Source organism: Lutra lutra, chromosome 5 (assembly GCF_902655055.1).
Source record: "Lutra lutra chromosome 5, mLutLut1.2, whole genome shotgun sequence".
Classification (NCBI taxonomy): domain Eukaryota; kingdom Metazoa; phylum Chordata; class Mammalia; order Carnivora; family Mustelidae; genus Lutra; species Lutra lutra.
Window position 1 is genome coordinate 91,510,481 of NC_062282.1, and position 576,716 is coordinate 92,087,196.

The 576,716-nt window shown below is 38.6% G+C and overlaps 4 protein-coding genes, 1 long non-coding RNA gene and 2 pseudogenes across 14 annotated transcripts in view; 4 read left to right on the forward strand and 3 right to left on the reverse strand.

The window, feature by feature from the left end:
• Positions 1 to 20,022: 20,022 nt before the first annotated feature.
• Positions 20,023 to 79,161, reverse strand: ERCC8 (ERCC excision repair 8, CSA ubiquitin ligase complex subunit). Of its 5 annotated transcripts, XR_007127386.1 has the most exons (13): positions 79,002 to 79,161; positions 69,142 to 69,237; positions 63,118 to 63,219; positions 58,994 to 59,117; positions 48,147 to 48,228; positions 47,037 to 47,105; positions 45,606 to 45,672; positions 43,715 to 43,815; positions 42,124 to 42,248; positions 33,411 to 33,608; positions 28,571 to 28,651; positions 21,099 to 21,314; positions 20,023 to 20,884 (listed from the first exon to the last, which is right to left on the reverse strand). XR_007127386.1 is itself a non-coding variant. In XM_047729470.1 (12 exons), exons 1-12 carry the CDS (start codon positions 79,076 to 79,078, stop codon positions 21,246 to 21,248), a joined length of 1,191 nt encoding a protein of 396 aa, XP_047585426.1. In that variant the 5' UTR covers positions 79,079 to 79,161; the 3' UTR covers positions 21,027 to 21,245. The 5 variants fall into 5 exon arrangements, 4 of the variants coding, with proteins under 4 accessions (XP_047585428.1, XP_047585427.1, XP_047585426.1 ...); XM_047729470.1 differs by lacking the exon at positions 20,023 to 20,884 and having other exon boundaries at positions 21,027 to 21,314; XM_047729472.1 differs by lacking the exons at positions 20,023 to 20,884; positions 33,411 to 33,608 and having other exon boundaries at positions 21,024 to 21,314.
• Positions 79,162 to 79,231: 70 nt separating this feature from the next.
• NDUFAF2 (NADH:ubiquinone oxidoreductase complex assembly factor 2) lies at positions 79,232 to 241,133 on the forward strand. Its single transcript, XM_047729475.1, has 4 exons — positions 79,232 to 79,440; positions 188,094 to 188,183; positions 200,975 to 201,015; positions 240,820 to 241,133. The coding sequence occupies exons 1-4, from the start codon at positions 79,314 to 79,316 to the stop codon at positions 241,069 to 241,071; spliced, it is 510 nt and encodes a 169-aa protein (XP_047585431.1). The 5' UTR covers positions 79,232 to 79,313; the 3' UTR covers positions 241,072 to 241,133.
• On the forward strand, positions 172,033 to 175,293 carry LOC125100182 (PRELI domain-containing protein 1, mitochondrial-like; annotated as a pseudogene).
• LOC125100183 (bublin coiled-coil protein-like) lies at positions 225,938 to 235,436 on the reverse strand (annotated as a pseudogene).
• Positions 241,134 to 246,638: 5,505 nt separating the features above from the next.
• Positions 246,639 to 250,816, reverse strand: SMIM15 (small integral membrane protein 15). 4 transcript variants are annotated; one of them, XM_047731667.1, is made up of 3 exons: positions 250,682 to 250,816; positions 249,309 to 249,448; positions 246,639 to 248,195 (listed from the first exon to the last, which is right to left on the reverse strand). In XM_047731667.1, exons 2-3 carry the CDS (start codon positions 249,414 to 249,416, stop codon positions 247,959 to 247,961), a joined length of 345 nt encoding a protein of 114 aa, XP_047587623.1. In that variant the 5' UTR covers positions 249,417 to 249,448; positions 250,682 to 250,816; the 3' UTR covers positions 246,639 to 247,958. The 4 variants fall into 4 exon arrangements, with proteins under 4 accessions (XP_047587623.1, XP_047587624.1, XP_047587622.1 ...); XM_047731668.1 differs by lacking the exon at positions 250,682 to 250,816 and adding an exon at positions 250,271 to 250,651; XM_047731666.1 differs by lacking the exon at positions 250,682 to 250,816 and adding an exon at positions 250,176 to 250,651.
• Positions 250,817 to 251,034: 218 nt separating this feature from the next.
• LOC125101042 (uncharacterized) lies at positions 251,035 to 355,633 on the forward strand. Of its 2 annotated transcripts, XR_007127739.1 has the most exons (6): positions 251,035 to 251,173; positions 265,927 to 266,038; positions 318,157 to 318,331; positions 342,874 to 342,965; positions 343,997 to 344,145; positions 353,212 to 355,633. It is a non-coding gene; the product is annotated as an uncharacterized LOC125101042 (long non-coding RNA). The 2 variants fall into 2 exon arrangements; XR_007127740.1 differs by lacking the exon at positions 343,997 to 344,145.
• A 20,488-nt stretch (positions 355,634 to 376,121) lies between these two features.
• The window catches only part of ZSWIM6 (zinc finger SWIM-type containing 6), a 220,932-nt gene continuing 20,337 nt past the window's right edge, over positions 376,122 to 576,716 (forward strand). Inside the window, exons 1-5 of one of the 2 annotated variants that reach the window (XM_047731664.1) lie at positions 376,122 to 376,160; positions 526,416 to 526,772; positions 542,733 to 542,881; positions 546,100 to 546,250; positions 572,593 to 572,772. In XM_047731664.1, the coding sequence (XP_047587620.1) occupies positions 376,145 to 376,160; positions 526,416 to 526,772; positions 542,733 to 542,881; positions 546,100 to 546,250; positions 572,593 to 572,772 (853 nt within the window). In that variant the 5' untranslated portion in view covers positions 376,122 to 376,144. Of the gene's footprint in view, positions 376,161 to 402,341; positions 403,071 to 526,415; positions 526,773 to 542,732; positions 542,882 to 546,099; positions 546,251 to 572,592; positions 572,773 to 576,716 lie in introns of those variants that run through there. The other variant, XM_047731663.1, reaches the window with a different exon arrangement.

Here is a 576,716-nt window from a genome sequence, read left to right on the forward strand (position 1 = left end):
AGAGAGGAAAGGGGATAGGGAAGTTGGAGATAGAGAGGTTCAATGTTAAAGTGGCTAGGGAAGACCTCAATTGAAGGAGGCATTTGGGCCAAAATATTAAGGTGAAGTGGCAAACCTGTGTGTCCAACTGGGTCACAGCATTCTAGCTGGTGAAGTATCAAGGCTAAAGGCCCTTCGGGCATGAGTATGCCTGGGATAGTCATGTTCACAGAACAGCAAGGAAGCCAGAGTGGTTGCATTGGGGTTAAGTGAAGATATTAGTAATTGATGAGATGAAAGAGTTAAGGGAAGTATTTTTTAGTATAGAAGTGACATCATATGACTTAAATTTTAAGAAGAAATGCCCACAGTGGAAGGGTGAGGAGAATGAGTAATTGCTAAACAATAAACCCAGCTTTTATTACAGCAAGGGAAGAAAGTATTTCAAGGTGGAGGAAGTGATTATCTGTGTCAACTTCTGTAAACTGAGGATCAGAAATTAACTATTGATTTAGCAATATGGAAACCATTGGTTGACCCTGGCAAGAATAGGTTTGGAGGTGTCGAAGGAATAAAAATCTCATTTGAGGGGTGCCTGGATGGCTCAGTGGGTTAAAGCCTCTGCCTTCTGCTCAGGTCACGATCTCAGGGTCCTGGGATTGAGCCCCGAATCTCCCGCTCTCTGCTCAGCGGGGTGCCTGCTTCCCCCCACCCCCCGCCTGCCTCTCTGCCTACTTGTGATCTCTCTGTGCCAAATAAATAAATAAAATCTTAAAAAAAAAAAATCTCATTTGAGTGAGTTTCAAGAGTAACTGGGAAGACAAAAATTGGAGAAAAGCTGAGACAATTCTATGACTTTTGTAATGTAAAGGAGCAAAGAAATGTGGTTATGGCAGAAAGGGGAATTGGATCTAGAGAGTTTTTGGTGGGTTTTGTTGTTGTTGTTAAAGATAGTGACATTTACAGTATGTTTGTATACTTCAGAAAAAATTAAAGAAGCAAAAACTTGCAAGGTTAGAAAGAAGACAACTCTTGTAGTGATGTCCTGGAGTATATGAGAGGGGTGGAATTTGGTACACAAATTTCAGAATTTCACTTTATATCTGAACATGCACATTCACCCCTAGGTAACAGGGGGAAGGCAGAGTTATGGGCATGTGTTGGGCTAAGTAAGAGCTTATGTTAAAAGATTGTGTTACCAAGTTCCCCAGAGGCAGACCTGAGACAGACAGTTGTGTAGGAGTTGATTTATTGAGTCCATTAAGGAATCCAAGGGGATCTGGGTGAAACTGACATTGTCCATTATGCAAATACTAGTATTTTCCAAATTTGCCTTTTTAAAAAAGGTTTTTTATTAGAGGGAGAGAGAGCATGAGATGGGAGAAGGTCAGAGGGAGAAATAGACTCCCCATGAGCTGGGAGCCCAATGCAGGACTCCATCCCGGGACCCCAGAATCATGACCTGAGCCAAAGGCAGTGCTTAACCAACTGAGCCACCCAGGTGCCAAATTTGCCTTTTTATAAAGAAATAAAATGTCATTGTTAAAACTACCCTAACTCCTCTCTTCTTCTCAAAGGTATCCTGAAGTAGCTATGTATCTTTTCCATGCATGTGTTTCTTATTTTATTACATATATATAGAAATATATAATTTTACATATGGTTACATTTTATGTAAATACTACATACTGTGTATTCTTCTGCAAATGTGTTCTCTTGTCACCACTGTTTTTGAGGATTTATTAATGTTGATAAATATAGATCTTGTTCACTTACACTATAGTATTTTATTGTATAAGTAAAACGATTTATCCATTTGCCTGCTAATGAATTTTAACTTCTTATTTTTCCCTTTTGAAGACAATGTTGCAATGAATATATGAGTAAATAGTTGCTTGTACACATGTAGAAAAATTTCTGGGGTTTACACTCAGAAATGGAATTGCTGGTCATAGAATAGATAATTCTCTTCTAAGGACATTTGGTATTTTTTGCTGCCCTGAATCTGAATCCTCTTCCTATATTTGAGGACGTTCCTATTAAAAGACTTCATAGGAAGCAGAGCTTACCTCCCATTATAGAAGCTGAAGTGTGTGATACCTTGCCAGCCCCTTGGGCAGCTAGAGCACAGGACTGAGACCAAAGCAGGGCCAAACAGATACCACCCCCCAACACACACACACTCCCTTTCCCCCACTCAGGATGCTGACATTGAATCTAGTGACAGAAGAAATTGTGCTTGCTAGACGCATGGATGGCTCCCCCAGACTGGTTCACTGGCATAAATTAGCTCCGGATTATCAGCAGAGCATTCTTTGTTCTTTTTTCCAAGCCTGTAATCCAGGCTTTGTGGAAGTCTGTAAGCTTCTCAGTATTTATTCAATAAATATAAACACCTTTTCTTTTTAAATTAGTCATTTAGTTTCTTTTGCATCCTATTGAGGACCCTGACTGACTTACTTTCCAAAGTGGTGCTAATTTACCCTCCTACCACATTATAGAATAGTTCATATTTCCCCAAATCCTTGTCAACATTCCATGTTCTTAAGTCTTATATTTTTGCCAGTCTGGTGGGTGGGAAGTGGTTTCCCACTGTTGTTTTAATGTATATTTTCAGGATTCCTTGCGATACTGAACATCTTTTCATATTTAGCCCTTGAGATGTCTTCTCTGAACTGCCTTTTCATGTCAGTTGCTTATTTTTACATAGTTACTTATATTGTCCTTGTTAATTTGTGTTAATTTTGTCAGTTACAGGTTTTACAATATCTTTTCTCAATCTAAGGGTTATATTTTAATTTTATGAGGATTTTGTTGATCGTAAGTTTAAAATTTTTAATGTAGTTAAATTGATCAATATTTTCCTTTTTTTTTGCATTTTGCCTCTTATACTAGAATTATTTCTTTTTTCTGAAGTCCTAAATATACTCATTTTTGTTTAGGTTTTTTTCTTATTGAATTTAGATATTTAATCAGTCTGAAACTGCTTTAAAATTATTGTTTTTGAACAGGTAACACATTCACATGACTTTCATATCAAAAAGGCATACAGTGAAAAATCTCCTTCCACCTCCTCTCCCATCCATGGTTTTTTTATTTTATTTTTTTTTTTATTTTTATTTTTTTAAAGATTTTATTTATTTATTTGACACAGAGAGAGATCACAAGCAGGCAGAGAGGCAGGCAGAGAGAGGAGGAAGCAGGCTCCCTGCTGAGCAGAGAGCCCGATGCGGGGCTCGATCCCAGGACCCTGAGATCATGACCTGAGCCGAAGGCAGCGGCTTAACCCACTGAGCCACCCAGGCGCCCCCATGGTTTTTTTAAAAATAAAAATTTATTTATTTGAGAGAGAGGGAGAGCAGGAAATGGGCAGAGGGAGAGAGAATCTCAAGGAGACTAAGTGCCGGGCATGGAGCCTGACGCAAGACTCAGTCCCTAGGACCCTGAGATCATCACCCAAGCTGAAATCAATAGTCAGCTGCTTAACCACCTGAGCCACCCCAGGTGCCCTTCCATGCCTTTCTGATATACTTCTAGAGATGTAAAAGAAAAATTTTTGAAAAGCTTATTCTTCCTGTTTTTTTTTTAATACAAATACTAAGCACCATACACATTGCTGTGTACCTTTTTAACTAAACAATATATCTTGAGATACACCCATAGAAAACTTGTTTATTCATCTTTTTTGTCTATCTTGTATGACTCAACCATAATTTACTTAACCAGTTCCCTATCAATAAACATGTAGGTTATTTGCAGTATTGTGGTGTTAATATCAATAGTTAACACGTGCACTGTTTACCAGGTACTGTTGTATTGTTTACATAGAGTAACATTTGTACATTTTAAGAGCAGCTTCCCCCACCTCACCCCCCGCCAATAAAATCTATGGTAGGATTTTGATTTAAATTGCCTTAAAGTTTAAACATTGATTTAGTGAGAACTGCAGGAAATGGTTACCTCTTCCTTTGGCCTCTCTTGGGTGTTTGCTGGATAAGACCTGGCAACTTCTTTGACAATATGCCACCTCTCCTTCCCTCCTAACACTCTCTTTTTCGATTACTCTGATCTAACCACACAAATTTCCCTGCTATTTCTTGAACATGGCCAGCATATTTTTGCCTCAGAGCTTCTATTTTGTTTCTTTGGCCAGGAATATTTCTTCTCCCAGGTACCCACATGGCTTGCTCAGAGACCTTTCTCAGAGACTTTTCTGAACACGTTATTTAAAATTACAACTCCTTACATTTCCTGTACCCTCCTCCCTGTATTATTTTTCTCCATAGTACTTAGTACCTTCAACATACTATACAAATTTTCTTTTTAATGTTATTGTCTGTGCCCTATCCTCCGCCATTAAAATGAAAGCTCCATGAGAAAGGACTTTTGACTTTTTGTTAGACTGCCAGCCTAGAGTAGTACTTGGGGAATAATAAATAATAGATATACTTTTGTCAAATGCTTAAATGCTATTATATAGATAAGTGTAGTATGCCAAAGGAGCACTAAAGAGAAACTCCTAATTCAAACTGGGATCTGGCAGGAAAATTTTTTTGGAGAAACTTACTCTTCTTCTGGACTAGAACCTGATGTAGTTGTTGAGAGCATGAGCCTACGGTCCCTTTTTAGTCCTTATCTTAGCTGACCTTTCAACATCATTTGATTAATCAACACAGTTGATTACTGTCTTCTTGAAATGCTTCATCACTTGACTTCCAGGATACCACATTGACCACCTCTTTTCCTACTTTACTGGCCACTCCTTTTCAGGTCTTTCAGCAGGTTCCCTCTCATCTGACCCTTAAATGTTGGGATGCCGGGGTTTCAGCCCTTCATCCTTTTCTCATCTCTGTACACTCATTCCACAGATGATCTGAACCAGTCTTGGGCTTTAAATGCTGTCTGTCTACTCTTGGTACCCAAATGGGTATCTCCAGCTTGTAACTCTTTGTTGAACTCCAGACCTATATAGCTCAGTGCCTACTGGGCCTCCCCTATCAGATATCTAGTAAGTATCTCCAATTTAAATGTCCACAATACAGCCCCTGATATTTCCCCCCTATTGTGTTCCCTGTCTCATTTAATAGCAACTTTCTTCTTTTGGTTGCCCTGGTCAAAAATCTGGGAGTCATCTTTGATTCATCTCTACCTTTCTGCCAATTCTACCTTCAAAATATACTCAGAACTACTTTGGGGTATGTGGGTGGCTCAGTCAGTTAAGCATCTGACTCTTAATTTCAACTCAGGTCATGATTTTGGGATGGTGAGATGGAGCCCCACATCAGGCTCCACACTGGGCATGAAGCCTGCTTAAAATTCTTTCTCTCCCTCTGTCACTCCATCCCTCCTCCCCCTGCCACAAGTTAAGATGGATATAGCTCTTTACTGTGTCAATATGTAGTAAGGAGTTGGTGAGTGTCTTATCTGAGGATAAACATGTGTTAATACCTGCAACTTCCTCCTGTCACGATAAATCCTCTTTTGCCTTTTGCATAAATGTTGCAAAATGAAGACATGTAGCAGATTTTTTCATGATTTTCTATACTCTTATCTACATATATAAGCACAAGTAATACACTTAGGACGTAGACCACAGATGTTTTGATCCTCAAGCTATGAACAGTTTTTTGAATCACTTGCCAACATCAAAAAATTGTACTATTTCACATAAAAATATGGATTTTTCACTTGAGTAATTAGCATTTCATTTCAGTAGGTCCACATTTGCACATGGTCTAAACTAGCTGGAGCAAAGTAATCATGTGGCATAGGCAGTTAGTTGTTTTCCAGGGTCTGTTTTCCTTTTTGTTAACAGTAATTGACCACCTGGTTTTGAGCTGAGCACATGGCCACCTGAAGACCCAGCTTTCTTTTCAGTTGTGTGTGGCCAGGAATTCTGGCCAATAGGTGAAGTTCACATACCACTTAGTGAAAGTGGTATGTGAACTTAGAAGTGTCCTCAGAGGGAGGGAGCATGCTTTCTTCCTTTTGCTTTTTTTGTTGGGAGGAATGTGGGTATAATGGCTAGAGCTACCATGCTGAATCACAAGGAGGAAGCTACTGTACAGGGGTATGAGGGCAGTGAGGAAAAAAAAAAAGGGCCTTATTTCCTAATGACGTACTGGTTGAGGACTGCTTTCCTGGACTTATATCAGGAGAAAAGCATTTGTATTTTATTTAAGCTCTGTTATTTTGGGCTTTCAGGTAAATCTAATCCTGATTCATGAAAGCTGGCTGCCCTTGGGCAGGTGTTCTCAGGTTTATCACAACTGCCACCACTACCTGATGTCTTCCTAACATTGCCCGGGAGTTGCCATTTATCATCACATCACACTGCTTTTCTCTGCACTCAAAAGGAGAAAATGAAGGATTGAGGGAGCTGTGTGTTTCAGGAGTAGTTGAAGAGCGATGTCATTGTGGAAGGAGACTATTCCTATATGACAAGTACGGTACACCAAATACTAATGCCACTGTATTAAATTTACATGACTTAAGAAGCTATTATGAAACAAACCACAGTAAAAAGTATGACCAGAATAGCAAAGACATGTTAATGACAAAGTTAACTTGATGAAAAACTTAATGGACTGGAAACAAGGGCTGGAATTACAGTAGTGTTAATAGTGTAAAATGTATTAAGCTAGAAAAAAAAAGTCTTGGCATGAAAAGCTTTTGCCAGGAATGGGTTTATAAAAAGGCTGACTAGAGCAGAAAGATTAAATCATTTGTAGGCCTCCACACCTACCAATGAGAGTACAGATATAAAAGATATAAAATCACCCTATTAGCTTTAGTCGTTTGTGGTGTCTGGAAGGTTTTAAGTGTTTGAATAGCTTCTGAGTATCACACCAGTAATGGGCCCATCAGGAAATTATTTTGTGTTGAGTGAAGTGGGTACAGGGATGCAGGTGGTGCTCTACCAGTCAGTGCTCACACTGGACTTGCTTTACAAAACTTAAATCTATGCTGGCAGTTTGCATACAACATACATGTATTTCTTTCTTTTTTTTTTTTTAAATATTTTATTTATTTATTTGACAGACAGAGATCACAAGTAGGCAGAGAGGCAGGCAGAGAGAGGGGGAAACAGGTTCCCCACTGAGTAGAGAGCCCCTTGACGTGGGGCTTGATTCCAGGACCCTGGGATCATGACCTGAGCTGAAGGCAGAGGCTTTAACCCACTGAGCCACCCAGGTGCCCCAGCATACATGTATTTCATAGTTCAGTGTGTGGGGAGGTTAAATTTAAATTAGAAAAAGAGAACGTGTCCTGAATGTGGCCATGAATACTGTGAAATGGATGTATTACCATGGTTTGAACCACAGAATACATGTCAATGTTTTCCTGAGGGATTGTAGGCACAATAGTTGTGGTGTGAGACTGAAGGTGTTTTGAGTGGTTGAGGGGGTGCAGGTGTTTGTAAGAAATTGGTTTGTGTTATCTAGGGAAAGTGTCAGCTAAACTCATTAATGAAGATTTAGTTGAAGACTGGGTCTTTGGTTGACATTATACACACTCTATTTTTCTACAGTGTGTTCACAACCACTTACACCAACAATTAATTCACTTTATTCATCTTATTTCTAACCAAATTGTGCCTTTGGGAAACTCACTTAACCAGGAAAAATCTGGCCTACTTTCTTTTTTTTTTTTTTTTTTAAGATTTTATTTATTTATTTGACAGAGAGAGAGAGATTACAAGTAGGCAGAGAGGCCTGCAGGGAAAGAAGGGGAAGCAGGCTCCCTGCTGAGCAGAAAGCCGGATGCGGGACTCGATCCCAGGACCCTGAGATCATGACCTGAGCCGAAGGCAGAGGCTTAACCCACTGAGCCACCCAGGTGCCCCTCTGGCCTACTTTCATATGCAGAAATCATTTCTCAGAAATTTAAGTGATGATTACCCTTTGTGGACCTAAGAATTGATGCTAAAAAAGTTATTTGATTTAAAATTCATAAAAGTGAAAAAACTTGTATCAGTTTTCCTTTTCTCAGCTAATATTGATATACATAAAAATCTTTTAAAAAAATAGTGTTTTGGTATAGCTGTAAAAACTAATTATGAACTGAATTCAATAAACAGCTCAGATATTTTAAGATTTTATTTATTTATTTGACAGACAGAGATCACAAGTAGGCAGAGAGGCAGGCAGGAGAGAGAGAGAGGGAAGCAGGCTCCCCGCTGAGCAGAGAGCCCGATGCGGGGCTTGATCCCAGGGTCCTGAGATCATGACCTGAGCCAGAGGCAGAGGCTTTAACCCACTGAGTCACCCAGGCACCCCCAGATTTTTTTTTTTTTTTTAAGATTTTATTTATTTCTTTGACAGAGATCACAAGTAGGCAGAGAGGCAGGCAGAGAGAGAGAGGAGGAAGCAGGCTCCCTGCCAAGCAGAGAGCCCGATGTGGGACTCGATCCCAGGACCCTGAGATCATGACCCGAGCCGAAGGCAGAGGCCCAACCCACTGAGCCACCCAGGCGCCCGCCTCCAGATATTTTAAATATGCAAAAAAGCTGAGCAAGGAATTTATGTTTTGGAAAACCCTATCTGTGAGGGGGTAAGGAAAAATGAAATAAAAGGGAGGCAAACCATAAGAAGCTCTTAATATAGAGAACAAACTGAGGGTCAGGGAGGGGAGAAGTGAAGGGAGATGCGCTAAGTGGGTGATGGGCATTAAGCAGGGCACTTGTTGGGATGAGCACTGGATGTTATTTGCAAATGATGAATCACTAAATTCTACTCCTGAAACCAATACTACACTAAATGATAACTTGAAATTAAAAAAAGAAAAAGAAAAGATCCTATCTGTGAAAAACTTTCACATTACTAATTTGAAGAAAATTAATATTGCTCCCAGATGATACAGAAGAAAAATGTCACCTTTCTCTGGTTCAAGATAACAAAATAATGAATTATACAAGAAAAATATAATAACCAAAATATATCTAATTGGATATTTGAATTTTATATCAGAAAATTTAATCTCTATGTTTATGTTACACGCTTATACCAAAAGGCAATTAAAATAAAGGATATGATTATAAATCTCATATTTGACCTTTGTTACTCCCACCCCTTCACTCATTTACCATATTCTCCTGACCTTTGTAATCATGTGAGACTGTCAGTCTTCATCTTGCCTTTCTTGGATCCTTCCTGGGCATAAAAATAATCAATGACCTGAAATATGTAAAATTCCCAGATTTATCTGTCATTATTCCATAATGAGGGGACATAAGAGAAGGTCCAGAACTTTAGAGCCAAAGGCAATGGGGAAGTTCTGTCTAACGATAATATTACCAGGTGGGAATGGGCTACAGTTGGAGGGGACCACATAAAGAAATCTGAACGCAAGTCTTCATAAAGCTCCTCTGATTTTGTTTAGCTTTTGAGATTGACAAAGCAAGTCTGCTATATATAGCCATTGTCTAAAAGATACAGGGAGGATCTGTGTTGGGTGTGCAGGCAATAGAAACCGTGAGAATAGGATTCTTTGACACTGTAAGAAGACTGGAAGATGAATGTAATGCCCAAACTATTCACTAATATTTAATAATACTTAAAATTTCATACCTAGTAAGTTGTAAGAAAAACACAATCAGTTGATCACTTATCTTTTACAGATTGTAGTGGAATTGTTTGGTGGTTAGGTGATTGGTAATGGTGTTGTTTGCTAATTCAATAAATATATATACATTTTTTGCATCTTTTATTCATCAAGCAGAGCAGCACACTAGGTGCCAAGGATACAGCAATAAGCAAAACAGATAAAATTCCTGACCTCGTGGAGTACTTATATATACGTTCTAGGAGGGAGAGAAGGGCAAAATGAATGAGCAGACCATGTTCTGAGTAGGTGAAATTTGAGAGAATTTTGACAATAGCTCAGAGCCCAATAATCTTGAGATTTTAAGTAAAAGGAGTTCTATTCACTCTACAACTCTTATTGGTCAGAACTTTATTTCATTTGCAACTTATAACTCTGTAAGGTGTATTATATTCCCTTTCCTCAAATGAAGAAACTAGCTCAGGAAGGCTAAGGAACTTGCTTAATCTAACAGCTAAGCAGTGGCAGTTCCATCATAACGTAGATGGGAACTAAAGTTTTAGTTTAGGCAAAACAGCATGTTTGCTCATGCCATTAGAATCTGAATGTTCATTCAGTATGACATAATTCATAAAACAAAAATAAAGACACTCCAACTTTGCCTTCAATGAACTTCATTTAATCTTGAATATAACATTTCATATAGTAAATGCCATTTTAAAATACTTTCTAAATATTACAATGTGTGATTTTGGAGCAGGAATAAATTTAACAATTTTCTATTCCAATTTTCTGTCTCTTTTTTAACTAATGAGAAAAAGGAAGTAAAAATATTCAAATTCATATGTTTAATTGGTCATAAAGCTAAGATTAAGGATCTGGTCTTCTGACTTCCAGTCCATTTATTATTAGTTATTTCTTTATGAAACTGTCAAGGTTACTTTTTGATAATCTTGCCATTCTTTAATGTTCATAGTAATCACCACTGAGTTATTTGGAATACCTTCTTTTTTCATAGTTCTTACCGAAACTCTAACAAAACTTTGCATATATAATACATATAACACTAAAATTGTACAAAAAGTTAATGACTCAATTATCAAAGACTTAGAAGGATTATTCCCCATTTTAGCACAATGTTAACAGTGTATTTATATAGAAAATACACAGATTCACACGACAGTGGATGATGTCACTGTACAGGGTGAAGAGAGTTGGATTTGAGTGTGAGCCATCTGGGAAGTAGTGGCTCTCCAGCTCCTGCTGCTGTTTGAACAGGAAGGTGTTGAGAGTCTCTAATTTGGTGATATTGCTAACTCTTGCCACCAAGAATAAGATGAACAAAAGAGAAGTGGCTTGTACCAATCACTTGAGCCAATCATTTGTTGCCTTGGAACAAACCACTGGCCAGCCCTAAGGCTACCAGCCCTACGCAATAATCAGATATACTGTGAGGGCATAAAAACATAAGCTTTTTGTTTTAACCTGGTTTTAAGTATCACTCCCTTGTGTTTTTAATGACAAAATAACAAACCAAACAAGCTTACTAAAGGACTATGACATTTTATGTCTTAAAAAGCTTTGAGAGAGCTGTTATTAACCTACTAGCACAAAGTTTTCAAGTCCCCTGTAAGGATAAACAGATGTGGTTAGTCAGGAGCATATAAGCCATTTGCAGACTCTTATGAATGGAGAATTAAAAAGGGTTACAATACAGTTCTTTGTCTTATTATTTCCCTTGGGTTTTCTTTCTTTCTCTTTTCCTTTCTTTCTTTCTTTCTTTCTGTCTGTCTTTCTTTCCTTCCTTCCTTCCTTCCGAGAGAGAGACAGAGAGAGAGCACGAGTGGAAGGAGAGGGAGAAGCAGGCTCCCTGCTGAGCAGGGAATCAGTCAGACTAAGGACTCAATCTCAGGACCCCGAGATCATGACCTGAGTTGAAGGCAGACCTTAACCAACTGAACCATCAGGTGCCCCCTTTTTTCTATTTTTTGTCTTTTTAAAATTTAAAAAATTTTTTTTTAAAAACAGAAAGTAAAGAACTAGCCAAACAACTACACTTCTTGTGTGTGAGGATGTTACTGATATAGCTAATAAGACAGACAAGCTTGTTAGTATCAGGACTCCAGGCAGCACAGGACTGTACATATTTCTTTGCAAAGACGAAAAGCCATATTCATAACTGAGATTTGTTAGATAGGTCTCCTGAATTTAGTATTTTTCCAGAGTTAAAACAGAAGAACCAATCCTATCCTAGCACTGGAATTAATCTTCAGATATCTACAAACTTCATCACAATACCAAGCAAAGTGACTATTTTCCTTTCTGTAATTAGTTTTCCCTGTCACACTTTCTGAAAGGCAATATCCCAAGCAGGCCAGACTTTTTGCCAGTTTTGTTTCTGGCATGATTTGGCTGATTTTTAAGTTTACTGCTCTAATGATACTCAAAAGTTTTAAAAATTCAGGCTCAGTATATAAAGCCTGAATACAGAGAAAAAAAATTAAGTTTAAAAAAACAAAAGTAGTAAATATATGTTTATAAAAATTGTAACTCAAAGGTCTTTAGCTTTCCTAATCTTCAGTAGTTATATCATTTTTATAGAACTAACCAAGTGTTAGTATATAAATGAACAATTTCTGAATATGAAATATTTCTGCATTGAAACTATGCAGCCATAAGTTTAATATCTAACTTGAGGTTTTTCTTTCCAATATGAGATAGTAACTTTTCTTTCAAAGATAAATGAGATTAACTTGTGAAGACAGACTTTTTCGATCATCCATCATTGTCTCAGTCAGATTTTAAGTAACAGAGCTCAAGGTTTTTGTTTTCTGGTGCCTCACCAATAGGAGGCTTTACATCTTTGTGTCCCTTCCTCAAGAGTCTTCATTTTGAAGCTATTTTTATCTGTTAATACAATTGTTACAGTTAAAGGGTTTGTCTTCAAAGCTATCTTTAAATGTTTTTATTCAGTTTAAATAATGGGGCTTTTTAGTATAAGCTGAATAGGAAAAATGTTTCACTTGAAAGGAAAATTTCTTTTTTCCCCCATTACTGTTTCATAAAGCAAAGGCTTCATAAAAAGTATTAAAGCTTATCTATGATGCTATTCAGGCTTGCTATTAAACATAGGTTTAGGGCTTTGTCAAAATATTTTTTCTGTTTTTTAAAACTAGGCATTTCATGGGTGTATCAGGAATGACTTCAGTTAAAAGTGGGATCAATTTGAGGGGAAGTAAACAACTGGCTTAAGTGTTCTTTGACCCACTGTATGGTAAAAGCACCTTATAGGACCAAAAGACACATGCTATTAGCCAGGACAGGGTGGAAGAACAATTTGTAAAACGTAAAAGGCGTTGGAGAGAAGTCTAACTACCTTTGTAATAGATTTGTTGATATATAACGTCAGTAAGGCTGGGCAAACATCAATTAAATGAAACAGAAATTTCAAATGGAAGCCTCAATGGAGCTTTCATAGTTTTCTAATATAATCTGCAAATGTTTAAAAACCGAACAAAACAAAGGGTTAAGGTGGAGAAGAGAATAAAACAATAATTAAAAAGCCTCTTTTGATGATTATAGTTAGGCCTGAATTAGTGACTTCAAAGATCAAGTGCAAAATCTCCAAGTATACAGTAGAAATAACAAAGCAAGTATTTACTGAGCAACCACTCTCTAGGTGCTAGCTACTGTTCTAGAATTTTTTTAAAAAGACAAGCAGGAAGGAAAAGATAAGACTATGAAGGAGAGATCAAAGTACACCTTACATGCAATTATCTGGTAATTTAGAGAAGGGAAAAAAGAAAAGGAGAAGCCAAACATATACTAAAAGGAAATCTCTGTGAGCTGAAAAAAGACTTGAAGCTTCAGATTGAAAAACCTCATAGAAGATCCAGGAAGTGATGAAGAAGGTGGGGGAGGAGTGATTTGTCAGGTATCTTGCTAAAATTATGGAACTCTAAGGATAGGAGGGAAAAAAAATATCACAGATGACAATCTTCCAGCTATAAAGAGTGAGTTCTCAAGAAAGGGGAAAAAATAAAAGAAAACTGGTTTTGGAGTTCTCATTTGCAAGAACAGAATCCAGAAGAAAGTGGACATAATAGTTACACACTAAGGAAAGAAAAGGTCTGCAACCCAAGAATCCCACATGCAGCAAGATGATCATTTCTTCTGCCAGAGGAAAAGAAGGTATTTTTTTTTTAAAGATTTTATTTATTTATTTGACAGAGAAGATCTCAAGTAGGCAGAGAGGCAGGCAGAGACAGAGGGGGAAGCAGGCTCCCTGCTGAGCAGAGAGCCTGATGTGGGGCTCGATCCCAGGACCCTGAGATCATGACCTGAGCTGAAAGCAGAGGCTTAACCCACTGAGCCACCAAGGTGCCCTGGAAAAGAAGATATTTAATAACTACAGATATCCCCCAAATACATCACCTAAGGAAAAGAGGTCGTTCACAATCTTTGCTCTTATATATGTGGTCCTAAACAGGGGACTGGCTAAAGAAATTGTGGGTACATTCACAGGATGAAGTATTGGGCAGTTAATAAAAAGAATGACTTAGTGTGTTCACTTTTGTCCTGGGATTTGTTCTAAGATACAAAGACAGAGAAAATGTAATTAATACAACTGCATCATATCAAGGAACTTCGAGGTGATTCTAGTGGAGAGTATGGCATAAGAGGCCATTAGCCAAGAAAATAGATTTGAAGTTTTTGCGGTTTCTAACAATATCTTGGTAGAGTTGTAAAATACATTGAAAGTATGAGTTATATATACATCAAGGTGGTAGGTCCAGCAGTTATTTTGTTGCAGGGTATGAATGGTATGTTAGTAAAGTATATGTACAGATTAGTGATATCAGGTAGCCAAGAGGAAAAGAATGGTTGTGGTGGTCATGGTGGGAGATCAAAATGAGAGGAAGAAAAGTCTTCGGCAGTACCTAGTTCTCTCCCCAGAGGGTTGAAGGATTTTACTGATATGAGGCAAGTGCCTAAGGAGAAAGCAATAACCTCCACTAATATTTAGAAAGGAAGAAAATAGTAACCTCTACCAGATTTCCCTACAAGCATGGGAGGGTAGGAGTGTACCTTTTGGCAGGGAACAAAGACTGTAGCTGGATCATGGGCTAAGCAGACAGTATGCTCAGAACCATAATAGGAACCCTAATATCAAAGGAAGAAAAGCAAAAACGTCCTGTGTCCAATTTGTGCCTTGGGAGAGGCAACTCATAAGTACCCGTGGGCTCACCTCCTAACAGTGAGGTCTTGGATTGGGGCAGTGTTATCCAGGATGTGAAACTGGGGTATCCTTTCCAAAGGGCTACCCACTTGAGGTGATGTGGGTCATTTGCAACAATGGCTTATTTAGAGGGTTTGGGTCTCCAGATTGCAAATTAATGAAATCACACAGACCAGTGATAATAAAACCAAAAGTCAACAGAAAGGTATGCTGCTATACCTTATTGGGTTTTTATTTTTTGGTGGAAGTTTAGGCTCAAATGAGTCACATATTAGCTGGACAGCTATCTGATCCATGGACATTCTGGATAATGGGTCCCAGAAGAGTACGTGCCCTTGCTATGGCCTCCAGTCCTTCTGGGATAGTGGAATGATAAACAATTTATAAAGACAGGCAAAAACATTTTAAAAAGGGCCTCAAAAATAATGAATGTTTATATGCATGGCAGTAAGACACTTCTCCCTTTAAATACAGGAAAGGGCAATGGAAAAGTTTTCTAGTTGGTGTGGGGTATAATTTGGCTAAAGGGCCTTCAATTAAGAGAGAATAAGGCCTGGAGCAAGACAGAGACCCTTTAGGGGACTGTTTACCTGTCAAAAAGGAATTATTTGAGAAGGCCATTATATCTGTCAATTAAACCAGCTCTTTGGGACCTAATAGGGACATGAAAGTTCTATTGACTACCCTTCCCAAAAGACTTGCATTGTGTATTTTGATAAGTAAAATGCGTGTCTTCCTTATTATAAGTAATGTCTTTAACTCTGAAAGTAATGTGGAGTGTCCAGGCAAGACACTGTATTGTGACCTTAATATAGCTGGAGATGTATGATTTAGATTTTGGGTATCTGTGAGGAAAGAGAACCCTAGAGTTTGCTTGTTTGTTTCTCCCTGAAAAGAACAATTTTTAGGCAATGGCCCAACAGTTTATAATTAATGTAAAGATGAAGCTACTTATTGGCGAGGGCATCGAGTACTAAGATGACTGCATGAAGTTTGAATGGCATGAAGTTTGGGTCAGGTCCTTTATTAGTGATATCTTGACTAAGAGATGGAAAGCAGCAACATTCCACTGAGCTCCATCATGAATGATGGCTAGCAGTGCTGCCTGCATAGTCTAGGTACTCCTATCACTCCCACTGCTGTTCATTCAGTTAATCCCAAGTGTCTCCCCAGGCAGCCAAATGATCTAGGGGAGGGGTGACATCCTCCCACACCATGTCATCCGGCAAAGGATCAAGGATAGAGAGAGCCACCTCCTGCTGCAGATGGAATATACAAGAGAGCCCAGATTTGCTCTATCCGACCTTAAGGAGTCCTTGGTAGTTGTACTGAGTTTCTGGTGGGCTCTTTTCATGACTTAAAGCTTAATAGGCAGCTGGGTATGAAAGGTCAAAGGCTTAGGGTCTGTGAGAGCCTCTATTTTCCAGAGAACCCTGCATGTATTTTCTTTCTTTCTTTCTTTTTTAAGATTTTATTTTTGAGAGAGAGAGAGAGAATGAGAAAGAAAGGGAGAGCATGGGAAGGGGGAAGGTCAGAGGGAGATGCAGACTCCCCACCAAGCATGGAGCCCAATGCGGGATTTGATCCTGGGACTTCAGGATCATGACCTGAGCCGAAGGCAGTGGCTTAACTAACAGAGCCACCCAGGTGCCCCTGTATTTTTTTTTTTTTCCTTGTCTTAATAGGATATAGTATAGGGCTGAGAAGGGCAGTTTCTTGCATCAGAAGCCCTTGGGCAACTTATGGCTATCCTAAAGGTCCAAAGACTCCAGGATGCATAACAAGAGATTGCCAAAATCTCTTTATTGGAGACGCTGAGGGCACTAACCCTGTTGATTTTAATTTGAAAGTAAAATTCATAAATAAAGAATATGTTGATATCATAAACCCCAAAGTACTAAAAGATGTTGGAACCATATATCCTAAATGAGTACATCAAATGAGTCTCCTTAGAAGAGGATGTCACCAATGTAATGTCATACCTGTGCTCCTGGAAAAAGGCAGATGCATTGAGATCTGGTCTACAGATTGTATGTGATGACAAAGCTTAGAAGTACCTGATGGGTAGCCTGGGAAAGTCTCCTTGTTTCTGTGTGAGGTGAGCAAACTGCAGCTGAGAGGCTACTGAAACAGATACTAAACAGAACACATTAGCCATATCTATAAAAGCAAAATATTTACCAGTTGTTTGAACAGAATCAATAATCCTACTAGTTCATATTGGGTATGGGGAGGCCAATGGATGGGACCACGGCATTAATATTTATAGTAATCCCCCCAAAGGTACCCTCTTGATATTTTTGTTATATAAAGTCTTTAGTATATTAATTTTAGTGTATAAATTTTGGATTTCCAATTGGATTATAAAACTTTAATATATGTATATATATATCTAATATATATGTATTAGATACACAAATACATTATTATATGTATATATTACTTACTTTTTACTTTCTCCCCCTGTATCCTAGGGCCTGCTTTTTTTGTTTTTGTTTTTAAGTCAGTAAGTATTTCTAGGACCTGCACTGTGTTTGCTAGAGTGGCTTAGTGTCTAAGATTTAAAGTCCCTATTTTTTCCCCCTGGGCTTGTGCCTACTGATAATGGGAGTCTTTTTTCCTTTGTTTTCTCCCTGTTTCAGGCTTTTGCCCCTGAAGTCCCCCCAGTCTTTACTTTCTTTTTCCTGCTAATAAGAGGAAAAGCAGGGTCTGATGACTAGGCAATCTCTCCCTGGGATGGCCCAGTCCATAGAATATTTAGCCCCTTCCTCACACTCCCTTTAAAAAACAGAATCTTTTAGAAGGGCTTGTATTTCTAGACAGCTAACCTTTTTCTTTTTCTTCTCCTTTTTTTAATCCTTTAGATGTTTGTCTGATAAGCTCCTGGAGGTCCTGAGTGGTGTCCGCTGTGAGCAGCAGCCCCCTTCTCTAGGATGTCCCAATCTATCTTAGAGGAGCTACAATCCACATTTTGGACAGCAGTGGTGGCATCAGCTTTATCTTGCACTTTTTTTGTTGTTGTTGCTTTGTTTTTGTTTTGAGCATGAGACCCTTTGCATGCTGATAAGCAGCAGCTCTTAAGAGAGCTCTTAAGCTCTTCAGGGTTTTCAGTGGAGAGCTAGAAACAGATGCTCCATTCTCTTCCTCCCCTTTTCAATTAAACACTTTGCTGCTGGCCTCCAGACACAGGACCTTATACATCTCAGTGGTTTGGGGAACGAATCATTTGAGACAGTAGCAAGCAGACCCAGCCTTTAATGTTCCAGACACTAGGTACTTTCATCTCTATGACTAAGATGGCCTCACTGCTCGTCAGTGCTCCCCAGTCAGTGGATTCAACTCCCACAGCACTAGGAAAGTAGTTACTTCTCAAGCTCTTCAGAGGGACCTTTTCAAAATGTAGCCAATAACCTATACACCCTCATGGGTTCTGTCCTGGACTCTGGGTAGTCTATCAATGTGGGGAAATATGTTGAGTGCCCCCTTTAGATCAGGAAATCAAGGCAACATGCAACAACAACAACAAAAACAACACAGCGCAGTAGCCACCAAGCAGCAAGTGTACCAAAATCAGGAGTGCTCTTTCACACAGTGGCCACTGACTGTTGGATTCAGTTAGTAAGCCTGGTGAAGTTTAAGGACATATCATTTCCATTTGACGTCAAACCACCCAGCCTGCTGTGCCATCTGTGTTAGGATTTTCACCTCAGATTTGTTCTCATCAGGTATGGTAAGACATGTAGACACAGAAACGACCTCATGAAGGAAGCAGCTTATATTCACAAAACCCTAAAATCAGAAGACATGGTATATCATGCTATTTAGGGCCACAGGGGAAGGACCAGGGATGGTGAGGAGTCTACCTCTTAAAGGAGGGGCAAAGCATGGCTCAGTAGAGCCTTTACTGGAGTTTTCATGGGAAGGACTGAATGAGGCAGGGTAAGTACACTGAGTAAGTTTAGCTGTGAGTAGTTTGAATAATTTCAGTAGATGCTGGCACATAGGGGTAGCCTTGGAGTGAGTTAGGGCAGGGGGAATACTGCCTTGGTGTATGACGATTGGGGGTATGGACTCTGGACTGGTTGGTTTGTATATCAAAGGCATGTTCCCCGTGGAGTCCTTTGTTATCTCTAGGAATTAGCTAGTCCGGGGTGGGAGCAGTATCACCAAGATCAAGACTCTGAAGGCTAGGGATTCAAGAATACAGAAAGTAAAAATAAAGACAACACACTTATTTATACCAAATGACAGAGATTTCTATGAGCTATAACTGAAAAAAAATCAAGACAGAACTGTATATATTCAATTTTTGCAAAATAAAAATATTTCTCCCTCTATGACTATATAAGTCCATATAGGATTGTAATGTGAAAAAACACATACTTAGTTAATAACGTGGATTGTTGAACACGTGGTTAATACTGTGGATTGTTGGATGGGGAGGGAGGTGCTGATGTGGGAGAAGAGGATTTCCATGTTAGCAACAATAAGCCAAACATCCCGTTATGTAAAATTATGTATGTCATAAAAAGATGCATGGAAGAATGGCCACCAAAATGATAACAGTGGTTACCTTAAGGTGATATGATTCCAGGTGAGCATTACATTCTATAATTTTTTTTTTTTTTTAAAGATTTTATTTGTTTATTTGACAGAGAGATCACAAGTAGGCAGAGAGGCAGGCAGAGAGAGAGGAGGAAGCAGGCTCCCTGCCGAGCAGAGAGCCCGATGCGGAGCTCGATCCCAAGACTCTGAGATCATGACCTGAGCCGAAGGCAGCGGCTTAACCCACTGAGCCACCCAGGTGCCCACATTCTATAATTTTTAATGTTGTTTGTATTATTTACAATCAGCATGTATATTTATATAACTAAAAAGAAGCAATATAGTTATTTGCAGCTTAGAGGAAGACTTCTTTTTAAATAAAAAAAAGATTCCAATTTCAATAGCATTCTCAAAGATCGTTAAGTATCCTCTCCAAGGGGTGGGGTGGGGAAGTATAATGGTCAAGGCTTAAGAAAATCAATATAAAGTAAATATATGTTAAACATTTGGCCAGAAAGGTCTGATAGGAGACCTCATACACAGTTAAAAACTCAAAGACTATACACTTGTTATTCAAGCTATAAAAACCTCTTTTCGTAGTCTCCTGCTGATAAGAATCAGAAAGAAAGGGAGGAGGTAAGATTAGTTTCATGATAATCACTTGTGGGTTATTATACAAGAAGAATAGACAATAAAGTAGAAATTTTGTGACAACATTTCATGTTGAGACAGATTTCCTGCCAGGGCATTTTCTGCTTTAATGAATGAAACAGGACTTGGTCACATCTTAATTAAGATTCACAGAGAGTTCAAGCATGAGTACAAGCTACCATCTGACACATTAAAATAAAGAAAACATAGGATTTTTCCCAAGTTAAAAACCTTCTGTGAGGGGCGCCTGAGTGGCTCAGTGTGTTAAGCTTCTGCCTTCAGCTCAGGTCATGATCTCAGGGTCCTGGGATCGAGCCTCGAGAGCCCCGCATCGGGCTCTCTGCTCAGCAGGGAACCTGCTTCCCCCTCTCTCTGCCTGCCTCTCTGCCTACTTGTGATTTCTCTCGCTCTGTCAAATAAATAAAATCTTAAAAACAAACAAACAAACCTTCTGTGATCCACACTTTTTGGACTGAGTCCAAAAATATTTAATTAAAGCTAGACAATGGTTGGCTAAATGAAATCATTGCAAAAACTGAACACATGAATAAAAAAGAATTTAAAAATAGGATGCTAACTTTTCAACAATCATTTTTTATAAGACTGTCCTCAGTAAAAGCACCACTGAAAGTGAAAATGAACAAGGTGATGGTACAGCCAGTAGTAGAAAGTCAGTGCTGATAACCTTTACTTGCTCATCCTGAGACTGCATCTAACAGTTCAAACAATGTGTTCAAGGTCCCACTGGGGGGGTCGGGAGTGGGAGGGAGGGTGTTCTCAGGACCTGTCTCAAAAGAGAAGGTTCAGTATAGAGAGATTACTATAACAACAGGGGATGTCCCAGGCAACAGCAACTGGGATCAAGGAGACATCTTTGATTAAATAAACTATATAAAAGTCTGTTTCAGGATTTCATACAAATACTACCTTCATTTTATTTATATATATTTTTAAAGATTTTATTTATTTGAAAGACAGAGATCACAAGTAGGCAGAGAGACAGGCAGAGGGAGAGGAAGGGAAGCAGGATCCCTGCTGAGCAGAGAGCCTGATGCGGGGCTGGATCCCAGGACCCTGGGATCATGACCTGAGCTGAAGGCAGAGGCTTTAACCCACTGAGCCACCCAGGCGCCCCTAATACCTTCATTTTAAAACACAGGTGAAAAAAAACACCAAATTAAGGGGTACTTTAGCTGTCATCACATAGGAAGAAAACAGTAACAACAAAAAAACAGTCCCATTTTAAAAGTTTCATCAAAAGAGACACAAAGGTACTCAGGATTGACAATCATCCTTCCTCATCACTGCTGCTCCATGCATCTTCAAATGCTGGATTTATCTGTGATTTGGTTGTAGGCTAAAAAAGGGAGAAAAAAGGAAAATTTGATTGTTTTACCTCATAATTTTAGGTTCACAATATAGTTATGAAATCTATAAAATTAAGAGCAATTACATTATTTCGAAAGTAACAATATAACAGTTAATTCAAGATAAAAGTAATACCACACATACAATGTAAGGCAATAGACATCTTAAATAGACAAGCCAGAAATTATCCAAATTACCTATGTTTCCTTTAAAGTAATTACCTCACAAACGCATACATAAATGCATCTATACACACCCACACACACACCCACACACCACACACACAAACACACACTGCAGCTATCGCTTATGGCATTGCTGCAACTTTTTGGAATTATCTGGAGACGGCTGCCCATTAACATCCATGTGGCTAAGACTGAACTCAGGTCTATAGTCTGACCTGACAGCCCAAGGTATTAATGTGCCTACCTGACTTTAAATACACAAATACTCATTTATGGGGAATAAGGTGTTCATCAAACTGAGTAAAACCATTTTTGGTACAAAAACTAATGTGAGTTGTTATGTAGTGAAGTTTATTTATTTTTTGCATAGCTGGTAAAGCAGTTCCCAAGTACATGAAAAATACGTCAAAAATGATAACATGTTTGCCATTAGCTCACAGGTTTTCCAGGAAGATTTCTTTGAAAGATAAGATGCACTTGTTATCTTTCCTGTTAAAGTTGTATTCTTACAACCTTAGAGCCCTACCTAATAAAAGTAATCAGCAACTAGAGGAATTTTAATTATGTGTGGCATTTCAGATCCATTCAACTCTCCGAAGAAACTTTTTGGATGGCTACCTTCTCACTCTCTGGCAAATGACTAAGGGGTTTTACGATGGTCTCATTCTTTTGAGTATCTCATCATTCTGAGCCAGGTTTGCTTCTTCTTTTTTTTTTTTTTTTTTAAAGATTTTATTTTATTTATTTGACAGAGAGAGAAATCACAAGTAGGCAGAGGCAGGCAGAGAGAGAAGGGGAAGCAGGCTCACCGCTGAGCAGAGAGCCAGATGTGGGGCTCGATCCCAGGACCCTGGGATCATGACCAGAGCTGAAGGCAGAGGCTTTAACCCACTGAGCCACCCAGGTGCCCCCAGGTTTGCTTCTTATTCTGCAGCTTTTACATCTGCTACAAGTGTATTCTAACCCCAAATCTAATAATGTATTAGCACCAAGACCACTCATATATTACCTTATATATTGCCTTTTACAACATACAGCAATGTTTTATGTTAAGAGGAACCCCAAACTGTATCTAAGCATGTTCACTGCCTTTTTGATATGATGATTTAGAATCATAAAATTTAAACAATGATAACAGCAGAGAAAGTGTGAATTTCCAGTGAATTCCCCAGTATCACCCATTAGCTAGAAAAGAACACATTAATTTAAATATTCCTTATGGCTATTAAAGCTATAGATCAGAATCTATTATTAAACCTAATGCCTGCTACCAGCACCATTATAAAACTTAATGTTGGCTATCATGACTCAGTTGTACAAACAAAATTCCACTATATCTCACATGTCCAGATAAAAAACTATTACCACACATGTTCATCAACAGAATGGATAAAGATGATGTGGTGTATATATATATACATCTATATGTATACACACACACACACACACACACACACACAATGGAATACTATGCAGCCATCAAAAGAAATGAAATCTTGCCATTTGTGATGACATGGACGGAACTAGAGGGTATTATGCTGAGCGAAATAAATCAATTAGAGAAAGACAATTATCATATGATCTCCCTGATATGAGGAAGTTGACAGGCAAAGTGGGGGGATTTGGGGGGTAGAGAAGGAAAAAATGAAACAAGATGGGATCGGGAGGGAGACAAACCATAAGAGACTCTTAATCTCACAAAACAAACTGAGGGTTGCAAGGGGGGAGGGGTGTAGGGAGAAGGTGGCTGGGTTATAGACATTGGGGAAGGTATGTGCTGTGGTTAGTGTTGTAATATGTTAATAAAAAATAAAAAATTAAAAAAAACTATTACCAAACCTCAACTAATTATTCACTTATTTCTAGCAGCAGTCCACTGATTTGCAATCGATGACTGTACTGCACTTAAGTCTATTTTTTCATCCAAATGTTCACTGTACAGAATTGCTGCTGAATCACTATATTATACACCTGAAACTCACCTAACATTGCTAACTATACTGGAATTAAAATTTAAGAAAAAAGATGTATTGTTCTTGGGGGTTAGGAGATTCCTCTCCCCTACTCTATCTTTAGAGGCCTTTAACTCTGCCTTAGATATCTCCCCAAAATGTTTCTGAATGTCAATAAGCCACACAAAGGTCATGCCTCCTAACTTCACTATGGAAGCCCAATATGTAATCCATTAAACATTTAAATTTCATTTGAAGACTCAAGAGAGAAGCAAAATTATATTTTATTGTAAATTATTGTTGCTATGGTGAGCAAGGAAACCAGAATAATTATATGAAAACTGAAATGAAATATTGATAAATTTTGAAAAATACTACACTAATACTAATACACAAATACTGTAAATTTTACTGTTTATAGTAATAAAGAATAACAATATAAATGCATTATAGTATGATTACAGTTTTATTGCTAAAAAATCACAAATAAAACACACTTGTAATTAAAAACTACTGTAAGAATGTTGTATATGGATGTGGTACCCATATTACCATTTGAGACCTACAGATGAAGTCTAACTACCAATTAGCACTTAGGTTTTCTCTGTAACATCTCCTCCTAGTGGACATCGTTTCTGAGCTTGAACCTCACCAGGTTGCCTGTTCTCCTGAGAAACACTTGTAAATGTTAGGAGACAGAGAAGCTGTAATTTACAAGGAATCTAGTCCAGGTCCAAATAACTTCAGTCCAGAAGGAAGAACAAAACCAACCCTTACATCTACATATACTTCTTGATATATTCTAAATTCCTTACTGTCAATTACTGGGAAGTCTCTACTGTCAATTACTGGGAAGTCTACGGGAGCAAAATAGGGCTGTCTGTGTCAGCAAATGATTATAGCTGACCCTGAACAATAGGGCTTTGCACTATGTGGATCGCTTATATGCAGATTTTTTTTTTTTATAAATACAGTACAGTATTGTAAATGTATTTTCTCTTCCTTATGGTTTCCTTAGTAACATTTTCTTTTCTCTAGCTTACTTTATTGTAAAAATACAGTATAAAATACATATACAGAATATATGTTAATTGACTATGTTGTGGGTAAGGCCTCCTGTGAATAGTAGGCTCTTAGTGATTAAGTTATGGAGGAGTCTCAAGTTACATATGGATTTTTAATTGCATGGGGATGGGTGCCAGCATCCTTGTTGTTTAAGGGTCAACTGCAAATATCTACCAAGTGGTAAATAAAACAGCTATGTATTGTGTGACTGTCAAAGTAAGATTCTTGGTGAGAGGTGAGATTTGAACCATAATGTAGCTGCCCTATAGATCTCAGGAAGGAAAAAGTGATTAGGCGTTATACAGGCTTGTCTTGATCATAACCAAGTTTTAGGAAAAGAGGGTAAAAGGAAGCCAGAGTCCTCAGAATATAATAAAACAGTCTGCCAATTAAATACATAGATTTATGCTTAAAGACCATAAAACCTGTCCCTATCACCCAATGCCTTTCAATTTCTTATAGTACGACTAAATTTCCCCACTATCTTGGATATCAGAAGAAATACTGCTAAGGAATTATATCTTGGTTGATGGGGAAGTAAATCTTATCTCAAGGGTAGATTTGAAAGGAAACTGAAGAACAATTTTGCTTGATGATTCTGATATTTGGAGATACCATAAACTTGTCCTCAATCCACAATGGATGGCAGAACAGGGATTCAAACCCAGTTGCCAATATGATTATTATTTAGTTTACCTGAAACTGAAGACTAAGTGAGTGTATGTGCATGTATGTGCATGTTTTGTTTTGAAGTTGTTCCTGCACAGTTCTGGGAAACTGCAGCATCATTTATTTGAGAGCTGAGATAAAAACACTTCTTTTTATTTTTTAAAAGATTTTATTTATTTACTTGAGAGAGAGAGAGAGCGAGAAAGAGCATGAGCAGGGCAGAGGGAGAGTGAGAAGCAGACTCCCTGCTAAGCAGGGAGCCTGACATGGGGTTCGGTCCCAGGAATCTGGGATCATGACCTGAGCTGAAGGCTTTACTGACTAAGCTACCCAGATGCCCCTAAAAACACTTTTAAATATGAGTTAAATAGTAAATATACATGTAAGGAGTAGGGTCTGGTGCAGACAGACTTCTCTCAGATCTAAACCATCATCTTATTCATGTTCTACCTATATTCAAAGGAATCTTTCAAACTAAAGTTTTATGAAAATAATTTTATTCCATACCATTTTATAAGAATGATGGCTATCTTAAGGCGTATAAACAGTATATTTTAAAAGATAAGGTTTTATAGCTTTAAAAAAATATAGGGGCACCTGTGTGGCTCAGTGGGTTAAAGCCTCTGCCTTCGGCTCAGGTCATGATCCCAGGGTCCTGGGATCGAGCCCCGAATCAGGCTCTCTGCTCAGTGAGGAGACTGCTTCCCTTCCTCTCTCTGCCTGTCCCTCTGCTTATTTGTAATCTCTATCTGTCAAATAAATAAATAAAATCTTAAAAAAAAAAACCTTAAATATAAAGCTAACTTGTTTTTTACGCATCTCTATTTGCTTTCCTACTCGTTCGGTTTAGTTTCCCATATGCAAAAATTCTTCTAGATAAGAAGTTCAAACTATCACTATAACTACATTGTATAAATAAAACGTCAGAGTCACAGACTCTTTATAAATTAAGTAATTTTGTTTTCTTCTAATATCCTTTTTCCATATTTAAGTCATAGATTTACTTTTAATTTATTTTTATTATTTTCATTTGGTTATTTTTGATTGTTATACTTCCTAACATAGCCTCAAGTGGTCTTTTTTGTTCTTTGGGTTTTTTAATAGTGTTTTACCTTGGGTTTATTGCATATAGTAATTCCTAAACCGCAGGACGCAGTGATTAAATAATGCAAAATAAATAGCTGAGCCAAAGTATTTGGCCATACTAAGTTTTTACAGAAGAATATCCAGTCATTCAAACCATAAGAGACTCTTAATCTCAGGAAACAAACTGAAGGTTGCTGGGTGGTAGGAGGCAGACGTATAGGGTGGCTGGGTAATAGACACTGGGGAGGGTATGTGCTATGGTGAGTGCTGTGAATTGTGTAAGACTGATGATTTACAGACCTGTACCCCTGGGGCAAATAATACATTATATGTTAATTAAAAAAGAATATTTAGTCATTTAAAGCAGCTGTACACCAAAACTAATCAAAGCCATAATAAACTAAGTTAGATATGTGATGAAATATGAAAATACTCAAACAGCAGTTGGCCAGATGCTTGAAGATTTACCATTGTGTGTTTTCTCTCTTTTATTTGGATTAGGGCCAAAAAAAAATAAGTCACAGGCTTTACACTACAGTAAACCACAGCAGTTGCAAATCTAGGTATAAAACATTTTGTCAAAAGCTGCTAAATGTTATCAACCACCCCCATAAAAACTCATTTCCATGTGGTTTTAGTCATTTTTTTCACAAAGGAACTAAATATGCAAAAAATGATTTTAGAATTTTAAACTTGCTCTACCAATACTTTTCATCTCCATTTAAGATGCTTTGTTTTTATATGAAGACTTGAGTAAGATTAACTCAAGGTGTTTCTAACTGCACTATTTGTATTTCCTACTTTAAAAAATTATATACATAAATATTGGTTTTTAGATATTTGACTTCTTATATCCTAGATATTAAGACAAATACAGATGATTAACAGTGCTTAGTAAAATAATCTTTGGTGGGAAAGATAGCACCTTTACTTTTTTTTAAGATTTTATTTATTTGTCAGAGAGAGAGAGAGAGAGGGAGCGAGCGAGTGAGCACAAGCGGGGGAAGCAGCAGGCAGAGGAGAGGAAGAAGCAGGCTACCTGCTGAACAAGGAGCCTGATGTGGGATTCAATCCCAGGACCCTGGAATCATGACCTGAGCTGAAGGCAGCCACTTAACCAACTGAGCCACCAAGGTGTCCCAAAATAGCCCCTTTAGACAGTGTAACACAGAAGCCACTACTTAAGACCAGGGGGCATGTCTTATTCATTTTTGTTTACCACTTTTTTAAGGGTCTTTATTCCCATTGCCATCGATCATATCTGTATCAATTTATGTGTAAGATAGACACTAATGGGGGCACCTGGGTGGCTCAGTGGGTTAAGCCTCTGTCTTCAGCTCAGGTCATGATCTCAGGGTCCTGGGATTGAGCCCCGAACCAGGCTCTCTCTTCAGTGGGGGGGCTGCTTCCCCCTCTCTCTCTGCCTGCCTCTCTGCCTACTTGTAATCTCTCTCTCTGTCAAATAAATAAATAAAATCTAAAAAACAAAACAAAACAAAACAAAACAAAAACAAAAAAACAAGTTTACCAATAGTTATTAATGATAGGGAAGAAGGTTTATTATTAAGTTAGTAAAGTAGGATGCCAAGTTGTGTATCCAAGCAGATTAACTATGTTTAAGCAACCATATATGCATAGGAAAAAGCAAGAATGAAGCAAAGGAAAAGTGTTAACAGTAATTCAACTTTAGACATTTGAGTTGTTCTTTCAATATTTTTCTGGGTTTTCCAAAAGTGTTATAACAGGCAAAACATTTTCACAATGTGAAAACAGCCAGACATGCTTTAAAAGTCTCTCTCATGGGGTGCCTGGATGGCTCAGATGGTTAACCATCTGGCTTCAGCTCAGGTCATGATCTCCAGGTCCTGGGATCAAGCCCTGCATCAGGCTCCCTGCTCAGTGGGGAGTCTGCTTCTCCCTCTCCCTCTGCACCACCCCTGGCCCACCCCGCTTGTGCTTGTTCTTTCTCTCAAATGAATAAATAAAATCTTTTAAAAAAAAGTCTTTCTCGGGAAGCCTGAGTGGCTCACTGTGTTAAGCCTCTGTCTTCAGCTCAGGTCATGATCTCAGGGTCCTGGGATCAAGCCCCATATTGGGCCCTCTGCTTGGCGGGGAGCCTGCTTCTCCCTCTCTCTCTGCCTGCCTCTCTGTCAACTTGTGAAATCTTTCTGTCAAATAAATAAATAATATCTTAAAAAAAAAAAAGTCTTTCTCATGTGAAGTAAATTAACAAAACTATTTTCTTTATGATTTAAAAGTTACTGTAAATTTGTGTAAATAATATTTACCTCATCATCATCAGGAACTGGTTCATATAAGGATGGTACCCAAGCAAGTATATTGCAGTCTCTGCTACCGCTATAAAGTTCCTATAACACAGAAAATAAAGATGTGGTTGTGGGTCAGTTTAAAGCTGGTGCCAATCTGAAATGAATAGATCATTTAAAAGACTCTTAGGTTAGATCAATTAGATTAATTCTACTTCCACTCCTCAAAGAAACTGAATTGATGTCTTTTGTTTGCTTAAGATTCAGTATAGCTTTGTTTCATATTTTAAAATATTGTTAGGATATGTCAGAGCTTGCTAACCTGGAAATTTTACAGAAAGATTCAGTAACATAGTTTTTTTTAAAAAAATTAATCATGGTATCCACTTATTTCAAGTGTCAGAGTAGAAAAAGAAAAAAAGATTGAATCAAGAGTCTGGTCTTCTCTGTCAATAACTGAGTTTTAAGAAAGACATCAGTAAAAAAACCTTATGAGTTCTAGATAAAATAGGCCAGAACTTCACAAAAAATATTATTTAGCTCACAGCTGTTCAACTGGCTGTTATTCAACAGAAGAGCTTTTAGATCCATATGCTATGCTTAGTGAGAAGTTTATTTAATAAGGGCAAGCTTGGGCTGATGCACAGTCTATGTTAACATCTTTATGAATATGCTGTTTATACACAACTGAACAATGTTCATTTCTGTCCCCAACAAAACTTTAGGAATATGTTATATTGTCTGTACTAAAAACATTCCTATGAGGCAGTGAGATACACTCATATAAAAAGGGTATAAATTGATATGATCTATGCAGAATAGAATCTCAATACATGTCAAAAGTTTTTGTATGCGTTTCTAAGGAGTCATGCCAAAGACGTATGAAATTCAAGGATATTGGCAGTATTATATTTAAAATAACAAAATATGGAAATAATTGTCCAAAACTAGGGTAATAATTTATATATAAATTTATGTTGCATTCATAGTATGGGATGTCATATAATCATTAAATTTGTTTTTTAAGAGTGTTTAATGACACTGGAAAATACTCAATGTCAAGAGAAAAGCAAAGGATATGAGCCACAGAGTCATCTTGTGAAGGAAAAAAGCAAGATGTAGAACATAAGGTCAATTAAAAAGAAGAGAAAAGGCTATGTAAAGGGAAATGTCTAAAAAGAAAAAAAAAACAGAAAAATGATAAGCAGCAGTAAAACTATGAATGACTAAGTGGTTTTTTTCCCCACACAAATTTATCTCTTTATTTCTACACAAACATTTTATTTTTCAACATGTTCAACATGAGGCTTGAACTCACAACTCTGAGATCAAGACCTCAGCTGAGATGAAGAGTCAGATGCTTAATCAATTGAGCCACCCAGGTGCCCACAAACATTTCTAATAGTGAAGTTTTTTCCTGTTCTGTATGCAATTACTTATTTTCAATACTGTTCATCTTAAAAAGTTTGAAGTATGGTACAATTAGTATTTTTCTAAAAAAAAATAGAGGTTCTAGATAAAGGGAAATTAAGATTATAATGTTATTCATAGAAATATAGATGTGGAACACCTTGGTGTTAAAGTTAAGTGGCTGCCTTCGGCTCAGGTCATGATCCTGGGGTCCTGGGATGGAGTCCTGCATCAGGCTCCTTGCTCAGCAGGGAGCCTGCTTCTCCCTCTGCCTGCCGCCCCGCTTGCTTATGACCCATCTCTCTCTCTCTGACAAATAAATAATAAAAGCTTTAAAAAAAAAACAAATAAAAGGAAACATAGATGTAAAAATATAAATATAAATTTGATTTAGTTATACATTATCAAACTTCCTAAGGGAACAAAATTCTAGACTTTATTGTTTAACCTTGAATATATAGTTACACTAACTGTGGATGATGCAAAGATATTTTCATATGTTCAGCACCCTTGAACAATTTAATTTCCTGAGAATAAAAACACACATACACACATATGCACACACACATCTCCAAGATAACTTGGTCAGATAAGCTTACAAGGCAATTTGTGGTTAAATATTGACACACTGATAGAGACAAAGGAAATTCTGCAAATGTTTTAAGAAAGAGACAGGACTTAAATTAGAATAACTAATAAGGACTTCAGGTAAATGGAAGGATTTCAATTGAGTGTTAAGGTTTTTGGGAAAAGTTTAGGTCTTCATTTGGGAAATTAGATTAAAAAAAATAATAAACAGGGGCACCTGGGTGGCTCAGTGGGTTAAAGCCTTTACCTTCGGCTCAGGTCATGATCCCAGTGTCCTGGGATCACCCCGCATCACATCGGGCTCTCTGCTCAGCAGGGAGCCCGCTTCCTCCTCTCTCTGTGCCTGCCTCTCTGCCTACTTGTGATCTCTGTCAAATAAATAAATTTTAAAAAATCTTTAAAAAAAAATCAACATAAGAGACTAAGCTGACAACATGAATCCTGTCACTCTTGAATGGCTGAGTGTGTATTTCCTTTGAACAAGGACACTCTCATAAATTACAGTGCATCCAACAAAATAAAAAAATTCACAATGATATATTATTGCCAGCTAATTCTTAGACTCCATTCAGGTTTTACCAACTGTCTGAATAAATGCCCCTCATAGCAAAAGGGTCCAGATTAAAATCATATGCTGCACTTAGTTGTCACGTCTCCTAACTTTCCTTCAATCTGGAACTGTTCTTCAGTCTGCCCTTGGCCTTCCTGACCTTGACAGTTTAGAAGATACACACTAGTTATTTTGTAGAATGCCCTTCAAATTTTCTTGTTTCCTCACGATTAAATTGAGGTGATACATCTTTGCCAGGACTATCACTGAAGGAATATCATGTAATTGGGATGTTAACTTTGATCATTTGATTAAGGTGATGTATGCCAGGCTTCTTCAAGGTAAAACTACACATTTTGCCTTGTAATTTATAATTTTGTAGGGAGGTACTTTGGGACTATGTAAAGACCCCACTCCTCATTGGACTTCCAATTTATTAGTTTACGTACTTATACCTGAATGGATTCATGTATCCTTATTTTAGTAAATGTGTTATAACCCAGTACTATCATTATTTATTTCAATGTCAGGTATATCTTGTTAGATTTTTATGGTTATGATAGAACTACTACAACTATCAATTTTGTTTTCAGGTTGTGAATTCTGTGTAGTATTTAATTTGAAAAAGGGTTCTACTGCTAAGTGGATGGAAAGTACTACCCTATTTTGCTTTTGAGACTTAGAATTATTCTCCTTTTCAAAAATCATAATGAATATAATGGGGTAAGAGCTGGAAATTGTGTGATGTAGTGCAGTGATTCAAGCCTGCGTATGTAGCACCTAGAGATATGGGATGAGTTATGAGGCCACTAGCCCAGGTTTCTGGCTGTGACCAGCTTATCCTGGCTATTCCAGGGGCTGATGGGACCAGTATCATGGCACACTTTTGATCTATTCTAGGCACACGTGTTAGGAATTCTGATTTGGTAGAAAGCAGTAATTTATAGTCAGGATATCTGGTTTAAAATCTTGGCTGTGTCTCTTAGTGACTTGGCATAAGAAAAGAGGTACAAGAATTTCTTGAATAGATGACCATGCTCTGTGAATAACTACTTGCAGGTTTGAGGCAATGCATGTCACTTCTCTGGTGTTTTAGTCTTCTTCTCTCAGAAGTAATACTAAAAATATTTAATAACTAGTACATCAGGATACTGACCAATCAGCAGACATAACAGCCAAAGAGTATAAGCAGGATCCTGACAGTCCCTCTTAGGTGCTGGGCTGAGGTGTAAACTAGGAGGCCCCAGGAAAGGGGGTGAAGCTAGAGGTCTCTTAGGGTGCTTGGTGCAATAGCTATTTAACAAAAAGTAAAATATGTATTTGAATATTTTAATAATTGCTATTGCCATTTAGTGTGCTGGCTGAAGAATAAGCACTGTGTATCTTACTGTAGTTCAGACACAAATTAAGTAATTAGCATTAATGAATAAATGATTAAGAACTTTACCAGGTGATGACACCCTTCCTAGCTCTAATAATCCTTAGTTTTCATCCTATCAGTATTTAAGTCTCATGAACCTCACTTTCTTTACCACAAAATACAGAAAATACCAAGTTTTGCTATATTAGAGACTCATTTAAAGGAACACGTGAGGGGCGCCTGGGTGGCTCAGTGGGTTAAGCCGCTGCCTTCGGCTCAGGTCATGATCCCAGGTCCTGGGTTCGAGCCCCACATCAGGCTTTCTGCTCGGCAGGAAGCCTGCTTCCTCCTCTCTCTCTCTCTGCCTGCCTCTCTGCCTACTTGTGATTTCTCTCTGTCAAATAAATAAATTAAAAAAAAAAATCTTAAAAAAAAAATAAAGGAACACGTGAGGTAATTTGTGCTAATATTCTCTGAAAAAAAAATCTGCTGTTGGTAAAATGAAAGGGAAAGGTCAACTCAAAAGTAAATGATTAGCCACTGACAGGAAATAAATTAAAAATAAAATCTGAGATAGACTCACATATATAAATCAGTTTTTTGTAAAACTGTATTTTGAGATTAGACACAGTATTCCATCTTTTCCCAAAAAATTGACTGCAAGACATTATTTTTAATTTGCTAGATATTTTCATCTGGTAAATAAATGGAACCGATATGCAGAAGAAAGAATTTATCTCAGTCAAGTTTCACAGTATTATACTGATTCATGCAAATATCCTATACTATCTAAAACTTTATCCTGCATAATCCTCTATTCAAGAAACCCTAGCTCAAATGTGGATTACAAGTGTAATTTCTCAGACTGAAATCATAATTTACTCTTCTGTATATAACCAGTCTGGCAAGCTAGCTACCTGAACATTTTAAATTCCCTTAAGGATCATTCTTACCTGGAAATTAGAGTGGAATACACAGCAGTCAACACTTTTATAATGTCCCTTAAGCATAGTTATCTGTTCTCCTGAGTAAATTGTATAAACAGCAATAGTGCTACCATATGGTACAAAAACAAATTCTGAACTGCAGCCACAGGAGACAGTGAATTTCAGTCCTTTTCTGCTGTCATTATTAACTTTTCCATAGTTTACCTGCAGGATGTAAAATCGTAACATTACTCATTCCTTAAATCTGAATTAAAAAGACAACAAAGACTAGAAGAAATATTTACTTAAAATATTATAACATACTATGGAAAGGGCTGCTATTAAATCTGTAGAAAATGATCAAGGTTCTAACAAAGAAACAAGAGCCAATGACATAAATATATGTTTCACATAAATACAAATAGTAAAATACAAATAGTAAAAAAATCCACAAAAGCTAATGCTTACATTTAAGCCAGTCTAGAGATAAAATGCAAATTAAGGCAATCTTAATCACTTTAGACCATTTAGCAAAAAATTTCAAGAAACCTTGAGACAGTGAATACCATTACAAGTGAGGTAACATGTTGGTGGCACATGTTGGTCAATCCTTCTAAAAGGCGAAATTATTTATTATGCAACAAAATGCAAAGATGTTATTTTTGGGGGGGGAGGGAATAATTCTCTTTTATTTTAAAATATTTTTTCTTAAGATTTTATTTATTCATTTGATAGAGACCCTGGGATCACGACCTGAGCCAAAGGCAGATGCTCAACGACTGAGCCACTCAGGCACCCCTAAAACATTTTTAATTGTGGCAAAATACACACGGCATAAAATTTGCCATCTTAACCATATTTGAGTGTACAGTTTAGTGACATTACATTCACACTATTGTGCAAACCTTCATTATCCTCAATCTCCAGAACTCTTTTCATCCTGCAAAACTGAAACTTTGTACCCATTACAAAGAAAGTTATTCTTATTCCTTGACCTAGTAATTACTCCTGGGAATTTATCTTAGGGAAATAATTAAACAGGAAAAAGCTATATACTCAGAGGAATTCAATGCAGCATTACCTAGAATGGCAAAATAACTAATGTTAATATAAATTCCTAATAATGTTACAATATCTCTACAGTTTACATAGTAATTAAAAATAGTAATTATGAAAACATGCAGGAAGTAAGGATAAAGACTAGTTATAAAAAAGCACAGAACACAAATACACATATATATATATATATCCACACACAACTGCAATTTAGGACAAAAATAAAAATTCTGCACCTGTACGCCAAAGGTGCAAGCCCAATACCAGCATCTCTTCAGCAGTACGAAAAAGAAAATTCCAGGTCCTATCCCAATCCTACTGAACAAGAATCTTCACATTAATAAGATCCCTAGGTGATCTAAAGGCTCATTAAAGTCTGAGAAGCTTTGGGCAAAATAAATTGATAGTGCTGACAGTGCTGAAATTATCCTCTTGATAATTTAGATTAAGCAGTTCAGAGAAGGTGTAAAACCAGTAGCTAAACATTTACGATTTATCAGCAGGAAGATCACCAAAAAGACTCTCAATACTATGGCTAACACTAGAGTTTATTTATTTATTTATTTTTAACGATTTTATTTATTTGACAGAGAATACAAGTAGGCAGAGAGGCAGGCAGAGAGAGAGAGGAAGAGAAGCAGGCTCCCTGCTGAGCAGAGAGCCTGATGTGGGGCTCGATCCCAGGACCCTGGGATCATGACCTGAGCCAAAGACGAAGGTCTTAACCCACTCAGCCACTCAAGCGCCCCAACACTAGAATTTAGACAGTGATTTATTTTTTTGCCTTTTTGTAAAGGTCATTTGGGTGTGTGTGTGTATAATTATAAATATATATAAATGGACGCCTGGGTGGCTCAGTGGGTTAAGCTCCCAATTCTTGATTTTGGCTCATGTCATGATCTCAGTGTTGTGGAATCAAGCCCTGCATTCAGGCTCTGTTCCACTTGAAAGTCTCTCTCCCCCTCTCCCACTCCTTGAGTTCTTCTCTCTCTGAAATAAATAAATCTTTAAAACACACACACACACACACACACACACACACACACACACACACGGGGCGCCTGAGTGGCTCAGTTGGTTGAGTGACTGCCTTTGGCTCCAGTCATGATCCCGGAGTCCCGAAATCAAATCCTCTGTTGGGCTCCCAGTTCCTCGGGGAGTGTGCTTCTGCTTCTCCCTCTGACCTTCTCCCCTCTCCTTCTGCTTCTCCCTCTGACCTTCTCCCCTCTCATGCTCTCTCACTCTCTCTCTCAAATAAATAAAGAAAATCTTTAAGAAAGATAGAAATATCTATATCTATCTATCTATCAACACATACTGAGGCCCAAATGGATATATGCTAATCATCTGTGGATACTACACTTGCCTTATATCCACCCTTCAGGTTAACATGTGACAGAAATGAACATATGCATCCAGCTATCCCACTGCAGCAGTGGTAGAATGAAACAGTAAAATATTAAATTCGGTAGATTTGGTTTGCAGAAACCCACTCCACTCCCCACTCACATTGTCTTTTCGTTTGCCTCTTTCGAGAATGACTTAGCCTCTGAATTTCATTATTCTAATCTCTTAAATAGAAATAGGATCATTTACCAGAGTTACTATGAAAAATCAGATGAAATAATGTACATGAGGGACCTAGAACATAAAGGTATCCAGTAAGTCCCTAGATGTACTCCCATATATGTTTAAAAGTATAACTTATTTGCATCTTCTGACCCTCTATATGTAACTGCTTGCAGAATGACAGTGGGGAAGGAGAATGGAGAAAAAACACACAACTAGAAATTCTTTGCTCCCACTAGAAAAATTCTGAACTGCTAGACTTTGATGGCCTTATTCACATTTGTCAGAGGACCTAATGCTGTCCACTCTACCACAATCTTCCCCAAATATGAACTGGAAAGTATTAAGCCAGGTATGAATATTGAACTAGCTCTCTTATCTTCATCGTTAGGCATTCCCCACCCCATCCTGCAACTTACAGTCCTATTAATCTTTGTAAATCACTGCTGTGATCAAATCACTTGTGGACTCAAAATCATAAGTATCTTTTCAATACCTAAGGAAGGAAATTCTAGGAACAGATTAAGGAAAGGAAGGATCTATCATTCACTAATGTTCACTATGTGTCAAACATACTAGCTGATTGTCTAAGGCTCCAATTTTATGACTATGTATGCTTACCAATGTATAATAAATAGCATGATGTATATTATTATGAAAGTACTGTAGAGGAGAGGCTACTTTGGGCTATAATGTCTTAAAGGGGGTAAATAAAGGCTTTGAAAATATATATTTTTTAAGATTTCATTTTATTTATCTATTTGACAGACAGAGATCACAAGTAGGCAGAGAGGCAGGCAGAGAGAGGTGGGGGAAGCAGGCTCTCTGCTGAGCAGAGAGCCCGATGTGGGGCTTGATCCCAGGACTCTGGGATCATGACCTGAGCTGAAGGCAGAGGCTTAACCCACTGAGCCACCCAGGTGCCCCAAGGGTTTGAAAATATTTTTATAGTGGAGAAAGATATGGCACTTTGGATGAAGATGATGGCAAATCCAACTCCCTGTCTTGTGAATTCCTTTTACTATTCCAGGAAATTTATATATCTAGTCACTAAATGAATACCTATAGTGACACAGAGATTCCATCACAAGGTAGCTTATTTTATTGTCAAACAATGATCAGCATAACGATAATAATGACAGGTATATTATTGAATGCCAATATTTGCTGGAAATATCAATGTGCTTAATGTTTTGCACATGTTATTTCATGTAATACTCAAAACAATATTATGAGACAGTCAGCATTATTACACAAAAACATTTAGAAAGGTTAAATATTTTGATCAAGGTCTTTGGGATAGCAAATGACAGAATCAGAAACTAAATCCGGATTGCCTTAATCAAAAACCACTATGCCACACTATTGTAAATTAGTTTTCCTTCATTCCCGAGGTGATGATCACAGTACATTCTACTGCAAGTGAGCACTGGGTATTTGGAAGCATCTGAGCTAGACAAGAGGAATTATAGAGAGGTTGTGTCTAAGATGAACCCTGAAAGCAAGAAGCAGCTAGAATAGGAAGGAGAACACTATTTCAAAGCAAAGGCAGGAATCTGTGCCTCAGAATGGAAAGGCAAGAAAGCAAAGTATTTTTTTTTAAAGATTTTATTTATCTATTTGATAGACAGAGACCACAAGTAGGCAGAGAGGCAGGCAGAGATAGAGAGAGGGGGAAGCAGGCTCCCTGCCGAGCAGAGAGCCCGATTCGGGGCTTGATCCCAGGACCCTGGGATTATGACCTGAGCCGAAGACACAGGCTTAACCCACTGAGCCACCCAGGTGCCTCAAGAGCAAAGTATTTTTAAAAACCTGTTAAGTAGTTCAGTAACAACAGAGTAAAATATGGCAAGTGGCAAGACCTAAAGCTGGTGAGTTAGAAGATACAGCTCATGAAGGTTTTGTGTGCAAAAGGCAAAAGCCTCAGATTTTAATAACCTAGAAGTATTGAGGAAACAATGAAAGACTTCTACTGGGAGATAAGTTTGGGAAAAATTAGAAGAATGTTACAGTAATTAAATAGGTCATGAGGAGCTAGAATGAGGCTGTAAGTGGAAGGAAGATACGAAAACAATTAAGAGGGAAGAATTAAGAAGTGTGTAATTGATTGAATACATGGGATAAGGGGCAGGGAACAATAAAGTGTAGATTTCCAATTCTAGACACTGGTCATAGGGAATGGTAATACCAGTAACTGAAATAGGCAATACCAGAAGAGCTATTATGAATTTGTTGTTCTTTTGTTGACCAAAACCTGTCTCCCTGTGCATTTTCCCTGCAGCTACTTATGTTCTCCAAGGCAATGGTCTCCAGAGCACTGTTCCCACACCTCAAGAAGCCTGCAACATAATCCATAAGGTGTAAGAAGAAAACATGAAAAGTTATATTTTTAATCTCTTTTTTATTTAAAAAATAAGAAATTCACCTTTAATTAAACACAGGTTCACAGCAGTATTTGTATATAACCTATAAATAATTATACTTATACAACTTTTTAAAATTTATTTTATTTTTTAAATATTCTAAGTAAAATTTATTGACTTTCTAAGAATCCTTACACATTTAATACTGCTTCTAATATTTTTTTAAGGATTTTATTTACTTATTTATTTGTCAGAGAGAGAGAGAGAAGAAGAGAGTGAGCACACAAGCAGGCAGGGTGGCGGGCAGAGGTGGGGGGAGAAGCAGGCTCCCCCCAAGCAAGGAGCCCGATATGGGACCTGATTCCAGGACCCCGGGATCATGACCTGAGCCAAAGGCAGTGGCTTAACTGACTGAGCTACCCAGGCGTCCCAATATTGCTTCTAATTTATCACAGGAATTATTTCTCCAAAATGTTAATCACAACTAGAAAGAGTATTTGGGAAATGTGGCAAGGTTGTTTTTATAAATATGTCACGTTACAAAACAACAAGCAGCACAAGCTACGGAGGTAGGTCCAGAACCTTTAGTCAGAATGTAGATACTTCAGAGAAGTATCTCTGAAGAAAGCAAAATATCTAATTTCCAGATCAAAAGTAAAGAAAATTACTCAAAGACAATAAGCTTCAGAAGTTTCCAAAGAAGACAAATATATTTACAACTTTAAGGTTAGGATTAGATAAAGTTTTCTTAACCTATGTCTTTTTTCTTGATATTTATTTTTAAGATTTAGAAGTTTCTACTGAAGACGAAAAAAGAGATGTAAAGATGAATCCCTCTTAAAAGCAAAAAGAAAGCATAAGAAAACACATAAAGAGAAGCATAAAATGGGAGAACCAGCTACACCCTAGAGTACTAAGTGTCTGCCTTTGGCTCAGGTCATGGTCTCAAGGTCCCTGGATTGAGCCATGAATCAGGTTCCCTGCCCAGTGGGGAGCCTGCTTCTCCTTCTCCCTCTGCACCACTCCCCTTTCCCCTTGCTCACTCATTCTCCCTCTCTCTCTCACTCCATCTCAAATAAATAAATAAAATAAAATAAACTCACTAGGGTACTATTAATAAGGAAACATCACATAATAAAAAGTTATTTATGGTATACCTATTATTTAATAGGTATTTAATTATTTAACAATTTAATTACTTACCACTCTTCATACTTCCATTTTATCCTTAAAATTACTGTTTAGGTACATAATAACCCTAATTTACAAGATGCAGACACTAAAACTCTGACCGTAGTCCTTTATATTGTCACCTTCAATAAAATGACTAACGTCCCATATTACTAAATGGCAGGACTGGAATCTGTTTCCAATTCTGTCTGACAGGGCCTTGAATATTTGAAGGCAATGTGTTTCCACCAAGTTACTTGTTCTGGGACTGATGTCCCCAGTTCCTTTAAGTGTCCTCTGGAGGTGAGTTTCTGGGCTATTCTAGTCATCTCTGCATGAATGACTACTTAGATCAAGTCAATTTTAAAATGTATTATCCATTCTAAACACACTACTCAAGATATGGACTTACTACTAGCAAAAACCCATGAGGTATGAGCATCACACTCAAGAAGGAGAGAAAAATGGAATAAAATCACCCCAACATGTATATATATATAGTCAATACCCTTTATACTTATCACATTCACCTGTGATATACATGCCAACCTACCTTTCCAAAGTGACCCCCACACATCACCATTCAAAGGTCTTTAGTGGCTTTCCATTTCATCCCAAGAAAAAGCCTAAGCCCTTAAAAAGGCCTACAGCCAATATCCTGTCCTGTTTGTTTCCTTCTGTTCCTCATCTCCTAGTACTCTTCCCCTTTTATCCTCTATTTTAACACAAGAGCCTCTTAGATGTTCCCTGGGTATTCCAAGCACACTCCTGCCTCAGGATCTTTCTCCTTTCTTCCTTCCTCTGCCTGGAATGTTAGCCTTCCCAGATATCTGATGGCTCACTTCATTTCCTTGGATGGATGGATGGATGTCTTTCCTCCTCTCCCTAGAATGTATGTTCCATGAGGACAGGACTTTTCTATGTTTTGTCTGTTACCGTATAATACTGTCTGGAAAACAAGATGTGCTCAATAAATACTTATTAAATAAATGAATGAGAAAAGAAAGGTGTGACTTGATTAGAAACATGATACAAATATAATGAATGGAAGATTCTAAGTTAAAACTTGCAATGCACAAGTTTCTAGTCTGAGATGTAATGGAGAAGCACTTCATAAAGTACATGAGAGATTAGCAAACTCTAGTATGAACAATTTTGACCTTACAGTAAAATTAGAATTTACTAAAAGAAGTGATATTTAGAGTATCTAAAAGAGAATTAGTTAGAAAGGAGGTTAAAGAAAGGAAGATGAAATGGGGCACCTGGCTGGCTTAGTCAAAAGAGCATGCAACTCTTGATCTAGGGGTTGTTGAGTCTTTCCCCATGTGGGGGAAAGATACTTAATTAAGTATTAACTTAATGCTTAAATTAATAAATACACTTAAAAAAAAAAGGAATATGATAAATATCAATACCTACCTTAAAGTATTAAGTAAATGCTATAAGGTATTTGGTATAATGACCACTGTGGTAAGAGTGAAATCTAGAGTCAAATTCTGTTGCTTTTTTTTTTTTTTAAAGATTTTATTTATTTATTTGACAGAGAGATCATAAGCAGGCAGAGAGGCAGGCAGAGAGAGAGGAGGAAGCAGGCTCCCTGCTGAGCAGAGAGCCCGATGTGGGGCTCGATCCCAGGACCCTGAGATCATGACCTGAGCCGAAGGCAGCGGCTTAACCCACTGAGCCACCCAGGCGCCCCAAATTCTGTTGCTTTTTCAAAAGCTGTTTTAACTCAGGCAAGTTACCTAACCATTTATATCTCATTTCCTCATATGTAAAACAGGTATTATAAGAGTAACTACCTTCACAGCATTGATTTGATGATTAAATAAGATCCTATATGCTTCAGTACATGTTATATGTTAATTTTTATTAAAACAGTATCTGACACATAAGCACTTTAATAAATATTAGCTATTACTATTACCACCAAATTACAAACTTATTAGCTTATTCTGAAAGTTATTAAACCACAGGTACACCTGGTAAGAACCATAACATAAATTTTTAAAAAGTGTTAGAAATTAAATACCACATAAGAATCTAGCACATTTAAAACACATTTAGTTCAGTATTAAAATACCATATCTTCTGGTACTATAACATTCATCTTAGATTTTGTTTACAAGTCATATAGAGAATAAAATTTGACTGTAAGTTTAATTTATATCAGTTCTCAATCTTTTATTCTTCTCCAACATACCTGAGAAATATGGCACACTCACATTATGCACAGTAGAGCACTAATTCTCCACTAAGTGGGGAGAATGTGGTGGGGGCATGGTAGGGTGGACTGTCCTGTGTGAGAGTTATTAGTTCACATAATGAAAAAATATAAAAAGAAAACTGGAATACAGAGACCAGAAAAGAGTTAAATCTACAGAAGGACACCAAGTATATTTCACAGATCCATTTTAAAAATATATATTCAAAAAGTTAGAGAGAGGCACCTGGCTGGCTCAGTCAGTAAAGGATGCGACTCTTGATCACAGGGTTGTGAGTTCAAGCCCCACATCGAGTGTAGATTACTCAAAAAAAAAAAAAAAAAGAAAGAAAAGTTGGAGATATTTAAAATCTCTTACTAGTGTGTTTTCTCCATTGGAACTATTCCAGAGCCTCATTCGATTATCTGTACCAACAGTAAGGAGATGAAGCCCATCACTTGTAAAACATAAGCCATTAACTTTCCCATTATGAGCAGTGTTTGCTGCAATGAAAAATACAATTCAGTTAATCTATTATTATAGTCAGCACACACTTAATGCTTGATGATACAGTTATTTAAACATTAAAGGACAACTATCTGAATTACTTAAAATATACAAGTTGATTATATTTGGATTATTTGAATATCATAAGCCATATAAATTAGAGCCATAAAAATGGAGAAAAACAGGAAAACTAAAGAGGAAGAAATCTTGCCAAATATAATTTTTCTTCAGAGAGTAAGCTGTACTGTACAACTCAATTAAATGCATGCCTAACATTAATTTTTTTAAACACCTTACAAATTTCTCATAAAATATTTCCGTTTTTAAAAAAAGATTTTATTTATTTATTTGAGAGAGAGACAGTGAGAAAGCATGAGGGGAGAAGGTCAGAGGGAGAAGCAGACACCCCTTGGAGCTGGGAGCCCAGTGTGGGACTCGATCCCGGGACTCCAGGATCACGACCTGAGCTGAAGGCAGTTGCTTAACCAACTGAGCCACCCAGGTGCCCCAATATTTCCATTTTTAATCTAAAAGTCATTTCATGGACTATTAAAAATCAGTAATTAAAAATAGTATTTACTATTTTTAAAAAAACTTCAATAGGGAAAGAATAAGTGTTCTAGTTTGATTCAAAATTTGTATTACCTTCAAAATGACCAAATTTGAGAAAGCATAATTCTCAAGAGCCTGATTAATTTAATTAAAAAGATTATTAAAACAATCATAAAACTGTATATAGTTCATCCTAAGATTTTTCTGGTCCACAATTAATTCTAAATCAGAATCTTACCCTATACAGAAATTAAATTCTAGGGGCACGTAAGTGGCTCAGTTAAGTGTCTGACTCTTGATTTCATTCAGGTCATGATCTCAGGATCCTGGGATAGAGCCCCACATTGGGCTCTGCCCTCTGCTAGAAATCTGCTTAGGATTCTCTCTCCTTCTCCCCCTGCCCAATGCCTGCTATGCATGCAACACACTCTCTCTCAAATAACTAAATAAAATGTTAGAAAAAAAAAAGAAATTAAATTCTATTGGAAAAATGAAATTGAGGTACTTTATCACCAAGATAGCAGCTGACATGTGTAATACAAATTGCAAATTCTATTTTCATGCAATGGCCACAAAATGCTACTATTCCTTGTTTACTGTAGCTTCCTAAGTGGCAATGAATTTGTATTAGTTGACCTCACTGGAGGGAAAAAAAGTAACAAAATAACTCAGAAATGTTTCTGCATTTGAAAATTTAGAGGTAGATGAAATGCCATACTTCTTCCTATCTTGAAGAAAGACAACCATAATTTAGTTATGTACTTTTGGAAACCAATTTATCGTGAATGGCATTTTTTAAATCATAAAATTTGCAACTTGTCCTATACATTAATTTCTTGGTTTCAATTAAAAATTTTCAATTAAAAATACTATCACTGGCATATTTCTATATTAATGTATTCTTCATTACCTGATTCAACAGCCTGTGACTTTTTTCCATTATGCTGATCAAGAGTAATTAAACATCCTGATGCTCTTCTCACATCCCATAATTTTACTCTACTGTCAGCACTAAGAAGAAATAGATGTTACATTGACATATATAGCTAGGACAGTGACTGTACTCTTCACCTACCTTTCCAGTATTACGGCATACAGAAGTCTCAGTGTATTAGTGTAAATATATTTGTACATTTGGGTTGTTTAACTTTTGCCTTTTCATCAAATATTCAAAATCAAAAGTAGCAAAAAGCAGTGGGAAAAAAACAGCCCCCCCCCAAAAAATAGGTAAACTTTTTTTAGATCAGAAGGACAGAATTCTGCTGATTTTTATTTTGTTTTTAATGGTTCCTCCACCAAAACTAGATAGTTTTAGAGCTTGTCCTTTGGCAAGCTTTTTACTACATCCTTTCTATTGTTTATTATTCAAATGTTTTCTAGACAATCAAGCAGCTAACTAATTTTACTTTAAGAATTCAGGGCACCTGGGTGGCTCAGTGGGTTAAGCCTCCACCTTTGGCTCAGGTCATGATCTCAGGGTCCTGGGATTAAAGCCCACTTCGGGCTCTCTGCTCAGCAGAGAGCCTGCTTCCCCCTGCCTCTCTGCCTACTTGTGATTTCTCTCTCTGTTAAATAAATAAATAAATTCTTTTAAAAAAAAGTTCATTTTGCATGAATTTGGTGTTTTCTTTTCATATGAAAAAATTAAGGTATAGTAAGGACAATGTATTTATATTTGGTTTCCTATACTCAAATCAATCTTTGCAAGATATACAAGAATTAACTTTAATGTCTCTTAGAATTCTGACACTTATATCTCAAGTATGTGAAAAGAATAAAGGCAAAAAACCATGATCACATATCAATTTCAGCTACTCCTAAAAAAAATATAAATCACTTTAACTAATGCTATCATGTTCTCAAAAAGGACCTCAACAATATTCTAACAAATTGGGTTTATCCAGATCCCTTTAATTACAAAGAGGAATACAACGCATTTTATAAGCCTATTTCTAAATAAATCTTTTCTCTGTAGGTACAGGGCTTATCTCTAGTCTTGATTCTTTTCACAGATTACCATCAAAGCTAGCCAATTAGAATAGCAAGCAAAAATCTAGCATTTCCCATTTTCAAAATGGTTTTCTTTCTTTCCAGCTTGGGGAAAAGTTTATAATGGGATGAGTCTGAGGATTTAAGTACTTTCTGAAACAGATAAGATTTGGACTTATCTGATTCCTAACATGATTACTAGGTCCATCTGAGAACTGAAAGCCTCTTAGCTTTCCCATGGTTTGAGGAAAACCAAGTAAGGCATGAATAATATAAATCTGCCCTATCATGCACCCACAGCACCTAGCTTTTCACCTTCACACCTCCTTAGGCAGTCTTTTTACAGCTTTATTCTAGACTTGTTCTATTTCAGAAAGCGTAGATCTCAATATCACATTCTATAAACTACTAACAGAAGCTTCTCGGGGGATTAAACTGCTTGGCTCATTGTAGGTAGACATTACATATTATTAAATTGAATCAATGAATAAATGTTGAATCAGATTTAAAATAATTCTGTATTAAAGAAAATGAACTGAAATGCTACTGTTTTAAAATTAAGACTTATACTCGGGTAGAAAAAAATGACAACATACTTTTTTTTACAGGTAGTACTAGCAGATTTGCACTGCTAGAGATTCTTGTTTTCTGTGTTTTAAAAGGTGAGCACCTTCAAGATATGTAGTGCCAGGACTTAAAAACTGTAACTCAATTATTTAAAGGACCTAATTAATAACTAAATATGCATCTTAAAAAATAGTGTTTTTGAAATTTTTATCATTAACTTCAAAACCAAATAATTTGCATGTTACCTTGCAGTTGCCAAGACATATTCACAACGAGGCGACCAGGAAACTGCCAATATTTCTTGTCTGTGACCTGCAAATATAACTGTGTGAAAAGTCTGTAAATACTTGAAAAATCAAAAGATACAGTGTAATTAAATATGTCTGATTTTGAAGAAAGTGAAGACTAAATACTAAACATAAATTGATATGATCATTACTTTTTCACATTTATAATTTGTATAATGTTTAAATATTAATACGAAGTCTGTGCGGCATTTCTCACACATGTTATCTCATTATAAATGGCCTGGTTTCGCATTGGAAAGAGCAAATCAATCTTTTTTAATACAGCTGTTAGATTCAAAAGTGAATCCACCATTAAGTAATATAGCTTAAGCTCATTTACTTATATCTACCACAAAAAAAATCCACTGCAGCAAACCATACAAGTTAAACATTCTAGAGAATAAAAAATGACTTCTAACTTTTCAGAAAGTTATAATAGAATTTTTTAAAAAAAATTCATGAGGGGCGCCTGGGTGGCTCAGTGGGTTAAGCCGCTGCCTTCGGCTCAGGTCATGATCCCAGGTCCTGGGTTCGAGCCCCACATCGGGCTTTCTGCTCAGCAGGGAGCCTGCTTCCTCCTCTCTCTCTGCCTGCCTCTCTGCTTACTTGTGATTTCTCTCTGTCAAATAAATAAATAAAATCTTAAAAAAAAAAATTTAAAAAAAAATTCATGATTGTAGAGAGCATTTGGATAAATTTTTTTTTCTAGAAAGCATATTCATAGGATAATTGACTCCAGCATTTTAATTCACTTTTGCCTAGATGAACTATTCAAAGTAGATATTTTTATCGACCTAACTTATATTACTAGAGATTCATGACAATTTAAAACAAATGTTGTCCATTTCACAAAATTCTCTTGATATATTATGTGTTTTTCAGGGATGAGCAAAAATGTAAATTTCCAAATTAGAAGCCATCTTTCCATTGTTTAGAATCGATGACCTAATACTGATAAGAAAGTAGCAAAAATATTCAAATTAATATATCTTAACCAAAATATTATTTTAATAGCTTTTTCTAAAATATTTGCATTCAGGGAAAAAAAGCACCTAGCAAGAACAAAACTAAACAATGCCCATAAGACAAATGTACCAATGTAAGTTTCATAAATAAATTTTTTAAATGTAGAAATAAGATAAGATTTTCAGCTAGACTTCCCATATCATTTGAGTTTACCCTATGGGTATTGTTTATATAAATGTCTCCTCAATAGTTCAGTTTTATAAGAATAATGCACAGAAGGATCTTTATTTCCCTGTTGACTTTTAACAACTAGCACAAAATACATCAGTCATGTCAGTTACAAAGAATACATTGTTAGTAATGTTTCTTTTTATTGAATGGTTTACTCAAAGTAGTTGTTGTTTCAAATAAAAAAAAAAATACCCTGTAAAATGTGGGAACAGGATCCAGACTTTAAGTCACAAAGTTGTACTTTGGGCCCTCTAGTACCAACTGTAAAAACAAAAACAAAAATGGTTTAAGAGAATTTTCTTATAAATCATCACCAAAAGGAAACAAGAAACTACCATTATGAATCATAATATCTTCTCTGTATCCACACGGAAATGTAAAAAAAGTATGCCAAAATATACTTCAAATCATTTTAAATGTTTATAATTAGAAAATGTAATTGCAGTTATACCTTAGCACTAAGAGAGCTGTATTATTACATTATCGTCTAATGTTTAATTTTGAAATAATAGATTCACAGAAAGTTGCAAATATAGGACAGAGAGACTCTGTGTACCCTTCACCCATGTTGTCCCTACCATTGTTAATGTTAGGTAACTATACCACAGTATCACAACCAGGAAATCTGCATTGCTACAATGTATATGCACAATTCTATGCTATTTTATTATATCAAATAACGTTACTTAATGCCTCAGACTTTCCATATTAATGATATACTTCCAGAGACTCTGGAGGCAGTCTGAGTGGACCCTGAGGACAAGTTAGTGCCCAGCTCTTCTCTACAGACGATGCAATTGACTAGTGTCTGCAGGTGAAGACATTCATGCAGTGCCAAACAAATAATGGAATCATAGGGACCTGATACCAGATACCGGAAAAACACTTTTTCTTCTTCACACATGAAAATTCTTTTTGTAGGTGCTTTCATAAAAATGGACGTTTAATTTGAATAACACAATAAACAAAGGAAAAGAAAATAATTTCCATTTTTTAAATTGTGTTGAATTGAAAAAGTCACCAAATTTTGTTCATGTAAAATCTTTGAAATTTTGGTGGTTGGAAATTAACTCCTTAGGGAACAAAAATATACTTTCTTAATCTTTGAATCCTAGCCACTAGCACAGTGCCCGACTTGCACAATACCAATAAAATTGAATGTAAATATAGCATATACTTGAGCTTTTTTTAAAAAAAAATTATGATGTTCATTTGGGTTTAAATATCTATATTAAAACTAACTAGGTATTAAGAGCGAGCAAGTTTCAAAATGTTGAAAAGAAAAAGAGTATAGGTACAAACCTGCTACCAAACAGTGTTTGGTGGCAACTGGAGACATATGATGACTATAAATGGTTTCTTCAAAATTAAATATATCTGCAGTCTGATAATCAAAAGACATTAAAAAAAATTAAGTTCTAATTATAGTCACAAAATCAGTAAAAACACTCTATTTATTTCCACATTGTTACCAATTTTTAAATGACCGTTAGCCATTTACTTGACTTATACATAGGAATATGATACCCTCAAAAACCTGTTAATTTTAAATCCTATGTTATTGGAGTGCCTGGGTGGCTCAGTTGGTTAAGTGTCTGCTTTTGCCTCAGGTCTTGATCCCAGGGTCCTGGAATCCAGTCCCACACTGGGCTCCCTGCTCAGTGGGGAGCCTACTTCTCCCTCTGCCTCTGCCTCTCTCATGAATAAATAAATAAAATCTTAAAAAAATATAAATCCTATGTTATTTATTGCACTCTGTCCCTTTTATGAGGGAAACAGTTTTTCTCTAATAAATTCGAGAGATGAAGAAAAGACAACCACCTGGTTCACCATCTTCCTCTCTACTCTAGTCTGGGGAACTTCATCATCTACACAGGTGATCTAGTCAGTACTCTGCCTCTCAGTCCCATTCAACCTCAGCTACCATATCCCAGCACTCTCATCACCTATACTCATTCTTTCTTCAAAATCATACATTTCAGGTATGATACATTAGCAATTTCAATGTATGACCACAATCTTCTACTGTTTTCATTTTAGTTTTTCCCAACTATTTCCAAGACATCCAAATATAACCCAAAACTCCTATCAGTTCCTCCTGTCTTTGCTTTTTTTCCTTCTTCAGCATGGATTCAGAGGTTCAATACTGCATCCACCATATCTCCAACTCCTTTGTCATTAATTCTTTCACTCCGTGGAGACTTTAACTTTGGATGACTCCAAATGTCTACCTTCTCTGTACCTTTATCCACACTGATCTACACCTAAGGTCAGCAAACTTTTTCTGTAATGGGTAAGACTAAACATTTTAGGCTTTGAGGACTACTACTCATTTCTGTCATTACCACCTACTTATTTCTGCCACTGTAGGGTCAAAGCAGCCATAGACAAGAAAGAGCTTTTTTTTTTTTCCAGAAAGAGGCCATGGGCCCAGCTGACCTCTACTTTAACCCAAGAGAAGAGATTCTTACAGTAAAGCAAACTGGCATCACTATAAAAGATCACTCATCAGTGCTGACTTTCAGTATTGACTGCCAGTCCTATTATATTTCACTACTGTTCTCTGCAATATTCACAGCTATTTCAAACTTCCACACTATCCACGGACATCACCACTTGGTCATAACAAGTGATCTGATCTTTGATTACAAAGAGGAATCAGAAAGTCCTTCAATGAAAATTCACTGAATATGTCTTATCAACAAACCTACAAACACATTTGCTTCCATTTATCCTTCTTCCTTCTTTGTTCCTGTTATCATGGAAAAACTAACCTTCCTCATATTTAAAGTTAATATCCCTACCTGTGTTCAGATCCCCCTCAGCACTATCTCACGCTCTACATCATCTCCTTTATCTCCAGGACACTTATAAACTCTGCATCCAAACCAGCTCATTCCCATCAGCATTAAAAAATGTTCACGTTTCTTTCATATTAACAGCAACCCTCTCCCCAAGACAGGAAAAGAAAAACCTTTCATGCTATATCCCTAATTAATCTTCTTTCTTCTTCTTCGAATCCAAACTTGGGCTCTAATTTCTTAGCTCCCGAATTTCTCAACTTACCACAATCTTATTATCTCCACTACTCCCATTCACACTACTCTTCCCATATAATTGATAGCTACCATCACCTAGTCTAGACCTTATCTTACCTGTCAGTAACATTCAACACAGCTGATTACTCCATCTTCCTTAAAACAACTCTTTCACTGGTTCCATTATATCACACACTCCTGATTTTCCTCTTACTCTTATCTTTTACAGGCTTTGGTTCCTTTTCCTGTCTTATTAATCTTGGTCTTCCCAAAGTTTTGTTCTATGTACTCTTCTCTTCAACTGCCACCTATATGGTGGTGACACAAATCTAAATTTTCTGTGTAGACCACATTCTTAAAAACCAGATATGTATAGCTCACTTCCTGGATTATCTTCATTTGGATTTCTTGTGAATCCTTCAAATTTAACAAATCTAAAATTGAACTCAATACCCCCCTAATCTTTCTCTATCTTAGTGAGTAACAATATACTCTACCCACCTGCCCAACATAGAGAACTTGAGAATAATTCTTGCTCTTTTTAAATAATAGCTTTATTGAGCTATAGTTGAAATACAATTCACTCATTCAAAGTATGTACTTTAATGGTTTTTAGTATATTCAGAGTTGCACAATCATCTCCAAAATCAACTTCAGAACATTTTTATCACACCAAAAAGAAACCCCATTCCCATCAGCAGGCACTCCCCATTTCTTCCTACCCTCTCCCCTAGGAAACTACCAATCTACTTTCTGTCTCTATAAATTAGCCTACTTCTTGATGTTTCAGACATGGAATTATACAATCTGTGGTCTTTTGCAATCTTTCATGTAACATAATGTTTTTTCATTTCATTCAGCATGATGTTTCTAAGGTTCATCCACACTAGCATGTATCAGTACTTCCCTTCTTTCTATTGCTGAATAATATTACATTTGATGGCTACCCATTCGTCAGTTGATGAACATTTTATTTGTTTTGACTCTTTGGTCATTTTGAATAATGCCACTATGAACACTTGTCTACAAGTTTTGTGTGAAGTTATGTTTTCATTTCGCTTTGGGTATATACACAGGAGTGGAATTCCTGGGTCATATGCTAAATATATGTTTACCTTTTCAGAAATTATTTTCCAAAACAGCTGTACCATTTTACATTCCCACCAGTAATTTAAGATTGTTCCAGTTCATCCATATCCTACTCAACATTTGTTACTGTCTTTTTGATTACAGCAATCCTAAAAGGCATGAAATGGTCATCTCACTGTGGGTTTGATTTGCATTTCCCTGAAATTCTTGATTTTTCACTACTTTTGATAGCTTATCAACTTGCAACTCCTGTCAAATGTCTGTAATCCTCTCCTATCTTTTTATCCCATTGCCATTACTCCAGTCAAGCAAGGATCTACTGACTCCTGCCTGGATTACTGCAACCTCCTCCCTGGTCTCTTTGACTCTCCTCTTGCTACCTTCCAGCCAATTGGTATCATATCAAGACTGTTTCACCTAAAACAGCAATTTGATGTTTTCATTTTTGGCCACCGCTTAGACTATTAAAAAGCTTGCTTCTTCTCCTAGAAAAATATTCAACCTACTTAATAAAAATAAAAATAAAAATAACAAGGCCCCTCATGATACAGACACTGCTTACCTATTTGGCTTTCTCTCTGGCTACTGTCCTTTGGCACTCTGGCCATTGTGAGTACCTTTCAGTTTTTAAAATGTCACATTCACTGTTACCCCAAAGAGTTTTCTCGTGTTGTTCCAAGGACTGGAACTCTTATCCTCCTTCTATGGACTCATCATCCTTCATTTCAGCCAAAAGCCAGAGCACCACTTGCTCTACAAAGCCTTTCCTGATTCTCCATAGGTTAGGTGATCCTGCTAAAACACTGTACACTTTCATCATTATAGTCCCTTCTGGCCTTCACTGTTATTTCTTGTTAAATCATTTGTTTTCTTTACTAAACTGAAGCTCCTTGGCAATGAATCCCCAGCTTTAACATGTAACAGAAATTGAATACATACTGTTTAATATATCTAAGAATCTTACTCATTTCTAGAGAACATGACCTGGATACCGATACCTGTATTTTCTGATTTATATTCCATTATCCAAAATTCTAAGAAGACTCGGAATGAGAAAAAGTTGTTCTTTACCCTAATGTGTAACAGAGAAGTCTCTAGAGAAGATATTCCTTTAGGCCATATCATGTGCTCTAGCTATAAAAACACATTTATGGAAAGCTCAGATGAAGTAAAAGTATGATAGATATATAATATGTGCATTAATAGGGAAAATTAGTGACAGGGATAGAGGATATGGAAAAGGACAATATCATGCCCTCTTAAGTTTTCTTTGTACCTAGCACATGCACAAAAAATTATTTCTTATCGAATGCTTTCAAAGTTCTTATCAATAAAATGCTCTGCCTATCAGATAGAACTATGAATTCATGAAATACTATTTTTTAAGTAATCACTCCACCCAACGTGGGGCTCAAACTCACAACTCCAAGATTGAAAGTTACATGCTCTACTAACTGAGCCACCCAGACACCCACATGAAACACTATTTTTGGTTGGCAAAAACATTTATGTTCTAAAGAAAATTTGAAATCAAAATATTTTTTCTTAGATTTTTAAAAAGAAGTCAATGTTAATGAAAGAAAATGCAAATGTATGGGTTATTAATCTTTAAACCACATTTTTAACTGAAGTATAAGTAACATACAGAAAAATATACAGATCATAAGGGTACAGCTCAATGAATTTTCACGAAGTGAACTTTCACAAAGTAACCACCACCTGCATTATAACATAGAACATTACAAACATTGTATTACAACACCCCCAAAAAGCTCCCTACACCCCCTTTCAACCCTCACCAAGAAAGATAACCACCATACTGACTCCTATCACTTTAGTTTTGCCAATTTTTGAATAGGAATTATATATTAAGTACTCTTTTGTGTCTGATTATTTTGTTCTATATTATATAAAATTCATACATTTTATTGATATAGAAGTGAGTGTTCCCTTGTCATTGCTAGATAGTATTTCAATGTAAAATGTGCCAGATTTCATTTGACTGGTAATGGACATTTGGATTTTTTCCAGTTTTTGGTTATCATGAATAGTGCTGCTATGAACATTCTTATAAACGTCCCTTGGTACACATACGTATGCATTTATATAATCAAAAGTGTAACTTCTAGGTAACAAGAAACCCACAGTTAATACCAAATCTGTTTACCAACTGTAATCTCAACAGCAACAGATACACTTGTTACTTTTTATCAGACCCTTTAATTTTAGCTATTCTGGAGGATGTAGAGAGGTACCTCATTGTGGATTTAATTAAAGTATCTACGTGCTCAATTAATAAGTTGAGTGTATTTATTTATTAGCTATTTAGATATCCTCTTTTATGAAGTGTCTAAGCAAATGTTTTGCCTGGGGGCACCTGATAACTCAGCCGGTTGAGCGCCTGACTCTTGATTTCTTTCTTTTTTTTTTTTTAAGATTGTATTTATTTACTTGACAGACAGAGATCATAAGTAGGCAGAACAGCAGGCGGGGGGCAGAGGGGTGGTGGGAAGCAGGCTCCCTGCTGAGCAGAAAGCCCAGTGTGGGGCTTAATCCCAGGACCCTGGGATCATGACCTGAACCGAAGGCAGAGGCTTTAACCCACTGAGAGCCACCCAGGTGCCCCTGACTCTTGATTTCTGATCCTGATCTCAGGGTCCTGGGATAGAGCCCCATGTTTCTCTCTCTCTCTCAAATAAATAAATAAATAAATAAAATCTTAAAAAAAAAAAAATTCTGCTGCCTAGTTCTCTCTGGGTTTCCAGTGTTTTAATTTTTCTATTTTTTATATAATTTGTATATGTCTTTTTTCAGATGTATGCATCTGTCACATATATCATCTTCCACTGAATTCATCGCCTACTTTTTTCTCTCTTAATGTTTTTTGATGAACAGAGCTTCCTAATCTTAATGTAGTTCAATTTATCAATCTTTCTCTTCTTGGTTTAAACCCTTTTGTGTTTTTACCTATCTTGAACCATGAAGGTATTTTCCTGTTTTTTTTTTTTCTTTAAGTTTTATTGTTTTATTTTATGTTTTTATACCTAGTAATCTACCTGAAATTGGTAGATTTCTTTTCTGTCTGTTGTGGGGTAAGGGTAAAGATTAGTTTTTGGGTTTTTTTGTTTGTTTTATTTTTTATAGATACCTAGTTGATCCAGCATAGTCTGTGGAAAAGGCCATTACTTCCCCAACGTAGTACAGTGTTACTTGTGTCATAAATCAAATGATGGTATATGTATAGGTGTGTTTCTTGATTATCCTGTTTTTGTTTCTTGATTATCACTATTTTTTTTTCACTTCTATTGATACCATACCACCTTAATTAGTGTAATTAAATTTATGGTCTTAGCCCACTTCCATAAAAAAGAGTCCTGTGAATATTTTGATTAGAAATGCACTGATTCTATAGATCACTTGGGGTAAAACTGGTACCTTTACAATACTGACCTTTCTAACTCTTGAATATGGTATATCCCACCATTTATTTAAATCTTAACTTGTATCATAATTATTCTATAGTTATCTGTGTGGTGTTGAGTGGTCTTCTACACTTTTCAATTTCTTACTAGGAATATGATGATTTCTGATGCAATTGTTAATGAAAATACTCCCAAAATTCATAATTCTTTGTGTCTCAAATTCAGAAATGCAACTGACCTTATATCCAGCAATTTTGCTAAGTTTACTCATATTAATTTTAATAATTGGTTAGAGATTCCTTTGGATTTTCTATGCTCACAATCATGTCATCTGTGAATGACAGTTTAAATTCCTTTCATTTCTCTCTCTCTCTTTTTTTTTTTTTTTTGCTTTATTTTACTGCCTGGGACTTCCCATATAATGTTAAAGGGAGGGGATAATAGAGATAACTCAAAAGGGAAAGCTCTCAATAATTTACCAACAAACAAAATGTTTGCTTTAGGTGTGTTTTAAAAAAATAGGTACTCCTGGAGTACCTGGGTGTCTCAGTGGGTTAAGCCTCTACCTTCAGCTCAGGTCATGATCCCAGAGTCCTGGGATCAAGCCCCGCATTGGGCTCTCTGCCTGCCTCTCTGCCTGCCTCTCTGCCTGCCTCTCTGCCTACTTGTGATCTCTGTCTGTGAAATAAATAAATAAAATCCTTAAAAAAAAAAGATACCGAATTAAGGAATTTCCCTTATGTTCTTAGAATGTTAAGAATTTTTAAAGAATCAGGAAGGAAGAGTGACTTTTATTATAAAGTATGATGCATTTTTTTCTTGAAAAAAACAAACACAGAGGCAAAGGATCTCAACGTAATAAAGAATACACACAGAAACACACACACATACAAACACACACAGATAGATAGGCAATAAGCCTATAAGCTTATCTCATGAGCCCACAAGCTAATCTCACCTCTTCTTCAACAAGGAGAAGCTGATAGTTTCTCCTCGAAGATTGTTTTCCTTCTAAGATCAGGAACAAGACAAGGATGCCGATACCTTACCACTTTTGTTCAACTTGGCATTGGAAGTCCTAGCCAGGGAGTGCCTGGGGGCACAGTAGGTTAAGCTTTCAACTCTAGGTTTTGGCTCAGGTCATGATCTCAGGGTCACAAGATTGAGCTCCATGTCCGGGTCCATGCTCAGTGTGGAGTCTGCTGGAGGATTTTCTCTCTCCCTTCCTCTCCCTCTGCCCCTCCTGCTCCTGCTCTCTTTCTCTCTCTCTCTCTCTGTCTCTAAAATAAATCACACTAAAAAAAAAAAAAAAAAAAAAAGGAAAGGAAGAAATCCTGGCCTGGGGAATGAAACAAGGAAAAAAAGCAAAAAACTAAAGGAGAATTTGAACTCTATTTGCAGATGATATGATAATATGTATAGAAAACCCCAAATATTCCATCAACAATCTCTTTGAACTAATAAACAAATTCGAAAAAGCTGAAGGATATAAAAATCTGTTGTGTTTCTATAAACCAATAATGAACTATCAGAAAGAGGGATTAAGAAAATAATCCCACTTATAGCTGTATCAAAAAGAATGGAATACCTAGAAATAAATTAAACCAAGTAGGTAAGAGATATATACACTGTAAACTATCAGATATTGATGAAAGAAACTGAAGACACAAATAAATGAAAGGGTATTCCATGCTCATGGATTACAAGTGTTAACATGATTATAATGTCCATACTAATGAAAGCAATCTGCAGATTCAGTGCAAGTGCTATCAAAATTCCAATGGCATTTTTATAGAAACAGAAAAATAAATCTTAAAATTTGTATGGAACCACCAAATCCCAAATAGCTAAAGCAATCTCGAGAAAGAAGAAAAAAGCTATAGGTATCATACTTCTTGATTTCAAAATATTTTACAAAATTACAGTAATCAAAACAATATGGTATTGGCATAAAAACAAACACAATGATCAACAGAACAGAATAGAGAGCCCAGAAATAAACCCATGCATATATAGTCAATAAATTTATGAGAGAGGAGCCAAGAATATAAAATGGGGAAAAGAGAGTCTCTTCATGAAACAGCATTAGGAAAATCAGACAGCAACAGGCAAAAAAGAGTGAAACTGGACCACTTTCCTATACCACATACAAAAATAAATTACAAAATAGGTTAAAGACTTGAGGAGTACCTGGGTGGCTAAGTTTGTTAAGTGTCCACTCTTGATCTCAGGGTCATGAGCTGGGCTCCAAATAAGTCTTTAAAAACTAGATTAAAGACTTGAATCTAAGACCTGAAACCATAAAACTCCTAGAAGAAAACAAAAGCAGTAAGCTCCCTGTTACCAGTCTCTGGGTGATGATTTTTTGGATTTGACACCAAAAACAAAGACAGCAAAGGGAAAATACACAAGTGGAACTATACATCAAATAAAAAGCTTTTGCACAGCAAGGGAACCATCAACAAGATAAAAAGACAATCTGCTGAATGGGAGAAAAAATTTGCAAATCATGTGTTCTGATACAGGGTTAACATCCAAACTATATAAAGAACTCATACAACTCAATAGCCAAAAACCATGAACAATCCTATTTAAAGAATGGGCAGAGGAAGTGAATAGGCATTTTTCTAAAGACAAACAAGTGGCCACTAGGTACATGAAAAAGTACTTAACATCACTAATCATCAGGGAAATGCAAATCAAAACCACAGTGAGCTATCACCTCACACTTGTTAGAATGGCTAATATCAAAAAGACAAAAGGTAACAAGTGTTGGTGAGGGTATGGAGAAAAGAGAACCCTTGTGCACTGTTGGTGGGAATGTGAATTTGTACAGCCCGTGGAAACCAGAAGGGAGGTTTCTCAAAAAATTAAAAACAGAACTACCTCATGATCTAGCAACTCCACCTCTAGCTATATATCCAAGGGAAACAAAGGCACTATCCTGAAGAGATATCTTTACCCTCATGTTCATTGCATCATTATTTATTACAGCCAAGTCATCAAAACAACCTAAGTATCGATGAGTGTATGAAGAGACATAGAAGATATGGTATTTTTGTACAATGGAATATTATTCAGCCACAAGAAAGGAGGATATCTTGCCATTTATGACAACAAAGGTAGACCTTAAGGGCATTATGCTAAGTGAAATAAGTCACAGAATGGTAACTATTATATATTATGTAGATTTCACATGTAAGTAATACACAATAAAATATTGTCAAACTCACAGAAACAGAATAAAGTGGTGGTTATGAGGGATTGGTAGGGGAAGGGGGAAACACAAAATATGGAGATGTTGGTTAAAGGATACAAAATTTGGACAATTAAGAGACAAAATAGTTGCATAGGGAAAGGAACTTGAGAAAGGGACTATAATACAATCAAGATGTGATCATAAGACAAAAGATCATTTAGAGACAGCAAATAATTTAGGTGGAAAAGAGGCAGAAGCTAAAGTTGAGGGAGTAGAGGTTGAGGGTGGGATAACTTAGAACACCAGGATGAACTGAGACAATGGAAGTCCTTAGAGGTTTTGGGTAGAGGCACAATGAAACCACTTTATAAGTTAAGTTCTGGGGTAGAACTTAATACCATGGAAAATATGGTAAGCGAAGTAATGCAGGAATACCACTTACGAGTTTTTAGGAGTAGTCTAGATGTACAGTGTTGGTGAGAGAAAGAGAAGAAAACATGGGAGAGTTTAAAGAAAGAACTGTTAAGATTTGAGAACAAAATGGATGTGAGGAGTGATCATGTTCAATTTGAACCTGTTACACTTGAGGAGATTAACTTATATTCAAATGAGAGAGGTTCGTTTAGTAGACAGGTAGAGACATATGGGACTAGAATTCAGAGAAAGGATTAGCATTAGATATATAAATTTAACCAAATATCATAAAAACTATTTTTTATTATCTATCTTTCTTCTAAAGATTTTATTTATTTGACACAGAGAGAGGAAGAGAGAGACAGTACAAGCAGTGGAGCAGGAGACAGAAGGAGAAGGAGAAGCAGGCTCCCTGCTGAGCAGGCAGCTGGATATAGGGCTCCATCCCAGGACCTTGGGATCATGATGTGAGCCAAAAGCAGACACTTAACCAACTGAGCCACCTAGGTGCCCTTTTATTATCTACCTTTATTATTTAGTGTCTACCTTTACTAAGCAATAGTATTAGTAATTTCTTTTCCTTTAAGGTTTTAGGTCAATAGATGATAAATCCAATTTTCTTCCTTAGATCACTAGACAATAATTTTCAAATAATAAAGATAATAATAATAACTAATGTTTTTTGAGCACTTATGATATGCTAACCATTGTTCTAGGTACTTTACATATGTCAACATGTTTATAACCATTCTATAAGATATAATCACTACCCCCATTCACAAGTGAGGAAACTGAAACAGAGGTGCAGACACTTGCCTAATGTCACAGAGCTAGTCAGCTGCAGAGCCAAGACGTGGACTCAAGCAGTCTAGCTTTCCTCAACCACCACATACATAACATCTTGGCAAATAATCACACTAAAATGGTTTAGGGTTCAATTCCCCTTCAATTTCCCTTTGGAAAGGTTTTAATATAAAATATACTTACTTGTAATGTATTTGTATCCCACACTTTCAGAGTTTTATCAAAGGAGCTTGATGTAAACATGCCGGTGTCATGAGGATACCACTGTACAGTCTCCACACTGTATTTGTGAACATCAGGATGGTTTCTACAAAACAGCAATCAAAATTTAGAAATACTTGATTTACATGTGTTTCAAAACTTATACTATACTAACAAGTAGCAGCCTCAAGTAGGACAATATGAATGGCCAAACCTAGATCACAGGCCTGCATCTTAGCTCTCCAGAGGAGAATGTTCAGGCACCTCTAGTTTCAGGCTTCTGTAGTGTAATGTGGAGGCCAGCTTCCTACGAAGGGTCATTAAATGGGAGCCTTCCTATTTCTGTAGTTGGGCCTGGAGGAATAAGCCAGCTACACTGAACCTCTTCATGGAAGGGGCACTGATTTTTCCCTACTGGAAGAGACACCCTTTTTGATTTTGGATATGCTTTTCCCAAATAACCATTTTATCAGTATTATCATTCTTAGAATTGTTGAATGCCTCACATAGATAGTTCCATGGTATCCCATGCAATATTGCTTCTGATCAAGGAATTTACTCAATGTCAAAAGAATGCAATTAATTGGTAGATGTCCAAGGCACCACTCTTATGTATCCCTTCACCTATAGAAGCATGATCTGTTGAAGACTCAGTTATGATAGTAGCTATAATACACTACCTCATGAGGTAAACATGCTGTCCTAAAGGAAGAGTATATGTTCTGAGCTGATGATAAATACAGTATATGTATTACTTTACTAAATTTTAATTCACAAAAACTGGTCATTAAGTAACACTTATGAGACAATGATGGAAATTTGAACACCAAGTGGTATTTAATATCAGGAATTATTGCGTGAGTCTCTATTTTTAGAGATATAAACAATAATGAATGAAATAATATGCTTCCGGGATTTGCTTCAAAATAATCCTCAGTGGGTGGGTGGGGTTAGAGATCAAACAGGATTGGTTATGACTGATAGTTGCTGAAGCTGTGTGATGGGTACATAGTTCACTATACCACTCTCTCCTTTCGTATATGCTGGAAATTTTCCATAACAAAATGAATAAACGAAAGTTAACAGAAGACTATTGAAATCCTACACAGATAGGACCATCATGGTTTCTGATTCCTAAAGATGAAGGTTTGGATCAATACAGGATGAAGGACATTAAGCACTTGAATGAATGAGAACATGAAGTAAAGCCTTAAAGTTCTATGCTTTAGTTCTGGCATTGAGAGAGCTGCAAAAAAGGACTATGGGGTTTACCCATGATTCCTTTCTATGTCATGTATAATTTATATATTTTAACTGATTTCCATTTTCTTTCCTCTCTCTTGCCTCCATTATTTTATACAGGTTAAAAACAAACTGAGTCCACAGGTTGCATAATTCGATAAAAGATCATGTAAAACTAGTGAAGAATGGACTTTATCTTGAACTGGAGCTGGATGTAGTAATTAAGCAGACTGAAGATCTATCACCTTTTGGGAAAGGGATGATTACATTTTGGTTGTATAGTGGATACTTGCCTTTTTGGTTGTGGAGTGGATACCTGGAACTTTTTCTTAAGTTGGATCCAAACTCCTCCTATTTGAGGGACATCTCCCTTATTTTACTGCTTCTTGTTACAGAAAGCTAGAGACTCCAGATATTTTCTTTCCCTTTCCCTCGGCAGTAAGGGCATGGATATATGGTTTAAGCTTCCCCAAACCTGCCTGGGACTCTAAAACTCTAGGTAGGAATGCAAAACTCAGGGATATTTAACAATTATTCATAGTTTTGGAGTTGAGAGTCTGTGTTGGTGACATGTAGCAGAACCCAAACTAAATTGTTCCTGTGGTGTGACCCCAACTGTTTTCTTTGCCTTAGTTTCTTTTACCTTCCGCTCCTTTTCCACATTTGATTCTCTTACCTTCCAACCAGTTATATGAGAGACAAAATTTCTTTCCAATAAATTTCTGCTTAAAACAAGGAGAACTGATTTCTATTTGTTCCTAAAAACCTTCATGTATACCAAAATTTTCCAGCTATAATAAAACAAATCCTTAATGTACTCATTAAAAATAAAAGCTCATTTATATTTTAAATTTAAATTTAAGAATAGAACAAAATATTATATTATTATCTTATCAGGTATGACCTGTTGTTCTCATTTACATTTAATGAGAATTTTGGTACAGAAAGAGAATCTTTTTGGTGCCTAAGAACATACGCATTAAGTAAAGCAAAAATAAATATCAGCAAATATTCTAAGCCATATTAACTTAATAAAAACTTTAAGTGAAATTATTTTGTAAAATTAGATTATCAAATCTTCAGATATAAAAAATGCTACTTTAACTCATTTTGCAAACATGTTCACTGTATGCCCATTTACATTTAAAGTTATGCTTTTACAGACATAAAGTGAATCCAAGAACAATGTCATGGTAAAACAAAAGATTGACACACTAAACATTTACTTGACTTTAACTACCAGAAAAGTAGATCACAGTTCCTCAGGAATAACATTAGATAGCATAAGGTATATATGAAAATAACTATTTTGATATATAACAAATTAAACAATGTTAAAATGTTATTTAAGATAAAAGAAAGTAATAATTAAATGAATTAATATGACTATCTTACACTTTAAATTCAGGGGGATTTTTTGGTACGAGTGCAGTGAGAGTATAAAATGGTATAAGCCTCTTAGAAACCAAGTTTCAGATTACTTAAGGTGCTCTCTTGTTGTGTACCAAGTGTCCCTATAATTATATTGTTTCACGGTGTGGTTACAATTTTTAACATGCTTTTTGAAAGACAGTATTTCATTTAAGACTCACAAAAAACCTTACAAGTATAATTTATCTCTAAAACAAAATAATCTGAGGTTCAGAGAAATAGTGTCCCAAATCTTTATTTCCAAGCATCAGAAGCATCAGAGCCAAGAAACAATTGCAAATCTCCTCCCAAATACTCCATGGACTTATGTACCTATTCTAGTGCTGTGGGAACAGTTTTAATACAGAGTGATTGTTGATATTAATGTTCATGAAGTTTTTCCTCTTGAAAGCATCTTCTCAACACCCTTTCTCCCCGTTACCTCAAAGCTGTGCTAAATATTGGATTGGATACAGGTGACAAGGAAGAATTAAGTAACCATTATGAACAAATTATAAGTCACAAAACATCTTTGCAGATGCTGAAAAATAATTCTCACAAGACTGGAAAGCCAGTAAAGAATAGTTCCAGAGACTTAGGACAAAGAGAGGTATGTTAAGTTAGGCAGCTTTGAGTAGGTAGAGAGATAAGATGGTTGTGTGTAGGTGTGTATATGTATGTGTTTGGTGAGGGACTGCCAGTATATTTACTGCTTCTAGTCATTAATCTTTTTGTTCTATTTAATATCAGTTGAAAAATAAAATTTTTGTTTATAATTAGCCGGAAGACTCAGAAATAAATCTTATGCTAAGTGGTACTAAAAACTATGATTAGTTACTGCGGCATGCTAACTAGGTGTACAAAAAAAGGACATGATCAAAGGTTTTTAGTCTCAAGAAAACATCAAGGGATATCCATGTGAAATGTGACATTTGAATAATCTGCCTGAAACAATCATATGACTGCTATTTTCATGTTTTGCATTTATTTTTATTTATTTTTTTTAAAAGATTTTATTTATTTATTTGTTAGAGAGAGAGAGAGCATGAGCACAGGCAGACAGAGTGGTAGGCAGAGGCAGAGGGAGAAGCAGGCTCCCCGCTGAGCAAGGAGCCCGATGTGGGACTCGATCCCAGGACGCTGGGATCATGACCTGAGCCGAAGGCAGCCGCTTAACCAACTGAGCCACCCAGGCATCCCATGTTTTGCATTTATTTTAAGATTTTATTTATTTGACAGAGAGAGACAGCAAGATAGGGAACACAAGCAAGGAGAGTGTAAGAGGGAGAAGAAGACTCCCCACTGAGCCGGGAGCCCAATGTGTGGCTCGACCCCAAGACTCTGGGATCATGACCTGAGCCAAAGGCAGACACTTAATAACTGAGCCCCCCAGGCGCCCCTTCATGTTTTGCATTTAAAGCAAAAAGTTCATGAATTACATTTTTAATACACACCTGCCAACGGAACACACTGCTTTACATGTGTAATAAGGTTGTCTGCTGGAGTTCTCAAGATCATAAAGTACAATCACACCATCTGAACCACCTGATAACATGCTAATAATAAAAAAGTTCACATTAATTTATCATTTTATGTACTTCATTTATTATATATTTCTGAAAATTACTGATCCATAAACACCCCAATGTATTACATCCACAAATACAATATAGAGTAAATCTTCATTAATACAGAATTTTTAATAAAGTAAAATTCCTCAATCTAGTATTTGTAGAATTAATATAGAAAGATTCAACCTGTGACCATTTAAAGTTCACCTTTATAATTCCAAAAAGGACAGTAAAAACAAGATAGCAAAAGATCTATCTTAATTAAGAAAGTAAAATATTATGAAGTCATTCTTAATACTTTTTTTTCTCTGATTCTTAATATCTTAATTAAAATTGTGATGGGGCGCCTGGGTGGCTCAGTGGGTTGAAGCCTCTGCCTTCCACTCGGGTCATGGTCCCGGGGTCCTGGGATCGAGCCCTGCATTGGGCTCTCTGCTCAGCAGGGAGCCTGTTTCCCTTCCTCTCTCTCTGCCTGCCTCTCTGCCTACTTATGATCTCTGCCTGTCAAATAAATTTTAAAAATCCTTAAAAAAATTGTGATAAATGAAAATGGCATCAGACCAGCTATTACTGATACTAGTTATCTGACTCTGGGCAAGTTACTTCACTTGTCTAAGCCTTTAAACACTTGTGAAAAGGGGTGCATTTTCATCTAAGTCATCAAGATGATGTAAAGATAAAAGTTTTATCTGAGTTTTATACTGCCTCACAAAAAATAAAGGATAAATAAATGTTATACTTAATATTAAAATATTTAATATTTAATATTAAAAACACATTTACTCACTTTATTCAACTTTGACCACCTGAAATGTTAGGCACTCTGCTAATATAATTGTCTGTAAGACAGGCATTGTTTATGTCTTTCAATCTAGCAGAAAAGACAGATCTATGGGTTTATATATCTAAATGAAGAATTGCTATTTGTTAATCTTATTGCTCATAACCAAAGCTCATGTTTCTGTCTCATTTGGTTCTCTGATTTTACTCTTTGGTAAATTGCTAAGAAAGGGCTAATGAGAGCAACCGTCCCTGAATTCTTATATGTTATTGACAATTTGTCTGTTCTTTTGTACTTGAAAATCAATCTGGCTGGATATACAACCCTTGACTCATGTTTTATTTCCCTGAACATATGAGATAATAAGCTTAATTTCTTTGGGAATAAAGCCCCAAATTAGTTTAGTTAAAATAGGATTTTCTTTCCCTTATATGTAGTTTTAAATCTTATTTATTTTAGGAAACTTTTCTTGGAGTATACCTTTAATATTGACTCTGTTCTCTTCCTTTGGGTTTCTTCTCTGGGAATTCCAATTAAATGTATGCTGGGTCTTCTTTCTCTATCTCCCACATGTGTCCCCATTTCTTGAATTCTTTATCTTTCTCCATTTCTCCTTGATTTTTAAAAATATCCACCTTTCTACCATCTGTTTCTAAGCTATTACCTCTTGTATTCATTTGCTTGTGTTCTTTATGCTTTAGTCTTCATTTCTGAAACATTTGCCATTTATTACTTTTTCTTGAGTTGTTCATCTCATTTCTGAGTTTTCTTTTTTTAAAGATTTTATTTATTTATTTGACAGACAGAGATCACAAGTAGGCAGAGAGGCAGACAGAGACAGAGGGGGAAGCAGGATCCCTGCTGAGCAGAGAGCCCAATGCGGGGCTCGATCCCAGGACCCTGAGATCATGACCTGAGCCGAAGGCAGAGGCTTAACCCACTGAGCCACCCAGGTGCCCCTCACTTCTGAGTTTTCTTAATTTCAACTTTTTTCTTTCAGATCTTTTATCTTTTTAAAATGACACTTAGCTAGTTTTAAAATACTAGGTTAGAGTTCTCAACTATTTCATAGATATATCTTTCTGGCACAGCTACACTGTCTAAAGGGGTATTACTTTGTCTCTTTGTTCTTATAATAATTTTGAAAGGATTTTGATTTAAATCCTATTGTTTTGCTCATATTTACATGAAATTAATTTTTTTTAAGATTTTATTTATTTATTTGACAGACAGAGATCACAAGTAGGCAGAGAGACAGGCAGAGAGAGAGGGGGAAGCAGGCTCCCCGCTGAGCAGAGAGCCCGATGTGGGGCTCGATCCCAGGATCCTGGGATCATGACCTGAGCTGAAGGCAGAGGCCTTAACCTGCTGAGCCACCCAGGTGCCCCTGAAATTAATTTTTAAAAACTTTTATAGAAAGGAGTCTTGGTTTAGAATAATATTTAAATTTTGTATCTCTAGAATATCTTTTTTTTTTTAAATAAAATGTTCAGTACATTGCACCTCACTTTCAGAGGTTTCTTTGTTCTGTTTACCTCCTCAATTTTTTTTCCTGGGCCATCTTTTCCCTCTGTTTCTACTGTCCCTATACTGCTCAATTTGGATTCTATTCCAAGCAGTTTCTCCTCATTATAGGGTTTTTCCCTTTAGCAGATCTTAAGTTGATTAGCTGGAGAGATCATAGGGCCCAGAAAACTCCAGCCCCTTCCAGTCTTACTGTGAACCCCTTAATAATTGGGAGTATGTCATCCTTTCCCAGTGTTATCCATTGTAGTCAAAACAGCTTGCTGAACTTTCAAGTAACGTTGGTTATTTTGGAGTTATCAGGTCTACTAGATATTCCACTGGTTTTCACTGTCTCTTCTGAGATAGACGCTGATACCACCAGATCTTCTAATTCTCAGTGATTTGTTCCCAGTCATCCAATATTTTGTGGTTTGTGGAGATATTTGATCACTTATACTTGTTCTAAGTGTTACACATTAATGTTTTCTATTGTCCTCTTTAGTTTCTTTGTTACTAAAAGTGCAAGATAAGGAGCTTGTGCCACAAATGAACACAATTCATTCTTCACTGAGAAAGACATGCTGTTAAAAATAAACTGTGTGCTTAGCGATGTACTAAACTTACATTCTGGTACAAGCTCTTTATCTTGTTGTTAACCGGTTACAAAGGGTTCATGAACCAAAAGTATGTCCAAGCAGCAATAATTTATAGACATGTTTTAAGAAAAATTCAATACCAATTTGTAGGACAATAGGTTTATTTAAAAGTAATTCTTCAAAGTTCTTCACTAAAACAGTTCTAAAAATCTGATTGATGATGGGTAGTAAAAAAAGACAGCAAGTAATGCCATGCTAAAGTGTTCACCACAAAACTTTTGTAGTTAACTAAGTATTTATATAGGAAAATATTTATAAATTTTAACAACTACAATTTTTATTTTCATTGATAAAATCTTGCAGCTTGTTTGGGCACAACTATGAGTTACCTGTATATCAAAACGAGTTCTGAAAATACTTTTGCTTCCTATTTGAATTTCGTGAAATACTTTTTTTTTTTTTTTACACCATGGCATTGCATGTATTCTTAATGCAAAAACAAAATATTATATTCAAAGGTGGGCATTTTAACTGAATTTAATTTGTATTTATAATAATGAAAGATGTTTCATCTTTGCTAGAATGGTTTCCAAAAGCTTTCCTTGGATTCTATTAATTGGATGGAACAACTGAACCACTATTGGAATTAAATGATTCTGAATTTGAAGGGTCTGTGAACAATGACATTATTTTTTTTTTAAGATTTTATTTATTTATTTGACAGAGAGAGATCACAAGTAGACAGAAAGGCAGGCAGAGAGAGAGAGAGAGAGAGGGAAGCAGGCTCCCTGCTGAGCAGAGAGCCCAATGCGGGACTCGATCCCAGGACCCTGAGATCATGACCTGAGCCGAAGGCAGCGGCTTAACCCACTGAGCCACCCAGGCGCCCCGAACAATGACATTATTTAACTGTGAGGTTATTATTCTGCTTATGGAGTAATCATAGTAAGAGATATAATTTCATGTTTTTACATGGACAAGAAAACCTGTTATTAAAGATGAACAACAATAGCTTAGAAGAATTGAGAAGATATCAAAGAAAATTCAAGCTTCACAGAATGATACGCAAATGTACTTTATGCAATTGCACTTGTGAAAACATTGCTTTCAGGGAGACTTCTTAAAATAAATCCTAACTTTGGAAATAAATGCCTCTTTACCAGATGTGCATATTCTGGTTTCTGTTCTGGTTTCAGTGATATCACTGAAACTCTCATGATGGTCAGTAAATATTAAAAAGTATTTTGAGCAAATTATATGTGCACTGACTTTCTTAAGAAAAATATCAATATCACATTATCAATATTTACATTATTGATATTTACATCAATATTTACATTAAACATGTATTTTGCTTTTTATTATTCTCTTTGCTGCCAAAAGGATTTATTATTTTTTTTAAAGATTTTATTTATTTATTTGACAGAGATCACAAATAGGCAGAGAGGCAAGCAGAGGGAGAGAGGGAGGCAGGCTCCCTGCTGAGCAGAGAGCCCGATGCAGGGCTTGATCCCAGGACCCTGGGATCATGACCTGAGCCGAAGGCAGAGGCTTAACCCAATGAGCCACCCAGGCGCCCCTGCCAAAAGGATTTAATGCAAAATACAAGTCTTGGCAAACAAATGAAATAGTTATAGATTTCACCACGCAAAGATGAAAAGCACCGTAGTAAGAATCTTGACTTTTCTCAATATGTTCCGCAAAAAGACTCCTCAGCCTGTATTTCTCACACATTTTTTATGCACATATAATTTGTAATTTCTCATATTTCTCATTAACTTGGACAATTGGTAGCCTACTGGCTTCATGTACTTCACAGGTTAGACAAATGATCTCTATTCCAAATGGATGGCTGGAAAAGCACCACTGAATACCTTTTCCACCAGCACCCATGATCAAAAGAAATCAGCTATCCCTTTCTGTTAGTGTCATTATTTTATAAGCAAATGGCCCACAGCTGACCTTGAATGCGAGGTGCTATGTTGCATCTGGAAAAGTTCAGAACAAAGAAAAGAATTACTGCTGATCATCTTGGATTTAACCATGTGCTAAAGTGAGAATGTGTTCACTGTTCAGGTTTCCCATATACTACTAGCTGGGACTATGACAGTGGCTGAAAATTAAAAAGAGAATTCTGTCAAACCTGTCTGGTTCATTTTAATGTAAATAATAGTAACACTTCAGTATAATGTAAAAACTCTGGGGCAACGCCAAACACAACATGATACAACACTTCTGTAACTGTTATACTTGTTCTAACTATAGACCACATGAAGCTTTTAGAAATTTCTTTTAAGAGTAATATGGGATCAAGATGTTTTAAGTGGGGGGGATGACATGTTATATTTGCATTTTTCAAAGCACTCTGGCTATTGTATGGACAATGGACTCAAAGGAGTTAAAGTATAGGTGATAATGCTTTTGATTAATAGGAGTGGAGGCAACCATTTATGATATGCCAGGTCCTATGCTAATCATGTTACACATAAAATCTCAATTAAATTACTACAAACTTATCAGGTAACTATTATTGTTAGCACTGTATAGCTAAGGCAACTGAGGATTAAAAAGGTTAGGTCAACTGCTGAAGGTCACTTAGCTGCTAAGTGAAAAGCCCAGGAGGAGCTCAAATAAAGGTCTGGATTTCTACAAGCTTAATTCTCCAACATATAGTTTCACTTTTTATATTCTATTTCTTTTCCCATTAAACTCCTTCAGAACAGCAACTCTATTTTAAATTGGTACCTAAAGCACATACCCCAGCACTTAAAAGCCCTCTGTATCAAAGGAAGTTCCATGTCAGTTACAATGAATATATTTATATAAAGTAGTTTGGAAATGTTTACCTGGCAACATTTTAAGGGTGTGATCTTTTTTATTAAATTAGTAATGTCAGATTTATAATGCCACAATTTAGAAATTTTACTACTTTTTGTGAACGTTTACGAAAGTAATTTGAAAGCAAGATTTTACTACATCTCACTTTGAACAACAAAAAAAAGGCCGTTAAATTTATAAACTTACTATCTTGCTTCAACAGGTTCAATGTCAAGGGTGTTAACTCCACTGCCATGGATTCTTTCAACATCTCTGTCTTTGTTTAACTCCAGTCCCAAAACCCTTCAAAAAATAAAAAAATGGAAAAGGGTGAAAGGAAAGATAAAACTAAACAATAATAAAGTAATTTAAGCATAAAAACATCCTTATTTCACCAAAATTACATGCAGTACAAAAATTGCAAGTAATGCTTAAATCTTCTACCACACATTCAAAGGTATTTATAGATTTACGGGATGCCTGGGTGGCTCAGTTGGTTAAGCTGCTGCCTTCAGCTCAGATCATGATGCCAGAGTCCTGAGAGGGAGACCCACATCGGGCTCCTTGCTCAGCAGGGAGCCTGCTTCTCCCTTGGCCTGCCGCTCCCCCTGCTTGTGCTCACACTCTCCCTCTCTCCGACAAATCAATAAATAATCTTAAAAAAAAAATGGAGGGGCACCTGGGTGGCTCAGTGGGTTAAGCCTCTGCCTTTGGCTCAGGTCATGATCTCAAGGTCTTGGGAATGAGCCCCGCATCAGGCTTTCTGCTCAGTGGGGAGTCTGCTTCCCCCTCTCTCTCTGCCTGCTGCTCTGCCCACTTGTGCTCTCTCTGTGTCCAGTAAATAATAATAAAATAAATAAAATCTTAAAAAAAAAAGGTATTTATAGATTTTTAAAGACCTTACATGAGTTTAAAAAAATACCAACAGGTATTTGTACAATTACATGTAAAGAATTGCAATTACATGTAAAGAATTTCTCCAGGTACTTCATTACGTTTTTATTAACATATTTAGAAACTGAAATAAACTTTCACGAAAAGTTAAATCCTGCTCTCTTAAACTTAACTGAGGACACCTAGTGGAAAAAAGCTTAAATTACAGTATTTTTTTTTTTTTTAAGATTTTTATTTATTTGACAGACAGAGATCACAAGTAGGCAGAGAGGCAGGCAGAGAGAGAGAGAGAGAGAGGAGGAAGCAGGCTCCCCGCGGACCGAGAGCCTGATGTGGGGCTCAATCCCAGGACTCTGAGATCATGACCTGAGCTGAAGGCAGAGGCTTTAACCCACTGAGCCATCCAGGCACCTCAAATTACAGTATTTTTTTAAAAATTCCCTTAAGTGTTTCTAGGCCTTAGGTAAAATACAGTATGTTCAAGCAACAATTAAGCACACTTTTAAAAAGCCAATTAAATATCTATAAAAAGATGATTAACAAGTACTCTTACAAATTAAGTTGAATGAAATTTCTTATATTACATAACTGTAAGCCATCATTATTCTGAAGAGGATATTAAGATTAAATGAGTTAATACATGAAAAGTGCTCATTACAATGACTAGTAAGTGCCCAGTGAAAGTCTTATTAGAATGTCTTAGTCTGTTGGATGTTAAGGAACATTTACGTTAATTTAACTAGAATGATTTCTGAATTCATTACTGACCAACATGATGCTATCTATATGAAAAATTTTAGCCTATGCGTCAATTTTTAAAAAAATAAAAATGCACAGCGCTAGAAAAGGTACAAATTGATACTTTTATGTCCTTACAGTAGCAGTATATAAATATTATAAACATTATAGTAATCATTTTTGTGTATTAAATGTTTGATTTAAAGATATACACAGGCCTTTGTCTTCACAAACAGTTTAGCCTTAGGTTCAAATATCTGGTCTAACACTTACTACTTTTCTGACTTTGATCAGTAACAGTAACAGCTAATATTAAGAGCCCACCATTAGTCGACACTGTGATTAGTAGTAAAATAAGTATAATAAATGTTAATCTGAACTGATAGATTTCCTAGGTGGTAGTTTATATTAGTAACTGTTCTTTCTGATTATAAATCTAAGACATAAGTAATCTGTCTAACACCAAACATCTAATAACTGGCTGAACTGGGATCTGAACTCTTTGACACTTTCTCTCCAGACCATTATGCTGTTCTGCCATCTCTGAGCTTCAGTATTTCACCAGAAAATAAATTTTTCATATTTTTCAGGGAAATTCCCATTTCTTCTTAAAATATTTTTCTATTTTTCAATTTTACCTTTTTTTTTTTTTTTTTTTTGAGAGCGAGTGAGCATGGGTGAGGTGGGGTGGGGGAGAGGAGAGGGAGAAGGAGAGAATCTTAAGCACCAACACAAGTCTGGATCTCACAACCCTGAGATCCTGACCTGAGCCAAAATCAAGACTCATATGCTTAACTGACTGAGACACCCAGGCACTCATACTTGATGATTTTTCAAATAACAGTAATCTGTGCTTCTTGAAACCAGTAAAAAACCATACAAACATGAACAAAGGTAATTACCCCTTCCTTGAGTTCCTTTCTCTGAACAGTGAGAAATGTAGCTCTCACTATCATTAATATGCTTATTTATCTGAACAATACAAATGAATGTAACCAATCTCCCTTCACCAATACCATCCCTGTCCCCAACAAGAAAACTGCTTACCAGGCATGGGCTTTGATTTCTGCCTCCCCTAACACGCCTATCACCTGAGCTTGTCAGTCCCCACAAACTACCTCCTCAGCCTGCTCACTCTAATCCCAGCCGGTGTATGGAAGCCTACTTCTGCCCAACCTAAAGACTTTAGGACTGAATTTTAAGGGAAATAAAAGGGGTTAAATGAAGAAAAGTAAGAGGGTAATATGGTAGGTAAACAAGGGCAGGGTGTGTGTGGAAGGAGGCAAGGTGTGCAAAAAAAGAGTTAATACAGCATACCAGAGACTGCTATCCTTAGAAACTTGCAAGATTGGCCTTTGTCTCCTTCTGTGATTTCAGGAGGGTTCTATCATTCCTGGATAAGAATGGTTCATTGAGCCTCAACTATGTGGAGCCAACAAGGTGCTCTGTGATGAATACCTGCTGTCCTTCTGGGTGTCTGGAATTTTGGTACATGTTAAATACATGCATGCACATGCCAGAAATTCTGGTTCATGCTCTAAAAGAACAGATAAAGTGCTTCAGACAGAAGGGAAATGATATTTGAAAACGTGGGGTTATCAGGATTGAGGAGAGAGCAACAGAAAAGATAAATACCTAGGCAAATAAAACTGACAAAGTATGCTTGATAGCTGAAAAAAAGGTATTAACATTATCTGATGGGGTTTACAATGTATGTAAATGCAATATGTGAGACAACATTTATGATGGAGAATAAAGAGTGATGAAGTTTCTATATGCCAAATGAAGCAGTAAAATATTGATTCTAAGCAGAGAATGAGAAGTTAAATGGGTATTTTATAATTCCTAGGGCAATCACCAAAAACAATTATATAACGAGATGTCACAAGAGATAAAATGGAATATTAAATAATGTTCAAATAATTCCCAAAAAAGCAGGAAAGGGGGAAAAATGTGGAGTAACCAGCACTCTCATCCCTCACTGGTGGGAATGTTAAGCTTCTAGAAAACTATGTTTCTAAAAAGTGAAACACAGGCTCTAGTCATTCCCCTGTTAGGCATGCAGCCAAGAGAAATAAAAGTACATTTCCACACAAAGACTCGTACATGAACATTCACAGCAACTTTATATGTAATTGCCCAAAACTGGAAACATTTAAATGCCATCAACAAGTGAATGGATAAAGAAACTGTGATATATCCACAGAATACAGTATTTCTCAACAGTAAAAAAGAATCAAAAGGAGAAATTTCAAAATAATTATGCTGAATGAAAAGACCAGACAAAGCATAATTTATACAAAATTCTGGAATATGCTGACAGTAAGCAAAGGAGTGGTTTCCTGGAATATAACAGCATGAAGCAGGGAAAGAAATAAAAAGAAGCATTACAAAAAGTTAGGATGCAATTTTTGGCTTATGGATATTAGTTATTTTGGTGGTGATGGCTTCAAAAGCATGTATGTATGTCAAAACCCATCCAATCGTTTACTCTAATTTAATGTGCAGTTTACTGTCTGTCAATTATACCTCAAGAAAGTTGTTTAAAAAAAAAAAGGTGGGTAAGTTTACAATTTTGCACATCAGTGTTTTGCTTTTGCCCTTAATCACTGACAATGAAGAAATTGGGGTAAATTAGAGTAGACATCTTCCTTAAATAAAAAAGGACTGTGTGGTTGTTTAGTTAAGCAAAGACATCACTTAATGAGGGGAATCTTTAAAAAGAAACACTACCTTCAACACTTTTATCTCCATTTAAATATATAAGCAGTCCTCACTTTGCACAGTTTGCAAATGAAGCACGGAATGGAAGTTACCATGATTGAAATAACCAGACCTCCAAACAATATGTTTCAAAATTCAGTTGCCACGGTGTATTAACTGTGACTAATAGCACAAAGCACAAAGTTGGCTCCCAGCTTTTCAGTCCACAAATCACTACAAAAATAACATGGACATCATAATTCGTGAGCAATTTACATGACTTCTTTCAAAGTCTGCAGGTGACTGGTTACTGTGGATTTGTTATTCAATTTATACAGAGACTGCAAAGTTCTGTGCTTCCGAGATAAACTTGTATGAAATTTTAGAAAAATGGATAATGAAAAGAGGGAATTGACCAACAAAATGGAGGTGCACCAAAAATAAGCTAAGTAAAAAAAAAAAAAAAAAAAAAAATCAAAAATAAGCTAAGTGATAATACTGGAAATAAAACTCAAATGGAATGTAAATGTAGTTACAGAAGAAAGAGCTGACTGTGGAAATGTTGACAGTGTGGCCATTTGAGACTCTCCAGAGAAAGACTGAGGAAATCAATGCAGGTGAGTGAACTTATCCAAATAAATGAGGAATAGTGGTTGTGATGAGAAGGCTGAAGAGGTCTGAAAGGAAATGACACTGGCAAAAACGTTTACATTAAAAACTCTCAGAGATATTTCACAACGTTGAAATGCAAAGGACAAAATGTTGGAATCTGATTCAGAAAGAAGAATGATAATTAGCCAAAATATAGAAATATACTCAACTTGCATTAGAAGTTATACAATGAGAAGATCAGTGCCACTCAAACTACTCTTGATTTCAGATGGATTTTTCTTTAAACAAAGAAATAACTGAGTTTTCACTGTTTCTAATGTCTTCTATTACAGTGTACTAATATTAGCTTTACTATTTTTTCATTTCTTGCCTATTTTTATGACAGTACAAGTTTACTGCTTTGAAGGGGCACATGCACCCCAATGTTTATAGCAGCAATGTCCACAATAGCCAAACTATGGGAAGAGCCTAGATGTCCATCAACAGATGAATGGATAAAGAAGATGTTGTATATATACACAACGGAGTACTATGCAGCCATCAAAAAACCCAAAATCTTGCCATATGCAATGACGTGGATAGAACTAGAGGGTATTATGCTAAGCAAAATGAGTCAATCAGAGAAAGACAATTATCATATGATCTCATTGATATGAAGAATTAGAGAAACAAGACAGAGGATCATAGGGGAAGGGAGGGAAAAATGAAAGAAGATGAAACTAGAGAGGGAGACAAACCATAAGAGACTCTTAATCTCAGGAAACAAACTAGGGTTGCTGGAAGGGAGGGGAGTGGGAGGGATGGACTGGGTGATGGACACTGGGGAGGATATGTGCTATGGTAAATGCTGTGAATTGTGTAAGACGATGAATCAAAGATCTGTATCCCTGAAACAAATAATATGTTAATAAACAATGTTAACCAAAAAAGTTTACTGTTTGACAAAGAAATTTTAAATATCACAGAACAATGGTAATTGTTCCCCATCCACTGATTATGCAAAACAAGGACTATCAGAATATTTATATGCCAGTTGTTTGAAGTAGAGTTAAATATGCTGAATGGAATGCCACATCATCTTCTTTTACAAACCATACCCACAACTATATGTACTCTATGATTTTCAAAAATATGTTTTCTTTGGGGATCTGGGTGACTTAATCAGTTGAGTGTCCTACTCTTTATTTTGACTCAGGGTCATGAGACTGGGCTCTGTGTCAAGCTCTGCACTGAGCATAGACCCTGCTTAAGATTCTCTCCCTCTCTCTCTGCCCCTCCCCTGCTTGCAAGTGTGCAAGTGTGTGTGTACTCTCTCAATAAATAAATAAATAAAAATTTAAAAATGTTTTATTATTAACTTATCATTTTAATTCAGTAAACATTTAAGGCATATGCCAAACAAATGACTATGGAATCTCAAGACATGCAATTGAATGTGGAATCTTTCTCAAGCAATGGTTGTCAATCCTGGCCATACACTATTATCACCTATGAAGCTTTAAAGAAATTCCAGAATTAATTAATTAATTAAATTTAATTCGATTAAATCAGAATTTCTGGGGTTGCAATCTTGGCATGAATACTTTTTCCAAAGTATTTTTTCCAAATCACCATAGGTGATTCCAATATTATGGCAAAGTTGAAACAAACTGTTCTTATTAATTTCCTCCAGTCTTTCATAATATGATTTTCTCAATGATACCTCATTAAAAGCACTTAATTTTAAGCAATTTGTTTGGATCATTTAAAAAGTGGTCCATTTAGCTTAAGAATAACAATTCTTTTTGACTTTGTATTTCATTAGTTCTTATTAAAATGGCATAATCAGAATAATAAAACTGGCATTATCAGAATTAGGGACAAATACAGATTTTTGATAAACATATAAAGAAACTGGTGGGAGGGATGCTCATGGGATTGCTAGATTATAGGTTTTTAGCCACAAGTGTGAAGTATGCTGGGGGAAGCAGCATGTTTTACACGGGAAGTGAAATCCATTCACAGACGGATTAATCTGGTGACCTTCTAAGGAGATATTCACTATTCCAAAACTGTACTTCTTCTAATGAAGATGTTTAGGTCATGGAATTTTAACAGAGTGATACTTAGCTGCATTGTCAGACAGCAGTCTACTTGGGATTAAAAGAATCTGGAGAAACCCAATGTTTTAGACCCTCAGTAGCTCACATGAATTAAATTATTACTGATATGATAAGACTTCTGAACTTACTGGGGAAAACTAATGTTGCTCCTTTTCAAAAAAGTACAGCTATTTTCAATAAAACTAAAGGTCTTACAGTCAAGTTCATTCACTTTCCAATGTTTAATTTGCTGATCCTAATGGAAGAACTGCAGAACTACTTGGTGGAAACAAGCCAGATTATCAGAGGAGATTGATCAGTTTTGATAAACATAAATTTTGAATTTCCGAAATCACTAAAAACTCTGGATATGTCTGTATGCTTTTATTAGAGTGGATCACTGAGCTGAATAGGAATTACTGTCAACTCTGCACTGAAAGGAGGTAGAGACAGAGGGCTAACTGTAGATACAGCCCAAACATGTTTAAAATTGATCAAAATGTGGTTAAAAGATTGTTTACTTATTTAGTTGAAATTACATGTAATATCTGAAACATTTGTCCATTCTAAAAGCATAATACTAAATGTAAGTCTGATACAACACTTTAGAACACAAAATATCATGTAAATTGCTTGCCAAAAACAGGTAAAAGATTATTACAATGCATTAAAATAATTTATTATTTTTGTCTGTTTTCAGCTGTGGTAGGAAACCTAGAGGTGACTTCCACTGTCTCCACCTCCTGGTAGTCACACCGGCAGGTAATTTCCTTTCCTCGTGTCCTTGAGTGTGGGCTAGACCCAATGACTCACTTCTCCTGAACAGAATACAACAAAACTGATGAGATACCATTTCTGAGATCAGATTATAAGGAATCTGGCTCACATCTTGCTTGCCCTTTCCTGCTCTCTTACTTTCTTGCTTTGATGAAAGCCAGCTATCATGTTGAGATTTGCGAGGTCTATGTGAAAAATAACGGGAACTGAGGGAGACCTCTGGACCAAAGTCAGGGAAGAATTAAATCCTGTCCTGAGTGAGTTTGAAAGTGGATCCTCCCAGAGTCCAGTCTTGAAATGACTATAATCCCAGTCAATATCTTCATTGCAGCCTTCTGAGAGATTCTGAGCCAGAAGACCTAGCTAAGACACACACCGATTCCTGACCCCAACACCTGTGAGTTAATAAACGTTTTGTTGTTTTAAGCTAAGTTTTGGAGGGTACTTTGTTACCCTTTCACTGATAACTTATGCATGGGGTACTTTGTTACCCACCCACTGATAACTAATGCAGCAGGTAAGTCTTCTTTTGGGATATTGGAAAAAATCATATCCATCAGTTTTTCAATAAGCAACGGTATTCTGCTTTTCTCTCCTGAAGTTTCTTTAAAAAGCCATCAGTGTTGGCAGTTCCTACTTCTTTTCCTGGCATTCTTCAACTCACTGAAATCTTAATTTATTCCCATGATTCTCCTGAAAATGCTCTTCCCAAGGCCATTAGTTTCTGCACTGTTGCTTAAATATAACGCACACTTTTAGTTCCCTTTATTCCTATTTCTTGAATGCATGCTATTCACTCAACAGAAACTCTTCTACGTCTCCTTTCTCATGTCTCTTTTCTCAGAGGTCAAGAAGACAATATACTAATAAGAAAATATGCATATAATACAATTTCAGTAGTAATAAATTGAACAGATAAGCAGAGTGATGGGATGGAGAACCACGAAGAGCAAGAACAGGGCTAGGGCCAGCAAACGACACATATAAGGGTTTCCTCTTCTTTTAGTTTATGAGATATTTCGTTGCCCTGGTTTTGCTGCCATGGTTCATTTTTAGTCTCTTCTTCTCCCTAACTTTAAATGTTGATGTTTCTCAGATTTTTGGTCACTGAACTGCTTTTCTTACTCTACAAGTAATGCCTGGATGATCTCATCTCCACCTCACTTCATGTACCATCTCACATTAAAGATATCTCAATTTCTTCTGAGCATTAAATATGTACACTCAACTTTGTCCTCCTCTTCACAGGTTCTCTGAAAGCAATATGGGAAGGGGTGCCTAGGTGGCTCAAGTCAGTTACGAATCTGATGTCAGTTCTGGTCATAATTTCAGGGTCCTGGGCTCCCCACTCACTGGGGAGTCTGTTTGTCCCTCTCCACCTGGCCCTCCCCCATGCTCCTGCTCTTTCTCTCTCAAATGGGTAGATAAAACCTTTAAAAATTTTTAAAAAGTAATATGGAAAAGTCAATATGGGCAAGTTACATTCAAATAAAATGCTACATAAAAAGCACATACCTGGGAATCACTGTTAACTCTCTCTTTCCATCATTTACTAGAATCAACCAATTTACACGGCTGGTTGATTCTATTTCTTAAATAAATATATATATATATATATTTTGAATATCTTTACCCTTTTCACCCCAACCACCATTTCCCAGGCTTCCATCTGCTGTCTTCTGGACAACTGGAACAGTTACCTAACTCGACTCTCATTCTGGCTCTCAACTTCAATCCATTCTCCAAATAGATGACAAAATCCACTGTCACCTTCTTCTCATCTCCATACCTGTTTACCAACTACACAAGGATCTTCCTCACCTAGCGCCGGACTACATCTGCAGCTTCATCTCTTGTCAATGGTCCCCTTGTCTGCTCTAGGCATGGTAAACTTTGTTCAATTCCTGGCCAATGCTCTGCCCTTAACATAATGCTTGGCAAACAAATGCTCAATAAATATATCGACTGAACGAATGAAGGAATCCTAGGAGGGTAGTTATTCCTTGGGGAGTGGGGAGGAAATGTAATGTGAGGGAAAGGGAGTAAAATAAAACTAAAGTATCTTCCCCAGAAGCCGTGTGTGCATCCACCAGCCTACAGGTATGTAGAAGGCATCTTATTTTCGTAAGCAGAAGAAATTAAAGTCGAGTTTGGTGAAAGTAAGGTGATAATAAGGTGATAATAAGGCGGGAAAGTGGGAGGCAAGACTAACAGAAATATTTGAAATGGCCCGTTTGAGGAAAAAAATAAGGTTTTCTTTACCTCCGTGTGGACTCCGCTCTCTGGAGGCGAAGAGGGTCGTCCAAACCCGCCTGTCTCGCTAATAAAAACCCTAACATTCCGTTTCTTCACACTAGCCGGAAAACTGGACGCCGCCATGACAGAGCTCGGAGGCCGGGCTGTAACAGTGGAGTCTCCTATTGGCCAAGCAAGGTACCATCCGACCAATAGTGAACGCCGTTACTAGAAGGGCGTGAGGACGGAGTGGGTGGGCGGGGCCCGCTCCTGGCCAGAGTTTGTGTTTCGGTCGTGGCGGATCCGGCTGCGATTTGTGCTTGAATCCCGGCCGACGGCATGGGTTGGTCTCAGAATTTGTTCCGCGCCTTATGGAGAGCGCTGTCAAAGGAAGCGAAGCAGCAAGTAGGCACAGACCAGTTTGGGAACAAATACTACTATGTCCCGGAATACAAGAACTGGAGAGGTGAGATGACAGCGAGAGGAGCGGTTGAGCGGTCAGTAAATAAGGGAAACGTGAGAGTGTCTCGTAAACTAACACAGCGTGCAATGGCTGGGATGTCACCTGGGGGGAGAGCCCAAATTCATTAGCCCTGTCTCCCCTTCACTCTGAGCGGAGCACTTGAAGCCGCGGCCTGGCCCGCAGTGTGCGGGTGGTTCGTGGGTTGCAGCGGCTCGGTGAGGTGTCACCGGCCGCTACCCGCGCGAGCTCCGCGCTGCCCATGCAGCTCTCTCCTCTCGGGATCAAGAGCCCACCCGCTGACGCCGCCTCGGCGCTGGTCCCGGCCACTAGGCGACCCAGAAAGGGACAAGTCCGCGGAGGTCTTTTTCCAGAGGGCCTCAGGAGGGCAGGGAAACTGCTTTTCCTCCTCCTGCACCCTTCTTGGCGACCAGGCCGCCTCCGCTTGCCTCTTTCCTGGTGTTGACCTTTTTCAGTAGCTATGGCGCTGGCCTCAAGCGTCCCCTTCGTCCAACTGTCAGAAGTGGGACTGTGCACACTGTGGAGAAAAGATCCTCACAAGGTTTTATCTTCCCTTTCCCATGAATTTGCATTCCAAAACCCCGTGGAGCTCACTTTAAGATCATTGCTCTAATCGTGGTGTTTCCTAGGGTTCATGCAAAGTAGTGGAGTTTGGGGAGTTAGGGGACGTTCCTGTCTCTTGAAATCACATCACGTGGCAGCCGTTATAACGTCTTTCATGTGGCTCCGTCATCTCAGTGCAGATCTCAGGCTTTGGGATCAGAAGGGATTGGGTTAAAATTTCAGCCCTACCTGGAGGCCACGGCCAGGGGTCCGGATACCCCGGTTCCCCCCTGCCCCTCCCAGGCCAAAATACAAGGTGCCTTGGACTTTGGGGGCCTGGGGCTGGTGAATGGGGGGCAGGGCGGCGCCCGGGGACACAGCACAGAGCAGACATTCCATAGACTGTATCTGGGAGTCTTTATAAAGTGTGGGAGATTAAAAAAGAAGAAATCAATTGATAAAAATGCACTTTTTGGGGGTGGGGGGGAGAAGCTTTAAAAGTAATAAAAAAAACAAAAACAAAAAGACAAAAGATGAAAAACCAGACCAAAAAAAGTCATTTTTCTTGTACATAAAAAAACCACTAAACGCAGCCTGTTACCAAAAAAAAAAAAAAAATTTAGCCCTAACACGTAGTAACTGAGGGAAATCGCCAAGATATTTGTCCTCCCAAGACTCAGTTTCCTCACTTAGAAGTTAGAAATGATAATAATAGCAGTTATTGAGAAGCACTCAAGTCTTTCCAATATTGTGATCCATTCATTTCTGATAGCTCTAGTCAAAGAATTATTCCTTCCTTACTTAGAGCACGTGTAAAGTGTATTCAGTGATTTATCACTCAAAATTGTTCTGCTTAGCCTTTTTCCGTAACTTAATATCTAAGCCTTATTTCCCATTAAATGAGCTTCTAAATTTTGTCATGGTTGGGAATATGTCTTTTTTTTCTTTTTTTTTTTTAAAGTCCACGAAGAACCTAGCAGGTTGATGGTGTTTCTTCACAAACTGGGACCAGAAGGAAAGATGTTTCTTTTCCATAAGTTGCCAGTAGCATTAAAAATATGCAAAATGTCTGTTGCCTTTTTTTATTGAAGTATAGTTTACATACAGTAACACTTATCCTTTTTGGTGTGTGGTTTTATGATTTTTTTTTTTTTTTACAAATGCATAGTCCTTTAACTATCACACAATCAGGATACCGAATGTTCCTTCATTCCCCAAGTTCCCTCCAGCCCTTAGTAATTCATTCCCCTACCTGATAACCGGGCATTGGCAACCACTGATCTGTTTTAGGTCCCTATGATTTGCCTTTTCCAGGATATCATATAAATGAAATTATGGAGGAGGTAGTCTTTCCAAGAAAGCTTATTTCAGGCAGCATAATGCAGTTAAGATTGATCCACGTGTCAGTAGTTGTTCCTTTTTATGGCTAAGTAGTAGTTCATTTATGGGTTTACCACACTTTATCCATTTTCCAGGACTTTGGGTTGTTTCTAGATTTTGGTGATTATGAAGAAAGCTTCTATAAACATTCCCATGCAGGATTTTGTGTGAATCTTTTTCCACTTCTCTTGGGTAAATACCTAGGAGTGAGATTGTTGGGTTGTGTGCATATGTATATAACTTTGTAAGAAACTATCCCACTCTTTTCCACATTGGCTATATCATTTTGCATTCCTGCCAGCAATGTTAAAGAAAATTCTGGTTACACATTGTCACCAGCCCTTTGTATTGTCAGGTTTTTGGTGTTGTTTTATTGTTATTTTAGCCATTCTTATTAATTGCATAGTGGTGTCTCATTGTGGTTTTGATTTTCATTTTCCTAATGACTGAGAATGTTGAGAATCTATTTATGTGCTTATTTGCCATCCCTAGATCTTTGGTGAAGTATCCCTTCAAATCTTTCGACCATTAAAAATAATTTTGGATCAACTTCCTTGTATCATTTCAGTGGAAATACGTACAGCATGATTAAAGAAAGATTTAAATTAACAAAATCATGTGTATTCTAAAACAACATAATTTGTGAGTCAAAGGATATGTTGATCTTTAATCTTATGATGATACCAAATGGTTTTCCAAAGTGATTATAAATTTCTACTTCTATCAGCTTGATATTTGGAATTCATGTACTCTTGGCTGTGAAAAAATGAGGCTTTTATTGATGATATAGGAGAATCATTGTATGCTGCTATATAACATATCTGTGTTACTCCATTTTTAGATAATTGAAGCTGTGGCACAGACACATATTACAGTCTGTAAATACTGTCACACATTTCCTAAGCTTTCTGTTATTTATAGGGGGGAATGTCTTTGTTTGTTGTAATGCAAGTTTTCAAAAAATGAGTCATCTAACTTTCTTATTTCCTTGGTATGAAAGATGGTTTTTTGAATTGAGTTTCTTTGAATTGAATGAATTGTTAAGCATTTAACATCACCATTGAAGAGTATTTAAGAACTCTTCAGAGGAAATGACTTTTTCTTCTAATTCAGTTAATTAGTGTGGTGCCAGTCATTAAAAAACTACTATACTTTCCACATAGGATATTATTTAATGAGAGCAAAGATACTTATACAATTTAAAATAAATCTCTGGAGTATTGTCCAGTCAGCTGAATTTAAGTTTAGAATTGATTGTTGAAATTTTAACTTAAAAAAAAAAAACATATTGGCATCTGAGAAAAAGAAGATTGTGAAGATAACATTTGTTGGCGTTTTTAAGGAAAATTTGTTAATCAACATATTATTGTTATTGAAAGTTTGTTTGCTGTATGGAAGATTACTTAGTAAAAGATTCCCCAAATAAACTTTGTCTAGAACTTTCCTTTGATATTGCACCCTTTTAATTTATAGTGCCTCCGAGTTTTTATCCATCTGGTTCCATTTATCTCATGTTTCAAAAGGAGTTCCCTTCCTAAGGTAAATTCTTGTATACTTAATTCTGACCAGGACCTCTTTGAACCTTGTTTTATTATTTTCATCTTTACCTTTTGCACATTTATTAAACATCTGCACCCAGTTAACACTAACAAGTTTATTACTGAAAGATTATTTTGAGTTAATTTCATAATAGATGTTGTGAATGTCCAAATTTGGCAAGGAAGGTGAATATTATGCATAATTTGCAAAAAACAAGGCTTGGACTATTGTCTTTGGCTCTGGACACCACACTTTAGGAGAGCTGATTGAAAATCTAGAGTGTCCAGACAGGAGTAGTTATGAAAATGAAAATTTCCAGAAATTATATCTATGACTATTAGCTGTGAATTTTGAGGAAATTTATCCTTTGAAGATAAGATTTAGGAGTAGCTTCAGATATTTAGAAGATTGTTGTATAGAAAAGGATTAGGTTAATCTCTGCAGCCCTTTAAATCAGAACTTAGGTCAGAGGGGAAATATTTACCTTTTTTGAGGAAACAACTTTCAGCCTATTAGAGCCATGCTAGAAAAGGAAGAGAGTGTTTAATTATAACTGAGAGAATTTGGGGAGATAAGGAGCTGGGTGCATTTGATTAGCGCCTTGAATGATAAATACAATTTCAGAAAGAGTGGCTGAAGAGCATTCCCAGCCAGGGCTAGGAAGGGATAGGAAATATCACAGAAATTAGAAGGTAGTCTAATGCTGGTAGGCCTCAGTGGAGAACAGCTAGAGTAAGCTGTTTTAGTGAGGGGATAGACAGGGTCATATACTAAATGGCCTTGAATACTCTAAGTTTCAAGTTTGTACTTTATTCTCTATCTGGTGGATAGCCACTGAAAAGCTTGTGACATGATCAGAGCTATTAAATGACTCCCGAATCCCTGTAGAAGGTGAGTTAGAGGGGAGAGGGACGAGCTGAAATACTATTTGGTGGGAGCATTGCTAGATTGACTGTGATTCTGGAAAGAAATCTTAGGAGACGCAAGTTTTGATTTAGCAAAACTTTTGAACTTGATAATTACTTAGACTGGTGGAAGGGGAAAGAAAAGATGAGAGGCCAAAGATGATTTTGTTTTAATTCCGGAGAGCCCGTGGATTGTGATGTACAGATTCCTGCAAATAAAGGCTGAAGAGGACAAATGCAAATAGAGAAGTAGGCTTTAGGGTGGGTTGGTAAAAGAGTAAGTAGAATTTGTTATAATAGGGCAATTGTAGAGTCAGGCAATTGTGTACTCAGATCCACAGTTCCAAAGATGTTATTAAAATGCAGATTTGGAAGCCACCTTTATGTAGGTGATCCCTAAAACTTTAAGTCTATTTGAATTGAAGCAGGGAGAGAGTAATCGTATAGATGAGATCAGGAGGCAGATAAATAGGAACACTCATTTCAGGGGTTTCCCATTCAAGGAGAAATATATCCACACTACCTGGCTGACTTTCATGACCTTTGAGTCCATCCTGAAAGTGATACTTGTTTATAATCTAATCTTTAGATCAATAATTTTGTAAGATACATAGATATTCATGCTATTAGAACTCAAACCTGAAAGCGTACGTGATTTTTACCAGGGAGCTGAATCAGGTAATAGTTACTTAAAATTTTCAGCAATCAGAAAAGAAATAAAAATTGATTGAATGCAGCTATTTAGGAGTTGTATCTAGACTGATACTTTTCATGATGCCGAGCTTTAGTTGATGTTCCCAAAACAGAATTGGGTGGGGGCAAGATAGGAATAGCAACGGATAGTAGATAATAGTGATGTCTTCTTTCAGAATCTAGGGTAAGTGTTTCATCAAACATGGTGGATAGATTTAGTTTTTGAATACATTTTTTAAAACTGTATAAACCCTCACTAGGGCTTTTTGCATAGTGAATTGTTTATACTAGGCTACTAGCTGTGATTTTCAAATTGTCTTATTTTAATAATTATAAATCTATTCAAGTTCAACATTTTAATAGAAAGTCTTACATTCTAAAGGATTTTTTAAATTTTCTTCTCCACTTTTTAATGAAGCATTATTTGTACACTTATGAGAATTGTGAGCAAAGAAAAATTTGTGCTAATGTTTTCATAAAAACATTTACTGCCTGATTATATCTTGTATACTTTCTAATTTATATGGGTATATTTAGACTCACATGTATTTGGATTATCAGTGTGCCAAACACATTATTTATAATAACATTTCCTGAATTTTATATTTCAAGCCTTTGGCTAAAAAAAAGTCCTTTAAATACAGAGTTCTCAAACACCTTTGAGAAGCCAAATTGGAAGAGGTATAGACCAAACTTTAAAAGTTATAATTTTAAATTGAGGTTTGTCGATCTAAAATTGAATTTTATTTAAAATTGAAGGGTATTTTTTTTTAAGATTTTATTTATTTATTTGTCAGAGAGAGAGAGGGAGAGAGAGGGAGCACAGGCAGACAGAGTGGCAGGCAGAGGCAGAGGGAGAAGCAGGCTCCCTGCCGAGCAAGGAGCCCGATGTGGGACTCGATCCCAGGACGCTGGGATCATGACCTGAGCCGAAGGCAGCTGCTTAACCAACTGAGCCACCCAGGCGTCCCTTTTTTTTTTTTTTTTTAAGATTTTATTTATAAAATTGAAGGGTATTTTGTATCATTTCCATGTGCTTCCTTTTTTAAAAAAGGATGTTAAAGTAGTTTGATTTTACCTTTTGTTCTACCCAGAGAATCACTTCTGTTTTATTTATCCTTTTATTTATTTTTAACTATTGAATTAAGAAATATTTCAGGCATAAAAAGTAGAGAAAATAAGGGGTAGCTGGGTGGCTCAGTTAATTGAGTGTGGGACTCTTGGTTTGGTTTTGGCTTAGGTCTGTGATCTGAGGATCATGAGGTCTAACCCTGTGTGGAGCTCTGGGCTCATTGGGGAGTTGCCCTGGGATTTTCTCCCTCTACCTCCCTTTCTACCCCTTCCTCTGTGCATATTCAGGCTCGCCTCTCTCTCAAATAAATTAATAAATAAAATCTTTAAAAATAAAGGTAGGGGGCACTTCAGTGGCTCTGTTCGTTAAGCATCTGCATTTCGCTCACGTCATGATCCCAGGGTCCTGGGATGGAGCCCTGCATCAGGCTCCTTACTCAGTAGGAGCTTGCTTCTCCCTCTCCCTTGGCCTGCTGCTCCCCCTGCGTGTGCTCTTTGGCTCACAAGTTCTGTCTCTCAAATAACTCATTAAAATCTTAAAAAAAAAAAAGAATAAGAGAAAATGATAAAAACAAACCTCCATGTACCCATCGTTCTCTTTCACAGGTACCAGTTCATGGCTAAATTTTATTTTCTCCCTGGCTCTACTCATCTTTCCTCTTATTTTGAAACAAATACTAAATATGATGTCAGTTTAATTGTAAACCTCTTAGATTATGCCTCTGAAACACAAGGCTTCTCTTTTTAAATATGACAGTAATCATCATCTCGTATAGAAATCAATTCCTTAACATGATCAGATATCCTTTTTGTCACATTTCCTTGATTGTCCCTGGTCTTGTTGATTGATTGATTTGTTGACTTATTTTCGCAATTTGTATAAATTTTTCTCCCAACAATCTTTATATTATAATTCCTAATATGTTTTTAAGTCTCTTGAAATTTGTAAGTTCTCTTTTTATGTTGAAATTACCCCCCCTTTCACACACAGACCTCTGCTTTTTTGGGAGTGGATGTGAAAAAAAGTAACTTTTTTAATTTAAATGGTGGCAGAATCCATTTATATTTGTTGTAGTGATTTATTTCGCCTTACTTTAGTCATCTTATTTTTTATGCTTTCTTTTGGTTATGTTTTCTTATTCCTGACTACCCCCCCTTAGATGATTTTTGCAACATATCCCTCATTTTACTTGAAAGTGATTGTACTAAGGGATACCTGTATGAATGCTATGTGCCTGTGGCTTCCCATAGGGCTCTGGTCAAATTTTTCTGGGAGAACTATACTGGTAACTCAGGATGCTTCACTTTTAGCCTCTGCCAGTAGAAATCTTAAGAATGCCAATAGCAAGTCAGATTTTTCTTTTTGACCTTTGACTTTGATCTCAGGCCTGCTGCTTATTTCTTTTTTTAACCTTTTTTTTTTTTTTTTGCCCTGTGCTCTCAGGCCTGTTGCTCTAAGCTTGGGGTTCTGTCAGAATTTCTTTTTTGGGAACACTATCAATAGAGATTCTTCCAGTGTGGCTTGTATGTCTGCTAGCTCATAAGCCAGTCAGCATTCCTAAATTTGCCTCCCAGCTCATCTTGTACCATTCATTAATTTCTCATGTAACAAATATTTATTCATTACTGCTTTATACAAAACATATCTGTTTTATGTATTTCAGATCTATTTGCCTATTTTGATGATGCCCTTAGCTATTTTGCTGTGCTTCTTCCCCCACTTATATTTTGAAAGGTTAATGAGGTAAACCTAAATCAATGGCTATTTTATTATTATTTTTTAAAGTTTTTTTTTTAAGATTTTATTTATTTATTTATTTGACAGAGAGAGAGATCACAAGGAGGCAGAGAGGCAGGCAGAGAGAGGAAGGGAAGTAGGCTCCCTGCCAAGCAGAGAGCCCGATGTGGGGCTCGATCCCAGGACCCTGGGATCATGACCTGAGCTGAAGGCAGAGGCTTTAACCCACTGAGCCCCCTAGGCGCCCCAAAGATTTTATTTTTAAGCAATCTCTGCACCCAACGTGGGGCTGAGACCTACCACCCCAAGATCAAGAGTGGCACACTCCACCAACTAAGTCACCAGCCAGGTACTCCATTCAATGGCTATTTTTAAACTGAAGTTTTTTCCTCCATTTTGTTCTCAATTTAGCATGGCCTCCAGTCATTTTAGTAATGGTCACATTAATGATAAATATAATTCATCAAGTGCCAACTCTATTTCATGTCTTTACAACACCCATATAACTTGGGATTATTCTCTTTTTCAACATGAGGTGATTGTTTCATTTCTGAATACTTAAATAAGGTTCATGTGTACATGCCTGGGTAGAGAGTAGGTACTCACAAAACAGCTGTTGAGTGAATTAAGATATCTATGGACCCAGAATTATAAAAGCAACAACAAAGCAAAATTTTTAAAACCACAGGAAATGATGAAGTTGTTTTACAAAATCTTAAAACAGGTGATTAAAGAATATATATTTTTCATTTATGATGAATGGCCAAGTTATTCTTCATGGTCTAAAATGCTCACATTAGAAATGAGACTATCTTTTCCATAACTTAACTAATGCAGTTCTGGTTGGATTTAGCTTTGTCAATGATCTTCCAAACATAGTTTTGTTTGCTAGCCTCAAACTTCTGTTATGATACCCAGTCTTACTTTTTTCCCTTAAGGGTGAATATATCATCATCTGATAATCCAAAACCTGTAACATCTACTGTTGCATGTAATTACAGAGTTGGCTTGTTTTGATGATGTTGCCTGAACGTGTTTGTATTTAGTATTTAAATATACTAAAAATTGTAATGAATTAGTATTTGGTTAAGATGCTGTTATTAAGAACCAGACAAATCACATGGTCAGAATTATTAAATAAGGTGTGTCTTGGTTTTTGAGGGTAATTGGAAGATCATGATACAGCTCTTTTATGTGATAGTCTAACATTTGGGAAATAATGAAAACATTTCAGATTTTTCCAGCAGGTGGCAGCATTGTTAAAATAATTGTAGGGTGCCAGTTTATTAAACATTTTTCTTTGAGCTGATTTGAAGGAAGCATCTTTTCTCTAAAATAATTGGATTGAGGGGCACCTGCATGGCTCAGTGGGTTAAGTGTCTTGATTCTTGGTTTCAGCTCAAGTCATAATCTCTGGGTCCTGGAATGGAGCCCTGTGTCTGGCTCTGCACTCAGTGGGGAGTCTGTTTGTCTCTCTCCTGCTTCTCCCCTATTTCCCCATAAATAAATAAGTAAATCTTAAAAAATAAACAATAAAATGATTGGATTTATATTTTTTCCTTTAAATAAACCCTGTACTACTGCTTTATAAACTGCTAACTCTTAAGACAAGAATTTTTAAATGACACTGTAGATTTTTCCTAGTCCATAATGAACAACAATATAAAGATTTTTTTTTTTCTTTTTTTGTCAGAGAGATAGAGTACAGGAAGGCAGAGTGGCAGGCAGAGTCAGAGGGAGAAGCAGGCTCCCCGCGGAGCAAGGAGCGCAATGTGGGACTTGATCCCAGGATGCTGGTATTGTGACCTGAGCCGAAGGCAGCCGCTTAACTGACTGAGCCACCCAGGCGTCCCATGAACAACAATATAAATGGCAATTATATTCTGAAGAATTGACCAAAAATTTTTTAAAAATACGTAAAATTTTTAGAATAGGAAGAGATATTCTGTCTTGAGTTGTAGAGATCACAACGTAATCATTACCCTGGACATCAGCAAATTGATAGAAAACCCTAAAATGTTTTATGATATTAACTAAAATAAGCTTTTTGTTTAGGGATATCTAGAAGAAGATGAGCTTACTTTAAAATACCTTGCTGAATATAAAATAATAGTTATAAACTTTTTATATAGGTTGTCTCAGGGTAGTCTGAAGGTTGGATTTTTAATTTTCTGATGTTTGTTTTAATATTTAACTCCTTACTTATGTTTTCTTCTGAGATTATTTCAGTTGCTTACCCAATTCCCTACTTTTGTATGTGTCTGCATTCCATGTACTTGAACACTGAATTGTATTTTGGTGAATGGAAAATACCAACATTTTCCCTGTAGTCCTAGATTGCATTCCTGTCTCATACCAGTAGAACCACATCTGTGTCATACTTTCATCTACAAGAAGAACAGGATGAAATGTCACAGTCCTACATGTCAATCCTTTATACTGGCTTTAAAATGAATGTAAGCATCCTTAGTCTTGAATTCTATCTTTCCCTGCCAGGGAAATACAGGATTTTTTTTTTTTTTTCCAAAATGAAAACTAATAAAGAAAGAGTGACTAGACTATATTATATCTGTTTCTAAGTGAGGCTGAAAATACACAAAAGAATCATTTGTCCTCTTTTGCTTTGAAGATTTTGTGATTGCTTTACGTTAAGAATAATAATGGCAATAACGATATTAATATTAAATACTATGGATTAGACACTATTCCTAGCACTTGTTACGATTCACTGTAGTGGTGGAAGAATTAACAAATAAGGAAAATAATATATCTTTTGTTGCTTTGTCAAGGTTAGCAATGAACTCCATTTGTATTAACTTATTAGTGCAAAACCCAGTTTCTCTGTGTCAGTATAAATCAGACAGAACTGTTAACTTTTCTTATTGAGGCCTCTCCCTTTTAAGAGTACTACTCACTTCAGCAATTCATTTCAGCTGCTATTTTTAAACTTTCTAAGTGTTTTTCTACAAGAATTAAAAAATTGAGTTGACATGCTTTTGAGAGTTGAAATTGAATGGGATTGGATAGAGAATTCTCTTCAGAATCATAGTACAGACTTCATTATATAATTGTTAGAATAAATTTCCATTTTAAAAAAATGACTTAGGAATATATATAATTTTTTTAAAATTAGTTTTGTAATTTTAACATAGAAGAAGCTATTTCTTTCATCTTTATTGCCTTTGAGGTGACTGGTACCTCCATCTTGTGGTCCAAATGACAAATTGCACCCTTTGCAGAGATTCTAATTAAACTTTTTCTACCCTCTCAGCTGAATATATCATTTAAAGTTATTTATTTTCTGTGCTTTGTTTATTAAAAGCATAACTCTTTTTTTCAAGCTTTTATTTAAATTCCAGTTAGTTAACAGATAGTGTAATACTGGTTTCAGAAGTAGAATTTAGTGATTACAGATAAAACACAGCGCTTATCACAACCAGTGCTCTCTGTAACACTCATCACCCACCTCCCCTTTAGCAACCTTCAGTTCATTCTCTATAGTTGGGAGTCTCATGGTTTGTCTCCCTCTCTGTTTTTATCTTATTTTATTTTTCTTTCCCTTCCCCTACATTCATCTGTTTTGTTTCTTAAATTCCAAATAAGAGTGAGATCATATGGTATTTATCTTTCTCTGGTGGACTTACTTCACTTAGCATAATTCTCTCTAGCTCCATTTATAGCATTGCAAATGGCAAGATTTCATTCGTTTTTATGGCTGAGTAATATTCCTGTGTGTGTGTGTGTGTGTGTGTGTGTGTGTGTGTGTGTACACACCACATCTTCTTTATCCATTCATCAGTAGATGGATATTTGGGCTCTTTCCATAATTTGGCTATTGTTGATAATGCTGCTATAGACATTAGGGTGCATGTATTCCTTCAAATTAGTGTTTTTATATCCTTTGGCTAGATACCTAGTAGTGCAATTGCTGAGTCGTTAGGTAGTTCTACTTTTAACTTTTTGAGGAACCTCCATGCTGTTTTCCAGAGTGGCTGAACCAGTTTGCAGTCCCACCAACAGTGTAAGAGGATTCCCCTTTCTCTGCATCCTCACCAACATCTGTTGTTTCCTATGTTGCTAATTTTAGCCATTCTGAAGATGTGAGATGGTATCTCATTGTAGTTTTGATTTGTATTTCCCCGATGGGGAGTGATGTTGAGCAACATTTCACGTGTCTGTTAGCCATCTGGAAAATTTTTTCTTTGGAAAAAATGTCTACACATCTCTTCTACCCATTTTTTAACTGGATTATTTGTTTTTGGGGGTGTTGAGTTTGCTACATGCTTTATAGATTTTTGGATATAAACCTTTTATCAGAATCGCCATTTGCAAATATCTTCTCCCATTCCAAAGGTTGCCTTCTAGTTTTGTTGACTGTTTCCTTCGCTGTCCAAAAGCTTCTTATCTTGATGCAGTTCCAGTAGTTCATTTTTGCTTTTGTTTCCTTTGGTTCTGGAGATGTATCTAGTAAGAAGTTGCTACAGCCAATGTCAAAGAGGTTACGGTCTGTGTTCTCCTCCAGGATTTTAGTGGCTTCCTCTCTCAAATTTAGGTCTTTCATCCGTTTTGAACATATTTTTGTGAGTCGTGTAAGAAAGTAGTCCAGTTTCATTCTTTTGCATGTTGCTGTCCAGTTTTTCCAACACCATTTGTTAAAGAGACTGTCTTTTCTCCATTGGATATTCTTTCCTGCTTTGTCAAAGATTAGTTGACCATATAATTGTGGGTTCATTTCTGGGTTTTCTAATCTATACTGTTGATCTATACGTCTGTTTTTCTGCCAGTACCATACTGTCTTGATCACTACCACTTTGTAATATAACTTGAAGTCAGGAATCATGATGTCTTCAGCTTTACTTTTCTTTTTCAATATTGCTTTGGCTAGTCAGGGTCTTTTGTGGTTCCATACAAATTATGGAATTATTATTTGTTCTGGCTCTGTGAAAAATGCTGGTATTATTTTGATAGGGATTGCATTGAATGTATAAATTACTTTGGGTATTATAGATGTTCTAACAATATTTGTTCTTCAAACCCATGAGAATAGAATGTTTTTCCATTTGTTTATGTCATCTTCAATTATTTTCATAAAGTGTTTTATGGTTTTCAGAGTACAGATATTTTGCCTCTTTGGATAGGCTTATTTCTAGGTACCGTACTGGTTTTGGTGCAGTTGTAAATGGAATTGATTCCTGATCTCTAGTTCTGCTTCTTTATATTGTTGTACAGAAATGCCACAGATTTATGTACATTGATTCCGTATCCTGCAACCTAACTGAATTTGTGTATTAGTTCTAGCAATTTTTTGGTGGAGTCTTTCAGGTTTTCTATATAGAGTATCATGCCTTCTGCTAAGAGTGAAAGTTTGACTTCTTCCTTACTGATTTGAATGTGTTTTATTTCTTTATGTTCTCTGGTTGCTGAGGCTAAGACTTCCAGTACAATGTTAAATAACAGTGGTGTTAGTGGACATTCCTGTCTTGTTCCTGACCATAGAGGAAAAGCCCTTAGTTTTTCCCCATTGAAATGATATTAGCTGTGGGTTTTCCATATATGGACTTTATGATGTTGAGGTATGTTTCCTCTATCTCTACTTTGTTGAGAGTTTTTTTTTTATCATGAATTGATGTTGTACTTTGTCAAATGCTTTTTCTTCATCTATCAAGAGCATCATATGGCTCTTATTCTTCTTTTATTAATGTGGTATATCATGTTGATTGATTTGCAAATATTGAATCACCCTTGCAACCCAGGAATAAATCCCATTTGATCGTGGTGAATAATTCTTTTAATATACTGTTGTGTTTGACTTGCTAGTATTTTGTTGAGAATTTTTGCATCCATGTTCATCTGAGATATTGGCTTGTAGTGCTTTTTTTTAATGGAGACTTTGGTTTTGGAATCAGGGTAATGCTGACCTCATAGAATGAGTTTAGATGGTTTCCTTCTATTTCTATTTTTTGGAATAGTTTGAGAAAAATAGGTATTAACTCTTCTTTAAATGTTTGATAGAATTCCCCTGTGAAGTCATCTGGCCCTTGACTTTGGTTTGTTGGGAGAGTTTTTATTTTCTTTGCCAGTTATCAGTGTTCAAGTTTTCTATTCTCGTTTCAATTTTGGTAGTTTAGATATTTCTAGAAATTATCCATTTTCTTCCAGATTGTCCTATTTCTTCCTATTGTCCTTCCAGATGTCCTAGGTATATAATTTTTCATAGTATTCCTTTATAATTTTTTGTATTTCTGTGGTGTTGGTTAGTTTTTCCCTCTCATTTGTGATTTTATTTATATGGGTCCTTTCTCTTTTCTTTCTTTTTTTTTTTTTTAAAGATTTTATTTATTTATTTGACAGAGAGAGATCACAAGTAGGCAGAGAGGCAGGCAGAGAGAGAGGAACTGAAGCAGGCCTCCTGCTGAGCAGAGAGCCCGATGCGGGGCTCGATCCCAGGACCCTGAGATCATGACCTGAGCCGAAGGCAGTGGCTTAACCCACTGAGCCACCCAGGCGCCCCCCCTTTCTCTTTTCTTTTTGATTAGTCTGGATAGAGGTTTACCAGTTTTATTAATTTTTTTACAAGAACCAGCTCCTGGTCTTGTTGATCTGTTCTACTATTTTTTTAGTTTCTGTATCATTTATTTCTGTTTTAATCTTTATTACTTCCCTTCTGCTGGCCTTAGGCTTTGTTTATTCTAATTTTTCTAGCTCCTTTAGGTGTAAGGTTCCATTGTTTATTTGAGATATTTTTTGCTTCTTGAGGTAGGCCTGTATTGCTATATACTTCCCTCGTTGGACTGCTTTTGATGCATTCCAAAGGTTTTGGACCATTGTCTTTTCATTTTCATTTGTTTCCGTGTATTTTTTTATTTCTTCTTTAATTTTCGGGCTGACCCATTCATTCTGTAGTAGTATGTTCTTTAACCTCCATGTATTTGTGAGCTTTCCAAATTTTTTCTTATGGTTGACTATAGGTTTAATAGCTTTGTGGTCATAAAATATGCATGCTATGATCTCAGTCTTTTTGTACTTGTTGAGGCCTGATTTGTGACCGAGTATGTGATCTATTCTGGAGAATGTCCCATATGTACTTGAAAAGAATGTATTGTGCTGTTTTAGGATGAAATGTTCTGAATATATTTGTTAAGTCCATGTGGTCTAGTGTGTCATTCAAAGCCGTTGTTTCCTTGTTGATTTTTTTGCTCAGATAATCTGTCCATTGATGTTAGTGTGGTGTTGAAGTCCCTTACTATTATTGTATTGTTATCAGTGAGTTCCTAAAAGAATAACTCTTATTAAACAGGTATTGATCCAGTCTTCCCTCTAGGGCTTTGCTCTGAAAAATATTTTCTCTCCTCTAAACTTGTTTTCCATCTTTCTCTTTATTTTCTTTTCACTGTTAAGAAGGACAGAAAAGAGACCACTTAAAGTGACCTGTTTAAGAATGAAGTGTTGTAGAAAAAGAGCTCTTGTGATGGTGATGGTGGTAGTGTGTGTAGGTATGGGAAAAATTTGATTAACCCTTTATGTTGAAAAATGAAACCTAAAATCGTCAACAAAATGTACTATATAATTTCAGCTGTAAGCTAATTAATGGAATTGATAATTCATCAAATACTGATTTTTAACAAGGTTTTTCTGACAATACTCTAATAGCACATTATGATATACTTCATTTCACATTTGTCTCTCCCGGAAGGATTAAGAAAAGTATTCTTTTTGCAAAATTTGAGGTCTTAATCAAATTTTCTAATTGATTTTTTATTAATCTTTGATTAATATTCATTATCTTTTGAATCACCTTTCATGTTTTAGTCCTTATTAGTGTATCTCAGCTACCTCAATTAGAAATTGGTTATTTTTTTGTGATTTTACCTTACTTTCATAGACTTCATGAAGCTGTTTCAAGATTTGCAGTTTTACTTTGCATTCAACTAATGCCATATTTGTAAACACAGGAAAATTGGAGAAATCAACATATAAGTAAAGAGGTTGCCTTGGAGAGTGAGTAGAAATTAAAATATTGAGTAGATATTTAAAAGTGAACCAATGAGATCATATGATAATTGTCTTTCTCTGATTGACTGATGTGAGGAATTTGAGAAATAAAACAGAGGATCACGGGGGAAGGGAGGGAAAAATGAAACAAGATGAAACCAGAGAGGGAGACAAACCATAAGAGACTGTTAATCTCAGCAAATGAACTGAGGGTTGCTGGAATGGAGGTGGGTGGGAGGGATGGGGTGGCTGGGCGATGGACAATGGGGAGGAGGGTACATGCTATGGTGAGAACTGTGAATTGTGTAAGACTGATGAAACCCTGAAACAAATAATACATTATATATTAATTTTAAAAGTGAACCAATATTATAAGTTTATATAGTGAGTATTTTTATTTATGTTGAAACTGTTGCTTTCCTACATATACTAGAAGCTGCAGTTATTCTGTTAATATATAATCAGTGAGGAACTCTGGGACTTAAATACTTCTGCATTTTTGCTTTCCACTCACAGGCAAGATTTTTGAAAATATAGTCAGTGTACTTCTTGTAACTATTCTAGAATTCAGTGTTCTCTAAGTATTTAACTTTGTACTTTCTTCTCCCCACCATGTTATAGGTGATCACTTTTGTAGCTGTTTTGTAGCCGTTTCGCTGATTCTTTGTTCTTCTGGACAGTGTCCAGATTGTATCAGGTATTCAGGAAAGCGAGTTTATCCATTAGACTGACAGTTATTAAATACCTACTGTGGCAGGCACAAGTTCTAGCCTTTAGAGATATATCACTAAATTGAATACTAAAAAATCCATTCCCTTGATTTTACATTGTAGTTAAGGGCATTAGATGACAAAAACATATATAATAAGCAAATTACATAATTGTCCTAGTGTGTTAAGTGCCTAGGGAAAAAGAAAAAGTAAATTAGAGTAAAGGAATCAGGAGTACTGGAGGTAGGGAGTGGGTTGAAATTTTAAATGCAATGGTTAGGTACTTTATTGAGAATGTAGCATTTCTTTTTAAGATTTTATTTTTATTTATTTGAGAGAGAGAGAACACAATATCACAGAGGGAGAGGGAGAAACAGACTGCCCGCTGAGCGGAGAGCCCCTTCAGGAGGCTTGATCCCAGGACCCCAAGATCATGGCACAAGCCAAAGCAGATGCTTAACCAACTGAGCCACCCAGGCGTCCCATGAGAAAGTAACATATTAACAAAATACTTGATTGGAGGGAGTGAGGAAGGTAGCCATGGGGGCTATCTGTAGCAGCAGCATACTGGTCAGACGGAGTAGCAATGTAGATTAGCTTCTACTCTGAATGAAGTGGGGGGACGGGTTTATCCTCAGCACTTAATGTTGGTACCTAACATAGACTAGATATTTCATTAGTGTCTGGTAAATTGAAGGAAATAGACTCTACAGGGGTAGACTTTGGCTTACCTTATCTCGTTTCCTTTCTTGCACTCCTTCTGCTGCTTCTCTCTCTTAAGCAGCAGCAGAATAAAGAGAAACGTTGTCCCTTTGAGAATACAAAAGCCCTTGAGATGATTTCACTTTAAATCTAAAAGATTTCCTTGTCATTTTACCTCTAAAATTTGATTTTCTTTTTTTAAGATGTTATTTCTGAGGCCTCCCTTTTGGCATCTGAAATGAACCTACATTTAGTGACTGTTCTCAGCAATGCCTCCTTTTTTTTCTCTTCTTTTCTGTTTTTTTTTGGAAATCAGATATATTGTTCTAAGCCTCTGTGCTATATCTAGGGAAGCAGATGGTTTAAGAGGAGGAGAAATGGACAATACATCAAACTTAGGACCTCTTTCTGCCACTTTCATCTTTCTTTTTAATAATTATTGAACATTATCTGTGTGCTAGCTGTATATGCATCATTTTTAAATTAATGGACTTTATTTTTTAGAAATACTACTTTCACAAATCACTGAATAAAATATTTGGGGTACTTTAGTTAATGATCAAGATCACAATAAATAAAATAGTATAATTTAATTAAATACAGGCATTTTTTAAGTTGAAAATACTTTCTCCAAAATATTGGAGATAGGTATATATTGTGACTGAAGGTCAAAAGTAAAATTATGAGCTATTGAGAAGATAGTGTAGAAATGGAGTATTTAAATTTTATGTACAGTTTAACTTTTAAAAAATAACCAAGTTTTATCAAAGCTGAAATACATGTAAAACAATTCAAATCTGTAGTAAATCGTATACAGATACATATGTGCTTTTATTAAGCAGACTTTCTCGGGTAATTATAGTTTGTTAATTACATGAATTATGGACTAACGCCATTCAAATGATATTTGGAATACTTCTTTAGTAGGCATTTATCTCACATGTATTTTCTGTATTTCCCAAAGTACTCTTGCCCTCACGACTTATTTTGACCACTCAACAGTCTGTACAAAACAGTGGTTGCTGGTAAAATAATGTACTCATCTCTAAACCCATTTTTATTGGAGATACCTTATATTTTTCCTTCATGACTCTTACATAAGTGTTTTTTCCCCACTGAATTTCGATTCATTTGCTTGATCTCTAAGTTTTCCACATGAAAGCATTGACTTTGCATTTGTAGTTTTCCAAAGAGCAATTTTTAAAAAAAATCTAGCATTAAAATAAATGAAGTAAAAATGTAGCCTAATTTATGTTAAAAAGTATTTTTAATTTAAATAATTCCTAGATTTTCTTTCATTTCTTTGTTAAACACTGAAAGTTACTCTGGTAGGAAATTGGAGTTAAAATGGTTTCTTTTTTTTTTAAGATTTTATTTATTTATTTGACAGAGAGATCACAAGTAGGCAGAGAGGCAGGCAGAGAGAGGAAAGAAAGCAGGCTCCCTGCTGAGCAGAGAGCCCGATGTGGGGCTGGATCCTGGGACCCTGAGATCATGACCTGAGCTGAAGGCAGAGGCTTTAACCCACTGAGCCACCCAGGCGCCCCGGAGTTAAAATGTTTTTATTCTGATTTTATTGTGTCATCAAACCACATAAGCAAGGGCAACTAGGTGGCTCATTGGGTTAAAGCTTTTGCCTTCGGCTTGGGTCATGGTCCCAGGGTCCTGGGATTAAGCCCCGAGTCGGGCTCTCTGCTCGGCGGGCAGCCTACTTCCCCCCAACCCCTGCCTGCCTCTCTGTCTACTTGTGATCTCTGTCTGTCAAATAAATAAATAAAACCTTTAAAAAAAAAAAACCACATGAGCAGCTTAAGTAAGAAACATAAAGAAATCATTAAGTCATTTAAATTTTTAACCTTGTTTGTGTCTATGTGTGTATGTGTGTCTAACTTTAAGACACGGTTATTTCCTTCCAGATGTGAATTGTAAACAAGGGCCTTTTCAATGGCTACTTTTATTCATTTATGGATGAAGCAGCTGGGGTCTGAAATATTGTTACTTGTCCACAGCTCCTAAGACCTCAAGCTGTATTTTTCCAAAGTAGTTTAACAAAAATGATCCCTAAACTGATTTTGTAGTTTGGTAACTTTTTATCAAAATACTTTACTGTCTATACCAATTAAACTTTTTTTAGTGCCAGCATGTATATATATGTATTTATAACATATGTATGTATTATATATATGTGAAATATAAATATATATAAATTTATATTGTATATACACATGTGCACATACTCCACATGTCTGCAAATTTACAGCTTTTTATCCTTCTTTTGAAAATAATCTCTTATTTATCAGAACCAAGTCAAGCTTTACAGCTAGTTCACAAAACTATGAAAGCTGCAAGGTTTTATGATGGAAGCGTAGCCCAATACTGTGTTAACTGTGTGGCACATGTTCATCAGCACAAAGGATTGGTGATTGCAGTATAGTTTCCTATCAGTCTCTTTGAAACTCATCAAAAAGTGTGTATGGCCCTGTTGTACAGTATTTCTATAACCATGTGTGATTTTACTAGGGTGTTTTCATTTAGGCAGGATAGCCAAATGAGGACAATAACTGAAACATTGGAAATACTGTACAAACAATTGGTTAAACTGTAAGAAAGGAAAATGGTCAAAGCCAGTGTCAGATTTTTGTCAGCTATATAACCACTTGTCTAGTTCAAATTCTGTCTGATGAAAAGGCTGCCCACATTGGTGTTAAAAAACTTAATTGAGCTCTATTTGGCTAACTTACTTTTTTTTTTTTATTAAATTTTTTTATTTTTTCAGCATAACAGTATTCATTATTTTTGCACCACACCCAGTGCTCCATGCAATCTGTGCCCTCTACAATACCCACCACCTGGTGCCCCCAACCTCCCACCCCCCACCCCTTCAAAATTCTCAGATCGTTTTTCAGAGTCCATAGTCTCTCATGGTTCACCTCCCCTTCCAATTTCCCTCAACTCCCTTCTCCTCTCCATCTCCCCTTGTCCTCCATGCTATTTGGGCTAACTTACTTTTGATTCATAAGCTTGATGATAAATCTTGACAACCTGTTGATATGATATTAGAGTTTAATTGGAAAATAAAAGATTTAAGCACATTTATTTAAAACTAATAAGATTTTATTTTTCCTTTTTAGAATTATTTTAATGGACACCATTTTATATTTATTTTAGTAAATAAAATCTTTTCAGAATCTCCTTTTTCATTCTTACCTTTATTGCTCTTGGTTTCCTTCCTCCTTATATTTTTTATTTTATTTTATTTTTTTAAGATTTTATTTATTTATTTGACACAGAGAGAGAGAGAGAGATCACAAGTAGGCAGAGAGGCAGGCAGAGAGAGAGGAGGAAGCAGGCTCCCTGCCGAGCAGAGAGCCCGATGCGGGGCTCGATCCCAGGTCCTTGGGATCATGACCCAAGCCAAAGGCAGAGGCCCCAACCCACTGAGCCACTCAGGCGCCCCTCCTTATATTTTTTAATTGGATGCTTATACAAGAACAAAATTTGGAAAATGTCTAAAATAGCAGCCTCTAAATTAGGTATTAGCATCTTGGAGAAAGGTTTATTTTTGGGCGACCTGCCAAGTGTCCTGCTAAATTACTGGCAACCAAGTACTTGATGTGACTTTCAGTCAATAAATGGCACCCATCTGTATCTTTTCTTTTTTGGGAATATAAAATTGTCAAATTTTTTAACTCTAAGAGCCTCAAGAATGAGTCTGGGTCAGGGTAGGAGCCAGCAGAATTAAATGTGTAGCTATTGCTTAATTTGTCAGAGAGATATTCAGGAACATTTTGGGAAACTATAAACTTAAATGAGTGACTAAATAAACCAACAAATCTAAAGCTTTAATTTTAATAACAGCAATTGTAATCATTAACATTTAACTGTGTCCTTTAAGAAACTGATACTGAAGGAACAAAAAAAAATTAAATGATCAATTTTTAGAATTTCTAATGTATATCATTTGGGTAATTTTTCTTATATGATATCTGTTTTCTGGGAATAATGAAATAAGATATGTGAAACCTCCAAATAAATTGTTTTAGCAATAAGAAATCATTGCTGTTTCGGAACTTTTAGTAGCTTGGTGACCTTTTAAAAAATGTTCCTTTTGTTTAATAAATATGTGGGATAGACTTACAAAATTTTATTTTTTCTCAATATGCTGAAAATATATTTCTGTCCTATGAATAGACCTGAATGTTGAAAATCAGAGACTTCACAAAGCTTTGCTATGAATGAGTAAACCATAAAAATGTAACAGAGGTTTGAGTCATGTGCTCCCTCCAAGGTAAAGGATCCTGTGACTCAAACCTAATCTCTGTGATCTTCCTTTCTCTCTGCAAAGATCCCATTTCTCTTTCCTTCTAGTAGTATTCCACATAACAGGTTATACCCTTCTCTGGCTTCCTTTCCATAGCCTGACCTAGTAAACCTTCATAAGTCCCTTAATTTACTCTTTTGGCTAGATAATTTATTGTTAAGATGGGATTTTCAGTATTTTATTCAGATATTTATGATTTAAAATTTCAAATGTTTGAGTACACTGTACCGCCTTATGTTTTCAGTATACTGGAAGTACAAAGCCACTTATCATGGCAGAAGAAGTGAAATCCGTGGCTTTAAGGCTACATGTTCTTAATGTAGATTCTATGAGTTTAAAGTGCTAGGGGTGCCTGGGTGGCTCAGTTGGTTCAGCGTTGGACTTCAGTTCAGGTCATAGTTGCAGGTTCTGGTATTGAGCCCCCATTGGTCTCTGAGCTCCATGGGGAGTCTGTTTCTTCCTCTCCCTCTCCCTCTGCCTCACTCATGCTCTCTCTCTCTCTCAAATAAATAAATAAAATCTTTAAAAAATTTTTTAAATAATTAAATTAATTATTTAATTAAATTAATTAATAAATTAAAAAAATAAAATGCTAGTATACAGATGAAAGTTGAGTGGAAATATTGGCATGTTACCACGGGTTGGTAAGAAACAGGATCTCAAAAATATTTGCCACATGGCAATCTGTGTGGACTCCAGTAGACATTAATGTAGGCTGATAAAATAATCTTTTAAAATACAAGTGTCCCGGGCGCCTGGGTGGCTCAGTGGGTTAAGCCGCTGCCTTCGGCTCAGGTCATGATCTCAGGGTCCTGGGATCGAGTCCCGCATCGGGCTCTCTGCTCGACAGGGAGCCTGCTTCCCTCTCTCTCTCTCTCTCTCTCTCTCTCTCCGCCTGCCTGCCTCTCTGTCTACTTGTGATCTCTCTCTATCAAATAAATAATAAATAAAATCTTTAAAAAAAAATACAAGTGTCCCTTTGAAGGAGTAAAGCTTTGTTAGTTGTCATTTTAGTCTAGGGTGCTTTAACCATTAAGGATAACAGTATCAAAGTACACTTAAGATTGAGAGTTGATTTAGAAGGTTAAGGGCAGAGGAGAGCTTCCTCTCTTGCTTGTGAAGCTTACCTCTGTGAGGTGGAAGACTTGTGACGTACAAAAGTAATGAAAAGCCATAAAATTAAGGAGGCATTTGGGAAAAGGAAGGAGGATGTTCAAGGTAGACCTTTCATTTTGGGTGAGAGTCCTTGTGGTGTCATCCTGACAGTCACCTTTCTGTTTGCAAGATACAGTCTTCTGATGTCCTTGCAGGGTCTCACATCCCATCCTGGACTTACTGTGTCAGAATCTCCATTTTCACAAGATCCACAGGTGATTCACCTGCACATTAAAGTTTGGGAATCACTGCGCCAAGTGACTGATCTATGAGTTAAGCAGGCTTGGTTAGTTTAGATAACAGCTCTTCCACTTTCCACATCACCCTCCTCCTACTCTCACTCCCTTGCTTCCTTCATTCCTTTAATTTGATCTTCCCAACTACTCCGGACTTTTTTCAGCTCAGTGTTATATGCCATTGGCACTTCCCTTTTGAGACATGAAGAAAAAGAAGGGAGGAAGGTGTGCTAAGTATACCACTAAAAAAAGGTTGGTGGAATAAGTCAGATTTCCCTCTTATATGACCCTCATCATCTACGTTATGGTTTATTAGTTGGCAGAAGATTGTCTTATATATGCCCTTCAGTAGATACTCCCTGTAAACCCAGAGAGCCTCTCATGTAAGGAAGTGAGATTATTAGATCTTGGGACACTCTGGGGCAGAGCTTTGGCCTGGTACTATTCTCATAGTACCTAATAGAAGGGCTGACAGCTTTCAGCCAGATGACTAATTCTTCTGCTGTTAAGTGTTCTGCTTCTCTAGCTGGTATGAGGAAAGAAGCAGACGTCTGATATCTCATGAGTCAATTTCAAACAGCATCTAATTCTAATGGCATTTTTGGCACCAAAGAGGTTGCCCCCTCCCTCTTAAAAGTAAAAATGATGGATATTTTCATGATCCTACCACACTTTTAAAATTTATGACCCTTGCCTACATTTTAATGTCACTGGACTATGACTTGTAAATAAATCCATTAATGGTGTTCGTTGTTGAGAACAGTGGACCTGGTACATGAAGGCTAGCTAGGTTGTATTTCATCTACTAGAAGATTATTGAGAGTAAACTAAAGCAAGGAGAAGAATAATTTTCTTGTATTTTTGTTGTAATATGGGGATAAAAAATAATTCTTAAGCCTTTTCTTTTTAAAACTATACTGAAAATGAATCTCACAAGTAGCTTCAAGAAACATCTTTGTAACTAATGTAATTTCCCTTCTTTCATCTGTCCATTTTCATGCACTATTTCCTGATTTAATAAATCAGAGAACATGAGTGTCGTTTGCAGAGAACACCAAATGTTTAAACAATTTCTTCTTCTTTTTTAAAAGATTTTATTTATCTATCTATCTATTTATTTATTTATTTGAGAGAGAGAGGGAGAGAGAAGGGGCAGGAGCAGAGAGAAAAGGGAATAAGCCGACTCCACGCCGAGCGCAGAGCCCAATGCAGGGCTCCATCCCATGACTCTGTGATCATGATGTGAGCCAAAATTAAAAGTTGGACACTTAACCAACTGTGCCACCCTGGCGCCCCCACAGCCCACAATTTCTGATGAAACCTTGGCAGTCTTTTCATCTGCGAGGTTCATAGTAATGATTGCAGATGCCTATGTGGATGTGGGAAAGTGGCTTCTTGGTCACTTGGCCATTTTATTAGGTATTGCTAGCAGGTAACACAGATCTTCTAGAAGAAGTCTGTGTCTTCTTGTCACTTTTTTCTTCTTTTACCACCCTTCTTCTCCCAGTGATGATGTGATTGCTCTTGAGAAAGCATGTCACCAGCCTAGTGGGAAACATCAGATCAAACTAAAGATCTTAGAGTAGTGTTTCTTACCCAAACTCTTGTACTTGTGCTTTCAGCACTTAGAAAAATATACAGTTTAAGTGGGTAACTGCAGACCAATGGAACAGAACTGGGAATTCAGAAATATACTCCTACATCCATTGGCCAATTTGTTTGTAGCAAGGGTGCTAAAACAATTCAGTGGGGAGATAAGAGTCTCTTCAACAAAGGGTCCTGAGACAATTAGCTATCCACATGCAAAAAATGCAGCTGGACTCCCACCTCACACCACATAAAAAAATTAACTCAAAAAGGATCAGCCATCTACATATAGGAGCTAAAACTATAAAATTCCTACGAGAAAACATAGGAATAAATCTTCATGGTGTTGGATTTGGCAGTGGATTCTTAGACATGACACCGAAAGCAGAGTTAACAAAAGGGAAAAAATAGATAAAGTGGACTTCATCAAAATTATAAAGTTTGTTTACCAAGAGAGATTATCAAAGAGAAAAGACAACCTACAAAATGGGAGAAAATATTTGCATGTCACAAATCTAATAAGGGTCTAGTACCCAAAACAGATGATAAAAACATAATAACTGAATTTTTAAATGGACAAATGGTTTGAGTAGACATTCCTCCAGAGAAGATATACAAATGACTAACACGCACATGAATGGATGCCTAATATTATTAGTCACTGGAGAAGTACAAATCAAAACAATCACCCACTAGGATGGCTAAAATCATAAAAATGAAAAAGTGATGGCAAAGATACAGAGAATTGGAACCCACCTACATTGCTGGTGGGAATGTAAAAGGGTGCAGCTGCTCGGAAAAGAGTTTAGTCGTTCCTCGAAAAGCTAAACATAAAATTACCATATGACCCAGCAATTCTGTTCCTAAAGTATATATTCAAGAGAATTGATACAGGTACTCAAATAAGTACTTATATATGAATGTTAATAGCACTATTCACAGTAACTAAAAGGTGAAACAGCCCAAATGTTCATCAGTAGATGAATGGAAAAACATGTTGTGTTATATTCACACAATGAAATGTTACTCAGCTGTAAAAAGGGGTAAAGTCCTGATACTTCATACAACATGGATGAACCTGTGATCTTATTAATATTATGCTATATAAAAGAAGTGAGACATGAAGGGTCACATATTGTAAGACTTCGTTTATATGAAATAACCAGAACAGGTAAATCATTGAAAGAAGATTGCTGGGGCTAGGGAGAAGGGAGAGCAGCAAGTGAGTAGTGGTTATGGGGTTTTTCTTTGGGGTAATTATGTATTTTCAAAATAGATAGGGTGGTGGTTGCATAACATTTCAAGTGTACTAAATATTGAACTGTGCACTTTAAAGTAAGTTCATCTTATGTGAATTTCACCTCTATTTAAAAAAAAAATACACCATGGGCGCCTGGGTGGCTCAGTGGGTTAAGCTTCTGCCTTCGGCTCAGGTCATGATCTCAGGGTCCTGGGATCAAGCCCTGCATCGGGCTCTCTGCTCAGCAGGGAGCCTGCTTCTTCCTCTCTCTCTCTGCCTGTCTCTCTGCCTACTTGTGATCTCTGTCAAGTAATTAAATAAAATCTTTAAAAAAAATACACTAGTACACAGAGATAATGCTGTCAACATCAACACCAGCATGTTCACATACGGTGCATTTTCGGAAAAGTTTCTTGTGGAGTCAGAGTGCTTTATTCTGAAACTATTGGGAGAAAGTACTCAGAAAACTAGATGTCCTGTTATTTTGTTTTGTTGTAGTGTGTGCGGTTTGGTTTTGTCTTTTTGCCTTTTGCAAATCAGAAAAGCTAACAATGTTTAGAATTTCAGATTGAAGGAATTGTTTTTCTTTTTTGGATGGCATTTGCATAATTATTTTGACAGGAATAATTAAAAATGTTAGAAGACAACATGATAGAAGAAAATATTAAAATCATTATAAATGATTACTAAGAGTATAATAAAATCTTCATAGTGTTGAAGGATCCAGTGCTTAACAGAGCATATAATGTGTCAGCCTTGAAAGTGTGCTAATCATCCGCTCAGCAAAAAAGATGAACAAAAGGATTAAAAGAGCTTTGGTCTCTAGTGGTCCTTTTCAATGAAGGCTGAGTAGATTTAGTGTTCATTTGCCACATACGGTTTCATTAATAGCAATTCAGCTTTTCTCTGCCCCATTTGAGGCTTTACAGTTAGGGAGGTGAATTGAGCTTGCCAGTTTCCACATGTACTGTCTAAAATTATCTTTCAACACTTTCTAAACCATGTGAAGAAATGCTTTATTCATAAATTAGCTTATTTCATGATTAAAGTCAATAAATGTTTTGCTGATGTTGTGTTTGATTAAAAAAATACAGATATCAAATGGAAAAAATATAGGTATCAAAGTAAGAATCTTAATTATCTATCTCAGATGAGAATGAAATGCAGTGAGTGGTATACTTTAAAAAAGGGTTGGAGGGGTGCCTGGCTGACTCATTTGTAGAGCATGTGACTCTTGATCTTGGGGTCATGAGTTCAAGGCCCATGTTGAACATAGAACCTACTTTTAAAAGATGCAGTTAAAGATGGGCTTAACGTGAACTGAAAACATGCTGCTTCCTTCAAATTGGCCCTTTTGACTCTCTTTCTGCCCTCACTTCAGACCTGGAACTCCAACCTGCTTTCTTGTCTTGTAGATTAGAAATTTTCTTTTGGCTCCTTGATGATGGTCCATCGGCCTCCTCTGCTGGACCCATCACCACTGGAGATGAAACACGTGAATACATGGAATGTTTTGTGAAATCTTTTGTTTTAGGCTACCTATTAAATTAAATCTACACTCCTACTAATACAGGAATGATTACAGAATGACAATGAGAAATACTGCCAGCAGATAGTGGGTAATAGAGTGGCTAGAAACCATAGAGCAGCTTATGTTTAAGTAAGAGAGAGCATCAGAATGAGTCAGAGGGACAAAATATGATTTCTGGTCCACTTCTTTCTCTTATTTTTCTGTGAATCATTACCATATTATACCATGGCCTTTTTCTAGCAACAGACTCTCTTTGGGCATCCAGCCACCACATGATACTATTCTTGAAGGTTCTATTCTTATTCTCCTTCCTTGGCAGAAACACCCCAGGGAGGGAGCCAACTCGAATTCCCCTTTCCCAATTACCTTCTAGCTATTTCTCCTATCCCACATTCCCAGCTATTCCCCTCAAGGCTTTTCTCTGTCTAATAAGTCCAGATGGGCCCAACCTCCTTATACTTTTACTTTTAGGTTATATTTGTCTTTCTGTATCTTTAATGAGCTCTGTTTCACATTTGCCTGTGTTTAAAAACGATAGGGAGAATGCAAAGAATGACTTCCCTTTGCAACTTTATTTCTGAAGGGAATACCATTGTGAAGACTGCACCAGTACGAACTAGTAATTCATTGTGCCCATGATATCCACTCTACATTAATATTTTGTAAGGTTGCAGTGAACATAGATTTCCTACCTGTACTGTTCTAATAGTCTTGTGAGACATAATTCAGTTGGTCTTCAAGATAGTGAATCCTTATTAAATATAGTTTGATTGGAAGTCATGTCTGATAAAATATTCTATCACTTTAGGTATTTACTAAAACCTCATTACATTGTGATGAATGACTTAATAAATAGTCAGGATTTCTATTATTTAACTGTAAAATCTTTTTATGTAAGAGATATATTTCTCTGTTAGCCACTACTGTCAGAATTTATTCTGCTGACATCCTCGGATATCGTCTTCTATTCACATCTTATACGGTCATCTCATACCACAGGAATGTTATTGGCCAATGCAAACCAAGATTATGGCTTAAAAACAAAACAAAATACAAACCCTGCTTATTTACCGACTGTCTAGGGCTGGAGTCTTCGTATTTTCTCTGCAGCGAGACTAAGGATTTCATGAGTTAGGAGAGGGCGGAAAGGGTTAATAGGGAGACTTGAGGTGAAGTATGGGATGTTGTAAGCTTCAGCATGAATCTGCTCTTAACAGTGAGCTAGAGTTGGTTAGGAAAGCTGCGACAGAGTACCTACCAGGACCGTATTGTCAGCAAGTGACTTGGAACTTACTTTTAAAAGGGAGTTCATCTCAGCCCCATTTCCTTAGTTCACAACTCATAAGATCAATTATTAACTTTAAGTTATCAAATAGGTTTCCTTCTAGTTACCTATTGTGTGAGTCCTTTCCAATGATAGCATAAGATGAGGAATGTAGTTTTAGTTTACTATATCACTCAATTCTCTGTCAGCTCAAGCAAAGAAGGTATTCAACCCTAACTCCTTTAGAGTCTTAAGTAGTCATATTTTTTATTCACTCTTATTTAAGATTACAAAAATCTTGAAAATGTGGTTTTATATTTCAGAATATACCACATTTAAATCAATGTATAAGTTCAAGGACATTGGAATCAGTATAATTTATGGTTCTCTTTTCATCTCAGCATGAATAACTTCAAATTCAGTGAAGTGTTGTTTGGCTTTTCTTACCCAAATGGTATACTTATCTGATTCACTTCAATAGTTGCCTATTTTCCCTTTCAGAAATGTCTGTTCTCTCACGAGGAGACTAAAACATTGTGCAGATGTACAGTTGGATACAATGATGCCAATATAATATATGCACTGTTCAATAATTTATTTTGTATCTGGAGTGATGCATCTGTTTCTTTCTTGTGGGAGGGGGTTTGAGCTTCATTTCAATGTCATTTTAGGTACTGGTCCAATTCTTCCATCCAGTTAACCAAAAATGAAAATTTCCATCTGTTCAATTGCCATTCAGAGGAATGTTTTATCTCTGAAGCACATTATGACAACTAAAATTGACAGCATAATCTGTCTGACTTTTTTCTCTTTTATTTCCTCTTCATATTCTCTTGAGCTTTAACAAGAGAGTATTCTTTTTTTTTAGAGCTGCCTAAGATTATAGGACTTACTCTTTCCTCTCTCTAGTAACTGTAGACCAATAGAGCGTGAATGGCTGTCCACTGTTCACTGCTTTATTGTGTATTTTTTTCTGTCCATTAGTGACCCAACAGGAAACATACTTGTTAGTATGCTATTAACAGAACAATGCAAACATAGCATTCTCTTTCTATAAGAGTAAATGCCTGCCAGTACTATTTGGCATTCCATTGAATGCAGACTCTTTCCAATTGATGTTTGGAAGGTACAGTTACAGGCTGATTTTTTTATTGATCATTCTGTACTTTAGAAAACTGGCTAAGGAGGCCTTTGGAATATACTGTCTCTGAAGTTTTTAACTCTTTATTTAAAGAACTAAGAATATTACCTCAGATAGGTTTTGTTGCTGAAATGGCAGAAAGATTTCTTTATTCATACTCCAACAAATAAGCAAAAAAAACAAAAACAAAAACCCCTTTCTATTTTTGGACAGGTAAAGTTTTTAGGTGTAATAAATTAAACAAGGTCCTATCCCTCCAATGAAGGGTTATAGCCTTGGAGTAACATGGAAAGATTAAAATGACTAATTTCCATTACAGTGTAAAAAAGACATAGCAATATACTGAAACTTTAGCTGTGCTGAATTCAGAAAAAAATATTATTGTAGATTACTGGATTTCTTTGAAATGTCTACACTTGTAACAAAAATGTCTGATATCCTGTACCCTTTCTTACTTTCTCGAAGAGATTATGTGATGGTTACATTGCAGTAATGACCATCGTTTTTCTATTCTATATGATATTTGTGCTGGGGCGCCTGAGTAGCTCAGTCAGTTAAGCGTTCGACTCTAGATTTCGGCTCGGGTCATGATCTCAGTGTTGTGAGACTGAGCACTACATTGGGCTCTGTGCTGGACACGGAGCCTGCTTAGGATTTTCTCTCTCCCTCTGCCTTTTCCCTTCTTCCCCCATAAGAAAAAAAATATCTGTGCCTTTGTAGCCCTTTTGAGGTATATTGGGCTGTTTGCATCTATATTATTTTTTCTACATGTCTGTGCTCACTAAGTTTTTGTGTCCTTATTGTTTTTATTTTTTCCTATTTTCCCGTGATGGCTTACAGGTATGTTCTTTACCTTTCTATGTCTTATGACCTTCCTGTAGAAAACATGAATTCTTGCTTATCAAATAAGTAAGTTAGAGAACTACATTCCAATGGTATTGTGTGCTACCCATTGTAAAGAATAGTACTTTAAAATGGAAATTGATGTTTTCTTATGGTTTGAAGTCTTTGATATGATGGGTGACCAACTGTAGACCATTCAATATGTGTATTTCGAAAGCTGTGATTGTGAAATCCATTGGAATATGACATAAGGGAGTAAAAGAGTGCTCTTGAGAGTGTTAAACATCAGAACTAAAGGAGTCCAGGTCTTAGATGTTTTTTAGCTGTTTTAATAAGAAAATACATGCATTTGTATACTTTGTGGGAAGCTGAGTGAATTTAAATCTTGTATTTGAAGTATTTGGGATCTCTTGATCTTAGAAAATCTCCTGTTAAACTTTTAATGATGTTTCAGCTTCATCAGAAGTGCTTAAATTTGTCATAGTCTACTCCTTTGGACAGTTTTCTTGGGGAAGTTTAACTAGGTAACATTTAAGACATAGTCACATCATTTAAAGAATTAAAATCTATTATAGGGACGCCTGGGTGGCTCAGTTGGTTAAGCAGCTGCCTTCGGCTCAGGTCATGATCCCAGCGTCCTGGGATCGAGTCCCACATCGGGCTCCTTGCTTGGCAGCGAGCCTGCTTCTCCCTCTGCCTCTGCCGGCCACTCTGTCTGCCTGTGCTCGCTCGCTCTCTCTCTCTCTGGCAAATAAATAAATAAAATCTTTAAAAAATAAATAAATAAATAAATAAATAAAATCTATTATAATGCCAGGACTACAAGTGTTTATGTTTTGAAACATTTTAAACTTCTCTCCTTAATCACCTAAAAAAGTACAGAAGGGGAGAGTGGGAAGAAGTGGAGGGGGGGGAAGAGGGGAAAAAAGGAAGACAGGAAAGAAGAAAAAAAAAAGTTGGAGTCAAATTCCTGCCTTAGCTCACAGTCTTTTGAGAAAAATCGGTCATATGGTAAGTAGAAAGTGCCATGAGAGTTCAGTAGTTGTATGAACCATTTCTTTTAGTGCTGAGGAAGACTGAAAAGAAAACAAAGGTGTAGTTCTTGAAAGCAAAGTAGAAATTTTTTAAATGGAAAAAGGAGAGTAAGATTGTGGGAGTATTCTAGGAAAAAGGAATGGCATGAATTAGTTCTGTACCTATAGATACTCATATACTGTTTTTTGTTATTCTAGTACTTTAGTATGAAATCCAAAATGTTGTTTTATTCAGTAAGTGTGTGTTGCTAATATATTTTACTTACAGCAGTGAATATGGTGGATATAAAAGTAAGTCACATTCAACCCTGTCCTCACAAGCTGTGTGACATAGTTGACAAATTCTAAGGATGGGTAGCCAGGCAGACCTGGATTTGAATCTTATCTCAACCACTAAGTATTTGGTTGACTCACAAATAATTATGGAGCATCTACTATGTGCCAGGTATTATTCTAAGTGCTGGAATACTTGATAGAAAAAAAAGATATAAAAGGTTCATGTTCTCTCATGTCATTCTAATATTTCCCTTCAACTGTGATATAATTGGCTTACAACATTGTGTAAGTTTAAAATGTACAACATGATGATTTGATACCCATATATATTAGGAAATTATTACCCCAATAGAGTTAGTTAACACTTCCATCACCTCACATAATTACTTTTTATTTTTGTATGTGGTGAGAACATTTAAGGTCTATTGCCTTAGCAATTTTCAAGTATATAATACAGTATTATTAACTGTAGTCACTATGTGGTACATTAAACTACCAGAACTTGCAAATTTTGTAAGTGGTAACTGGTACTCTTTAACCAACGTTTTCCACACCCCCTACTCCCTGACAACTGCCATTCTATTGTTTCTATGTGTTCAGTTTTTTTTTTTTAAGATTCCATGCATAAATGAGATCATGCAGTATTTGTTTCTGTCTGACTTATTTCACTTACAAGAATGCCCTCAAGGTCCATCCATGTTGTTGCCAGTGGCAGGATTTCTTTCTTTCTCATGGCTCTATAGTATTCCATTGAATATATACCAATCTGCTTTATCCCTTTATCTGCCCGATGGGCATTTAGGTTGTTTTCATATCTTAACGATTATGAATAATGTTGCAGTGAACATGGAACTATTGATAGCTCTTTGCAATACTTATTTCATTTCCTTTGAGTATATACCCAGAAGTGGGATTGCTGGATCATATGGTAGTTCTATTTTTAATTTTTTGAGGAACTTCCATACTGGTTTTCACAGTGGATGTACCAATTTACTTTTTTTTTTTTTTTTTTTTACCAGCAGTGCACAAGTCTTCCTTTTTCTCCACATCCTTGCCAAAACTCATCTCTTATCATCTTGACAATAGTTGTTCTAACAGGTATGAGGTGTCATAGCATTCTAATTTTAGTAGAGGGAAACAGAAAATAAATATATAAGTAATATTTTGTCAGATAATAAGAAATGTTATGAAGAGATATGTGATAAAAAAGAAAGGGAAAGGGCCATTTGAATTTTGCTTTTGATAGAATGATCTGAAAGGGCCCTAAGACATGAATAGTTTTCTGTTTTTAGAACAGAAAGAAGAATTATAGCTGGACTCTAGGGAGCTAAGGGGAGAGTCATATGCCGTGAAGTCAGAGGTAGTCTGAGGCCAAATCAAGTAGAACTCATTGATTATGGTAAAAAGTTTGGTTTTATTCTAAATATATTTGGACGTTATTTTAAGCAGGGAGACCTGATATGATTGGTCTTTAGACTTTTTAATTTTTTAAAAATAGGCTTTTTGTTTTGTAAAATTTGATGTCCAAAATGGAAGTAAAGAATGAGTTATATACTATCTGACTTTTTTGTTTAATCTAGACAAGTAAAAATAGAAAATAAAATTGATACTGACTACTAATCTCAATGGTGATAGGGTCTTCCGTACTGAACTGAGTATTCCTTAATGATAGATGTTATATGTAATTCTCTTTGTACTTTAGCTTGGTAACTAATGGGTGAATAACTTCATGCCTATAGAAGATCACATAGGTTCTGAGTGATCAAGCACCACCACCGATCATGGAGACATGACATGAAAAGAGCTGTTTCAGACCAAAGGCACCTACATAAGAATTAAAGATTTTCTGAGATAAGATGTGTTACCCATAGTACTAAATTAAAAACAGTCTAGTTAAGACCCTGGGTCAGCCTCATTCCATACACTGGAATACTATTCCTATGTGACTATATCCTTTGCATCCGGTAGGAATTATACATTTTATTCTTTTCATTAGAAAAGTGTATTTAACACATACTTGATCATTCTTGGGGATATGTCTAGAAAATGTACTGGGGTATAGGTATTACCATCTAGTTAGTTAATATTATAATAGAATCATGACCTTTTAGTTACTTAATTTCAATGATTATTTTGGTCAAAGCATTTGACTCATCAGGGCTTCCAAAAATATTAAAAACACTGAGTCTCTGGTTTTGGAACAATACAGTAGAAAGAAGCTGTCAATTAGTGTTTAGTTCCCAAGGAATTGATGTTTGCATTTCTCATACCTTAATATCTAATACCTTAATAACTAACTGCTAAGAGCAGTTCTTTGTAAGAAGGATATTTATATATAGTTTTTAATAACACTAGAATTTGTATGTCACTTTATGGCTTTCAGAATACTTCTTTATACCTTATTCCTCTTGATGTTCAAAATGACTTCTCAAAATCATAGAAAAATTGCTTAAATTTTAAATTTTTTACAGTTGAGCCTTTTCATTACCTATAAAATGAGGATAATTCCAGCTTTCTGGAAACATGAGCAGTAAGGGAATATATAAAGGGCTTAGTATATAGTGAGTGATCAATAAATGGTAGTCAGTATGATTATTATCATCATTATTCATAATTATATTTATCAAACATTTAAGGCACATATGGGCTACCCTCCCTAGCTAGTAACACAATCAGCATGTGAATGTAGGTCCTTCTAATTCAAGAGCTCATGCTCATCTGTTTCCACTGTTATCACTTCTATAGAGTCAGAGCACATTAAATTCTGTAGAGAAAATAGCAGTGAATAATAGCATTGAAAGATGGGTTGCATTTGTAATATACAACATTTTTTTATGTGAACTGCTTTCCCCGTCTCTCTCATCAGTTTTTCCAATTTTATTTTTTATTTCTTTGTGTGTCTTCCATTTCACCTTCTAGAAAACTAAGAAAGATTAATAAGCATGTGTTTACAGATAGCAAAGGTATTTATATACATTTTTATTTAATAACACCAGAAGTTTGTATGGTGCTCTCTGACCTTTAGAATACTTGGTTTAACCTTATTCCTCTTGATGTTCAAAACAACGTCTCAAGATCTTAGAAAAATTGCTAAATTCACTGAGACTCAGTTTCATTATCTATAAAATGAGGATGATTCCACCTATCCTCAAGTGGTGTCTTTATACATTATCATTTCTAGGCGTCGCTTTTATCTTTTACTCCAGTTTTTACTGGCAGTCCCTGTCTATCATCATGATTATCATGGCCTATAGCGATTCCTTACATTTTGTTAAAAGTCTCTAGCAGTGTATTCAGATTGTGATTTCTTTTTTTTTTAGATTTTTAAAAAAGTTTTATTTATTTGGGGCGCCTAGGGGGCTCAGTTGGTTCAGCATCTGCCTTTGGCTCTGGTCATGACCTTAGTGTCCTAGGATGGAGTCCTGCGTCTAGCTCCCTGCTCAGTGGGGAGCCTGCTTCTCCATCTTCCTCTGCCCTCCCCCCACCCCTTGCTCGCTCACTCTCTGTCTCTCTCAAATAAATAATTAAAAGTAAAATAAAGATTTATTTATTTAAGAGAGACAGAGAGTGAGCAATCATGGGGGGTGGGGCAGAGGGAGAGGGAGAGAGAGAATCTTCAAGCAGATTCCTCTCTGAGTGTGGAGCCCAACTCAGGGCTTGATCTCACGACCCATGAGATCATCACCTGAGCCTACACCAACTCTTAACTGACTTAGCTACCCAGGTGCCCCCCGATTGTGATATTGTGATATATTTTTAGATGTTACAATATAGATGTATTCTGAAGCCAATAAATTTGGGTAACAATTTGTTCAGTAGGGTTACTTAGATTATCTAGCAAAATGCAGAATCTGTTGGAGCTTTTTATTTTCTGTTGTCCCCTGGGAATCTCCAAGAAGGAAGAGGGTATATAGTAGACGATATATATATAAAACATCCCCTCAACTAATTTAACCAAAGAATCCTTTCCCCCTGCCCAGAAAGATTAATTTTATTGGAATAAACATATCTAAAGCAATGATTATCTGAAAACTCTGGACCCATTACATCATTATTGGTTAGGGTACTTTAAGTTCCAAGATTTCTAGGTCATACCCCAGTCCTGCTAAAACAAAATTTTGGGGAAGTGGCATAAAACATCTCTTATTTTTTCTTTTCCCTTCTCATAAGTGATTGAGCTAATTGGAGCTCCATTCTCAACTATCTGCTAGTCTTATTGTACGTCTTCTTCAAGTTGTGGCGTTCACTCCCATGGCTTCAGTGCTCCATTGCTCTAAAACATACTAGGTCCATTTCTCCTATTTACTGATTGTAGATGCTTAGAGATAATAACTTTTTAAACAACTCCAATGAGATGCTTCATGGGACCTCAGACTTCTCATGTTAAAAGTGAAACTAATTATTCCCTTCCTAAAAACAGAAACAAAAAACCCCAAAAAAACAAATGAGAAAATCCCCTCTACTTCTTTTTTCATGTTGCCTGCCTTAGTAAGTGAAGCCTATCCCAGACCTAGATGTCCAAGTCAGGAACCTAAGAATCAGGCCTAGCTCTTCTTCCTTACTCACAATATTCCTTCAGTTACCAAGCATGTCAATTATATTTTCTAAGTACTTATGCAGTCCTTCCAGTTCTCTCCTTAGTACCTCCATCCTAATCTAGCCCTCTGTCACTTCTCTCATAAACTATAATTGCCTCTTGATTTCCTACCTCCAACCCTGTTCTTCTTTAACTTAGGCTCCACACTACACTCTTTCTGATATTTTCAAGCTTCCAATATGATGATATAGCTGTTTTGCCTTAACCAGTGATTTCATACCACCCTTAGGATTAAATCTGAGCGACCCAGTTTAAGAGGCATGTCAAAGGCCCTGCCTGCCTGACAATCATCTCACTCCGCTCTTCCCCTTGCTCTCTAGGGTTCGTCCACTCGAGATTCTTCCACTCCTTCTCAGTATCATGCCAGGCCTTTATACGTGTTTCCCTTGTCTCTAACTGCCTTCCCCTTCTCTTGTCCTTTCTTCTTCTTTTTTTTTTTTTAAAGATTTTTATTTATTTATTTGACAGAGAGAGATCACAAGTAGGCAGAGAGACAGGCAGAGAGAGAGGAAGGGAAGCAGGCTCCCTGCTGAGCAGAGAGCCTGATGCGGGGCTCGATCCCAGGACCCTGAGATCATGACCTGAGCCGAAGGCAGAGGCTTAACCTACTGAGCCACCCAGGTGCCCTCATCCTTTCTTCTAAGCTTTCTATCTAGCTAACTACTCATTGTTTACTTTCTATTTAGATATCTCTTCCCACAACCTTTCTTACTTTCTAGACCAGGTTAGAATCTCATGTTGTATCTTTTTTGTACTTCCTCACCACTCTTCATTGTTATCACCTATTTTGTTATAGTGGTTGCTTTTCATTGCGATTGATGCTGCTTTTTACCTTCCCTTATACATTGATCCCTCTTTTTTTTTTTTTAATCTAACACCTATTTATTTATTTTTTTAAAGAGATTTTTATTTATTTATTTGACAGACAGAGATCACAAGTAGGCAGAGAGGCAGGCAGGGGGAAAAGCAGGCTCCCTGCTGAGCAGAGAGCCCGATTCGGGGCTCAATACCAAGACCCTGGGATCATGACCCAAGCCAAAGGCAGAGGCTTTAACCCACCCAGGCTCCCCGATCCCTCTTTTTTAGAGCAAGAACTCTCATTTTTAATGGGCATATTGCCACAAGCAAACAACTATGTTCTTTCTTTTCCATTACTGCTAGGTTTGGCCTTATGATTTAAATCTTGGGAAATGAGATGTACGTTGAATATGGCTTATGTAAAATAGTATTAAAGCGAAAACGCATGTTGTTCTTTGCTCTTCCCCCTTTCTTTTTCTGCTGATGAGCATGTGAATGTGTTGACTGGCCCCTTGAGGAGCCATACTGCGCCATGAAATGGCACTGAGGACAAAAGAGGAATGCACTGAGGACTGCATGGAAGGGGCCTAGATTTCTTATGACTGCATTTTATTACCATTATCAGCCCTGGACTCCTGCCTTCCATGTTTACTTAATGTGAGAGAAAAATAAGCTTCCATCTTGTTAAAGCTAGTGTTAGTGTTTTTACTCTCTGATATAGCTGCTCTTCACATGAACTTCCTGTGTTTGGATAATTCTGTAGCTTCTAAGTCTTACTAAAAGGCAGAGCCCTTTCACGGTAGAAGAGCTATATACTCACCCCTCTAGCTTCCCTCGTAGCTGGACTATGGATGTATGATCATGATTCAACCAGTGCAAAGTATTTTCCCCACTTGTGAATGCATGAGTTAGTGATACAAACAAAAGGAGGCAGCAGCGAGTTCTTGCTCATAGTGATCATGGTTGGATGGGACTTTTGCGGGGTGAGCAGCAGTAGACCATTCAGGCTGGAGGTGCCATCTATTTTTCAGGACCAGTGAGATAGGTACTGCCAATTGTCACAGTTAATGCTTGCTGAGGTCTTCACTGGACAAGTTCTGCAGCATCACTTTCCATGGTTTCCTCCCTCATTACAGTTTCTGAGCCTGTTTCTTCGGCTTCCCAGCAATTCCGTGAACTAACATTTTCTTTCTGGTTTAAACTGAGCACAGGTTTCTGTTGCTTGTGGTTAAAATCCTTGACTGAAATAGTTATGACTAGTCTTCCCTAGCAGACTGTAAATGCTAGGAGGGCTGTCTTCTCATCAGTATATCCGAAAGTGCCTACCATTTCAATATATCCTAGCTTAGTGCCTGGCATATTAAATTGGTGCTCAGTATTTTTTTTTTAAAGATTTTATTTATTTGACAGACAAAGATCACAAGTAGGCAGAGAGGCAGGCAGAGAGAGAGGAGGAAGCAGGCTCCCTGCTGAACAGAGAGCCCAATGTGGGGCTCTATCCCAGGACCCTGAGATCATGACCCGAGCCGAAGGCAGAGGCTTTAACCCACTGAGCCACCCAGGTGCCCGGTGCTCAGTATTTTTTTTTTTTTAATAAATGAGGAATCCATGCCTCTGATCTTAACTTTTTTACCTACCCTAGAAATTTCACTTTAGCTCCATTAATCAACAGAAGCCACTCTTTGTAAGATGATTTCTGGTGTTCTGCTTTCCAAATCCACTGAATACTTTTCACTCTAGCTTGATTAACTTCTTTAAAGGCTTGATCACAGTATCCCTTGCTGGTTCTCATTTTATCATTCTGACTATTTTTCTTTCAGTTTCCGAAGCCATTCCTTATTATCTGCCAGCTCTTATATCCTACTCTTCCCCCAGAATTCTTTCTTGAGCTTAACCTACTTCTTTGGAATCAATTACTATACATGATGATCATTTTCTTTTTTTTTTTTTAAGATTTTATTTATTTATTTGATAGAGATCACAAGTAGGCGAAGAGGCAGGGAGAGAGACAAGAGGGAAGCAGGCTCCCTGCTGAGCAGAGAGCCTGACGTGGGACTTGATCCCAGGACCTTGGAATCATGACCCAAGCCGAAGGCAGCGGCTTAACCGGCTGAGCCACCCGGGCACCCATGATGATCATTTTCAAACCTTATCTTCCATCCAGCCTCTGTCTCGATTTTCAACCACCATGAGCAGCTGCCTATTCAGGATCTCAACATTTGGATATCCCACAAACCTCTCAGATTCAACATGTCCTACATGTCTGAAATTAAACAAATTTTGTTGTTCCTCCCCAGCAGACAGATATTATAAATATGGCTATTATCTAAATCATTTGCTTAATCTACTTCTCAACAAATTAGCTGAAATTAAGTTAATATGCATGTGTAAATTCACAGTTAAAATTTGTTCTCAGATTTTTTTTCTTTAGTACTTTCTATTTTTCTATTAGTGTGTAAATGAGACTGTTTATAACTTCCAAAATTTTGTTTAGTACCAGGACTTTAACAATGAATATATAGACACAAATAATAATATATATTAATAGTGCATGTTGAATAGCCCTAAACTGTAGAATACATCTGCCATCTGTATTTGTCTACCTTGATAAATAATTTTAATTACATTTTAAGTAATTTTAATTTACCATTTTTATTTAATGGAATTTTTAATCTTTTCAAAGTAGAATGAGTATCTTACCTTTTAGAAAAATGTAATACAAAACTTGGGATGAATACCCAAGTTTTGTAGCAACATGGACGGGACTGGAAGAGATTATGCTGAGTGAAATAAGTCAAGCAGAGAGAGTCAATTATCATATGGTTTCACTTATTTGTGGAGCATAACAAATAGCATGGAGGACAAGGGGAGATGGAGAGGAGAGGGGAGTTGAGGGAAATTGGAAGGGGAGGTGAACCATGAGAGACTATGGACTCTGAAAAACGATCTGGGAATTTTGAAGGGGTGGGGGGTGGGAGGTTGGGGGCACCAGGTGGTGGGTATTGTGGAGGGCACAGATTGCATGGAGCACTGGGTGTGGTGCAAAAATAATGAATACTGTTATGCTGAAAAAATAAAAAAAAAATAAAAATAAAAAAAATAAAAATAGTAAAACAAAAAAAAAGAAAAATGTAATACAAAACATACAAAGAAATGGGACATAGTAATTGAAAAAATAGTCAAACTTAGTTGTACTTATTTTTTATATAAAAATTTCACCTATAATCTCACTTAATTCACTTTGACATTTTCAGTTAAGTGTTTTGAAAGTCATAACAGTAATTTGCTTTAACCAAATTTGTATTTTCCTTGAACTTTCTGAGTAACAATCATGTAAATAGCGTGACAGGGCAGTTTCAGTTAGAAGCTTCTTCACCATTCAATTACCTTGTAAGAAAAACCTATTCTTCATATTGGGAAATTATTAAGCCATATAAACAAATAAAAATTGGTTGTAATGTTGCAAACATTCAAACAGAGAAGTTGAGAAAAGTATTGAAATTTGCTAGGTAGCTTTTTTATATTTAATCAACCCAAGAAAACAGATGATGCATAAAAGTATGTTAGCATAATTTTGTTCATTTGAAACCCATAAGCTTAATTAGAATTTTTTTCAACCACTTAATTTATGGAAGAACAGTAGTTTTTTTGGATTTTAATTTTGTTTAATGTCTTTTGTTCAAAGGTACGTACATAAAAAGAAATTTTTCCCTTTATAATAATTTCTTTCAACTCTCTTAAAATAAGTTATTTTAAGAGTTCCCTTTGTTGATATATTGATGTAATGCTATGTGCCTTGTATACTTAGGATTATATAAAGCTAATGGATTTATTTCTAACTAGTTATTCTTTTCTATTATAAATCTGCTTGAATATTTGAACATTCTGAATAAAGCCAGTTTTTTTTTTTTAATTTATTTATTTGACAGACAGAGATCACAAGTAGGCAGAGAGGCAGGCAGAGAGAGAGAGAGAGGAGGAAGTTCTGCTTCCCCATGGAGCAGAGAGCCCGACGCGGGGCTCGATCCCAGGACCCTGGGATCATGACCTGAGCCGAAGGCAGAGGCTTTAACCCACCGAGCCACCCAGGCGCCCCATAAAGCCAGTTTTTAAATTTGTTGCCGTGAATACCATGACATTGAATACACTTGTGTATCATGTATTCGTGGACTGTTGCTTGCACATCACCCAGCGAAGGTATCTTTTGGTCTTGATAATTCCCAAGTTAATCTCTTCCTTTTGTAGAATTAGGAATTCACGAAAGTAAAATCAGCATTCACAGTAGTTTAGAGAAAATAAAACTAGAAATTTGAAAGTATGCAGATAAGTTTCTGTGCTGTTTGTATAATTTATATGTATGTCATGTAGAAAGCATCTTTATAGGTGTTCTACTGTTTTACACACCTGACCTGGGGACATGTCCAAATGGAGATTGTTGAATTTGATTGTAAGCCATTTCTCAATTTTTATTTTGGCACAATTGTCATTCTTAATTGAAGCTATTTTGGAAATGCCAAAGCTGATAAACTTCCTATTACTGTTAATTACCGTATAACAGACCTTAGGTTTTATCAGTTTTAGGATAATGGTAAATTCTAGCCATCTACAGGGAATAGAGAACATTTTTTGCATATGCTTAATAGTTATTGAACACCCATGATATAGGTACTAAATAAGAATGCAGATTCTTTGTCCTCAAGTTTCTTGTTCATTACCTATTTTCCAAATTTAAATAAAAGAACTATATCACAAGCAAAGCTGATTTTAATTTTTAAATTTTTATTTAAAAAATTTTTTTATTTAATTGACAGAGAGAGAGAAATCACAAGTAGGCAGAGAGGCAGGCAGAGAGAGAGGGAAGCAGGCTCACAGCCGAGCAGAGAGACCAATGTGGGTCTCGATTCCAGGACCCTGAGATCATGACCTGAGCCAAAGGCAGAGGCTTAAACCACTGAACCACCCAGGTCCCCCCAAAGCTGATTTTTGAAGAAGATTTTATTTATTTATTTATTTATTTATTTGAGAGTAAAAGCAAGAGGGGTGTGGGGCAGAGGGAGAAGCAGACTCCCTGCCAAACAGGGAGCCCACCATGGGGCTTGATCTCTGTACCCTGGGATCATGACCTAAGCCAAAAGCAGGTGCTTAACCCACTGAGCCACGTAGGCGCCCCAAACAAGGCTGATTTTTAGGACATTTTCTGACTTTGTTCAAGAGGATATGCTCAGGTTTAAACATGAGTTTAAACTCATGTTTAAGCCCGTGTGTAATTACAATGGTAGAATTTTTTAAAAAACTGTCTGACTGACTAAACCGGTATGCACTTACCTGATATATTTAATTTTTAATGACTTTAAAATTGTTACTAAATATAATACCCAATTTCTTGTGTTTCTATATTTAACAGGAGAGTCATGGAAACAAGATGATTGTTTGAATTTTTTTTTCCTTCTCAAGTATTTGGAAATCTTTCTACATTACTGCATAGCAAATTCTATGTGTCAGACTAACAAACCAGTGCTGTAAATTTACAAGCTTTATTTAAAGGATGGTTTAAAACCTGAAGGGGTTAAACAACTACAATAACTATGGATTATATTTTAATAATTAAATATATTTGCTAGTAGTATTTTTTTTAATGATTCATACAGAGGAAAAACAATTCACCTTTGGCGTTCAGTAAGGTTTCTTTATTTTTTTTTAACATTGAAGTAGAAAAAGAGAGGGGTGCCTGGGTGGCTCAGTAGGTTAAGTGTCCAACTCTTGGTTTTGGCTTAGCTCATGATTTTAGGTTTGTGGGATCTAGCCCGGAGCCAGCTCTGCTCTTAGAGTGGAGTCTGCTTGAGATTTCTCTCTCTCCCTCCCACTCTGCTCCTTCCCCTCTGCTACTCTCCCCAACACCTGCATACTCTGTCTCTCTCTCTCTCTCTCAAATAAATAACTAAAATCTTTTTTTTAAAATAAAATATTTTATTTATTTATTTGACAGACAGAGACCACAAGTAAGTAGAGAAGCAGGCAGAGAGAGGAGGAAGCAGGCTCCCCGCCAAGCAGAGAGCCCGATGTGGGGCTCAATCCCAGGACCCCGGGACCATGACCTGAGCTGAAGGCAGAGGCTTTAACCCACTGAGCCACCCAGGCACCCCTAAAATCTTTTTTAAAAAGTGGAAAAAGAGAAAAGGCAGCAGAAGTAGAGAGTGAGATATTATACAAATTGGAGACGTAAAAGGCTGAAATTATATAACTATCTTTTGGGGGAAATAGAACTAATTTCAACAAAATCCTGTTGAATGATTGCTGTAGTTGCATGCATATTGAAATTATATAATGACATTTCTGGTAGGTGGCAGCCAAGTAGCATGAAAGCTAGTAGCAAATAACTATGTGGTGGGAAAACTATGGATTAACTGTCAGGAGGGAATGTGAAGCTTTGTTCTTTTTTGGCTCATTTTGCATTCTGCCACACTGATACATTCTGTCTTGATGTGTGTTGTATTTCTTATGGTGGAGATAAATGCTTGAACAGTTACCATGGTTTCCCCAGCTATCATAGTAGGTGTCTCTGGGACATTCTTACACCAAAGCCAGAGGATCCCAAATCAAATGCTACTTTGTTTTTTAATCATATAAATGTCACCCAACATGGCTGAATCCTATAGTTTTAGATATGAATAGTGACTTACAAGCCCAGATTACAATAAGGGAGTTTGAGTTTTAGGGGCTGGTGCTGTGTTGGAAAGGTAAAGAGTGATATTGGCTCTTAGCTGTATGTTTTTTAAAAGGTTGCTTAGGTTGCTTGTGCTATGCTAGCCTGTACCTCTTAGTACATCTCTGATATATCTGGGATATCTAGCCCCTGAGTGCATGGCCACTCTTGGTATGAGTCAGGATTGCCCCAAAGAAAGTACTTATCTTCTCCTCTCTATACCCCTTTTGTTGCTTAGAGACTCCGCATTTGCCATAGATCATCAGTATCTTCTTTTATCTAACTGTAGCTCTTACTTTTTTACTTTTCAATAAGGTTAACATGAGATAGCTTACAATAAATAGTAGTTTTCATAAGAATTGATTATGAAAATTATTTTGGAGTAGCCAAATTCATATTAAAGTTATGTTGACAGTGTATTTTGGTCAGAATAAAAACCTCATACCCAGGGGCACCTGGGTGGCTCAGTGGGTTAAGCCTCTGCCTTCGGCTCAGGTCATAATCTCAGGGTCCTGGAATCAAGCGCTGCATCAGGCTCTCTGCACAGTGGGGAGCCTGCTTCCCCCTCTCTCTCTGCCTGCCTCTCTGCCTCTGTGATCTCTGTCTGTTGAATAGATAAATAAAAATCTTTTTTAAAAAAAAAGGGGGAGGGGGGAGCCTGGGTGGCTCAGTGGGTTAAGCCTCTGCCTTCAGCTCAGGTCATGATCCTAGGGTCCTGGGATCGAGCCCCGCATGGGGCTGTCTGCTCAGCAGGGAGCCTGCTTCCCCCTGTCTCTCTGCCTGCCTCTTTGCCTACTTGTGATCTCTGTCAAATAAATAAATAAAATTTTGAAAAAAAATTTAAAAAGCAAAAACAAAAAACCTCATATCCAGAGAGTTAAGCATGCAAGTCCTTTCTGTATAAACGTAATGTACATTAAAATCTTTGTAGAAACTTTCAATTAAAATGTAATCAAATAGATTATTGATTTGGGTTTCCTTTGGGCATACTGATAATTTGTTATGAATTGACTTTTGCTAAATCAAGGAACTGTAGAATTTCTTGAATTAAAAATATGTGTGATTTTATGTGAAGTTTCAGAAACAGCTGTAGTATTTACAGGTTGTGCAAGAGTGTGTTGGAGCAAGCCTTCACTGCCTTATGAGAGCAGATTTTAACATTTCAGGAATTTCATGTGCTGGTTGCTCAATACAGACATTACTTAAAATTAAATCGTGTAAACTTGTAATTATGTTATATTAAAAACAAATACTCAAATACTTAAGATTCATTACTTCCTAATTGACGTTTTACTATTTTCTATGCTCTTGATGTTATTTATGCCTGTTGTATCTACATGGTTGAGATACTTACTATACATTGGTGGACTACTATGTATCTTTTCCTAAATCCATTTTCTGTGGTATCACTTGAACTTGGTCATGGTGGAGTATTTATACCACAGAAATTGGCAAATGCTACATGTCAGGGCTTGATGTATTATTTTATTGATTGCACTTAAAGTGATGGAGAAAATGTTAATGCACATTGTGTCTATAGTCATTATATTGTAAATAGCACAAAAATTGAGGAAATATTCTTTCAAGATTCAAAAACCATAATCCAATCAACGTTCATGGAATTACACTCAGAGAGGCAGTTGATAAGCATTTACCACCATCCCACAGGATTAAATTCATCAAACCTTGTTATTTTGTTAACAAATCACCATTTAACATAAGTGCTTTAAATTGAAGCTACAGAAATGACGATAAAATGTATTTTTATTCATCCAATATCAGTTACTTCTCAGAACATGAGATGTATTTATGCATCTATAATAAAGAACTAACTTGTAGTTTTCTTAAATTTTATTTACAATAAAAACTAGCTTTTATTTTTTTTAAATTTTTGTATCTTTTAACAGTCTCTGTTCTTCTTACTAGAAGTTCTTTAAATGACTGATCAGAGTAACAAACCTTAAAAACAATGACATCAAAAACATGAGTTGTGTCTTAGAGATTGTGATTCCACAGATTTATGGATGGCCTAAGGACCTGAATTTTATAAATCTTCCCTGGTGGTACCAGTCATCAGACACGGCTAGGAATCACTGTATGACATAATTTCCAGTGCGTTTTTGAATAATTGGAGACATTTTACTTGGAGTAAGTAAAATAAAGAAGATGAAAGGAACTTCAGCAAACTACATGCTGTTTATCTATTGAGTTTAATGACACTATTATATACCTCATTTTGTGCTGTTAGAATATCATGAGCAGTATACTGTGAAGATCTTTTTAGTGCATCACTAAGGCTTTTTTTTTTAACAATTTTTTTTTTTTTTTTTTTACTTTTAAGGAATCTCTACACCCAATGTGGGACTCAGGCCCACAATCCTGAGATCAGTTGTCGAGTGCTGTACCAACTAAGCCAGCCAAGCGCCCCTAGTTCATCAGTAAGTTTTATCCAAAGAAAGTATCAGTACAAATGAAGAGTCTGAAGATGGGTTTTCTTGTCCTGACTCTGTCATTTTAGGGTTCTGTTATCTTGCATGTGTAATTCTCTTTCCTTTTAAAAATCTCCATTGTTTTTCATCCATAAAATGAGATTATACTATATAATCTTTAAGGTAGAAAAGACGATTGATCAAAACATTACCTTTCATTCATAGGGATTTATTTTTCAGTGCTGCTTCTGAGTGCACTTAGTTATCTTATCCCACAAAAAAAAAAAGCTGCAGTGATTGTGATTTGTCTCTTTTACTTGTTTATTTCATTGTATAATGGGGATAATGACAGTACCTATCCTCGTAGTGTTATTTTGGAGTTCCAGTAAGTAAATTTGTTAGTGTTTAAGAGAATTTCTGGTACAAAGTATGAGCTACATAAATATTAGCTGCTATTCTATTTTCTTCCCCTTTCCCCACCACTTTCCTAACCTCTACTTTCTCCCTTACCCCATCTTACTCTTCCTTTTCTGTCGCTTTTCTTTCTCCTGAGGGTTGATGGTGAAGGTATACCTAGTCAACAAGCACAGTAGCAAGAAATATTCTTTAAAGATGCAGTACATGTCAGTAAGTTTATAACAAATTAAGAAAAACTTCAAAGTCTCTTAGAAAGATTTCTTTTTCCAGCGACAAGGCAGACTAAAACCTCAAAAAGTCTCCTGTTATGAAAATTCAGTAGTGCTGAATAAAACATCACTTCTAAAAAAAATGTCTCCTTTAGATTTCAAGAGAGTAAGGAAAATACCTGAGAGGATACAGACACCCACGTATTTTTTTTAAATAAATGATTTTTATGTATATTGAATGAGGTTGGCTTTCTTTTTCCTTTCTTGAACTGGCCTTCTCTGATTTTGGTATCAGATTTTGCTAGTCTCTTAAAAAGAACTGAGGCATTTTCCCTCTCTCTGTTCTCTTGCATAGATTTGTAAGATGTTGTCTATCCCTATGCATCCTGGAAAATGCACTTGTTAGACTTTCTGGGTTCAGTGGTGTTTTTTTACAGGAAGATTTTTGACTGTGAATTCAATTTCTTTAATAGTTGCAGCTTCTATTTAGTATTTCTAGTTCTTCTTTGATCCGTTTTTATAATTTCTGTATGTTGTAAAAATTGATTGGTTTAAGTTTTCACATTTGTTGACGTTAAATTTTTGATAATATTCTCTGGTACTTTTACATGTATTTGTAGATTTTTAATATTGTTTATTTATACTAGCCTTTTAAAACTTAACTAATAGGGGCACCTGGATGGCTCTGTCAGTTAAGCCTCCAACTCTTGGTTTCAGTTTGGGTCATGATCTCAGGGTCGAGAAATTGAGCCCTGCATTGTGCTCTGCGCAGAATCTGCTTGTCCCTCTCCCTTGCACTAGCTGTGCTTTCTCTCTCACTCAAATAGATAAATAAATAAATGTCTTTAAAATTTGACCTATTAATAAGGAATCTATCTATAATTGTTTTAAGAGACCCAGCTTTCAATTTTATAGTTTATTTCATTAAACATTAATTCTCCTCTTAGTATTTCATATGTTTTTCTTTCTCTGTTCCTTTCTCCTATTGGTGTTATTTTTTACAGTATCTTGAATTAAATATTAGATAATTAACTTTTTTTTTAAAGGGAGGTTCACTCTTTTTTTATTTTTAAGGATTTTAGTTATTTATTTGACAGACAGAGATCACAAGTAGGCAGAGAGGCAGGCAGAGAGAAAGGGGGAAGCAGGCTCGCTGCTCAGCAGCGAGCCTAATGTGGGGCTCGATGCCAGGACCTGAGATCATGACCTGAGCCGAAGGCAGGGCTTAACCCACTGAGCCACCCAGGCGCCCCTATATAATTAACTTTTAATCTTGTTTCCTGATTTATTTGGGGTCTATTTTTTCCTATAAACAATAATTAGAATACTTCTCTCAATACTTGGTACATTGTATTGTGTCTGATAAAGTTATAGCGACCTTATAATTTCCATTGTGAATTCTTCTTTGACCCATGAATTACTTTGAGCTTTTATAAATCCCTAAATATATTCGGAAACTTGGTTTGGTATTCCTTTTATTATAAATTTCTCATTCCTAACTTTATGGCAAGTGTTAGTTTCCTCTGTCGTAATAAATTACCACAAATTTAGTGACTTAAAACACTACAAGTTTATTATCTTACAGTTCTGAGTGTCAAGTCCACAGTTATTCTGTCTGGGGTAAGAATCAAGGTGTTAGCAAGGCTGTGTTCCTTTGGGGGGATCTGGGGGGAGTCTGTTTCCCTCTTTTTTCTAGCTTCTAGTGACCACTTATGTTTCTTGGCTTATGACTTCTTCCATCTTCAAGTCTCTTTGACTCTCAAATCTCTGCTTCTATGCACAGATGGCAAACAGACACAGGAAAAGATGCTCAACATCACTCGCCATCAGGGAAATACAAATCAAAACTACAACCACCTCACACCAGTCAGAATGACTAAAATTAACAACACAGGAAACAACAAGTGTTGGTAAGGACGGGGAGAAAGAAGACCCCTCTTACACTGTTGGTGGAAATGCAAACTGGTGCAGCCACTCTGAAAAGCAGTATGGAAGTTCCTCAAAAAGTTAAACATAGAACTACCTTGTGATGGCGTAATTTCACTACTAGGTATTTAGCCAAAGGATACAAAAATACTGATTTGAGGGGATACGTGCACCCTGATGTTTATAGCAGCATTATCAACAAAAACTAAATTATGGAAAGAGCCCAAATGTCCATCAACTGATAAATGGATAAAGAAGATGTGGTATGTATGTATGTATGTGTGTGTGTGTGTGTGTGTGTATAATGGAATATTGCTCAGCCATAAAAGAGAATTAAATCTTGCCATTTGCAATGACATGAATGGAGCTAGAGAACATTATGCTAAGTGAAATAAGCCAGAGAAAGATAAATACCATTTGATTTCACTTATATGTGGAATTTAAGAAACAAAACAAACAATCATAGGGGAAAGAGAGAGAGAGGCAAACGAAGAAACAGACAATCTTTTAACTGAAGAGAACAAACTTAGGGTTACCGGAAGGGAGGTGGGTGGAAGGATGGGTTAAATAGGTGATGGAGATTAAGGAGTGCACTTGGGATGAGCAGCAGGCATATAGTGTGTTGAATCACTAAATTGTATACCTGAGACTAATATTACACTGTATGGTAACTAACTAGAATTTAAATAAAAACTACATCAAAAACTAATGTTGTACTGTATGGTAACTAATGTCGTACTGTATGGTAACTAATGTAAGACAATTACAAAAAAATCTTAGGGGAAAAAAACCTCAAAAACCTTTTGTTTCTTTACTTTATATCTTCTCCTGTTCCTTCTGCCCCGCTCCTTTTATGATTACATTGGGTCTACCGGGCAAACCAGCACAGTCTCCTAGAGGCCCTTAATTTAGTCACATGGGCAAAGTCCTTTTTGCCACGTATTGTAACACAAGTTCTAGAGACTAGTATCTAGACATATTTGAAAGCCCATTGTTCTGCCTATTACAGGCACCATGGTTTGAGTATGTTCATGGGGCATACACTCTTTGGTATTTGTTGAGACTGTCTTTGTAGCCTAGCAAATGGTTTATTTTATTAAGATTCTGTATTTGCTTGAAAAGAACCTAGTTGTGGTATGTAGTTCTTTGCAAGATCATATTTACAGGATCAGACTTGTTAAGTATACATATGTAACTTCCAAATCTTCACTGATATTTGTTTTTTAGTAGATTGTGAGAGAAGTATGTTAAGATATCCCAATTTTATTCATTATGAGTATGTTTCTACTTGTAATTCTGTCAATTTCTGCTTATGTATAGTGGGGCTATGTTGTTAGGTATGGTCAGCTTCTGGATTACTTTACATTATAATAAATTTTCCCTTGTTATGTCATTAGTAATGGCCCTTTTAAAATCCATTGCTTTTCTTTATATTAACACAGGTATATCAACTTCGGTTGATGCTTGACTTAGGTATCTTTATCTCTTTATTTACTTTCTGTGTTGTAATGTTTTAAGTGTATCTCTTATATACAGTGTATAAATGGACTTTTAAAACATTCTGAGAGTACTCAGTCTTTCAAGAAATGAGTTAATCTTTTTATTATTTTATTATTTATTATTTTATATTTTATGATATGTTTGGATTTATTTCTTTCACTTTATTCATGTTTTCCCTCAATCATCCCTTTACCTTCTTTTTCTACCAGTTCTGAATGATAAACTTTTACAGCATACCCCTCCCCAGCCTTTCCCCCTTTACTGTTTTGGGCTTTTTATGCATTCTGTTTCTCTTCCTCAGTATTACTATTGGGTGTTTAACGTGTGTGTTTGACTTAGCAAAGTATGAAGGTAATATCTCTGTTGAGCTTCTTCAAAAACAAAATAAACATCATAAAATTTCACCTTTTTTAAATACCATCCTCTTCTGCACCTTCTTTTTATTCTCTATCATTTTAGTTTCCCTTTATTTTTAAGTCTTCGTTGTATAAGAGTTTTCAGAGAAATAGAACCAAGAGGAGAGAGAGATCTGTTTTAAGAAATTGATTCTTGCAGTTGTGGAGGCTTTGTAAATCCAAAATCTGTAGAGTAAGGCAGCAGGCTAGAGATCCAGGAAATATTTGTAGTTCGAGACCAAAACAGTCTCCCGACAGAATTCCTACTTGCTTTGTTGAAGTTAGTCATTATTCTATTATGGCCTTCAACTGATTGGTTGAGGTCCACTCACATGTTGGAAGTATGCTTTGCTCAAAGTCCACCAATTTAAGTGTTAATCTCATCCAAAAAAATATCTTCCTAAAAAGGGGGCGCCTGGGTGGCTCAGTTGTTAAGCGGCTGCCTTCAGCTCAGGTTATGATCTCAGGGTCCTAGAATCGAGCCCTGCATCGGGCTCCCTGCTCAGTGGGGAGTCTGCTTCTCCCTCTCCCACTCCCCCTGCTTGTATTCCCTCTCTTGCTATCTCTCTCTGTGTGTCAAATAAATAAATAGAATCTTTAAAAAAAAAACTTCATAAAACATCCTAAATAATATTTCACCAAATACCTGGGTACCATGGCCTAGCAAAGTTGACACATAAAATTAACCATCCAACCATCCAAATTTTTCAGTTTTCTGTTACTATTAAGATTCTGTACTTATTTAGCTTTACCAATATGTTTATCGATATCTTTTCACATAATTTATTTTGCATTCACTTTCCTTTATGTCTAACATAAACATATTCAGTTTATGTTAACTACAGATTTCTTTTTATTTATCCTTATTTTTTTCTCTCCTGGATCTGGGAAATCGTTCCTGTGGCTCATCAGTTTTGGGAAACTGTCTGCTATTATCTTTTCAAATATTGTACCTTCCCCCTTCTTTCTATCATTTCCTTCCCAAATGTCTGTTAGAGATATAGGTTGTCTTCTCCATTTCCTTTGAGGTTTTTCTTTTTTCTTCAATGACTGTTTATTTATTGAATTTCTCTGGTTCTTTTTTTTTTTTTTAAGATTTTATTTATTTATTTGACAGAGATCACAAGTAGCAGAGAGGCAGGCAGAGAGAGAGAGCAAGGAAGCAGGCTCCCCGCTGAGCAGAGAGCACGATTTGGGGCTTGATCCCAGGACCCTGAGATCATAACCTGAGCCAAAGGCAGAGGCTTAACCCACTGAGCCACCCAGGTGCCCCTCTCTTTGGTTCTTTTAAAAATATTTTAGTTCATTTGTCATATGACCAGTTTTTTCACTGTGGCTTCTCTTTCTCCTTGTTTTAAATATGTAACCATTCTACACATTTTTATGGTTTTAGTTATTTTCAGATTACTGTATTTATAGTTTTTGAAAGTTAATTTGTTTATTGCATCAGCTGAAGCTCTCCCCTTGTGGTAACTTCTGGAAAGTTTAATTTTTTTTATTTTGAGTTTATCTTTGGTAGGGATTATTTCTTCTATGGAAGTCCAATATAGTGCATGATTATTCTACTAGGGGTCTTCACATTTATGTCTTCTAGATCCTTAAGGATTTCATAGGTCCAGCCAGATTTTATCTTATTTTCAAATGTATGATGTTCATAGCGTGTAAATTGTATAAATTTGAAAACCTTACATACATGGGATACTCTTCTAGAGTTTTTTTAATTTTTTTACTGGTGAGGTTTCTCCTAACCCATTCTAGCCCTTAAACTAGTGACTACCTTCTTTGCTTCTTTGCAAAGTTCATGGGCATAGTTTTTCTAGTTACTTTTCCATTAGTAACTCATTTCTTTTGTGTTTTATGCAGATGATCACCAGCTAAAGGTGTGTTTTCTCTCAGATAAGGGATTTTAAAACTATATCTCCAAGGCCTCAGCCATTAGAGCCTAGGGTTGGTTCTGAAACCCTATGCATTGCCATTGTCTTGGTTCAAGCTTAGGGCTTTGGCTTTGATATCTGTTTATTTCCAGAAAAAAAAAATAGCAATGTGTTATTTTAAAAAGTATTTTATCATTTCTATATGTTTACAACAGAAACAAAACTCCTGCATGTTATAAGAATTATTTGAGTTTTTAAAATGTTGATGAAATTTTAATATGTCTTTACATTTGAGATGTTGATTTACTCTCTATATTAATAATTTTTAAGAAATCTCTTTTGAGATTATTTTAACTTCTTCCTGCAGTGGGTTTTTTAAATGCTTTTTTTTTTTTTGGCATGTCTGTACATAATGAGTATTTGGTAAATGTTTTCTAAGTGGAAATAATTCGTATAGTTTGTGCCAGTGCTCCAGGTGATTTTGATTAGGTCATTTACTTTAGGGCTTATGCATTTTAGAGTTAGATGTAAAGACCCAGACTATAAAATGATGATGATGATGATGGTAGTAATAATAATAGCTTCTAATACTTAGAAGGCACTTAATTATCCTACTAACCCTGTGGTATAAGGTGTCATTATCACTGTTTTACTGATGAGGTTATTGAGACATAGAAAGTAATGTGCCGCAAATCACATGGCTAGCAAGTGGCAGAGCTGGAATTGAACTGAGTCTGTCTCCAGGAGCCTGTATTGATAATGATGATACTTTAATTTTTATATCCCATTGAGAGACACCATTTATTATTGTTCTATCCATGCTTAAAATCTTTCAGAGGTCTCCTACTGCCTTGTGCATAATGTTTAAATAAATATTTTAACGTGGCATTCATAGCTCTTCATGACTTTACTCCAGCCCACCTCTTGTATCAAATCACATATCAGCCCTGTTCTCCATCCCCAGTTATTAACAATTTTCCAAAGGCATGTACTGTTTTATGCTTCCATTTTTTTTTTATTATTATATTCTGCCTTCTGGCTATAATGTGTCTTCCCTCTACTTCTCTCCTGAATGACCTCTATATGTCCTTAGAAATTAGGACTTGTCCAGAAAGCTTCCATACTGCTCATGAGATAGTAGTCTGTCTCAGTACTCCGCTAAATTTGTCCTTCCTTAATTACCCATTCATAGCATTTATTTCACTAAGTTTTAATGATTTTCTTCGCTCTCAAGACTACCTTCGTAAGGTAAAGGTCTGTATTCTGTACATTTTTGTGTCCCCATGGCCTGGTAAAAACTACCTGTCATAGAGGAGATATTCTATAAATATTTCCTGAATGAATGAATGATTCTCATTTCATGACTTATTTTATAGACCATTTGTAAGGCTTGCTTAGTGCAGTGTCTTGGTGAATTTTTAAATAGTGTTAGGAATTATTTTCTTAGTAATATTAATGAAAAGATGTTTGTGGAAACAAGAAGGCAAGTCACTTAGTGAGTTTCTTAAAGTATCCTTTTTAACACAATATTTTTGCTTATTTAGTTGTAAAATGACCATAGACTTCATAATAGTGCTTTATTTAAAAACAGTTCTGATTAGCTATTCAAAGATGATTCTTTGGTGAAAAATATTAACGCAGTTTTAAGTATGTATTAAGAAGAATGTATAGTCTAGTTGCCATAATTCTTTGTTTTAATATTTCTACTTTGGCAATATTTAATGAAAATTTATCTCATTAAAGTTGAAGTTACTATTAATTATGTTGTGACTGCATTTCATTTTTGTACTATCTTGACATTATATTTGGAAATGTTAATTTTATCAATAAACTCAGCATTATCTACCATCAAATACAGAATAAATAATAAATAAATAAATAAATAAATTAGATAACTATATAGAACAAGTAAGTCTCTTAGAGAAAAAAGTGTGATTTTAAGAAGTATCAAATATATTAATGGTTTTTATATCCGAATTTTCTTATAATTGTATTGAAAATGTAATTGTTTAATTTGAAGGAAATATTTTCTTTCAAGGGTTTAAAAAATTTTAACTTTAAATAGCATGAAGGGGATAAGAAGAGAAAATTACTTGTTTCAGCATGATAGGCAGTGTATCTAGGCTAGCACTATTTTACTGCAGCTGAAATTCAAACATGAGGAAATTGCAGAAATTTACAATTCAATGTGTGTTTCATCAGGGAGAAATCCACAGATTGTTTTGACACTCAGTTAGAAATTCAGCATGAAGATGGACGTCTCATGAAATTTGCAGCTGCTGATTGAATTTATATTTCCATAAAGGCCATCAACAGTAGCAGCCTGCAGGGGAAGAAGGGGGAAAAATGACAAAAATCGTGAGGCTAGCATTTTTTCCTCAGTGTTATAGTGGCAAATTACTGATAATAAGGGTTTACACTGACCAGGATTAAAGAAAAATATAGACAGCCAGAAGGGAAGGACTTCTCAGTTTAATTGATTTTAACTAAATATGTCTACATTTGATATCTAAATATGTGTTTAGTCATATGTAGAAAATGTAATATGGACCTAAAAGTCAGTTTATTCATCTTTACTATTTAAACAAGAAAAAACGGTAGTTTGTGATGTTTTAGGTTTTATTGTATAGGTTATTTTCATAAGAGCCTCTCAAGATGGAAGATAAGTATTATAGGAACACAATACAACCTTGTTTTCTATAAAATTGAAAAATAATTTCATGTTCTTGCAAGTAACCCACAATTCACTTTTTGAGAATACCAACTCATTATTTTCAGTATTAAAAAAAATTTTTGAATGGACAACCAAGTAACAATCACAGATAACAAGTTGCCTTTTCACAGAAATTATTTTATTCTCATTTTAAAGTGGTTTTTTTTTTTGCAAAATCGACAAAAAGTCATTTCTTTTGTTTAATGCTTATCTTGTAGAGATTTCATATTGTACATGATTTTAAAATATTCATGGATTGTGGGTAAACTAAAGGATTAAGAATTTGTTCATTGTTCTTGCAGAACTCTTTGTCTCTGTGGATGGTGTGTGCTTTAACCTTAACAGGATGCCCTCAGATGGCCTTATTTGAAAATTAATATTTGCACAACTGTATGTAAAAACAGTGCAGTGCCCTTACTGAGGAAAAAAAATCCATTGTTTAAGATTATACAGTTTAAATATAAAAAGTGAGGCTATTATCCAGACAATATATATGTAATTGTTAGCCTTTATCTTTTTAACTTACTGGATTTTTTAAGAGTATAAGAACATAGAAACTGATTCCAATTAGTTTTGTTATATGTAATTATATTTGAGAACATCTCATATATCTATCCTGTAAACTATTCTGGTTTGAAAAAAAAAAACAGTATATATGTCTGGTATCTGTGCTTTGGATATACATACACCTGGACATTTTTCAGGGTTAAAGAATTTGAGTTAGATATTAAATCAGCATCTTCAGTTTAGATAATAAGAGTGTTCTTATTCTCCTAGGAGTCTACGATGCTTGTCTTTTCCAACATCACTTGCAATTGTTTTACTCTTTGTTACCAGAATCTGCCATTTTAATATATTTTCACTTCTTGTGTATTCGTTTACAAACCAAAGCAAAAATATTTTGTGAGAGATGTACCACTGCATCCAGAATATGAAGTTTATAGGTATTTGGAAAAACTATTTTCTCATTTGTGCTTTTTCTTCATTGCATCACTCAGGTATACACAGTTCAGACTTCCCTTTCTTTCTTCCTCTCCCTGCCTTCCCCATTTGGGGACTTACTATTCCCAGTATTCCAAAATATAGGAGCTTAACAAATTACTTCTGATTAAGAGGAACCTTTTTGTTTGTTTGTTTTGCTTTAAGTTGCTGTCAATTCCATCACCCAATCAAATCAATAATTTTATTTGCTGTTTTGGCTTTTTGTCCTTGCCCATGTGTATTTTCAGTTTTTATACGTGGGATGTAATGTATTCTTTATTTATTTAACAAATAATTTATTGACTGATATCTATGGATCAGAGACTAGTTTAGGTGCTAGGGACACAATAGTAAACAACACAAAGCTTCCTTTCCACCTGTATGGAGTTTGCATTTTAGTGAGAGATATAGACAGTAAACAAATGGATATGCAATATAGTGTTATGTGGAAATCTGAAAAACTGCAAAGCCAGGTAAGGGACTAGAATATTACAGATTGGGAATAGGATGACAGACAGTCTAGTAAGTTCCAAAGGGATCTCTCTGAGGATGTGCCATTTGAAAAAAACAGTTGCGTGAAGTGAGGGAGTGAGCAGTATTACAGAGTTCTACTCAATTCTTCTTTATACAGCATAACCCAAATTGCATGGGGCATTGTTTTGTTTTTACAAAAATGGCATTGATATATTTAATTTCTCTGGCACTTGTGTTTCTTACTTAACAGTAAGTGAAGACCATCACTTAGTCAGAAGAGATAGACCTAACACAGTTCTTTAGATAGCTGTGTGTATTTCTATAATATGGACATACCACAGTTTAACCTTTGACCAATACATTGATGGCATTTGAGTTACTAGCAGTTTTTTTTTAAACTATTAAAAGTGCTCCAGTAGACATCCTGTACAAATATACCTTCCTACTCATGCTTCTGTGTCTCCAAGATACATCTCTAAGATACATTCCCAGAAATGTCATTGTTGTGGCAAAGGATATGTGCAATTTTTCCTAATAAATATTATCAGAGTACTTACCAAAAAGGTCTTAAACACTTCACATTCTCATCAGCAGTATAAGGGAGTTTCTTCTCCACAGCCTTACTGGCACTAGGTAACTTTGTACTATGTTTTGTCTATTACCTTTGATTTTTTTTTTTAAGATTTTATTTATTTGACAGAGAGAAATCACAAGCAGAGAGGCAGGCAGAGAGAGAAGAGGAAGCAGGCTCCCCGCTGAGCAGTAAGCCCGATGTGGGGCTCGAACCCAGAACCTGGGATCATGACCTGAGCCGAAGGCAGCGGCCTAACCCACTGAGCCACCCAGGCGCCCCTTTTTTTTTAAGATTTTATTTATTTATTTGACAGAGAGAGATCACAAGTAGACAGAGAGGCAGGCAGAGAGAGAGAGAGAGGGAAGCAGGCTCCCTGCTGAGCAGAGAGCCCGATGCGGGACTCGATCCCAGGACCCTGAGATCATGACCTGAGCCGAAGGCAGTGGCTTAACCCACTGAGCCACCCAGGCGCCCACCTTTGATTTTTTTTAAAGTTAGTTAACTTTGGGGCACCTGGGTGGCTCAGTGGGTTGCGCCGCTGCCTTCGGCTCAGGTCATGATCTCAGGGTCCTGGGATCGAGTCCCGCATCGGGCTCTCTGCTCAGCAGGGAGCCTGCTTCCCTCTCTCTCTCTCTCTGCCTGCCTCTCTGTCTACTTGTGATCTCTCTCTGTCAAATAAATAAATAAAATCTTAAAAAAAAAAGTTAGTTAACTTACAGTGTAATATTAGTTTCTGGAATACAATATAATGTTTCAATGCTTCTGTACATCACCCAGTGCTTATCACAAGAGCACTCCTTAATCCCCATCACCTATTTCACCCATCCTTCCCCCCACCTCCCTGCTGGTAATCATCAGTTTGTTCTCTAAGGTTTAGAGTCTGTTTCTTGGTTTGCTTCTCTCTTCCTTTTTTCCCCCCCTTTGCTTATTTCTTTGGTTTCTTAAGTTCTACATATGAGGGAGATCATATGGTATTTATCTTTCTCTGACTTACGTATTTCACTTAGCATACTTGTCTCTAGCTCTATTCATGTCAGTGCAAATGGCAAGATTTCATTCTTTTTGATGGCTGAGTAATATTCCATGCCATATATAGACCACATCTTCCCCCCCCCCTCAGTTCTAAGGTTAGGGCTAGAGTTAGGGGTAGGGTTAGGCCAGGGCCAGGGTTAGGCTAAGTATCTGATATCCTGTAGTTCAATGACCTCTGCAGAGGTTAGTTTTAGGTTAGGATTAGAGTTAGGGTTAGGGGTTTATGGTTAGTGGTTAGGGCTCAGTGGTAAGGTTAGGGTTATTGTTAGATTTAGGGTATGTACCTGGTATCCTGCAGTTCAGAGACTGCTCCAGAGAATAAAATCCCAGAGTTCTACTGGGGTGAGAAGAGACATGGCAACCGTCTACTGAGGCAAAGTTTGGATTTGGGGATATAAATACTTTTTATGTAGTTATTCAGTTGATTATTCTTTTTTTAATGAATTATTTTTATTAACATATAATGTTTTTTTGCCCCAGGATACAGGTCTGGTTATTCTGTTTTGAATTCTTTCTTCACTGTTTCAAGCCATCTGTCATCTCTCCCAGTTTGTGAATCCATGCACTTTGGAACAATGGAACAATGTGCTCTTATAGAACTGTATAGACCACTTTTTACCAATTTGCCATGCTTTGATTTAGTACATGTTCAAGTATATGTCTTTACCTACTCTAACCCCCCAAAACTTTAGTAACACAAGGCCTGGCACACCTTTGGAGGGCAGTCTGGGTAAATTCTTGCTTTCAAAACCAAATGTACAAGATATTTTGGTTGCCAGGCATGTTGGATTATCTGTGCCATTGATTTATCTTTGTCAGGGCAGATAAGAGTCACTACATATAGAAGGTATTACCTGAAAGATCAAACATACTCTTTTTTGGATACTATTTCTTTCTGTGTTTTAAGGATGCATTTTTCTTGTATTGCACATGACTATGATGAGGGCACAGTTACATTTGTCAGATTGTTGCTGGCTTCTATGCATTTTTTCGGGATCTGAAATGATATATATACTTTAGGCTTGTCTGAAATATTTTGGAGTAATATTGTTGACATTTTACTGGGCAGGTGTTTTCACCCTACTATGTGATACGTAGCTATGAGCAGAGGTCAGGCAAGGTGAGAGGTGTTTGTCATTTGCCAAGCTTTTGTTACAGCCAGAAAAATGTGTATTCCCATTTTCAGATTTGAAGTGTAAACAAAGTTCATCCCTAGTCTTGAGCAGTCTCTATTTTAGAATCTTAATGTTGAAATGTCCCTTGCTATCAGCTAGCTGAATCTTCTTTTCACAGCCCCCCATCCAGAAGGCAATGTTTATAGTATATCTGGGTTTCTGACATTATTTATTCTTCATGAGAGCTGGGAACTATGGTGACCCAGCAAGAACCCGAGTGACTATAAATGTAGTCTACATTAGTAGCTGGTCTCTAGAGGAAAAGGAAAGTATGATCCTGATTAAGCCCTGCTTGATAGAGATTATGCCTTTAAATGGTGAATCTCAAAGATTATTCATTTCTTCACAAGTGCAAAGAGCCAGATGGTATTTCAAGTTTTTAATGTAGGACAAGTTTGAGGGTCTTTGGAGTTGGTTTTAGTAATGTGGCATATATAGGAACCTTAAGGGATATACCATATTGTTATTAATAGGTAGTGAGAGAGAGTATATTGATTAACCCAAGAGACTTCTGACAAGTTTTGAGAATATAGGCAGAATGGAAACGACAAGTAGGGAACTTTTATCAACTCTATTTTGCCTTCCTATTCTCTGTTTTCCCATTCCTTATCTTATTCATTTTTATCATTTTAATGTTATCTGATTATGTACTGCTCATCTGCTGTTAGAGATTCATATTTTGGTTTAGAAACTGAAACCTGCAATCAATCTTCTCCAAGTTCTGCTATCAATAACAGACCTCAGCTCTTAGGTCCTTTATTGAATTTTACTATTTAGTTTGAACCACTTTTCTTAAGAAGTTAGTAACTTCTTAATTTAGAATTTTTTATCTGTAAAACCATTGATTATGTTTTCCAGTTAGTTTTTTTTTTTACCTTAACTGTTTTCTTTCTTAGCATTTTCAAATTTTGAAATGTTTCTCAGTCTATTTTATTGAAAGTCTAAGAGATAAAATTCTTAAGTAAAGAATATTATTTTCAAGGATATTTTCTTCAGTTATTTTCTTCTGTTTTCCTATTCCTTTCCTTTTTTTCTTTAATACTTATAATCATATTTGAGGGTTACTTCTAATTCCCCAGATAACTGATGAGGTCTATTGTTGTAGCAAAATGCCAAGCAATTTACATAATATAACCCTTTTATTTGAAACTAGAACATTAACATTTTCTCTGAACCTACTTCTGTCAAATACCCCTTTCATCTTTAGTTACAGCTATTCTTTGCCTAAGGTATTACCATTTCTCTGTCTCCTTAGCTCCTTTCCCTGACTGCCCTACCATATCACCTTCAGCTCTTCTGGTTAATTCCTTTGGCAACTCTTTAAAAACTGAGTTTTGTATTGACCTCTTTATAATCTCTATCATGCTTATTAACCACTTCAGCTCATGTGACACTCATGGACATGGGTGGCAGGTTCTTTGCCTCTCAGCATCCATCAAATTGCTGTTGTGTTTTCACATAGATAACTTGTAAAAAATTAGGTTTATATAGGGTTTCTTTTTTCACCTTACTGGTTCTGTATGAAGATAGTCATATATATTTTTTAATGTCATCTTTCTGTGCCAGTATGTAATTAAGTTATTATAATGTGGAAAATATATAAAAGCATCATTTCAGGTAAGGGCTTTATTATATATAACCTCTCGTGATATAAATCTATTTTTTATTATTCCATATAATACCCACTTTGTGATATTGATTTAGGTTTTATTATAGAATTATTTACATTTCATTTACTGAAACCTGTAATTAGTAAACCTAGAACTAGATAAGACACTTCTTACAGGATAACTTTGGAAAGTTCCTATATACATACAAATACATTTATTTCCATATTTGTTTAACATAATTTCATGTTCTGGCCATGATTATCTTATATCCTTGTTAGATAGAATTCTTTCATTCTTTTTTTTTTTTTAAGGATTTTATTTATTTATTTGTCAGAGAGAGAGAGAGAGAGTGAGCACAAGCAGGGGGAGCAGCAGGTGCGGGGAGAAGCAAGCTCTCTGCCAAGCAAGAAGCCTGGGATCATGACCTGAGCTGAAGGCAGATGCTTAACCTTTTGACTGAGCCACCCAGTTGTCCCAAATCCTTTCTTTCTTGGAAAATGTTTGGGTCCATATATATTTTTAAAAGTCAGAGCAGATATATATCAGAGCTAAGAAGGCTATATCAGAGCCATATCAGTACTAAGAAGGCCACTTAGAAAGAGTTACAACTTCCTTCAAAAAAGAAATAAGGAGAGGGGCGCCTGGGTGGCTCAGTGGTTTAAAGCCTCTGCCTTTGGCTCAGGTCATGATCCCGGGATCCTGTGATGGAGCCCCACGTTGGGCTCTCTGCTCAGCAGGGAGCCTCCTTCCCTCTCTCTCTCTCTCTGCCTGCCTCTCTGCCTACTTGTGATCTCTCTGTCAAAAATAAATAAATAAAATATTTTTTTAAAAAAAGGAATAAGGAGAGATTAGGCAGAGTGTTTTTATATTTAATCATATTAATGATTAAACTATATGTAGGGAAAAACTATATGTAAATAAATACATGCACATATATACAGACATCTGTTTCGTGTTATAAGTCAATGGCTGAGGTTCTCATTTGTTGGATCAAAAGGAGAGTGAGCCTTTTACTATTCATGGCCTAATCCTGATCATCAAGGAGAAAATTTATTAGTAAAGTAGAAACTTGAGAGCATTCAATATATAATTTTAGAGTTTATGATAGCCAAGGGAAGTACTGTTTGGTGAGCTTCATGTATATTCTATCCTCTACATTAGAAGTAGAAGCTTCAGAAAACTCTGCAGGAAAAATAGGTGTTTGTTTCAAGGGGAATGGAAAAATCAACAGAACAATACAAAACAGTGCTGACACTGTTATCTGTTAATGATCCTGATGAGGAAGAGATAGAAACTCTGTTTTAAGGAGTGCTATAACTACAGTTTTGAAAGGGCAAGTATAAAAAAATATTTGTAACTGTAGCCACAAGAAATGTGATGGCAGCAAGATAGGGGGCCTGATGTGTTCCCACATAGTCATTAAACACATACCAATTTTGTGACACACTGTGTACATAATAATTGTCTAAGGCATTTAAAAACAAGATCAAACAAAATGGCATATTTAAACCATGAATAGAACAAAAAGCCAAGGACATTGCTCAAATCAGTATAACATAATACCAAAAAGACTAAATCTCAAGAGGAGAGATGAGATTTTTAAAACCCTAAAATAATACAAAATCGCTGTCTACCCTTGTGTAGGAATTTATGTGTGTGTATATATTTGATTTTTCTCAACTAGGTAAATATTTGTAGGTATCAAATATGTTCTTACTTGCTAATACTCCATTAAGTAAATGTCAGTATTTAATATCCCAAAAAGGCTAAAAATATTTGAAGCATAAAAATTTCAAAAAGTTGGGGTGGCACAGTTGGTTGAAACAGCCAACTTTTGGTTTTGGCTCAGGTTTTGATCTCAGGGTTATAAGATTGAGCTCCACATCGGGCTCTGTGCCCAGTGCAGCGTCTGCTTCACACTCTCGTGTCCCTCTACCCCCACCTCAAATAAATAAGTAAATCTTTAAGAATTTCAGAAGCTTAACCCGCTGCTTGAGAAGACAGCATATTTTTAGTGGATGACAGAATATGACTACTGTATTTCTTTCTTTTGCTCTTATTTTTTGAAGAGAAGTGCTTTTAACCTGAAAATCTAAAATAAGCATGGGCAAGAGGGGACATAAAATACTCAGCAAATCTAAAAATGGCCCAAGTTTCTGGACGCACCATTCTTTATACCTTGTTGTTTCAACCAGAGAACAGACCTTTCTCTCCTTGTCCTCATTGCCACAGCAAGAGGCCCACGCAAGGTGCTCTTGGCACCTTGTCTGAAGGTAGAACTCCTCAGATCATCATCACCTCATTTTATTGTCATCTTATTCTTGGGTTTACTTAATACTAAATAAAAGGATGCTTTTAGGTGTGTGGTTTTTTTTTTCCCCTGTTAGTAATGTTATTGTTAAGGCATATATTTTCATTCCTTATACAGTCCAGAGCCCATTATTAGTCTTTACTGTATCTTGAAATACTGAAATTTTTCATAAGAAAGCTATAATATCTAAATAGACGTTAAAAAATCAGATATTTAAAATGCAAAATTGTTATGTGTAGGGGATACTTAGATTCTATAATAGGTAGTTAATAAACCACAAACTTCAGTGGCTTATTATGAATGTTGATTTCTTGAATCAGGTAACTCTCATTTATATTTTCATCACTTGGAAAAAATCTTCAAGGTTGACAAGGGGGAAAAATTGCTGGTGTCACTTAGGATAATTTTAAGGGTAAGACCTGGATGAGGCATATATCTCTTCCACCCATTTGCCACCAACCCGATGCCAGTCTTGTGACCTCCACCTAACCGCAAGGGATCGTGGGAAATGTAGAGGAGCTCACGCATGTTTGCTGAGCAATAACTATGTCTGCCACAGATGATTAGATTCAATTAGATGTTTATTGCAAATAGTGTGCATGTGAGTTTTCCAGTCACAGGGGTAGATAAAAAAATGAGTAAGTCATAAAACCCCTCTCAAATGGGATCGTAATCCAAGACTCATTGTAGACTACTGCTTGTTTTTAGTTTCAGATTCTCAAAAGAAATCCATTGCTTATTCTTAGTATTATGAGACCAGTAAGTATTTTTTAAAACAGTCAAATGAGTTGTATCTACCATCTGTATCTACTAGGATTCAGGTAAGAAACAGATGGTATATTCAAATTAGGTAATAAAGGGGGGTGCCTGGGTGGCTCAGTGGGTTAAAGCCTCTGCCTTTGGCTCAGGTCGGGATCCCACGTCCTGGGATGAAGACCTGCATCAGGCTCTCTGCTCCGTGGAGAGCCTGTTTCCTGCTCTCTCTCTGCCTGCCTCCCTGCCTACTTGTGATTTCTGTCTGTCAAATAAATAAATAAAATCTTTTTAAAAAAATTAGGTAATAAAAGTACTATGTGACCCTGTGGGCAGGGTCTCAGAGGGAAACCAGAAGGTATTGGAAACCACTGGTCCAATACTGAAGGTCTAACACCAGAGTGTCTCCCACCTCCAAGGGTGAGGGGAAGAGTGGTTTCTGAGACCTCAAGTTGTGACCTTGGGCTAAGGGAGACAGTGCATTTGATTTTGCAGGGAGTGAGCCAGCAAAATGTGTTCTCTGACCTTATTCTTCTCCTTCTTTCTGGTCTCCCATTGGTATTCCCTATTATTATCTGAGTCCCACTGGAAGCCAGAAAGCAAGGAACCTGTTTATGTAATTGATATAGGTCGGCTTTCTGAGACAGAGGGCAGAAAGGTGGAGACATCTGGAGGCTAAAAAGCACACTACACTAAAATAGTTTTTTCTGTCTCTGGCATATATTTTCAGGGCACTGTTCATTACAAAGCCGTGAGTACTATAGGGTACTTTTCCTTAAGGGACCTTGCTGTCTAGTAAGGAAGAAGAAATCACAAATAAAAATTAAATTCAAAGGCAAGTCTTCAGAATATCTGTGTTCAAGCATGAGATGAGGCATTAGGAGAGTAGTTCAGAAGAGGAAGAGATTATTGTGCTCTTGAATTGTTAGGGAAGGCTTTTGAAGGAACCAGAATTTCTCTATGAATAGGTTGACAGAGTTTTTATAGAAAAGGAAGACAAAGTAATACATAAACATAACGTGGGGGTACAGCAAATGTGGAGTCTAGTTGAAGGTGGCAATTCATATAAAAGTTAGAGGTAAGTTTAGAAATAGTTTGAAGTCAGACTTTAGAAATTCATACAGAGAAGACTGAGGAATTTGTGCTTTTTAAAACCATCATAGTTTTCTGGGAGAGGTTACAAGGTGTTTTTTTGGTAAAAGGGTTCTGCAGTGAAATAAATTTAGGAAATGTGTACTTTCCCAGGGTGCCTGGGTTGGATCAAGTTGGTTAAGCATCTGGCTTCAGCTCAGGTCATGATCCCAGGGCCCTGGACCTAGCTCCTGGCTCATTTGGAAATCTGCCTCTCCTTCTCCATCTGTCTCTCCCCCAGCCCATGCTCTCTCTTGCTCTCCCAAATAAATAAATAAAAATTTTTTAAAAATGTGTACTTTCCCACCCTTGGATATGTGTAACATGTATTTTAACATATATTAATAGATCTGAGAAATCTTGCTGTTCAGAAATCACTTTTTCTTTTAAGCTACATTTGACAATGCCTCTTCCTTTAAAAAAAAAAAAAAAAAAAACCTAAACGAAAACATGTTAAAATCTTGTGAAACTCTAGTATTCTAGGAACCATGATTTGGGAAGTGCTTTTACAGGTAATGGGAAGCCTTTGAATGGTTCTAAAAGAGTTATGACATGAATAAAAGGATATTTTAGTGAGATTCACCTGGCATGATGGGTTGGAGTGCCAATGAAGTTGGATGAAGTGGATGATATAGAAGCTCCTGCTCTTGCAATAATACAGGCATGGAGTGCTTGCTAATCTTGCAGTGCTTGCAGTCAGGGTGGTAGTGGGCTGTAAAAAAGGCTCACTTGGGAAGGGCATTAGGAAAGAAGTGACTTGGTGCCTGAACGAATATGGGTGATCAGTGGGAGAGAAAGGGAAAGTCAGGCAGAGGAGGGAGGAAAGGAGGCAGGTGTCACAAATGACACAAACTAGGACTTTTAGGCCAAATCATCCCATTCTGTGTGTTTGTTAAACTGCATTCAATAATGTACACAGACCATTAAGAATAAGGTCTAAAATAGTCATTTGAGAAGTTTGAGTGACAGTACACACAGGTCAACTTAATGCCTATTCTGGAAATGAGTTTAAAAGAATATGTCCTAGAAATAATTGAGTCTCATCAGCATGGTGTCAAAACTGATTGTGATTCAGAGAGCAGAGTTCTGGCCAAACGAGACTGGTGGACCAGACCACAGGGATTATATATATATACACACATAGACAGTTCACACTGTGTGTTCATTGGTCATACCTGTATATTTAGAATTTTTATCATTCCCTTCCCTCCCACCCAAAAATAATAATTTTGGCACAGAACCAGGTTAGGGTGAGAGCCTCTTATGTATTCGAGGTTGTATTAACAGTAATTACCTAAGAACATTGCTCATTCTGGAGCTCCTGGGTGGCTCAGTCAGTTAAGTATCTTCCTTTGGCTCAGGTCATGATCCCGGAGTCCCCAGATTGAGCCCCACATGAGCCCTGTATCGTGCTCCCTGCTCAGTGGGGAGTCTGCTTCTCCATCTGCCCCTCACCCCACTCGTGCTGTCTCTCTCATGCACTCTCTCTCTCAAATAAATAAAATCCTTTAAAAAAAAAAAAGAGGGAGAACATTGCTCATTCTTACTGCATGTTGTTAATATACTTCAAACCAAAATCATGCTAGCAACTAGCTGCTGGAATAATGTGTATTTAGAGCCATATCCTAAAGGAAACTGGTGTTGGACAAAGAGAAGAATACCATCTAAACCTTTAAAAAATATTTGTTATTAAATCAAAATTAATCTTTTGAAAGGGAATAACTCAGCAGCAACACTGTAACATTGTTTTGGGGACTCATATATCTTAGTTGGTACTCTCGTTGCAGCTGTAACTTTTTTTTCTTTTCATTTCATATGCTTGCTGTCATTTGCCCATTTCTCTTCTGTGCGTGAATACTTTTTTCTTTATCTTCTTATATTGTGTTTTTATTTATAGAAGACAAAGTATAGTGTGATGCTTTTTTATTACTTGCTAAATTCCTTGTTTACATGCTAAATCCCAATTTTAATGTAGTTTGGGGATAAATGTACTGAAAATATTCAGTGCTTATATTTTCAGTTTTGAATTTATTCATATTGTGACAGTAATTGGTAGAAAACTGTTTCTCACAGCTGACAGGCCAAAAAAAAAAAAAAAATGCTTGGGGACAAAGCTACCACATGCCAGGGTGCGGAGGACCCATCAGATATTTAAAGAAGTGGCATTTGTACTTGCATTATTTAAGCTACCGTTGAAGAAAGAGATGAGAAGAGACCATATTTGTAGCAAGCATATTACAGAATTCATTTTCTGAAGAATCAGGTTTTTGAAGAAGGTATAACATCTATCAGACACTTTATAAAGCACTCAAAACAAATACATAAAAGTTCTTCTCAAAAAGAACTGGAAACTATGAATGGTATGACATAAATATTCTTTTTAAAACCTAAAACTGAAACAAATATATCTAAATTAGTAATTAGAAATTAGTAATTAAGGCCAAATTTTAAACCAGGTGATGGTGAATAATTTTATACTTTATGCCACAGAAATAGTTTGATAAACACTGTAAGTAAAGATCTCTTTTTAATCTCTGTTTTGCCAATTAACTCAGATCATTAATTGTCAAACTGTGATTTGGGAGACCTCTGGTGTCTTTTAAGAAGCCCTTGGGTGATGGGATAACTTGGTCTTTGGTTTTGGTGATTATAGCCGTATTTCTTTTTCTTTTTTTTTCACAAGTGTGAATAACTATTTAATAAAAAGAAAAGAGCATCTTATTGATGTCTCATCAGAGAGGAAATGAACCTTCCGCCCTTAATTCTGATGAGATATGCTACTGCAAGCAGGAGTGGTGGAACAGTCCTCTTCAGTTTATTTTGTTTTGTTTTTTTTTTTTTTTAAGATTTTATTTATTTATTTGTCAGAAAGAGAGAGAGAGAGTGAGCACAGGCAGACAGAGTGGCAGGCAGAGGCAGTGGGAGAAGCAGGCTCCCCACAGAACAAGGAGCCCGATGTGGGACTCGATCCCAGGACGCCGGGATCATGACCCGAGCCGAAGGCAGTTGCTTAACCAACTGAGCCACCCAGGCGTCCCCTATTTTGTTATTTTTAATAATACATGGGTGAAATTTCAGAGAGCCACTGATATAGATCAGGACACAATAACTCTTTTGGACTTTGAGGATATACTATTAAATCATTTCAGATCTGTTGTTGAACTGAGGATCTGTACAACCCCTAACTGAATACTTCAAGAACATTTAAGAAGTAGTTAAGTTGTGCTCTTCTTTGTCCTTAACAATGAAATACAAATTGTAAAACATTTCAGCCTGAAGTCTATACAGTCTGACAAGTTTTGTTTTGCTTCCCTTTTTTTTTTTTTTTTGCTTCTGTTCTTCATACATGGTCATTGTGGTTGGTTGAATAGTGTCACCCAAAAGTTCACATCTGCCCCAAATCTCAGAATCTTTTGAAAGTAGGATCTTTAGATACATAATTAGTTAGGATAGGGTCCCTTGGATTAGAATAGGCCCTAAACCCAATGACTATTCTATTTATAAGAAGAGAAGAGGACACACGAGTCACACACAGGCAAAAAGGCTGCATGAAGATGAAAGCAGAGATTGGAGTGTTGCAGTTACAAGCCCAGGAATGCCAAGGATTGCCAGCGCCACTAAGAGGCAAAGACAGGGTGTCCCCTGGAGTCATCCAAGGGAGCATGGCCCCCTGCCTACACCTTGATTTTGGACTTCCAGCCTCCAGAACTGTGAGAGAATAAATTTCTGTGTTAAGCTACCCAGTTTGTGGTACTTTGTTATAGCAGCCGTAGGAAACCAAGAGAGTTAGTATTCCTAAATATTCTTCCATAAACTTATATACTACAGATTATTTTGACATACTTGTTTTATCCACTAAACTGTGAAGTCCTCAGGGGCAGAACAACATCATAGTCATCCATAGTAGACAATATTTAGCATCACCCATATATTTATTATCAAATAACTGTGAACACACTTATTTTTTAAGGTTCCCAGATGAGTTCTTCATGAACAAACATGTTAGTTTTTATTAAATTTGCATATTTGAGGAAGACTAAAATATAAATAACCATAAGGATATTCTGTTTGGAAATGTGGTAGATAATTACCAGGCTTAGGTTTTAATAGTTAGCAAGGTATGTTAACTATCACTACCACTTTTTAAAAATTAGTAATACTCTTTATTTACTTTTAAGGATTTGTTTATTTATTTTAATGAAAGAGTGCATGCATGATGGCGGGGGATGGGAGGGGGGAGAGAGAGAGAGAGAGAATCCCCAAGAAGACTCCCCATTGTGCACAGAGCTTGACACAAGTCTTAATCCCAGGACCCTGAGACCATAACCTGAGCTGAAACTAATAGTCGGCCACTAAACCGACCAAGCCCCCAGGCACCCCTTAATAATACTGTATTTAAATAATTTAAATCACTTTTTCAACACTGAATGTTTTGTGTCATTCAAAAAAGACATAGAAATCAGTGTTGTACATCAATGATAAAAGCAGTTATCAATGATAGTCTATATGAACGTTTATAAAAATGAAGCCACACTTAATACAGAACTATTATAGATATATGTGTATACTCACATACACATACCTGAAAAAATTATTGAGTACAAAAGTGATTCAAGGGGCACCTGGGTGACTCAGTTGGTTAAGCGTCTGCCTTCTGCTTAGGTCATGATCCCAGGGTCCTGGGATTGAGCCCCACATTGGGCTCCCTGCTCAGCAGAAAGTCTGCTTCTCCTTCTCCCTCTGCAGCTCCCCCTGCTTGCACTCTCTTGCTCTCTCTCTGTCTCTCTCTGTCAAATAAATAAAATCTTTTTTAAAAAGTGATTCAAGATCTAAATGCATATGTTTATTAATGTATAATATATAAAACAGACGTTTTATTTTTTTCAAGTTTTTAAATTTCAGTTAACACAGTTTAATATTAGACTACTACCACTTTTATATCCCATTTGTGTGAAAGATAAGATTTGAAGTGAGTTTTAAAGTAAATGAAATTTATAAAAGGCTTCCCATCTGAATTTTCCATAGAATATTCAGTTTGTCACAATTTTGCTCTGACATAGAGCACGGCTGAAAATAAATGATTGCTTAAGTTTCAAAATTCTGTCTAAAGCATAGATCATTTATAAAGATTAACATTTTTGTAAAAGGACTAGAAAAATATAATTTAAAGTAACAAGGTGTTTTATGAAGAGCTGATATTCTGGGTGCCTGGGTGGCTCAGTTGGTTGAGAGACTGCCTTCGGCTCAGGTCATGATCCTGGAGTCATAGGATCAAGTCCTGCTTTGGGCTCCCTGCTCATTGGGGGAGGGGTGGTCTGCTTCTCCTTCTAACCTTCCTCACTCTCATGTGCTCTCTCTCTCTCTCTCTCAAATAAATAAATAAAATCTTAAAAGAATTAATACTCAAAAATAACATCTAACTGGATATTTTTTAAATTTACATTTTTTAATCCTAAGGAGTAAGATTATAGCCTGTTTCAGAAATATGAAAAGTGATCATTAAGTGGTATTCTTATGCCTCCGTTTAAATATATTCTCCTTTTACTAGTATCTTTATATATCTTTAATTAGAAGTAGTTTTAAATTGTCCCTTTGAATATTTCTTATATTCACACAAGTTGAAATATTGCCAGTAAAAGTACTAATGGCCATTTGAAGTCCTTGTAGACTATTCTCACCTTTCCCAATTTTTTTCATGAATTTTAATATACAAAGATTCCCAGTTTTTGTATATGAAATTCTCGCTCCTCATAGAGAGACTGTAGGTAAGAAATATTAATTGTTTAACTCATCACAGGAAATGGACCAGTACTAGAGTAAGAGAATGCCAGTTTTAAAACTTGGTGAAGACTTTAATGTATGACTCTTTTAGTTACATCAACTAATGATTTATGAATTATAATCTCATTTTAGTTTATCCAACCAGGTTAATAAACATCATTTGTAATGGTTTAAGTTTTTGTATATCTGTGGGCAGATATTCAGATTATCTTCTACTAATAGGGAGGAAAGAATTACTTTCAGTTAGTAGAGGACATTCTTTCCAGACATTTGTTCACAGTATTTGCTAGAGAAAAGTGAGTATTTTAAAGGTTCCTTGGTAATTATTTTCTGTCTGCTTTACAGTATTATTTTTTCACATGCTGTGAGTCAAAATTAAAATCCCTATGGCAGGGGTGTCTGGGTGGCTCAGTGGGTTAAGCTTCTGCCTTCGGCTCAGGTCATGATCCCAGGGTCCTGGAATTGAGCCCCGCATTGGGCTCTCTGCTCATCAGGGAGCTTGCTTCCTCCTCTCTCTCTGCCTGCCTCTCTTACTACTTGTGATCTCTGTCTGCCAGATAAATAAATAAAATCTTAAAAAAAAAAATCCCTATAGCAGCCGTGGGCAAACTACATATGCTTCTTGAAGCCTGACAATTTTCCTGACATATCAGATGAGTAAATCATTTGGGTAAAATTATCCATCATAAACTCAATTAAAAATCCAGGTATGAGCAAGTAAATTTGTCACTAATGTGCTGAAATCTTTTGGAAATGTATTTGGACTTTTTTTTTTTTTTTAAGATTTTACTTATTCATGTGAGGGGGAGAGAGTGAGAGCAAGCCAGTGCTGGTGGGGGAAGGATAAGTGTTGGGGGGGAAGGACAGAGACAGAGAGAGAGTGCAAATGAGCGCTGGGGGGAATGGGAGAGAGAGAGAAAGATAGAGAATCTCAAGCAGAGTCTGCACTGAGTACAGAGCCTGATAGGAGGCTCGATCCCATTACACTGAGATCATGACCTGAGCTGAAACCAAGAGTTGAGGTTAACCACCTGAGCCACCCAGGTGCCCCAGTACTATCTCTTTGAATCGTGATATGACACTAATTTCCTTCCAGAGTCTTCTAATCCATAAATTAACTCTGTGGTTCTTCCAGGTTTTCTGAAGAAGGTATAGTTTCTAAATTTCCTATCATCCTGGTTACCTTTCTCCAGTTGTTCTTCATTGTATCAGTGTGCTTTGTAGAAACACAAGTTCAGGTATGAAAATGAATGCTCTGTATTGGTGTGACTAGCTCTGGCTAGGATTTTTATAATTTTATTAGCATTTGGGATAACTTTTTCAAACTACTTAAAACTACCAGTCATTTAAACTTGCTGCTCTGCCACTGAGCAGGAAGTATTCTGAGTAGATCCCTGCCCTACAGGGCAGCAAAGCTAGCTTGCAGTTTTATTCTAGAAGATTTGCTCATCTGTTCCATGAGGCTGTCTTTCCACAACAGGATCAATTGTATTGTGAGACTTGATGAAATATACTGCCTATGTAACCCTTTCCTGTCTGAAACACAGGACCTTTTGGCAATCTCTCTCTTTCCACCATCTGTCCTTGAGTTTTGTTCTTGCTAAGTTCACCTGTAAATCTGACTTTCTACCCCCAATGCAGATGAATTGAGCCATAAAACTTCTAGATTTCCCTGTTGAGGAGAACTAGTTGGATAGGGTTTTAGATGAGATGACCTTGCCTCATCAGGTGTACCATCGTATTCAGAAGCTAGGATACAGATATGTCCAATGAAGTATGCTCATGTATTTATTTGTTTGACCTTTTGCAATGATGTACATTTTGCAGTGACTAGAGTCCTTTTCTAGATTTTAACCACTCGGTATTCAAAAGGCAGGCACCCTAATAAAGTAACTTCTTTTTTTTCATGGGGTTTAATATTTTATTTCTGTATCTTCCTACAAACACAATTTTAGATAAAGGATTCTCTATCTTTTAGCTCCTGGTCATTTCTTCACACAAAATCTTACGTGAGGCGCACCTGGGTGGCTCAGTCAGTTGAGTGGCCAACTCTTGATTTCATCTCAGGTGGTGATCTCAGGGTCTAAAACCATGCATCTTAGGGGACTCTGTGCTCTGCAGGGAATCTGCTTCAGGATTCTCTCTCCCTCAGCCCCAACCCCTGCTTGTACTCTTCCTCTCTCTTTCTCTCTCTCTAAAATAAATAAATCTAAAAAAAAAAAAATCTCATGTGATAGTAGCAGTGGCAAAAACCTAAAAATGAAGCTCTTTAGGTTGAATTGCAGGGTTTAATGGAAAAAGGAAGGTGAAATTTCCCTGGAATCTTATGCCTTCAAAGGCATTCCTTAAAATATTTTCATGGAATGGTTTAGGTTTAATTTGACTTCCATTATTGTGTTCAGAAAAATGAAATTAGTGGGGCGCCTGTGTGGCTCAGTGGGTTAAGCCACTGCCTTTGGCTCAGGTCATGATCTCAGGGTCCTGGGATCGTGCCCCGCATCGGGCTCTCTGCTCAGCAGGAGCCTGCTTCCTTCTCTCTCTCTGCCTGCCTCTCTGCCTACTTGTGATCTCTGTCTGTCACATAAATAAATAAAATCTTAAAAAAAAAAAGAAATTAGTAGAAGTTAGATTGGCCCTAGGATATCCTTAGCAGAATTGCTGTAGAGCTTTCTACTTTTTTGGATAGTGATTTTGATTACCAACAATTAGGATACTTGTTTTAATCTGAACTCATTTTTCTTATGAAGGTGTCTTGTTCATTGAAGCATGTGGCCTTTCTTTTTGATTTTTTAACATTATTCCTGTATCCTATCCCAGTTCTGTGTATTCAGTGGTAATAATTATCTTTCGGACCTAAATATTGGTAATAAATTCAAAATGGCCCAACTAAAAGCCATTTATGAATAGGAGTATGTCTTCCCTATAGGTAATCTTTTAGGGACAGATGTATTAACCTACATAAGTATTATTTCTGCAACTCTAGTAGTACAAATCTGGAGAAATTGTTACCAGTGTCTCTACTTTGTTTATACTTTGAATGTCAGCATTTTATTCAGCGTCTTTTTTGGGAGGGAGTTGCCTTTTAATTTTTTTCCTAATTGCAAAAGTAACACAAAATTACAGAAATATTTTATATGGACAGCAAAAGTCCACCATAATACTTCCTTACCCTTCCTGAAATAACCGTTTTACAATTGGGAGTGTATTTATGAGTCAGGATGGGTAGCTGAGCTGTGATAACCAAATAACCATGAAATTCCAGTGGATTAGCATGCAGAAGTTTCTTTCTCACTTACCTACTCCAGGTTAAGGGTGGGGGTGTTGACAGTTTCAGACTGAAGGAGAGATTGCACCTTGTTGTAATAGCAACCTGTGGCCTCTTCAGATATTTTGATAGAGGACAAGAGCTTTAGAACTTATTTTTACTAGCATTGACTTTTTTTGGAATAGCAGTGAGATGTGTTACTTCGGCTCACAGCCCGTTGCCAGAGGCCCAGGCTTGAAGGGCCTGTTTTTCTCTGTGCTGCTGTCTATATTTTCATCTAACAGGTGAGAATGTCTTTTTAATCTACATTTCTTTAATTATGAGGTTGTACATCTTTTTTTTTGCCTATTTATGTGTTTCTCTCCTATACAAAAACTATTAATATCCTTCATCCATTGTTTTATCAGTTCTCTTTTTATTCAATCTATTTGTATATTAAGAACGTTCAGCCCTTTGCCTTTCATTTGGTTAAACATCTTTTTTTCTGCAGTTTTTTCATTTGGTCTTTTGACTTTGTTTAATGGTATTAATTTGCTCTCCCAGATTTTATTTTTATGAAACAAATTATGTAACCCTTTTCTTTAAAGTTTCTGGGGTTCTGTCATCTATAGAAAGGCCTTTCCCGGGATGCCTGGGTGGCTCAGTCAGTTAAGCATCTGTCTTCTGCTCAGGTCATCATCCTGGAGTCCTGGGATCAAGCCCTACATCGGACTTCCTGCTCAGTGGGGAATCTGCTTCTCCCTTTGTCCCTCACTCTGCTTGTGCTCTCTCTCTCTCTGTCAAATAAATAAATAAAATCTTTAAAAAAAAAAAAGGCCTTTCCTGATCCAGGTTTATTTTTATAATCCATTCATGTCACTTTATATCTGAATATTAAAGTTCAAATAAAGCGTCCTGAGAATATAAGGTTTGCTTTTTCCAGGTGCTAGGGACTGTTTTGTGGTTCCTCTGCACATTGTGACTTCTCACACTTGCTATTTAGCCATAGTCTCTGAATCCATTTTACTATTTATTTTCTTGTCTATCATAGCATCTCTTCTGAAAGACAACATAGGTGTGTGTTTTATGAAGAAACCAGAATTCACCACATTTCAAGATCACCTTGTGGCTAAGTAGTTTATAAAACCAAAGTGAAGTGAGCATGCCTTCAGCATACCTGGCTGAATACAATCTTGGCCCATGCTTTGGTCATCAAGGGTGGACAATGTGATGGTTTTCTCTACTCTGCTTTGCACTTTAATTGCGCACCAGGTAGGAGTGGACTCACCATGCTTGGGAAGGTAATGGTGCTGCCAAAGTTCATTAGCCCTAATTTGCATTCATTTCCCTCTTCCCACCTCCACAATTATTTCCCCTTTGACCTTTTAACCAAATGTTTTGAGCTATTCCTTTGATCCTGAAGTCCCTAGAGCTTTTCAGGCAGAAGTATGCTGTGGGGCAAGGTGCCAGGCTAATCTGAACATTGAGTAGCTACGTTGAGTAGCATGACTTGCCTTTGGCCACCCTTCCCTGTTAGCAGCAAAACTACCAGTTCTGAAACATAATCTTACACTCTGTGATCAAAACCTGACATATGATGGCTCTTCTACTCCGAACACCTTCACAGCACCCTAGGGAAAGCACTGTACAAATCTCTGTATTGCTGAGACCTCACGGGATAACCTGAGTGTCTCTTTAAGTTCAATATTAAAAGTTCTGTTGAGTTTATAGTGTGATTTTTAAATGATAATCAACCAAAATAATAATTTATAATAATAGCAAGAGCTAATACATGTAATACTTACGAAGTACTAGGCTTAGCAGTTTATGTGTAGTAACTACTTTTATCCAGTGATCGCATTTTATCTTATTATCCCTTTTTTAATTTAAAAAATTTTTTTATTAACATATAATGTATTATTGGCCTCAGGGGTACAGGTCTGTAAATCGCCAGATTTACACTTCACAACACTCATCATAGCACATACTTTCCCCAATGTCCATAAACCAACCACCCTCTCCCTACCCCCCTCCCTCTGGCAACCCTCAGTTTGTTCTGTGAGATTAAGGAAGAGTCTCTTATGATTTGTCTCCCTCCTGATCCCTTCTTGTTTCATTTATTCCTTTCCTACCACCTCAACCCCCCACGTTGCCTCTCAACTTCCTTATATCAGGGAGATCATATGATAATTGTCTTTCTCTGATTGACTTATTTTGCTAAGCACAATACCCTCTAGTTCCATCCATGTCATCACAAATGGCAAGATTTCACTTCTTTTGATAGCCGCATAGTATTCCTTTGTGTGTGTGTGTGTGTGTGTGTGTGTGTGTGTGTGTGTGTATCTATCTATATATACACCACATCTTCTATATCCATTCATCTGTTGATGGACATCTAGGTTCTTTCCATAGTTTGTCTCTTGTGGACATTGCTGCTATAAACATTCGGGTGCACATGCCCTTTCAGATCACTACATTTGTATCTTTAGGGTAAATACCCAGTAGTGGGTCATTGGATAGCTCTATTTTCAACTTTTTGAGGAACCTCCATGCTGTTTTCCAGAGTGGCTACACCAGCTTGCGTTCCCACCAACAGTGTAGGAGGGTTCCCCTTTCTCCGCATCCTCGCCAGCATCTGTCATTTCCTGACTTGTTAATTTTAGCCATTCTGACTGGTGTGAGGTGATATCTCACTGTGGTTTTGATTTGTATTTCCCTGATGCCGAGTGATATGGAGCACTTTTTCATGTGTCTGTTGGCCATCTGGATGTCTTCTTTGCAGAAATGTCTGTTCATGTCCTCTGCCCATTTCTTGATTGGATTATTTGTTCTTTGGGTGTTGAGTTTGATAAGTTCTTTATAGATCTTAGATACTAGCCCTTTATCTGATATGTTGTTTGCAAATATCTTCTCCCATTCTGTCAGTTGTCTTTTGGTTTTGTTGATTGTTTCCTTTGCTGTGCAAAAAGCTTTTGATCTTGATGCAGTCCCAATAGTCCGTTTTTGCCCTTGCTTCCCTTGCCTTTGGCGATGTTCCTAGGAAGAAGTTGCTGCGGCTGAGGTCGAAGAGGTTGCTGCCTATGTTCTCCTCAAGGATTTTGATGGATTCCTTTCTCACATTGAGGTCCTTCATCCGTTTTGAGTCTGTTTTGGTGTGTGGTGTAAGGAAATGGTCCAGTTTCATTCTTCTGCACGTGGCTGTCCAATTTTCCCAACACCATTTGTTGAAGAGACTTTTTTCCATTGGACATTCTCTCCTGCTTTGTCAAAGATTAGTTGAGCATAGAGTTGAGGGTCAATTTCTGGGCTTTCTATTCTGTTCCGTTGATCTATGTGTCTTTTATTTGCCAGTACCATACTGTATTGATGATGACAGTTTTGTAATAGAGCTGGAAGTCGGAATTGTGATGCCACCAACTTTGGTTTTCTTTTTCAACATTCCTCTGCCTATTTGAGGTCTTTTCTGGTTCCATATAAATTTTAGGATTATTTGTTCCATTTCTTTGAAAAAAAAAAAAAAAGCATGGTATTTTGATAGGGATTGCATTAAACGTGTAGATTGCTTTAGGTAGCATAGACATTTTCACAATATTTGTTCTTCCAGTCCATGAGCATGGAACATTTTTCCATTTCTTTGTGTCTTCCTCAATTTCTTTCATGAGTACTTTATAGTTTTCTGATTATAGATTCTTCACCTCTTTGGTTAGGTATATTCCTAGGTATCTTGTGGTTTTGGGTGCAATTGTAAATGGGATTGACTCCTTAATTTCTCTTTCTTCTGTCTTGTTGTTGGTGTATAGAAATGCAACTGACTTCTGTGCATTGATTTTATATCCTGACACTTTATTGAGTTCCTGTACAAGTTCTAGCAGTTTTGGAGTGGAGTCTTTTGGGTTTTCCACATAAAGTATCATATCATCTGCAGAGAGTGATAGTTTGACTGCTTCTTTGCCGATTTGGATGCCTTTAATTTCTTTTTGTTGTCTGATTGCTGAGGCTTGGACTTCTAGAACTGTGTTGAATAGCAGTGGTGATAATGGACATCCCTGCCATGTTTCTGACATTAGCGGAAAAGCTCTCAGTTTTTCTCCATTGAGAATGATATTCGCTGTGGGTTTTTTGTAGATGGCTTCAATGATATTGAGGTATGTACCCTCTATCCCTACACTTTGAAGAGTTTTGATCAGGAAGGGATGCTGTACTTTGTCAAATGCTTTTTCAGCATCTATGGAGAGTATCATATGGTTCTTGTTCTTTCTTTTATTAATGTGTTGTATCACATTGATTGATTTGTGGATGTTGAACCAAACTTGCAGCCCAGGAATAAATCCCACTTGGTCGTGGTGAATAATCCTTTTAATGTACTGTTGGATCCTATTGGCTAGTATTTTGGTGAGAATTTTCGCATCTGTGTTCATCAAGGATATTGGTCTGTAAGTCTCTTTTTCGATGGGATCATTGTCTGGTTTTGGGATCAAGGTAATGCTGGCCTCATAAAATGAGTTTGGAAGTTTTCCTTCCATTTCTATTTTTTCGAACAGTTTCATGAGAATAGGAATTAATTCTTCTTTAAATGTTTGGTAGAATTCCCCTGGGAAGCTGTCTGGCCCTGGGCTCTTGTTCGTTGGGAGATTTTTGATGACTTCTTCAATCTCCTTACTGGTTATGGGTCTGTTCAGGTTTTCTGTTTCTTCCTGGTTCAGTTGTGGTAGTTTATATGTCTCTAGGAATGCATCCATTTCTTCCAGATTGTCAGATTTGCTGGTGTATAGTTGCTCATAATATGTTCTTATAATTGTTTGTATTTCTTCGGTGTTGGTTGTGATCTCTCCTCTTTCATTCATGATTTTATTTATTTGGTTCCTTTCTCTTTTCTTTTTGATAAGTCTGGCCAGGGGTTTATCAGTCTTATTAATTCTTTCAAAGAACCAGCTCCTAGTTTCGTTGATTTGTTCTATTGTTTTTTTTGTTGTTTCTATTTCATTGATTTCTGCTCTGATCTTTATGATTTCTCTTCTCCTGCTGGGTTTAGGCTTTCTTTGTTGTTCTTTCTCCAGCTCCTTTAGGTGTAGGGTTAGGTTGTGTACTTGCGACCTTTCTTGTTTTTTCTTTTGAGAAAGGCTTGTATCACTATATATTTTCCTCTCGGGACTGCCTTTGCTGTGTCCCACAGATTTTGAACTGTTGTGTTTTCATTATTATTTGTTTCCCTGAGTTTTTTCAAATCTTCCTTAATTTAAATTTCCTGGTTGACCCATTCATTCTTTAGAAGGATGCTGTTTAGTCTCCATGTATTTGGGTTCTTTCCAAATTTCCTCTTGTGATTGAGTTCTAGCTTCAGAGCATTGTGGTCTGAAAATATGCAGGAAATGATCCCAGTCTTTTGGTACTGGTTAAGACCTGATTTGTGACCCAGGATGTGATCTATTCTGGAGAACGTTCCATGTACGCTAGAGAAGAATGTGTATTCTCTTGCTTTGGGATGGAATATTCTGAATATATCTGTGATGTCCATCTGGTCTAGTGTGTCATTTAAGGCCTTTATTTCCTTGCTGATCTTTTGCTTGGATGATCTGTCCATTTCAGTGAGGGGGGTAGCAGTGAAGTCCCCTGCTATTATTGTATTATTGTCGATGTGTTTCTTTGATTTTGTTACTAATTGGTTTATATAGTTAGCTGATCCCATGTTAGGGGCATAGATATTTAAAATTGTTAGATCTTCTTGTTGGACAAACCCTTTCAGTATGATATAGTGTCCTTCCTCATCTCTTAATATAGTCTTTGGCTTAAAATCTGACTGATCTGATATAAAGATTGCCACCCCAGCTTTCTTTTGATGTCCATTAGCATGGTAAATTGTTTTCCACCCCCTCACTTTAAATCTGGAGGTGTCTTTGGGTCTAAAATGAGTTTCTTGTAGACAGCATATTAATAGGTTTTGTTTTTTTTTTATCCATTCTGATACCCTGTGTCTTTTGATTGGGGCATTCAGCCCATTTACATTCAGGGTAGCTTTTGAGAGAGATGAATTTAGTGCCATTGTATTGTCTGTAAGGTGACTGTTACTATATATTGTCTTTGTTCCTTTCTGGTCTACTATTTTTAGTCTCTCTCTTTGCTTAGAGGACCCCTTTCAATATTTCCTGTGGAGCTGGTTTGGTGTTTACAAATTCTTTTAGTTTTTGTTTGTCCTGGAAGCTTTTTATCTCTCCTTCTATTTTCAATGATAGCCTAGCTGGATATAGTATTCTTGACTGCATGTTTCTCTCATTTAGTGCTCTGAATATATCATGCCAGTTCTTTCTGGCCTGCCAGGTCTCTGTGGATAAGTCTGCTGCCAATCTAATATTTTTACCATTGTATGTTACAGACTTCTTGTCCTGGGCTGCTTTCAGGATTTTCTCTTTGTCACTAAGATTTGTGAGTTTTACTATTAGATGACGGAGTGTGGACCTATTCTTATTGATTTTGAGGGGGGTTCCCTGTGCCTCCTGGATTTCGATGCTTGTTCCTTTTGCTGTATTAGGGAAATTCTCTACAATAATTTGCTCCAATATACCTTCTGCTCCCCTATCTCTTTCTTCTTCTTCTGGAACCCAGTTATTCTAATGTTGTTTCATCTTATGGTATCACTTGTCTCTTGAATTCTCCCCTCGTGGTCCAGTAGTTGTTTGTCTCTCTTTTGCTCAGCTTCTTTATTCTCCATCATTTGGTCTTCTGTATCACCAATTCTCTCTTCTGCCTCATTTATCCTAGCAGTAAGAGCCTCCATTTTCGATTGCACCTCATTAATAGCTTTTTTGATTTCGAATTGGTTAGATTTTAGTTCTTTTATTTCTCCAGAAAGGGCTTTTATTTCTCCAGACAGGGTTTCTCTAATATCTTCCATGCCTTTTTCAAGCCCAGCTAGCACCATGAGAATTGTCATTCTGAACTCTAGATCTAACATATTAGCAATGTCCATATTAATTAGGTCCCTAGCCTTTGGTAACTGCCTCTTATTCTTTTTTTTTGTAGTGAGTTTTTCTGCCTTGTCAATTTATCCAGATAAGAATATATGAAGGAGAGAATAAAATACTTAAAGGGTGGCAAACCCCCAGAAAAATATGTGTTAACCAAATCAGAAGAGGCCCCCAAATCTTGGGGGGAAGTAAGGGGATAAAAAGAAGTTCAAAAAAACTAAAAAATAAAGAGAGAGAGAGAGAAAAGAAAATATAGATATTAGACTGGTGAATAGGACAGAGCCACCCCCTTAATTTTGAGAGTACTTTGGTCTCTTAGAAGAAACTACCTCCCAAAATTTTAAAGAAAGAAAAACATATGCATATATATACAAAAATAAGGGTAAACATGATGAAGGTATGGAATATGACTGTAAAGATGAAAATTTTTTAAAAATTCTAAAAAAAGGAGTTTATAAGATAAGTTGGTTGGGAATAGAAAGAAAAAGAAAGTAGAATTTGCTCAGGCTGGAGACTAGAACAAAGCCCTATGCTAGATTTAGGGTATATTTTGATCTATTATAAGAAGTTGTATCCCAAAATTTTTTAGAAGAAAAAACCCTGTGTGTATACAAAAAATAAAGTTAGATACAATGAAGGATAAAATATGACTATAATAATGAAGGTTCAAAAAGATTTTTTTATGAAAGGTATTGTTAAGATAAACTAGTTTAAAAATGTTAAAAGAGGTAAGATTAAAAGTTAAAAAAATTAGAATAAGAAACAAAAATAAAATTAAAAAAAATTAATTAACTTTGCAAGACTAAAGAATCATGGGAAGAAAGACATGAATTCCATGCTTTGCTTTCTCCTCCTCTGGAATTCCACTGTTCTCCTTGATAAGTGAGCCTGGTCTTGGCTGGATTTCTTGCTTTACTTCTGGGGGAGGAGCCTGTTGTAGTGATTCTCAAGTGTCTTTGCCCGAGGTGAATTGCACTGCCCTTGCCAGGGGCTGGGCTAAGTAATCTGCTCCAGTTTTCTCTTGGGAGCTTTTGTTCCCTGATCACTTTCCATAGAGTTCTGGAGGACGGGAATGAAAATGGTGGTCTCCCAGTCTCTGGCCTAGAGGAGTGGAGAGCTCAGTGCTCCACTCCTCAGTGCTCCCTCAGAGAAAAGCACTCAATCACTCCCATCTCCCTGCTCGCCGGAGCTCACCCGGCCTGTGACCAAGTAACTCTGTCTCTGGCACACAGCCCTGCCTGGAGTCTCCAGACCCAGCAGATCACTGCCGTTCTTCCACGGAGGTCTCCCCGAATCTGCCACTTGTGGGGGCCTAGCTCAAAGAGCAGTGGCCTGACTGTGCCACAGATCATAGTTTAAGGTAACCCAGAGCTGAGAGCTCACTCCTCGGCTCCGTCTCTGTGGCCAGCTTCCCTGCTCTAATACCTGCGAGCTCTGCGATACTCAGACACCCCTGATCCTTCTGTGACCCTGCGGGACCTGAGACCACACTCCCCGTGAGGGCTCCACCCCCACTTAGCCTCTGGAGCGATGTCCCTCAGTGGAACAGACTTTTAAAAGTTCAGATTTTGTGCTCCATTGCTCCGCTGCTTGCCAGGAGCTGGCCCCTCCACCCGCGGTCTTTCTACTTGTTGCTTTGGATTCACTTCTCCGCAGGTCCTACCTTTCAGAAAGTGGTCGATTTTCTGTTTCTAGAATTGCTGTTCTTCTCTTCAATCCCCTGTTGGATTTGTATGTGTTTGTAATGGTTTGATAAACTATCTAGCTGATCTCCTGCTACCTGGCATCATCTCAGCCTGCTACTCCTCCGCTATCTTGACTCCTCTTATTATCCCTATTTTATAGGTAGGGAAAGTGGGATACAAGGAAGTTACATAATACTAAAGAATAAAAGCCCATAAATTTCAGAGCCAGGGGGTTTCCTTCCATAGTCTGTGCTCTTAACTAATTGCCTAAAAAATATCTGAAGTTTACTCAACATTTGCTTTTCTACATAGCTGGTGTGAACGCATTCCAAGGTAATCTTACCTAATTGTAGGGACCTGTGAAGTAATACAGTACCTTAACTGTTGGAGGTGAGGATTGCCCTCAGGCATTTCTGAACCAACTCATGGTTTGTCCTAGGTGCACACTGCCTGTGGACCTCAGTGTTACAGCAGCCATTTTCCTCTCTTCCCTCTAATGTCTCATGTTGTCTAAATATGAAAATCTTGTCTTTGTCAGTAGGATTATAACCTGCCACAGAGCCCACTACTTAGAAATGAATCAACCCAGCTTGTCGCAGGGTAATGTCTCCTCCACGCAAGGTTTTCTGCTGAGATATTTAAAACTGGGAAAAATAAAAGAGGTAAATGGGGTGTTTGGGTGATGCTGTGAATGCCTAGAATTAGCTAAAGTGGCCTTCATCTCAGGGTATATACTCTCACTATGGTGAAAGGAAAGCCTTTCTAGCCATGTTTCAATGACTTTATCATCCGTACTTCATGGCAGATAGAATAAAAGAGCAAAGAAAGTTTACTCCCAGAGCAATTTATTAAACATGAAGTAAAAATAATCAAGAGTCTTGTTTCTTATCGTATTTTCCCCCTTTAAAATTGCCTTCTTATTTTTGACAAATGTATTTATTTCCCTTTCATATCACAAATTTAAGTGTGTCTCTGAATAAGACCCAGTATCTAATTTTTTAAAGAGCTATATATACTGGAACAAAGTTTAAAAATTCATCCCCCCCAAACAAAAATTCATTCCCTTGGCTCTTCCTTCTTTTTGCAATTTGGAGAGTATTAAAATTACGTTTGGGTAAGGCTTTTACTGAGGAGATATGTTTGCTTGTTTATCCATTTTACATCAAGAAAAAAACATAAATATTCATATCACTTCTTGGCAAATAACTCAGTTGTCAAATTATTTTTGTATCCTGGGGTTGGTGCTAACTCAAACTTTTTGAAAAGGATATTGAGTTTAAAATGTGGATCTTTAATCAGATAGGTTACTTCACATAGTTTCAAAGGCATGGATAGTTTTTGTTTTTATGTGAAGAATGAAGCATTAGAGTTATAAAATTGAGATTCTTGTTGAATAAGCAAGTTTGTTTAAGAATGGGGTAAGAAAAGCTTACTAATTTGCACCGAGAAGTTGGAGTTATCAAAAGCTAACTCCTAGGCATCTAAGTCTCTTGAAGCCATTTTACCTGGGCTGATCACCATATTTCCCAATCTCAGCCAAGGTGATCTTTTTTTTTTTTTTTTTTTTTTTTTTTTAATTTTTTTTATTTTTTTCAGCATAACAGTATTCATTATTTTTGCACCACACCCAGTGCTCCATGCAATCCGTGCCCTCTACAATACCCACCACCTGGTGCCCCCAACCTCCCACCCCCCACCCCTTCAAAATTCTCAGATCGTTTTTCAGAGTCCATAGTCTCTCATGGTTCACCTCCCCTTCCAATTTCCCTCAACTCCCTTCTCCTCTCCATCTCCCCTTGTCCTCCATGCTATTTGTTATGCTCCACAAATAAGTGAAACCATATGATAATTGACTCTCTCTGCTTGACTTATTTCACTCAGCATAATCTCTTCCAGTCCCCTCCATGTTGCTACAAAACTTGGGGATTCATCCTTTCTTTCTTTTTTTTTTTTTTTTTACAGCTTTATAAACATATATTTTTATCCCCAGGGGTACAGGTCTGCGAATCGCCAGGTTTACACACTTCACAACACTCACCATAGCACATACCCTCCCCGATATCCATAACCCCACCCCCTCTCCCAACCCCCTCCCCCCATCAACCCTCAGTTTGTTTTGTGAGATTAAGAGTCACTTATGGTTTGTCTCCCTCCCAATCCCATCTTGTTTCATTTACTCTTCTCCTACCCCCTCGACCCCCCATGTTGCATCTCCTCTCCCTCATATCAGGGAGATCATATGATAGTTGTCTTTCTCCGATTGACTTATTTCGCTAAGCATGATACCCTCTAGTTCCATCCACGTCGTCGCAAATGGCAAGATTTCATTTCTTTTGATGGCTGCATAGTATTCCATTGTGTATATATACCACATCTTCTTTATCCATTCGTCTGTAGATGGACATCTAGGTTCTTTCCATAGTTTGGCTATTGTAGACATTGCTGCTATAAACATTCGGGTGCACGTGCCCCTTCGGATCACTATGTTTGTATCTTTAGGGTAAATACCCAGCAGTGCAATTGCAGGGTCATAGGGTAGTTCTATTTTCAACATTTTGAGGAACCTCCATGCTGTTTTCCAGAGTGGTTGCACCAGCTTGCATTCCCACCAACAGTGTAGGAGGGTTCCCCTTTCTCCACATCCTCGCCAGCATCTGTCATTTCCTGACTTGTTAATTTTAGCCATTCTGACTGGTGTGAGGTGATATCTCATGGTGGTTTTGATTTGTATTTCCCTGATGCCGAGTGATATGGAGCACTTTTTCATGTGTCTGTTGGCCATCTGGATGTCTTCTTTGCAGAAATGTCTGTTCATGTCCTCTGCCCATTTCTTGATTGGATTATTTGTTCTTTGGGTGTTGAGTTTGCTAAGTTCTTTATAGATTTTGGACACTAGCCCTTTATCTGATATGTCATTTGCAAATATCTTCTCCCATTCTGTCAGTTGTCTTTTGGTTTTGTTCACTGTTTCCTTTGCTGTGCAAAAGCTTTTGATCTTGATAAAATCCCAATAGTTCATTTTTGCCCTTGCTTCCCTTGCCTTTGGTGATGTTCCTAGGAAGATGTTGCTGCGGCTGACGTCGAAGAGGTTGCTGCCTGTGTTTTCCTCGAGGATTTTGATGGATTCCTTTCTCACATTGAGATCCTTCATCCATTTTGAGTCTATTTTCGTGTGTGGTGTAAGGAAATGATCCAATTTCATTTTTCTGCATGTGGCTGTCCAATTTTCCCAACACCATTTATTGAAGAGGCTGTATTTGTTCCATTGGACATTCTTTCCTGCTTTGTCGAAGATGAGTTGACCATAGAGTTGAGGGTCCATTTCTGGGCTCTCTATTCTGTTCCATTGATCTATGTGTCTGTTTTTGTGCCAGTACCATGCTGTCTTGATGATGACAGCTTTGTAATAGAGCTTGAAGTCCGGAATTGTGATGCCACCAACTTTGGCTTTCTTTTTCAATATTCCTTTGGCTATTCGAGGTCTTTTCTGGTTCCATATAAATTTTAGGATTATTTGTTCCATTTCTTTGAAAAAAATGGATGGTACTTTGATAGGAATTGCATTAAATGTGTAGATTGCTTTAGGTAGCATAGACATTTTCACAATATTTATTCTTCCAATCCAGGAACATGGAACATTTTTCCATTTCTTTGTGTCTTCCTCAATTTCTTTCATGAGTACTTTATAGTTTTCTGAGTATAGATTCTTAGTCTCTTTGGTTAGGTTTATTCCTAGGTATCTTATAGTTTTGGGTGCAATTGTAAATGGGATGGACTCCTTAATTTCTCTTTCTTCTGTCTTGTTGTTGGTGTAGAGAAATGCAACTGATTTCTGTGCATTGATTTTATATCCTGACACTTTACTGAATTCCTGTACAAGTTCTAGCAGTTTTGGAGTGGAGTCTTTTGGGTTTTCCACATATAGTATCATATCATCTGCAAAGAGTGATAGTTTGACTTCTTCTTTGCCGATTTGGATGCCTTTAATTTCCTTTTGTTGTCTGATTGCTGAGGCTAGGACTTCTAGTACTATGTTGAATAGCAGTGGTGATAACGGACATCCCTGCCGTGTTCCTGACCTTAGCGGAAAAGCTTTCAGTTTTTCTCCATTGAGAATGATATTTGCAGTGGGTTTTTCATAGATGGCTTTGATAATATTGAGGTATGTGCCGTCTATCCCTACACTTTGAAGAGTTTTGATCAGGAAGGGATGCTGTACTTTGTCAAATGCTTTTTCAGCATCTATGGAGAGTATCATATGGTTCTTGTTCTTTCTTTTATTAATGTGTTGTATCACATTGATTGATTTGCAGATGTTGAACCAGCCTTGCAGCCCAGCCAAGGTGATCTTAATCCCAACCCCTCAATAAAAATATTCCCCTTAACCTTTGTTTTCTTTTTTCCTGATGAGATTATAATAGAGAAGTGTCATTCCTCATTCTACTTTGTGATTTAGACATTACTCTCATCTTTTTGCTAGAAGCAACCAGGCACTGCAAAATATTATCTTTGACACTGTAAGAACACCAAAGTTTGACTGCAGTGCCTTAAAATAGGTGATTTGAGAGGTGAGTGGTGGCAAAGGAACACACAATCAGGGCTGTTTTGTCGGGCTTTGTGTTTGTGTCTCTAGTTGTTTTTGACACAACATACATGGTAAAACCACCCATCCCTATCATCCTTCCCTTCTCTGTGGAAACCAAGGTATATTAAAAACCAATATACATTAATCTCCCAAATTAAGTATTTTTCATTTATATAGAATTTTGTATTCTTTGTAAAATATATATGGATATATATATATATATATATATAAAACATGTTACACATGTTAAATGTTATATATGTTATACATATATATATATATTATATATACGTATGTTGTGTATATAATATATATATAGAGAGAGAAAGTATTTTAATGTGCAACTTTGAAGATCAAATATATCCCTGTGGATTACAGCCTCTAATTATATGCTATTTGAGCCATTATATTCATGTAATGTTTTATTAAAAATGGTATAAATAGATTACAGGAGGACATAGTAATTTTTTTATAAGCTTAGCCTTACGTAGTATAAAGAGTTTCTTTTAATAAGACTATATATTTTTTTTTAAATTATTTCCAGTTAAAAACTGGTTTTAGTACATGCAATTTAGGATCTCATTAAATACTAAAAAGTTATTTAAGGAATAAAACATGGATTTTTATGTTCCATGAGGGCTAACTGTGCTGTTGATGGGAAGTATTCAGTATACCCAAACTTACTTTTTTAAATTTAAATTTTGTTAGTTAACATACAGTGTAATATTGGTTTCTGGAGTAGTATTCTGGTCTACGGCCATATCACCCTGAATGCACCCAATCTCATCTGCTCTCGGAAGCTAAGCAGGGTTAGGCCTGGTTAGTACTTGGATAGAGTAGTATTCAGTAATTCATCACTTACATACAACCCCCAATACTCTTCAGCCTATCCCCTATGTAGCCTTCCCTCCCCCCAACCCAGACTTATATTTTTGTTATATAAAGCAATTTAACTATTTTGTTTACATATTGGTTGACACCACAGGGTAGTAGAAAATGTACATGCACAGGCTTTGATGCCATATAGACTGAAATTAAAAATTCCAGTTTCTCTGCCAACTAATTGTGTGACCTTGACCCAAGTTTGTTTTGTGACAAGCCTCTGTTTCTTCTTCTGTAAAATGCAAAAAATAATATTAGGCTTCAGAGTGGAAATTATAAGGAAGAACTTAAGAAAAGCTCCTAGTACCATCCCTTAAACCCTGTATCTCTTTGATCCCAAAGTTTGGCCTATTCCACTTTATAAACCTCTCTCTGGATTATTGTGTAGTCTGGTATTCCAGTCTTTCTTTCAGTTCACCCTCAAAGTGGTCACCAAAGTGTTTCTTTTAAAACACATCTTTGAGGGGCGCCTGGGTGGCTCAGTGGGTTGGAGCCTCTGCCTTCGGCTCAGGTCATGATCCCAGGGTCCTGGGATCGAGCCCCACATCGGGCTCTCTGCTCAGTGGGGAGCCTGCTTCCTCCTCTCTCTGCCTGCCTCTCTGCCTACTTGTGATGTCTGTCTGTCCAATAAATAAATAAAATCTTTAATAAAAAAAATAAAAATAAAACACATCTTTGAACCTGTTAGTGTCCTGCTTTATGAAACTTGCCAGTGACTCCCTGTTGTGCCAAGGAGAAAGTCGAAGTACCTTGTCTTCGCATTCTTGGGCTTTCCAAGGTCTGATTCTACTATCTCTTTGATCTTGCAGCCCTGGTAAGTGAATTGTTTGCCAGGTGAGAGGAGCCCTGAATCACAGGCTTGTTGCCTTTCATATACCGATTTAGTCTACGGTACTGGTGGTGGTAAAGTATATCCATTCACATTCTCCTATCTTACTGTTACCATAAACTACTTTTGTTGCAGCACCACATTTAAGGAATTACTGTAGTATTTTATTCCTTCTTTTTTTATTTTTAAAGATTTTATTCATTTATTTGACAGAGAGATGGAGAGCACAAGTAGGCAGAGCAGCAGGGAGAGGGAGAAGGAGAAGCAGGCTCTCTGCTGAGCAGAGAGCCCGATGTGGAACTCAATCTCAGGACCCTGGGATCATGACCTGAGCCGAAAGCAGCCGCTTAACCAACTGAGCCACCCATGTGGCCCTATTTCATTCCTTCTTATGTTGTCAGACTTGTGTGAGGTTTTAATGCAGTCAGTGGCTGAGACTAGCCACAGCTCTTCATCCTGTAGCCCTTGGCCCTGGGAATCTTTAAATGCCAAATGTATATGAGGATTTTTGTTGTTGTTGTTGTTGTTAACTGAGGTAAGAATCACATAACAAAATTAACCAATTTAAAATATACAGTACGGTGGCATTCAGTACATTCACGTTTTTTTTTTTTAAGATTTTTTTTTTTAATTATTTGTCAGAGAGAGAGGGAGAGAGAGCGAGCACAGGCGGACAGAATGGCAGGCAGAGGCAGAGGGAGAAGCAGGCTCCCCGCCAAGCAAAGAGCCCGATGTGGGACTCGATCCCAGGACGCTGGGATCATGACCTGAGCCGAAGGCAGCTGCTTAACCAACTGAGCCACCCAGGCGTCCCTACATTCACGTTTTTGTGCAATCCTCACTCTTGTCTTTATGAGGACATTTTTTAACCTAATCCATAGTGTCTTTGAATGAGCATTGAAAGAATAATTTTAAGAGTGTTAAGGAAAAGGCAGTTGGGTGGCTCAGTTGGTTAAGTGTCAGACTCTTGCTCTCGGCTCAGGTCACAATCTCAGGGTCATGAGATGGAGCCCTGTGTCAGTTTCCATGCTGAGCATGGAGTCTGCTTGTCCCTCTCCCTCCATCTCTGCTCTCGCCCCCTCTGCTCTTCCTTCTGTACAGCACTCTCTCTCTCCCTCCCTCTGTAAAATACATAAATAAATAACATCTTAAAATAATTTATGGTGGGGTCTCCCAAGTTTACAAAATCTACAAATTCTATATATATGGAAAGATACAGTAAATGACACATAACATAAATTTACCATCTTAACCATTTTTAAATGCACATTTCAGTAGAATTAAGTACCTTCCCTTTACTGTGCATCTCAATCCCCAGAACTCTTTTCATCTTGGAAAACTGAAACTCAGGAACTTTCAGTTCCCCACTCTTCCCTTAGCCCCCTGGCAACCACCATTTTATTTCCTGATTCTATGGTTTTTCTTCCTGTTTAAGTCTAAATAGTATTCCGTTGTATCTATATGCCACATTTTGTTTATCCATTTATCTGTCAGTGGACATTTGGGTCATTTATAACTTTTGGAAGTTGTGAGTAATGCTGCTGTGAATTTGAGTGTACTACCGTCTCTTTGAGACCCTCCTTTCAGTTTTTCTGCTTATATGCCCGGAAGTGGAATTGTTTGATCATATAATATGCTATTTTTAATGATTTTGAAGACCACCATATTGTTTTCCATAGCAGCTGCACCATTTTGCATTCCTGCTAACAGTGCTACAAGGGTTCTAATGTATCCACATCTTGTCATTACTTGTCTGATTTGGGTTTTGGGTTTTGTTTTGTTTTGTTTGTTTGTTTGTTTTTAAAGATTTTATTTATTTATTTGACAGAGAGAGATCACAAGCAGGCAGAGAGGCAGGCAGAGAGAGAGGAGGAAGCAGGCTCCCTGCTGAGCGGAGAGCCCGATGCGGGACTCGATCCCAGGACTCCGAGATCATGACCTGAGCCGAAGGGAGCGGCTTAACCCACTGAGCCACCCAGGCGCCCCGTTTTGTTTGTTTTTAACAGGAGCTATCCTAATGGGTGTGAGGTAGAGTAGTACATTTTAAGTTAAAGTTTGATGAAGAGGGAATTATGATTAAATGTCTAGTATCACTCAGAGATTATAGCAAAAGTCTAAACTTGAAACTTGTGCACCTTAACCCTTTTCTACTTCACTGTGTGCCAAATGATAGACCTTGCGTAAGGCTTATGACAGCTTAAGAATTCAGGAAAATTCGCCTGGGAATTGACTGAAACAAAATCCAACAAAATCTCAAGGTAGTGTGAAAAAAAAAAAATCACAAAATTTATGTACTTTGAATGTTGTACAGGCTACAGCTATCCTCACACCAGAGCTCTAACTTGGTATAGTATGCAAAAATAGGTTAGGGATGTAGGAAGCTCAATAATATTTCTTCCTCTGCCAATTTCCCTTCTAATTTTCTATATAAAAGGTTCAAAAAAAGCTAATAGATAGTAGTTAGAAGCAGTAACACTGACTGGCAATAAGAGATAACTGACTTATTGTGCTGTGGTGGGATCATTTAAAAGTCAAAAAGCTAATCCAGTAGGACCTATTTATGGTAAAGTACTATGTTACTTATTTGTAATTAGCATGAGATCCAAAGATAAAGTGTGTGCACAAAAAGGGTGTTTAATTTACTAAGGCAGAATAAAAACCGTAAATTATTTTTAAATTATTTTTATTAAAATAGACGAAGTATTTTGCTTCTCAGAGCAATCAGCTTCATATATCTAAAAATGCTGTCCTATGGATTAGTTGGCTTTTCATTGGTGCCGAAAAGATGACATCCTGTTTAAGGTAGCATCTATTCAAGTACCCAGAAATATTTTCACCATCTTCCCTGTGTAAAATCCAATTGTCTTTATAATTTTCCATTTTCTGGAATGGTCCTTGAAATCTGTTTTCATCCTCCTTTGTCTGCCTAACTCCTATTTGATGAGTATCTCTTACAGAAAGTTTCCCATTTCTTTATACTCCACAATTCTAGGTTCCTTATTTTTTCCTATGTGGTATCATAGCAGATAGCATTTTCTCTCTTCTACTTATCTCTGTATTATAGTGAATCTGTATTCATAACCATCTGATCCCTGAGACTGCCATTATGGCTCAGATCAGAGACAAAGTTGTTGCTATCATGCTACAAATTGTACATAGCATACATCTTGGTATGCCTCTGGGAATGTGAGGCCATTAGGTTTTCTGATGTGAGTCATCCTGAAAAAAAAAAATTGCTAAGACCATTGGACCAGACTGTGACTAACTTGAGCCTTCTTTCTCTTTCTCCCATATACAGAAAAGTGTTAGACCTAGGAACTCAGTGTATGTGTGTATATTTGTGTTTATATAAATAAATATTTATTGTACTTTTTAATGTATTTTAAAATTTTGTATTTTTTTAGAATGAGTAAACACTAAGTGAAGAATTTGGATTTTCTTTTTAAGAAATGTATATGCATTGTGGAATTTTAAGTTTTGTGTAGGAAGAGTGATAGAGCTGTGATACAATAAAATTTTGTCATAAAATCATTCTCCTTCTTCTTCCAGAAGAGAATTTGAGATTGCAGACTGGAAGAAAGAGGTATAAGATCGTACTGAAGGGAGAAAGTAAAATCGAGGTGAGGGAAAAGTGGGGCCAGATATGAGGCTGTAATATAAACTCCAGTTACCTGCACATTCACTCCAAGTGATCTGCAAATGCATCTCTGAGCTTTGTAGCAACCAACTCAAAAAGGGACAGACTTCTGGTCAGAACTTCACCATAGCTATGAGATCAGTCATCTGAACAACTATTTTGAAGGAATATGACCATTTTTTTGTCTTCCAAAAATAACCATAAACTCATTTTACTTTTATTCTGAAAAAAAAAAAGTTTCTTATTAAAAAATAATCAACCAATAAAAAAAGTACAAAATCTCATGTAAATACGCCATTAGAGATCATTTTTGGCCACACACAAATGGTAACTTGGTAACACAGTTCATTCTGGCTAATTTACATTCCTAACATTATAAGAACTTGGTAATTTTCTTGCACCCTTAGTAACACTGGGTAAGTATTGCTAATCTTTCTTAGTCCTATAAGAGAAAAATGATATTTGTTATTTTTCTATTATTCTTAGTACTGATATTTGATGTGACTTTTTCCATGGTTTTTATGATTAGACTTTATGCAATGTAATGAATAAGTATCCTTGAAAACATCTTTTGATAGATTTGCTATGTTTCCTTCTGGAGTATTTTTTATGATAACACTAAAATATGGGTAATAATATTTTACCAGATATTTAACTTCAGTAACAGCCTTCCTGGGGTCAATATGATATGGCCCGGTATACAGTGTTCTTGTTGATTTAGATTTATCCAGGAGTGTATTTGTAAAGACCACTACCTTTCCACCAAAATCCACTATCTCCTTCTTCCTGGACACACAGGAAGACTACATTTACCAGTTTCCTTAAAATTAAGTGTGGCTATATGATCACATTTTCTGTAATGGATTGTCACTGGAAGTGAAGTCAGTCACTTCCTGGCCCCACCAGTACAATCTCCTTTTGTTTTCTCAGTGCCCTTTCTTCTTTCTGGCTGAATGAAATGGCAGTGCTTAGGGAAACCTTGGAAATCAAATGTTGAAGATGGCTAGAGAGCCGTCAGTCTGGATCCTTAAATGACTGTATGGGAAGACCTGGCTTACCTGAACATCCACCCAGGACAGTCACATAAGAAAGAGATATATTTATTTAAGCTACTTTATTTTTAGAGTCCATTTCTACTACAGCTTAGCCTACCCTAACTAATAGAAAATATAATTGAACCGAAATTGAACTAGATTCAAGTGCTCAATATCATGAGACTATGTTTTCTGTATCACATGACCCTTTTTTCTTCCAAATTAGCTTCATTCATAGATAGGTTTTCTCCACAATGTAAGATAAACGGCCCCAGCAGTTTCAGGTCTATGTGATCTTTGTTAGTTATGATCATAGAGGTTAAGAGTCTTCCTGGGCCTCCAGCACAATATCTCAGGAAGTGCTGATTGGCTCAGCTGGTGTCACGTGCCCATCCCTGAAATAATTTTTGTGGCTAAAGATTTGTAATACTATGGCCAAATTTAGTTCACAATCCTACTTCTGGATAGAGGGATAATAGCCTCCCTCCCCCAACCTCAATGGACAGAGCACGATCAAAAGGAATGAAATAGTAAATGGTTCCCTAAAGAAAGGACTTCTGAACAATAAAGAATAAACACCAGAATACAGTATGATTAGAAAGGATTTTCAGTTAATATAAGCATGAAATAAGAGGAGCCTGGATGAGAGTGGTGGTGTAAACGTTAAAGTAAAAAGAACAAATCAGAGGAATATTAGTATATTTTTGTTAAAAGGTTGGCATTGTTGGGGAGGGAGTTAGTAGTAAAATCAATTGATGTTTGTAAAAAATAGTTGTAAAATTTTTCAATTGTGGCAGGCAGTGCCTCAGGCTGGAGGTAGCTGCATAGGTGCGGCACTGAGGGGAATAAGCTGCGGGCCTGGTGGGCTTGCCCTGAGTCCCTACCTGGCCTTCGTACCCCACATGGTGTTGCGCGAATGCTGAGCTGCCCTGCTGGTGGTGAAGTATTTCCTGTGCCAAAGCATGCGTGTAGTTCCTGGGACCAAGTGTTTGCTGCTTTCTGGCAGCGGTGCCCAAATCCCTACAGTAGACATGTCTTGAGGGAAGACACAGTGCACAGGGAGGTGACCTCTAACCAGGAGCTCCAGTACCAGGGTCTCCTGCCCGGACCAGCAGGGTGCCCCGCGAGAGCCCAATGACTGTTTGTAAAGACAACAACGTTGTCTTTACACTTTACAACGCTGCCAACGTTGCTCAATCAGTGTAGTTTACATCCTAGAGGATTCTGTTGTGGACCTGCAGAACCAGACCATAACCACCTTCATGTGGAACATTAACCACACCCAGATAATGGTGGTAGAGGAATGGTGTGTTTACTGTATGAGCTCTGAGAATAGGGGCTGGACCGAAATCCACCAGGAAGCCTGAGTCTCCCCTAGGGTGCCTCCAGAGCTTTCCAGGAATTTGGCCTCACTCTATTACAAAGTACTTTGACCAAGACTGTGAAGGGCTTTGAATACATCTTGACCAAGCTGCAGGGGGAGGCCCCTTCCAAAACCCTTGTTGAGACAGCCAAGGAAGCCAAGGAGATGGAAAAGGAGAAGGCACTCGCAGCTACAGAGAAGGCCAAGAACCTTGGCCTTGCCTACAACCTCTTGCCACCAAGAGTAGCAACAGCAGCAGTTTGTGTAGCTAGCCCAGGCCCTGGTGTGGTAGGATGCCTGTCCACCTGGCTCAAATCCCTCTGCCCTTTATAACTTGTACTTTATTAGTAGACGTCAATTTCCAAACAAAATTTCTGTTGTAAAAAACACAACAATATTTGTCAACCTAACCATAAAGATATAGTGTTAAGTATATTCATACTGTAAAAACAAGAGAAGTTTTTGAATTAGGAAATGAGTAAAATAATAGAACTATCAAAGGATTTGAGAGATTTGAAAGGAAAAGCAGTGGGGAATAGGGAGAGATGGATGTCATAATTATTGATGAAACAGCCAACACCATAGGTTTCCAAAGTCTTGGGGAGCCAATAAAGTACTGCTGGGCAGGTGATTTGCAAGGCTGGAATATAGCTAACAGTGAGGAGAAAGTCATACACCTGGGCATTAGACATCAGGATTAGGCCACAGATCTCAATGTAAGAGAACAGGATCTCTCTTTCTAATCAAGAATAGTCTCTGTCAAAGCTGGTGAGAACACTTTTGGTTACAATATTTATGGGCAGTGGTGGTCTTTTCCTGCATAAAAAAAATTGGACTCAAAATAGAATTTCAGGAGCAGTTTCTAGAACTGAGATATTGGGCACACACCAAGGGACAAAAACATATTGCTACTTGATTGGTACCGGCAACAAAAGTGACTTCATAATGATCAATTTAATTGAGCAATCTTACATGTTTCTCCTGTTTCAGCACAAAATTTCCTTGATGGGAATTTGCAGGGTTTACCATAAAGATAGGACTTCAAGGATTAGATACTTAGGACATATTACAGGAAGATATAGAACTCTTTGTCACAGAAGTATAAGGACATCCAAGTAGAGCATTGCTTTAAACAGAAGTTCATGATTAGAGCTCCTTAAGTGATTAGAGTTATAAATGTTATCCTGGTAGTTTTCACCATAGAGATAAAAGACAAAATAATGGAAGCTGTTCCTTCCTGTATCACTGGTGTGACTTTAATGAGCCACTGCAAAATAGCAAGGACCTCATCATTGTTGTCAACAAATATTCGAGTGTTCTACACTGTGTAGTACAAGATTCAAATTCTGCAGGACAAAATGTTTATCAACTCTGAGCGGGGGTGGAATATATGCTGTATTGCTTTTGTGTTACAATTCTGTTCCTTTATTTGCCTTGGAAAGCACAGTGAAAGACTCAATACTTTTACATGTTTTAGTATTATATTTAGTATTGTAACAAGTTTCCAACCTACAACCTACTTGAATTCCAAAAATTCCATGTAAGCAGCTTGTTCAAATTCAACACATTTTCCATTGAAATTGTGTTCTGAATGGTAGTTCAAGTTCCAGAATAATTCACATTCCTTTTAATCAACAGTTCATTTGAAATGCTGCACATCAGCAAGAACACATACTTGTTAGCAATGGAATCAAGAGAGATGCAAGAACTCTGCAGGTTTTTAAAAGGAGAGATGGAGAAAAAAGATGTACTTATGAGGAAAAAAATTTTAAGTGGACTTAACTCAGCTGAAACTTTTTTTTAAATAGGTGTAAATAAAAGGCAGAAGATAAGGAGAACTCAAATTATGCATTGGTCTTTCTGAAGGGTAAGGAAGTAGGTGCTATTTTAGATTATCCCAATCCCTTTACAGCCAATAGGTGGTGCTGTTGTCATACAATAGTTAGGTTGCTCTCCTGTCTCAAAACAAAGGGAGAATTTGGGAAGTATATGCAAAGTGGTTTTTAAACTGGATTGTTAAAGGGAGGCAGGAGAAAATAAGAGAGGCAGTATGAATTTGATTATATGTGGATGATGTTGATATACCGGGTTTTGTAGCAGAAGAGGTGACTGTACTAGTCGACTTAAATTTCCGTGTAAAAATTAGATAGACTTGAAAACACACCTTTTCTCGTCACCTTTTCTTTGAGCTTTAATTACTCAATTATAAAAATAAAGATTGTTGTGAGAATTAGAGAAAATATAAAGTGTCTAATAAATGCCATATACATAATCTGATAATAAATATGATTGTGTTCATCTCCTAAATAAGTCAGATGAAATTAATAAACTACATTAACATAATGTTATTGGTATTTTGCAAAATTAGACTAAAATAGATGACCTCTGGACCCTGGAGTCTTATAAAGAAGTAGCAAGAAGTAGGAAAAATGTTAAATTTTATTATTTATTACTAAGAATAAAAAATGCTTAAGACTTTTTGGTTCTTTTTTTTTTTAAGACTTTATTTATTTGACAGAGAGAGATAGAGAGATCACAAGTAGGCAGAGAGGCAGGCAGAAGGAGGGGGAAGCAGGCTCCCTGCCAAGCAGAGAGCCTGATGTGGGGCTCAATCCCAGGACCCTGAGATCATGACCTGAGCTGAAGTCAGAGGCTTAACCCACTGAGCCACCCAGGTGCCCCCAAGACTTTGGTTCTTTTGGCTCTTTTTTAGGTAAGTATCCTGATAGGCATTACCAACCAAGTCCACCCTTGAGTAGATATAGTCTACGTTTGTGCACAATAGATTTGGACACACCTATCTTAAAGTAATATTAACCGTTTTGCAGATCTTCAGTATTTGTGACTATAGTTTTAATCTTTTTGAACATCAATGGAAAGTAAGGAATAAGTAGGGAAGAATAACAGGATAATACTCTTTATTGCAACCTGCACAAGCAAAATGTGGCCAGCCTTCACATTTCATACTTCTACAGGCTTCCTTTTGGTGAAGTCACAATTTATTAGCCTTGCTTTCTGCCAGCGAACTGGAGTAGAGAACGTAGGTAAAATTTATGTTACCCAGTTTTATTAGTTATTAGCCAAGGCAAAGTTTTATTGTAGAGAAAATTAAAACTAATGACTAAAATAATGGGATACTATAAATAAATTGCTCTTACTACAATTTCTTTCCTTTATGTCTTTTCATTGCTTGGGTTGGCCTTAGACTACCCCAAATTCTTCCTCCTCACTGGATCTTCTAAGTTTGAGGGGCTAAAGGAATTGTTGCCAGTGCTTCTCCAGTAGGCCTGCCTCCTTGAGGACTTGTGAATCTAAAAGTTGTTTCTCCCTCTTTGCCATACAGACTTTTAATGTCTTCCTAAGAACCTCTCACTCTCAAGTGAGAGAATGATTTCTCACTGAACTCATCTTGTTTAAACATGGGAAGCAGGCCTTAAGTCATGCTTTAGCTTTTAATTATAGCTCCACATCTGAAGTAGGCCTTAAATTTCCTTGGACTGTGGAACTGCTGGGAAAATCCTGCATTGTCTTCTACCTGATTACTCAGGAGTTCTTAATAGATGGCTTGATGAAAGGTAAGGAGAAGCAAAATACATGATACCCTTTCTGCCATTCACAAGACCTTGATTTTGTTTAGGGAACCAATACATGTGCTTGAGTGCATTTCACAGTCTCAAAAGTGTGATACTTGGTCTGAATCTGTGATTTTCATAGGGCTTGTTGGCTCTCCAGACTATGAGAAGGTTGCCTCCTGGGAAGGGGAGGGGGCAAAAGGTGAAGTAGTGTTGTGGACCCCTGTCTCAAGTACAGAAGCTCTGCTTTGAGCAGTTTTATAAATTCAACCTCTATGGAAGATCTTTTAAAGAAGAGATTGAAAATTATTGACACCTCAACCTTTTACCAGCTGAGCCCAGTATTATACTCAGGATGTAGGTCACAAATACTGGAATAGTTCTTTTTAAGCAGATGAATATCACAATTCATTAGGTGATTATGTGATTTCTTTCTATATCAAAACAGATTTCTATTCATTAATGATAAGTAGTGCCTGATAGTAACTAAATTAAATAGATTAATGAAGAGTATTAGTAATTTCATGGATTAATAAATAAATGTGTGTATTTTTAAAATTAAGACTAATGCACCACAAAATATACTCTGTTTATTTTTACTAAATTATTCATATTTAAAACTGTCATATGTTCTGTGAATTATGTAAGGGTAGCTAATAGAGCAGTCCTTGACTCTTTTATGATCTTTGGTAAAATGACCAAGTACCACTCCATTTCTATAAAACTCTTTGGATCTGGAAACCAATCAAATAATCAGCCATACCTTCTACATTTCAAATCTGAAAATGAAGTTTGAGCTAGGCCCAAGCTGTACAAGTGGCATAATTTTCTAATTCTCTAAATTCTGTTTGTTTATTCCTTCAGTTTCTCTCTTCACCTCTCTATTGATAGTCCCAATTGTTCAAGACCCTTAAAGTGAAAATCAAATACTTGATTATATTGGTTTATACTGTACTATGAGTGTGTGCTAATTTTGAGAGGGGAAAATATTATTCCTTTTTATATTAAGGATGTACCAGATTAGAATTTGCTTGCTTAAATAGTGATTGTCACTAAAAATAAAATGAAGATTTTTCAGTCATAAATTTCCTCACTGTAAAATAGCTTTTTTTTAAAAAATTCTATTTATTTATTTGACAGAGATCACAAGTAGGCAGAGAGAGAGAAGAGGAAGCAGGCTCCCCGCGGAGCAGACAGCCGGATGCGGGGCTCGATTCCAGGACCCTTAACCCACTGAGCCACCCAAGCGCCCCTAAAATAGCTTTTTTAAGGAGCGCCTGGATGGCTCAGTCAGTTCAGCCTCTGCCTTCAGCTCACATCATGATCTCTGGGTCCTGGCATTGAGTCCCGCATCTGGCTCTCTGCTGAGAGGGAAGTCTCCTCTCCCTCTGCCCCTCCTCCCCGCTCATACTCTCTTTGTCAAATAAACAAATAAAATCTTTTTTAAAAAATAGCCCTTTTAAAACTTGGAATTGCCATATATCTTAAAGCCTCTTTAATTTAGCTAAAAAGATTTTTAGCACCTTCTTTTATTCCTTCCCTTGTCTGCATATTTCAGACATTTTAACTCCTATGTCATAATTCAGACATAGTTTTAGCAGGATCACTGAATGTTAGTTTTCCTGTGTTATTTTGTTAAATGTTCAGATTCTCAATTATAAATATACTTTATACATTGGAGGTAATTTAGGCTTACAAAGAATTGTAGAATGTATTAGGTGAATAAAGTACTTTCAAAAACTGATTACTTGCACGTCAGTCAAAATCTGAAATGGCTGCTTCTCTTTTATTTCTTCAGGGTGAACACATTATTACATGACTAAATAGTCAGGAGTCTATCATTTGAAGTCTTCTTTTTAATGTTTATCTACTTTTGAGGGTGGGGGAGCAAGTGTAATTACAGCTGTCTTTTTTCTGAGGGTCGAAAATTCCTTGCCATTTGGAAAACAAATGATTTTTACACAAAAATGTTTGATTTCTATAGTCATAGAAGGGAAGAAAATGCAGTAAAATACTAGATATTTCTAGGACCCCCATGCTTGATTTGGGAATGTGTTCAGAAAACCTACTAAATGTTTTACTATAAATCTTCTTGGGTTACTGAATAAAATAAAATAGACTATTCGGTATATATTTGTTGGCTAAATAACATAACATTTTTAGAACTTTAAGTTTTTGTTTGCATATAAGATTACTATGAAATTTGAAAAATAACAAGAGTTTATTGTCCAAGTGAAAACCACAGGCACGAATTTGCAATTTGTTCATCTCTTTTTTTTAAATTATGAATTTCTTCACATGTACTTTCAGACTTAAGTTTTGCAAATTGTATTTATGGCTTTTAAAAAATTAATGAAGTCAGATTTAAAGAGTTAATTTTGGATTTTCTAAGATGGAAGCAGAGGTTCCTTTTGGGAAACCTGTAAGTATGAGAAAGCTAATAAGATTTTAGGTAATCCTTTGAACTAGTTGGCCATCTTAAAAATTGTGAAAGCTTATCTGGAAGGCCTCTTTAATTGCTTTTAAAAAAAGTATTACCTGCTGCAACCTGCTGAGATAGTCATCCATGCTCATATAAATATTTGTAGAATATGTCAAATTATAGAATCATCACATTTTCAAGCAGAAATGCTTCATTTGATCACTATGGGAAAATAATAGCTTATGAATATGAATAAAATGTTAGTTTTTAATTGGATATCTGTAATGATACGGTATGCAAACTTTGTAAATGCTAATTTTAAAAATCTTAAATGGGAAATGCTTAAGGGTAGAAGTCAATAAAAATAAGCTAATCATCCTATGCCTTTTTTTCCTCATCTGTAAAAGATGCTTTAAAGACAAGAGATAATATATGGAAGACACCTAAACACTGACTGGTATATGGCAGGTTCTTAAATGTTACGTCTGAGTAACTTCAGAGTCAGATTATCCTTTAAGTCATATGTGAATATGGCTTTCAGTCTAAGAATTCTTAGTTTAATACTCTTAATTAATGGTTTGTTTGTTTTTTTTTTTTAAATTTACGATGCTCAGCATAACAAGGTTAAAAGTCCCCAAATATAACCAGTGGAGTGTGGTTCTTGGCTTTCATTAGCCCTCACTTCCATGTATTGGGCACCAACACTTCTAAGCCTCCTTTCATATGCAAAATGAAGTCATGTCTATATCACCAGGCAAACTGATTTAGGATTATCACCTGGCTGCACTCATCACTGCCCAGTGGGGTAAAGGTCCAGATGTCAGTCAGACAGAAAGGATCTTAACCGTGGCCATCCTACCACCATTTCTCCAAGCCAAGGGCTCCTGTCAGGATCAGTCTTGCTTATTTATAAGGGAATAGCTATCTCAGAGATGTGTCACCTCAGTCAACCCAACCTCTTTTTTCTACCCCAAAGCATTCATCTCCCCTCCCACTGCCCCACCAGTGGGAAATACTGGGCTGGAAGTAGGCAGCTCGTTGGAAACATCACCAAGGATTTTATGTGCGTATGGGTCACAACCAAGGATTTTATGTGCTTATGGGTCACAACCAATGACTTGGTAATTGTAGAAGAAAATCCCTCCTCTAGCGTGATACTTACCTTATGAGTTCTGAAGCTCCAAAGTTTAAAGGCTGCCCAAATATCTTCCCTGGATTAGGGAAGGAGCAGGGGCCTGGAGAAGGAGAGATGCCTGAGTCTATGGTCTCATTCTTCAGGGCTATTGGTGTTACCTGCCTGTCTGGTACCTGTCAAGGATCTTACAGGGGCACTGAGACCATAGGAAGGCAGTATTTATAGGTACCAAATTAGAAATTTTATAATTTCTAATCTAACTGTCTTTTAATATGTAAGCCTTATTCACCTTTCAAATGTGTAAGAACACCCTATATACAGAGGAAAGGGAAAGTACTTCCAAATAAAACAAAAAATCCCCTTCCGTTACTCTTACCAGAACTAGTCTTTTATCGTGTTGGTTACAAAATGATGGTATTTCAGCTCTGACACTTCTTCTACATTAACTATTCAGTATTGTAATAAGCAAGAGCCCTTTTATCTCCCCAGTTTATTTATCCCTCTATTTATTTCTATCTTTAAGCAGTTTAGATTTATGGATTCCTTTTTTTTTTTTTCTCCTAGTGGCATATTTAGTTCTCAAGCATTTTGGTCTCAGGATCTCTTTAAACTTTTCACAGCTATTGAAAGAGCTTTGTTTAGACAGATGCTGGAGAGGATGCAGAGAAAGGCAAACACTCCTACACTGTTGATGGGAAAGCAAGCTGGTGCAGCCACTCTGGAAAACATCATGAAGGTTCCTCAAGAAGTTGAAAATAGAGCTACCTTACGACCCACCAGCAATCCCACTACTGGGTATTTACTCTAAAGATAACAGTGTAGTGATTCAAAGGGGAACATGCACCCGAATGTTTATAGCAGCAATGTCCACAATAGCCAAAGTATGGAAAGCACCTAGATGTCCGTCAACAGATGAATGGATAAAGAAGATGTGGTATATATCTACAATGGAACACTATGCAGACTGAAAACTCCACTGTACATTCATGAAAGAATGGAAGTGGAAAAGGCAAATAACATTTTTTTAAATTAACATACAATGTATTATTTGCCCCAGGGGTACAGGTCTGTGAATCGTCAGGCTTACACATTTCACAGCACTCACCATAGCACATACCCTCCCCAATGTCCATAACCCACCCACCCTACCCCCTACCCCCAGCAACCCTCAGTTTGTTTTGAGAGATTAAGAGTCTTTTTTGATTTGTCTCCCTCCCAGTCCCATCTTGTTTCATTTTTTTCCATCCCTACCCCCCACAACCTCCTGCCCTGCCCTTTCCTCATATCAGAGATATCATATGATAATTGCCTTTCTCTGATTGACCTGTTTCGCTCAGCATAATACCCTCTGGTTCTATCCACATTGTTGCAAATGGCAAGATTTAATTTCTTTTGATGGCTGCATAGTATTCCATTATATTTATATACCACAAGGGCAGATAACATTCTTAATATTATTATTTAAATAGTGTTGGCCTCCCAGTCCCCTTCAAATGGTCCTAGGCACCCCACAGAGTTCCCTGTAACAATTTGAGAATAGCTGGTCTGTAATTCCTTAATTATTTTGGTGCTCAGATTTATCCCAAATTTAATAAATATCAACCCCTGTAAGCTGGCTCAAGTTCTTGTGACAAGCCCCTCTTTTATTTTTTAATTTTTTTGAGAACTCCCTTACTTTCTGGCATGGCAAGATGTTCCAGACTCATCTTGAACCCACTCTGCTCTAGGCCTAGAATTAGCCATTTGTCTAGCTGCAAATAGAACTAGAAAAAGACATGAAGTTTTTCTGGGAAAGACTGGTATTTATCAGCCATTTCCCATCCACAGGAGTTTCTTACTGGTTATGTTGGCTCCTGTGCCCTGTATCACCATGTGTGTTTCTGGGTCTGTCTCTGTAGAACAGTGTGGTTTTTCAAGTGTGGTCTGCAGGATGATACAAAAGATACCCATTAGGTGATACAAAGATACCTATTAAAATTGTAAGATATATAACTATATATGTTTAAACAAAAAATACAACTACCGTGGACATTTGAAACAGCATGGTTTTGAACTTTGTAGATCCACTTATACATGGGTTTTTTTCAATAAATAAATACAACACTATAGGTGTCTTTTTTCTTTATAATTTTCTTAGTAACATTTTCTTTTTTTGGCTCACCCTATTGTAAGAATACAATATAGAATACATATAGCATACAAAATGTGAGTTAATTGACTGTTTATGTTATCACTAAGCCTTCTGATCAACAGTAGACTATTAATAGTTAAGTTTTTACAGTAAGCTATTAGTAGTTAGCCAGAAGTGTAAGGTGGATTTTCTTCTTCTTCTTTTTTTTTTCTTTTTTAAAATTTTATTTTAATTCCAATAGAGTTAACTTTAGTTGGGTTTTCAACTACATGGAGTGGTTGGTGATGACTCTTACCCCCCCACTCCCCATTGTTCAGGGGTCAAATGTAATATAAGTCAAGCATTTCATGGTATTTTTTAGAGTAAAGTAAAAGTGAATTTTGAAAGGGGGAAAAAAGCAAGCCAAATTAAAGAAAAATATTGAGAATGTAATACTATAAAGTGTGACAAACCACAAAGCTGGATTGAATGAAAATTGAATGTCTGATGTTTAGGGCTCTCTGCTCTAGATCCTCTTTCCCTGTCTGTGTCCAGGGTTCCCATACCCTGTTCCAGAAGTGAAACTGATGAAATCTGTCTTTTACCTAAGCCTGTCAACTACCTAATACCCGGAGATCTCCCTTTTTCCCCCCTATTGTTTTAACTAAGTAAGTTTTGTATTTTTCTAAACAGAGGAAAAGGAAATCTGTATCCTAGGGCAATTCGCTTTAAATCTATGGCAGTAGCTTCAAAAAATTTTTTTTAAGATTTTTAAAATTTATTTATTCGACAGAGACAGAGGTCACAAGTAGGCAGAGAGGCAGGCAGAGAGAAAGGAGGAAGCAGGCTCCCCGCTGAGCAGAGAGCCCGATGCGGGGGTCGATCCCAGGACCCTGGGATCATGACCTGAGCTGAAGGCAGAGGCTTTAACCCACTGAGCCACCCATGCGCCCCTAAAATGTTTTTTAAGTTTGTAAAATAATATTGTTACTTCTGCAGTCTTTAAATCCCTATACCATTGACCATATCTTTTTTTGACTGTTTTAATTAAATCTAATGTTTTACTATTAAGTGAAAAAACTATGCATTGCTTTATATAATGAAACTCATTGGGTACACCAGTGTCAATTGTTTATTGTTATATTAAGACTTACTAAGCCTAGGGGCACCTGAGTGGCTCAGAGGGTTAAAGCCTCTGCCTTCGGCTCAGGCCATGATCCCAGGATCCTGGGATCGAGCCCCACATCAGGCTCTCTGCTCAGCAGGGAGCCTCCTCCCCCACTCCCATCACCTACCTCTCTGCCTACTTGTGATCTCTGTCTGTCAAATAAATAAATAAAACCTTTAAAAAAAAGACTTATTAAGCCTAAACATATCTTAGATTAATGTTTTTGTTATCAAAGCAATGTTTAAATATAAATTAGACCCCAAATTTTTGACACCTGATCAGGTACTTAAAATTGCTCTATTTTGATAAGTAGGATTGTCTTTGCAACTATTGTATGAAAACATATTAGTATGAATAAGTGATCAGTTTTTGCATAATTTCTTACTCAGTGGGAGGAATAGATTTCATTTCCAGTTCTTAAAAATTATATAAGTAGGACTTATTACAAAGAATGGAGTAGTTTTAAAACAATTTATTTGGCGGGAGGAACTTACATCTGATCATAAAAAAATTTATTTGTAAACTAGTGGCCTTATTCCGTACATATACACTTTTTATACATTTTTGATGTCATCTATTTGTAAACAAGATTTTTTCAGCAATTGTCAAGGAATTAGTTAAACTAACTCATGTTTTACTCTATCTTTTCATTTATACACAAAGAGGTATGATTTTTGATTTTTAAAAATCTTGGGAGACTTTAAATTAAGTTTATAAACCCAAGGGTAGGAATAAGATGTTAATTTTTGTGTCACAGACATTTAAATATAGCTGTAATATATATGCCTTTAGTGGTGCTGCTGGGACTGGTAGATCTTTCTATCATCTTCCTCCATGCTCAATTTTTTGATGTACATTTAAAAGCTTAGAGAACACACACCTACTTTCAGAACCCACTTGTTAGGATTTTGTGTTTTAGAAGATAGTTTTCATTTCTGTACTTGTTATTGCTAAAAGAATCATATATCTTGGTATTTAGGTAAGAACTATATGAAGGCACAGGTATTTTTATTCATCCAAACATTTGTAAAATTTTCATGTAAACATAGTATATGCTAATTTTCTGGTAAATTTTGTTACGATGATGAGTTTATATATGTGGATCTAAGTGGTATTTTAGTAAAGAGACACATACCTATTTTGAGCCTCTACTATGAGAATAATGCAGCTGTCATTATTATAGGATCCTTTTATCCTGACTCATCCCTACAACTTAGGGGCTTCGTTACTAATACCTTGACCTACTGTAAATTTATTTAGGATAAGGTAAGCAAAAGGTGACTCCTCTTTTTAAAACTTGGGGAATCTCTGTGTTAGGATTAAATCAGCTTCATTCAGTGAGTCCACAATGAAATGCAGAATTTCCTTAACCTCATACTTCAGAGTTATTACCCATTGATGGCTTGCACATGAAATCCCAACCTTACACTTATTATTACTAAGGCAAAGAAAATAAAACCAGTCACTCACTCTTCTTAGGCTACCTTTTTTGGCTTCCTTTCTCTTGCATAGTCACCCCCGGGAATTTCCGTGGTTGGCAACTGAAGGAATTTTTAGTTGATAGAATTTCAGGTAGTGTGGGAGAGAGATTTGCAACAAGGTCATTTTGTTTCATTATGTCACTCAGTCTATTTAGCATGGTGTAAGGTTGGTCCAGGAGTAGGAAGAGAAGTAGTATTTTGTAAGCCCCAAATTTCTGTCCATGACTGGTGTGATCATGGTTAAACCATGCTCCTCCTCTCATAGTTACTCACCACTGTCTTCCTTGTTTCAGCTTGCATTCCCTGAACAGGCGGCATACTTGCTAACTTTTGGGAAGTAGGAAGCTTACCTGGTTTCCCCAGGCACACAGGCTCAATGACAAAGGAACACGTTTTGAAACCACCATTTTGACAAAGCTGCTTTGAAGGACATAATTGAGATTTTGTGGAAAGAGAAGGAAATACCACATAGTTTTATGTTTTTGATGTGAACTTAAAATACATGCTAATCAAATTTTTATTATTGAGAAAAGTAAGCCTATTGCATTCTCATCCCATCCCCGACCCATCTACACCTTTTTCTTTACTACTACCTCTGCTCTCATGTTTCTACATTGCTACCATCCTGCACCAGTGTTGATCTCAAACCTGAAGTATGAAATCCGTAACTCACTAGCTTTTGCCCTCTTCCCTTAGATCCAGTGAGAGGTAGTTACTCAGATGGGTCGTAGAATCCAACCTATGATTTGGTTCCCTTGGGTTTGCCAATATAATGTGGCAACAGGATCTTGTGATTCATTTCATACTTAGTAGAGGCCATGAAAACAATTCCCTTGGGCAGTAGCAGCAGCCACTTGAACCTCTAATACACATACTCACAGAATTTGAAGGACTTGAACACCATTGATTGCTAAAATGGGGCTTTTGTTGTTGTTGTTGTTGTTTAATTTTGGCCATTAGTGGCTGAAGATTAATTGGTTAGTCCTTTTTTTTTCTTTAACACAGCATCTAGTTTTTTTCTACCAAAATTAATATTGTACACTATGGCAGGAAACTTAAAATTTCTGTATTAAGTTTAGAATTTGCTTTTTTTAATGTACCCAATTCTAATGGAATCTATTCTTTCTCCTGATAATTCTTTGACCATATGTGGAGGTGTGCAATTTCCAAAGAGAAAATATTACTTGTGGTAACTGCTGTGTCATGAGTTTATTTAAAAATAAAATAATCACTTTTGTCTTATAGGACAAACTATTCGAGAGAAAAGAATTGTAGAAGCAGCAAATAAAAGAGAAGTAGACTATGAAGTTGGAGATATCCCAACAGAATGGGAGGGTAAGTTTGTGTTTTTAGTAGTATCTTCTGGAGGCAAATTGTTTATACAAAATTAGATAATTATTCTTCTTACAAAAATGTTGGTAATCTGAATCTATGAAAATTTTTTAATACTGCATTTCTTTGAAAGTTGTGAAGGTGTCACACTCTAGTACAGGAACACATGTCCAGTGAAAGGAACTTGTAAACATTAGCAGAGCTGGTACTGGTATTAGGGTGAGCAGAATGAAGCTCCTACAATAGAGGATTGAAGGAGGCACTCACTGACATGTGCTGACTTTGCACTTGCATGCCTCCAGAGTTTAAATATAATTTCTGGCAATCACTACCCCATGAACGTGGGAAAATAAATTCATACTTCTCAATCTTAGTTTTACTCTTTTACAAATTGTGGATAATATTTGCTGTCACCATCTGGAATATTTGCTCAACTTTAAATGACCCTGGTAACTGACCCTCTGTTAAGACAAGGATGGACACTTGATCCCTATCAGGACTTTGGAATTAAGGTAAGAGTTCGAAGTGAGATAAAACAGTAGCAATCAGTCTTTCAGTACAGCTAGAACCATAACATATAATTGTGGGTAGTTATCTTCAATCAAGTAAGTTTTGTTGCAGAAAAAGCCAATCTACTAAGAGGAAAATGTAAACAGTCTGCAAAAAGAATATAGTGAGATGGAATACTTTGTAGGTTTCCAGGAAGTTGCCAGTTCTCTATTCCATTTCTTTCTAAATGAAGTTCAAATGCATATCTGCCTTTGAGTGCTAGTACCACCCCATATCCTTGTAATAAATTTCCTTTTTCCTTACCAGTTCTTTGCCTTGCTCCTGTCACATACTAAGTGCTCAGTAAATATATAATGAGCACAGGAAATCCATCATTTTTAAATAGATTTTAGAATGATCTTGTTAATTTTTACAAAAATGCCTCCTGGGATTTTTGGTGGGATTTTGTTGAACATATATATCCCTTTACAAGAACTGACATCTTAACAATAAGTATCTTCTTACCCTGGACATTATATTTCTCTTAATTTAATTTAGGCCTTCATAATTTCTTTTATTAAAGTTTGTAGTTTTCATCATACAGATGTTGCACATCTTTTGTCAGAATTATTCTTAAGTATTTCATCTTTTTGATGCTATTGTATATGATAGTTTTTTCCAGTGTTAATTTTTTATTGTTTGTTACTATCATAAATGTGCCATAGGTATTTGTATATTATCTTGTATGCTATGACTTTGCTAAGCTATTAATTATAGTAGCTTTTTTGTCAACTTCAGCAGATTTAAAAAAAAATTTTTTTTTAACTTAGTTACTTAGAAGATCATATAGTCAATGAATAAAGGCATTTTCTTCTTTCCAACCTGGATGCCTTTAGTTTTTTTTTAATCTTATCTGTTTCCACTGACTAGAACTTCCAGTATACAGTTGATCAGAAGAGATGTGAATGGACATTCTTGCATTGTTCCTGATGTATTACTCTTTATACATCATTGATTGGTTTATTTAAAATTTTGTTTAATATTTTTATCTTGAGGTATATTGTTTAGTAACTTCTTTTTCTTTCCTTTTTTAAATTTTATTTTATTTTATTCTTTTCATGTTCCAAGATTCATTGTTTATACACCACACCCAGTGCTCCATGCAATACATTTTCTTGTAATGTCTTTGCTTGGGTTTTGTGTCAGTGTAAGCTGATCTCATGAAATGAGCTTGGATACATTCTTTCTTCAATATCTTGCAAAACTTTATGTAGAGTTAAAATTATTTTTAGAAAAAATTTGATAGACTTTACTACTGAAGCCATCTGGACCTGGAGTTTTCAACTACAAATTAAATTTATTAGATTTAGGATAATCAGGTTATCTATATCTTCTTGAGTGACCTTTGATAGCATGTTTCTTTCAAAGAGTCTGTCCTTTTCATCTAAGTTTCCAATTTTTTTTGCATAACATGGACCACACACAGTATTTCCTTATTATCATTTTATTATCTTTAGAATCTGAAGTGATGTCCTCTCTCTCATTATTAGTTGTTATGGCTGAATTGTGTTCCCCCAAAATCTATGTTGAAGTCTTTTTTTTTTAATCTTTTTTTTTTTTAAGATTTTATTTATTTATTTGACAGACAGAGATCACAAGTACGCAGAGAGGCAGGCAGAGCAAGTAAGGGAAGCAGGCTCCCCGCTGAGCAGAGAGCCGAATGTGGGGCTCGATCCTAGGACCCTGACATTATGACCTGAGCGGAAGGCAGAGGCTCAACCCACTGAGCCACCCAGGCGCCCCTCTTTGTTGAAGTCTTAACCCCAGCACCTCAGACTGTATTTTGAGATAGAGTCTTTAAAGAGGTAATCAAAGTAAACTAAGGTTATTAGGATGGGTCTTAATCAAATATGACGGGTATCCTTATAAGAAGAGGAGATTAGGACATAAACATATACAGAGGGAAGAACTTGTGAAGACATAGGGGAAAGACAGCCATCTACAAGCTGAGGTGAGAAACCTTAGAAAAAGTGGACCTTGCCAACACCTTGATATTAGACTTCTACCTTCCAGAATTGTGAAAAAAAATAACCTTCTATTATTTAAGCCGCTGAATGTTTGGTACTTACCTTTGTTATGGCAGCCTTAGCAAACTAATACATTAGTATTCAGGATTGTTTATGATTCAGTTTTATTTCCTATTGTCAGTTAAAAGCTGTATCTCTACTGAGTGGCTATTTTTGGTATTACTGACTGCATCTTCAACATATCAAAATCTTTATGTGATGTTTCCGCTTCAGATAGATACAAGAACCTTACAAATGTGCACTGCCATTTCTTCCTTCCAATATTTCTGTTATTGTAATATATTTTAATTCTACTTGTTACAAACTGCACACTGTACTGTTATTTTTATTTAAATAATGAACTAGTATTTACGGAGATTTAAGCAATAACAAAAATATGACATATTTATTCATATTGTTACCATTTCTAATGCTTTTCATTCCTTTTTGTAGATCCATATTTCTATCTGTGATCATTTTCCTTAGGGTCTAATGGTTCCTTTAACATTTCTTTAAATGTGAGTCTGCTAGAATTAAACTCTTTCAGCTTTGATATGCCTAAAACATATATATATATATATTTGGTGGGGTGGCAGAAGGAGAGGGAGAGAGAATCTTAAGCAGGCTCCATGCCCAGGTGGAGCCCAAAGAGGCCTCAATTTCCACAATCCTGAGATCCTGACCTGAGCTACAATCAAGAGTCAGATGCTTAACTGACTGAACCACCCAGGTACCCCTGTCTGAAATATAAAAATACTCCTCTGTCTATAATATTCTAGGTTGGTAGGGTTTTTTTTTTCTTTTCTTTTTCTTCTTTTCCTTTTTTTTTTCTTTTGATAGTTTTTTTTCTTTTCATAGTTTAAAGATACTTTATATGGTTTCTGTCGAGAATCTATTATTGTGCTTTTCTTTGTCCTTTTGTATGTAATGTATATATTTTTTTCTTGTGGCTGTTTTAAAGTTATTCCTTTTTTAACTGGTTTTCAGAAATTTTTTCATGATGTACCATTATATAGTCTCTTGTGCTTGAAGTTTCATGAACTTCTTAGACCTATGGGTTTGTAGTTTCAAGTCAATTTTAGAAATATTTTGCCCATTATTTCTTCAGATACTTTTCTTTGAGTCCATTTCTGTCCTTCCCTTTGGGGACTCCATTTGCAATTTTTGGCTATTTGAAGTTGTCTCATAGTTCACAAACTCTGTTCATTTGTGGAGGTTTATTTTCTGTGAGTTTCATTCTGTATGGTTTCTCTTGCTGTATCTTCAAGTTCACTAATGTTTTCTCTTACAGTGTCAAATTCCTACCAGTCCATCCAAGTTATACCTCATTTCAGACATTGTAGCTTTCATCTGAACAAGTTTAATGAGTCTGTTTTATATCTTCCATGTCTCTACCTAACCTGTTCAATCTGTCCTCTAGCTTTTTGAACATATGGAGTACAGTTATAACTGTTTTAATGTTCTTATCTGCTAATTCTACCATCTGTGTCTGTTTTTAGTTGGTTTTGGTTAGTTGATTTTTTTCCCTCCTCACTCAATATGGGAAGTATTTTCCAGCTTCTTTGTTGGCTTCGCAATTTCTGATTGGATGTCAGACATTTAAAATTTTTGCCTAGTTGGATACTGGATATTTTTATATCCCTATCTATATTGTTGAGCTTTGTTCTGAGACACAGTTAAGTTACTTGGAAACAGTTTGATCCTTTCAGGGATTGCTTTTAAGATTCATTAGTTCAGACTGAAACAGAGTTTAATTTAGAACTAATAATTCTGCTCTGCTGATGTAAGTCATTGCTGAGCGCTCTCCTCTGCTCCGTCAGTCGTGAGGTTTTCTACTCTGGGTGGTGGAAATTAACATTACTCTTAACCCTGTGTAAAAATGTGAGGACTGGTCCTCTGATCGTTTCTGATGGTTCTTTTCCTGGTCTTAAGAGTTTCTTATTCACATGAACTCATGAGTGCTCTGCTAAATACTTGATAGCAGCGTCCTGCCAATCTCCACAGTTTTCTCTCCATGTAGCTATGTCATGTATGATAGTCTGTCCTGTGAATTTTAGTTACCTTGGTCTCTCTAGACTCCCAGCTCCATCTTCATAACATAGGTAATGTGGTGAATTTTAGCAGGATCCCCTTCCAATACCACAGCCTGAAACTCGCAAAGCAATAAGCAAGGCATTGTTTTTTTTATTTGTTTGTTTGTTTTTTAATATTCTGAAGGGATCACTATATTTCATTACTTGATGTCTACTAGTCTTGAAAATTATTGTTTCATGTAATTTGTCCCTGCTGCTCCATGTTGCCTAGAAGCAGAAGGCAGCTTTCTTTCAATTCATTTAATGCATTTGAAATTCATCTATGTGTTTGTATGAATCAGCAGTTTATTCCTTTTTTATTGCTGAGTAGAATTTTATCATATTATATACCAGCTTGTCCACTTACCAGCTGTAGGACATTTGGGTTGTTTACAGTTGATAGCATTTATAACTGGAGCCACTATATAAATTCATATTTCTATTCAGGTATAAATATATCAACATAAATATTCACTTTTTTAAGGTAACTACTTGAAGTGGCATTTCTAGGTCAGGTGGCAAGAAGAGATTCAACTTAAACTGCTAAACTGTTTTTTAACATGGCTATACCATTTAGCTTTCCCATTAACCGAGAATGGAAAGTTATAGTTGCCCCTCATCTTCACTAGCTTTTGGTATTGTCAGTGTCACTAGATTGATCCATGTAATAGGTGTGTTGTAGTGTTTCATTGTGGTTTTAATTTTTATTTCTCTAGTGCCTAGTGATGCTGATCATCTTTGCATGACATTGTTTGACATTTGTATATCTTCTTTACTCTAGTGTCTATTCTTACCTTTTGCCCAGAAATTTTTTATTTGGTTCATTTTTTTCCAACTTGTTTATTTTTAAGAGTTCCTTAATTATGTTCAATACAATTCCTTTACTATGTATATGATTTGCACATATTTTTGCCCCAGCCTTCTTTCCATTCTTTTAACAGTGTCTCTTGGAGAACACACATTTATAATTTTAATGAAGTCCAATTTATCATTTTTTTCTTTGATATATCATGATTTTGGTGTTGTAAGAAATTTTTGTTTAACCCAAGGTCATGAATATTTTCTCCTGTGATTTCATCTAGAAATTTTATAGTTTGGGGTTTTAGATTTATATCTTTGATCCATTTTGAATCTATTTTTGGTATGGTATAGGTATCAATTTCATTTATATAGATATCCAGTTTTTTCCAGTACTATTTTTTTATTGTGTTAAAATACACATAGCATAAAATTTACAATCTTAACCATTTTTCAGTGCACAGTTCAGTGGTATTAAATACATTGACTTTATCACTACCATCTATCCCCTTAACTCTTTTCATCTTGTAAAACAAACTCTGTACCATTAAACAATAATTCTCTATTCTTCCTTACCCTTCCCTGGCCCCTGGCAACCATCATTATACTTTCTGTCTTTATGGTTTTAACTACTCTCCCAGCACTGTACATGAAGTGACCATCCTTTTCTCATACTCTTAGCACTTCTGTTAAACATCATTTGGCTATATAGGTGTGGGCTATGTGTTCTCACTTCTCTCCGTGGATCTGTCCTTTTCCCAATACCACACTGTCTTAATTACTGAGACTTTGTAGTAAGGCTTGAGATGGGTAATTTGAATCCTCCAATCTCTTTTTCAAAACTGTTTTAATTAGTTTGGCCCCTTTGTCATTATATATGATTTTTAGTATCATCTTATCAATTACTACCAAAAATCCTTCCAGGATTTTCATTGGGGATGTACTAAATTATTTTAGTATAGATCAGTTTTCATTGGGAATGTATTGAGTTTTTCTATGAACACAACATCTTTTCTTCATTTCCTTAGGTCTATCCTTCATTTTTTTCATCTGTAGTTCTTAGTTTACAGATCTGGCACATATTTTACTAAATTAAAACCTAAGTGTTGGGTCCCCGGGTGGCTCAGTCCATTAAGTGTCCAGCTCTTGATTTCAACTCAGGTCATGATCTCAAGGTTGTGGGATGGTGTGGGGCTTCTTGCTCAGCATGTCCCACACCTCCCACCCCTGGTAACCACTATTCTACTCTGTGCTTCTATGAATTCAACTTTTTTACATTCCACATAAAAATGAGATCACGTAGCATTTTTCTTTCTGTGTCTAGTATATTTCATTTACCATATCTTCTAGGTTTATCTGGTATTGTTACAAATAGCAGGATTTTCTTCTTTTTAAGGTTGAATAATATTCCATTGTAAATATATATGTATATGTATATTTTATATGTGTGTGTGTATGCATATATATATATACACACACACATAGATACATACACACACACACACACACACCACAATTTTATTATTCATTTATCTGTGAATGGACACTTACGTTGTTTTCATACCTTGGCTATGGTCAGTAATGCTGCAGAGAACATGGGAGCACAGATACAGTGTTAAGATAGTGATTTCATTTCCATTGGATATATATACCCAGAAGAGGGATTACTGGATCATATGGTAGTTCTATTTTTTTTTATTTTTTGAGGTACCTCCATACTGTTTTCCAGACTGGCTGTATCAGTTTACATTCTCACCAACACATAACACTGACTAGTTAGAATTTAAAAGAATGATGATACAAGTGTTAAAGAGGGTTAAAGTACCTGAAACTTTCATAAATAGTTCGGCTGAAGTGTAAATGGTACAACTACTTTGGAAAAGTTTATTAAATCTTTATAGATTTGAACATACACATATTTTATAATCCAGAAGTTCTGTTGGGTATTAACCCCGAGATATAAAAACATAGGTCTCCCCAAACACTTGTACCCAAAATTTTCATAACAGCTTTAGTCATAAAAGTACAAAATTGAAAGCTTCACAGACACCCAACAAAAAGTGAGTGGTAAACACACTGTCATTTTTCTATACAGTGGAATACTACACAGCAATAAAAAGAATGAACTGCTGCTATGCTCATTGTATTTGTTTTTTAGTGCTCCATATAATTACTACCATACACTTAGTTTAAAACTCTACATATTTATCATCTCCCGGTTTCTGTGGTTACAAATCCAGGCACAGCCTAGATAGATTCTCTACTTAAGATCTCACAAGTCTTCAGTCAAGGTGTCAGCCAGGGATGCTTCCTCATCTGGAGGTGTGAGTGTGGAAGGATCCACTTCCCATGTGTGTGGTTATTTGCGGCATTCATTTCTTTGCAATTGTAGGACTGTGAGATTCAGTTTTTCACCTGATGCTGGCCAGAGGCCACCCTAAGCTCCTAGAAGTCACTGGCAGTTTCTTGCCACATAGGATCCTCCAACATGGACAGTTTTTCCCTTACAGCCAGGAAGGGAGAGGTTCCAGCAAAATAGATGCTGTAATCCTACCTAACATAATCATGTACTCATAGACATCCCATCACCTTTGCCCTGTTATCGCAGTTAGAAGTAAGTCACAGGGCATGTGACAGAGATGGGGGCTATGGAGCCTACCTTAAAAGACTGTTCTCCAGGAGCCTGGGTGGCTCAGTGGGTTAAAGCCTCTGCCTTCAGCTTGGGTCATGATCCCAGCGTCCTGGGATTGAGCCCCACATTGGGCTCTCTGCTCAGCAGGGAGCCTGCTTCCTCCTCTCTCTGCCTGCCTCTCTGCCTACTTGTGATCTCTGTCTGTCAAATAAATAAAATCTTTAAAAAAAAAAAAAAGACTGTTCTCTAGACACAGTTACGTGGATGAACTTTGACAATATTATGTTGAGTAAAATAAGATGCAAAACAGTACATACTGTAAACCATCTATATGAAATTGTAGATAAGGCAGAACTAATCAACAGTGACAGAAAGTGCAGCAACAAATAATTAGGGCCTGTGAATGGATTAGGGTGGGTGTTTGCATGTGGTTAGACATTAGACAACTTATGGGAATGATGGAAGTGTTCTGTATACTGATTGTGGTGCTTGTTAGAAGGTTGTATACATTTTTCAGAATTGTTGCACACTTAAAATGGTTTCACTGCATTGTTTATAAATTATATCTCAATAAAGTGGATTAAGAAAAAAGAACAGTAATCATCATGAGCATTACAAAATATTTAACTTAAATGTGCCAACTAAATATAATAATATCCTTAAGATATGCCCAAGGGTCAGTAATCAGAAAGTGACTCATTTTCTGTCATTTGAAGAATTTTCAGTTAAAAAATATGGATTCTTATTTTTATAGTTTTTTATAATGTGTACACACCCAGAACTGGCAGATACCATTTTTTTAAAAGATGAGACTTTAGTATACTGTTGTCTTTTCCTTGAGTGAAGTAAACAACACATATTTCTAATGTAATCTTTTAGATGCATACTGTTGACAAGCTTTCCATAATTTTAGTTCTGAATGGTCACCTTACTGACTCTAGTGATAACTGTCTCATTTACCTTAACCCCAGTTGGTACTGCTTCTCAGAGTGTGTTAGCCATTTTCAGTGCTTATGGAAATTTGAAGAATGTATGCTTCGTGAAGTATTTTCCTGCTTGCTTCTTCCAGACTCTTTTAGTGATTAATGGGAACTTTAATTTGCATGCTCACTTTTACGCTTATTATAGTGTGTTATGTTCCAATAAGAGTATTAACGTTCATTGAAAATCTCATGCATACTGATGAGAATGCAAATGAACATTGATGAAAGAATGCTAAAATCTTAAGGCATAAACTGTCCAGTTATCTTGCTAAATTCTACTCAAACAATGGTTACATTATAATGAAGACTGATACAGAATCCACCATACAGATATAATTAGCAATGGCAAAATCATTATATAGTTTATAATTGGATAGAGGTTCAATTCCAGATTGTTATGAGGATTAAAAAAAAGAAATATAATGATTTGATATTAATGCTTATTTTTATTCCTTCCTCTTCCTAACCTTTGCCAACCTTCAGCAGGATATTTCCTTTGTTGCATATAGTGATTGGGAAAGTTAGGGAATATTATATAAATGAGTGATCACATTGAATATTTCCAGCTGTACCCTTTATTGGATACATAGCAGTAAATTGGCATCAACCATCATCTCAAGAACATTACAAGTATCTGGTTATTGTAGAATTATACAAATTTATCTCAGCAATTGCATTTATTTATCTAGATAAAACAAAGATCTTTTTCCTTGAGCCATTTAAAACAGAGCTAAGGAAGTCCTGTATCTTTCCTGAGAGAATAGTGTGTCCCATGAGGGTGACTATTCTAGGCAGTTCTTAATACATTATCCAAGTTATATTGCATTCTTCCATGCATGAATTTTATAAACTTATACAAAACCAGTAAATTTAGAAAATACATACCAGAGTTACTCAATCTATTAATTTACATTGGGATTTTTAAAAATTATTGAGATTCTATTGAAATATTTTTCTAACCTTACCAAAAATCTAAAAGTGCAGCTTTATAGTCTCATCTATAAGACCAATTGTTGTTTTAAGTTGTTTTTCTCATGGTAATAGTAAGTATGCTTTGTGCCTTTATTTTTTCAGTGTGATCTCATGCCAATAATAGGTAGTCACAGACTCTCAAGTACATGGTATTCATTAGTAAAAAGTGTAATATTTAATAATGATTTTTATTTTAAAAAATAATAATGATTTTTGTTTTAGATAATATGAAAGTATTTTTGAATCAAGACAGATAGTTCTTGCTACAAGGCCTTACTTATTGGTAGCTCTAGTACAGAGGCAGGCAAACTTCTTTAAAAGGCCAGGTGATAAATGTTTTGGGCTCTGTGGGTTCTACTATTTTTGTTACAACTACTCAACTCTGCTGGTGTAGTACAAAAGCAGCTATAGATAATATGTAAACAAATAAGTGTGGCTGTGTTCCAATAAAACCTTACTTACTGACACTGAAATTTGAATTATATATAATTTTCATGTGTTGTGAAATATTGTTCTTCATTTAATATTTTTTTCAACCAATTAAAAATGTAAAAACAGGGCGCCTGGGTGGCTCAGTGGGTTAAGCTGCTGCCTTCGGCTCAGGTCATGATCTCAGGGTCCTGGGATCGAGGCCCGCATCGGGCTCTCTGCTCAGTAGGGAGCCTGCTTCCCTCTCTCTCTTTCTCTGCCTGCCTCTCCATCTGCTTGTGATCTCTCTCTGTCAAATAAATAAATAAAATCTTTTAAAAAAAAAATGTAAAAACAAACTTTGGGTTCCATTTAGCTTGCGGGCTATATAGTTTGCTGACCCTGCCCTAGCAGTTGATTTTTCTGTATTAACTTTCTAATTTACTTTAAAACTAAAGATTTACTGCTTAAAACCTTTTAGAGGTATATGGCTCCTATTGAATTATTTTAAAAGAAGCCTCTGTCCTAGAAAAATAAATGTCTATAAATAAAGTTAAGTAACTTAACTTGACCATAAAGAGGCAGTTGAAAATTCCATAAAGCACTAATTTCCATGATTGCACAGAGGAGTTTTACTATTGCTGAGCTGGATTTTCTAACACAGGCAAAAGTTCCATTACAACAAATAGTCATATAGTGGAAGTATTTTATAGTGGATATATTCATTAACAGCTGTATTAAGTACCTACTGTTTGGAGACATTTAAGTAGTAGAGACATAAATCTCCCATGGATGCATCTTGCCCCTGACAACCTTACAAACCTAACAAGGAACATAAGATCTGTATAAGTTGTGGCTAGAGATGGACCAAATAGGAATGGAAGATAAGGAGAAAGAGAATGTGGAGAACAACGGGTAAAAACTTAGAAGTTAGAGGGCAGAAGGTTAAAATGCTGGGACTGTATTAAAAATACATTTATGGAATCAGCGCAAGGCCTACAGTTGAATGTTGTTCTCTGTACCCCAACAGCCATTCAATACTGGGCTTGTCATGAGGACAGTTCTTGGTGCTATGACTTGAATGACAGAAGGCAGGCTGGTGGAGCTGGTGGGAAGAGAAGGGAGCTAGTTAGCAGGCAGAGCTCAGGTTTTAGAGCCTAAGGGGGTTGATTCCCAGGCTGTTCCTCACTAATTATGTGAGGTCTAATTATTTAATAATAATAATGTCTAATAATAATAATAACATTAATAATAATGTCTAATTATTTAGACAGATTGCTCAATCTTTCTGAACCTCAGTTTCCCAATCTGTAAAACGGGGTTAGTAATTCTTACTTTCCGGCATGTAATTAAGGTTATGCCCTATTCCTCTTCCTAGTTGTGTGTTCTTTGCTTGTTTCTTACTGAAATTGGTGAGGCTGCTTAGTAGATCATGGGTAGCTTTTGGAGCTAGAGACAGGGTCAAATCTGGACTCAAATGCCACCATTACATCTAACGTGTAAATTTGAGAAAGTTATTTAATTTTTCTATTAAATAAGGATACCTTACAGTTTTGTGATGAAAACTAAATCAACTGAAGTGATCAAGCAGTTTCCAACTTTTTAAAGACCAAATTTCTAAAGTATATTTTATCACAGTTTTCTATCTATCCCCATAGGCCAAGCAGATATTATTAATCTCAGTGTTTTTGAGTCTGTTATTAAAAAATATATAGGTTTATGGCTAATAGTGATAATGATAGTATTAACTTAGACTTAATGCTTCCTGTATGCCAGACTAAGCTAAGAATTTATAGATATCATTTAACATTCACAACAAACTCTAAAATGTAGATACTTTTATAATTTATATTTTACAGATAGGAATCTGTGTTTTAGAAAATTAAACAACTTCCCCCAAGTGACACAGCTAGTAAATGATGAAGCTGGGATTTGAACCCAAAAGATCTGATTCTACTCCTAAATGATGTACTATATGTCTTCCATGTGATTCTGATACACTTCCCTAGAGGCACCTGCCCCAGTTCCTTCCTGTTGCTATAAGGCACCAGGCACTCAGTTGAATTCAGACAATTATGAGGTCTGATTTTAGATATGGACTGTCCCCTCTTTAATAAACTCCCTATGCTGTTGTATTTTTTTATGATACAAATCACAACCTGACATCATATGTTTGTGTATTTGTTTTCTGTTCCCCTTCACTAGTGTAAGTGCTGCAGGAGAGGAGGAAATTCACGCTTATTTCCTTCTTGTATACCCAGTGCCTAAAACAACATGTAACAGGTGCTAATAAATATTTGTTTCATGCATGAATGAATAAAATGCTTGTGTAAATTATCAAAAACGTACATTTAAGTATCATTTTTCTTTCTAGCTTGGATTAGAAAAACAAGAAAGACTCCACCTACTATGGAGGTAAGAATACATAATGAAAATACTCAAATAACATGTTTTTATAATGCTGTGTTTCTCAATTGCGAGTTTACATAGAGCCTCAGAATAAATATATGCATCTTTCAGAGTGTTAATTTTACTCCACAGAAAACAATTTAAAATGTCTTTATAATAGAATAAATGCACAAGTTATGGAATATAACATGAAATTCCTATGAATTTTTAAATGAAATAAGAAAAATGCAGTACAGAACAAAAATACATTTTTGAAAGTTTAGACTTAGAGCAGTTTGCATCAGGACATTTTGCCTAGTTCTGGGAGCTTTGTTTTGATATGGGTGTTTGGTGAAAAGTCTGAGAAACACTGAATCTAATGGTCCTGTCCATTTTGCCCTTAACTTTATAGCAACTGTAAGATTTTGTAATCTTATATACATTTAACTCTGTCAAGTATCTGGAGAAACTTTAAAATATACAATAAGCATGTAATATAAAACACTCAGTAATTAATAGTTGAATTTTTATTTTAAACTTCAGAAACATAGTTTTGGTAGTTTACAGAATATAAAGTATAGCAATGCTGTGGTGTATATATTTTTTAAAAATTTTATAATTTTCATTTTAAAACACTAGCATAAAGTGTTCTAAAGTTATTTCGTAAGAAGTAATGTATTTCAAAGGAGGAAAATTTCCAAATTCATTAGTGTACTGCCTATTCCGTTTCTTCTATTTATGACTTCCCTCCTGTTTTCTCTCCCCTCTTCCATCACTACTACAACCCAGATGACAACAGAAATGGGCTCCAACAGTCTGGTCCCACTTGTTGTGTACTCCAGGGCAGAATTCATGATGACTCATAAATTGGCATACTTGTGCTTCATTTCTCCTATACTGACCCCATCAATGTTTGTTAGGCCAGGGTCTGAATGGTCTCTAAGCCCATTTCTAGTTTTGAATGTTGCTTCCACTTTGACCCTGCCCTACTCTTGTCAGATATTCTTTCTAGTATCAGTGAACCTTGGAATAAAAAGGAAGAAAAGTCATTGTGATCCAAGATTCAGAATTATCCCCAGTGGTTTACAGTGGTAGGCATCATCGAGGAGCCCTTCAGAGTCCCCTTCTCTTGACCATAATAAGAACTCCTGTTCTCAGAACTAAAGATGATTCTTCCATCCTTAGAACTTTAAAAGGCTTCTTCCATGGAAACATTGATATACAAAGTGATTAAAGTCCTATCAATCTCACCCTTCTTACGCTCTTCTGTACCGTCCCAACACACACACACACACACACACACACACACCTTTCTCTCCCTCCTGATCTTTTCCATTGTGTTTCAGGAATTTCTGTTTCTTTTTTAGCAGATTACCTTTCATATTTTCTTAGGACCTTTCTCTGCCAGAAAGCCTCAACTGAAATTTGTTTGTGTCTAAAAGGTACTGAGGGTCTTCGTGCTCATTTTACCACAACCCACAGAAACAAAGTGGGTTCAACTGCCCTTCTTTCCCTAGTCACTTGCAAAAGTATTGTTTCATTTTGTGGGCCCAAGGGAGAGTAATAACTTTACAATTTAAGTATATTTTCCTGTCCCTGTTTATAATTTTTGTCTCTGCCAATGTCTAGGCCACTCCCCATACTGCTAGTGGAGATGAGAACCAAACTTACAGACTTCTCCTTCAGTGCCTTCCCAAGGCTTAGCCATTCAGTTGTGTTTTTTTTTTTTTTTACTTCATCCACACTAATATCCCTACCTCAACCGAACAGCCACTTTGATAGCCACACCTTAGTTCTTATCATCACCAAACTCTGCTCTACCACTAAAACTTGTAAACTGTCAGATTTTAGATTATACATGTTGTATTAAGAGAGTAAAACCTACTTAATGTAAAATAAGACAAGTATACAGAGAACCACAAGAATTAAATGTATAGCTTAATGGGTTATTATAAGGTGAATTCCACACAGTTCAAAAACAGAACTCTGTCAGCTACTCCAGAATCATATGCCCTGTATCAGTACAACCTCCCCCAGAAGAAACCCCGAACTTGACTTTTACAATGATCATTTTCTCAGTTTTAACTAATTCGACCACTCAGAGGTACATGATAGTTTAGAGTTGTCCATTTTGTAAAATCTTCATATTTGATTTTAAATCTCTTGTCAATCTGTATGGTTCTCCTCCATCCCTTTTATTTTTGCTAAGTTTGTCTGTGGAAAAACCCAGCCCATTTCACCTATAGAGCTTGCCACAGTTTAGATTTTGTTTGTCTTATGTTCTTCATGTGGTTCAACATGTTACTCTGTCTTCTTTGAATTTCGCAGCTGGAGCCATAGGCTGGATACCCATATTTTGATCTTTTTGTCAGGATTGTAGAAAATGTTTGACAAGACTATGTGAGAGCACATCTGGTTGTCCCTCTTTTAGTGGTCTTCACAGTTGCTTTGTTTAATGCCTGTAGCGGTTCATTGGAAACAACCTTGTAATCTTGCATGCCTGTTAAAACTAGTTAGTTTTCAAGATGTTACCAATCAGTGAGCTCTCTACTTTTTTTCAAGTCTCTTAGTGAACTCCCACCCCGAAGAGACTTTTGTCCCTTTCACCTTTACACTATGGTTAAAAGCTAGCCAATAATGCTTAAAATGCCATTTACAGTAGCACCAGAACATAAAATACCCTGATATAAATTAAGCAAAATGTATGCAAGACATGTACACTTAAAACTACAGAATGCTGGTGAGAGAAATTGAAGAAGACCTAAATTAATGGAGAGAAATGTCTGTGCGTGGGTAGGAATATTTAATATTGCTGAGATGTTAATTCTTCTAAATTGATCTGCAGCAGCAAGTCTTACACTTTATTGTGCATCAGAATCACCAGGAAGGCTTGTTAAAACACAGATTGCTGGGTCCCAGCCCTAGAGTTTTTGACCCACTAGGTCTAGGGTAAGGCCTGAATATTTTCATTTATAACAAGTTCCTAGGATGGTGTTGATGCTACTGGTCTATACTTTGTGAACCACTGATGTAGAGAGTCAGTCAAATACAAATCCAATAAAAATTCCATTAGACTTGTAGAAATCAAGATGTATATGAATTCTAAAATGTATTTGAAAATGCAAAGGCCCTAAAGTAGCTGAAAGCGATCATGCGAAAGGAGAAAAAAATTAGAGGACTTCTATTGTCTGATATTAAGATTTACTCTGTAGTTATTACTATAGTAATCAAGACAGTGTGGTACTGGCATAGAGATATGTAAATACGTGAATGGAAAAGAATAGAGCATCCAGAAATAGACACTATACATCCAATTGGCTTTTGACAGCAGCACCAAGGGAACACAATTACAAGTGGAAAGTTTTTTCAACAAATGGTGCTAGAACTTAATATCCATGTGGAAAAAAAATAAGCCTTGATCCCTACCTAACATCATGTACCAATGTTAGTGTAAGATGGAGCACAGACTAAACAGAAAAACTAAAACTCATAAAGCTTCTAGAAGATACGTAGTGGAATATCTTCACAACTTTGAGGTAGGCAGGACATAGAAAGCACGATCCAGAAGGAAGAGGCATTGATGATTAAACTTAATCAAAATTTAAAACTAAGCTTATTCAAAGAGAACATTAGGAAAGCAATACACTAGGAGAAAATAGTCACAGTCCATGTATTTGACAAAGGACTCCAGACTATATAAAGAACACATCAGGGACGCCTGGGTGGCTCAGTTGGTTAAGCAGCTGCCTTCGGCTCAGGTCGGGATCCCAGCGTCCTGGGATCGAGTCCCACATCGGGCTCCTTGCTTGGCGGGGAGCCTGCTTCTCCCTCTGCTTCTGCCTGCCATTCTGTCTGCCTGTGCTCGCTCGCTCTCCTCTCTCTCTCTGACAAATAAATAAAATCTTTAAAAAAAAAAAAAAGAACACATCAACTCAATGACCTAAAAGAAAAAAAAAAAAAACAAAGCTAATAAAAATTGGATAAAAGTCTTAAACAGTCACTTCATAAGATAGGAGAATTATTACTAAGCATATGAAAAGATACTCACCATCTTTAGTCATCAGGGAAACCACACTGAGATGCCACTACACTGCACACCCATGAAAAGAGCTAAAATTCAAAAGGTTAACACTAGTCCTAACTAGAGCAACCATCCCTTTCCTACAGTGCTGGTTATTGTGAAAATAATACAGCCACATTCCAAAACTGGCTGTTTGTTATAAAATCAAACACACACTTACCCTGTGACCCCCACATTTTTTCTCCTGGCCTCTTTGAAGGCTTGAAGGAATAAATTTTTAAGCACACTTCTTGGGAAAGCCTAGCGAAAAGAAGGTTTCATTGGTTGGCAGACCATACAAGGCCTCCTGATATACTCCCAACTGAGTTTTCTACTTCTCTCCTTACACTTGATATACCCACTCTCCTCTCCAAGGATCTTCTCTCAGGTTTGCTGTCTTTTCCCTCTCTTACCAGGTGGCACACTTCTGCTTGTGCTTAATTCCCCTTAAAATTCTTTGATGTTTTCCTCAACTGTTTTCTCATCTTTTTATCTCCTAGAGTTAATTACTCCTTTCTAGGTATAACTATACTGCCTTGTGCAGCTGTATAGCTGTTTGAGTTTAGTGTTATCATTCTTTGTTTAGTTCATTCATTTTTCTGACTATATTGTGAGCTGTATGGCACAAAGATTTTGTCTCATTCATTTGTTTGTCACAGGCACCTAACACAGAGCTTGATTCATTATTGGATAGGCTTTTGTTGACAAAAATGGAAACCTTAGTGCCATGTCAATATATTACATGGTTTCCATGACATTGAATTTCTGACAGCCAACTATAAAATGACTTTGTAAAAGTGAACATATTTTTTTTTTTTTTAAAGATTTTTTATTTATTTGTCAGAGAGAGAGGAGAGCGAGCGAGCACAGGCAGACAGAATGTCAGGCAGAGGCAGAGGGAGAAGCAGGCTCCCCGCCAAACAAGGAGCCCGATGTGGGACTCGATCCCAGGACGCTGGGATCATGACCTGAGCCGAAGGCAGCTGCCTAACCAACTGAGCCACCCAGGCGTCCCAAAAGTGAACATATTTTGAAGGTGAGCATTGCCCGTCCTGCTATCCTAGAAATGCACATTTTACTGTAGGTTGCCAATATAGTACAGCCATTTTCATCAGTGTGGTACAAGTTGAATTAACATGTCACAAAATTAATGCGGTAGACTTTTCCTAATGACGACTTTATTCCATTAGAAATCACATGTAGCAAATATTTTAAAATATTGCTTCTCCTTTCATACTGAAAAAAACAGTAGGAAACAAAATAAAGTTTTCCACTTCAAAAAGGAAATAGATGTATTACTAAGTATTGACGAAATACATGACTCAGCAATAGGTTTACAGATAGTAGAAGAAAACTGTAATGATAGACCTCACCTACTTTCTCCATGAAAAAGGAAGAAGAAATTCTAGAAACCAGTAGGAAATGGAGTTGGAGATGGTGATGCTGTAGTCAAACAAAAGGTTGGGGTAGTGTAGGATAATACCTCACAGTAACTTGTTTACTTGACCATGTTCTAAGATCTGAGCTGAAAGCTCAAAACTTGCTTTTGTCCGTGTCTAAGGTTATCTGGCTCTAAAAGATATCAGAATGACTAAAAGACATGCAAGTTTGAAATAGTTGCCAGAATTTCAGTGTATTAATTTGCAATAGAAATTCAGTTGGCACAGGAAAGAAACAATAGGTTACCTGGTGAGTGTGGCATTAGGATAAGGGGAGTTAAGTAAAATAAATGTTAAATTGCATCAGGCCTAAAACTGTCTGTTGTGGCCATCTCAAAGTGAGGATAATCTGACCATAGGAATGGAGATATTTAAATAGAATTGGCCACAGTTCCCAACATCTGTCTCTATCCTAGGAATAACCTTATGATTTGTAATAAAAAAAATTGCTACATGATGGTTGAGGCTTTTGGGGATACACTGTATGGGTTGCCAGCATTTGTCTCTTTTTGTGTATTTGTCCATTTGTCTCTCAGCATTTGTGATTATCTTTTTTTCTTTGCTTCCCTGTTCTGACTGACATATTATTTCCTTGGCTCTTACAGTGGTTATATTATGATCAAACATTGCTGGCCCTGCGGCTATTCTTTCATTTAATCTTTTCACGTCTCTGTTCTGGCCTATAATGTGTTGATCTTACAGTTTAACTATCAGCGAGGAATCTTATTTCTGAATTCTTGAGGTCCTTTTCACCATTGTGTCCAAGTAACTGACACTTACTGATTGAGTTCTCAGTGCCCAGTATTATTATGTTCATTTTATAAGTTACTGAATGGAAATATCGTAACATGGATATTTTTACATATGTAACCTCACTTTCCTGCCACCTTAAATTGCAAAGATGGAGTGTATGTTCTCGTGGAAAAACAGACCCACTGGTTATACAGTGGAAATGGGTGAGAAAATTGAAGCATGCTTGTACTCTGGGTTACAGCATCATTCATTAAAGATAAATGACCTAGAGCCGTGTGTGTCAATGGGGATAAATCTCAGAAACATGATGTCAAGCAAAAAGAGCAAATTACAGAAGATGATCATATAGTATGATACCTTTCTATAAAGTTTGAAAGCAAGGAAACATTAATGGACCTTCAAGCAAAGTTAGCAAGTTAAACTATGAATTTACCTTATCTTTTCAAGCCTAATGAAAATGACAACAAAGGGATTTATTTAAAAAGCATAAACCTACAAGGTCAAAAAAATTGAAGAGGTAAAAACAGCAACATTGTTTTGGAAGCTGGAAAGCAGATAAACAGGTGGTAACAGATTTAGCACAATTGAAAATGTCTTCTAATCTGGCAGAGAAGAAAGCCCAGAAGCAACCCGGTTTACATCACAGAACCCCGGAATGCTCTGTAATTGGCAGTGCCAGGAAATTCTAAAAGTGGAGTTGAGGCTGGTGCTAAAAACAATAACCCAGTTGAAAATCTGTTTAAGAAGCAATTAGATGCTAACGAATAAATTGTAGGCAAAATAGTAGAGTTGGGAAAAAGTCACCATTTTTCAGTGATCATTGTAATAGCTTATTCAGGAAAAATCATTGGTGTGTATTAAGACAGATTTTGTTGGGAAACAGGTTATCTCCCTCCAGAATACTTATTAATTACAAAGGGGGGGAGATTTGTTTATAGTAGATAAACTTGTGCATACCACCTTAGTCAAGTGGTCAAAAGTTGTACCAAGTGGAACAACTTGACATCATATGTGCCCCCTTGTACAATACACAGAATCAGACAATATTCATGCCATATTTCTTAAAACGCATTATCTTTATCTAATCGTGAGGAAAGAACTGGGAAACCTAAATTGGAACACATTTCAGGTCATGTCAGTGTTATGAACAACAAAGAAAGACTAATCAACACGACAACTAAATGTAATATGTGACCCTGGATTTTAAGGGGGGGGGGGGTGAGGGGAAACTTAGCTATAATGGACAGTATTGGGGTAATTAGTAAAGTTTGAACATGAACCATATATTAAATAATAGTATGATCTCAGGGTTAAGTCTCCTGAAGAAAAGAGAAGGATATTGTTAAATTCTCTTTGTGGAAGTTTGAAAACCCAGCAACTTCTCTACCCAACTGAGATCTGGGAGCTTATATATGGAAAAGGAAAAACAGTATGCAGACAAATTTGAGGGAAGAAGTACGAATCTGAAAATTAGAGTGATTGAATGAACATATACTTACTGAACTTAACAAGTGAGGTTGAATTATAGGTAAGTACCTGGAAAATACACAGAATTTACTTATTATTTCCAAGGAAAACAAAGCTTAGGTAGGAAAAGGAAAAATAATCCTGGTATACTAGATAACTTACTGTTATAGTGTGTATTCATAATCATATAAATGTTGAATATTGATATACAACTATATTGAGAGTATTAAGTCTCAAGGAGGATGAGGTAAATCCTTTTTCTATAGTAAGTTAATATACAGTGCTTAAATTTGAAAAATAAATCATAACATATGGATGTTATTTTGATATTGCAGAGGAGTCAGGAGCAGAGTCTCCTTTGTAACTGTCAGACATTTTCGTGACTCCCTTGTTTGGCCTGTGCCATAACCAGAGACATCAAGTGAAAGCATATAAAGTAGTTGTTTTGGGGGAGAGAGAACCATTTTTCATAATAAGCTTTGTAGAACAATGTGGCCCCTCAAATTATGTGAATATGTAATTTTGATTTAAAGAGAATTTTAAAAACATATACACAATGCTATAGAGGAGAGGTAGCAGAGTTGTTCTCCAGAGTACCAGCAAGCAAATATTTCAGGCGTTGTGAGACACAGTGTTGTTGCTCATATTTAACTTGGCCGTGGTAGTGTGAACGCACTTAGAGCGGGCAGTACGTGAACAAGCGAGTATGGCTGTGTGCAGTGTAACTTTATTCACAGAACAGGTGGTGGGTAGAGCCTGGTTTGCCAGCTCCTGCTGTTGATGAGTGGTTTTCAAATTGGGATACCTTTGCCGCTGAGAACACAAAGGCTTTCAGTGGGATGTGCAGGTAAAGATAGCTTTAAAGACATTAATTTCCATATTCACTCTTTTCTGTATGCCATCTTTCCTAAAAATGATCTTTCTGGTCTGACAGTTCTCCTTTCTGATGTCTTACATAGTCATCTGTATCCCACTTTCCAGAAGGAAAGCTTACTCCTTGTCCGTGCTCCACTCTTATGCATTGCCTTGGGGTTTAAAAATCTCCAGGGCACCAAACAGAGAGTATTAGAGAGTGAATTTCTCCTGAGGGAGAGTCTATTGAGGCTAAAGCAGAGAAAGCTTCAGTAAAAATTACTGAAGGGGGCAACACATTATTTCAGCCAGGTGACAAACTCATGGCCAGGATCCTTGCCTTATAGTTTCTCTGTCTACCTACCTAGCTATCCATTCCTCTCTCTTAAAATTAACATCCACAAGTGAGAAAGTTGTCATGGGGACACATAATAATACATTTATTTGAATTTAAAAATTAAGTTAGACTTTCTGACAGAGAGTAAGTCACATTTGGCTGATTGGGTTTGACAGTGAGGACTGGCTCTGCCAATTAAGCTCTATGGTTATATTTCCACAGATTGAATAAATTAAAATGCAGCTCCCAGGCTTTGACAAAAAACATACTTAAAGGATGCATTTGATATGCAATAAACTGGAAAATACATCCTTTACCATTATTTGTCAACTTAATGAGCAAGATGGGTACATAGTTTTCAAAAGTATATACGTGCCCCAACTAATCTAGGAAATCACTGCTCCCATTGTTTATGGATATATAAAGGTGTGGTAAAAGTTTTAAAAACATGTATGAAAATGATAGATAAGAAATTGAGGGTAGTTATTACCTCTGGGGAAGAAGAATGTTGGTGGGAGGGGTCACAGAGTGTTTTATTGGTCATATCTGTAGTATTTTATTTCTTAAGCTGGATCATGGTCATATCTGTAGTGTTTTATCGGTGGTGCTTTATTTCTTAAGTTGGTTATAGCTGTAGTGTTTTGTTTCTTATGCTGGATGGTGAGCACATGGGTGTATATAATATTATTAACTATATTTATACACTTGAAATATTTTATTTAAAAGAATACAATGAAACCTTGTAATCCTAAATTTTAAGAGAACCTGTTGGGTCCCTGATACAAAAATAAGATATTTAGAATAAACTGACAACTGAAATACTTGAAATTCTAAAATACTAAAAGCACTTAAGGAGTTATCATAGCAATATGTATAAGAAACAATCAGTGTGTTGGGGCTTCTTGGGGCTCAGTTCATAAGCTTCTGCCTTCAAATGAGATCATGATCCCAGGGTCCTGGGATCCAGCCCTGTGTCAGGCTCCCTTTTCAGCGGGGAGTCTGCTTCTCCTTCTCCCTCTGCCACTGCCCTCTCTTCCTGTGCTCTCTCTCTCACTCTCTCTCTCTCAAATAAATAAATAAAATCTTTAAAAAGAAAACAGTGTGGCTTCGTTTTTAGAATTCCTTGTTAAAAACCTTAATGCTTATATATCTCTGGTATTCATTCAGTTACTTACTAAGCACCTGGTATGTGCTTAATAGCTGTAATAATTTTCTTTACGTACCAACCTGTCCTAGATATCATAACTCTGTTAAATTATGTTTAGATTCTGTTTTTAATATCTTTTTTTTTCCTCTGCAAAAGCAAATTAGTCTGATTAATCTTTAAGGTTGCAAGGGAAAAACATTCACATATTGCCTTCAGAAATTGGGTCTTATTACAAGTTTACACAGGAGCATTACATCTTCAGTTGTGCAGTCGTTCCAGGATCCTTTTCTTTTTTCTTTTCTTTTCTTTTCTTTTCTTTTCTTTTCTTTTCTTTTCTTTTCTTTTCTTTTCCTTTCTTTTCTTTTCCTTTCTTTTCTTTTCCTTTCTTTTCTTTTCTTTTCTTTTTTTTTCTTTTCTTTTCTTTTCTTTCCTTTTCTTTCCTTTCCTTTTCTTTTTTTCATTCTGGGATCTTTGGTTTCCAAGACTAGAAAGGATATATCCTTGAGCTTGGTCAATACCCTGTTCTTTAGTCACTACTAGCATTTCTTCCTGCCCAAAGATGCTGTGTCTTGATGGGTTTACCGCCATCCACAATGAAAAGTTCCTGTTGAGTGGAGTTATGCGAGTCATTTGACCTCCCTCATGCATAGCGGATTGTGGCTATATTTGACCAGGCAAAGTAGTCTTCTCCCCATTCAGAAGTACCTGAAGCTCTGCAGTTTATCCCTGCCAGTATAATTATTGGGCCTTTCTGTGACTCTGGCATGGCCAGAGTTACAATTTTGCCTCTTTAACTTTGTTTGATTAAAAAATTAGTATAACAATTTTAAAAACAGAAATGGTAAATTACCCCAAATCCTATGGCTGGTTGCACAACTCAACTTTAACAAGTTATTCATACATTGGTACATTATTATAATTTGGGTATACTTTTGTTATTTTGCATTCCGATGTTTTTACTTAACTCTCATAATAAAAGAATAAAACAAGTACTTGAAACACAATAGCATAACACTTAGAGACGCCTTTTCTACACACCTTTTTTGATATTGATCTCTAGCTTTGTAAAAGCTAAAATGATACAAAATTTGCCATGCTTCTCTAGAAAAATGTGGGAGGATATGAAAGTGAATCACTTGAGCATTTTGAGCTCCTTGAAGTCTATACTCAACCATAAGCTATTGTGTCTCCCTAACTGTAGGTATTTATGAATTATACAAGAAATTTTTATTCTAGTTTGTGTTGTAAGTCTTTCTGGTTTTCAAAATACTGATTTTAGGTATATCTTACTAAAAAGTATCTCAAATTTCAAGCATCCCACCTTTTTCATTCTAAAAGGATTGCTTTTTATATGCCTCTGTACAAAGCTGAGGTCTGAGTGTGAGCGTAATTTATCCTTAGCACATTTTTTTCTTCTATTTTGATCTTTTATGACCTTTAAGGAGCAGAACATAAAAGGTTTTTTCTAAAATGTATATAAATAAAGTGCCTTTATTTATTATTTTTAGATTTGCTTATGCTCAGTTTCTTCTGAGATTCATCATAACTTACTAGGTGCATATTAAAAAGTATACAGAATTAGTTCTGAATAAGAAGTTAACCTTCTGGGACGCCTGGGTGGCTCAGTGGGTTAAAGCCGCTGCCTTCGGCTCAGGTCATGATCCCAGGGTCCTGGGATCGAGCCCCGCATCGGGCTCTCTGCTCGTCAGGCAGCCTGCTTCCTCCTCTCTCTCTGCCTGCCTCTCTGCCTACTTGTGATCTCTGTCTGTCAAATAAATAAATAAAATCTTTTAAAAAAAAAATCAAAATGAGCTGGCTTAAAAACATTTAAAAAAAAAGTTAACCTTCTGAGTCGTATCATCAGTCACAAAGACAAGTCACATTTAGGTTTTAAAACTGGGCTTACATCTAGAGTGAAAAAGGTTAAGGGAGTTAAAATGAGGTCAAGTTTTTTTGTTTTTGTTTTTGTTTTTAATCCACACTTTCTCAGTTATCTTATCCAAAACAATTTCTTGTGATTTTCCTCTTATTCTTTCATGCTGGAGAAGTAGTGATTTTTTTTCACCATCTAAATTTAAAAAAAAGAAACTGCTACTGATCACTTTTATCAGATATAACGTGATTTCTTTAAGTGGGGCAATAGTGGTGCTTAGGACGATTATATTGGTAAGGTACCCTCAAAGATACCAAGCCACAGTTGATTGTCACAGTTAGGTATGCCAGATTTTATTCTCAAATATTTATTTTGACAGTGATAAAATACTACACTAATTTGCTATGTGTATGTCATTGCTATGGTAATAAGAAATTAGGCATTTTATATAATTTTTCTGATATACATGTTTATTGCATTTTATGTATTCAAATATACTTAATTTCCTTCTCAAATATCACATTCTGTTGCCACCGTGATTCTTTTTTTTTTTTAACCAGTATTCTAAAACATGAGCAAATGAATATGTCATCTAGGGCAGGGTTTTTCAATTCATGTGCTACGTTAGAGCGCTGTGAAATCAATTTAGTGGGGTATAAGTATTTTTTTCTTTTTAATAAAATAGAAAAAAATATGGAATAGGAAATACCAGTATATAAAACCTGACTCACAGTGAGTATTGTTTTCTGAAATTCTTGTTTCACATACATATATGCATATGTTTTGTGTCCATTGTAATGTAAAATGTATTTTTACTGCAATGGTCAATCTATTTTTATATTATTTATTTATTTTTGAGAGAGAGAGAGAGAGAGAGCGAGCACGTGCACATTTGTGCATGAGCTGGAGGTAGGAGGGATAGAAGGGGAAGCAGACTCCCCGCTCAGCAGGTTGCCCAAAGAAGCATTTGATCCCAGGACCCTGGGATCATGACCTGAGCTAAAGGCAGATGCTGAACCAACTGAGCCACCCAGGCACCCGCAATGATTAATATTTATGTGTCAAGTTGACTAGGCTATAGCACCCAGATATTTGGTCAACCACTAGTCTCGATTTTGCTGTGAAGGAATTTTTTTAGCTGATACCAACATTCAAATCGATAGATTTTTAGTAAAGCAGATTACCCTCCAGAATGTGGCTGGGCCTCATCCAATTAGTTGAAGACCGTAAGCGAAGACTGACATCCTCTGAGGAAGAGTAGATTCTACCTGTAGATTCCTTTTGGACTCAGGCAACATCACCTCTTCCCTGGGTCTCCTCCAGACTGCCAGGCTACCATGAAGATTTGGACTTCCTAACCTCTACAATTATGTGAGTCAGTTCCCTAAAATTTATCAATTCCCCCATATATATGTATACATATATTCCTATACATACTATATATATAAATATATATATATACATACACATTATACACATCTTTTTGGTTCTATGTCTTTTGAGAACCCTAATATACTTATAGAGGTCATAGTACAAAAAGTTGAAAATTACTAATCTTGAAAGTAGTTTTTTCACCTAGTAAACTGGTATATGTAAGATGCTAAGCCCATGCCTTGCTCAAGATAGGCATTAAATAAGGAATAACTACTGTTATTTTATTATTTCTACTTGTTATTATTTCAAGTCCATAAGAATCCTAATTTGATGTGAAGTTATGTAGAAATATTTCTAAGCTCTATACTCATTTAAACTTTTTTTAAAGAGATTCATCTGCATTTGAGTATAACACTGTGGTAGTTTGAATGTTTGCTTCATAGAAATTACTGTGAAATTTTCTGCTTTGTTTCCTTCTCCCCATTTGCATGGCCTAAGAGCCGCCTGCATTTTTCCAATGTAATATTCAGAGCTGTTTAATATTTTTTAATTTTCGAAAAGATACACTTTCTCTGTAGTTCAAGGTGATTTAAATTCTTTTTTTTTTCCTTTTTATTTTATTGTATTTCTTTTCAGTGTTCCAGAATTCATTGTTTATGCACCACACCCAGTGCTCCATGCAATACCTGCCCTCCTTAATATCCACTGCCAGGCTCACCCAACCCCCACCCTCCTCCCCTCCGAAACTCTCAGTTTGTTTCTCAGAGTCCACAGTCTCTCATGGTTTGTCTCCCCCTCCAGTTTCCCCCAACTCACTTCTCCTCTCCACCTCCCAGTGTCCTCCGTGCTGAGTGAAATAAGTGAAATAAGCAGAGAGTCAAGTATCATATGTTTTCACATACTTGTGGAACGTAAGGAATAACATGAAGGTGATTTAAATTCTTAATCTCAATGCAATAAGGGACAGGCATAAAAGAACATAGTATCACATGCCTCTTGAGCCCTCCCTCATATCCTCTTGTCCTACTTTACTCCAGCCTAGCTGCAGCTAGAGTACATCTTATCCTATGTGTCACCTACTATAGCTCTGCTGAGTAGCTTTAGCTTTCTGCTTTGACACTGTAGCATGGGATACCTGTGGGGAATCAATTCAGATATGTGAAAGGATTACCACACCAGGTGACCCTTGGGAGATAAGAGCTAATGAATAAATGCTCCCTTCTGCCCCTTGGGCAGACAGGTGAAGCACATTGACTATTCAGACACATTCAACATGACTCCTCAAAACATTCCAGCAGGAATTGGGTCCCAGCATCCGGAGCACTGACCAGATAAAAGCATACCTCTGGTTTGGCTTTCTTTTCCTATTTCACTCTCTTTAGTATCTTACTTCTCTTCCGGGGTGGGGGGGGGTCACTTATTCAGCATCGGATTTATTGAAACCAAAATTGTCATCTATAATAGACAAAATTGAGCTCAAAATTGAAATGCTCAGTACCTAATAATTAAATTCATCAGGCCAGCTGACTTTATAACATGAGCACACATTGGTCATGTTGGCATAAAATGATATGTTCCTTAGAAATATTAAAGAGTATGTGTAGGTCCATCAGATGTACTTGAAAATTTTGTGATCAGAATCATCTTAGTGGGATAAAATTCTGGAGTTTATTCAGTACTTGCCTGGATACTGGATACTTGAGAGATCCTGAGATTAATTTTTCAAGAACAGCTTGACTAAATAGACTTGGCCTATGAGCATAATTGAAACTTAACTCATGCAGGAGTTTAGTGATTTAATTTCCTAATAAGAATCCTGATTGTACTTTTCTAGCTTGATAATAGAGTGACTGTCTTACTGCTGCCCATCAGGGATTAGAAGCAGGCATCTCCTCTCCACATGGAACACTGCTAACAAACTGATACCCTGCAGAAGTATGCCTTAAATTATCTAATGTCTTGATCCTCCCAAAAGTGTGGCCAAAGGAAATTATGTTTAAAGAAGATCTTCTAGGGTAGAACTACCCAGCTGATAAGCCAGACCTGTATAGAAATGTTCCCACAATGTTAATGCTCTTAGTCCTCCATTGGCCACTTCCTTCCTGTTGTCAAAAATTGGGGAAGAACTACCTAAGGCCTATGGATATAGGCCTTCACTATGCAATAGAAATATGTTAGCCACATATTTAATTTTAAATTTTCCAGGAGGCCCACTAGAAAAAGTAAAAAGAAATAGGTGAAATTAATTTTAATAATGTATTTTATTTAACCTAGTACATCAAAATGTTATCATTTCAGCAGTAATGCATATAAAAATTATTAATGAGATATTTTATATTTTTAATACTAATCTTTGAAATCTAGTGTTTATTTTATACTTACAGCATTTTTTTTTGAAGATTTATTTATTTGAGAGAGAAAATGCACGAGCATAATGGAGGGAAGGGCACAGAGAGAGGGAGACAAGCAGACTCCCCCTCAGTGGGGATGGCCCCCCCAATGTGGGGCTCAATCCCAGGACCCTGAGATCATGACCTGAGCCGAAACCAAGAGTTGGGTGCTCAACTGACTAAGTCACCCCAGGTTCCCTGCCTCAGAGCATATCTTAATTCAGACAGCCACGTTTTGGGTTGTCAAAGCCGCATGTGGCCAGTGTCCATCATTGAACAATGAAGATCTAAGGGATATACTAGCCACCTCCTGTATCAGTTACCATCATCGGACATACAGCTCCTCCCTCATTAAGTTCTAGCTTTTATGTTTTGGGCCTTTGATTAGCAAGTGAAGAGGCTAGAAGATAATCATTTCCGAATCTGAAAGCGAGTACTGAAGATGTTGGTTATTTTGTTCTTTATCTCTTATTTAAGAAATCTTGAAAACAAATTCTTCATAGAAGTGTCTACCAGAAAAAAAGTTTTTTTTTTCTCTCTAAAAGAATAAATGTTTCCTTTTATTAAGTAAAAAGAGTTACATAATTTGTTTAGCTTTTTGCCCAGGTTATTAGGATGTTGAGACTAAAAGTTACTGTTAAATCCCAGGAACTGTATTAACACTTGCAGTTACCACATATCTTTCCTCCTTTTCCCCATGGTTTGACTTTTTTAATCATTTTCTTTTTCTTTTTCTTTCCTTTGTTTTCTTTTTTTTTTTAAACTTAACATCTTTCTTTTACTCCTTAAAGAAACAGAATCCCTAGATTCATTGACTAAGTGAATACACTCCAACTACGGAGAGAAAGTATGAGTTTATTCTGTTAAATGTGCTAATCTGTGGCACATTTTGGATGGTCAGATGTGCAGATTTCAATACTGGGCTGGCATAATTGCAATGGCCTTGACTTTACAGCAATAGTAGGGTGCTATGGAGCATAGAGATTCCTCATAGAAAAAGGCGTGAGGCATTTCTTTATCAAAGAGATGAGAGAGGAGGAGAGAAGGGAAGAATGAAGGAGGATAGATGTAGATGCAATTAAGAGATTTATATATTTCAGAGAGTTGGCTTACATGAGTGTAGGAGCTGGCACGTCAGATATTTGTAACACAGGCAGGCAGGCAGGTTGAAAATTCTTGAGCAAGAGCCGATCCTGCAGTGTTGAGGCAGAATTTCTTCTTCCTCATGGGACTCTCAGTTTTGCTTTTAAGGCCTTTCAAGTGAATAGTTGAGGGTCACCCAAATTATGAAGGGTAGTACCTTTCTTAGAATCAATGGATTAGGGTGCCTGGGTGGCTCAGTGGGTTAAAGCCTCTGCCTTCGGCTCAGGTCATGATCTCAGAATCCTGGGATCGAGCCCCACATCGGGCTCTCTGCTCAGCAGGGAGCCTGCTTCCTCCTCTCTCTCTGCCTGCCTCTCTGCCTACTTGTGATCTCTGTCTGTCAAATAAATAAATAAAATCTTAAAAAAAATAAAATAAAATAAATTTATCTAAGTAAGAAAGTTAAAAAAAAAGATCCACTGGGTTTTGAATGCTTAAGAATTTTGATCTTCAAATTGCTTGCCAGGAAACTATGAATATGACCCAGTGAAAAAAATTCTACTCACAAGAATATGATTAGTCTTTTAGGTACTAGTATTTGGGTCATGATAATTTGAATTAGTCTTTTATTCTGTTTTTTTTTTCTAGTTATTTACATATTTTACAATATGGAATTTCCTTGAACAAGAAACAACAGTTCACACATTAATCAGTACCTCTGTTCTCCAAGACAATTATTTCTCAACTTGGTGAAGTAAGATTTTATGTCTTTTTTTTTTTTAAAAGATTTTATTTGTTTATTTGACAGAGAGAGATCACAAGTAGACAGAGAGGCAGGCAGAGAGAGAGAGAGAGAGGGAAGCAGGCTCCCTGCTGAGCAGAGAGCCCGATGCGGGACTCGATCCCAGGACCCTGAGATCATGACCTGAGCCGAAGGCAGCGGCTTAACCCACTGAGCCACCCAGGCGCCCCAGATTTTATGTCTTTAATACAACTACCAATATGAGAAAATTTTTTCTGGAGTTCAGATTCATATTGGGAAATGAAAGACTTACAAATTTACACATATTTTTAAAATTTAAGTACATTATCTTTTACTGATAAATGCTGCTGGCTAATTAACCCTTGGAGACCTTATTCAAACAGGTTACCACAATTAGCGAAGAAAATGTAAGTGTGAATCTAATTAGCCAGTTGGCTTAGCCTGTTTCTCGCTTAATGTCATGTTCATATGCTTTGCTTTTATAAACACATTGTATGAGAATTAATTTAAAAAGGGAAATTATAGGGGCACATGGGTGACACTGTTGTTTAAGCCTCTTCCTTGGGCTCAGGTTGTGATCCCAGAGCCCTGGGATTGAGCCTCATGTCTAGTCCCACAAGGAGCCCCACATGGGGAGCTTTAGAGCAGGGAGCCTGCTTCTTCCTCTGCCTGCCCCTCTCCCTGCTTGTGTATGCGTGTGCACGAGCTCTCTCTCTCTCTCTCTCTCTGTGTCAAATAAATACATAAAATCTTTAAAATAGAAATAAAAAATATATAAAATATACCATATCTTCCTGACTCTGTTATTTTTTAAAGTAAGGAAGTCTGTGAATGGAAAAAAAAAGAAAAAAAGACTTGAAGAAAGTATAAATACAAAGTATTTGGGCGGTGAGCCGATTTTCTTCTTAGTGCTTTTATGTATTTTATGAATTTGCTACATAAAGGAAGTATTTGTCTATAATCAGAAAATAACTTTTAAAAAGGAAATTAAAAATGTCAGCTCAGTGGTTTCTAGTGATCTGACAGGTGGTGCCAAAGGACACGATAATATCCTTTGGCCATTGGGATTGCACCTTGGCATCCTTAATATAATATCTGTCTCTCCTGAGTTATTTACCTAAAATCTTGAGGCTGTTTCATTTGTAGCCTTAAGGTAACAAATGTTCTTTGTTACCACCACAAAAGTCATTTCAGTTCAACAAATATTTATAAAGTGCTGCCATGTTCTGTTTATCAGGTAATTAACATTTTTCCTGTGTTTATCTAGCAAAACTGTTTATATAAATTAACTTTCACTCTTTCTTGCATTATCCTTTTATATACTTATTTTTCTGTATCTACATCTTTTTTTTTTTTTTAAAGATTTTATTTATTTATTTGACAGAGAGAAATCACAAGTAGGCAGAGAGGCAGGCAGAGAGAGAGGAGGAAGCAGGCTCTCTGCTGAGCAGAAAGCCCGATGCGGGGCTCGAACCCAGGACCTGGGATCATGACCTGAGCCGAAGGCAGCGGCTTAACCCACTGAGCCACCCAGGCGCCCCTGTATCTACATCTTTGAATGACTTTCATTTCCAGTTTCTGAAGTTTGTTGTGTTTTTTTTTAAGATTTTATTTATTTGACAGAGATCACAAGTAGGCAGAGAGGCAGGCAGAGAGAGAGGAGGAGGCAGGCTCCCCGCTGAGCAGAGAGCCTGATGCAGGGCCCATCCCAGGACCCTGGGATCATGACCTGAGCCGAAGGCAGAGTCTTTAACCCACTGAGCCACCCAAACACCCCCTTTTCTGAAGAATTTTATTCAAATGTCGAATTATCAAAGAATTTCAGTTTAGGATATATTACTCTCTTATGATGGTTCTCAATTTTTATTTTTATTGTTATAATTTATAAATCTTACATCTTAAATTTTCTCTAAATAATTAGTAATATTCCCTATCTTTGATTTAGACTATCTAGACCTGTCAAATGTAGACTATCTCTAGTCTAATACGGTACTTCTTAGCCAAATGTGGCCTATTATAATTTGAAATAAATCTTTTTAATTAAAAAGTCATGCTTTTATCTTTTATTTGTATTTAAGTTATGAAAAACATTAGGTTAAATAATTTATTGCTTTTCATCTCTAATATGTGAAGTTCTTGGTATATAGTAATAAAGTTAAATGTTTTCTGAATGTTTCTGAATAGATATAAGGTGAAATGTTAAAGAGGAAAATAAAGTTTTTTGTCCTTTCAAACTATTTCTGACTTTACTAGAATTATCTGTTTTGACAGTCTCTCTTCTTTAGACAGGGACAAGGTATTATTTTAGTGAGGACTGATATGTATAACAGTTCAATAATTGTTCCCCCCTACAAAGTTAGACTAATTGCATTATCTATGATCAGCAAATTATAAGATAGTTTATCATAAAAATATTTAATTTCACGTGTGTTTGTTGAAAATAACATAGTAAGATTTTCTATTGAATGAATTCCAAATTTTCATCACCAGATGGATATTTTTACCAAGAAATTTACATTACATAGTAATTTAAATGAAATAATTATAAAAAGCCATGGCATATTATTACACTGTAGTGGTATCTGTTAACAAAATTCATTTGTGTATTGAAAATATATTTGCATGTATTAAGTCCGGTGATAAATTCATTGAAGGTTAGTACATTGCATGCATTCACCTAAGAAAACATCATATTGCCTCTCAATTTAAGAAGAAAAAGTATTTGTAAGTAAATGATATAATAGAATGTAAATATTTTTACCTACACTATGAAACTAGAACTCCGCTTTTGTTCCACTTTAATTTGTGTAATTACAGGTATTTATTTACAGGTATTCGTGAGAAAAAATCGCAGATAGAAGCTTCCCTAATTCCTGCCACAATTAAAAGATAATCATCTAAAAGGAAAGAGCCATTCTTAAGAATCATTAAAAAAAGGGCTCATCTAATCTGAGTATCACTGAACTTTTTATTGTGAGAACGAAAAGGGACCAACCCTGATACCTTTGAAGTAAACTCTTATCTAGCAGTTGGAAAACAGGCCATCCTAAACCTTCAGTTTATGTTCTTATTAACTGATACTGTTCAAGGAACTATCACTATTGCTGATGCTTGTGCCTAAATACCACTTTTTTAAAATAAGTAATTAATAACTATCATAGAGGATATCCATAGAAACTAAGTTACGGGGTGCCTGGGTGGCTCATTGGTTAAGCATCTGCCTTCAGCTCATGTCATGATCCCAGGGTCCTGGGAACTAGCCCCTTATCGGGCTCCCCACACAGAGGGAAGGCTGCTTCTCCTTCTCCCTCTGCCTGCTGCTCCCCCTACTTGTGCACACTCACACTCTCTGTCAAAGAAATAAATAAAATATTTTAAAAATTAAAAAGAAAAACTAAATTACAAGTTCCTAACATTTTGGGTGCTCTGGCATCATAACACTCCTCCCTTTGATCCTAAATTAGTAATATGGCATGTCGTCATTTTCAAAGTAAATTACTAATAATAGATTTTGAAACCATCAAAATTCTCAAGATATACAGTATATGGATGTGCCCTTGCGTGTCATAAAAGCATTATTGCATGTCCTTGAGCCATACTGCAGTGTTCATTTAAGCCCAGCCCAAAATTTACTGACCAGTCTGGTTGCCATGATCTCTGATCTTGACACATTTCTTTTGGAAACAGGGTAACAGAGATTTTCTAAATTACTCTTTAGTGAAGGATTCGTTTGACAGTCTCTACTATTCATTTAATCTTTTAGAAGGAACACTGTTCAGGAGAAAACTGGCAGGGGCACCTGGGTGGCTCAGTGGGTTAAAGCCTCTGCCTTCGGCTCAGGTCATGGTTTCAGGGTCCTGGGATCGAGCCCCGCATCGGGCTCTCTGCTCAGCAGGGAGCCTGCTTCCCCTCTCTCTCTGCCTGCCTCTCTGCCTACTTGTGATCTCTGTCCGTCAAATAAATAAATAAATAAAATCTTTAAAAAAAAAAAAAAAAGAGAAAACTGGCATTATGCCCCAGGAAGGAACTAAACTTTGTTCACGAAGTAATCTAGGAGTATCTATTCTATGGCAGATGTTGGAGGTGTAGTGGAAAATAGGCAGATCACCCAGGGAATAATGTGTACCTCTTGGAGCTTATGCTCTAGTGGGAAAGGCAGATATGTTACAAATACCAAAAATGGATCATTTGTACAAGTTGTGAAAAGAGCTCTGTAGGAATAAACAAAGATTCTAAGAAAGAATAGTAAGGACAGCTTTCTTTAGATGGAATTTAGGGAAGCTGCTCTGTAGAGGTAATATTTAGGCTGACACCTAAAGGATAAAAAGGAACAAGCAAGCCAAAGAGTGAGTGACATGACACCTAAGCCAGATACCATAAGGGAAAAATTGACATATTTGACAACATAAGAAATTTCTACTTTTTTATAAAAATAAAATCCTAGATAAAAGAGAAACCACAAACTGATGGGGGGTGGGGGTAGATTTTATAAAATATAAGATAAAGAAGGATTTTTTTTTTCTTTTATATTGACATGTGGGAAAACATTCACCATAGGTACAGGTGTAAGGTGATGTTGACTTTTAGCGGTTTTCCAAATACATAGCAGCTTTTTGATTCTAGTTCTGAGAAGATATCCTAGGGATGATTGACAAATGTATAAAAATTTTATACAAGGATGTTTGTAGTATTATAAAATATGAAACACACTAAACATTCATTTGTAGGGGGTTGAGTGAATAAATTAGGTTACCTTTGTGCAATGAAATACTAGCCACTATACAGCCATTAAGCCATATAAACTTAATATAAGTTTATACAGAAAGAGGTCTGGAAAATTTTAAGTGGAAAGTAATTTATGGAACAGTATGCATAGTACGTACCTTATTGTACCTTATCAATAATTATAAACATGCATTTGAAAATGAGCTACACTATATTCATATTGTAAATGCATTTATATGTTTAAAGAGAAGTCTGTAATGATATACTCCAGACTTTTTAACACTGGATATGAAATTGTGAGAGATTTATGTTTTTCAACTTTATGGATTTCTGTTTAAATGTTAATATTTGTTTCCAGCTGTATTACTTTTGTAGAAAAAAGGAAAAGTGATTTTCATTTCAAGAAAAGAAAAAAAAAAACATTTGAAAGGAGCTAAGAAAATTCTGTTTACTTCTTTGCAAGTACTCCCACACTAGTTTGTCTCCTATTTCTTAGTAAACCCAAAAGAGCAGGCTGATTAAGTGAGAAGGTTATAGCAATAGCAAGCAGCAGTCATCTGCTTACTTATATTCAGTAGTGATGTTATTTGTTGGTGTATTATTTGTCTCTTCCTACTAGAATTCAAGCCTCATGAGAGCAGGGACTATTTTGTTCCCTGCCTTGTCTAGAACAGTGCCTGGCTCAGAGTAGGTGCTCAATAGTATTGAATGACTGTGTGAAAAAGTGAAAGAGAGGACTCCAGCCTATGTCCTGCTGAGAGCCCTAAAAAGGCCAGTTTCTTCTCTGCTCTTGATTTCCTTTTGTGTTTATTCTTATTTATTAATAATTTTTTTTTTCTGCTCTCCCCTACCAGTTCCCATGAGAATTCTCACCCACTTTGTTTCTTCATTTTCCTGTCTGCATCCCTGCTGGGATATCCCTGAGCCTCTCTTTCTCCTGGCCACCAAACAAACCTAAAGGAAGCCTGGCTCCAAGGCGACCGCAGATGCCCACTTGAGCTTACATTTGCTTGCTCACCTGACTGCCTGACCTTTAGAACTCACTCTACAATCCTAATTAATATTCTAGCCTTTTCATTCCTACTTGAGACAAAAGATGTTACTGTGGTTTTTCCCTTTTATTGTCCCTCCTTCCCTCAATGTCATTTCAATTAGTTTCATCAGCTACTACTCTTCTGGGAATTCCACTCTCCTCCCAGTGTAATTGTTACAGGCAGTCCTGTCTGTTGATGTTATTCCATTTGCATAAAATGGTTGTTACTGTTACTGCTGGAGTAGTGGTGGCGCTTTATGTGAGTGCTGCAATTCTCGCTGACCACATGGGGACCACCTTCTGGCCCCTACCACTAGTCATCCTTTCCCAAACCTGTGTTCCTATCTCTTCTACCTTTTCCCATCCCTTAATGGGAAGGATTGGAAAAGGTAGATGGGAAGGGAAGTGCTTGGACTGTCTTTGGAGTTGGGAAGAGTGGAGTCCTGGATTCCATCTGAAGTAACATGGCCCAGGCATGCCAAGGAGAGTACCAGAAGGGTGACCCAGGCAGGCAGGCAGGCAGTCACCCATCTACCTTCCCATAGTACCTTTGTCTCTTTGGGGAGGCGGCACTGCCAGCAGCCTGTTTTCAAGTTTTAGTCAATAGTAGATGCTATGGATGATGTATTGTGACTCTACTGTGTATTTTTATTGCATATATGTTACATCGTGGTTGAATTGTATTCAAGGCAGGCAATATATGTATCACTGTAACACTATTTCTCTTGGGCAGGCGGGGGGGTGGGGGGGATATTTTAGGTCCAAAATAACTGATCCATTATTAAACTTTCCTACCTTGATGCCATCCAAAGTTGGGAATTTTGTATTTGGGTAGTGATATATCTTAAGTCAAATACTTACTGGTTGACAAGTGAAAGGTACACACACACACACACACACACAAAATTTCTTAATTTTCAAAAGGACAGGGGCACCTGGGTGGCTCGGTTGTTAGGTGTCTTCAGCTCAGGTCATGATCTCAGGGTCCTGGGATTGCGCCCCACATCGGGCTCTCTGCTCAGTGGGGAGCTTGCTTCCCCTCTCTCTCTGCCTGCCTCTCTGCCTACTTGTGATGTCTCTCTGTCAAATAAATAAATAAAATCTTTAAAACAAAAAAAGGTTTTTCAAAAGGACAAACTGAGGGTCACCTGGGTGGTGCACTTGGTTAAGCATCTGTTTCCACTCAGGTCATGATCTCAGGGTTGTGAGATTGACCCCTGTGCTGGGCTCTGTGCTCAATGCCAAGCCTGCCTAGAACTCTTTCTCCCTCTCCCTTTGCCCCTCTCCCCACCATGCGTACTCTTTCTTTCTCTCTCAAATAAATTGATAAATCTAAAAAAAAGGACAAACAGTCATTTTTACCATATTGGTTTTATTCATTCATTCATTCATCCATTCATTCATTTATTGGCCTGTTTAATGTGGCTGCTCAAGGCCTGGGCAAAGTGGGGAGTGCCCTGGAATTGGGCAGGTAGGCAGGGTGGGTGGTCTGCAGACCCATACCTGACTATAGGAGAGGATGCTGAATGATGGGGGCTGGCCCAGGCATGCCAAGGAGAGTACCACAAGGGTGACCCAGACAGGCAGACCCACGAGGGGGACCTATAGGCCAGCCCTTGAAAAGATATCTAAGCCATGTGGTGAGTGCTCAGGTCAGAGCCTCGCCCAGGGAGACAGGGTTGGGGCTAGTTGGGGGCTCCAAGAGCCTAGGGACTGGCATCCCTAAGGGCCTCCTCGAACTGGAACTCAAGGCGTGTCTGCTGGTTGGACTCAAGCAGCTCCAGGAGGTGGGTTTGGGGTGGTCATTCTTCTCCAGGTGGTTCAGACAGAAGTTGATCTGGCCCAACGTGGAGTTAATGGCAGCATATTCTGCCTCCCCGAAGCCATCATCCTCGAATTGTGCACCCAGCTCCACTGTCATGCCCAGGTCCTTTTGGGGCCCACATTGCTGGCTCAGGGCATCTCAAGGGCCTTGTGACGATGGAATGCAGAATAGTTGCACCGAGAGCTGGTACCCTCACATTGGTTTTTTAAAAAAACAGTATAAGCTTCCAAGAGTATAAATAAATGTGTGCCTGTCTTTTCTCACTTTTAAAGTTATTAAGACTTTTTCAACAGTATGAAGAGAACTTGAAGTCAGTTCAAATCAAAATTTATTTTATTAATGATAGAGTATGATTTGTCCTTGATTATTAGCTATTTAAGTTTAGATTTGACTTTATAAGACAATTGCAAATTGTAGAGTTTATCTGTTTATTCATTAGTCGATAAAGTGCATATACAGAGGCAAATTTATTCATTCCACAGATAGATATTGAGCACCTATTACATGCTAGGCATCGTTTTAGGCAGTCAGTGTGGGGGAAAGAAGGCAAAAGGGAAGTAGGAAGGGCAATCAAAACTCCATTCCCTTACAAATAGCAAAATATATATGCATTTGCCCTCTGCCTTAGCAATCTAACTTCTAAAAATCTGGTGAAATCTCAAAATTATCTGGTGAAATAAGTAATTTATCATAATTCACAGGGATATTTGTAGTAGCAGTAGAAAGGCTAGGAACAACCCAAATGTCTGCTAATAAGCCATAATATACCACTCAATGGAGACTGTCTGCTCAGCACACCCTTTGTAGCTGGGAAGCAAGTGTTGTCTTGAAGTGGGAACTGATCAGAGTATCTCCATATCCATATCTGCCATGGGCAAGTTTGGGTTTTGTTCTAAGGACCCATTAAAGTTTTGTTAGTGGGAAGTGACGTGAAATGTCAGTGGTTGCTCTGGACACTGAATCCTAGAGGAACAAGGAGACCTATTAGGAGACTGTGATCTAGGTAAGAAATGCTTTTGGTAAGGGAGTTGGAGAGAACTGCATGGCTCAAGATACACTTTGGAGGAAGAATTGGTGAGATTTAGTGCTAGGTGGAGGTAGGAGGCAAGGGGAGTATAGGAGTAGTTTTACTAAATACACACAGCTGTGTAAGGGAGGCTGATTCGGCTGCTGCTGGCTGAACTGGACCACTTCCCAGCATGAGGACATCCCAGTTGCCCCTTGCCCTCTCCAGATCCTGCATGCTGGTGTGCATTTGTTATGTCAGGGAAGCCACTTTGAGAGTATGCTGGTTCACTTTCAGGACTGCCAGCCAGGTACCTGAATGCCCCTTTAGATACATGTGTGCAGTGTGATGTCGCCTTAGAGCTTGTCTGTGTCTTAGCATGTGAAGAAAGGGAACAGACTGAGGCCCGATTGAAGTGAAGCGACACAAAGCTGCTGGAGGTCAAGGCAACACTAGTCAGGCAGCACTATCCTGAGGCCCCCGGTATGCCGAGCCCTATGTGGGGCTTGCTGAGAGGTCAGTAGCGAGTAGTGCAAAGAACGTAGTAGAAGCAGACACTTCTGTCTAAAGTCTAGGCTTATTGTGTGACCCTGAGCTACCCCTCTGAGCTTCATTCATCTTGGATGTATTGAATTTAAAATGTCCATTAGATATCCAAGTGAAGACATCAGTTAGATAGTTGGATAGTATATAATTCTGGAGCTTGGAAAGCAGGCCTAAAAGCACAAATTTGAGATTTTTCAGCAAATGTAGACTCTATTTAAACTCGTAAGATTGGAAATGATCACTGAGGCAGAGAGTATAGAAAAAGGGGCAGACCTCAAAGTGAGTTCTGAAGCACTTCCATATTTGGAGTTTTGGCTGAGAAGAAGGAGCTAACAATTTGATGCACAATATTTGGGTATTTTATAGACATCTCAAATTCAGTGTATCTAAAAAGACTTTTTTTTTTTAAACATTTTATTTATTTATTTGAGAGAAGAGAGAGACAGTGAGAGAGAGCATGAGCGAGGAGAAGGTCAGAGGGAGAAGCAGACTCCCCGTGGAGCTGGGAGCCTGATGTGGGACTTGATCCCGGGACTCCAGGATCATGACCTGAGCTGAAGGCAGTCGCTTAACCAACTGAGCCACCCAGGCGCCCTCAAATTCAGTGTATCTAAAACAGATACACTTCTTCTCTGTTTCCTCCATGGTTAATGGCATTACCCTGTCATCCATCATCATCAGAGACTTGGGAATGGTCCTGTTCTGGTTCAGCTCCACACTCCTGGTGACCAAGACCTTTCTCATTTTAAATATCATCACAATCTGTCTTTTCCCCTCCATCTCACTACCTGTCTTGGTTCCTGCCCTAATGACGTCTCAGTTCTATTTCTGCAGTAGCATCCTGTCTAATTTTTCTATTCGAGTCTCACCTCCTTCTGATCTAATTTTTACAGTTGCTAGAGTCATTTTTTTTTAATGTGGTATAAACACATAAGTCTCCTGCTGTGTTTGCCAGATTTCACAAATAAAAATACAGGGCACCTAGTTAAATTTAAGTTTCAAACCAACAATGAATAATTGTAAGTGTAATTATATACTATGCAATATATAAGAACTATGTATGCAAAATAATTATTTTTTGCTTATTCAAAATGCAAATTAACTGAGCATTCTCCTCCTTTATCTGGAAATGCTACTCTTGCTTCAGAGTCAAAATATTTCACCATGGCTTTCAGGATGAAAGCTAAATGTCCTAACATCACATTGTAAGAGTCAGCATGTTCTCACCCCTGTATGCTGTATGAACTGCTTCCAGTGTTCTGAATTTGCTGTGCTGCTTTACTCCTCTGAACCTATGAGCATGTATTCACCTCTTCCCAGCATGTCTCCTCTGTTCTCAGTTCTCTGGTTCATTCCTGTTGTTAATACTCAGACCTCACCCCCTCCTCCCCACTCTGTGGATAATAATAGGAACACCAGCTTTTCTTCTGCAATCTCAAACATTCTTTGTTTAATATTATCATGGAATTTATCATATTGTAATTTCATTAATTTTTTAACCCATCTCTCTTCCTTAGATTTTGAGTTCCTTGAGTTTAGGCTAAAGATTGTATCTTCTCACTCTGTGTCCTTGGCACATAGTGGGCTGTCGATATCTAAATGAACCAATGAATGAGCAAATGAGAAAGTAGGAAAGAAACCATAAGCATTAGCCACAAAACTGACCATTGGTGTTTACCCAACTCTTCCCTGCCTTGACTCCTAGATGAGTCAGGAGGTAGGCAACCTCCTTTGTTTTCCTCTTGGCCCCCAAGGAAGCTCCTTAAGAGCGGAAGCCAGGTTTTGTTCTCTGTATCCCCAGGCCCTTGAATTGTAGGTGCTCATATATATTTATTCAATGAAAGAAAGAATAAAAAATTCATTAATGAGGGCACCTGGGTGGCTCAGTGGGTTAAGCCTCTGCCTTTGGCTCAGGTGATGATCTCAGGGTCCTGGGATTGAGCCCCGCATTGGGCTCTCTGTTCAGCAGGGAACCTGCTTTCTCCCTCTCTCTGTGCCTGCCTCTCTGCCAACTTGTGATCTCTGTCTGTCAAATAAATAAATAAAGTCTTTAAAAAAAAATTATTGAATGAATGAGTATATCTTGCAGGGCTGCAGGTTTATTGTCCCTTGCATCAAAGGACAGTACCTCTGCATTAGGTCCTAGAGAAGGTAACCTCCCTCCACGGCTATGACATGTTTGATTCTTCCTCCCAGTTCCTTTCCTTCACTCCCTCAGCCTAGAAGAGTAGAACTGTTTTCTCCCTACAGCAGCCGGCATATAACAGCTCAGTAAGTGCTAACAGTCCTTCACAGATGGAGCCTCCTTTTTCCTTCAGGGCTCCAGCCTCTGCCCTTCTTCCCAACTCTAGGAGCCCAGGCCTGACAAGCCATTGCTTCTCTCCCAGGGATAATGGGTTTCCGCACTTCTCACACAGGGGAGCAAGGTTTTCTTTGTCTCCCACCAGGGCAGTGCAATTAAATAAGACTAAAGTTAAGTGAGTCTAATTATTTTTTTATTAATGTTTAACTACTATATTTCTTTTTCAATTAAGTAATTGTATCTTTATGCTCAAAGGTCTTTTTTTTTCATATAGATGGAAGTTCATTTATTTTATTAAAAGAAATACCACCTGTAAAACTATATTAATGATGAGTTCTGTGATTATTTCCTTTTAGTAACATTTTGAGATGTAATAATTAATCTGGCTCAAGTTCAAAGACAGAAAACTCAACACCAGAAATTCCTACCAGCAAGGAATATAAACAAATCTTAACAATTGTCCCCTTAAATAACAAAAATCCTTGAGATCAAATTCTTGCAAATAGAAATGTTTTTCAAAAATGTAGGAGAGAAGTTCAAGAAAGCATGTCAAAACAACAAAACTCAGTCTGCATTTTTGTGATTGTAATTGATCAAAGTCTGTTTGCAATAGATTTGAATGTGAATAAATTAAATGTGACATTGATTTGGCAGAAGCACACTAGTGATTGGCAAGAACACGTAGCAAGAGCAGCTTCTGCTACAGGAGAACTTGCTTGCTTGTTGTCTCATTCTAATAGATTTCTTACCAACCTGGTACTGTCATACTACCTAAGCATATTCATTTATTTACCCTTCTGGTTTCTGATCCCATCCAACCAAGAATCAGTTCATTTTTTATTACTAATCTAGCAGGCATTGCCTTGGGTCTGATACAGAGTACCTTTTGGTGACCTATGTCCCTCCCTGCTTTTTTTTCTCTCTCCCTTTCATATAATGAACAAATGTGATCTAATAACTTTTTTTTTTTTTAAATCCTGACAGTTCAACTTGTAGAACTAGAAAATGTAGTTTAAATCAACAATTTGGCAATATTTTCAAGCTTGGGCATTGCTGTCATATTTATTAGGCCTGAATTATTTCATGGTATATTACAAAAATGACACTGTAAAAAGAATATTCAGCTTAGAACATTTTGGAATGGTTGTACACCAAATTCCCATTATAATTATTTTGATTGTGGGGTAGAGGAAAGTTGCATATTCTGGGAGGCTACTTTTTGGGTGAGACCACTGTATAGTAACCAAATGTATATGGTTTGGGAACCTGGAACGTACTTTCTGCCAAATTTTCACTTATACTGTATTTACTAAATCTTTTGTATTCTTCAAAATATTTTTTTCTTAAATTGAGAAAAGGCAGGGTGCTTATACTTTAAAATTTTTAATATTCATTAAAGTAAAAAATATTCATATGTATAGTTTAAATTATGGAAAGAAATTACTGGAACTGTCAAAGTCAAATGTATTTATATTATATATAGCACATGTGTGGCAAGAGGTGAAAAAAACAAATGAATTGGGGAGATGTACTTATTAATTTAAGTATTTTAGAAAGTTTATCTCTTTCCAAGACTAAAACTTTCATTGTATCTTTATCTTATGTGCTCTTTGAAAGTATTTACCTAGATCCAATAGTTTGGTTTTTTTTCTTTAAAGATTTTATTTATTTATTTGACAGACAGAGATCACAAGTAGGCAGAGAGGCAGGCAGAGAGAGGGAGAGAGGAGGAAGCAGGCTCCCTGCTGAGCAGAGAGCCTGATGTGGGGCTCGGTCCCAGGACCCTGAGACCATGACCTGAGCTGAAAGCAGAGGCTTTAGCCCACTAAGCCACCCAGGCGCCCCTAGATCCAGTAGTTTTATTAAAGTTATATCTACATTATACCTTTGCCACAAATATATTGCTAATTTATAATTTCAAATTAAAACTTTTAAAGACTTCGATTTCTTTTTTTTTTCTTTTAGTATGTGATGTAACTTGATCAGTATGAAATGGCCTTGTTTTTAATCCTACAGAAGATGTGAAAAAAGAATCTAGTGACATGACTAATTTTATCATTATGCATAAGACTGACTCCTACGTCTTTGCTTGCTCTCAAATGTAAGAAACTCTCTAACAATAAAGAACTGTTTAATTTACTTTAAACTGTATTTAGATTTTATCTTGAGATGTGTTTTGTACTTAAGTTTGAGGAACATAGTTATATATGTTATACTTGGAATTCACAAGTAGTTGAAACCAAATGGAGACCATTTATAAATACTAAGCTCCAGGGAAGCATGGAACCAGAACATCAAAGAAGCATTGGATTATAATATGCATATGTGTATTGTGCCTGCTTTTTTTCTTAGCTGGATTTATAGCACTTTTAAAACAAACATTATAATTCCCTAATTCCCTTACCATTAGCTCTGTTCCATTCACAGATCCATTTATATGAAAATTATCAAATTATTTTAAAATCTGTTATTATGGAATTTTATATTTAATATGCATATCACACCATCAGCATGATATATATGTATATAGAGAGCATTACTAAAACACTCCTTGCTAGAAGAATTCTCAGTTGAAATAGGGTTAGGGGATTAGGATCTTGAATTATATCAAACTATTATGTGCTTTTATTTATACATATGGCACATACAAAGAAATTTAAAAATACTAGTGACATTTTATATATCTTTAGTAATAATGGGTAATTTGTAATTACCTTCCCTTGTTTACTAGAATATATATGTAAAAACAGATAATATTCCTAAGGTGTTTTTGTATGTATGCTTAGATCTTTATCCAAATATTCGATTCCATTTAATAGTATAGACTCGGAATTGTTCATTCTCACACCTCTAGTCCAAGTGTGGCCCCAGAGATGCAGAATGATGTGGATCCCTGAAAAGTCTTGGGTAACCTTTTTGACTCACTCAGATATTTCTCAGCCCTTCTCTCCTCAGTACTTGAGTGATAAACTTTCTTGCAGCTCTCTTCCATCAGAGAGCACTTGCGTCAGTTCTCTCCCTTCCCTGAGATACTAGAATGGAGTTCCACGGTTCAAGTTTACATTGCCTCGGTTCCCATAATCTCTCGCAAGGAATTATTACAGAGATGTCTAGTCCCATCCTGCCATTTGTTTTACCTCTTTTTTTTCATAGTTCTAATATTCAGTTCTATTACCTAACACCTCCCACAGGTATAACTGTGTATCAGAGCTGATTTCTACACCATCTCAGAAAATTCATGTAAACTAGAATTGGCACAGGGGACTGTGTGATTGAATTGGGATTATATCATCACTGAGGTCTATGAATAGCTGTTAAAGTCAGCATGTCAGTAGATTCCATTTTCAAGTGTTTTGTCTGTATGTTATTAATTTAAAAAAACCTTTGTCCAACTTAGCAAAGTACAAAACTTTGTACCACACTTAGCAATTTGCAACACTGAGTACAGTACTACAGCTACCAAAAGTGCTCTTAACCAGAGCTTAGGCAAGAAGTGGCACTGGAAGGGACCTTGAGCTATACCTTTTGGGGCTTGAGTTCACATCATTGAATTAATGAATTGCACACAGTAAATAACCATTAACTTGACTGTGCTAAAAACAGCAGTGAGCTTTTTAAAAGCATCCAGGAATTTTTTAAAGGCATTCAGTTATTTTCCTTTTTTAAATAAAGTCTTGGGCACCTGGGTGGCTCAGTGGGTTAAAGCCTCTGCCTTTGGCTCAGGTGGTGATCCCAGGATCCTAGGATCAAGCCCCGCATCGGGCTCTCTGCTCAGCGGGGAGCCTGCTTCCCTTCCTCTCTCTCTGCCTGCCTCTCCGCCTACTTGTAATCTCTGTCAAATAAATAAATAAAATCTTTCCAAAAAAATCTGTAAAAAAAAGTCTTAAGTGTAATCCTTCACAAACAATAATAATGTATAATATGACATGGAAAAATACATAAATTCAAACGTTAATACGTAGTACTTTTTACAACTGAATTTGTCTCTTTTCCCAGTATCAAGGCTTCATAAAAAAAAATTTAAGCTAATTTGCTCCAACTGAATACCCTGCTGCCTGTTGAAATGAAGGAGATTATCACAGAATAGTCATTCATTAACAGTATATTCAGGGAAAGTTCTGAAATAACAGATTTTGCTATAAGCTCATGCTTCGTTTTGAGTATGGTTTCTTTCTTTTCTTCCTTGAGCTAAGTTAAAAGTGATATCCTTCAATACTTCACTCTCAGGGACTCGTAGATGTGAACTTCTCAGAATGGGGTTGACCTCATGCATGACTTTCTGATTGTCAACTCCACTGGGCTCCACCTAGATGGAGAAAACCCACTGCTGACATTACTGCTTCAAAGCCCAGGCCAGGGAAGCCAGGACAGTGGTGTAGGACATGGATGGTTTGGTGCGCGGATGCTCTTTGTTGGATAGGAGTAGAGAGAGAGTAAGGCATTGTCTCCCTCCTGCCTTCTGCTATTAATTTGAGGGCTGCATATAATCACAACTGTCTCCTTGCCTTCGGGTTGTACTTCTCATCAAAGATAACTGATATCTTTGCAAGCCTTAAGAATACCTCAAAATCCAAAGCAGTAGTTTCCATGGACAGCATTATGATACTCCTCATGTGCTCAAGGAGTGTCCAGTGGGTAACGTAAAGTTCCAGTGCATCAAGCATATAGCATAGTGTCCACAAATCTAGCATCATTCAGTGCAGTGAGGTCCTCCATTCGGGTCATTTCTGTCACTGTAAATTCTGTTATGTAGATTCAAGTTTTCATCTTGTATTTTCCTTTAGCCTGAAGTACTTTCTTTAATGTTTCTTTTGGTAGGGGGTTGTGATAAATTTAGCCTTTGTTTGCCTGAAAATGTTACCACTTCATTTTTGAAGGGATATTTTCATATAGGATTTTATATATTTTAATATATTTTATATATAAAGTTAGCAGTTTTTCTTATCTTTCAGCACATTGAAGTCAATCCATTGTGTTACGCCTTGCATTCTTTCTGATGAGAACTCAACAGTATTTATTTTTGTCTCTTCTGTAAATAAATCTTTTTTCTGTAGCTGATCTTAAGATTTTCTCTTTTTCGTTAACTTTTAGCAATTTGATTTTATGTATTTTGGTTTTGTATTTCTCCTGCTTGGAGTTTGTTTTGTTTGGTTTGGTTTTAGTTTTGGTTGGGTTTTTTTTTGTGTTTGTTTGTTTGGTTTTTTTTTTTTTTTTTTTAGTTTCTTAGATATATAGATTTATGTTTGCCTATTTGGAATATTTTTACCCATTATTTCCTCCCCTTCCTATCTTCTCTGTGACTCCACTTACATATTAGAGTGTTTGATATTGTCCCACAGCTTACTGAGGCTCTCAAAAAGGGGCTCTCTTTTTCCCCCCCCGTTACATCAGTTTGGATGGTTTCCGTTGCCTTGTTTTCAGATTCATTGTTCTTTTCTTCTGCAGTGTCTAATTTGCTGTTAGATAAATCCATTATGTTTTCCACTTCTTTTTTTCACCTGTAAGTTCCATTTGATTCTTCTTAGTTTCTATTTTTTCTTTATATTCATTTTTCTTTTATGTCTTTGAACATATTTATAGTAGTTTTGATAAACTTATATTTATCACATAATTATGAGATATTTTCATGATTTCTATCATGTGTGATTCTGCTTCTGTTGTCTGGGTTTGGATCACACTTTCCTTCTTCACTTCTTTTTTTTTTTTAATTTATTTATTTTGACAGACAGAGATCACAAGTAGGCAGAGAAGCAGGCAGAGAGAGAAAGGAGGAAGCAGGCTCCCTGCTTGAGCAGAGAGCCCAATGCGGGGCTCGATCCCAGGACTCTGAGATCACGACCTGAGCCGAAGGCAGAGGCTTTAACCCACTGAGACCCAGGCGCCCCCCTTCTTCACTTCTTGATTGGATGATGAACACTGAAATAGTATATTGTTTATAGTCTGGGTTTTGATGTCCTGCTTTTAAAAATGTTGAGTTTTATCCAGAGGACATGAAATTAAAGGTTTATCAGCCAAACCTTTGGAAGCTTATTTTTAAGTTTTGTTAGAATGGATCTAGCAGTGGTATCCAATAGGAGTTTCTAGTGACATTTAGCTACTAAACACTTGAAATATGTCTAGTGCAGTGGATGAGCTGAAGTTTTAATTTATTTTAAGTAATTTAAAATGTGTGGATAGTGGCTATTGTATTGGACAACACATGTCTAGAGTTACCTCTACTCTCCACTTTACTCCTAAAGAGTGATCTTTCTGAGTGTCTGAATACCTGTGTGTTCAGTGTGTTCAGTGAGGCATCTCTGGCTGATTAGAACTTGAATGTCTTTTATTTTCATGCATGTTCCAACAGTTACTCAGTTTATAGCTCCTAACTAGTTATTCCTGACCCTGTAGCATCTCACCCTACCCTCATACTCAGTGGGACACTTAAGTGGGTCCCCTATGCAGATTTCTAGAACTTTTTTCCTCTGTACTGTGGTATTCTACCCCACAAACTCTGACTTCCTCGGCCTCTGTAACCAACGTCTCCATCTCTTTAGCACAACTTTTGCTTGGGTTCACCCACCCTATGCAGCAGCCCATAATATGTCTGCAGGCAGAAAGCTGAAGCAATACAGGGCTTATCTCATTTGTTTCCCTTCTCTCAGGAATCACAGTACTGTACTACCTATTGTTTAATATCTGATAAGTTGATAGTTGTTTATGGCAGAAAGACTAATGTGGTACTAGTTACTCTATCTTGTTCTCAAGTCAGCAGACGATGTTTTACTAACACCTCTATCCTCAGTCAAGTGGTAATGATTGCTGCCTTTGTCGAGGGCTGTGGCACTTTAAAACATTGAAGATTTTTCAGTTTAGCAAAATCATGAACTTTGTCTATTTATTCTTCATAAGAATAACCATTGATATAGGGATTCTGCTATTTACAAAGTTTTCACAACAGTTGTTCAATTTCACAAAATAGTGAGTTAAAATTTTAATTACTTAAACAGTTTAAGTATTGAAGAAACTTTATTTCTACTCTGAAGTAAAAAAAAAAAAAAGGATGGATATAAATTTGGTATGTTTATTTTTTAATGAAATGATAAATAATCCACCCGTTTATCGACTATCTAAAGTCCACTACAGAAAAATTCACCTGTACCCTCTTCTACTATCTTATCAGTGCTCTGCTGAGCCAGGCCTTACAACTTCCCCAGTCCTTCCCCAGTCCTTACAACAGCCCATGGAAGAAGACAGCATTGTTAACTCCATTTTACACAAGGAAACTGAGACACAGAGAAGTTCAGCAACACTGACAGGGTCACGGAGATAGGACATGCCCGAACTGGGATTTGTATGCAGGCGGTCCTATTTCAGAGCCCATGGTCTTAACCACAAACTTTCAGAAGACCTAACAATGTGAAGAATATACATATGAGTATTTGAGGTGTAAATATTTATACATACACAGTCATTTTATTTCCATTTTTCAGATAAAGAAACGGAGACTGAGTCTCAATGTGGTTTTGATTTGAATTTCCCTGATGGCTAATGATGATGAATACTTTTTCATGTGTCTGTTAACCATTTGTATGTCTTCTTTGGAGAAGTGTCTGCTCATGTCTTCTGCCCATTTTTTGACTTGATTATCTGTTTTTTGGGTGTTGAGTTTGAGAAGTTCTTTATAGATCTTGGATATCAGACAAAACACCATAGTTGTATTTACATTTAAGCCAGCTTTCCTCCAGTAATAGTTACTATTTTGGTTGACCATGCACTTTGTTTTTTCTTTAAACTTTTCTTCTGTGTCAGTAGACCACCAAGGATCCAGGTTTCCATTTTTATCATACTTTCTACCTAGGAAAAAGGAAAGTTAAAAGATATTTGTACCACCTGTGTTCTCTTCTAGGATTTTTATAGTTTTAGGTCTCACATTTAGGTCTTTCATCCATTTTCAATTTCTTTCTGTGTGTGGCAGTCCAGTTTCATTCTTTTGCATGTTGCTGTTTCCCAGGTTTCCCAGCAGCATTTATTGAAAAGAGTTATTTCCCACTGGATATTCTTTCCTGCTTTGTCAAAGATTAATTGACCAGCTATTTGTGGGATCATTTCTGGGTTTTCTATTCTGTTCCGTTGACTTATGTATCTATTTTAGTGCCAGACCCATACCATCTTGATGATTAAAGCTTTGTAATGAAAAAAGAAACTGAAACTGAAAAATACTTAAGTGACCTTCTTGGTGTCACAGTAAAAGATGGTTTGGCATGGAAATTATGTCTCTTTGAGTCAAAGACCTATCTAGATGGTCATCATTGTTGTTGTTTTTTAATGAAAATGTGTAATATTGGAAATAACAGTAGGGGTGTTCATTAAGCAAATCGTGGTACGATGCCAAGTCATAAAACCATCTTTTTTTTATGTTGAAGAATATTGTCAGGGAAAAAAGCAGCACATAAAAGGATATTTGTTTTAAACATAAACATTTATATGAAGACCTACTTGCTTGCTCTTGGTTTATCTCTACACATTGAAAATAAACATACTGTTTTTATTGATGAACATACTTAGACTTAAGGTATTCTTCAAGAAAACTCTTATTTTATGATAATTCCTACTGTAAGGAAAAATTCTTATTTTATGGTAATTCCTACTGTAAAATAGGCTTTGTTACACAAGTCCACAGATTCCTATTTTTTTCCACCTAACTACTTTCATTTTATCTATTCCAAATATTTACAAAACTAGATTTCCTTTCATACATGATTTATGTTGTTTAATTTTCCTGGAGGCTGTTAGGAGGGGTCTGGTAACAATTAGTTAAAAAAAAGAAAGACAAAAAGGAAATCCTTTTCTAGGAAAAATTATCATCTCCATGTTTCTCAACTTTGAAATTTTTAATGTCTTCATATGTTAAAATAATTAACATATTCGCAGTGGGTTTATTTGCCTAAATGGTTATTGTAAGAAGGAAATTTGGCAGAGTGATGGTGAGTAAAGAGAAATTGTGTGGAGACAGAACAAAAGAAGCAACAGCTTTCTGTCCTCAATTGTCTTTGATGCAGAAGCTAGAGGCTTACACCAGCTGTAAGACTGCAACAGTAGAGCTGAGGTAAATAAAGCAGCGTGGGCAGCTTCAGGCGATGTGAAGTGACTGATCTTACACCAAAACCAAACAAGCTGCAGACCAACTTCTCAGTTGCGTTTTGCTACCTGTGGTGGGTTACTTAGTGTAAGTTCAACTCTGTCCCATAGCTTTCATTCTTCTCAAGAGCTTCCATGAAGACACAGCAGGTCATAGAAGGTATTAAAGAGTATGGAGATAAGAAAAAGTATTTTTTCTAAATTCCACTATTTCCAGTATCACATTGAGAGAGACTTCCTTTGTGATAGATGGTCACTTCTCCTGAGAATTCTACAGGGTGCATAAAAGCCTCACTATTCTAACTCTCCTTGTACCTAAGAGCTGCCCCTAAACTCAGTTACTGTGGTTATTGAACTACTTATGGGGAATTGGTCTGTGTTGTAGAAATTACATGAATATTTATATTCTTTCCCAAACATGTTTGCTTTGAAGGAGGAGTTTCATTAGATGGCCCCTTTGTACCTAAAACTAATTCTATAACACTATACCCCCCCCAGTAGAAACCATTGTTTCCAATGTGATTTTAATTATCAGTGTTTACCTTTTTAAAGGACTATTACTACTTGAAATTCACTTTAGAAACAGAAAGGTGGCATCATACATTTAGATACCCAGATGTTGCTTTTAAGTGTTGAATAAAATGTTGAAATTAAAACACATAACTTGAGGGGTGCCTGGGTGGCTCAGTGGGTTAAGCCGCTGCCTTCGGCTCAGGTCATGATCTCAGGGTCCTGGGATTGAGTCCCGAATCGGGCTCTCTGCTCAGCAGGGAGCCTGCTCCCTCCTCTCTCTCCGCCTGCCTCTCTCTCTACTTGTGATCTCTCTCTGTCAAATAAATAAATAAAATCTTTAAAAAAAAAAAAACACATAACTTGGAAGAACCTGTTTTTGTCAGTGTTGTCAGATATTAGTTACATTAACATTTGTTTTTTTTCATGTTATAAATGATATAGGTTAAGGAAAATTTTTAAAATACAGGTAAGCAAAAAGAAAATTTAAAAATACTACCAATTCAAAAGTAATTGTTAAGACAAAGGGAAAAAGGAATCAATAAAGATAAAGGTGTAATGACTTATTTCATCTGTTTTTGATGCACATCTTTTCAAATTTTAACATCTCTGAAATGAGGGTGTGTGGAGTTTGCCCTTTTTTAGTGGTACGTGTTAACAGTGATGCTTCTTTTTTTTGGGTAGTATTTATTTATTTGATGGTGGGGGTGGGGAGAGAGAAAGAGAGTGCACGCACAGATGCTTCTTAAATCTTAAATTCAATGTTTCCTTTGTATTCAATGAAATACAGTAATTTGGGTTATAGATCCTTATGGGTAGAATAGCAAGTTTGAGGGACAGAACCTGGATGCCCCACAGGACAAGTTTTAAAAAGCTGAGGGGTGCCTGGGGGCTCAGTAGGTTAAGCGTCTGCCTTCGGCTCAGGCCAAGATCCTGGGGGCCTGGAATCAAGCCCCACATCCAATTCCCTGCTCGTGGGAAACCTGCTTTTCCGTCTCCTTTTGCCACTCACACTTGTGTTCTGTCCCTCTGTCAAATAAGTATTAATAAAATTAATAAAATATTAATAAAAAATTATAAAATGTGTCCTGTGCATATCTATATATTGTTTAAATGCAAAGTATCATGTATATGTATATATTTATTAGCTATTTTATAAAACCTATAGTTTGTGTTTTCTTCTAACTAGAAATTTAATAATTTCTTCCATTTATATATACATGCAGGAAATACTAAAGAATGAAAAACATAGAGAAGAAATTAAAATGAAAAATCAAGATCTTTATGAAAAAGAAAAACTCCTTAGCAAAGGGAGCAATGAAGAACTTTTATCTCCACCAGTTCAAACTCAGATCAAAGGGCATGCCTCTGCTCCCTACTTTGGAAAGGAAGAACCCACCGCGGCTCCCACCAGCACTGGTAAAACCTTTCAGCCAGGATCCTGGATGCCACAACGGGGCAAGAACCCCAATCAATGAATATACTGTGGTAGTATTTCATTTGTATGTAACTTTTTTAAAAATAAAATAAGTAAAAATTACTTTATTTTCTGACTGTACAGTAAGTAGTTCTCTAATCCATTAAGCTTAAGAATTCATTTTTAGTATGCATAAGAAATGTGAGATTATGAACTATAGAAACCTTTTATTTTAAAGTAATCTAGGGGCACCTGGGTGGCTTAGTTGGTTAAGCCTCTGCCTTCGACTTGAGTCATGATCTCAGAGTCCCAGCATCTAGCCCCATGTCGGGCTCCCTGCTAGGCGCTAGGCGCTAAGTCTGCTTTTCCCTCTCCTCCTGCCCCTCCCCCTGCTCTTTACTCCTCCTTCTTGTTCACTCTCAAATAAATAAAAGATTTTTAAGTAATCTTACACCCAATGTGGGGCTCAGACTTACAATCCTGAGATCAAGAGTCACATGCTCTACCAACTGAGCCAGCCAGGCACTCCGAAACCTAACTTCTTTTATGTTTAACTTTTTTTTTTTCCTTCAAAAATTTTATTTATTTATTTGACAGAGATCACAAGTAGGCAGAGAGAGGCGGGGAAGCAGGCTCCCCGCTAAGCAGAGAACCCGATGCTGGGCTCCATCCCAGCACCCTGGGATCATGACCTGAGCCGAAGGCAGAGGCGCAACCCACTGAGCCACCCAGGCACCCCTATGTTTAATTTCTTTATTTGCTTTAGTCATCATTCTGTTTATCAGTTCGCTTAGGTTTCCTCTCTTAGGATTGCTCCTTTGTGAAGTATCCTGTAGTTGTAAATGCTCAGTATATGTTGGATCTTTATGATCATTTCGGAACCCCAGTGTATATCATGATAGAAGGTAAGGCTAATTTGCGAGCTCTCCTAAAGTACCCAGTTAAAAAAAGAGAAAAATGAATTGGGGAGGGTATGTGCTATGGTGAGTGCTGTGAAGTGTGTAAACCTGGCGATTCACAGACCTGTACCCCTGGGGATAAAAATATATTATATGTTTATAAAAAATAAAATTTAAAAAAAAAAAGAAAAATGAGAAGACTGCCATTTCTGGAGAGGCAGTCTGTAAGATTCTAAAGGATTAATCAAAAACATGAACTTGGGGTGCCTGGGTGGCTCAGTGGGTTAAGCCTCTGCCTTCGGCTCAGGTCATGATCTCAGAGTTCTGGGATCGAGTCCCACATCAGGCTTTCTGCTTGGCAGGGAGCCTGCTTCCTCCTCTCTCTCTCTCCCCTCTCTCTCTCCCCCCTCTCTCTCTCTCTCTGTGCCTACTTGTGATCTCTCTCTGTCAAATAAATAAAATCTTAAAACAAAACAAAACAAAACAAAAAAAACCATGAACTTGGATAAAACATGTGGAGGCCAAGAAAAGGTAGCTGATAATGGAAAGTCATGAAGACCTGGAGTTTGAAAAGAGGAATCAGGACCAAGAGACACAAAAGTCTGAAAGGACAGTAAAGAGAGAAATGGTACAATAACTGGAGTTCCCTAAGTTTAAAAATTATTTTGAGAGGGGCTCCTGGGTGGCTCAGTCAGTTAAGTGTCCAACTCCTGATTTTGGCTCAGGTCATGATCTCAGGGTTGTGAGAGCAGAGCCTGCTTGGGATTCTAGCTCTGTCTCTCTCTCCCTCCGCACTATCCCCGCCACCCCCCCCCCACCACCGAAAAAGAAAAGAACAAAAAAAAATTCCTTTGAGAAAATGAAAAATAGAAGAGAGTACTCTGTGATTGCATGGACAGTGGGGATTCCAGTGGCTTATATATTGAAGAAAAACATAGATGGGTAATGTTAAAACACCCATTATTATACAAAAGTATTTTTGAAGGATCATATGTTTTCCGAAGTACACAACTAAGTTTTTATTGCTAAAATAGACTTCTCAGAATGTATGGCATTATAATAGGTGCTCAATATATATTTACTGAATAAGTGATTCAAATTTTAATGCTCTATAGGAAATCCCTGGTTACGTTTTAACAGTGACTTCCTAAAAACACCAGTTAACATTTTTACTTAATAGAAGTAAAAATTTTTAATTAGGAAATAAATTAGAGAAAAATACTTTATAAAATGTAATATTAAAACAAATAACCAAATATAATTACCATAACACACTTACTGAATGACAGAAAAGCCCCTTGATTAAAAATACTACCATTCCAGCAATCTCTTAATATGAGGTTACCCATTCTATCATTACAAAATAATACTACATTTTGCCATACAGGCAAAAAGAACTAGCCACCAGGCAGTATAAAAAGAGGTACAAATGACTGTAAATTAAGATGTTCCTGAGTCCTGGGTTACAAGAAAAATTGCAAATGTTCTAACATGCTAGACTATTTCTACTGCCAAGTTGCTATTAGCTTATTAAATGTATTCTATACATATCTTTTTATAAATGTTCGCCTTACAGTATGTAAATATTTTAACATATGACAGAATTTTCATTTTTATTTTTATGTTTTCATTGTAAAATACATTTTTTTTAAAGAACAAACTGATGATTACCAGACAGGAAGTGGGAGGGAGGATGAGTGAAATAGGTGAAGGGGATTAAGGAAAGCACTTGTGATGAGCACTGGGTGATGTATGGAAGTGCTCAATCACCGAAGTGTACACCTGAAACTAATGTTATACTGTATGTTAACTAACTGGAATTTAAGTAAAAACCTAAAAAAAGTAAATAGTAAATAGATGAGGCATTAAAAAAAAGTAAAATAAATTAAAATAACCTGTTTTATATAAGCAGCAAAAGAAAATCTTAACCAAAAGTCCTTGTGGGAAAATACCCGAAGATTATGATACTGGCCCACCATTATTAGTAGAGCATGCACTTAAAAAAAAAAAAAAAAAAAAAGACTATTTTAAAATAATCTCCATGTCCAATGTGGGGCTCAAACTTACAGCCCCAAGATCAAGAGTCACACATTCTACTGACTGAACGAGCCAGATACCAATCCTAGAGCATGCAGTTTTAAAGTGATTTCAAGAACTGGAAATGACATTTATAGTAATCCATCCACACTCCTTTCCTCAAGACTAGTATTTTTTTGGATGACTGGTGGCGCTGTTAGATGGCATCAAAACAGTTTAATGTCCTACATAAAAATTTAACTATAACTTTGGCCTAACTCAAATTACCCTTCTAAGCAATCTTTTTTATATTTGGCTTTTATGCCAGACACATGCAAAGCACAATTAAAGTATTAAATAAAGTATTAGTTTGTCCACCATATGTTGTATTTTCATTAGTTATATTTTGGACATTTATAAGTTTTTTTTAATGAAAATGTCTTAAAATAAGTAAATGAAAATGTCTTGATTTCTTTAAGACAGACTTTAGACCTATGCAAAATTTTTTTAATTCCAAAAGTAAAAATGTTCATTTCAAAGTAATTAAAGTATCATATATACCTTATGTACTTTCTCAGAGGTAAATTGTTCTTGATTTCCCATAACTGTGCTATGTGTGCATGTAGCAGACTTTTGACCGTTCAAGTACAGAAAATGTGTTGGCTGTTGGTTCAATCATACAAATCTAGCCTATGAGCTATAACTTGGATATGTGATGTTGAAAATCAGTAAAAATGGAGGAAAAATAATTTTCCCATTATCTGTTACTCTTTTCCACTTCTACTTTTACAAACTGATTTCTGGCTGTCACTTATTTCATTTCTTAATTTAATCAGCCTTGAATCAGCCTTATATTTTTTATCTCATTAACCACACTATTTAAAATGTAATCTGATCTCACCAAACAAAAAATAAAACAGAAAAAAATAAAATAAAATCTAACCTAAATTTAAACAGAACAGGCTTTCTTAAACTATGTTTGTGTTCCTTGGGGAAAAAAACAGAAGTGAGAAGAGTCTATAATAGTCAAATTAAGTTAAAAGATTCCAAGAAATCACATAGGAATAAACCCTAAGTTCTATTTTATATATCCCAAACTTGTGGTCTTTGAACATGCAATCTGTTTTAATATGTTTGAGAAATATACACACATGTACATGTATATAGTCCAGATATGGAGTAAATCCGAGTGATGCTATAACCAACTACAGACATAAAAACAATCATGAATAGGAATCAGACTTCCTCTCATGTAATACCAGATGAGCTGTAAGTGCCCCTTGCCCCTTTATATTCTGTATAAGGAGAGAACGAATAGGTCAGGAGCTGCTAATTATAATTTATCTCAACACTGGTTTCCAGCTCACAGCATGGTAAGCTTACTTCATTTGCTTACTCTAATTTCAAGAAATAAAAGCAAAAAATGGTACACTAAAAAGTATATCTCATACAGTGATACCATGCTGAAGTTTGTCACATGGATAGTATGAATCAAATTCTGACACACAAACTTTTTTTCTTCTTTTTGAGTAAAATGTCTGTTACAAGCAGCCTGTGTTTTTCCCAAAACCAGCCATAAAAAGGTAACTGATTATATTAGTTCTCAAAACTTCAAAAACAGCACAAAAGGCAATTTTTAAAAGAAGTATTACAGCTAATAGTAAAACATTCTTTCATCAATAGTACTATTTGTTGCAGTGAGAAAAGATTGATTTTTCTGAAGGATCCCAACCCTCATAATATTCTATTTTACATCCCCCCATTTCCCTCATACACATAAACATACAGACATCCATATTATAAAACCTAATGATTTCACATATATTAAAAAAGGCTCCATAAATGTTGGAAAAGCTAAAGCTAATGAAACAAATGGCATATGTCAAATACAAAACTGGCACGTGTTAAGACTTTAAAGAAATTATAGAAGAAGATTTCAGTTAAATATCTTTAAATTGTAACAAGAAAACCAATGAAAACACAGCTCTAGTAGATAACTAAAAATTATGGTGAATGTATCTTTTGCTTCGATTTTTTTTTTTATTTAAAAGATTTTATTTATTTATTTGACAGAGAGAGATCACAAGTAGACAGGGAGGCAGGCAGAGAGAGAGAGGAGGAAGCAGGCTCCCTGCTGAGCAGAGAGCCCTATGCAGCTCAATCCCAGGACTCTGGAATCATGACCTGAGCCAAAGGCAGAAGCTTTAACCCACTGAGCCACCCAGGCGCCCCCATTTTAGATATATCTTAACCTCGTTTTTCTTCAACTGTGCTCTGCAGACCCAGGAGGGCCAGTAGGTCTATAGAAGCATATTTTTAATTTTAATTTCAATGGTAATTTCAACTATTAAAAGTTCAGTGACCAAAAAAAAAAAAAAAAGAAAAAGAAAAAAATAGTTCAGTGACTAAAAAAGATCACTAGATATCCTACCTCGGTTAAGTAATGAAATGGAAGTTGCAATATGTTCACTCCAATGGCATCACGTAAGAACTGACAACCTAAAGTGAAAGTACTAAGTAGTGTTCAGACCAGTCCAGAAGCATTCTCAGGAGTCCTTAGGTTTTCATAGTTGAGAAATATTGCTCTTAACTTTTGTAAGTAGGCTTTTAGCTAGAAATGAAACTCAAAACTCTGTGAAAAGTCTAACTTCTATAACATATCTAACTTTAATTACTTTATTATTAACCCCCCTTTAAAAAAAAACCCAGGACCTCTTTATAAAAAAGTATCAAATTTATTTCAGTATCTAGTTTCACTTTTAAATTAAAGCTGGTGGACAATTTTTTATAATTTAAAATTCATTATCAGAGGTGAGGAAAATATTAATAAGCTATTATATACTGACAGCAAATAAAATTATTAGACATGCATTTATAAAAGCCATGTTTAATAGTAGAAAGTTCCAGTTATACTACTTGGCTGAAGGAAATATCCTTTAGCTCTTTATTTCTAATTTTAACACATTCTCATTTTGACATAATTTGCCTTTTTCACCCAATTACTAGTATGATGAACGAAATTTTTCCAAATGTTAAAGTTTTACCACTTATGCAATAGGACTTAACTATTACTTTTTTAGAATTCCTTACGAGAAGTCTGAAATTTTAATTGTCACCATGAACGTGCTTGATCGTAGAATATCATTATTAGATAAATTAAAATGAAGACTGGAATAAAAACACAAAAGTGGCATCTATATAATGAACAAATTATATGGTAAGACATTTTAACTACTTTACATTTCTACATAGCACAATAAAGAATAAACTTGTTCCAAGGAAACACAAAGTTTGGCATTTTTACTGCAAGCTTTAAATCATAGTGTTATTCTACTCAACAAGACATCTCTAAGAAAATGGCAGGTTTACAAGTACAAAAACTGTTCTATCTGGTAGGTGGTATTCTACATAGCCAATAGGAGAATTCTTTATAAAACGAGATTTTAAAAAAGGCAGAATGTCTGATAATTATCTCAAAGGCTAATGAGAAAAATGCAAAACATGGTCATTGGTTAGTATGTGGCTTTGAGAAAGCCAGAAATTATTCTATTCCAAAAAAGAAGCAATAATAATAAAAGATGTAAATAATATACTATATGCCTTTTTAAGCCAAAGCACACTTTCACCTCAGGACAGTTTTGATTTTTACATTCTCAAGTCCCTTTGTCCTGAACAGGACCCCATTCTAAGCCATTATTTGAATAGAGTTCATAATGTATAGTCATTTTTCTCCACAGGCTATTTTCATTTCAGAACATAAGCTGCAAAGTGGCAAATGACTAAGTCAATTATAAAGAATTTATAGCATAATAAATGCCAGTTTACAGTAACTGTCAACAGACTTCTACACCAAAATCTAAAAGTTGCTGCAATAGAGGTCATAACTAACATGATTCTTACAAGGTGCTCCAACTTTGTTTACAACAAATTACTGACATAAAAACCAGAAAAGAAACCTTAGTGGGTCCTTTCAACACTGCATTAATTTTCCAAATTATATTCTTCTGGTTCTATAGCCTGTTTGTTCATTCCTTCAATCCTTTTTTAGTCGTTTAGCTTTTGCAATATTTTCTTGACGTTTTTGTTTCTTCTTTTGCTCCTTTTCCCTGGCCTCAATCATCTTGGCCAATTTCCAGGACAGTACTGCACTTGCTAGAAACAATGGAGTAAGGGCCAGGATAACTGTTGTAAGGAAGCCATATGGGTCCTTTGCAGCCCATTCCACAACATACTCAGCCCAAGCCTTTATATCAAACATCTTTGTAGCTGTCTTTGGAAAAGAAAAGAGAGGGGCAAGAAGAGAAAAGACTTCGTGATTAATCAAATTTTGAAAGAGTTACATCATACAATTATTTAACTCAGAATTCTGTTATTACTGATTAGCTTTTTGTTTTTAAAAACCATCAATTAGTACTATTTTAATATGGACTGTTACCTCCAGTTAAGAAGAAACAAACTAGGGTAACATTTAAAAGATTTAAGATAAAAGTAAAAACTATCTGGAATCTGTCATAGGGACTATGCATTCTTTGTACTCAAGACAAATTTTATTTAGCACAGACTTTTGAAGGAATCTTAAGCACTCATTCCAGGAAACAGCAGAATCCTGTTATTTTTTTTGACACAGCCTTAGTATTAAGTACTAATTAACAAAAGTATGATTCATCAAATTTGGTGTATGAAAAGGACAAGCCACAGAGTACATGAAATGCTTGGGGAAAGGAAGGTAACGGAGGGCTGTTTCCAAGAATGAAAAGGACGGGGTATGGGAAGCGTATAAATATCCACATTCATATGCAAAGAGATACAAGCAAAAAATGACATGCTATTTTATGCCCTCTTTTGGCTCTGGAGACTCCTCCTTGAGGACATAATTTAATAAATGACAAAATTACCCATAACAGGTGTTATGCATTTTGTTCCACTGAGTTGGTATGGGAGGGCAATCTGGTAAATAAGAACGGAATGGATCTGAGTGACATTTTCTATTTTGCCTCAGAGGCTTTTCAACCTTCTACTTCTACTCAAAGGTGAAAATTAAGAATACTTGAGTAGGGGGGCGCCTGGGTGGCTCAGTGGGTTAAAGCCTCTGCTTTCGGCTCAGGTCATGATCCTGGTCCTGGGATCGAGCCTGGGTGGCTCAGAGGGTTAAGCCTCTGCCTTCGGCTCTCGGGTCATAGGTTTTGGGATCCAGCCCAGCATCGGATGGCTCTCTGCTCAGCAGGGAGCCTGCTTCCTCCTCTCTCTCTGCCTGCCTCTCTGCCTACTTGTGATTTCTGTCTGTCAAATAAATAAATAAAATATTTAAAAAAAAAAAAGAATACTTGGGTAGGAATGGGTGTACATACAACCACAATTTCAGCTGGGATTTAAAGTCATCTACCTTATGCTTGAGTACTTCTTTCCAACTTTGTCCTGGGATTATTAATGGGCCAATTACAATTTCAGATGACCCTTGCTTGTTTGTCGTCTTCTTTTTTAGCTCTACCATACACTCGTGAGAGAAGGTTTAAATTTTACATACTGGGTGGGTTGAAAAGAACAGATAAAAGAAAAAAAGTTTAAGTCACAACTTTCAGGATAACTTTAAAACACTTTCAAATGGACAATTTCAAAACTGTCTACTTGCAACCTATAAATGACATGTAAAACTGCCTGGCACATTATGGACATTTAATACCTATTTCTTCCTAATTTGAAGAAAATCATTACTACAATTGCAAAGGCACTCTAAGAAAATCCTATTGGAGTAATTACAAATATTTTACTAAGTTACTTCAAAAATAAAATTATGAAGCTCACGGACATATAAAAAGACAAATTAATTCACTGATAAGTTACAGCACATCCATTCCTAGGTTTTTAACTTTTTATACTAAAAAAATCGTTAACTTGTTAGGTACATAATTAAAAATTCTACATCTCACTTTATTCTTTAAAGGATTTTTGGTCTCCCTATTATACAATTCGTGTTCTTTACAGAAAACCAAAACAAAATATAGATCAGCCACAATCCCGTTACCTCAATGAAATTACCACTGGCTTTAATATCCTTCCACCGGTCTCTTCCTATTTTCAACAGAAAACACTAAAGTGCCGCTAGTATATTGTTAAATAGTCCAGCCTCCGCCCCCTGCCCTTGAATTCTTAGGCCCACACAGAGATCCCATCTGTTCCTTCAAGCTTCTCCAGCACGGTAATGAATTAACTAAGGCAATATGCAAAAAAGAGTAACGCGGAAGTGAAGGACCTGGTTTGTGGCTAAGTTTTAGCCGTTAACACAAAAAAGTTATCGTCCACAGGCCACAAAGCTCCCGTGCACTTCAATTTCGGACCCAAACGCACGTGTCTCCACACTTAGAGGAATCAGTATCACTCTTCTTTCCGTAAAGGGTCGACCGGGCTTGATCTCCAAACCAGACCTGCCCGGCGCCTGAAGCTGCCCGGGAAGGTACTTCACCGCGATCCGCACGTCCCGGCCATCCCTGCTTCGCCCTTGTTCATTCCCGCTTTACTATCCCATCCGGCCGCCTGTCCGGGGGCCACGTTGAAGCACCCCTCGGCCTCAGTGGGCAATAGCCCGAGGTGGGGGGCTCGGAAAGCGGGTGGTTTCCAGGAATCCGGACTTGGTCCCGCCACAGCCCAGTCCGCCGGCGCCTTGGCCACCTCCTCCGGGAACGCGAGCAGAAGGGTCACCAGCAGCCCACCCTACACCACCGCCAGGCTCTTGGGTTCAGACCCCTACTCCCAACTCACCTCCAGGCCGGAAGCAGGAAGGCGGAAGCCGCGGCTTTCCCGTCCCGCCCACAGGCCGGCCTCAGCCCCGAGTGGGCCTGAGGAAGTCGAAGGGCCAGTTTCCGGCTGCGCCATTGCTATGTGGGTCCCGGGACCTGGGCTTCGGGACTCGCGGGGGTGGGGAGGGCCGGGGAGGACGGCGCCCGGCTACCTGGGGAGCGGCAGGTGAGGCCGCGCCGGGCGTGTGGCAGCGCCCCGGCTGGCCTCTGGCGGGGAGCCCGAGACAGTCGCCTGCTGCGGGACGAAGGGGCGTGGGTGGACTCAGTCTCCAGGAGGCGGTCCGGTACCCTGCCGGCCCTCTGCCCCAGATGTCGGCCGGGAGACAGCTCCCTGCCGTGCTGGAACCAGACCGTTGATGGCGGGCCCCGGTGGGTGATGTATGTAGCCCCTGAAAACAGGCTGAAGAGCGGCGGCAAGAAAGGAGTTGGTCTCCGCAAACCGTCCGAAGTCAAGGTGAGGGTCCCACAGAGACTGTTGAAGGATTCTGGCAAGTTCCTCCTCCCGGTTCACACTCCACCCTTTGCCCCTCTCATCTTCTGGTTGGACAATAGTTAAAGCCTCACGTACTGCCGACAACGAAGCAGCTGGACCATGGTGGCTCCACCGAACCCTATTACTAAGGAAAAATGCAACCGTTCTGGGTGAAGAGGGGATTTTTGCTGTTTGTTTTTAGTTTGAGAACCTAACTCATTTCACACACACACACACACACACACACGAAATGAACCGTACTTGCCCAAAGTACTCGGTAAATAAACTGAGCATAGAATTCCCAGAGATACTTGTTCTTTCAATACACAAAGGGATGCAAAAGTCAACAAGCAGAAAGAATGAGCTTAATATTGTCTTCTAATCTACAGGAACTGAGAGATTAACTCTGGTTTGGTTGGTGACCAAATTTTATGATTGCTTGCACCAGACTGCTCTGTTTGACTACCGCTGAGAATGTTGCAAGACCTCTTCACTTTTGTGTGCCAAATACAGCAGGTTTTTATTCTTGAGAGACTATAGAATGTTCTCTTTGAGGAGCAAGCTGTGACATGCATAACTAGTTTAGATATAACAACAGTAACTATTATTTATCAGGGAACAGGCTTTTGGCAAATAATCTAGTGATCAAAAATACTGTTCGTTGAGCATATGTTAATGTTTGTATGTTGTATTAGCAGCAGTTGTTTTCTTACTCATTCTTGTTCGAAAACTTGGATGATGGTTTCAAAGCTTGTGCTGCTTGGACCTAACCTGTACTTGTAGTAGCCAGAAAAAGCAGACTTGGTCACTGGATTGTGTATACCGAAAACTTCACTTGCTAGAGGGAACTATGTGAGCTCTAAAAAACTGGTTCAGATAGTAACTGCAGGAGGGGGTCAGGATGTATTTTAACATCCTTCACTCCAGAGGCCAAGGTGTGTGTGTGTTTTGATTTAATTACGGATACACAACATACCCAATTACTGCCTTCCCAGTAGTTCGCTCTGCTGCTTCCCTTGTTAAATGCACTGGAGACTTGAGCTGCAAAAAAGGGTGCATAAGAAAGAGGCCTCTGTAGCTCTTTGGCTGTAGTCTCGACCCTGCCTTCACAGCCTAATACTACTGACCTAGTTTTCAGTTCCAGGACAAAATGCAAGCCCAGGAGTAGTAGGGGTTGCCACAGCTGAGCCCCTTCATGCAACCTGCATTGCTTTCATGAAAGATGGTATCAAGATTGGTTCAGATACTGTGCACTATTTTCTGTAGTGAGGAGTCTTGTGAGTTGTGAAGCTGCTGATCTGTATACACTGTAAGTCACTCTGAGCTGGTTCCCTCTTCTTTATGTGGAACGTACACTAGGTCATCTCTAGTGTTCTTTCAGCTTTAAAGTTATGTCAGTTGGACTGGGCTTGGCAATTTTTCTAACTTATGCTTCGTAAGTGGCAGCAGAACAAGGAATTTAGTGGAAACATAGCCAATTTTCTTAAGGTCTTATTCTTTATTTGAAAAGATCCTCAGTTGGATTTTATTCTTTCACAAATGCCTTTAAGAATGCCAATTTAGAATAACAAGAAAATAAGCTCTGCTTGTGTTTATTTTTAAGAAATCTTACTCATGTAACTTGAGCCAAATTAACAAAGCTTTAAACTATTAAGGATTTGTCTTTGCATAATTCCTGTGTAGTGTATCGTGCCTCCCACCCCATTCACACTCGTTATCTTGAAAAAAAGAACATTACAAAATTTTAACCGTTTTTTTTCCTCTTGAGAAGGTAAGCCCTACTCTGTCATTTGCTTAAAAAGTTTTTTTTTTTTTTTTTTTTTTTGGTGGCAATGCTGGGGACCGAATAAAAAGTATTTGTCTGTTGGTGGTACAAAGTTGCATTTTCCCCTTGACTTATGTCAAAATTGTGAGTGAAAAAAAAATCATGAATGAGTAAAACCTGAACAAGATTCTGTTATAAAAACCTAAACTTGACTAAAGATCTTGAGAACTTTCCTACCTGCTCAACATTTGGTGCTTATTTCTCTGCAGTAACAGTTCACATATTTGACTTAATTTGATGAAATTGGTTTCTTCCCTAAATTTTATTGTTAGTTTCTTCCTTTAATTGAAACATAATGAAAATACATTTCTTTTTTTTTTAAGAGTTTATTTATTTGAAAGAGTGTGTACGTGGGTGCAGGCCAAGTTGGGGGAAGGGCAGAAAGTGAGGGATAAGCATCCTCCCCGCTGAGCAAGGAGCCAGATGTGAGGCTCTATCCCAGGACCCCAAGATCACAACCTGAACCAAAATCAGACAGTTAACTGAATGAGCCACCCAAGTGCCCTGAAAATACATTTCTTAAAGGGCACAGTTATTGATTTAATAAGTAATAATCAGGTCTTAGCAGTATTTGCAAGATCATATTGAAGAATAATAATTTCTTAAAAGCTCTTTATTGAGTATTCACTATATACCAGGTACTGGGCTAGATGCTTCAGATCTATTATTACTAATCCTGGGACTAAACAACCCCAAATGATAATGTTCTCATACCCATTTTACAGATAAGGAATCAGAGACTTGAAAAGGAGTAGAGCAGGATTTTAAACCCATCTGGCCAAAATCCCTGCTCTTCCTTAATATCCAAAGACTTATCAAAAAATGTTGATTTCATAAAATGAAAGTATATTTTTTAATTTTGTTAATTAACTGATTATCACAATCAAAAAATATCCATACTTTAGAATTTCTTATTGCCCAGTTGGTGGCAGCATGTCTCAAAGAGCTAGTGTGGTGCAAAAGGTTCTCTCCAACTTTGCCAGTTGATTTGCTTCTTCATCACACATACGTGATCTCTGTCAACTAACTCCTCTGTTAGGCTTTCAATACTATTAGACCAAGCCATCATTAACTGTGTTTCCCATCCTCCCATCCGCCTCAGCTTCTGAATGGGTCCTAATCTGCTAGTTTGCTTTCAGTCTGTTTTACTTAGAAAGAACCACAAAACTACTGTTTTTTAGAATATTCATGTAGACCTATCCAGAAACACACAGATTTTTTTTCAAATATTATTTTTCACAGATTGTTAAATGTAATTTGGAAGAAACATATACTGAAACAATGACCTAATGTTATAGAATACTTACTTAAAATAGAAGGCATGCTTCTTAAACTTATGGAATACACCAATTAAGGAGGTAATGAAAAGCTTTTAAAAGAATTAGTCTTCAAATTAAGAACAAGAACATTCAGGAGGGAGCAGTGCAAGGTTAAACAATTCAGAAGGAATGCATATATAGCAGAATAACTAGTTAAACCTACTTCATCCAAAAATTGTTTGGAACATTATTCTCATCTTTATAGGGCAGATGTTACCTCTTCACAAAAGCCCCTCTCTACCCCTTATCACTTAAAATTTTTTTCATAGTCAATTTTTTTCAGAGTCAATTGAAGTACATGCTGCAGAGCTAGCCAATGTTGATGTCACAGAACTCCAGAGACTTCTGAGCTTTCAATGTTTAGCTAATGTGGCTCTGTTAATGTGAAGGTGGGGAAATCTGGGGTCCTAAATATGGGATGGACTCTTTTTTTTTTAAGATTTGTTTCGTTATTTGAGAGAGAGAGAGATGGAACACCAACAGGGAGAGGGACAGAAGGAGAGGAAGAGGGAGAGAAGCAGGCATTCCCACGGAGCCCAACACCAGGGCTCCATCCAACAACCCTGAGATCATGAACTGAACTGAAATCAAGAGTCAGACACTCAACTGATGAGTCACCCAGGCACATCAAGGGATAGGGTCATCTTGATGGATTCTCCTGCTCCTCCCTCTGGGCTTGCAAAGGTAGCTCTTCTTTATAAAAATTAGCATGTTTGTTCTCCTGGAGATACCGCAGATGCCTTTTGCCCACAGGGCAGTAGCCCTCCTTCTCTACCCCCTTTCTCTTTTACTAGTTGCCAAGTGAATAACAACCAATAACCGAGACAATAACTGGGTTAAATCTCAGCAAAGTGAAAAATGTTTGAGTTGCACTGGCAGACTGGAGGAAGGAATAAAGAGGCTGAGCAAATGGGCATGCTGGAATGGATAACTTGCATAAGGCCACATGATCCATTGCAGGATTGTATTCCGTGAGATGGACTAGAATCTCACCATTCACCCAAGGCCATCAAAGAGCACTGGTGAGAGAGACTTAAGCATCACTTAGAAGTTTGGTGGTAGCTGTCCTCTGCAAGCCTGGGAGGTAAGAGAAGCAGCCACAGAGTTGGCTCATTAACATCCATGGCAATAATAGATCCCTGAAGTAAGGGAAGCCAGGTGGTGTTGCTTAACTGCCAGAAGCTAGAAGGCCACAATTATAACTGGCAGGGTCATTCTTGCATCCAAAAGAGCTTGACCCACAAGGAGTTCTAGAGTCCGCTAATAGTGCATAGTCTCCCTGTGGGCAAAATAGATGGGCAGTCCATGAGGGTGCTGATTAACATCTATGACCCTGAAAAAGCAAAGCACAGTTTCCAGGTCTAGAACTGAGGATGTGGATGAGTCCCAAGGAAGAAGAACCCTACCACAACACAGAAAGTACATAAATACATGACATTTCTTCATAAAGGCTTTGTGACCATCTCTCTAATTGACTGCACTAGGGAAAGGGTAATAATATTTTGAGGACTATCAGTCATAGGATTTGAGTTAATTTTGGTATCTGGAAATTTTTTTTAAGATTTTATTTATTTATTTGACAGAGATCACAAGTAGGCAGAGAGGCAGGCAGAGAGAGTGGAAGGGAAGCAAGCTCCCTGATGAGAGAGCACAGAGCCTGATGTGGGGCTCGATCCCAGGACTCCGGGATCACGAACTGAGCCAAAGGCAGTGGCCTAACCCACTAAGCCACCCAGGCGCCCCGGTATCTAGAAATTTTAAACAACATTACAGCCTACCTGTAAAATGAGAATCTACCAGACCAGGTGTTCTGGCTCAAGACCAGGTGTTGGTCTCACAGTGGCCCCAATTGCATAATTAGAATTTATTTATGTGGCAGTTGGAGCAACTGCCACATTGTGTCCCTGGTCTATGGAGTTGGGGTTATATTGGGGGTTGCCAAATGGAACCCTCTGAAACTGCTCACCCAAAGACAGTAAGTCAGGCATAATATTGTATTTTAGGGGAGTAATGAAGATTAGTGCCACCATTAAAGACCTAAAAGATACACCATTAAAGACCTAAAAGATAAAGTGCTGGTCCCAGTTCTCTTTCTTTAATATACCAGTCCAGCTCCTAAATAAACTGTATTATGTTACTATGTTATTATGGACTACTGCTGACTTAACCAAGTAGTAAGTCTTAGAACAGCTGCTGTTCTGTGCAGCCCTCATTGCTAGAAGAGATTAGGAAGGCCTCATACCTGGTGTGTCACTAATTTGGCATTGTGTTTTTTTCCATTCCAATTAGAAAAAAAAAAATCAAACACTTCACCTTCACAAAGAACAGTCAACACTATTCATTTAGATGGAGTTTTTCGTCAGGGCTACGTTAACTTTCCCATCTTCAGCCATAATATAAAGATTATGGACTGCCTGATTACCCCCTCATGACACTACACTGGTCCATTTTGTTGACAGCATCATGTGGTTGGACAGATGAGCAAGAGGTGACTACTATGCTGAAGACCTTGGTGAGATACATGTATCCCCAACGATGGGAGATAAACACTATGAAACTGAGAGACCAGTCACTTGAGTAAAGTTTGGAGATCTAATTGTCAGGGGAATGCAGGATATCTCCTCCAAAGTGAAAAATTGTACAGCCCCTTCCACAAAGAAGTAGAACATTTTGTTGACCTCTTTTCCTTCTGGAGACAAGACATTCCACAACAAGCAATAATGCTGGCTCCTACACCAAGAAACTTGGAAGGCTGCCAACTTTGAGTGAGGCCTAGGGCCTGGGCCAGGTGGAAGCTTCAGTGCAAGCAGCCCTGACAGACACCTGGACCTTGTGATCCAGCAGACTTTAGTGGTATCAGCGGTGGGAAAAAATGCAGTGTGGAATGTATAGCAAGTTCAGTGGGAAAATCATAATCCAGGCCCCTGGGATTCTGGACTAAGGTCATGCCATCTGCAGCGGGTGATTGTATGGCTATTGAGAAATAGCTCCTTGCATGTCACTGAACCCTGTAGAGACAATGCCTGGCCATGGGACAGTTAAACCTGCCCTTCCTCCAAGTCCCTACCGGAGTGAATAACTGATTTTCTAAATCTATCATTCCATCTAATTTATTAGCTGTTGCCATTATAATAAAGTAAGTGTTTTATTTATTCATTTGTTCATTTATTTTTAACAGATGGCCTCATGGATTCGTAGTTAACAGATTAAATCCATTACTATCATTTTATTTATTTTGGTGTTGTTAATTGTTCCACATCTGACCATTAGAGCCCCAGAAATACTCCCTGTATATGTCAGAAGTCTTAGATGTGTCATATACTCAACATAATTTGAGCCCTTTCTTTTTGGTACAATCAGATATTCAAGGTGCATCTTGCACTTTCCCTCCCTAGCCCTGGAGTCAGTCATTTCTTCAAGGAGCCCTGCTTACTTTTCATGGACAATGGAATACAGGAACCAAGATTGGAGTGCTAGGTTTGTTCACACTACTAGTGTGTCATTGGCTGCAGTCCCTCTCAGCAGTCGACACACCTACAAATGTCTATATTTATACCTGTTAAAAACTATGATTTTAGGGCGCCTGGGTGGCTCAGTGGGTTAAAGCCTCTGCTTCGGCTCAGGTCATGATCCCAGGGTCCTGGGATCGAGCCCCGAATTGGGCTCTCTGCTCAGTGGGGAGCCTGCTTCTCCCTCTCTCTCTGCCTGCCTCTCTGCCCAATTGTGATCTCTGTCAAATAAGTAAATAAAATATTTTTTTAAAAACTGAGTTTATTTTGATACCTTCAGTAGCAGTCTATCACTACTTTCTATTCTTTCCCTCTTCCTTATTTGTAATTTCCTCAGTAGAAAGACTCCTGGCTGCCGCTATCTTTTTTTGTTTTTGTTATGTTGTTACCCAGAATATAGTACATCATTAGTTTTTGATGTGGTGTTCAACGATTCATTAGTTCCATATAACACCCAGTGCTCATCACAACACGCGCCCTCCTTAATACCCATCACCCGGCTACCCCATCCACTCACTCCCCTCCCTTCTGTAACCCTCAGTTGTGCCACTGTCTTTAATATATATACTCATTTGCTCAAAGCTGAAATACATGGAAGGCATTTTTAGCATTGCTAATTCATAGTATTTGGGGGGGAAAAATACAGGTTTTTAGGTGACCCATCTGTTTCCAGTCTCTTGGTTTGGCTGCTGAAAAGTCAACTCTTAAGCAAGATTAATAAATTCAAACTAAAGCCCCAAATAGTTTGTGTAGGCCAGGAGACCTGGATGGCCCACAGGGTTTTAAAGGGCCAAAGAGCTTCAACAGTCCAGGGTAGTAGCTTCAAACTTCATTTCTGCTGTAACTCAACAGGTGACACAGCAATGTTTATGTTGGTTGGGCAGTAGTAGCTAATCATGGCCTTATCCACCAGGTCTTAGCAGGTATAATCATGGCACTAAGAATTGGCACCTCAGCTGAAGGAAAGGAAAGATTTCCCTCTTGATGGTACAATTTATCTCTTTTTAAAAGGCAAACTGCAGTGGATTGTTCTTAAGCTTTTCTGCCCACTCATAAAGCACAATTTGTCAGTGACATCATTTATAACTTGTGTTAGCAATTACATCCTTTAAAAAACTCACATCCAAAAATAAATAAATAAATAAATAAATAAATAAATAAAAATTTAAAAACTCACATCCGGTTTTATGACCTACTAATACTTTAACAAATATTTTTAGGAAATGATTGAAGGAAAAAGGTGTTATTAAATGCAGCACTCCTAATCTGAAGCTAGCACTTTCTACATCAAAAACTAATTGATTGGGGCGCCTGGGTGGCTCAGTGGGTTAAGCCGCTGCCTTCGGCTCAGGTCATGATCTCAGGGTCCTGGGATCGAGTCCCGCATCGGGCTCTCTGCTCATCAGAGAACCTGCTTCCTCCTCTCTCTCTCTCTCTCTGCCTGCCTCTCTGCCTACTTGTGATCTCTCTCTGTGAAATAAATAAATAAAATCTTTAAAAAAAAAAAACTAATTGATTTGGGGGAGCTGATATTTTGTAGTTGAAATATAAACTAAGAGGTTAGGATTTGAGGTAAATGTGCTGTTAACATCAGACTTCAAGTATGCCAGCCATTTGTGCTTTAACTTCAGTTTATTTTTGCTTTTACTATTTTGTGTAGTTTTGGTAAATATCATTAAGCAACTTCAACTTTCCGCCTTAGCACTGAATAATAAGCAGTCCAAAGATGAATGGATCCTTTTGTATTGATAGTATCTTTGAGGAAGGCTTAAATTTTGGTTATTAAGATCAGTGTTTAATGTTACGCAGTACACTGGCTTTTTCCTCTAAAATGGCAGGTTAAGTTGATTAGTCTCTTCAGCTTAACATAGTCGTACGTTAATTTGCCTATTTTGTTTGGTATTTTACCTTTAGATTTACTGTTAACTGCCCTTCACTAAAAAGAAATTATATGTTAAATCCTTAAAGTGGCCTGTTTTTTGTGAACTTGAATAACTGGGGAAATGTTTGGAAAAAGAAAGGGGCACTTTTAATCTTTGGAAAGCACACTGACCTAATTCATAAGGCCATGTGAAAGTTGGAGTTATGCAAGCTGACTTGCTTTGACATTATTTTGTTTAAATGGCCTTAAATTGATGCATCCTTAGATAATGAAAGAAAAATATAAATTTATTAAAAAGTACACCTATCAGCTTACTTTTGGTTCATCTTTGTCAAAGCAAGTTCAGTTGGTTTTACAAAGAAATCAGTGATATGTATACCCCTAATGTTAAGATACTCTGGTTGAGATTCCTTTAAAGTAGGTTAATTTTTAAGTCAAGTATCATTAAACATCTGTAGTAGGCAGCTTTTAAGATGGCTTCCAATGATACCCACTTGCTGGTATCTATACCCTTGTTGTATTCCCTCTCATTTAGTTTAGCGAGATCTAATAACATACTTCTGATTAATAGAACCTGGTAAAAGTGATAGAATGTCATTTCCAAGGTTAGATTACAGAAAGATTCTGGCTCCCATCTGGCTCACCCTATCTTGCCCTCTCACGCGCTCACTTTAATGGAAGCCAGTCTGTCATGTTGTGAGCTACCCTCCGGAGAGGCAGAGGAATGGGAGAGGGCTTCTAGCCTACAGTCAGTGAGGAACAGAATCCTACCATAACTGTATGCATGCGCTTGGCTGCAAGCTCTTCCTCCCTCCTTCAAGGCTTGATGACGACAGTCCAGCTGGCACCATGAAGGCAGCCTTGTGAGAACCCCTGAGCCCCACTGTGCCAGATTGGTCTGGGATGAACCCAGGCCTCAGTATTTTTAAAAGTTCCCTAGGTAATTCCAGGGCATAGATGAAGAATCACTGATTCAGCATAAATCAATTTAGTAAGCCCCCTCTGGGTGCCAGGTGTAGGAGCAGCAATAGTGAATGGGAAGTAGAGCTTGCTTTTCATTCATAGGTCAGAAGAGAAGATAAACATGTAAACAGTAACAACAATGTGACAGATGCTCCAATAAAGTTATTTACAGGGTGATATAAACACAAAAGAGGAAACACCTAACACAGCCTGATAGAAAAGGTTTGAGGGAGAAAATGTTATTCTGAAGCTAAATGTAAAAGCGAGTCAGCTAGAGTAAGAACATGGAGGGATAAACATTGCAGGCAAAGGAGTACAAGAGTAAAGGGACAAAGTTTTTCAAGAGTAACGGGGGGGGGGGGGGTGCCTGGGTGGCTCAGTTGGTTAAGCAACTGCCTTTGGCTCGGGTCATGATCCTGGAGTCCTGGGATCGAGTCCCACATCGGACTCCCTGCTCGGCAGGGAGTCTGCTTCTCCCACTGATTTCTCTCCTCTCATGCTCGCTCTCTCTCTCTCTCTCAAATAAATAAAATCATTTTAAAAATTTTAAAAAAAGAATAAGCAGGGTGGTGGTATGTTCATATTTAAGTAATAGGGCCGGAAGGGTAGTGGGATATATTGAGTAATATTGAGTAATATATATTATACATTGAGTAATATATCCAGAAGGGTAGTGGGAGTGTTCACAGAACACGAAATTAAGGTTATGGAAACCAGTTAGGATGATGACATGACCTGTAGTGGTGGCGGAAGGGATGAAGAGGAGAGGGGAGGATTAATTTGCTAACTAGGATACATAATGTGTAAGACTGGGAAGCATGCACTGAAATGCAAAGGGAGGAGCCCGTGAGGACTCCTGGGTTCTGGGTTGACAGTTGTGTGGGTGGTAGCCTAACTTTGGCAACAGATATGGGGGAAGCAAAAGCAGAAGACAGAAGGAAATGAACAGTTCGGTGTTGGACCTAAGTTTAAAGCTTCAAAAGAAACAACTGGTTGCAGTTGGCACTAGAAATGAAAACCAAATTGCCAACACTGAAAAGAAATAGAAATTTTAAAAAAGAAAAAAGAAAAAAAAATTGCCATGTCACTTGCCAACAGAGCACATCTTGGGGATTTTACATATTTGGAAATAATCAAGAACATAGATTCTGTCCTGTCTCCATGTGTTTTGGTACAATCAGCCCTCACTAAGACAATAATGATCTTGAGAATAGCTATATGGACTTACAGAAAATTTTCTATTTCACTAAACTAAAGAAATCTTTAAAATTGTTCTGTATAAGCTACTTTTCACCGTTTTTGTCCACGACCTACAGTTCACTCACAGCACACTCCTCTCCTTAGGTTCCTTTGCCCCTCTTCCCACTGAGGTTAGGAATGTCTTGGTTTGCCCAATTACAGTTTTGAACTGACAACAGATTGTATTATGTCCTGAAGTGGAAAGGGTTTGGATGGTGACATCCCCATATCTTTATAATGATCTGATCATTTTTTCCAGTTTACTGAGAAATGATTGACATATATCACAGTGTAAGTTCAAGGCTTAGAGCAGGATGGCTAGATTTACATATTTTGTGAAATGATTACCACAATAGGTTCAGGTAACATCCATCTTCTATAGATATAATAAAAAGAAAAGAAAGAAGTTAAAAATTCTCTCCTGATGTGAACTCACAGGATTTGCTCTCAACAACTTTTTTATTTTTCATAGTGCAGTACTAGCTACAGTCATCATGTTGTACATTACATCCCTTGTACTCACTTATAACTGGAAGTTTGTACCTTTTGACCTCCTCCCTCCACTTACCCTCCCCCACCCACTGCATCTAGTAAACACAAGTCTGATCTCTTTTTCCATTTTTTTTTTCTTTTTAGATTGCACCTACAAGTTGAGATCATACAGTATTTGTCTTTCTCTGGCTGACTTATTTCACTTAGTGTATGACTCGGATCTGCCTTCAGTTCAGGTCGTGATCTCTGGGTGCTAGGATCAAGTCCCATGTTGGACTCCCAGCTCATTGGAGAGTCTGCTTCTCCCTCTCCCTCTGTCTCTCCCCCCTGCTTATCTCTTTCTCTCTGTCTCAAATGAATAAATAAAATCATTTAAAAGGAAAGAAATGCCTGTTCACATCCTTCACCCATGTTTTAATTAGGTTATTGGATTTTCTTGCTATTGAGTTGTTTGAGGTTTTTTTTATATTTTGGGTATTAACCCATCACCAAATAGATGGTTTGCAAATATTTTTTCCAATTCCATAGGTTGTCTCTTCACTTTATTAAAAGTTTCTTTGCCCTTTCAGAAGCTTTTTGATTTGAGGTAGTCCCACTTGTTTATTTTTTTATTTTGTTGCTTGTGCTTTAGGTGTCATATTCAAAAATTAATTATCAAAACCGATGTCAAGATGCTTTACTCCTGTGTTTACTTCTAGGAGTTTCAACTAATTCCTAGCCACCCCTGCTCCGGGTCTCACATTTATGTCTTTGATTCATTTTAAGTTACTTTTTGTGAGTGGTATATGATAGTGGTCCAGTTTCATTCTTTTACATCTGAACATCCAATTTTCCCAGCACCATTTCTTGAAAAGACTGTCTTTTTCTCTACTGAGTATTCTTGGCTCCTTGTCAAATATTAGTTGACCATATTGGTCATTTATTTTAATTGCAATGGAGCAGTACCTCAATCTCCCTAAAGCATGCTAACCCCTGTAACAGAATGAAGTTACATGGTGTTATTTTGAATTCCTGACATTGTGATATGTGCTTTCCTGTTACCGTCTACTCACGTATTTCATGTGTTGTGGGCCCTTTTTTTTTTTTTTTTTTTGAGGAGTAAAGATATTTAGTTGTGCCCATTATTTACTAGTGATAAACTGACACTTTTGAACTTTTAAAACTGTTTTCTTTCTTCTCTCATCTAGACAGCTCAAATACCCCCACAGAGAAACCACAGGGAAATGCAACTGAATCTTACTGTGAAAGGAAGGGCTGCACTTTGTTTCATCTCAAGCCTGCCTTGAGGCTGGTGCAAAAAAAAAAAAAAAAAAAATGCTTATGTCCGCAGAACATGTATTTCTTAGGTAAATCAAACCTGTAATTCAACTTGGCTGCCTCTAAGCCATTCTGATTCCTGCTAACAAGAACATTAATGAACTTAGTATCTCCACAGGTTTATTCATGTGTAAGACCCAATTCCTTATTCCTCTTCCTTGTTCTAGCAGCTGCCTGTGCCCCATCTGATAAAGTGGAAAGCTAGACTAGATCATACAAATCCAGATGAACTTAAACCCCAGATGATTGTAGACAGTGGTCTCTAATTCTTCTGTCTGGCTTTAGGATAGTGAACAAAGTTTCTAGGCCTTGGATTTAAAAAAAAAAAAAAAAAAGCCATACCCTAGTAATTATTGTCATGAAAAAACATCTTATGAAAGTTAGCTTATTCATCCTCTTATTCTTCCTTTTATTCTCCTTTTGAGAGTATTCCAGAACAAGCTGTGCTTTGGTCATTCTCCCCAAATGGCATGAGACTGATAAAGGAATGGTGCTAAAAAAGTCATGAACCTAATTCATCAAAAATTTTTAAGATAGGAATATGAAAGAACATAGGCCCTTTTATCTTTGCAAGTTTGTCTACATGTTAGAATCATCTAGAGATCTTTTAAATTTCCAAAGCTCATGCCACACCTAGATCAATTAAATCATACTTTTTAGTGATGGGATACAGGCATCAATAGTGTTATGACTCCCCAGGTGACTCCAATGTGCAGACAAGCTTGGAAATCACTGATCTAGACAAGTCTATTACTTCATAATTGCAAGAAAAAACCGCTGTGGCTTCTTCTCCCTAGACTCCTCTCCTAGCTGTTGGTGGGGGATTCTATGCTGTCCAACCAAGTTCTCTGTCAGTTTTGACAACTTTGAACCTAAGCAAGGATGTTGAATGAGGAAGGTCAATCACTGAAAAGCAACATTCAACTAATCAGAAACCACAGATATGAAATAGTTGATTGCAACTTTTTAAGTTATTTTTGATATGTTTTAATTTTTTCCTGATAACATGAGTATTGTGTGTCAGATTTCTCTATTCCATTTTCAGACACAGAGCTTCTTATGCAGTTAGTTTAATAAAACTAGTCTACGTGGGTGACATTTTTGCATGCTTTGGGTAATTCTTTTAGAATTCCTTCTCTGAGTTAGTCAACTTTAAAAATGTCTGATGCAGAGTTGGTATGCGTTGATTGAGAATTGTTTATTTTTGCTTTAAGAGACCCAGTTTGGCCCAAAGATAACCATTAAAAATTTTATTTTCGGTGTATACAGAGCACATTACTTATTTATATAAGCAATCACTGGCTGTCCAAAAACCGAGGGAAGCTTAATTTAAATACAGCAACAACTGTTTATTCATCAGTCATGAACTGACATCCTTTATCAAAACTCAGAATCCCGAATCGTACAAAAATCACCACACTGCCCTATAAAATTTTAAAGTGATATTATAACCCAATAAAATTACGATTGTGCTATATGTCTATATGTATCTTGAGAGAGATTAATTAAAGAAAATAAAATTGCAGTTGAAGCTGCTAGATGGTTGAAATTATCTGAATAAGTGTGATCTTGACTTTAATGAATTAACAAGTAAGCTTCTTGCCTTAAGTATTTAATTAATTTTAAACCATATTTGATTTAGAAAGCATTTATACTTAATTTCTGATCTAGTGTTCAATTAAAATTGTCTGTAATATTATTTGGAGTCTCTAAATCCTATTCTTGCTTTGGTTATCTTTCTGCTTGGTCACTGCTGCTGAGCAGTGGGAAGAGAAGGCATATGGCTGTGATCTTCTAATTCCTCATATGCTAGGGAGAAATCTTCAGAGAAAAAGTTTGCTTTGAAAATGCATGGTTTTTCCCCTCCGCTTTTATTTTTATTTTTTTAGACAGCAGGAAAGAGAGAGAGAGAGGTGGGGAAGGGACAGAGGGACCCAGTACGGAGCCCAGTTCAGGGCTCGATCTCACAAGCCCCAATCTCACATGATCTCACATCCTGATATGATGACCTGAGCGGAAATCAGGAATCAGATACTTAACCGACTGAGCCACCCAGGCGCCCTCTCAGATTTTATTCTATAAGGAATCATTTGGGAGAGGTGGTAAAAATAAATGAGAACATGTTTGTCATTAAAAGCAAAAGACTGAACTGTTGCAGTTACTTTCTAAAATCACTTTTTTTTCCATAGGAAGATTTTGGATAAAATATTATCAAGGAAGCTAAGGACACCTGGGTTGTATTGAAAGCACACCAGCCATGAAATCAGAAGGCCAGAATTTGAATTCCTGTTACTCACAAATGTAAGGTTATATTTTTATCCCTCCTCTGTTAAGATGCTTTCTTGATGTGTGATGTTTACATTTTGTCCTAGAGCGTGTTTTCTTCTGCTCCATAGGAAGAGGTATATTCTGTACTGTCAGTTTTTATTTCATTTTAAGTGAGGACAACCATGGTATTATATAAGCCAAGGGGTAATGAATCCCAACATAATGAGATCTGGTTTTGAAATAAGTCTTAGAATTTATATTTGAAAATGAGTAATGTTTTGGGGAACTGACTCTAATTCAGCGTCACTCCAAATAGAAGAGTGATGTTGAAAAACAGGAGTTATGGTTTATAACTCTGTTGTATCATGGTCTTATAGTATTTAGTTATATTTGGGAAATACCCTTTGACTCATACTATTTTTGAGCCATATAATGGACTATAATGTAGATACTGTTTAGGTAGAATAATGCAACTTCATTGTAAGATTGCTTTATAGCTCTTTTTCCTTTCCTCCTTGCAGGATTTATTCCTCATATGAGAGGAAGTATTAACTCAGGAGGAACTAATGCACCAGCCTAAAAAGAGTTTCCCACTTTTCTTCAGTGTTTGTCTTTGCCAGGAGATAGACAAATAATTCTTTTGCCTTTAAGGCATTAATTCTGATTGTTAGATTAAATAGGCAGACTGTTGGCCACATGTGACTTAAGCAGTGTTATTGGTTATTTTACCAAGCTTTGGATCACAATTTGCTTGATGATAAACCTTTGGTAGAGATCAAGAGTGACCCATATAGCCCTCAGCATTGTTTATACCAACCACAACATTACTTGGTGGGATTGACTTGGAAAAAATGATGGTTAACTTCTAAGAGCCCAGATCAGATTCAGGTATTCTTAAATGTAAAATTGATTTTGACCTACCCAAGAGCTATAGAATGTATCCTGGTCACTGGCAGGAGAATAAAGTTGTCCTATCGATTTTTCTGTGTGCCCTTTAGGAAATCCATTCTGGAGCATAGAGGTGGGCAGTTGGTCAACCATTTTCTTTCTTGTGTGATATATCAGAGTTTGAAAATATCAGTCTGTTAACCAAGACTTGTATTGCAATCATTGCTGAAGGAAACTTTGGGGATATCATTGTATCACCAGTATTTAGATTCACATTTTTTTTTTCCAGGCTAGATGAAAAGGTAACATAATAATCTATTACCCAACTAATTTAGCAGAATGGAGGAAAAAATAGGTTGATTTGGGCCAAACACAGGTCAAATAACTTACAGGCAGACATGGCTGAATTAGTTCGGTGCAGTTTTTTTGTTGTTGTATTTCAAAGAAGCAGACTTTCTAAAGATTAGAATCAATATTACTGGTGGAAGCAGGAAACTTAGGAGCAGGCCATTAGGTGTGAATCAAAGGACAGCTGCTTCTGTGTCACAACTATAAGGACAGAATGATGCTCATTTTTCCTCAGGTGCTACTTTTGCATAGTTGTATCAGCAGGTTATATCAATAGACAAAGGAGAGACTAAGAATATACATGCAATTCCACCATCAGCCAAAAGGCGCATAAATCTTTTACATTCTCAAATAACATTAATGAAAGGGCATAGTATTCTTTAGCGTACCTCTAAACCCTATCTCTTTCATTTTCTAAGTTCCTTCGCTCTTTTGTTATTTGCTCAGCAGAAGAGGACAGGAACAAGAGAAGTCTAGGATAGAATCACTGTGCTTTTTTTCCCCTTGAAACCAGTAGGTTTTAGTGTGTATATTATACACACATACATGTGTAATTAATATTTAACGTGGTAACCCCTGGGTTTTTAGAACTATTTTACTGTGGTGCATAATACTCTTATTTTAAGAAGTGGTAACATGACATCTACAGTTTGCAAAGGGTTGTGAGAATAAGCGTCCCTTGTAACTGCCACCCATAGGTGAAAAAACTGCAATGTGGAAGAATTTGACCAACATGACAAAAGCCTTGTGTGTCCCTTCGCAGTCACAACCTACTCCCCACACTTGTCCTCTCTTCTCTGAGGAAGCTTTAGCTTTCCATTTTTCGGTAATCATTTCCTGTATAGTTTTACCACTTGAGTGTGCAGCTGTATGCACCAGATACATCTAAATAGTTCAGTGTTGCATGTTTAGCAACTTTTTATAAATACAGTCATACTTGATATATTTTTTAGTCTTGCTTCTTCCGTTTATTATCCCTGTGGTTGAATGTAGCTGCAGTGTGGTCATTTTCATTGCTTTGTAGTATTGTGTTGTGTTGGCTGTCTGGGTTGTCTGCACTTTGGACCTTCTGCAGATAATGCTGCTATGACTGTTCTTGGGCTCTCTCTTGGTGCACATAGGACATGTATTTCTGTCAGATGTAGTCCTAGTTAATAAATATCAGTGATGTGACAGTGGACAATTAAACTGTCCTTTTCTAGATACAAATTTAATGAGCCAGTTATTTAATGAAGGAAAAAAAATTCGGTTATTTTAGGGGGTTGGTGCTATCTAGACACAGAGATGGCCACTTCCATCCAGGTAAATAAAAAATAGAGTATCCAGGATTTTACCTTTGTTTAAGATTCATGTCTGCAAGTATGTTTCATTGAGGAAAGAAAACATTTTCCTTTTTAAACAACCTCTAGTATTATTTCTAGAATTCTAAAATTAACAGGGTGAAGCAGAGCAGAGAATGTAGCTTAAATTTCTTCTGTGTTCTTCTCGAAGACCATGGCACTGCTAAAAAGATGTTAAGTCCCCGCTAAATATATATTTCCTCAGTAAGTATTTTTTGGAGTAAAATTATTTGTATAAATAGGTATAATTTACAAGGGAGTCTCCTAAAAGTAGGTTGGTTTAACTTAAAACTGTTTCTGTTTTGTTTTTTTTTTTAAGATTTTATTTATTTATTTGAGAGAGAGACAGTGAGAGAGAGCATGAGCGAGGAGAAGGTCAGAGAGAGAAGCAGACTCCCCATGGAGCTGGGAACCCGATGCGGGACTCGATCCCAGGACTCCCAGGATCATGACCTGAGCCAAAGGCAGTCGTCCAACCAACTGAGCCACCCAGGCGTCCCAAAACTGTTTCTGTTTTAAAAGCCTCTTCCTGAAACAGAAAATAATAGTTTGGTTGAGTCAGTGCAATTATCTGCTTTTGCCATGGTTTTTCCTACTGCATTCGTACTAGCCCTAAGTACAACTAATATTAGTGTATTTCTGAGATTTTTTTTTAGAAATATGGGTCCTTTGCCTTTTTTTTTTTTTTTAAAGATTTTATTTATTTATTTGACAGAGAGAGATCACAAGCAGACAGAGAGGCAGGCAGAGAGAGAGAGAGAGGGAAGCAGGCTCTCTGCTGAGCAGAGAGCCCGATGCGGGACTCGATCCCAGGACCCTGAGATCATGACCTGAGCCGAAGGCAGCGGCTTAACCCACTGAGCCACCCAGGCGCCCCGGTCCTTTGCCTTTTGAAATGGAAGACAAAATACACAATACAGTACGATGCAAGTGTGTCACTTGTGATGTGCTTCAGAGCATATGTCTTTTAGGGCTTGTTGTGATTTCATGAGTATGGTCAGATCATGGTAAATTGATTTCAGTATCATCCTGTTTTTATGGGTTTCAAACCACAGCCTCAGCGGAAGAGTCAAAATAATGTTTGTCACACTATTCTTGGTTAGCTGAAATTTTGTTTCTGTTTATAGGAAATGACCATTGGTCTAGTGCAGTTAGCACAAACACTTTATAACTCATCCAAGAACTATTCCAAGTGGTAAGAAAAAGGCATTCTACTTTAAAAATTACTTATCCAGCTCAGGTCATGATCTGAGGGTCCTTGGATCGAGCCCCACATCAGGCTTTCCGCTCAGCAGGGGGCCTGCTTCCCCCTCTCTCTCTGCCTGCCTCTCTGCCTGTGATCTCTGTCTGTCAAAAATAAATAAATAAATAAAAATAAAAATAAAAATTACTTATCCAGGATCAGGCTTGAAGAAAATGCTGCTTCTTGTGAATTCAGCATCCTACCCACACCACGATTCATTTTGCTCCTTTGCTATAACAGATGTGTTTGAATTCTTTTTTGCAATGAAAAGATTCTTTTGTCTTCCTCAGGGATTGTAACTTTCAAAAGGTGCTCTTAAATATATTACTACCTTATTTAAACTATTTGCTTCTAAGATGTGCTGTACTTTGCACAAAGAATAAGTAACCAGTCCCCTGGGCATACAAAAGGAAAGTGCTCTGCTGGGTTTCCTGTTTTATTTTGTTTTTCTGTGGTAGGTTTATGACTTGATGCCCAGCTTTTTTATAGATTCACCTCTCATAGGACACAATTCCCTTCAATGTGTTTTCCATGCTTATGGAATGAAACAGTGTGTTAGTATCTTAGTCTGTTCAGGTTACAATAACAAAATATCATAAACTGGGTAATTTACAAACAACAGAGATTTATTCCTCACAGTTCCAGAGGCTGGGAAGTCCAAGATCAAGGGTCTGGCAGATTCACTGTCTGGTGAGGGCTGCTTCCTAGTTCATAAACAATTTTCTTTTTGCTGTCACTTCACATGGCAGAAAGGTGGGTCTCTCATCAGGGCATTAATCCCATTCATACAGTTCTGCTCTCATGACCTATTCACCTCCCAAAGGCCTCACTTCCCAATACTGTCTTCTTAGGGGTTAAGATTTCAAAATATGAAATGTGGGGGAACACAAGCATTCAGACTGTAGCACCTGGAAATACCAGTAGAAAATTCACTTTTGCCACTTGGCTTTCTCTTGGTATATGGAGACAAGCCTCCTTAAAGTGCTCCTATGAGGGGCGCCTGGGTAGCTCAGTGGGTTAAGCCTCTGCCTTCGGCTCAGATTCTGATCTCAGGGTCCTGGGATTGAGCCCTGCGTTGTCGGGCTCTCTGCTCACCAGGGAGCCTGCTTCCCACACCCACCCACCTGCCTCTTTGCCTACTTGTGTTCTCTCTCTCTCTGTCAAATAAATAAATAAAATCTTGAAAAAAAAAAAAGTGCTCCTATGAGTCAAGTGAAAGTGCCTTTAGTTGATATCTTTGTGATTTCTAAATTTTTTGGACAATTTATTTTTTTATTCATCTGGGATAAACATTTTAGATTCTTTTATGAAATTGAAAGATATAAGGGCACCTGGGTGGCTTAGTTGGTTAAGCATCTGTCTTTGACTCTAGTCATGATCCCAGGGGCCTGGGATCAAGTCCTGTATCAGGCTCCCTGCTTGGTGGAGGAGTCTGCTTCTCCTTCTGTCCCTCCCCCAGCTCGTACTCTCTGTCATTCTCTCTCTTGCTCAAATAAATAAGATCTTTTAAAAATGAAATTCAAAGATTAAAATTACAGAATTAGGAAAGTTGTTAAGAAAAGTTGCCAGTTTCTGTGTTGGTGGTATAGTGTATCTAGGGAGGTCTGTGAGTAGATGAATGCCATAATGAAGGTGGTATTTAAAGGAGACTGTTCAGCCACAAGGCCAAAGTCAGGAACATCTGCCCTTTTGTGACGTTGTTCCAGACTGCTGTAACCTTGCTAATTTTTCAGTCTCTGTGAATAATTATACAGTATATAAGCAAGAACAGATGGGTGGGTCAAAATAAAATCCTTTTAGCAGCAAATATAGAATAATTTACCCTGATAGGAAAGCAATGATCAAAATTCAAATAAAAAAAATTTTGGATATGGTTTCTTCGTTGGAGTTAGAACTTTTAATGTGTTAATTATATTTTGAAGGTACAGGAAGAGCTTTAAATTTCAAAGGATGCTAATGTTTCACGGAACAGAGTGGGAAACACTGAGTTAAACTATAGCATAATGTATTTAGTTTAGACATAATAGAAAGTTAGAGCATAACACTAGCAGTGTGTAATAAGAATGGGTATGAGTCCATTTTTGTATATCCTCAAAAACAGAACACAGTTGTCTGCTGTTTTACTCCCTGTAAAACTGTGATTTTTAACAGAGGTTTCCCTTGACAAGGGAAAGATGGTAGCAGAATCTCAGTTGGATTTTGTCAAATGTTTTTTCTGCATCTGTTGAGATGACCATGTTTTTCTTTTTTGAGTTTGTTAACATGATGAATTCCAGTGATTGGTTTTATAATGTTAAGCCAACCCTACATTTTTGGGATAAATCCCACTTGGTTATGATGCACTATCCTTTTAATATTTTGTTAGATTTGATTTGCTAAAATTTTGTTTAGAATTTTTCTATCTATGTTCATGAGGGTTATCAGCTTTTAAGCTTCTTTTTTTTTTTTTTTTTTTTTTTTTTTTTTGCATGAGCGGGAGGGGGCGCAAGAGGGAGAGAGAATCTGAAGCCGACTCCTGGCTGACTGAGCACACAGCCCAACCTAGACAACCTCAGACAACTCCAAGATCACAACCTGAGCTGAAACCAAGAGCTGGACATGTGACTGCGCCCCCCACCCCCCCCCCATTTCTAACTTCCTCCTACTGGAATATCTTTGATTGTTGGTGTCATTATAATGCTGGCCTAACAGAAGGAGTTGGGAAGTATTTCCTCCTCTACTTTTTAGACTAGTTTGAGTAGAATTATTATTATTTCTTCATAAAGTGTTTATGAGAATTTACCCTGAAGCCTTCTGGGCTTGGGATTGTCTTTGTTAGAAGGTTGTAAGCTACTAATTCCTGAACAGATTACAACTTACATCATTATCCTCAATTCCAGTAATTGGTAATTATAATTCCAATACCACAAAGTCCATTTTAGTTTTCATCTTGTCCATATTTTGTAACTCCCTTCTCTGACAATGAACAATCTGTCTCCTATTATCTTTAATATATTTATTTATTTTATTAACTCCCCTCTATGTAGTAGCCCATCTCCTTTGCCAGTGTTGCCCACTTTCCCATGCAAATCCCTGCTTCATCGCACTTAGTTTCTGTCACCCTACCCAGGGTTGCAGCTGCTACCTCCTCCCCTAGGTCCCACCCCCTGTGGATGCCCTCCTCAGCTCACCCAGGTTTTGACGGCTGTGCCAGACTACCCCGTTGCGTGGACATTTCCTACTTTCTCTTCTCATTCACTTGTAAAATTGTTCCTGCCAACTGAGTCAGTTTTATTCCATTTAAACTCCGTGTTGGGGGCGCCTGGGTGGCGCAGTGGGTTAAGCCGCTGCCTTCGGCTCAGGTCATGATCCCAGGTCCTGGGTTCGAGCCCCACATCGGGCTTTCTGCTCAGCGGGGAGCCTGCTTCCTCCTCTCTCTCTGCCTGCCTCTCTGCTTACTTGTGATTTCTGTCAAATAAATTTAAAAAAAAAAAATCTTTAAACTCCGTGTTGTCTGGTACATAACTGGCAATTAATAAACACTTAAGTCTAAAAAGAACTACATTTTTTAATGGACACATGGTATATCAAACTCTCAAAAACGTGTTATATTAACAGGATTGCCATAGTTAGCATTCCAGCACTGCTGTTGACTAAACTATGCAGCCGTAGACAAGTTAACTTTTCTGAACTTCTGTTTCCTGATTTGTTAGATGAAGACAGAAATAATTACAGTGCTGTTGTTAATAACACATGAAGCCTACTATGCACCAGGTGCTCTGCTCAGGGCTTGACAACTAATTTTCAAAATGATTTTTTGGAGGAAGTACTATTATTGTACTCATTTTGCCAAAGAAAAAGCTGTCATTTAAGGGAGGTGCCATTATTATCGTCTTCATTTTACGCATGAGGGAATGAAGCACACACACAAAAAATTCACACAAAGTCATGTAGCCAATAACTGGTAGAGTTGGAATTTAGCTGCTATGCCTCCAGAAAGCGGTAGAGCCAACATATATGAAAATTCCTAGTACATAGTGAGCCACAGTAAATAATAATCCATTTTAACATGTAAAATGATTAACTATAGTAGTCTGAATCACTTCTGCCAGGTCTGTGGCATAGAAAGAGTCATGATACTGTCCAATGAGAGTGAGGAGGATGATGTGTTTTTAGCTCGAATACAAATTAGAAGTAATGTTTCTTACTAGACAGAGTTTAAAATCCTCTCTATTTATCCTAGATTGGTAAAAGAGACATTTTTATGTAGAAAGAAGACACAGACTCAGACATAGGTTATGTGCTTAAATCTAAAAGGAAATTTCAGATGAGAAAAGATGTTTCCAGTCAATAGAAAATGAGAAAAAGAATTAATGGTACCCTAGAGATAAAAGAATAAACAAAGGACATCAGAGCTGGAGAAAGTAGCCCAGTGGTTGCAAGGAGAACAATAAAGACTTGACAAGCATCTATCATTCTAGTTCAGCATTTAATAACAGTCCTAAACCCACGATCCATTAATGTTGTGATGAATCTGTGAACTTGGCACATGATAGGTGCTCACAATATGATTGTTGAATTGATCTGACAGTCCTTTAAAAAGCTTAAGTTAAATTTCAGTTAAAGGCACAAACCTAAAATAAAGGAGAGAACAGGAAGGAAGACAACAGTGTCAAAATTTTGAAGGCTACAAAGCATATAGTTATTGACTTAGGGGACTAGAGAAAGCAATCCTAAAATAGCAATAAGGAAAGCTGAACAGAAACCTAATTTACATTGCAAAATCCCCCAAGACACAGGTATCTCTGGAAGGCAAGGGTGAATATGGGGCTACGACTTCTCTGTCAGTGTGTTAATGAAGCAATTATTCTTTTATTCCTTTCCCACTTTGCACAGCAACTTCCCCTGACCTTCTCTGTTCCCAGACTGCTGGCTGTCAACCAATAGGCAGCTGGCAGAAAAATAGAAATCTTCTCTGGGGGAGAGAAAAGAACTAAGATCCTGACATCAGGAAGTCCCCAAAGAATAGAACTAAGATATTGACATTGAGAATCTCCCAAGGAATAGGCCCAGCTAGATTGCCTTCATTATGAAGACTAAGTAAACAAGTTACACATACATGCACAGAGTTACTAATCTGCTTTCTGGTGGACAGCTTTTGGTTTGAGCAAACAGCCAGGGAATACCCAAAGAACAGGGAAAACCTCTGTGAGTGAGTGGAATGTTGAAAAAGTAAGAGAAGTTGTTACATTCATAAAAGAAGAACAAGGTGTTATGTTTAAAAAAAATTCAGAGAACAAACGAGCATTTGGAAATGAAGATAGCAGATATGAAGGAAGGTTGGATGAACTAGAAGATCAACACAGAAGGTAGAATTTAGGATTTATATCAGAAAGTACATGGGGCTCCCTGCTTCTCCCTCTCTCACTCCCCCTGCTTCTGTTCCATCTCTGTCTGTATCTCTTTCAAAGAAATAAATAAACAATCTTTTAAAAAGACAAAGATACAGAAAGTAGGAGAGAAAAAAAATAAGAAAATAAGACCACCAATCCAGAAGATTCAATACCTGAATAATAGAGTTTCCAGAAAGAGGACACAGAGAAAATGGAGGGCAAGAAATTATAGACAGTAACTCAAGAAAATTTTTTAGAATTGGGCATGGTTGCCCAGCACAATGGTCTAAAATAGACCCACATTATATGCTATTTTGGCATTTCAAAGCACTGGGAAAAGAGAAAATCCTACAATCTCCGGAGGGTTGGGGAAGAGAGATTTCATACCAGAATTAAGAATTAGAATGGCACTAAACTCCTCCAAATATAACAGTAGAAGCAGTAAGACAATGAAACAGTGTCTTCAAACTTCTGAAGGAAAATTATTTCCAATTTCATTTCCATTCCCATCCAAAAGTATGAAGGCGGAATGGAGATCTCTAAAAATCTATCTCCCTTGCACCTCTTGTCAGGAAGCTACAGGGGGATATGTCCCGCAAAAACAAGGAAGTGAAGTAAAAAAGAGTAAGACCTAGGATCCAAGAAACATAAAGAAAAGGAGAGTCTGTAGAATGGATTGATTGGAGACCTCAAAGTGACAGCTATGCCTAGAAAGCAACATGTCCAGGATGGAACATGTCACAAGTTCCCAGGAAGGAATTCTTCAGGAAGTTGAAATTGTTGGATTACCTAATTTGAATATCTCAAGAGAAAACCTGGACACTTTGGGAGGGATTTGGATTAAATTAGGAACAAGCCCATCAAGAAGTAAAGCAAATCTATAAAAAGACCATTGTTAAATTAAGAGAAAACTAAAAAGTTTTTCAGGGCTTATTAAAATTAAGAATTTATACTCATCAAAAGCAAGTGAAAAGATGGAATCTTAAGGAGATATTCATAATATGCATAAATGACAAATAATACCAAGAATATATAATGAACTTCTAATAAGAAGACCACAAACAACCCAATAAAAAGTAGCCAGGAAATCTGAAGTATTTCACAGAAGAGAAAATTACATATGATCAATAAATGCAAAGAGATAGTCAGAATTATTGGTGAGCAGGAAAATGCAAATCAAGACCACAATGATGTAGCCATTTTACTGGCAAAAATACAAAAGACTGATAATACCAAATTGTGGAGAAGATGTAGAATCAAAATCTTATTTGTGTTGCTCATGAGATTAAAAAAATTAAAAATGCATTGGGATTACCTTCCAAAGTTGGGCGACAAAAACAAAAACAAAAACATACTTGTGACCCAGCAATCTTCTTTCAGGTGGAAAATAAAGTTAAAATATATAAAGTAAGAGAAATCCAAAAGAAGTTTCATCACAGCACTGTTCAGCAAAAACTTGGAAACAACTCAGAAGCTGTCTATCAGTGAGAGAGTGGATAACAGTTTATAGCAATCGAAACAAATAAATGTATGAATGACACTTTATCCTAAGATTTCATCATAAATGAAAAAAATAATAGGGCACCTGGCTGGCTCAATGGGTAAACCATGTGACTCCTGATCTCAGTGTTGTGAGTTTGAGCTCACAAAAAAAAAAAAAAAAAAATCTTTTCTTAAAAAATCTTTTAAAAATTTTATATTAAAGATTTCATCACAAGTAAAAAAAGCGATTTTCAAATATATATCACAATGTACTTTATATAAAATTTTAATTTTTTAAAAGATTTTATTTATTTATTTGACAGACAGAGATCACAAGTAGGCAGAGAGGCAGGCAGAGAGGAAGGGAAGCGGGCTCCCTGCTAAGCAGAGAGCCTGACATGGGGCTCCATCCCAGGACCCTGAGATCATGACCTGAGCTGAAGGCAGAGGCTTTAACCCACTGAGCCACCCAGGCACCCCGAAATTTTAATTTTTTAAAAGACAATCTTCTTTCTGAGGGCACCTGGGTGGCTTAGTGGGTGAAGCATTTGCCTTCGGCTCAGGTCATGGGGCTCCCTGCTTCTTACTCTCCCACTCCCCCTGCTTCAGGTTCCATCTCTCTCTGAATCTCTTTCAATCAATCAATAAATAATCTTTTTAAAAAATCCTCTTTCTGTTCACGTATTTGTCATATATTCCTTCACTTTTCTTCGTATGGTTATCCTGGAGATTATACCTTGTATCCTTGACAAATTAGTACTTTCATGTTTTCCTGGAAAATTCAAAGACTTTAGAATACTTAAATCCCATTTATCACCCTTCCTATTTATTTACCATTGTGGTCATATATTTTAATTTTCTGGTTTTGATCCCACAGAAGATTATTCTCTTGTTTTCTGCAATCAGTATTGACTTGGTTTACTTACATATTTATCTGGTTTTTCACTTTTCATGCCTCTTTACATTTTGTAATTTCCCGAAAACAATTTTCCTTCTGCTTGATGAACACATTTTAATTCTCTTAGTTTTTGTCTGAAAATATATTCATTTTTCTTTTTTGATATTTACATTTTCTGGGAATAAAATTCTAGTTTGGGATTTCTTTTTTTTTTTTTTAAGATTTTATTTATTTATTTGACAGACAGATCACAAGTGTGGGGGAAGCAGACTCCCTGCTGAGCAGAGAGCCGGATGTGGATGCGGGGCTCAATCCCAGGACCCTGGGATCATGACCTGAGCTGAAGGCAGAGGCTTTAACTCACTAAGCCACCCAGGTGCCCCGAAGTTTGGGATTTATTTTCTTTTTGCACTTTCAAAGTATTGTTTTGTTGTCTTCTAGCTTCCATTGCTCCTGTTTTATAGGATATTTCTTTAAAGTCATTTTTTCATTTTTCTCTTTCTCTTTGTTCTTGGTGTTTAGTAGTTATACTCTGATGTGTCTGGGTGTATGTACGGGAGGGGAGTTGAGACTTGGTATACTTCATTTTTAGAAAAATGTAAATAATTATCTATTCATATATTATTGCTGTCCAATTTTCCTTCTCCCCTGTTGTGTCCTCTGTATTTCTTACAGAAAGAAATCAACAAGAAAGAGCAGAACAAATTATTCATTTTTTCCCCTTGTTTCATTTAGGATGTTTTTATTTGAGTTTTCTTCCAATTCACTAATTCCCTTTTCAGGTTTGTTTAATCTATTTTTAGATCTGTTCACTGGGATCTTAATATTATTGTTTTTAAGTTTAAAAGAATATTAAGAATATTAAGTTTAAGAATATTTTTTATTCTTTCTGATAGCTTCATTTGTTTACCAGAGTTTTCCATCTTCCTTTATTTCTTTGAACATATTAAGCATAATTTTTTTAAAAGTTATGTGTGGTAACTCCCTTATCTTGATCCTCTCTGTTGTTTTTCTTGGTTTTTCATCATGCTGTCATATACTTGGTTATCTTTGAATGCCCGCCATTTTAAATGAAAACTTGTACAGATACTTTGAGGTCTAAGATGAGGTCATTTTACTCCAGTGAAGCTGTGAGTTTGTTTCTAGAAAACTTGTAAGGGCATCAGCAATATTAGATCACCTTAATCCCTTACAGGATTGAGAAAATTTCAACTGAGCTTCCATCTCTTTAAGGGCTAATCTATTTTCAGTCCACTCTTTACCCCTTGGGTTTAGGTTTTAATGTTCTCAGTCTCAAACCTGGGAGTTACATCCCCCTCCTTGGTTCACACTGAACTCCAATTTTGTCCTGTTGGACTTAGTTGTTTACCAGCAGCTTTGTCATCCTCTTCCAAAATCAGCAGATGACTAAGGGGAAGACAGCCTCAGATTGCAGCCTCACCTCTAAGGGTTTCTTCTCCCTGAATGTGAACTCACAATTCCTTACTGTTTTGTCATCTCTCTGATAATTTCAAGCAGATTAAATATATATATGTATTTTTTTTCTCTAGCATTTCAACTTGTTTAGTGAAAGAATTGGTCCAAATTGCGGAGTTGACCTCTAAAGTGAACTCCCAAAAGATGCTTTTATCTATTATCTCTGTGTATCCCTATATGTAGAAATATATGTAGATGCAACAAAGTTATATAAAAATGAAAATAAGGAAATGACCAATACAAAATTCAGGACTGTGGTTCATTCAGATAAGGGGATACTGAAAGATGGATTGGTTGTAGATAAGGAGAACATTGTTAGATACAGGTTCTTCTAGTGCCTCTAGCTTTTGTTTCAGGTGTCAGTTCAAGGGAGCTAATCCCATTATTAAGAAGAGCTAATTGAATAAATAAAAAAGGGCCATGCATAGCCCAGTGAAGCATGTGTCATGAATTACAATTAATCCTATTCTGTGTACCTCAGGTTTAATAAAAACAAAGAAAATTATGTACTAAAGGAAATACAATCATAGTATATTAGTGTGGCACAAATGAGGATAATTTAAGCACTGAATAGTGATCTAACTGAAATTATGATGAGCTAAACTTGGGGATTCAAAGTGTGTATTTGAGGGGTGCTTATGTGTTTGAGTTAACCTGGGTGGCTCTTGATTTCGGCTCAGGTCATGATCTCAGGGTTGTGGGATCAAGCCCTGCATCAGGCTCTGCACCCAGGGAGGTGTCTGCTTGGAATTTTTTTCTCTCCCTCTACCCCTCCCTTCGCTTGTGCTCTCCCTCTCTATCTAAAATAAATAAATAAAATCTCTCTCTTTTTTTTTTTTTAGGAGTGTATTTGTGTGGAGGAGAGGGAAAAAAAGATAACTAAATCTTCCTCTTCTATGTTGAGAAATAAATACATAATGACTAAGATGGAAAAGTCACAAAATGATCATATTATTTGGAACTGAGAAAGTAAATAACAGTCTGCTGCAGGAGTTGAAAATGGTTGACTGGAGGTGTGGTGGTGTGTTGGGAGTCAGAAATCAAGTTGATACTTATAACAAGGTTTTTAGAGCTGTTTGACTCTTTAAACTGTTAATAAAATCTATAACTTTAGTAAAATTAAAATTAAAGAAAGTTATCAGAGCTAATTAGAAGTAGAAGAAACACATATTAGAAAGTAATGGAATACCTGAAGATATTTTGCCTAAAACTTACCATATCAGTTGATTTATTATTTCAACTAGTTGGCTTTCATCCAGTCCCTTTGCCCTTTTCCACATGGTAAAGGCATACTGTGCCTGCTTTTAATTTTGAAAGGAAAAAAATAAGGAAAGAAAGAGAGAGAAGAAGGGAGAGAGAAAAAAAAAGTAAAACCTCTAAAGTGTGTGCTGTTCTTCTGCAAGGATTTTTTTTTATTGGGTTGATGGCTATATTTGCATAGCCCCAAAATTCTGAAAAGAGGCTAAACTTTTATTTGGAAATTGGGAGTTAAAAAGACAGTTTACTTATTGTCTTGATTAAAAGATAAAGCTCCATAAATAAATAAATAAATAAATAAATAAGGAAAACTCCATAAAAATAAGTGAAAAGATACTATTTGATAAACCAAAAACTAAAAAAATTATTGTCCAAATGATGTGACATTATTAAACACTGTGAAAAATGAGGATTTCTACAAAATTGCAAAAAAAAAAAATTAAAAGTCCTGTTCTACACTTCTGATGGAAATGTACTTTTGTTCAGGCATGTTTATTAGTTGCCTAGACTGAATTCTTGGTTCTGTGTCTGTTAGTCATAGTCAGTGTGTTTTGTCTTCTAGTTACTAATGTATCAATCTTGGCACTGAAATACATCTTTCCAGATCGTAGAGGTGAGGAAGACACGCAGCACAATTCAGAAGCCTTCTTGGGCCACTGATCAGACACGCAATCTGAAACAAAAGTGATTATAACAAGCAGTACAAATTGAGTTTGCAACAAAACTTCAACCTTTCTATACTTTAGTTTTGCCGACTCTAAAATGGGAATAATCATTCTAGCTCACCTGTTAGGTGAGTCTCCAGTTAGGGTTGCTCCAAAAAAGAATTAAGGCACTTGATTGTCAAAGACATCACCTTAAAAAAAAAAAAGAAAGAAAGAAAAAAGAACTGTTTCATTGTTAGATAGTATGATAAGCACAAAAGTGACATTGAGTTTTATTTTTTTTTAAGATTTTATTTATTTATTTGACAGAGAGAGATCACAAGTAGATGGAGAGGCAGGCAGAGAGAGAGAGAGAGAGAGAGAGAGGGAAGCAGGCTCCCTGCTGAGCAGAGAGCCCGATGCAGGACTTGATCCCAGGACCCTGAGATCATGACCTGAACTGAAGGCAGCAGCTTAATCCACTGAGCCACCCAGGTGCCCGACATTGAGTTTTATATCGAGATGTTAAGGGAATTGGTTCTGCTTTTCAGTGTCTCCGTGAGTAGATATCATTTAAGGAAAAGGAATGAATCATGCGTATTATATAAATAAGCACATACTTTTTTGTTGTTGTTAGAAAGAGAGAGCATGAGCAGGGGGAGAATCAGAGGGACAGAGAGTAGCGGGCTCCACACTGAGCAAGGAGCCTGGTGCTGAGCCAAAGGCAGATGCTTAACCAACTGAGCCACCCAGGCATCCTAAGCACATACATATTTTTAAATCTTGTGATATGTACTAGATATTTGTTATCTACTAGCTCTGTGTAAAATACAAAGTATCTGTTTTTGTATTGACATATCTATAAAACCCTAAGTCTGGATTTTAGGTATGACCAAAGAACCAGCTACATTTAGCTTCCCCCAAAGTAAATGAATATAGAACATATTTTGCCAGTGCCATAAGCAATGAGTTGACAAGCCCCATGACATCTTTTGGTTACATGTTTTGAATGACCACATTTTGAGTTACAAGGCTAACCAACCTCATGGCCATAAAAAGTTCTAACACTCCCACCCTATTAGATATTGCATTTATATCTAGCTTATTCATTTCTGCCTCCACATTGGGTAACTAGGGAAACAATGATGTCACTGCTCAGTGTGGTACTTAGTAACTTCCCTTTTTGGGCTCATGGTTTGGGAAGCCTGCAGTTATTTAATAAATCTCACCTCTAACTCTGTAATAAATTCATGCAACTTTTATTTTTCTCAGGGGAAAATAGGGGAAGCAGGATCATTCTGTATAATGTATTGTTTGGAAGAAAATATTCTAAAGTGTACTGTTTGTGTGACCCAAATTAATGTTCTCCCTGGACCACATTCCTTTAAGCAGTCATCCTTCTACTGGCCTTCACTCCCATTGGCCACCACCCTTTACCCTCCACCTTACTTTTGTTTTGAGAAGCTGGATCTCTTTCTTGGTCTTCTTCCTTGTAATCTTCTTTCCAACTCCATCACATTGGTTTAAAAAAAAAGGTTTTTAGAAATAAACAGTACCCGGGTATAGCCCTGGGCCCACTACCCTCAAAATGGAATAGAAATGAGCTGGCAGTCTTTCCAGTGAAATAAATAAACGGGCACTCAGTACAGCTCAGCTATCACTTGCCTAATATGTCTGTGTTTTTAGTTGCCCAAATCATTTCACTCCTCTTTTTTCCTCAAAATTGCTACACCCCCTTGCTGTTCTCCTTTAACTTCTGACCTGACGGTATAATTCATTGAGGCACTTAGAGCAACCAGACATGAATTCCATTATTTCCTCACTATCTAACAAACTTCTCTCCCTCCAAATCTGTCTTTCCTTTTACTTCCCTGATTGAAAGGCACCAAAGGCCAATGTGACACTTGGACTTAAGATCCTCCTTCCTGTCATTTGCAGTTTTTCCCCCCTCTTTCCCTTTCTGCTGGACATTCTCATCATCCCCATGGTCTACTGTTTTCAAAAGCCTTTCCCTGACCCTACATATCACTTTCGCTACCGGCCCATTGCTCTTCTCTCTAGTCACTACGTATTTCAAATAGAGAGTTGTCAGTTGTGTTGAGTGTTGCTGAGGAGTCCGGAGTCCACAGTTTGGGACCCTCGAGGAAGCATCTATATAATTTACTGTCTCCATTTCCACATCTTCTGTTGTCTTCAGCCTCCCCTCACCAAGCTTCGGCTCCATCACTCCCCCGAAACTGCTCTTGTAAGGGTTCCCGGGAATCCTATCTGTCACATGCTGTGTACCCTTAACTTCTTGGCAGTGTTCAGTACAACTGAATCTTCGCTTTAAAAAACTAGTTCTCCCAAAAGCAGAGCCCGAGACAAAGACTTTTATGCAGGCTTGTCTATTTGGGGGAAAGATTCCAGGGAGCTCTCATGATAGATCCCAGACAAGGAGAAAAAGCCAGCAAGGTTATATTCTGCTGTTGGCCATGGTTATGGGTGACCAATGCAGCCAGTGCTTGATTCAGAAGACCGTTATTTATAAGACCTTGAAGAGTCATATAAAATATGCCTTGGAACTGTCTGTTGGGGGGTTAAGAGAGGAAACGTGTCTGTCAGATCTCATCCCCTCCAGCTCAGGGATAGGCCCCCACATGTGTTATCTTTCTAGTCCTCACTAAGTGCCGAATGGTTCCCCACTCCATGGGCCAGAGAAGCTCCAAGGCAGCAGGAGGGAGGTATCTGGTTTCTACCTGACCTACGCATCTGGTTGCACCTAGTTGAAGCCTTTAAAGGCTTCGTTGGGGCAGCCTTTGTAGTGTAGTTGGTTAAGCATCCAACTCTTGGTTTTGACTCAGGTCATGATCTCAGGGTTGTGAGATCTAGCTGCACATTGGCTCCTTGTTCAGCACGGAGTCTGCTTAAGATTTTCTCTCCCTCTGCCCCTTTCCCCCAGACCCCGCCTCTGCTCCGTGCTCTTTCTCTCTCTCCCTGAAAAAAAGAAATAAATCTTAAAAAAAAAAAAAAAATCTTTCATGGGACTTGTCATTGCAGCAGTGACTGGAGTAAACATTGGTGCTGAGAAGATGTAAAGGAGTTGCACACTTCCTGACACTACACTTATGAAGTAACTGTCCATCTTTCTGATGTACTTTCTGATGGACTCTCTGCTTCACATCCTAATGTTGACATTCCCCATTGCTCTGTACTAAAGTTGCTGGTCTTTTAAAAATCCATCTACTTTCCTGGTGACCTTATTCATCCCCATAAATGTAAATATCATCAATTTTACTTCCAAATGTAGCCCTAGAACTCCAGACTGGTATATTTAATTATTTGCTTGTCTCATTCCATCTCATCATTTAGGGAATTATTGTAACATTAAAACCCTTGTAATCATTATCCATATCAATATCAACAGACCCAGAAGCCTAGAAGCCTATCATGTCCCCATGCTTCCCTCTAAAAGTAACCACTCTCCTGACTTTGTAGTGACCTCCTGTGTTCATGATGTTATCACCCAAGTGTGCATTTTTAGACTCTGTTGTTTACACTTGCCTGAATTTTTTAATATGTTTTTGTACTTCCTCATAATTTGAAGGACCTGGGCAATTTTGACCTATAGTGGTTTCAGCAGTCTAGATTTTTTTCATGGTGCCATTTATCATGTTCTTTTCCTAATTGGGTCCAGACACTTGATCAAACTCAGGTTAGATCCCTTTAGTAAGATTGCAGCTGGTTTTCTTGTCTCTCTTTTATAATGACATTGTCGTCTAAATATGTTATTTCATGGGGTTACGAATTGGTAATACCTTACTTTAGCCATTTTCATTTTATTCTCTGGAATTTTTTTTTAAAAAGAGATGCTTCTTTTTATCTACTATTTGATAGTTCAGTAGTACAGTTTATATAGGAAAAGCAAGGTAAATGATTTTCATTAATTTATCAGTTTTCAAGATAACAAATTGGTTATCATCCCCTGGAGGAGATAATTATATTAGTATAAGCAGATGGGTTTATATACACTTGATAGGTTTTGAACCACTGCAATTCTTATATTTATTGAAGCTCAGAGTGTCCCATTTGGGGCAGTAGAAGCCTCTTTAAGTTGCCTCCTGAGTCCTTTAGACATGACCCCAGTGATTTGTTAGCTTTCTTACTTGGGTATTATAAGATGTACCAGGTTCATCTTTTTTTTTTTTTTTTTAAAGATTGTATTTATTTATTTGACAGACAGAGATCACAAGTAGGCAGAAAGGCAGGCAGAGAGAGGAAGGGAAGCAGGCTCCCTGCTGAGCAGAGAGCAGGATGTGGGTTCATCCCAGGACCCTGAGACCATGACCTGAGCCAAAGGCAGAAGCTTAACCCACTGAGCCACCCAGGCGCCCCTACCAGGTTCATCTTAAACATTGCTTGCCCCATACTTGGTAGAGTGTTCTGATCACCCCTTTGCAAGGTGCATGGGGGTGGGTTTCCCCATACCAACAAGCAAGTCTCTGGACACTAAGTAGGTGTCCTATGGTTAAACTCAGTTCTGACACTGTCTGCCCAGAGATAGCAGCAGATCCCACAAGACTGCCCCTCTCATCTTTGGATGCCAATTGCAAGCCCAGGTTGTTACCTGTGCCTCTGATCCAAATGGCTGTAAATCAAAGGTTCCTATGACCATTTCTGCGGGTTCACTTAATTTGCAAGAGTAGCCCACAGAGCTCAGGAAAATCCATTTACTTACTAGATTACTAATTTACTACTAAAGATACTTAAAGAATACAAATCAACAGCCAGAGGGAGAGATACATAGGACAAGCTATGAGCAAAGTACAGGGAGCTTCCATGGTCTACAAGCACACCACTCTCCCATGTGTCACAGACCCAGAAGTTCTCCAAACCTTGTCCTTTTGGATTTTTTTTTTTTTGAAGGTTTAATTTCTTAGGTATGATTGATTAAATTGTTAGCCATTGGCAATTAATCCAACCTCCAGCCCCTCTCCCCTCTCTGGAGGTTGAGGGGTAGAACTGAATTTCAACACTCCAGGCACGGAGTTGGTTCCCCTGGCAACCAGCCCCATCTTTAGGTGACGGGGCAGTATTCTTAACGTTGCCTGATTAACATAACAAAAGACACCTTTATCTCACATCACTTAGGAAATTCCAAAGGTTTTAGAAGCTTTGTGCTGGAAAACAGGGACAAAGACCAAATATATATATCTTATTATAAATCACAGTATCACAGTTGACATTAGTCATTTTTCCAAGAAGCTCTGGTTTCCTTCAGTAGGAAGTGATGTATCAAGACCACAGTCTGGGGGGCTGGTCATTGTTTCTAGGCTTTTCAGGGGAGCTAGAAAAAAATATGTATTTATTGGGGCGCCTGGGTGGCCCAGTCATTAAGCGAGCCCCTCATCTCATCTCGCATCTCGCATCTCCGGACTCCCTGCTCAGCAGGAAGCCTGCTTCTCCCTCTCCCACTACCCCTGCTTGTTCGCTCTTACGCTGTCTCTGTCAAATAAATAAAATCTTTTAAATCTTTTAAAATATATATGTGTATATATATTTTAAAGATTTTATTTAATCATAAAATATTTCTTGAGATACTACTTTTATACTGCTATGTTTAATTCATATTCATGACTATAAGGGTTTTATGTTTTATCTGTATCTCCTTTATGTTGTATATTTTATTAAGATTTTAGTTATTTATTTGACAGAGAGAGATCACAAGTAGGCAGAGAGAGAGGGGCAAGCAGGCTCCCCGCTGAGCAGAGAGCCCAATGCGGGGCTCCATCCCAGGACCCTAGGATCAGGACCTGAGCCGAGGGCTGAGGCTTAACCCACTGAGCCACCCAGGCACCCCTATGTTGTATGTTTTATCTGTATCTCCTTTCTTCCACATCATGAATTTTGCTTCTCAAGGACATAAGAGTTAACAGAATTAGAATATCCCATAAAAATTCCTTTGTTTTATCCCAGATGCCCGTGCAACAGTCTCAGAGGAATAATGCTAATAATGTTGACATCACTAATACTAACATTACTAATAATACCTCCAAAAATTATGATTACTGGAAGCAGTTACAAAAAATTTTTTGGCATATGTAGTATCCCCATTTTTTTATGCTTACACTTTACAGTTGTAGGAAGATATAACTGTTACATACTTTTTAACCTGTCTTCAGTTCTATGTGTAATTATATATTTAATGCTATCAGTCTATATAGCTATGTCAGAGTCATTTCTGTAGTGTGAAGCTTACTCTAGTAGATTCCTGAAGAAGCACTCTATGGGAACAACATTCCTTGAGTTCTCCTGTACACTTAACACTTTGTGCCCTTAGTACCTGAAGATAGGTTTTGATCAATGTATATCTGTGACTCGTATTTTCTTGAGTGTCTAAATATGCTACTTGATTTTCTTCTGCTGTTAAGCACTGGTGTCAAAATGTCTGACTGTAGTGTAATTTTCTTTTCCTTTTGGGCTGGATTCCTAAATAAGTTTTTATTTAAAATGCATTGAGTTTAAAATGTAGCTTTAGGGACTCCTGGGTTGCTTTCTTGGTTGGGCGGCCGCCTGCAGCTTGGGTCATGATCTGAGAGTCCTAGGATCAAGCCCCACAGTCAGGCTCCCTGCTTAGTGGGGAGTTTGCTTCTCCTACATCCCTCTCCTCCTCCCTCCACTTGTGCTCTCTCTCTGTCAAATAAATAAGTAAAAAATATTTTTAATGTAGATTTTTTTTTAAAGATTGTATTTATTTATTTGACAGAGATCACAAGTAGGCAGAGAGGCAGGCAGAGAGAGAGGGGGAAGCAGGGTCCCCACTGAGCAGAGAGCCTGACGCAGGGCTCGATCCCAGGACCCTGAGATCATGACCTGAGCTGAAGGCAGAGGCTTAACCCACTGAGCCACCCAGGTGCCCCTTTAATGTAGCTTTAAATATTTATTTTAGGAATTTTCTTAAGTTAGTTTTTAGTATTTGTTATTTTGTCTACTTTTCTTCTTTAAGGACTTCTGTTATTCATATAATCTTTGATTGTTTTCAATATTTGTCACTTTTTTTTCAAATACTCTTATCTCTTTCTCTTTTTACTAAAAAAAAAAAGTAAATATTTTTCTTAAGGCATTTTTTTTCCTGTTTTTCTTTCTTATACTCCTAGTTTGGCATTCATGTCTAAAATGATTTTCTCCTTTTATTTCTAATTCTTTCTTGAATTCTGTCATCTCATTTTCTAATTTTGATTTATGCTCTTCTTTTATTTCTTATTTTTTAAATGCTTCTTTAGATCATTTTGAAATAGCAGATTAAAGTCTATGTGTTTTATGGACATCTCTTTCTGGCATACTCTCATTGACTGTAGGGGTGTTATTGTGCTCCTTATTCTGTTTTTTAAATTATTATTATTTTTATTAACATATAATGTATTATTTGCCCTAGGGGTACAGGTCTGTGAATCATCAGGCTTAAACATTTCACAGCACTCACCATATCACATACCCTTCCCAATGTCCATAACCCAACCACCCTATCCCTACCTCCCCACCCCTAGCAACCCTCAGTTTGTTTTGTGAGATTAAGAGTCTCTAATGGTTTGTCTCCCTCCCCATCCCATCCTGTTTCATTTTTTTCCATCCCTACCCCCGACAACCCTCCACCCTGCCTCTCAATACTTTCATGTTGCTTCTTTTCTTTTTTTCTTTTCTTTTTTAAAAGATTTTATTTATTTATTGGTTAGAGAGAGAGGGAGAGAAAGAGCACAAGCAGAGGGAGTGGCAGGCAGAGGGAGAAGCAGACTTCCCACTGAGCAGGGAGCCCGATGTGGGACTCAATCCCAGGACCCTGGAATCATGACCTGAGCCAAAGACAGATGCTTAACCATCAGAGCCACCCAGGCATCCCCATGATGCTTATTTTCAAACGAGATTAGCTTTCCTTGACTTTAAGAAGGATGCCTGGTTCATATAACTTTCATAAAATATTAACAAAATATGAGGGCTTGTGTCCTTAAATTTCCTGATTTCCTTGCCCTCTCCCACTTGTATCTGGACCATCTCTTTCCATGGTCTCTGTCATCCATATCTTTCTCAAGTGCGATTCCAGGAACCACCATTTTGCTACAGTGTGGGCTCTGGCCTGGAAGGGAACTCTGGGTGATCATTTTCAAAAGTTCATAGACTCTAACCCCTTCAGATGCTGTTGTGTACTTGGCATTCACACCCTATGGTTATAGGTAAAATCCTGCCACTCTTAGCTGCTATTTTGTAGTTGGCCTGCTGTGCTTTCAATGAATTCCTGAAGGCAATTTTACTATTTTCTGTTCTCCTTTCTGGCAGACATCCTATGGCTTATCTGTGCTTCCCCTTGCACAGATGCGGATACTAGGCAGATCTTGTGGTTGCTGGTGATTTGCCCCCACCCACTTATGTTTGGGATTTTTAAGAGATGATACTCTGTCACCAAGTTTAGTTGTAAATGCAGTCTATAGCTCCTGAGTTTTACTATCAACTTGCTCATTTTTTTGTTTAGGGATTTGGTTTCTACTACCACACTATCCGCCTATAGCATTCTCAAGAAACTAGTAATTTTAAGATGAAAATAAACCAGCCAAATCTCTCTTTGAATCAACTCTATGGTTATTCTATTGTAAATGATAAAACTGCTTTGGGAGTGCCAAGATGATCAAATTTTATTTTTATGAGAGTGAAACATAATGCACGTCTGCTTTCTTCTAAAGCACACTTCTGTGTCTCTTTTCTTGGAGCCCTATCAAAAATGACATCATGGAATGGAATATATTGTTCCTAATTTAACCCTTTTGGGGTGATTAGATCATATACATGTAAATGTTAGAGAAGCGTTGAGTTCTTTGTAAATCGCTGTGTTAAAATATATGTTTCCATTAGTGCATTAATATTGTAAGTGAAGTTCTGTTTCTGACTTCATACATAAGTGTCAATGAATAGACACATTTGCCTACTGATTAAATATAAACAACTTCCTACATTGATGGCTGAACAGACCAGGGCTTTAGAAAATTATTACTTAAACCCTTATCTGGCAGTCTGCTCAACTTTCCATGTGATTTATATGGTGACTGATTTACCAATGGCTTCAAAAGGATCTTCACTCACTTGGCTGCCTAGCTGGCTCATTTGGTAGAACGTGCTACTCTTGATCTTGGGGTTGTGAGTTCAAGCCCCATGTTGGGGGTATGCTTAAAAATAAATAATTTCGGGGAGCCTGGATGGCTCATTGGGTTAAAACGTCTGCCTTTGGCTTAGGTCATGATCCCAGGGTCCTGGGATCAAGCCCCACATCGGGCTCTCTGCTCAGCAGGGAGCCTGCTTCCTCCTCCTCTCTCTACCTACCTCTCTGCCTACTTGTCTTGCGATCTCTATCTGTCAAATAAATAAATAAAATCTTTTTAAAAAATAAATTCTAAAATAAATAAAACAATATTCACTCAGAGCTAGAGCTTGTTAAGATAATTTAAGATTCCTTGACTAGATCATTCAAGTATAGCCTCGTAAGACCATAACAGATTACCCCTCATAACTTTTTTGCAGTCAAATGCTCTGCCACTGAGCTATACCCCCACCCCTCATAACTTTTTTGAAAAGATAATAGTTAGTAGAATTTATTTTCATTTAGAATTTATTGTTTTAAATCAAAGTGTAAAATGTCTTAGAAAAATTATTTCAATGCCATCACAGATTGATGGATGGATAGAAAAGTGGATAGATATTTATATGCATTATGAAGTGAGTAGAGAAAAAAGTTAATGATAGAATCTAAATGTTGGGTATAGATATGTTTACTGTAAAATTCCTTCAACTTTGCTGTATGCTTGAAAACGTTTGTAATAAAGTATTAGAGACAATATCATAAATGTTAAACCTCTATGAAAGTGAAGTAGAAGACTAAACTTTCCTTATTTAAAACCAAACAAAGGGATGCCTGGGTGGCTTAGTCAGCTAAGTGTCTGCCTTCAGTTCAGGTCATGATCCCAAGATCCTGGGATCGAGTCTCATATCAGGCTCCTTGCTCGGTGGAGAGCTGCTTCTCCCTCTTCCTGCCACTCCCCCTGCTTGTGTTCTACCTCTCTGACAAATAAATAAATAAAATTTAAAAATAAAAATAAAAATACATAAAACCAAACAAAGTTTGTAAGAGCTAGAAGAATTATACTTCAAATGTTTCTTGTGTATATTTAAGCACATTTTTGTAACTTGTATAAAGAAAGACTTTCTTTAGAACAGGTTGATTCTTTTTGGAAGCACTCTTTCTGAAATGGCTTCAGGAAGGAGGTTTCTTTGATACAGGCTTAAAATAAAATTCAATTAAAAAAATTTTTTTTGAACTGGGTGCCAGAAGATGCTGATATAGGCAGTTCCTTCCCCATATACTCATGCCCATGATAGGGTTTTTTTTTTTTCCAGCTGTGACAGAAGGGACATAAATGTTTGGGGCATAGGTTCAAGAAGATTGTAAAGTAATGATGGTATCTTTGCTACCTGCCCATAGCATCGTTTTGGTCCCTCAGGATTAGAGATGTAAAGGTTAGAAAGTAAACCTACAACTCTGGGCATCAGCCAAGCTGCTGTGGGGCTTACATGTCCCAATGTGCAGAAAGTGAAGTTGGAGGCCATTTTGCCAGCTAGCATGGAAGTCAGGTCAACTGTGGCATGTTGAGGGCTGGCAATTAGAGGAACATCCAAAAGCTGCATCCTTGGCCTAGACATCATTTTTCTCAGAGTGTGAGCATTCTGCAAAGACCGTGGTGGGGTTCATTCAACTAGATTCCTGAGCAGTGATGAGGACATCTGTATGGAAGAGGAGAAGGTGGGGGACCCACAGGAGACTCCCATGCCAGTCTGAGTAGTAGACATAGATGAGTCTCCGTTTGGTGGCTGATGGAAACAAATGAGGGATGCTTCGAGTACGTTCATTGTTTGAGAATAAGTGGCCTAAAAAGGAGAGCCTGAGATGGAAATTCTTATTCAAGTGATTCATTTGAGAACTGCTGTCAAGAGAAGGGCGTGAGGAAAGCAAGATGGGGCAAGGGGAAGACACCTACCCAAAAATGAAGTCTTAGGTGGAGGTTAGCTTCAATCAGACCTCACACAAAAGCTCTGGAGGGTAGATTGCATCTCACAATTGGTCCCTGAGGCAAAAGGACTTGGTCTTCCATAATTTTGTATCAGCCCGTTACTGACTGACATTTGGCCCAGCAGTAGAGGTTTAGAATAGCCGTCCAAATGAAGAGGCTCCTGTGGGCAATTCTTTGGAGAAAAAGGAAGCTGTGTCTTATTAAAATCCAAACTAGGGTAGTGGGTGCATGGCCTGTAAAAGGGAGCTGTGTGGAGCTTCATTACTTCTGCTGTGTTCCTCTTTCGCAAGTAGGGGTCTCTGAGTCATCATAATCTAGGTAATAAATGTGAAGTTACTCTCATTTTATAGTCTCCGGCTCGTGAAGCCAGCCATACTAATCAAATATATCTTAGATTAGCTTCAAGCTTGTAGACCACAAACTGTTAATGTGCTTTGGCTTTAGGGACTATACCTGATTATAGCATTGTAAGCTCCATACTCATGACTGGATGATTTTTAAAATATGAAAGGAGTTAATAACGGTTTAAAAAGAAAATCTGAAGCAGGGTTAGCTCTCAGGGAATTCAGTCCTATTTCTACCACTCCTGTGGCTTCCGTCAATTCTTTAAACCTCTCTGGGTTCTTGTTAGATAAGGGATAAATTGACATTTGCTACAACCTTAATATTGTGCTTTCTCTATTTATAAGGTGATAGGGAGCCATGGAAAGTCCTCCAACCCGAGGCCATTTGGTTTTAAGTATCTTTGAGAAAGGCGAACCCAGTAACACTGGGTGTACTGCCTGGAAGAGTGAGAAGCAGAGAGACAGACTGAAAGGCTGATATCGTTATCAGACTTGAAGTAGTAAGGCCTTCTCTGCTTCCTCCCCAAACCAAACTAGATTAGAGTCCCCTACAGATGTCTCTCAGAACATCTTGCAATTACGTGTTCAATGTTCACTTTATCCATTAAACATTACTTTGCATAGGGGCAGGAACCATGCCTGTCTTATTCTTCATTGCATATCCAGAGGTGGACACCACTGTGTCCAGCAAATATTGGCTGAAGATATAAGGAGTTTGAAAAAATAGAGGAATGTAGTTTAATTCAGTAGATACTGGTCAAGAATAAATGTCAAGTATTGGTATCTGATGAAGGAGAAGAGTCACAGGTAACTTTAAAGCTTTGAGCCTGAGAGGGCATTAATAAAGAAGTTAGAAGGGTAAGTTTGTGAATTTTCTGTTGCTGCAGAACAAATAACTTATTGGATTAAAATAATGCACAAGATACCTATTGGGTGAGGAGTCTAGGTCCTCTGCTTTGGGTCCCACAGGCTGCAATGAAAGACTCAGCCAAAGCTGGTGTTCTCCTCTGGAGCTTGGGTCCTCTTCCAACCTTGTTCAAATTGTTGGTTGGATTCAATTCCTTGTGATGATAGGACCACTCAGCAACTAGAGGCTGTCTTCTTCCTAAGTAGTTCACAACATGGTCATTTGTTTTTTTGAGGCCACTAGAAGAGGGTCATTCTTCCTTCAGTTCTCTTCTTTCATGGAAGGGATACATCCTGTTTGAAGGTCTCACCTGATTAGGCCAGGAGGTAGGATAATTTCTTTTTTTATTAACCCAAAGTCAGCTGATTGGGGACCTTAATTATAGCTGCTCAATTTCTTTGTCTTTGCCATATTGTTGGCTAGAAGCAAATCACAAGCTCTACCCACACAGAATGGGAGAAGATGATCTAAAAGGTGTAGATACCAGGGGATAGAAATCACAGGGAGCTACTCTAAAATCCTGCAGACCATGGTAAGTCAGCTCAGTCTTTGTCACATTTGAGTATTAGTGGGAGACAAGAAGCCAGTGATGGGTGAAAGGTCATTTGGACTTGTGGCTGGACACACTTGGTATTAGGAGAGAAAGTTTATTATATAGAGAGGAAAGCAAAGGGACAAAGACACTGCAGGTTTTGGGGAGATGTTTACTATTTAGGGAAGGAAACGGACCTAGAGAAGTAGAGAAGGATCAACAAAATAGAGGAGAGAAACTCATAATGGACTCTCACATAAGCAGGAGGGAATTTCAAGAGCTGGGGGATTAATAGAGTTGAAGGTCACAGCCCTGGAGGGGAACACTGGCAAAGCCATTCATTTGTGCAGTGACCTTAGAGAAAACTGGTGTGATGCTGTGGTGGTGGGCAGAGTCAAGGCTGCAGGGAATTAAGGAAGCAGGGGCTGGTGAAGCAGAGGAAGAGGAGTGTTGGGTGGAGGCCTCTGAGATGTCCCACATCTGTCAGGACTGGGCTGGGCCAGGAGTCACTGCTTCTGCAAGAGAATGAGCTTCCACCAGAGCCTGTTTAGTCTAGCTCTGCCTACACTGACCTCTGTTGACTTTCATTCTGGAGTGTGAGCTAACAGCACAGTTTGCGTTTAGGCTGGTTGGGGGGCTCTCCTGGGCAAGACAAATGAGACTTTTAGGAGAAAACATGAGTAATCTACCGACTTGGGGAAATCTGAGGTAGGGAGCCTTTCTGCTCTCTGAATAATTAAAAATAGACTCTTCCATCTAGTTCTGTGAGTTAAATTTTTAATGATGAGTAAAAATCCCTTGCTTGGTTTCTTTTTGGCCAGGCCTCATTTCTTTCAAGTCAGGAGCCCAGTTGCCCTAGCTGTTTTGCAGAAATCAAGTAGAATTCTGAGGAAATGAAATAATAGGAAGCATTAAACAATTTTGGACCCAAGATAGATATTCTGAAGCTCTTAAAATAACCAGTATTGAAGAGGTGTCTCATTAATCAAATGCAGTGTTGCCATATAAAAGCTAAATTTAATTCCAATGTAGGAAATCCATAAATGAGGCAGTTTCTCTTCATGGAGTCTCAGGATTATGTTCCATTCTGTCTCCTTTCATTCAGAAGATCAACCTGAAATAATTTTGTTTTTATTATGAGAGGTGTATAGCTAACAAAGACCGACACAGTGTCATTTGATTATGTCAATATGGCAATATTCTTGGACTTTCTTGTATCTCACCGTCTTACTTCCATCACCAAGCAATTCACCTAAGTGTTTTCATCTTTTTTTTCTTTATCATTTGTTCCATGTTAAAAATTCCTGGATATAAATACTATTCATAGAAGAATGGGATTAAAACCTATAGCCCTAAGAGTTTATAATCATCTCTGCAGCCCAATGTGTTCATCTAGCATTTTAAATGGATTTTTCCATCATTCTAAACCAATAGGGTAAGTGCTATACACACTGTTGTAAAGTGTATTTCATGGCTCACTGGGTTTTTCTGTCTTTAACTTTACAATATATGTAATTTGATTAAAAATTTTGGCTGGCCGGGATAAGGAGAAATAGAGGGAAATTGCTCTTAACGGAATCTCCAGAGTGCCTGGGATTATAACTGAAGCAGAAATGAACATCTTTCTCCTTAGGAAGTTAAAGAAAGGCTTTGTTCCATTTTTACATTGGAGATCATCTGTTATTGTAACCTAGACACCTAAACCCACTCCAGATTCAAAAAGTGCCATTTATAAACATGCATGCCAAGTTTCGAATGCCCTTTTTAATGTTTGCATATAATTTGAAGCTTGCAATGCCAAAGTAAAATACCGTTTCCATTGTATTGCATTACCCACACTGCATGTGAGCTGCCTGTTTTCTCTGACATTGCCTGAATAGACGGAGCATAGTTTGACTTGGTTCAAAAGAGGAATGTTTCTCGGCTCAACTGAAATGATTGCTAGGTAGAAGCTGCCAACTTCATTTTCCCCCCACAGAAATGTACATTTTTCCCTATTATAAAATGTACTTATAATAGAAATGAGACAGTTCCCCAGAGTGTGGTTATCCAGAGGTAATCTCAACCCAATCTGATTAGAGGCAAGTGGCTCATGCCTCAGAATGCTCCAGGGTATGATTATTTTATGATAACCATACTCTGTATCATGTCTTATTGATTAACTAATAAAGTGTCAGCATTTCTATTTAGAAGAAAAGCTGAGAAACCAGGGGAGGATTCTGGTTCTAGAAGGAAGAGATTCTTTTGAAGGACCCAAACTACCTCTTTTGTGCCAACTTTTTACAATTTCGAGTGGAACATGAAAAGTCATCATGTGCCTATTTTCACATCACTTTGGCGATAAGATCATTCGTTGGTTTAATCTGATGTATTGATTTATATTTAAATGTACCATAAATTGTTGCCTCTCTCTGTTGTGAGATGAGAATGTGTGAGAGCAGAATGACATTTCTTTGAAGAATGCTGCATTTTGTTCTCCTCATCCAGATGACTTCATTGCACAGGTCCAGAGAAATATAGATAGAACCCGAAAAATATAGCAACCAGCTTGCCTATGGAAGCCATATGCTGGTAATATCAGCTAGCTTTGGAGTGAGAAGAGCATATGACTAGCAGGCAAGTATTTTGCAGCTAGAATAGCTTTTGGACTATCACTAGGAATGCGTCCCATGGCGTACAAGTCCAACAACCAAGAACCCACAATATCCATATCTCTCCCAAAGGCTATGACTACATGTATATGAAAAAGGTGGGATAGGGAACTGAAGCAATTCTCTTACATGATTCAGTTCAACAACCTGTTTTGTCACAGTTACTTTATGTTTTCATTGTAAATATAAGCCCTTATGGCCCTGATCACCAAACTATTGCCTCAGTATTCCATTTTCTCTTACTATGCAGACACAGCTAATATATTCAAATTGAAAAATGTTCCACAAGCAATAGTGTCCACTGTAGTTCTTGGTGATGTATTTTTTTTTTAAAGATTTTATTTATTCATTTTACAGACAGAGATCACAAGTAGGCAGAGAGGCAGGCAGAGAGAGAGAGGAGGAAGCAGGCTCCCTGCTGAGCAGAGAGCCCGACGTGGGGCTCGATCCCAGGACCCTGGGACCATGACCCGAGCCGAAGGCAGAGGCTTTAACCCACTGAGCCACCCAGGCGCCCCGTGATGTATGTTTTTGATGAAATTTCACTCTCTGAGAAATATCATCTAGTCACTTCTATAATCATTGGTCAAGAGGCACTGGGTGTTGGGGTCAGGAGATATCTTTCACTCTTCAATCCATTTCCTGGCCTATACATTATCGATGCCACTCTAACAAAGATATACATAGGATTATCTTAATTTATTCATTCCTGCTTTAAGTATCCCACTCCTCACAGAGCCGGTGGTATTTTTATCTTCAAAATCCAAATCTGCTAGAATGGAATTTCTAATTTCCCAAAGAACATTTTACCAGAATCTCTATCTTTAAGATTTAGGTTTAGTATTTGTCACAGGAATCATCCAAACTGTTTTCACAAGGACCTTAAAACTGATCAAACTGATTATTTAACACACATCTTCCTATTAATCTGATGCTGTTTCTCGCCCTCTTAAAAACAGGATTTTACTGCTCATCTCCTTTTTTCTCCTATGATGGCACTGTTTTTTTTCATCAGACCTTTGTTTATGTTGTTTGTTTGTTTGTTTTTGCTGGACAGACACACTCCTTCTAAATTATCTTTGACTGTCTTGCACTGCAAGACATGAAGTCTCTGCCCCCTAAATCCTCAAAATTAAGGGAACATGGAACTCCCAAAGACTGGTGATGATATTTGTCCTAAGAAGAGTTGTGCAGGAAGAGCTCCCCCAACTTTTTACCCTGGAGTGAAAAGCTAGCCACTCTATTGGTTCTGATATTCTCAGATGTTAACAGATCCTCGAGGAGGATCAACATTGTTGGTGTCTCCTGTTTTTTCTTCTGTTTGCGCCTATTATGAAAGGGAAACCTCATTAAAATGGAGTGAGGAGGCCAGAAGGGGGAGCTCTCGTGCCCTACCTGTCCTTACCAAATGCAGAGCTAACAGAAAGGGCAGCACCCTCCGAGACCCAATGAGTACTACTTTCCTAGCCTGTAGAGGAAAGGTTTTCTCCTTGCCTGACATCAATCCATCCAATGAGAAACTGCTACAACTCGGCAGGTGAAAACCCACTACACTTCAAACTCCTAATTTACTCCAACGGACTTTTTGTTTATAAGAGAGAGAGAGAGAGAGAGAGAGAGACACACACACACACACACACACACACACACACACACACACCCGCCGCCAGCTCCTCCTTTTCTTCTATAAGAGTGTTCCTCTCCTTTGTTCTCTTGAGTTGCCTGTGGTCTTGACAAGGCTTGCATGTCCCAAATGACAATTCTTTGTCATTTGGCTGGCAAAATAACTGAGTTGTTGTTTTTTTTTTTTAACATTTAACATTTTTAACATTTTATTTATTTATTTGACAGACATATCCCAAGTAGGCAGAGAGGCAAGCAGAGAGAGGGGGAAGCAGGCTCCCTGCTGAGCAGAGAGCCGGATGTGGGGCTCTATCCCAGGACCCTGAGATCATGACCTAAGCCGAAGGCAGAGGCTTAACCCACTGAGCCACCCAGGTGCCCCAAAATAACTTTTTGAGTTTTATCTTTAAGGTTAACCTAATCGAAGCTGTTCTGTTTTGGTTTGGGTTTTTTGGTTCGTTTGTTTCACCATGACCAGTGGAAATAATTTAGGTATATGAACACATTTTAAGATGTGTGTCCTAACTCTTACCTTCTCATGTCTGTGTCTCTGGCTGTTCCTTTTGGGTATATAGTTCAGTAACTCCCACATGTAGTTAGCATAGGCTACATTACATTGCAGTAACACACAACTGTAAAGCTGAAGTGGTTTGTTTTTTACTCTAGAGGTGAGATTATTGGTCAGCAGGATAGGCTCTGTCCCACGTAACCTCACTTTAGGACCGAGGCTATCAGGAACATTGCTGTGCCCTGGGGCAGTGGGAAAGACAGCTCTGGGGAGTCCGGCATGGGTCAAGTGCCCTAGCTCAGAAGTGATACACACTGACCAATATGATGCTCGGAGTCCATCCAACAAGGATTGTACCGGAGAGGACAGATAGTACAGAGCTATTATAGGTCTAGAGTAAGAGAGAGCTGGAAACGCTTGGTGACTGGCATGAATGACTATCATATCCCCTCAGGTAAAAGAACAGAACAGGGTGCCTGGGCGGCTCAGTCACTTAGGTGACCAACTCTTGATTTTCAGTTCAGGTCATCAGCTCAGGGTCGTGGGATGGAGTCCCAAGTCAGGCTCTGTGCTCAGCAGAGAGTCTGCTTAAGATTCTCTCCCTCCTTCTCCCACTGCCCTACTCCCCACTCTAAGAAAAAAAAATAAATAAATAAATCTTTTTAAAAATCAAAACAAGAGAGTTACCTTTTTCCAGATGATGGAGAATTTGCTCTTCTTCCCACATTACCTAATAAGTCCTGGTAAGGTATTTATTAAGGTAAGGACCTCAGATAATTAAGGACCTAATTATTATTAAGGTAAGGACCTCAAAACCTCAGATTAAAGATACTGTCATCAAACTTTAAGTTTCGAGGGTAGATTTATTCATTTTCTATTGCTGCATGAAAAATTACAGCTAATTTAGTGGCTTAAGACAATCTATATTTATTATCTGGTAGTTTCCATGGATCAGAAGTCAGTGTATGGGTTAGCTGGGTGTTCCGCTCTGGGTTTCATCAAGCTGAAATCAAGGAGTCAGCAGGGGATCAATGGCATCCCAGGCTTACGGTCTCACTGGTTGTTGGGTGAATTCAGTTCCTCATGGTTATTGGAGTAAAGTCCCTAGCTTCTTGGTGGCTGTTGGTCAGGGACAACTCTCAATTCCTAGCCGTCACACTCATGTTCTTTGCCATACCGCATCTTCTAGAAGCAGTTCACAGCACAGTCACAGTTGTCTGCTTTTTCAAGGCCAGTAGGAGAAATCTCCTGGACTTCCTATCTCTCTGATATCTTTTAAGGGCTCTGCTGATTAGGTCAGGCCCACCTAAGATAATCTCTGTTGATTAACTCAAAGTCAACTAATTAGGGGTCTTAATTACATCTACAAATCCCTGTGCCTTATAACATAATGTAATTATAACATAATGTAGTGTATAAATGCCATTATATTTACAGGTTCTCTCACATCAAATGGTAAGGGTTACAGGACAGAAACACCACTGGGATAGGAACCTTGGAGGCCATCTTAGAATTCTTCCAACATAGAGACATAGAGGGACCATATCTGTGCAATTAGAAGGCAGTCTTGCAAGCTGGTTGTGTTTGGGACCATCTTAATAGCTGGTTTTACAGAAAAAATTGTTGTTTTGTCCAGTGCATCAATATTCAAAACATAAAAGGAAGGAGAGAAGGAAGGAGGAAGGAAACTGATGTGAAATAACACCAAGGTGAGAGGACCATGAAGCGGTGAAGGAGCCACACATGAATCATATCAGCCTCCCAAATGCTAAAAGTTTCAGTTTATTCCCAAGTGTCACACTGTTTTTTTAATATAGATAAATGTGGCATTCTTAGATGCCCCTCGGTGTATCTTATTGCATCTCCTCTTTTTTGTTTTGGTTTTTTTTTTTAAGATTTTATTTATTTATTTGACAGAGAGAAATCACAAGTAGGCAGAGAGGCAGGCAGAGAGAGAGGAGGAAGCAGGCTCCCCGCTGAGCGGAAAGCCCGATGTGGGGCTTGAACCCAGGACCTGGGATCATGACCTGAGCCGAAGGCAGAGGCTTAACCTACTGAGCCACCCAGGCGCCCCTTGTTTTTTTTTTTTTAAAGATTTTATCTATTTATTTATTTGACAGAGACAGAGATCACAAGTAGGTAGAGAGGCAAGCAGAGGGGGAGGGGGAAGCAGGCTCCCCGCTGAGCTGAGCAGAGAGCCCGATGTGGGGCTCGATCCCAGGACCCTGAGATCATGACCTGAGCCGAAGGCAGAGGCTTAACCCACTGAGCCACCCAGCGACCCCTGCATCTCCTTTTTGATACAGTATTTTTAAGGTTTCCTTTAAAGAAACTTCCTGCATTATTCTTTCCTAGAGAGAAGCACATTGGTTGCTTTGCTTCTTGCTCAACTGCCTAAGACAGCTCATTATTCTATAATATGTGCAGTATTGCCCAGAAGTAATTTTCCTTTTATTTTTGCCCACAAGGTGGAAAATTAAGGTTGAAATACAACTTTATTTTTGCTTTTCCCAGAAGAGGTGACAGTGTAGTTTTTCCTGCCTGTTTTTTGACAAGCAGTGAAATATTATTTTGGCTACAACTATTGACTCCTTCATTCTATTTTGGCAAAAGTTTTAGGTAGAGAGTCTCCTGCCTTTGTTTATGCCCTAGAGGCCCATTCTAGGGCCTTGCAGGATGGAGGGGGGATCCCCTTTCATAGCCTTTGTGACCTGGTTTTTCTGCCTGTTACCGCTCTCACATAGGCCTTCCCGTGCTGGTCTTCCTTTTCTAATTGGAGAGGCTCGTTCCCCATCTCCTCATAACATTTCTGCCCAGGAAATACCACTTTTTTGTACTGGAGAAATGAGGAAGCTCTAACAAAGACTTGAGTGTTGATGATTTCAATTTCTCTTTGGTCCTGAGTATGCACATACTAGTAGAAACATTGACCAAGAGAGACTCCACATGTTAAGAAATTTTATCTTGATTTCATTATTCTGTACCCTATTAGTCCTTTTTAAATTTTTGCAATGTGATAAAGTAAAGAATTTTAATAATGAAGAACTACGAGGATTTAGGCCCACTTTTATATATATCTTTTCCTCTAATTACATTTAACATCATTTCGTGACCAATACCAAAGGTGAACTACTTTGATGGGAAAGCATTATTTTTTTTTCCAGCTAAGGAATGTTTAAAGAGTCTATAAGGTCCTGAAGCTTCTATTCAATATTCATTCAGACCTGGATTTGAATTACTGTTCTGCCACTTCCTGAGTGTAAGCCTTATGCATATTATGTATTTCTCTGAGTCTACATTTATTATCTGTAAAATAGGTATAATAAGCCCTAGCTCCTTAGGTCATGAATATTCAAAGACTGTAGTTCCATAAAAAATATATTACATCATGGGGCGCCTGGGTGGCTCAGTGGGTTAAGCCTCTGCCTTTGGCTCAGGTCATGATCTCAGGGTCCTGGGATCAAGCCCCATGTTGCGGGGGGGAGGGGGTGTCTCTGCTCAGCAGGGAGCCTGCTTCCTCCTCTCTCTCTCTCCCTGCCTCTGTCTACTTATGATTTCTCTCTGTCAAATAAATAAATAAAATATTTTTTAAAAAAAGAAAAGGCATTTTAAAAACTTGGACATTTAATCATGGTAAAAACTCTTAGCCAACTCTTAGGAAATTCCTTTATTTGATAAAGATACTTATTAAAAACCTAGAGTAAACATATTTATTAATGAAATGTTAGAAGCATTCCATTTAAAATCAGTCCAAAGATAATAGTACTCATCTATTACCACTTCTGTATTCAACATTAGACTGCAGTTACTAGTCAACATAGCAAGATAATGAAAAAGAAAGAAAAGTGTAAGGGTTGAAAAGTAAGAAATGATGATAGTATTTACGGAGGGTGTGACCACTTTGGACAGAACCCCAAGGAACCTACATACATAATAAGAGAGTTTTTCAGGCTGGTTTGATCATACGATTAATATATTAAAACCAAAATTTTATTTGTATACTTGAGCAACAAACAATTAGAAAACATATTTTAAAAGATTTTCTTTTATAAAGAAACTAGAAATTAACCTAACAAAGGACTTCCCAGGTATGGGAAAGATTATAAAACTTGCTTAAAGTCCTTACCCAGCATATATTTCATGGCCAATAACTATAATCACTAAGAATTATGCGCAGACCTTCAACTCCCTTGCATTTTCATTGCATGCTGCCTACTTAGCCAAAATCAGAGTCATAGCCAACACTTTCTCCACCCTAGTCCTGCACCTGTGCAACGGAGTGTGACTGGAGTAAAATAACACAAACATGCCAGCTGGTTTCACTTTAAATTTAGGATTGCTAATCTTAACTGGGCCCTACTGCTTCCCTGAAACTATGCTGTATTTTTTTGGGGGGTGGGGGGAGGGGGTCCATTTCTATTCCCATTCTCCTATACCAATATTTTCAAAATGGGTACATGAGCATGGAATCACCACTTAATCCAGCTATTCCACTCCTAGGTTGACAGAAGAATTAAAAGCAGGTACTCAAACGGAAATTTGTACATCAGTGTTCAGAGCAGCATGATTCCCAATTGCCAAAAGGTGGAAACAACCTAAATGCCCATTGACGAATGGATAAACTGAATGTGGTATTTATGCATAATGGAATATGATTTTACTTTATACTTGATCTTAGCCAAAAGGCCGAGAAGCAATGGAATGTGATTTTACTTTAAAAAGATGTGAAATTCTGGGATGCCTGGGTGACTCAGTCAGTTAAGCATCTGCTCTCGGTTTAGGTCATGAGTCCAGGGTCCTGGGATCAAGCCCCACATCAGGGTTCCTGTTCAGTGGGGAGTCTGCTTCTCTCTCTCTCTCTCTGTCCCTCCCCATCACTTGCTCCGTCTCTCTCAAATAAATAATCTCTGTCAAACAAATAAATAAAATCATAAAAAAAGATTCAAATAAATAAATAAAATCTTTTAAAAAAATTAAAAAGAAAAGGAAGTGAAATCTAACACAGGCTACAGCGTGGATAAACCTTGATAACATTATACTAAGTGACATAAGCCAGTCTTCACAAAAGGACAACTATTGTATTATTCCACTTAGTGAAGTAACTGGAATAGTCATGTTCATAGAGACAGAAAGTAAAATGGTGGTCGCCAGGGGCTGGAGGGAGGGAGGAATGGGGAATTGTTTAACAGATACAAAGTTAGAGTTTAGGAAGGTGAAAGAGGTCCAGAGATGAATAATAGAGAAGGTTGTACCACAATGTAAATCTGTTTAATGCCACTTATTGTACACTTGAAAGTGGTTAAAATGGTCAATTTTATATTACCTATATTTTACCACAGTTTTTAAAATACATACATATGTGGGGCACCTGGGTTGTGCAGTTGGTTAAGTGTCCCAACTCTTGTTTTGGCTTAGGTCATGATCTCAGGGTCATGAGATTAAGCCCCACGTCTGGCTCTGCTCTCACCACTGTGTTGGCTTAGAACTCTCCCTCCTCTTCCTCTGCCCCTCCCTGCCACTCTTTCTCCTCTTCTCTTTCTCTTTCTCTCACTCTGGAATACAGAAAAAAATCTTTTTTAAAAATTAAAAAAAAAAAAAAGAACATATGAAGGCTTCTTAGGAAATACATGGTTGAAGCAGTCACTTTGCAAATACACTCTTTCCCAAAACTAAAGTGCCTAAGAACCTCTGAGATCCAGGAGTCCCTTTTCACATTTGCTCTTTTCTTCTTTATGAAAAAAGTGTTTTTAATCATGCATCTCATCTATTATGAATATTATTATGGTGCATGGCCCTAGTATGTAAGAAGCTAGATAAAGAAATAATTTGAAGTATTGTTGTACATGTTGAGAAAATGAATGACTCATTGTTGGGAAATATTATTACAGTTCAGTTATATTGCAACTCTTTGCTTTTAATTAAACTGAACAAGAACTAATTGAGTTGTCACCAGATAGATCATTAAAAATAATTTTTAATGATTGATATAAAATATTTATACAGATAATCATTTGTTGAAATATAATTAATATACCATGTTGTAATAGTTTCAGGTGTACAACATATTGATTCCACAATTCTATGCATTACCCAGTACTCATCACAATAAGTGTAGTCACCATCTGTCACCACACATTATTACAATATTATTGACTATATTCTCTATGCTGTGCATTGCATCTCTGTGACTTATTTATTTTATAATTGGAAGTTTATACCTCTTAATCCCCTTTATTTATATTGCCCATCCCCCCACCCACTTTCCCCCTAGCAACCACCAGTTTCCCCTCTGTATTTAAGAATGTTTCTGTTGGGGCACCTGGGTGGCTCAGTGGGTTAAAGCCTCTGCCTTCGGCTCAGGTCATGATCCCAGGGTGCTGGGATCGAGCCCCACTTTGGGCTCTCCACTTGGTGGGGAGCCTTCTTCCCCCTCTCTCTCTGCCTACCTCTCCATCTACTTGTGATCTCTATCAAATAAATAAAATCTTAAAAAAAAAAGAATGTTTTTGTTTCTTTGTTTGTTGTTGTTGTTCTTGTTTCAGAGTTCCACATATAAGTGAAATCATACGGTATTTGTCTTTGTCTGACTTACTTCACCTACAATTATGCCCTCTAGGTCCATCCATGTCGCAAATGACAAGACCTCATTCTTTCTGATGTGTAATATTCCATTGTGTATATCTATCGATGGACACTTGGTTGTTTCCATACATTGGCTATTTTAAATAATGCTATAATAAGCAGAGAGATATATGTCTCTTCGTGCATATTAGTGTTTTTGTTTTCTGCAGAGAAATACCCAGAAGTGGAATTACTGGATTATATGGTATTTATATTTTTAATTTTTTAAGGAAACTCCATACTATTTTGCATAGTGGCTACACCAATTTGCATTCCCACCAACAGTGTACAAGGGTTCCCCTTTTCTTCACATCTTCTCCAACAGTTGTTATTTCTTGTCTTTTTTGATTTTAGCCATTCTGACTGGTGTGAGGTGATAACTGATTGTGGTTTTGATTTGCATTTCCCTGATGATTAGTGATGTTGGGCATCTTTTTGTGTCTGTTGGTCATCTGCATGTCTTTCTTGGGAAAATGCCTATTCAGGTCCTCTGACCATTTTTTTTTAAAGATTTTATTTATTTATTCGACAGACAGAGATCACAAGTAGGCAGAGAGGCAGACAGAGAGAGAGAGAAGGGGAGGCAGGCTCCCCACTGAGCAGAGAGCCTGATGCGGGGCTCGATCCCAGGACCCTGGGATCATGACCTGAGCTGAAGGTCGTGGCTTTAACCCACTGAGCCACCCGGCACCCCCTCTGACCATTTTTTTAATTGGATCATAGATCTTAATATGTTTTGGATATCAACCCCTTATTGGATATATCATTCGCACATATCTTCTCCCACTCAGTATGTTGTCTTTTTGTTTTGCTAATGGTTCCTTCACCGTGCAAAAGCTTTTTAGTTTGGTATAGTCCCCAACAGTTTATTCTCTCAGTTATTCTTTTTTTTTTTTTAAAGATTTTATTTATTTATTTGACAGAGAGAGAGAGAACACAAGTAGGCAGAGAGGCAGGCAGAGAGACAGGAGGAAGCAGGCTCCCTGCTGAGCAGAGACCCCGATGCGGGACTCGATCCCAGGACTCCGAGATCATGACCTGAGCCGAAGGCAGCGGCTTAACCCACTGAGCCACCCAGGCGCCCCTCTCTCAGTTATTCTTATATGAATCTTATATAAGAACTCTTTGCCTTTACTTAAACAGAACTGAAAACGAATTTTTGATAATAAATATAAAATATTTATAAAAATAATTGTCAGTAAGAATCTTTGTGATTTTGATAAGTAACTCAGGAGTTTCAATAATTTCATAACTTTGCTTTAACAAAACTCCTCTTCCCAACTAGCTATAAGTGAATTTGTATCTTATGCAACGATAAATTTATGGTGAAACATTTTAGATGTCACTTTAAAATGTATGAGGAGATAACATCTTTCAAAATTATTTTAGGAGGTATGCAAAGAAAAAATTTGGTGACTACTAAGTTAGTTGACTACTTGATATTTTTTCCTTTTACAAAATGCCAGCTTTTCCCAGATTCTATCAGCCAATGACCCTACTTTCTCTTATACTGAGAAAATGAAGCAATCAAAAGAGAATATCCACAAACCACCCACTTCATGCACACACCTGCTAGCTTCTGCACCCACACCTCATCCCTCCTGTTCCTATAGATGAACTCCCCAAGCCAGTAACTGAAGCTCAGCCCTCTCTTTGTACCCCAGGTCCCACCCCTTTTTGTCTCTTGCAGGGTATTCCTCTAGCCATTGGCCTGTCTATTGCGTCCTGTTGCTTCTCCTTACTACTCCTCAGTATGGAATCATTCCTGTTAGTAAACAGAGAATCATTCCTGTTAGTAAACAGATACGCTCCTATTTCCTCTCATCTTAAATGCAAAAACAAAACCTGTCTTGATTCACATTCCCTTCTAGTGACCACCCACTTAACCTCAAGCCCTTTATATATAATTTTGTAATTTACAGCAAAATTCCTTGAAAGAGTTATCTATTCTCAATTATTTTCTCTCATCATTCACTCTTAGATAGACCTGCTTTGGTGAGGCCCCACCCATTCCCACTGCTCTTTGTCAGTGCCACCAGTGGCCTTTGCTTTGCTACATCCAATGGTCAGCTCTCAGGCCTCATCTTTGGTGGGTTTTTTTTTTTTTTAAGATGTTTTATTTATTTATTTGACTGAGAACACAAGTAGGCAGAGAGGCAGGCAGAGGGCGGGGTGGGGGGGGCCTGGAAGCAGGCTCCCTACTGAGCAGAGAGCCCAATGGAGGGCTATATCCCAGGACCCTGTGACATGACCTGAGCCGAAGGTAGAGGCTTAACCCACTGAGCCACCCAGGCACCCCTCTCAGGCCTCATCTTACTAGACCTGTCAGCAGCACTAGATCCATGAGACCTATCATTGAAATGGTTTCTTCACTTGACTTCCAAGACCTCCTAATTCCTTAAAGTTGCTTTCTAGCCATTCCTCAGTCCCCTTTGTGGATTCCTCATCTTTTTAGCTTCTGGGACCTCTTCTCTTTTCTGTCTATGCAATCCCTAGTCATCTTATTCAATCTCTTGTCTTCAAATACCGTCTCATCTGCTTGTTCCCAGTATCTTCTCTTTCCCTCCAGATCTCTTCTCCATTTCTCCAGCCTGGTCTCTGCCTCAGGTAGTTGATTTGTCTGTACTTTATTGACATGCTACAATAAACTATTGTGCCTTCTCACTTCTAGTTGGTTGTGACCAATAGCAAGCTGTGGCAGCCTAGTCAGGGGAGAAAGAAGACTGATGTTTGGATATTTATTTCCGCAGCCTCTTCTTTGTGAGGACTCTTAACCAAGATAACTCCTCCCAAGGTCCCCTTCTCCACCCAACTTTCTGTTTTCAAATTCTTATAACACATACCTCTCCTGTTCTTTTAGTATTTGGAACCCTTAGGGTGTTCAGCAATTCCTTGTATTTCTTTACACACTCACTTCTAATAGTCCTTTTGTAAATAACCCTCCTGACATATTCCTGATTTGAGTGTGCCATTGTTTTCTGTTGAGACCCTGACTGGTGAGATCTGTTCTGGTACAGATGACTTCCATATTTACAACTTTATTTGGAGTCTTCCTTCTGAACTCCAGTCTTCTGTATCTAGTAGGCAACAGAGCACCTCCTCCAGACCATCTAACAGAAATCTCAAACTTGCCATGTCCAGTATTGAGCTCCTGACATTCTCCCTCCAACCTATTCTTCCACCACTCTTCCCCATCATGGTAAATATGTCTGATGCTCAGACATATTTCTCAAGCTGATTGGTCCTGGCCTCCTCCCACCTCCATCAGCTCTGTCAGCAAGTTCTCTTGGTGCTACCTTTCACTGGCCACTTCTCACCACCCCACTGCCACTACTCTGATCCAGGGCACCATCACATTTCATCTGGATTATTGTAGGAGCCTCATGGATGGCCTCCCTGCTTTCTCTGTGCTTCATTAGTTCCAACATAGCAGCCGAGGCACTCTTGTTACACATAGTCAGATCTTGTCCCTCCTCTGCTTATCAGCCCAGCCTCACCCTGATCTACGAGAATGGGTCTCTGTCACCTTTCTGACCTCATTTATAATTCCTGCCTTTTCTCCACTCCAGCCATTGTGGACTCCTCAGAGTTCTTTGAACAGACTGGATAAACCAGCCTAAACTTGTAGTCCCTCTGCTTGAGATGCTCTTCCTCTAGATAGTCACATAGCTGGTTTCCCCACTATCTTCTGAACTTTTATATATTTATTGCTTATTTATTATTTTACTTTTATTTATTCTTTTACTTATTTATTTTGTTTGTTGTCTTCTCCCAACCAGAATATATGTTTTATGAGGACAGGGATGTTTGCCCTTTGGAGTAATGTCCAACGTAAAGCAGTTGAATTTTCAATGAAATGAAAACATTTTAAAAAGATCTAAATAAGCCTCTGCCTTCAGCTCAGGTCATGCTCTCAGGGTCCTGGGATCAAGCCCCGCATCGGGCTCTCTGCTCAGCAGGGAGCCTGCTTCTCCCTCTCTGTCTCTGCCTGCCTCTCTGCCTGCTTGTGATCTCTCTCTGTCAAATAAATAAATAAAATCTTTTTTAAAAAAAGACCTAAATAAATGGAGATATACAGTTTTGTTGGATAGGAAAACTCAATATTAGAAAGATGTCAGTTCTCCTCAAATTGATAAATTCACTGCAATTCCAATAAAAATCCCAGTGGAATTTTTCAAAGAACTTGACAATTAATGAGCACAGCCTAAGAATAGCTAAGCACTCTTAAAGATTAGAGTGGGGATTCTGCTCTTCCAGATAACAACACTTTTTCCTCAACTTACAGTAATGCAGACAAGGTAGGATTGATTCAGGACTAAAGAAATTGGTAGTAGAACAAAATAGAAAACAGACCTATGCTTATGGCAACTTAATATACTACAGAGGCAGCTCTGCAGTCATTGGAGGAAGGAAGGATAATTCAATAAATTGTCCTGGAACAGTTGGTTATTCATAAGGGGAAAAAAATGTACATGGGTCCCTACCTCACACCATACACAAAATTAATCCCAGATAAATTATGCTTAGATGTGTAGGACAAAACTTCAACGTTTTTAGCAGAAAATAAATCATATCTTTATGACTTTGAGGTAGAGGACCTGCTAAAAAAGACTAAAAAATTGCTAGCCATGAAGAAAATGCTGAAGTATTTTTGCATACATAAAAATCTGGGTACAGGGGCGCCTGGGTGGCTCAGTGGGTTAAGCCGCTGCCTTCGGCTCAGGTCATGATCTCGGGGTCCTGGGATCGAGTCCCGCATCGGGCTCTCTGCTCAGCGGGGAGCCTGCTTCCCTCTCTCTCTCTCTCTCTCTCTGCCTGCCTCTCCGTCTACTTGTGATCTCTCTCTGTCAAATAAATAAATAAAAGAAAAAAAAATCTGGGTACATAAAAGTGAAGAACATTTGTTTATTAAGAGATGCTGTAAAGCAAATGATTATTATCCAGAATATATAAAGAACTCTTAGAAATCAATTAGAAAAATACAAATGTTCCAAAATGAAAATGAATGAAGCCTTGAACAAGCTTTCACAGCAAAAACACAAATGACCAATATTCATGATAATATACTTAATCCCTTTAGTAATCAGAAAAATTCAGATTTGCATTAGAAGTCACAGGATTTTTGCTTTAATTAAAAAGTGTCATAATAGGAAATGTGAGTAGGGACATGGAGCAAATGCAATACACACTGGTGGTGGAAATATCACTTGGTACCCCCATGGGGAAAATAGCAGGGTTTGGCCTCTAAATGTGAACATTCACTTGGGTATCAGGAGACCTGTATAGGAATGTTTGTAACAGCACTGTTTACAATACCAAAAATCAAGCAACTCCCCTCAAAGAATTAAGATGCTAGAAACAACCCAGATGTCCAACAACTGTGTGAATAAATTGTAGTATAATCATGATATAACATTTTAGAATAGTGGAAATGAATGAAACCCAGCTACACACTGGCTTTATTTCCAGTCCTTTTGGCCCATGTTGCCACTCTCCTGTCAGCTTATGCAGCTCAGCTCAAGATAGAAGAGCCAGTTCTTCAAGTAACAGCATGGACTTTCAGTGTGAGCCCTTTTTCTGTCTCCTTAAACTCAGCTTCTGACTTATTTTGCCCAGCTTCATACTCCCTGGACCTCACCCCTAAACCAGGCTCAGTATGTGCGCGCATGTGTATGTGTGTGTGTATGTGCGTGTGTGTGTGCGTGCACGTGCACAGTTAAGAGAGGATTTGTGAACAGAGTTAGGATTCTGACAGGAAGAAGAAGGAGGGCGGGGACCTTGGATAGGCAGCCATTGTCCACTGCAGATCTTCCTAGACTTACAGTGGGGTTACATCCTGATAATCCCTTCAGAAGCTGAAAATACCCTAAGTTGAAAATGCGTTTAATACACCTAAGCAACCAAACATTATAGCTTAACCTACTTTAAACATACTCAGAACACTTCTGTTAGGCAGTTGTTGGGCAAAATCACCTAACATGAAGCCTATTTTATAATGAAGTGTTGAGTATCTCGTGCAGAAGATGAAATACTGTACTGCAAGTGAAAAACAGAATGCTTGTATGGGTACAGAATGGTTGTCAGTTGTATCGTTGTTCTCCCCCATGATCACGTGGTTGCCTGGGACCGGCTGCTCACGGCAGCTGCCCAGCGTTAGGATTAGGAGAGAGGATGGTAGTGCATATTGCTGGCCTGGGAAAAGATAAAAATTAAATATTCAAAGTGCAGTTTCTACTAAATGTGTATAGCTTTCGGACCATCGTAAGGTTGAAAACTCGCATCTGCCTGTCATAGGTCAGAGACCCTGAAGCATTGGTTGACACCTCTTCCCTCTTGTCTGCTGCAGACTTCCTGAGGGGAGCACCATGTTATCACCATCCCTGCGTTCCCCCAGCACAGCGCCTGGCACATCTCAAGGAGTCGAGAAATACTGAATCAAAGATGAGTCTAAGAAAGACCTCACTGGTCAGACCCAGCAGAAACAGAAATCAGGTCAAGAGCCTCTTTGCCATATCAACATGCTCACTGGGAAAGTTGGTAGCTGTAGATAAGGAAACGGGGAAGATGACAAATCAAGAGACAGAGGCATTTAGGGCTTTCTTTGGCTAGCAAAACCCGAACGTTCTGGTCAGAGGCACCAATTTTCCAGAGCAACAAAGTGTCTAGTTTAGGACACTTGCTTTTTGATGCAAGCATCCTCAAGTCTTTAGCAGTAACTCCACCGTGAGGTGATGTTTTCCGGATCTTGAAAGGAGCACAGCAGAAGCTTTTGTCCTCCAGTTGCCAGGGCGGGGAACATGGCTTACCATTCAATTGGAACAGTATTTTTGGCAGCCGGGGCTTTCAGGAGCTTTTCTCAGCCATCCCCTACACCAGCCAGCCACTCACTGGATGGGCTGGGCTGACAGCACAATGCTTGGGCACCAGGCCCCCCGGCTCTGGTTTCCCCAGGTAGCCTGGGGTAATGTTTGGTATCCCTCTAATGATGACGAATTCACCATCCCAGTGTCTGAGGAGGTATGGAGGACTCAAACAAACCCCAAATTGTCCTGACTTTTGGTCAAAAGTGCCAAGACCTGGCCACTGTATTCCATCCCTTCAGAATAATTCTTTTCCTCCCTGCCTCCACACTGGGGTTACCTCGTGCAGTAATGTGCTTTGTGCTTTGCACAGGGGTTTTGCTGAGGAGCCAGGGGAGCAGAATCCAGATGACATTTTGCTCACTAAACCTGGAGGGAGGGTTTGCATCCTGTACCTCTCTGGAGGAGGGAGCTCTTTCTTCTTATTAGAGGCAGCCACTGCTTGCCAAGCCTGGGCTTCGGCTGCCCAGAGGGGCGCCTTCACTTAATTGGCACAGAGGTAAGTACTGCCTTCCCATCCTGTCCCTAGGAGGCACCCAAAAGCATTGGACAAATTTGTGATTGCTTCCTGCCCTAGCTTTTGCTGGGAGTGAGACCATCTGCAGAAGGGCCGTGATCATAGCCCATGTTCCCAGCCCTGCTCCTGAGAGTTTTGAATCTTCCTGATCACTGACTATCTGTGAGCTTCGTCTGCCCAGCCTGTTGGCTGCCTGTGCTCTGGCTCCTTGCCTGGCTGATTCCTGGCTCACAGCTTAGCCCCGAACTCCCATTTGTGCCCAGGCCTCTGCGTGGTTGCTGACGCCATTCCTGGATGCAGCCGGTCTGGGCTTTCCGTGCTGACTCTGGGCTTCAAAACTTAAAGGCTTAGCACTGACAGTAGCCTCAGAGCCAGACAAGAAGGAATTGTTTTCCACCGAGTAAAGTATTTTCTGTCCAGCCCAATAGGACATCTTTGAACAGCCAGGCTTGACCCACTGGTGTACGGTACACATACCCCTGTTTACAGATGACCTCGTAGATCCTTCTGTTCCAAGCACACCTCCTATCCCATTCTTCTCGTCCATGACCACAGAGCTCATTCCACTCTCATCTCTTATCACGTGTATCTCTCTAGATTACAGATGATCTTTCTCAGTATTGTTTTCAGTAATGTGCTCAAATTCCCACTAAAACCCTTCACAGCTTGACACATCGCCCAAGATTCCCCCAACCTGTGCCTCCCCCAGGAGTCACCCCATCACACCACCCACACACACAAACACCGCGCGCACACGCACATACATGTATATGTGAGTGTGTGGACATGTGCACACATACACACAGACCCACAGAGCCTGCTTTGGACTTAGAGTCCAGAGACTATTTGGCTGCTGAAGTCATATGCAGGATGAGTCAGGAGCCTGCAGAGAAAACCCATGTTGTTACTGGAAGGACTAGCTGTCCTGTCCTGGAGCTGAGCTGTGTGACTTGCCGGGATAGGAAGGCAGGCATAAAGGATCAGAAAGAAAGTCAGGAGTGGGGAGGAATAAAAGATGAGGGAAATTAATCCTGTCGGAATCCTGGGAAAAAAGATCACACTTTGAAAAATTTATTTGGAGAGCACATGGGTGGCTCAGTTGGTTATGTGTCTGACTCTTGACTTTGGCTCAGGTCATGATCTCAGGGTCCTGGGACCGAGCCCCACATCAGGCTCCACACTCAGCAGAGTGTCTGCTTGAGGATTCTCTCCCTCTCCATCTGCCACCCCACCACTGCTCTCATGCTCTCTCTCTAAAAAAAAAAAAAAAAAAATAATAATAATAATAATAATAATAACTCTTTTAAAAGAAAGGAAGGAAAGAAAGAAGGGAGGGAGGGAGAAAGAAAGGAAGGGAGGGAGAAAGGAAGGAAGGGAGGGAGGTAGGAAGGAAGGAAGGAAGGAAGGGAGAAAAATATACTTGGGAGGGGCACCTGGGTGGCTCAGTTGGTTAAGCATCTGCCTTCCACTCAGGTCATGATCCCAGGGTCCTGGGATGGACCCTCACATAGGGCTCCCAGCTCAGCAGAAATCCTGTTTCTTCCTCTCCCCCACTTATGTTCTCTCTGTCTCTCAAATGAATAAATAAAATCTTTTTTAAAAAGAGAGAGAGAGAAGAAAAGAAAAAGAAAAATGTTTTGGGAGCCATCATGCCTCTGGCTCTTTTGCTCAGCTCCCTCCCCTATTTCTGACCAGAAACTATGAAGAATCCAGCTCCCCTTTCCCCCATAATTCATTCTGGCCATCTAGTCATTCCAACACAACTTCTGATCTGATTCCTATAGTGTAAGTTCCAGGTGCTACAGGAGACTACTTTGTGCTACACCTCGGCTACAGGAGACTATTTTGTGCTGCATCCCCAGCAGCAGGCCCTCTCCCACAGGGGGTCAGTGCATTCAGGCTCTACCCCCTACACCCTGGCTCCTGTGAAATGTATTTGAGTGCCTCTGGGGCTGAGATCCCTTCTTGATGTTCCTTTCAGCTCTTCACACCACCTACCGTGATTCTGGGCAACATATCACACCATCAGTGTTTGTTAACTGATGGACAGATTGATCATAAGCACACATTCCATCACCTCTTATTGAGTGGTGTTTTTCAAAAAGTGCTGGGAGGATCCTTTGCACCAGAATCTCCTTGGGTGTTTCCTAAAATACATGTACTTGAACCCCACCACGCACTGGCTATTTCAGAATTTCTGAGAGTGTAACTGTGGCAGCTGCCTTGTAGTGGATAGATGATGGCCACAAACTGACATTTTTGCTGTCAAGAGACGGGATCTATTTCTCCCCTCCTTGAAATTAGCCCATGGCTGCTGTGAACAATGAGCTGAAGCTCTGCCAGTTCCAGGTCCAACCTTGGTCTCTGGAAGGCCTGGACTATGTGGAGGGACCCTAAGACTACATGAAGAGGGGAAAGAGCCTGCTGAGACAACTCTCCACTCATCCCCTCCAATTTGCCCAGCATGTGGGTGAAGCTCTTCAGGACCCTCCGGATGAGACCAGACACCAGCTGAAAACCAATGGATGACCCCAGGTGATCACCTAGAGCAGAAGAATCAACCAGCTGATCCTTCCCAGAATTCCTAACCCACAAAATTATGAAATGGAATAAGTTGGCTGTTGCTTTAAACCTCTGAGTTTTGTGATAACTTGTCACATGGTGATAGAGAATAATAATATGCAGACATCACAAATTCTCCAGGTTTTTCTGGTGTATCCTAGAATTTGAGTCATTGTTATAAAGGGATCTGACATTTAATGAGTAAAATTTTATATTAAAGATGAGAAAATATAATTCACTTCACAATTTGTTATTTATATATCCTAAGGGAAGAATATATGGTAAAATAAAATCTCATCATTTATGTTGAACTCATTTTGTTTACTGAACAGTTCTGATCATAATACAAACAAGAGAGGGCCTCCAGCTCTCCTGAACTTTTCTAGACAATTCAATTGCCTCAGACAGTGTTAATAAACAATGTCATCCCAATGGAATAAAATACGGCTTTGGATTTAAAATGTAGTGAGTCCTGACAACATTTGGTTTGGATTGGACATGTTTCCTTAGTCTTTGCTTCCAGGCCAAAACTAAGAAGATTGGTGGGGGGGAGGGAGGAGAGGTTAGTCTCTTGGGAGTATATTTTAAATCTGAAGGTTGTGGGTTTCTTTCGGGTTTCATAATGAAACCTTTAGACTTGTAAGTCACATGACCAACCACTGCTTTAGCCAGAGTTTTGGATGAAAACCACAGGACCCTACAAACCCCACTGGGATTAGTGATTTTTGTTTTGGTTTCTCAACAAAGCAATTTGGACAAATCTGAGAAATTTTTACAGACTCAGCAGAGATCGGTGTGAAACTCAGCGTCTTCCTTGGACGCTTCAGCTGAGCTTCGGTGGGTTTGGACGGGTCCAGTGCTTAAAAATGGAACTCTAAAAGCATAAAACCACACAAGCCAAAAATATTTTCCAAAACGAGTTTAACTAAACTGAAGCTGCTGGGATTTGTGCCCTCTCTGTGCCGACAAGTAAATGTGCCCCTTCCAACTCGATTCCCAACCTGCCTTCAAGCTCATTGGGTCGGCTGCGTCACGTGCCGAGCGGAGCTGTCGCTCTAGAACAGAACCCTGGCCTCTTCAGACACTTTTCAGAGGTGGCGGTGTGTTTACCAAGATTCAGTAGTTTGAAGCCTGGCAAGAAATCAACCTCACCACCTATTTTTATTTTGTTCATCTGAAAAACAGAGTGTCCATATGGTGGCATCACTTGAGAATAGCTGACAAATAAATACAGTCATCCTTAAAGCCAGTGGTTCCCAGACAACCAGTCTGGCCCATGGCCGGGCTGCGTCAACACTGCTTGAGACCCTGGTGGAAAATACAGATTCCCAGGCAGCTCTCCAAGTCAGAATTTCTGGATGGGAGCCCAGGAATCTTTATTTTTAATGAGCTGTTCAGATGATTGTATACATCCAAGTTTAGGAAACACTTTGGTGTTGAAAAAATATGACACCCCAGCCCTGGCCAAGATGGAGTAACATGAATTGGATTTATCCTACTGCCTGAAACAACTAAAAAAACGGCAACAAAATGTATAAAAGAATGGCTTTCCAACACGGAACGTCAGGCAGTCCGGGATGATGATGACTGAGAGGGCAAAAAATGATTTTCCAGATACCAGGAAGGGAGAGCAGGCAACGCTTGGTGCATGACAATCGGGTTTAGGGGATGAGGTTGTTAGGAGGTGATTTCATTGTACTCCATGAAGGGTGCTTAGTCACTTCACAGAGGATTCACAGAGGACTCCTCACAGAGCGCGCGCGGGGGGGGGGGGGGGGGGGGGGGGGGGGGGGGGCACGGGCTGAATAACCGGAGGGCCTTCCTTCCAGTGGAGATATTCCCCAGCACAGGTGCGCATATGCTGATGGAGACTAAGGCCAAGTAAGGAATGGGTTTGCAACATACTCTTATTTGTGTTTTAAAAATAGAGGTATTTACATATTACAATATGCAAAACCTTTCTGTCAGAAACCTAAGAGAATGGTACACTGGTTGTTTCTGAGGCACAAGCCTGACAAGCTGGGCTGAGGCGGGATGGAAACAAGTTTTACTGTATACTTTCTATACTGTTCAGATATCTTTAAAATGATCATGTGTTTCACTTTAAATAAAAAATTAAAATAAATGAGTCATCCTAAGGATTTCTTTAAATATTTAACCAGGAGTATCTGGCTGGTTCAGGCTGTAGAGCATGTGACTCTTGATCTCAGGGTTGTGAGTTCAAGCCCCATGTTGCAGGTAGAGATTACCGAAGAATAAGCAAACTTTAAAAAATAATAATAATAAAATCAATAAATATTTAACCAAATTTTATTTGATTTTCACAAAACACCTCTCCTGTAACTCTTCAGGAAAATGTTGACCATGTAAAGCACTTGATATAATACACACCCATTCAGTAATTTATTCTATGTATCATTCACAATTTAGTTTGTCCTTATTCATCTGACATATAATACAATCCTACACAACAAACAGTGACAGCAAATTACATCATTTATTGTGTTTCAACTTAATTTGAAAAAAAAAAGTTGTTGCCATTGCCTTTTCATTTCCAAAATATGAGTTTAAAGTTATTTAATTGTTTTCGGGGTCTGGCACAGTCCCACACAATGCCTAGTGTTAATTATCTGGTCACATCCAGATTCCTGTGGTTGTTTCTAAAATCTACAAAGTATTCTATTTTAGACTCCCAAGGGTCTGAAGCGTAAGATGTTTGTATAAGGCCTGTGTTTGCTCTATGTGTGGGTACACGTAAGATAAAGAAAAGCTTCAGGCTCAGAATAAATGTTCTTCCCTCAGGCAGGGCCACGGTCCTGAATGGATGTCCATGTTCAGGCCTCTGGTTTATGGGGAGCCCTTCTTAAGGGGACCCCACACAACATTTCCTGTTGTGCTTTTTCTACTCTTCTGAAGGGTAGGATATACATGTTTTCATTGTTAAACAAAAGATATGAGCTATGTGAATTACCTAAAATTTTTCCTCTGCAGATTGTAAGGATTTGGGAAATTTAGAGAACTAAAAGGCCCAAAGAAGAGATTTAACCAAAGAACCAAAGTCAGAGAAAGTGAATTTGGGAATCTAAGTAACTGAGAAATCAAATCCATTCTTTCTGATATTCCATTGTTTTCTCTGCTCATGGATTCTCACCACAGGACAAGCAAGGTCAGTTCCTTCTCTCTTAAATTCCTTCTCAAAAACAATGGGAAAGGAAGCAAAATATGGGTATCTTTGTGTTTGCTTGCAACATAAACACCAGGAACATACGTGAGAATCCCCTATAAGGAAAGGGCATGGGGGTAGAGAGGAACTGGAGTACATGGGGACAGACCTCTCAACATTTACTGTTTTTTTTAATTGAAATATAGTCGACACACAGTGTTACAGTAGTTGCAGGTGTACAGCATAGTGATTCAATTTCTCTATACCTTGTGCTTTGCTCACCACAAGTGTAGCTGCCATCTGTCACCATACAGCGCTAGTACAATACCATTGACTACATTCCCTATGCTGTACCTTTCGTCCCGTGACGTGTTCATTCTGTAACTGAAAGCCTGTGCCTCCAACTCCCTTTGACCCATTTCGCCCATCTCCACCACTCCCTTCCCTGCCGGCAGCCATCAGTATGTTCCTATACTTAAGCGTCTGTTTCTGCTTGTGTGTGTGTGTGTGTTTTAGATTCTACATATATGTGTAATCATATGGTATTTGTCTTTGTCTTATTTCAGTTAGTATAATAGCCTCTAGGTCTATCCATGTTGTTGCAGATTGCAAGATCTCACTCATTTTTATGACTGCATGATATTCCATTGTATATATTCCACATCTTTATGCTTTCATCTATGGAGGGACACTTGGGAGCCTTCTGTATCTTAGCTGTTATAAATAATGGCGCAATAAGCATGGGGGTGTATATATCTCCTTGAATTAATGTTTTCATTTTCTTTGGGTAAATAGCTGGTTGTGGAATTACTGGATCATATAGTATTTCTATTTTTTCATTTTTTGAGGAACCTCCATACGGTTTTTGACAGTGGCTGCACCAATTTACATTCTCACCAACAGTGCATGAGGGTTCCCTTTTCTCCACATGCTCACCATTACTTGTTATTTGTCTTTTTGATTCTAGCCATTCTGACAGGAATAAGGAGATATCTCATTGTGGTTTTGATTTGCATTTTCCTGATGATGAGTGATGTTGAGCATCTTTTCATGTGTCTACTGGCCATCTTCATCAACATACACATTTTTATAATGTTTTCATCTCGGACCATGTGAATGCATCAGCTATTTTTAAGATTTCAGCTAAAAAAAAAAAGATTTCAGCTAAAAAATATTTCTTGAAGCTTATTTCTTTCCATAAAACCTTTATATAACATGCCTAAGGCTAGGTTGAATGGACTGAAGTTGCATAAACTAAATAAAAACAACAGGAAACTGGAGCTCAATCTCCCCCTCCCCTTTCCTTTGCTTATCATTTTAGGTGAAAAAAGATCTCCAATAATTATCTAAGTGACTTCCTTATGGCTTTTCCATGGCTTAGATCAGATGAGTCTGTAGGTTCCTAGAACATTTGAAAGATAAAAGACAAAATTCTACTTGGTGTAATTCTTCCTTTTGGAGACATTTTTGGGTATTCACTACAGAATCACCTGTGTAGGATAACAGAAGTCAACAAAACAATGAGGATCCTGGAAAGAAAAAGAGATTGTGAGGGGGGGGCTTGCGCACGCGCGCGTGTGTGTATAGACACACTCATGTGCAGGTTGTTGGGGAAGATGGCAAAGAAGGCCTGGAGGTATTTCCCAGTGTAAACATTAGAGGTTTAATTTTTGCAAAGCAGCTTTTCTGGTGAAATATTGCTGACTGTGTTTGGAAGTTGATAATATAATTCAGTTCTCCTCTGGGCATTGTGGGTATACTATGATTTTCTTGGTTGAAATGCCTCCCTCCCCACCCCAGAATAGTAGAAAGAGTGAATAATTTCATATTGGACACTTTCCCTTTTGGGGAATAATTTAAGCACTACCATATGTCTTCTTATTTTGTCCTTCTACTGTCTCTCACAAACCACTGGGCTTTGAAAATGCAAAAACAAAGCAAACACAAAGAAACACACGCATGCACGTGTCTGTGTGTGTGTCTGTGTATGTGTTTAAAAACACTCTGTGGTGATTGTCCAACCACTGGGCCATGGTAATTATCCAGGAAGGTGTTTGAAGATGTGCTTCACTGAAGGGGAGTGATAACAACCTTCAGAAACTGTTTAATCCCCAGAAACTAAAATCGGTCTGATGGTAGCTGCATAAGACGGGAAGGAATAATCATTGAAATTAGACCCAAGGAAGAAGGCGTGAAGTGTGCCTGCTCTTGGGGCTCCAGTGTCAGAAGCACTCAGGTCCAAGGCACGTATGTTTGACCTCAGATGAGTTCTGAAGTGTTTTCCTGTAGAAGAGCTTGTTCTGAGTCACTTCTGGTGAATTGGTGTCTCTCTCTCTGACGTGGTGTGTGGTGTGGTTGTCCCATGTCCACAGTGAGCTGCCAGATCTGCAGAAGCAGAGGCCTTTTTCTGAAGTGCCTAAATCAATCTAGAAATAGTAGTCTGATTATTTTATTTTTCACAGTTCTTTGCCTTTTTCCTGCACTGAGGAGTTATGTAGCTAACTTTATTCATATCAAACAGCAATGGAGGTTAAAGTGATCTCTGATTTGGAACCATACCGTTGACTTGAAAAGTGCAGAGGTTCTTTAAGTATACTCAATTCGTGAGCACCCAGCCAAGCAGATCATTTGGGAAGCCTCTTATCTCAGAAAGCTGATTAAATTAAAAAATTATCAAGACATTTATTTCAAAGATACTGAGAAAAATCAGGGCGTTCTTGTCAGGTGCCTGAGGCACCTTTAAAACTTGACTCCAGGGGCGCCTGGGTGGCTCAGTCATTAAGTGTCTGTTTTCGGCTTGGGTCATGATTCCAGGGTCCTGGGATCAAGCCCCTCATCGGGCTCCCTGCTCAGCGGGAAGCCTGCTTCTCCCTCTCCCACTCCCCCTGCTTCTGTTCCCTCTCTCACTGTGTCTCTCTCTGTCAAAAAAATAAAATATTTTTTAAAAAAACTTGACTCCAACATTCTTTAACATCTTCTCATCAAGAACAGGAGCCTCTGTCCCTGCTCTTGAGTCAGGATGGGCTGGTGACTGCTTTGAGCAATAAAGTGTGACAGAAGCCTCACAGTGTGGCTTCTGAGGCGAGATTGGAAAAGGCCATGCCACTTCTACTTTTTCCTCCTGGGGTGCTTGCTCTGGAAGAATCTGGCCACCACGCAATGAGTCTGCCTCCCTTAAGAAAGTTTTGCTGGGCAGGCCTCTGGTCACAGGCTCGCTGAGCTCCAGTGGCTCCGGGCCATGTGGATGGGCCATCTTGGAAATGCAGCCCTGTTGAGCCTTCAGATGGTTGCCGTTCCTGCGGGTGTCTGACTGCAACCTCAGGAGAAATTCCATGTGACAAAAAAGCAGCTAAGCCCTTCCTGAATTTATAACCAACAAAATCCTTTTTTTAAAGTTGTTTTTTAACGCACTGGTTTTGGTTTACACCACCAAGTTTTGGGTTGATTTGTTATTCGGTGCCAAGAGGAAGGAAGTTTCTCTCCTTTGACACACCTTCTTATTCCAGCTGCTTACGTTCACTTCTGAGCATTTACCCTGTGCTGGTGTTAGTCCATTTTTCCTTTGGTTCATCTTTTCATCCCCCACCTATATCCACACACACAGCCACATGGCCACGGCCACTGGAATATGCACAAAATCGATCACTAGGCTCAGTTTTACTCTCTAATTCACTCAGTTCAAACCTCATTTTTCAGCCAAAAAACATGGGTCTGCAGGGATTAAGTGTTAGTCCAAGGTCACAGGGCTCAGAAATGGCCCAGCTGGAAGTAAACCCAGGTCTTCAGACGCCCAGTCCAGTCCTTTTCCCACTAATTACTTTCATTTCCCATTCATATCCCAAAATAAAATGGGTCAATCCTTTTCTAGTCCAGAGGCCATAAACTCTGAAAGGGCCAGATGCCTGGGCACAGCGCCTCATTTGGCCTTCCAGCGGTTCCAGCGGTGACTGGTGGGCTCCTGGCGAGGGCTGCCTGTAGCCAACCTGCTGGGGGGAGAAGAGGGGCAGTGAGTGAAAAGAGGAAAGAGGGAAGTGCCACGAGGGCCTGCCATATCCCTCCCTTGTTCCTCACAGGCCTATATTCTGAAGGCCTGACGCTGATTACGGCCAGAGTGCAGGCAGGGAGTCCCAAATGTGCTGGAAAACTGCCAGGTGCCCTTCCCCCGCTCCCAAGTTCCTATGTTAGACCATTCTCACAAACACAGAAGTCTTTTTAGATGGGATACTGTGTATTTCTGAGTCAGGCTTGAAAAAGATGAGCAACTGGGGCAAAAGAGTGGGAAACCCTCTGTTAGACAGGACTGGGGCTGGTTAAATGTGAGAAGCGTGTATCGGTGTATTTTATCTGCCCCTGAGAGGACCAGGCACACTATCATTAATACACTGCTGCCCACGGCCCCAGCATTGCCCCAATTTTTCTAAGCCCTACAGCATTGTTATATCATTTGTCTGGCAAGGGAATCAGAGCCAGTGAGTAAGAAGGCCACCTCCTGCGCTCCCCCAGCGTTCCCCCACCATGGTGTATTTCCATTCCTTGAGCTTCTTGCCAACAACCAGATCTCCCTCCTCCACCCACCTCTCCACCATTCTCCTACACCAAAGGGTAAAGGATGATTAAAAGTCGTCTGCATGAGGTGTGGTTTCGTTCAATATGTACTGTTGGTTCTGCAAATATGCTGGTGGGACATTGACCACGCATGTTATGTACCATATGCCGCTCTGTTAGCTGGCATGCAGTTGAAAGCCTGAAAAGCCAGGGAGGAGAAGTGGATATTTTTTCTGCTTTTGAAGCACAGGCTTTAATAAAACAAAAAAACAAAAACCCAAGAGTTTCGAGAGAAAAAATATCACATAATTACAGTTTCGTTAATCCTTCATGGATTCCTTATGCTGTACAGTTTGCCTCTCAAAAAAAGCAGCCGCAGATTCATTCGACTGCCTAGGATTCGTAAAATCATGTCAAAATAAGTATATCTCATTTTCTGGGTTTGATATATTCTGGGAAAGTTATATGTAAATTGGGTTTTTGCAAATTTGGCCTTATTTCAAATATTTTCAAGGTGTTTTCAATTTAAACTGGTACTATTTGTAAAGCAAATAATAATTTGGTAATGCAAATAGTCACTCCCTAACTTATTTGTTTTGTAAGTTTGGGCTATTGTATTTACACTTTTTCAGAAACAAGATAGATGATGACAGACAGTAAGACACTAACATAATACAAACTAAACATTTTAAATATAAATGAAATATTTTTAGTTTTAAAATTTAATCTAAGAATATAGATTTTTTTTTAACAAGTTTTATCTAAATTAAGAATTTGTGCCTATCCCAAAGTAGGGCAATCTGGCAAAATACTGACATAGCAAAATACTGAATTTATCCTAAGGATATAAGAGGACCTTGGGTAAAAATGTATGTGCCAAAACAAACAAACAAACAAACACCCAAACAATTGCAGCACTGTTTATAATAACAAAAAGTTAAAAGGAACCCAAAATAGAGAGGTCAGTAAGAGAAGTCATTTAAATAAAAACATTATTTCATTTTCCTGCAATGTTTAGTTACACTGCTGTCAAAAGAATGAAAGTGAGATACCATTTTTATCTACCATGGAGGCAACAATTTGAGAGTTTGATGACCTCCTGTCAAGGAGTATAGGGAAATGAAGGGTCAGAAGTGGTGTGGGTAAGTACATAAAACACTTCTTCACTGGGTGGTTGTCTCTGGGAGTGGCGGTGTTTTGGGTACGATCAAATTTGCCAGTCCACAAATATTCCGGAGACTGAGACACTATAATCAATGTGACATCAACTTGAATTATTTATTTTAAAAATACTCCAAAGCCATTTTATATATTTAAGAGATTTAAAAAGAGATTTGAAAGAATTACACTGTTTAATGAGGAAGTATTAAAGTTTGATTTTCCTAAGATGTTTTCACTAGAAAACACTGTCCTTTAAGGAGAAAATTTGTATCCAGCTCTTTCAAAACAAGTTCTAGATAAGATCATCTTGTGTATTTGAAAGTTGGGTGGTGAATTCACTGCATTTGATAAACTCAGCATTACCAACTTCTTGGGTCTTTTTCAGGGAGAAGGTATACATGCTCCCTAAAGTTTACTTGATTAAAATAAGTTAGAAAGTACTTGACAATTCAGTTTATAGAAATGGACTGTTATTTAAGATGTGATCCCAAAGATTTCCATTTGGTTACCAATTTCTTTCTTCTTCTTTCCTTCTTTCTTTTCTTTCTTTCTTTCTTTTTTTTTTTTTTTTTTGGTGCGTGCAATAGTACAGAAAAACAGAGATAAGGAATACTCACCAATAACCTCACCATCCTAGCTTAGCAAATTTTTTTTGTCTATTTCCTTCCGTGAGTTTTTCTTTTTCTTTTTTTTTTTTTTAAGATTTTATTTATTTATTTGACAGACAGAGATCACAAGTAGGCAGAGAGGCAGGCAGAGAGAGAGGAGAGAGGAGGAAGCAGGCTCCCTGCTGAGCAGAGAACCCGATGCGGGGCTCCATCCCAACCTGAGCTGAAGGCAGAGGCTTTAATCCACTGAGCCACCCAGGCGCCCCCATCCGTGAGTTTTTCTTAGAATTGTTATATTTTTTAAAATACAAAACACTACAAACATACAGAAAAATACAATAAATAATAGAATAAGACTCCTGTTTGCTTCAGTATGACAAATCAGATACTTGCTGAAAACAACTAAAAAAAACTAAATAAAATATCAGAATTAAAAATTATTTTCAAATGCATCACTGAGCTGGTAGGAGACCATGAAATATTCAGAGGCAAATAAAGTGAAAGCAGGAAGTGGAAGGGAACTGTGCTCTGAATTTAGCCTTCTCTGTGGAGGCATCTGAAGAACCCTGCTGGTATTGACCTTGGGTTTTGATGGTGGCCTGAGGTAATGCAGACTGGAGATCAAGGCAAGAACCCCATCAAGGTGAAGTCTAATAGGAAACACCCCCCCACCCCTTGATAAAGCTAGGACCCCAGTGGACAATGCCCTAATAGGAGACACCCCCCACCCCTTGATAAAGCTAGGACCCCAGTGGGCAATGCCTTCAGTATACAGGTAAACTAGATATAAATCCATCCCACAATGGGATTAGCAAGGAAACTTGCTTATCTTGACCGTTGTGCTAGGTAGAGGGGGGAGAAAAATCTCCCTTGAAATTTTATAACACAAGCATACCCATACAGGGATTTGTGGTCCAGAATTTACATTATCTGCGAGGATCCAGAAAACCAAAATTTTATTTTCAAGTGGTTCAGGTTTTAATTGCTTCTAGGCATATGGCAGAAATAAAAGAAATATTCTCTGGAGGAGCCCACCTTCAAATAAGGCCTCAAAAAATTCCCACAATTAAACACAAGTTAATTGTGTTGAATGAGACTCACAAAACTCACAAGCAATCAAGACACCATGAGTGATATCCAAGAAACAAAATAAGAGAATCAGACACTAAATAACATCAAATATTGTAATTATCAATCTTATGTAAGATAAGTGCATTTTTAATTGGCAAAAATTAATAATAGAGGGGATTAAAATATACAAGGAAAGAAAGACTAAAAGTAATGATTTTGTAAATTTACAAAACAAGTAGAATTTCTAAAAATAAAAAGAAAATTGAAATAAGTCCAATGGCTTGGTTAAACAGAATATGGGAACATTAAAAAAATGGAAGAAGTTATTCATAAGGTCTGAATAATGGGAGTGGGAAACAAAAAGATAAAAAATATGAAAAAGAAGTCAAGAGACTTAGAGAGTAGGTAAGATATTATGTGAATCTAACTGATACCCAGTTCTGGCAAGACTATTAGACAACCAAGAAGTATTTTAGTATCTAGTGGGGGGTGTAAGTTGGAACAGTCACTTTGGAAAGCAATTTGACTGTTTTTGTTTTGGGGTCTTTGGGTTGTTGTTTTTTTGTTGTGTTGTGTTGTGTTTTGCAAATTACTGCACACTCCCATTCTGCAAGACACGTATGAGTCTAGCAGTTACAAAGCCCAGGGACAAGTTATATCTATTCAGCTGCAAGGGCATCTGTAAAGAAAATGAAAGGTGAAACTGAGGGGCACCTGGGTGACTCCGTAGGTTAAGCCTCTGCAGGGTTCAGGGATCGAGCCCCACTTGGGGCTCTCCGCTCAGCTGGGAGCCTGCTTCCCCCTCTCTCTCTGCCTGCCTCCCTGCCTACTTGTGATCTCTCTCTCTCTCTCTCTCTGTCAAATAAATAAATTAAAATCTTAAAAAAAAAGAAAGAAAGAAAGAAAGAAAGAAAGAAAGAAAGGTGGAACTGAGGCAGTTGTGGGGATCATCTTGGTCATTCATTCATTCATTCATTCAATGAATAATTACTGAAGGCCTTTTCTGTAGGCCAGTAGTTTAAAGGGCTTACCTTTCCCGGCTAGAGTCAGTTCTTACTTTTTGGGGTGTGAGGATACTCTGTCTGTGACCCCTCGAATCTGCTGTTTCTCCCTGTAGATCTGTGTTTTGACTGCTTTACTGCCCTTTAGACTTCCCACTAGGGAGAATCCAGAACACGTGAAAGAAGAGTGCAGTTCATTCCGCTTGTTGCTGGGAAGGAAAGGTGAAAGAAACACAGTAGAAATCCTTCACTCTCCATCCTGCAGGTTTCCCCTCAGTTCTGATCTTTGCCTGGCTACTCCAGCTAGTCTGTCTTATGCTGTTCCCAGGCCTCATTTTCCATAGCAGTCGCTTGGTTGTTAAAAATGCGCTTGCAGGGGCACCTGGGTGGCTCAGTGGGTTAAGCCCCTGCCTTCAGCTCAGGTCGTGATCTCAGGGTCCTGGGATCGAGTCCCACATCGGGCTCTCTGCTCTGCAGGGAGCCTGCTTCCTCCTCTCTCTCTCTCTGCCTGCCTCTCTGCCCACTTATGATCTCTCTCTGTCAAATAAATAAAATCTTTAAAAAAACAAAAACAAAACAAAACAAAAAAACGCGCTTGCAATGAAATTTCTTGTAGTGAGGTTTAACTTGAGAGGGAAGTTTCTCACGCTTGATCTGATTTTCAGTTGTTTGATGGCCAGAATGACTTTTTACATCTCATTGTATGTAGACTGCATACGATGTATTATATGCAAAGTCAATTATTAGTAAAGATTTCTTGAAAAAAAAAAAAGAAAGAACAAGAATGTAAGTGAATGGATGACTTAGCAAAAATTGGGGAATTACTTTAAATTTTATTTAAAATTTGTGGTCTATTGTCCTCGTGTGACATATACCTTTAATTGGAAAACCAGAGAGGAATTAGCATATGTATATCAAAATATATCATGCTACTTAGAGTCGAAACCTAGGTGGAGGTACTGGGTTGCACTTCATCCTGTAGCTGTAAATTTGGTATTTTATGATTTTATAAAATTGGCTGCATCTAGCAAAAAAAAAAAAACAGCATCTCCTGAATTGGAGTATCCATGCACTTGAATGTACTCTCAAATAGGCCCATTCAAAGTATTTTTAAGCTTTAATTTTCCAATATCAGATCTCATTTTTAATTAAGGCTTAACTTCCACTCTCCCTTGCATCTCTATGGAAGGATTAGGCCAGACTACATCACATCTGGCTGGGTCTGCGATGTCTCGGGGATTTATGAATGACAAGCGATATTAGAACTGGGGTCATGTGCAGTCATCCTGAAATCAAAAGCTGAATGCTCCCTTCCCAGCCGCATAGGGTTGGGGTAAATAGGTCATCAAAGGCAGCATCCTCTCTGCGCTTTCCTTCTCTTTTCAGAATCTTGCCTCATAAAAATTCAGAACCAGAATCTTGTGGCATTCTCTAATGAGTAACCTATAATCAAAAGCAAAGCTTTCTTTAACATTGGTTATGAAGAGGGCAAGGGAAGAAAGGCTGGAAGGGGTGTGAGGGAGAATCAGAAGGAGACCAGTGGGGGGTGCGGGCAGGCACTGGAAGTTCACCAGCAGGAGAGACTGCCTCTGCACCCACCCAAGAGACTCATGGAAAGGCAAGGTCATGGGCCTTGTCTATCAGAGTTCCCACTAATAAGATGAAAAATATGCAAACCAGCGAGTTCACACAGAAGTTCAGACATTCTTGGGACATTACAGAGAATTATTTTGAAAACATACAATAAGATTATTGAGGGGCTGGTTTGTCAGTAAGTAGCAACGGAGGCTCTGGGAATGTGGGAGCCTTTCCTGAAACTGCACGGGTGACTGCAGGTCACAGAGGGACACTCGTCTCCCTGTGAACAGGGCTGTCTGTGTCCGGCCCATGTGTATGGTCCATGAGACCCGACTGGGGAGCCCAGAGCTGTCTTCATTTCCTTAGTGACTGCTGCCACTGAGGCCATGTTCAGTAAGACTCCCCGGGGTCACGCCCTGGCTCCTTGAAGCCCTGGGCTTCTGCCTCTTCTAAGGGTAAAGTGCTGGAAAACAGGAAGGGGAGGAGCAAATATCCCTAAAGATTTCACTAGGAGACACAGAGACCTACACATAGACCCAAAATAGCAGCAGGAGATAATATATGGGAATGTATTTTGAAGAATTCCACGTGCTACATAAATAAAAGTTAATACTATTTCTATATAATAGCATGGGGCTTAGTGGATCCAGAAACTATAAGCACTGAGCCGTGGATAAGAGAACCAAGAGTACCATTTTACCTAATCCATAATTCATCCTTGTTGAAATTCTGCTGGAGTTTGTAATGTATGATGGCTGGTCACCTGCCGGTAGAGTCAGAGAACTTTATTTCTTAACGTTGGTTATGGGCAGATACAAAATGAGAGAATAGATCTAATAATTCAAGTTACAATGCGTCATTTTCTAATTCTCAAAGGCCTTGCGCTGTGTAGCCTCAGGACTGTGAGAAATAAGTAGGGATCACTCTCTCCATTTTCCAGGCAAGAAAACTAAGGCTCAAGAGGGGGGCATGGCTCGCCCCCAGGTCACAGGGCTGATGGACGGGTGCACCGTGGCTGTATCCTCGGTGGCCTCTAGGAAGCAATGCAGAAACGTGGCAGGATGTAATTCAAAACCCAGAAAGTCAAACAATGGAACTGTAGCACCCTGGAGGCCAAAGTCCTTTCCCCATTTGCAGCTCCCAGTGTTGCTGAAAAGTGTGCCTGGGGTGAGGATGTGCTTGCCTTCTCTCCATTTCTGTCTCACCTGTTGTACCTTCTCTTTCAGAGCCACATGCTTTTGAATGATCTGGACCAAGGAGATCTAGCTCCCCTATTAGGGTCATTGCAACATGGTAACACTTAGCACACTCAGCACTTTCCACCTAGATGTTATCTCATTAACCTTCCTGCGTCCCAGTGAGGCATGTGCTATATGCGATATTGCTGTAGCCTCTGTGCCTCTAGGAAAAGAGCCAGTCCTCTGAGCCCCAAGATGAGGTCCTTTGGATCTGCAGCTATTTTGCTGGGTGACACTGAGGTTTCCTTTTACGGCAAATTACTGGAAGGCCAGTGGCAAATACTATCTATTGCTGTATTCTGAGCACAGGTATTTAGAAGTCTCATTGGTATAAAAAGGGGTATATGCCTCCCTCTACCAACATTGAGTAACATATAGGTGCCTTTTAAATGTCTGTTACTTAATCTTGAGAACAATGTTGGAAGCAGGTATTATTATCTTCTCCATAGGAAACTGTTTATAGGAGACTTGGAGATGAAATACCTTGCCCTGGGACACACTGGTGTTAGATGGCAGAACAGGGTTTGTGCCCAGCTCCTGGTGACCTCAGAGTTTAGATGTAAGGTGCCCGCATCCCGTTGAAGGGCTGATTCTGCGCTTTGACCTAATGAGCTGAAGAGACAGAGAGAGGACCCGAACAGACCATCTGGTTAGCACCAGCTAAATGTGCAGCCATCCTTCCTTCCACTGCCAGCACCAGGCAACCGGGAACGGGGATTATGAAAGTGGAGAATAGGACAGCAGCAGCCCCCATGGAGCCCCTCGAAGCTCCTGGGCCTCTCCTCTGAAGTTAGGAAGATTCCAAAACCCAGACACTATTTCCAGGGCTCCGGGGCATTCAGGGAGTGTGTGCCCCATGCAGCAGAGATACAGGAGGGGTGGGAAGGGCTTTTCAAAAAGAGAAAGGAGGAGAGAAGTTGGAGAGTGTTTTGAGGGAGAGGAGATGGTCCTGCCCGGTTTCTGCCAACTCCTGATGTTCTAGTAAGAACCTCGGAGGAGACATGCCTGGTGGGACCAGAAAAGTATTTGTTGATTTGTGAAAAAAATGGTTTTCAATACACAGAGCCCACATTTTAAGATTTGTCCTGCCAAATTTATGAAGAAAAGAAATGCTCCAGGGGCGCCTGGGTGACTCATTCGGCTAAGGGCTTGCCTTCAGCTCAGGTCATGATCCCAGGGTCCTGGGATGGAGCCCTGCATCAGGCTCCCTCCTCAGTGAGGAGTCTGCTTCTCTTTCTTCCTCTGCTGCTGCCCCTGCTTATTCTCCATCTCTTTCTCTGTCAAATGAGTAAATAAAATCTTAAAAAAAAAGAAAAGAAAAGAAAAGAAAGAAACGCTCCAGGCGCAATGCCAGTGAAATGAAGGGCACATACGTAATCACATCAACAAGAACAAACCTGAAACCAATTTTGATATGCCTTTACTGTATTTACATTAGCTTCCAGGGTTGATGGGACAGTCTTGCCAATAATAGCTTTTATATAAAATCGGCTTTAAGGGGAGAGGTAGTTTGGTCTCGGGTTACTTAAGATCCAGGCCATAATTTCACAGCTGGAAACTCAACTTGCAATATCCTTTGTGTGAGCAGGTCCTTGAACCCAGGCCTTGGACTCAGGAATGGGTGGGCCTGAGCTGAGCTTGCATGCTGGGTGTAGTTTTAGAGTAATGATGTGGTCAGAGGAACTGACCAAATCCAATACTCACTTTTACATTCTTGCTTGGAAAAGTGAATTCAGATTAGGATCAGCTTTACTAATAAACACTCCGGAAATAATCAGCCACCTTCCCCGAGGCTACATTTCTCATGCCATGTCCTCATTCTGGGCATATGACTAATCTCAAAGCTTTGATAAGTAGTGTGTGTTCAACGTAAATTATAAACTGGATGTCATGCTGACATTCTGGCCTTATAGTGATGAAACAGGTATTTCCAGCTCTGTCAGGTCAAACTCAGAGCCTAATGAATACTCTTGGAGGTCTGTAGGTCATTCCTCACCCACTTGAATTTCAGTAACTTATCTTCTGTAAACTAGCATAAAATTACACACTTCAGGTAGTCATTTGGTTATTCCCATTGACCTAAGTAGGTGAATAATAAACTGCCCAAAGACTCACATTTTCCACTCTTGTCCTTTTCCAAAGGGACAGGCTCTCCTCCTCAGGGGCCTGTGTCAGGGTTTTATCGTTCCTACAGGCAGATTCTCTCTTAAATCCAGGCAGAGTCTCTCCTGCTTTAATTCAGTTTCCGCTTCTTGTTAGGTCTTCAGAAGTCATGGGAATAACTGATGTCCCATCCTTAAAACCCTCCATGAATTTGAAAACAGCAAACAGATTTATCCAGAAGCTTCCCTACCACAGGATAAAACCCTGATTCCTTTTAACTTTCAATTTTTACTCTGTTTTCTCCAATAGAGGCTCCTAAGTCCTGTCTGGTGTCTTCCTATTTCCACCACTGTGTGGTGATGTAGTCAGGACGCATTCAGGGGCTCATTCTCTTTCGGGGACAGTCTGCAGGCAGGTGACCCCAGCTCAAGCACACTATGGAGGAGAATGTCTATGCAATCTTGTGTCCTCCCTCATATTGCAAGATCTCTGCCACTGTTCTGGAGAGCCCAGGCAATCTCCACAGAAAGAGGGCGTCTCTTCCCGTGAGTCTCCCTATACTATCAGAAAAGCCTTTTCCTAAAACTCGGCAGGTGACTTATTCTCAGACCTCATAGTCTAGAACGGGGCCACAGGCCCGGGGATGGGGGCTGCCAGGATGGTGCAGACCAGTCACCACTCATGCCCCCCACTTCAACCCCACAAGAGGAGTCATTTCCTGAGCACATAGCTTTGTGCTTCAAACACAGATTTCAAAACAAAACTTCAAACAAAATCAAGGTTCTACCAGCAAGGATAAGGGCGGGGAGGGGCCATGGTCGCTGTTAGGGGTATTTGCCACGAGTGAGCAAAAATGGGGGATCTTGGGGTGTCTGGGTGACTCAGTCATTAATCGTCTGCCTTAATGGCTCAGGACATGATCCCAGGGTCGTGGGATCGAGCCTCGTATCCGATTCTCTGCTGGGCGGGAAGACTGCTTCTCCCTCTCCCACTCCCCTTGCTTGTGTTCCCTCTCTCTCTGTGTCTCTCTCTGTCAAATAAATAAATAAAATCTTCCCCCAAAAAATAGGGGAGCAAAATGATTCTCCACATAGTTCAAAATATTAACAGTGGGACGCCTGGGTGGCTCAGTTGGTTAAGCATCTACCTTCGGCTCAGGTCATGATCCCAGCGTCCTGGGATCAAGCCCCACATCGGGCTCCTTGCTCATCAGGGAGCCTGCTTCTCCCTCTGCCTCTGCCTGCCATTCTGTCTGCCTGTGCTTGCTCTCTCTCCCTCTCTCTGACAAATAAATAAATAAAATCTTTAAAAAATATATTAACAGTAACACAACAAAACAAGGAATAATTAAAAGCCCTTAAGTGCAGGTACTGTGGGAGCTGGCAGGCAGGCAAAGATGAACGCCACAGGGCCCTTGACCTGCAGACCTAGCTAACAAGCAAATGGGGCACCCCATGTCATTTCAGGATTGTATGGTAAGTGATAAGAGAAAGGCATGCAGTGTTCTGGAAGCACGGAGCAGAATCCCTTGGCTCGACCCAGGGGTTTCATTCCTGGGGAGGGGCCAAGTGGACTGTTTGTGGGTGCTGAGAATGAGCGAGAATGCATTAGGCTAAGAAAACAATGCTGGGGAGGAATTATGTGGTATGTGACTTTTGATTTTCTAATCTTTGTAGAATATTTTATATTTTATTATTATGGCTCCTCTACAGTTGATGAAATAGAAAATCGCCTTCAGGCCTGAGGGTGGTGTGCCCTGCAAGGGTCATTTCCCATGAGTTCAGTTTTTCATATTTTGTATCTGGATGAAATCCATTTTATGATCACTGAATTCCATATTTAAACAAGAAAGCCACTCATCCAGTAGGAAAATGTGTGAGGGAGTGAAAATGAATGTGGTTCTAATCATTGTGATGTCACTGGCTCTGTAAATAGGTTTTTTTTTTTTTAAGATTTTTATTTTTATTGAGTGAGAATGAGTGAGAGAGAGCATGAGAGAGGAGAAGGTCAGAGGGAGAAGCAGACTCCCCAAGGAGCTGGGAGCCCGATGCGGGACTCGATCCCGGAAATCCGGGATCATGACCTGAGCCGAAGGCAGTCGCTCAACCATCTGAGCCACCCAAGCGCCCAATGGTTTTGTTTTTAAGTATTGTAAGAAAACTTCAGTAATTGGAACTGAGGAGGAATCAGAATGAGTAGAAGTCTATCACATGGAATTGTTTTATTACTTTTACTTATGTGTATGTGAAGATAGGATGGCAGAGACTTGCTTATGAGGAACGTATGTTAAATTGATAAGAGTGATTTCCTTAGCATATTCATTACCTCCTTAAAAATGCTCTTCAGATGGTGGGGCACCTGGTGGCTCAGTTGGTTAAGTGTCTGACTCTTGGTTTTGACTCAGGTGGTGATCTCAGGGTCATGAGATTGAGCCCCACGTTGGACCCCGCACTGGGCTTGGAGCCTGCTTGAGAGTCTCTCTCTCTCTTTCTCCCCTCCCACCTCCCCCAGGCTCTCTCTACCTCTTTCTTTCTCTCTCTCTCTCTCTCTCAAAAAAAAAAAAAAAAAAAATGCTCTTTAGATAATAAGAGACACTGGAAAACAAACTCTTCTTTCCTCCTGCATCTTTTTTTTTCTTTAATAGATGTAAACTTTAGCCTGGTTTGTGCTGAGCTTATTAGAGAAGTATGAATATGTAAAAAAAAAATCGCTTTTTTAAACCTTCTTAGATCCATCCTTGGAGTTCTGTAGACATGTTTTCGTGAGAACACCTTCCTCCTCTTATAAATAAATAAAAGATAACTGTTCCAATAAACACCCAAGCCAGCATTATAAACAGGCAATTCAGGGTAACAAATCATATAAAAAAGGGTTAGATTCCTTAACAATCAAAGAAATGAAAACTAAAACAAGATATCAATGAACAAATCGGCAAAAGTTTTTATAGAAGTATAAGTCAGTAAATAAAGTGCTTATGTCCGGGGCTGGTGAGAGGTTGGAGACAAAGAACTTGAGCCATCATCAATGTGACTGCCCCATAGCCAAGGTAAAGAAGGACTGACACTGTAGAAACCTTTACTTTCTCTGTACTGTTTGCTTTTGTACAGTGTTAGTGAATTATCAGCAAGAGAAACATAAATTTTTCCAAGTGAGGAGAAAAAGTTAAAGAAAAGAAAAGAAAAGAAAAGAATGGAGATCCAGTCCTCCGACTCCCTTTTGCATGAAGTGCTTCCAGTTGCTCCATGCGAAAACAAGGGTTGGCTGGCTCTCACCCAGCTCATCCAAGCTTATTCTCACCTCGTTCCATTTTAAATCCCACCTGCCAAGGAAGCCTTTGTAGTCAGACTGGGAATCTCTCCTCTGATCCAACTTATCTACCAAGGCTGACCCAACTTGAAAAACTGGAAAATTAAAATCAAAAACAGAACGTTCAAACGAGATGCTGAAAACTAGCCCAACCTGAACGTGAAATCAACACGTCTTATCCGTGTTCCACCACATTTGTGCAATCCTCAATCTACTGGAAGGACGGGAGACACAGGCTGGAGACCCAGCCCCGCCGTGTGTCCCCCCCCCAACACTTTGAACCCCATCATTTTTCTCACCTACTAATCAGATCTGTTCCCCTAACTTAGGAGGCCAATAAGAGAATCTGGTGAGGCAGGAGGAGTGCTATGGAAAGAGAAGGTGATTAACCACGTCATTGTGTGAGCCCTGGAGGATAAGATTTGTATTGTTGGTTTGGTATGAATACTGCCTAGAAAATTAGGAGAACCCAAGATGTTCATTAACACAAATGTGCTCTGATTTTATGAAGAAAATGCAGTGGTAATCTAATCCTGACGATTTCTCTTTTCAATTTTTATTTTTCATTTCAGGATCTCAGCACACTTAAATGTCACTTAGATTCTTACATCACAGCTGTACCATAAGGAGTGTGAATTGCTACTGGGCCACCAATGGTACTTGTGTTGACACATTTTTCCAGCACTCCTCCCTCTCCCCTTTAATAATGAGAAGTTCCTTGTTACTGGTGAGAGCCACCTTAACATTAAGGAAAAGCAGCCCCGATGTGTCCAGGTGCTGGGAGTTTAGGAAAGAAATCTCAGGTGAAAGTACAAATCGGATGACCACTTCTTTCAGGGAACCTGGGAGAGGGGGCTGAGCAGCCCACACGAGGGGAAGGGGCCAAGCAGAGGTTTCTTTTCCACAGCCACAGCGACAATTTAACCTACTGTGCGGTTCTTCTTTACCATGTTTTAGATCTTGTTATTACTCTAGTTCCAGAACATTCCATGTGCTGATGCACCAAACAAGAGAGAGCAGTTTTCCTTATAAGTTGAGACAATATTTAAAGGGCAAGTTTGTCTACTGGTGGTGGCTAAATTGTGTCCCCCAAAATAGATACACTGAAGTTCTAACCCCCAAACATCAAAATGTGACCTCATTTGGAAAGAGGGTCTTTACAGATGTAATTAAGTGAAAATGAGGCTGTTGACTAGTGTCCTTATAAAAAGGGGAAATTTGGACACAGAGACAGACACACTGAAGGAAGACGATGAAGATACAGAGAAAAGGGGCACCTGGGTGGCTCAGTGGGTTAAAGCCTCTGCTTTCGGCTCAGGTCATGATCCCAGGGTCCTGGGATTGAGCCCCGCATTGGGCTTTCTGCTCAGCAGGGAGGTTGCTTCCTCCTTTCTCTCTGCCTGCCTCTCTGCCTGCTTGTGATCTCCCTCTCTCTGTCAAATAAATAAATAAAATCTTTACCAAAAAAAAAAAAAAAAAAAAGATACAGGGAAAATGTGGTGAGGAGACCGAGGGTTGGAGTGAGGCATGCTGGAGAATGCCTAAGGCTACCAGAAGCTGGGAGAGAAGCCTGGAACAGAGCCTTCCCGAGAGCTTCCAGAGGGAGCACGGTCTGGCCCACACCTTGATTTTGGACTTGGGGCCTTCAGAGCTGTGAGACGATCTGTTTCTATCTATTAAATAGATATCTGCCGACTTGATGATTCTTCCTTATGGCAGCCTTAGGAAACTAATATATCCACCCAAGTCATGCATTCTTAACAATGATTGGAAAAAATGAAGGGAGAAACCTCATCCCATTCTAGCAGTGGATACTTGAGTGACAAAATAAGGATCAGGAATGGCTTTTTCACTATGGTGGTAGATTTTTTTGGGAACACTCAGCCTGGAGTTCGTTCTCTTTCTGTGGAATGCAGAGAGCCAGTAAACCCTCCCTCTGCAGCATGGCGGAGAGGAGAGGTGCAGGGGCAGATGTGTAGGCTGGTAGGGAGCATACGGTCCCAATTTGGACAATTGGCTTGGCTCTGTGCAGTATTCAAGGAGCCAACACTGTGCATACAGCTGCTTAAAGCCCAACATTTAGGGGTGCCTGGGTGGCTCAGTCAGTGAAGTGTCTGCCTTTGGCTTAGGTCATGATCCCAGGTTCCTGGGATCCAGCACCGAGTCACAGCATCAGGCTCCCTGCTCAGTGGTGAGTCTGCTTCTCCCTCTCCGTCTGCCCCTCCCCCCTCCTCATGTTCTCTCTCTCACACACAAATAAATAAATAAGATCTTTAAAAAAAAAATAAAAAGCACAACATTTTACCAAATGGAGACAAAGACAGTGATAGGGTTCACCAAAGGGAATGAAAGTCCTAAGACCAGGCAGTGACCCATCTAACACCAACCATGGAGACAGGAATTAGGGGCAAGAGGATTCAAAGCAAAACAGAACTGAAAATCTCAAGAATACCAGGAACTGGACCCTATCTGGCCAAGGACTTTTTCCTTTTGCTTTGTTTCTTCTTTTTATTTTTCTTTAAAATTTTCTTGGGAAGAATCACCATTAAAAAGTGGAATGCCAGTGCTTAATCTTTGTAGGTATATTTGTGGGAGTATAATTTATTCCTAACTGTGTGTGTCATTCTGTTATATGGATTCAGTTCTCAGCTCATCCTTTTGTTATCTTCTTAAAGGAAGCCAGGAAACAGGGGCGCCTGGGTGGCTCAGTCGTGTGCTTTGGGCTCAGGTTATGATCCCATCAGGCTCCCTGCTGCAGGGAAGCCTGCTTCACTCTCTCCCATTCCCCTGCTTGTGTTCCCTCTTTCGCTGTGTCTCTGTCAAATAAATAAATAAAATCTTAAAAGAAAAAAAAAAAAAAGAAGCCAGGAAACAAACCCCCAAATCCTCAGATATTATTAGAGAGAAGTCCCTGGACCAAAGGGTCCCCTCGTGAAGGCGGCCCTGAGCGGGCAGACCCCAGGTGAAAGCTGCCTTACCAGAGATGAGCTCTGCTCACACCCAACCTCAGTCTGTGCCAAGGCTGGACAAAGGCCTCAGCCCTGAGCCTTTGTTTTCATTGTCCTGAGACCCAGCTCTTTTCTCCTTTGTCTTAAGAGTAGGCCAGGGTGGGAGCGGCAGAAGAACTGACATCAGAGAGGACCCTAGCAAAAAATGTTACAAATTTAGGGTAATTTCCCCCTATTTACCTCACCCTAAAAAGGAGAAGAAAAAAAGACTTCTTTTGTCAAAATAAAAAAACACGTGAAAAGTGCAAGCTTGTTGTTGTTTTGAAGATTTTGAACAGACGAGGTGTTTTCCTTGGTACTGAGTTTCAAAATCAACACACTGACACCTGCCTGAGAAAGGAAAAACGAAGTCAGCTCTGTCATCATCCTTCCGCAGCAGCGCTCCAATGCGAAATGAAAAGCATCTCCTTGGCCCCTGCTGCCCCCAGACTAAGCTCTGCACAATGCTCCAGGACCCGCCCTGGCCACCCTCAGCCACCCTCCTCAGCCCAGGTGTCAGGAGGGGAAGGAGGAAAGGTCACGTTGTTTGTACATTTGGTCGTCTCGCTACTGCTACTGTGCTGGTGACATTGTTTTTCGGAGAGCTTGTTGTTCGTCGGGCTTTTAAAAACTTAAATTATGTTTCCTTTTTTTCTTCTTCTTCTATTTCCTGAAGGATAAGAGAGAAGCCAACTTCCCGCAGCGGTGACTGTCACGGATTTTTCCTCTGCTGTACAACTGAGGGGCTGCAAGGCAGTTCTAAAACGCGTGATCTATTTATAAACGTATCTAGAAATATTTTTTAAATAAAAAATTTTAAAAAGTCAAGAGTGGGGCTGGGTCACACCCAAGTCTCCAGAAGGGAGATGTGTATTCTGGAGGGGGGCATTAGCTCCCCGCCAGAGGTGGTTTTAAAGTACTTTAGGGTCAAGTGGAAACTGATTATACTTACCTTCTGTATCTGATTATTGTGACCTTGGTTTTGGGTTCTAGGGAAGCTGGGTTCGAGCTTGCCGGGAAGCTGATCTGAGTGGCTCCAGACTTTAAACGTACTCCTATTTCGTAGTGTCTCAGATGAATGCTGACCTGGCTGGTATTTAAGGAACAACTTCGTGTTTGTCCATTGTCGCTGCCCCAGCACTCACCTTGACTTCCTCCTGCTTCCTTCCCTTTGTGTTGCCTCAGTCTCTGGCTGTGACACTTGCAGGCAGTGGAGGAGACTGCCCCAGGGACCCTGGGAGGATGGGGAAGTCATTAGTATGACTAAACTTGCCCTTCCCAGGTTCAGTCCACCACCTTCCTATTCTCTTGCTTTTCTGTCCTTTCTCTTCCAGGCTAGATGGAACACTTCTTTTGTGGCTTTAAGTCGGGGGTAGGGAAGGGGTGTTTGGTCAAAGGGCATCGAGATGGGAACAGGAGAATCAAGGAGAGGAAACAAGGGGCGCAGAGATAAAGAAATCAGAGCTAGAAGAAGAGAAATAAATAGAAACAAAGACGATGAATAATACCTGATACAAAAAAGGGAGCAACGTGATAAATAAGTGAGACATAGAGATGGTCCTGCAGAGAGAAACAATTCAAAAATAGAAGAAATGTGAGAAACCTGAACACAAACAAACTTAGAAGCCCATGCAGGAAAGGAAAGAACCAAATGGAAGTAAGAAATAGAGCCCCAAACAGGAAGGACGTCTGAATGAGAAATGTGATTGAGGGAAGGAACAGAGAAGCCTTTGTGGCGTGTTAGTAGACCAGAGGGAGAAGGACAGAACAGAGGGAATCCAGGAGTGTTTATTCCTTGCACCTAGCAAACAAAAATTCATTATTTTTTAATCATGGAAGAAATAGCTCTAAGAGCACCGGGCCTTTCATGCAATCGGTCTGTCTCTCACTCATCTTAATCCCTCAGGACTCCTTCAGAAGTGTGAGGAAACCCAGCATGAGGAAAACCACATTTCTACCCAGATGACTTTTATATAAAGTTTATTTTAGAGAGAGAAGTTCTCACAGTCCTTCAAGCTGAGTTCCCTGTCCCGGGTGGTAAAAAAGATCTTGAGCTTTTTAGTGCCTATAAATCCCAGGGTAAGTGACAAAAAATATCTTGGTTCCTGAGGAACCTGGGTGGCTCAGTTGGTTAAGCTTTGCCTTCCGCTTAGGTCATGATCCCAGAGTCCTGGGATAGAGCCCTGCATTGGGCTCCCTGCTCAGCAGGGAGTCTGCTTCTCTACCTGCCTTTCTGCCCGCCTCTCTCCTGCTTGTGTGCTCTCTCTCTCTCAAATAAATAAATAAAATCTAAAAAAAAAAAAACAAACCTTGGTTCCCAAAAATCTGGATTAAAAAAATGAAATAATTATTTGCATGACTCTCATTTCAAAAGACTGCCTTACTGTTAATAAGTTAAAAGTTGTCTTCTAAGTTTAAATAATTTAACAACTGGAGTAATGAAAAAATGTAAGTAAAGCATAAATGGATAAACGCAACACATACTCAGGAGAAGTGAAGATCAGTTATTGCATTACTGCAAACTGCTGTTACTGAACATTATGATAAATTGCCAAAAAGATGCTTCTCCGCCCCCTTCTATAATTTTAGGTTATTAATTTTATTCGTATACGAGTAACTCTTTACTCATGTGCCTCCCTTGCCCTATTTCTCTAATGAGGAAACAGAAGAAAGTAGGCACTAGATAAAATACTCCAATTGGAACTGAAGCAAATGAGAAAAGATAGCAGAAACAAATAACATTATCAGCTTTTAGCCCCATAATAAGCTCTTATTTATTTAGACACTATTAATTTGGAATTTATAATAACTTGATTGGGATCTGGGCAGAAATTTTCCTTCATTTAGCAAACTCTGTCTTCCTAAGTAGTACAGAAGAGCGATGTAAATGAGCTTACAAGGGGAATGTTTGAAATACATCTTTGAGCACTTCAGGCAATCTCATATATGAATAATTAATATAAGAACACATATCATCCTTATCCAATAATTATCTGGTAATTCAGAAGGAATTTGTTAGGTCACCCTGCAGAGGAGAGAGCTGTGGGTTTATCACCGAATAGCTCTGTGACCATAGGCAAGGCACCTAACTTCTTCCAGGCCTTGTTTTTCTTGCCTGTAACATGAAGCTGATAACATCATGTCTGCCTAGTTCAGGGGCTTCTTAGGAACGTGAAAGAAGACAATGGGTGGGAACCCATTTTGAAATTCATACGGTATTACGAAAATCCGTGTTATTTAAAATGAATTTACAATTCATACTTTTCACTAATTCAGTCTGACCTTCTTCTGTCCAGCTGTGTACAGCAAGTGAGGTTTTTACGCTTTATGCGGCTTCAGTGAAAGGAAATTCCCCAGTGAAATGTTGTGTTTGTGTGTACACACACACACACACACACACACACACACGGATATAAATACTTACCCTCTTTCTATGCCTCTTATCCCCAAAAGATCTTTGGGGTCATTTTATGTACTAAATGTACATACCAGCTTACAACTGCAGAAGCTTGTGTGGACTTGAAGGGGTCTAAGCGTTGGAGTCTGACAGGCTTGGGTTCAAATTCATGATCTTCCATCCAGATGAGTTAGCTTAAACAGTGATCTCCTTCAGCCCCAGTTTCATTGTGTGTAAATAAAAATAAAAATACTAAATGGACAGAACTTTTTAAAGACTAGGGGAGATAATGTACATAAGCATAGTGCTTTAGAGATGATGATGATTAATATGAAAGATAAGTTGCTTTAAGAAGATACTCGGGACTTATCCTTTTGAATCTCCTGCTCCTAGTACAACTTAGCTCCCAAAATAGGAAGCCAAGTGGAGTACTCATCGCAGTGTCTGGTACAGTTTTATTTTTGTTTTTCACACATAGAAAACCTGTATTGTTGTTGGTGAAATGTATGTCGCAAAGTATCAAAATGATGTTTCCTCAATTTTAAGACACCTGCTTTTTCACGTTTGAATGTTTTGGAAATCGGAATGAGCTTTAGAATTACTGTCAAAATAAACACGTCGACTGCTAGGTATAGGAGTCTCTAAGAGCAATTGTCATTTACTTGTGATGGGTGAATGCAGACAGCTCTTTCAGAATAAAGAATTTTCAGAGCCAGGGAGTACTGGTGTTTCTGCTTCACTCAGCTGCAAAACATCTGTCTGTCAGTTTTTCAAGAGAAGCTGTTGAACTTCCTGCAAGATATAATCAATTAAAAAAAATTTTTTTTAAGGTTTTAAGCCAGGTGCCCCAGAGGTCAAACTCACAGGCACTTTTGAGAAATGGTCACCTCTGTTTGGCAACTGCCAGTGTTCCAGTGAATCCAAGGAATCTGTAAATATGAGTGAAGATGGTGGGTAATTATGTGAATGAAATGTGTGCTGTTTGTTGGTATATATATATATTTTTTTTTTTTTTTTTTTTTTTCTGTGTTGCATTTCTGGTTTTCTCTCTCTGATTAAAACTGTCATTTTAGGGCGCCTGGGTGGCTCAGTGGGTTAAGCCGCTGCCTTCGGCTCAGGTCATGATCTCAGGGTCCTGGGATCGAGTCCCACATCGGGCTCTCTGCTCAGCAGGGAGCCTGCTTCCCTCTCTCTCTCTCTCTCTGCCTGCCTCTCCATCTACTTGTGATCTCTCTCTGTCAAATAAATAAATAAAATCTTTAAAAAAAAAAAACCTGTCATTTTAATTAGATAAAGTAATCTTCCTTCTAATTGACAGACTCAGCAGAGATATTTCTTGCTTTTAAAGTCATGGGTTAATATATAATTAAATTTATACTTGAGATGTCTGCACTTTTACTGTATGCATGTTACATACTTCAATACAACGTTTAAAAAGTACAGAAAGATGTTCCTGTGTATTTAGCTTGAATAACTGAAGATGTATCAAAATGTATGAGTTATAGCTTTTGAACTAGAAAATATAATTTAAGTTTATTTATTTTTTTTAGTAATCTCTACAGCTGACATGGTGAGAACTCATGACCCCGAGATCTAGAGTCGCATGCTCTACTGAGTGAGCCAGCCAGGTGCCCCTGAACCAGTAAGTATAATTAACCATTTATAGAACATACCTTCCTGGCTAAATCCTAGGCACTTTACACATGTTATTTAATAATAATAATGCTAATATTTATTAAGCATTTTACTCTGTGCCAGGTACTTATCTGCAAAGGGGTGTACCAACATCTCATTTAATTTTTTAAAAAAGATTTTATTTATTTATTTGACAGAGAGAGATCACAAGTAGGCAGAGAGGCAGGCAGAGAGAGGTGGGGGAGGGGAGCAGGCTCCCCGCTGAGCAGAGAGCCCAAAAGGGGCTCAATCCCAGGATCCTGGGATCATGACCCAAGCCAAAGGCAGAAGCTTTAACCCACTGAGCCACCCAGGCACCCCTCATTTAATTTTTAAAAGACCTTATGAAGAAATGTTTATAGAAGACACATATAAGTTAGTTACTTATATGAAAATACACAGTGGGAATATGATCAGGGAAAAATGAGAATCTGGGCAGTGTGACTCCAAAGACTTGCATTTATGTACTTTTTCACAGCCACACTCAAAAATATACACAGTAGGTTCCATTGTTTTTACTTCACAGATGAGCATTCTAAAACACAGAGAGGTTAAGTACTTTTGACTGTATCACACAGCCTGTACCTGGGACAACTGAGATTTGTACTTGGCCATATCTCCAAAGACACTCTTGGCTCCTCTATCACAGACAATGTAATGCCTTTCCTGGGGAGGACGTGTTCTTTAGACATAGCTTTCTTTTACATCATATCACAGTGCAGCCTAAGAATAAGGATGGGCTGGGGCAGAGGGGAAGGGGAGAGAACCAGAGGAACAGCTCTTAGAACTTGAGAGGAGTTGCTACTGACCTCCGTAGTCCTGGCACTCCACAAATTGGAATTTTCCTCTTGCAGTAACCTTCTTTGGGTACAGTTGCTAATTAAATTTAGTTCACATCCATTGGGATATTATGCCATCAAGTCTCTCTAACTTGGCAATATATTTTCCATTCTGCCCCTCCCCTTCCTCATTTGCCCCTGTATACCTACCCCCCTTAAGAGAAAAGAAAACCAGAAACTAATAAAGGACTTTAAGAAGTATATTCCTCAAGCTTGGAAGCCCCACACAGGCAGTCCCTGTTGTCCTGCTCAAAGAGGGACCCACCCGGGGGGGAAGCCAAGCTGTGCTCCTTGATGCCAGCCTGGAAGGTGAGGCCTCTTTGAGCTTCCTCTGTGACTTACCCTTTGTAAATTAGTTCTAAGCCTTTGAGATTCCAACTATACCAATTTTAAAAATGCTAGTTTCAACAACAATTTATTTTGGGCCATTTCAGTTAGCTGCACTTTTCTTTATTAGTAACCAAAAATTATGATTGGAGTCACCTATGCTACCCGTGGAAAAAAACCTTCATTTCTCCCCACCCTGAGGACATTTATAATAATGACTTGGGACTTGCAGTGGAGAGGGAGCACTGAAAATCAAAGTACTATTTTGGCATTTTTAGCATTTCAGAAAGCATGCAGTACTTGTAGCTTAAGACATTTCGAAGGAATTTTCTAAACGTTGGGTTCTTGAGACAAAGGGGAAGCAGATATTGGAACAATTTAACAAAATTGCCAATCTTTTGGAGGAGTTAACCGACTAGAATAATTTGCTGGTAGGAACATCTTCTCCTTTCTGTGCGGTTCAGTCTTCATAAATGTCCCTTACAGTAGTGCATATTACAAAGAAAGGTGATCCTTTCAGATCAGCATCAACCTAAACAATAAAAAAAGTTTCAGTGAGACTTCTCATTAACAAAATTTATGAAGTGAAAGGTTTTTTAAAAATTCCACAGTCCACATGTTTTGAATGTTTGTCCTTTTAAACAGTGGGTTGAGGGGTGGGTCATTTTTTTTTCTTTGTTCTCAATTTCCTTTTCAGTTGCTACATAGTGACATGGTTAGCACCTTCAGCCATCAAGAGGGTCAAAAAAGAAAATAACACGTCCCTCTGGATTCTAGAAACGGGTCTGTACCCCAGCATCTGTTAGCTCGAAGTCAAAGCCCCATGAATGCTGGGATTCCAAGCTTAAACCTCCACTCACGGGGTGCCTGGGTGGCTCAGCGGGTTAAGCCTCTGCCTTCAGCTCGGGTCATAATCTCAGGGCTCTGGGATCGAGCCCCAAATCGGGCTCTCTGCTCAGCAGGGAGCCTGCTTCCCGCCTCCCACCAACCCCCGCCTCCCTCTCTACCTACTTGTAATCTCTGCCTGTCAAATAAATAAATAAAATCTTTTAAAAAAAAAACCTCCACTCACAAGCAAAAGGGTTAGATAGGAGGTGGGGGCAAGAAATTATTTTTAATTAAAGAAGTGGAATCTAAAAGCAATGGTTATGAAAGTTTAGCTGAAAAATGCTAGCCTTTCCAATGCATTTGAATATTAGGAACCATGATGTGAATGTCCCTTTTCATAATTATTGCAGTGGGGGGAGCCATCGTCCACCCAGGGCACATCCTTCATCTGGTCACCAGACAAGAGAGGCTCACTCAGGTGGCTCAGGAAAAGCGTCTGTTTAATAAGGTGGGTCTGTTTGTGAAACCCTGGGATGGGTCTGAGTTTCCTGGGGCAGAACTCTTAGGTAGGACTTTTAGGAAAACCGGAATCTGCAGAGCATTGAACAACGTCAAATACTTGCCAGTCAGTCGGGGCCTCCCCAGCCACAGCTGCACTGATGGGGCACCAGCAGGACGTCCGATGCTGGAGCCTAACGCTGGGTTTACGAGTTTCCATGTTAGCGCCAAGTTCAAATGCCTACTTTGCCACTTACTTGCCGTGTGATTTAGGGAGATTCATTTAGCAGCCCTAATCCTCAGTTTTGTCATCTGTAAAATGGGGATAGTAATGGTCACTCTCTTGCAGGGTTGTTTAAGGGCCAATGTATGTAAAGCATTTTAGCACAGCACCTGGCACATCCCGTGTGCTAATAAATGATTGAAATGTGTTTTTATCCTTTTATTACTTAGGCCATTTTTAGCTGCATGATTTGAATGTTGTGATGACACCTTACAAAAGAATGCACACAACTTTGAGGTTTCATGAGTAGCCGGAAGCTCGAAGTTCTGCGCCAGGAAAGGGGACTTGCTGGGTCTTCCATTTCCTTTTCCATAACTTGGCCCCTCTGCACTCCCCAGGCTCTGAACGCCATCTGTGGGACTCTGAAAAATGCAAAAGGGTGGGAGGGAGACAACTACCAGCTGAGGAAGCTGGTCCCACCCACCCTCCATCCTCAGCCTCCTCAGTCCTCGGCTGTGTGGCCCTCGGGCCCAGGACTGTGTGTGGACAAAGAGACCCACTGTCACTGGACCTATGAAGGCACCCAGCTGGGAGCAGGCAGCATCAAGAGTGGCGTCCAGAAGGACAGTGTCCAGCAGAGCTGACATGGGTTGGCTCATTCGGAGTCTGGACTTTAGATCAAGTACGAGAAACTGGTTCCCAGAGTAAAACCCAAGACCCAGCAAGGAGGTCCCTAAGTCCATTCCTGGAGCTTATTCAGGCTTTCCAAGTTTCTCCCACCTTCCCACAGGGAACTCAAAGAATAGGGCCTTCCTTCCTTCCTACTCTGACCGAAGGCCTGTTGGTCAGCAATGGCCTCAGGGAATTGTAAACCTGTAGGAGAAAGAAATCACAGGCCAGGGCTGCAAACAGGCAGTTCAGTGAAAATCTATTCAATTGGAGGAGGCCTGCAGAGCTCTGTACTCAGCTTCAGAAGCAGCGTGGGAGGAGCCTGGCGGCTGCCCTGAACACCAGCCCTCTTCAGCTCTTTTCTCTCTTCTGTGAAGCCTACTTCCAATCTTCTCCATTCTTAAAAATCAATAGGGAAAAGACCAACTACCTGGTAGAAAAATGGGCAAGGACATTATATTAGTCAGCGTTCTCCAAAGAAACAGAACAATAGGATCTATATAGACAAATAGATTTATTATGAGGAATTGGTTGCATGATTATGGAGACTGAGAAGTCTTGAGATACGCTGTCTAAGCTGGAGACACAGGAAATCCAGTAGTGTAATTCAGCCAAATATGAAGGCCTGAGAACCTGGGGGAGAACGGGGCGGGGAGTGGCTGATGGTGTAAATCTCAGTCCCGGGACAGGAGAAGATCACACACGTCAGCTCAAGCAGTGAGGCAAGACAAACCCGCAGGCGAGTTCCTCCTTCCTCTGCCTTTTGTTCTGTTTAGGCCCTCACTGTATTAGATGATGACCACTCAAACTGCGGAAGACAATCTACATTACTTAGCCTACCAATTCCAATGCTAATCTCATCTGCCAACACCCTCGCAGACACACCCAGAAGTAATGCTTCGTCTAGGACCCTGTGGCCATTCACCTTGATCAGTCAAATGAACTGTCTGGGACTGCTACACATTTTCGCTAGTAGACACTCTCCCATGGGCAAAAGAAATGGATTAAAGAAGGTATCCTTCATAGTGGGGTGGATTTAGTGAATATTTTTATTTTGGCCAATCTGATAGGTAAAAAAATGAAATCCTGTTTTACTCGGGATTTTTTTAACTGTGCGGAAAAGAGTAAGTTCATTCTTTTTTTTTTTTTTTTAATATTTTATTTATTTATTTGACAGACAGAGATCACAAGTAGGCAGAGAGGCAGGCAGAGAGAGAGGAGGAAGCAGGCTCCCCGCTGAGCAGAGAGAGCCATCCGATGCTGGGCTGGATCCCAAAACCTATGACCCGAGCCGAAGGCAGAGGCTTAACCCTCTGGGCCACCCAGGCGCCCTGAGAGAAGTTCATTCTTAACAGATATTCTTGCCTTGCACTAACAAAGAAATAGAAACCTCAGTGAGAACATCTTCAACCCATTCCCACAACCAAGCCTGTACTCTTTCCTCTCCCACACTTGCCTTGACACTTTCTTTACCTTCCCCAGTCCCTTGATGCCATCCCCGGCGTCCCCTAGAACTTTGCCTCTCTTTGTTGAGCTCTCCTCGTCCCTCCCAAAATTTTAGCATTGATATTTAAATTCGCCAGAGTCTCCCAGATCTAAAACTACCACCCAGCAGCTGCCCCAGACCCTCTTTTCCATTAAACTTCTTGAAAGAGGTGTCTACATTGCCCCTATTACCAGCTCCTCTACCTATGCTTGCTCTGCAGTCTGCCTTCTGTCTCTACCACCCTCCTTGAACTTGCCCCTCCAAAATCACAGTGACTTCCATGTTGCTGAAATCACCGGACACCTCTTCTTGAACATTCTCATCTGCTCCTTCAGCTAGCTTCAGTTACCATGTCTCCATATTTAGTCTAGATCCCTCAATAGCTAGCTAGCTAATTAAGTAACTAACTTGCTGGTAGAAACCTGTCTGATACCACCCCTTACCCCATCCCCTCCCCTACCCTGTGCTCTCTCTCTCACTGGACAACTCTGTCTTCCATTCAGTTGGCCAAGCTGCAGACTTGGGAGTTGACCTGTCACCTTACCCCTCCCCTGCTCCCCTATGGCCAACCTTGCAGTTATCCTTTGAATCTTCCCCTCAGCTACTATCCCAGTTCAGGCCACCATTTTCTCTGGGTCATTACAACATCTTCTCCTCATTTGATTCTCCACACTCCCTGCTATAACCCTTTCAAGGGCTTCTCCCTACCCTCAGGATAAATTCCAGATTCCTTAACATGATTACAAGACCCTTTGGGACCTGGTCTCATTCACCAACCCCCCTCTTGCCTTCTAAGACCCGGTGGTTTTTTAAAACCCACCATTCTTGCTTACTCTGAGTCTTTGACTATGGCATTCCCTCTGCCTCTTTCCTTGTTCTCTTCTGTGGGATAACTACTCATCCTTCAGGTCTTGGCTTACAGCTCCCTTCCTCCAGGAACTCCAAATTTGATTGTTTCTTTAATCCAATTCTTCCAATAAGATTGAAATTTAAGGTGGAATTTATGACACCCCCCACCCCCCCACCCAGTGTATCACTGTGCCCCCTACCACAGTCTCTGGTACTAGTAAGTGCCCAGGAACCATTGCGAGAACTGTTGAATGCATGATCAACCCCCACTTCCCAAAGCATTTTAACAAAGAACCCTAAATAGAGTCTTGCTGCTTTTGTGGAATCATTAGGGGAGAGAGAGTTTAGCCAGAGGTACCCTACAGAGTTAGAATTGTAATTCTAACTAATTTGTTAGAAATGTTGTCTGGTGATAGATTTTAGAATTTATGGTAATTTTGCCATACTGCATCCCCTCATCTTCCTTTTAAAAACTCTGTGTGTGTGTGTGTAAATGCACATATGTGTATCAGAGAACAGCTCTGCCAAGTTGGTTTGTATAGTCCAGTAGTCTGAACTAAAAATCTGTGAGAAGATTGTGTTTTAGCAAGTTTTCCAAAAATAATCTTGAGGCAAGAGAGTAGGAACTGTGTATTTAAAAATGTAGTTTAGTGGCAGCTGTACATAAGAACAGATCGTATTGCTTAAATTTTAACACAAAGATACCTGAAGTGCACCGTTGAGATAAGACAGTGTACACGTTCAGAGGCTCAAAGATGACCAGTGTCAGAATTAGGAGTGTCAATCTTTGGCATAAGACAAAGTGTCTGGAAGCTAGAAAACATGCCTGTTTGCTCAGATTAATTCTGAGAAGGGGGGATGGTATCAAGGAGCATGGGATTCCAAGCAAAATTCAGACAGAATTTCTAGGAATGCAGTCCGAGTGAAAGCAAACCTTTTAGCAACTGAAAGAATTTAAATACCAGGTTGAATAAATGAAGGAAAATGGTGGAAAGGAAGGAAATGGTGGAGGCCTAGCTTTTAAAAGAGAACCAAAGTAGTTCGGTCTTAACGGACCACACGGAATTCCCAATAAGAGGAAAAGAAGGCAAGAGAACATGAGCGCTCACACTGGTTTTCCAGAACTGTAAGGAGGTCCCCACAATCTGCCCAAGCTCCCCACCTCTAATCGGGCCCCTCAGGAGCCCCCTCTGCCAGAACCCTTCTCACCTTACCCACACAGAAACCTGGGATTCTCTTCACTTCAACCACCAACCTGAGTCTTTTCAGTTCTTGCCACTTAATAGCTGTAGAGTCTGTTCGTCCACAGCCACCAGCCAAGTACAAGCCCTCTGCTACTGCCTGGCCTTCAGCCTGGCCTCAGGGCAGGAAGGAGCGTCTGTGCTGTCGGGACTGAGTGCTGAGCCATGGGATCTGGAGATGGACCGCCTGGTCACAGCCTGGTTCCAGGACTTTCTAGCTAACCAATGCCGGCCCAATTTTTCTGTGTCTTAATCTCCTCTTCTGTGAAAAGTGGGGATAGTAGCATCTGGCCCATAGAGCTGTGTGAGGATTAGATGAGCTGTGTATAAAGTTCATAGACCAATACTTGGTCCGTAGTAAAACATGTTCCATAAACATTAGCTACCACGATTCCTTATTTCCTTATTCCCTCGCTTCCTTTCTTGACTCATTTCAACCTGGAGCAATCATCTTCAAATAAACTCTGACCCTTCAACTTACTGCTGAAAACACTTGGAGAAATTCCCTGTGGCTTGTAGGGAAATCCTAAATGCTGAAAGAGGCCTACAGACCCTTTGTCCCTCTCCAGCCCCATCCTGTACCCCATCCCCCTGTTCTCAGAGCTCCAGACACTCTGACCTTCTTTCAGTTCTTCAAACCCTTGCAGCTTCCTCTCACCTCAGGGCCTCTGCACAAGCTGCTTCCTCTGCCCGGAATGCCGACTCATCCTTCCCGTCTCCGCAGGAGCCTCCCCACTTCCTCAGGGAGACCTCGCCCGGCCTTCTTAACTGGGTCAGACCTCACTAGAGGCCCACATTTTTCTCCTCCATAGTGCTTCTCAGGGACCCTCTCTGACACATTTTCATGTGGTAATTAGATTTACCTATCTCTCCTCCTGACAGTGGAAGCTCTATGGAGGGAAAGACCATGTCTATTTCTCAATGACTCCAACCCTCAGAGCCTAGCACATCTCCTGAGTGTAACATGGTTGGTGCTCCGAAGGGCGGGTGGGAGGAAAGGAAAAGTCATGCCCCAGTGTCCTTGCCTCTTCTGGAGGCCACCCTGCCCTGAGGGTTTGTGGTGGTTGCGAAGAACCTCTTCCTTCCACTGCCTGCCGCCTTTGATCCATTTCTGTGCTTCATTCCCAATGAAATTCCAGTGTTTGTTCTTAGGAAAAATGGTCCAAACATTGGCATTAAAATGTGAACTTCGAATGCAATTGGTAGCCTACTTTTTCTCATACAGGTATTTTGTGGCTCCAAGAAAGGGCAAGGTCATCAGTGTGATCCAATGGGATTCCCTGACCAGCCCGCCAGCTTGTTCCCTGGTGTTTCTGACACAAAAGGGAGCCACAGCATGAGCTCTGGCCCAAGCAGAAGGTAGTGGAAAGAAGAGTGGAGAGAAAGGTCTTCCAGGTTCACCATTTCCACCACCTAGGGAAAGTACTAAAGAATGAGAGTAAGCATAAGCAAAAGGACTCAGTTCTCTGAACTAAAAGCAGAAGAGAGGGGTCATTCCTCTCACCGCATGTGGGTGAGCATAGAGGAACTCCGGAGGACTCAGAGAATGAAGGAATGTCCGAGTGGAAAGGGATGTTTTGCCCTCAACCCAACCCCATTCTTACCTGCATGCACCAGCTGAGGGCCAAAGAAGGGATGGGCCCTGCCTGAGCTGACACAGAGGCTTGGACTCCCCCGGAGGACTGGAGAGGGACCTGAGGTTTCTAGTGGTTTGTGCTATGAGCTCTTACCAAAATGTAGGTACTTCACCCTGGCTAAATCCTTCCATAACTGTGTGGAGTCATTTTATCACCCCCATTTTACAGATAAAAACACTGGAGCTCAGGAAGGCCCGGCACAAAGATGAAAGCTGTTCGGTGGGAACATTCTGAGGTTAACACTGCCAAGTATCCTTGGCCTTGACTCTGCACTTGAGCAGCCTTGTCTGCAGGGGACCACAGGCTCTGTTTTACCTGGGTCAGTCCTGGTTTACACCTGTGGTCGCACTATCAGTAGGAACAGCACCTCCTTTTGTTCTCAAAACATGCCCCAGCTGGGATAATACATTTACTGGGTGATCACTCTAGTGTCTACAAAATGGGGTTATTTGTATCACCTGCTCATGGAGTGGTTGCAAGGATTCAACGGGATTTTGCACGGAAAATGCATGGAATCTGGCACATACTGCTAAATAGATGCTAGCTGTTGTTACTATTAAGGTTCCCATTAGGAAGGCATTGGAAGAGGGATCAGGAAGGAGTAAACCCACGCTTTCCCACTAGATGTGCCCATCATGGTCTGCGAATGCCGCTCCCTGGAGTCATGCAGCTCCCACTCCAAACTGACCCTTGGGGGTGGCACCTCCCCTCCCCCCCCAACCGAGGCCATATGGAGGCACTTAGCTGGCCTCGTCCACCTCTCCGCCAGTCACATTCAATGCCTGGGTCTCCTTGGGTCCAGAAGGAGAAATGGTGTATTTTTTTTTTTTTTCTTTTACTCTAAAGTCTAGAGCCCAGATTCTGAGGAAGAGTCACACAGAGAATCCTACAGAGGATCCCCTCCCCCAGCCCCAGTCTGTGCTTAATTAAGTGAGTGGCTTAAGGGACTTGCCTCCTCTTCAAGATTAAGAGGTGGGTGTGAATATTTTCCTCTGGCCCCCTTAAATGTTCTTGATTACAGTAATAAAAATGCTAAGCTCTATTACTTCTCGTCAGAGTAAAGGCGGCTGAAAACTCCTCATTCCCTGAAGAACCTAATTGTTGATTCTAGTGCGTCTAAACAGGTGTTCTTTAGATTGCTTTTTCTAATGCCTTTTCACTGGAAAGATCAATTTAAATGTTGCTTTGAGCTAATCAGTGATTGCTTCTGTATTCATCCAAATTTATATCTTTGCCTCTGTGTGCTAGATGAGACATTACTTTCAAAGTCTATAAACTTAAATAAGGTAGGTGATTTTTAATTTAGCTCTTTGTCCTCTTCTGTCTTCCATATTTTATACAAAGTATGGGTATATTTCTTTTATTACTTAAAATCCTAGTTCAAACCTGTATTTGAACTTCCTGAGTCATCTTTGGATGTCTTAGAGCGCCAAATGTGGTATGTTCTATGCAGTGGGTAGTCAATAAATATTTGCGGAAAAGATAAATTAATACCTTAACCTGGATTGCAAACAAATTGGATTTGTTGTCTCTAGGTGTTTGAGTTCAGGAATTCTTTAAATATTGTCCGAACTTCCTTGTGTCTGCATCTGTGTTTATTCTATTCTCTCTGCCTAGAATTCCCTCAGTTTCATCTCTTGGAAATCTCACGTTTGTGCAAGGTTCTCAGCAAATGCCGCTCCTCCATGAAACCCACTTGCAGTCTCCAGCCAGCTCACATGGAGTCAGTCTGCGATCAGAGGAACTGGACAGGGTCACACCTGTGATTTTCCAAACCCCACAGTGCTCTTCGCCTTTCTTATCTCAGCCGATGGATAGCTGTGCCCTGCCTTTATTCACCCACTGTGAGCATGTGAACTTCCTAAGGTGAGACAGAGGGTGTGCTCTGCTGAACCACAGGCGGAGACCAAGAAATAGTCATTGCTTCGTGAATTGCACAGTTCTTGTTTTAAAGAACAGCATTCTAAAAGTAGAGTCTACCCGAATGGAGACATGATGAATGTGGCTCTTCAATCAAGTCCTCAGAACATGGAGCTTGAGAACTTAGAAGCCATCAGTCGGTACTCTCTTTCACATGCGAAGAACCTCTGGTTCTGGGTGTCCTTGGTCTTGGTTCAGATAAGCTGGCTGGAAAAGACCAGAGTACAGCTGGAAGACATATCTGTGGGCATAACTTAACATGTGTCAGTTTATCCTTGAGTGTAAAGTGCACTTCGTGGTTGGATATGGTAACTGGCTAACTATTCATAGTTCCCCACTCCCTCCCGTTTACTGCCTGTTTCTAAGCAGCGAAGTTGTGGTTCAGTGACTTCTGTCTGGATAATATGAAAACAGGGCACCCAGCCAATTTTGATGAGCTAACTATTTCCCTAAATTATCATGCCTAAGCAAAAGGCCCCAAACCTGCTGTTCAACACTTATCATTGGATCTGGGGGATGGGCTACGCTCAGGCATATCATCAAATAGCTGAAATTTTACATTTAAGATCGTCAAGCAGTGAAAACTGGCATCCTTAGAAATGACTGACAGTTCCCCTGCCTCATTTCTGCTACACTGAATTAGGTAAAGGGGAAAAAAAATCACCTTCACTCTTTTTACAGATTTCTTGCTGGAAACCCATGTGACAGGACTACAAATTTTCACCAGATCGATGGGAGAATGGACACTTCAAAGGTGCCTGAAAGACATTGCAAAAGGTCCCAATTAACAAAATGCAGCTAACACCTCAAAAAAAAAAAAAATAGAATAAATGTTGCAGTGGGAATGAATCTTGCTCGGAGTGCTGTGCTGTTGGCTGATTGCCTGGCAAGAGTGGTGGCCAGGACTTGCCAGCTGGCTGATTCGCACGCCTGTAAAGGATGCGGTCAGCTTACACCTTGGATTTTGATGGAAATCTTAGAGGTCGGCAGGCATTCTCCCTAGTAAAGTACCTTAGATCAGGTCACTGCTTTTGTTTCAGGGAAGAAAATGTCCTGATGGCCAGGATCAGTAAGACCAAGCCGGCACTCTGCTCCAAGGGAGAATCCATTACTGGATCAGAATAGATACATACCTTGAAGGAGACACAGGTTGTAATTGAAGGTGGCACACTCATCTACAAAATCCCCAAGTTAAACCAGTCATGCCACTGAAGCAAACCAACTGGCTCGCCAACAACCACACATCTTCCCCCAAGTTCCTCTCAACAGCCAGTTTGTCGGACTCTCAACTCCAGAGCTACTGGTGTCCTAGCCTCTGGTGTTTACTCGTGGTCAGCTGTGAGGAGTTGTGTTGCTTGTTTGTTCTGCATAGATCTGAAGACAGAGATCAGGTATAGCCCCCACAAGGAGGGCTAGCTTAGTACTTGTCACAGGGAGGCATTCAGTGAATGACAGAGGGGCCAAAGGAGCGTCCATTGTCCAGAGTCTACATTGAACCTTTTAAAAACTGTTTGCAGAAATGGGCAAAATCTCTTATCAGTCTCCCAAGTCTCCCAAATGGATTTATTTTTTGAAAGGTATTCAAAACTGACTTTAACATTTATTTTTTAAAAACTAGCACACAAAAATATCCAGAAAACAAAACAAAACAAAACAAAAAACCCCTGGGAAAGTTTGAAAGCCAAATTCGGACTGGGAAAAGCGTTTGCAAGACTGAAGATGTACATAACAAAGGGTCAATGTCCTTACTATAGAAGAGTGGACAAAGAACGTGATCTGGGAATTTACAAAATGAGAAGGGACCTTTCAACATATGAAAGCATTTTCAACCTTACTAATAACCAAAGAATACAAATGGAACCAGATCCCTCTTTCCATCTATTGATAGGGAAAAACTGTACTCTAAGATGGCTCACCAAACCAGCAAGGGAATTCCAGTCCCTGTCTCAAAGCCCTTCCAGGTTCTTCTTTCCTATCCTGTTTCCCGGGCGCCAAAAGTACCAGGTATGCAGAAGCAGAATGGTATAAATTCCCCTCCCTGCTTGTTCTTGGGGCTCAGACCTTCGGAGAACAACGTCGTCTGAGCTCTCTGGTGTTAAATAAACCTCCGATCCTCCAAAGTCTCTGAGTGCTGCTTGGTTCTTCGGTCAGGATCCAGTCCAGGTTCTGTAACACTATCATAAAAAAGAAAAACCCGAGTTGTACTAGATGGGTTATTTGACACTGTCATACACTACCCATGGCAATGCAAAATAAAACCACCTTTCTGGAGGGCAAATTGTCAATATATATTTTTATATATTTAAAGGTTTAACTCTATGACCTGTAGAAATTCATCCCAGTTGAATGAATAGATGCCAGGTAAATATGTAAAGATCTGTGTACAAGCAAACCCGAAAAGCCTAAATGTCAAACAACAGAAGATAAATCAAATGAGGTTAAACTACATCCATACCATCCCGTAGCCGTTAAATTAGTAAAATTGGTGTCTATTATTTCAAATAGAAAGATATTTATAACATATCAAGAAAAAAAAGCAGGCCACAGAAAAGTATGATCAAATTTTTGAAAAACATATTTATACATATACACATCTGTTTATATTTACACACATACACACAAACAGGTTTACCTCTGCAAGACAGCTGTGATTTATGTCTTCCTCAGAGTCTTTTTCATATAAAAAGATTGTTGAGTTTAGCTCTGTGATAATAAATATTAGGGTTTTGTTCAAACGTACTTAAAGGTTTTATTTATTATTTATTTACGTATTAACTTCCAAGCCAAATATTTAAAATATTTAATATTAAACGTATCAAAGTATTAAATACTTGCACCAAATATTTAAAACCAAAGATTTAGTTCAGCCGACAGAGGTTTGGACATAGACAGGAGTCCACCAGAGGAGAACTACAGATGCTTGCTGGATTAATGATGAGTGTACTAATGGTTTGTTTTTTTTTCCTCACCAGCGATCAGACAGGGTGAGGTTTTTAGAGTTAAATATTAGTCAGTGTGAAATATGGATATATACATATGAATGGAGGAATGGGGAAGTTGGATTAAATGAAACCCAACAAGTCTCTCATGCTTTAGGTTTGCTCCATTATAAGCATATGCAGGCAACCCTTGATTTGTGCTGGATTGGCTATTGGAGGATTATTTCAAGGCTGCAGTTGATTGTACCATTTCAAATCTATGGAGGAGGGGGAATTATTGGGGGAAGGGAAAGATCGTTACAAAGCAGGAGAGGAAAACTATAAAAGGGTAGGAGAAAAAAAGAATCTTTGTTGTAATGCCTTAGAAAATTAGTTGGTGGAGAATAGTTGAAAATTACAAAAGTCGAATATAGTAAATCAAATTAGCATTAGTATTTGTGAGTATGTGATTGTGAAAAGACGGGCTAAATGACTAGCTAACTGTCTTTTCAAGACCATTGGTAATAGAATCATTATGGTTCATTATTAACTATATTAACAGAAAATTAGCCTTTACTAGCTCCTAAAAATATGTGGTTGTTATAATAGACTGTGGTCCCTTATCAGCATATGTAAAACTTGGAGGTTTATAAAACAGCTCCCTTCCCAGAACTACTCTAGATTAGATGATCAATTAATGACTAAAATGTTATTGCATCTCTTTTTCATAATTCTTGTCAAAAACTTAAATATTCTTGATTCAACTTGTGTTTCTATTTGAGTAATATAATTTGGTCATAATTGGTTTCATTTCGATTGTCTTTACATTTTGGATACTTATTATCTTTTCTGTCACCCACTGGGAATGCCAAGTACCAATTTTTGCTATTTAGCAAGTCAGTGAGGAGCTTCCCACTGAGTTCCTTAATTATTGCTAATTGAATATTGTAAATGGTTTTTCAGGATCACCATCTTGGCAATCTATGTGACATTTTTCTCAGTTAGCAAGAGTTAAAGCACCAAGAATCCCTTCTATTACTTTCTATACAATCATTTTATCAACCCTTTCCTATAAAAACTAGTCTCTTTTCAAATGTCAAGTCACATACATGCTTCTGTGGCACTTAGAACATGGCGACTGCTCAACGAGTATTGAACAACAGCTGTCCTTAAAAAACAGAATGATTCCCAGGTCCAGCCTTCGAGAGGATGTCCTCTTTCACTTTCCAGAGCTCCCACGGGGCATCTCATCCAGCATGTCAGGCCTGGTACTCTAGGGTAGAGCTTGTCCATTCTCATGTATCAAGACCAAGCTTTCTATTGCTTTTTGCTGCTCTATTATCAGAAGGAAAAAAAAAAAAAGAGGCTCAGAAGATCTGGGAATGTCAGAAATGCTATAGGTAAAAAACTGGAGAGTGGAAAAATCACTGAGCCAGCCTTCCTAGGTACTTCTTGCCTTACAATAAACAATAAAAAAAGAAGTGAGAAATTTATGACGTGCCTTTTGAACTTTCAAACTACGTCTCCATTTTTGGAGGAGGGAAGTGGGTAAGGCTTCAATGTACTGAAGTTGTGTTGAAGGTGGGTTTTGACTACATAAAATCTTGCGTTCTTAGTGATTTGTTTTCTTCCTTGGTCAATGAAATCTCAACCATCCTTAAGAGATCAGGACCAGAGGAAGACTTGAGACCTCATCTAGAATCTCCTTTCCCATCACGGTGGCCCAGAAATTATTAGAAAGAGAGAGACAGCAAGAGAGAGTGATTGTCTCTTTGGAGGGGTAGGCTTCCACAGTCTTGGCTAGTAACCTATTTGAACATAAATGACATTTTTGGTCAGGATTTTGCCTTGTATCTAGCCAGTTGTACTAAGTTTGGCAGGTTTCAGGTTTAGAGACAAATTCAAGGCCTACCTTTGGTAATTTTCCAATGTTGAGTTTTATGTACTATGTGGTGTTAATCTTGTCCCTGGCTTCTTATTTTTCTATTCTTAGAAAAATAAGAATTTGCTTACATTTCTCAACTATTTGATCTTTATTTGTTATATATAGATTTGTAAGCCTCCTCATGTCTTTTATGATAGAAGATGAGTCAGAATGAATAACGGATTGAATGAATAAAATAATAAAAATGACCTTAAGCTCAAGTTTAAGAGGACATTTGCTAGTTCTGAAAAAGAGCTGGTTATCATTACTTTTTCATAGAACTGCAATCATGGCCTGCTTACACCACAGCTGTTTCTCATGAGAAACGCCAAGAACACACTCTTCAACTCCCCACCGCTCATTTGTTCCTAGGAATTGGACCAGAGGCAGACACCTGACCTGAAGGTGGAAATGTCCTGTCACCTGGATCGAACAGGTGAATGGGGCAGGGCTGATTCAGTCTTCTGAGAATTGAAAGTGCAGAGGGAATGTGCTCATTAGTAGCAGGATGCTCAAATGGAAGGGTCTCAGTTAGAGAGGGGTACGAGAGCTCTAAGGCCCTGTGCACACTGGTTGAGGGAGCTGAAACTATAAGGAAGCCGTGAAGGTGGTCAGGGGAGAGAAGAGGCCAAGTCAGGTGGGGCTGCAGGACAGAGAGGGGAGGGCAGCAGGCCCCTGAGTTGCAGTGCTTCCTGGTGGCTGGGCGCCTGCTGCCCCTCCACCAGCATTCTCCCGTAAGCCTCCCGTTTCTCCCAGGAAACCTAACAGAACCTTTGCTGTTTGCAGTCCAGAGTCTCAATATGCGTCAAAGCGTTTTTCTCTTCTTCCTGTTTTTACTGAGTTGTAAAGTTTTCACTTGACCCCTTTGGGCTTTTCCAGTAATATTAAAAATTATTGTCTCATAGAGAGATGTTTGGAAGCAGAAGTTTAAAAGAAACCAACAGAAAGGGCTAATTATTCCCATGTCCTTGTCTCTAAATAAATACTGTACTAAAAATTCCTTAATATTTATGAAAGGAGATTCCCTAACTTCCTCCAACAGCTTGCTTGCTTTTCTGACAAGTAGCAGAACTCATTTGCTGTGAGGCCCCACTGTCCGATATTTGCATATACTGGGCCTTTCTCCGTTTTCTCAAGTTGCCTTGGATAGAATATCTGGCTTTTTGACTTGACTGCTGCCTGAGACATGGTCCCTGTCTCCACACAATGCTTCCTTCTTCAGGGCTCAGTTCCCCACACAAGAGGCCAATTTGTCGGGGTGGAATGGGAGGAGCATGTCAGCCCGTTTCTATATGTGAAGCTGAACCGTTTTAAACGTTAAACATGGTCAAACTGACATGCTTTGCTATAGAGAGCGCCACAACTTTCGGTCACTTCACCCCTACAGAGGGAAGACTGGTGATTAGCTCTATGGAAATGTAGATCCCAGGGGGGTTCTACCACAATACACGTCTCTTAAGTCACCAGGTTAGCCACCGTCCTTTAGTCCTCAGAGCGGAGCCCCCTCAGGCTTTCAGAAATAAACAGCCCTTTAAACCCATAATGCTTCTCGTCTTCATTACTTCTGTATTCTTTGGGCCTGGAATACCTGCCACGAAGAGTCCAGAATTTTAAATAATTCACACATTTGTCAATGTTTAGTTTCTTTTGGGGTCATCTTGATGACGACGTCACAAATCAAGTCAGCTAAGCAAAATCCAGTTTGCTCACCAGCTGAAAATATCAGAAAGACTTTTCACTCCGACCTTGTGTGGATGCTGAATGTTCCAAGAAGTAGGATTCTGAGTCATTCTGATACGTGTTAACTCTGGCTGAGTCCCAGTTCATGGTGGCCAGATTTGCCACATTATCTTTTATGGTGGGGTCCTCTTATTCCTAACCTTATGAGCTGTTCACACCTCCTCTGTTGAGAAGCCTATTTGGTAAACCTCTTGTTTACTTTCTCTGGGAGAACCCTAGCTGCTTAACGGTACTTGTGCCATCAACACCGCCCCCTTCCCTCTACCACCCCCCCCCACCCCCCTCCCCAGCATTCATGCCACCCTGTGGCCCATGATGCTCTCATTCGACTCAGCTGAAATGTCCTCCTTTTCCTGTCTAGCTGTCACAGCCCAGCTCAAGTCTTCCCTTCTTTCTAAATTCTCTGATTTTTCCAGTTCTTCCGAACTCTCATAGCCTTAGCCACCTGTACCAATCTAACTCATCATTGTAAACTGTAATGGAATTGTTTCCATTTCCTCTTTGCCAGATCAGACTTGCAGCCAGATCACAGGCTCAGAAATGGAACTGGGACTACGGCCTTAACTATAACTTGATGCTCCCCACCTCTTACATGAGCACATTCATCCTGATACCAAAAAAAAAAAAAAAAAAAAAAAAAGGTTTGGTTGATTTACTGCAACTGTATTTTCTTTGCATGTGGGAAAGCAATACAAAACACAGTCACCATAATTTCCTCTGTGGGAAAAACTAGAGGGGACAATAACCCTCTTGCAGATTTGAATCCTTCTGGAAAATGACCCTTGATTCCCCCCAGGAGTTTTCCAGCTCTCCATGGACTTGCTTCATGAAAGTGTTGTAAGGGAATTCCTGATGCTCTGACATGGCCATATTGAAGCAAGATAGGAAAACTTACCTGAAATGAAACCTAAATCATTCTTAAAACCATCCTTCTGGGGCTCCTGGGTGGCTCAGTCATGATCCCGGGGTCATAGGATCGAGTCCTGCATCAGTCTCCCTGCTCAGGGGAGACTCTGCTTCTCCCTCTGCCCCTCCTCCCTTGTCATGCTCACACTCTGTCTCTCAAATAAATAAATAAAATCTTAAAAGAAAAAACAAAAACCAAAGAAAACATTCTTCTGAGAGTGGACAGTACAGCCTGACCTCCGTAGAACCAGCCATTGTTAATACTGCTCCCTTCCTTCCCAGCTCACAGGAGGCCAGAGCACAGTTGGAACTGAAAAGTGTTCTCTAAGATGGGTGTTGTGTGTAAGAAATGAACCACTGAATTCTACTCCTGAAATCAATATTGCACTGTATGTTGGCTAATTAGAATTTAAATAAAAAGTTGAAAAAGAAGAAAAGTGGTCTTCAAATATTTGAGTTGAAATGTTACTAGAAGACTTCCTTTTTCTCAATTTTTCCATACACTGGATGGCAAAGATGCAAATTTCTTTTTATCTTGCAGTTCAGCGGCTCCATGCTTTTTGACAATTAAGGTTACTATGGCATTTGCTCACAGCCAGTGGGTTGAAGCTTGTAAGGCAAGCCCTATAAAGCCAGGCTAATTTCCCCTAAGCCCCAGAACTGGAAATTAGGTTGCTGCCACTAGGGTTTTCACATGACTCAACCCTTCTCCAAGCTCTCTCTGCTGAGGCAAGGCATTTAGCACACCACCCAACCAATGCCTTCAAATGAGATCATAATTGGGAACAGGCTTTGTCAGTGTCCCCTTCACTGTGGGAGCTTAGGTCTGACAAAAGTGACCAGAGAATAGCACAGGCACTTGTCACTGAGCCAGTCCACAGGACTCCAGGTCACAAGATATCCCAAGGCCTTTGCTTCTCACTCTGTGGTAAAGGGAGGCAGTACATTTCTTTATTACACATAGTGGCCCTGGAGGAGCAAAAGGCCAGGACAAGTCACCAGAACCAGCTGCAAGACAAGCAGAGGCAGAGCTGTGGGTGAGGGAGTTTGGGGGGGGCACACATGAAGGGGCAGGCACGCAGCTACACCTCAGTGAGGAACACCATAAACGCTGAAGTCCCAGAGAAGGTTCATGCCAAGGGCAGGTATCAGAGCAGGCCAGGCTCCAGAAACACACAGGGTCTAGAGAGGGTTGGCCATTGCGGCACCACTAGCTCTGGGGCACATCCGCCATTTTTAAAGAGACCATGATTCAGAACTGAGTGCCTCACACCAAACCCCTGGAAGAGAAAACTAGGATAAACTGAAGAAATGGAGTCAGAAATCTTGGATTCCCATTCCATGCAGTGGAGAATTGGAGCCAGCTATCTAGAGCCAACGCATCTACCCCAACCCCACACTCCGTGATGCCAAGTCGATGCCTTGAAGTTGACCATTGTTGGACTATTCACACCACAGAAACTGGACAACAAATTCAATGTGGTGGGGTTTTTCCCCTGCCCAAAGTCACCTCTGTGTATGTGCCACGTGAGCCATGTGATCCTTGGGGGTTACTCATGTCACAGGGGTGTTAGTGAATATGACAATTAACTCAGAAGTCCTTTGTAAACTGTAAAGGTTCTGCAAGAGTTCGTTTTTATTATTTGGAGTAAAATGTTAAATACCAAGTCTGAACATTTATTAAGATTACAGCATGTAATTATTATCCTTAATTGCAAGTTTCAAATATGCTAGAGGACAAGATATCAGAAAGCAAAACCTAGAAGCCGCTTATTTGTGTGACTTAAAGCTATTATGCGCAAGTTACAGAACTCCTGACTCCACTTGGCTTCGACAATGAAGTGAGTTCATTGTCACCTACACTAAAAAGCCCAGAGAGAGTGCTAGCTTACTTCAGCCAGCTTATTCCGGAGCAAGGCTAAACCCAGCAGGTCTGATGATGCCCTCAGAGGGTAGGACGACCATATCCTCCTCTTTATCCCGGATCGTCCTATCTACGCATCCGATCTGGTTTGGCGTATATCTTGCCCTGTTTCGTTCTTGAAGTTGTCCTAGTTTAGAAGATAAATGATATGTTTACTTAACCAAGGTTTGCTCTCTCTGCTTAGTTTTTTGTGTTGTGGCATTCACACGATGCGGTTCCCTACCCACTCTCGGTAGCTCCAGCTTCTCCCATGTTGGGAGCTGATTGGCAGCAGCTGCAGACCTCAGAGCCCTACACTCCCCACTCTGATGGGACCGAACCTCTCCTCCAGGAACATCTATGCAAGTGTTGGGATTCACAATCTCTCTCCCTGGTCTGATTTAGGTCCCATGGCCAGACTTGGGAAAATGGATTCTCCGATGGACTTGGTCAGTCATGCTCACACCTAGAGTAGGCCCGAGATGATTCCAAACAAATTACACAACTCAGAAGGAGGTGACTTCTCCCAAAGAACAGTGGGCAGCAGAGGAGGTGAGTGCGTGCTAGAGAGGTAACGAGAATGACCCGTGGCATTGCAGAGCAAAGGGCTAGAATCCAAATGGGCTGACCCAGCTTCCAGCTTTTTCCACTAACGAGGTTTGGTATGGTACTGAGCCCTTGCATGCCACAGACTTGTTTCTTGTTAGGAAAAGTGGAAAGGTAGAGGATTTCGAAGGTTCTGTTTCACTCAACCTGTTTAATGTACGGCTATGTCCCCTCATTAGTCTTCACGGTTATCAGTTCCAGGTTTATTTTGTTACTGGATTTTTCTCACTAGGCCTAAATAGAACTCACCTTGGCTTTATTCCTGATGCTAGAAAACTTCCAACTCCGGTGGAGATCTGAAATGTTCCATTGCTCCTATTAAGTAAATCATATTCTTTAACTAGCTAACTTTCCCCACAGTTTACAACTTGTGTCAGACCCCGGGAAGATTTGCTTTTAGTTTTTTCCCTGTGAACCAAGCAAGTCATAAAAACAGATTTATATCATGGTTTCCTTACAGCTGCATTTTATCTGAGGTTTCTTAAATCAAGAAATTGACTAACATAATGGCTGAATGAATAAAACACGGCAGCAATGAGTGACTGCCTTTAGCAAACTGAGAGGGAGTCTTATTATTTAAATGTTCCTAGTTATATTAAGTGGAGCAAAAGGCTTGGAATCGAAAATGAGAGAAATAGGCAGCCAAGTCAAAAATGCCACCAAGCTGTGAATAAAATATGAAACTGGCTTAGAAAGGGAGCTTTACTTCGAGGTCAAACGCTGATAGATAGTCCTAATTGTGGGACGTTCGTAAAAGGTGACATGACACCTGTCAATTATCCACAGCAGCCAGGAAATGTAGATTACATGAATAATTCACCAATCCAGTGCCCTTTGTTGCTAAGCCAGCTAAGCCCAGTCCATAAAATAACTGCTGATAGGAAAGAAGAAAAAATATGTTTAAATTGCAAAAGCCGGATGTTACATGCAGAAATGTTTTCCAGGCAGTTTCATTATACAGCTATGTTCTCTCCAGTTAGCACCGTGGCTAAATAATTAACATGTGAGCCTTTATCAGGTGTACAAAGGAGGGGTCTTGGGCTCTGGAAACTTTATATGTCCCCTTGGGATGTTGCAGAAGAGTCTTCAGTAACAGAAATAACTCATCACATATCATCTCATCTCGCCCTCCCAAGGAGCATGCAATCCTTTAAAAAGGTTAAGTCTGAACTTTGGTTTTAGAATCATGGGATCGCAGAATAATACATTTGGAAGATCACTTACAGCCTGCTCTATTGGTTTTTAGAAGCAAGAGAAACCTTTTCAAAGAAAATCTTCTGTGCATGTATACAACATAAGACAGAACCAAGTGGGATCGTGTTGATTCTGGGGGTGACGGTGTGGCGGATGATAGAAGATGCCTGCTGTCGCCCTCCTCAGAAGCCCCTGCCCTGTACCCCACTCCCCAGCCCTGCCTGAGTACCTCCAGGGATCCTGTCGTCCCATTTCACAGATGAGGAAACCAAGGCTTCTAAGGCAAAGCGGTTCCTAGAAGCCCCAGAGTGGGTTGATGGCAGGGCTGGGACCAGAAGCCAGGCTGCCAGCTCCCATGCACCACACATACACATGTATGAGTGTAAGTACAGCTTGTCTACACAGCTACGCCAGCTGCCAGCATTTGGAGAAATACCAGTTTTGCAGCTCTCAGGACCTCACAAGTGAGCATGAGAAATGGAAACAAGTGACTCTTTCATTTGTGGCCTGGGCCCAGGCAGCCTGATACCTACACTCCCCCTACATCCCCCACTTTCGTGTTGGCCACAGGGTCAGGGTCAAAGGTCACGGGCCAGGTGGAAGGTGGGGCCTTGGAATGCCCAGGGGACTGGGCAGGCCGCCATAGGTCACCAGAGCCAGCCATCCAATCCATCTGCTTCTCTGGGCTGCTGTAAGAACAAGCCTCCCTGGAGAGAGCTAAGAGGGGTGGTGGAGGTGGGGGGGGGGCGGGGGGGGAGACGCTCATTCCAGGAGCAAATCCAACAACACTGCAGAGAAAGATTTTCTCACCTCCACAAGATGGTTCGTTCCTTGTAACTTCCTTCCTCCATAACGAAGATCCTAATCGACTAAGAGGAACAAGAAAGAGGTTCCACTTCCTAGAATATATGTAGAAAAGAACACCTTCCTCCTCATTTTTGGCTTATTTGCTACCCAGGTTTGGCTTTGTTTTTGAAAGTTTGCAAGGAGGTTTCATTCCGGCATAAATCCCTTGGGTACAAGTGATTTGGCACAGTTTTTCTCTAATGTTGTTATTTTTCTCTAATTGTTGCAGCTGATAGTTTATATGTATATCGTTTTAGCTTCTTAGGAGGCTATGGGGAAAGGGAACCGAATTTCTTGATGCAGGTTAAAGGCAAGTATGATTTCAAGCCTTGTCAAAATTGTCTCTTGCAATCAGTCCTCACTTTTAGAATGAACATATTATATTTAGTTATACATCAAAATAATTGCTGCTGGTTTTATTGTGAAAAGCTGAGGTCGAAAATGTCATGTTTTCCCTTTAATCATTCCAACCAGCATAACACAGGAGAAATTGGGCATTTCGGTGTTATGGCTGCTTTGAGACCAATTCTCTTGGTACATATGTTACTTCTCCCTTTGTGCAAGGCCAAGAGAATTTCTTTCAACAAATGGAGTTCATTATTAAATGAATCAGCAGCACCTGTCTCACAGGATGGCTGTGACAACCATGGCTACCTCGTCAGCCGGCTAAATCTTTGGCCAGGTGGGTTGTAGTCTGGGTTCCCAGAAAGCAGAGGGCTGAGACAAAGGCTTACATTGCAAGTTCTTTATCGTGCATGAGATCCTAGGGGCCTGGCTGAGAGATGGAGGAACCGTGAAGGGAAGGAAGCAGGGCCTGTGGGCTGTATGGGCACATGCGTCAAGTGGGCCACAGCTTAGGGTTGTCATATTTAGCAAATAAAAATACTAGACACCCACTGAACCTTGAATTCTAGAGAAATGACAAAGAATTATTTGCAATAAGTTTGTGCCCTGCAGTATTTGGGACATAACTTAGAGTGAAAAGTTACTGGTCACTTATCTCTAAGTCAGTTAACTGGGCGTCCTCTATTTTATTTGGCAGCCCCGCCACCGCTGCTAGTTGGTGATGGGTTGCTTGTTCCCGTGGGACCATCTGAGAGGTTGTATGAAATCTGTTTTGGGATTGAGCCATTTGTCCCCATTCCCCCTTCGTGAGCGTCAGTGTTCCCCATGGGTTGTACCTACTCAAAGGCCTTCTGTGTGGCTCCTGTGGGGCGAACGGGCTCCTGTTCCACTCCGCAGGGTCAGCTGAGTGGCCTTCAGGGAGTTGCTGTCAAGTTGCTCCTCTAGGGGACAGATCCAGTACCAGAGGCCACATATGACCCCACGGACCAGGTGCAAGAGGTGCCCGTGTAGGTACGCAGGCATAGTGATGGACCTCGCAGATGCAGGGGGCTGGAAGGCCTGCATGTGAATCTCAGCTCTGCCAGTCCCTGAGGCAGGTTATTCAAAGTCTCCATGCCTCAGTCTCCTCATCTTTAAAATGGGGACGACAATAACACTCATTTAGGATTATTATGAAGATTAAAAACACATATAAGCCCTCAGAACAGTCCTTGGGACGTTCTAAGTGTTTGCTGTTATTATCCTGACAATAGGAGATTTCAACTCTGTAGCTTGGCAGCTGGCGTATCTTGAACACCGTGCAACTAACTGATGAAGTTGATTTGACAAAATTTGCCAAATTTGATTGATGTCTAAAGTACAAATTTTTTCATAAATGAGGCTAAATGTTATCACCTTAGTTTTAGGGTGTATGTGTGTGTGTGTGTTTGTGTTTACCCCAGTGCCGAGAATTATTTTCAACCCCGGCTGCAGTCTTTTATATAATCAGGAAGGAGAGGTTTTTCACCCCCCACTAAACTCGTGGTCTCCCCTGGAGCCAGCTAGATGCCCTGAGTCTCCCAGTGCTCGCTCTCCAGGTCCTCCTGCATCCGACGCCACAGGACCCGCTCAGCTTGACGCTGTGGGCTGACACGGAGATAATGGTATGCACCTGGAGCTGAAGCAAAATTAAATCTTGAGTATTGATCAGAATATAAAATCATGTTCTATCGCCGCATCCTGAGAGTAATAGCAAGTTTCTACAATTCTGTGAAACTTGACTCTTTGGCCCAGGGTTTACTTCTCAGTTCCTCAAGTGGCCTGCCAGAAATTCTAAAATTTGAAACGGTGCCTCCAACACAAAATTGCTGGGAAAGGCTGTCTTAGAGAGCCTTTCAGGAAATGCTTCCTCTGCAGAGTCGTCCTCCCACCCTGTGTAGAGTTAGGAACTGGCCCCTCCATGCCATGGGGGAACCGCTCACAGTCTTGATTATAGTGAGCCATCCTGGCTCATTTGCAGGTCGGCTTGCCTGGGATTGCTCAGCTCTGAGGATGGGAGCCCCATATGTTCATCTCTGTGTCTCTAACCGCCAGCCCACCTCTGGCACAGGGCTGAGGAACAGAGCACGCTAGGCTCAGGGTCCACACTATTTTTTTAGGGCACCATGAAAATGTTTAGTTTCTTTAAAAATCAGAGGAAGAAGACAAAACGGTTAGAAGAGAACTTGTTTTAGTTTTTTTCTTCATATCAGAAAAATGGAAGATTTTTTTTAGGACCACAAAAATTTATTAAACCGTTTTAATATTGTTTTTAAATGGGGGAAGGATCTAAAAAGGCAGAAGTGTGGTGGGCCCACCAAAGTCATCACGTGGTCCTTGGGTTGAAACAATAAGTAAACAAATGAGTGCATATTATAATGACCATTGAAAATGTTTTACAAATGACAAAATACCACCAAAGTGCAGCTTATTATTGAAAGCTGACAATTTCATTGCTTGTTGTGAAGTTGTCTTGTCTGTTAGGACATTATACTCTAAGGAGTTTCAATTATTTCTCCAAATTGAAAGGTTTTCTTAGTCATATTCATATTCTTTCTTCCTGTGAAGTAAAGGCTTTAAGTGGCTTTATATGAGGAATATTTTAGTGTGGGTTGGGGAGGAGGTAGTGAGGGCACCGAACAGAGAGCCTCCACTAATCCAAAGAGCTTTCCCAGTACGTATGCCATATTTCAAGTGACATTGAAAGTGTCCCCCGACATTGAAAAGCTGAGTTCCCGCAGAAGGCACACCGAGATGGCTATTGTTTTTACAACAAGGGGCTCCGTGAGCCTAAACCTTCATACGTGTATTATCAGTATCTCACAACCTTGGCTCACCTCTGAGAGAAGTGAACTCACATACTTTGAGGGGATCTGGTGGTGTACTCTTTCCTTTGAGTTGGTTGATGACAAATGAATCCTACAGTTTCTCTCCTGGAAAATAGAAAGAGAAGGGACAGCGATGTCCCAAATATCTTCCAACGGATGCTGAGAACGTTCTGACCTGAGGATCACCTGAGCAGATGATACTCGAGGTGAGACTCCTCACATTATCAACCAGCCAAATCCTTATCTTGCAATCTTTAAGAGCCTAACTCCGATCAGAAAGAAACTTCACTTTCTTTTTTTTTTTTAAGATTTTATTTATTTATTTGACAGACAGAGATCACAAGTAGGCAGAGAGGCAGGCAGAGAGAGAGGAAGGGAAGCAGGCTCCCTGCTGAGCAGAGAGCCTGATGCGGGACTCGATCCCAGGACCCTGAGATCATGACCTGAGCCGAAGGCACCGGCTTAACCCACTGAGCCACCCAGGTGCCCCGAAACTTCACTTTCTGAGATTATTCTCAGTAAAATTATCTTAAAATGAGCGTTCCCATGGTACCTTGAAATTTGAAAGCCCTAAATGACCATAGGTAGTTAATTTAGGAATAGTTCCTCTCTCTTTCTTTTCTGAGTTTTCTATAATGTGGTTACATTAGACTCACAAGAATAAAACAAATAAGAGTTACAATTTATGGAGTCCCAACGCTTGCACTAAGCTGTTTATATACATTTTCTCACTTAAGGAGAGACATTAAATATGCTGTAATTTGCAAAAGGTGTTTTATGAAACTATTGCAGAAGACTTATTCCACCCATAAAATGACACAAAAGCAAAGGAAACTCTAATAGAGTTTATATAGAAAATGTCATTCCCTTCTTTCAGTTCTTCCGTTGTGTGTTTACAGGCTGGGCTTCTCGACAAGTTGGTTTTCATTGAGTGCAGAAGGCAGAGAAAAGCTCTTACAAGGGCGAATTTTGAGCAGAATGGTCATGATCGGGTTTCCCACGAGGGCGGCAACTGAAGAGCAGGGAACAGGAGGAACAAAAATGGCAAATGGGTAACTACCACCTCTTGAGTGTCTCTGGCTGTTTTAGACAGCTGTTTTAGGCATCTTACATCTGTGAATAAGCATCTCAATGGACAGCTTTGGGAGAAGGCTGCTGTGGTTCAGGCATTATTCCAGATATTTATATGTTTACTAAGTAATCTTCCCAATGTACCAAAAGGGTATGTCCTATTCTTAGCACTCTCATGTTATAAGCAAGGACACTGAGGCAGAGAGAAGTTCGGTATCTTGGCCAAGATCACTCATGTAGGAAGGCTTACTGGTTTGGAAACCAAACCCTGGAGCTAGGCAACCTCACAAGGAAGACGCTTGCAACAATTCTGAGAAGTAGGCATTTTCATTATCCCATTTGACTTGCAGAGAACACGAGATTCGGAGATGCAAGATGGCTTCCTGGAGTTTACCTAGTTAGTAAACAGCAGTGCCCAGTTCACCCAAGCAGCTGGGACCCTCAGGGCCATGTGCTGCATCATCTCAGTACACAGAGTCTCCCTGTTCACGATGGCACCCCCAGCCTGCTTGTGGAGAGTGTCTATAACGGTGACAAAGAGAGGCTGGGGACAGAGAAAAGAGGTGACCTAACACGGGGCGGGTGGAAGGCTTGGGTGGGAGTGCAGAAGAGGTCTTGGGGTGTATGGAAGAAAGGGAGAGGGGACAGGCTCGGTGCTTTCCAGAACAATTGTGAGCTCATACAGCTTTCCAGGACACAAGAAGACAAAACCAATCAGAGAAGACAGCAGGCAGAGAGATTTAGCAGAAGCATGGGGGACAGAGGAAGAGGGACACTAACAGTGGGAAGAATGAGAAGAAGGTGAACAAATTATAATGAGGGCTTCAGCATTCGTGCCGGTGAGGTCCTGAACCACCAGCGGCAGAGGGCCTGCTGGCCACAAGCCCTGGGCTGTGTGCTGAAGACACATGCCGCGACATCAGGCAGCCCCTCTCAGCGGGGGTTACACACATGTGAGGATTGTCAGACGAGGCCCTTGGGGCTCAGCGCACAATAAAAACATTGTACGGGCCTTCCACACATGACTCAGTGTGTATTATGTGTCTGACGGAGGAAGAAATCAGCTGGAGCTGCATGTGCAAACGCTCTGAGTTGCACCGAGTGCATGCTTACATTGGAGACGAAAACGCCCCAGGAGCCAGCACGTTCTAGGGGACACGCCGAGTCCCTGGAGGAGAAGTGCCAGGGGACTCCTGTGCCAACCGTAAGAAGAGCTGTGACTCGACAGGGTGTTTTGTGTTGTTTGATTTTGAGCCCGGTGTTTGGCCCAGAATCTGAACACTGAGTGGGGCCTCTGCCTGACACCAGACTTCGCTGTCGAATGTCATTCCTATTTTCCTTTGTTTGAGAAGGACTGGAAAACAGCAAAGGGGGAAGGGAGAGAGTCATTCAGATTTGTTTCATGCGAGGACTTGAACTGTTAAGCCTGCAAAAAACCAGTGTAAATTTGGAAGTAGGGGGGTCTGGGGCTAGACAGAGGTTCAAGCCATGGCTCCACCACGTCTTAGCTGTGGCACCCTTGACGAGTGACCGTCTCGCTGGGTCTTCAATTTTCATCTGCAAAATGGGCATAATAATAGGACCTACCTCAGAGAATTTGTGTGATAACTGTATGAGATCTTGCAGGCAGATAGCTTAGCTTAGAACCAGGCATATGGTGCCTAGCAAGTGTCCGCTAGTATCATCTATAAAATGAGAGAGATGGCCTCTCCAGTTCCCTCAAGGGATGCTAAGCCTGCAGCAAAAGAGAAGTGAGACGAGAGCTGTTTGAAAAGTACTTACTAATACCTATTTTCTACTCAGCAGTGTGAAATAATAAAAACATGCAATATTAGCAGGCAGCGAGAATGCTTAGATTCTGGTCTCCGGACCTTCATCTCTCATCACTCAGTGGGTGGATTAAATTAAGTCCCCCTTCAACATCTCTGTCCGCTCTGATAGCCAGTGCCTGTTCACCCCTCTGCCTGTCTGCAACAGGGTGGTAGACACCCTCATTCTGGTGGGCTTGTGGCTGAAGCTCCCATTCCCTCCCACCTGCCAGGGCCCTGGCGATTGACTCAGAAAAAGAAAAAAAGAGAACGAAAAAAGAAGAAAGAAACACATACCTGGGAAGCTGTCCCAGATATTTTAACTGAAAAAAGGCAAACTGAAGAACTATAAGTAATTCTATTGAATAAGCATTCTAGAATAATTGTAAAGATACAGATTTGTATATGCAGGGATTATCTCGTGGGCGGCATTCAGAGAACTTTTCCTTTATACTTTACACATCTCTGTATTGTTTGAACCTTATACTGGGAGCATGTTTTATTTGATAATCAAAATAATAATACTAAAGAGGTAAACAAAACTAAAACATGGTCGTCGTAGACAGTTGGGAGGGGAAAAAGAGAAAAATCACTTATAAAACACCCCAACATAAAAATATTGCAACTGACATGTTAATTTATATCCTTTCAGTCTTTTTTCTATCCACGTATATCACACAGAAATATACATACCTATTTACAAAACGTAATCACATTTGTCCATGCTGTCTCATAATCAGCGTCACTTAACAATATATTGTTTATCTGTTCCATGCCAGTAAAGTTTCTTCTACAATCTACAGCACGATTGTAATGACTGCTTCTTTTTCCATATTGCATGTGGCCAACTTCGTATTGCTGCACATTTTGGCTGTTCTTAGTTTTCCTCCATTGTAAGCATTGACAGGCTTTTGGAGAATAATGAAACACTGAAATGCTTGGCTTTGTTTCTCTCTTTGGGTAGAGCCGGCTGCTCTCTTTTCTTCTTCCTCTTTGTATCCTTTAGCTTTTGGGTGGAGGCCCAGAGAGCTCCACAAGGGGTGGTGTGTGTTTAAGAAACTCAGCTAAAGAAACAAACTGATCGCAAAGAGCTCTGAACCTACAGTGCTGGGAAAATGCTGAGCGTTGTAATTGGCCTAATGCTGCTCCCGTGAGAGATGCCATCTCCCCAGGGCTCCGAAGTTCTGGCCAGGATTTTACCTTTTCTCATCCAGCTGATGACAGACAAATATTCTTCACCTTAACAGTTATGTGCAACCCCCAAAATGTTTCCTCAAGTCTGTCAAACACTCACTGGAAGAGCCTACCAGCTCATCCTTGAAGATGGAAAAGCAGGCAAGTTCATGTCAGCAAATCAGAACCGGGGGGCTTTCAGATTCACTGAAAAGCTAGCCTCTTGGACAGCACTGGTCTCTGCTCCCTGAGCCAGACTGTGGGTCCAGTGGTGACTCAGGAAGGAATGCCACTGTTGAGCCCTGGGCACGCCAGGGAATTACTCAGCACATGCCAACAAGTAACCTCATACGATAATCAAACGCGAGCCAATCTGCGAACACTTTGCGTAACAGCGTATTCGGACTTGGGGCTTAGCTTTCAAAGCTTGAGTTTCACGTTTGCCTGAGCGTATTCCCAGCCTCCCAGGGCCCCTCCTGGGTGCCCTGCCTCTGCTTGCAAGCGGAAAGAGGAGTTCTTCCAAGAGCCAGGGCTTGGCTCTCCCCACAGCAGAACTCTACCAGCAACAGCAGTCTCTTCTCTGTCTATAGTCCCCCTTCCGGCCAGTGCTGCTTCTCCATATGCCCTGTTTCTTACCAATAGGCCAGCAACATGGGCGATGGAGGCCTCCTTTGGCTGTCGGGAGGGACACTTAATAGTCATTCCTAGTATTGTCATGGTCTTCAATGAACCATACCAATAAGAGGGAGGTTTGTTACTGACAACTGCTGATACAACAGTATTCTGTCCAGTCCTGGCTGTAGGAATTGGCAAAGTATTACTGCATCAACAGATCCTTGAGCGGTTCAAGAGCCTCAGAAAGGACAAAGAGGCTTGCCGATTTCAAGACTCCTGACGCCTGGCTCTGGTGCTTCTCTTGCATATATCCTGAGAGTCAGAAGCTTGAGGGATTTAATTCAGGAGCCACAATATGGCGATACCCCCTCTGCTTTCCTGTGCAGATTTCCTGCAGAATTGGCAGCCATGCCCTGAGGTCCCTGAGAGCTGGGGAAATGACCTGGCTAGCCCAACCACCTTATCAGCGCTGGATGTCAGAGTTTCCATGAGGCCTCTGGTGTTGGTGTACTCAAGGTGATATTGAACTTGAAGTATTCAAACAGCAACACCTTGGGTGGAAGACAAAGGCAAGCCAATGATCTTACTCATGATTCTTTAGTGCAGAAGTTGTTCCCACGAGGTATGGCTTTTCTTGTGCTCCTGCCCTTGCCCCGGTGCTCTCAGAGACCTCTGAGCTCCGTGGCAGAGTGTGAGCGGAGGGCCCAGGCGGGAGCTTGTGAGAGCTGTGGTCCCCCAGCTTCAGCAGAGACACATGGCCTTCCCCGGGAATAAGTTGATAAGGACTTGGTACCTACACACAGTACCTCAAAAGAGAAGTAAATCAGTCATTCGAGATCCTGAGGACAGAAGCTGACGGTCCCACACAGACCTAATCGTGAGAACTTGTGGGGTGTTCAAAAATGCTCCAAAGTAGGTGTGAACTGTTAGACTTCCCTTGCCCCGTCAGGCGGGCTGGGTAGAATCCTTACTGTGCCTTTCTTTCTTTCTTTCTTCCTTCCTTTCTTCCTTCCTTCCTTCCTTCCTTTCTTTCTTTCTTTCTTTCTCTCTCTCTCTTTCTTTCTTTCTTTTTAAGGATTTTATTTATTTATTTGACAGAGAAATCACAAGTAGGCAGAGAGGCAGGCAGAGAGAGAGAAGAGGGGAAGCAGACTCCCTGTTGAGCAGAGAGCCTGATGTGGAGCTCGATCCCAGGACCCTGGGACCATGACCTGAGCCGAAGGCAGAGGCTTTAACCCACTGAGCCACCCAGGCACCCCTTTACTGTGTCTTTCTAATTTTAAGCACAGATGACAGAAAGCAGGTATCAATACTTTTTGTAGCACTGCATATACCTGCCAGCCAAGCTCCTTAGGAAAGTGAAGTTCCTTTCAAAGTAAAATATACGCTAGTTATCTTTCACAAGGGCAAGAGTAAATTCACGGTGATTATCGATGCTTTACTGGCAGTTGCGGGCCTCCACAAATCTCACAAAGGGGAACCTATGTACAAGAACAGAGAAAGGGGCCTTCGGTGACCATAATAAAGGAAAGAATCAATTTAGGAGACTCTCTGCATAGGTCATCAGAGAAAGCAATCAATTCAAAGTTCCTAGATCATAAGGACAATTTTTGGAGGTTTAAGAGGTGTGCTTCAAAGAGCTAATTCTTTAATACAAGCTATGTGAAAATCATTAAAAAGTTTTAAAGTCACAGGACAGGTTAGAACACCTCAGGCTCATAAGGAAGGTTGGAATTTGGAATGGAAGCACAGATGTTTGGCCCAGATGTTTGCTGCTGATTTCTGATGCTGGTGGGTCACGTTCTATTCCCAGGAGGGACCCAGCAGAACCGCTGAGCAGTGCCACCTTGCAGGCAAATCTCAGTGGCCTCCATCCCCAGGGATAGGGCCGCTCAGCTTGGCCACAGCTGGCTAAAGCGTTGGTGTCCACTGCAGCCAAAGTTGTTGCTGAGGTACCTTGGCTGAGGTAGGCAGGGGCATAGGAGCCCTAAGTCGTCTCCCAGTCACGTTGCCCGTGAGCACCACCATGAGGGTGTCCTCAGAGCAAACCAGTTCCCAATCCCATACCCTTCCGTTTCCTGAATCCCTACAAACCTGAACAAAGTGCATTGCCGTCCACCTCTCACTCTGCTGCTTATCTGCTTTTTTCTTTCACGTAGACTCTTTCCAGTTCTTGGGCAATCATATCCGATTCCAGGGAACCAATGCTCACTTTGCTTTTCTAATCTAGAGACGAATAAGAAGTCTACCTTCTCTAGTCCGGTGCACACGGTGAACTTTCTCAACTTACTCTCCTTGAGGAAAAGAAGTCACTGGAAAAGTCCCATGTGTGTTTAAGTTTATACAAGTTATGAACAACGTATGCATACATGGATGCGGCATCCCCTCTCGCAGGAAGACTAGACTACATCTCTGTGGGGCAAATGATATAAAGGTTGCCATGGTTATCCTCTCTGTTTCATTGATGTTGTGGGGGAAACACCCCAAATGGACACATTGCAATTTAGAGGAATCCCAGACTACATTTATTTATTTATTTATTTATTAAAATCCCTCCTCACCCCAGGCTACTTTTAAAACGGATCACGATGTCAATTTTTTTTTTTTAAAGGTCATCAGTGACAACACATTGGTTGCCCTTTCTTGGAAACACTTCTTTGTGGAAGGGTTCATGTGTGCCTGGAACACGGTTTCTGCTTTCTCAGATGCCTGTTCATTTCCTGCACTGAGGATTCATGAGGATTATCAAAGGTAAGTCTTTCGGTGAGGGTAGGGAGGAGGTGAAGGTGGGCCAGAGATCAGGAAAGGAGCTTAATCATTTAAAAGTGTCAATAATTCTTACTCTTTCTCTGGTCTGTCACCTTCTGTCTATATAATGTTGGGACTCTCTATGCCTCAGTTTTCCTCATGTGCAAAGCTGGAATCATAATAGGGTCAAGCTCAGAGAGGTGCAGGGGACCTTGGGTTACTATTTGTCAAGTGCTCTTTTTGTCCCCCTCCTTATTCATATTCTAATCAATATGTAAGGAGTGGGAGGGGCTGGGCCCTTGGAAGGAGATTAACTCCTTATGTCAACACCAGCATCACACATTATTGAGATTCTAGTGTGAATGAGACCAGCTGACTCCCCAGCTTCCCATCCTACCTTCTCCCATGTGATTTCTCCTTTCCCCAGGCTCAGTATCTTTCCTTCATCTACTGTAAACCACAGATAACTTATCCTGTTGCTCTCCTAGGCCAATTTGTATTTTAATAAGATTCAGAAACTTACGGGGGGAAAGGTGTCACTCATTGGAATTTCAGAAGGCAAGGAGTGGAAGTGTGTTTCTAAAACCCCTCAGATCACACCCCAGATGTGGTTGCTTCGTTCACGTACTGGTGAAGCTGACCCTGGCAGGAAGTCACTTGCACTTTTCACTAATTGAGGTCCTGCCCTCCTGAACCTTGCAATCGAAAAGAGAGAACTTTGATCCGGGGTGATAATAAAACAAGTAAGTAATGGAAGGCCTGGGATGGGATTGAGTAACTATTCTGTCCCAGGTGTTGGCATGGAATCGTGGGGCGCACAAAGGTGGAACAAGATTTGTTTGGCTTCAAGAACTTCATGGTTTATTGGAAGGGACAAAATACATCAGATGGTGATAAGGAAATGTGTGTGAGTAAAAGGAAAAGAGGTGTGTGTTGACAGAAGACAGCCTGAGGAGTTTTGGAAACAGGAAAGTTTCTCAAGAACTTGAAAGCGTTGGAGGTCTTTCGAAATGGTTAGTTGTACACTGCCCGGAGGCTAAGGTATGAACTGGAAAGGGACTTAGCCCAGCCCTTGCGAGCTGGATGGTTAAGTGTTCGCTTCAGTGCTGGGATCTTCGCTGCAGAGGATCGGGAGCCTGAGGACCGATGACTCATTCCCATCTATTTGACATCATCTTCAGATTTTTGCTTAACTTTTCCCTTCCACATCAGACACCCCTAATGCTTGGGTGGTCTGCCATGCCATTTCCTGCCAAGTCCCAGCAACTTTATTCTGGGTGGAGGTCTGGGGATACTGGATCTTGTTTCAAAAGGAGAGGGGAAATTGAAACCAGAAAGGCATTGTGACAGCCTTTAAGGGATTCTTTTTTTTTTTTTTTCTCTAGTGCACGTTTCCCAAGGCAGGTATCTCTAGCTTAGACTTTGTTTTTTGTTTATTTGGTTGGTTGGTTGGTTCGGTTTGGTTTGGTGAGAGCTAACCATTCAAAATGGAAGCCCTTGTATAATTTGATGTAGTTCCGTGACCATAGCTCACTGATGTTAACAAATAGAGACCAGATGCAAATAACCCACTGGAGCATATCATGGAATAACCAGCAGGAGCTAAAGCAAACTCTCTCTCTCCCCACCTCCTTATTTATTACCTCATAAGAATTCCTTCCATTTGGAAATGAGCATGAAGAGAATTAAAAAAAAAAAGGATTCTTAAGATGTTTCAAATGGCCTTAAAATGACAGCACAGTGGAGATGCTTGGTTCACACAACATTGCTGTATAAACAACTGATGTCCTTTGGGAGTTATGTGGAATCAGGCGTGTGTCCCTAAGAGAGGTGTGGTGCCTCCATCTCGTGAAAGATAAATTAATTACAACAAGAAAGCAGATTGCAGACGAGGTCACCGAGTCAGTGACTCACACCCAGGTGCACAGGAGGACTTGGTTCCCTGCAGTGCGTTGAACAGGGCCTCCCCGTGTATGATGAAATTTTATGCCATTCCCTGTGGCACTGGGTGTTTTAACTGTCTTGGATAGACAGCCAAGCCGTTGATGGGTGAGGTCTAGTGCAGGGATTCCTAGAATGGGAATGGTGCTGCCATTTTCTGGAGCAAAGAAAGTTTTCATTGAGTAAAAGGAGTTTGTTAATATGAACAAACTCACAGCGAATAACCAAACCTCTGAGCTGGCTACCATTGCCTCCTGCTTTTCTCAAAATGCCATTGCCTGCTGAGTGGTGATGTGATCGAGACACCCAAGACTGGACTAGTGTAGTGGCTCAGATTTTCTACTTTTAGAATAATTCTTAATCTTAAGAGGTTTTTTTTGGTTTATTTTTTGTCTTTTGTGGGTTTTTTTTTTTTGTGGGTGGGGGAAGCAGTCTCCAGGACTCTGAGCTCTGTGAACCTTCCTAAGTGGCTGAGGATCAGATGAAAAACTTGGGGTGGGAGGGGTGGAGAGTAGAGATAGCAGTACTTTGTGAGGAAAACCAGAATCCAGAAAAGCATTTGGATGAAATCTTCCTGATGTAGCTCTGGGCTGGAATTAGACACCAACCAGGAAATCCCCAGAAGATACTCAGTAAATGTTAGTGGAATGAGCGTTAACCAAAACCCTCAAGCTTATCCTGTGAGATCCTCCAGTGCTTCAGTGCGGGCAACAGAAATGCCTCCTCAAGTCCACCCTAACTCCCTTCTCCAGCGAACTTAGCTCCTTGCTCTCTCCTGTTCTGAGGAGAAATAGGAAAGATGCAGATACAGCTATTCTTACGCCTCTGTTAAATGTGTACATGTTAAACCTGCCCTCAGTCTTCCATTCTGGGGACTCCATAACCCCAGTTTTGTAAGCTTTTCTTTCAAAAAGGTAATTTCACAAACAATTCCCCGTACCAATCTTAAGAATCATACATGTGTGGAAATCACTTACGTGTGGCCATACAGACACTGAAACGAATAAGGTGCTTCATTCCTGAAGCTGCTGCTTTCTGTCGCGATCCCTGCGTCCGGGGCGGTGGGTGGCAGCGCTAGAGGCTTCTGCCTTCTCTCTCAGAGCCTGGAAGGGGGTGAGAGCTGATGAGCTCGCGTAATAAGATGCAGCCTCACACTGACTAAACGTCCATTTTCTTGGGGGAAATGGCTGACAGGAGCAGGATAAAGCTGTCAGGAAGCTTGTAGCAATTTCCCAAATCTACCACTACCAGTGAGCTTTATTTGTGTGCTTAGAGCTATTATTAGCAAAACAATGGCTGGAAAATGTACCAGGGAGAAAATTAAGAAATGACAGATGTGTTTCCAAAAAGAAAGAGAAAAGTTTCTTTTGTTAAATTTTGTGAAGCTCTTCTTTGCCGCAGGAAGTTTCACTTAGCAAAATAACCTCATCAGACCACGGCTCCTGGGTAAGGATGGTGAAAGGGCAGAGGGAGCCCAGGTTATCTGCGTTCAGGCTATGATCTCAGAGGCTGCTGTGGGGTGGGAGCACCGGCTCAGGGCTCTCTCCAAGGGCTGAGAAGAAGGGGAAATTAGCAGCACAATATAGACTTTTCCTTGAAAGCCTAAAGCTACCTGTAAACCCAGGACCCCGGGATCATGACCTGAGCTCAAGGCAGATACTTAACTACTGAGCCACCCAGGCGCCCCAAGATCTGTGGTTTTTTTGTTTTTTTTTTTTTTAAAGATTTTATTTATTTATTTGACAGAGATCACAAGTAGGCAGAGAGGCAGGCAGAGAGAGAGAGGTGGAGGCAGGCTCCCTGCGGAGCAGAGAGCCCGATGCGGGGCTCGATTCCAGAACACTGGGATCATGACCTGAGCCGAAGGCAGAGGCTTAACCCACTGAGCCACCCAGGCGATCTGTGGTTTTTTTAAAGAGTAACAGTGAAGTCTCCGGATAGGGTAGTGCTGTCCCACACTGCAGCCACTAGCCCCATGCGGCTATCGAGCTCTTGGAGTGTGGCTGGTCTGGTTGAAACACGCTGTAAGTGTAAAATATTCGCTCAAGTTCAAAGAGTTTAGACAAAAGGATGCTCAAGACATCATCATTCATGCTTTTAAGATCGACTACATGTTGAAACGGTATTTTGGACAGGTTCAGGTAAGTAAAATATATTATTACAATGAATGCTTCAACATGGATGGACCATGAAAACATTATGCTAAGTGAAAGAAGCCAGGCACAAAAACCCACACATGGGATGATTCCACTTACATGAAGTGGCCAATAGGCAAATCCATGGAGACAAAAGGTACCTGAGAGGTTGCTCAGGGCAGGAGAGGGTGGTGTGGAGGGAGATGGGAAGTGAGTGCTAATGGTTATGGTTTTTTGTTTTGTTTTTAATGGATTGATGAAAATGTTCTAAAATTGATTGTGGTGATGTTGAACAGCTCAGTGAATATACTCAGTTTTACATTTTATTTATTTTTTTACTTACTTATTTTAATTTTAAATTCAGTTGTACATTTTTTTTAAAGATTTTATTTATTTGACAGACAGAGATCACAAGTAGGCAGAAAGGCAGGCAGAGAGAGAGAGAGGAGGAAGCAGGCTCCCCGTGGAGCAGAGAGCCCCATGTGGGGCTCGATCCCAGGACCCTGGGATCATGACCTGAGCCGAAGGCAGAGGCTTTAACCCACTGAGCCAGCCAGGCGCCCCTCAGTTGTACATTTTATTTTCTTTAAAAATTTATTTGTATTTTTATTTTTAAGTAAGCTTACCATCCAACATGGGGCTTGAACTCATGATTCTGAGGTCAGCCAGATGCCCCTCCATTGTACATTTTAAATGGGTCAATTGTAGAGTATGTGGATTTTCAATAAGGCCATTTTGGATGCAAAAAAGTTAGTTTTACCTGTTTATTTTAAACTTGTAACAATGCGGCTCCTAGGAAATTTCGAATTACTTAAGTGGCTGGCATTATATTCTGTTGAAACCTCTGGGCTAAGGGAACCAAGACTGAAGAGGCTAGGGAAACCCAGGGCTCGTGCTATCCAAGGTGAATGCCATAAACACAGGACAGAGGAACAGCCGGAAATCCTCGCCTTCTGTGCAGGGCAAGAATGAATGAGGGGTAAATGAATGAGGGAGGAAGAATGAATGAGAGAGAACCAGACCTGGAATGTTGGGGGTTTTGAGGATAAGGGTACAACTCCAAGACTGGGGCAGGCCTCTGCACAAACGCCAGCACAGGGGACTGAGAAGCAGACCAGGATTTCTGGTCCCTAGGTGAACATGGGGCTCTCTCTCTCTCTCTTTCTCTTGTCACCTCCTGGAAGACTCTTATCTGCCTAGCCACGGGCAAAACTGAGTTATCTTTCCCTAATGTTGGCCCCAGCTGCCTCTGGCTCCGTTCTGTAGCCTCTGGGGCTGAGAGGAGCCATGACTTGACTCTTCTGTGTACTTGGAACCTAGCCTTGGTGAGAGGCAGACAGTAGACAGTGAGCTCTGGCCTTGTCCTGGGGGATGGAAGCTTCTTCAAGGAGGACTAGCCAAGGGAGTTTGGTCTCTTTACAAAAGGTGAGAAATAAACCCGAGTGTTAGACGTTGATTGCAGCATAAAGGGAAACCTTGGGTGTCTTCTTGGTGTCCTCTCCTTAACCGAGGTCTCTTTCCAATTCAGTTACCCTCCCCCTCCCAAAAAAGTGTAACAGTACGTCAAAGGGCATGGCTCAGTGGATGTTGGTTAAGGAAGCTAGCTACACTCAGGGCCTCCCCAGAGAAGGGAACCCATGACTCATCTCTGGAGACCAGAGAGATAATGGGACTGAAGGTACATGGGGGTGAATTAGCCACATGAATGTTAACCCCAAAGGCCCAGTTCTGGAGGAGGGGTCAGAAGCCTAGAAAGGGGAGAGAACATGAAGTATACCATACTCGGTGCAAAGTGAGAACTCGGCACGCTTCTGTGTTTTTTCCAAAATATGTCCTGACATTTGCTACCACTGCTGTAAACTTTACTTTTTCTCACGACTGCAAGAAATTTTCTGTGGCCAGGGCGGGTGGCAAGCAAAGAAAGTGCGATAGGCAAATTTCATGAACCCAGGGGCACTGTCTGGGCAAAGTAAGATCTCCTGCTTTCTTGCCTTGTTGAAGTAACAGCCGGAAATTAAATGTGTTCCAACGCAGCAGAGGAGACCCAGATGAGATCATCTTCTGTGTGACTATAAGCTCCCAAAGGGCAAGGATTAGAAATTATTTACGTCTCAGCTCCACAGCAGGGCCTGGTGTGTGGTGAGTCCTCAGGGAATATTCATAGCATGGATGGATGAATGGAGGAAGTGTGGGAGAGATATAGGACACAGTAGATGATTAATGAACATTTGTATTGTGTAATGATGTTTTGGGTGCTGGGTGATGACGAGGAACGGCTTGAGAAAAATTTCATTTACGCGACAGGGAAATAAATCGTGAAAGTGTTGCATTCACACTAATACGACAGACAGCACATTGCATATTTGGTTTTGTCATCTTTCTAGCCTTCTTTTAAACAGTGCTTAGATAATGTTGAATAGGAGTGAGGGTGGCAGGGGAAAAGATGCCTGGAATTACAGCTCATGGGCCTCCCTGGCTCTGGATCTTGTAAAATGCAAACCACTTAGGAGTGGACAAATGACTTAATGACGACGTTGTCAGGGCCCTCAGAATAAATATTGCCTTTTCCGCTCCCACTGCTAGTCCTACACAGTGCAGCTGACATATCGTCAAAAGGTTGAGATCTCCTCATTCTTCTCTTCTGAGTCAGGCAGCACAAGATGGTGAAAAACTTGCTCAAAAAACATTTATTTGTACCTCTCATCCCTGTCCCTTCAAGCCGAGGCAATCCTTTCAGAGCAAAGATCCCATTCTAGAAGTGAGTTGGCTTTTTGTATCTGGCAGTTAGAAATCTGCATTTTGAGTCAGGTGTTTGAGAGTCCGTATATAGAGGCACTTGGCTGGTTCAGTCTTGGATTATGCGACTCTTGATCTCAGGGTTGTGAGGTCAAGCGCCACGTGGGGTGTAGAGATTACTTAAATAAATAAATCTTTAGGGAAGAAAAAAGTCAAAATACAGAGGGATTTTTGTTTTGTTTTGTTTTGTTTTTTGTTTTTTTAAGGATTATTTATCTATTTCAGAGAGAGAAAGAGAGAGAGAATGGTCAAATTGGGGGGAAGGAGCGGAGAAGCCAGCTCCATGCTGAGCACGGACTCCAACGCAGGGCTCGATCCCACAGCCTTGAGATCATGACCTGAGCCAAAACCAAGAGTCCAACCTGTTCAACTAACTGAGCCCCTCCAGGCACTCCCAGAAAGAGTTTCTATCACCACATAATTCTATCATGGAGTTCAGAAAGTTCATCTGGGATATTAGAGGGCAGCGAACTTCAAGGAAAGCAAAACCATGTGTTATTTTCAGACTGAACTTAGATCTCTAAGAATTCCGTGGAACTGTCTTATGTGGGTCCGTGGCATGCTAGTAATCGAGGTGAACGTGAATGTGGCAGGGAGCTGAGAAAGCTGGGTCCTTGAAGGAAATCACTTTCTGTGATCTCACAGCTGGGCCGTGCAGGTGGAGCTGGGTACTAGCCCTTGGCACCAGGCCTCCCTGTCCTGGGTCCAAAGCTATGGTGCCCAGGCTCTCCTGCTCAAGTCACTTCTGCTCATGGACCTGTGCTATGACTCACAGGCAGCCAGCAGCAGCTGAGAGGAAATGATGTGGCAACTGTGTCCAAAGATGATGGCTAAACATTGAAAATGGAAAAGAAAATCCATTAAAAAGTATGCCGTCATATTTTACAAAGGCTGTGCAAGATTTAAGAAGTATGTTTAGCATTCCAAGTATTTTCTCTTTGTGTCTTTAGAGACTAGCTCTGAGAGTGATTTTTTGTTTATTTAACATTTAATCAAAAGAGATTGGGACCCCACCAGCTTTTGAACAACAGCTTCAGTAGCTCTGCCTCTCTGCATTTAGTGCAAGGAGAGAAATTCAACCATACGGAGAATTTGATGTCTGTAATATGCACTAAAAGATCAGCTGGTCTAACTTTACAGGGCTAATAAAAAGGAAGAATTTTCCTGTGCTCAGGTCTTTTATGAATTATAAATAACCATTCACTTTGGAAGATAGCACATCATAAAATTTTTTTCACAAATATGCACAAATCCATTTCAAGATCCAAGGAAAAAGATGTTCAGAAGTCTCAGATGTACTCAGTTTTGATTTCGCAGGGAAACATGTTCTTTTACCATATGGAGGCTTTTAAGGGGGCCTTCAGCTGGGGCTCAATAATGGTACCCCAGTGGCTAAATAAGGGATTTCTTTCCTTCTAACATTATTTCTCTGTTATTAAAGGTGGAAAAACCTTCCACAAATAGCATACTATTAGACTGCTTTAGGGGGTGTCCTGGGAATCAAGGTTATGTGTCTGCTCCAGAAATACTGTCTGTAATTATCATTCCTCAGTGGTTCCGAGGATGCAGTCTGGGTGTTTTCATTAATTTCTTGATTCTACAGGTCTGGAGTGCGTGCCTGCTCCTGATATTCAATATTTTGCAGGAGGAGTGTTTTGGCGGCTTTTTTAGGGTCATGGGTCTCTCCCCCTCCCTTCCTCTCATAATAACCATTTCCTGGCTTCTTTTGTCTGCGAAAATAAAAAGGTACGAAAGACTAGATTTGAAAAGGAAGAGAATTCAGATGTGAGATTCTTCCAAATCCAAGCCTTCATCTTCCCTATTTATAATTTAATACGAATACTAAGAGAGAGTGCATTCAGCTCTAATAACAAAAAACTGAAGAGAATCCACAGGTCAGACTAGCACATCAATTCCCTGTGCACGGCCAGCACTTTCTTGAGATTGTTTTCAAATACAAAGTTGAAAGAATTTTACAGTGAACACCCATATGCCCACCATCTAGTTGTAGATTCTACCAACCACACTGAACAATTCTTGTTTTATCACATAAATCCTTCCTCCATTAATCCATCTTATGTGAGTCGTGCCTTTAAAAGTAAATTGTAGGCATCAACCAGTTTCCACTTAAAAACTTCAATATTTCCTTTTTTATTCCGATGTAAAGTTCATACCCAATGAAACATAAAGTCTTAAGTGTACATTTTCTGAGTTTGGACCAATGTATACCTGTGTACCCAAACTTCTTTAAAAATATAGAACATTACCGTCATTCCAGAAAGTTCCCTTGTACCACTTCCTGTCAATCCTCACCCTGTTTCCCTTCCCAGAGGCAACCACTATTTGGAATTTTGTCACTATACCGAGTTTTACCTGTTCTAGAATTTCATGTAAGTGGAATCAAATAGAATGAGCTTTTTAGTGTCAGACTTCTTTAGAGAGAACCCAACCAGGGGGAATGGGAGAGGGAGAAGCAGGCTCTCCACCAAGCAGGGAGACCGATGCAGGGCTCCATCCGGACGCTGGGATCATGAACCTGAGCCAAAGCCAGATGCTTAATGACTGAGCCACCCAGGCGCCCCTATCCTACTGTTTTGCAGATTTGGTCATGTTACTGTGTGACACTACTTAATTCAATCCATTGTATTGCTGAGGAGTATTCCATTAGATGACTGTATCACAGTTTGTATAGCTACTCACCTGTTCATGGATACCTGGCTGTATTCAGTTTTTGGCTATTGTGCCTTAAACTGTTGGGAACATTTTTATACAAGTCTTTTTATTGACTTAGATTTCCATTTCCCTTGGGAAGAGACAAATTTAGATTGATTGTTAAGTCGCAGAATAGGTGTGTGCTTAGTCCTCTTTCTACAGTGTGTGAACCAGTTTATATTCCCACCAACAACGTCTGAGAGTTCCGGTGGCTTCACATACTTGCTGATTTGTAATGTTGTGCTTCTATTTATTTTGTGTTTTAAGGGCATTGAACACATTGTCATGTGCTTATTTGTCGTTATTCATGCATCTTCTTTTGTGACGTATGTTTAAATTTTCTGTTCATTCAAAAATGTATTTGTCTTTATTGTTAAGTGGGAGTTCTTTATACATTCTGCACTGATGTCCTCTGTTGAGTTTATGTTTCACAAATATTTTCTTCCAGTCCATGGCTTGCCTATTCATTTTCTTAATGGTCTCTATTGATGCGAAGTTTTTTATTTTGATGAACTCTGATTTATCAGCTTTTTCTTTTATGGTTATTGTGACCTAGACAAAGCGCATTGATTTTAATAAATGGTGTACCCAGTATTTGTAGGCTCAAAAAAACCTCAAAGCTTCCCTGGCTTACGTGTAATAGATGTCTGAAAAAAAACATTTTTTGCCTGAAAAAAACATCTATTTATGTGCATATTGGCAACAACTGAGGAAAACCTGGTGCTCTGTAAGCACTCACTATCAGAGAGCTCCCAGGGAATGAAGCAAATTCTAGATCTCCCTTGCTACTTTGCATTACAATAATGAGACTTCTGTGGGGTTTTTTGCTTATTTTGTTTTTAAGATTTTTTAAAAAAAATAGTCTCTCCACCAACGTGGGGCTTGAACTCACAACCCCTACATCAGGATTCTCATGCTCTACCAACTGAGCCAGCCAGTTACCCCAAAACTTCTGTTATATTGGTGGAAAGTCTCATCACCTGGTCATGGTCATGTTATGGTATCAACTCAGTCCTTTGGCTTATGAGCGTCATACATGCTTTTTTCATATATTACTGAGAAATCATATTATAAAGAGTCTGAATATGTGGTATGAACGGATGAAGCCTTCCTCAGAAAGCCTTTAAAGAAGTGAACTGAAAGAAATCTGCAGAGAGACCCAGGTGTTGGTGGTGGCATGGGGCAAACTTAAGAGCAGATTAAAAACGGGGACTGGTTGGCAATGAGAAAAGCAGACCTTGGAATAATAGAGACCAGCTGAAGGGACGCAGTCATTCTTTCAACCTGTTCTTTGCTGCACATTGAAATGTGTCCTGAGATTGTAGCCCAGACTCTGCCAACCGCTGTGTTGTCTCAGAGGCTATTTGATTGCTCCCTTTGTTTCTTGTTTGGACCTAAGGGACACTCAATACAGACATGACATTTTGAAAACTGAACTCACATCTTTTTCACCCTATCTTCATTGTTGTTCCGGCCTACTTTCTCTTAGATACTTTCTTGAGGGTGCAGGCTGAATGTCATCTTTTGAACTTTCATGCCAACTCCCTCGCATGTCTTTCCCTCTCTGATTCCATCTTTTCCTGTGATCATTAATGTTCTGAAACTACTAATTTTGTTGTGGGTTACCCTGAGCCTTCCGTGTCTTCTGTCTTCTATTGAAATGGTTTCCTTGTTTATGAGAGGCTGATTCAGGAAAGAAAAGGGCTGGGACTTTTGTGCACGATCTTTGTTATTTGACTGCAGGTTGAAACAGGCAGTGGGATTTTTGTTTTTCATTGATCCAACTGGTTTTTATGACCAGTTCTTTTGGTTACTGACTATACGATTCTCATTGGAAGTTATCTTGAAATATGAACTAGGAAGAGAGAGCACCAAATTGCAAAGCTCTGAGCGGTCCTAGCCCTGGAGAATAGTTACCAGGAACCGTGTGTGGGTGTGCCTGCCAGGCTGGGAGAGGATCTAAGCGAGCGGCGAGTTTCCTAATCCACCAGTCCTCATCCAGTTGCTTGAGTATGAAGATTAGATGTGGGTGTAAGCTTTCCTGGCCTCCTGGATCTCTTCCTGAAGAGAGCAGATAAGGTCAGGATGAGAGAAGGCTAGATTCTGGGTTAGAAAAATCAAGTAGGGTTTCAGGGCCTCTGAAGTAAACATAGGCCCTCAGTAATGCATACACAAACATGATGGAAGTAATCAGAAGGGAGAACTGAATGGGGTTAAAGTCACAGGGCCACATGATAAATTATGCCTGGCTATGCAAGTGGGTTAAATCATTTCCTAAGATGTTGCCAACAGCACAAATATCTGCATTTAGCAACACATGCAACCAAAAAGTGAACCAAAAATACTCTACAAGTTTCTTCCCCTTTGGAATAGTGATTCCTGCTATTTTACTGTCTTTCCTGAGGCCCTCAGGGATCTTGGAAAAAGTCAGCAAAGTGGGTCTCCCTGGTCTGCCGTGTGGGTAGACTTCACTGTGTGCTCAAATGAGAAGCTATACTTTCTGTGCAATTCTTAATGCTGTCCTATCGCCAACCCTCCTCAAGACCATTTCTGTTCATGCATATTCTTCTTTAGACCAATGAGAGTGGGAGGTGAAATTGTCCAAAACTCTGTCTTAGAATCTTTTTTCTTTTTCTTTTTTCATTTTGAGCTACTTCAAAATATATATAAAAGTAAAATGCAGAACTCTGAAACCCTGTTTCAGCCTGAAACTAAGGTCAGTTGGCTTGGCTCAGCTATGGGGTCCTTCGTGAGCAAAAGAGCCTGGGTTGGATAAGAGAAATGGATCACGTGGGATGGGACCCTTGGGAAAGGTACATCGATTCTTCCTTCTTCTTTCCTTCTTCCCCCCCTCTTTTCTCCCTCCCTCCCTCCCTTGCTCCCCCTCTCCTGTTCCTTCCTCCTACCCTCCCTCCCTCTTTTCCCCTTTCTCCCTTTTCTGCCCTTCCTCTCTTCCTTTCTTTATTCTTGGATGGCAGCTCCATCTTCTAAGGAATAGGTCTGAGAGCAATGGGAGAGGCATGTTGTAAGGAAGAAGACTGAAGGAACTTTTCTTGTGATTAAATAAAAACTGACAATAAAAATGCTCAAGTTCAGTGATCATGTTGATAACTGAGTGGGAAATCAGTACTGTACAGAAGCTTAACTTATTTTTTAGGCAAGATAATTCTATTTGCTTTTGATATATTACCTGAGTTCCACAGGAACATCTGGCTGGCTGGCAGTTCTATTTTCTGAAGGGTGGGTGCAGCCATTGCTAGAGTCAAGTACATTCTCACTTTCCTTAGTACCAGAAGGCTTATCTAAAGCTCAGAATACCTATGATCTTCCCAGATCCCAGTTTCCCTTCCAGCTGATGTTTGTCTTTCATGTGTTTCCTAATTACCATTCAAGTTTGCATCCAAGAGCGCACCGCCAGAGGCAGAACCTCCCCCTTGGTGGTGAACCTTGTTGTCATCCTTCTAAAGTAAATGCATAGCTCTGTTCTGTGATTTTCAACTTTGCTCTTGTGGTACGACGTCTGTGAATGTTTAGTTGACAATACGTGTGTGTGCCTCTCTAGTTTCCTGTTTTTAAGGGCTGCACTTAATTTATTTGAAAGGGTGGAATATTTTAAATTACGATTCAGCAGTTTTGCTAAGGAAGGCTGTAAAACACAATGAGCAAGGAGTTTTACTTCCTCCTTACAATTGCTACTCCCCTGTTTTGAAATCTTGATATCCTCCAATCAGTGGGAATGACTTTAACTTAGGCTTTACCAGTTTGAATAGCAACCAAGCCAAGGCTGGAGCTATAGAGGGGCAAGGGATTCCTGCACACTATAATTCCATTTTTCCAGACACCTTATTAGTATCCGGAATGTGTCTGCCGGTGCTTGATATTGTTCTATCATGTTGAGTCCCCCTCCCCCAGGCACAGCCTTTGGATTGGTTACAGCATACGGTAGCTCAGCCAATCCAGGAAAACCTTTCTCCTGCAACCCTGGCAACACCTGACAACGGTCATTGACAAATGTTAAGAGAAAAATCCCTGACAAATCCAACCAGCCATGAAAGTGGTTTCTGTCAAGGGCAAACAGCTAGTCCTGCCCACAGAGCACTTTGTGTGGCCAGGGGACGTCGTGGTTTGTGCCAGACTGGCAAAAACAGAACTTGTTTGTGGATGCCTACCTCAATCTGCCGCCACTTAGGAGAAACAGACGGTTGTTGGTCAAAGCCATTGGCAGGGGTGGAATCTGGATCTGTTGTGCGTGCATGTGTGTGTGTGTGTGTGTGTGTGTGTGTGTGTGTTGGGGGTGGGGATTGGTCTCATCTTCTCCCACACCAACGAAACCTCCGTATCCACCAGAATATTTTCAGTGGTTGGAAGAGAGTCCACATAAAACTTTGGCTCCAGGTCACACTTCTGTCTCCGATGGTAATTTGTTCCTGAGGGCAGGGCAAGAGGAGCATTTTCTGAGGGCGGCAAGATACTGGCTGTGTCCCCAGTGGCACATTTCCAAGCCTCCTGGCTACACATCTTTTACCTCCCAGCCAGGCTCTGAACCCTGTTGGGGTGCAGTTGGGCTTGTCTGCCTCACCAGCGGGCACCCCAGGACACTCCTCTGAGGAGGCTGCTAGACCCAAATGAGCTCTCACCGCTCTCTGGGAGGCTTCATGACTGAGGGATCTGTAGGCAGACCTGGCAGAGGCTTGAGAGGAGGAGGGGCAGGGAGTGGAGGATAAGAGAGGGGACCTGCCAAAAACATGCACAGACAATTCATACGCAAACGCATGTTCCCACAAAGACATAATAGCTGTGTGTATATGATACCCTCCTGAAGTCCCCTTACACGATCATTCCAGTTAGTCTAGCCACCTTGGAGGCATATTTCAAACCTTGGTTGAGTAATCCATTGTGTGGTGATTAGCTGTTAATGAAGCTGAAAATACCTAAATCATCCACCAAGTAATCTGAATTTTTTTTTTTTGTTACACTGCTAGACAAGTCAGTGTCAAGATACATATGGCCACTTGCACACACAGATATAACGCACATACACAGTCACACACACAGATAAACCTAGCTAAGAGGAACAAAGGTAGAACAAGGTGGGGAAAAGAAAGGAAAAGGAAACTTCAGGGAGAGATATGAAGAATGTGCAACCCAAGATGCTTATTCAGTGCTCCCCACCCACACCCCAGAGACCCTCTCCTTATTAGCACCACCACACAGTGCCTGTACTGAATTTCATTTTCCCTGTGGGATGGGGGAGGAGTTGCAAGTCTGTTTAATTCCTTTGGATTATAAATTGATAATGGCTGCAAGTCTTAGCCTTTCAGGGGATACTGCTGCTTCTCAAAGGGGCTTAGGAAGGTCCCAAAGAACCAAATCTCTAATAGTTGAATTGTAAATTGAGAGCAATGTCTTCAGTCTGGAGATAGAGCCTTTTTCAAACACATTTTTAAGGGAGATGCCTCTGGTAACTCCTAAAGCCAGAATTACAGGTCAGAAAAAGTAGTTGGGGTAAAGTGGGGAAGTACAGGGGTGAGCCAGCCCTCAGCAGCAGCAGGCTAGACATCCATGCAGGAAGGAACCAGTATGTGGTGCTAGAATCTTGCACACCTGTCCTTCAGGAACCTTGGAACATTTCTGGTGACATCAGATACACAAAATTACAAAAAAGGTGGTTATTTTACAATATGTTCAAAACCAAGACTTACATAACTGTATGCATGCATGTAGTTCTCAGATTCTGAAAGAAATTAAGCCATTCTGAGAGGAGGTAAAATTGTGGACATTTGCTTATTGAGGGAACAGACAATTTCTTCCTTTCCCAGTTTTTTCAAGTTTGTCAGTTATCACTGGCCAAGCGTTCTGTGGGTAGGAACAACTATCAACTACCAAGACTATGGGACAACAACAATAAAAAGCGACATGAAATGTTTATTTATTGCTCCAGAAGTTAAGAAATTTTTTAAAAAGGAAGTTTTTATGTACCTGTGAAACAGAGAAAGAAAAAAAAATTGACAATGTATATAATATGATTCTTTGTAACCCAATGTGCCAGTGTGTCAGAAAGAGCCAGAGCCCTGTGCAGTATCTGAAGCTTTCTGAAGGTGTGCAGAGGGAGGAAGTAACTCAGGTTCTCACTTGAGGGGATAGTTCATGCTTCACAGTTTGTACTTGACTTAGGGATAAACCCAGAGCCTTCAGGGCATGTTTATCTTTAAAGTAGCAGTTTGGACGGAGAGGGATTCCTGGCCAAGAACAACGTCTGGCACATTCTAGGCACAAAAATGAGTATTTGTTGATGACCCAGAAGCACTCTCTCCAAATCAATATTCTCTCAACTCGCAGATATGATTAAAGGAGGAAAACTCTAGAACCCTAAGAGAAACCCATTTCCCCCGCTCTTAACCTCCAAGAGATCGTTGCTTCCTATTTCCATGGTAACTAGAAGACTCAAAATTGCCAAAACTTGAGAGACACTTCAGATGAAAGCCAGAAAAAAAAAATTAACAAGAGACAATTGATGCGGACAGCATGTATGACAGTGTGAAAAGTTTCTGAAATTTGGGAAGATTTTCTTATTTCTTTGTTTGGGATAATACAGTGATGTCCAGAACGTCGCACTGCAGCTTCTTGCTAAAGGGTCATTGAGTAGATTTCTTGAAAAGAAAAGAAGGGACCCATGAGCCTTGACAGCAACTCAGTGAAGGTAAGCTGTTAGAAATTGCTCTCCTGGAGCGCCTGGGTGGCTCAGTCGGTTAAGCCTCTGCCTTCAGCTCAGGTCGTGGTCTCAGGGTCCTGGGATTGAGTTCTGCGTCAGGCTCTCTGCTCAGCAGGGAGCCTGCTTCCCGCCCCCCTCTCTGCCAGCTGCTCTGCCTACTGGTGATCTCTCTCTCTCTCTCTAATAAATAAAATCTTTGAAAAAAAATTAAAGAAAAAGAGAGAGAAATTGGCCTCCTGGCAAGCCTTGATGTTAACCATAATGAGGAGGCCAGCCTGGCAGAAGCCTGCTTGCTCCCTAACTTCTAGGGAGTGAAAACATATTTACTGAGCTCCTCTTATTTTCTCAGTAATCTAGCCTACACACAACCGAATGAAGACTTACAACTCCGATAAGAGCTCCTAGAAGAAGTACAAATAATGACTAGAGTGTGTAAGAAGCAGAGCTGACCTGTTGGAACAGCCAGGCCCTCCTAAGGAAGTGTGATTAAGCTGAGTAGGAGGAAACTGGGCAGTGGTTGCAGGGCCTGGGGAGGGAGAGCATTCCAGGCAGTGGGAACTCTTGGGCAAAGGCCCTCTGGAGGAAGTGAGCCTTGAGTGTTCAAGGAACTGAAAGCAGGCCTGAGCAGCCTGTGTTGGCAGAACCCCAGAGAGTGGAGGGAATGAACTTGGGGCCAGGCCAGTTGGAGATGTGAGCCGGAGCCGGTCATTCTCAGTACATAGCCTTGAGTCTTGCAGGGTGGGTTTGTTAAGGATTCTGGTGTCTATCTCTCCTCATTCCAGGGTGAACTCAAGCTGTAACAGGAATGCATGACAGGCCCTTCTTGTGTGTGATCTGGGAATGGCAGCTTCTGGTTCATCTGAAATCCATCAGAATCCTGCCATAACTTCCAGATGTGAACCACCAAGTTTCAAAAGGTTATAATTTTATGAAATACTTTAAACCGAAGTCATATTCAAGATATATTATTTTTTGTATGAAGATTCAGTAGGCACCTTAGAGCCATCATCATGGATCTCACCATATATTAACCCCCCAGAAGCCAGAGTTTGACCATCTAATAACTTTCTCTATCTCTGCAAACTACCTGGAATCTGGGAAGTTTGCAAGAAGCCAAAAAAAAAAAAACAAAAAACAAAACAAAACAAAACAACCCACACATTTTAAGTACATATTTTAACCAGAGGGGAGTTCCTCATTAAGAACTTGGTTGAGTTTCATTTTAGACCCAGTTTTACTAAGCAGGTTTTCTGGGTTCCAAGGCCACAGCAGATAGAGAGCAATAATGCATGCAGAAAGGGAGAAGGGAAGGGGTGGTATATACCAATGATTAAAAGTAACAGGGAGTAGCACAACTGTAGAGAAGGAGATCAAACAAAACAAAACAAAACAAACCCCTGAGACAAAAAAACAAAACAAAACAAAAACCCAAAACAACAAAGCAAACCCAAACCCCAAAACCGTAAGAACTAAAAACCGAATAAAAAATAAAGGAAGGAAGATAGAGAAAAAGAATAAAAGCAATCTGGGGCTTTAATTACAGACAGATCTTCTTGCATGCCGTAAGATCTTGAGGGCGTTGTCGTGCTTATAATGACTTTATGCTTAAGAAGTCAGTCATGGTTTAGTTGGATTTCTAGCCCATGTAGTCAAGTTTTTTAAAAGGGCTTTTGGTACTTAAGAAGTAGACATTCAGTCATTTGGGAAACTGTTGAGGGTGGCTCTTACCAAGAAAGGTTCTGCATAACAGAACCTTTGCATAACAATAACTACAGGCTTATTGTAGTATGGTTCTGTGGACGTGTTAATACAGATTTTGGGTTGAGAGAATATGTGATATACCAGCTTTTGCTGAGACTGCTTCATTTTCACAAGTTATCCAACTCTGGGTTTCAACAAAGTCATTGGAAGTGACACTTTTCATATGTGAATTGTCATGATGTGATTCTTGACAATGAATGAGTTCTTGAAATTTAAAAATATTGTAGGTGATAAAATGTCCCCAGTAAATACGTTTGAAAATTTGGCTTTCACATTTTAAACTCTAATTTTCATGCTATCTCTTAAATCCAAATCATCTTTCTCTAGGCGTAAGGTGCCTTCTAAAGCTATGTGGTTGTCGGAATCTTATGTCTTTACTTCCTCCCGATGGGAATGAGAATGAACAAAAGACAGTTCGATCACTTTGGAGAATGCTCATGCTATGTGTTTGTGAAAAGATTTGGAGGATGACATTATTCTCTGCAAATATATCCTCCATACATGTCAGAGCATCTTTTGTCTCCCCAGAGAATATGTTCATACTGTAGGAGTTGATGTTTTAATTGTGTTTTTCTTGTGTTCTCTCACTTATCAGACATATCTGCAAAAGAGGGATGCAATTTTGAAGAAATCATTAATTTTCTAAATGATGATTCTTTCATAGTGCTACTTTTTCCGTGTTTAAAAGTAGGAGGGTTTTTTTTTTCCCCTAGCTGACATAGGTAAATAAATACACAAGGAAATATTTTCACATTATCCAATTAAATAGTGTTCTTGTGTCTATCCTGAGACAAGCTTAACAAAATACTTAGTAAAAAGTAACAGCTATTAAAAAGGGGAAAGAGTAAATGCTATAATTAAATGTGGTATTTCCTATTTCTTTTGGCTATCACTAGGTTCAAAGCCTGGTTGGAGGCCAATAAAATATTCCAGTTCTGAGATGGCTTTTGTTTGATGAGACTTACCACTGCACTTTGGTTTGGAATGAATAGCAGCATGATAACAGTCTGGTCAGTTTTCACAATACTGAAATTGTACATAGGCTGTATTTGCACGGAAATATTTTCACTAAAAATTAATATAAATAAAAATAATAGAGTAGATATATAATATTTAATAAAGGCAAATGCATTTTACCCTTTGAGGGAGGAATTATTGTCCAAATGATAAAATTTATTCTTAAAAAAGTTTTTTTTAATTTTCTGAGTCATCTCTATACCCAATGTGGGTCTCAAACTCACAACCTGGAGATTGAGAGTCTCATGTTCTACCAACTGAGCTAGCCAAGCACCCTTCTAAATTACAAAATTTAAAACAAATTTATTTGTAATCAAGTTGCTAACCTGATCATTTTATATGTTGAGGTAATGATTTATTTTTCAAAATTCCAGATTATAATTTTACTTTTTAAAAAAGATTTTATTTATTTATTTGATTGGTAAGGTAACACAAGTAGAGGGAGTGGGAGCAGGAGAAGCAGGCTTCCCAGCAGAGCAGGGAGCCCAATGTGGGGCTCAATCCCAGGACCCTGGGATCATGACCTGAGCCAAAGGCAGACGCTTAACAACTGAGCCACCTGGACGCCCCTGGATTATAACTTTAAAGGCTTTTATCTTGGGGCTCCTGGGTGGCTTAGTGGATTAAGCCTCTGCCTTTAGCTCAGGTCATGATCTCAGGGTCCTGGGATCAAGCCCCACATCAGGCTCTCTGTTCAGAGAGCCTGCTCCCCCCCACCCACTCTCTGCCTACTTGTGATCACTCTCTCTCTCTGTCAAATAAATAAAATTAAAAAAAAAAAAAGGCTTTTGTCTTAACACTGTTCTTTAAATGGAGTTTTTTTTTTTTAAGATTTTATTTATTTATTTGACAGACAGAGATCACAAGCAGGCAGCGAGGCAGGCAGAGAAAGAGAGAGGAGGAAGCAGGCTCCACACTGAGCAGAAAGCTTGATGCGGGGCTCGAACCCAGGACCCTGGATCATGACCCGAGCCGAAGGCAGAGGCCTTAACCCGAGCCACCCAGGTGCCCCAACACTGTTCTTTGAAGAAAGAAAGAAAAGATTGGTTGGTTCATCAGTAGTTGAATACACTTTATTATAGTTTCAGCAAATTTTAGAAGGGTAGGTCTTACGGAATGAAACAGTGTGGGTTAATAAGTGATATTGTGGCATCAAATTATGATGTTTCTCAATTTTGTCCAAAGATTCCAAGCTCTCCACTCCAGCCCTACCCAGGGAAGGGGTAATGGAAATCTATATTTTTAACCAGTACTCAGGGCAATTCTTGCGATCTCTCAAGTTTGGGAAATAATGGATAATAGAGAAAGTTCTTTCTCCTCACAAAGACTAAATTTGAGTCCCTGCTTGGCCTGATTAGAACCAAAAACCTTTGGCCAATTTCTCAGACTCTAAATTTCTTCATTTATTTTTTGAGCAGGGGGACTGGTAAAGCAAATGAGTTACTGTTTGTAAAGAATGTAGCCCTCCGTTTGCACCCACTCTCTAAAAAATATTAACAGCTAAATATTAGTGGTTTGATTCTCCGGAATTTAACAAAGCTGATTTTTTTTTTTAAAAAAGATTTTAGAATAATCTCTACACCCAACATGGGGCTTGAACTCACAACCCCGAGATTAAAAGTTGCATGTTCTACTGACTGAGTCAGCCAGGCGCCCCAACAAAGTTGAAGTTAATCAAAATTTCCCCCTCTTCAAGGATGGAGCAATTGTTTTAATTCATTCAGTTCTGGGTTGATCATTCCCAGCCCACCTTTTATTTTGCCCAAGTATCTATTTGGTGGAAATGATTGACCACAAAGATTCTTCAGGCACTTTTCCCTATTATTGGACATTGTGCCTTGATGAAGTGTTATCTAGAATATCTCATTCTTCACTCTTTTTTTAGCTACATAGAAGAGAATTCTTTGTCATTCTGCAGGAGGGAGGAATAATGTCTGGTTCACAGGCTAACCATGCTGTTTCAGGCTTTTCTTCTGCTCTTAAACAATTTAATTATTTCCCAGGGAACATAATTGGCTTCGGTTATAATATAAAAAGTATATCCCAGTATTAGGAAATGCATGGGTATAACTTTGTGTCCATCTTCAAATGACTTGAGGTTCCTTCGAGCTTATCCAATCTAATCTAATCTAATTCCATGTCTTGGAATCTTCCTACTAAAGGCAAATGATTCCCTTAATTAGCTGAGATGACTAGCAATAATGATGAGGCAATGTCATTTTGTTTTTCTGGGGGCTTCCTCCTAAGCGGTGGGACTGTGTGAAGTTCTTGCCACCAAAGAGTAGTTTTCTTTCTTTCTTTTTTTTTTTTTTTTAAGATTTTATTTATTTATTTGACAGAGAGATGGAAAGCACAAGTAGGCAGAGCAGCAGGCAGAGGGAGAGGGAGAAGCAGGCTCCCCGCTGAGCAGGGAGCCCAATGTGGGGCTCAATCTCAGGGCCTGGGATCATGACGTGAGCTGAAGGCGGAGGCTTAACCCACTGAGCCACCCAGGCGCCCCCAAAGAGTAGTTTTCAAACTTAAGCATAAAAAAACCTTACATGGGGAGCGAGTGATTGTCGATTTCTGGCTCCTAGCTCCAAAATTATATGCATTATACCCAGGGCATTTTAAGGGTCTCTCTTTGAAAACCAATGCTCCAGGAATTTGATAAGTTTTTATTGAATTTAATTCAGATTTTTCATTTTTAAATTAAAGGCAGGTACAGGAGCTATGTTAAGTCTCTGGATAGGACTCCACCACCCCTTTCAAACGATTTCCTTTGTCATATATCCATGCATGCATCCAACTGCACAGACCAGGTGCTAGGTATCGTGCTCCTAGAGGGGTGTCTCTCATTGAGGCTATCCATTTAGCTAAAGGGATTCCTGTTATGAAGTTTGCCCGTCAGCCTAGCTCCTGACCACACTGGGAGACGTGGTGTGGTATGATGCGATATGATGAGTCACTGCATTTGGGAAGCTGTATGTAGACTTTCTGTACTTTGATTTCCTACCATTGCCTAATGGTAAACGTTGGAACATAACCAGGGGTCTCTAGCCCTGATTTGGTCCCTGGAGTAGGGTCCTGTTTGAAAAAGGCAATTATAAGTAATTTAGTAATGATTTCGATGAACACGAGAACAACACTGTAAATACCCCCCAAACGACAGCTGGCACTAGTAGCAGCCAATGATGACATACTATGACTTACTTCTTCCTTGGCTCATAGGTGTAGCTAACCTCTGGGGAGACAGAAGTCTTGTAGTACAGTGCTGGGCATTTGGGACTAACAGAAATGGCTGAGGCATAATCCCAACCCTCAGAGAATTTCTAACCAGGGAAGGGAGAGAAGGCGAATGGCTCAGCCAAGTGTAAACATAACTGTGATTCCAGGCAGAATGGTATAAATGCTATCGGAAAGATCCAAAGTGTTAGAAGGGCTGGAGGAGAGAGATCACACATTTCGGTGGCTTTTCCCAGAGGAAGCAGCATCTGAGCAAGTCCTTGAAGGAAGGGTAGGAATGTGACAAATTGTAAGGGAAGAGAGAATTATTATAGGCAGTAGACTGTCTTGAGCAAATGTGGTGAGTGGGAAAATGGGGATGACTTCTGGGGAACTGGGAGAAGTCCTCTTGGAATATAAAAATAATCCTGTTGGGGAACTGGACGTTCTGTTGGGTTTCAGGGGAGATGAGGCTAGAAAGCTGGGTTCGGTCAAGATCATATCTCAGTTTGGTCTTTTGCCCGTAGGCAGTGGGGAGCCATTTAAAAGGACTTGAGCAGGAGGGTGACACCATCAGAACTGTACTTGAGGAATCACAACAGCTGGGTGGAGGAGGATTTGGAGGAGGAAAGGTTATACAGACATACCACTAAGGAGGCCCTGCAGAGAGAAGAGGCGGAATAATTTACTGAGCAGCCAGAGGGGCTGGGATAGACAACACAGCAAATAAACCTAAATGGGAGTTGCAGGCAAAGGTGAAGAGGAATAAAGCCTGGGGGCCTGTAACAGGCAGCAACAATAATAGCAGTCTAGGGGAAGGAAGAGAGCCTGGTTTCCAGGGAAAGGTGGTGCTCTGGGTTTGAGGTGGCCACGGGGCATCCTCAGGGCAATAGAAAAGGGAGCTGGCCATCAGAAGAAATAAATGAGCTGAAGCAGAGCCCTTGGGTGGGAGTGGAGATGGTGGAAATTCTCCAAGGGGCAGGTCACCAAAAATGAAGAAGAGGACCATGATAGGCTCTAAGGAAGGGTGTACACTAAAGAGTTTGGAGGAAGAGAGACCCAAAGACAAGGCAGAGAAAGATGAGTTGGAGAGGATGGAGCCACAGTAAAGTGTCAGGAAAACGAGGGGGAGAACAGTTCAAGATGAAGAGAGTGCTCTCAGTTTAAGTGACTGCTGAGAGGGGAAGTTGTGCTGAGATGTTGACCTGGATTTTTTTTTTTTCTTTTTGTGTGTGTTTGTTTTTTGTTTTTAATAAAGATTTTATTTATTTATTGGAGAGAGAGAGCATGAGCAGGAGGGAGAGGGAGAGGGAGAAGCAAGCTGCTGAGCAGGGAGCCCCATGCAGGGCTCTATCCCAGGACCCCAAGATCATGACCTGAGCCAAAGGCAGATGCTTAATGGAATGAGTCACCCCAGGTGCCCTGGATCCTTCTTTGAATTAGTTAAACTAGAGTTAAACCCAATATGCTAGTTAAACTGTAGGAGGATGCCTTAAATCTAGTTTCTTTGGTTCATTACAAGATTGAAGTCTCTAAAGTTAGGTACCTCCAAAGTTGTCTATTTTTCTGTTCAGTATGAATTAATTTCTTCCATTAACACATCCTATGACCCTGAATGAATCATTTATGCTGTCTGGGGGCACCTGTTTTGTCATCTTTCACTTTCCAGATAAGCAACTCTGTGTTTATGTATGAAAATGCTTGCTAATCTATACACTATTATACAAGCCTGAGACTTAGGACTGTTATTTCAGAACAGAACAGAGATCAAATTTTATTTTACCTTTCCACTTATGTTCTTCTCCCCTCACCTACGTTTTTCCAAAAGTTTAAAAATTATTTTTATTTTTTAAGAGATCCGGAAGTGGGACAACTAGAGGAAAGAGCCTTCTCCTCCCATTTGCCTATAAAGCTGTTCTTCCAGTGTTTTGCCCAGGCCTTTCCCTAAGCGCTGAGAGGTGCATTCCAAAATACCAGAGGAATACACAGAAACATAATGTCATCAAAATCTTCCTAACAAGTAAGATAGCGATTGAAAGTCTGCAAGCATGCCGTCCCCCGGGGACCTGCGGCTTAGGGCTTCATAGTTAAGACCCAAGTTAAGAGTTAAGAGCCAAGACCTACAGTTCCAGGTCTCCCAGGCCTTGGCCTTCCCTGGGCGATGTTCTTTAAAAGTCAGAACCGCTCTATCCCCTTTTATTTCAACGAGGCAGGCAAGTGGGCACCACCAGCCAATAACCTGAAAAGACGGGAAAGTGTCAAAGGACATACAGTTTATCTTTGACAATAGCGACCATATCAGTAACGCGGTTTACAGTAAAAACAGGTGGGGCGGAGTAAGGATGGATGTTTCTAAACGTGGTAATTAAGTCTGTGGCTAGGACCCAGATGGGACCGAGCTCTGTGGCCTGCGAACAATGTCCGCAGGGTTCCCGGTTCAGCCCGGGACTCGCCTATTAGTCTTCGCCAAGCGCCCTCGCACCAGCAAGCTGCGCTCTTCGCTCGCTCGCCCCCCCACGCAGCCTGTACCCGAGAGGAAGGGCCGTTCGGGAGCCACCAGCGCGGCGGAGAGCACTGCGCGCGTCCCGAGCGCCTGGGCTCTCCGCAGCCGGGCGTCCGGAGCCGTGGCGGGTCCGACCCAAATGCGCCCCGAGCGCCGGGCGTCTGCACCCGGCTGGGTTGTGAGCGCGCGCCCGTGGTGTGTGTGTGTGTGTGTGTGTGCGCGCGCGCGCGCCCGCCCGCGCGCCCGTGGCGTGTGTACTCACAAAGGTGTGTTTGCTAAATCCACTGCCCGGGTGCACCTTCCACCTCGAGCAGGAGCACGCGGGCCTGGAACGAGGTCTCCACGGCGCGGCGGCGGGGTGACTTGAGCAGGTTCAAGTTCCCTCCTCCGCGCCAGCGGGCGGGCCAGCTTCTTCGCCCGCTGTGCTGAGGGTGCGCTAGGGCGGGGAGGCCGCGGCCAGTTCCGGACGCGCGTCGCACAGCTGCGGGGCAGGTTCCGAGAAGTCTGAGCGTTTTGGTACACTTTGGCCGGCTCGGTCCCCAGACAGGCCGCCGGAACAGAGCGGACAGGGGAATCGGGGCTGGGTGCACTGCAGACACGCGGGACAGCGGAGCGGGCGCTCCTTTTCCCTACCCGGGTCTGCAAAAGTGAACTGGAAAACAGCCGCCGAACACAGCCTCCTCCCTCCTGCCCAGCGCCTCAGTCCCGGCTGGGGAGGGGATGGGGGGAGTTCCCCTGGGCGGACTCAAGGGGAAGCGGGCAGCCCGGCTGCCTCGGCCGCACCTCCTCCGCTTTCCTCTCCACCGCCGTCCCCCAGGTTCCACGCCGCATTTCTTTGTTTTGAAAGCGCCTCCTCCGCCCAGAGGCTTTTCCCCGGGCTGCCGGGCTCTGACGGGGGGGTGGGGCATTGGCTCGCGGGCCCCGCCCCCCATTTAGCCGGGACCCTTCCCCGGGTTCATCTCCTCCCATCTCCCCTTCTCTCCGCGTTTCGATCCACTAAGTGCGTCCTCACTTGCCGGACATCAAAGGGAAACATGGACTTGGAGGGGGAAGTTGAGTTGGCAGGGGGCACACAGACCCACCCACCTTAGGCCCGGCCCGGCTGCCCGTCCTCTCCCGCGGGAACCCCGCCTGAGCCCCGCCCCCCGCGTCACAGCAGCCTGACATTCTCACAACCCACCCGGCACCCAACCTCGCCGCCCCCGCTACCCCCGTGTCCGCGGAGTGCTCTATTTATGTTTCAGCTCAGCGATTTGCATAGTCCCCGCCCCTGGCCCTAGGTCCCCCTATCGGTGCCCCGCCTGAACCACGACGTCACGAAGGAGACCCCGCCTCTTGTGCCCGTACAAGGAGCGGCTGGCCCTAGATGGCAGCGTGGCGTCGCCGCGGCGTTTGCGTGTCGCGCTTCCTTGTGCCGTTTATAGGGTCCCGGCACTTCCGCTGTCGGGTTAGAAGCGGCGCGGTCATGGCGGAGCGCGGACAGCAGCCTCCTCCCGCGAAACGGCTCTGCTGCCGGCCGGGCGGCGGCGGCGGCGGCGGCGGGGGCAGCAGTGGCGGTGGAGGAGCGGGTGGCGGCTATAGCTCTGCCTGTCGGCCGGGTCAGCGGGCGGGCAGTGCGGCTGCGGCGGCGTGCGGGGGTGGCGCGGCGTTGGGGCTGCTGCCGCCGGGCAAAACCCAGAGCCCGGAGTCGCTGCTGGACATCGCGGCGCGCAAGGTGGCGGAGAAGTGGCCGTTCCAGCGCGTGGAGGAGCGCTTCGAGCGCATCCCGGAGCCGGTGCAGCGCCGCATCGTTTACTGGTCCTTTCCCCGCAGCGAGCGGGAGATCTGCATGTACTCGTCCTTCAACACCGGCGGCGGCGCCGCGGGCGGCCCCGGCGACGACAGCGGCGGCCCCGGCAGCGCGGGCGGCGGCGCTGGCGGCGCGGGCGGCGGCGGCGGCTCCTCGTCCTCGCCGGCCGCCACCTCGGCCGCCGCCGCCGCTGCAGCCGCCGCCGCCGCCGCCGCCGCCGGGGCCGGAGCCCCGTCGGTGGGGGCTGCCGGGGCGGCAGACGGCGGCGACGAGACACGGCTGCCCTTCCGCCGGGGCATCGCGCTGCTGGAGAGCGGCTGCGTCGACAACGTCTTGCAAGTCGGTGAGTCACGGGGCAGCCGCGGAGCCGTCTGTCTGTCCGTCCGTCCGTCAGTCCCTCGGGGAGGGGCGCCCGACCCCTCTCCTCCCGGCAGCCCCTCAGCCGGCCGCGCGTCCACACCTCCGCCCGGTGCCCTCACCGGCCCGGACCGTCCTCCCGAGCGGAGCGCCCATTTCCTCCTCGCCCCTCCCCGCCTCCGTCTCCCCGGACGGGCCAGCGCGAGTGGGAAATGAATCAGCAGGACTCGCCCCGCGGCGGGGTTGGCGGGGTGGGTTGTCGGATGCCCCCGGCTCGCTCCATACCCCTCCTTCCTCCCGGGGAGCACGTCCTGGAGGGCTGTTCGTCCTTTTTGGGGGGTGGTTGTGGACAAAGGCGCAGGCGGACGGCCGGGCTCCGGTGGAGGGTGTGTGTGGCGGGGCCGTGCGGGGCGGGGGAGGGGGCGCGGGCCGCACAGACAATGCCGGCCGGAGGCGAGCCGGCGGCCGGGCCGCACTCTGCTCTCTCCCTGCCCTCTTCCCTTGTCTGCCGCTCGCTCCTCTTTCTTTCTCCTCTCTCCCCCTCCCCGCCCCCTCTATTGGAGGGGTGGGGACTACATTTTAATGCCACTCGGCTGCCGCTCTTCTCGGGGCTCCGACGGGCTGGCGGCCGCGGCGCTCTCCGGGGTCGTTGCGGCGTCTGGTCTGGCCCGGGAGAGCTCCGCCGGCGGCCCCGGGATTTAAATGTCTGTTTATTCCCCGTGCCTCCCCTGTCTAGGAGCAGCGCGGGAGGGAGGGGGCGGCGGGCCGGACCCCCTCTCAGAGATCTCTCTCCCCCCGAGGGCGTCCCCGCGTCGACAGGCGCGAGCCTGGGAAGGAGCGGCTGGCGCTTCCCTTTCCTGCCGGGCCCGGCGGGGCCCGGGGGGGCGCCTGCCGCCGGAGTTTGGTTAGCGCTGGGTGGCGGGTGGTGGTGCGCGGGGCGAGCTGCGGGGAGCAGTTACGGGCTTTGCGCTCGCAGCCGGAGATGGCAGGAGCGCGAGGCGGAGGGGCTCCGCGGCCGCGCAGTGTCCCTCCAGGCGCGGCCGCCTGGCAGCCGGGCGCGACCCCGCACTTTGTTCTCATTTTCAGGTTTATTTGTGCCCCTTTCAGTTTTCTGTCATCCTCCGAAAGGGAGGACCCAAACAAAAGAGTCTCTTTATTTCTTTTCAGAGCTTGTAAAGTAGAAGATGTTTGACAAAGGCGAGAGAAGGACTTGTGATTTAAAGCTGCACAGCCCTCTTTTCTCTGACAGACCATGAGAGTTTTCTCAAATACCGAGTTTAAAGCTTTCCCTGTCGTCGCTGCCTACCCCCAGTGTTTTTTTTTCTGGCCAGCTATCTTTTTCAACCGTAGGATGGGGATGTTTGGGCTGGACTGAAAAGAACAATGCTATTATGAAACTCCCTTCTTTCCGTATTTTTCTCTTGATTGTAAACGACATATTTTCTGTCCCCCCCCCCCCCCTTCCGTATTGCTCTCTACTTTAAATAGTATTGCGGTGAGCATGGTACCTAATGAATGAAGAGACAGAAGCATCCCTGTCTCTGATTTTTCATCTTTTCTTTCCGTAGTCCGTTCTTTTTATCCTTCTCTTTGGGAGTCTAGTGGGGGTCTGGTTAGGGGCCCCAAAAGAGAATGAAGATTTCTTTAATCCTCTGTGGTTAATTTGAATTCTAAATCAATCTGCAAACGTGATTTTCTGTATGGTCACTTATTTCCAAAGGCGGCCCCCAATGTTGTCTTTTCTAGGTTCTGTACCTTTTTTTTATTTCTAGAGGGGTTTTAACTTTTGAGGCTCTCCATTCTTAAAAAAACAAAACAAAACTAATTAGCATTCTTTAAAGTTATACCTCTTTCCCCAACCCTCACGTCCCCCTTGTTTCCTGCTGGGTTGAAATGGATTGAAGTACATCCATGGTTTCTCAGTATAACCAAACTAGAGTTTGGGAATTTTTATGGCTTGGCTGGCAATGTTGAATTTTTTTTTCCCCCCTTCTGTGCTTGACTCTGCTTGCAAGCAATGAGGAATGACAGGAGAGCACATAGGGAGGGTTTCTTGGCTGATTACATTTAAGCCAGGAATTCACTGTGAAAATAAAGCCAAGGGGCGATAAATAAAAGATGCAATCTTCTCTAGGAGACAGACACACAGCGTGGGCTTTGCCTGCTTTCATCAGTGAAGAGGCCTGGGTGGGTTGTAAAAGAAAATAGTAACTTTTTGAATAGTCCCCAAAGGGGACTGAGGCCACTGAATGGATTTGGCAGTGGTTGATGTGAAGCAGTGTGATGTTCTTGCATAGTTGGAATTGACCACCCTTTTGGAAACACTTACATACGTGCTAAACAAGTGCTGTACAAATTGTGGAAAATATTCTTTTTTCCCCTCTGAGTTTTGCCAGTTTCCTTAACTTCCAAGTTGTATTACTTGTTGTGCCAGTCAGCTTACTAGATGGAAGGCTGTTAAATGCTTGGCAGCTGGCACTGTGAGATAGAAAACTTTACGACCAGGATTTTTGTTCTGGAAGGGGAATGGAGAGAATGACTAGATTAACCATCTAATTTAGCTTTGGTTGGTGGGTTGAATTGGTATGTTAATGCAAGAGGCTTATTTTATAATTTTGCGAGCTGTGGTAGAAGTTGTTTGAGCTTCAGAACCTGAAATGGGAAAGAACATGATACCATGATAGGACCATAAGCAGTGTTTTGGTATTGCAAAATTGCAAGTTTGTTTGTAGGCGAAGTATTTACTGACTTTTGTAGAGGTGACTGAATTATAGATGGAAGAGGTACAATCTAATTTTTCGACTTCATTTTATATCCACACTTTGGAGATTATTTAAGGATCAAGGGTCAGAGAATTGGGACTTCCCAGAAATTAAACATACTTGTTATTTTTCAACTCCTATTTTAAGAAGAAATTTAAAAGAAAAAAATTAAGGCTTTGGTGTAGTAGTTGTAAAAGGTATTTAATTGGTGCAGAGCTGTCCATCAGTTGATTATAGGAAGTTTTAGAGAAAGTATGCTTGGCTTATTTTTATTAAATAATGATACATTAAAAGGGAGCCATTGCCAAGGGTGCTTGTATGTTAGTATTATTGACATCATTGAAGTAATAATTTTAGAAGTCATGTAAAAAATTTCCCCCCAAATATTGCCTGGCAAAGAGGTTTCCTAATATGATCTGGAACTCAAATTATAAAGACAATTCAAATTAAAAGATAGATAAATTTAATTAGATAAAAAAACAACATTTCTGTAGGACTGAAATATGATAAGCAGCTAACTGGGGCAAATATGTGCAGCATGTTGGAGGCTAACAGAACTATGAAAAATTTGTTTAAAAAATAAAAAAGAAAGATGAGTAAGTTAAAAAATGAGCAATGGTTTTCACAAAGAAATGCAAATGATTAATAAATTTGTCTTCACTCTTACATAAGGAGACACAAATAAAGGTGACTTGCCATGTTCATCTGCCACAATGGTGAAGACAAAAAAGATGGGTACATAGTACCCAGAATTGGGTGAGGAGGTGGGAGAAGATGCTGCCTCCCCATCTGCTTGGCTCAGTCTTTTTTGTGTCATTTCTAGAAATTTATCTTACAGACATATTGATACTAGTGCACAGATCTGTTCTGTACAGTGAGCAGTGCTCGTTGCAGTATGATTTGTAATACTGAAAAGCTGGAGTCAATGGAAATTTCCATCAGAAGGGCAGTGGTTAAGAAGTACTCTGTGGAATTCTATGCAACCATGAAAAATAGTGAAGGAGAGAAATATATATACTGAGAAAAAAAAGACCAGAACATTCATTTAAAAACAAGTCATATGTTCATATAGTAGGCTGTAATTTCTGTTTAAAACAAAAAAGATAGACCTTACTTACAGATGTATAAAAATGTCCCAAAGGTTATATGAGCAACCATTGAACAGTGGCTATCTTTGGGGAAGGGCGGTCAAATGGATGGGCAAAGTTTTGAGGATAATTTTACTTTTCTTTTCTTTTTTTTTAAGATTTGTTATTTATTTATTTGACAGACAGAGATCACAAGTAGGCAGAGAGGCAGTCAGAGAGAGAGAGAGGGAAGCAGGCTCTCTGCTGAGCAGAGAGCCCGATGCGGGGCTCGATCCCAGGACCCTGGGATCATGACCTGAGCCGAAGGCAGAGGCTTTAACCCACTGAGCCACCCAGGCGCCCCTAATTTTACTTTTTATTTTACGACTGTATTATGGTCAGATTTTTCTTCAGAGTAGAAAAAGAAGCATGTATTTTGGTAATGCATGTGTTTTTCTGTTTACCCTTGTGTTTTTTAGTTTATATTTTTTGTTTTGGGGCACATGTGTTCGGTTTCTGAAGATTGGTGTACGTTCAGTTTTGTTTTAAGACAGACAAGTTTCCTTATTGGTGACTAAGCATTTTAAAAGCAAGAAGTGGGGGCGCCTGGGTGGCTCAGTGGGTTAAGCCGCTGCCTTCGGCTCAGGTCATGATCTCAGGGTCCTGGGATGGAGTCCCGCGGCGGGCTCTCTGCTCAGCAGGGAGCCTGCTTCCCTTCCTCTCTCTCTGCCTGCCTCTCTGCCTACTTGTGATCTCTGTCTGTCAAGTAAATAAATAAAATCTTAAAAAAAAAAATAAATAAAAGCAAGAAGTGTCCAAACAAAACTGGGATCTTGTCTTTAGTATGGGCAGGAAGGAGATAATTTTTAAAAGGAGTTGCTTTTTTTTGTTTGTTTTGTTTTGCTGGTAACTTTTGGGGGGAGAATAGAATATTGTCCACATTTCTGTTAATACTTTGGTAAAAACATTGTTGTGGTCTTTTCAAATTCATAATCTAAAATTTTTTGTTTTAGGGGGTGGCCAGGCAGTAAAGGGCAATCTTTTTTAGGACTAGGTTGGATAAAATTTTTAATCAGTTTATTTATTTAAGGCTAAATTGTTGGTATTTCTTCGAGGCTTTTGGTTTTCTTTAGAGACCAGAAATTGTTATATAAAGATGTGATTCCAGATGCACTTTCAGAACTGGGTGTTTTGTTTATTGGTGATAGTAATTTCAGTGAAAGCATTTTCTAGAGTAAAATGATAATATGGAATGGTTTAAAAATCAGGTCCTGTATGTTTTCTGCCTTTTGATTAATTGAAGAAGTACCCAAAAGAAAAAATTTTGTAACTATAGTTGCATACGTATTTTTTTTTTATTCTGTGCTTGTTGAAATGTTTGATTTGCTTACAATTGTTGATTTTTTTTTAAAGTGCATACTTCAAATATGCTTAGCATTGTTCTGAGGAAAGTTAAAATTTCAATTTTAGGTGAGAAAATCTTGGAATTTGTTTTAATACTTAGTTCTCTGATGGCTAGTATTGGTCTAGTGGGGACATCTAAACTGTTCAGGAAACAAAACTTTTTGTAGCGGATAGATTTCAGTAATACTGGAAGGTGAATTGCAGATTTGAATTAAGGAAACATCTTTACTTTTGCTTCAGTCTTCAGTTTCTTGCCGAGTTGTATTCTGAGTATACCTTTGGGTTGACGAGGAAAAGGCCATCTCCCTTATTTTATTTAAACTGTATGCTGAATTTCATCCTTTTTGCAAAGTTTTGATGCCTTTTCTTTTAGAAAGATCAGAATGCCTGTGGAACACATCCTTTCATAGAAGAATTATTGCAATTAATTGAACAGCTCAAGTCATTATTGTCTTAAGTATGTCTTGGCCAATTTTTAAGATGTTTATCCTGGGCCTCTTTTCTTTTCACAATGGGTAATCAATTGCCATCAATTCTAACTCTAAATGTTTCATTTGGAAAGACAGAGACCAGCATATCTTTTCTGGTCACACGCATATTAAAGGCTTAGTTAATAGTGTTGATTTCAGCTGGTAACATGTTCAGTGAATAGGATGGCAGTGGAGGAATACTGATGTCTTTTAAGAAAGCTGCACCTTTTAAAAAACTGCATGATTGGATCTATAGTAATACCACATGTTTACATGCTCTGTATTTTTGTGTTAGAAAACCAATTTTTCTTCAATAATTCAAAATGAATTTGGTATCTTTAAGAAGCTTAGTTGTGTATACATAAGATAAAGCAAACTCTTGTGGTGTTAGAAATTTTCGTAGGGGCAGTCATTAAACTTGAACTACTGTTGACCTCCAAATATTATATTTAAGAGGACAAATATCCTAAAAAGAAAGATGATTATAGGTAAGTTATAAACATCTTAGAAACAACACAGATTGTAGGCACTAATTTTTAAGTGATCATAAACTACATGGAACCCTTAGTTATCTTTCAAACTACTGTGATATAATTTCAAGAACAGTGCTTTCTCACAATAAAAAAGCCTAATTTAATTTTCTTGGTTTATTAATTTTTTGACATATGTAAATGTTTGGGGATTACTGTAAATTAGAAAACAAACTGTTTCCTTCTTGAAATGGATGGAAAGACTCTCAGTCTTCTTTTGAGAAATCATAACCACATGGTAATTTGGCAAAAAACACTAGATAGTCTTGCTCCATGGAAATAGACTCTAGTTTCTCAGTCCTGGCCGGACTGAGAATAAAGTATGTTGGTTAGATTCATTCGAAAAACCCAAGTATCTTTCCAGTTTTTGCCTTCGGTGCACTGTGTTTTGCTAAGAATATGCTCTGTACCTGATTTTCAGCTCTTTAAAAATAGGATGCTTCCTTTATTTTTCTCATTTAGAAAAGGTAGCTAAAGCAAGCTTTGGAAAGAATGTAGTACAAAATCTGGTTTTCATTTGAAACTTAAAGATTGATTTTCAGGGGCACCTGGGTAGCTCAGTGGGTTAAAGCCTCTGCCTTTGGCTCAGGTCATGATCCCAGGGTCCTGGGATGGAGCCCCGCATCAGGCTCTCTGCTCAACAGGGAGCCTGCTTCCTCCCCTTCTCTCTCTGCCTGTCTCTCTGCCTACTTGTGATCTCTGTCAAATAAATACATAAAAATCTTTAAATAAAAAAGATTGACTTTCAGTAAATAGTAAGTGAATGCTGTTGCTAAGGATGTGCTAAGTGTTTTATATTTGCGAGATACCTAAGTGATAATTAGTTTGGTGTCAGTTAAAATGTATTGTATATATCTACATGCATTTATGTATTTGTAACTTATTTGATGTTCAGAAGTGAGCACAAAAGAAGATGAACACAGGTGTCATTTGAGTATCATTACCCAAAGCATATTCTAGTGACCCTTATATACAAATGCACTGTGCTCTTTCTTTTTCAAATATGCTAACAGATGAGAAGCTGTTTTTACAAAATGCTTTTGCATGATAGTCATTATCTACTTGTAGAGCTGAGGCCCAGACATGTTGAGTAATTTGTCCAGAGAGGGATAGTAAATTGCAAGGTTAAACCTTGAATTTCTGTTTTTCCACTATTCTTACTTTGCTGGGATTGTTTGGGAAGTTTTACAAAACTCCAGAGCTCAGGGCAAGCATATTCTTTTTTTTTTTTTTTTTAAGAATTTTAAGGTTTTTAAAGGTTTTTTATTTTTAAGTAATCTTTATACCCAATGTAGGGCTCGAACCCATACCCCAAGATCAGTAGCTGTGCATGGTCCACTGACTGAGCTAGCCAGGCACCCCAGGACAGGCATATTCTTGAATGTAGAATGACTGGACTGTTGGAGAGATTATTTGGCTAACATTTTATGGAATGTTATAGAAGTATTTCTAGATAGCATTTTAGTATCTGTCTAAAATCTAATGGCTTCGGTTAGGCAATGCTTCTAGCATGCTACATACATGCTAGTGTGAAATATTTGTAGACATTTGGAAATTGTAGAGGTTCTAAGATGAGATGAAAGTTTTGAAAAAGTTAGTTATAAGTGTTGACTTTATGAAACTGTATGACAGCCTTGTGAGCACATGTGACTGTACTCCAGCACCTGTGCCTACCTCTATGTAGTAAGGAAGTTACTGGAAGTGTAAAATGGTCATGTGGAACAACAGAAGTTAATACCCAGTAACAAATTTGGTTGCTCTGAATTTAGTATATTTATGAAAACTTAACCAGTAGTGTCTACCTTTGACCTGTTTTTGTAAGTTCTTCAATATTTTGTCATCGTCCTGTACCCTTATGCCAGTAGGTGGTATGTACATAGCTGCTAGATGGAGAGGGTCTCTCCTATAATTGTGTGGTCTCAAAAGCTTCTGTAATCTCTCCAACTCTGAAAGACCTCTTGTATGATTGGGAGCTTTTCTTCACTGAGCTGATCATGATTCACAGTGAGCTTCCTTAATACTACTGCAGCAGTATCTACTAATAGTAATAGTAGTTAACACTTTAATAGCTCTAACCTTGTGTTAGTTACTGCTCCAAGCACTTTGTATTTCTTAACAGTCTGATGAGGTAGGTATTTTTATCATCTTCATTTTATAGATGAAGAAACCAAAGCATTGGAAAAAAAATGAAAGTGATTTTTGCCTTGTCACACAGGCTGGTACTTTAGCAAGCCAAACCCACCCCCGCTGGCTGGTACTCTTAGCCTCTACTTAATACTGCCCATGATGTGTCATCATTAATTACTCTAGAAGGTTCATCTTTAGGTTTATAGTCTTTCTACTTTCTAGAGTGATTTTCATAGTATCCAGAATTTTAAATTGTGATCACAGCTATGATTTTTAACATGTATTTTGAAATTTGACTCGAAACACTGCATTTCAAAAATTCCTTTTATGAATGAATTTCAGCTTTGGAAGATGGTTGTGGGGGTGGTTTTGATCATCTTCCATTGGGCATTTTTAACTTTTGAAAGAGGAGTAACTTTTAGGTTAGATCTAAATGTGATCTATATGAAGCAGAGGTAATCTCTCAAGGTGTATTTAAGAAATTATTTATCTCATTTTAAGGCCCTTTTTAAGTGTTATGATTAAAAATCATACTATTTCTTATTGCTGGTAAAAAGATTTAATATTCTTTGAGAAAGAGTTTATTGGAAAGACAGTTAATTTGAAGGATCCAGTAGGACCTGTCAGTACATTTAAACTCTTACTAACCAAATGAATTGATCAGATAAATTGGAAGCTCATTTAGTGAATTAATGTGCTTAAAATTCAGGTGACTCACTGCCTGATCCTGCCTTATTTAACAGTCTCTCTGTTTACTTAATGCATTTTTCATTGTTAATTGATGTCTGATCTCTAATGTTGGAAGATATTATACAGAAAATATGCATAGGAAGTTAGCATGTAGAGTGAGTCCACAGAAGCAAGATTTAAATTAAATTCTCTTAATTACATCAGTACAATTTCGAATGCTATATGTGCCACATTGTACCTGTTTAAAAAATTTGCTGACAGTGACCAGCATTTGTATAAATTAAATATTTTATGATTTCAGTGTAATGGGCCAAGCCTGGAGCCTTTTCTAGTGCTAGGTTGAGATTTCTTGGTGAAGGCCTGCGGAAGTTGAAGGCAGCACTGTATTTGGTTGTGCTCAACTTTTGCTTCTGCTACTGCTTTATCCTAACTCATTTCTTTTTTTTTTTTAAGATTTTATTTATTTTTTTTGATAGAGATCACAAGTAGGCAGAGAGGCAGGCAGAGAGAGAGGAGGAAGCAGGCTCCCTGCTGAGCAGAGAGCCTGATGTGGGGCTCGATCCCAAGACCCTGAGATCATGACCTGAGCCGAAGGCAGAGGCTTAACCCTCTGAGCCACCCAGGCGCCCCTATCCTAACTCATTTCTACAGAGAAAATGGTCATGGCTTTTATAAATATTTGTCATAATATCAATCCCCAAAACTCAAATACCAGAAATTTGTAATCTGATTGATATAGTGATGAGTGAGGACCTTTTTTTTTTTTTTTAAACCAGTTTGCCCTATTTCTTTAGGACCTTGTTTATTTTTTTTATTTTTATTTATTATTTTTTAGCACTCTTTAAGCTTCTTTAGCACTTAGTATTTTGCACTCCTGGCACCATCTTTTAGGCCTCCCCTTCCCTGTCAGTCACCTGTGTGATGTTTTTCTTCTGCTTCCTGTAGACCATGGTACAGCTGAGGACTGAAATGACCAATGGCTGCTTTGTGATGATGGTAGAATCAAGTGAGACTTGGGGATGCAAGGTAGAAGAGCCTCTGAACCCAACTTTTTCAGCATTCCACAATCTGTCGGTCTTTCTTTCCTTGCCTCACTGCACTTCTTCTTTTTCTTCCTTTTTTCTTTTTTAAAGATTTTATTTATTTATCTGACAGAGATCACAAGTAGGCATAGAAACAGGCAGAGAGAGAGGGGGAAGTAGTCTCCCCACCGAGCAGAGCCCATGACCTGCGCCAAAGGCAGAGAGGCTTAACCTACTGAGCCACCCAGGCGCCCCTTTTCTTCCTTTTTTAAGTGTGGGGGAATGGAGCAAAGAGGGTGAGGATTAGGAGGGGGAGGGAGTGGTAGGAAAAAAAGGGAGGAAATCCTGAAGAGGTAGGAAATACCAGCCAAGAGCATATTCTGTTCCCTTTGCCTGCAGTTGTCTCCTCCCCTCCAGCCTCCCTTGATTTAGGGAAATAAAGCTGAGGTCACAAGGACCTATGTGTTCCAGCTGCTGCTTGGCTGCTATTTTTAGCTTGGCCCTGCATCAGACTGGCACCAGGCCATGATGGCACAGGGCCAGCACGTTGTGGGACTGCTGGCAAATGTCAAAAACCCAACTTTTCAGTTATCTGACTAAACTAATTTTCAGGCTTTAGGCATATTCTCCACCATGATACTCTATGATACTCTACTTACCTCTTCTTTTTTGAGATGGGATGTACTGTTTATTTTTAGAAAGTATTGATTTTTGATAGTGGTCTTCATACTACTCATAACTGTGTTAGATGGGAGAAAGATTTAAGAGTTGCCATATCAGGTCACACTTAATATCCTGCTCAGTAATTTTGGTTTTGTGGTGGCACCAAGAAGTGTGAAATTTGTCGGACTTATTAATATGCCTTGGGCATCTTTTAAAATTGCCGTTGCTGTTAAAGTTGTAGAGTCTGAATTGGCTTATGTAATTAAAGGTGTTGTCAGACATTTTTAAAAAACACTTGTGTGGTTTTTTCTACAGTTGTCAGTGTTCCCTTTGCTAACAGTTGTGTGTAGTTAGGTTTGGTTAATGCTGTAGGAATATGTTCCCTATGCCCCAAAAGCTTATTATTTATTCTTGTAGGGAGCAGCTAGGTATTTGGAATTTCGGTATCTGGGTCTAGATTATGCATATTCTACAGCCAGTATTATGTGGATTTTACTTGCAAACTGAGTTTTAAACTTTTGACTGCACGTGTGAATTTCAGTACTTACTTGATTACTTGATTCATTCAAAATGAAAAGTACATTGTATTTGTTCTTGATTATTTTTTGAAAAAAGTAAAAAGAATGTTGGAGTGTGAATCTGTATCTTTGAAGGGACTTCGGTAAGAACATTGTGTATATTCTTTCCACAGTGGTACATAAACAAGCTGAGTTATATTAGGGATGATTTTCATTGGACCATGGACTACACTGAACATGAATAGAACCAGGGATGATGGTTTTTATTCACTTATTCAATGAGTAGTGGTGTAATATACTTAGATTCGTTGAATGGCAGGATAACATTTAGTTAGTGCATTGATCTGATGTCCTTAAGGTAGCGCAGAATAATTGGCCAAAATAACTAGAAATAGAATCAAATTGATTTTTTTTCTTCATTTTGTCTTGAAGGTAGTTATTGGATGAATTCTGCTGAATTCACTTGTGGAATAAGAAAGTTTAGGCGAGGGATTTAGTGAGAGGTGAATTTCTGGCCTAATAGCTTAGAGAAGGCAGATGTTTTAGAGTTTATTTACATTTTTACATCTTAAGACAAGGTGTTTACATTGTGGGTAAGAGCAAATTGGGCAGCTTGCTTTTGCTGAGCTGAGAATATTTTATTTTTTTTTTTTTACCTAGGGTGAAGATAAAAATTTCATTAGGAAATATAATTAAAATGTCTTGGGTATAGATTATCAAGTACGTTGAGCTCTAACACAGTGTAGTAATTGTGCCATTTGGTGTTTTTCTGGAGTTAGTGGTTATAGTAGTTATTCCAAAGGTGTCTGAAAAAAGATCCATTGATCTGTCTGTATATGTTTCTTCTAGATGTTGATCTGTATAGATAGATAGACACATTATCTATCCATATAATTTAATATGATTCGTAGAACATTGTAATCTACTGGATGGTAGTAGGTAAGTGACTATAGTATGGACCCTTAATGTAATTTAGATTTTATTTAGGTGAGTCACGTAAATGATGTCAGTACCAGATCAGCTTGATTAAAACCAAAGCCCAGAAAGTAGTTTGACTGGTGCTGTTTAAAGTCCTTTTAAGCAAAGGGCTCAAATGACGTTCCTTATTGGGACTTGCCTGAGCAGTTTCCATGCTGTTTTCATGGATCTCTCTTAGTAACTTATTAAAAAAGCATTTTGTCTAAGCTGTTTCATAAATAGCAGGAAATTCTAAAGTACTAGATAATGCATTTTTGCTTTTAATAAGGATGATTGCAGTGGGGAAAAAAGTTTTCAGAAGACTATTCATTTTAACAATTTATACAAAATACTTTTATTTTTAAATGGACAGATTTTAAAAAATTGTTTTAATAGTAATTTGTTTCATTTATGATTTTTTCATGCTCATTTTAAATAAATTACTTTCATAGTTTATAAGTTCCTGTGTGTTGGAAAAAAATTGGTGATACAGGAGTGAGTGATTATGAGTTTATTCAAAATTCAGTGTATATATGAAATCTGAATTTGTCTTAGTAGCCCATAGCTTAGGAGTGCCTTATTTTTGATTTTGGTAAATCTGAGACTTCTGAGTTCTTGTGCTCTTCTATGAAATCGGTGCTCTTCTGAAAACCATATGAGGATATGGTTTGTATTTTTTAACTGTGTGTGTGTATGTGTGTGTGTTGGGGTCTTAGGAAGGAATGGTGATTGTGGTGGGCTAAACTCAGAAAAGCACAAAAAATTCCTGTAGCCATGTTCAGATATACAATGTTTATTTCAAGAACTTACATTTATTTGGGTTGAATATTTGATGTTATACAAAACTTATTTTTTACCTAACCTTCTCCCTCCCCCAGTTCTTCCTCTTAAAAATAGTAATAATTCAGAAGGTAATTTGTGAAAGTTCAGTGTATAATGGCAGTCTACATTATGATAGTTTTAGGATGTATTGGCTATTGGATCTTTGAAAGGCTAGTTTTTTTTTTTTTTTTTTTTTAAAGATTTATTTTTTATTTATTTGACAGAGAGAGAGCTCACAAGTAGGCAGAGAGGCAGGCAGAGAGAGAGGCAGAAGCAGGCTCCCTGCGGAGCAGAAAGCCCGATGCGGGACTCGATCCCAGGACCCTGAGATCATGACCTGAGCCGAAGGCAGAGGCTTAACCCACTGAGCCACCCAGGCGCCCCTGAAAGGCTAGTTTTAAAAGTTTATTTCCTTGAGGGGTGCCTGGGTGGGTCAGTTTGTTTAGCCTCTACCTTGGGCTCAGGTCGTGATCCCAGCATCTTGGGATCCAGCCCTGCATCCATTCCCTGCTCAGTGGGGAGACTCCTTCTCCCTCTCCTGGTCCCTCTGTGTGCACTCTTTGTCTTATAAATAAATAAAATCTTTAAAAAAAAATTAACTTCCTTGAGTTGTTCTGTCCCTCTTTGATCCTTTGCAGTTGTGGATCAACTAGTTTTCTCTTTTTTTGGGTTCGCTTTTTTAATCATTTAGAATTGAGCTTTGATTCTGACTCTTTCAAGAAGCCTTTTTTAATAAATCTAGAAAATTCTATGTTTGACTCTTTTAAGAAGCCTTACTTAAGAAATCTAGAACTGTCATACTGTTTAAAAAAAAAAAGATACAGTAAACTGGGTATGTTTAAATAATATGGTTTTCTTCTAGTGAAATTAGGTTGACCTTCTGAAATTCTACAAGGGGTTGTTGTGGGGACTGACACCGGCCTATGATTCGTCACCTTTTCCAAACTTGAGAAGAAAATTGTGGAACTCATCCTTAATGAAATATTGGAGGAGAAAGAGAGGTGATTTCTTCTGAGAAATCAGAAAATCACATACTTTGTAGCATTGCAGATATCTAAGCCTCTTTAATAGAGGGAGCAATGGTTGACTATCAGATGACTGAAAATGTGAAGTGCTAACAAACAAATGTAAAAATATTCCTCCATACACAGTTACAGAGTCATTTTGAGTTGCCCATTGTTTATTTTTAGTCTTGTTCTTCGGGATGAAAATCTGAGAGTATTTAAAGACCAAGTTCCTTTTTGGTGTGAAAGATGTATCTGCTAGATTGAAAAAAAAGGTACTAGCAAATTTTAAATTTGGGAGAGCCAACTATTAATAGTGCCCATGCAGTGTATATGTAGTAGAGGTGGAAATGTTACTTGAATGAATAAGCTTAGATTACATGCCAGTCTTTCTGGGCGCCTGTATGAAATTATTTTAGTTGAAAAAAAAATAAAAATAAAAAGCTCCAAGTTGTAATTTCTACTTGAATAGTAATACTTTGAATAGGAATATGACCACAAGATAGGTAGATTAGTATTTAGGACTTGGTCTATTACCATCAGTTTATTTCTGCAGAAACAAATAACCTTATAAAGTTTCTTTTTCTTATTTGAGGGGACTTTTTCTGTAAGCTTGCTGACTTGATAATAGCATTGGCCAAAAAGCTGTTCTAAAAGCCGTTTATTTATTTGATGATTCCAACCCTAAACAGAAAATAAATTGGGCATTCCTGTGTAGAACAGTACTTTTGAGTTATCCAAGAAAATAACTTTCAATTATAAATGCCTTTGAGGGATTAAGAGATTGTCTTTCCTTTTATTTGCTATTTCACTTTTTAAAGAAGCTGGCAAAAATAAATTTAGGGTGTTTTTTTAACTTTTTTTTCCAGATGACTTGCAAAACATGTATAACTTCAAAACATCCCACAAGATCTGACATCTTATGAAAAGACATTGGCTAATTAATAGGAGTGGTTTATTAAACTGGTCTACAAAATGCTGATGACTTTCTCTTGAGGTAGAATTTGCTTCAGACTCTGTTTTGCCTAAAGTGGGCTAACTAAACAGTGTTTTGAACAATAACTTGATAGTAAAGGTGTACTCCCAATGCTTGATTCAGATGGGTTATCCAGATATTGGGTGATCTTGTGTTCCCATTTGTCCAGCCCATCTTAATTTATGCCTCATTTCTTGCCATAATTGTCAACAGTCCCTTCTTTCACTCTTGTTAAGTGTTCCAGTTTAGATTGTAAAGTATGTAGTTACTATACTCATGTGTGTATCTTGTTTTTCACAAAGGGGGAGCAATTAATAAATCATTTTTAAAAATAAACTCTGTTTGCACACACATGCTCCAGTGTATGTGTAGGGAGAGAGGAGAGAAAGGAACATTGTTTGAGGAGTTATTTGGGACTAAAGGGAAACTTTGTCTGATCTCTGGTCTTCATCAGCTGCTCCACTCCTATCTCTTTCAGATAGGAAATATATGATTTCTGTCTGGGTTCTTACTGACATCAAAAGGAAACAGTTAATAGATTCTCCAACTTTGTGGGTTTGATGGATTTCTCCCCTCTGCCACCTGCTCCCTGCCCTTCCCTCCCCACCCCACCCCCTATGTTTTTTGGGGGGGGGGGGGGCAATTTATAAAGATATGTAAATTTTCCTATTCTTATTTGATGCTATAACCTTTTAGTATGTTTCTATTAATGATACCATTCTCTTTGCACATTTTCTTACCTTAGATTGATGTTCACAGTTACTGCTCATTTTATGTACTGGCAGTTGGCCACTTCTCTGAGTATCTTATTTGCTAATCACATGACAGTGAGCTTGAGAGCATGTCTGACCCATCAGGAGACTAGAGTCCTTGTTGCTGGCTCTTGTCTTACTACCTGTATACCCTTAGGCATCACTTACTGGCTCTGGGCTTCCTTGACTCCTTATAAAATGTGAATAATTATACCTCTGTCACCTCTATCAGGAGGTTGTTAAGAGACCCACATGGGAATGAATACATGAAAGTACTTGAATTCTAAATAATTACATAGGAGGAAAATACGTTGTTATGCAGTGTTCCCCTTTTACCTGATTTTCTCCATTATTTACCTAATTTCTCCAATTAATTTTCTCCATTATTTTCTTCTAGTTTTCTGTATTTCCCCAAAACCCTGCAATCATCATGTATTGATTTTCTAATCAGATAAGGGAAATATTGTTGCAAAAAATTGTTTCGTTACCATTAAAACATTAAATTTTACCATCTAGGATAATCTCCTGATATTTTATTATAATGTAAATGTTGCCTGATCTAGTGCAACTAAATATTATATATATTATTGAACAAAGTATGCCGTGACTTTGATGTTTTAATTCCTCCCTGTTTTTAACCCTAATGAGCAATGAATCTTGTCATTACTTGGAATTCTAGAATTATTCTTCTGAAAGTGGAAAGAGGCATGTATAATATCAATTCAATGATATTCATGAATAGAATGGACAGTTTATGGACTAGCCTGGTGACTTGGGGGTTTAGTAATATTCCATGAATATTTGCTTACCATGGGCAAGCAGAGAATGGAAGAAGTTACAAAGCACTCAGTTTTAGACACATTTCTGATACCTACCTTCCCTTCTTTTGGCGGCTTGAATGAATAAAGAGTTGATTAACCTTTTTCTTCTCATTTAAATTTTTATAAATAAAGTGTTGAGAAAAATAGTTTCAAGTGAAAATTTAAGAGCTTACTCTCATCTGACATTTTGGGTGGCTTTTTTCCCCTCAGTTCTATTTTTAGGTGATCTTGTAGGTCTTGCCATTGAAAGCTGTGCTGATGTGACCTATCTACCCCACTCTCTTTCCTAGCTCTCTGGTGAAAGGCCTGTTAATGACCTTTCTGCATCTTTGGTATGTACCGCGGAGGTTTTTTATTTCATAGAATATGCTTTTTTTTTTTTTTTTTTAAAGATTTTTATTTATTTATTTGACAGAGAGAGATCACAAGTTCATGACCTGAGCCGAAGGCAAGGCTTAACCCACTGAGCCACCCAGGTGCCCCTAGAATATGCTTTTTTTCTGTGTATGTATACACATGTGTGACAGTGGACTTCATGTATTTGTTAGAGTGTTATAATCAGCCTGTAAACTTTGGACTGGCACGTGTTAGCTCTGACACTCTGTATTGTGGCCAGAATGATGTTATCCATGCGCTCCTTGTGCAGAAACGTCAGTGGCCTCCCTTTGCTGAGAGGACTTGAAGTTGTTAGTGGGTGTGCACTGGCATGGTCTGGCCTGGATTCTCATCTGCCTCTTGCACATCTTTATCCCTTGCCCTTCAGTTGCCTCCCAAGCTGCCCTACTGCTGCCTCTGCCCACATTCTTTTTTTTTTTTTTTTTTCTGGTTGGAATCCTCTTTCTGCCTGGTTAATGCATTAATTTTAAGTTGTTGTGGCTCAGAGAACTCTGGCAAAGACTTCTCTTCTTTGTAACGGTATGCATGGTCTTCCCCATTAGATAGTGTTTATACTGATGGGTGATGAATGTGTTTTTGTATCCGTAGCTCTTAGTACAATCCTTTGCACATAGTTGACTCCCAAAAGTTTGTTGAATAAATGGATGAAGGAAGTAATGTTTTATTTGAAAAATATTTTTTCTGGGGTGCCTGTCTTTGGCTCAGATCATGATCCTCAGGGTCCTGGGATCAAGCCCCGCATCATGCTCTCTGCTCAGCAGGGAGCCTGCCCCCCCACAGCCGCCCCCTCTCTGCCTGCTTCTCTGCCTGCTTGTGATCTCTCTGTCAAATTAATAAAATCTTTAAAAAAAAAAAAAGAAAAATATTTTCCTGCTCTCCAGGAAGAGGCACTGCTTGAACTGAGTTGTCCCGTCCACCTTTTTTCCCCCACACCTGTGCGACAAAGAATGTGTCAGTTTGAAAAATAGCCCAGTCGTATGTTTGATGGTCACTTTGGACCACTTCTACGTTCCCTGGATGTACATTTGCATGCCTGTCTGCTGTTAGAGGGACTTTCTTAGAAGAGTTAGAAGCTCCTGTATCAGAGTCACTTGTATTGGTATGTGGGTTTATATGACATGGACTGAGAAATTCAACTTGTCCTGTATTACTGGGAAAAACCAAACAGCCAAAGGTTTTGAGTGGATGATAGGGCATGCGGTTAGAGAGCAGGAGACTCTCTTGCTCATGTGTGGGTCTGTTCTTGTTTCCTCTTTTTCTCATTTTTCTTGACTGGGCAGCTGTATTGCATCTTGGTGAGCAGGGACAGAGCTTGTGTGCAGGGTCACTGTGGGCCACATAGCAGGTCTGCAAGCACCACTTTTTCCTGTTTATGACTCTATATTCTTGCCTGTGCTTGAGCCTTTGCTTTTCAGTCTCTCTCTCTCTCTCTCTCTTTTTTTTTGGTCATGTTAACCTTTGGTTCTGCATGTTAGTTTAGTTTAAAAGTAGCAGGCTAGAATGATGCATGTAAAAAATACCAATCAAGTATCTACCACAAAAAGTTATTTCTATCCCATTAACGTGGTCTTGGACAAACTTGAATTCTTTCCAGTATCTTGTTTGGTGGTGGTGGGAGTCAACTCTAATTTGAAATTTCTATTCATTTACTGTTCTCTGTACTTGCAGCTTAAAAACATCTAGCATTTTTTAGTACCAGTTTCAGTGCTCTACGAGCATGATTCTAGCCCTCATGACAACTTTGGGAAGATTCTCTGTTCATTCTGTGGCTCAGGAAACTGGGGCATAAGATGGCTAGGTCACATGTCCTGGAGCACTCAGACAGTCTATGCCAGATCCGACACTCAGGCCTCCTACTTGTCAAGTGGGATCTGTTACTGTACCACCATCTTTTCTGTTGTTCAAGGCAGCTCTTGTCTTTCTTTATGTTCACGAAAGAAGCCGAACAGAGACTTTGATCTGTGACCCCATTCAGAAGTCAGTTTCCTGATCGTTGAATGGTGGTCCATGATTTCAGGGATGTGTTACATTTTATTTTTTAGGTTTTGATAGTAGTAATGGGTATATGACCCATGGTATCTTCTTGCTTCTTGGAGTTGATGCTAAGTTGAATATGACTTTTTTCTTTGCTAAGCTTCTTAAAGAGTTTCATTCACAGCACTTGATGACATTAATAGTTTGGCTTGAAACAATGACAACTTTCTCTTTTAAATCGGTTCCTTGATTTTAGTGGGAGACTTGGGGGCATTGTATGGAGGAGATAATTTCAAAGAGGAGATAAGTTTTTTTTGTTTTTGTTTTTGTTTTAAAGATTTTATTTATTTGACAGAAAGATAGATCACAAATAGGCTGAGAGGCAGGCAGAGAGAGAGAGAGGGAGAAGCAGGCTCCCCGCTGAGCAGAGAGCCCGATGTGGGGCTCGATCCCAGGACTCTGGGATCATGACCCGAGCCGAAGCAGAGGCTTTAACACACTGAGCCACCCAGGCGCCCATCAAAGAGGAGATAAGTTTAATTGAAGCTGTGTAAAGCTTCTGAGGTGCATGCACACTGTTACTGGAAGGTAGCTCTGGATGCTGGTGGGTTAGCAGCCCTGCTGATGGAGAGATTGAGTAGTTTGCTGAAGCACTGTGGACATTCTCTCCTTATTAATAAATTAAAGCCTAAAGTCCTGTCTAACTCTTAGAGCAAGCCTTAACATTTCCTTTCCCTCTTTTGTTTTGGGAAAACTCCTCTGTTCACAGGGAAGGAAAGATTAGATGTGTCTTTCCAGGCAACACCAGGGACTTTTTCTTTTCCCTTCTGTATGTAACCGTAAGACTCTCTAAAGGGACATTTGCTGTTAAATACACTAGCCTGAAATTTTAAGACCGACCTTCCTGTCTTTCTGTTCTGTCTTTCTTTCTATCTCTGTTTCTCTCTCTCCCTCTCCCTCCCTCTGTCTCTTTCTTTCTTTTTTAAGACCTTTATTTTTCAGTTGGGAGTAAGCAATGTAAAGGTACAACCTGACTGGCTAATGTAAGATAGTAAATAGGACACTATCCTTCCTCATAAAAAACCTGGATTGTTTGATTTGTCTTCTTGTGACCTCATTCCTGTTGCTACCATAACTTCTCCTCAAATTAGTGAACTTTCCTTATAGGTTCAACTTTCATCCCATAGCTGGGTCTTTCTGTAGCAGCTACAGATTACTTTGTAGACTTGTCTCAAGTTAAAGGCTCATTAAGTCTGTGTAACTTGTCATAATTCTAGCACTTTTAACTTTTAAGGTATATGTTTTGATTATCTGATTTACAAAAGTACCATATAAAAATACACCTATGCTGTATAATTGCTGAAATACTGAATAAGCTCTGCTTTTTATGACCAGGTTATGGGATGAGTAATTACTCTCCAGAGTGAATGGTTCAAAATGAAATAACTGTATGCCTAAGGTGTGATGTGACACCAGAGGTATTTAAGCCCCAAAGGTACATAATTATCTCACTCCTCTTGCACATACACATGAGTACATTTATGCTTTTGGTTGGGAAGAGTTTTATGTGCAAAAGAAAACTCACTTCTGGAAAGTGAAGGAGCAGTCCATTATTTTTGAGAGGCTCAAAGGTGGTTTGGTGTTAGAGGCACTATCTTAATCCTCCCCAACAAAATCATACCTCACTGGACTATAGAGTAAACCAGTGTCAAACTCTGGATTTCAAATAGTGAGAATAATGTAGAGATTTCCTCAGAACACCCTGTTTATAATTCACATTTTGCTGCTGTACTTAGTGACTTTTTATATACTCCATTGTTGGATTCTATTTTGATGATTCAGGTGTATTCATTAAAGGCAATAAATGTTGTACTCTGGCTTCCTATTGAAAATAAAAACTCAGGGCGCCTGGATGGCTCAGTGGGTTAAGCCTCTGCCTTCAGCTCAGGTCATGATCCCAGAGTCCTGGGATCGAGCCCCACATCGGGCTCCCTGCTCAGTGGGGAGCCTGCTCCCCCCCTTCTCTGCCTGCTTCTCTGCCTACTTGTGATCGGTCTGTCAAATAAATAAATAAAATCTTAAAAAAAAAAGAGAAGAAAAACTCTTATACTCTATTTAAATTTTTAATTTTGTATACAGGTTATGTGTCTGGTCTCTTTCTATAGATGTGAATAATTAAAGGTAGTACCTCAAGCTGATTTTTCTTTTCTGGTTTTAATTTAATGTTGAAATAATATTTTAATCACATTAAAAGTATGCCTGATATATCTTATGACAATTTTGCCAGTCCCATTGAGTTAACTGTCCTGATGTTGAATAGTGTAATATGATAAGTTTACATCATTGTCATTTCCCACAGCCACCCCCCCCCATCCTCAGCCCCGCCCCACAAAGGACCAGCTATTTTAGTTTGGGGATTCATTTGATATTTATGACTTAGCTACCTATTCACAGGCCTGGGAGATGAAAATTTCCTTAGCATGGGGACCAGTGCAGCAGGCCCATAATGGCTGCTAGGTCTTCCCTTGGGCTAGAAAAAGGCGAGTTGAGATACCACTGGCTTTGGGACTCCCAAGTAAAACAGTAGTTGATGGTAGCTTACCTGTTTATAAGGTGATTCTCTTGGGAAGCTTTTTTTTTTTTTAATACAATCCTAAAAAATGTATTTTTATTTGGCAGGGGCCAAATGTTTGCTTAGTTTTGAAACTGAGAACAATACAAACATTTAAAGCTTTGAATTCTTAAAAGTATAATTTACAAGTAGTTTATGAAAACAGAACAGTAGGTCATGACTGCTATGCTAACCTCAGTATATTAGAACACAACCACTGTATCCGATATCCATGTACTCAGTGAAGAGATGTGAATTTCAGTTTCCTTATATTTACGCTGTCTATTGTGGTAGCCATTAGCCACATGTGACTACATGTGGAACGAATCAAGGTGTGCTGCAAGTGTAATGCATGGGGCAGAGATAAGACTTAGTGCAATAAAAAGCATGTAAAATATATCCTTAGTAATTTGTTAAGATGATGTTATTATGGGTATTTTGAATTAAATGAAAAACATAAATCAAATTTAATTTCATCTTTATTTTTACTTTTCTAAGTGTGGTTACTAGAAAATTTAAAATTATTTGTGTGGCTCTCTCAGTCCTAGTTTCTAGACTCTTTCATCTCTTAAGTTCTTTTTGTTTAGGTATACATTTCAGTTGTAATTTGGTTACATACTTGATTTTAACTGTTTGCCCACAGAAATCTAAATATCTTGTAATGATTCTTACACCATCGTTCCAAGACAGTGTTCTTGAATTGCCTTCGTGGATTTAGGACTGTTTTTCTTTTTCTTTTTTTTTTTTTTTTAAAGATTTTATTTATTTACTTGAGAGAGAGAGAGAGTGAGAGAGAGAGCATGAGAGGGGAGAGCATCAGAGGGAGAAGCAGACTCCCTGCTGAGCAGGGAGTCCGATGTGGGACTCGATCCCGGGACCCCAGGATCATGACCTGAACTGAAGGCAGTAGCTTAACCAGCTGAGCCACCCAGGTGCCCCTAGGACTGTTTTTCAATTTTAAATTTCTGAGGTAGAAGAACCTTTTGCCAACTGATTACTTTTCAGTTTGAAATTTCATTGGCTAACTTAGTTCCAGTAGTCTGAGTCTAAATCCATTTTATCTTCTTAGAAGAGCTCAGTGGATTGGTTATGATATTTAAAATTGAGATTTTAATAGGTAAGGTATACATTGAAAGCTAAAATTATATTTACTTTCAAAAATCGTTCCTTAGAAACCAATTGGCCTTTGTAATAATGTAAGGAAACTGTCTTAACGGTTTGATCCCCCCCCCATATGAAGACAGAAGGGTGGTGTTTCCTAGAGTTTCACAGTGTTTTTTGGATTTTATTGTCCAATGAAAAAAGAAGAGGGGGGACAGACCAAGGTATGATGGCCAGTTACTTGTTTCATAGTAGTTTTCATACCGTGTTCCCTGATTTAGTAGCATCAGGATCTCCTGGGAATTTCTTGGAAATGCATATTTCTTCTTTAGCAATCCAGATACCGTGACTGGGAAACTCTGGAGGTGGGACCCAGAGCCTGGGTTTTAATAAGCCCTCCAGGTGATTTTTCTTTTCTTTGTAAAAATATTTATTTCATCTAGAGAAAGTGCAAACATGAGTGGGGGGAGGGGCAGAGGAAGAAGCAGACTCCATGTGGGGCTCCATCCTACGACCCTGGCATCATGACCTGAGCCGAAGGCAGACAGTTAACTGATTTTTATACATTTAAGGCACCCTTCCAGGTGATTGATTGATTATTTATTTATTTATTTATTTGACAGAGAGAGATCACAAGTAGATGGAGAGGCAGGCAGAGAGAGAGAGAGAGGGAAGCAGGCTCCCTGCTGAGCAGAGAGCCCGATGTGGGCCTCGATCCCAGGACCCTGAGATCATGACCTGAGCCGAAGGCAGCGGCTTAACCCACTGAGCCACCCAGGCGCCCCCAGGTGATTTTTATACATGTAGAAAGCACTGGCTTAATATACTAGTTAGGGTCCAGCCAGGAAAAGGGAAACCACTCCAAGCTTTTAAGATAGGAATTTAGTGCAGGATATTGGTTATACAACCTCCTGGTTGTGACAGAGGAGCCGAGAAAGGAAGATAAGATGGTGAGGCAAGCCAGAGATGAACAGCAGCAGGAAGAGAAGAAGAGTACCACTAGTGGTAGGGTGTGGGAGCTTTAGTAGCCAGAGCTGCTCTGAGATTAGAATCTCCCGGTAGGAGCTGGAGAAATGGAACCATTGCTGGGAACACTGCCCGAAGTGGAGGAGAGGGAGAAATAGCCTGGCTCCTCCCTTCCTTCCATCTGTCAGTTCTCCACGAGTGCTTCTCATAGATTGAACCCGGAGAAAATCTAGGTGAACTGGGAACCTGAGAAATGTTGTTTGCAGTGATCAACTCTCCTGAGATACAGAACTGTCGAAGAAAAGACTTTCTATGGGAACAGGCCTAGGACTGGCACATTTAGTATTTACCCTTTAAACAAAACAAGATTTTGATATAATTTAAAAAATTTTAAGTCATTTTAATACCAACAAGTAATCTCAGAATAGAGGACAATCTTCTTAATAGGATAAATTTAGTTTTATGAAAACGAACATGTCCTTTTATAATTTCACGTTTGGCCTGGGAAGTTTTTTCAGGGGACCAAGCATCTGTGAGTATGGAAAACATGACTGTTACACCTTTGAAAGAGTCCTTATTTTAATCCTCTTCCTATTGAGGAGTTACCGAGCTGATTGTTAGCGCTGTTATGTGGCAAATATGGAAAATTTGTTTCCTCAGTTTCTCTGACAACTTTTCTGGAACATCCTGGATGTTTCATTAATTCTCCTTTTCGCTTGTTTCTTAGAGTTTAGTTTTACCTTTTTGTATGTCTGTTGGCCTCAGTATTTGCGTTTCTCCCCCTTAGTTTCCTGTCTCCTCTCTTCTCTCTCTCTTTTTCGTTGTTTCAGTTTTGATTAAACTATGGTTGATAGGAGAAGGGTAATTACAATGATAGAGCTGTAAAAAGGAAAATGCAAGTTTTAGATTTCTAAAGTCAAGTTAGAAATAGTGTCTTGAAACTTTTAAGCCATTAAAAGGATCCTGAAGATCCTGTCAGAATCTCTGCAAAAATTGCTAAAAGTCATGCATTTTCTTACCCTTTTAAATGAATGTATGTTGTTTTTTTCCAGAGAGCAGTATTTAACTGCTAGTATTTGAAACAGTATTGTTGTATACTAGTTACAACAAATGGAAGCCAAGAAGTTAACTACAATTTCCCGCCTTGAGGGGGATCGTGTTCTGAATTCCAGTTGACTCTCTTAGGATTCAATTATGTGTTTAATGGTCCAAAATCAAATCTTAATATTTCTGAATGCAGGTGAGTCTGGAATCTCTATTTTTCTTATATTTGGAAGATTTGTGCTTTCTTCACTGATGTGTTCCTATTTCAGAAATAAAAAAAGTGGTAGATAAGTGAGGAATTGGTATAGTTTTCATTTTACTTGCATGTTTTAATAATAGAGAATGCTGCCAGTTAAAACTTGGAATTGGAGAAGGAGTTGTATTTCAAGAGGTCTGATGAAAGACCAGTGCTGTTGTTTTGTGTGAACGGTGCTGAGCAGGATGCTTGTAGGGTAATGCTTCCAACCTCTTTTACCTCAGAACACACAGAAAATCATGTTTTGTACAGTACACTGGAGTAGGAGGTTTTAAACTATAGAAAAGCTGCCTCTGGGCTGGTAGGTAGCCCCAGTGGGCTGCCCAAGAGGTGAGATATCAATGTCTTACAACTTTCAGTGGTTATATTGGGAAGTCTGCTGTATGGAGGGCATTTAAGAGGTAATGAGTCTTAGTCTCTTGATGAGCTCAGTACATGCAAGTTATAATGCAAGCATATAGTGTTAGGTATGATAGTATTGTTTGGTGAAATACTTGGAAGAATGGAGGTTAGCTCTGTTAGAGGTAGAAGGGATTAGCAAAGGCTCTATAGAGGGGCATGGAAGGCATTCTGTATGGAGGAATTATTTTGTGCAAAGGTAGAGTGGGAGCAAAGGGGAGAGGGAGTTTTGGGAATGCCAAGGAATTGTGATGTGTTTGGAGTGTAAGATTTGTCAATACAAATAAGAAGCAGTATAGTGGGAACTACTGTTAAGAAAGTAGGTAGGTGGGACGCCTGGGTGGCTCAGTTGGTTAAGCAGCTGCCTTCGGCTCAGGTCATGATCCCGGCATCCTGGGATCGAGTCCCACATCGGGCTCCTTGCTTGGCAGGGAGCCTGCTTCTCCCTCTGCCTCTGCCTGCCACTCTGTCTGCCTGTGCTCACTCTCGCTTCTCTCTCTATGACAAATAAATAAATAAAATCTTAAAAAAAAAAAAAAAAAGAAAGTAGGTAGGAGTTGGCTTCATGAAGGCTTTTATGTGATTGAATGAGCTCATGACCTTGGGCAACACTGGTAGTGACATGATCAGACACCTCCCCTCTTGCTTTTAGGAAAGTCCACCGAGGGCAGTGTAGAATGAACTGGAGCCTATATGCTGATATATCCTTGGAGAGGGAAAGGCATTGATCCAGCCTACTTAAGGAATAATAAGGGCTTGCACTTGGTGAATGGAGGTTGAGAGTGCTCCTTGAAGTGGGAATCTACAAATTTTCCTCATTCATATGAAGAAAGATGACTCAGATTTGGAGCCTGGATGGAAAAATGGTGATTGGGACTATTTTCAGAATTAGTCTTTTTGGGGGACAAGGAGCTCGATTTTGGACATGGGGATATTAAGATGCTTGCAGAGAAACAATTAACATTTATAAAGTGCCAGGTTCTGATCTAAGTACATTTTAAAAGCCATTTTATTCTCATGACAGTCACAAAAAAGTTGGTGTTATCGGTTAGTGTCCAATCAGGAAAATAAAAAAGAGGGGATGTTTTAAACACAGAAGGATTAGTGCAGGGAATTGGTTATAATGGTATTGGAAGGACTGGGAGAACAAAATGAAAGGTGTGTGTTGGAGGGATAGATGTTGGAGCAGAGGAAGAGAGTGTGTATGTCTGTAGATGAATGTTGGAGCAAAAAGGAGAATGCAGTGTTAATGAGCTTTTAGACAGCTGCTGCATGAATTGTATGCTCTACAGATTTGCTGGAGCTCTTCATTGGTTCTCCTGCTTTGGAACCAACACAGAAGCTGCTGGAGCCTGTGGTTGTCTGCTACTACTTTTGGAGGTGCCATCAGGAACAGGAAACAAAGACGTTTTTCTTTCTTTCACCTTGTGGTCTCCTGCCACTGTTTCCCATGAGCCATATCCAACAGGAAGCTAATTGGCAAGAGAGTTTGGAAAATGTAGTTTATGGATTTCTAGCTCCTTGTAATATAAAGAAGAGATGAGAACCAACAGAAAAAAAACCCAGCACAGTGGGTATTATGTTTATCCTTACGTTACAGGCATGGAGACCAAGTCACAGAGAAGGTCCCACAACCACGACTTGGTGGAGGTAAACTGTGAATCTAGGTTAGTCTGGTTTTAGAGTGTGTGCTCTTAGCCCCTGCACTTTGATCTTGCCTCCACACATGGTTATTATTTGCTTTTTCTCCTTATTGCTAAGCACTTCAAGTGAGCAGCTGTTTCCATTGATTTTGCTTATCCTGCACTTCTTTTCTTTTTTTTTAAGATTTTATTTATTTATTTGCAGACAGAGGTCATACTGGCATCAGTTTTTCACCTCAACCTCTGGAACCTCTGTCTTCCTAGTCGCTGTTGATTTTATGGCCAATAAAATGGGCTATTTCAGTTTCTATTTCTCTTTAATCTACATCTGCCTTTTTTTTTTTTTTTTAAGATTTTATTTATTTATTTATTTATTTGACAGACAGAGATCATAGGTAGGCAGAGAGATAGGCAGAGAGAGAGGAAGGGAAGCAGGCTCCCTGCTAAGCAGAGAGCCTGATGGTGGCGCTCGATTCCAGAACCCTGGGATCACGACCTGAGCCGAAGGCAAGGGCTTTAACCCACTGAGCCACCCAGGCGCCCCACATATGCTTTTGATACATATATCCGTTTGTATGGAGTTCCAACTTTGATTTCTTCGATGCTGGCTTGGTTCATTTTCTGTTTATCTCACTGAGGCTCTTTAGTTTTCTTTTTTCTTTTCCCGTTCCTTAAACCATTGCTGTATCTTGCCTTGAGTTTGGATTTCAGTGTATTTATAGGAAGCTACTTACTATTAATTTCATATTTAAATCAGGACCAATGAAAACCTCAAGTATACGATTCTTGTGACCTAGGTACCTGGGTGGCTCAGTCAGTTAAGTGTCTGCCTTTGGCTCAGGTCCTGATCCTGGGGTCCTGGGATTCAGTCCTGCATTGGGCTGCCTGCTTATCAAGGAGCCTCTTATTCCCTCTCCCCTTGTTCCTCTCCACTGCTCATGCATGCACTCCCTCTCTCTGACATAAACTAATAAAATCTTAAAAAAAAAAAAAAAGAAAAAAGAAACTTGTGACTTTTTTTCCCTTTCGTGTGTTGTGAAGTCACCAACAAGTCAGAATAGGGTCTCAAATTTGTGCTCTGCCCTGGGCAAGGAGCAAAAGAGTAGGGTGAGTGAAGGAGATAGACTCACTCTCAGTATATACTTTGTGTCAGCCCCATGCTTAGTGCTTCAAAAGCATTGTTCATTTAATTCTCCTTTGTGAAACTGGCTGTTACCCCTATTTTAGAGATGAAGAAACTGACATTTTGTGATGTACCAGTAATAGAACTGGGGTTGAAATCCTCATCTGACTTGCTCTGACAGCCATGTTTTTTCCTCTAGACCCCCTGGGAGAAGCTCCAACTTTCTTACCTGTTAAATGAAGAAGTTGGGCAAGGTAATTTTTAAGGCACATTTCAGTACCATAGTTCTGATCCTGTCACACACAGGTTGTCCTGCGCAGTAGTTCCTTCTAATATTGAAAAAGGAAGTTGCCATCCCACTCTAGGAGACATCCTGTTTTCTTAAGACCGAGAGTACTACCATGTTATTTGTAGAGGTTGTGAAGTAGGGCAAAGGCATTTAAAGTAGTCATGGTGACAGATCTTCATCTAAGTTGCAAGAGAGCCCTATTACCTCCAAATGAGGCTGCTGCCTAGAACATTGGAGTCTGTGGGTTTATTGACAGCGGCTCAGAGTGATAGCTTTGGAAAAACTCCAGTCTACACAAAGGGCAATCCTGTTATTCCATTATACTTTCTTTTGAGAGCATGTGCTTCCAAGATTATTAGTCCCTTTCTTGGGAAGGAATTTAGTCTGAGATTTGCAAGAGGGTAGTGAAAAATATATTTTAAAGATAGGATTCATTGCAGTATGGTTTGATATCTTTATACAAAGTCAGTGGACAACCCTAAAGTGATTAACTTGTATCATGTGACTTGCCCACGTCTTGTTTTCAAACATGCAAATAGATGGTTTAACTGGATACATACATCCTCTTTTGATGTATACATTACACACCACAAAATACTCAGCTAAGTATTCCTAGATCTGTATATCATTAAAGTAAGTATATTTCCAGGTTCTATAGACTCTCTTTTACCTTCCTTACTTTTAAATATCCTCCAAGCCTTCCACATTCACATTTTATTCTGTAAAAATGGGAAATGAAGAGTCTTATTGCTCTTTTTTAACTTTTAGTTTTATTGGTTTTCCCTGCTTTAGAGGAAGCCTGCAGGGGGAATCTTGGCTTCCTGGCCACTCTTTCCTTTGGTTCGCATGGTCCTTCCTTTCACCAGCCTCTAACTGTTGGTGCCCCTAGGGTTTGAGGCTGGGTCTTTTCACCTACCTCATGTCCTTTTCCTAGATGATGCCAGTCATTCCCTGCCAAGCCTTCTATGCCACCAGGTGATGATAAACCCCCCCCATTTTTTTCTAGGTTTGATTGCTGTCCTGGTTCCTTATTTACTTCTTATTTCTATTAGATTTAGCAGGTATTTCCAGCCATTCTAAGACTGCCACTCCTGCCCAGTAAGAAACTTTACACCACAGCCATGCACACACATATATTACTATGAGAAAATAGGAGCAAAGTTTCACAAAGACAATAATTACCTTTAAAACATGACATAGTTGTTGGTGTTTTCAAAAGTATTGTTTTAAAAGTATTGTTTCATTTCACTGAAGATGACCCACAACACTGGTCTATACTCTACTGATGGATTGTGACCACCCACTATTTGAAAAACACTGTTCTTGAGCCACTAGATGTGTTAGAGATATATCACGTTATAGGAAGTCTGTCCATATATTTGGACACCATAAAATATTTAGAATGCAATAAATAATTATGAAAGAGAAGTCTTGAATAGCTTTTCCTATTTTGGGAACCCAGAATTTCTTGGACTGGCTGTTCTTATCGAGGTCAATAATAATATAACCGCTAGGTGCATGACCCTCCCAGGAAACTGTATTTTTGCCCCGTCCCTGTCTGAACAAGATCTGGATAAATAGAGTTACTAGTGGTTTTTAAAAGTTATGAAATGAAACCAGTCAGAATTCCCAGGTCTAAAACAAATGTTGGGCCCATATATATTTTTCCTTCAAATGCTAACTTAAGAGATTTTGGTATCCCAGAACAAAATAGGTTTGTTCTGAGTGAATCACTGACTTTAAGATACCTGAGTGAAGTCACTCTGGTTTTACTTTGTCTCTTCCCCTGAGGTTTATGAAGAAGAGCTCTGTTTTCTTTTTTTTTTTTTTTTTTTTTTTTTCTTTTTTGTTTCTTTGTTCTTTTTAGAGAGAGGGAAACAGAGAGCACACAGGTGTGCAGGGTTTAGAGGGAGAGGGAGAGAGAGAATCTTAAGCAGGCTCCATGCCCAGCTTGGAGCTCGAGTAGGGCTCCATCTCTCAACCCTGAGATCATGATCAGAGCGAAAATCAAGTCAGGAACTTAACCAACTGGGCCATGTAGGCACCCTGTAGAGCTCTCTTCTTTACCACCTGTCCTCTTAGCAGCTCTCTCCCATCTGCTTGAACAAAGTTGCTAAATTGAGGAAGGTCATTTCCTCTCATTTTGACTGCACCCTTCTGTCCCCATTCTGCAGAGGGTACTGCACACGGGGAAGGTGGTTGATCAGAGTCCACTGAGGCCAACCAAATGGAAAAGGTTCATTAGAGGCAACAACACCGATTTAGAAGGTTATCCTGTATAAGAATAACCACGTAAACTCCTCAAGAGAGTCAGTATGGAATCAGAGCTAGCTTTTGGTTATTCAGAATTGTTTATTAGTTAGAATTGGTAAAGATACTCAGTCATCTACTGACATGTGGAAATTGAGGGATTATATAGTACCTGCTTTGAATATATCTGTAACAGAGCTCCCTATAATAAGATTTTATAGGTACTTACCTTGCATGCTTCTGCTAATCTCATAGAAGGTTGACTAATCCAGTGTTGTCAAAATCCTCCTCTCTGATCCATGAGTGTTCTCCTGTTTTAGACCCAACATTTATTCTAATGAAGCTTTAGGAAATAGCTTGTATCATGCTAAAGAAATTAGCATGACTTAATGCTTGGTTAGTTGACTTCTGGGGATTATGCAGGGATGTGGGGGGACCCTAGCTGTGCTAGGATAGACCTAAAAATACTGTGCTAATAATATGAACACTGCAATGGTAGAAGTCATTCCTGAGGGAAGCTCAAATATGTTTAAAGGCTATTACAAAGACACACCTATTTAACATTTTAGTATTAACTTTAGAATCCAGTATTTTTTAAATGGTCAGAAAAGCTTATTTTCTAATTCAAAAGCACAGTAGCACATTGTTTAACCTTTGGACTATCCCACAACTCCCTCCAGATTTGAAGGGAACCTAATCTCAAAATTGTACTTGTTGGGGTTTTTTGCATTTTCACTTTTGAGTATTAGGGTAACCTGTGTCATAGATGTGTAAATGATGGTCCAGTGGCTAGATCTGACCTGCTACCAGTTTTTATATAGCTTGCAAACTAAGATTGGCTTTTACATTGTTTTAATAGTTGGGGAGAAAAAGCAAAAGAAGAATAATATTTTGTGACATGTGGAAGTTACATGAAATTTAAATTTTAGAATCACTAAATAAAATTTTACTGGAATATATTCATGTTCATTATTTTACATACTGTCTGTGGCTGTTTTTATGGTATAAGAACAGAACTGAGTAGCTGTGACAGAGACATTATGGCCTGCAAAACTAAAAATAGAAAAAAAAGCCCTTTACAGAAAAAGTTTGCTCACCCCTGGCCTATACATTTTCTAGCCTTTGGAATGGCTATTTTATCAATTGTATGAGTGAACTTGATTTTTTTTTTTTTTTTTTTTTGAGTGAGAGAACAGGAGTGTGCACATGCATGTGTAAACGGGAGTGGGGGCCAAAGGAGAGGGAGAGAGAGAAAATCCCAAGCAGGTTCTGTGGGGGAGCCGGTTGCACAGGCCTGAATCTCACGACCCTGAGACCTTGACTGAGGCTGAAATTAAGAGTCGGATGCCTAATGGACTTGGAACCAGGTGTCCATGAGCTTGTATTTTAAAAGATCCCAATGTCAAATATCATGTTCATAAAAATAGGTAATAAGAAGGGTTTTGGAGGTTAAAAGACATTTGTTTCTGTTCCCAGACCAGCTTCTTGGGTGGGGAAAGAATGACTTGCTGAATTTTGCCAAATGGCAGTTACAATGGTATGACACAGAAATGCAGCAGTGTTCGATATAGTTGCTGTAATAAAAGTGGAATATTTTAACTTGGTTTTGGGTTTGACAGCTTCTGTTTTTGAGGTTTCTCAAATATATTTTGTATGATCACCTCCATTTCACTCCTCCCTTGTGTGCTTTTATTTTAATCCAGTGAAGATGGTCTCACAGTAAACAGTGTGATTATATTCTCTTCTGACATTTAGTGGTTTTTGGTATTTAGGTTTGTCTAATGGGCCCATCACTAAAAATTGGAGCTGTTTCTCTCTGCTGCCTTGCTAGAGATGTGCACATAGTCCTGGCTTGGGGGTAGTGTGGAGAAAAGTTATTCTGTCGAGCCACCATGTCTGGCAGTTCCTCAGGCAGACGTGCCTAAGATGAGGATATCTTCAAGTATAGCACTTCAGACTCCGAGCCCTGTTAGCTGTCACCTATAAGCTCCCTTAGCCCTTAGTAAGCCAGAGGAAAAGGGTTTGTGCTTTTGTGGGCTATTCTGGGCAATGCAGTGCACTAGCCTGCAACCTTCCCTCACTGTCTGGTGTATCTGGTTTGATGTAACAGAGCAGAGTCACATCCTACTGTGCTCCAGTCAGAAGACCCCGCTCATCTATAAGTCTGCAGCATTCTCACACTCTTGAAAATCACGAAGAAGCTCAATAAGCAAGCAAGGAACTCTAAAAAGTCAAAACTAGATGTTATAAAGCACTTGAAGTTTTTCTCTTAACTAATTAGGAGACTCTGAATCTTCCTTTACAACCTGGGTTTTCTTAGAAATCATTTTAGGGGCTCCTGGGTGGCTCAGTCGATGGAAACTTTTGATTTCATCTGGGGTCGTGATCTCAGGATCATGGGACCTAGCCCCACCTTAGGCTCCATGCTCAGCACAAAGTCTGCTTGAGATTTTCCACCTCTCCCTCTGCCCCTCCTCTTGCTCACTTGTGCACATGTGCATGCTCTCTCTCTCAAAAACATAATAATAAAATCTTAAAAAAATCATTTTAGGAAGTCTGGCTGTTTAGCTTTCTAGTTTACAGTACATTTGAAGGAGGGGTAGAAGAGGGGAAAGAAGGAGGGGATGGATGCCCCATACAGGCACGTTAGCAGCCGGGAGTGCCAGTTTGAGAAAGTGATAGCTTGAGAAATTAAAACCTTAAAAAAAAAAATGTTGAAGAACTCAGCAAAAGCATTTTGAGGCCATTGGTATGGGACCAAAGCCCCAAACACCTCACTATTCCTTGAGGGATCACTGTTATTACTTCCTGATCTTTTTGAGTCCTCTACTTGAGCCAGTTCTGTTTACTAAGTCTTACAAACTCTCCTCATCACAGTGGCATGATGAAAGGACTATTAATTATATTGACTCTTACGTTCTTTTTGTAGCCAAGAAAAGAGAGGTTTTCTCTAGCTTTTCCAAGACTCATTACTAAGCTTGGAAGCTAGGATTTGAACCTCGGTCGTCAGATTCCAGAGTTCATCCCTTTCCCATAATCTCCATTCCCCACAAGAGAAAAGGCAGAGCCCAGGGAGGCAATATAATACAGGGGTTAGACTTTATATCTTCACATCCAGTTCTGTTACTTTCTGATTTATTAGCTAATGTTCATTGTCTCCGCTTCTATATAAAACACTGTAGTAGATTTTGAAGTTGTTTGTACTTATAGAGTTGTGAGGATTCAGTGAGACTTTGTATGTAAATGACCCAGAGCACAACACTCGTTAGAGCTAAAAACATGTTAGCTACTATATATAAAATACAATTACTAATGATTCATAGCAGACACACCAGTAATTCTTTATATTTAAGAAGATAGATGTTTAATAAATTCTAGACACATTTTACTCACTTGAAATAGTTAGAGTATTAATGCTTTTTAAGGAGTCATCATTTACCACAATAAGTTACGATAATTGGCATTGCCATTTTAGATATTGAAATGTTGTTTTGCCTGATGTAAACATTAGAAAAGAAGGGGAAACAAAACCCTTGAGAGGTCTGCCTTTGATTTTCCTTTATGGTGTTCGCTCCTGAACTTCTAAAAATAAATCCTTAAAAAAAAAAAAAAGTGTGGGCTTTGTCTCAGTAGGAGGCTTACCTTTTTAATTATCAGTTTGCCTTTTGGGTAAAGAGCTGTGGTTTTCTATTATGCGTGTCCGTAGATGAAACAACTCTTACTGCTGGCTGGTTACCAAGAAAGGACGTATATCTGGGATGTCCTCATAAAGTTTCCCTTTGATCACGTTGCCTGCACAAGATGCAAGCCGGCCAGCTCTCTGAAGGAGTTCTGGCATGGAGAGGAGAGACAGGCAAGAGTATTCTTCACCCCAAAGTGTACTTTCTGCTTTGCCATTTAATAGCTGTGTGAACTTTGGCAAATCACTTAAGCTTTCTGAGCCTCCATGTCCTCACCTAATACCTGCCTTGCTTAACTTAAAAGGCTGGTTGGAATATGAGGTGGATATAATGTGTGAAGGGAGCACCTTGAGAGAGTGCTATAAAGAAAGGTCTAGATACATTTTAGTTTTCCAATAATATTTTATATATGAATGATACCTTTTTAAAGCTGTACAGTGCTCTACAAATATTTGTTGATGGTTTTGGCAATACAGCATCACTCCCTTGGATATTGGATATGGATTCTTGTATTGTACTAAGACCTGAAGACCCACTGGTTTTAGTAATAAATGTGGCAGTTCTTGCAGAGCTAAATCCTCTCATTCCCTATTGAAGAATTTATCTCCTATAACCATCAAAAGGTCTTTGAGCATAGGTAAGTGAAAGCCCAAGTTACTATTGTAGAAGGGAGATAATTTCATCATTGCTTTAAACTTAGTAAAGGAGCGTTTTGTATTAACCACCATTCTATATAGTAACTAAAACAAAGGATTCTTAAAGTCTGTTGTAATAAATGTGTTGATTTATGGTTGGCTAGAATTAAGTCTTCCTGTTGTCAGGTGTAGGTGACAGGGAGGTTTGGCTGGCATTTTTTTTTTTTTTTTTTTTTTTTTTTTTTTTTTTGCATTTTTGGTTTAGTCCTTTGAGTAGCCCATCCAGCTCTTTCAGGAATGTTTTCATATCGTAGGATTTGGGCAGTCTATGTATATGTGCTTGCTTGAGTTGAGATTTGTGATTATCCTCACTTAGGGCACTTTAGTTTTTCTCCTCCTCAAGCATATGCTTGTGTAAGAACCAGCCACTCTGCTAAATTAAGATAAAATTCCTGTGGTCTCAGGAACTGCCAGTCTAGTAGAGGAGACATTATTAAGATTTAAAATATTGTTAAATGTTGACAACAACAATAACAAAACAATAAAATCCCCCACAAAAACCCAAAATAGAGCATGGAGGCTGTAGCATAAATCAGGCAATAAAACACGCCAGTTCAAATTGAAATGGCTTTCCGACTGCTTTTAAAATAATATAACTAGAGAAATAACTTCTAAGACCCTGAGTAGGCCCACAATCAGCTGTTCTTTGCAACATCTGTACAGTGGAACTTGGATCATATAGAACAAAGTATCTGAGGCATCTTTATTGTTGCACTTTTATTTTTCATTTTTGGGAAAGAATGTCAACACTTTCGAGTTCTGTTCTTATACTGTAAATTTGCAAATTCTCTGTGAATCATCCATTTTTCAAAGTTTTACTAAAATGATAGAAGTAATTAAACTGCATTTTGGAACTTTTGCAGAATAGGGGGCGGGGGGGGGAATCCATTCCATCACATTGACCAACCATAGTCAGTTTTAGTGTTTTTCTTTTTTGTATTTTCCTGTGGATTAAAAAAAGGGTCTCCATCATCTGCACATTTTTGTATCTGGCTCTTTGTGGTTTAACAGTATATGAAAACCATTTTCCTTGTTATATACATAATAAACCATGGAGTTACCATATTTTACATGACCACTTTCTTATTTTGAACACAAAATTTGTTTCCAGGTTTTCATTTTATTATTGTCAGAAAAGCATCTTTATGCCTGTGAAGTAAGCATCCTCCTCTACTCTGTCCATATTTTAATTTTCTTCCCTTAGAGTTGACTTTTAGAAGAGGGAAACTGTGGACTAAAGGGCTTTTAGATGTTTTTTATGGCTTTTTGTACATATTGCCATATTCCTTTCCAGTTTCACACACCAGTTTTCAGTTCTAGATGTTATTGTGGTTTTATATTTTTACCGATTTAGCAAGTTATCAAAAGTTTGCCCAAATCAAGTTACCTGTTGTTTTAATGTGAAAATTTGGGGTTACTCGGCTAGTTAAATATTTTCCCATATGTTACTTATTCGTCACATTTCCTCTTTCATGAATTTTATTCCTATGCTCTTCACCTGTTGGTGAAGGTTGGGTAAAGGGGCACAGTGGTGGAGAGCATGAGCTCTAGAGACAGATGGCTCACCCCAGACCTTGCATCTGCCCTCAGGAATGGGGAATGTTGGGCAGGTGCTATCATCTCACGAAGATTTTAATTGCCAGTTTTGGACATTTGTAAGATTTAAAAAAAATTTTTTTTTTGGAATTTAAATGATTTTCCATTGTGATTTCTTTTCTAAATATAGAGAATATTTCTCACTTTTCCAGAAGTTTAATACTCTGTTCTATTTTTGTTCTTTTAAAAAATTCTTTTATCTCTTTACCAAGGTTTTATTTTATATTTTAAGCTCTTATAAAATGGGTGACTTTTCCCGAGTGTCTGTGCTTATTATAAAGGCATAGGAGACATTCTTCAGGAATGAAATTTCTCACATTTGAAATTTTAAAAATGGCATTCTATTGGTAGTACAACTAAATGTTCAGAAGTTTGTTAATGTTTTCACCTAAATCATTTTTATTTTAGAAAGAACCCAGTCAGAGAACCAAAATTTGTTAGGTATATTAGCTAGTGTTTGGCGTGGTGATTTGTTAAGTTTTGGATATTATAAACTATTGTACTGGTTCAGGAGTATTTGGTGAGATTTATATCTTTGAGTTTTTTTTGTTTTTTTTCCCCTAAAGATGGGTTTTATATAGGAATCTGTACTTCAGAAACATGTGGCATTGTGTAGTGTCCAGGGAACAATTAGGAGGGTGATACGTAAATCTCTTGCCTCAAGGCAGAACCATTAGTTGTGCTGTGTATGAGCCTCAAGGGGTGTAAATAACCAAACCATTCATGAAATCATCAGGTTCCTTTTATTTCAAGGCATCTGTAAAACCTTTAATCTGAGGAAGAATCAGAGGAACTTGATGTATTGGATTTACATATTATTTTCCTTCATGTGATTGTTTCTGAGTACTAGTTGAACATTAGGAATATGAACTTTGAATTCCATATTCTGTTTTGATGTGAGCATCCTAAAGTTGTTATAATTGAAATGTAAGCAGACCTCTTACGAACTCTTATGTCTGCATAAAAATTTTTTGGATTTTTTTTTTAAAGAGATTTATTGTTTTTTGTTGATATATTAGAGCTTATCTTTAGGAGCAAATAAATTCCATTTATTGATGACTGATATTTCTCACTGCCTTAATAAGACAGACCATCCTCTGAAATGAGCAGCAATCCAGTTTGTTTCCTGTATTAATTTGGGGGCATCATTGAAAGGACAGAATTATTCTTTTTCCTTACTACTATTGTGCATAAATACCATTGAAAAACGGGGAAGACTTTTCACCTTAAAAAAAATTCTCCTTTGGGGTGCCTAGGTGGGCTCAGTCACTTAAACCTTTGGTTCAGGTAAAGATCTCAGGGTTCTGGGATCCGCTCTGCCTCTGGCTCTGCGCTCAGTGCTCAGCCACTCAGCAGCTCTGAGTCTGCTTGTCTCTGTCCCTCTGCTCCAAGCCACCCCTCCCCCAACCTTCCCTCTCTTTCTTGAATAAATAAACAAAATCTTTAAAAAAAATTATCTTTTGACACTCATTGTTCCCACTTCATTCTTTCCCTCCAAATTTCTTGAAGGAGTGATAACACTCCATTTCTTCACCTTCTACTTAACTCTTCAGTCCTTTGCACTCTGGTCTTTGCCCCATTACTCCACTGAAGCTGTAGCTGTTACCGATACCAGTGTCACTAAATGCAGTGGGCTCTTTTCATTCTTTATCTTATTTGACTGCTGAACAACACCCAACAAAGCTGACCTGACAGCTCTTTATTGTAACACAGTCTTTACTTGACTTTGGTAAATCCACGCCTTTGTGGTTTTCCTCTTGCCTCTCTGGTTAATAGTCCTCTTTGCTGCGTCACCTTCTATGTACTTTTCTGGGCCCTTTTCCTCATCTTACCTATTCTCAAAACTCTACATGCCAGCATGAAAATGTTTATTCTCATGAGTTCCAGGAGTATGTAGTCTGTTTACTGGAAGTCATTACTTGCTTGCCACACTTGTGCCTCAAACTTACTATTTTCCTTCCAAACCTGCCTTTTCATATATGTCCCGTAGTTCTTCAAATGGTGCCATTATCTGCTGAGTTCAAGCCATCAGTGTCTTACCATTTCTAACTCTTTAGTATCTCTAAAACAAATCCTTTCTTCATCCCTACTGCTATTACCCTAAGTCCAACCCATGATTGGTCTGGTTTGTTACAATAACTTTTTCTCTATCTTCCTGTGCCATACTACAACTAACCCATCCTCTATATTGTATGCAGATAATTTTTGAAAAGCAGCCATGGTTATGTTCTTTTCCTGTTTAAAATTCCTGTAAGACTAAAGTCTGAACTTCTTACTGTTGTCTATAAAGCTCTTTGTGAACTGGTCCTGCATACACCTTTAATCTCATACCTAGATCCCCCCACCTTTTGGCAGAGAGAACGTATTTCCCTTGATATCTAGGATGTGTGACATTAAAATTACAGGATATAGTAGAGATGGTTTTAAAATTCTTCTTACAAAATTACTGTTCTTTATTTTTGTTATTTTTCATATTTAGGCATATGTATATCAAATGAGATAGTGCATGTCATTAAGGTGTTACAATTTGTACATGTTAATATAAAATACTCTTCTCTCAACTTTTTGCTTGTATCCATCATTGCTTTTGCTTCCAACTACATGATGGTAAAAGATACTATACATGTGGTAACAATTCCATAGGAATGCTGGGGTAGAATGGACATGATTTTCCAATTTAGAGTGTCCTTTGAATGGGAAATTAGGAAACAGTCCATAAAATAAACCATTATGATAGGAGTGATATGTTTTTGAAAAAAAAGGTTGCTTAGAACCTGGTGTGGATCATCTGTAGAGGTCTTTTTCAGTTCTTTACACTTGTGTCTTTATTTTCCATTTTAAGAAAACATATGGTGACCATGGAATAATTTCCCATTTATGTTTAATTTATGGATAAGCCCAGTGAATGTGCTTTTTTAGCAGTACTTCTGGCATTCGTACATTTTTCATACAACCCTTGTGTCTGTAGAAGGAAGGTTAATGGCAAACACCGCCATTACCTGTGAAAAAGACCAGCATTTTGTGATTGGGGACATGCTAGTATGAAACAAGAGTGTTCTGGCTATGTCTAGAATCACACCATTAATACTCGGAACAAAATTGCCAGGTATTGGGGTTGTTTCTTAAAGATAAATAAGTTCCCCAAGTTTGTTTATGAATTAGAAGTAACCCCAATAAAAATTTTAAGAGGGTTTTTTTTGGCTTGACAGACAAATGCTAAAGTTAATATAAAAACCTGCATACACATAATAGCCAGGAACATTCTAAAAAAAAGAGTAAAGAGAGAATCAGTCCTAGAAGATATTGAAAGATATTATTAAGCTACATTAATTAAAACTGTACAGTAAAACTGTAAAACAGGACATGATAAAATTTGCATCTCAAATTAGTGATAAAAATTTATTCAGTAAATAGTATTGGCTAGGGGCACCTGGGTGGCTCAGTAAATGGTATTGGCATAACTGGGGAGCCAACTGGAAAAAAAAATAAAGTGGAATCTATAATTCATCCTTCTACCAGAATGAATTTTAAGTGGATCACACTTTAAATTTAAAAAGCAGGAGTGCCTGGGTGCTTCAATCAGTTAAGTGTCTGCCTTCAGCTCGGGTGGTGATCCTCTGGTCCTAGGACTGAGCCCAGAATGGGGAGTCTGCTTCTCCCTCTCCCTCTGTCCCTGCCCTCTGGTCGTGTGCATGCTCTCTCTCTCTCTCAAATAAATAAATAAAATCTTTTAAAAATTAAAAAAAAAATCTAAAAAGCAAAGTTACAAAAGAAATAGCACTAAATAAGAGAGATTTTTAAGTTAATAATGGAGAGGGTTTTTCCAACTTTGATGTATAACTCTGAGGCAATAAAAGAAAAAGAGCTTTAAGTTAGACTTTATTAAAAATAAAGAATGTTTCTGCATATCAAAAACTAACACAGTCAAAGATAAGTTGAAAAAACATATAACTCATCAAAGATTAGAGGCAGATTTTCCTAATACATAAAATTTTTCTATAGATCAGTAAGAAAAAAGACCATCAGTTTAGTAGAACAATGAGCAAAGGTTATGTATGGAGAAATAAGATACAAATGGCATTAAATTTAAAGGTGCTCATTCCCAAGAAATGTAAATTAAAACTATCAGATGCCACTTTAAAACAACTCCCGTCACATTGGTAAAATAAAAATTTAACACATTGTTAACATAGGTGTGGCGATACATGCAGATGCTCATACATTGCTGGTGGGATTATGAATTGGAACAGTATTTATTGAGATAATTTGTCAGTATACATTAGAATTACAAATGTACACACCTCTTCGACCCAAGTTCTATGTCTAGGAATTTAACGTATGCTGAATTGAAATGAAGTATGCTAAATCGAAGTGAAATAGTGTATCAAAGTATTGTTTATAGTAGCAAAACACTGGAAACAACCTGAATGTTCATTATAGAAGACTGGCTAAGTAAATTATGGTCCACCCACATAATGGAATATGGTGCAGTTGTAAAGAAGAATGAGGAAAACCGTACTGACATGAAATGGTGTAGGTATTCGTTAAATGGAAAAAAAAAAAGATGTAAAGTAGTGTGTGTTATGCTGCCATTTGAATAGAGGGGAGAATAGATATACAAGCATTTATGTTGCTTTTATCTGTGTGCATATAACATCTTTGGAAGGATTCACAAGAAACCTTAAGTTGCTTTGAGGGAGGCTGGGGGACAAGCAGACCTTTTCAAAAATTTTTTTCAGGTTTAAGGCATAGTAAAAAGCAAATAAAAATTAGAAGGGTGGATACAGAACAGTTGGGATGTTAACATTAAGTCTGTATCTTCAGTTTCTCAATTCAGAAATGTTATTTCTTGCTGTAGTTCCTTGGGCTAGACCTTTTGAAGGGAATTCTTTTTCTGGGGAATGATCTTTTGGATTTGTGAAGTGTGTTTTATTGCTTCTCTTTTCTTTTAAAACTCTATTGTCTAAACGACTGCACAGAAGTACACTGTCATCTTAAAATTGTAAGGATTTACTTGTGGTCGAGTAATCCATTCCCTTTTACAGTTTTGTTTTTCCAGAGTATCTTTCGACTAGTTCTGGGTTGATAACTGTATGGAGACAAACAATTTGACACCACAAATAATGGAACCCTCCTTTTTTATGCTATTGCATATCTGAAAAACAGCTCTTCTAGGGGGATTTTTCATTTCTATTGGTGTTTGCCTTGTGGGGGGATGTCTTTAAGGAGGAATACATTGTATTTGGACCTGCCCTTATTGAATATCAAGTGAATACTAGGACAAAGCAGTATGAACCTTCCTATATACAATGCCTTCTCAAGAAAAGAAATTACCTCCTACAAGAAATTTTCTACTCAGGTGACAGACCAAACATGAACGTATGCTTAGCTGCATGTTGATGTTATTAGCATGTTCTGGTCCTAGGGCGGGTAGGAGATCTGGTTACTGCTATTCAAAAGGAACTAAGAGTATGAGCACACTTTGAAAAACGACTATTAGCAATGCAAACGTCAGGTTACACCTGATAGTAAACAAAACTTTTTTTGTGTGTGATGTTTAAGACCAGAAAATGGCTTTGTTTATTCTTTATGATTTTAAATAGCCTTGGAACCAGTTTGTTCTCTTTATCACTTCCTCACACTGGATTTTGTAGAACTTTAAATTATTCCCAGCATTTGGACATCTAGTAGTAGTCAAGTCTTCTGGTGAAAGTAGAGCTCCAGAAAGTGTTTGTAACAGTATCTCTAGGATGGTTTTCTTACCATACTTCAATCTAGTTTTGGAAAGTACTAGCACTGTAGTATCCATTCACAGCTCTTGGGACTTCAGATCTTGACAAACCTGAGGGTATGGAGTGTATCACATCAGGGTCAGTATTCTCTGTATGGTCTGGAGTCCTTTTTGGGTGGAAGTGCAGGAAATGCTGAGTTGGCTAGAATTTTCTGGCACAGAGTAGGTACTGAAGAAGTATTTGTTTATTGGAAAATGTTCACTTGCACCTAGGGAGATTATACTTCTACGCACTAAACCATTAAGTCTTCTTCAGTGTTGAGTTTTGCTCCCTTTGGTTTTTGTGCCAGTGATTGATTACAAGTCCGTAGCTTTGAATGGCACAAGTGCACACTCTTGTGTGTGTCCATAAACACGTAGCTTTCTACTGCTCCTTATGGTATGAGTTATTCCAGGACTTACATTTAAAGAATACCATTTTTAAAGTTAAAAAAAAATTTTTTTTAAAGTGAAAATCATCTCCAAAATTTTCTTTTGTGTATGATATTGAATTAGAGTAATGTACGTATGTCTTGGACAAAGAACTCAAAGTAACTAACATTGTGATGGATGTTATGGCTTCATCTTAAACTATGAAGGAAGGCACACACATGCCTCAGTGGTGAACAGAAAATTGCTGTAGTTTATTTTGTTCTAGTCTGTGACATGTGGCCTCTTGGCTGTAGAATACCAACGTACAGTATATTATCTCTTTGATCAGCAGAGTAAGATATTTTTCCCTGTTGTTCGGCTGGAACTGCATATGGTCAAATGAGTGCCATGAGAAGGACTGTTTTTCTTCAGCGGTTGAGGCATTCCTGTAGTGTGGAGTGCGGAGATCCCTCCATCGACGCGCATTGTATAGTTTACTGCATGGATAAATGTAATACAATTCATTCAAAACAAATGTAAAATTTACTAGGGCTTTTCATGGAGAAGTGGAATGCAGATATCTTTCTCCATATAACAGATAAAGTTGGTTGTAACTAACATGTGTTAGGCTAGTAAAGGTCCATCTGCTAAACTTTTTGTTCCTTTGTTGAGGGATAGAAAGTAGAGTGATACGGACATGCTAGGAAAATGAGCACTGGAATTCAGGCCAAAAGCTTGTCTGTTCCAGATGAATGCAACCAAGACTAGCATTTTGTTAGTTTGATAGACAAGGGTGTCTGGTGGTGGTTGATTTGGTGTGCTCTCTTATGTACCTTCTCCCTCACTCTACGTGGAGTTAGTCATTTGGTGATAAAAGAGCCAGAATACACATCTGTATTTGGAGCCAAAAGAGATAATGCTTTTCCACCTCAACTTTTCTCTGATATTTTTGCACAGGGGTTATGTGAGTATGCTACTGCTCTTGCTTTTGACACTCCCATCAACATGGATAATCTTGAGATGTGTTTTTAATATATGATTAGGTACTTGCCTGTAGTTGCACAGCAGAACATGACAAAATTACTGGAGTCTAATAGAGCCAACAGTTCTCTCTTTCTCTAGCAGGGTCCCCCCCCCACCCCCCCCACCCCCATCAGTTTCCTTAAAGTGGTATACCAAAAGCATTAAAGTTAGGGTGCCTTTGTGTAGAAAGAAATGTGGTGTTTGGGGTGGATGACGGGGTAGGCAGGAAATTAAAGAGCTAATTTGCAATGAACTGAAATAGAGGTTATCCAAAAACTCAGGAAACAGACTTTTTTTAATTAAAAAAAATTAAGATTATTTATTTATTTATTTGACAGAGAGAGAGAGAGAGAGAGAGAGAGATATCACAAGTAGGCAGAGAGGCAGACAGAGACAGAGAGAGGGGGAAGCAGGCTCCCCGCCAATCCCGGACCATGGGACCACGACCCTAGCTGAAGGCAGAGGCCCCAACCCACTGAGCCACTAGGCGCCCCAACATAGACTTATTTTTAAACAGCATGTTAGTTTTACTTTCACATTACATGCCCAGGATAGTTTCTTTAACTTCCAAACACCTTTCCAGGTAAAGTTTCTCTGAAGAAAGCAATGGATACAGTTCTTAATCTGAAATAACAGTAAATAGTGTATCCAAAAAGTATGGACACACAGGGAAAATAATGTGCTTATTGATTGAGACTGTTATTTGAAAATGTAACTTACATATTCTGTAAAAATGAGTTTATCCTATTTTTTAAAAAATATTTTATTTATTTATTTGACAGAGATCACAAGTAGACAGAGAGGCAGGCAGAGAGAGAGGAGGAGGAAGCAGGCTCCTTGCTGAGCAGAGAGCCTGATTCGGGGCTGGATCCCAGGACGCTGGGACCATGACCTGAGCCGAAGGCAGAAGCTTTAATCCACTGAGCCACCCAGGCGCCCCGGTTTATCCTATTTTTTTTTTTTTAAAGTTTCTGACACACTATATTTTGTTTCTGTGTAGAATTTTGTTTTCTTTACATGTTTCGAGCGTAGTGCTCCAAGAACTCTGTAGTCAGCAAAGAGACTAGGCAGCTGACAAGAGGTCCCTTCCCCATTAGGTTAAAGATCTTCTGGGCAGCTTGGATCTGCACCTTCATTTTAGGGAGGTGGGGGAATAGTGAAAGGCCGAGGATGGGGTTGGAGGATGGTGACTTTCTTTTTACTCTAACAGTTGGCTGTAGTCATAAGTGAAATTGTGATTCTGTTTTGCGTGGGAAAGGTTGACTCTAGTGTAACAGTATTATTGTAACATTTCTTATTTTAATCTGGTACCTAATGATGTATAACAAGGTTTTCTTACACATGCCAGTGGTTTTGGGCACAGGTTTAAGTAATATAATCACCTTATTTAGAAAATAGGAAAAAATGATGCTAAAGTCAGTGGTATTTCTGAGGAAAAACTACTACTTTAATGATACTTTAAAAATTTGCCAGATAGGGATCGGGTTTATACTGTTAGAATGTTTTTTTTTTTTTTTTTAGATTTTATTTATTTATTTGACAGAGAGAGATCACAAGCAGGCAGAGAGGCAGGCAGAGAGAGAGGAGGAAGCAGGCTCTCTGCTGAGCAGAGAGCCCGATGCGGGGCTTGATCCCAGGACCCCGAGATCATGACCTGAGCCGAAGGCAGCGGCTTAACCCACTGAGCCACCCAGGCGCCCCTGTTAGAATGTTCTTGCTAAAACAGAGAATCTGTGATCTTTTTCTTTTCTTTTCTCTTCTTTTCTCTTCTTTTCTTTTCTTTTCTTTTCTTTTCTTTTCTTTTCCTTTCTTTTCTTTTTTCTTTTTTTTTTTGAAGAGTTTATTTATTTATTTGACAGAGAGGGAGAGAGATCACAAGTAGGCAGAGAGGCAGGCTGAGAGAGAGGGGGAAGCAGGCTCCCTGCTGAACAGAAAGCCCAATGTGGGGCTTGATTCCTGGACTCTGAGATCATGACCTGAGCAGAGGCTTAACCCACTGAGCCACCCAGGTGCCCCTGACTTTCTTGATAAAAAGTCTTTCAGATGATCCTAAGTTTTTAGAACAAGTTTGGTAGTGAAAAGTGTACATAGCTTTGTGAATGTAGGCAGGGAGGAAAGAGTCACAAAGGGTAGAAGAATAACACCACCCCTATACAACCTTATGAACAGTTGCTTTACTATTGTCCAGTTGAATATGAAATCATGAGATTACAGGGTTTAAGAAAGGTGAAGATTGACCACTTTTCGGCTGAAGGTGACCAATTCGGCTGTGGTGGGCGTTATTTCTCTTTGTTGGGATGAAACTCAAGTGTTGGTGGAGTGACTTTGAATTTAGATGACATGTTAGAACCTTTGTGTCCTCAAAACTGCTGAAATAAATTTTATATCCAATGAGCCACATGTAAATGGCTTTCTTTTCATGTTTTTAACACTTTAGATCTCTACCGTAGATGAATCTTATGTATGAGATCCTGTAGTCACGGGGTTTGACCTGAAGGTCTGTGTAGTCCCTTCCATCTGGAAGATGAGCTCCGTCTTTCATCCCAAATGGTACAGTGCCATGGACATGATGTGACATACTTACTGTTAGTGGTAGTTGGTTTATTATGTTTAAGAAGGCAGCCATACATTTTGAGAAAGATTTTCATTGAAAGTGGTAAAAATAGAAACATTTTAGTGTTTAAAGGAGTTGTTCCAACCCAGTGTATACTGCTGAGCTGTCAGGGAAATGCTTAGGTCCTTTTAGGTTTTCAGCCACCTTTATAGATGCCTAGAGTGGAAGCGTAACTGTCTTGGGACAGCGTAATGAGGAGAAGAATAATAAAAGGCATTGTGATTTGATAGAAAGAACATTTTCATTGTAGTTCAGCAGATCAGAGTTCAGATTCTGGTATAGCACTTACTACTTTTGTGACCCAGGCAAGTTACCTAACTCCTCTGGTCCTCAGCTGTGTTAATTGAGATAACTTATGTCTTGTATATAGGCCAGTGCATTGGTGCTTTATCAGCATTAATGCTCGTCTTCCTCCATTGTTTCATGATGGAATGCACATATTTTGTACAGCATATTATGTCTCGGAGAACTAGGCAGAGTAGTTTGGCTCCATCATTGACAATCCACCTGCATCTCAGTTCTTTTGGGAACCAGTTCTCAGCCGCTGTACCCCATTGGCAGAAAGGTATGCATAATTCTTGCTAGCCTTGTTGATCATGCCACCTTACCTGGGGTTTTACAGAGCAGCTAACCTGGCTGTCTGTCTTTTGAATAGCAGCAAATACCCTAGACTGGTGCCTGGTTGGATGTAATTTACTGCGCTCACTCAGAAGTCCCTCCTCATAGGCACAGCACTTGGAATGGCGGCCACAGACAGGCTGAGGAGATAATGGGAACAGTGGTAGTGTTGCCTGGCAATTGGACATTGCTAAAGATGGTAAATATTTGAGGTCCAGTCTGAATTTGGCATTTATATATTACACATTCTAATTGAGAACACATTTTTATGCTTTGAAGTTGTGAAAAGTTCTGCCTACATTCCAGATTGATGACTGTGCCCTGAGCTTGCTGTTTGTTTCAAGTACTGCATCAAGGAGACACAGACCCCTCAGAGGCCTTTGGTTTATCCTCAGTACATCAGTGGACATTTCTCTTCCTGCTTCTGAGTGATTTTGCCTTTGCCTTTGTGCTTTGGCAGGGTCTCCTCTCCCCCCCCCGCCCCGACCCCTTCAAACAAGGATTAATAAACTTCCTTTAGTTGAGCTGTGGCTATTTTACATGGATTGGTGATTGTAACTTTTTCTGAGCAGGTGTGGAGCAATGAATAGTTTTTTTAATTTTGTTTTTTGGATTTACATTTTTTATAACCTCTTCAGTAACAAATGGTAAAACTCCATGTCCACACACTTTTTCAGTCAATAGTTAATGTTTCTTCCATACTTCCCAGCTGCTTATCATGGGCACAGCTGACAGAACCAGAAGAGCCTTTCCAGTAAGGTGAGCTGAGCTGGCATTTGAGTAGGACAAAAGGCTTTGGTATAGAATTAGGGCTTTGACAAAGTGAACAAATGTAAAGGCAGCTGGAAACTTGAGTGTTGCTAATCAGGAATAGGTTTCGTGATTCTGAAGTTTCTAAAAACATGTGTATGCTTAAGCAAAATAATTCAACAACTTGTAGGTTAATCTCCCTGTCTTAAAAGCCTTGTGTGTGGATTTTAAAAATGTTTTTCATACCTTTGAATATCTTTCTTAAAAAACATTGCTAGCTCTCATTTTCCTTTATTTTTATATCTCAACAAAATCGTGATGGACTTTTGAGGCTTTTCTTCCATTTGCTCTTACCACATTCTTTCTGTGCAACTCAATGATGACAGACGCCTTTATCTTTAGTTGCTGTGACTCTTCACAAGGGAGCATTTGCTTTTATTGTTTTATTTAATGATATTAATAATGAGCACTATGTAGAGTTCAAAGGGGTTTGTTCTGATTTTTGAGAATTTGCTACTTTACCCATGGTTGCTTGAGGATAATAGTTTTTCTGCAGTAGATTGTCATTTGCTTTTGGGAGATCTCTCTACATCCCCCAAATCAGCAAATGGGTAGTATTAATAATAAGATACAGTAAATCTGACACCTGCCCAAAACCAGCCATACGTTTATAGAAGTTGCCTGAAAACCAGGACTGTGTCTATTTTCTGTTCTTTCCTGCCTCATGCCGGAGAAATTTAGGATTATGTTAATTAACATTCCTGCAATATTAAGAATAATGGGATATTTTATTTATTTTTTATGTGAATTCATTTAATTAATATGTAATGTCTTATTAGTGTCAGAGGGAGGTCAGTGATTCATCAGTCTTAAATGATACCCAGTGCTCATTTTGTCACATGTCCTCCTTAATGTCCATCGCCCAATTATCCCATCCCCCTCACTCAGCTCCTCTCCAGCAATCCTCAGTTTGTTTTCTGTGACTAATAGTCTCTTACGGTTTGAATGTAGCAAATAGAATAAAGGGCTAAGACAACACTTTTGAGATTCAAATGTAGAAGTTATGGATTAAGAAAGTACTTTTTAAAATTAATTGGGTGGTTATAATAGTCTGTACTCAAGAGCTATAAGGCAAAAGTCCTTCACATGTTGAACACTACAAATGTATTTAAAACTAGTTTGAATAAATGGCTAGTCAGTGCTACTCTTTGAAAAACAGAACAAAAAAACCCCAAATGCCTCCCAGACCATCTCATCCTTTTCCTTTTCCCCTCTGAAAGGTGGAAGAGGGAACAGGTCACATTTCAAACGTTTGCTTGATGAGCCCATCTCCTTGAAAAACCACTACTAACTGAATAGCTCCCCACATACCAAAATGTTTTTTAAGATGAAAGAAACATTTTGGTTTTATACTGTTCTTTTGAAATTGAGAAATACTTGGAATGCTTTAGCAGTGACGTTGCTGTTCTAGGAGAGGTTCAGTTGAAATGCTCATGGTAAACCTGTTGGACAGTGACGACAGTAATAATAGCACCAACAGCCATTACTTTTATAGTAAGTGCTACATAATGTTCTATGAGTTTCTGTATATTAATTTACTTAAATTAAGAGATACATAAGGAAACTGAGGTACAGGCATTAAGTAACCTGTTCACAGTTATATACCTGCTAAATGGCAGGGCTGGAATTTGAGCCTACCATAGTGGCTCAAAAAATTTCATGCTCTTAACCACTTCCCTGTGTAGTGACTTGGGTTAGAATTGTGATTTTGGATATTTTGCTGCTAGGGAATTACAGTGGATATCTATACTGTTTACATAGAAGGAGGATTAATTGTGAAATTGACAGTTTCACAGTCAAAATGGGTAAATTCTGAATTTGGTTCTGCAGTAAGCAAAAAGATGCCTTTAGCCTATTTTTTGAATCATTGTAGATCTTTGTTTTTTCATTCTTTGTCACTTGAAGACCCATAAATCCATTTTGGCACACTGGAATACTTGTCCCCAAATTTATTTGGGGAAGAGAAAGGTGAAAAAATGGTGAAAGTCACCATCTATCGGGAGAACTTTGGTCTATTCTCTTGCCCTTGAGGCACACTGTGTGCTCTGGAGGGCTCCTCCCACTCCTCCCACTCCTACCCTTGAGGTAAGCTCTCCTCACCTGAGACGAGTAGTACCATGCTTGTATACTAAAATGGAAGTAAACTTTTTTTGAGCTTTAAGAACTCTACAACTTAATGGAGAAGATAGGGAAATGAAAAAGTCTATGATGAATCAAAGACTAAATGCATTTGGGAACTATCTTATGGAGGAAAAAACTCCAGTTTAAGAGTCTTGGAATACAATTTTGACATATAAATCTATTCTGTGTCTGTGTCAATCTTCCCTACAACTGTCAGTGCTGTCATTAGAGGTTATGGCAGGCCACCGATGTATCTTGATGAGGACATGCTGGGTAGAGAGTAGCCACATAGTGTATATATGCTAGCCTTGATGTATAAAAGGTGCATCTAGTTTTTGATTTGGAAACTGCAAAAAAAGCAAGTCCCTTGACCACTCTGGGGAATTTCTATAATGAGAATGTGTCACTAATGACATTTCTTGAGGGCATCTGCAGCATGAGGCAGAGTTGATTTCTTTCTTTCTTTCATTCTGTTCTTTCATCTCATTTGCTACAGAGCTCCTGTCCTTCCTCATCTTCATTTTCTCTCTCCTTTCCTTGACGTGCTGTTGGCCGGCCTGCCTGACAGTCTCCCTGTCTACTTACAGTATGTCCTGCCTTCCCCAAAGAATTCAAGGGCAGCTCGTCTGCTATAATGAAGAGAGTATGACATTTCACAATTTTTTACCGTATTTATTTTCAAAAGTTTTTCTTTTCCTCCAGGGTTATTCATTTTGACTAAGGAGGTTACTATAATTAACATTTCTTTATCCTTCTCTGCCTTTCATAAAGGGAAAAATATTAGAATTCAGAAATGTGAACCAGCATTGTGCCCAAATTTCAATTTTGTGTGGGGGGGTTCAGATGCCTTTGGATACCTTATTCCTCTCCATTATTAAATCTGTGCTTATAAGAAAGTAATATTTTTTTCTGTTTTTCAGAATTTTTTTCTAAAGTTAAATGGAAATTCCCATTCCCTTGTGCTCTTCCCCTCCACCCTTGTCTTTGCCCTTTTCTTTGGAGAGGTCCTGTGTGATAAAATTTTTTTGGATGAGTATTGTCAGTTGGGCAGCAAGATCCAAAGTAGTATAGTTGATCCTTTAGTAACGTGGGTTTGTACTCTGTGGATCCAGTTATACATGGGTGTTCTTCAGTTACTATCCTGGAAAAGTTTTGGAGATTTGTGACAATTTGAGCAAACTTCAGATGAACTGCATAGCCTAGAAATATTGAAAAAATTAAGAGAGAGGTATACAATGATTGCATAAAATATGTGTAGATGTTAGTTTATCATTTACTACCATAAAATATACACGAATCTATTATAAAAGTTAAAATTTATCAAAGCTTATGCACACAGACGGTATGTGGCATCATTCACAGTTGAGAGACATAAATGGAAAGATGTATTATTAAACCGTAACCATACAAATTGAACTATAGTACATACTATACTACTCTAATAATTTTGTAGACACTTTTTGTTGCTCTTGCACTGAGCTCAAGTGTTGCAAGTGTCTGGTTAAGACACTGGGTGACACTAATCTTCTTGTGAGCACTTCTTCTCTCTGGTAAATTGTGTATTGCAGTAAAAAGTGATCTCGTGGTTCTTGTGTATTTTTTCATCATGTTTAGTGCAATACTGTAAACCTTGCATAACATCAGGGTACCCATACAAAGTGCCACTAGTGATGCTGAAAGTGCTCTCAGGAAACAGAAAAGTCATGGCATTATAAGAAAACATGGACTTGCTTAATATCTAGCACAGATTGAGGTCTGCAGCTATGGTTGCCCACCATTTCAAGATAAATGAATAAGGACCACTGTAAAAAAAGAAAATAACCCATGCTGCAGGTATGCCATAGGCACAAAAACCTTGTATTTTTTGCAAAAAACTTTTTCATCTCATATTGAACATGCAGCTTTTATGTGGGTGCAGGATTGCTGCAAGAAAGATACTCCTATAGACTCTTTTTTTTTTTTTAAAGATTTTATTTATTTATCTGACAGAGAGAAATCACAAGTAGGCAGAGAGGCAGGCAGAGAGAGAGGAGGAAGCAGGCTCCCTGCTGAGCAGAAAGCCCGATGCGGGGCTCGAACCCAGGACCTGGGATCATGACCTGAGCCGAAGGCAGCGGCTTAACCCACTGAGCCACCCAGGCGCCCCACTCCTATAGACTCTTAATAGGATTTGCAAAGGGAAGTCATTATATGACAACTTAAAGCAAAACGAAGATAGAGGATCTAAAGGTAGAGAATGTAATGCCAACAAAGGATGGTTTGATAATTTTAGAAAGGTTTGATTGAGGGATGCCAAGATAACTGGAGAAACAGTTTCTGCTGACCAGAGGTAACAGATGGGTTCCTGGATGCCATTAAGAAAATTACTGAGGTGAAAGGATACCTGCCTGTGAACAGGTTTTTAATGCGGACAAAAGTGCCCTATTCTGGAAAAGGAAATGCTGCAGAGGACATTTAATAGTAAGGAAGAGAAGTGCACACAAGGATTTAAGGCAGGAAGGGATGGGCTAAATCTACTGTTTTGTGCAAATGCAGTTGAATTTATCATCAAGACGGCTCTTATCCATAAAACTGCTAACTCCCTGTCCTTGAAGGGAAAAGATAAATACTGGCTGCCAGTCTTTTGATTGTACAACAAGAAGGCCTGGGCAGTGAGAGCCCCTTTTCTATATTGGTTCCATCGATGGTTTGTCCTTAAAGTTATGAAGTACCTTGCCAGTAAGGGACTGCTTTTTAAAGTTCTTTTGATATTGGGCAGTACCCCTGGCTATCCAGAACCCCATGACTTAAACAGTGAAGGCATCAAAGTGGTCGACTTGCCCCCAAACACAACATCCCGAATTTAGCCTCCAGATCCAGGGAGTAATAAGGACCTTTAAGTCTCATTGTATATGGTACTCTGTGGATGGGATTGTCAGTGCTGTGGAAGAGAATCTTGATAGAGCATCATGAAAGTGTGGAAGGATTACATCATTGAAGATGCTATTGTTGTTTTAGAAAAAGCCACAAAAACCATCACGCCAAAAACAATAAACTCCTGCTGGAGAAAACTGTATCCAGATGTTGTGCATGACTTCACAGGATGAACCACAGAGCCCAATCAAGGAAGTCATGAAAGAGATCGTGGCTATGGCCAAAAAGATGGGGGTTTCAAGGTATGGGCCTTGGAGAAATTTGAGAGCTGATAGACACCACACCAGAGGAACTAGCAGATTACTTGAAGGAGATGAGTGCTTTGGAACAAGTGCCGGACGGACAGTGAGGAAGAAGACCTAGAAGAAGCTGTTCCAGAAAACAAATGGACATTAGACAGTAGGGCGGAAGGGTTCCGGTTACTCAAGACTGCTTTTGACTTCCTTTATGATGTGGACTCTTCTATGATACAGGCGCTGAAATGAAAACAAATGTTGGTACCACATAGCAGAATTTTTAGAGAAATAAGCAAAAAAGTCAGACAAATAAATTTCTATGTATTGCTGTGAAGTTACACCTAGTGTACCTGTCTCTCCTGCCCCCCTCCCACCTCTTCAACCTCTTCCACCTCTGCTAATCCTGAGATAGCAAGACCAACCTGTCTCCTTCCTCCTCCTCCTCAGCCTACTCCATGTGAAGATGACTAGGGTGAAGACTTTTATGATGATCCACTCCCACTTAATGAACAGTAAATAATCATCATGCTGTACAGTTAATGAATTTATCTGTTTTGTCTGTGTATGTCTTGGCGTGGAAATCTAGTAACTGTATGGCAATAACTATGTGAGATGTGTGAGATCATCACCCAAGTATTAATTGTGTATAACATTGTTTGTGGGACTCGTATGGAAATGGATAGCTTATCCTTATATAAGCTTAAGGTGAGTGATATTTAATAAAAAATTAATAGCATATTAGTTTTTTTACTGTCTCATAATTGCTTTCAAAGAATTGCATTATTATTCAGAATGCCTCTCTTAATTGGAGGAAATGTCTATCAGCCTATCATCAAAGGTAAATGGTTTTAAAAATGTAACAATGTTCCCAATACTGTGTTCTGAATAGGACTGTAATTTTATCAAAATTTTATAACAATTAACTCATTAGTGTATATGCTATGCTACTGTGAAACAGTCACATCAACTATATTAGACTGTCATAGAGCAGTCATATTGCTGTTTCTGTTATTGATCCATGAATCAGTATATCTGTAAATATATACAAATTTCTTTTTTACATTGTTTTTTCATTTTGATGTCTAGTGTTAGTGATATGTCTAACATATACAGTGTTTTATATCATATTAGACAGTATTGAGGTATAGATACTGATAGATGATACGTTCATCTTGTAAACAGATGACATAAATGTATGGTATCAATAAATACAGTATAGTACTGTAGATGTATTTTCCTTATGATTTCCTAAATAATATTTTCTTTAGTTTATTGTAAGAATATGGTGTATAATACATATAACATTCAAAATACATATTAATCAATTTGATGTTATTGGTAGGGCTTCTGATCAGGAGTAGGTTGTTCTTTAGTTAGGTTTTGGGAGAGTTAAATGTTATATGCAGATTATCAACTGTTGGCATCCCAACCGCTGCATTGTGCAAGGGTCAACTGTATAGTCCTTCAAAATTGTATTTTTCTGAAGACTGACATCCCACAGTGTTTCAACAATGAAAATTTAATGAAGTATTTCTTCCAGATAGAACTAAGAAACGATTTTAAATTGATAAGGTGATTGGAGCTATATATAAGATATCCTTATAATATCTTGCCTGAATATTGTGGCATTCAAAATTGTGTTTTCTACTAATATTATTTGCAATGATGCACCTATGTAGCCTTTTGCTGATTTCTTGTATTATAGCAGATAGATGAAAAACAACACCTAGTGATTGTGTCCAGACTAGTTACATTTATCTACTTGCTTTTTCTCCCTTTTCTTTTATCCTCTAAACCAATGTTTCAGATGGATGTGCCTGTGCTGGACTGTATCTTTCAAAAATAATTTTGTTCTCATTGTATGAAAAGATCTGTGTTTCTGTAGCAAATTCAGGCAATATAGAAAATTATGAAGAAGTAAAAATCATGGTTGTTATTAATAGTTTAGTAATTTGGATAATCACTGTCAACAGTTTGGTAATATGCATGCATGGGTGTCCATGTGCACATAACACGAGCATATACAAGAGTGAAATTGTATAACACATGCCATTTACCAGTCTTAATTTTTTACTTAATACTTTGTTGTGGTTTTCCTCCCATGTCAATGAATATGATCTTCTAAAATGACTGAATTGTGTTGCACTTGATGTATATATCATAATCTGTTTCTCTATACCCTTCAGATAGGTATTTAGTTTTCAGGTTTTTCACTATCGGGAACAATGCTATACTAAGCATATTGGCATATTCATCTTGCACACTAATATTTTGGGGGCAAATTTCTATAAGTGAAAATGCCAATATACTTTTATTTTCAAATATAACTATACTTTGGCTGTGGCAGTACATTAAAAGTATATAGTTTTGTGTCCTCATCATTTCCAGAAAGCTGATGATTTGCCCATTTAATGAATCTCAACTGTGAGGGGTGCCTGGGGGGCTCAGTGGGTTGAGCCTCTACCTTCCACTCAGGTCATGATCCCAGCGTTCTGGGATGGAACCCCACATCAGGCTCTCTGTTCAGAAGGGAGCCTGCTTCCCCCCTTCTCTCTGCCTGCCTCTCTGCCTACTTGTGATCTCTCTCTCTGTCAAATAAATAAATAAATCTTAAAAAAAAAAAACAAAACAAACCAAAAACCAAAACTTCAACTGTGCTTTTTCAGGTTGAGTGTAGCTATCAGTGTCCAGATTTACTGAGCGAAAATGGTCTAGATTGCTGGACTTTGGGGTTTTTGGGTCTTCTTCCTTATAAAACTCTTTTCTCAAACATGCTGCTTTTAATCTGTAGGCAGCTTGGAAACAAGATAACTAAGCTATTGTATGATAAATAAAATTAAAGCAAGTAGCCCCTGAGTCAAGATCTGTTAGTATCCCAGTTATAGGGGCCGGATCAAGTTGTTGACAGGTTGAATTAGGATATGTAAGGACTTTTTTCATTTTGGGGCTATTTATTTTATGCCCATGTTCTGTTGTAATTATTTCTACTTCAAAGCAGCAGTTTATTGCTGAGTATAGGAGACATGGCTATATGAATTGAGATAAAAGGTAAGCTTTTATGGAGATAAAAGGTCAGCTTTTCTTTGATTAAAAAATTTCCTTCCTTCAGATGGGTGGAAATGCTGTTGTCATGTTTGCCTCCTCATTCCTTCCTGCCTGGCATAGCCCACTTGTACTCTTCACTAGAGAAGTGTATCTTTGTCTCTCGTCATGCTCCCTGGGCTGCCAGCCCACTCTTCTTTCTCCAGGGCTGATCATGAGGGAGTCAACTAGGACCTGACTGCCTGGCCTCTGGGAAACCCTGCATGGGAACAGTCTCCTGGGAGAGCTAAGCCCTGGGTTACATAGCAGTAGCCGTCCTCCTCCATTTGTGCCAGCACTGGGTGTGTACCAGGAAAGCAAAACTGAGTCAGACCCCTTCCTCCCCTCCTGGGAGCTCACCTTGGGGGAAAGGTAGCCTCAAAGCATGTAGCTTGATTGCTGGTGCACCCAGTACCCTCTGAGTGGTTTGTTTGAGGGGGAGTTACCAGTTCTTTCTTCTGGGATCTATAAAGGCTTCCAGAAGAGAAGGGGAAACTTGGAATTGGTGGTGGAAAATGAGAGGAGTTGTCCAAGATATGTACTGTTAGGAGAGGGAAAGGTGGTCCCATTAGGGAGTATGGAAATATATTCTAGACAGCAGATAAAGCCTGGGCAGAAATGTGGAGATAGGAAACAGTTACATCTTTTTTGTGATTCACATTCTGCAGAGCTTCCATGGCTGGTGCATTTAGTGTTGGAGGAGGGTGGTAGTAGGAGAGGAGATGGTAGACTCTATAGTGGGCCTTGTGTACTATTACAGAGAATTGGGCTTGATCTTCTAGTGATAGTGGGGCATGAAAACAAAGCTTTAATTAGCCTTGTGCCTTGATTCATGGGCATAGTCATGAGCAGCAAATGAAAACCTATTTGCTCGTTTCATGGAGTAGTAAAGTCCCATTTATGATGTAGGGGATGTGCTAAACATTACTAGTAGAGGGAGTGCATTTATAATATGACTCATCTTTTCAGCAAGGCTATCATGGGCTGTAAGGTAAGCAGAAAGACTCCTTTAGTAAAGGGGTTGCCATTTCAGACAGGTAGTGTAACTGCTTAGTGTTGACAAAACTTACGTGCTGCTGGTCCAACCTGGTGAAAGGGTACCGGTGGTAGCGCAGAGTGTGTCCTTAACGCAGCCTTGCCTGATAACTCAGCACGGGACACACTGAAGGCTGCGCAAAGAGGAAGAGCAATCTTTCCGCAGCACCAAAAAACACTGTTTGCTGAGCATTGATCCTGCCCCCCCCCCGCCCCCAGTTCATACCTGCACACAGATACGGATCTGTCAGGGTGTCATCTTTGAATACTGAGTTAAGCAGTATCAGAGTTAAGATAAAAATCAATGGTTTAACTGATTAAATGAGTGTGGGGCTAGACCCGTGGTAATAAATCAGTAGATACTTAATTGATTTTTTGAAAACCTGACTTTAAAAGAAATTGGATTTTTAAAAACTGAAAAACACTTAGTTAAGATTTAAAAAAAAATGTATCAAGAGAAATTAGGATTTAGAATTTCTAATATGTAAATTAAGACCTTTTATTCACTTAATCTTTTAAGCAGAGTTTTGTGAGTGAGGAGCAATAGGCGATGGACTATATTCATAATCTGATATTAAAATGTTCTCAGAGAATTTATCCCTTTATACATTATTCAGATGGAGTAAATAAAGCTTTACGGGGGGGTGGTCAGTGGGCTGTTGACTTGAATATCTTACTAAGCTTTAAGTACATATTTTTGAGGGGTAGATGTCGGTCTAAGGAATTCTCTATCAGTGTATGGAAATGAAAGAATCTGGAAAGCTCATGCTTTTTTACAAATCTGTTGCATATAATGAGATCAGAGGTAAAGTCTGGTGTTTGGGAGCAGACATGATTTTGGCAGCGTGGATCAGAAGGTAGAGTTTCCGCTTGTGTCTCCAGCACTTGGAGCACTGAGCCCTAGATGTCTTACTTATCTCTGTTGCTTTCATCTTCTTTTGCAGACTTATCCCTGTAACACTTCTCCCTCCTAATTGTACAGGTTTATTGTGAGAATTGAATGTTCTCATTCAAATGGGAATGAGACATTTTATTTAGCTTACAAAATACTTTACACATGTAAGATGGCAGTATGAGTTGTCACATTAAAAAAGGTTTTTTTAGTGGCATAACTTTTTTTTTTTTAAAGATTTTATTTATTTATTTGACAGAGAGATCACAAGCAGGCAGAGAGGCAGGCAGAGAGAGAGGAGGAAGCAGGCTCCCTGCTGAGCAGAGAGCCCGATGCGGGGCTCAATCCCAAGACCCTGAGATCATGACCTGAGCCGAAGGCAGCGGCTTAACCCACTGAGCCACCCAGGCGCCCCAGTGGCATAACATTTTAACAAGTCAATTTAGTCTGGTTTAAGTACAGAAAGTGACAAATCTACCTTCACATGTAAACTAATTAGACTTTTTTAAATTTAAGTTTTTGGTTAAAAATTTTACATGTTGCTGAATAAAAATATTCAGAAAACACAGGGTTGGGGGGGGCTTAAATGACTGATCCTTCTAGTGTCTTTCAAATATTCCTTATTAAATTTTTGAACTGGACATAGTTAATCTCTTGGGAGCATTTAAAATATAATTTGGTAAAGTTGCAGGATTTAAAAAATACACAAAAACCCTCATTTCTATGTATTTGAACCACCAAATAAATTAATAAAACAATCCATTTACACTTGCATCAAAAATAATAAAATACCTAGGAATAAATTTGCCACTAACAAAATTTGATTAATCAAATTTACTTTGAGTGTTCTATTAGGGAACCCGTGAAACGCTCTGGGGGGTAGCAGTTGTGACTGAATCCACATTTCAGGAGAAAAATGACAGTTCGTTTTGTTGGTGTGCACGTGCAGTGAATCTTCAGCCCTGCAGTGGGGGCCCTCCAGGGATGTTGGCACGTGCTGCTCATCGGTGCCAGCCAGGCTGTCGTGAGGTGACTTCTGAAGGGGATGGAGTTACTGCCGCCTGTACTCCCAAGTGCATAGAATGGGCTGTATGACCCAAATCCACTTAATTCACACAGAGAGGGAAGAGTGAAGGAATTTGATTCCAATGCTTAGCACACAAAGCAATAAAAATGGGGATCATTATTAATGTAACTATTAGAGGCTTACCTTTAAAGTAAAGGAAGTTTTCATGTCTACTCTTAGTCCCTCCTGCTGCCATTTGTGTCTCTGGTTACACAGCTGCATCTCAGTAGTGTTTAAAAGAATGGCACTTTGTGCCACCTGGTCCCTGTGAAACTCTTGAATGAACTCGGTACCCCATTCCTCGCTGTGGTTCCAGTTGTTTGGATCCTACAGGACTCCTCTTCTTGAGCAAGTAAGTAGGCAGGCGGCATTGTATGGTGCTGAAAACTGTAGTAGGGACTTGGAGTTTGGAGTTTGAAGCGTGGTCATAACACTTAGTAACTCCTGACCTTGGGCAAAGTAACTTAATCTCTTAGAGCCTTATTTTCTTCATTTATAATACGGGGATAATATTTACCTTATCAAGATCCTATAAAGTTCTTAGCATAACATCTGGCACCTCGTGAGCTGCAGCAGAGGTTCGTTAAGATTGTGTTTTTATGATTAGAGCAACTATTGTGTGATTGCAGTTCTGATAATAACTTTCTCCGAGTTAGGGAGCAGTTTATGGACTCTTGTTATTAGGGTGCTTGTTAGTGAGAAAAGGAAGGATGACCTTGGTTTGTATGGCTGAATGGCAGGAAGTTCAGAGGGCTGAAAGGGAGCGAGTGTTATGGATCTTTAAAAAGTCAGTCAAACGTCTATTACTTGCAAATGTATTTTGATTTAAAACACTGTGTGATTGTGGATTTAAATCTTTATATGTGACTATTGAGAAAATTCCTGACACTGGTATTCTACTTCTTTTACACACTGAAATCTGTTTCTTTGCCAGTGCAGAGTTCATCTCTGTCTTTTTGACTGAGAGGAAAAAATAAGATCCTCTTTGCCTCTTCTAGAATCTGTCAACACCTACTGAATTGGGTGAAAGGTTTGAACTGTGAGGCATTCCTCTTTGTGGGCTTGAAGGACCTGAATCCTCTCAGTGTAAAGCTCTCAGAGCTGAATTCTTAGTGGAAGAATGTGTATGGGATCTGTGCACATTGAGGACTGGTGTTTCTTGAGCTGAGTAACTTTGAACACTAAGAAATAAGTGAGAAACAAAAATCACTTGTCCCATGGGATCTTCCAACTCTTTTTTCCCAAGTGTGAATGATTACTTGGGAAGACCGTACTTCTCATACTTACAGTGAAAAGATGGAACAGGATGGAGAGAGTGGATCTGAGAGTGTCAAATACTAGCCTCTTGTTCTGGCTTTGCTGTTTTATGATTGTGATACCTGAGAAAGGCATTTTCCTTGTCTGGCTTCAATTTTTTCCCCCCTGTATTTCAGGGGTTGTAGGTGATCTCTCCAGGGCCTTGGGTTGGAAGTGGCTTGGGTCAGCCTTCCATAAGGGCACAGACACATGTCCTTGAAGCTTTCTCGGCAGGTTATTATCTTGTCCTATTGGCTGTTGAATTCACCCTCAGCTTAACTTCCCTTCTAGAGATGGGAAACCCTTTGCTTTCAAGGCAGTTTGAACAATTTAATATTGAGATGCTTTTCATGTTGCGTGGATTCCTAGCCCTCTAATAGTACTAATTTTATCTTCTTTCACACAGTAAATCTTCAGATACTAAGCAAGAGTTATGCCCATTTTTTTCGAGTTATGCTGCCACAGGTCTGTCTAACTGTTGGTACTTGATGTGGTTTCAGAGCTTCAGAGTCATGCTGACTTTTCAGAAATGGTCTCCATTTTCACCGCCACCTTTAACATGCGGTCCTTGGAGAAGCACTTTAGTTGGGATGTGACCAACACAGGGCATGCTAAGAAGGTTTCAAAACTGTAATTTAATTAGTATAGTCCAGGTTGATGTTTTTGTTGGTTTCTTTTCTTTCTTTTTAAAATTTTTAAAAATTTAAATCCAAGTTTTGTTGGTTTATTTTGTAGACAGATTTGTGCTGTGTTGAGCATGTAGCTGTCATCCTTGGAGTTGTCTGTCACATGAATTGCTTGTATAGATAAGGCCTTGTGTTAGAGATGAGTAGCTTATGTTTTTAGCTCCAGGGCAGTACTTTATATTTAATCTTGTGTGTATGTGTTTGTGTGTGTGCATGCTTTATGTCTGTTCCTTGTTCTGGACTGCTGAATTTTCTGACCGTTACATCTGCCCTGGATATTAGGGTATCCCAGAGGTCGTTTTCTCCTCATTCTCACTGATCCTGCCCCTGAGTCCATCTCCAGGGGTTGATGAAAACGCTGACCAGGGCAAAGCCAAGTGGAGACTCTTGTGGCAGAAAGCTGGGGTCTTTCTGTATTCTCTGCATCTGACTCTGGGGAACTGTCATTGTGGATCCAGGTTCTTATTGACAATGTATTTTTAATCGTGGTTGGATGTAATTTGTCTTGTTTTTCCTTAAGTGATCTCCAATAATACTGCCCTCTTGTCCCCATCTTGTTTTTTTTTCTTGGCATTCCCGGTCTTCCCAGAGCTTCTTGACCTCTGTGGAGTACCCAGAACTGGATTGTGGTCCAACAGAAGGAGGAAATCTCTTATGTTAAGAACGTTTCTGATCTTTCTCTGGAGGTACCACTACAAGTATACACCAAGGTTTTTCAAAAGACCGTAACTTTAGATAGTTTAAAAATGGTCTTTGGGGAGGTAAAGTTTAAATGCAGTTCACTAGGATAATATACAGAAATCGAATTCCAGATACTCTGAATGCTGTATATTGAAAAGTACTTATAGAAAATAAAGGTTGTATAGATAATGATGAGATAGGTTAGAAATAAGAATGAAATTTACCTGGCAAAGAGCTGGTAAAAAACATCAGTGTAAGTATGTAAAAGGAATATTGCTGCATCATAAATAATGCTTAAGTTCTCTCTGTTGATCTGTCTGAAAAGAGATGCCAGAGTTTGACACGGAGATAGTTATATAGAGTAGGACACACCTTCATATTTTGTATTTTGTAAATTGTACTTTGTAAGAGAATTTCCTTAGTTGCATCAATTTATATGACCTTTTCTTAGTTTGATAATTTACAAAAGAAGGTTTAGCAGAAATGTTTCCACAAGAATATCACTGCCCAAATGTGCCATTAATCCAAGCATTTTATGATCAGCAAATTGAGTCTCCTCTCTCCTTGTTGCCAGTCTTTTTGTCTTCTACTCCCCATATGTCCCCCTAAGTGCGTGCATATCTGATACCTATTCTCCTTTTTCTTACCCCAGCTTCAAGGGTAAAGGAAGATACTTGTAAAAACATTGCAAAGTCCTTTAAGGATGGAACAAAATTCTAGGAACTATCTCCCTATTACTTTATCACTCTTCGAATATTGTTTATGGAACATTTATCCCAAGTAATGGGAGGGTTATTAGATATTTCTGTGTTTGAGGTATGCTTTATGTAAAGTATTAAGCAGTATTAGAGCACACAACACGTCCTATAGAGTGAAACGACCTTATTCGTGAGGATTAGAAAAGATGACTTGTACTTAAGAGTCATAAGAATAAGAACATTCAGGGGAATGGAGGATTAGCTGGTGAGAATGATTTTGAACATTTATCTATAAATGCTTGAAATTTTAATGTACTTATTATTTACAGGAGAACTTTTAGAACTATAATGGAATTTTGCCATTATATCACTCATTATCATTGGAATTTTTCTTTAGTTAGATATGGCTCCCAACTTACATAAAGTCTTTATCACTTGAAGTACTGTACACATAAATCAGACTTCACAGCGTGGATTCCAGGCGTAGTATATAGATGAATCCCATGAATATAGGAAATACAGTGTCCAGAAGCTCTCTAAATAATGATTAACTTTCTGTAGAGAACAAGATACTGTATGGTTTCTAGACTACAATGCTGTAGGGGTACCTGTGGAAATTAGAACTGTAATGGGATTCAGTTTTATTAAATACATAAGGTTTTGCAACGTAAAGATTGAGTATCCATTTGCACCCAACTTAGTAAATTCAGAATTATTATATTTTCATAATAACTGCTACTTTGTCCCCATGGGCAGATTTAGAATTTGTATTGTTGGGCATAATGTATGATTTATACTTCAATATATACAGTTGAGACTTATGTCTAAATGAATGAGGGAAATTTGCTTCATTTCTGTAAATACTGTAATTGGAGAGCATTCATTAACCAATAATGATTTGAACAAATACTCTGTGCCAGGGCCTAGGGACATAGAAATGAAGAAATGAAACAGTATCCTTGCTATTATGTTATACACTTAGGTAGTGCAGAGGAAGTGCATGTATCTAACTTCATGATCTCATGATAAAATTTAAAGAGTAATTGTGCATCTCACTAAGAATAATATGCTATCTACAAATGATGTCACTTGCCAAGTTTACACATCTGATATGGAAGAAACAAGGATTTCAGACTTGAGGATACATGTCTTTGGTATCTTTCATGCAGTAATTCTAGTTCTCAAAAGTCTATCTTAAAACCATCAACTGGACTTTGAAAAACCTGTTCAATTTAGGCAGTAATTGACGATTGAGTGAGTATTCACTGGGGCACTGTTTTCATATTACCAACAAAAATCTAGAGTTTTTCGGGTTCAGAAGTCTTAGGGCTGTTGAAATTACGTTATTGTTTAGAAAAATAAAACTAAAATGTAAAAATGGCCCGGAGTTTCTAAACCGTGTGATTTGTGGTCATTCCCATTTCTCTTGATATGGAGCAGGGAGCCTTTCGAAACAGGACCATTCTAAACATGTGGAGTTGGCAGCTTCAGGTTTTCACAGACTAACAAGTAAGACCACTCTGGAGCCTCTAGCCTCTTAACTTCTTGCATGCGTGCATCATCACATGCTGGAGCCAGGGAAAAGGAACACTTTTGTCTTGAGACTTAGAAAGTACACTTGGAAAAGGAAAGAGAATCTTTTGAATGAAACCAGAAGGGAAAACACGCATGTAAGCAAGATTCTGGAATCATACAAAATAATGGATACTTGGACTTTTTGCATGGGAATTGAGAACTTTTTTTGGCTGGTACAGATTTCTGTCATAAGAGGAAGCAGTTTTGAATGCTCAATTCATAGTTTCTAATCTTATGAGCTTCCTGGCATTTAAGTAATATTTTTGACAGTGAGAGCAGTTAAATTATTTAGACATTCAACCCCTCAAGTGTATTTTTTGATTTCTTTCCCTGGATAGCATTAGCTGTAGTCTTCACTAAGAGACGAGTTAGGTACCCTCATAAAGTCAGTTTAATAGCCATCCTGGGAGGTTTAAAAAAGTTGTTTTTTATACCATTGGGAAAACCCTCTCCCCCCACTTTTTTCATCTGTCAGTTGAATTCTTAAAATGATTGCATCTTAGGACTCAGTTTTTAGGCTAATAATGGCATACATTGAGGCAGATGGAAAACCTCAAAGGGCTTCCAATAATCTCCCAAAGGTCATAGTGTTGCCAGCGCCTCTAAGCCTGGCTACCACCCCACAAGGAGAACTCCCATCCCTTTGCTCTCTTTGGTTCAAATTTGTTGTGGGCAGCAAACCTTAAGGTAGACAAAAGCAAGGTGGGCTTTAAAGAGGAGACCCTTACAGCCATTGTTCCTGTGACTATTGCTGCTGTTCTCCCAGTAACTGCCTTTTCCTTTTTGGGGTTGACACATGGGTGAGAAAAGGTAAAGTCAAGAGAGAAGAAGGCTTCTCATCATTTCGTCTAGCCCACTTGTTCCCTTCATGGCCCTGCTCAGTCTACTCATTTTCCAAACTACTTGTTTATGAATCAGAGAATCACCTATGGAGGTTTTTTTGGTTTTTGTCATTATTGTTGTTATTGAGGTTTTTGTTTGTTTATATGTTAACCAAGTCATTTCCTGGGCTCCACGATCAGCTGTTAACCTCTACGAAGTCTTGAAAAAGTGAGTATTTCTTGAGTTTTGCTCATGGTACTTTTGAGAATTATGGGATAACTCTCTCATCCTAACCTTGGAAGTCCTAAGTCCTAAGTCATAGGTCCAGTGGGAATTACAACATGACAAATAAAGCCACAGGTACCAGGGGTTCATGAGCTAAGAGCCAGAGTTTCAAGGAATGGAAGAGCATTTGAATTATCTATAGTCATCCTGTTGCGGGTGGTTTTTTTTTTAGTACCATAATTAAATATATTAGCTTTGTCCTCTTTCATATTGGTTAAGTTGTTGGAAAGGTCTATTTGAGGATGTGATAGGTAAGCTGATTACCCCCACTCCTCCTAAAAAAAAGATGAGACTAATGAAAGAAATGTGTACATTATTTATATAAATGGGATACCTAAGTAAATTTTTTTAATAAATCGTATCCACATTGTTTTTCTTCATAATCATCCATCTTTTTCCATTAGTAGAAACTGGTCTTTTCTTTGTTTCCTTATCTTCATGTTAATTTGAGAATTGTAAACATGTATTTTGATTCCATTTGTCAATACCAATCCCTAAACTCACATGTCTCCCACATGTCTCCCACATTAAGAGTCCCTAAGGGAGGGAGGAAATTATGGAAGAGGTAGCGTTTGAGCCAAGCCTCAAAAATGTGGGAGACAGTATGAGTTTAGAGATTGGTATTCCCTCTTGTTGGGAGGATATTCCAGATACAGGAAAATGTGAGCGAAGTCAACAGGCATGTTTGAGAAACAGCAGGCTCCACTCCTGTGGGGCCAAAGTATAGTAGGCTCTTTGAAAGAAAAGAGAAGACTAGGTTAGGGGCAGAATGTCAGGAGCTTTGAAGAATTTCTGTTAGGACTTTTATTCTCTGTGTTATAGTTTTTATAGGGAAATGGACTCAGAGTTTAAAATAGTAACTTTATAAATGTAATTGTAGCACCACATCTTAGATAGATAAAGCCTTTTATTTTAATTATATTTCAGAACTTTAAAAACTACATATATGCAGGTGACTGTATCACACAAGACAGATATCTTTAAGGGCTTTCTCCTGACATATATTTGGTGGTCCTGTGAATCTGTGGTAGGCTGGTCCTGAGAAAACTGGGATTTGGTACTACTGAAATAAATGATAACCTCATCATATGGATATTAGCCTGAGTTGCATTCTGCCTCTCAGGGTTTGGGGCTGCTTCCTACTTTAGTTGTTCTGTTTTCTCCTCCTGCTCCTTGCCCCCTTTCTCCAGCCCTCCCCTTTCCCACTAACATACAGGGACTTTGAACTTTATGCTTGAAGATTTGTGTCATCTATCCCTTTTTGGAACTAGTTGCTTAACCTTATGAGGTTCTGTTTGAAATTGGATTCTGCTGTGTTTTTAGCCACTGATGAAAGTTGCATATTGCTGTCTTTTCGCATCTTTATAAAGTTGAAACCATTTGTATGCTTAATAATTTGTATGCTTAATAGAATAAGTAATTATTTATTAATATAATGGCTTACATAAATATAAAACCTTGGAATTTCATAGAGACCTGGTGTATAGTCTCTAACAGATATGGAAAGAGGGTCAAAGATGGGTTGAAAGGACTACTTTATCTTCATTTGCCACCCATTTTTCTTTATATTCTTTGAAGGATGTATTAAAAGGCACAGTTGTCTACAAACAGTATCAAAAATTTTGTTTTAACAGTGTTTTCAGCATTTTAAATCTTTCTGGTAATTATATGAAGTCTTTATAAATACTGAAAGAGTACTTGCCATAATTGGTTGGGAGTAATGTTTCCGAAAGGATATGCGTCCTGGGATCAAGCCCTGCGTCAGGCTCTCTGCTCAGTGGGGAGCCTGCTTCCCTCTCTCTCTGCCTGCCTCTCTGCCTACTTGTGATCTCTCTGTCAAATAAATAAATAAAATCTTAAAAAAAAAAAAAGCTTCAGATTCATTGTAGACAAAAAGTGCTTTCCTAAAAATGTTCCTACAAAGCAGTAAGAAAATCAAAAGGAACCCATATGAGAAATGTAAATTGTAATTACATTGAGATAACAATTTTTAAAAACAGATATGTTTTCTAAAAATAAAAAAGCTTGGTAACAATGGCCTGGCATGGAGTTGGGATTTGGGACCACTGCGAAATAGAGAGCCTCTTCATTCAGGTGGATAGAGCTGAGTGAGGGAAAACAGTCCTTCTCCACTTTTGGTGGGAGGTTAAGAGGTACTACCTCAGTGGAGGGCAGTTTGCAGGCACCTTCTAAAATTACAAATGCACGTTTGCTTTGACCAGCAGTTCTCCCTGTACAAATTTATTCTAGAGATACAGCTGTACAAGAGTTTCACTGCACCATTATTTGTAATAGCAAAAAATTGAGAGTTACCTAAATACTCACAGGGATCAATAAATCAATTGTGCTGGAATTCCGTGCAGCTCTTAAAAAGAAGGGAGCCAGGGAGAGAGAATGGCATGTGTGGTGTTCAACATTATGGTAAAAAAAGGGAGAAATTGGGATACATACTAAATTACTTCTGGGTGAATACAAGGGAAATAAATCCCATTCATTTTCATGGAGTGAGAACCTGGGGCACAGGGTTGGAGGGAGATTTTTGTCACTCTTTTTCTTTTTGTGTTTGGACCATTTGAAGGTATGATCTCTTGAAAAAAATGAGTTCTAAGAAATAGTTTCTTGAGAAGATTGAGCATTAAATAATATTGTTTTAATAAAATGCTTTAGTTTATTTGCTTGAAAAGTAGCATTGCTTTAAGGGGGGAAAAGTGGGCCGTTAAAGGGGGAGCATGTGTGTTTAATTTAATTGCCTCTTCAGCGATATTAAAAATCGGTCAGTTGTGATTTGCTGCAAGAATATATTAAAAGACCGAGTTCGGAAGTTTGCTTTGAAGTTCTTGAAAAGAAGGGGTTAAAGGTGTGATGCAGGTAAGGAAGGGTTAAGGACATTATGCAAGCTGTTAAGTAAAAAGGAAGTGCATTACAAAATGCTGAGCTCAGGAGTCTGGCTGCCAGCCAAGCCTTTGCTTTCTTCACTACAGCTGAGGGCTTTCGAAGCTTCCCACCAGTGGGTTCGTCTGAACTGTTTAGGAATGCGGCCGCGGTCGCCAGCTGACGTCAGCGCCGCCGGTTCAGCCGCGGGCCAGAGCCGGGGACTGACGGCGCGGGCGGGTGGTGGCGGGGGGCCGGGACGGGGCGTGGCTTGCCTGTGACTGACAGGGTGGGGGCGAGGCGGCGTGTGTGTGATTGACAGCTAGGACAGGGTGGCGCGCGGGATTGCGGTTTCTCAATGAATACTAAATTATTATTTTCCGTGCGGTAAGGTGAAAGACCAGGCTCTGTATTGCTTCTTTTTAAATAGGGGAAAAAAAAAAAAAAAAAAAAAACAAGAAAAACAACTAAATATTTGTGACTTAGATATCAAATTGTCAGATTTCATGGGCTTTTGTGTTTGTTTTGTTTCTGAGAGAAACAGTAAAAATTGCGGTGATTTTTGATGGTGGAGGGGCTAGAGAGATGATTTTTGCTGGATAATGAGGTTCTTGATTTTTTTTTTAACTTAAAGTCCATTAAATTTCAGAATTGTAGCAGAAAGCAATAGTAAAGGCTCCCAGATGCAGTTCTGTAAAACAGGACACCAAAAAGAAGAAATACCATGTGAAAAATTGCCAAAGTTGGATACAGTTCTATTACAAACACCTTTGGGCATGATAGGTTTGTGTTATTGTTGCTGATACTTAAGCTCTTGAAAAATGGGGACTTTTCCTGGTGACATCTTGCAAAGATCAGGTTTAGTGCTGCATTTTCTCCACTTACATCCTGTTTTCATGTGGTTAGTTTCAATTTTAAAAACATTTGTATTTCTCAAAAAAAAAAACCCCACATTTGTATTTCTTGACTATTAAGTATATCATTTTGCTTAGTTATATTCAAGAGTTTTGTTCTTAATGAATATGAGTCAGATTCAAGAATGCCAGTTTATTGACTTTTTGTGATATATGTGGGGCTATGAGAGGTGTGGGTGGTCAGCATGGAGTGAAATACAACTTTATAAACAAGGGTCTAAAAGGAGCTGTTAAACATGGTGGAAAGCTTTGTTACTTGACCAGGCCGATAGGGAAATCTGGTTTGAGTGGCTACCAGAATTATCTAGTGTAGTTAGTTTAATTGAGTGGCTTTGAGTAACTGTTAGAGGGGCCTGAAATTTAGAAGTTTATTATTATGACTTTCATTCAATACAGGAGGTTAAAGCCTCCCCCCCGCCTTTTAAAGTAATCTCTACATCCAGCGTGGGGCTTGAACTCACAACCCCGAGATCAAGAGTCATATGCTCTATCTACTGAGCTAGCCAGGAGCCCCGAGAGGTTTTAGCTTTTCATGAAAGGAAGCCTTATGTATATTTATCCTTCTTGTTAAGAGGCTGCTGCTGCATGATCTCGATCATTTCCTTAGGCACCGATGGCATTCACCTTCTGGAGTCAGTCACTGTGACTTCACCTGTGTGTAGCAGCTCAGCAGAGGCGAGGCAAGCCTGTACACCAGGAGGAAACAAAGCAATAAAAAAATCAGGACCTTCCCTGGCGAAAGAAAACATACTTAGCCCTAAATTGCTCAGAGTCTCAAGTGCTCAGCCTTAAATTGGCAATTCCAGAGAATTTAAAATTGTTCTGAGTTTGTGACTAGTATCCTAATAATTTATTTTCTTTTTAAAGCATCAGGCTACATGTTAAAGACTTGTATATCTTTTGCTGATAATAATAGATCTTAGGCAGGTCAATATAGAAATACAAAAAGCTGTAAAATATTCTTCTACATTTGATCCAAATATTAAGGTTATTTCATTTAACACAGGGAATATCCATAGGAATATTTGGCATATTTAACATTGCATTTGGAAAGAGGTTATGAATTCTTGCTTAGTCACCAATTATATGACGTCACCCACTCACCTTTTTTTTTTTTTTAAGATTTTATTTATTTATGTGACAGAGATCACAAGTAGGTAGAGAGGCAGACAGAGAGAGGGGGATGCAGGCTCCCTGCTGAGCAGAGAGCCCGATGCAGGGCTCGAACCCAGGACCCTGAGATCATGACCTGAGCCGAAGGCAGAGGCTTAACCCACTGAGCCACCCAGGTGTCCCCATCCACTCACTTTTGATCGCACTATGTCTTGGTTTCATCAGAGGGAAGTGCTTGATATTAGTTACCCCCCTTACTAAGACTCGGGACAAAAAGGGTTATTATCAAGCATAAAAGTTCTGAGCAATAATACAGTATGGTTGGGTCCCCTAGGCAGCAGAAGAAATGAGTCCTTCATGATCTCCATCTCCCTACTTGTCTGAAGCACCACCACTGTTGTTGGGAGGCCCCTCGCTGGGCTGCCCTGTGTTCTGGGAGTGAAACCTGACTACTTTGAGTGTGAATTTAGAATTAGAGTTTTCTTCTTTGCTTTCGCAAAAATAATCATTTTTTTCATAGAACCTCTTCAAAATAATGGCAAAATTCTTGTCTTTTCATTGAATGAGTCTGTATTTGGACTTTGTGGAAGAAAAGTATGACCTAGTTAATCAGCTGCTTTTTAAGCTCTGTTACTGAGGTGAGCACATTTTAGGTTATAAAGAATATGAGTATGGCAAGGTTTGCTGTGCAGCGGTCTTGATGTTATTAAAGGAGGAACTCCTTAATTGGAAGCTTTTGCCCAAAACTGCAGTATGTTTTTACCACCCCAAATAGTATGATATATTTTAGTGATTTTTCAACCTTGTCTTTAGTAAGAACACTTTAAAATTACTTTTGCATAGTTAACCCATGTTTTAAAAGATATTACCTAGAAACACATTTGCATTTGTAATTACTGTGTGTTACAGTGGGGAAAAAAAACCCCAAAGGTATTATAGCAGGCAATACTGAACAGCCTCAAATAACCAATATGACCATACTGAGTTGATTTAATTCCACCCCACAAGAAAATAAAGTGAAACTGTTGTTAGCCTTGTAGCTTATCCCTGGGAAAGCTTTTAATTTCTATTGGATGGTTTGATATTTGGGGCAAAACATCTAGATACTTTATAATTGTTTCCAGTGAACCATAGGGAATTGAGACTGGGACCCTGAGATGAGACTTTGTGATTGAAAGAGGAAAAACCTCACAAAACAAAGTTGAGCTACTTTTCATGCAAGGAAACAGCTGTTGGATAGGTTAGAGTTGCAACTATCATACTTCAGATTTGGCATCTTGTGTATTTGGAGTGGAGTGGGGGGAAAAGCAGCAGTCCTGGTGTGATCCTTTGAAGACTGGTATAATGCTGTGATTTCAGTATGTTGCAGGACTTAAATTTATTATCTTCTCCATATCATGAAACAGTGATATGAAAGCATTTATTGTTTTATGTTATTTGAAGCAGCTGGCAGTACATTTGTGTCTTAGTTCTGATTAGTGTTTTAACTATTTGTATATTCCTTTTATGGGTTACTTCTTGGTTTTTATGGAAATGGTATTGTGAGGAGAGCAAGTTAAGCAGTGAAAACAGATTGTCAGAACTGGAAAAGAAGCACGTTGTGGGGGTGCCTGGGTGGCTCAGTGGGTTAAGCCGCTGCCTTCGGCTCAGGTCATGATCCCAGGGTCCTGGGATCGAGCCCCACATCGGGCTCTCTGCTCAGCAGGGAGCCTGCTTCCCTCTCACTCTCTCTCCCTGCCTCTTTGCCTACTTGTGATCTCTCTCTATCAAATAAATAAATAAAATCTTTAAAAAAAAAAAAAAAAAAGAAGCACGTTGTGCTCAGTTTTCAAAACTCTTCTGTTAATCTCTGTTTTGGTTCCTAAGAGCATTACTCAAGAATCTGTTTTCTTAGGATTGTCCATATTGAATATTAAATTTAAAATGGTTTATTGCAAATTTCCCCTCTTTGAGACTGGTTTCATGTATTGCTTTTTGTCTTGTTGTTGAAAGTGTTTGTCATTTAAATTTATTTTCTGTTCTCATTCATTCATTCTTCTCTCAGGTACTTTTTGAACAAGTGCTATGTGCCAGACTTTGTCAGATGTTGGTTATATATTGCTAAATAAAAACAGTTCTCTTGCCTGATGGGTCTTGCACTCTGATGGAGATTCGACATAATAAAGTATGTGTGAAGGAAGTTCCTGATAGGGGGAAGAATTTGATGTGAAAGGAGCCAGCACTGGTTGATGAAGAAGAGGAAGATGAGAGGAGAGTGATGCTGGAATAGGGTAGGAGGAGGGGGCAGGGCAAAATCCAGTAAGGTGTTTTTTTAAGGCATGGTACAGGGAGTAGCTTTTATTCTGAGTATAGTGGCAAGCTATCCCCTGGCTGCTGTGTGGAGAAGAGTTTGGGGAATGCAGGAGTGGAAGCAGGGCATCCAGTAGAGAAGAAAAGGTGGTTGCCGGTAGTTCAGGTGGTATTAGCTTGTGCCGTTGTGGGTTGGTGGATGTAGAAGTGGACAAATCAACAGGGTTTAGTTTTTGCTTTGAATACCTGGGTGGTGCCTGTTTACTGGAGGGGTTTGGTATGGTAAAGTAAGGGTTTAGTTTGGCACCTAAGTTTGAGCAATTCAGCAGAGAGGTCCCAGTCACTCAGACTGAGATATTTTTCAATAGGAGACTTCTGTCTTCTCTGTGGAAGGGGAAATAAATGGCAACAACCCCTGAACCGAGGAACGTGGTGTGAAAGAACTCTGCTATGCCCATGAGATAGGATTGGAAGGTAAATCACATAAGACTGTATGTTTCAGAGGAGTGAGCCCCCAATAACTACTTTGATTATTGGATTTTGAAGCAGGTTTGGTTTTTTTTTTTTTGGCTTATTTTTTGAAATATTTTTCTCCAAGGGATTTTAGGTGATTAAGGAAAAAGACTGGCACTTTTCTCTAAGTAGTTGAGGTATACCTGATTATATAGATTGGATTGAATTGGGAATGCTGTGTTTATTAGTCCAAGGTAAGACTTTCTTAAAGCTGGGGATATGGCAAATAGGGTTATAGGAAAACAGAACCAAAGACATCTAGTAACAGAAACAAAGGTGACTCAAATAGGGGAAACTACAATAAAAGTTGAGCCCTTTATTTCTTGCATTATACCAATCCTTTTCTCCGTTTTATTCTATTCAAGCTTTAATCCTCACAAGAGGGCTGTGAAATAGATGGCATTTGGATCCTTACTATATAGGAGGTAACTGGGTTGTGGGAGGTTATTACTCATTTAAGAAGATAGAGCTAACACATGTGAGTTGGGACTTGAGCTCAAGTTTGGATTCAAAGCCCATGCTTTCAGTCAGCTGTTCTCTGGCTGGAACAGAACCAACAGTTCCGTGTTTCTTCAGGCTTCTCTGCAGTAATGTGGTACACAGAGAAGTTAATGTGGTGGACCTCAGGTAGGCTTTCACTTCTTAGTTCAGAGGCCAAAATGTGTGAAGTGGAGTCTTTAATATAGAAATACTTAGTATATTATGAAGGTGGTGCTGTTTCAGTGTCTGGCGCAGGAATTTTTGGGATAGAAATACTTGCTGATTCCTGTATAAGACTGTTTGTTGTTGCAATGGATAGGAGATGATAACTGGGATTGGCCACGTAAAGATTCTGGGCCACATTTCTCTGCAACTCACAAAGCTCACTGAATTAGAAGGTATTGTCACTAGTCACCTAAAAGCCATCTTTCAGTATGTGTTGTTGAATGAGCTTGAGTAGGTTAATGTGTATACTATATTCTGCCTCAGAAGGAATAATTAGGTCTTTAGAAATTTTGTTCCTCTTTGTCCTCCTCCTCCTGTTTGTTTTAAACAAGGGAGAACTTTAAGGGCAAAAAGCCTTCATAAAAAATTTACCAATGAAAGGTAATGGGAGCTTAAGTTATTCCAGATAAGCTTATCAGGGCTTGGAATACCAGCAGCCTGATTTTACTGTAAAACCAAAAGCATAGATCATAATCTTTGTCTAACCTTCTTACGTGTGGGTTGGGAAGAGAAGTATGCAGTTGTAGGAATCACTGAGGACAGAAAAGGCAGATAGGAGTAGGCTCTCTGCACAGGAGCTTGTAGAACAAAAGGCATTTCTTTGTTGCTCAATGAGTCCAGATGCTGGGAAGGAATAAAGAAAAGGAAGCAGAAAGGCTTGGTTCTGACGGTGCTACTCTACTTGCTCATACCTCATGGAGGCTTTCTCAAGATGTGTTAATTCTGGCTACTCTTGGGATTTTCCTTTGAGTGAAACTTCTCTTCATATAGCTTTATTGCCCCCTCCCCCCAAAGCTATGAGACTTCTTGAAATTATTAATACGAATTTTAGATACTCCAGCAGTAATTTCTAGGAGTCATAGTCTCTGATACTATGCTGCTTTTGATCATTTCTGTTGGGTGATTATATACCTGTCAGAGCTTCTATACTGATTTCCTGGGGGTGTGATAACATACTGTTTCTTGATTCTCTCAGAAGCGATGTGTGACCAGCAGCTAGGCTTTTTAGCCAACTGATGAGGACCTCATGCTAATGAGATTAAATCAAGAGTTTCATCCCCATAGGTCCATACCCATGGGAGGTATTTAGTGTAGCTCTGCCACCTCCTTTGGTCTCAAGTAGCGCAAAAGCCCTGGCCTTGCTGCCTTGCCAGCTATCATGCTTGGATTACAAGACAGAATTAATTGAAAAGATGTATGGACAAAAGTCAGTTCACTTCTCCAAAGAAGACATGCAAATGGCTAACAGACACATGAAAAAATGTTCATCATCAATAGCCAAAACCACACTGAGATACTTACACCTGTCAGAATGGCCAAAATCAACAAGACCGTAAACAACACGTTTTGGAGAGGATGTGGAGAAGGGGGAACCCTCTTACACTGTTGGTGGGAATGCAGGTTGGTGCAGCCACTTTGGAAAACAGTGTGGAGATTCCTTAAGAAATTAAAAATAGAGCTTCCCTATGACCCTGCAATTGCACTACTGGGTATTTACCCCAAAGATACAGATGTAGTGAAAAGAAGGGCCATTGTACCCCAGTGTTCATAGCAGCAATGGCCACAATCGCTAAGCTGTGGAAAGAGCCAAGATGCCCTTCAATGGACGAATGGATAAAAAAGATAGGGGTGCCTGGGTGGCTCAGTAGGTTAAGCCTCTGCCTTCAGCTCAGGTCATGATCTCAGGGTGGGGAGCCTGCTTCCCCTTCTCTCTCTGCCTGCTGCTCTGTCTACTTGTGATCTCTCTCTCTGTCAACTAAATAAATAAAGTCTTTAAAAAAAAAGATATGGTCCATATATACAGTGGAATATTATGCCTCCATCATACCCAACTTTTGTATCAATATGGACGGGACTAGAGGAGATTGTCCTGAATGAATTAAGTCAAGCAGAGTCAGTTATCATATGGTCTCACTTACTTGTAGAGCATAAGGAATAACATGGAGGACATTAGGAGAAGGAAAGGAAAAGTGAATTGGGGGAAATTGGAGGGGGACATGAAGCATGAGAGACTGTGTCCTCTGAGAAACAGGGTTTTGGAGGGGAGGGAGATGGGGGCGGTTAGATGAGCCTGGTGGTGGGTATTAAGGAGGGCACATATTGCATGGAGCACTGGGTGTGGTGCATAAACAGTGAATCTTGGAACACCTGAAAAAATAAGTCAGTTACTAAGGCTGGAAAAACATAAAGCCCATGTAAAAGAACAGAAGTTAAGGGAAGTGAATGGGTGTGGAGGACATGAATGAGAATGATGGATAGAAAAGAGTCAAAGAGATATTGCCTACATTTGGTTGGATTAAGTGGAATTAGGTTGGAACTGCTGTTGTAGGAATGAAGAGAACGAGGAACTTACTGCCTATCTTTGCTAAAGGGTCTTGGTTTGGTATATATTAGCTACATTGAACAGGTTTAGAAGATTGCTAAACTAAAATTACTCAACTATGCCAACTGAATGCCGGCTAAGATTGCTTGAATTCAGTTTCCAAAGTTGATTTTTTGAGTATATATTGATCCAAGTTCCAAAAGAAAGTCTTCACATAGGTAGGAAAGCTGTTTGTTCTTTTTATATGAATATCTGTCTCAAATAGTGTTAGAAGTCATAGTATTTCAGTTTAGCATTGCTGAACACAGGAACTGGAAAGCCTGTTGAACAGGCTGTAACTGTGGTATGAGTAGAGTCTGAAAGAAATGAAAAGCAAAAACTAACCAGAAAAGGTCCATGTCCGTATGTGCTTTTCTTAGGTTGTTAACAGTATAATTAGATCTTTGCCTCTTAAGAGTATACTTTTTTTTTAAAGATTTTATTTATTTATTTGAGAGAGAATGAGTAAGAGAGAGCATGAGAGAGGAGAAGATCAGAGGGAGAAGCAGACTCCCCAAGGAGCTAGGAGCCCGATGCAGGACTTGATCCTGGAAGTCTGGGATCATGACCTGCGTCGAAGGCAGTAGTTGCTCAACCAACTGAGCCACCCAGGTGCCCAAGAGTACACTTTTTAATTTGTGCAGTTAGGAAGGATTGTCTTTTTCTCTACTTAAAAACTGGTATATTCAGAATTTTGAACAGTGGGTGGATTATTGACCTGTGAATTTTTGAAGCAGATTGTACCTTTCGTAGGTCTTACTACTTAAGCAAAATATGTGACTTTTCTTTTTTCTTTCTTTTTTTTTTTTAAGATTTTTTATTTATTTATTTGAGAGAGAGACAGTGAGAGAGAGCATGAGCTAGGAGAAGGTCAGAGGGAGAAGCAGACTCCCCATGGAGCTGGGAGCCTGATGTGGGACTCGATCCCGGGATTCCGGGATCATGACCTGAGCCAAAGGCAGTCGTCCAACCAACTGAGCCACCCAGGCATCCCAATATGTGACTTTTCTTAATAGGAGGCTTTAAGAAAGTGTTTGAGTCCCACTGTAAACCATTGAGGATATCACAGAAGAGTTGAGGTTTTGTTTTGTTTTAAGGATTTATTTATTTATTTTAGAGAAAGAACAAGCATGTGCATATGGTGGAGAGGGAGAGAGGGAATCTCAAGCAGTCTCCCCGCTGAGTGAGGATCCTGACTCCTGACTTGATCTCACAACCCGAGATCACGACCTGAGCAGAAACCAAGAGTTGGTCACTTAACTGACTAAGCCACCCAGGCACCCCGGAGGAGTTGAGTTTTAAAAAGAAGTTCCTTTGAGGTGATCTAGTCATCCCATCAGTTAAAAAATGAGAAAACTGAGACAATGAGAAATTAAGTGGGTGGTAAAGGACAGAAAGTAGTCAATCAGAATGAAGACTCCAGGCCTTGTCTTGGAGGTCAGTTCTGTTATCAGCATCAGTTAGGTGCTTTGAACGTGGATAAAGCTAAAGGTGTAAGAAATGACAAGTGCTTTTATTCATCGGACTCATAATCTATCTGGGGCTTTTGTAAGTGTCAGTATATATATTTTTTATTTTAAAGATTTTATTTATTTATTTGGGAGGGTTGAGAGATTGTATGTGTGAGGAAGGGGAGGGGGAAAGAAGGGAAACAATCTCAAGCAAACTTTTGTTGAGTGCAGAGCCCCATTTAGGGATCTTGACCTGAGCCAAAAACCAAGAGTTGAACACTTAAGTGACTGAGCCACCCAGGTGCCCTGAAAATATCAATAATTTTAAAACAAAGAAATTAATGCCAATCTAGTCTATTTTATTTAAATGAAACCTTTTTTTGTACCTAGCTAGGTGAATGAGATGGGAAGACACAGAAACATATGTTTCAGAGGGAAGTGGTATGGATGGTGATGGAAGTGTGGATGTGATACTTTTTTTTTTTTTTTAAAGATTTTGTTTATTTATTTGACAGAGATCACAAGTAGGCAGAGAGAGAGGAGAAGCAAGCTCCCTGCTGAGCAGAAAGCCTGATGCTGGGCTCGATCCTAGGACCCTGGGATCATGACCTGAGCCAAAGGCAGAGGCTTTAACCTACTGAGCCACCCAGGCACCCCTGAGTGTGGTACTTTGGAGTACAAAGTACACTCCTCCACAAGTGGAGGGCCTGTTCTGTAAGATGTTACTTTAAATTCTTCTGTGTAAAGATACAGCATTATTAGAGAAATAATACCTGATTTACTAAGATGCCTTGCTTTTCACATCCATCAGCTCCTGTTTATAATTTAGTTGGTGTAGTTTCCATGCAGATAAGTTCTTTTTTCCCCCCAAGAAAGCTATTGTGACATATAGAATGCAGTTCCTTGCCCTTCATAGTTGATGCTATCAACAGACCTGAGCTTTTACAGTCACTCATTAGATTTGGCTGACCAGAGAGTCTACAAAGATTGAAAGATTATTCTGTGATTATCTTTGGGTCGTGTTACTTTCAATGGTATCACCTCTGTTCTAGTTCCCATGAACCACTGCTGTGCTCTGGGCTTGAGATTTAGTTGATTTTCTTTCTCGCTTGTGCTTATATCTGCAACATTAAGACATAAACATTAAGCACTTTGCTTCCCATCTTCACAGTCTAGAACTGAGATGTCCAATAAGTTAGCCACTAGCCACACATGGCTATTTAAATTTAAAGTTAAGTAACAGTAAAAGTTTAGTTTCCCAGTTATGCATTTCAAGTGTACAGTAACCCTAGGTAGCTAGCTAGTGGCTACTGTACTGAACAGTTCAGGGGTGTAAGAACATTTCCATTGCTGTAGAAAGTTATATTAGATAGCACTCTTCTAGAGTATCATTCATCATCCATACAATGCAAACCTTTCAGAAAGCCCTTTAGGATGGTGGTACTAAATGGCCATTGCCCCCTGGTTGCGTTCATCATGAAAGAGGATTTGCAACAGATAATGGGGATTTTTCCAGGCTGGAGTTAGGTGTACAACTGGTTTGGACGTAACCATGACTTTATTAATAGATTTGGTTAATAGGTAAATATATTTTATTAATGGATTTTATTCATAGAAAATTGCAACCAGAAGATCTAAGTTGAGATCTAGCTCTTCTCCTTACTTGCAGTAGGGACTTGGGCTAATCATTTGATGTCTTTGAACTTTGGTTTCTTCAGTTGTGAAATGAGGATCTATTTCATAAGATTCCTGAGAGTGTCAAATGTGTTGGAAAGTAGTTGATAAACTGTAAAGTCTCTGTAAGTGTATGGTGTGTACATGTACTAGGAACTACGAGTACCAATGGTGTTAATTTGCAGTAGTCATCTTTAAGTTCTGTCATCTTGCTTGGAGGGCATCACACTGAACTGATTGATAAAGAACTAGGAAATAACCACACAAACAAGCCAACATGTGCTTTAGAGATCAGAAAACTACATAATGACATTATAGGATTGATTTATGGACCATGTTAAAGTTGAAATGATACTAGTGCCCATTATTCTTAACAGTGTATCTGAAAGTTCTAACAAACATCTCACTTGCTTCTGGACCAATAAAGGACTCATTTAACATCACATGGAAAGAAAGATCACTTACAATAAGGTTTTTAAATGTTCTCTATTCAGAATTTTCTAGTGTTTTTACCAAGATACATCATTTTTCTGATCTCACAGGGAGTTGACACACAGCGTTAGTCATTATCCTTGTTATATAGTATGTCAGACAAGTTGCAGCTGTGGAATGGGGGCTGCTGGGGTACGGAGTAGGTACCGTGTTGGGAGTTGTTCTTTGGCTCAGTCTAATTTGGTCACTCATTTTTAAGAGGTTGCTAGTTTATTACCTTAGATGATAGAAATTAAGGACACGAGGCAACCTTTAAGCGAAGAATACACAAAATCTTCAGCAAGTGATACTGCTCCAAATCAGATGGCACCACCCAGATGGTAAGTTTCACTTTGTTTATTCCAACCCTGCATTCCACTGTCATTTGGATGGTTATCTATGCATTCAGTGCTGCACAAATTGTATAAGCCAATGAGCCTTCTTCCCAGAATCATGAAGTGAAAACAAGAATGTTAGAAACCAAAAACATCTCATATGTTTAAAAGTTCAGCTTTTTGTTTTTATAAAATTTTACCCCAGTCCAGTACTGAATTTTGACCCTAGTGGACAACATTCTATCCCTCAAAAGCCCCCTTCTCCATGAATCTTTACTTCTTCCCTACCCCCATTCCCTGTACCCCACAAATGAACTGCCCTTTCTCTGTTTTTAGAATTTTGTTTCTGCCTTTGTTATTATTAGCCCTTCGTCCTCCATTACTTCCTTCCTTTGGTGATGACAGTTTTTGAAATAGGCAGGGTGCCTATGAGTTGTTACCTCAAGACTCCAGTTTTCGAAGGGCAAGGACTGTCTTGAGAAAGAGGGAGGAAAATTTGCTGTGCAGGCTCTGATGGCAGGCAAAGGATTGAGGGTGGATATTAGTTTGAGATGGACTTTAATATGAGGAATATCTTTTTCTGTCTTCTGAAAATAAACTGTGTAAGTGTTTGAGCTGAGGCTAGATAACTGCTTTACCAGGCTTGATGTTACAGAGATTAAGATATAGGGCAGAAGGCTTGATTGGGTCCCTTTTTTGGTAATTACTAGTTTGGAGGGAGTTAGGATTATATATAATGGGAACTTGAGGGCAAATGCAAGGGAGAAAGTCAAGACTTCGAGCATTTCTCCCGAGGTGGGGGAGTGAGAGGGAGCCAGAGCTTAGGCCTAGGCCTTGCCCAGAGAGAGCAGATGCAGATAGGGGCTCTTGGCTTTCTCTTCAGACACTTCAAGGTCCATTTTCATTCACTGCCTCTAATCTTGAGCTTCATTCATCCCAGTGATTTCTCAGGGTCCTGGGCGCAGACTTCACTTTGGGATTTGTCCTGGCTCTAGTGCCAGTAGCCTATCCATGCTATGAGAGCACTCTGGTTGGGGAGATAGTATAATATTGTGGTTTATGAGTATGGATCCTATAGTCATAAGATTGAATCTTAACTCTTCTCTGCAACTTTCAGCAAGTTAATGCTTTTTTTGTGCCTCAGTTTCCTCCTCTGTAACTATAAAGAAATATCTGGAAATAATTCCATATTTTATCAACACTCACACAATTGTTAGAAGCACCATTGCTTTACTCTAAGAAAAATACGCTGCCCATTTAATTATAACACGACACATTTCAGGGAGGTTAAAATAGAGAAAAAACCTACCTCTTAGGATCCTTGTGAGGAGTAAGTTGGTGTTTACAAAGCACACTAGTATCTGATACAAAGTAAGTGTTCCATGTGTTAGGGGTTGTTTACTGTTGAACCTGTTCTATTTAGAGAAGTTAATTTAGTCATCTAGTCCCTGTTTATGAAGCACTGTGCTTGGAAGACATTGTAGCTCTAGACCACAATCCTTGCTCTTAGGAACCTTATATGCTAGTTTTGGAGAAACTCACAGAAAGAGAGAAATCCTCATACAGCCCCAAAATTTGGAATGTAGTTCTTTGGGAGCAGAGTATAAGGTATAAGACTACCTTACACTTTATGGGGAGAGTCAGGAAAGGCTTCATAGAGGCGGTGGCATTTAAGCTTACTCAGGAAGCTTTTAACAGACAGGCTCACCAGAAAGAGGAGGCCCTCACAGGAGGATGGTTCACACAGAGGGAATAGTATGTATAAAGGCATAGAGCTGAGAGGCAGCATGACTGCAGAGTTGAGGGTGTGTGTATGGGGGTGGTGGTGGCAGCAGGTACATCTCAAGAGGTCAGCTCCCCAAGATTGCGAAGGGGCTTGTGTGCCAAGCTAGGGAATCTGAACTTTACGTTCTGTCCAGCAGCAAATGGGCGGATAACTGGGGGTTTTAAGCAGTGGAGGGATGTGAACAGAATAGCTCTTTTTCCCTTCCATGTTGTTACTACACATTCATCCCTTGTGGAAGCAGGATCTGCTCTTTTATACTCAGCTGTGGAAGTGTGGAGGCTGCTTTTAAATGTTCTTTGACACAGGTATCTCTTCTTTGTCACAGCGGGGAAAGCTATTGTTTGCTTTCCAGGGTTATAAAATGATAATATAATGAATTCCTTTTCTCGTAGTACTGCTTAAATACAAGCACTGTATTTATCAGATTAGGTGGCAGAACACTAGAATGATGCATATAAACTTTTTTATATTTAAATTTTAAAAAATATGGTTATTTCCAAACTACAGAAAAGTTGTGCAAATAAATGTTATTTGTAAACTTTTTGCCTCTATTCACTTATCATTTTAGTCTATTTTCTTTATCATTGAGCTCTTTCACTTTTTTTTTAAAGGTTTTATTTATTTATTTGACACAGAGAGATTACAAGTAGATGGAGAGGCAGGCAGAGGCGGGGGGGGGGGGGAGCAGGCTCCCTGCTGAGCAGAGAGCCTGATGCGGGACTCGATTCCAGGACCCTGAGATCATGACCTGAGCTGAAGGCAGCGGCTTAACCCACTGAGCCACCCAGGTGCCCCGACCTCTTTCACTTTCTATACACATACACAAACACATTTTTTTCCTGAAACATTTGAGAATGAGTTTCATGGGGATATTTTCTTATGAAACGACCATAGAGACAGTACAGTGGCCATCTGTAAATTTAACACTGATGAAACTTTTAAAACTAACTTATTCTTTATATTCCAGGTTTTTTTTTTTTAAGTTGATCCAGTAATGTAATAACTTTATTACATTATTTATTACATAGTAAAGTAATGACTTTATAGGTCATCCCCCGCCCCTTTTCGGTGAAAGGACCCAGACTAGAATCAAGTATTGCATTTAGTTCTCTCTGTTTAGCCTCCTTTAATCTGGGATATTTCCAAAGACCTTATCTTTTGTGACAGTTGACATTTTAAAGAATAGAATCTTCCTTCTCTTTCTAATGGGGTATTTCTTACTTGGGTTTTTCATGATTTGATTCAGGTTAGGTATTCCGTGCCAGAGTGCTACATACCTAATTTGTCCTCCAAGGATACGTATTGCATCCGGAGGCACATCAAATCCACTGCCCCTCAGTGGTGGTGTTATCTGTGATCATTACTTGGTCAAAGTATTTTCCAGGTTCTTCACTATATATTTTTTCCTCTTTGAACTAGTGAGCATTCTGTAAGGAGTATGAACATACCCTGTTCCTCATCAAAATTTCCCCTAGACTTGGCATTTACAGGTGATTCATGCTTGAACTAGTCTTCCCTATAATAGTTGCAAAATGTTTCAATAATCTATATGTATTTTTTAAGTTTGGTGTTTTTAAATAAAAATTCTAGTGCATTTTTTTCTTTTCTAGTAGTAATCCAACAGCTATTTTAATAAAATTCTTACCTTACATTGTTAAACATCTTACATTTACAATGATTCTTTCTAACTCAGTTAATAAAAATGAGATTTAGGGGCTCTTGGCTGGCTCAGTCAGTAGAGCATGCAACTCTTGATCTTGGGGTCGTAAATTCAAGCCCCATGTTGGGCCTACAACTTACTTTAAAAAACAAAAAACAAAAGCAGGATTTTATTGTCCATGCCACGTCTGTCATGTTGAGAATTCCTTTCAGGTGCTGAAGATGGCCTCTTTAGTTCCTTTGTTACTTGATGATGGCTCCTGGACAGGTTAGGTATGAGCTTGGTAGATTTTAATATTATCATTGGAGGGGACTGGGACCATAGGAGACCTACATTTATAATGTGCAGTATCAAAAGGACTGCTAATTTATGTAGGACTTCCTTAATCTTTTAATTTATTAGTGCTCTAGTTATTTTCCTGAGTAAACCACCATTTTGGTGATTCTCTTAGGCTGTTTTATTTTCAAAATTAAAGGGATGCCAGAAATACATGAAGGGTATATAGAACGTAGTCATAGTTCATTAAATGTCTTCATATTGTTATAACCTCTTTTGCTTCAGTTGGTTGTTTAAAAGGGACATCACATGTTTGCTTTCTGGGTAGCTTTGTGCTTATTGACTATGGCTTGTGCCTCTGACTATGGCCGAATATGTTACTAGTCACGAGGAGAGGAAGATGAAATACTGTGAAGGATTTACTACTACAGGTCCATTGCTACCGTTATAAAACCAATTCTCAGTAATTTGGAGAAAAAGTTACTTCATTTCTTGGGCTTGTTACATCTATCATTTTGTGCTTTGAGATGGAAGGGAAGATCAACCTCAAGTTAAAAACAACCTGTTTGTGGCTAGAGGGACAGTGAGGTGTTGCTGCTCATTTGAGGTGCAGGCTCTGAGACATTTAGTGAATGCCTACTTCGTATGAAGCACTGCTCATCCAAGTTAGAGAGAGTGATGAGGTGCTTCTTGACTTAATCAGGTGGCATGATTACTTTTTTTTTTTTTAAACTGGATAGATAATTTATTTCTGGTTGGTATGTTTTATCATTTTATTTTTTTCATCATGATAAATTACTCTGCAATCCCCCTTCACCTATTTTACCCTCCCCCCATTCACCTTCCCTCTGGTAGCCATCAGTTTGTTCTCTGTAGTTAAGAATCTGTTCCTAAGTTTGTATCTCTTTTTTCTCCCCTTTGCTCATTTGTTTTTCTTAATTCCACATATGAGGAAGATCGTGTGGTATTTGTCCTTCTCTGATGGACTTACTTTAATTAGCATTATATACTCTAGCTCTGTCCATGTTTTTGCAAACGTCAAGATTTCATTCTTTTTTTAATAGCTGAATAGTATTCCATTTTATGTATATACATATATGTGTATACACACACATACACACATATTCTTTATCCATTCATCAGTGGATACTTGGGTTGCTTCCATAGTTTGGCTATTGTAAATAATGCTACAATAAACATTAGGGGTATCGTGCTTTTTAATTAAAATTTATTTTAAAAAGCAAATCAAGAAATAAACAGTTGAACTAATAAGCTGATTTTGATTGGAAGTGTATTCATTGACATTGTTAATTATTAATATATATCACAGTTAACTGTTTAACATGACTTGTAATAAGTTTTTCTATGGTGATTTAATGGAGGAAAATTTTAGATTTCTTGATACATTATAGTTAATGACAATGTTTATAAGGTGGATGAAGTAGAAAATGTAAAGATGAAGGAGAGTAGAAGAGAGATGGGGTCACAATCCAAGGTCCTCGATTTTTCCATTAAAAAGTAGTTGCGATTCTAGCATAGCATATAAAGTTAGTTTGAGCATAGGGAATGCAGTGCTCCTACCTGTCTTTTAGATTGGTAGTCTAGATTGCAGTGGCAAGATGGCGGAAACAGGCAGGGAGAGCTCATCCAATAAGGTGAGAGGTAAAGCCTAATTTAGAGAAGGGCTTTGGGAATGAGGGTAAAACAATATATAGGAGAGGGAATGTAGAGGAAAACATTTGCAAGACCTGCTGTGGCCAGCATAATTGAAATGAAGGAGTCTAACATGGCCTGGAAGTGGTACTGCTCTGATAGGAGATGAATAAGGTTCAGGTGGATAGAAATATGTATTGTACTTATGGAGATAGCTAGTCAACACTTGCGCAGGGAGGACTGGTCATCAGAAGAAAACAAATGAAGATACAGATTTGAGAGCTTGCTCTGTGTTTGTGTGTGTATACCTGTTGACCTGTTGTGTGTGTATTTGGTGTGTTCTGTAGTACAAGGTGTGGGAATGGATGTTGTTAAGAAGGAGGAAGCCTTATTGGTATTAAGACCTGAGGACAGTCCAAGGACAGAGCCACTCCATTGCTCAGCCCCAATGGGTAGCAGTTCACATTGTCATTTGTGTGATTGGCACCCCAGGATTTGTGAAGTGGGGCAGATCTGTATAAAGGGCATGTCTTTGTGCATGATCTTTTACGGTAAGGGCAGATACGAACGAAGTCTGAGCAGATACCCTCAGACTTAGGGTCATGAATGATAAGTGAAATGTACTGAGAAAATGTGTTTTGAAAGGTTGATGGAGAGTGATGCCAGTTAACTTGCAGAAACCAAGTTAAAGGGGTTTTATGGAGTACTGTCTGATATTGTAGAAAGGTCAAAGAGAACGAGGCCTGAGAAGGCCTTTGTGCTTTTCATTTATGAGATTACTAATTACCTCTAAAGGAACCCCTGGCCATGCAGTGTTTGGAATGGAAGCCAGATTGCAAGGAGTTAACAGTGAGAAGAGGAGAGATTGGAAGCTCCTTGAGGAAACAACATTATTGTGACTTGATTTTATGAACTATATAACATCATAGAATATTTCTAGATGAGGTAATTTAAAAAAAATAAATTTGTAGAGGTGCCTGGGTGGCTCAGTTGTTTGGGCATCTGCCTTTGGCTCAGGTCATGATCCCAGGGTCCTGGGATTGAGCCCACATTGGGTTCTCTGCTTAGCAGGGAGCCTGCTTCTCCCTCTTCCCCTGTCTGCTACTCCCTCTGCTTATGTTCTCTCTCTCTCTCTCTCTCTCTGTCAGATAAATAAATGAAATCTTAAAGAAAACAAAAGCAAATTTGCATTTTAGGGGCGCCTGGGTGACTCAGTCTGTTAAGCATCGGCCTTCGACTCAGGTTCATAATTCCAAGGTTCTGGGATTGAAACCAAACACTCCCCCCAAAGTGCCCCACCCCCCGCCCAGTGGGGAGCCTGCTTGTCCCTCTTCCTCTGTCCCTCCCCTGCTTGTGTGCTCATTTTCTCTCAAATAATAAAATGTTTAAAAAAAAAATAAATAAATTTGCATTTTAGGTATTACTTTGAATTGTTGTAGTCATGTTTTTGTAATTTTCCTCATTTTAACATTTTTCTCAAAATTTTCTTAAAATAACTTAGGGAATTAGTATTCTCAAGTTTTATTTTCTTATCTCATTAAATCATACTGATTTAAAATATTATGTTTCCCATCATATTCTATAGGTAGTTTGTGATATTCTCAGTATACATCTATAGATTATGAATCACTTTTGTAAGACTATACAGTGAATTTTTCAGACCTTTACATCCCTTGGTCTTTCCAATGGAATCAAATCATTTTCTGATCTTGAATGCTTATTTATGTAGTTGAAGGTTGTAGTTAGTAATGATAGCTTACATTTCAAATGAATGTGAATATAGATTTGTGTTGGGGAAATAACAAGAACTTTAGGAAAAAGGTTTGTTTGAACCAAGACAGTACTAAGTTGGGAGTTTATCTTGTACAATCAATACTGGTGTTGTGGCAGGAGGGTTATACGGGTTTAGAGGGAAGAATCTTATGATTTGCCAGTGATAACTAGCATCTTAATGATAATTAGTGATTTTTTTTCTCTGTATTGCTTAAACTTTTGACAATTTCAACTACTTTCTTAATTCTCCTGTTAAAGAATAAGACTTAATTAAGAGATAGCATGTAATGATGAGGATATAAAATCAATGCTTGGTTTGCCTGGGAAAAGTTTTGGGTTTCCTTTTTCTGTTTTTGTTACTGTTTTTTAGTCTTTTTGGAGACTTGGCTAAGTCTGTCGTGGGCCCCCCCCCCTTTTTTGTGAACTGCATTTGCCATTCACAGAACAGAAGCAAATAGCCATTTTTAAAATTCATGTCTTCAAATGTTAATTTGATGCTTTGAGGCATAAATGACCTTTCTAGCCAGCCCAGACTTGTCAAACAAAGGAATGATAGGAACAAGCTGCTGTTTGTTCTAATACAACAGGCTGTTTTTCACAGAGAATTTCAAAACAATTTTGCTTCCTCTTCTCTAAAACATGAAACTTCAGCCTGTGCTAGGTTTGAATTTAGAAAGAATTGTGTACACACAAGTGGTTAAATGGAATCCCAACCACCTGTGCAAAATGAACCATAGGCTTCAGTTTATAGAATCTACAGATGGGTGTAGGAAGTGCATGCCTAGCTTTTCAGCCCAATGTTGGGCTCAAATATAGTGAATCACTGGGTTCACAGAGTGTTGGAAGCCAGAAAGGAAGACCAAAAACAGTAGGTTAGCTTTTCTGTTATTCTTGTTGCAAATTAATTGAAATGAGTGAAATGAACTGAGGCAGTGTTGTGGAATGACTGCTGGACTTGGCACCTTAAGGACTTCGATTTTCATCACAGCTGGCTAGCTAGCCTTGGGCCCTGATGTGTCATCTAACCTTCATGAGTTTCTTGATCTGTCAAATGGAAATAATACTGCTTGTTCTAGTCTATTAACAACTCTATAAGGATGTTTGTTGAGAAATACCTATTTACAGATGTGGAAGTGTAAACCTGTTGTACATTTGTCTCAAAAATTGTGACGTTAATTTATCCCCAGTATGTTCTAGATGTTGTCCACTGATACCAACTGCTGTTTTCTGGTTATGTTAGGAAGTAGATAAAAAATCTGAGTTTTAATTTTTCATTGGGTTCTCATGTTCTAAAATAAATGACCAGTAATCAGGAAGCCGACAAAACAAAAAACAAACAGTCTACTTATAAATACAAACCACCCCTTCTTCTGTACACTTATCCCAAATAGTCTAGTATCCACTTATTTCCTTTGAAAGTTTCATACTCTGTATAGAAGACTGGAACACATGCTTTGTTTTAGTGGATTGTTAGTTTGATTTTTCTTCTTAGGTATCATGTAAAGGCAATACAGAAGGAAATAGCTCATTTTTTGTCAAAGCAATTTTTGGGCATTAACCCAAAGAAGCTTAAAATAGTCACCATTACATCTTGGAAATTTGTTTTTAAGTTCATATTGCTAGTACTGTAATAACAGATTTCTATCAAGTATGTTTTTCTTCTTGCCTTTCATTCCTGTCTAAGCAAGGAATAGAACATTTCTGCATTAATTTATATTTGGGGATTAGGTTTGATTCTTACGGGTAAGAAAATCATTTGGAAGTTTGATAATTCTAGTTAGGAAAAGACTTTCTATTTACAGGAAAGCATATAGTGTGGCATATAGTTCTACTTGAAAAGGGAATATGATCCAAAGTAATAGCTCGGCCTCTTGACCAAGATAATAGGATTGGTTTGTAGATGTTTGCTTTACCATTTAGTTATGGGAGGGGTTGGGAGACAGATGTGAAAAGGAAGGGAAGGTTTTATGAAATCAAATTCTTATACATTTCACAGGATACTTGAAGCTTTTACCATGGTTAGGAAACAAATACAGCTCAGGTTTTATAATTTATGATGAGCTTCTATATTTTATGAAAATGCTGTGCTCTTAAAAATAATTTTAATCTGCATTTAGTAAATGATATTTTCCCTTGACATAATTCTATTTCTAGGACCCCAGTATTCAGTTGGAGCAATTCTGTGAAAAGACCCTTGTGCTGGGAACCAGAAGATACCCGTGTTCTGGACAGAGTTCAGCTAGTAACTAGTTGTTTGACCTTGGGTAATTCACTTGATTTCTGTAGACCTTCTGTCATTTGAAAAATGATAGAACATATAAATAATTAAGATGTCTCAAGTACCACTTAAAATCTTACTATTTTTGTCCCTGGGGAATGTTATTAAAACCAGTAATGGAACTTAATTTTAGGTATAAATTCAAAATACTGTATTTGTTTTTCCCTTGAAGAGTTTTCATTTAGCCAAATAGATTGATTTAAAGTTTCTGACCACAGCTGCTACAGAAATGTGTGCACAGCTACTGTTTTGGTAAACACAGACTAGTAACCAGATGGTAGTAATACTTTAAAAAGTTAGGCTATATGGGCTGGGAACCATCCAAATGAAATTTTCAGTGTTTTGCCTAGGTGCATTGGATTTAGTACACACTAAATGAGTTTCAGTGTGTTTTATTACTGCAGTGGCTAGAAAGAACAAATAGAGTATTATGTGGAATACAAATAATGCTTATTAAGCTTGCAGTTGATTCCTTCTGATAGATGTTCCAAATTGCTGTCAGACTATATTTACTTACTCATAAACAGATGTGCTTTTGCTTTAAATCAGGATTACTATTGCAAACCTAGTTATGCATATTTTAAACAACTGTTAAGGATTACATTTTAAAATCATTGTTGATTAAATAAGAGGCTGATTTATTATGTTTTCTAAGGTTGTTGGTTTGTGGTGGTTTTAGATGACAAAGAACTCAGTTCTGTTTTTGAGATGCTGATTAAAGGTGGGATATCATCAACTAAAAATTATTTTCTGGCCTGTAGTCAATAATGTATAATTAAGAGGAACAATTAATTATCATATTAAAGAAACTTTCATCACTATTTAATGATCACCAAATGAGATATTGGTAGCAATTTTAGACATCACCCGACCAGTGTCTTAACTAAACAATACAGTGGTAGTAATCTTAAATTTTACAGGTTGATAGTGTTGGAGAGTATTTTCTCCAATTTTGGTTTTTCTTACATGTATGCTGTTGTTAGAGTTTATTTGTTAAAATCTTTGCTAGGTAGGTGCCATACTAGTCATTAAATATATAAAGCTTCTCTAGCCTCCGATCAGGACATTAGTCAGGCTGTGAACTAACTTATTCTTTTCTTTCTTTTTTTTTTTTTTTAAAGATTTTATTTATTTTTTTGACAGACAGAGATCACAAGGAGGCAGAGAGGCAGGCAGAGAGAGGGGAAGGGAAGCAGGCTCCCTGCTGAGCAGAGAGCCTGATGTGGGGCTCAATCCCAGGACCATGAGATCATGACCTGAGCCCAAGGCAGAGGCTTTAACCCACTGAGCCACCCAGGCGCCCCTGAACTAGCTTATTCTTGCAAGTCTTGGTCACCCTCAACTCTTTTCTGGTTTGGTAATTGGTTCTCTCTACTTCCGTGGGTTGGTTTGTATGCTAGTTCCTACTAATCCCATATTACTTATTTCTGGCATTCATGCCCACATGCGTTCACAACAAATACTTATTGAGTCATCATTATCATTAGGCATTATGCTGGGACAAATAGGTGACCCTAGTTCTCTGGAACATAACCTCCTAGTGGGAAGATAAATGCTAAATATATAACAATTGTAAAACTGTGGTTGTGATACAGTGCCCAAACGTAGAGGTCCCTTAATGGTTTCTGCCCCTCAGAGATAGTCTAGTATCCACTTATTTCCTTTGAAAGTTTCATACTCTGTATAGAAGACTGGAACACATGCTTTGTTTTAGTGGATTGTTAGTTTGATTTTTCTTCTTAGGTATCATGAAAAGGCAATACAGAAGGAAACAGCTCATTTTTTGTCAAAGCAATTTTTGGGCATTAACCCAAAGAAGCTTAAAATAGTCACCATTACATCTTGGAAATTTGTTTTTAAGTTCATATTGCTAGTACTGTAATAACAGATTTCTATCAAGTATGTTTTTTTATGATAATATAAAAACAGTGTAACTGGCCTGTCTTTCCAGGTTTTAATGATTTTCAACCTGAAATAACCTTGATGGTTTTAATTGTATCAGCCTGCACTCATTTCTACTGCCCATAATCTAACTTGTATTTTGCCAGTTGACCAGAAACCATTCTTAGATCTTGCCCTGCTTACCTCTTCTAGCTGAGAGGAGGGGGAAGGCTAAGAGTATGAACATATGCATCAAATCGCACACACTCCTAACTACTTTAGCTGCCATAGAATTACACAAAAAGCAAGCAAAAAAGATACTACCACATAAGGGAAGGGAAGTAGAGGCTCTAGGGTTGCTTCAACAGCCACAAGCTTGTAAAAGATACCGTGGGGTGAATGGTAATGGACATGCTGTGGTAGATTTATTTTTTGGATTGCTGGAACCTAAATTTCTCCATCTGAGGGAAAATCAAACAATTTTTAATTTAAAAAAATTAAAAAAAAAAAAAGATTTTATGGGCACCTGGGTGGCTCAGTTGGTTGGGCAACTGCCTTTGGCTCAGGTCATGATCCTGGAGTCCTGGGATCCAGTCCCGCATCGGGCTCCCAGTTCCACGGGGAGTCTGCTTCTCCCTCTGACCTTCTACCCTCTCATGCTCTCTCTCACTGACTCTCTCTCAAATAAATAAATAGAATTAAAAAAAAAAGATTTTATCTATTTATTTATTTGATAGAGAGATCACAAGTAGGCAGAAAGGCAGGGAGGAAGCAGTCTACCTGCTGAGCACAGAGCCCGATGCGGGGCTCCATCTCAGGACTCTGAGATCATGACCTGAACCAAAGGCAGAGGCTTAACCCACTGAGCCACCCAGGTGCCCTTCAATCAATCTTTTAAAGTTTATGACCAGATTTTGAGGCCTCATGTTTTAGAATTCTGGGTAAAAACAAGTGGTTTAATGCCAGTCAGTCACTGTGGCCACTGTATCTACATCATACCAACAGGCCTAGTACATACAAAACCAAGATCCACTAGTTGCCTTCTGTAACCAAAGGCAGTTTTCGTTAACCAGCGTGGTTGATTGATAAAGCTAGCATAACCTTAGTTATTCATCTGAGCATGTTATGTTAATCAAAGCAATACTAACCATGGCAAAATGGTCCAGATGATTGTGCCAGTGTGGCACTTTTAATTTTGTTAACACATGCATTAGTTCTTCATCATACATCTAGAATCACCTAGGTTTGACTAGTGTAATATTGCCGTTTAGGGTGCTTCTTAACTGTTGAATATTCTCAGCTTCCTGCTTATTATGAAGGTTAATGAACAAAAGCAATTATATAATATGAGGTCTATAATATGAGGTCTCTGAGCTTAAGGCTAATCCTTTCTCTTCACCCCTTTTAGAGGCTTCATTCAATGACACGTAGTACCACAATTTATAAGGAAAAAGAAAAAAACTATCTTTAATATTAATTAAATTAACTTAATATCTTTAATGAGTTGATAAGGGAGGGACTTGCTAGAAATACGACTTTTAACACAAGTATATAGACTTTCCAGAAAAACAGCAACTCCTATATTCTGGGTTTACTAACGACTGTTAAAAATTTAGCACCTCTCTCCCAAGACCTTCTCCCCACTATGGCAACCTAATGTAAAATCATATCTCGGAGTAAAGGAGCCTAGGATTCAAAGTAAATTGCTAGTAATTACAGGCCAGAAACTTGTCATGTTTGATTATGTTCCTCTGAGTCATGATTTTTTGGTTTTCAGTATTCTGTATGCTACTGATTTGGACCCTCTCCTACAGACAACGCCAGGGAAGAGACCTGATAAAATATCCACGTTTTTCAAGGGGAATAATTTAGAATGATGCTGCTTAAGAGTGCCTAATAACAGAACAAACAGGCAATGAACAGCATATAATTCTGCACATTATGCAGAGACATTAAATATACATATTAGTAAGGTAGCAGATGCTTTGGTTCTGAAATTGACATGTGAAATAGCGGTCTTTCTCTGCAGGGCTCTGTTCTAGCCAGCGCTCCTTCACATGTAATGAATAGCTAATTTCAGTCCTATGGTCCATGGGAGACTGACGGGGAACTGGGAAGAGGAAAGCATTCCAGCTCTAAGAACAGCAGGATGTGCTGAGATGTGCTTTTTAATGGAGAAACATTTTAGAACTCTTGGGGGTAAACTCATAAAGAGGGTTGTGCATGTGTTTTTGTATTTAAATTAAGAAATTATTAATACAGTTAGACAACCAGGAGTCTGGCAGCTATATTGCAAAAGGAAAATCAGAATTTGGTGACTGAACTTAAGCTCAGAAATATCTTGCACTTTTCATAAATTACATGCTAAAACTATACTGCGTCTGAATGGAGCCATTTATTAGAAATAAGCATCTGAAAATGTATTCAGCTTGTTAAAATTTGGGACTAACTTTTAAAACCAGCTCTTTGCCAGTTTTCTGCCACATGGCGATTTCCTTGCTGTATGAGATTTCCCTGTGTCCATAATTCATTCATAAATCTATCCATTCAATATCTGTTGAGCATCTGCTGTGTACCATGATGTTGTGGGAGCCCAAAAATGAATAAAATAAACCTCCACCCTCAAGCAGTTTATAGTCTGGTGGAAAGACAGAGTTATAAATGCTGTAACTGAAATGAAAATAAGGATTTTATGTGTGGAGACTTGAGTTTTTAAGCTAGAAGCCTGCTTTTTTATTGTGAAGTATAAAATACATATTGAACAGTACATAAAACATATGTCTATAGTTGAACAGATACTTTTATAGAGCTACATTTTATGCATTTTTTATGTTTGCTTCTTTTATTCAGCGTTACGGGATTGATCTATATGGTTGCCTGTAGTGTATTCATTGCTGTATAATAATCTATTTTATATCTCTACCCTACATCGGATTCCTTCCAGTTTTGGGGTATCATTAACAATGATGCAAAGAGTTGTTATGTATCTTGGTAGGTGTGTACAGACAGTTCTCTAGTGCATACATACTTAGCAATGGAAATGTTGAGTCACAGAATGTATATAGTTTCAACTTTATTAGATAAGGACAAACTATTATTTCTAAGTGATTTATCCCAGTATAAAAAAACTTTGGAGGGATTCCTGATATTGGTGTTTTTTTTGTTGTTGTTGTTGTTTTTGTTTTTGGTTTTTTTTTTTTAAGATTGATTTATTTATTTGAGAGAGACCGTGCACATACACAGACATTCGCTGAGGGGGAGAGGGAGAAGGAGAAAGCGAGTCTTAAGCCGACTTCCTGCTGAGTGTAGAGCCCCACGCTGCCAGATCTCACCAACCTGAAATCACCATCTGAGCCAAAACCAAGAGTTGGACACTTAACTGACTGTGTCACCCAGGTGTCCCAATATTGATGGTTTTCTAAGTTAAGTACTTTCTCATAGAATTTGGTTTTCTTATGAGAATGTGGTAAGGATAATTATATGTAGCCAACATACAGTTCAGAATATTTTTTCTACCTAACCTGCTTTGCAGGAGTCTTCTTGAAATAGCAAATCATGACTTAATATTTTACTCTGGTAAATGGAATAGTCTTTGGCAAATTGAGGAGTATGGGAAAAATCTTTGAGACTAGAAGACATGCCACAGTTTTGTTTAATGCTATGAAGAAAAGGCCAGAGAAAAGATCTAGAGTGTGTTCAGGATACAAAAAGGTTAGAGGTTTTAAAATGTTGACCTCACATTTTGAAGTGTATTTATATTTTAATCTATTTTAAAAAGAGGACTGATTTGGTAGGGTACTCTTGTTTGAAAAACTGACAATTCTTTGGCATGAGGCCCAGGTCTCTTTTCAGATTTTGTGTGAAATAGAAAAATGGCAACCTCCTAGGTTCTATTCGTTGGAGGTGGTGTGGGAAAAGTACTAATTTTTCATATAGTAGGAGACTAGATAATAAGAGGGAGTGGATATTCCATGTAACCAACCCATTACCTTCCCAGATGGAAGAATGTCATGAATATTAGGACAATTAGCAGAGCATTACTTTAAAGATACTAGGGAAATTCAATTTAATTTTTCTTGGCCTCCAAATCCATTAGAGGTAGGAATTGTTTTTGTTTTTAAATTATAGTGAGTCCCTGCTTTTACAATCTGTATTCCTACTGAAAATCAAGATCACGGAAGCTTTTGACTTCTGCTCCATGGGTATGAAGATTTTAAAAACAGCTTTTAAAAAACTGTTTCCCCCAGGTTTCTCTGAGACCTGAATTTACAGGGTGCTTGGGAGTTTGCTTTTGTCTCCCAGTATAGCAGAACATGTCTGAGCATGAATGTTTGGGATGTTCAGATCCAAAGCTATGCTGGTTGGCTGAATAGGAAGTTTTCTGTTCTATTCAATTCAATCCAGTGAATATTTAGTACGTGTCAGCCATGTGCCTGGTCCTAGTAGGTACTGGGGACACAAAGATGAATAAAACAGTTTACAGTCCACTGGGACAGACAGGCATATAAACAATTCACTATAGTGTTGTGTGCTAAGAGGCTATAATAACAATCTGCAGAAAGTACTTTGGTGCATAGAGGATAGAACAAATACTTTTTGTGTGGCAGGTGGTGAAGTTTTACATAGTAATGATCTTCGACTTTGTGGATGATCAAATTTAAAATAGGTCATAAAGGTGACTAGGACTTTTAGAGGGAGAAGAAGGAGCATATTTACCAGAGGAAATTGCATGAACTGGTGAGTTTTTCTTGTTCATCTAGATTTGAATAATCTATGTGAGATTATGTGTAAAAATTAAAGTTTCATGCCAGTTTAGGCTGTGATTCCAAGTTTGAAATTTAGTCTTTCCTTCTTCTTCTTCTTCTTTTTTCCGTTTCTTCTTCTTTTTTTTTGACTCACTGGAATACACTTAGTCACAACATTTGGTAATCCGGCAGACTCACCTTGAACCCCTCCTGAATGTAAAGATAAGTTCAGGGATAGACTCTAGTCAGTCTACCTTTCCTCATTCAAGAGATACTTAAGGCCAAATCATCTGTGTTCAGAAGAGTATATGGATAATAAACTTAGCCCTAGCTCTATAGGGTGGTGATTTTTAAAACTCCCCCTCCATGTTTCACATGTTTGCAAAACAAATTTTTTGTAAAAAAGTAGTAATAATCTGTACAGTTGAATATAACTATCTGAGAGAAATGAAATAGTGGTGGACATAACCTTACCTTTTGGTGTACATATTACCTAGTTTAGCTCTCACATTTTATAGTAGAAAACTAAGTCCTGATTGGTTAAATGTCTAAAGCCGTGGGCTGGGGTTGGATGAAGGGCAGGTGCCGTGCAAAGCCTCTGACTGTGCAGGCCCAGCCTTTTTGATATGGTTATTATTCATGGTTTCTGTCTGCCATTGTTTGTCACAGATCATTCTCACATTTACTGCCCTCAAGGTTTAGAAAACGTAGCTGATTAAGCTAAATTGGAGACAGTGTGGTATAAATGAGATTGCGTACGTGACCATACAAGGATTGTGCTGGCGGAGGAGAGCTGATAGGTACGCAGTCTGAAGGAAACTGTTGAAGGAATTTGGAACCTCAGAAAGGCACATAGGACCTAATCTGATACACTTAGAGGCAGTAAGACAAAAACTTTGAACCAAGAGGTGTATGGGAGTATGGTGAGAACATTGGTCATGTGGATGTCCGAATAAGCCTATTTTAGGAACAAAGAAAAGGTAAGACAGTAGTTGACCTAGAATCGAATGAGACTAGTCTTGACTTAGGGACTTGGAGGTATTCTGAGAAAATCATGTGGTGCCAGGAGGAGTAGAGCGTAATAGGTAGAACGCAGGATATTTTGACATTATATACTTGTAATGCCATTTGCAAGGGGAATATGCTGGGAAACCTCATTAAATGGTAAAACTGTCATCCTGACCGTCCTTGTAACCAAAGCATCTTTTTCCTCTTTGAGTCCCCGTGGCCATTCTGTAAGATTTCTTTTTGGCATTTACATTTAAGAATATTGATTCCTGGTAAGTGTTCTGTTTCATCCTGGGTTCATCCTCATAATACAGTGGAGTAGTAATTGAGAAAATAGTACCTATCCTTATAGGATATACCCAGGATTTATTTTCAGTCATGATGGTTTCCCATGCTGAGTCATACAAACTGAGTTTTATAAGAGAAACCTTTTTGTTTGAGTTCTAGACCCAGTATTTAGCATATATAGTTTGCACATTGACTTTTCTTCAGTGTCTAATATTACTAAAAGGTGCACTGTATTGTTTATTAGGATTATATAGCTTTTAAAATAATTGTTATTATTTTCTAATTTACTTTATTGAATTTCCAGACTTTTAATGCTTTTTTTTATTTGATTGTTTTAATAGTCTAGGTTTGAATAAGGCCATTTGTACTATCTCCCAACTCTCTTCTGCTTAAGTCATCCCAGTCTGGATCTCAGAAGGTGTTCAGTAGTTGTGGTGATGGTGGTGGTGGTATTTTATATGGGGATTTTGTTGTCATAGTTCCAAGAATCACATTCTTAGCATAGCTGGGACTGACAGTGATGCTGACTATGCAAAGCTTTGTGGGGGAGCCACTCCATCCTTTCCATACGTTTTACTCTCTGCATGTAAGTATGGCTATTTTAGGACAGGAGCAGATATGAAGCAGTTGTGGGAGGGCAGTCTGAGTGAAATACCTGTCCACTGATTGATCTCTAGGTGTGATTCAGGCAGTAACCTAAAAGGAGGGGGGAAGTGTGAAGAATCATTTACCCCTCTGCCAGTTTAACTGAAAAGGCACAGAGATGGGCTGGGGTGCTGAACATCATGGACTGACTGCTAAGTACTTCACTGGAATGAAAGAACACTTTGCTTTTTAGAAACATCATGTGTTCCAAACTGGTAAACCTCTACTGCTTCTTAGAAGCTCTGAACCTAGTAGCATCCCATAAGCCTCTTGTCTTCTGACATCCTCAGCTTCTTCTTTGTCTTCCTTCTTTCTCTCTGCTGCTCTTCCTGGATTATCTTTTCCACTCACTTTTCCCCCTCCAACAGTTTGGTAGTATCAGGTGGGAAGAAAAATGGCGATTTGCTCAAATTCTGCTATTCCTCATCTATGAAATGGGTATCGCTGAAGGCAGGAGACATGGATGGCTGTGGATGGTTTGAGTTTGACTCATCAGCTTTCCCATTCTGCTGGGAAGGGGAAGGGGTGGCAATAAATGGGGACACATCCCAGAGACTTGAGTATTTTCGCTTGAAATGATTTATCATTTGTATGATTTACTAAAAAAAGAAGTCATTAGTATCACAAATAAAGGGTGCTAAAAAAGTATGCAGTCTACTCGATTGCCACCTTTAACACATTTTCCCTCAGTTTGGTTAATAAAGCCGTCTGACAGTTACAGGCTGCTGTTGGTAGTTTGTTTTTGTTTTTGGTTTTTTTTTTTTTTTTTTAAATCACTTCCTGGTACTCTAATGGTTAACACTTTTGTGAACTTTAAATACTTGACCTGCATAATCAGCTGATGATTATTGTTGTTACTAATATTTACAGGACTCCAAAGTAGTAAGTAGTATAGACAGCAAATACTACCCTTACCTCATGAACGGAGAAAAAAATGATTCATGAAGGTGATGCTTGAGCCAGGGATAAGCCAGCACTCAAGGGAGAAATAAATAAGGGCAAGGAGGAGGAACCCTAGGAAACTTTGCTTGCCATTGGTCATTTTGGGAACACTTAAGTGGTGAGGTATATTTCTTAGAGCTACCTATAATTTTACTTCATTCAGTTGCGGTTTATTTATTTAAAGATAATGTGGTTCCATGAAGTCTGTTTCCAGGGACTATAGTTTGAAGCTTCTGTTACCTTAAAAGTATGCTGACTCCCTAAGACTGACCAGCTGGCTACTGTGCTTGTTGTCATTGTCATCAATAAAAACTGCTTTGATTTAGGAGTGATTTATCATCCTGAGTGTTAACTGCTTACAACTGCACCGAAGAGGCAGTGGTTTGCATTTTGGCTTATGCTCAGTTTGGGAAACTTGAGATTCCTTCCTTAGTCTTTTCAGAAAGCCTGACTAGGAAACTGGCATCAAGGCAGGAATGTTTTAGTTAGATTCAGGAAGTCAGGGTACAAATGTTAGAGTAATTTAGATTGATAGACTAACTAGACTATACGTGTTTTTTTTTTTTTTAATCATAACTGTGCTTCAAATTATAATCCTATTAAGTACATTTTTAAAAGTTTGTTCCTATTTTCAAGAGACCTGTAATAAGTAGAAGTAATAAAACCTATGGGTTCTTTTTATTTTCTTTTGATTTCTCCAGTGACCTTAATTTCTCAATTTTATAGTTTTTCAAAAACAAAATTTCACAATGCAATAAAATGCCCCCATGAAAAGAAAGGTGGTTTTAAAAATTCACCTTGGTTACTTTTGTACGCTTTGGGTGTTTGGGAATTTTTTCTTTTGAACTAAGAACTTGACCTTACAGCACAATTAAGTAAATAATTATTTTCATATGAAATCAAGTATTTCTCACTGAGGAAGGATATAATAAATTTAGACTGAACTAATTTACATTTAAAAATAGTTTAATGCTGACCAGAGTTAGCACTTTATAAGTATACTTTTGATAACTTAATAGCTTAGGCTTGTCATAGTGATGGATTTTGGCCAGTCTTCTCTGCTGGAAATACTATGTTTAGGTGTGGCTGTTGAGCCTAGGCCCACTTTAGTGTTTTGTATTTAGAACAAACCTACTGTTTTTATTATTTTTGGTCATGGAAATAATTAGAAAGTTGAAGGAAGTACCTTTGTGTTGAATTTTTTATACTGTTATACCAAGGTGTGGTAACTAACCCATGGCATTTACTGTAGGAATCTTTAAAAAAAAAAAAATCCTAATATTTGATTTTGAGAGTTTTTTTTTGTTGTTGGGGTGTGTGTGTGTGTGTGTGTGTGTGTGTTTGAGAGAGAGAACATGAGAGGAGAGAGGTCAGTGGGAGAAGCAGACTCCCTGCCGAGCAGAGAGTCTGATGTGGGACTCAGTCCTGGGACTCCAGGATCATGACCTGAGCCAAAGGCAGTCGCCCAACCAAGTGAGCCACCCAGGCGCCCGATTTTGAGAGCCTTTTATGAATAACTTGTGGCTTTTAGAAAATGAGGTGCATAAAATATTTCAAAATCTGAAGATGTTTTAATCATAACGTGGCATTAACTTTGGTCTGGTAGTAAGGGGGACAAGAGTATTCAGAATTATGTGCTGTCTGCCCAGGTGGGTTTCTCTTAATTATCTTTTCTAGCATATACAAACTTCTTACTTTTGTAGAGGGAAAAATACTTTATTCCAGAATGGTAATAGAGATAATGGAAACAGTTGTTTTAAAGGGAGGAAGGGTAGATTTCTTAATGTAACATTGGACTTTATTAACTAAACTTGCTTTACATTGTAGGCCTTGAATGGGTGGCATACTTTCTGCAATTGTTTTTAGAAATGGCTATTTTCTAGGTTTGGAAAATAAACGTAACCTTTTAAAAAAAGATTTATTTATTTTAGATGATGGGGGGTGGGGCAAAGAAGAGGGAAAGAGAGAATCTCCAGCAGACTCTACTGAGCACCAAGCTGGACACAGGGGCTGAGATCATGACCTGAGACAAAAGCAAGAGTTGTACGTTTAACCGGCTGAGCCAGCCAGGTGCCTCAGATGTTACCTTTAAGTTTGGAATTTTATAGAGTGAAAAATTAGAGCACTTTAATGAATTATGTTTAGTTGGTAGGCTCTTTTATAAGGTAAAACTTAAAAAGATAAACTTCCTCCTAACCCCTTTTATAATTAAATATATGAAAGAATATAATAGGTGTACGAATTATGAAGCAAAACAATAAATTTGTGTACCCACTAATCACCTTAAAAGTATAATATTACTGGTACCTTTGGAGCCCTTTATATATTCTTCTCGGATGCCTTTACTTCCTACTTGCTACCTATGAATAATTTCCTTGACTTAATTTTTTTCCATTTAATATTCTGTCTATGTCTTTATATACTGTAACTTGCAGTTTTTAGTTTTTCTCCTTTAAAGTAGTACATTTTGAGACTCATCATAACAGATGTGATTGCATTTTCCCCAGAAATAGGCAATCCTAAACAACCCTAAACAAATAATCCTAAAATATGTATAGAAGCACTAAAAACCTCAAATAGTAAAGCATTCTTATGAAAGAAAAGCAGAGTTGGAGCCATATCATGGTTCCTGATTTCAAACTATATTACAGAATTATAGTAATCAAAATAGTATGGTGTTGGCATAAAAGCAGGCACACTGATAAGTTGAGCAGAATTAGAGAGCCCAGAAATAAACCTACTTATATGTCAGTTAATGGCAAAGGAGCCATGAAAATGAAGTGGGGAAAAGATGGTCTCTTCAAAAAATGGTGTTGGGAAAAATGGGCAGCCACATGCAAAATAATAAAATACCATACACAAAAATAAAATCTACCAGCGATTTTTGTGTAAGACCCGAAACCATAAAACTAGAAAACAGGCAGTAAGTTCCTTGACATTGGTTTTGCTGATGAGTTTTAGGATCTGACTCCAGAAGCAAAGACAACAAAAGCAAAAATAAACAAGTGGAACTATATCAAACTATAAAGCTTTTGCACAGCAAAGGAAATCATTAACAAAATAAAAAAGCAACCTTTTAAAATGAGAGAAAATATGCAGATCGTATTTTCTGATTTTAAAATGATACAAAGAATTCATACAATTCAATAGCAGAAAAAACTGATTAAAATGGGCAGATGGTATGAATGGACATTTTTTCAAAGAAGACTTAAAAAATGACTATCAAGTACACAGATACTCAACATCAGTAATTGCTAGGGAAATGTAAATCAAAACCACAATGAGGTATCACCTCACACCTGTTAAAATAACCATGATCAAAAAGACAATTCTTGGCAAGAATGTGGAGGAGAAAAGGGAACCTTTGTGCACTACTGGTAGGAATGTGAATTAGTGCAGCAACTGTGGAAAACTCTGTGGAGGTTAGTAAAAAAATTTTAAAAATAGAACTATCGTATAATCCAGCAATTCCATTTCTGGGTATTTTTCCAAAGGAAATGAAAGCTAACTCAAAAAGATTCATATTCATAGAAACACAATTTGTTATAGCCAAGATCGATCTCTCTCTCTCTCTCTCTCTCTCACACACACACACACACACACACACACACACACACACGGCATATTCAGTCATAAAAAAGAAATCTTGCCATTGATGATAACGTGAATGAACTTTGAGGGTATTATGCTAAGTGAACTAAGAGAAAATGAAATATTGAATGGTCTCTTCTATATGTGGAATCTAAAAAAAAAATCAAGCTTATATATAATGTGTTGGTAGTTGTTCACTGGTGGGGGAAGGTGGGGATTGAGCTAAATGGGTGAAGGGGGTGAAAAGGTACAGACCTCTTATAAATTGAAGAGTCATAGGGATGTAATATGTAACATGTTGCCCGTGACTGGGTATTTGAGAGTTGGTAGGAGAGTAGAATTTAAGAGTTACCATTACAAGAAAAAAAATTATAACTATGTATGGTTAGAATGTTAACTGGACTTACTGTGACGATAGTTTTGTGGTGTATACAAATATAGTTTTGTGGTGTATACAAATATTGAATCGTTAGGTTTTACACCTATACCTGAAACTACTATATGTCAATTATAACTCAATAAATGAAAGAACAAACTCAGATGGATTGTAGTCCATTCATTTTCACAGCTGTGTAGTATTATACCATATGAGTATTACTAATCCGCTGCTGATGGATATATAGGTTGCCAGTTTTCTATTACAAAGCTGCTTTGAACATAATTTCATGTCTCCGACGTACAATTGGCCACACATTTCTCTAGAGTCATCCTACCCTTTCTCTTGACATGGAAAGCCCTGTTAATCTTTAAATTGTAATATTAGGAATTTATATTAAAGTGGCCCAGAGGATCTTTGTGGCTTAGATATTTGTGACCTGTTTGCTAGGACCTAGGTAATAACCATACTAAGTAACCATATCAAGTCTAGGGGATTTTTTTTTAAACTTTCCTTTTTGAAATAAGTTCAGATTTACAGAAAAGTTGGATAGTACAGAGAATTTCCATTTGCTATTTATCTGGTCTCTCCTAATGTTAATGTCTTACATAACTGTGCTACTTCTATCACAATTTAGATATTAACATTGGTGCAGTATTTTTAAGTAAAGTACAGACTTGATTCAGATTTTTCCAGCATTTCTACTAACATCCTTTTCTTCTTTGATAATCCAATCCAGGATACCATAATACTTTTATTCATTGTGTTTCCTTCAATTCCCCTAATCTGTGACAGTTTATTGGTCTTTCCTTGTCTTTCATGACCCTGCCACTTTTGAAGAGTACTGGGCAGGTGCTTTTTGTACAGTGTTCCTCAATTTGAGTTGTTTGATACTTTCCTCATGATTAGATAGAGGCTGTGCATTTTTTGCAAGAATATCACATAAGTAACAGTGTTACACACTGCATCATTTCAGGTGGGTATGTTGATATCAACATGACTTATAATTGGTCATGCTAACCTTGATCACTTGCTTAAGGTGATATCTGACTCATTTGTCCACTATAAAGCCACAGGTTGGAGATAGATTTTTTTATTGTATAGAGATTGAGGCCCTTGGCCAGGGAAGGGGCAGAAGAGGAAGGAAGAAGGACAGAATCTCAAGCTGACTGAGCACAGAACTTGACACAGATCTCTGTCTTAAGACCCTGAGATGACGACCTGAGCTGAAACCGAGTCAGACACTTAACTGACTAAGCCACCCAGGTGCCCCTAAAGCCGCAGGTTTTTTGCTTTTCATTACAAAGAAATCACTAAACCCCAAGCCACATTCAGGAGGAGGAAAATTAAACTCCACCTATTGGAGGGAGGAGTATCAAAGAATTTGTGGATGTATGCTAAAACCACCATAGTTACGTATCTGGAGGGGAAATACTTTGAGATTGTGCAAATATATTCTTTTTAAAGCTTTACCCACTAATTTTATCATTGTCAGTGTATCATGCCTGCATGATTGCTGGAGTTGTTCTAAGTATGGTTTTTATTCCCTTCAGTCCTTTTATATTATTAGTTAGAATTCTTCTGTAGAGAAGATGTGTCCCTTTTCCACTTATTTATTTATCCAATAATGTATATCGGTATGGACTCACGTGAGTTATATAATCTAGGGTTATTCATTTTGTTGCTCAAACAGTTGCAGCTAGGCTAAGAGAACTCTTTCAGGATGGGACAGTTCCCTCAATTTTGTCTAAGCACTTCCTTTCTGGCACTATTAGTATTTTCTTCATCCTGGGCTTAGAATCAGCTATTTTTCTAAGAAGCTTTGCTTCCTTTTATTGGAGAATGGTATTTAGAAACCAAGATCTGGGTGTGTCTAGTTCTCTTGAAAAAAGATGTTTGTCTTAGAGATCATAGAGCCTGGGGCGCTTGGGCCCCGGGCTGGGGGGTGGGGGCAGGCTTGGGCCTCCGGGCCGCTCAGTCGTTAAGTTTTAAGCGTCTGCCTTCGGCTCACGTCATGATCCCAGGGTTCTTGGATGGAGTCCCTCATCGGACTCCCTGTCCTGCAGGAAGCCTGCTTCTCCCTCTCTCACTGCTTGTGTTCCCTCTCTCACTGTGTTTTTCTCTGTCGAAGAAATAAATGAAATATTAAAAAAAAATCATAGAGCCTTCTTATGTTATTAGTGTATGTTTATCTAAAAAGTGATTTTTTTTCTGAGAGACAGTGAGATTTGTGTGGTGACTGATAGATAAATAAGTTCACTTTCGTTACTGCTGCTGGCAGTAGTGATTAAAGTAATCAGACATGCAGTTACAGCATGTGTTTCTAGTAATGAGAAGTACTTTAAGAATTTACCTTTTTGAGTTTATGGCACTTTTATGGAAAGAAGTACTGTATTTGTTTTCTCTAATTAATCTGATTGATTAATTAATTAATCTCATTAATTTCTCTCCTTTTCTCTGTGGGATACAGTTGAGAACAAATGGGGACAAAAGGTGGGCTTTTGAAGCTACCAAGCTAAATCCACTGATTATCAAGACTCAAGATTAAGCACTTACCTCACAAAAGAAAACCTCAGGCCTTTATTCAGAAGTCATTTACTTTTACTTATACACAGCTCTAAAAACAATGGTTATCTAGTTTCCAAACTCCTAGAGGATGTAAACCAGCATTTTAGAAGAACTTGGTGGTGGCGGAAGTGGGGATGCAACTATTAAGATAAATGGCATCATGAGAAAGGGGCACCTGACTTCTGCAAGGAAGGAGAGAGAAAAAGAGCCTGAGCGGGCTCTAGGCTAGCTGGGCAGTTGCCCTTAGCTCTTCAGCTAAAGGGCCAGTAACCCTGCTGAGCAAGACCTTGAGGGCATTTTTGGGAAGAAGTAGCCTAGGTAGCCTAGTAAATGTTGTTCGTGATGGTAATCTTGAGCCATCAAGCAAGTATTAAATTAGATTTTTTAATACTGTTCAGGGAGTTTAGGAAGTGTTGATACATTTTTGAAAGATTTTCATCAACCTGGTAAAATGAAAATGCTGATTTAGGGAATCAGCCTTCCTTTCCTCAGTTTTTCTGGCTGAAACTTTTGTTCTGAGAAATTATTAAGAGCCAAAGTTTTTGAGCATACAAAACTACTGTTTTAGTGGGGCCATGAGCATGAAAATTGGATACTCATTTAATCTGATTATGCCATAGTTTAGTCTTTTAAGATATCAATTTTTCATTTCTGGTTTTCTCCCTTAAACATACATTATATCATTAAGTATGGCTGTCATTTTTATATCAGGAGAATTCAGTTTCCTAGGAAGATTTAATGTATCAGAGGCATTCTCAGAAAGAATGTGTAAATACGATTTTTGTATATTTATTTAGGAAAAACCCCAAAATTTCTTTGAGGGAGAATCATCAAAGAGACTAAAGTGGGATTCTTTAGTGTTTTAGAAAATAATTTAAGGCTAATATTTCTCTGGCCTGCCTAGATTTTTCATTTTCTTGTTTAACAAAATGCTGAATTTTGATATGTTTAAAAAAAAAAAAAAAAAAAAGGTCAGCTTAGACTTGTACACCTAGTAGACTTGCAGCACTGTCTCCAGAGGAAGAAAGGATTTCTTGGCTCAGAGTAACTCCAGATATCCCCAGTTTGTTTATAAGTGGTCCGGGTGGAGTTTGGGGTTGCTGGGGAATATAGCTGACCCAGAAGAGATTCTCTTTTTAGACTCTTCCAAATGGAGTAAAGGATAAGGCAATGAGGGAAGGTACAAATGTGTTTAGCAGAGGTTGAAAGTGTGGAAAGAATTTGAAAGAACAAGTGTTAAGAGAGGGAGAGAAGTAAAAGAGAAGGACCAGGTAGATTAGTAAAAGATACTAATGCAGCTATCATTTATCATGTCTTTATACCTCTATCTTATAGTCCTAACATTTGTAGGTTTCTGAAGCAGGGAAATAGGTTTCTGTTTTACAATTTCCCACTACCTTTTTATGTGAAAAAGGCAAATTTATGTCAACCTTAAATAGCAGGCTTCATACTCTTCCGGGAAGTTAGTTTGAATTATGATGAAATATTTGTTAAGCTAATGTATTTGATTTACAAATGAATGGCCATTTGCCTTTGCCTCAAAATTCCAGAATTTGAAAAGGGCTGTGTAGTTCATTCATTCCTCAGGTTTTTTGTTTTTGTTTTATACTGTGGCATTTCATTTCACAGTATATCAAATATATTTGTATTTTTTTAAAGATTTTATTTATTTATTTGACAGACAGATCACAAGTAGACAGAGAGGCAGGCAGAGAGAGAGAGAGAGGGAAGCAGGCTCCCTGCTGAGCAGAGAGCCCGATGCGGGACTGGATCCCAGGACCCTGAGATCATGACCTGAGCCGAAGGCAGCGGCTTAACCCACTGAGCCACCCAGGCGCCCCCAATATATTTGTATTTTAGGTAGCATTTATAAACCTATTAATTCTGATTGATTAAAGTAGCTTTTATAAACATATTAATTCTGATTGATGAAAGACTAGACCACGTACCTTTGGAGTGGTCTCTTATGTTGTTGAAGTATTATACTTTTGTCTGCATTTAATATGTGTATTTATGATGTAATAGAGTTGTCATCAGTCATTGGATCATATATATGATGTCCCTTTTTTGGTCATTATTTTTCTCCTTTAATTCCCATTAAAAACCTCTTCTAGAATTATTCTTGTTTTGTCATTTGATGCCCAGTATTATGTGAGCTGTATGTAAATTTGAAGTCCCCTATTTTTATGAATGGGTAATAGAGCCTCTTGAGCCTGAGTAAGTTTGGTTATCTCCAAGTAAGTGGATACTTGTATTCCAGTTGCTTCCAAACGTCTTAAAAATGAACCAAATATACATAGTAAATACAATTAAATTCTTTTTTTAAAAAAGATTTTTATTTATTTGACAGAGAGAGATCACAAGTAGGCAGAGAGGCAGGCAGAGAGAGAGGGGGGAGGAAGCAGGCCCCCTGCTGAGCAGAGAGCCGGATGCGGGACTCTGGATGCGGGACTCTGGATGCGGGACTCTGGATGCGGGACTCTGGATGCGGGACTCTGGATGCGGGACTCTGGATGCGGGACTCTGGATGCGGGACTCTGGATGCGGGACTCTGGATGCGGGACTCTGGATGCGGGACTCTGGATGCGGGACTCTGGATGCGGGACTCTGCGGGACTCGATCCGAGGACCCTGAGATCATGACCTGAACTGAAGGCAGAGGCTTAACCCACTGAGCCACCCAGGCACCCACAATTAAATTCTTTAAAAAAAAAAAAAAACAACAACAAAAACACAAAAAACCAAGTCCCTGTAAGTCCACTGTAAACCAAAGAAAAAAATAATTTTGAGGTGAAAGTCTGGATTTTCATTAGCTGTTTTGAATGTGAGTATACATATTTTCAACGTGAGAGAGAGAGAGAGAGTGTGTGTGTGTATATACATACATACATATATATATATATATGTATATATATGTAAAGTTTAGAATTTGAGGGTTTATAGGAGATCTGCTAGGATGCCCTTTAAATAAATAAGAGAATAGATTTTGAACTCTGAAACACTCAGCATAATTTCGTGCATATTTGTCTCTTGCTCTTTTTTAGGTACTGAAAGGATCCCCCCCCACCCCCACCCCCCCCCCCCGCAAAGTAAGGGACCACTGCTTTAGTCCTTTAGCCTCTTTTTGCAGATATGAAAATGAGGCCAGTGACTGAAGGTCAAATAGCTAATTAGTGGCAGAGCTGGGATTAAAACTCAAGTCTCTTTCCCAGATCACTTCTTATTCCATTATACTCACAATCCTTAGGCACATTATTTTGATTCTGAAAAACACATTAGTCCACTATATACATAATTGGTACTTAATTAGCACTCTTAAATATTTGAAGACATTTGGGTTTACATTTCTTGTTTAAAATGAATGGTATTCAAAAATTTGGCCCAGGAGTTCTGTTTTCTATTTTAAATTATTAATTTTTAAAAAAAATCCTAACGTTTGGTAACACAAGATCGTATTATTCATAAGTTTGTTTTTTTTTTTTTTTAAGATTTTATTTATTTATTTGACAGGCAGAGATCACAAGTAGGCAGAGGCAGGCAGAGACAGATTAGGAAACAGACTCCCCACTGAGCAGAGTCCGATGTGGGGCTCAATCCCAGGACCCCGAGATCATGACCTGAGTTGAAGGCAGAGGCTTAACCCACTGAACCATCCAGGTGCCCCTAGATCATATTATTCATAAACCATTTTATTTAACAGTTATTTGATGTTGAGAGGAAAATTGTGGTTGGAACTCTGGGCCAATACCTGTATTTTTCTGATTCTTTCTATAATGTTAACGAATACTACTTCCCAACAGAAATACTTTCCTCGTCTAAAAGGGAATCTGTCTTGGGGCGCCTGGGTGGCTCAGTGGGTTAAAGCCTCTGCCTTCAGCTCAGGTCATGATCCCAGGGTCCTGGGATCGAGCCCCGCGTCGGGCTCTCTGCTCAGCAGGGAGCCTGCTTCCTCCTCTCTCTCTGCCTGCCTCTCTGCCTACTTGTGACCTCTGTCTGTCAATTAAATAAAAATAAAATCTTTATTAAAAAAAAAAAAGGGAATCTGTTTATATGTATTATAAACACTTTGTTTTCAGAAGAAATAAATACAACCAAGTTGTTACTTAAAATACTGTATATTTCTTATTAGTGTCACTTTTGTGAGATTTTGAAAAAGTCACACTTAAATAGGTTAATTATCTATAGTTAGAATTTAATTCTCACTAACTACTCCTTCACATACCCTTCCTGTATGATAACGCACATAGATCATATATTTTCAGACTTTGCTCTCTTGCAGCTTTTCATACCAGAACAATTCCGTATACAGTATTCAGATTTGATTTAACCTTTCTACTAAATAAAATTTTTATATTTTCATTATTTATTCGCCACTCAAATACTGATCATATGATATATGCCAGGTGCTGTTCTACGTACTTAGGCATGCCATCAAATCTTAACAGTCCCTCCTTCATTGGACACCATATACTGCTCCTTTGTATTATGGGATAGACTCTAGTGCAGGATTTGCATATTAGACTCTCTCGGGTCTTCTCTCAAATAGATATGTGAGCTTTGCCACTCATGTTTCTAGGATTTGGAGGTAAAATATTGTAAACACTTTCCTTGACCATTATGGGTTGAGAGTATCTGCTATTCTGGTTCATTGAATATTAATAGATACTTCTAGTTGGGAGAATGCCAGATGAACTTTTAAATCTCAAATTGTGGTACAGATAACAAAGTTGGTGTGCTTTCTTTTGTATTGCCTTAACACGAAGAGGCTTACTTTTCCCAATAAATAATTAGTACATTAATGGTAGAAGGAAGTATTGTTGATGAGACATTTCCAGCCTTGAAGCCACTCACATCTGAGTTGGTTTAAACTCTTGGAGAAAAGTGACAAAAAGTGACAAAAGTGACAAAAAAGTGACAAAAAGCCTGTCAATTGGCTCATGTTGATATACGATTCTAAACTCTCAGTTGAGCCTTTACTTGAGCAATCCTACTGCTCTCCTTGAAATATGTGTTTTCTCTTCTTTTTTTCCTTTTTTCCCTTTCTTTTCCTATAGCTGTTCTAGACCTGATACTACCATTCTTCTTTAAAGTTCTAGTAAATAGGGCGCCTGGGTGGCTCAGTGGGTTAAAGCCTCTGCCTTCGGCTCAGGTCATGATCTTGGGGTCCTGGGATCGAGCTCCGCATTGGGTTCTCTGCTCTGCAGGGAGCCTGCTTTCCCCTCTCTCTGCCTGCCTCTCTGCCTACTTGTGATCTCTGTCAAAATAAATAAATCTTAAAAATCTTATATATATATAAAGTTCTAGTAAATAGTGGTGCCTGGGTGGTGCATAGTCTTGGTTTCTGCTCAGGTTGTAATCTTAGGGTTGTGACATTGAGCCCCGAGTTGGGCTCTGTGCTCAGTGCAGTCTGCTGTATGCTCCCTCTCCCTCTCCCTGCTGTGCTCACACACACTCTGTCTCCCTTTCGCTCTCTCTAAAATACATAAATCTTTTTTAAAAAAGTAAAGTTCTAGTAAATAAAGTTCAGTAGGACTCCACTTATTATGTAAGTTCTCAGAGCTGTTACCATTCTGAGGTACATTCTCAGTCTCCAGAAGGATGATGCTGGATGCAACTTAATCCAAACTTGTGTGACATTATGGAACACCACCCTCCCCTCTTCCCTTTTGAGGAATACCTGTTGATGTATATAGAACTCAGTTTGGGAAATGGGGGTCTGTACTCTGTTTTTTTTCTTGCTTATTTCTCAATACAGCTTTGTTCTGACTTCTTAGGTATCAATGGCTTAATAATCCAGTGAATTCTCAGAACTGGAGCCCATGTGTTATTCATGGATACTTCTCTGGAGCCTTGTACATTTACCTGTTACCAAGTGAGGGGATTAGGGAAGTGATTGTTGAATTGTATAGCCACTCATGTTCATAATTAATGGATGGGAAGGGAAAGGATACTGCCGTTTAGGTGGTGAAGGCAGACAAGATGATTTGATGCATTAATTTCGTATCATTTTTAATGGACTTTCATGTTTATTTTTCTATATCTTACAGATTTTGTATGAACTTAACCTCATAGAATTTTTTAGATTAAATTTGGTTCCTAGATATAGAACACAAAAAGCTATCATGCATTAAGAATATCAGTTGTAGGGGTGCCTATGTGGCTCATTTGGGTAAGTGTCTGCCTTCAGCTCAGGTCATGATGTCCGCATCTCTGATCGAGCCCCATGTCGGGTTCCTGGCTCATCAGGGAGTCGGGTTCCTGGCTCATCAGGGAGTCGGCTTCTCCCTCTGCCCCTCCCTGCTGCTTATGCTCTCTCTCTCTGTGCCTCTCTGTCTTAAGTAAAATCTTAAAAAAGAATATCCATTGTAGGAAGATGGTTAAAACTTACGTAGGTAAAAATTAAGTGTTTACTTTTATATTGAATTTCAGTGTTTTTTAAAATTTTCCCCACATGCCAGTGTGTTACATGTTATACATAACTACAGCAATAACAGTATTTATCCTTTTTTTCTCTCCTTCCCTGGGCCATAACTTCGATGTGCTTTGAGAAGACCCTTGCTTCAACTCTGTGGCAGCCAGGGCAAGTCAAAGGTCTTGTGTGAGTGAGTGTGACGATGACCACCCTTTGTCTTGTAATGAATACTCTCCATTACTGCTGTCTACCTTCCTAATTTTCTAGAAATCATCTAATATAATCTATTTTCCTTATATAATGCAATAGAAAAAAAAATAACAAGAAATAAGATATGAAGCAACTTGCCCATGGGGCAGACATTAGATAATGGCTGAGATTGGAACCAGGAGCCCAGTCTCGCTCTGCCTTGTTTACCTTGAGTGCTGTAATCCATCTTCTTCTCTGGAAAGTGGCTGAATCGCACCAGAGGACTGGGCATCTGTGGCTTAAAGAGAACTTTGGAGTGTCCTGTTGGTAAAATAGGCTGGGCCAGACAGTAGGGCAAAGCCTCATTGATGATGACTATCAGTGTTTATACTTGGTGTGTGGTCATTACCAGGCTTCCAGAACATGTGTTGGACATAATTTATATGGCAGATATTTTTCCTCAAGAAGACTGAGCACCTTTTTGATTTTACTAAAAGCACTTTTGTATCTCTTAAGTAATTTATATTCACTGTAGAAACTTTAGGAAGAGCACTTCCCCCATACCAACCAAAACAAGGGAAAAAAAAAATCTGTAATCACACCGAGCCAAGATATGAGTAGGAAATATCTTAGTAAATTTCATCTGCATTCTGAACAGGTGACTGGTCTCATTCTGAACAGGTGACTGGTCTCTTTGCTTCTCTTTTATTACTATGTACTAAAGGGAAAAAAATGTACCACTTAGCCAAGGTATAACGCCATCTACTCCCTGTTCTTAAAGGCATACACATAGAACAGCGAAGATTTTCTTCTCAGCTGGATCTCCATATACAGGGAAATAACAGTACTTACAGCCCTGGCAAGCCTAGTGTTCCTTGGGATTCTTTGAAGAGACCTAACTTCGCTCTGCTTATCAGGCCATAAATTAACTGGGAATGAAAAGCTGTGGTCACTTTTTCTTCCACAATAAGAACTGCAAGTTTCCTTATGGTTGCATCCAACTTTAAATTAGTTTCCAGCTCAGTGACAAGATGGACTTGAGCTGTGAAACTAATTTTAAGTACATTGACACGGAAGGTAAACATTAGGGATAAAAAAGGTGTTATACATTTTGGAAGAGAGATCTTTAAAGGTAGGAGTGAAAAATTGCTTAATGAAACTAGAAGTTATTTTGAGACAAACTTGTCTTCTAATTTTCCTTCTTTCCTCCTGTTTGGAATCAAATCACATTTTAAGAATGTGTTATGTAAAACGTGGACAGATTTTTAAAAATGATAGTTCCATTAATTTGGAAATATGAATATATTAGAGTAGAATTACTACAATAACAACAACCTTTGTCCATTATTGTAATGGAAATGCTAGCATGCTCCTGGGAGCTTGGCATTTACAACAGCTTACAGGCTCTCGCCAAAGGCTAGGGTTTTGGTACACGTTGACTGTGCCAAGCTTCCAAGAGCATTATATTTCCGTTACAATCATGATGAAAGCAGGCATTCCATACAAGGAATCCTTGTGGTGGTTAACATATATTGTCAGTTCTACTCCTTACAGCAGTCCTGGAAGATAGGTATTATTAATCCCTTTTAACAGATGGAAAAAAATCAAGGCTAAGTGACTTGTCTGAGGTTATTTAATGCAGATGTGTTGAATTGGAAGGAAATTATGAAGTACTACCTCACCTTGTGTTATCCTGTATGTTCTGTTGCCTCTGACTTTTTCATACAGGCAAAAAATATTTTACTAAACTAGTTGCCATTATTTTTTTCATTAATTGGTTGTTTTGAATACACAAAGAATCATCAGTTATGAGGAATCCATGGGACATTGTGAAATGATCTCTTTGTAAAAGTAAATACTCTTTAATTTTTAAGTTTTAATTTAGATTTTGAATGAAGGCTTTTCTTAAAGTAGGATGGTATAGTTATAAGTATTAATAATTAGGATAGTAGTACATTTTTTTGTTACACTGGAATTTTTATTTTTTTAAATTTATTTATTTATTTATTTTTAAAAGATTTTATTTATTTATTTGACAGACAGAGATCACAAGTAGGCAGAGAGGGAGGCAGAGAGAGAGGAGGAAGCAGGCTCCCTGCTGAGCAGAGAGCCCGACACGGGGCTAGATCCCAGGACCCTGGGATCATGACCTGAGCCGAAGGCAGAGGCTTTAACCCACTGAGCCACCCAGGCGCCCCTACACTGGAATTTTAAAAAAAAATTTTTCTTTCTTAATGCTGAGACCAGTTTAATATCCCATACCTGACTTTGTGGACTGGGGAGCATATAGGTTACATAATAAGCTAGAAATGGTCTACATTCTTTATAATCACGAGGTATATATTCTTTCCTGTTCTATTTACTTTGTTCACGTAAGTGTATTTTGACTAGAAGAGACTTGTTTAGGCTATAATTCTAATCATCTCCATCATTGGTTCCCGAGGCCAGAAGCAGCAGCAGCATCACTTAGGATCATAAAATGGGGCCCAGCAATCTCTAGGATAACAAGTTCTCCAGGTGATTCTGATGCACATTCCAATTCGAGAAGCCCCATTCTATATGTCCCACATACCAAGAGCCTAAGAGGATTTGTGCATTCTTTCATCTAACAAATGCTTCTTAAGTTTGCTTCAGGGTAGTCCTCTGTGATGGAAATGCCATAGATCCTGCTGTCTTAGATGATGTCACAGACCTCTGTTGCTAGTGTAACGCAGTGTAAGAGGGGGAGTGGACTCTAAATTGGAGATAACTGTTAGTTAAGTTTAAAGTATCCTGGGCTTGGGGCCAAAGCTTTTAGTTATTTGTGACTTTTGCAGGGCAGGGCAAGCAGGGCTTGAAGAGCCCCATCACTTCCTTCACTGACACAGTTATGAAGGGCCAGGCTTGTCTGGGAGTTGTGGATCTTTGGGCTACAGAGATAAAAGACAGTGCCCTGTGCCTCAAGGGTCTTGAACCTTAACCCACTTACTGTCTGGATCTGTTAGTTTGTCTCCTTTCATCCCTTTAGATCATTTATGTGTTGGTGTGGAGAGTTTTTACGTGTGCATATTTATCACTTAGATTATAGAAACCCATGTTCCTAACAGTTTTTCAGAGCCCTCCTCATTAATTCAGAGTGTCTTTTACTGCTACCTCTCAGAGACAACCTCAGCTTGTAAAAAGGGGAGTATGATCATAGCCTACTTTGCAGGATGGTTGCGAGAGCTAAGTGTGTCCTAGACTGGGCCTTGGGCATTAGGAATTGGGTTAGGGCCAAGATGTGGGGGCTCATGCTGGGATTGAGGGCTCGGGCCCAGGCTTCAGGGTGTAGGTGGAGAATTTTGACCACCGAAGCTTGCATTCTCCCCTTCTTGTTCTGAGTACACTTTTTCTCCTTAGCTCTTGGCTCTGGTAAACAGAATTAGTCTCTAGAGTTTCCCCTTTACCTTCCTCTCCTAAAGCAAACAACCAAGCATTTCTAAAGGTTGTTTGGCTGTAAGCAACGACAGGAAGTAGACAGGTAAAAAGGATGTTCTGTTCCTTGATCTAGGCCTGGACCCTGGGAAGTAAGACAAAGGTGTGTAGAGGTGCTAAGAGTTGGTATTTGGACACCAAAGGGCTCTAATAAACTTAATTTGTACTTCTGAAGTTGAAGACCCAGGTGAGAGACCATGTAGGGGAGGGGAAGAGGAGGAATCACTGAACTGTGAGTTCAGTTGGGGGCTATGCAGATGGAGCAAGGGAGCTGGTCTGATCTGGCCTTTAAGAAGGGTGGAAGGCTAGAACTACTTTGCTTGTATTAGAAAAGGTTGGGACCCAAGAAAGTAGAATTTAGAAGATAGGACAAATAATGAAAATTCCTAAGTATCGTGCAATTTTACAGTTGTGCAGATAAGTCAAATTCTGCCTAATTTGTTTATACCCCTTCCCATCCCTCCCATTCGGAGGCTAGACAGTGTTTGTTTCCCTAAAATATGCATGTTAAAATACAGAAATGCATTCTGGAAAATTAGTTGTGCCCTTCAAGATTTGGCATGACAAGGAATGATGTGTTGGTTTTTTGTTTTTTTTGTTTTTTAATCCGGTGCATTCTCTTTAAACTCAGCTCCTCCTAGGTGCTTATTGCAAGTAGCTAAATTAATGGGTAAGTGTCTTTTCTTTAGAAATAATTTTAAATAACTATTGCCATTCATATCTAAGAACATGGTTATTGTGATCATATGGATCCTTATATGAAATGGTGCAAGGATATACATTAACTAGAAAATAAAAGCGATGCTGAACAGAATGCCGCTGGGAGCTTTTGGTTGGACCCATCCAGTGCACGCTCCGTAAATTTTTATGTTGTTTATATGGTGTGCTGTGGGTTACAGTCTGGTCTTTGCATTAATTTGCCATTGTCTTTCTCTCAAATATTAATGAGGTGTAGGAGTGATTCCGTCCCAGATAGACATTTTTTTTTTTTTAAGATTTTTTTTTTTAATTTATTTGTCAGAGAGAGAGGGAGAGAGAGCGAGCACAGGCGGACAGAATGGCAGGCAGAGGCAGAGGGAGAAGCAGGCTCCCCGCCAAGCAAGGAGCCTGATGTGGGACTCAATCCCAGGACGCTGGGATCATGACCTGAGCCGAAGGCAGCTGCTTAACCAACTGAGCCACCCAGGCGTCCCCCAGATAGACATTTTTAAGGTGAACTTAAAAAAAAAAGCTTTTCCTTTAAAAAATAATTTTTGTGGAAGACGGAAACTGCTTCATTAGTGATTGCCGGCAAAATCTCCTAATGTCTTTCTATAAGCTGTTTAAGCTTAGTATTAGAAATGAGGGCTAGAGAATTTAATTAACCAGCTTAGAGGATGCAGTCTCTCTAATTTAGGATTTCCCTTTGAGAAAATTATGTAGTTGTAGAAGGAATATCATACTTTAGACAAGTCAGTTTTTGAGTTATTTAGTGCTGCCATCTTGGGCTCTCCATCACATCTGTGTCATAGATCAGGAAATTGTGCTTGATTTGAATTAGATTTTTAGTTTTTAAATTGATAATTGCAGCATGGCATGTTGTTGGATTGTGTGCGGTATTTATCAGACTTAGGAAAGGTGAAAGTTAGGTGTTTGGAGGCAATGATTAACTCATCTGTTTTACCAAGGGGACACATAATTAGCTATTAGGTACTCTGCATTTAGCCAATATAATGGGTTTTTAGTCAACCAATGAATACTTTGTTATGCGAGTGTTAAATGTTAACACTTTTGCATTTTTAGACTTAGCTTTAAAAAAAAAAAAATACTGAAAAACCTCTCATAACCCTTACCACCCTTTCAGCCATAACATTACATTGCTTTGGTTTCTGCCTTTTAATTTCCCCAGGGGTTCTTTTTATTTAGGAAAAGGGTGAAAGATGTATTTGTTGAAGTACTACACCAGTGCTTCTGTTAAATCCTTTTTCAACAAAGAATATGTTACTTGAGTGCCTCATGCACAGGGTGCGTATTTTTCTGAAAAGAAAGTACCCTGAAAGAAGTAGTTTTTAGTGTGTGTTTATTTCATGTCTGCCAGTTTATTTTTTTGCTTAGAAATTTTCTAATGCTTTGCAATTTGTAGCCATTTTTCGGTTAACTGAATGTATGTATGTTTGTATGTATATACACACACATACACACACAAAACAGCCAAACTTTAGAAATTCTTTGTGTATTTTAAAGCAGTTGTCTTTCCAGTCTGGTGTCACACGTCTCCTAGTCCCCTTTAAAATGCTGCGGAGGGCGCCTGGGTGGCTCAGTGGGTTAAGCCGCTGCCTTCAGCTCAGGTCATGATCTCAGGGTCCTGGGATCAAGCCCCGCATCGGGCTCTCTGCTCAGCAGGGAGCCTGCTTCCCCCTCTCTCTCTCTGCCTGCCTCTCCATCTACTTGTGATCTCTCTCTGTCAAATAAATAAATAAAACCTTTAAAAAAAATAAAAAAAAAAATGCTGCGGAAATCCAACTTTAGATAGGATTTCAGGGAAAGTTCAGTTTCCTGAAAGATCAGTTTTCAGGGAAAGTTCATTTTAGAATATCAGTGATGGAGTAAATATTTGCTTTCTAGAAACTTTAATTAATCCTTGTTAATGTGAGATTAATGTAGATGATATGAATATGTGTTCATGGGAAATTTGCCCCTTAAGTGTTTCTCTGCTGAGTCTAACTCACTACTGACCAGGTACAAGTAATGCCATTGAAAAATGATTTGATGAAGAGTATTTATTTTTTTCCATTTCTTAGCAGCACATTATAATTGCAGTTTTTGGTCTTTTTGATTCTTTTTTTTTTTTAAGATCTTATTTATTTATTTGACAGAGAGAAAGATCACAAGTAGGTAGAGAGGCAGGCAAAGAGAAGGGGGGGAAGCAGGCTCCCTGGTGAGCAGAGAGCCGGATGCGGGGCTCCATCCCAGGACCCTGAGATCATGACCTGAGCCTAAGGCAGAGGCTTCAACCCACTGAGCCACCCAGGCAGCCCCTTTCTGATTCATTTTTAATGACTGAGGATCCCACATCTCCTTTGCTTATGAGGATTATGCCTATTACTGTTTGAAATTAAAGCCGAGGAAAAAAAAAAAACTATTCACCAAATAACAGTAATAAAGTTGTTAATATACCTTTAATAATAAAGAACATACCTTTATGAACAAAATAACTGTAGTCCCCAAACAAAAGATATTTTAGTGGAAGAGGTGTCTTTGTATTACATTTTTGAAAATCTTCATAATGTCTGTCTTTGTGGAAAGAGCTGGATTTTCCTGTCTCAGTGTTCATTCTGTTGTGATATCACACATCCTGTAGCCTCTGGAAAATTAAATGTACGCTTGGGAAGGAGAGTTTAAAAGGTCAGTGATGTCTAGGTAGAATTATGGGGAAAAAATGATCTTTAAGAACCCATGAAAGAGTTTTGGGGATCCTGTGGGTATATCCTGACCACATTTTGAGAATCGCTGCATTTATAACATTGAAGAAATGTGTATGGGTACTAAAACAAAATAAATCTCTCCCCTCTTGTTTTCTGGTTTCTCTGTGTATAAAGTAATACTCATGCACAAAATTAACTGTGTGTTGGTGGAACTTAATAGAAAAATGGGGAAAGAAAGATGAATTAAACAAAGGTGTAACTGACTCTGAAGATGTTTGGTTTTGTTGTCAAACAGCAGTGATCCCTCTAGTGTCCTCCAACTCACTTGCCTCAGACATTTTCAGTGGCCACGCTTATGTCACAAGCCATTTCTCAAGTGAGACCTCCAGCCCCCCTCCAAGATTCCAGTAGCAAAGATTTTTAAAAAAGTGTTGTACATGAAGGGAATGTGTCCTACACCCCTCCCCTGTTCTCCAGCTGGGAAGGGAAGGAAAGAGAAATAAAATTTAACGAGCACTTTTACTATGTGCCAGGTGCTTTACATATGTTATTTCATTTAAATCCTCAAAACAACCTGAGGAGGTGTTTCTAGCCACATTTTGCAAACGAATAGAGGAAGACTCAGAGAGGTTAAATAACATGTCCAGAGCACACAGCATTTAAATGAGAGAGCTTGACGGGAATCAAAATGCCTCTATTATTACCAAAGCTTTTACAGTGCCGTGCCTTGGTTTTTGCTTTGCTTTTCTTTGGTCTGGAGATTGAGAATGTGGATACAAATGTTTTTTTGGGGCTCACTGATAAAACCTGATGGTGATGAGACAATTTGCCCTGTGAGGTTTGCTCTTATGGGATTAACTGTCTTTGACAGATTGTATTTTGGAAAGCCAAGTAAATACGTTTAAGATAAGAAACATAAGAAAAGGTTTATGTAATTTTTACATATTTTTACATAAGAAAAGGTTTTACATAAGAAAAGGTTTATGTAATTTTTTTTTTAGTTTTGGTTCTTCGAAAATTAATTGCCCATGTTTTACTACGAAGTGCAGAATTGCCCCTTTCTTTGTCCTCAGTTCTGTCATACAGAACAGTTAACTATACCAGAAAGAGATTTTTGTATTTGTGAATCTACAACAGTGGGTCATCAAAGTTTATCTGAACTCCAGAAAGGCAAAATCCATTTTTAGGAGCATTATTTTGTTTCAGAAACCCAAGAGACAAGACCAGCTGTGGGTAGGGAGTAAGGGCTGGAGGAAGGATGGCTTATGTAGCTGTCTAGGCATTGTTGAGGGAGGAGTATTCTTGTTTCTTCTGTGGGTGCTCTGGCATGATTTAGGACCAGCTGAGAGTGAGTTGGGATTTCAAAGATTTCTCAAATCATGAGGACCACACAATCCTAAAAGGAGGCCTGAGGAAGTTCCTGCATACTGACTTAGTATTGCATAGTCTTATAAAATAACATACCAGCACTTACTTATGTGTGTGTATGTAATTTTCCTTTATTTAAAGTGAAGTCAATCACCTCTAGCAACATCACCCATCCTAACCTAAAGGTAAAATGGGGCAACCCCCATACAAATAACCCCAGAGTATTGAATAGCTGCCATAAAACTAGTCAAATTAGAGGCACAGCTGGCCTGAGGGCAAAGAATTTTCTATGAAAAAGACTAACTGTATGGGAGAGGAGATCTTGTGATGGCTGATAGTGGAAAAAAGTAACAAAAAGCCCACTTAAAAAATACTGTCTCCTGCAGATGCCTGTTATAGGTAGTGTTGCCCCCATCACTTGGTAATACCAGATGGTCAGCTGATTCGGGTGGCAAGGTAGAACTTAAGACATTAGGAAATCTTTCTAAGAAAAATGGTTGGAATTTTTAAAGGAGTTTGGGTACTTGAAAGATGTCTAGAATTGATTAGAAAATGAACATTCATGAAATATCTTAATCTTTGGGGCGCCTGGGTGGCTCAGTGGGCTAAGCCTCTGCCTTTGGCTCAGGTTATGATCTCAGGGTCCTGGGATCCAGCCACATAGGGCTCTCTGCTCAGTGGGGAGCCTACTTTCCCCTTTCTCTCTGCCTGCCTCTCTGCCTACTTGTGATCTCTCTCTGTCAAATAAATAAGTAAAATCTTTAAAAAAAATCTTAATCTTTGATGATATCAGATTAAGTGTTACTCTGTAAGACGTGTATATGTTTGTGTGCTCGCATATATCCCCTTGAATTAAATTGTTTTGGCAATCACAATATTCTATAATTTACTTTTTAAAAGACTGTATGAGATTAGTAAATATTTGTTGTAATGAAGCTGAATAATGAGTTTTACCTTTGGCATCATTTCATGATAGCAGCATTCAATATACTTTACTTCTTTCTAACTTATGCATCTGAAACAGTTTTCTGTAAAACTATGTGAAGGATTCATCACTTTTCTTAAGGGGCTCTTCTTTGGTAGTTAAATCAGCCTGTTTTGAAGCCCTGTTAAGTTATCCCCTTACAAACTAAATACTAACTAGTCTAGATCTTGGATCTTCAATTGTCTTGACTTTGCCTGTGATTGGAGAAGTTCTCCAATATTACTTTCATGGAGAGACAAAGATGTTGACTTTGGTGGACTAGGAAAGATAATAAGCTGGGAAGGAGCATCTTAATCTGTGCCTGTCCTGTGGATTTTAAATTACTGTATGCTTATAGTACGTCTGGTATATAACAAGGTAAGTTTCCCTTATTTTTTTTCACTTTTGAAATTTTCTTGTGTGTTTACTTTTTCTGTGACTTTCCTCATGGGAAAAAATCATTAAAAATTTTTAAAAATACGATTTTATATCACTATGTCTCTTTAATTCTTGTTTTCAAAAAACTTCTTGACTGAAAGAGGCAAAGGAGACTGGAATACTCATTCTGAAACAGATAATCCCTTTGTAAGAAAAACGAAAGTTATCATATTACAATAAATTTCTTGTCATGAAGTTTAATAGTAACTTTAGGGATTGTTCTTTTTAAATTGATTAATTTGGTAAAGATTATTACCACATGTTTCTCTTTCTACTATGTTACTATATAAGAATTATTAGGATGAAATTATATTACTCTGAAAGATTTCTTTGAGTAGTGAGTACTCTCTGGCCTGGTTATCATCCCGTGGAGAAGATAGTAAGTAGGGTTCAGATGCCCCCCCACCTGTGAATCTTAGGCATCATCTGGCTGTCATTGTCATGTTCTATGTCTGCCATTCCTCTCAGGTTTCCCACATGGTAAAAATCTTTCTCTTTGTGAATGAAGACGGTGACCTGCTCAGTGAACTTCAGTCAAGTAGCATAGATAGTGGAAAGCTGAAAGAGAGCCAGAGGCTTCCTTTTGGAGCTTAGGTTTCTGTCAGGTACCCAAAATCTTGAGGTAGATCAGTGTCCAGAAGTTTCCCCAAGTGATCTCCTTTAACCCTTACCTCTGAATTTGGCTATCAGAGAAAGAGGTGGAACTGAGGGGAAGTCCCCCCCCAATTTAGGATTAGCTTTCTACATATTTATAGGAACGTAAGGAGGAAGTTTTGTCCACTGGCCACACAGGCCAGGACTGACTGCTGGCAATGTGGTGGGAGGCAGTTTTCAGAAGTCTGTGAGCTCTTCCTATGGCTATCCAAGGGTTGGGGGTGGGGGAGGTGGTTGTGTGTGTGGGGTGAATGTCCCATGTCTGGACCATTATAAGCAGTGGCCACATGGCTTGTTGGTCAGGGAGGATGTGGAGGATTTGTGTATAGTTCTAAGTTTAAGTTGTGAAGCCCCTTTCCACTTGGCGATTTTGTATGCTCATGTGTGTGTGTGTGCATGGGTGTGTGTGAGCCCATTTAACAAACTTACATGTGTATCAGCTTATTGTGAGTTACTTAGACTGTGGTATGTATGAGATCTGGTGGGCTTTGCAGTTCCACCAATAGACATTGCTAATGGACATTGCTGTATTGGGGCATATGTTATGCATGTTACATAAAGGATTATTAAATAAACAAATTTATCTTATCAATGTGTGTGAAAAATCCACCCCAGAGTTGCATTTTTGGTTGGAGGATGCTAGCTAGTGTCTGCCTGGAATAAAGGTGGAGGGAAGGGAGAGTTTGTTCAGTAGAAAACCAAGCTGGCCTACTCTACTTGGAAAAGTTTAAAAAAGAAAAGGAAGAAAACCACAGTTTTGGAGTAATTATGGCTTATTAGTGCTGTGAACTAACAACTTCCTGTAAGTGTGATGGCGGCTTATTGCTATAAGTGTTTTTGTAAGGCTATGTCAAGTACTTCAGCATGTCTGTTGAATACCATTTCTTTTTTTACCTGTAAGATGTGGAGAAGGGGAGGTGCGGAGGATGTTTGAGTGGCCTGAATGTTTTTACTTGAAAATAAAAACTGTCATTTTTTTTTTCTTGGAGCTGTCAAGTGCTACGCATTTCAAAGAATTAGAAATCCTTTATAGCATCTGAAGGCAGCAGCTAAACTCTCTCTTCCCTTTCTCTCACATAGGTTTCCACTTGAGTGGCACAGTGACAGAACCTGCAATACAATCGGAGCCAGAAACTGTTTGCAGCGTGGCCATCAGCTTTGATCGTTGCAAGATTACCTCAGTGACCTGCAGCTGTGGAAACAAGGACATATTTTATTGTGCTCATGTTGTGGCACTGTCTTTATACCGCATCCGCAAGCCAGATCAGGTCAAACTGCATCTTCCCATTTCAGAGACTCTCTTTCAAATGAATAGAGACCAACTACAGAAGTTTGTACAGTATTTGATCACAGTGCACCACACAGAAGTTTTGCCAACTGCTCAGAAATTAGCAGATGAAATTCTTTCCCAGAATTCAGAAATCAACCAAGTTCACGGTGAGTTACAGACATTCATTCTGTAGAGTTCTTCTCTTATTCTTTTTCATTTATAAATTCAGTTCTTCTGCATAAAAATGAATTAAATGTGATTTTAGGTCATCAGCATTGCTCTTAAGTAGCCAAGAGAGATTTAAAAAAAAAATTAAATTGTTTTTATTACTGAAGTATAGTTGACATACTGAGATTTTTAAGTTTAGTTTTGCATCCTAAAATATTTCTTTTGAAGTGTTTTGTGTATTCTACTAGATACCAAGCCTTTTGTGCTCGGAAAATTTCTCATTTATTGAAATTTGTCTCTTACACTTTTTCATTTAGGAAAATTTCATCAGATACTAGATACTCGTTACAGGAAACACGGACTTAGTCATTTAATTCACCTTTGTCAGCTTTTATCAGTAAACTGACTTGCACATACTCCAATTTTTTTTTTCCTTTTCTTTTAAATTTTATTTTCTAAAGCTGGACATTTCTTTCTCTCCCTTCCTCTCTCACTCTTTCTCTTTTCTCTCCCTTCCCTCACTTCCTCCCTCTGTTCCTTCCATCCTTTTTTTAGTTGCGGGGGTGGTGTCAGGCAGAGATAGAGGGAGAAACTCTTAAGCAGACTCCACGCCCAGCACACAGCCTGACCTGGGGCTTGATCTCATAACCCTGAGGTCTGCCCTTAGCTGAAATCAAGAGTCAGACATTTAACTGAGCCACCCAGGCACTCCCAAAGCAGGACATTTCTGACAGGATGCCTCATAGGAGGAAAATAAATTATAATTATTCTTAGAAAAATATTACAACTTGTTCAGAGAGAATTTAGGAGATGACTATCACTGTGTATATGAAATCTCAAAAATGGTTTTTTAAAATTTTTATACATGGAACGTTATCTCATTTATTTGTAAACACATTTACCAGCTGCTTATTTTGTGCATTGCAAATACGGTGACTTACAAGAATATATGTGCAACTTGTCAGAACTACACCCACCACCTATTTCATAGGGTACGTTGACACAGGATAAGTAATACAGTTAAATTATAGGTTGCTGTGCTTTAAAAACATTTAGACATAATTTTAAAAATATTCAAAAATACATTGAAGAATGTAACATAGTCTTGACTAAGCAGCTCTTGGGCCTATCATTTTTACATTTCTTTACATTTTACATTTCTTTGGTTATATTGATGAGATATAGGACCAGTCACTTAACTCTATTCTTTTAGGTTTCTTCAAAGTCATTAATTATGGCTAAATTAATTTTGGTGAATATAAATGTTTAAGGAAAGTAAGTTTAAGGTTGTTTCTTGAAAACTTTTAAAATTGTGAGATAAAACATAGAAAAGTACATAAAATATGAATGTGTAGATTAATAAAGTGAACCCCAACACACAGGTCCCAAATAGACTATTCTCAGCACTAGATAGGGTTCCATATAGCCCCTCTCTTTTACAAGCTCCTTTCTCTTCCCCATGGCAGCCACTGCCTGGTTTTTATGGTAATCATGTCTGTGGTGGTTTGTGTTTTGTTGTTGACATCATTAAATACTAGTTTCAGTTTTACTTGGCTTTCATTCAAGTTGTGATTATAAGATTTATGCCAATTGTTTCATGTACCTATAGTTCATTCATTTTCATTGTTCTAAAGCAGCACTGCCCAAAAGAAACATAATATGAGCCGCATGTATAGTTTAAAATGTTCCCGTAGCCTATTTAAAAAGAAACAAGTAAATTAATGTTTTATTTATCTGAGTATTCATAAATAACAATTCAACAAAAAGTTGACATATTTTACTCTTTTTTCATAGTAAGTCTTTGAAGTCTGCTGTCTGTCTTATACTTAAAGTATATCTCAAACCACAGCATCATCACAATGCAAGGGCTTAATAGCCACATGTGGCTAGCTGTTAACATTGATGTACCTTATCGTACAGTACAACTCCAGAATATTCTAGTGGTGAGAATATCACTGTTTGTCCGTTCCACTGTTTTTGGATCTTGTTTTGAATAGAGTTATTGCAGGCATTATTTTACAAATTTGGTGCTGTAAGATACTTTTAAAATGGTTTTTATGTCAGAGGAACATCCATATAGCCATATTTTTTCTAGTACTCCCCATTTTAGGCTCAGCTTTATTAACGTGTGTAAAGCATTTTAGTTAGTAAAGTCTGCCATTGTTAAATAACAGTATTATAAACAACTGTGGCACTGAAGTACTTTTGACCCACCAAAAGCACATGCACTTAGGACTTTTTCAAGTAATATTCTGCTCTGTCTTATCTCCTGCCTCAGTCTTTTGCTTTTTGAAAATTCAGGCTAGTTTACAGTCATCTCAGAGATTTCTTTTTTTTTTTTTTTTTTATAAAGACTTTATTTATTTATCTGACAGAGAGAGATCACAAGTAGGCAGAGAGGCAGGCAGAGAGAGAGGAGGAAGCAGGCTCCCTGCTGAGCAGAGAGTCCGATGCGGGGCTCGATCCCAGGACCCTGAGATCATGACCTGAGCCGAAGGCAGCGGCTTAACCCACTGAGCCACCCAGGCGCCCCTTTTTTCTTTTTTCTTTTTTTTTTTTTTTTAAGACTTTATTTATTTATCTGACAGAGAGAGATCACAAGTAGGCAGAGAGGCAGGCAGAGAGAGAGGAGGAAGCATCTCAGAGATTTCTAAGGAGCCTGTGGCTTCTTACTAAATTATTCAGTGGAAGTGGAATAGCATATACCATATCTTCAAACGTTTATATGTTTTCTTTCTTTTTTTTCCCCTGAATTTGTATATTGCATTAGGGTTACATTATTCTCTGAGTTTTAGTTTATCCAGAGGTCCACATCAACAATCAGTTGTTTGTTCTGCATGTGTCTTCCTTATTTTGAAGAACAGCAGCGTCCAGAATTTCTTATCTACAGCTTCAGAAATTCACTTCCATGTTGAAATAGTAAGACTGACAAATCAATGTCATCTAAAGTTGGATGCGAGAAGGTGTTCATGTGACATTGTATTTCTTTCACAGTTTCTAAAATTAGAAGAAAAAGTTATCTAAGGAAAAGGCAAGGACAGAATGCAGGTTAGCTTTAGGCTTAATGTGATTTTCAAATAACTTTTGTATGAGAGCAGCTTCACAAGAGCAGTGAACTTGAATGGTTTATGCCACCAGCTTCCTGGTCATTTAATTTATCACCAATTTATTTGCTCCTAGCCTGGAAATGGGCCAATTACATGAGCCACTTCCTGCCTTCCATCTTAGTGTAACAAGTGGTAAAAGTAGAGAGGTAGGAAGCAGGTCATGACCTTAAGTAACAAAATGGGGAGTCTGCTCCTTGGAGGGTCTTATTTTAACTCTTAGACTGATGACTTACTAGAGGGTAGGATTAAAAATATTCTTCAGTTATTTGACCATATGATCCCACCTGAGTCCAAACACCCCCAAAGCATTCTCCATACTGTAAAAGCAGTACTTTTTAGTATGATCTTTTGGTTGTGTTTTTTCTTTGAGGAGAAAGATGTCTTGAACACAAAGATTGGTAAGAGGTAAGTTTTATTTTAAGGAGAAGCATCACTTTTACTTGGCTAGATAAATAGAGTCAGGATAGGATTTAGATTCAGTTATCTTAAAAGGTATCTTAAAGCCAAAGAACTTAAGCTTATCCAAGGCCTTTTTAGAAGAAAATCATTAATTTGTAAGTAGTTAACAAACTACATTGATAGTTGGATATTTGTTTTACTTGTGAATATATCCTAATACTTCTTCTTTTTTTTTTTTTAGATTTTATTTATTTATTTGACAGACAGAGATCACAAGTAGGCAGAGAGGCAGGCAGAGAGAGAGGTGGAGGCAGGCTCCCTGCGGATCAGAGAACCCGACGCGGGGCTCAATCCCAGGACCCTCGGATCATGACCTGAGCGGAAGGCAGAGGCTTAACCCACTGAGCCACGCAGGCACCCCTATATCCTAATACTTCTTAAAATTCTGTTGGTTGCTTTTCCTTTTTACAGTTGACCCTTGAACAACATGGATTTGAACTACACAAGTCCACTTACACCTTTTTTTCCCCCCAGTAAATATATGTATCATACTGTAAATGTATTTTCTGTTAAAATTTTCTTTTCTCTGGCTTACTTTATGGTAAGGGTATAGTATATAATACATATATAAAAATGCATGTTGATACTGTTGACATTATTGGTAAGGCTTCTAGTCAACAGTAGGCTGTTAGTAAGATTTTGGGGCAAAGGCTATATGTGGATTTTTGACAGCATGGGGGGTTGGCACTGTAGGGTTACTGTATTTTGAAATTTTTATTTTTATAAGAATTTTATCCTGAGGAATTAAAAGCTTTTTCAAGACAATATCAGGCACGTTATTCCTAATAATTTCCTTATCAGTTTGGTATTACAAATTTATAATTGTAGTAGTTTCAAGAGAAAGAAACTGAGGAGAAGGGGTTAGTGATATCCAAGGTCACAGATTCAGCGAAGATAGTTGAAATATAGCCTTAGTTATTGTAGTAGTTAAGTCCTTTTCAGTAGACTTTTTTTGCATTTCTTTGTGTTTTCATAAAATTTCCCTCACATGATTTTGATTAGATTATAAAACTAACTACTACAGGCTAAATAGTGGCTGTAAGATAGTTGATGTTAATGGCCCTCCAAGGAGATTGCTGGTTGTAGTTCTGCGTTGTTGTTTTTTTTTTTCCCCCAGCAAAATTGTTTGCTTTCAGTTTTATATTCTAATAAAACTTCCCAGCTTCTGCAGTCTTAAAAAAGATGCTGGTGTCTTTGCTAAGTACTTTTCTAGAAATTTACTGATTTCCACGTGCTAGTCTACCCTCTTAGTTAACCCTGCCTCTTCTGGTCCTTTATGTTTCCTATTAAAGGAGATGTATTATATAGGTAGCTAAATCATGAAGTAAGGACAGAACATTGAACTTAAAATCTGAAGGCCTAGAATCTATTATTGTTTCTACTCTGTATTACCTGAGTGACCTTGGGTGAAACTCATTTTTTTCCCCTCATTTAAAATGGTCATGATGTTCTCTAACAGCATTGGGAGAATTTTAATAAGATATACATATATAATAATAATAATACAATATAACTGAGTTTACTTCATGTTTAAGGTAACCAGAAGTACTCATAGAAGAGAGAAGAAACCAGTTGGGGGATGAGTGATATCAGAGTTGGTGGTCATCTTACTTTCCTCTAACTTTTTGGCATGTATTTCTTCTCCTTTTTCTCTTGGGCATTCTGGTTTCAGGACCGCCCCACTGCAATGAGCTAGCCTGTACTGGGCACATTCCCACAAAGGACAGACTGAGGGGCTGTCCTTGTCCAGTGTCCAGTGTCTAATGTCCAATAACAAGCTGGCATTGGTCCAGACTTGGAACAGTAGAGGGGTGGGGGTCATTTCATTGACCCTTTCACTTCTAGAGCTTGGGCCAGTCCCAAATGTAAGCTAGACTCCTCCCTGACTTCAGTGTCATGTGCCCAGAAACACCATTTCAGTCACAGAAGTAAAAGGAATATATCCATGTGTCAGATGCAGTTGATACAAGGCATGTAAGATCTCTTCCACCTCTGATTCTATGACTGTGGTGGGGATACTTCTGCAGAGATGCACGGGGCACTTGTATCATGTTGCATATGTGCACCTCCTGTAGTTCTACCCAAGTGTACACTTCTGTGTTGTTCTTTGATCAGACATTTCAATTTGTTGGAGTGTGGTTCTAATAAAACCAACAGCATAAATTCCATTCATGCCTGCTACTCCTGCTTAACTTAACTTCAGAATGCCTCTGTGTTCCAGCCATCTTCTGTATCAGTCCATTCAGACTCTCTTAGAGATTCCAAACAAACAAGCAGACCCACTTAGCAATCCTGTGTTCGTTGTGTGCCTTATTTTTAGTTGATTGTAAACTACATCAGGGCTGAAATTATGACTTGTGTATCTTGGTACCTTCCCTAAGGACAGTACTTAAGAAGCTGTAGGTGCTCAGAATTTGTTAAACAAAAAGTAACACTGTCATTTTTCATTCCATTTTGTTCTTAGTGGGAACTTGGAGATTTATTTTTGTACACATGCATGTTCCAAATCTAGCAGTAAGTGACAGTTGGAGTTGTTTGATGGAGGCCTTATGTTACATCTTTCTTCCTTTTGTTTCCCTGTAGATGGTCATGTTCAGTGTAATTGGGCTTGCATTAGCAACCAGTTTTTACAAGTATCCTAGGGAGATAATTTGGTCATTATAAGCATATTCTTTCTGTCATACAGTATTCAGGCATTGACAGTTGGTGAAACAAAGGTAAGATCTACTAGTGATTAATACAATTTGCAAATACATTCTATAGAAGAGAATTGAATTTGCTGTCCTAAAGTGCACCAGTGTGGAACTTAGAGAAAATTTAAATTAATTTTAAAAAGTATGTTGAAAAAAATGTATAGTAGTATAGAATTATATGAAGATAAAAAGACAAATCCTCATTGGCTTCTTCTCCCAACAGCTCCCTCCCTTAGTTTCCAACAGCTCTCTTATCCCTCAAAGCAACTGCTGTTGACAGTGTGGTTTGTATTCTTTGAGACAGCTTTCTTCGTGCACACACATACATAGTTTTAAAAAAACAATTAAAAATATTTTTCTTCATTTTGCTTTTTTCTCTTAATAGCTGATGGATAGCTTATGTTATTTCAAACATGTTTTAAATGTTGTATATAGTATTCCATAGTATGGGGATATTTAACCATTAACCTACTGAATGATTTTGAAGTTGTTTCTGTTTTCTCCCTACTATACGCAGGACCGCTGTGACTTTCCTTTATGTGTGCGCGTGTGTGGGTTTGTGAATTTGTGCAAGTATTTTTGGATAATAGATTCTTAGTAGTAGAAATGCCAGAACAAGTGGTACATGCATTTTTGAGTAATTATTGCCCAATTTCCCTCCAGAAATTACTAGGTTTAACTTCACATTTTAACGAAAACTAGATGTTTCTCTAACATAGTTTAAATTTTTTTTTTTTAAATACAAAATGAATACATGATCATGTATACATGATGGTCTTTACATGAAAAAACACTTCACTTCAGCAAAAGAGAAGTGATCTTAGAACTTAAGTGTCTTAATTTGGAGGAATCACCTCTCTAGTCCATGAGGAATTTGCTAGGGTAACACAGAGATAACCACTTTACTTTTAGCCCAATACCCTTCATTCTTTCTCCTTTCTCCTCCAAATCTTGCCTTCCCTCACACACTGTAGTCATCTCTGACACTCCTCACTTTAATGCTTTACACAGGATAGCTACCAGCTGTGATCAGGTTTCTCACCAGTCCTCTGTCCCTTAACTGACCTTATGTCTGTCCATATTGGCTCCATGAGCTTGTTCCCATCTCTCCCACAAATGGGTCTCTCATACCTCTCACTCTGAGACTCTTAAGAGTGTTGATGAGCTTAGAAGTTAGCCTGAGTGAGAGAGAATACCTTTGCTCTTCAGCTCTGTTAATGGGGGCAAGTAACTGAATCTCTTCAGGCCTCAGTTATTTTATTTGTAAAATATGGACAATAAAGAATATGCCTTTCATAAGGTCAGGAGGGCTAAAGAAGTAAATCTGAATTGCTGTTATCACTGTCATTGTGATGAGTCAGTTGACAGGAGTCTTCAGGGCAGTGGTAGATCTTTGAGGAAAATATTTATAAGCCATTTTTAAAAAATAACATCTTTTAAAATCTGAGCAAACTATTCTCAAAGCTTGCAGACATCATAGATTTCTCTCTCTCTCTTTGTGTGGGGGGGTGGATTTTATGTATTTATTTGACAGAGAGAGAGAGAGAGAGAGAGTCCCCAAGCAGGCAGAGTGGCAGGAAGGAGAGGGAGAAGCAGGCTCCTCACTAAGCAGAGAGCCCGATGTGGGGCTCAATCCCAGGACCCTGGGATCATGACCTGAGCCAAAGGCAGATGTTAACCCACTGAGCTACCCAGGCGCCCCGGTAGATTTCTTTTAATAGATCTGAAGTGTTGGGTTATATAAAAATAAGACTTTCTGAGAACTTTGCATGTAAATATTTGTGTTTGTGTACCAAGTGATATATTTTTAGCTAAGTTCTAGAAAATGACCTACCTGTTATGCAATCTGTTTACATGCTGAATTTTAAATGAGCATGGAGAGTGTACAAATACTTTGCTGCTTTTCATTCATATAAAATATGTGATTATTTCTATACATGAATAGTTTATTATTGAACTTTAGAGGTAAGTTGAATGATGGTAAGAAATGAAAAATAGGGGCACCTGGGTGGCTCAGTCGTTAAGCATCTGCTTTCGGCTCTGATCATGATCCTGGGGTTCTGGGGTAGAGCCCTACATAGGGTTCCCTGCTTGGTGGGAGGCCTGCTTCTCCCTCTCCTGCTCTCCCTGCTTGTGTTCCCTCTCTTGCTCTATCTTTCTCTGTCAAATACATAAATAAAATCTTAAAGGAAAAAAAGAAATGAGAAATAAAGTCAGATGAGAGGAAAATTTTGGAGGAGGAGCTGTAAGCCTTGTGATGGTCTATGTGAATTCCCTTGAGTTCTGTGCTGATGATGGTGCAACGTACTTAACTTCTTTGGCATTTAGCTGAGGAGAAGGTGGTTTGCTGAGGGAGCACAGCCAGCACATGCCAGCGTTCCCTCTGTCAGTAGCCTCTGGGATAAAGAAAGAAGATGGGTTGCCCTCTAACAGCTCCTGGAGAGGATGTCACACTTCTGTCATCGCAGTAACATTACGTAGGTGACCACAGAGAATGGAAGGTGAGGAAAGATCTGAGTGTTGCAGCTATCGAAATATTGTAAATGGAAATGAAGGCATTGGCCACTACTTTGGAATGAGGGTTTAAGGAAGAATAAAATGTAAATCTTTTTTCAAGTGTGTATTCAGTGCATGTTATTTTTCAACAGTCTTCAAATCCTTGTCCTCTCTAAAGAAAAACTTTTTTTGAGTCTGAATCATTGAAGTTTGCTGCCCTGCCCTTTCCCTCTCAGTGCCAGTGATCGAGGTCATGATTTTGCCTTCAGCTTGTTAGATAGGTGTACTGGCAACGTTTCCTAGCTTTAACAGTGGGCTAACTGAAGCTTTAGGAGGTGGCATTCTTCTGGGTCCCCTGAAAGAGGCCGAATGAATCACCTCTACAGTGTAGACATCTGCCTGCCTGCATTCCGCCTTTATAGACGGAAATTGGTAATTAAATTTTAACCAAAAAAACCCCAAACAAACAAAAAACCCCCACCCAATTGTACATAGATATAAATGGTTAGAACATTATTTAGACAACTGTATTGCTAAAGCAGTTAGGTCACAGTTAAGATGAGGAGGTAAACTAAAGCCTTTCGTTTCTTTTTTGTCTGAGTTGTTTTCCAGCAGATTAAGAAGAGAAAAGAAAGCATTAAGTTCCCTATTAGAACCCAAAGCTGTGAATAATTCCACATACCAAACATAGCATAAGCCAGCTGTGAATGTGTCTCAGTTTCTCAGTTTAAAATTTGCAAAAGGGTTTGGTGCTGCTTAATACTTAGAAGCAACTGTTTCCTTGACACGAGACAGATATTTCATTTGGTGCGTCTTAAATATGCTTTATTCATTAGACTGGAGCCAGAATACTTCCCAGTATGAAGATGCACAGTGTGTCACCATGTATAACATCCTCTCCAAATATGGAATCGTTCTCCTACCCCCCTGGCAAAGATTGTGATTCAGTACTTCTGAAGTGTACCTAGGTATCCATTTTTTTTTTTTTACAGTGTGCCTCAGGATTTTTGATACACTCTTAATTTTGAGAACTCCCAGGGTTAGGGAGTTTTGATATTGAGATAAAGCAAAACTAAATCAGAACCAGGTCAACTAATAGGGAAAGTCAAGGACATGGACAGTGTTCCTTCATGTCCATGAATTCTCCTTTTGCTCTCTTCCTATATAAGAGGGTAAGTGAAGTTCATACATCCCTAGCTGGGAATGAGAGACAGTTAAACTGTTTGATTGATTGATTGATTGATTTTTTTTAACCAGATAATTTTACTTTCCCTGAAGGCTTGAAACTTTGAAGAATTAAGCTTCGGTAATAAAATGCTCACAAAGATTAACTATACAGTTGTAAAAGTTATAGCATTTGTAATTATAAATATAAATAAGGGGTAAAAATATGATAGGTTTTAAAACTCTTTAATGGACCATTTAATTTACACACACAGATTCTGGTTCCTGCCCAACATGGAGAATATCTAATAGCAAATGTATAAACACATATAATAATGTTTTTCTTGCATACCTTTCTCAAAGCTAAATGCTGAGAGCTTTGTCTTTGTTTATAGATAGCTACTAACAAGTAGAAATAAATTTTGCAAATCTACATTTTATGCAAGGCTTAGGCCACCCTTACATGCATGTAATCAAAACATGTTAGGATTTAAATAGCTAAACTTAAGTATTAAAATTTACTAAATGAATATGCTGTTTTAGGAAGGTTATTATTGTGGACATTTAATTTCCTGGTCTATAATGTATAGTATCACCTATTCCTAAAGTGTTAAGTTGTGTTTAGATTAAATTTTGTTTTATTTACCATCTAGTTATCTTTGCATGCATTCTTTAGAATGTTTTCTACACAGTCACAGGAAAAGATTTCTAATTCTTAGCACCTAGTTAATTTTTTATTCCTACATTATAGAATTTTAGGTTTGAGAAAATGGAGGTCTCGGGAGCTTGGTTTTGTTTGGATGACATGTAGTTTTCCCAACCCAACCTAGAACCAAAGGATTCCAAATTGGAATCCAGGATGAGGAACCCCACACATACTCTCAGCTCACGTGTGTAGACTTTATCAGATTATTTGCTGTAAAATTTTGTCTGTGGGCCATTTTCTCTCCACAGTGCCTCCTTCTTCCCCCATGCTCTTGAAGAAATATGTTAATTCTAACACTAGCTTCCCATACTCCCCCCACAAAAAACATCAAAACAGAAGAAACCCCTTGGTTTTGTTAAAAACTTGAGAAACATTGTCCATGTATTTATACATTTGCTGTTAGATATCTTATTTTTTAAGAAAAAAATGCATTGTATAATTCAAGTCAAATGAAAGTGATTCTTGGACTATTCCTTCTAAAACTTTTTTCTTTTAGCATGAAAAAAATAAGAGTTGAGTATATCCTACAGTTTTTGTGAAATATTTGGATGTTGACCCCTTTGCCATTTTAGGCCAAGGAGACTGGAATTTTCTCTAAACTGAATTGAAGTCTTCTTAAAATACTGTGATATTTATGTGGCAAACAGAAAAGTCAAGTCTCACGTGGCTGCGACCCATGCATTGAAGCGTAGCAGGCCTTCTACACCATAGGACAGTCAGTCCCTATCCAAGTCCTTCTGGGACAGGATTCCTTGTAGGTCTTGACCCTCAGTGCCCAATAGAGAACAACTAACAAGTCATGAGTGTTGGGGGAAAAAACCACTGTGAGGATTGAAATTGAATTTATTTAGCTCAGTTCATCAGAAGGAACGCTGAGAGTGGATAATCAGTAGCTTGTCAGAATTTTCCCTAAGAAGAGGTTAAGGAGGCAGGTGTCAGATTCCCCAGGAGGATTTTTAGCAAGATCGGAGGAAAAGCTTAAATATGAAACTTGAGAGCATATGGAGGAGTTGTTTGGAAAGTCTCTTCTGATGCATTTAGATAAAGAATCTGTAGTTGTCTTTGTGCATTTGCATGTGTGTGTGTCTGTGTGTGCGTCTCTAGAATCAAGGGGATGGGCTGGATTAGGGGCTCCCAGTCCCTGTGGAATACAGATATAGTCCCAGCAGTTGACTCTTCACAGCACTGTGTGGTCTTAGATCTTCCTGTGGAAGAGAAACGTGCTACAAATGCTTACAAACATCCAGTGTCCTTCCTTAATTTTATGTTTGATTTAGGGCTAACAACGCCTGCTTCGATACTTTCATGATGCAACGTTAGCTCCAAGGTTCTGGGATGTATTCTTCATCAGGGGAGAGATTCAGGAGACTGGATTTGGCATTGTGGCCGTGGAGAAGTGTTAATCATCCTGAACTTGTTTCTCCTTCTGTAAAATAGTAGGGATCATAATCTTTACTCACCTCTAGGGGACCTTGTGAGGAGAAAATGAGATATATATGTATGTAAAGATGTTTTAGCAGTCGCTCCTTTTTGATGGGAATCCTTTTCTTGGGAGGAATGTACATAGTTCTCCCCATTTCTGTTACTTGATTTCCTGATAGAGACAAAAATTAGTTAGGTGTCAGAAAGCAGTGGTGAGCAGGGCAGCTATAATCCTTGCTCTCTGGAGCTTTAATATCTACCTACTTGCCTAGTACCTACTTGGAACAACCTTTTTTCTGCCTTACTTTTGGAAGAATGAGTCTCCATCTCTTCCTCCTAGGTCACTCATTCCCACTGCCCTCCTCACTCACTTTCTGTCCCAATCTTTAAATGTTGGCTTTCCTTAAGCTCTGTCTTAGGTACTCTTGTCCTGTAGAGCCTCCTGTAAATATCCAGTTCCCTATTTTTGAAGTCCTTTCTCCTTTTCTTCGCTGTCTGAAAGGTGCTTCAAATTCACCATGTCTGAAACAGAACTGAGGACCTAAACACCGCCCCTCCTACCCCCTAACCTGGTCCTGTTTTGATCTGTGTGTCATTGAGTTGTCCAGTATCTCATCAACTTATTCTTATTTTTTTGTAAAAGATTTTATTTATTTATTTGACAGCGAGAGATACAGCAAGAGAGGGAACACAAGCAGACAGTGGGAGAGGGAGAAGCAGGCTTCCTGCCGAGCGGGGATCCCGATCCCGGGTCAATCCCAGGACCCTGGGATCATGACCTGACCTGAAGGCAGATACTCAACAACTGAGCCACCCAGGCGTCCTTCATCCAGTTGTTTAACCCAGAAACCCATGTCTCTCTCGATCCTGCTGATTCTAAATTTCACATACCCACTTCATTACCAAGTTGCATTGTTTTTGTCTTAAATTCCTGTCAGAGCCTCCATTTCAGTTTTCAGTGATGTTTTCAAGCTACCATCATCATCCTTCACACAGACTCTGCATATATACCGTTCTCACTGTTCTCATATGTATTTCTGCTTCCTAGCCTATCCTCCACACTTGAGAGAGATTTTTCTAGTACTTAAATATATTCATGTGGTTCTGAAATTTTAAAAATATGGAAAGGTGTTCAGTGAAGAGCCTTCTTTCCTTGTGTACCGAGGTTACCCATTCTATGCATATGTAAGGAAATACTAACACAGGCTCTTTCTAAAACATCACTATAATAAAGGAAGTTATATTATGCATCCTTTTCTTCGGCCTGGTGGCTTTTTTTTTTCCCCATTCAACAGTATATCTTGGATATTTTTCCATCGCAGTACAAAGAAAATACCCACATTTGTTTTTATGGCTGAATATATTCTATTGTAGGAATGTTGAAATTGATGCATGCTAGGAGAAAATATCTTTTACTATCTAGGGTGTTTCATTCTTCTTCTTTGGATGACTTTGTTATGAATTCCCATTTGTTACGCTTAGGGAAGAAAAAAGCTAAGCTCCCACTTGCCAGGGCTCTCAAGGGCTAGCACTTCTTCAGGATTGTCTTGTAGTTGTCTTCTCTTCATCCTCTACTTTTTTTTTTTTTTTTTTTTTAAGATTTTATTTGTTTATTGGACAGAGAGAGATCACAAGTAGGCAGAGAGGCAGGCAGGGAGAGAGGAGGAAGCAGGCTCCCCACCAAGGAAAGAGCCCGATGTGGGGCTCGATCCCAGGACCCTGGGATCATGACCCGAGCCGAAGGCAAAGGCTTTAACCCTCTGAGCCACCCAGGCGCCCCATTCATCCTCTACTTTTGAGTTGTATGGATGTGCACTATCTTTTATTTCATCCATGTTCTATGTTCCTTCCCTCCTGAGACGTCTGCCTAAACTCTTAGTCTCACATTCAGACTTATTCCTTTTTCTTCCTTTTTTTTTTTTTTAAGATTTTATTTATCATTTGATAGAGAGTGACATAGCAAGAGAGGGAACACAAGCAGGAGGAGTGAGAGAGGGAGAAGAAGACTTCCCGCTGAGCAGGGAGCCTGATGTGGAGCTGGATCCCAGGACACGGGGATCATGAGCTGAGTGGAAGGTAGATGCCAGGCGCCCCACTTTCTCTTCCTTTTTTCTTGGTGGCACCCCTCTTTTCTTTTTTTTCTTTAACTTCTAATCTACTTAAGTCAAATCTCAGCTCAATTTCCCATTTCCTCAAGGTGTGCTTACTCTGGCAATCCATGGCCAAGTGAGAGCTTTCTGTTAGAGTCTGCTGGCATTTTGGCTTCTTCCTTTGAGCAGTTATTATCATATATTTAAATGTGTGATTACTAGATTGATACTTATCTCACACACTTAAAATAGTGTTTCTCTTATAGTGGGTTGCAGCCCATTATGGGTTATGAAATCAGTCTTAAAAGTTATAAGCCCTTTTAAAAAATACAATACAGAATATCAGACCCTTTCACTTACAGTCAGTGTCTTTTTTCATCATACTTTTGCTTCAGATTAATAGATAATAGATGTCATCACATAAACACTCATATATACAGATATGTTGGGCTTGATGTAAATTGTTGCTGTTGTTGGTCCTAGTCAAAAATAATTTGTTGGTAAATTATATGAGGACAAGAATTCTGTCTATTTTGCACACCATTTCATTCTCAAGTCTAGCAGGAGTCACTCAATAAATATGTTGGCTCAGTGAATGAATGAATGAATGAATGAAGGCACACCTTTCCAGGGAGATTCACAGACTCACTGTTCTCCTCTTAGGGACTAATGGACACTGGTTCTATGCAGATGTTAGTGATTGTTTCCTTGGCCAGTTCATTCTTAGATCATTAGAAGAAAAGAAATGCAATGTACAGCCAGACTTAAACAAATGTATTTTTTTTTTTAAGATTTTTATTTATTTATTTGACAGGGAGAGAGAGATCACAAGTAGGCAGAGAGAAAGACAGAGAGAGAGGGGGAAGCAGGCTTCCTGCTAAGCAGAGAGCCCAATGCGGGGCTTGATCCCAGGACCCTGATATCATGTCCTGAGCCGAAGACAGAGGCTTAACCCACTGAACCACCCAGGCGCCCCAACAAATGTATTTTTTAAGGGTTGGTGAGATTAAACACTACTGATGAAAGGTTTTTAGACTTAAATTTTTTAATATTTCTTATGAATCTCAGGCCTTAAATACCATTTTTTAAAAATAAATAATGAAACTTAATTTTTACCTGCCTAAGTATCTGGATAATTTTTGAATTTCTAAGGTAGTTTACACACAGGGCTTATGACATGGCTATAATCTTTTGTGTGTACTTCAGCAATAAAATATTTACGCAGTTTGGCAAGGTGATACTACAACCTGGTTTAGTACAACAGCTGCACTGCCTGTTCCCATGTGGTTTGATTTCCCTTTTTAATCTTCAGTATTCTGCAACTAAAGACTATGTCAGCATGTAGTTTATACGGCAGCAGATAACAGTGTAAGCTTCTTGAATTAACATAGTAAAGAGAAAAATACTCTGCTCAGTTCACTTGGTTTCACATTTTTCTCATGTCTTTGAAAAACATTTTCCTAACATATCCTACATAGTAGAGCTTTATAAACATCATGTATTTACAATGAGACATTTTTGTGACTTTTTTATTCTTTAGAGAACTTGTAAACTCCTCTCCAAACGTTTAGTTTAAAATATCTCAGTTCTGCAGTGATCTGCATTTTAGCTTAGCACAAATCAAGAAAATCCTGGAAATAAGAGAATGATTTTTATATTTATTTTCAGTCATAAATTTGTATGTATAATTGAAATTGAGGGTGGCTTAAAAAGTGTGTAGGCAAAAAGTGGAGAATCTTAATTCTTTTCAAGTTTATTATCAGAGCCCTTTAGCACAGAGTTTTTATCTAGCATATGTGTTATTTTTTCTTTCTATTTCTAGGTGCTCCTGATCCAACAGCAGGTGCTAGTATAGATGATGAAAACTGCTGGCACTTAGATGAAGAGCAGGTTCAAGAACAGGTTAAACTGTTCCTTTCCCAGGGCGGGTACCACGGATCAGGGAAGCAGCTTAATTTGCTCTTTGCAAAGGTATGATTTTTTTTTTTAAAGAAATATTCTAAATATATACATATATAGAAAGTATCTATATATGATGATGTGTACAATAGAATAAAGGCTTCTTTTTTATTTCTTTCTTTTTTTTTTTTTTTTTTTAAAAGAAGAGCATCTAAGTTAACCAGTTAGAAACTATGATGTTGTAATGCATTAATTTACTTAGCTATCCTTAGTCAAGATGTGGAACATTTTTGTTTCCCATTACTAAAATGGTGACAGTTTATACAATTTCGGAAAAACTTCCAAACTCAAAAGTAAATAGCTTAGTATTATTAGAAATACCATATTTTCAAGCTTTTAGTTTTCCTAGTTAATGTTCTCAAGTAGAGCATAACTTTGAATACAGTCCTTAAAATGCGCTTTATATATTTAGGGCTTTTTTTTTTTTTTTTTTTTAAAGTTGAGAAGTATCTCTTGTTCCAATCCATAGTCTGTAAATTTTACATAATTATTTTTGTACAATTAATACATGCATATAACATTATATATTTAGTTTAGTAATGTTCAGTATATTTAAATTCGTTTCAAAAGCATGGACTTTGGAATCATAAAGTCCTGGCTTTAAATTTAAACTCTAAATCTTATTGAATGTATGAACCTTGACAAGTTACTCAAGTCAGTTTCCTCATCTATAAAACTAGCTAATGATAACATATCTCCTCATGTTGTGATTAAATGATAATGCTGTCTAACACATCATTTTGGCCTTGGTAAATGGTTAAATTTTCATCACCAAAATTTGATGGCCTAAGAAACAGGCTTATCTTCCTTATAAGTTCTGTGTGAGTAGAAGCTGTGTCTCTTGCTTTATACAGACCCTTTAGTACCATAAATGCAATTCTAAATACTAAGTAAAATGCTTTTTTAGTAATATTAAGTCAGTGTCTTTTCATGGGGGTACAGCTACTAATATGACTAATGGATTCAGATTGGTTTTAATGGATGAAATAATTGATAGTTTTCATAACTCATTGACACTTTTCTTAAACAGCTTTTCTAGTATTTATAGTAATCAAAAAAATTATTATTTAGCTCTGAAGAATTAGAGTATATTCTGTTACTGGTTATGGCCAGAAAATAGTGTATTTTGGTTAATCAGTATTCTCTTATTAAAGATTTATCCCATTTACTATGTATTGATTGCCGATTTTCTGAAAATTAGATTATAATATAATACATCTTACACTAAAACTACTTCACACATGATTTAATCATTCTTTGGTAATTCACAAGTACATCAAACTCTTGAAATATGTTAGCCATCTGAAAATTAATTACTATTAGACTGTAGATGTGTTTGAGTATTGCTTAATAGTTGTGGTTTATATACTTAACAGTGAAGTGTTTATTTTCATTGCTGTTGCTGAGTAATAGGTTAGAAATGTATCAGGAAATTAAACATTAAATCACATCCATGATGTAGTGGTAATATTAAAGGTTTGCTATATTTAGACACACAGGAAGTATTTCACAGATTCTCATGGTAGTGAATAGTATACTTTGGCCTACTGGAAGCAAAGTAAAAGAGTTATTAGACTGGACTATAGCTGCTGTTTTTATCCTTTTATGAGATGTACACATTGTTTGTGCCATATGAAGTAACAGCATCATCTAATTTTGGAAATGGCATAACTTTTTTATTTTTTAATTTTTTGGCATAACTTTTAGAGTTAAGACAGATCTGGGCCCTGATCCCAGAGATTCCTCTTGTCCTTTGGGCAAGTTACTACACTTCTCTGAAACATGGTTTTTATAATTCATAAAATGGGAATTATAATCTGGCCTATTTTATATGGTTGTATGAAGATTACATGATAAGTATAACTGTAAAACTCTCTAGCGTGATGTCCAGTAAATTATAATTCCCTTTCTTCCTCTCAGTCTTCTTCTGTTCATGACTTTTTAGTGCTTCCGTATTAGAAATAAAATAAACTTCTTAAGATTATTACTGAAATAATCCTGGAAAGCACAACACTTGTGATTTAGTGTAGAAGTGTTTTGGGGTTCTTTGTAGGGCTCCCATTTGAATCCTGTGATGGACTTCCATTGCTTGTCAGAGTATAAGCCTGACACAGGATCAGTAGATCTTGAGGTTTGGGCTGCGTTATTGAGTATCTGACATTTCCTCTTTGATTTGCCTTTCACATAGAATCTTGAATGAAAGGATACCCTCTCCTTTTCTGCTGCTTGTGACCTTACTCCAGTAATTTCCTATAGGGAGAACTGGTGGTGTGGTGTTCAGCTGGGATTCGTGTTTGTTGAACACATAGCAGAATACACTTGGAATGGGTGGATTTATCTACAGTTTCCTATAAAGAAACTTAGTCTTGTGTTTCTTTTCTTCCTTTTTTTTAAATTTGGGAAATTTGGCTCCAGAGTAATGGACAGAGCTTTAAGTTCCAGCTTGAGAAGCTGAGTTAGCTCGCTAGGTCACAGGCTATAATTCCGCTTCCTGGATTGCTCAGTTAGGGCTAGAGAGTTCTTTAACCTGCAGCACAGCCCATTTCCTCTTACAGCCCCATTGGGGTGAAGATAAAAGTATGGTATTGCTCTTCTTGTCAGAAAACTTTGGTGTGAGGACTTACTGAAATTGTAATTTAGCTCAAAAACTGAAGGACTTCACAACTGTGGAAATAAACTAAAAACATTGCATTGCACAGTTTAAATGGGTGAATTATATGGTATGTGAATTATGTCTCAATAAAGCAGGTTTTAAAAAACAGTAAAACAGATCTATTATTAAAAACATTATCCATTCAATTTAGAAGATCCCTGAAGAGTTATCAGTAGACTGCTTTCGGCTTTTCTACTCTAGTGGTAAGTATAATCATTTGGAAGAATCAGGAAGGTGCCAGATGATTTATTTTGGTAGTGTTTTTCTGTGGGCTAGCAAAAAATTTGTTTTTGTTTTTGTTGTTGTTGTTGTTTTTGTTTTTGTAATTGGAAAGTTAACCAAATTTCTTTTCCTCATTTGGATTATGAAACATAATTTTAAAAAATTAACAGTTAATTCTCTGATTAAATTGTCATTTAGGATAGAGACCAATTTTTACAACTTTTGTTTGCCAGAGAAGGCTGGTATCAAGAATTAACTGCCTCAGACCCCAGAGAAAGAAAGAAAGTGGTCTGTTCTTGTATTAATGTGCATCTGTGACCACTTTTCTAAAGGTCTGTTTTTTTTTCCCCACCAGGTGCGGGAGATGTTGAAGATGAGGGACTCAAATGGGGCCCGCATGTTGACGTTGATAACAGAGCAATTCATGGCTGACCCTCGTCTGTCACTTTGGAGGCAACAAGGCACTGCGATGACTGACAAATACAGGCAGCTCTGGGATGAGCTGGGTAAATACAAGTTTCCTGACGGATTCCCATTGAGTTGTGTATGGGTAAAGATCATGGTTGAATGTTGAAAGCGCATGGTTCGGGTGTTGCTGAAGGGAGAGCTACTCATTTATGAACTTACTGCCATTAGACACTGGTTAGAAGAAAGAGGGCTTGGGCTGGCATTTGCAGGAAATAATTTTGGGGAGGGTTTGGGGGAAATGGTCGGATCTTGAGGAAAGCAAGCATCGAAATCTGCCTTTAAATATTTGAAAAAGAAAGCCATTTTATTTAAAAATAGGTATATTGTGTAGCAGAGCTGGTTACTCATTTCTAGAAGAGTATTGTACCCAGTTGAGCTAAAATTTGGCTCTTTCCCCCCTTTGAGTACATTAAAAGTGTCAAAAGTAGTTTGAACATTTATTTTTTTGGCTGTTACAGACTTAGATGAACTGATTGTCAAAAGGGAAAAGATAAAGTAAACTATAATTTTTATTGCTTCCCAAATCTCTGTAATAAAGATAAAAATAGAGCAGGTGATTGAAGAAATGAGAAATCCACTAGTCAGGTTCACTGGGAAATTTGGGGTGGATGATTATTTTTATCCAGTGTTTATTGCTAGGGAATTAACAAATAATGCATTTGTTAAATTGTCTATTAAGAATGTGACAGATGGAATTTTTGACAAATGTTCTACCAATGCCTATATTAATTTTTATAGATATGTTTACTAGGAGATCCTAGTTTCATTGAAATTGAATAGTAGAACTCCTCATACCTTCCCCGTCTTTCCCTCTTGGCTGATAATAGATCATATCCTGCTGATTGATTCCATGTCAAGTCTGGACAAAGAGAAACTGTTGTTTGTGCATATAACACATGATTGTAATAATTGGAAGGGACCTTTGAGGTGAACTGTTCTATGGATAAGGAAACTGGACTCCAGGGGAAGTTTAGGAGTCATCATCCAAAAGATGATATTGACTAATCTAGGGTTATGCCACAAGTTGGTAAAGAATCGAACATCAGAGTTTTCCTCTTTGCAATTAATAGGATGTGTGTTCAGAAGCTTGCTGTGGGTGACAGTTTTTTTTTTGTTTTTTTTGTTTTTTTTGTTTTTTTTAATGTACACGTCTGCTACTTGCCAGCTATGTTAGATATTTGTTGGCCTTTCCCCTCGTATTTTTATTATCTTATAATAACTTGGTCAAATTTAGATCAGTCCCGAACTATAGTAGTTTGTTTCAATATATTGGAAGAGTGTTTGAGAGCACAGTGTGGTAGTTTGAAAAACACAGGTGTGATGGATATGTTTAAGCATGGTCGAAATGAATGATAACACTTTCTTAAGTAAACCCTCCTCAGTTTTTTAATTCTGTAGTGAAATTGAATTGACTAGTTGATTTATGACATTCAAAAGTTCTACCTTAAAAAAAACTATAATAGAGGGAATCATTTAAAGAAAAAGTATTGGATTAATATTGAATGAATAAAATTTAAAGAGCTTTGGTACTTGGAGGAATTTAGGATTACAAATAACTAATTAGGAAGAAAGTGCTGACTAATATTTTTTTTGGTATCCAAAAATGTACCAGTGATATAGTTAAATAAAACTTAACAGCATTCAGGGCGCCAGGGTGGCTCATTGGGTTAAAGCCTCTGCCTTCAGCTCGGGTCATGAGCCCAGGGTCCTGGGATCTAGCCCCACATTGGGCTGTCTGCTCTGCAGGGAGCCTGCTTCCTCTTCTCTCTCTCTCTGCCTGCCTCTCTGCCTACTTGTGATCTCTGTCTCTCAAATAAGTAAATAAAATCTTAAAAAAAAAAAAAAAAAACTTAACAGCATTCATGTTTAATACATTAGCCCCATCTCACTTTTCCAAGTTGGTTTTGAAAATTATGCACTTTAGCTCTCTATCAAAAGTATAATTCTCATTAGGTAGAAGTTTCCACCAGCTGATTCTAGTTATACCCTCTGATGAACTGCTTTCTGATTATGGGCCAGGCTTTATATTATACAAGTTCTTTGATTTCAGTCTAGGATGAATATATCTTCTTGCCCTGTATTTTCTTTCTTCACAAATCATCCCTCCCCTCCACCCCATCATTACTAGACTGCTATAAATTCTCTTGTGTACTCTGATGGCAAGCAGAGGTCACTAGCCACTTTAATGGAGTCTAAGTTTTACAAAGAATCCCATGTAGAAGTAACAGTAGCTATCATATCTTAATATTCATTCACCAAAAAATTAACTAAAAGTTGCTCTGGACTACAAAAGGAAAGGATTTTGCTTCTTAATAAAATGGGAGAATTTGACTTTGTGCCCCTGCATAGGGCTCACATTGCTTCAAGGCTCTGCTTTGGAATTAAATGCTGAGCACTGCCAGATGCCAGACATTGAGAAGAGGCTGAGTTTTGTCGGCAAATGGGATCTGCAAGTTAATTGGTGTTTTCTGCAGGCTTCTGGCTGTGAAATGAAATTGGAAGCCCTTTAGCCACATGGATAATACAGGACCTGAATACAAATGTCACATGTCACCATCAGGACCCACTGTGAGACAATAGTGTTCCCACTCCAACACTGCACCATTACAGATCATTTAAATATGGGGATTACATTTAAACTAAAAGCCCCATTTGCCTTTTACTGCAATTTAAATGTCCTCTTAGCAAAAGCTAAGTGACAAATTAAATGAAAAAAGTGCCCACATTTTTAAAGCTGTAATGCAAAACAACCTTTTATTGCTTCTCATGTGCCACGAATGAATCATTATACTTGTCAACCCTAAACCAAGCCATAATTGGAGCAGCTACTGTTATCAAAGTGGGGCTGCTCTGTGACAGCTTAATAAAGCTGAAACTGTTAAATTAAATCTCAGATGCTTAACTCCTTAGCACTGGTGAATTCGATGGGTCCATTTCTGGCAATGGCCAATACACCAGGAAAAAAAAAAAGATTCCTGGCATGAAAGCCTTAATCTGATGAGAGTGTACAAGAGTATCTTAGCCAAGTAACTGCTTCTTGGCGGAGGGATTTGGAGTCATCAGATTGTTGGCCTGATTACAAAATGGTAGTTTTTGAGAGGATCAGATATTCCCCTCCCCAATATTTTCAAGTTATGGAGTATATGTGATTTATTAAAATTTAAGCATTGATGTTTCGGAATTAGTTTTAAAAATAGTATATATTCACATAACTTTGTCTCTCTTTTGAATAAGTATATACAGACTTCTCCGAAGTAGCAACAGACCGGATTCCTTTCCCCATCCTCTGGCTAACAAAGGGATTGATTATACTTAGTTCTTCTTTTCTAAAATAAGTGCCTATGATATTCATTGGTCTAAGTTAATTTTTGTGATTTATTCCCTGATTTTCATAATGTTGTATGAAATAGATACAGATGCATGCTATTAAAGATCCTGTTCAGTGCATCTCATTTGCAGATACATTATTCTTAAACATGAATCTGTTTTTCATACATTAATTTTGCTTTTTCTATGTGATGTTCATTTTCTGAAACATAGAGCAATCTTCTCGGGATGAGTGCTGTTGTATCATGTTCAGTATAAGAAAATGCATACCTTAAAATCTCAAGACAGCCCATTGCATGGACAGAAGCTGCAGATTTGGTGGCGCTATAGAACCCACACCTCTTTAGTTGCATTCTTTATTCCATGACATGCAAATTTTCTAGAAAGCATATCACAGCAATAACCCTTCGATTTCAAAGAATAACCCAGTGCTGATTGGTGGCGAGCACACCTACTGTTAGCCCTAATGGCTGTCTGTTCAGCACACTTAATTACCACGGGGGTCTTTAGGGATGAGGGGATATATTGTAACCTCTCATCTGTGTTGATGAGTCTCTTTCCTTAAATGTCTTCCTAGACTGTAATTTTACTTTGCTTCATAAAACTATAGGTTGTGGCTGCCAGTCTATTAAAACCTAATTAAAATGGATGTCATTAGAGGAAACAGTTAAATAAGATTTAATTACAGCTTTTTCATGGGGAAAAAAATCCTTAAATTTTCATTTTCAGGTATTACATAATGTGTTTTTTTTTTTTCCCCCTAAAATTTTGAACACTTAACTGTCTCTCTCAGCTGAGCCATGTGTTTTGCTTATACCATGTAAACCCTGGTTTTTTGAGGGAGAGGCTGGGCTCTCATTGCAAGAGCCTTGCTGCTCTGAGCTGTGCTCACTCGGTTCACAAGAACAAGGTGTTACCTCTCAGATTTCTTTTCAAAGGTTTTGCTATGGGGGCGCAGGCTGGCTCACTTCGTGGACCATGCAACTCTTGATCTCTGGTTTGTGAATTTGATTCCCGCATTGGGTTTAGAGATCACTTAAAATCCTTAAAAAAAATTTTTTTTTTTTTTTTTAATATGGATACCTAACTCTGTGTGAGCAGACATAGCCATTTGGAAGTTTCTTTCTATTTTGAATTCCATTGTAAGGTTAGTTTAACCACTATTATTAAGCAACAATGGTAGTATTCCTTGTAGAGTGTTAGATTGAGTGGGTCTACAGATTCAGGGTACTTGGAATCACAGTAAATCTTTGTTCAGCAGTAGAGAACTTAGCCCCTCCTTCCATCTGTTGAAACCAGATTTATTGCAAATACTAAAAATTACCTACTTCATGGACTCAGAACACTGTTCTAGCTATACCTCTGATACAGGTAGTCATATCTGTGGACTTCTCTACCCATCCTCATTATTCCGGACTCACATGCTTAAGTCACACATTTCCAGTGATGCTCTAAGTTATTTATAAGGGCTTTTGTGCACAGAGATAAGATTTCAGAGATTCTGCTTTGGGGGTCATTGTAAAGAAATTTCTGGGAAATGCCACCTTACATCTCCCAACATTTTAGGGTGTAAGTAATTTCACCATGGTTCAGAGCTGCTGCTTGGTTTATATGACAGATTTCAAATCTGGGCTTTCCAGATTTTGAAGCTGATGGTGGTTAGTGAATGGCTGAGGAGTAACTGCTTTTCTGTGAGAGATAGGGAGCATTCCATTGTGGTTGCCACATAAGTTGTGTTCCCTTTGCTGGTGCCATGGAGAAACAGCAATTCCCAGAGCCCGCTTGCAGCAAAAAGATGTCAGGCACAGAGTTGGGAACTTATTTGTAGCTCTAAGAGTACGATATAAACTTAACAAACCCCACATTAAGGATTGCTTCTCACCTACCAGTTTGTCTTTCCTGGGCATAAAGAGAATATACTTTACCACTTAAACCCCATACACTTGGGGGTTACCCCCTTGTGTATTTCTATAAAACCTTATTCTAAATATAGACCACAGGGATTGGGTTAGGAGTTAAGATGCCTTATGACTCATTGTAGTACATGTTAGTGTCCTTATTGTATATGTAGTATGCTGGTAGCATTATTTGCACCAGGAATGGGTTCCAATTACTTTTGTTTTGTTTTCTTTGTAAGATGTGTCCATTGGTAGTAGATACTATTCTCAGAGTAGTGGCTGCTAGGAGTGTCAGAGCATTGGTATAAAGTATCCTTTTCTTCCTCATAGCAATTTTAGAAAAGTCCATTAACCCTTCTTTCCAAAAGTCTTATTGTGGTTTCTGTCTCAGTATGTATTAAGCACTTGCTATGTCCAGAGGAATAGATGTAAGATGTATTAAGTGTTTGACTTTACTGTTACTAATGGTCCTTATAGTCGAGAGGGGGTAGAGAGATGGAACCATCAGGAGACAGAAATTAGAATAGGTGTAAATGAACTGAGGAGCACTTTGACAGGGTAATTCATTCACATATTAGTACAAATACTTGTACAGGTAATATTTAATATGGTTTTACATATTATGTACATACTATGTATATATTGTGTACATTACACATTACATATTTATATACATAATATGGTTCATGGAGGTGAGTTGTAGGGAAGAAGTAGTGAGAAGGAGTAACATGAACAAAGACAGGGATGAACTAACTCAATAGGGGAGGGCTATAAAACTTTCAAATTCATGATCAACAATGTTGTTTTCAAGATTCTCAAGTCCAGTTTTATTGTCCTTTGTTGTTACTTCAAAGGGAGGTGAGGAGGGAGAGAGAGTAGACACAGGATCTAGATTTTTGCTGTCTTTTATTTCCCATTTTAGTCCAGCTAGTAAAGATGACATAGATGTCAACACTTACTTTATCAGGCACTATGGTAAGCACTTAATGCATGCATTATATTTTTTATTCTTAAAACAATCCAGTGAAATAGGTATAATTATTACTGTGAATTTTATAGCTGAGTACACTGCCTCAGCTATAACTTGCCTGAGGTCACAGCAGCAGAGCAGGAATTTGATCCCAGGTCAGTGACTTCAAAGGCTAAACCACCAAACTGGACTCCATCCTTACTTGATTTAATTTGCCTTTCTGCTAAGGGGTCTAAGGAGTCTCAGGGCAGAGCAGGGGCAAGGCGAAGGTCACCTAGATGACAGTAAGCCCTGGAAAAGCTGCATGGCCTGGTCTGCCCACCTGGGGTCCTGCGGGTCTAATGGTGGTAGTCAGCAGAGTTTACCTACTCTAGGTGCTCATCTGTGTTTCTAGGGACTCTCTGACTTCAGTCTAAAAAAGCCACATTAATGTAGAAGAGCGAAGTCCATGCTGTTGATTGAGAACTGTCAGAATAAATGGATGCTTCTCACAAAGTACATGCCGTACGTACATACTGCAGCTGGGTTACAGTCAGGTTTTCATTTCATTCTCCAGGCTCCTTTGCTAAGGAGCCAGTGAGACCCTTAGGTTCAGGTGTCTGTCCCAGCCTCTGCCAGGCCGTAGAGATAACACGGTTGTCAACACTTGTTTATGTCATGTGGTCTGTAGCTCTGCAGACCCCTCCTGCTCTTGGTCTGGGCTGGCCTGCTCTGGAATAGGAGTGTACATTTCTGTTTCTGTGGTTTCCCCCTTATTATCTGGAGCTCCCTTTCAATAAGGAGGCTTCATACATTGTGTTGCTCAGGAGGCTTTGCTTCTATCCAGCTGTGTTCTCGGAACGCCTGTCTGCTTGCTGCTCAGTCCTCATTACCCGGGCCTGGTTTCTTTCTCCGTGGTATGGTCCTGTTGCTTCGTGTCTCTTAAAACTGAGAGTTCTGTGTTTGTGGGTCAGAGACCTTTGGGTTCTGCTCTGCTGTGGGGAAGGGAAGAGGGGCTTGTTCACGGTTTCTTTAAGTAGGCAGAATTAATTTCTAGTTGGGTCAGAAGTTAACTAAAGGAGAGAAGGCATATTTCTTTACTTCCTGTGCAGTACTATCCACCATCCTCTTGAGTGCAGCTGCTAGGGTTTAATTATCCATTCAGTACCCCTTTGTGAGGAAAAGTGGAAATAAAGAGGAAAAATTTTTAAATAAATATTAGCAGAAAATGGTAGATTATCAAGATCAAAAAAGATCTTTACAGACCATTTTATCCTATTATCTAAGCAATTGGAGATTCCTAATGATAGTCATTCTCTAAGTTGTTTAGGTGTACAATTGGATAATTTGTAACAACACTTGGGGATCACTCCCTTGTGTATTTTTATAAAACCTTATTCTAAATATAGACCATAAGGATTGGGTTAGGAGTTAAGATGCCTTATGACTCATTGTAGTAGATGTTAGTGTCCTTATTGTATATGTAGTATGCTGGCAGCATTATTTGCACCAAGAATGGGTTCCAATTACTTTTTGTTTTGTTTTGTTTTCTTTGTAAGATGTGTCCATTGGTAGTAGGTAACTATTCTCAAAGAGTAGTGGCTGCTAGAAGTGTCAGAGCATTGGTATAAAGTATCCTTTTCTTCCTCAGAGCAATTTTAGGAAAGTTCTCTTCCCATTTCCTAAGAGTTAGTATTGCGCGTGCCCTCAAGAAACTGCCACCAAAGGGAACTGTGGTTGGGGGAGGGAGCAGCCTCCTTGCTAGATTGTGGATCTCTAGAGAGCACCATCACACTAGAGTGGTAGAAGTGAGAGAAAGAGAATGAAGGAAGGACAGGCTGGGGATAATTTCCTCTCACCATTTCTTCCACTGAAGTGGCAGCATAGAAAAATTAACGAGGTCTGAGAAGCCTCATTTAAGCCATCTGAGGTTCCCAGGGGCTTCGTGGGGAATCAGAGATGCCAAGAGCTAGACTGAAAGAGGTGGAAGACAAGGGAGGACAGAAGCAGCCACTTAGGCTGTTCTCTGTGGGTGTCGTATGGAGCAAGGTGCTTTACAAATGTTTTTGTAGTTGATTCAAGCTTAGGTGGGTTAATGAGGGGGCAGGAGAACCCAGGAAAATGATTAATGGGTGTCTCTTAGACAGGGGATCCGCAGTGCCTCATAGAAGCCCCTGAGGTGGGAAAGGGAGGAAGAGTGTGGATGGGGGAGGCAAGTCCTCTCAATCCTGACAGAGTGACTTTCATCACTTGACACTTAAGGTCTCTGTTAAGATTTCTCTAAGACAAAGGATTCTGAGATTAAAAGTACATGCTTGATTGTGACTGTCTTCAGTGGGCTTTTAAATAGCTGCTCTTCTTAGAGGTCTACTAAAGAATGACTTACTTGTAGAAGTAATTTTTTATTTTAAGGAGAAGACAGGTTGATAACTGATTTATAGCAGGAGAATTTTTGTGAGGCTGCTATAAGCTTATCTAACAATTGCATAACATTTTAGTGTTTAAAAATCCCAAATTGGGGGATGCCTGGGTGGCTCAGTTGGTTAAGTGGCTGCCTTCGGCTCAGGTCATGATCCTGGCATCCTGGGATCAAGTCCCACATCGGGCTCCCTGCTCAGCAGGGAACCTGCTTCTCCCTCAGCCTCTGCCTACCACTCTGTCTACCTGTGCTCACTCTCTCTGACAAACAAACAAACAAACAAATAAATAAATAAATCTATCTATCTATCTATCTTAAAAAAAAAATCCCAAATTGGAATGAGAATAGCATGTTGTCTGGTAAAATACAGGAAGGGGCCTTCTGCTGTAAATTCCTTGGATGAGTTAGTGCCTGGGTTCTAGGCTATTTTCTCAGGCTCTGATCTAGAAATGAATAACCGAGAGTAGTGATAGTAATTGTCTGAAATGTGACTAACCCTTCCAACTCTCTGTCTTCTCTTGCAAAGATAACCTTTGACAGAGAAATCCAAAACTCTGTAAATATTTGAACCATGACCAACTATACCTTCTTGACCCTTCCTTGTGCTCCCCAGCCCCTTTCCTTTTGGGGTATCTTAGTAAATTTCAAAATTTACTTGTGCAAACCTGGAGGAGAGAGTAAGAATTTATCAGTCAGGAATCAGACTTAGGTTATTAGCAACCTTGAAATGGCTTAGATTGGAAGCTAGTCTCTCTTGTGGGTGAACATGGGCTGAGGGGGTTGGATGGGAGGACTGTAAACAGGGCACTTGGGTCAAATAGAAGCTTGGAAGTGGAAGAAAATCCTGTTAGGAAGAATGCTTTCAGTATGTGCCAAGACCGCAAAAGTCTGACATCCAACATGCAGACATTTAAAGATGACATCAGTAGCGAATAGGTTCAGCAACCTATTCGCCATACATACTGGTCATACATAGAGGATGCTCTTTGCTAAACATTATGTCCTTGGTAGACCATCTAGTCTGCGAGATTTTGGTTAGTTTTGAAACCATTTAAGCCACTCGCTGTACTTAATGATCTTGTCAGTTGCTGTCTTTTTGGTACATTTAAACTAATTCCAGAGCCATCCTTTTCCATCTCTATATTAACGTTCCTGTGATAAACTCACACCCCTTTTCCCTTCTTGTACACTGATCAGAACACTGGAAATGACACTTTTTTTTTTCGTTAGTTTTCCTGTACATGTAGGAAAAAAAAATGTACCTGGCATATAGTTGGTGGGGGAAAAATGTGCCTGGCATGTAGTTGGTGCATATAGTAAAATATTTGAGAGTAAAATAATGAGTGAATAACTGAAGTGTAGTTATATCTGGAAGCCTTAGGAAGTGATTATTTTTGGTGTACCAAAAACAGTATTTGAAAGGCCATAATCTTCACTGTGTCCTCGGTTTTCTTTTCTTCCCCTTCTGGCTTATCCCGCCTTCTCCTCCCATGGTGGATATTCATGGCTGCCTATGTATGCCTGAACGCTTGCATGAGTGTGTGTGCATGTGCATGTGCATGCACGCACACACACACACGCACGCACACTGAAACACAAACAGTTTAGAGTACAGAAGGGCAATGATTCCCACTTGCCATCAGTGCTGGAGGTAATCTATTGCATTAATCAGCCAGCCAGTGGGAAATGCATGGGGAGTGATTATACTATCATACACAATACAATCAGCATGAAGCACTTGTCAAGACCAATACATCAAAGTTTAATTCAGTAATAGAATGAATTAGAGCAAAATGAAACATTCTGTTCTCCAAGAAACTTGGCACCCATCACAGGTTCTTTCTAAACACCATGGAAAAGTCAATGCTTTTATGTTTAAAATAATAATAATAAAATAATAAAAAATATTATTTTAATAAATAAAATAATATTTTATGTTTTTATGAGTAAAATTGCAGTTCTGATATGACCGATGACTGCAGTCCTTTTTTCTGGGGATTCTTACACAACTGTAGTGCTAAAGTGTATTCATCAGTATTCCATAATCATAACTATTGGCAAATTTGATTATTTTTTGTTAGGGCTCGTGATGATCTTTTATCCCGAATTGGTGTTCTCCATGGTTAAGTAAAAGGCCAGTTGTTGTCCTGCTGGTTCAGAGAAGCACTTATCCCTAAATGTGGCTGGTGGATGATAGAGTACTTTAGCAGAATAGCGGCTCAATTAACAATAACCTGCTGTTTACAGTGCCTTTTGGTAGGCACTGTCGTTAGGAGCTTATAGTCTAGTTAGGAAACAAAATGAATAAGGGAAAAATAAAAAGCTGCCCGAGACTGCCTAAGAGAACTGAAGAAATGAAGTTAATATCATGTAGGACCTGTTTCGGAAAACTTTGAGGATAGAGCTAATATATTTCATATTCACAGTCACTATTCTGTGTCAGTTTTATAACATATATTCAAATGTAAGACACCCAAGCAAAGCATGCCTTTTCAGAGGGGTGAATAGAGACAAGCTCACCTGGACTGTTTGAGTTTTCAAAACCTTGAACTGGAATATAAAGAACAGATTTATTGGAGTCAGACGGTCTTAAGTATGGATTCTGATCCTCTTATTTACTATCTGTATAGCCCTGGACAGGGCTCCCCTATCTTAGAGAGAACCTTAGTTTCCTTATCTGTAAAATGACAATAATGTGAATTCTCATGGCCTAAATAAAATAAGGTGGTGAGATAATGCATAATAACACTTTGTTTTTCATTCTAGCAGTCTTTTGCCTGCATTGGGAAAGTGGGCCCAGGAGAACGCTGATAGGACAGAGACATCATGAAGATCTCAGGAGTCTTCAGAAATAGATTTCTATAAGCTTGGACTGTTGGACGAATCGTAGAACTGTTCCTAAAGGCAGCTTAGTCAAGCAGCCGGTGCAGAGCCATGGAAAGTGCTTTTGCGGGTTACCCTAGTTCACATTCTTTCCCCTCACTAACACTGACAGCCCTTTTCATGTGTTCAAATAAGACTTGTCATCGTGCCTTTTTTCTCTTTCTGATTTTTTCTGTCATTCCTCCTTCCCTCAAAAGGAGAAGGGAGGTGAGTGGTAGAAGAGCTGGCTCTGGTCATTTCTACAGAACCAGATTCCCAATAAGGTCAGGCTGTCGTTGGTGAATGTTGCATGTTGGTCTGAAAGCACTGACAAATCAAATGGAATGGGAAAACTGCATATCAGATGAGGACCACAGGTTTGCCAGAAGGGAACATTGTGGCATTTAGAAGATACCCGTTAGCTGTTTTGAAAGATCTGTCGTTTATTTTTTCTTTTTTTATCAGCAAAAAGATGGTTATTTCCTTCAGTCTTTTCTCAGAGCCTGGTCAGATGATAATCAAACCTGTGCCCTTTTGCTTAGAGGTTAGCCCTGCTTGACTTAAATTACCTCAGTAGCTCTCTCTGAACAATATACCTGATGTATTATTTTGAAAATTTCCCAGAAGTGTAGTGAATTAGAAACTAGCATAGCAAATTTAAAGTAAGGGGAATGTTTTCACCAGTTACACTTACTCTTCAAACACAGGTGACTAACATATTAATACTGAATAGTGTGGCGAACAATACTATAATTAGGGTTACAGTTTTTGTGTGGTCTGACCCAAGAAATTTTGTGACTATAGTTTTGCTAGCACAACTAATTATCCCAGTGATCTCCTATTTGTGACTGCAATTAGGCATTTCATGGCCTCTAAATAAGTATAATTAGTTAATTGGATCATGCATGAAATTCTAGCCTCTCATAATAGCCTCTGAGAACAAAAATAAATATGATAAATATTATGAATTGTTTTATAACTGTGGAACCTTGGGAAATACCACAAGTGATTGTTTTACTTCGTCGGTTACTATTTTGTAAGAAGAAACATGATATTAAAAAGTAGAAATGGAGCTATGTAACAGTTTTCATTCTCTGCCTTTGAGACAGGAAAAAGGGAATCACTAACTTTTCGTATTCTCACCTTTAGAGAGGGTAGTGTTGGTTGCCCTGCTCCTCTGCCCTCTGCTCCCCACTTGTTACTGCACCTGTGCTCTCCCCATTAGCGTTATACACCCCATATTTTCTGGAAAATAGGGGGAAGAGCTACCTTTAGCAAAAACTTCAAAGTGTCTTATATGGAAAATGTGCACCTTTTGTTTTAATTACTGAATTGATTTGCATATTACCAAACACTGTGCTGTAGAAGGGACTTTAAAAGTAAGTATCACGGACTCTGGGAGGTTGGCACTAGAGAATGGCCAGCTGATCTCTTCAGTCACAAACCCTAATGCTCCACCCAGAGCAGCGCAGCCCGCAGGCTAAGGGCACACTCAGTCACACGCAAGGGCGTCATCCTGGAAATGCTGATGCCGCTCTATTCCAACAGACCTCAGAATATACTGTATGTTCAGAGAAAACAGATTTCTTCCAATTTGAATAATCAGTTTTGAATTAGGAGATGGGCTTCTGTTTGTTTTGTTTTTTAAAAGATTCTATTTATTTATTTGACACAGAGAGAGAGATCACAAGTAGGCAGAGAGGCAGGTAGAGAGAGGGGGGGAAGCAGGCTCCCTGCTGAGCAGAGAGCCTGATGCAGGCTCAATCCCAAGACCCTGGGATCATGACCTGAGCCAAAGGCAGAAGCTTAACCCACTGAGCCACCCAGGAGCCCTTGTCTATTGTTTTAATCTCCAGTGAAATTGCTTGTTTTGCTGTGGCTGTCAGTTTTGAAAAATGTGTTTTTCTTTGGTTTCATTAGGCTCTTTTTAGATGAACCTGTGTTGGTTTTTGTTGGAGATGCTTTCTCTACATGGGAGAGACATGTTCTAAGTACATAAGAATACATGGTTAAATAAAGTACAGGGTTTCTTAGCTGTGCTTTTAAGGTTTCTTCCTAATTTTAGACAGTGATGTGCCCCTTCGTATTATACTGCTAAAATATGAGGAATGGAATGATGATTCTGGCAAAAGACAAAAATGATTAATCTTGGAGTCTATGTATGCATAGCTGCACATATGAATCCTAACTTAGAGTTCTTTTTTTTTTTTTCTTTTTTTTTTTTTTTTTAAGATTTTATTTATTTATTTTACAGGCAGAGATCACAAGTAGGCAGAGAGGCAGGCAGAGAGCCCAATTTGGGGCTTGATCCCAGGACCCTGAGATTATGACCTGAGCCAAAGGCAGAGGCTTAACCCACTGAACCACCCAGGCACCCCTATAGGAGTTCTTTTTGACCACATAGGTAGGCAGAGGCTAAATACCCAACTATTGAGAATATTGGTTTTTAGGGAGCACGAGTCTGGCTCCCATCTTTAATAGAAGCACAATACCTTTCTTCTTTTCTCTGAACCTTAGTTTCCTTCTCTGTACAGAGAGTTTTTGTGAGGGTGAAATGTGATTGTTTGTCTAAAATGCATAGTACAGGGTTGGGGGAGATGAAAAGTAAATGGCAGCATTTATTGTTAGGTGGGTAAGTAAAGATGCCATTCACTTTTAGAAGTATGTTTGCTGAACTAGATGGAATGATTTGTACCCTAAAGACAGACATTTTAAAACTTTAAATGTAGACTCTAATTAGAAACCTAACATGTGTAACCTGATATTGTTAGGATTTTCCTTGAAGGGATAAAAAGTTAGCATACAAACCAGCACTTAATATTGCACTGTGTGCTGGGACACCTTTTATGCTGTTAAGTTTTCATAATGACTTTTTGGGTGTTTTTTTGTTGTTGTTGTTTTTGTTTTTGTTTTTTTACTGCTTTACTTGCAGCTCTTCTCGTATGTTCAGTAGTTTATTCAGTTTTGATTAGCTTAACTAACAACATGCTCATACTCATTAGTGAATACCTTTGTTTTCAGTTTTGTAATCCAGCAAATTTATAATCTTTCCTGGTAACTGGTGGTAGATTAAAGATAGCCACAGATCTTTTGTTATTCTGTCATTGAGCCATGGGGTTTGTTCTCTTTTCTCGTATCTGGTCAGTTTTTAAAAATTGTTTGAACAACAGAATATGATAGAGTAGATGTTGGGCCAGTTTCTGGGCCCAAACATTAAATGACCAGCAGTTCACTTCCTGTCTTTAGAAGGTTCTGTCTTGGGTCTCTGAGTTTTCATGTAAGAAGTCTGAAGTTTCACATCCTGACGCTGCCATGCTCTGAGAAAGCCCATGCTATCCACATGGAGGGGCTGTGTTAAGGCAGGGGGAAGGTTAGGAAGAGAGTGTTTCTGACCAACAGAATCAATGAGATACAATGATACATTCTTTATTAAGTCAGTAGGTTTAGGGTAGGTTTTTACATAGTAATAGATAACCAGAATATTGGTAATCTATCTGATAATACTTTGTGATTCTTCTCATGGTTATTTTCTGAATGTCAAATTATGGGATATAACAATGTGTGAAAATTATGTTCTTTTATTTCAGTTTTTCCCTTATGTCGGATTAAGTCAGATGTTTGTCAGAAATGAATGCTTATTTTTAATAAACAGTGTAACATGATCTTAGCATATTCTGCAACAGGGCTTGAACTCACGATCCTGAGATCAAGACTTAAGCTAAATTAAAAGTAGGACACTTAACCAACTGAGCCACCCTAGCGTCCCTGCATCTCCACTTTTAATAATTTATTTATTTTTTTTAAGAGTAATTCTTTCTCACTTTCATATTCTCATTATACCGATTTCACCTGATTTGACTTCTGGGTTTTTCCTCCTCTGATAATAAGAACTTGAGCTCAGGTAACTTAATTTTGTATTCTTGTAGAAGACTCTAGCACCCTGGGCACTGAAAATGAAAAAGGGAGGCGAAGTGGATTGGATGGTAGCTAGAAGTTTTGTCAGAGATGCTAAGGAAGGGGGTGCTAAAGGATCAGTATACACAGGCTTTAGCACTGCACTCTTTGTCCATCCTCTGGCATGAAGTTATCATGGGCAGACAAAATACAGGGATAGGGATGAGGTTGAGAGCTTCCTCCATGTGACTAGATAAGGACAAAATTACCCAGAGCATCTCAGACCTCTGAGTGGCCCTGTGGGCCCTACCTGGGGCCTGAGAGGCTGGAGAGAACAATGCCTACCAGAAAACAAAACACATTTAAAAGCCTATTGTTGAAACCAAGGGAAAAGGAGAGACTAAAAGATGTTTCCTACTATAATCATACAGCAAGTGGAAATTAATTTATAGGAACCCATTATTACTAGCTTAAGTGTTTAATGTCACGGATATTTTGTTTATTTAATATGTCCTCTTAATAGTTTTAGTAGATCAACTATAAAATACTTGTAAGGGTATTCACAGAATCACTTGGGATCTGAGCCCTCCATTCCTGTTCTAACCTTTGAGTCTCTGTCCTTAACGTCAGAGTCTTCTACACAGGGGTTTGCAGGGAGTGTACCTTTTGGAGCTGAGTAAACTCTGCAGTTTTCAAACACTTTTAAGTCTAAACAGCCTTATGAGGTAGGTAGGGATTATTATCCCTATTGTTTAAGTGGGGAACTGCCACCTCAGAGACACTAAGTGGGCTGGCCTGGGGCATACCTTGCCCTTTCCAGATCAGAGCTTGTTTATCAAACATTTCTTCTAGTTGGAAACGTAAGACAGTGGGTATATGAGGTAGGGCAGAGTGATAGTAATTTGTACATCTAAATGTTTGATGGAGAGGACAGGCTTTCAGGGCATGTCAAATTCATTAATTCTTGTTACCCACATTTCCTGGGAGTGTACGTGCTTGTTCACTGGCACTGCTACTGGTGAAATGCAGAAGTAACCAGAAAGGTCTTTGTGATGATTTGTCTTCTGCCTCAGTGTGTGTCTGCCGACATTCGCTCACTGTTTGGTGAGTTGTAGGATGTGAACAGGTTTAAGACTATGGAGTGGTGCAACTGGTCGCCTTGTGCAAAAGAATGCTTTCTTTCATCTTTTTCTTCTTCCCAGGGGAGTTGTCTTCCTAGTTTTGGTTTACTTTGGCTTGTATGTTACAGTGTATCTTTTTGGTAAAATCACTGTCTGCACATTAGATGGCTTAGTGGAAAGAAGGGTAAAAAGCATGCTGAATGGTGGAGAAAAGCTGGACTAGAGCTGAAATGTGCTGTGGATAACAGAAACTGAATGATGCACACACCAGTGATTGGATAATTGCCTCTATACACTTTGAGGCATTGAAGCTAGGAAAGCAATTTAAAAGTATTGAATTTGTTTTCATTGCAATTCATAGCAAATAATTAAGTATCCTTTGTGAAAGAACCAATAATACCTTTATAGATGCCAGGTCCTCTGGTAGGTGCTAGAAATGCTAAGTTCTCACTGAGTTCTGTGTAGTATTTTTGGTTGAGTCTTTACAAGGTTTAATGTTTCTGACGGACAGCAGAATGAAGTGTTTAATTATCAAAGAGCTTTATTTTTAAAACTACAAATGTTTCAGGCATGTGTTGGAGGGGAAGGAGATAAATGCCCAAAGTGGGACTCTGAATTAATAAAATTTGGAGAATGACTTACTCAATTTGGTTAATTTGGTTATTAAGGCTAATTACAGCTTTTGTAGTGGTGATTGTTAAGATAAAAGACCATATCTATTATAGCTCTGAACTTGAATCTAACATTAAGAACATCCTTTCAGGATGAAACCTCTCTTTGGGGAGGTGAGCAATGAACGAATGTTATAGGCAAATTAATAAAGGCTTGGCTTTTGAAATTTTTTCTCATTCTTCAAAATGGAAATTTTCTAATTGGAGAAATGTAAGCATGAAAATCTAGGATGGATTTCTTTTTTCCTCAAATTATAGAAATCATTATTTAAAGTTTCTAAGAACATACAGGATTTTGCGTTTAAGGACCATAATCCATTTGAGGTTTTGGGGGTTTTTTTCTTCTTTCTTTCTTTCTTTATTGGAAAGGGAAAGAGAGAGCAGAGGGAGAGGGAATATTAACCTGGCTTCATGCCCAACATGGATCCCAATATCAGGCTCCATCTCAGGACCCCAAAATACAGAATTCTTACTTATAATGAACACATTGAAGATAAATCACTCATTTTGGAAAAACATTTACATCACATTATTTGTCAGTATTAACTTATTTGTTGCCCTTTTACATAACCTTGTTAATACACTAACAACCTGATGATGAAGCTCCTAGCCACAGCGCATCTTTCAGGACAACTTCTTGATTTTAGTTTTGTCTGATTACGTGTTCATTTAAGATTAGTAGAATTATAAGATAAAAACATCTTGGAAGAGAAACTTAAAATGTCCTTTTTAAAAAAAGATTTATTTAGGGGCATTTGGGTGGCTTAGTTGTCAAGCGGCTGCCTTCGGCTCAGGTCATGATCCCAGCATCCTGGGATTGAGTTCAACTCAGGCTCCCTGCTCGGCGTGAAGCCTGTTCCTTCCTCTCCCACGTCTCTGCTTGTGTTCCTTCTCTTGCTGTGTCTCTCCCTGTCAAATAAATAAATATAAAATCTTTTTTAAAAAATATTTTATTTGTTTATTAGAGAGAGACACAGAGTGTGGGGGAGTAGCAGAGAGAGAGGGCAAGAGTCTTAAGCAGACTACAAGCTGAGCATGGAGCCCAGTGGCAGGGCTCGATCTCACCACTCTGAGCTGAAACCAGGAGTATGATACTTAAACTGACTGCATCACCCAAGTGCCCCTGAAATATTCTTTTTTTTTTAAAGATTTTATTTATCCATCTGACAGAGATCACAAGTAGGCAGAGAGGAAGGCAGAGAGAGGGGGGGAAGCAGGCTCCCCGCCGAGCAGAGAGCCCAATGTGGGGCTCAATCCCAGGACGCTGGGATCACGACCTGAGCTGAAGGCAGAGGCTTAACCCACTGAGCCACCCAGGTGCCCTGCTCCTGAAATATTCTTAATGTTTAAGTATTAGCTGTTAAATATTAGGATTTTACTTTTTAAAAAGGTAATTTGATGATTTGGCAATTTTTTTAGTTCGGTGTAACCTCATAAGTATCAATGGCAATTTTTGATCCAATATATAGTTTTTATTTAATTACTTACATGTAAATTTTTTCATGTTGTTAAGGTGCTCATCAATCCACAACCTAAAAGCTGGTAAAGTTATATCCATTTTCCACTGGGCTTCAGTGGAAAAGGCTGTAATTTTGGGTTCTTCAGGTACCATTCACATTTGTCCCTTGCTTTGTGACAGCGTGTGGTCATATTTCATTAGAAGCTAATTTTCTATTTCTGGGCATGGGAAAGGCATAGGATTAATAAGGTATTAATTTATGCAATGTCCATTGGCTTGTTAGGGAATTCCGGCTGAAAGAATGCTCTTACTTAAATCCTTGGGATACCAGTAGACAGTATTGTTTGATACCGATACGATGTAGCAGTAGTTTGCTTTGTAATTTACATACAGTAAAATTCTTACAATACTTCAAAATATATTATAAATACTATGAAAATATATACACCTGTCGTGTTGGAGCATCATGGAGAGCAGGCCTGCCATTGCAGCATCCAGCTGGGGGCTGGGGATATTAAAAAATGGTATTATAGTGGTGCAGGGTTCAATAAACTGGGGTTAATGCAAGATGATACAGTATGTGAGAATGATGGTGTAACAGAAGCCATAACAAGACTTCCTAGGAATCTTGATAATAACAGGATGACTTGGGACGCCTGGGTGGCTCAGTCAGTTGAGCGGCTGCCTTCCGCTCGGGTCATGACCCCGGTGTCCTGGGATCGAGTCCCACATCGGGCTTCTTGCTCGGCAGGGAGCCTGCTTCTCCCTCTGCCTCTGCCTGCCACTCTGCCTGCCTGTGCGCTCTCGCTCTCTCTCTCTCTCTGACAAATAAATAAAAATAAAATCTTAAAAAAAAATAATAATAACAGGATGACTCACATTACGGGAGCGTTGCACCTGACCGTGAAGCAGCAGATTTTGCATAAAGAGCAGTGGATTGGGTGCCTAGGTGACTCAGTTGGTTAAGCGTCTGCCTTTGGCTCAGGTCATGATCCCAGGGCCCTTGGGATCGAGTCCCACCTTGGGTTCCCTGCTTAGTGGGGAGTCTGCTTCTCCCTCTACCCCTACCCCTTGCTCGTGATCTCTCTCATACTCTAATAAATAAATTTTTTAAAAAATCTTGAAAAAAAAAAAAAAAGAGCAGTGGACAAAATGTGAGGGTAAATTCTACCTTAAATGATATCTGAAAGAGGTTAGGCAAGAAAGAAGAGAGAGAAAAATGGGCAAAGAAAGGATCATAGTTGACATTTGTGGTTGCCTCTGTCCTCAAAGTAATTTTAAGAAGTTGATTAAACCTGAAATGTACAATTTAGAACTCTTTGGACTGCAAATGAATTACTTTAAGTAAATGTCTATTGTAACTATGAAAAAATACATACATCTGAATTTTTTGCTGTACAGTTTTGAGTTTGGACAAATGAATAGAGTCCTGTAACAGTTACCACAGTCAACATATGAAATGGTTATATCCCCTCCAAAAATTTCCCTCACACTGTTCCCATGTGTCATTTCCATTGCTGACTCTCAGTCCTTGTATTGGTGATTAGTCCCTTTAGTTTTACCTTTCCTAAAATGTCCTGTAAATTAAATAATGAGAGTGTATGTGTGTGTTCACACACATAACCTTTTGCTCCTGGCTTCCTTCACTTAGTATAATGCATTTGAGACGTTATGTGTGTGTCAGGGCTTTGTTTCTTACTACTGGGTAGTGATCAGTTATATGAATGCAGTAGTTTGTTTATCCGTTCACCAATTCAAAGACATTCAGGTTGTTTCCAGTTTAACGCATTTATGAGTAAAGCTGCTATAGAGACACCCAGGTGGCTCAGTCAGTTAAGCATCTGACTCTTGATTTCGGCTCAGGTCACGATCTCACGGTCTTGAGATCAAGGCCTGCATCAGGCTCCTTGCTGGTTGTGGAGCTGGCTTCAGATGGTCTGTCTCCCAGTGTGATGTTGAGCACTAGAGGTGAGAGCTGACATCTTTGACTTGTTTTGATCTCAGAAAGTTCAGTCTTTTGCCATTATGATGTTAATGCAGGATTTCTTTTGCAGATGACTTTATCAGGGCAAGTTATCTTCTGTTCCTGTTTTGCTGAGAGTTTTATTTGTTATGAAGTAATGTTGAATTTTGTCAGCTGCTTTTTTTGTTGAAGAAAATTGCTTTTTCTGCATCTGTTGAAATGGTCATGTTCTTGTTTTTTCTTAGTCTGTTAATATAATGAGTTACTGACTCTGATTTTTAATGTCAATCCAACCTTGCTTTCCTGGGATAAACTGAACTGGTTGTGGTGTATTTTCCTTTTTGTATATTTCTTAATTAGATTTTCTAATATTTTGTTGAGGTGTTTTACTTCTATGTCCATGAGGGATATTGATCTGTAATTGTATTTCCTTGTAATATCTTTGTCTGGTTTTGGTGTCCGGGTAATGCCGGCCTCTTAAAATAAGTTGGAAACCTTTCCCTCCTCTGTTTTCAGGAAGATACTGTGTAGAATTGGTACTCTTTCTTAAATATTTGGTATAATTTTCCAGGGAAAAATCTGGACCAGCATTGTCAGAGATTTTTAATTACAGATTTAATTTCTTTAATAAATTGATTATATTCAGGTTGTTATTGCTTTCTTAGTGAACTCTAGTAGTTTTTTATTTTCAAGGAATTTATTTTATCTAATTAGTCAAATTGATGGGCACAAAGTTATTCATAGAATTCTGTTATGAGCCTTTTAATGCCTCTTTAGGAGTTATAATGATATGTCCTCTTCTATTCCTGATACTGATAGTTTCTTTCTTTTTTCTCTCTCTAATTATAGGTTTATTAAGTTCATTAATCTTTTGGTTTCATAGAATTTGGGAGGTGGGCAGTTTTCTATTTAATTAATTTCTGATCTGTTATTTCCTTCCTTCTGTTTGCTGGCTTTGATTTCTCATTCTCTTTCTAGTTTCTTAAGGTGGATGTCTAGATCATTGCTTTTCTTTTCTACTGGAAGTATTTAATACTATACATTTCCCTCTAAACTCGTTTTAGCTGTTGGTCACAGATTTTGATGTATTTTATTTGTGTTTTCATTCAGTACAGAGTATTTTCTGATTTTTCTTGTCACTTCCTCTTTTAGTCACGAGTTATTTATAAATAAGTGTTATTTAGGGAATTTTCCAAATATCTTACTGTTATTGATTTCTGGTTTAATTCTGTTACATCAGAGAATATACTTTGAATGTTTTCAGTTCTTTCAAATTTGTCAAAGTTGTTTTATGGTCTAGAATACAGACTACGTGGGTTAATATTCTTTGTGCATTTTAAAAAGAGAAGTGTTTTGTTTTGTTTTTTCTAGTAATAGAATGAATGTTCTGTAAATGTCATGAGGCTTAAATTGGTTGATAGTATTTAGGTATTCATCCTTGCTAATTTTCTATCTACTTGTTTCATTATTGAAAAAGGAGTATTAAAGTTTCTAAATATAATTATGAATTTTTCTATTTCTCCTTTAAGCTTTAAGCTAAGTACTTCATATATTTTGAAATCTTAGTGTTAGATTTAGCTTTATTCATTTGGGATCCTCCTGTGTTTTTAGAGAACTGACCCTTTTATCCTATTATGTCTCACCTTATCTGAGGTATTTCTTGTTCTGAAATCTACTTTGTTTGATATTAATATGGCCACCAGCTTTATTTTGAAAGTGGTTACATACTATATCTTTTTCTGTCCTTTTCCATTTAATCCCTCTATGTTATTACATTTAAAATAGCTTACTTGTACATAGCATAAAGTTGAGTCTTGCTTTTTAATCTGATTTTATCTTTTTAAATTTGTATGTTTAGATCATTTACATTTAATGTAATTATTGATGTAGTTGAATTTAAGTCTACCATTTAGTACTTGTTTTCTGTTTATTATCCTCTCTGTTTTTATTCCTTTGTTCCTTCTCCCTGCTTTCTCCTCTTCTTTGGATTGTTCTAACCTTTTTTAGTATTTCATTTAATCTGTTGTCTTTTTTGTTTGTGTCTCTTTGTATAGTTTTAATGGTTTTGGTATTATAATAAACATACTTAACTTTAACCAGTCTACTTTGAGTTTATATTTTGCCACTCTAAATACATTTTAAGTAGACTGTAGAGTTTTAACAATCGTATAGGTCCCTTTACTCTCCCATCAATATGTTACAGTTTTTATGTGTATCACATCTTCATACATTTAAAATGCCACAAGGCAGTGTCCAAATTGCTGCTTTCAATACTCACATTTATTTTAAACAACTTAAAAGGACAAAAGCAGCTTGTTATATGTAGTCAGGTATGTATCATTTCTATTGCTCTTCTTTTATTCCTGTATTTCCCAGTTCACTCTGGTATTATTTTTCTTTAGCCTGAAGTACTTCCTTTAACATTTCTTCCAGAACAAGTCTCTGGCAACAAATGCTTAGTTTTTCTTGATGTGAGGATAACTTTATTTCACCACCGTTCCTGAGCAATATTTTTGTTGGATATAGAATTTTGTGTTAACACTTCAGTTTCTTTCAACACTTTGAAGATGCTGTTCCACTGTCCTTATCTGTGATTTCTGATGAGAAATCCCAAATTATTTGAGTTGTTCTTCCATATATGGTGTTTTAGTCTTTGCTTTCAAGAGTTATTTTTATTTTTTTTAATTTTTTAAAAAGATTTTATTTATTTATTTGACAGAGAGAAAGAGAGACCACAAGTAGGCAGAGAAGCAGGCTCCCCGCTGAGCAGAAAGCCGGACGTGGGGCTCAATCCCAGGACCCTGGGATCATGACCTGAGCCCAAGGCAGAGGCTTAACCCACTGAGCCACCCAGGCGCCCCTCAAGATTTTTTTAATCTAGGTTTGGTTTTAGTGATTTGATTATGAGATGTTGGGCATGGCTTTCTTTGAGTTTACCCTTTTTGTGGTTGGCTGCGCCTCTTCATTCTGTAAAATTCATAATTTTTCCAAATTTGGAAGTTTGCAGTCTTTTCTTCCACATTTTTCTGTATCTGTGTCTCATCTTCTGGGGCTGCAGTGACACAAGTGTTACATCTTCTGATGTTTTCCCACTTGTCTAAGATTTTCTCTGTTCTTCAGATGAGATCATTACTATCTTCACATTCACTAACTTTTCCCTCTCTCATATCCCTTTTGCCATTGATCCCATCCAGTAAATTTTTTATTCCAGATAATTTTTTTCACTTCTGAACTTTCTAGTTGGTTCTTTTAATAGTTGGTGTTTTACTCCTTTCATTAGTGTTTACCTTCATCTCATGGAGTATAGTTAAAATAGTTGCTATAAAATCTCTGACTGATAATTCTAACATCTGGTTCTTCTTAGTTGGCATCTGCTGATTGTTTTTTTCCCTTGAGAATTGATCACATTTCCCTGTTTCTTTGTAAGCCAAGTTATTTTGGATGCCGGACATTTTGAATACTGTGTTGTGAAGACCTAGATGATCTTCTTTTTTTTTTTTTAAGATTTTATTTATTTATTTGACAGGCAGAGAGTGAGAACACAAACAGGGGGAGTGGGAGAAACAGCAGCAGGCTTCCTGTTGAGCAGGGAGCCCCATTCGATGCAGGACCCAGTCCCAGGACCCTGGGATCATGACCTGAGCCAAAGGCAGATGCTTAACCACCTGAGCGACCCAGGTGTCCCCTAAGAGTCTGGGTCTTATTAAAGTCCTCTGGAGCATTGTTTTGTTTTTTTAAAGCATACAGTCAATAACCAGGGTAGATTCATACTTCCGTTTCATCTGATTTGGGTGACATATCCATAGTTTTCAAAGCTTTGATCTGCTGCTTTTGGTCTTTCTGGTGCACTAGACTTAGACCTGTTGGTACATAGTATCTAGGGATCTACCTGGCTCTAACTCCTCAGTGTGAGGAGGGCCACTTTTCCCAGTTATCTCACCAACTAGATGAAATTTTTCTTAAGTTTTTACTGTATGTACCCTCTACAGAGTTCGCCAAATGGAGCTAATCTGCCATGCCAGGAGATAGTAGAAGGGGAACATGTAACAGGAAATCAGTGTGATGTGGCTTACTTTTTAAAGTTTTATTTCTCCAGTCTGCTTGCTTTTATTTACTTTATAGAGTACTCAGGTTGCTGCTTTCTGTTTTCTTGGGGGAGAGATAAGCTATAGTGGGTTTATTTCATTTTAACTGATCACATTTTGTTTTTAATTGGCATTTAAAAATGCCAATTGAAAATACAGAAATGCAGTATTTAAATATCTGCGGCTTAAATAGGTTGTAGCCATTTTAATTTTCTGTTGGTAAAGGTTATTTGATATTTAAAATATCCGATTCTGCAATTGAAGAAGCTTGCTAATTTTATTGTTTTTAATTTTAATTCCAATATAGTTAGCATACAGTGTTATGTTAGTTTCAGGTGTTCAATATAGCGATTCAACAATTCTATACATTACTCTGCTCATCATTATAAGTGTACTCTTTAATCCCTATCACCTATTTTACCCATCCCCCTACCCACTTCCCTCTGGGAACCATTAGTTTGTTCTTTGTAGTTAAAAGTCTCTTTCTTGATTTGTTTCTTCCTCTCCTTCTTTCCTTTGTTCATTTGTTTTGTTTCTTAAATTCCACATATGAGTGAAATCATATGGTATTTGTCTTTCTCTGACTGACTTATGTTACTTAGCATTTGTACTGTCTAGTTCCATCATTGTTAGAAATGGAGGCTTCATTTTTAATGGCTGAATAATATTCCGTACTGTGTATGTGTGCACACCACATCTTTATCCATTTATCTATTGATGTTCACTTGGAAAACTTGCCAATTTTAAATGTGGAAGAATATAAAGCATCTCTTTTGGACTAAACAAACTGCTCATTTCTACCTTTGTTATTCACTCAGCTAACATAGTTGATTAAAATAGATACAGATACACGTACCTGTTCAAAGAAAAAGAAATGGGTTTGAAATAATAGAATCTGTCTTGTGTTGAAATTAGTAAAGTAAAACTTAAAGTTTTAGAACTTGTGAAATAATTATTTAATTAGCTATCTCTGAAGAATGTAGAAAAGAATAGTAAATTTTATCAGTACTTAATTCAAATTATGAGTTATCCCTTCTAAATTCATTATAGCTTTTCCTTTGAAAAACAAGTGAAATTTTGATGACTATTTAATTTCATTCACATAAAGACATAAATTTAGTGATTTCACTTACAATAAGTTCAGTTTCTGGTTAAATCATTTAGGGAGGTATGTCTAAGTGAATTTTAAAGATCTTTTGATATATAAATATGCATATTAATATATAGATATGCATACTAATTTAAAAATATAAAGTTTAGACAGCTTATAAAACTAGGAAACTGTGCCTATTATATATCTTTATGATTTTATTGTAAAAAGGGAAATTTAATTATTGTATCAAAGAACCATTTAGCATGGTTTGTTCCAGAATTAATATATAAAAACTATTTGTTTGTAAATTAAAGTGGCAAACTGGACTGTAGGGTTTTATTCTTTATTGGTATTTTTGTCCAAAATTTCACACAAGTAGGAAGGTGATTACAGTTAGCATTTGAAATCATCTTTCATCTTTATGTGTAATAGTGTTTGGATATTTGGTTCAAATTTGGGCTCTGTTGTTCTTCCATTACACTCTGTATGAGATTTATGTCTTGGATTAAGGAGAGAATTGAGTTATAAAAACAGCAGACCTGAGTCCATTTTGAAAGCATTTAAAATGTGACATTGGTAATTAAAATTGGAAATTTTTATAATTTTTGAAATTCACTTCCCTTTCTCCCTTTAAATTAGGTGCTCTGTGGATGTGTATAGTTTTAAACCCCCACTGCAAGTTGGAGCAAAAGGCCAGTTGGTTAAAACAGCTGAAAAAGTGGAACAGTGTTGATGTCTGTCCATGGGAAGATGGAAATCATGGCAGTGAATTACCCAACTTAACCAATGCTTTGCCTCAGGGTGCAAATGCCAACCAAGGTGAGTCCACAGTAATATTCTGTTCACTTTGTGTCCACCTTAGTGTGTATATATGCTTCTAATTGTAACTTATAATATATGTGGGAAAATTATTTTGCCTGCTAGACCTTAAAATAATTTAAGGACTTCATGTTTTGAACATGAATGTATGCATTTTTCATTTTTACCTGATTCCTTTGTGTGTGTTTTTTCATATTATCAGAATACAGATAGGTACTATACTTTTATGTATTAGTATGTGTTAAAATTCCTTAGTAATTATTTAGTTTGGGAAATAATTTTTAAAACCATGGAATAGGGTGATAATACATTACTTTGTAAAACAAAATACTGAGAGGCTTGAGAAACTGTGTTTTTATCTCTGTTGGTGCAACCCAATTCATATTGGGGTTGCTGTGTAATTTCATCAGTTAAAAATTGTTAGTTTTAATATATAGCAAATAAACATATATGACTGAGCTGGAGGGTCATAGGATGCTGTTGGCATTTGAAATAGGAAAATTCTTTATTGTAAAGGATTGTCTAGCATACTTTTCCCTACCTGCTGTAAGCTAATAGTGCCCTCCAGTCTTTGGGACAATTAAGAGATGTTTTCAGACATTTCCATATGTCCTCTGAAGGGCCTGTGTGTCTCATTTCTATGCTGTTTTTTCAGCTTCTCCTTTTCTGTTGGATCCATCCATTTAGATCAATGATGTTCCTCTCATCTGCAAAAAAATCCCAAATCCTTCCTTGGCCTCATTTTCCTTTCCAGCTATTGTACTATTTTCTTTTTTCTTTCAGAACCAAGTCCTCAATTAAGTTTTACAAATAAAAATTTCCTTCATTAATTCATGTCACTATTTTTGTGTGATTTTGTGCTCTTGCTGCCTTTTTTGGGGTGAGGAGGATTTGACAGACTTTAAAGTTATGATCGATGTACAGTAGTAGTTAAATGACCCTGGAAGGATCCAGAATCGAGATTGTCATTCTGTATGTGCTGACCCTATATGGAGTTGGTTCTACTAGAAAGAACTAGACATTGTGTTGACTGTGAATGTTAAAATAGTGCTTTTAGTCTCTACAAAGAAAAATTGTATGATGTATGACTCCCCAGGGACTTGTCCAATCAAAAAGAAGTTTTAGGACTTAGAAAAGATCTGGCTTTGCTTTGTCTAGAGATATTTGCCTTGGGAATTTAGTATTTGAAATCTATCATACCTTTATTGCCCATGATTGTTTTGTTTAATAACTTCAAAGAATATAAGTATACTCCATTTTTTTCCCCCCACAAGCTTAGAATTTTCAAAATTTAACAATTCAGCATTTATTTTCTTCCATTGCTAGGGAAGGGCATGCCTGTATCTACATAGATAATCACTTTAATCTCCTTTTACTTAATTATATTTTGAGGTTTCTCTGTTTCACTCCCCATCTACTTTTTGGCACTGCCAGCCTAACATTTTATAGTTTACTATTTTACTTTACATTTGGTCACTTTGATGGAACAGAAATATTCCATGGACTTCAGAGAGCCTTTAAGAAATGGTCCAACCTGCAGATGAAACAGTTCATTTCATGTATGGTTTGGTCCAGGCACATGAAGTCAGAATCTAGTTTCTATTTAGGGCAATTGTTTCTCGCTGTTGGGCATAATGGCACAGGGTTCCTGTTTTTAGCAGAATATCCACATCCTCCTCTGGGAGGTTGTCAGAAGAGACGTCTGTACAGAGGGATGCTGATGTTCAGCCTGTAGCACCTCTGTTGGAGCGCAGGGGAGAGTCTGCGGTAGCCGGCAGAGCCCAGCAGCCGCACCACTGCAGCCGGGTGGAGCATGTGCAGGACCCAACCTATGGGCAGAGTTGGATATGCTGCCGTGCAGGAGTGAATGTGAAGGGGGAGTTGGGCCTTGTCTTAGCTAAGATTATTTGTTAAAATTAATTAATAACATTAAAATCCATACTCTTTGAAAGAGTAGGGTTTTTTTTAATGTACCAGATGATAGCCAGTTTTTTTATTTTAATTTTTTGATAATAGAGCGAATAGTTTTCCCCTTTTTACTTTTCTGAAAATCCCAGATTTTCTTTAATCAGCATGTAGTAATGTTATATGTACTTTATATTTAAAATTTGTTTACAAATTGTGTATTTGTCATTTTGAAAATTTCGTTAAGGTAATCTATGTCTTTTTTCCATCTTGTTGCAAAAATTAAAAAAAAAACTAGACATGTAAGGTAAAAAGTGGCCATAATTTTGATATTGAACAAATTTTATTTTTGTAGTCATTGTCTATGTACACAGTCTTTATTTTATTTTCCATGTTACTAAGACTTTATATTTTGCAGTTTCATTTCATTATTATTTCATTAGTATTTAGCTTTTTTTTTTCTTTTTTTTTGTTTTCTGTGTAGAGGAGCCAGAATATTTAGCCTTTTTTGTTAGAATGGTTTTTATTGGTCTTTTATAGCTAACTGGTATTAAAAGTGGGGTGTGTTCCTGTACTTTTTCTCTTTGCTCATAGTCACATGCAAATAGGTGAAAAGTTGAGTTTTTTTAAAAAATTGAGTCATACTCTACAACTTAATTTTATTATTGATACTACAGTAAGCCAATTGAGAAGTAGAACTCTTAATTTTTTAATACATGCAGAATACTAAGTTGCTTTTTTAAGTCTCCTTCTAGTTTTAAATTCTGTTTCTATGATTAGAGCTAAATTAAAAAAGTGAAATGACAGAGCCACTTAAAATGTATAAAATTTGGACTTAGGAATATTTAACCAAATGACAGAGGTCACGGGGCCAATTATTTGTTGGATCGCACTATCTCTATCTTGCTCAGCAAAAATCCCTGATAGGTTCAGAGGCCCTTAAATATGGGGTCCCTTCTTCCTGTTTGCAAGGTGAGCATCTGTGCACTGGGCAGGGCTGTATCAGATACCATCAGTATTATGCCTCTCAAATTATCTCATCATACATTTTGATATGTTTCACATTCAAATACAGATACCTAAGTTGACCTGATACCAAGCTGACGTAATGTGTCTCTCTGTTAAAGACCCCTCAGAAGCCTTGCACAACAGCTGAAATTCCTGAATTTAGAGTGTGGATATTTGGGTTTTGATCTTGACTGCCATTGGCCTGGCCATGTGACCTTGCCAGTCCCGTCACTTCTCTTGGTTTTCTCTTGGTTTTCGGCTCAATCAGCACAATAGGGGAGTTGCGCTAGATGAGTTCTGAGTTCTCAATTTGGCTGTGTTTCGGTTTTCAAGAGGCCCTCTTTGTCTTTGCTTAGCCAAAGCTGCAGTTTGCTTCTCACTGAGTTAAGTCTCAGTACAGTGAGGGCTGATACTTGAGCTAACTAAAATACACATACATAAGCGTAGTTTGTTACCCTGATTTTCAGTTGAGACTCGCTGTGGTTTGTGCCGCAGTTGAAGGTAAGTCTGGAGCGGGGACCCATGGGGTGGGATTGCAATTACAGAATTTGAACCATGTTATCCAGAGGGACTGAGTATTCCCAGGAGTTGGGATGAGAATATTCTTTATTCCCCAAACATTTCTTTTCTCCGTCAGGTCCTGAAACTTGAATCCTCTTCGGAGTGTATGCTTCTGCTCTTTTGTGATGCCCCAGCATACACTATGCTGGGGACATCACACCAGTCATGGAACCTGCACAGGAGTCAGGAGGCAGCCTGTAGGGGCAAGGTAAGTGCGCTGGTTTGTTTTGTAGCTATGTTGTGTGGCTTTGTGAAATGTTAAATATATGCATTTATGCCCTTTGGGATATAAAGTGGCATTTAATTATTATATCCCAAGAAGCATAATAGTTTTAATTGTGCAAAACCGCACAATATAGTTAAAAAATACAACCAAAAGCACAACCCTTCTGCATATCTTTAAAGGCTGATTGCATCTTCCTGAAAGGTTCCATGGCTGGTGTCACATCTCTTGCATAGTGTTTGTGAGA

Excerpts from the sequence above, each read along its gene's own strand:
- ERCC8 (XM_047729470.1), bottom strand. The coding sequence starts at position 79,078 with ATGTTAGGGTTTTTATTAGCGAGACAGGCGGGTTTGGACGACCCTCTT. Across the intron at positions 63,220-69,141 it reads GAACCTGTTGAAGCAAGATA|CATGTTATCAGGTGGTTCAG; the intron begins GTAAGTTTATAA and ends TTTTATTATTAG. Across the intron at positions 45,673-47,036 it reads CTGTTCCCACATTTTACAGG|GTCACAGACAAGAAATATTG; the intron begins GTATTTTTTTTT and ends TTATATTTGCAG.
- NDUFAF2 (XM_047729475.1), top strand. The coding sequence starts at position 79,314 with ATGGGTTGGTCTCAGAATTTGTTCCGCGCCTTATGGAGAGCGCTGTCA. Across the intron at positions 79,441-188,093 it reads GGAATACAAGAACTGGAGAG|GACAAACTATTCGAGAGAAA; the intron begins GTGAGATGACAG and ends TTTGTCTTATAG. Across the intron at positions 188,184-200,974 it reads TATCCCAACAGAATGGGAGG|CTTGGATTAGAAAAACAAGA; the intron begins GTAAGTTTGTGT and ends TTTTCTTTCTAG.
- SMIM15 (XM_047731667.1), bottom strand. The coding sequence starts at position 249,416 with ATGGTAGAGCTAAAAAAGAAGACGACAAACAAGCAAGGGTCATCTGAA. Across the intron at positions 248,196-249,308 it reads AAGAAGTACTCAAGCATAAG|ACAGCTACAAAGATGTTTGA; the intron begins GTAGATGACTTT and ends TCTTTTCCAAAG.